At 44.3% G+C, this 576,716-nt stretch overlaps 1 protein-coding gene across 1 annotated transcript; it reads right to left on the minus strand.

The window, feature by feature from the left end:
* Positions 1-91,240: 91,240 nt before the first annotated feature.
* OPRM1 (opioid receptor mu 1) lies at positions 91,241-364,588 on the minus strand. The gene is made up of 3 exons (XM_069769191.1): positions 363,950-364,588; positions 95,681-96,033; positions 91,241-93,484 (listed from the first exon to the last, which is right to left on the minus strand). The coding sequence occupies exons 1-3, from the start codon at positions 364,234-364,236 to the stop codon at positions 92,958-92,960; spliced, it is 1,167 nt and encodes a 388-aa protein (XP_069625292.1). The 5' UTR covers positions 364,237-364,588; the 3' UTR covers positions 91,241-92,957.
* Between the last annotated feature and the right edge of the window lie 212,128 nt (positions 364,589-576,716).

Genomic DNA, 576,716 nt, shown 5'->3' on the forward strand with positions numbered 1-576,716 from the left:
CAATTCTGACCAGTGTCCCTTTATGAGGTAATAACTCAGGAACGCTTCAACGGATCCTAGCGGTTCTGAGATTGTTTTTTCGTGACATATTGGGCTTCATGTTAGTGGTAAATTTAGGTCAATAAATTCTGCGTTTATTTGTGATAAAAACGGAAATTTGGCGAAAATTTTGAAAATTTCGCAATTTTCACATTTTGAATTTTTATTCTGTTAAACCAGAGAGATATGTGACACAAAATAGTTAATAAATAACATTTCCCACATGTTTACTTTACATCAGCACAATTTTGGAAACAAAATTTTTTTTTGTTAGGAAGTTATAAGGGTTAAAATTTGACCAGCGATTTGTCATTTTTACAACGAAATTTACAAAACCATTTTTTTTAGGGACCACCTCACATTTGAAGTCAGTTTGAGGGGTCTATATGGCTGAAAATACCCAAAAGTGACACCATTCTAAAAACTGCACTCCTCAAGGTACTCAAAACCACATTCAAGAAGTTTATTAACCCTTCAGGTGCTTCACAGCAGCAGAAGCAACATGGAAGGAAAAAATGAACATTTAACTTTTTAGTCACAAAAATTATCTTTTAGCAACAATTTTTTTATTTTCCCAATGGTAAAAGGAGAAACTGAACCACGAAAGTTGTTGTCCAATTTGTCCTGAGTACGCTGATACCTCATATGTGGGGGTAAACCACTGTTTGGGCGCACGGCAGGGCTTGGAAGGGAAGGAGCGCCATTTGACTTTTTGAATCAAAAATTGGCTCCACTCTTTAGCGGACACCATGTCACGTTTGGAGAGCCCCCGTGTGCCTAAAAATTGGAGCTCCCCCACAAGTGACCCCATTTTGGAAACTAGACGCCCCAAGGAACTTATCTAGATGCATATTGAGCACTTTGAACCCCCAGGTGCTTCACAAATTAATCCGTAAAAATGAAAAAGTACTTTTTTTTCACAAAAAAATTCTTTTAGCCTCAATTTTTTCATTTTCACATGGGCAACAGGATAAAATGGATCCTAAAATGTGTTGGGCAATTTCTCCTGAGTACACCAATACCTCACATGTGGGGGTAAACCACTGTTTGGGCACATGGTAAGGCTCGGAAGGGAAGGAGCGCCATTTGACTTTTTGAATGAAAAATTATTTCCATCGTTAGCGGACACCATGTCGCGTTTGGAGAGCTCCTGTGTGCCTAAACATTGGCGCTCCCCCACAAGTGACCCCATTTTGGAAACTAGACCCCCCAAGGAACTTATTTAGATGCCTAGTGAGCACTTTAAACCCTCAGGTGCTTCACAAATTGATCTGTAAAAATGAAAAAGTACTTTTTTTTCACAAAAAAATTCTTTTCGCCTCAATTTTTTCATTTTCACATGGGCAGTAGGGTAAAATGGATCATAAAATTTGTTGGGCAATTTCTCCCGAGTACGTCGATACCTCATATGTGGGGGTAAACCACTGTTTGGGCACTCGGCAGGGCTCGGAAGGGAAGGCGCGCCATTTGCCTTTTTGAATGGAAAATTAGCTCCAATTGTTAGCGGACACCATGTCGCGTTTGGAGAGCCCCTGTGTGCCTAAACATTGGAGCTCCCCCACAAGTGACCCCATTTTGGAAACTAGACCCCCCAAGGAACTTATCTAGATGCATATTGAGCACTTTAAACCCCCAGGTGCTTCACAGAAGTTTATAACGCAGAGCCATGAAAATAAAAAATAATTTTTCTTTCCTCAAAAATGATGTTTTAGCCTGGAATTTCCTATTTTGCCAAGGATAATAGGAGAAATTGGACCCCAAATATTGTTGTCCTGTTTGTCCTGAGTACGCAGATACCCAATATGTGGGGGTAAACCACTGTTTGGGCGCACGGCAGGGCTCGGAAGGGATGGCACGCCATTTGGCTTTTTAAATGGAAAATTAGCTCCAATCATTAGCGGACACCATGTCACGTTTGGAGAGCCCCTGTGTGCCTAAACATTGGAGATCCCCCAGAAATGACACCATTTTGGAAACTAGACCCCCAAAGGAACTAATCTAGATGTGTGGTGAGGACTTTGAACCCCCAAGTGCTTCACAGAAGTTTATAACGCAGAGCCATGAAAAAAAAAATAAAAAATTATTTTCTCAAAAATGATTTTTAGCCTGCAATTTTTTATTTTCCCAAGGGTAACAGGAGAAATTTGACCCCAAAAGTTGTTGTCCAGTTTCTCCTGAGTACGCTGATACCCCATATGTGGGGGTAAATCACTGTTTGGGCACATGCCGGGGCTCGGAAGTGAAGTAGTGACGTTTTGAAATGCAGACTTTGATGGAATGCTCTGTGGGCGTCACGTTGCGTTTGCAGAGCCCCTGATGTGGCTTAACAGTAGAAACCCCCCACAAGTGACCCCATTTTGGAAACTAGACCCCCAAAGGAACTTATCTAGATGTGTGGTGAGCACTTTGAACCCCCAAGTGCTTCATAGAAGTTTATAATGCAGAGCCGTGAAAATAATAAATACGTTTTCTTTCCTCAAAAATAATTATTTAGCCCAGAATTTTTTATTTTCCCAAGGGTTACAGAAGAAACTGGACCCCAAAAGTTGTTGTCCAGTTTCTCCTGAGTACTCTGATACCCCATATGTGGGGGTAAACCACTGTTTGGGCACATGCCGAGGCTCGGAAGTGAAGTAGTGACGTTTTGAAATGCAGACTTTGATGGAATGCTCTGTGGGCGTCACGTTGCGTTTGCAGAGCCCCTGATGTGGCTTACCAGTAGAAACCCCCCACAAGTGACCACATTTTGGAAACTAGACCCCGAAAGGAACTTATCTAGATGTGTGGTGAGCACTTTGAACCCCCAAGCGCTTCATAGAAGTTTATAATGCAGAGCCGTGAAAATAATAAATACGTTTTCTTTCCTCAAAAATAATTATTTAGCCCAGAATTTTTTAATTTTCCCAAGGGTAACAGGAGAAATTTGACCCCAATATTTGTTGTCCAGTTTCTCCTGAGTATGGTGATACCCCATATGTGGGGGTAAACTACTGTTTGGGCACATGCCGGGGCTTGGAATTGAAGTAGTGACGTTTTGAAATGCAGACTTTGATGGAATGCTCTGCGGGCGTCACGTTGCGTTTGCAGAGCCCCTGATGTGCCTAAACAGTAGAAACCCCCCACAAGTGACCCCATTTTGGAAACTAGACCCCGAAAGGAACTTATCTAGATGTGTGGTGAGCACTTTGAACCCCCAAGTGCTTCATAGAAGTTTATAATGCAGAGCCGTGAAAATAATAAATACGTTTTCTTTCCTCAAAAATAATTATTTAGCCCAGAATTTTTTATTTTCCCAAGGGTTACAGGAGAAATTGGACCCCAAAAGTTGTTGTCCAGTTTCTCCTGAGTACGCTGATACCCCATGAGTGGGGTTAAACCTCTGTTTGGGCACACGTCGGGGCTCAGAAGGGAAGTAGTGACTTTTGAAATGCAGACTTTGATGGAATGGTCTGCGGGTGTCACGTTGCGTTTGCAGAGCCCCTGGTGTGCCTAAACAGTAGAAACCCCCACAAGTGACCCCATTTTAGAAATTAGACCCCCCAAGGAACTTATCTAGATATGTGGTGAGCACTTTGAACCCCCAAGTGCTTCACAGACGTTTACAACGCAGAGCCGTGAAAATAAAAAATAATTTTTCTTTCCTCAAAAATTATGTTTTAGCAAGCATTTTTTTTGATTCACAAGGGTAACAGGAGAAATTGGACCCCAGTAATTGTTGCGCAGTTTGTCCTGAGTATGCTGGTACCCCATATATGGGGGTAAACCACTGTTTGGGCACACGTCAGGGCTCGGAAGTGAGGGAGCACCATTTGACTTTTTGAATACGAGATTGGCTGGAATCAATGGTGGCGCCATGTTGCGTTTGGAGACCCCTGATGTGCCTAAACAGTGGTAACCCCTCAATTCTACCTCCAACACTAACCCCAACACACCCCTAACCCTAATCCCAACTGTAGCCATAACCCTCATCACAACCCTAACCGCAACACACCCCTAACCACAACCCTAACCCCAACACACCCCTAACCATAACCACAACCCTAATTCCAACCCTAACCCTAAGGCTATGTGCCCACGTTGCGGATTCGTGTGAGATATTTTCGCACCATTTTTGAAAAATCCGCGGGTAAAAGGCACTGCGTTTTACCTGCGGATTTTCCGCGGATTTCCAGTGTTTTTTGTGCGGATTTCACCTGCGGATTCCTATTGAGGAACAGGTGTAAAACGCTGCGGAATCCGCACAAAGAATTGACATGCTGCGGAAAATACAATGCAGCGTTTCCGCGTGGTATTTTCTGCACCATGGGCACAGCGGATTTGGTTTCCATATGTTTACATGGTACTGTAAACCTGATGGAACACTGCTGCGAATCCGCAGCCAAATCCGCACCGTGTGCACATAGCCTAATTCTAAAGGTATGTGCACACGCTGCGGAAAACGCTGCGGATCCGCAGCAGTTTCCCATGAGTTTACAGTTCAATGTAAACCTACGGGAAACAAAAATCGCTGTGCCCATGCTGCGGAAAAACTGCACGGAAACGCAGCGGTTTACATTCCGCAGCATGTCACTTCTTTGTGCGGATTCCGCAGCGGTTTTACAACTGCTCAAATAGAAAATCGCAGTTGTAAAACCGCAGTGAAATGCGGAGAAAAACCGCGGTAAATCCGCCATAAATCCGCAGCGGTTTAGCACTGCGGATTTATCAAATCCGCAGCGGAAAAATCCGCAGAGGACCAGAATACGTGTGCACATACCGAAACCCTAACCCTAGCCCTAACCCTACCCCTACCCCTAGCCCTAACCCTACCCCTACCCCTAGCCCTAACCCTAACCCTACCCCTAGCCCTAACCCTAGCCCTAACCCTACCCCTAACCCTAACCCTACCCCTAACCCTACCCCTAACCCTACCCCTAACCCTAACCCTAACCCTATTCTAACATTAGTGGAAAAAAAAAAATTTCTTTATTTTTTTATTGTCCCTACCTATGGGGGTGACAAAGGGGGGGGGTCATTTATTATTTTTTTTATTTTGATCACTGAGATAGATTATATCTCAGTGATCAAAATGCACTTTGGAACGAATCTGCCGGCCGGCAGATTCGGCGGGCGCACTGCGCATGCGCCCGCCATTTTGGAAGATGGCGGCGCCCAGGGAGAAGACGGACGGGACCCCGGCTGGATCGGTAAGTATGATGGGGTGGGGGGGGACCACGGGGGGGGGGGATCGGAACACGGGGGGGATCGGAGCACGGGGGGGAATCGGAGTGCGGGAGGGGTGGAACGGAGCACGGGGGGCGTGGAACGGAGCACGGGGGGGCTGGAACGGAGCACAGGGGGGTGGAACGGAGCACCGGGGGGGGTGGATCGGAGTGCAGGGGGGTGATTGGAGCACGGGGGGGTGATTGGAGCACGGGGGGAACGGACAAGAGCACGGGGGGGAGCGGAGCACTGGACGGAGGGGAGCCGGAGCAGTGTACCGGCCAGATCGGAGGGCTGGGGGGGCGATCGGAGGGGTGGGGTGGGGGCACACTAGTATTTCCAGCCATGGCCGATGATATTTCAGCATCGGCCATGGCTGGATTGTCATATTTCACCCGTTATAATGGGTGAAATATTACAAATCGCTCTGATTGGCAGTTTCACTTTCAACAGCCAATCAGAGCGATCGTAGCCACGAGGGGGTGAAGCCACCCCCCCCTGGGCTAAACTACCACTCCCCCTGTCCCTGCAGATCGGGTGAAATGGGAGTTAACCCTTTCACCCGATCTGCAGGGACGCGATCTTTCCATGACGCCGCATAGGCGTCATGGGTCGGAATGGCACCGACTTTCATGACGCCTACGTGGCGTCAAAGGTCGGGAAGGGGTTAAAGAGTTTTCTGTATTTTCATGACTATGAAAATTGTAAATTTACACTGAAGGCATCAAAACTATGAATTAACACATGTGGAATTATAAACTTAACAAAAAAGTGTGAAACAGCTGAAAATATGTCTTATATTCTAGGTTCTTCAAAGTAGCCACCTTTTGCTTTGATGACTGCTTTGCACACTCTTGGCATTCTCTTGAGGGGCTTCAAGAGGTAGTCACCGGAAATGGTTTTCACTTCACAGTTGTGCCCTGTCAGGTTTAATCAGTGGGATTTCTTACCATATAAATGGTATTGGGACCATCAGTTGTGTTGAGCAGAAGTCTGGTGGATACACAGCTGATAGTCCTACTGAATAGACTGTTAGAGTTTGTATTATGGCAAAAAAAAGCAGCTAAGTAAAGAAAAATGAGTGGCCATCATTAGTTTAAGAAATGAAGGTCAGTCAGTCCGAAAAATTGGGAAAACTTTGAAAGTGTCCCCAAGTGCAGTTGCAAAAACCATCAAGCGCTACCATAAAACTGGCTCACATGAGGACCGCCCCAGGAAAGGAAGACCAAGAGTCACCTCTGCTTCTGAGGATAAGCTTATCCGAATCACCAGCCTCAGAAATCGCAGGTTGACAGCAGCTCAGATTAGAGACCAGGTCAATGTCACACCGATTTCTAGCAGCAGACACATCTCTACAACAACTGTTAAGAGGAGACTTTGTGCAGCAGGTCTTCATGGTAAAATAGCTGCTAGGAAACCACTGCTAAGGACAGGCAACAAGTAGAAGAGACTTGTTTGGGCCTAAAGAACATAAGGAATGGACATAAGATTAGTGGTTCCCACCGTGAAGCATGGATGAGGAGTTGTGATGGTGTTGGGGTTCTTTACTGGTGACACTGCTGGGGATTTATTCAGAATTGAAGGCATACTGAACCAGCATGGCTACCACAGCATCTTGCAGCAGCATGGTATTCCATCCGGTTTGCGTTTAGTTGGACCATCATTTATTTTTCAACAGGACCATGACCCCAAACACACCTCCAGGCTGTGTAAGGGCTATTTGACCAAGAAGGAGAGTGATGGGGTGCTATGCCAGATGACCTGGCCTCCACAGTCATCAGACTGCAGAGTGAAGGCAAAAGGGCCAACAAGTGCTAAGCATCTCTAGGAACTTCTTCAAGATTGTTGGAAGACAATTTCCGGTGACTTCCTCTTGAAGCTCATCAAGAGAATGCCAAGACTGTGCAAAGCAGTCATCAAAGCAAAAGGTGGCTACTTTGTGTCTATGATCCCCATAAAAATTTTTTAAAATGTTACCCCCATGGGGAAATGTTTGTCAGCCCATACATTTAGGGTATGGGCATGACAAGTCTAGGAGGTCTGCTCCTTTGTAATGGGACAGTTTTTTTTTATGAAGCTCTCTTCCATGTTTCTTCCAAGGGGGAATAGGGTGCATGCAAATTTGTGTCAAGGCAGCCCTTGCATTCAATGCATAAGAAAACAGTATGGAAGTACAAAATGAATAATGTGAAGTGGGTTTTCCAGTGTCCATCCAGTGCCTCGTTTCAAAGGATTCTTGGGGTTCATATGACTTGATAGCAGGGCAGGCATTGAATTAAATGCAACATTTTTTCAGGAAGCCCTCCTGTACCTCTCATGAAAGGGGTATTGGGTGCGTCATAATTCTTGGCAGCCCAGCCACTCCCTGCATAGGCAATAACAGCATAGGAGACCCATTGTTTAATAATGGATCTTTAAAAATATTGATGCCCCCTAATGCCCCTCTAAAAATAGGCTTTGTGACTTTGAGTCCCTCCTTCATAAATGAAACAAGATGTCTCCTTATGTGTCACACACCACATGGCCAGCTAGGATTGTTAAATGTTACAATGACTGGTATTTCCCAGTGAATGCATTTGTATTTGCATTAAAGCAATGTTAAAGGGAACCTGTCACCCCCAAAATCGAAATCCTGAAAGATGAGAAAAAGAGGTTATATTACACTCACCAAGGGGTGTTCCTGCTGCGGTCCGGTCTGATGGACATCGCAATCCGGTCCGGGGCCTCCTATCTTCATAGGATGACATCCTCTTCTTGTCTTCATGCAGCAGCTCCGGCACAGGCGTACTTTGTCTGCCCTGTTGGAGCCGCAACATGAAGACAAAAAGAGGACGTTATCATAAGAAGATGGAAGGCCCCGGACCGCGACGCCCATCGGATCGGACCACCCCCCACGTGAGTATAATCTAACATCTTTCTCATCTTTCAGAATACATCAGGGGCTTTCTCATCTTTCAGGATACATCAGGGGCTTATCTACAGCATTCCAGAATCCTGTAGATAAGCCCCTGATGCCAGTGGGCTTAGCTCATCTTCGATTTTGGGGGTGACAGGTTCCCTTTAAAGTTGAATAACTCATTAAAAATGCTGTTTGTGAACATAGCCCAGGTGCTAGAGTAACATTTTTGTCTGGGGTTAATTATTTTGCCTTATATACAAGTCATTACCCTGGAAAGGATTTTCCTTAACATATTTCCCAGCAAAATCCATTTTGGTTTGGTTTTTGAATTTTTTTGGTGCACCTGTAAAAATGGCATGAAACTCTGACAACATTGTTTACAGCTGTGATTATTGGAGTCAGAAATGCTTCCAGGGCTGATCCCCATGATGTTCCCATGTAATTTGAGCAGTGTTTCCATCATTTTCACTAGTTTTTAGACCTTGACAGGACTCCTGGGGGGGGATCGCGGTAAAAAGGCTCGGGTTTCCCATAGACGTACATTTTGCTCGGTGCTCGGTTCAATTACCCGAGTATTCCAATTTGCTCGACCCGAGCAACGAGCATCCGAGCATTTTAGTGCTCGCCCATCACTACTCATAACCAAAGTCTCCAGATACAGGGCAATTAATGAATCACACACATTTCTGAAAGTTCCTGTCTCCCTGGTTGACCCTAGGATATATAAATAATAGACTAATGTAAAGGACAATCAGGGACAGTGTCATGCACATCATAGCTCAAGAAAACTAAATACAACAACATCTAATTAAGCAATATAAGAACTTAAAATGAAAAGAAATGCGGCACTCACCCTTTTGTGCTTCTGGAATCGTGCTCTTTATTGGACCGACATTAGAACGTTGTTACATGTCCATATAGTAAGTCAGGCGTTCAGGAGGGTGCGGGGATGGAGAGTGGACGACGGCCGTTTTGCGCAAAGTGCGCTTTGACGGGTCCAGGTGTGTGTTTACTGTTCGTCATTTCCTTTTTAAAGGGCTTAGATGTATGTGCATAAATATACATCAACTAATATGTTAAAGCAATAAGAAAAGTGCATTAAAAACAGATAGTCATCTATGACAAGCAGACTTATATCTTTAAACGAGGTTTTGGAACTTATTTGGCACTTTTTTAACATTAATATCATCAGCTGCGTTTATAAGAAAACCGACATGTCTAGTCTATCGTTTAGACCAGTCGGACCTTGTGCGTTAGCATTTATTATCCATCTAGCTTCTTTTTGCATCAATAATCTATTGTGATCACCTCCCTGTGGAGGATATTTTACGATTTCCAAACCAGCGAACCTTAAAAGATCAGGATTAGAATTATGTTTCTCTTTCATATGCTGTATTAACCTTAAACAGCCTTTACCTGTATTTATCGAATTGTAATGTTCTTTGAACTCGTGACTAATGGTCTTATTGTTTTCCCAATATAAAAGTATAAGCAAGGACAGAATAAAACATAGACCACAAATTTACTTTTACAATAAATGAAATCCCGAACCGTGTGTGTGATTGAACTAAGCTGTATAGGGTTATTCACTATGTGCAGGTGGCAGAATTTACTATAATAATAATAATAATAATTTTTATTTATATAGCGCCAACATATTCCGCAGCGCTTTACAAATTATAGAGGGGACTTGTACAGACAATAGACATTACAGCATAACAGAAATACAGTTCAAAACAGATACCAAGAGGAATGAGGGCCCTGCTCGCAAGCTTACAGACTATGAGGAAAAGGGGAGACACGAGAGGTGGATGGTAACAATTGCTATAGTTATTCGGACCGGCCATAGTGTAAGGCTCAGGTGTTCATGTAAAGCTGCATGAACCAGTTATCTGCCTAAGTATGTAGCAGTACAGACACAGAGGGCTAATACTGCATAAAGTGTATGAGAACATGATGCGAGGAACCTTTTTTTTTTTTTTTTTATTATAAATAGGCCACACAGGGATCGTTAGATTAATGCATTGAGGCAGTAGGCCAGTCTGAACAAATGAGTTTTTAGGGTACGCTTAAAACTGTGGGGATTGGGGATTAATCGTATTAACCTAGGTAGTGCATTCCAAAGAATCGGCGCAGCACGTGTAAAGTCTTGGAGACGGGAGTGGGAGGTTCTGATTATTGAGGATGCTAACCTGAGGTCATTAGCGGAGCGGAGGGCACGGGTAGGGTGGTAGACTGATACCAGGGAGGAGATGTAGGGTGGTGCTGAGCCATGGAGTGCTTTGTGGATGAGGGTAGTAGTTTTGTACTGGATTCTGGAGTACTATTGCTGCATCTTTGATTCCCTCTTGGGGTATTACTACTTATCCAGTTGCTATCTTTGGATGACAATATCCTATTATGTACCAATATATCTGATAAATTTTGAGCACGTTTGTATGCAAATCTTGGGGTACTGGCATATATGTCTGCTAGATCTTTATCTGTCTGCAGTACGTGCCAGTTTTTACGAATCGATGAGGGTATGATATTGTCTATGTTACTATGTTTGAAGCAGAAGGAAAATCTCTCTTCAGTAAAATTCTCCCTTTGTTGGGGTTTCTTTTTTCTTTTTAAGAAGTCTGTTTGTGAGAATTTACTAATCCGATTTTCAGCTTCTTCCAACAAATGTGAAGGATAGCCTCTCTTTTTAAAGCGCGATTTTAAATCACTCACTTGTTCATTAAAGATTTCGTTGTTGTTGTTAATCTTATGCAGTCTTACCATCTGGCTATATGGTAACCCTTTCTTTGTATGTAATGGATGTGCACTTTTGAAGTGTAATAGATTAGTTAATGCTATATAAGTTGCTGTAAGCTGAACTTATAGCATTAAATGATCTAAAGAAATGGGATGACATAGTCATCAGAAGGGCAGATAAAGGGGGTGACTTAGTGGTATTAGATCGCAGTTATTACATCAAAGAGACCCTTTCACAATTAAGCGATTCCGTTACATACTGCCCTTTAGCTAATAATCCAACCCAGAAATATAAAGTAAAATTAAGAACAATGCTAAGAAAATATATAGAGAAAGGTGTACTTACGAAAAAATGTGCGGAAAGTCTGCTGCCAGAATTTCCACAATTTCCCCATTGGTGTAGCATACCAAAGATTCATAAATGTATGAAAAAACCACCACGTCGGCCAATAATATCTGCTATTAATTCTTTAACAGAATCTTTATCCCAATATATAGACTGGTTATTAAAACCATTATTACCAACAATTCCGTCATACATTAAAGATTCTGGAGACTTTGTTCTAGCTTTAAAAGAAATAGATTGGCAATGCACATTTTCATTAACATCAATAGACGTAGTAAACCTTTATACTCATATCCCCCAGGAGAAAGGGTTAAAGGCAATTCAGAAAGTTCTACAAAACACAAACACAGATATGATGTTAACCTCGGTTATCTTGGAGAGTTTAGAATTTATTTTATCTCACAACGCCTTTAAGTTCATGGACAAATGGTATGAACAAAGAGTTGGGACTGTGATGGGTACGCCCACCACATGTACATATGCCAACCTATTCCTAGCAGTCTTTGAAGAAACGTACATTACCGATATAACTAATCTATTCTTGAAACATATTCGCCTCTATATTAGATTTGTGGACAATCTATATATATAATTGTCTAAGGGGTACTTCCGTCTGTCTTTCTGTCTGTCGGCAACTTCCGTCACGGAAATCCCGCGTTGCTGATTGGTCTCGCTAGCTGTCTGTCATGGCTGCCGCGACCAATCAGCGATGGGCACAGTCCAATTAGTCCCTCCCTACTCCCCTGCAGTCAGTGTCCGGTGCCTGCATACTCCCCTCCACTTACCGCTCACACAGGGTTAATGCCAGCAGTAACGGGCCGCGGGTACCGCACTCCGTAACTGCTACTATTAACCCTGTGTGACCAAGTTTTTACTATTGGTGCTGCAAAAAAAAACGTTATTCTCACCCTCCGACGTGGCGCTGTCTTCGGCAGTGCAAACGGCAGGTTCCGGTGCTAAGGATGCTATGCGAGAAGGACCTGCCATGACATCACGGTCATGTGACCGCTATGTCATCACAGGTCCTGCGCTCATACCAACCCTGGGATCGGAAGTTGCCGCATGCACCGCACACAGGCACCAGGACTACAAGAGCCCTTCAGAAGGTGAGTATGTTTATTTTTTATTTTAAGTCTTTTATAACCTGTTACATACGTGGCTGGGCAATATGATACGTGGCTGGGCAATATACTACATGACTGGCCAATATACTACGTGACTGGGCAGTATACTACGTGTCTGTGCTGCATACTATGAGGCTCTGTGCTGTATATACTACGTCGCTGTGCAATATACTACGTGGCTGGGCAATATACTACGTGGCTAGGCAATATACTACGTCACTGGGCAATATACTACGTGACTGGGCAATATACTACGTGACTTGGCAATATACTACGTGGCTGTGCAATATACTATGTGGCAGGGCAATATACTACGTCACTGGGCAATATACTACGTAGCTGGGCAATATAGTACGTGACTGGGCAATATACTATGTGCCTGGGCAATATACTACGTGGCTGTGCTGCATACTACGTGGCTCTGTGCTGTATACTACGTTGCTGTGCAATATACTACGTGGCTGGACAATATACTACGTGGCTGGGCAATATACTATGTCACTGGGCAATATACTACATGACTGGGCAATATACTACGTGACTGGGCAATATACTACGTGGCTGGGCAATATACTACGTGTTTGTGCTATATACTACGTGGGCTGGGCAATATACTACGTAGCTGGGCAATATAGTACGTGACTGGGCAATATATTACGTTACTGGGCAATATACTACGTGGCTGGGCAATATGCTTTGTGGTTGGGCAATATACTACATGGCTGGGCACTATACTACATGGGCTGTGCAATATACTACATGGACATGCATATTCTAGAATTCCCGATGTGTTAGAATTGGGCCACCATCTAGTCTAATATATAAAGCTGAATGTGTGTGTGTGTGTATGTCCGGTATTGGCATCTGCACCGTCGCAGCTACAGCCAAAAAATTTTGCACAGTCACAGGTCTGGACCCCGAGAGCGTCATAGGCTATGTTGTGAGGCGAAATTTTAACCCCGCGCGTTCCAATTCACCAAACAATTTTGCCCCATCTACATAATGGGGAAAAAGTGAAAGGAAAAGTGTTGGAGGCGTTGAAGCTACAGCCACAAAATTTTGCACAGTCACACGTCTGGACCCCGAGAGCGTCATAGGCTATGTTGTGTTGGAGGCAAATTGACAGCTGCCAGATGTGAACAAGGGGGACTTAAAGAGTGAGAGCGATGGCGCCAAAGAGTATATACCGTACAGTTGCTAAGGTGGGGACCCGACATGGGATACTCACCACACACGGGGATATGAACACACACACAAAATGCGCCACACACGACCACGTGCTTGAATACATTCACCACCCTCAGCACACATTTCACCACACATACACCAATCTCACCACATAAAAGTTGAAACACAAAAGTCGCCACTCAAAACTCGCCATGCGCAAAATTCGCCACATGCAAAACTAGGCTCACGCAAAGCTCGCCACCTGTGCAAAACTCACCTCATGGAAAACTCGCCACACGCAAAACTTGCACACATGGAAAAATTGCCACATGCACAAAAGTTGCAACACATGCAAAAGTTGCCTCACACAAAAACTGCACCTACTCAAAACGCACCACACATAAAACTCGCCACGCGCAAAACTCGAAATGCGTAAAACTTTCTGCACTCAACTTGCTACACTAACCTGTCACATGGAACTCGACACACAAAAAGTTGCTACACGCATGTCGCAACACAAAACACATCTCACAAAAGTCGCTACATGCATGTCGCCACACGCAAGTCAACACACATTTTGACACATGAAACTCACCCTAAAACACACACAAGTCTGGTATTATCCTTCAAAAATAAAAATCTGATTAATAAGCAGACAAACTACAAGAGCAACAAATGTACCATATAGGAAATACGGCAGCTGTCAGTCACATGACCGCTGTTATGACTGTTATGGACCTGGTGGTTAGGAGCACCCAAAAAGACCTGAGCTAACTAGCCCTAGAGATAGAAAATAAAGCCTACCTTGCCTCAGAGAAATTCCCCAAAGAAAAAGGCAGCCCCCCACATATATTGACTGTGAGTTAAGATGAAAGTCACAAACACAGAAATGAAACAGGTTTCAGCAAAGGGAGGCCAGACTTACTAAACAGACTGAGGATAGGAAAGGTAACTTTGCGGTCAGCACAAAAAACTACAAAAAGACCACGCAGAGTGTGCAAAAAGACCTCCGCACCGACTCACGGTGCGGAGGTGCCACTCTGCATCCCAGAGCTTCCAGCTAGAAAGGCAAAATCATGATAGCAAGCTGGACAAGAAAACAATGAACAAATAATTAACTAGCAGGGACTTAGCTTCTGCTGGAGTAGACAGGTCACCAGAAAGATCCAAGAGTGAACAAAACCAGTACAAGAACATTGACAGCTGGCATGGAGTAACGATCTGAGTGGAGTTAAATAGAGCAGCCAGCCAAAGAATAAACTACGTCACCTGTGGAAGGAACCTCAGAAGCAGCAGCTCCACTCACAGCCACCAGAGGGAGTCCATGGACAGAACTCGCCGAAGTACCATTCATGACCACAGGAGGGAGTTCAATAACAGAATTCACAACACATGACCTGTCTATTATGTGTATGTGTGAGCTAATATATAGTGTCAGGGGGGAGGGCTTCCTGTTGGCTGGGGATTCATCAGGCTGCCAATTTAGCTTACAAATACTGAGGTAAAAATACTGACCAAATAACATGTGAACGAGGTCTAATACAGGAGGAGATGACATACAGGTACATACTATATACAGGGGAGATGACAAAAAGGTATATACTATATACAGGAGCAGATGACACACAGGTATATACTTGTTATGGACCTGGTAGTTAGGAGCACCCGGACTGACCTGATGGTTAAACAACAAAGGACAAAGAACTGAACCAGTACAAGAACATTGACAGCTGGCATGGAGTAACGATCTGAGTGGAGTTAAATAGAGCAGCCAGCCAAAGAATAATCTACGTCACCTGTGGAAGGAACCTCAGAAGCAACAGCTCCACTCACAGCCACCAGAGGGAGTCCATGGACAGAACTCGCCGATGTACCATTCATGACCACAGGAGGGAGTTCGATAACAGAATTCACAACAGTACCCCCCCTTGAGGAGGGGTCACCGAACCCTCACCAGAGTCCCCAGGCCGATTAGGACGAGCCAAATGAAAGGCACGAACTAGATCGGCAGCATGAACATCAGAGGCAAAAACCCAGGAATTATCTTCCTGACCATAACCCTTCCACTTGACCAGGTACTGGAGTTTCCGTCTCGAAATACGAGAATCCAAAATCTTTTCCACCACATACTCTAACTCCCCCTCGACCAACACCGGGGCAGGAGGATCAACGGAAGGAACCATAGGCGCCACGTATCTCCGCAATAACGACCTATGGAACACATTATGGATGGCAAAAGAAGCTGAAAGGGCCAAACGAAATGACACAGGATTGAGAACTTCAGAAATCTTATACGGACCAATGAAACGAGGCTTAAATTTAGGAGAGGAAACCTTGATAGGAACATAAAGAGACGACAACCAAACCAAATCCCCAACACGAAGTCGGGGACCAACACAGCGCCGGCGGTTAGCGAAACGTTGAGCCTTCTCCTGGGACAATGTCAAATTGTCCACCACATGAGTCCAAATCTGCTGCAACCTGTCCACCACAGTATCCACACCAGGACAGTCCGAAGGCTCAACCTGCCCTGAAGAGAAACGAGGATGAAAACAAGAATTACAGAAAAACGGCGAAACCAAAGTAGCCAAGCTGGCCCGATTATTAAGGGCGAACTCAGCCAAAGGCAAGAAGGACACCCAATCATCCTGATCGGCAGAAACAAAGCATCTCAGATATGTTTCCAAAGTCTGATTAGTTCGTTCGGTTTGGCCATTTGACTGAGGATGGAAAGCCGAAGAAAAAGACAAATCAATGCCCATCTTAGCACAAAAGGACCGCCAAAACCTCGAAACAAACTGGGAACCTCTGTCCGAGATGATGTTCTCCGGAATGCCATGCAAACGAACCACATGCTGGAAAAACAATGGCACCAAATCAGAGGAGGAAGGCAATTTAGACAAGGGTACCAAATGGACCATCTTAGAGAAGCGATCACAAACCACCCAAATGAACGACATCCTTTGAGAGACAGGGAGATCGGAAATAAAATCCACTGGCACAAGAACAGCAGGGCTTAGCCCGAGCACAAGTCCCACAGGACTGCACAAAAGAACGCACATCCCGTGACAAAGAAGGCCACCAAAAGGATCTAGCCACCAAATCTCTGGTACCAAAGATTCCAGGATGACCAGCCAACACCGAACAATGAACCTCAGAGATAACTCTACTAGTCCATCTATCAGGGACAAACAGTTTCTCCGCTGGACAACGGTCAGGTCTATCAGTCTGAAACTTCTGCAGCACCCGCCGCAAATCAGGGGAGATGGCAGACAAAATTACCCCCTCTTTGAGAATACCTGCCGGCTCAGGAACACCCGGAGAGTCAGGCACAAAACTCCTTGACAGGGCATCAGCCTTCACATTCTTAGAGCCCGGAAGGTACGAAACCACAAAATCAAAACGGGAGAAAAAGAGCGACCATCGAGCCTGTCTAGGATTCAACCGTTTGGCAGACTCGAGATAAGTCAAATTCTTGTGATCCGTCAAAACCACCACGCGATGCTTGGCTCCTTCAAGCCAATGTCGCCACTCCTCGAATGCCCACTTCATGGCCAAAAACTCTCGATTGCCAACATCATAATTGCGCTCAGCAGGCGAGAACTTTCTAGAAAATAAGGCACATGGTTTCATCACCGAGCCATCAGAACTTCTTTGCGACAAAACAGCCCCTGCTCCAATCTCAGAAGCATCAACCTCGACCTGAAACGGGAGCGAAACATCTGGCTGGCACAACACAGGGGCAGAAGAAAAACAACGCTTCAACTCCTGAAAAGCCTCTACAGCCGTAGAGGACCAATTGACCACATCAGCACCTTTCTTGGTCAAATCAGTCAACGGTTTAGCCACACTAGAAAAATTAGCGATGAAGCGACGGTAAAAATTAGCAAAGCCCAGGAACTTCTGCAGGCTCTTCACAGATGTCGGCTGAGTCCAATCATAAATGGCCTGAACTTTAACAGGGTCCATCTCGATAGTAGAAGGGGAAAAAATGAAACCCAAAAATGAAACCTTCTGAACTCCAAAGAGACACTTAGACCCCTTCACAAACAAGGAATTCGCACGAAGGACCTGGAACACCATTCTGACCTGCTTCACATGAGACTCCCAATCATCCGAAAAGACCAAAATATCATCCAAATATACAATCATGAATCTATCCAGGTACTCTCGGAAGATGTCATGCATAAAGGAATGAAATACAGATGGAGCATTAGAAAGCCCGAATGGCATAACCAGGTACTCAAAATGTCCCTCGGGCGTATTAAATGCTGTGTTCAATTCATCGCCCTGTTTAATACGCACAAGATTATACGCCCCTCGAAGATCTATCTGGGTGAACCAACTAGCCCCCTTAATCCGAGCAAACAAATCTTATTAAGAAGGCGATAATCAATACAAGGTCTCAAAGAACCATCCTTCTTGGCCACAAAAAAGAACCCTGCTCCCAACGGTGATGACGACGGGCGAATATGACCTTTCTCCAAGGATTCCTTTATATAACTCCGCATAGCGGCGTGCTCTGGCACAGATAAATTGAACAGTCGGCCCCTGGGAAACTTACTACCAGGAATCAAATCAATAGCACAATCGCAATCCCTATGAGGAGGTAGGGCACTGGATTTGGGCTCATCAAATACATCCCGGTAGTCCGACAAAAATTCAGGGACTTCAGAAGGAGTGGAAGGCGAAATTGACAGCAATGGAACATCACCATGTACCCCTTGACAACCCCAGCTGGACACAGACATAGATTTCCAATCCAATACTGGATTATGTACCTGCAGCCATGGCAACCCCAAAACGACTACATCATGCAGATTATGCAACACCAAAAAGCGAATATCCTCCTGATGTGCAGGAGCCATGCACATGGTCAATTGAGTCCAGTACTGAGGCTTATTCTTGGCCAAAGGCGCAGCATCAATTCCTCTCAATGGAATAGGATACTGCAAGGGCTCCAAGAAAAAAACACAGCGCCTGGCAAACTCCAAGTCCATCAAATTCAGGGCGGCGCCTGAATCCACAAATGCCATAACAGAATAGGACGACAAAGAGCAAATCAGAGTAACGGACAAAAGAAATTTAGACTGTACCGTACCAATGGTGGCAGACCTAGCGAACCGCTTAGTGCACTTAGGACACTCGGAGATAGCATGAGTGGAATCACCACAGTAAAAACACAGCCCATTCCGACGTCTGTGTTCCTGCCGTTCAGCTCTGGTCAAAGTCCTATCACATTGCATAGGCTCAGGCCTATGCTCAGAGAATACCGCCAAATGGTGCACAGCTTTGCGCTCCCGCAAGCGCCGATCGATCTGAATGGCCAAGGACATGGACTCATTCAGACCAGCAGGCGTGGGAAATCCCACCATGACATCCTTAAGGGTTTCAGAAAGACCCTTTCTGAAAATTGCCGCCAGGGCACAGTCATTCCACTGAGTAAGCACAGACCACTTTCTAAACTTCTGACAATATACCTCCGCTTCATCCTGACCGTGACACAAAGCCAGCAAGATTTTCTCTACCTGATCCACTGAATTTGGTTCATCATAAAGGAATCCAAGCGCCAGAAAAAACGCATCTACATCACGCAATGCAGGATCTCCTGGCGCAAGGGAAAATGCCCAGTCTTGAGGGTCACCACACAACAAAGAAATAATGATTTTTTGCTTGTTGAACGGGGTCACCAGAGGAGCGGGGTTTCAAAGCAAGAAACAGTTTACAATTATTTTTGAAATTCAGGAACTTAGATCTATCCCCAGAAAACAAATCAGGAATTGGAATTCTAGGCTCTAACATCGGATTCTGAACCACAAAATCTTGAATGTTTTGTACCCATGCAATGAGATGATCCACACAAGAGGACAGACCTTGAATGTCCATATCTACACCTGTGTCCTGAACCACCCAGAGGTTAAGGGGAAAAGAAAGACAAAACACACTGCAGAGAAAAAAAAATGGTCTCAGAACTTCTCTTATCTCTCTATGGAGATGCATTAATACTTTGGGCCAGCTGTACTGTTATGTACCTGGTGGTTAGAAGCACCCGGACTGACCTGATGGTTAAACAACAAAGGACAAGCTCTGGGAAGTGGGAACTCTGCTGACCGCAACCCCTAATCCTATCACACACTAGAAATAGCCGTGGAGCGTTCCTGACTCTCCCTAGACGCCTCTTCACAGCCTAAGAGCTAACTAGCCCTAGAGATAGAAAATAAAGCCTACCTTGCCTCAGAGAAATTCCCCAAAGGAAAAGGCAGCCCCCCACATATATTGACTGTGAGTTAAGATGAAAGTCACAAACACAGGAATGAAACAAGTTTCAGCAAAGGGAGGCCAGACTAACTAAACAGACTGAGGATAGGTATCTTTGCGGTCAGCACAAAAAACTACAAAAGACCACGCAGAGTGTGCAAAAAGACCTCCGCACCGACTCACGGTGCAGAGGTGCCACTCTGCATCCCAGAGCTTCCAGCTAGCAAGGCAAAATCATGATAGCAAGCTGGACAAGAAAACAAAGAACAAATAATAAACTAGCAGGGACTTAGCTTCTGCTGGAGTAGACAGGTCACCAGAAAGATCCAAGAGCGAACTGAACCAGTACAAGAACATTGACAGCTGGCATGGAGTAACGATCTGAGTGGAGTTAAATAGACCAGCCAGCCAAAGAATAAACTACGTCACCTGTGGAAGGAACCTCAGAAGCAGCAGCTCCACTCACAGCCACCAGAGGGAGTCCATGGACAGAACTCGCCGAAGTACCATTCATGACCACAGGAGAGAGTTCGATAACAGAATTCACAACATATACTATATAGTATATGACTTACAGGTATATACTATATACAGGAGGAGATGACTCACAGATATATACTATATACAGGAGGAGATGACTTACAGGTATATACTATATACAGAAGGAGATGATTACAGGTATATACTATATATAAGTGGAGATGACACACAGGTATATACTATATACAGGAGGAGATGACACACAGGTATATACTATATACAGGAGGAGATGACATACAGGTATATACTATATACAGGAGATGACATACAGGTATATACTATATAAAAGAGGAGATGACACACAGGTATATACAGGAGGAGATGACATACAGCAGGTACATAATATACAGGGGAGATGCCATACAGATATCTACTATATAAAGCTGAATGTGTGTATGTGTGTATGTGTGTATGTGTGTATGTATGTCCGGTATTGGCATCTGCACCGTCGCAGCTACAGCCACAAAATTTTGCACAGTCACACGTCTGGACCCCGAGAGCGTCATAGGCTATATTGTGAGGTGAAATTTTAACCCCGCGCGTTCCAATTCACCAAACAATTTTGCCCCTATCTACATAATGGGGAAAAAAGTGAAAGGAAAAGTGTTGGAGGCGTTGAAGCTACAGCCACAAAATTTTGCACAGTCACACGTCTGGACCCCGAGGGCGTCATAGGCTATGTTGTGAGGTGAAATTTTAACCCCGCGCATTCCAATTCACCAAACAATTTTGCCCCTATCTACATAATGGGAAAAAATGAAAGGAAAAGTGTTGGAGGCAAATTGACAGCTGCCAGATGTGAACAAGGGGGACGTAAAGAGTGAGAGCGATGGCGCCAAAGAGTATATACCGTACAGTTGCTAAGGTGGGGCCCCGACATGGGATACTCACCACACACGGGGATATGAACACACACACAAAATGCGCCACACACTTCCACGTGCTTGAACACATATCACCCTCAGCACACATTTCACCACACATTCTCCAACCTCGCCACATAAAAGTCGAAACACAAAAGTCGCCGCTCAAAACTCGCCACGCGCAGAACTCGCCACTTGCAAAAACTAGGCTCTTGCAAAACTCGCCACAAGTGCAAAACTCACCTCATGGAAAACTCGCCACACGCAAAACTTGCACATGTGGAAAAATTGCCACATGCACAAAAGTTGCAACACATGCAAAATTTCTTCACACAAAACTTGCACATACTCAAAAGGCACCACACAAAACTCGCCACGTGCAAAACTCGCCATGCGCAAAACTTGCTGCACACAAGTTGCTACACTAACCTGTCACATGCAACTCGACACACAAAAAGTTGCTACACGCATGTTGCCACACACAACTCATCTCACAAAAGTCGCTACATACATGTCGCCACACGCAACTCAACACACACAACTTGACAAACGAAACTCGCCCTAAAACACACACAAGTCTGGTCTTATCCTTCAAAAATAAAAATCTGATTAATAAGCAGACAAACTACAACAAATGTACCATAAAGGAAATACGGCAGCTGTCATTTACATGACCTGTCTATTATGTGTATGTGTGAGCTAATATATACTGCCAGGGGGAGGGCTTCCTGCTGGCTGGGGATTTATCAGGCTGCCAATTTAGCTTACAAATACTGAGGTAAAAATACTGCGCAAATAACGTGTGAACGAGGTCTAATACAGGAGGAGATGACACACAGGTATATACTATATACAGGAGAGATGACACACAGGTATATACTATATAGAGGAGGAGATGACATACAGGTACATATATATACAGGAGGAGATGACATACAGGTATATACTATATACAGGAGGAGATGACACACAGGTATATACTATATACAGGAGCAGATGACCTACAGGTATATACTATATACAGGAGGAGATGACATACAGGTATATGCTCTATATAGAAGATGACATGCAGGTATATACTATATACAGGAGGAGATGACACACAGATATATACTATATACAGGGGAGATGACACACAGGTATATACTATATACAGGAGGAGATGACATACAGGTATATACTATATATAGAAGGAGATGACATTCAGGTATATACTATATATAGGGGAGATGACACACAGCAGGCATATAATATATAGAGGGGAGATGACATACAGGTATATACTATATACAGGAGATGACATACAGATGTATACTATATATAAGGGAGATGACAAACATGTATATACTGAGGTGATGAGGTGAAAATGAGAGGTGTGAGGTGAAAATGAAAAGGTGTGAGTGCAAAATGAGAGGAGTGAGGAAAAATAATGGAGTGATCAGAAAATGACAGATGTGAGGTTGAAATGACAAGTGTTAGGGGGGAATGAGAGGAGTGAGGGAGAAAATGAGAGATGTGAGGGAGAAAATGAGAGATGTGATTGGGAAAATGAGAGGCGGGATGGGAAAATAAGAGAAGTGACGTGCTATAACTAACCACAGATATTTACTATGCCCAGGCAACGCCGGGCTCTTCAGCTAGTATACTATATACAGGAGATGACATACAGGTATATACTAAATATAGGAGATGACATACAGGTATATACTATATGCAGAAGAGATGACATACAAGTCTATACTATATACAGGAGGAGTTGGCACATGGGTATATACAATATACAGGAGGAGATGACATAGAGCAGGTATATACTATTTACAGGGGAGATGACATACAGGTATATACTATATACAGGGGAGATGTCATACAGGTATATACCATATAAAGGTGATGATATACAGGTGTATACTATATATAAGGGAGATGACAAACATGTATATACCGAGGGGGAAATGAGAGGTGTGTGGTGAAAATGAGAGGTGTGAGGTGAAAATGAAAAGGTGTGAGTGCAAAATGAGAGGAATGAGGGAAATGGTGGAGTGATCGGAAAATGACAGATGTGAGGTCGAAATGACAAGTGTTAGGGGGGATTGAGAGGAGTGAGGGGGGAATGAGAGGAGGGGGAAAATAAGAGGAGTGAGGGGGAAAATGAGAGGTGTGTGGGAGAAAATGAAAGATGTGAGGGGTAAAATGAAAGAAGTGAGGGGAAAATGAGAAGCGTGATGGGAAAATGAGAGAAGTGAGGTGCTAAATGAGAGGTGTGATGGGAAAATAAGAGAAGTGAGGTGCTATAACTAACCACAGATATTTACTATGCCCAGGCAATGCCGGGCTCTTCAGCTATTTGTAGAATAAAATACCTTACTAAGCTGTACTAATTTTGTGCAACTCTGAAGTTGAGGAAAAATGTTGTGACTTTTAGCATTTTCATGACAGTCCCAGGTAGCCACGCCACACATAGTATAGGCATAGCATTAGCGGGACATAGCACCTACAGTATGTAGGGGTAATCATGTCTCCCCAGCATATATATTTTGCTCAATCAAAGGTGGAGCAGTTATCTCACCCATGTTCCCTGTAGAGTATGACATTAGGGATACTCAGCTGTTTCAAGGACTTTTTTTGCTTAGCAGGGGGCCATCAGACAGAAAAATGCCCTATTTTACCCTTCATGAGGTACTGTATCCCTGTGAACCCCAAATTCTCAAACCCTAGCAAGGGCAGTCCTCAACTTTACCTAGCAATAGCTCATTCTAGGTGTCCCTATTGGCCTCCCAATGTGTTTACACTAGAATGATTTATCGGGAATATGGCAGGAATCAGATACCTACATGGGCTAATACCAGTCTGCTCCCCGAAGTATTTGCATAAGGAGAAGTCTAGCTCCATCTAGGAGAGTGGCATTGCTTACTCCAGAAATGTACTCCAGTCCCTAGCTAGTATTTTTATAATTTGGGATGGAGAAAGGTCAGAATTTAATAAGTTTGTGGTTTATTTAAATGTTACCAATACAGAGAATATGTCATGTACATCTTGTTATGGAACTAATAGCCTGGAGTATCTGGATGTAAAAATAGAGATTATAGAAGGTGAAATTATCACAAAGGTACATAAGAAACCAACAGCAACTAATAATCTATTACACTTCAAAAGTGCACATCCATTACATACAAAGAAAGGGCAACCATATAGCCAGATGATAAGACTGCATAAGATTAACAACAACAACGAAACCTTTAATGAACAAGGGAGTGATTCAAAATCACGCTTTAAAAAGAGAGGCTATCCTTCACATTTGTTGGAAGAAGCTGAAAATTGGATTAGTAATTTCTCACAAACAGACTTCTTAAAAAGAAAAAAGAAACCCCAACAAAGGGAGAATATTACTGAAGAGAGATTTTCCTTCTGCTTCAAACATAGTAACTTAGACAATATAATACACTTATCGATTCGTAAAAACTGGCATGTACTGCAGACAGATAAAGATCTAGCAGACATATATGCCAGTACCCCAAGATTTGCATACAAAAGTGCTCAAAATTTATCAGATATATTGGTACACTAGCTGAAGAGCCCGGCGTTGCCTGGGCATAGTAAATATCTGTGGTTAGTTATAGCACGTCACTTCTCTTATTTTCCCATCCCGCCTCTCATTTTCCCAATCACATCTCTCATTTTCTCCCTCACATCTCTCATTTTCTCCCTCACTCCTCTCATTCCCCCCTAACACTTGTCATTTCAACCTCACATCTGTCATTTTCTGATCACTCCATTATTTTTCCTCACTCCTCTCATTTTGCACTCACACCTTTTCATTTTCACCTCACACCTCTCATTTTCACCTCATCACCTCAGTATATACATGTTTGTCATCTCCCTTATATATAGTATACATCTGTATGTCATCTCCTGTATATAGTATATACCTGTATGTCATCTCCCCTCTATATATTATATACCTGCTGTGTGTCATCTCCCCTATATATAGTATATACCTGAATGTCATCTCCTTCTATATATAGTATATTCCTGTATGTCATCTCCTCCTGTATATAGTATATACCTGTGTGTCATCTCCCCTGTATATAGTATATATCTGTGTGTCATCTCCTCCTGTATATAGTATATACCTGCATGTCATCTTCTATATATAGCATATACCTGTATGTCATCTCCTCCTGTATATAGTATATACCTGTAGGTCATCTGCTCCTGTATATAGTATATACCTGTGTGTCATCTCCTCCTGTATATAGTATATACCTGTATGTCATCTCCTCCTGTATATATATGTACCTGTATGTCATCTCCTCCTCTATATAGTATATACCTGTGTGTCATCTCTCCTGTATATAGTATATACCTGTGTGTCATCTCCTCCTGTATTAGACCTCGCTCACACGTTATTTGCTCAGTATTTTTACCTCAGTATTTGTAAGCTAAATTGGCAGCCTGATAAATCCCCAGCCAGCAGGAAGCCCTCACCCTGGCAGTATATATTAGCTCACACATACACATAATAGACAGGTCATGTAAATGACAGCTGCCGTATTTCCTTTATGATACATTTGTTGTAGTTTGTCTGCTTATTAATCAGATTTTTATTTTTGAAGGATAAGACCAGACTTGTGTGTGTTTTAGGGCGAGTTTCGTTTGTCAAGTTGTGTGTGTTGAGTTGCGTGTGGCGACATGTATGTAGCGACTTTTGTGAGATGAGTTGTGTGTGGCAACATGCGTGTAGCAACTTTTTGTGTGTCGAGTTGCATGTGACAGGTTAGTGTAGCAACTTGTGTGCAGCAAGTTTTGCGCATGGCGAGTTTTGCACGTGGCGAGTTTTGTGTGGTGCCTTTTGAGTATGTGCAAGTTTTGTGTGAAGAAATTTTGCATGTGTTGCAACTTTTGTGCATGTGGCAATTTTTCCACATGTGCAAGTTTTGCGTGTGGCGAGTTTTCCATGAGGTGAGTTTTGCACTTGTGGCGAGTTTTGCAAGAGCCTAGTTTTTGCATGTGGCGAGTTCTGCGCGTGGCGAGTTTTGAGTGGCGACTTTTGTGTTTCGACTTTTATGTGGTGAGGTTGGAGAATGTGTGGTGAAATGTGTGCTGAGGGTGATATGTGTTCAAGCACGTGGAAGTGTGTGGCGCATTTTGTGTGTGTGTTCATATCCCCGTGTGTGGTGAGTATCCCATGTCGGGGCCCCACCTTAGCAACTGTACGGTATATACTCTTTGGCGCCATCGCTCTCACTCTTTACGTCCCCCTTGTTCACATCTGGCAGCTGTCAATTTGCCTCCAACACTTTTCCTTTCATTTTTTCCCATTATGTAGATAGGGGCAAAATTGTTTGGTGAATTGGAATGCGCGGGGTTAAAATTTCACCTCACAACATAGCCTATGACGCTCTCGGGGTCCAGACGTGTGACTGTCCAAAATTTTGTGGCTGTAGCTTCAACGCCTCCAACACTTTTCCTTTCACTTTTTTCCCCATTATGTAGATAGGGGCAAAATTGTTTGGTGAATTGGAACACGCGGGGTTAAAATTTCACCTCACAATATAGCCTATGACGCTCTCGGGGTCCAGACGTGTGACTGTGCAAAATTTTGTGGCTGTAGCTGCGACGGTGCAGATGCCAATACCGGACATACATACACACATACACACATACACACATACACACATACACACATTCAGCTTTATATATTAGATAATAGGATATTGTCATCCAAAGATAGCAACTGTTTAAGTAGTAATACCCCAAGAGGGCATCATAGATGCGGCAATAGTAAATTCTGCCACCTGCACATAGTAAATAACCATATACAGCTTAGTTCAATCACACACACGGTTCGGGATTTCATTTATTGTAAAAGTAAATTCGTGTTCTATGTTTTATTCTGTCCTTGCTTATACTTTTATATTGGGAAAACAATAAGACCATTAGTCACGAGATTTAAAGAACATTACAATTCGATAAATACAGGTAAAGGCTGTTTAAGGTTAATGCAGCATATGAAAGAGAAACATACCATATATACTCCAGTATAAGCCGACCCGAGTATAAGCCGACCCTAATAATTTTGCCACAAAAAACTGGGAAAACTTATTGATTCGAGTATAAGCCTAGGGTGGAAATGCAGCATTTACCGGTGAATTTCAAAAGTAAAAATAGATCATTATTTCCCCATAGCTGTGCCATATAGTGCTCTGCACCGTTCATTATTGCCCCATAGTTGTGCCATATAGTGCTCTGCACCGTTCATTATTTCCCCATAGCTGTGCCATATAGTGCTCTGCACCGTTCATACTGCCCCATAGCTGTGCCGTATAGTGCTCTGCACCGTTCATACTGCCCATAGCTGTGCCATATAGTGCTCTGCACCGTTCATTATTGCCCCATAGCTGTGCTATATAGTGCTCTGCACCGTTCATTATTTCCCCATAGCTGTGCCATATAGTGCTCTGCACCGTTCATACTGCCCCATAGCTGTGCCATATAGTGCTCTGCACCGTTCATACTGCCCCATAGCTGTGCCATATAGTGCTCTGCACCGTTCATTATTGCCCCATAGCTGTGCTATATAGTGCTCTGCACCGTTCATTATTGCCCCATAGCTGTGCCATATAGTACTCTGTGCCGTTCATTATTGCCCCATAGCTGTGCCATATAGTGCTCTGCACCGTTCATACTGCCCCATAGCTGTGCCATATAGTGCTCTGCACCGTTCATACTGCCCCATAGCTGTGCCATATATGCTCTGCACCGTTCATATTTCCCCATAGCTGTGCCATATAGTGCTCTGCACCGTTCATATTTCCCCATAGATGCTCCACATAAATCTGTGCCGCTGCTGCCGCTGCAATAAAAAAAAAGCCATATTCACCTCTCTTGCTTGCAGCTCCCAGCGTCCGGTCCCGGCGTCTCTGCGCACTGACTGATCAGGCAGAGGGCGCCGCGCTCACTATATGTGTCATCGCGCCCTCTGACCTGCATAGTCAGTGCAGATAGACGCCGGGAAGATGGAGCGGCGCCGGGAAGATGGAGTGGCGCCCGGCGGCTGGAACGTTGACAGGTAACTATGCGATACTTACCTGGTACCGGCGTCCGGCTCCTTCCCCCGGACAGCTGTCTTCGGTGCCGCAGCTTCTTCCTCTATCAGCGGTCACCGGCACCGCTGATTAGAGAAATGAATAGGCGGCTCCACCCCTATGGGAGGTGGAGCCGCCTATTCATTTCTCTAATGACTGGTCCAACGTGACCGCTGAACAGTGGAAGAGCTGCAGCACCGAAGACCGTGGGACAGCAGGGGGTCCAGCAGTCAGGATTGCTGGAAGCAGGTAAGTATGCCTCAGCGCCCTCACCCCCTCACCCGCCGACCCTGCCGCTCACCTTGACTCGAGTATAAGCCGAGAGGGGCACGTTCAGCCCAAAAATTTGGGCTGAAAATCTCGGCTTATACTCAAGTATATACGGTAATTCTAATCCTGATCTTTTAAGGTTTGCTGGTTTGGAAATCGTAAAATATCCTCCACAGGGAGGTGATCACAATCAAAAAGAAGCTAGATGGATACTAAATGCTAACGCACAAGGTCTGACTGGTCTAAACGATATAGACTAGACATGTCGGTGTTCTTATAAATGCAACTGATGATATTAATGTTAAAAAAAGTGTCAAATAAGTTCCAAAACGTCGTTTAAAGCTATAAATCTGCTTGTCATAGATGGTTATCTGTTTTTAACCCACTTTTCTTATTGCTTTAACATATTAGTTGATGTATATTTATGCACATACATCTAAGCCCTTTAAAAAGGAAATGACAAACAGTAATCACACACCTGGACCTGTCGAAGCGCACTTTGCACGAAACAGCGGTCGTACACTCTCCATCCCCACACCCTCCTGCACGCCTGACTTACTATATGGACATGTAACAACGTTCTAATGTCGGTCCAATAAAGAGCACGATTCCACAAGCACAAAAGGGTGAGTGCCGCATTTCTTTTCATTTTAAGTGCATTTAGCTATATGCTTTAATTTTCTGAGCACCTCAGACCCTAGGATTTCGTGCGGGCTGTTAATCAGACTCACGTGGATCCATAACTTTCTTTTTTCTGCTTAAACAATATTAGAGCCTTGAAATAAGCCTAGACATCCAATGTGCTGTTCCGTCCAATGTACCCCTTGACCTGCTTTTCAATGTCAAATCTTCCTCAGAAAGGGGGCATGCATATGTGGCAGCAGCAACGAGCCCTGATACAGTATGTCATGTCGTATATCCTGGACCAACGCAGTATGGACATGGAGCACGTTTATGGAATGGGCATAGATTAAGGACCTCTGCACCCTTCTGCACAGTTTCGAAATAGCTATAAAGGTGGCTACCACTGACGCAGCCGTCATCACCATCACTATTACGGTCATCTGTATGATGGAGCAGACTTTGAATAGCCTGTGAGAACAGATGGTAGTACCAGAAGATGAGGAGGAAGCAGAAGAGGATGCAGAAGGGATAACATTGTCTCTAAGTTCCAGACTGTCGTCTCACAGGCGGGTGCCAATGGAGGGTGGATTACTGCGATCAAGGGGGCTGGTGGTAACAGACAAACTGTTATCGAAGGTGCAAGATCCGAGGAACAAATGGAGGAGGAAAAGGTGATGGGTGTGCAACCGTCAGATGAAGGGGATAATCCTCCCCTCTCTATGGTTCATGGTTGGTGGGAAGGAAAGGAGGAAACAAGCATCATTGTTACCCAGCCACCAACACAGCAAGGGCTTCGACTTCATGTTTGGGCCTGACAAATGACTGCCTACTTGCTGCACTATCTGCAACATGATCCCTATATAGTTATGATTAGGAATATTGCTAACTACTGGTTTGTCACTCTGTTAGATCCACATAAAAAAAAAAAAAAAAAACATTTTTCCAGATGCTTCCCGCTCTGGAAAGGGACCCGTAAATGCTGGAGTATTGAAGCACGCTTTTATACAACCTTAAAAGAGCTTTTCCCCAAAACAGCAGTGAAGCACATAGTTCGCATCACAGTTCTAGACTTCGAACCTCCAGCACGTCAATTTGTCAATGCCATAACATTAGCAGCAGATGCAGCGGTGGTGTAAGTGGAAGAAGCAATTTCTGTGTGTCCTTTGACACTTTTTAGACCAGCTTGTGCACCAGCACAACAGAGTACAAGTCTTACATGTGGTGAACGAATGGAGAGGATGGTGCAGGAGTATATAGAACTGAATATCAATTCAATCAGGGAGGGTTTGGACCCTTTCACATTTTGGTCTTCCAAAATGGATGAGTGGCCTGAGCTCACCTCACACGCCTTGAAGGTTTTATCATGTCCGGCAGCCTGCATTCTCTCAGAACGTGTCTTCAGTGCTGCTGGTGGTGTCCTGACAGATAAGCACAGCTGGCTTTCCCCTGAAAGTGTAGACCACCTAACTTTCATCAAGACAAACAAGTCATAGATCTCCAAGGACTTCTGCACCTCAATCACAGACTGTACAGATTAGGTGATATTGCATTTTTTTTGTGATGCATTAATGTCACGTAACTGCACTTTGTGATATCTTTAACGTGACTTCTGTACCTGCTGTGGCTGCTGCTGCTAATTTTAATACAAATTTGTGAAATGTGAACAGTCATGATTGGTCTGCATCTGCTGGGTTAGCTGTAGTGGAAGACGTGTCAGTCCCAGTTATACTATTTCTATTCTCGTGACATTTATTCCACTTTGGTGGTGTCAAGCCCTCATTTTTTTAAATGTGTGAACTCCAGGTTGGGTATATATCTTCTGGATTGGATGTAGTGGTAGTCATGTCAGTGCCTATTATACTATTTCTACTGTTGTGATATTGATGCCACTTTGTTATTGCCTGCCAATAATTTTTGGAAGTGTGAACACTGGCTGGGTGTCCATCTGCTGGCTTGGTCATTGTGAAAGACCTGTTGGTTCCTATTGTACTGTTTCTACTGTGAAATTTATGCCACTTTAGTATTGTCTGCCAATAATTTCTGGATATGTGAACACTCCTGGTTGGTAGTGATGAGCGAGTATACTCGTTGCTCGGGTTATCCCGAGCATGCTCAGGAGGTCTCCGAGTATTTGTGAGTGCTCGGAAATTTAGTTTTTGTTGATGCAGCTTCATGATTTGCAGCTGCTAGACAGCTTGAATACATGTGGGGATTCCCTAGCCACCAGGCAACCCCACATGTACTCAGGCTGGCTAGCAGCCGTAAATCATACAGCTGCATCGACGAAAACTAAATCTCCGAGCACTCCCAAATACTTAGAGACCTCTGGAGCATGATCTGGAAAACCCGAGCAACGACTATATTCACTCATCACTACAGGTTAGGTCTCCTTCATGCATGTTGCCTTTAGCAGTAGGCCTCTGAGACCTTCAGGCCTCCACTTCCGTGGACTCAACTACCTGTGTTACTATCCTTATATTTTTCTGACAATGGTAGTCTATGAAACTGATATTTGTGCCACCTGAGTGTGGCTCCGAATGAAAGCAGGTAGAGGTGTTGCATGTGGTATCATGGCTCCCAGCAAAGGAGGCCTACACTGATCCCTCACCCAACTCATCTTACTGTAACGTTCAATCAAAAGCAGTAAATGCTGTCCCAGACCCTGATTGCTCATGCCTGGCTGATTACTGCAGTGCCAAGCTACAATTTGAACTGTGGGTGAATTGAGGCCTCTTTCCTGGTGTCTGTCCCTCATTTGATGTGTTTTGGCAGCATTTGGGGCTGTTATAAGTTGTTGTGCATGCGTTTATTTTTGCCTCCCATAGACTTGAATGGCGTTCGGTTATTTTCTGTGAGTATACGACAAATGAATTGGTGAATATTGCAAATTTTGCGATCATAATCTGAACCGAACATTGAAATATTCACTTATCTCTAATTAGGAGACCATTCTAGCATATAGAAATTGTATAACCTTGACGACCTAATTTACAAGCAAAAACCAGCATATCATCACAGATTGGACTTTAATATTGCTATTTTTTTCTGAAGCTAAAAAGTGTGCCTGAATAGCCAAATTTAATTGGACTCAGAGAAATAGATTAGCAGCAGAAACTACAAGCATTGGCAAAAGCTGTTCTAAATATAATACAGTATGTAATAGAAAACTATTAAAACTTAACTTTTTTTTCCAGGCAGTGACCTAGATAAATATTCTATAGGATATGGAAATTGATGACTTCCAATTCCCAATATATATTAGAATTCATGCAATTTAATAACATTACCAAACTAAATGCATGGCTAGCCTTAAGGATTAGCTTTGCCTAAATGCTGGCAATATAGAGTATAAATATAATAAATAACAAGGCTACTTTAGCAGTTTCCAATTACACATTCTAGCTGTGATAAAATGTAATTTCATAAATACAGAACTGAAATGCTAATATACAAATACATACAGTGATATATGGATGTTTACTGAACTCGAGCAATAACATTCTGTAAATTATTAGATTTGTGTAAATATATCTAGTAGGTAATTAATATAAAATGCTAAGAATTTATCTTACTTGTTTAACCTCTTAAGGATGCAGCTATTTGAGGAGGTTGATGAATGAAAAATGGTAATTCTGCCATTATTTTTGTTTTCATTGTTTTCACAATAAAGAGTTAAGCAGCATAACTTTTTATATCTATAGTTGTTATGATCATGTTTATACCAAATACTGTATGTGTGTTAAGAGTAGTGTTGAGCATTCCGATACTGCAAATATCGGGTATCGGCCGATATTCGCGGTATCGGAATTCCGATACTGAGTTCCAATACTTTCAGTGTTTCGGATACCGGAATCGGAATTTCCCATAGTGCAATCCTGTTATGCATGTTAGGCATGTAAGTAAGGGCATGGCTGTGATTGGCTGCTGAAATGATGTCATGATGCACTATAAAAGCCGGCGCCGCCATTTTGGGTTCACTTTGCTGTGAATTCAGTTAAGGACAGGACGCTGCTGTTCTGACTAAGGGATAGTTTGAGATGGCGATTTGCTTCATTGTGCTTTACCCAGGCTAATTTAGCAACCGCTGTGTGAGAACCCTGTTTTTGCCTTGCAGCGCTGTTCAGCAGCGCTGTTCACGGCTGTCTGCAAGGTCTCTGTGTGAGTGCAGCTCACTCTGTAGTCTGTTCTGCAGCCACAGCTGGTTCTAGTCAGCTCAGTGTGCATCATTGCTTCACACTGTTCCATTGTCCTTTTTTCAAATAGTGCTGTCTGCTGCACATTTTTCTAGATTTATCCTATTAGTGGGTTTCCATCCGTATCCTGCTAGATTGTGTAAAAACACTATGTAGGAGTACATAGAGGAGCTTTTTTTGGCCTTGCAGCGCTGTTCACGGCTGTCTGCAAGGTCTCTGTGTAAGTGCAGCTCACGCTGTAGTCTGTTCTGCACCCACAGCTGGTTGTAGTCAGCTTAGTGTGCGTCACTGACTCATATTGTTCCATTGTCCTTTTTTCAATTAGTGCTGCCTGCTGCACTTTTTTCCAAATTTATATTATTATATTAGTGGGTTTCTAGCCCTATCCTGCTAGATTGCGGAAAAACACTATATAGGAGTACATAGAGGAGCCTTTCTGCAGCCTTGTGCCCTGCAGCCCCAGCCACATTAGTATTAGCCTATTTTTTTGAGCCTCATCTATTGCATTGTAGGTTACCTTTCTGCATTGTAATCGCTACAAAAAGTTTGTGATACTATCGATTTTACATCTTTGGGCGCATCCAGTGTCTTTTTGTGAAAAAAAACAAAAAGTTAATAAAGTTCACCAAACACTCCACTTTACAGTTGTGTAGGCCATATTAGCTCATATTAAAGTCTAGTCCACACTTTATAAAATTAGTGTTTCTTATACCTGTTAGCAGCTGTTCAGGAATAAGCACACTAAGCCCTTAGCACTTTTCTGCCTATCTTTATCAGTCTACCAAGATGAAGAAGGCAGGGAGTAAGGCACGTGGTCGTGAGCATGGAGGTTCTGCAAGGAAAAGCCGTGGGGATTCTGTTCCTGCTGCAGGCACTGGTGACTCATCATTGCCCAGTTTTAGCAGGGAACAGTCCTTCATGCTCAGCTTTGTAGGCGCTCGCTGTACCCCACTGCAGCGTGACAAACAAATTGAAGCCGTTGTCGGATGGATGGCAGCTAACACATCGACTTCAGTTAGTGCCACATCCTCTCAGGCACAGAGTACTGAAGAGCACCCATCTGTCTCTTCACTACCTGCCAAATTGCCCAGGCAGTCAGAGAGCCCAGGACAGGAGCATCTCTACTTCTGTTCTCTGAATCTCTTGACTTGGAAAGAGGGGGCCAGGCAAGCAGCATTCGAGAAACTGAAGAAGAGGCAGTATGCAGTGATGCGCAACAGCTTTGTCTCTCTGAATCTGAAGAGGAAGGTGGGCCAGTGCCTACACAGTACGCATCTGATGATGAGACTCAGGTGCCACTTTCTGGTGCGTACTGTGCTGCCGAGACTACCCAGGAGAAGCAGTTGTTGGAAGAGGGTAGTGTAGATGATGAGGTCCTTGTCCCATCATGGCGTGAGGTACAGGAAGGTGTTGGGAGCAGCTCTGAGGAAGAGATTCCCTGAACGGCCTAAAAAGGAGGGAGAGGGAGGGGGAAGACTGTGCTGCCTGTAGCCTCCACTTCGGCACCCATTAGGAGCATGCCTCTTCCAAAAGCCAAAGCGGGTGCTCTGAAGATGTGCAGTGCTTGGTCCTTTTTTGACACAGTTGCAGATGACATTTGCTTTGTGAAATGCAAGCTATGTAATCAGAAAGTCAAAAGAGGGAAAGTGTCAGCAACCTCAATACCACAAATATGTGGAAACATGTGCGGACCAAGCACGTGGTGGAGTTACAAAAACACACTGAAGACCTAGGCCAACCTACAGCGGCACCTACACCTCTTCAGCTCCTGTTGTAGCCTCTTCCTCCAGCTCACACACAGCTGGTTCGGCTTCCTCACAGGATCGCCATGGAAGAACCTCTGGCACTGTTGTAAAGAGACCCAGTGTAATTCCACCCACAGCACCACATTCCCTGTCATCCTCACACTCCCAGCCCAGTCTACAGCCATAGGTGGCACAGGCATGGGAGAAAAGGCAGCCATTCTCGGCAAACCACCCCCGAGCACAGGCTCTGAATGCTGGCATTGCAAAACTACTGTCCCTTGAAATGTTTTCATTCAGACTGGTGGAGACAGACACCGTAACTTGGTGGCATTGGCAGTCCCACAATACAACATGCCCAGCCGCTTTTATTTCAGCAGGCAAGCCGTCCCTGCCCTGCAAAAGCATGTGGAGGGAAACATTAAACATGTGCTACTAAACGCCGTCAGTAGCAAGGTCCAACTGACCACCGATACATGGACCAGTCACCATGGACAGGGGCAATACCTTTCCCTCACTGCCCATTGGGTAAATGTTGTGGAGGCGAGTACAGATCGTGCGAGTGGCGCTGTATGTGTTCTGCCAACTCCAAGGATTGCAGGAATCCAGTCTGTACACATTGACTCCTCCTCATGCTCTAGTTCCTCTGAATCACCGCTACAGGAGCCATCACATTCTACCTCCACATGGACCCGTGAATACTTACCTATTACGACCGATATGAGCACAGCCGTGGCCAAATGTCAACAGGCCATATTGAAATTAATTTATTTGGGGAATCGAAGCCACACAGCGCAGGAGCTCTGGAATGCCATCAAGGAGGAGAGCGACGTGTGGTTTGTGCCAGCAAATCTCCAGCCAGGCATGGTAGTGTGTGACAATGGCCGAAATCTGGTGGCAGCTCTGAGCCTCGGCAACCTCACTCACATCCCAACACCACCAGTTGCTGCTCGGAAGTGCCATCTGCACACAGAAAAACACTAGCTCCTGTGTTAGTGGGGTTCAGTAACGCCAGCTGCTCCCCTGCTGTGTGTCTGGCAATGTCTCCTGCTCCCTCCACTTTCGCATTACATCAGATAGTAAACTTGCTCCAATTAGGCTTCGGCCTACACTCTGCTTCCCCTGGATTCCCGGAGGCTCCAACACCGCCAGTTGCTGCTCGGAAGTGCCATAAGCACAGTCAACAGTTGCTCCTCTATTATTGGATTTCAGTAACGTCAGCTGATCCCCAGCTGTGTATCCGGCAATTGCTCCTGCTCCGTCCACACTCGCACTACAACAGATATTAAACTGCCTTAAATTAGGCCTCAGCCTACATGCTGCTTCTCCTGGATTCCCTGGGCTCCAACACCGTCAGTTGCTATTCGGAAGTGCCGTCTGCACAGTCAACAGTTACTCCTCTGTTATTGGGTTTCAGTAACGTCAGCTGATCCCCAGCTGTGTATCCGGCAATTTCTCCTGCTCCGTCCACACTCACACTACAACAGATGTTAAACTTGCTCCAATTAGGCCTCTGCATACACTCTGCTTCCCCTGGATTCCCTGGGCTCCAACACTGCCAGTTGCTGATCGGAAGTGCTGTCAGCACAGTCAACACTTGCTGCCGTGCTATTGGGTTTCAGTAACGTCAGCTGATCCCCAGCTGTGTATCCGGCAATTGCTCCTGCCTCTTCCACACTCACACTATAACAGATATTAAACTGCCTCAAATTAGGCCTCAGCCTACACGCTGCTTTTCCTGGATTCCCTGGGCTTCAAAACCACCAGTTGCTGCTCGGAAGTGCCATCTGCACAGTCAACAGTTGCTCCTCTGTTATTGGGGTTCAGTAACGCCAGCTGCTCCCCTGCTGTGTGTGCGTCAATTTCTCCACTCTGTTTCTAGCATTGAACCTGGGCTCCAACACCTTCCAAGTTGCTGCTTGGAAGTGCCATCTGCACAGTCAACAGTTGCTCCTCTGTTATTGGGGTTCAGTAACGCTAGCTCCTTCCCTGCTGTGTGTGCGGCAATTTCTCCTGCTCACAATATAAAAAAAGGCTTACTCACTCATAGTCTGTCCAGACATTATGCCCTGGTACATAATAAGGACTTTAAACTATTAAAAATCAGCCCTATAGATCATATACCTAAGCATGTACCTAATAGATCCATGAAATTAAATAGGAAAGAAGTATATTCGATCTACAAATTAGGTAGCCTAAAACCACAAGGCTTAAATGAAATAACTGAGGTTTTCATCTGAATAGTGATTTTTTTTTTCATTTCTATTTTTATACTTTTAGTTATTTATATATATATTTAATGAAACTACTAAGGCTTTATCTGAATGCACAGCCCTCCCCCTTTTTTTTATTAATTTAATATCTCTATATTTATATTTTTATTTGTATAGTTATGATTGATTTTTTAATCCTTTGTGCTTTGAGCCATTTAAGATTTATATATACATTTACAGTTAGGATTATCTTGGAGTCATTCATTGATATGTTTAGTTGTAATTTCTGCCTTTATTCCATGTAATTCCCTTTATTTTTATATTTTTTACAAGAAAATTCTTCGTCCTCTGCCCTGTATTGATCAAATTCCTCATGTCGGCATAGTCTGAGTCTGCCCGGGAGAGGAGCGTTTTCCCTCCTTTAAGGGTATGTGCACACGTCAGGATTTCTGGCAGAAATTTTCCTGACAAAAAATGGACATTTCTGCCAGAAATCCGCATGCGTTTTTTTCGCATGTTTGTGGCATTTTTTTTGTAGTTTTTTTTCGCATTTTTTATGCGTTTTTGATGCTTTTTTTGCATTTTTTCCAAATGCATAGAATAGTGGGAAAAACATGAAAAAAACGCAAAATTAATGAACATGCTGCTTTTTTTTACCGCAATGCGTTTTTTTTGCGGAAAAAAACGCATCATGTGCACAAAAATTGCAGAATGCATTCTAAATGATAGGATGCATAATGTATGCCTTTTTAATGAGTTTTTATAGCATTTTTATCGTGAAAAAACCTGAACGTGTGCACATACCTTAATCCATACATATTGCCTCCATTACAACTGTGTCCTGAACAATGGTTTATTTACTCTTGGGTTTAAATCCTGGGAGATAGTGCTGATCCTGGCAGCTTCACATGGTTAAGTGCTGCCACTGGAGCACTTAACTCATCCTCCTTCACTCTGCTGCTGGACAGGCGTCCCTTCTCATGCTGCTGTTCTTTGTGATCACTGAGTGCTGTGTATTCATTCATTCCTCTCCCCTGGCAATGCTATATTGTCTCTTGTTACATATGATATCTATCATTGGTTGGTCCTTTGACTGGTGAAGTGTCCTTTTCTTACAGGTTCTTGTCCATTTAAGTAGAGATCATTTTTTTTTCGTTTTTTTTATTTCCTCCTAACTGCTAAAAATTTGGAACTATTGTCTAGAAATATAAAAGAAGTCATTGTATTTTTTTCATTATATATACCTCTCTAATCGTTTGAATTGTTAATTGTGTGTTATCATTGAACTTTGACACTGAGTCATCTGACCTGATGGTGCTCTTTTTTTTTTTTTCTGTAACCTAGCAAAACTATTTATACCTGTTATGCCTGTATATTCTGTGTGGTATTTCCTGATGAAGGGGGCATGAGACCCCTGAAACGCGTTGAATAAAACCACTGTGAATCAACTATACTCTCCTGAAATTCATCTTAGCGGCAGCGCAGATTTTTAACTACAAATCTCCCTTTGAAGATATGACAACAAATGATGTTAGAAGATGGGCAGTGCTAACTGTGCATGCCCAAGGGATAACATAACAGCGCAGGCTCCGGGACAGATTCAAACAACGCTGAGGAGGCGGCGCCCGGCACCAAGGGGGTAAGAATGACGGCTGTGCTGAGTCTCATTAAGAAGGAAAGTCCCGCCTCCAGGACGGTTTCACGGTATGAGGGGTACATTTTGTAAGTGTTTACTTCAGCGTGTGCAAGGAGCATAACTAAAAGAGCCACCTTTTCCTTGTGCAGCATTAGTGCTGCACAAGGTGGCTCTATTAGTTACAAACGCCTGGGGGGGTTACAGGTTCCCTTTCAACTTGCTCCAATTAGGCCTCAGCCTACACTCTGTTTCTCCTGTAATCCCTGGGCTCCAACACCGCCAGTTGCTGCTCAGAAGTGTCTTTGGCACGGGTACTCCCTCCTGCCCAGCCTGGTTCCAGCATGCCAGCTGTTTCCGGGTAGTGTCTTGGTCACTTTGCCTCCAATACGTTGTCCTGTTGGGTTGCGGTCGGGTTAGACAAATCTATGGTGCCTGCAGTTTAGGTGCTTCCTATGTGGGCTGTGGGAACTGGCAATCAAGGCTGGTTCCGTAGTGCCAATAGGACAAGCTCCCCCTGTAGGACTGTGGGATTTTGGTAACTCCGGCCGGCTCGCGGCATAGCAATTTTTTTTTCATGTGGATCTTCTGCTGCCTATCTGAGTTCCAGCACCATTATCTGGTTCTTTAGAAGACAATCTTGAATAGGTCCCCCTGGTTCCAGTACCGTCAGCTGGTTCCAGGCAGAGCCTTTAGCTTAGGTGCCTCCTTCTCGGTATCCGAGTTCCACCAACGTCTGGTGGTCCTTGGTAGTGGTTTCTGGCACGGGTACCTCCTGCTTAGTAACCCGGTTCCAGTACCGTCAGCTGGTCCTCAGTAGTTCCATTGGCTCTTGAACCTTCTGCTACCCATCCGGGTTCCAGTGCTGTCAGCTGGTTCTCGGCAGTGTCTTTTGTTCTTGTACCTTTTTCTACCCATCCTGGTTCCAGTACCATCAGCTGGCTCCAGGCAGAGCATTTGGCTTAGGTGCCTCCTTCTCGGTATCCGAGTTCCACCAACGTCTGGTGGTCCTTGGTAGTGCTTTCTGGCACAGGTACCTCCCTCTTAGCAACCGGGTTTCAGTACTGTCAGCCGGTCCTTGGTAGTTCCATTGGCTCTGGTACCTTCAGGTAGCCATCAGGGTTCCAGTACAGTCAGCTGGCTCTCGGCAGTTCCTCAGCCTTCATGTACCTTCTGCTACATTTCCAAGTTCAAGCTTTTAGAAATGGTTTTTGCCAATCACTCTGGATCTCCCTGACGACGACCCTAAAGACGACGACTCTGAAGACCACCCCAAACAAAACGACGACCCCGAAGACGACGACCCTGGAGATGACGACCCTGGAGACGACGACCCTGGAAACGATGACCCTGAAGACCACCCCGAAGAAGACTAAGAAGCAGAAGAACAAGAAGCTGCAGAACAAAAAGCAGAACATTAAGCATAAGACTAAAAATCAGAGCAAAAGATATTATCTAAATTATAAGCAGAAGACTAAGCAGTGCTGCTACAGGCCAAGCTGAATGCGGACAAATCCTGTTGTAAATCTGTTGTGACAGGCAGAACGGAAGGTGTAATCTTCAAACTTTATAGATAACAACTACAGGAATGCCTTCACAAATTAGAATACGATGACAAAGAAGAAGATGAAGAAGTAGAATATGAAGAAGAATAATAGTTGAATAAAAAGAGTATGAAGAATGTTAAAAAAAAGAATAATAGGAAGAAGGTGAAGAAGAAGAAGATGAATAAGGTGAAGAAGAAGATTATGAAAAAGATGCTGCTGCTGAGGATGATGAAGAAGAAAGTGTGGGAGACGTAAAAAAGAAGGTGAAGAGCACTGAAGTAGTGAAACATAAATATCTGACAAAATATAAAAAATCTTAACATAGTCAATATCTTTGTAACTCCGAACGTCTTAAAAAAAAGAAATAATTCCTGCTATTCCATTTGATTGGGCTAAACCTCTTTGCCTTTAATGTCTCCTCCACCTCCCCCAATACATCCTACATTATTCTTAGTTGTTTTCCTTCATGTAGAATTAACCTACAGGGAAACAAAAGGGTTTATTTTAATTCCGATATTTTTGTCCTTTTGACTTGCATTGATATCGGGTATCGGCGATATCCGATATTTTTTGGATATCGGCCGATCCAATCCGATACCGATATTTCCAAATATTGGAAGGTATCGCTCAACACTAATTAAGAGGCAACAGCAATTATCTTAAGCTTTTTTATATTTGTTAACATTTTTATAGTTTCACTAGGGAAAAAAGAATGAACTTTGCTTGGTCATCAATCATCTAATAATTCTGGATAGCAGTATATTATGCCTGTCAGCATACTGCTAATGAGCATTCTATAATACTTAGGCTCTGTCTAGGTCAAGTGAAGGACTAGGACGAAGCCATGCGAACCATTTTTGCCATGGCTGCCTTCAATTGGGTAATAGGTGGCAAGCGATAGGCTGCAAGAGGGAGCCAATTAGATGCAGCTGTATCTATTGACAATGTCATCAAAGGGGTTAATCTGCAGTGATCACATTATCACCATTCACATCACTTTTAGCAGGAGCTCAGCTGTGTACCTCAGTTGATCTTCTGCAGTATATTGTGTGTAAGGATGAGTAAACCCGTGGATGTTCAAGGTCCTCATGTTATTCTGAACTAGAGTTCAAAGTTAGTTTGGGCATTCAAAGGTGACCTCAAACTTGACCTTGAACTCGAACCCCCATAGAAGTCAATGGCAACCAGAATTTAAAATTACTTTAAAATGGTCATTGTAAGAAATAGGTGGCTGCAAAAGGAAGCTAAATTGGGATTAGAGCAGGACAAATGCCCTGCAAACATGTTTGGATAGGGAAATTGCTTAAAATATTATAGAATGCTCTGCCCAAAAGGACACATTTTGGGACAAATTTAAAAAGCAAATGGTCATTAAATCAGTCAATTTGGATAATAATGTTTTAATTTGTGGCTATAGGTCACATTAACCCCTTCCCGACCTGTGACACAGCGTATGCGTCATGAAAGTCGGTGCCAATCCGACCTGTGACGCATATGCTGTGTCACAGAATGATCGGGTCCCTGCAGGTCAGGTGAAAGGGTAATTGTAATTTCACCCGACCTGCAGGGACAGGGGGAGTGGTACTTCAGCCCAGGGGGTGGCTTTGCCCCCCCCCCATGGCTACGATCGCTTTGATTGGCTGTTGAACGTGAAACAGTCAATCAGAGCAATCGTTATATTTCACCAATAAAAATTGGTGAAATATTGCAATCCAGCCACGGCCGATGCTGCAATATCATCGGCCATGGCTGGAAACCCTGATCTGCATCCGCCACCACCACTGATCTCCTCCCCAGTCCTCCGTCCTGTCCTGTACTGTCCCCCCTGTGCTCCGATCCCACCCCCCCATACTTACCGAGCTCCGGTGTCCCTCCCGGTGTCCCTCCCGGTGTCCATCCGTCTTCTCCATGGGCGCATGCGCAGTGCAACAGTCGAATCTGGGTTAGGGTTAGAACTAGGGTTAGGGTTAGAACTAGGGTTAGAATTAGAATTAGGGTTAGGGTTAGAACTATGGTTAGGGTTAGACCTAGATTTAGGTATAGAACTAGGGTTAGGGTTAGAATTAGGGTTAGAACTAGGGTTAGGGTCAGAACTAGGGTTAGGGTTAGAACTAGGGTTAGGGTGAGAACTAGGGTTAGGGTTAGAACTAGGGTTAGAATTAGGGTTAAGTTTATAACTAGGGTTAGGGTTAGAACTAGGGTTAGGGTTGCAATTAGGCTTAGGGTTGCAATTAGGTTTTGGGTTGCAATTAGGGTTAGAGTTAGAATTAGGGTTAGAATTAGGCTATGTGCACATGCGGAATTGACTGCGGATCTGCAGCGGATTGGCTGCTGCAGATTCGTAGCAGTTTTCCATCACGTTTACAGTACCATGTAAACCTACGGAAAACCAAATCAGCTGTGCCCATGGTGAGGAAAATACTGCGTGAAAACGATGTGTTGTATTTTCCGCAGCATGTCAATGCTTTGTGCGGATTAAGCAGCGTTTTACACATGCTCCTCAATAGGAATCTGCAGGTGAAATCCACACAAAAAACACAGGAAATCTGTGGTAAATCCACAGGTAAAACGCAGTGACTTTTACCAAATGGTGCCGAAAAATCCTCACACGAATCCACAACATGGGCACATAGCCTTAGGGTTAGGGTTGGAATTACTCCTGTTACTCTTGTGAAAATAAAAAATTGCGGGCTAAAAATTGTTTTGAGGAAACAAAAATGATTTTTTATTTTCACGGCTCTGCGTTACAAACTTCTGTGAAGCACTTGGGGGTTTAAAGTGGTCACTAGGGTTGAGCGACTTTTACTTTTATAGGATCAGGTCGGGTTTCACAAAAAAAGTCGGGTCGAGTGAAATCGGCCGATCCTATAAAAAAGTCGGGGTCGGCCGAAACACGAAACCCAATGCAGTGCATTGGGTTTCCAATGGTTCCCAGGGTCTGAAGGAGAGGAAACTCTCCTTCAGGCCCTGTGATCCATATTTAAGTGTAAAATAAAGAATTAAAATAAAAAATATTGCTATACTCACCCTCTGACGCGCCCTGGTACTAACCGGCAGTCTTCCTTCCTTAGAATCAGCGCGTGAAGGGCCTTAGATGACGTCGCGGCTTGTGATTGGTCGCGCGACCGCCCATGTGACCGCTCGCGCGACCAATCACAAGCCGCGACGTCACCGAAGGTCCATCAAGCGCTGATTCTTAGGAAGGAAAGCTGCCGGAAAGAAGCAGGGCGCGTCCGAGGGTGACTATATACCTAATAGGAATATACTCACCCTCGGACGCGCCCTGCTTCTTTCCGGCAGCCTTCCTTCCTAAGAATCAGCGCTTGAAGGACCTTCGGTGACGTCGCGGCTTGTGATTGGTCGCGCGAGCGGTCACATGGGCGGTCGCGAGACCAATCACAAGCCGCGACGTCATCTAAGGCCCTTCACGCGCTGATTCTTAGGAAGGAAGGCTGCCAGAAAGAAGCAGGGCGCGTCCGAGGGTGAGTATATACCTAATAGGAATATACTCACCCTCGGACGCGCCCTGCTTCTTTCCGGCAGCCTTCCTTCCTAAGAATCAGCGCTTGAAGGACCTTCGGTGACGTCGCGGCTTGTGATTGGTCGCGCGAGCGGTCACATGGGCGGTCGCGCGACCAATCACAAGCCGCGACGTCATCTAAGGCCCTTCACGCGCTGATTCTAAGGAAGGAAGGCTGCCGGTTAGTACCAGGGCGCGTCAGAGGGTGAGTATAGCAATATTTTTTATTTTAATTCTTTATTTTACACTTAAATATGGATTCCGATACCGATTTCCGATATTGCAAACATATCGGAACTCGGTATCGGAATTTCGATACCAGATTCAGAAGATCGCCGACCTCATGGCCGACCCCACACAGGGGTCGGGTTTCATGAAACCCGACTTTGCCAAAAGTCGGCGACTTCTGAAAATGGCCGACCCGTTTCGCTCAACCCTAGTGGTCACCACACATCTAGATTAGTTCCTTAGGAGGTCTAGTTTCCAAAATGTCGTCACTTGTTGGGGAGCTCCAATGTTTAGGCACACAGGGGCTCTCCAAACTCGACATGGTGTCCGCTATCAATTGGATCTAATTTTTCATTCAAACGTCAAATGGCGCTCCTTCCCTTCCGAGCCTTGCTGTGTGCACAATCAGTGGTTTACCTGAACATGTGAGATATCGGTGTACTCAGCAGAAATGGTCCAATACATTTTAGGATCCATTTTATCCTGTTGCCCAAGTGAAAATAAAAAAATTGAGGCTAAAAGAAACTTTGTGAAAAAAGTACTTTTTCATTTTTACGGATAAATTTGTGAAGCACCTGGGGGTTCAAAGTGCTCACTATGCATCTAGATAAGTTCCTTGGGGGGTCTAGTTACAAAATGGTGTCACTTGTGAGGGAGCTCCAATGTTTAGGCACACAGGGGCTCTCCAAACGCGACATGGTGTCCGTTAACGATTAGAGCAAATTTTTCATTCAAAAGTCAAATGGCACTCCTTCCCTTTCGAGCCTTGCCGTGTGCACAAACAGTGGTGTACCCCCCACATGTGAGGTATCGGTGTACTCAGGAGAAATTGGCCAACATATTTTAGGATCCATTTTATTCTGTTGCCTATGTGAAAATTAAAAAATTGAGGCAAAAAGAAATTTTTTGTGAAAAAAGTAGTACTTTTTAATTTTTACGGATCAATTTGTGAAGCACCTAGGGGTTCAAAGTGCTCACTATGCACCTAGATAAGCTCCTTTGGGGGTCTAGTTTCCAAAATGAGGACACTTGTGGGGGAGCTCCAATGCTTAGGCACACAGGGGCTCTCGAAACGCGACATGGTGTCCGCTAAAGATTGGAGCCAATTTTTAATTGAAAAAGTCAAATGGCGCTCCTCCCCTTCCGAGCCATGTCGTGCGCCCAAACAGTGGTTCCCCCAACATATGGGGTATCGGTGTACTCAGGACAAATTGTACAATAAGTTTTGTTGTCCAGTTTCTCCTTTTATCATTGGGAAAATAAAAACAAATTGTTGCTAAAAGATCTTTTTTGTGACTAAAAAGTTAAATGTAAATTTTTTCCTTCCATGTTGCTTCTGCTGCTTTGAGGCACCTGAAGTGTTAGTAAACTTCTTGAATGTGGTTTTGAGCACCTTGAGGGGTGCAATTTTTAGAATGGTGTAACTGTTGGGTATTTTTAGCCATATAGACCCCTCAAACTGACTTCAAATATGAGGTGGTCCCTAAAAAAATGGTTTTGTAAACTTTGTTGAAAAAATGAGAAATAGCTGGTCAAATTTTAACCCTTATAACTTCCTAGCAAAAAAATCTCAGAACCGCTAGGATACGTTGAAGTATTCCTGAGTTATTACCTCATAAAGGGACACTGGTCAGAATTGCAAAAAATGGCCAGGTCATGAAGGCGTTAAAATTATGAACCGGCTCCGGCCACATTCCAGAGGCTGCTGGACATTATGTTAGCACCTCATCAGGATTACGCATTGGCCTATTTGGATGACACAGTCATCTTTAGTACAGACTTAGATACCCACCTGTCCCAGGTACAAGCACTGATGGAGTCTCTCAGAATCGCAGAGTTAGCAGCAAATCCAAAGAAATGCACGATAGGACACATGGAGGCCCGGTACTTAGATTACATGATTGGCCGTGGGGTTATCAAGCCCAAAGTAAACAAGAATACGGCCATTCAAAACTGGCCCAAGCACTTAAGTACCAAACAGGTGAGGGCATTAGTTTCCATCATTGGGTACTACCGCCGGTTTATACCTAATTTTGCTGGGAAATCAGAACCCCTAATGGATCTGTTAAAAAGTAAGAAGACTGTGATGGTCCGGTGGAATCCTCAAGCAGAGGAAGCATTTCATACCCTGAAGTCAGCATTGTATGGACAGTCGGTCCTCGTCAGCTCTGACTTCAAGTAAACCTTTATCATGCAAACTGAAGCCTCAGATGTAAGCCTAGGAGCAGTGCTGTCACAAGAGGTGAACGGAGATGAGCATCCAGTCACCTACTTAAGAAGGAAACTGACCACAGAAGAGAAAAATTATAGATTAGTGGACAAGGAGTGTTTGGCGATTAAGTGGTCCTTGGAGTCCCTACACTACTATTTGATTGGACGTCAGTTTCATTTGGTACGGACCATTCACCTCTTGTCTGAATGAGAAACACAAAAGAAACAAATGCCTGAGTCACCAGATGGTTCCTGTCCCTACAAAACTTTAGTTTCTCAGTTGATCATCGGGTGTTCAAATCACAGGGAAATGCGGATGCCCTGTTACGAACCCCCTGTTTAATGACAAATGTTCAACCCCATGAGTTTGAATAGAGGGGGTGGCATGTGAAGCAGTGATCAGTTTCATATGCAAGGGTCGATATGTATCCCCCAGGATGCAGACGGAGTCCTATAGGACCCACTGGAGTGCCTTGTGGTCACAGCAAGACACCTGTGAGTCACAGGGCAAAATAAAAGTAAGCGTGGACCTAGTTAAGCTCTTTGGCCTGGGCATTGTTCAGGAAAAGCGGGTATGGGCTCTTATTTTTTAAACGAACTGCAGGAAGGAAGTGGAGCCGGTTTGTTTCCCCCAGGCCGGGTCTTGCAAGTGGCCTATGGCCACAGGTTATTGTAAAAACCCTTGCAGCAGAGGGTTGGGTGTGTCAGTGTGGAGTTTGCATGGTGTAGAGAAGACAGCTCTGCAAAAGGTCTGCCTGTGTGAGGGATCACAAAGCCCAGTGAAGTGAACTCCTGGCCCCCCGCATTTGTAATATGCATTTATGGACTGCTTTGTTTCCCTCTGCAATCCGGAGGATACTGTTTCTTTTGTTTGTAAGTTTTGGACATTAAACCTACCTTTACTTTGAAATTTTTTGGGTCACTGCCTCATCATTGCATAGCGTGGACACCGCTGCATCACACCCTCTTGTTTTGTGGTGCCATCCTGTACTAGATTTTGTCATATGCCCAAAAGCAACAGTGACGATAGTGGCTACATTGGAACAGAGACCTGTTCTCAGAACTGCCAGGTTATACAAAGGTCATAGAGCATGAGGTTCTGATGGAGCTTTATGTCCAGGTCAACTTAAGCCATATCAGATTCCCGAAGCCCGCCGAGAGGTGATTTCGAAAGAGGTGAAGCGAATGATGAGCCTGGGAGTCGTTTAAGAGTCCAAGAATGGCTGGTCCAGTCCAATAGTCATAGTGCCGAAACCAGATGGAGACTGGCGGTTTTGCAATGACTATAGGAAGATGAATGAGGTCTCTACAATTGATACATATCCAAAGTGTTGTGTCAAGGAATTAAGAGAGAGGCTAGGGCCGGCTTGGTACATTACTGCCCTTGACCTCACAAAAGGCTATTGGCAAATTCCCATGTTCCAAGACACGAAGGAGAAACCTGCCTTTTCAACACCTGATGAATGCTTCCAGTACAGAAGGATGCCATTTGGTTACAAGGCACTCCTGGATGACATTGTGATCTTCAGCCAGGATTGGGGAAGCCATCTGAGCAAAGTCCAAATGATACTTCATGCCCTATCGAAAGTGAGGTTTTCCATAAACCCGAAGAAATGTGCCTTTTTGAATGGAGGAAGCTAAATACTTGGGCTATGTCATAGGCAGGGGCAAAATAAAACCCCAAATAAATAAAGTTGAGCCAATGCAGAGTTGACCACAACCTCTCTGAAAGAGCAGGTCAGAGCATTCCAGGGCATTGTGGGCTATTACCGCCAGTTTATCCAGAATTTCACCATGATAGCTGCCTCTCTGATGGACCTCTTTAACCCCTCTGTGACCTTAGACGTACTATCCCGTCGAGGTGCCCTGGGCTTATCTGACCCTGGACGGGATAGTACGTCATAGCCGATCGGCCGCGCTCACGGGGGGAGCGCGGCCGATCGCGGCCGGGTGTCAGCTGCTTATCGCAGCTGACATCCGGCACTATGTGCCAGGAGCGGTCACGGACCGCCCCCGGCACATTAACCCCTGGCACACCGCGATCAAAGATGATCGCGATGTGCCGGCGGTGCAGGGAAGCACCGCGCAGGGAGGGGGCTCCCTGCGGGCTTCCCTGAGCCCCCCGCAGCAACGCGATGTGATCGCGTTGCTGCGAGGGTCTCCTCACCTCCCTCCCTGCTCGAGCCCCAGATCCAAGATGGCCGCGGATCCGGGTCCTGCAGGGAGGGAGGTGGCTTCACAGAGCCTGCTTAGAGCAGGCACTGTGAAGGCTGCAGCGCTGCATGTCAGATCAGTGATCTGACAGAGTGCTGTGCAAACTGTCAGATCACTGATCTGTGATGTCCCCCCTGGGACAAAGTAAAAAAGTAAAAAAAAAATTTTCCAAATGTGTAAAAAAAATAAAAAAAAATATTCCAAAATAATGAAGAAAAAAAAAAAATATTATTCCCATAAATACATTTCTTCAGCTAAATAAAAAAAAAAAACCAATAAAAGTACACATATTTAGTATCGCCGCGTCCGTAACGACCCGACCTATAAAACTGTCCCACTAGTTAACCCCTTCAGTAAACACCGTAAGAAAAAAAAAAAAAAAACGAGGCAAAAAACAACGCTTTATTATCATACCGCCGAACAAAAAGTGGAATAACACGCGATCAAAAGGACAGATATAAATAACCATGGTACCGCTGAAAGCGTCATATTGTCCCGCAAAAAAAGAGCCGCTATACAGCATCATCAGCAAAAAAATAAAAAAGTTATAGTCCTGAGAATAAAGCGATGCAAAAATAATTATTTTTTCTGTAAAATAGTTTTTATCGTATAAAAGCACCAAACCATAAAAAAATGATATAAATGAGGTATCGCTGTAATCGTACTGACCCGAAGAATAAAACTGATTTATCAATTTTACCAAACGCGGAACGGTATAAACGCCTCCCTCAATAGAAATTCATGAATAGCTGGCTTTTGGTCATTCTTCCTCACAAAAATCGGAATAAAAAGCGATAAAAAAAAGTCACGTGCCCAAAAATGTTTTCAATAAAAACGTCAACTCGTCCCGCAAAAAACAAGACCTCACATGACTCTGTGGACCAAAATATGGAAAAATTATAGCTCTCAAAATGTGGTATTGCAAAAAATATTTTTTGCAATAAAAAGGGTCTTTCAGTGTGTGACGGCTGCCAATCATAAAAATCCGCTAAAAAACTCGCTATAAAAGTAAATCAAACCCCCCTTCATCACCCCCTTAGTTAGGGAAAAATAAAAAAAAATGTATTTATTTCCATTTTCCCATTAGGGCTAGGGTTAGGGCTAGGGTTAGGGCTAGGGCTAGGGTTAGGGCTAGGGTTAGGGCTAGGGTTAGGGCTAGGGCTAGGGCTAGGGTTAGGGCTAGGGCTAGGGTTAGGGTTAGGGCTAGGGTTAGGGCTAGGGTTAGGGCTAGGGTTAGGGCTAGGGCTAGGGTTAGGGTTAGGGCTAGGGTTAGGGCTAGGGTTAGGGCTAGGGTTAGGGTTAGGGTTAGGGCTAGGGTTAGGGCTAGGGTTAGGGTTAGGGCTAGGGTTAGGGCTAGGGTTAGGGTTAGGGTTGGGGCTACAGTTAGGGTTGGGGCTAAAGTTAGGGTTAGGGTTTAGATTACATTTACAGTTGGGAATAGGGTTGGGATTAGGGTTAGGGGTGTGTCAGGGTTAGAGGTGTGGTTAGGGTTACCGTTGGAATTAGGGTTAGGGGTGTGTTTAGATTAGGGTTTCAGTTATAATTGGGGGGTTTCCACTGTTTCGGCACATCAGGGGCTCTCCAAACACGACATGGCGTCCGATCTCAATTCCAGCCAATTCTGCGTTGAAAAAGTAAAACAGTGCTCCTTCCCTTCCGAGCTCTCCTGTGTGCCCAAACAGGGGTTTACCCCAACATATGGGGTATCAGCGTACTCAGGACAAATTGGACAACAACTTTTGTGGACCAATTTCTCCTGTTACCCTTGGGAAAATACAAAACTGGGGGCTAAAAAATAATTTTTGTGGAAAAAAAAATATTTTTTATTTGCATGGCTCTGCGTTATAAACTGTAGTGAAATACTTGGGGGTTCAAAGCTCTCACAACACATCAAGATGAGTTCCGTAGGGGGTCTACTTTCCAAAATGGTGTCACTTGTGGGGGGTTTCTACTGTTTAGGTACATTAGGGGCTCTGCAAACGCAATGTGACGCCTGCAGACCATTCCATCTAAGTCTGCATTCCAAATGGCGCTCCTTCCCTTCCGAACCCTCCCATGCGCCCAAACGGTGGTTCCCCCCCACATATGGGGTATCAGCGTACTCAGGACAAATTGGACAACAACTTTTGGGGTCCAATTTCTCCTGTTACCCTAGGGAAAATACAAAACTGGGGGCTAAAAAATAATTTTTGTGGGAAAAAAATTTTGTTTTATTTTTATGGCTCTGCATTATAAACTTCTGTGAAGCCCTTGGTGGGTCAAAGTGCTCACCACACATCCAGATAAGTTCCTTAGGGGGTCTACTTTCCAAAATGGTGTCACTTGTGGGGGGTTTCAATGTTTAGGCACATCAGTGGCTCTCCAAACGCAACATGGCGTCCCATCTCAATTCCTGTCAATTTTGCATTGAAAAGTCAAACTGCGCTCCTTCCCTTCCGAGCTCTCCCATGCGCCCAAACAGTGGTTTACTGCCACATATGAGGTATCAGCGTACTCAGGACAAATTGGACAACAACTTTTGAGGTCCAATTTCTTCTCTTACCCTTGGAAAAATAAAAAATTGGGGGCAAAAATATAATTTTTGTGAAAAAATATGATTTTTTATTTTTACGGTTCTGCATTATAAACTTCTGTGAAGCACTTGGTGGGTCAAAGTGCTCACCACACCTCTAGATAAGTTCCTTAGGGGGTCTACTTTCCAAAATGGTGTCACTTGTGGGGGGTTTCAATGTTTAGGCACATCAGTGGCTCTCCAAACGCAACATGGCGTCCCATCTCAATTTCTGTCAATTTTGCATTGAAAAGTCAAACTGCGCTCCTTCCCTTCCGAGCTCTCCCATGCGCCCAAACAGTGGTTTACTGCCACATATGAGGTATCAGCGTACTCAGGACAAATTGGACAACAACTTTTGAGGTCCAATTTCTTCTCTTACCCTTGGAAAAATAAAAAATTGGGGGCAAAAATATAATTTTTGTGAAAAAATATGATTTTTTATTTTTACGGTTCTGCATTATAAACTTCTGTGAAGCACTTGGTGGGTCAAAGTGCTCACCACACATCCAGATAAGTTCCTTAGGGGGTCTACTTTCCAAAATGGTGTCACTTGTGGGGGGTTTCAATGTTTAGGCACATCAGTGGCTCTCCAAACGCAACATGGCGTCCCATCTCAATTCCTGTCAATTTTGCATTGAAAAGTCAAATAGCGCTCCTTCCCTTCCGAGCTCTCCCATGCGCCCAAACAGTGGTTTACTGCCACATATGGGGTATCAGCGTACTCAGGACAAATTGGACAACAACTTTTTGGGTCCAATTTCTCCTGTTACCCTTGGTAAAATAAAACAAATTGGAGCTGAAGTAATTTTTTTGTGTAAAAAAGTTAAATGTTCATTTTTATTTAAACATTCCAAAAATTCCTATTAAACACCTGAAGGGTTAATAAACTTCTTGAATGTGGTTTTGAGCACCTTGAGGGGTGCAGTTTTTAGAATGGTGTCACACTTGGGCATTTTCTATCATATAGACCCCTCAAAATGACTTCAAATGAGACGTGGTCCCTAAAAAAAAATGGTGTTGTAAAAATGAGAAATTGCTGGTCAACTTTTAACCCTTATAACTCCCTAACAAAAAAAAAAATTGGTTCCAAAATTATGCTGATGTAAAGGAGACATGTGGGAAATGTTACTTATTAAGTATTTTGTGTGACATATCTCTGTGATTTAATTGCATAAAAATTCAAAGTTTGAAAATTGCGAAATTTTCAAAATTTTCGCCAAATTTCCGTTTTTTTCACAAATAAACGCAGGTACTATCAAAGAAATTTTACCACTATCATGAAGTACAATATGTCACGAGAAAACAATGTCAGAATCACCAGGATCCGTTGAAGCGTTTCGGAGTTATAACCTCATAAAGGGACAGTGGTCAGAATTGTAAAAATTGGCCTGGTCATTAACGTGCAAACCACCCTTGGGGGTAAAGGGGTTAAAGGGACAAAGTCAGCTATGGATAATTGGTTTCCAGAAGCTGAGACGGCCTTCCAGGAACTGAAGCTGGCCCTGTGTAAACAGCTAGTGCTGATGGCACCTGATTTCTCCAAGGAGTTTGTGGTCCAGATAGACACGACAGATGTCAGGCTGGATGCTGTCTTACCACAGGAGGTGAATGGGGAAGAGCACCCCATAATGTATCTAAGTCAGAAGTTGTCATCCTGCAAGAAGAATTACTCCATAATGGAGAAGTAGTGTTTAACCATCAAGTGGGCATTGTACACTCTAAAGTAGTGCAGAAAAAAAGATATATTCAGCTCACTCTTTAGATAAATTTGGTTATGAGTCCAGGAAATCTTGAACACGGATTCACGTCTCTGCCAGACACCTGGAGATGCACATGTGGAAAAAAGGGAATCCAGCTCCAAAAGATAAGAATCACTTAACTTTAACAGTATAGAGTGCCTGTCTAAACTGTATGCAGTGCGAGCACACAAGTTAAGTGATTTTTATCTCTTGGAGCTGGATTCCCTTTTTTCCACATGTGCACTCTAATGTAGTACCTCTTAGACAGGAAGTTCAGACTAGTGTCAGACCTTGCCCCACTGAAATGGATGAGGGAGAAAAAGGAGAACAATGCAACAGTGACAAGGTTGTTCCTAGCACTTAAGGATTTTAACTTCTATTTGGAGCATAGGCCAGGGAAACAGCATGGCATTGCTGACACTGTCGAGAGTCCACTGTTTCATGGCAGAAGGTGCCAAGCTCCCTGGCTTTGGACAGAGGGGGGGTATGTAAGATGGCCACTGGACGGGTCCTTGAGGGGAATTATGTGTCATCGCGGCTGGTATCTTCAGTGATGTGAGCTTGGAAAGCATGCTCCACCACATATAGCGCAAAGAGAGTTGCTAGGCCTTTGCAGGGCCAGGTTTTACGAGCAGTCAAAAGAGATGGGTGGGAATGACTGCTCACATATCTCCACCCCAGGAGCATGGTTTTGCAGATAAAATAGAGACTGAGTGTCTTTTATTCAGTGTCAGTGACTGGAGGTGTGGATGGCTCCATTGTGTTTGCTAAAGACACTGACCTGAATGGGCAGACCCACAGTGCTATATGGACTGCTTATTTTCTGTTTGTTTTCACTTTGTGCCAGAGATGGCTATCTTTTGTTTCCTTGTTCTTAACCAGATTTATGGAGCTAATAAATCTGACTGGACATTTTTTATGAAAATCGCTTCCTGTGCCTACCTCAAACCACAGCTGATTGAGTAAAACCTTACAATATATATATACAAATATAACCTTGAATACATATTCATAACCCATGAACTTTTATACATTTTCTCACCCACTAAATTAAATGTATTTTATTGGGATTTTATGGTATATACCAACACAAAATAGTATTTGTGAAGTGTAAATTATACATGGTTCTCTAAATGTTTTAAAAATATAAAACTGAAAATTGTGATGCGCATTTGTATTCCGCCCTGAGTCAACGCAGCACCACTTTTTTCTGCAATTGCTACAGCATGTCTTTTGGATTAGGTTTCTACCAGTTTTATACATTTTTTAGGCTAAAATGTTTCCCTTTTTTTTTTTTGCAAACTAGCTCTGACTCAGTAAGATTGGATGCAGAGGTCTTGCCACAGATTCTTATTCGGATTTAGGTCTGGACTTTAACTGAGCAATTAAAACACTTGAATATGCTTTGATCTAAACTATTCCATTGTGTCTCTGACATTATGTTTAGGAGAGTTGTACTGTTGGAAGGTGAACCATAGTCTCAGGTTTTTTGCAGCCTCTAAAAGGTTTTCTTCGAGGATTACCTTGCATTTAGCTCAATCCATCTTCCCATCAACTCTGACCAGCTTACCTGTCCCTGCTGAAGAAAAGCATCCCTGCTGCATGAAGCTGCCACCACCATGTTTGACAATAGGGATAGTGTTTCAGGGTGATGTGTCAAATTAGTATTCTACCCCACATAGCATTTTGCATTTAGACCAAAAAGCTCTCCTTTGGTTTCATGTTACCAGAGCCCATTTTTTCCATATGCCAATGGTGTCCCTTGCATGATTTTTTTTGCATACTGCAAATTATACTTCTTTAGCCTTGCTTTCTAAAAAGGCTTTCTTCTTGCTACTCTTCCATAAAGATCATAATTTGCAGTGTATATGACTAAGGCCGGGGTCACATTTGCAACTGTAATGCGAGAAACTAACGTGAGTCTCTTGCCTTAGTACCCGACACTGCCGCCAGCACTCGAGACTGGCGTCTGTGGCTGCATGTATTTCTATGCAGCTGAACGCTCTGGTCTGAACCACCGGCGGCAGTACCGGGTATTGTGGTGAGACACTTGCATGAGTTTCTCACATTGCAGTTGCAAGTGGGACACCGGAATAATACTTGTACTGTGGACAGATTCTGCCACCTCAACTGTGTATCTCTGCAGCACCTATATAGTGACCAATTAATGCTATCCTTGCTTGGGATTTCACTGGCGAACTGACATTGTCTGGTTACATTGGCTGTTGTGCTATACTCCTTCCATTTTTGGATGATGAATTGAACAGTACTCTGTGAGACTTTCAGAGCTTGGGCTATGTTTTATAACCTAATTTTACTTTATTCTTCTCCACAACTTTATCCCTGAACTGTCTGGTATGTTCCTTGGTTTTCATGATGCTGTTTGATCTCTACTGTTCTCAAGTAAACATCTGAGGCTTTCACAGAACATCTATAGCTATACTAAGAATAAATTATACATGGGTGGACTCCATTTACTAATTTTGCTACTTCTGGCATCATTTGGTCACTCAGGAATTTATTTTAGGGTATCAGGATACAGAGGAATGATAAACCCTACATAGAAAAAATTGCACGGATGGGATCAAAATCAAACAAAATAATTTTATTAAACAAACCACATATAAAATTAATTCCTAACAATCTATGGGATACTCTGATGAATGACAACTACACAGGAGCCACAGGTCAGAGGCTACAAATATGCATATAATAGTACTGATACCCCTAATAAATCATGACACATGTGCGTAGTGGGTTCACATAAAATGGAACTTAGTATACTAAGCTGGTAAAGAGCATCCAGCAACAACACAGAGGAAAACATTTGGGGAATTATAACCACTCATGCAGCATATTTACCTCAGACCTGCGGCACCACCACCCCTACGCGCGTTTTGGCATGCGTGCCTTCTTCCGGGTATCCCATAGATTGTTAGGAATTAATTTTATATGTGGTTTGTTTAATAAAATTATTTTGTTTAATTTTGATCCCGTCCGTGCAATTTTTTCTATGTAGGGTTTATCTGATATTTTTGCATGGGATTTGTCATACATTAATCCCCTGTATGGGCACAGGTGCTGATTGGGGCACACTGTGTATTGTGTATCAAATTCGGTTTACAGAGGAATGAATACAATTGCATGTCACAATTTTCAGATTTATATTTTTTAAATATTTAGAAAAGCTTATTTCAATTTCCTTTTCAATTCATTATCCAAAAAGTATTGTTTCTCCTTGCAGAGATCGACATGCTAAGCGTGCCGAGATGAGGAGACTTAAGGCTGCAATGCTCCTCTGGGTAATAATGCTAATCATGCAAATTGTCTTTTCAGAGAGAAAGAGAACTCTAGTGCCACCTATTGGAAGGTAGCAATGTTTCGGGGTACTGGTCCTCGTCAGTGCAAAGCGGAGATCTGGTTTGGCTGTGTAAGAGGCGTCAGACCGTTATCCAAAAAGTATTGTTTCTTCTTGCTGAGATCAACATGCTAAGCATGCCGAGATGACGAGACTTAAAGTCACAATGCTGCAATTGACTTGTAGGATTGCTACCTTCCAATAGGTAGCACTAGAGTTCTAGCTCCTCTCTGAAGAGACAATTTGCATAATTAGCTTATTACCCAGAGGAACATTGCGGCTTTAAGTCTCCTCAACTCGGCACGCTTAGCATGTCGATCTCCGCAAGGAGAAACAGTGCTTTTTGGATAATGGTCTGACGTCTCTCACACAGCCAAACCAGATCTCTGCTTTGCACTGACAAGGGGAAGTACCCCGAAACACAGTGTCTGAAAATTGAGATTCTGGTTTGGTTATTATCCTAAGTCATGTGACAAGGCTCGTTAAAGGGTCAACATTGACTTGTAGGATTGCTACCTTCCAATAGGTAGCACTAGAGTTCTAGCTCTCATCCTCTCTGAAGAGGCAATTTGCATAATTAGCTTATTACCCAGAGGAGCATTGCGGCTTTAAGTCTCCTCAACTCGGCACGCTTATAGCATGTCGATCTCCGCAAGGAGAAACAATACTTTTTGGATAATGGTCTGACGCTTCTCACACAGCCAAACCAGATCTCCGCTTTGCACTGACGAGGGGCAGTACCCCGAAACACAGTGTCTGCAAATTGAGAATCTGGTTTGGCTATTATCCTAAGTCATGTGACAAGGCTTGTTAAAGGGTCAACCTTGACTTGTAGGATTATTACCATCCAATAGGTGGCACTAGAGTTCCAGCTCTCCCTCTCTGAAGAGACAATTTGCATAATTAGCATATTACCCAGAGGAGCATTGCGGCTTTAAGTCTCCTCATCTCGGCACGCTTAGCATGTTGATCTCCATTTTGCACTGACAAGGGGCAGTACCCCGAAACACAGTGTCTGCAAATTGAGATTCTGGTTTGGCTATTATCCTAAGTCATGTGGCAAGTTTCGTTAAAGGGTCAACATTTACTTGTAGGATTGCTACCTTCCAATAGGTGGCACTAGAGTTCCAGCTCTCTTCCTCTTTTCAATTCAAAAATACTTGCTACTTTAAGTTGGTATATTATATAGAATCCCAATAAAATAATTAAAATTTGTGGGCGTAATGTGAAAAAATGTGGAAAAGATCACGGAGTATGAATACTTTTTCAAGGCACTCTCTATATATATTTATATATACACACATTCATAACTGTATTGTGCAACAGTTTTAAATAGATGTGGAAAATAAAAATGCCTTGAAAAAAGAAGTGTTAATATTTATTTTATCAATTAACATAATGCTAAATGAACATAGACGTAAATAGCAGCATCAATTTTTCTACAATTTTTAAAGGCTTATAGTCAGGTGTATAGAATTTTACCACAGAAATGAGAATTATCATCATTTTAATATGTAAGTATAAACAAAGTCATTAACTGAGACTGAATGTAACTTATCCCCTTTCTGACATTGGGCGTAATAGTATGCCCACATCGCAATCCCTTCCTTTGATGTGGGCTCCATCGTTGAGCCCACATCTTTCATGGCACATGTCAGCTGTTTTGAACAGCTGACATGTGCCTCTAAAAGCCATGGGTGAAATTGCGATCCACCTGCGGCTGTTAACCCGTTAATAGCATTTAACTTGCACTTCTGGGAAGCATGATGGAAATTCCGCCCATCTGTGACCCCGTCCACCCATGGAGACTATTGAAGCATCCAAAAAGTAAAAAACAAATGTTTTTTAAAATTAATAAGAAAATATAAAAGTTCAAATCATCCCCCTTTTGCCCTATTCAAAATAAAACAATAAAAAAATCAAACATACACATATTTGGTATTGCCACTTCAGAATCGCCCGATCTATCAATATAAAAAAATGCAATAACTGGCGATCAAAAGATCATATCTACACCAAAATGGTATCAATAAAAACGTCAGCTTGGCACGCAAAAAATAAACCCTCACCCAGCCCCAAATCATGAAAAATGGAGACGCTACAGATCTCGGAATGAAGCAATTTTTCCTTTTTTTTTACCAAAGTTTGGATTTTTTTCACCACTTAAATAAAAAGGAACCTAGACATGTTTGGTGTCTATGGTGCTGTTGAAAAGTACAACTTGTTCTGCAAACAACAAGCCCTCACGTGGCCAATTTGTTTGTTTTTTTATTTACATAAATAAATACGTTTATTTGAAAAATATTTTTTTTCTTTATTTGGGGATTTAAAAAAAATATATATATATTTTTACACATTATAATAATATTTTTTTTTACTTTAATATATTGTCCCAGTATGGGACATCAATATAATGTCAGATCACTGATCTGACACTTTGCACAGCACTGTCAGATCAGCAATCTGATGGGCAGGGAAGGAGGTATGTGTTATGATCCGGTGACCTTGGAGCCGCATGGAACTTTCTCTGGAGTTGGTGTAAACTGTACTGACCGCAAATCCAGAACTTAACACCGCAAATAGAAGTAGCCGTGGGGTGTGCCTAACAAATCCTAGACACCTCGACACAGCCGGAGGACTAAATACCCCTATAGATGGAAATAGGAATTCTACCTTGCCTCCGAGCAGAACCCCAAAGGATAGGCAGCCCCCCACAAATATTGACTGTGAGTAGAAGAGGAAAAGACACACGCAGGCAGAAAACAGGATTTAGCAAAAGAGGCCACTCTAGCTAAAATAGGAAAGGATAGGACAGAATACTAAGCGGTCAGTATTAAAATCCTTCCAAAAATATCCCCAGCAGAAAATACAAAAACTCCACCATCTAACTAAAGATGTGGAGCGTATATCTGCAACTCCAGAGAATCCAACAAGACTGAGAAAACACTGACACAGTCTAAGCTGGACAAGAGAAAACAAATGAATAGCACAGAATTATTAAGCACACAGCATGTGTGCCACAGAAACAAAAACCAGACACTTATCTTTGCTGAATTGGCAGCAAGGCAGGAGGAACCAGACAAAGATCCAAAACCTCCCAGAACCATGGACAGCTGGCACAGACTAATGAATCCTGCACACCAAAATACCCCAGTCAGAACTGCAATCAGCAGAAACACCTGACCAGGACTGCAACTCAGGGACAACTGCATTACCACCTACAACCACTGGAGGGAACCCAAAAGCAGAATTCACAACAGGTATGTCAGTGGTTGTTCTTAGCAGGCACTGACAAGCCACCACCCTGCAAGACTCAGAAGGACCCCGCAGCGATCTTGGTGTCGGGGTCCTTCTGGAGACCATCAGAATAACACGATCACATCGTATTAATTTGATGGAAGCGCACAGGGAGCCACCTCCCTGAGCAATGCTTCTCTATGCCGCTGTCACTACTGACAGAGTCATCTGGGGGGTTAAATGCCCACGATCAGTGCTAGCACTGATCGTGGGCATTGCTGCTGGGTGTCAGCTGTCACATACAGCTGACACCCACACGTGATTGCCGCACCACTCAGCGTGAGACTGCGGTGATCACGACGCTGTTCTAGTACTGCTCATGGCACCAGTGCACCTCCCGCAGAGCAGTACTAGTATGGTTCAGGTCAAGAAGGGGTTAAATGGCTTTGAATTTACTGCAGCAGTACAAAGACGCCAAAAATTCAGTCAATATTATTAAGATCTATCTACAGTGTAAGAAAAAGCAATGAGTCCTTAAATTGAAGGTAAGGCCCCATCAAAACCTTGATCTCAATATCACCTAGTCTGTCTGGGATTACTTGAAGAGACAGAATGATTTTGCCAACCCTACATCCACAAAAGATCTGTGATTATTTCTCCCAGATGTTTAGAACTACTTCCCTGCTGAGCTCCTAAAAAAATGTTTGAAAGTGTACGTATATAAAATCATGTTTTTTAGAAGGCAAAGAATGGCCAGATAAATTATTGATTTGACTTAGATTTCTCTTTTTTTCATTCATGTTGCATTGTATTGATTGATAAAGAGCAAAGTATTAACTGTTTGGGGTCGAGTTCCCGCCTCTGCACAGGGGGAATCTCGAGCCATCTCCGCTGTGGTCTCCCATTCTTCTCCTGCCGCAGTGGAGCTGTCGGTCCCAGCGTCTTGCTCAGTCTGACACTGTGCAAAGGGTTACTGCTGCCTTTCCAACTTCTGCCATTGTAGCCAGTAATGGTCAGCGGTAGTGTTGAGCATTCCGATACCGCAAGTATCGGGTATCGGCCGATACTTGCGGTATCGGAATTCTGATACCGAGATCCGATACTTTTGTGGTATCGGGTATCGGTATCGGATACATAGAGATGTGTAAAATAAAGAATTAAAATAAAAAATATTGAAATATATTTACCTCTCCGGCGGCCCCTGGACTCAGCGCGGGTAACCGGCAGGCTTTGTTGTTCAAAATCAGCGCTTTTAGGACCTGAGAATCACGTCCCGGCTTCTGATTGGTCGCGGGCCGCCCATGTGACCGCCACGCGACCAATCACAAGCCGCGACGTCACCACAAGCTATTAACGCGCTCATTTTTAAAAATGAGCGCGTTAATGGCTTTCAAAGACGTAGCGGCTTGTGATTGGTCGCGGCCACGCGACCAATCACAAGCCGCGACGTCACCGCAAACTATTAACGCGCTCATTTTTAAAAATGAGCGCGGTAATGACTTTCAAAGACGTAGCGGCTTGTGATTGGTCGCGTGGCCGCGACCAATCACAAGCCGCTACGTCTTTGAAAGTCATTAACGCGCTCATTTTTAAAAATGAGCGCGTTAATAGCTTGCGGTGACGTCGCGGCTTGTGATTGGTCGCGTGGCCGCGACCAATCACAAGCCGCTACGTCTTTGAAAGTCATTACCGCGCTCATTTTTAAAAATGAGCGCGTTAATAGCTTGCGGTGACGTCGCGGCTTGTGATTGGTCGCGTGGCCGCGACCAATCACAAGCCGCTACGTCTTTGAAAGTCATTACCGCGCTCATTTTTAAAAATGAGCGCGTTAATAGCTTGCGGTGACGTCGCGGCTTGTGATTGGTCGCGTGGCCGCGACCAATCACAAGCCGCTACGTCTTTGAAAGTCATTAACGCGCTCATTTTTAAAAATGAGCGCGTTAATAGCTTGCGGTGACGTCGCGGCTTGTGATTGGTCGCGTGGCGGTCACATGGGCGGCCCGCGACCAATCAGAAGCCGGGACGTGATTCTCAGGTCCTAAAAGCGCTGATTTTGAACAACGAAGCCTGCCGGTTACCCGCGCTGAGTTCAGGGGCCACCGGAGAGGTAAATATATCAATATTTTTTATTTTAATTCTTTATTTTACACATCCCTATGGATCCCAGGGCCTGAAGGAGAGTTTCCTCTCCTTCAGACCCTGGGAACCATGAGAATACCTTCCGATACTTGATGTCCCATTGACTTGTATTGGTATCGGATATCGGTATCGGCGATATCCGATATTTTTCGGGTATCGGCCGATACTATCCGATACCGATACTTTCAAGTATCGGACGGTATCACTCAACACTCGTCAGCGGCGAGCCTCCGGCACGTTGGACCCCGGGCTGCGAACGCACCAATAACATCATCTATATTTACTCAGTGCATTCTGCTAGCCCTAAAAGAATACTAGCGCCAGGGTCTGGCTAGTAAATGGCGGACTATCAGCTTATACAGCGGTACATCCAGCAGCTGGAGGGTAGATTGGCGGCTAAAGTTTCACAGAAAATAAAATGTAAGTTTGGGGTGAATTAAACTTGGCTCACAGAAGGGATCCCCCAAAAGAAGTTTTTAAAGATAAAATTTAACCTTTATTAAAGCAATTATTAAAAACAAACCATATACGTGCACTTGCAAAAACCATCACCAAAACACTAACACACCACAAAAAAGGCCAGGACAGTGCCAAGGCCTACACTCACTGGATGCACCCTACCTACCTGCGGAGGTTGGCACCCTATGTCCTGCGCAGTGGCGCCCCCGCTCCTTGTCGACTCTCCCTGCTATCCCTATTTAAGCCCTGCTGGGATACGGGATAGAAACGTTCATGCACTCAGTGCACAGATAAAAAATGACTTGAGTCGATGTAGATAGCTAGAAGAATCTGTACAACTATCTAACTAAAACTAGTGTTCTCTACTATCTAGGTTAGCTGGGTCCCTAATATCTCGTGGTCGAGCTCTAGCCTTGCTCTTTTTGATTGCTTAAGGCCAAAACAAATAGGTAAAGGTGCTTCAGTGCTTATTTATAGAGGTCAACACCATGTGTATAGATCTCCTTGGTTGGTTTTACGCATACAGGGGATATCTCTTGGGGCGCTACCCTAATAGTACAGAGAGATACCTACTGTGATAATCAATCATACCTCAAGTAGCCATACAATAACATGATATCAGGCCGCAAGGTAAGCATATCAGTAGATACTTAAATCAACCACCCTTGCGCCATTGGTGGATGTCACAACAGTATATTTACAACCCAGGGTAAACCAACCTGTTAGAAAATATTAATCAGTATTACTCAATATGTGTTTCACAAAATCAAATACATCCCCTTAAACTCAAGATTGGCGGCTCTAGAACGCACAACCTTAGCTGTGGATGTTACTGCAGTAGCTGTTCAGGTTGCTAGTGTAGCGGCAGGCGGTTTGTCCTCTGCCAGTCCTGCTCGAACTTCATCCCGTCTCCCGCTTCCAGACAAGTTTTCTGGTGACAGTAAGCAATGTTGGGCATTCGTTAGTCTGTGCTCCATCACATCTAGAGCTCCTGGCTGCACGTTAGAGCGGACCCAGTGTAGGCAGAGGTTTTGGCTGGCTCCTACCTTCACCAGTCCTCTAGAATCTCCAGTTCATGCGTCCGACTCCCATGAGGCCATGGAGGTTTCTCGGGCGGGACCTAAGTCCCAGACCACTCGAGTACCCATAGTTTGTAATATTTGCCGACAGTTAGGATTAGGGTTGAGCGACCTTCACTTTTATAGGATTGGGTCGGGTTTCACGAAACCCGACTTTTGGAAAAGTCGGGTCGAGTGAAATCGGCCGATCCTATAAAAAAGTCGGGGTCGGGGTCGGCCGAAACTCGAAACCCAATGCAGTGCATTGGGTTTCCATGGTTCCCAGGGTCTGAAGGAGCGGAAACTCTCCTTCAGGCCCTGGGATCCATATTTAAGTGTAAAATATAGAATTAAAATAAAAAATATTGCAATACTTACCCTCTGACGCGCCCTGGTACTAACCGGCAGCCTTCCTCCTTCGAATCCGCGCTTCTAGGACCTTGCCGTGACGTCGCGGTGACGTCGCGGCTTGTGATTGGCCGCGCGGCCGCCCATGTGACCGCTCGCGCGGCCAATCACAAGCCGCGACGTCACCCGCGACGTCACCGAAGGTCCTGGAAGGGCTGATTCTTAGGAAGGAAGGCTGTCGGAAGGAAGCAGGGCGCTTCCGAGGGTGAGTATATACCTAATAGGAATATATTTTACACTTTAATATGAATTCCGATACCAATTCCCGATATCTTAAACATATCGGGAATCGGGATCGGAATTCCGATTCCAGATTCAAAAGATCGCCGACTTCATGGCCGACCCCCCACTGGGGTCGGGTCGGGTTTCATGAAACCCGACCTTGCCAAAAGTCGGCGACTTTTGAACAATTTCGACCCGTTTCGCTCAACCCTAGTTAGGATATTATGCCAATAAATGTCCACAGCGGTCGGGAAACTATCTTGTCTAGTAACCATTGGAGGAGGTTTACTAGACACAGCGGCATTTTCCTCCAAGCTGTCCTTTAAAAGGACAATCACGTTAGGCTCATCCACTCTAACAAGCACTGGAACACAGGAAAAATGTGGCAGCACTCACCAGTCCTGGAGTGATCTGAGTCCTTTATTGAGACATCGTTAAAATAACATCTTCACGGCTCGGGGGTGTGCAGATGACAAGGAGGTGTGCAGGGGATGACAACGGCCATTTCGCGCTAATGGCAGCGCATCCACGACCCAACCACGATGGTCAGCATCCTCAGGTTCCTGTGCCTATGCCCGTGTCTTCCGCCGACTCCAGGGTGGCAGACTGGGCTGTGGAGGCACGGGACATTTGGGACCGCACTCAGGATGCCATTCGAGCGTCAAAGGAGAGAATGAGGTCCTCCGCCGATGCAAATCGGCGCCCCGCTCCGACCTTTGCTCCTGGCAACTTAGTGTGGCTCTTCGCCCGTAACATCAGGTGGCGAGTTGAGTCCACTTGCTACTTGGGTCCCTTCAAGGTCCTCAAACAGGTTAACCCTGTGGTCTACCGTCTGTCCCTTCCACCATGCCTGGGTATCCCCGACACCTTTCATGTGTCCCTCTTGAAGCCCGTCAACATGTCCTGGTGTTCCGAGTCATCTGCCGGGATATCAGGTTCATCTACGGATGATTACGAGGTGAGCGCTAATTTGGGGTGCAAGGTGGTACGTGGTAAAAAATTTTATTTGGTGGACTGGAAGGGTTATGGTCCTGTGAGCCTGCTGAGCATATTCAGACTCCGCAGCTCATTGCTGCCTTCGAGCGTAGCGAGGTCCAGGGGGGTGTTGTGAATTCTGCTTTTGGGCTCCCTCCGGTGGTTGTAGGTGGTAATGCAGTTGTCCCAGGGCTGCAGTCATGGTCAGGTGTTTCTGCTGATTGCAATTCTGACTGGGGTATTTAGGTTTGCAGGACTCATTAGTCCTTGCCAGTTGTCAATGTTTCTTGGGAGGTGTTGGATCTCTGTCTGGCTTCTCCTGCTTAGCTGCCAATTCAGCAAAGATAAGTGTCTGTTTCTTTTTCTATGGCACACAAGCTGTGTGCTTGTTTTTTGATTGTATTCCTGCTCTGAGTGTAGGAGTCTCTGGAGTTGCAGATATACGTTCCACGTCTTTGGTTGGATGGAGGAGTTTTTTGTATGATCTGCTGTGGATATTTTTGGAAGGGTTTTAATACTGACCGCACAGAACTCTGTCCTATCCTGTCCTATTTTAGCTAGAGTGGCCTCTTGTGCTATATCCTGTATTTCTGCCTGTGTTTGTCTTTCCTCTCCTACTCACAGCCAATATTTGTGGGGGGCTGCCTATCCTTTGGGGTTCTGCTCTGAGGCAAGGTAGAATTCCTATTTCCATCTATAGGGGAATTTAGTCCTCCGGCTGTGACGAGGTGTCTAGGGTTTGTTAGGTACACCCCACGGCTACTTCTAGTTGCGGTGTTAAGATCAGGATTTGCGGTCAGTATAGTTACCACCTACTCCAGTGAAGTTTTCATGCTGCTCCAAGGTCACCGGATCATAACAGGGGGGGCCCTAGTGGGGAGGAGATGTTGGGGGTCGAGTTCCCGCCTCTGCCCAGGGGGAATCTCTAGCCATCTCCGCTGTGGTCTCCCATTCTTCTCCTGCCGCAGTGGAGCCTGCTCAGCGGAGATGTCGTCCCAGCGTCTTGCTCAGTCTGACACTGTGCAAATGGTTACTGCTGCCTTTCCAGCTTCTTCCATTGTAGCCAGTACTGGTCAGTGGCGAGCAGACGTCTTTGGGACTAAGTCCTACTTTTCCCCTTCTGAGCTTGCCCAGGGCAAGATCTCTCATTGGAGGTCAAGGGTCACATGCTCAGGTACTGCAGCAATTCCCATTGGTCCTCTAGAAAGGTCCTGAAGTTGCTCAAGTTCTGTGGCAGCCTCCCATTGGTCCTTCTGGGAAGGTCCGGTAGTTGTTACAGCTATAAAAGGTTCACATGACCGCACGGCCATGCGCTAGTATTAATCCTTGTTATGTGCTTTGCGCCGGTGTGGTCATGTATGCCCATGGTCAGGGTCGGCTGTAAAAGCTATTAGAATACCGCCACCTCCATTCAAGAGTTTGGTTGCATGTATTCACGGCCTGGCTGAAATAAGTAACTAGAATGCTGGCTCCTCTGGTGAGGAATTGGGTCCTGACTGCGTGACCACTGACTGCTATCTGCTCAGCAGTTATCTGTGTGCTCATGTGAGCTTAATAGGACACAGTCCTTTTCAATATCAGTGACTCTGTGAGGTAACAGAGTTCACGTATACCGCCATATAGTGCCATTTACTAGCAGCAGGTTCCTCCTGCACGGTGGACCCCGGGCTGCGAACGCACCAATAACATCATCTATATTTACTCGGTGCGTTCCGCTAGCCCTAACATTAACACATCTAATTTTTAAAGCATCCTCTTTTTTTCAAACTTACCTAAAACATTGAAAAACATTACTGTATATACCTAAAACTATACCTCAAAGTGCATATATATATATATATATATATATATATATATATATATATATATATATATATATATGGAAAAAGGAACAGCACAATGCTCACCAATGGTGGGTGCCTAGCCCCCTGGATAAAATGGTCCAAACATTAATCCAATATGTATACCAAATAGCAAAAAGAAGGCAGCACTCCAAAAGTTTCAGATGAAAAAAAGGTGAAGTTTTAATCGACCCACATCACTGCGCGACGTTTCGGCTCACTGAGCCTTTTTCAAGCAATGGGTGTTAACAATGATTGTGCTTTTATAGAAACAATTTGAATAAATTTGCATATTACAATTGCCATTAATAGATAAATAAACATACAGTTGTACAATTTTCCATAACGTGTATAGAGTGTCTCTTTAGTGCAATATCTGTGCTTATTAAGGTGCTATGTGCTTTGTTCTTTATAAAATGTCACACTACCCCACTTTCTCCTTTGTTTCACAGACTATCTCATTAACATAGATTTATACTTATATTCATAGTGATCACACTTTTATAACCCTCACCTTGCCGCTATCCGGTGACTCCACATGGAGGGCTCTGTATCAGCCGTTATCGGCGTTCATTAGTGTTGAGCGATTACGTCCGATACTTGAAACTATCGGTATCGGATAGTATCGGCCGATACCCGAAAAATATCGGATATCGCCGATACCGATATCCGATACCAATACAAGTCAAAGGGACATCAAGTATCGGAAGGTATTCTCATGGTTCCCAGGGTCTGAAGGAGAGGAAACTCTCCTTCAGGCCCTGGGATCCATAGGGATGTGTAAAATAAAGAATTAAAATAAAAAATATTGATATGCTCACCTCTCCGGCGGCCCCTGGACTTCACACTGCTAACCGGGAGGCTTCTTTGTTTAAAAAGCGCGCCTTTCGGACCTGTGAATGACGTCCCGGCTTCTGATTGGTCGCGTGCCGCCCATGTGACCGGCATGCGACCAATCAGAGGCCGCGACGTCATTCGCAGGTCCTCAATTCCTATAATTAGCAGTTTTGTGAATGAGAATGACGTCGCGGCTTCTGATTGGCCGCGTGCCGGTCACATGGGCGGCACGCGGCCAATCAGAAGCCGCGACGTCATTCTCATTCACAAAACTGCTAATTCTAGGAATTGAGGACCTGCGAATGACGTCGCGGCCACTGATTGGTCGCGTGCCGGTCACATGGGCGGCACGCGACCAATCAGAAGCCGGGACGTCATTCACCGGTCCGAAAGGCGCGCTTTTTAAACAAAGAAGCCTCCCGGATAGCAGCGTGAAGTCCAGGGGCCGCCGGAGAGGTGAGCATATCAATATTTTTTATTTTAATTCTTTATTTTCCACATCCCTATTGATTCGATACCGATACCCGATATCACAAAAATATCGGATCTCGGTATCGGAATTCCGATACCGCAAATATCGGCCGATACCCGATACTTGCGGTATCGGAATACTCAACACTAGCGTTCATACAACTCCATTGCGCATGTCTACAAGTCCAATTACCATGTCACACAATGTCGGCCAATAGGAGTTCCAATACACTTTCATTTTACTAGCGCAAGCGCACTAGCGTTATGTCCGCGCCGCGGCGCCATCTTGGTTGTGGCAGGACATTCCATTATGCCTATATGGGCCACTATTCCGATCATGCACCAGCACTCATTTTACCGCTATATGGACCGCTGTTCTAATCTTGTGTTAGCACTCAAAGGAGCGTCTTTGTACTTTATATAAAGTGAATATTACTGAGTACATTTAGGCTGTTTGTCTAAATAACGGAATATATATATTCCTTAATTAGATACAAAATGGCTGTAAGGATATGTATATCACTCAGACATAACAGATGAAAGCCTTACTCAGGCTGTCTCCCTTAGTCTATGCTTTTCCAAGTAGACGTACAGCCTCTCCAGGCCATAACATCATACTTTAGAGCAGGCAAAAAAGTGAACATATATAATATACCATATATCCAAATATCAGACAACAGCTATTGATGTTTCATTTGCAGACATTTTTATTATAGATAAGGAACTATTACTATAAGTCGACATTCGTGACAGGTAAATTAGACAGAGCATTTTATAAAGGATTAAATTTCATTTTCCAAAAGAACAAAAAGGATGGAATAATTATTTTGATGCCTCCATATGGGTACTTCATCAAGCGGCTGGTGAGGAAATATTATGAGACCCACTGGTCATACGGATATCTATGAAACAACAGAAAAATATTAAAATCAATGCACTCTCAAAAGTACAACAAGGAGCTTATATACATCCAACTCAAAGTTACATCATAGGAGATTATCACATACTTGACTGGATTTTAAATTCTACATTAAGTCCTTTAGGTTTTAAAGCGTTCAATTCATAAATCCATCTCAATTCTAATTTTTTTAAAAGGCATATTCTATCCCCTCCTCTCCTCTGTATGGGGACCCTATCTATTATTTTACATTTGAGATCTTTTTCTGTATGTTGAAACTCTGTAAAGTGTTTCGAAACCGGGAGATCTAATCGCTTTTTCCTTATTGAGTGCCGATGGTTGTTTAAACGCATTTTTAACTCACAGGTCGTTTCCCCTATATACCACAATTTACATGGACATTCGAGTAGGTATCTATAATATAACGCTGGGAGCGTCACTCTGTCCGAAGCCTTAATAAACTGCGCAGGCGCGACGCTCCCAGCGTTACATTATAGATGCCGCCGAGAGCAGGGGGTCGGGAGTACGGGTAGATGCCGCCGAGACCAGGGGGTCGGGAGTACGGGGAGATGCCGCCGAGCGCAGGGGGTCGGGAGCACGGGGGCGCCGTATGTGCGCCCGGCACAGAAAGTTTTTACTTACGCCAGTTCCGGCGCCATTGTCTTTCTCCTCCTGGTGCCGGAATCGGCGCCTGCGCAGTACGCACTTTCCGGCGCCATTTTATTGAAGACACACTGCAGTGTCTTCAATAAAATGGCGCCGGAAAGCGCGTACTGCGCAGGCGCCGATTCCGGCACCAGGAGAAGCAAGACAATGGCGCCGGAACTGGCGTTAGTAACAAATTGCTGTGCCATGAGGCTGTGCCACTTCATGCCACAGTCATTTGTTACTTACGGCATTTCCGCCGCCATTCTCTTTCTCCTCCTGGTGCCGGAATCGGCGCCTGCGCAGTACGCGCTTTCCGGCGCCATTTTATTGAAGACACACTGCAGTGTCTTCAATAAAATGGCGCCGGAAAGCGCGTACTGCGCAGGCGCCGATTCCGGCACCAGGAGAAGCAAGACAATGGCGCCGGAACTGGCATAAGTAACAAATTGCTGTGCCATGAGGCTGTGGCACTTCATGCCACAGCCATTTGTTACTTACGGCATTTCCGCCGCCATTCTTTTTCTCCTCCTGGTGCCGGAATCGGCGCCTGCGCAGTACGCGCTTTCCGGCAGTGTCTTCAATAAAATAGCGCTGGAAAGCGCGTACTGCGCAGGCGCCGATTCCTGCTGCCGGAATCGACGCCTGCGCAGTCCGCGCTTTCCGGCGCCATTTTATTGAAGACACACCTGCAGTGGAGCCGGATGATAGGTGAGTATGGTATTTTTTTTTTTTTATATGGCAGCAGCATACGGGGGCATATAATACAATAGTGGCGCAGGATGGCAGCAGCACATGACAGAATGGGCGCAGGATGGCAGCAGCACATGACAGAACGGGCGCAGGATGGCAGCAGCGCATGACATAACGGGCGCAGGATGGGAGCAGCACATGACAGAACGGGCGCAGGATGGCAGCTGCGCATGACAGAACGGGGGCGCAGGATGGGAGCAGCACATGACAGAACGGGCGCAGGATGGCAGCAGCACATGACAAAACGGGCGCAGGATGGCAGCAGCGCATGACAGAACGGGCGCAGGATGGCAGCAGCACATGACAGAACGGGCGCAGGATGGCAGCAGCACATGACAGAACGGGCGCAGGATGGCAGCAGGATGGGAGCAGCACATGACAGAACGGGCGCAGGATGGCAGCAGCGCATGACAGAACGGGCGCAGGATGGCAGCAGCACATGACAGAACGGGCGCAGGATGGCAGCAGCACATGACAGAACGGGCGCAGGATGGCAGCAGCGCATGACATAACGGGCGCACGATGGCAGCAGGATGGGAGCAGCACATGACAGAACGGGCGCAGGATGGCAGCAGCGCATGACAGAACGGGGGCGCAGGATGGGAGCAGCACATGACAAAACGGGCGCAGGATGGCAGCAGCGCATGACAGAACGGGGGCGCAGGATGGGAGCAGCACATGACAGAACGGGCGCAGGATGGGAGCAGCACATGACAGAACGGGCGCAGGATGGCAGCAGCGCATGACAGAACGGGCGCAGGATGGTAGCAGCGCATGACAGAACGGGTGCAGGATGGCAGCAGCGCATGACAGAACGGGCGCAGGATGGCAGCAGCGCATGACAGAACGGGCGCAGGATGGCAGCAGCACATGATGGAGACCATATACCAATATAAATGCTCGCCACCCGGGCGTAGAACGGGTTCAATAGCTAGTACTACATAATCAGAGTTGCATGTCAAAAAATGTTTGATTGTATATACCTTATTTGTTTCTGGATGTTTGAATGTAGCACCTTTTAGTATATTTGGGCAATTTACACAGGACAGACATGGAAAGCAACCTCGTTGGGTCCTGCCTGTAATCGTGGTCTGACTGGAATTTCTTAAAGGACCAATGTCTGCTTTGACCACATAATCTTTGATATTCTTAGCCCTACGATATGAAAATAGTGGGGGCTCCCCTAGTTCCTTAATCCTTGGTAGGCAATTGCCTAACATCCCCCAATGTTTTCTAATGATGTTTGCTACCGCCCCACTTTCCTCTGAGTAAGTCATCACACAGGGAACTCTACTCAATCTTCTTTTACCATGATCATTGTTTCTTAGTAGATCTTTTCGATCTTTTTGCATTACTTTATTTTTAGCAATGTCAATCACATCTTGGGGATATTTCCTTTTTAGGAATTTTTTTGCTAGGATATCCATAACTCCCTCCATCTCTTTGTCCTCTTTAACAATCCTACGCACTCTTAAAAGTTGGCTAAGGGGTATTGACCTTACCATACTGCGTGGATGTTGGCTGTCATATGTAAGGAGATTATTCTTATCTGTCTCTTTCACATACAGTGTAGTTGTTAATTCTCCCTCATTCTGTGTCACAGATACGTCCAGAAATTGTATTTTTGTTCTAGAGAAGTTTAAAGTAAATTTGATGGTATCATCTATTCCATTTAGGAACTGATGAAAATTAATCAACTCTTCTTCAGTATCTTTCCATAGGAGGAAGACATCATCTATGTATCTCCACCACACCAGAACATGCCAGAAGTGGTGGGACACATAGACGAAGTCTTCCTCCAAGGCACTCATTACCAGATTTGCATATGCGGGGGCCATATTGGCCCCCATGGCTGTACCTCTTTGTTGTCCATAAAAGGTATCCCCAAATAGGAAGTAGCTCCGCCTCAGAATTATTTCCAACAATGTAATAATAAATATTTTACCTTCAGGGGTTATATTTGTTGTATTTAGCTTTTTATCAACCGCCCTTATTCCCGAGGTGTGGTCTATAGAGGTATAGAGCGAAATGATATCAAACGAGGCCAAAATGACATTACCCTCCAATTTTATAGATTCCAATTTATTTAAGAAATCTGTAGTGTCTTTGATGTAAGATTTTGATTTTTTTGCAATTGGATTAAGGATTTTGTTTAAGAAAGTTCCTATTCTGGTAAATACTGAATCTACACCTGCCACTATAGGCCGCCCAGGAGGGTCGACCAGGGTAAAGGACTGTCATTTGTACCCTGTGCACATACTAATTGGTTTGATTTGCAGATAGATCTGGAAAAATTTTATAGATTTCTATAGACCACACCTCGGGAATAAGGGCGGTTGATAAAAATCTAAATACAACAAATATAACCCCTGAAGGTAAAATATTTATTATTAAATTGTTGGAAATAATTCTGAGGCGGAGCTACTTCCTATTTGGGGATACCTTTTATGGACAACAAAGAGGTACAGCCATGGGGGGCCAATATGGCCCCCGCATATGCAAATCTGGTAATGAGTGCCTTGGAGGAAGACCTCGTCTATGTGTCCCACCACTTCCGGCATGTTCTGGTGTGGTGGAGATACATAGATGATGTCTTCCTCCTATGGAAAGATACTGAAGAAGAGTTGATTAATTTTCATCAGTTCCTAAATGGAATAGATGATACCATCAAATTTACTTTAAACTTCTCTAGAACAAAAATACAATTTCTGGACGTATCTGTGACACAGAATGAGGGAGAATTAACAACTACACTGTATGTGAAAGAGACAGATAAGAATAATCTCCTTACATATGACAGCCAACATCCACGCAGTATGGTAAGGTCAATACCCCTTAGCCAACTTTTAAGAGTGCGTAGGATTGTTAAAGAGGACAAAGAGATGGAGGGAGTTATGGATATCCTAGCAAAAAAATTCCTAAAAAGGAAATATCCCCAAGATGTGATTGACATTGCTAAAAATAAAGTAATGCAAAAAGATCGAAAAGATCTACTAAGAAACAATGATCATGGTAAAAGAAGATTGAGTAGAGTTCCCTGTGTGATGACTTACTCAGAGGAAAGTGGGGCGGTAGCAAACATCATTAGAAAACATTGGGGGATGTTAGGCAATTGCCTACCAAGGATTAAGGAACTAGGGGAGCCCCCACTATTTTCATATCGTAGGGCTAAGAATATCAAAGATTATGTGGTCAAAGCAGACATTGGTCCTTTAAGAAATTCCAGTCAGACCACGATTACAGGCAGGACCCAACGAGGTTGCTTTCCATGTCTGTCCTGTGTAAATTGCCCAAATATACTAAAAGGTGCTACATTCAAACATCCAGAAACAAATAAGGTATATACAATCAAACATTTTTTGACATGCAACTCTGATTATGTAGTATACCTACTCGAATGTCCATGTAAATTGTGGTATATAGGGGAAACGACCTGTGAGTTAAAAATGCGTTTAAACAACCATCGGCACTCAATAAGGAAAAAGCGATTAGATCTCCCGGTTTCGAAACACTTTACAGAGTTTCAACATACAGAAAAAGATCTCAAATGTAAGATAATAGATAGGGTCCCCATACAGAGGAGAGGAGGGGATAGAATATGCCTTTTAAAAAAATTAGAATTGAGATGGATTTATGAATTGAACACTTTAAAACCTAAAGGACTTAATGTAGAATTTAAAATCCAGTCAGGTATGTGATAATCTCCTATGATGTAACTTTGAGTTGGATGTATATAGGCTCCTTGTTGTACTTTTGAGAGTGCATTGATTTTAATATTTTTCTGTTGCTTCATAGATATCCGTATGACCAGTGGGTCTCATATATTTCCTCACCAGCCGCTTGATGAAGTACCCATATGGAGGCATCAAAATAATTATTCCATCCTTTTTGTTCTTTTGGAAAATGAAATTTAATCCTTTATAAAATGCTCTGTCTAATTTACCTGTCACGAATGTCGACTTATAGTAATAGTTCCTTATCTATAATAAAAATGTCTGCAAATGAAACATCAATAGCTGTTGTCTGATATTTGGATATATGGTATATTATATATGTTCACTTTTTTGCCTGCTCTAAAGTATGATGTTATGGCCTGGAGAGGCTGTACGTCTACTTGGAAGAGCATAGACTAAGGGAGACAGCCTGAGTAAGGCTTTCATCTGTTATGTCTGAGTGATATACATATCCTTACAGCCATTTTGTATCTAATTAAGGAATATAGAAAAAAATTGGAACAGCATCTACAGAATACCTTAATATAGTGCAAAGCTTTCCCAGCCAGTGATCCAATGGCTTCCAACAATATGAAAAAAATAAGAAAAGCAGCACAAAAAATAAGAAAAAAGTGGACATTATTGCCTGAACGGCGTGGCAACGTTTCGGATACAACAATCCTTTTTCAAGCAGTGAATACATAAGTGAAAGGGTTTTTTATATCAAACACATGTCAATCTCATTATAAAAATCATTATGTGCAATATCTCAAATATAAATAAGTTACATGTAGCAGCTATTCATAAATCAGTGAGTCTATATGAAGCAAAATGCTTCCATAATATACATAATCAGTGAACATTAAATATTAAGTGTCGCGTGATTATTCATAAAACAACCTCAATGATCAATTACCAATCATTTAAAATCAAATTCCATCAGGTGCTCCACTCCCAAGTACCGCGATCATATGAAACAGTAAGCACATTACCTACATCCACATGTCTCAGCTCACGGCGTCTATCCGCACACACTGCGCATGTCCGTGACGTCAGAGGCAAAAAGCCCACAATGCCACGGTCCGCAGGTGCGCAGAACGATCCCAAGGGTCAAGCCGCCATTTTAATTAAGGGAAAACTTCGCCCACACAGGATGCCGGTAATTCAGGCAGAAAAACAGAATAAATTATAACTAATATTAACAAAACGGTAGCGGCGGACTCATAATAACTGGCCAGATATTCTGTTATACTGTTGGATCCATGATGCTTCTAACTATTGAACCGGAGCACCACCACTCAGACCAACCAAACAGAAGGTACAATCATATTCTTAGAAGAAACTACAGTGTGCCATACAAATAGGACCAGGACATAAGCCCAAACTAAAGTCACAGTGTTTGAGGTGCACTTGATCACAAGTATAGCACCACCCACCACAGCCGGATATGGAGAGTATTGGAGGCGCAAGCCCCACAAGCTCCTCCTATCCGTTTACTGTGACACTCACAGTCCATACATTGTGGCCACATATTGTAGATCACTTTGAGAATAATCAAACACACAGCCATATCGTGGTTGCTCACGGTATATCATTTAATGTTTAATATTGTTATATACATCTCTACTTAGGATGAATCCGCCAGTACCGAATAAAGAAAAAATGTCTGCAAATGAAACATCAATAGCTGTTGTCTGATATTTGGATATATGGTATATTATATATGTTCACTTTTTTGCCTGCTCTAAAGTATGATGTTATGGCCTGGAGAGGCTGTACGTCTACTTGGAAAAGCATAGACTAAGGGAGACAGCCTGAGTAAGGCTTTCATCTGTTATGTCTGAGTGATATACATATCCTTACAGCCATTTTGTATCTAATTAAGGAATATATATATTCTGTTATTTAGACAAACAGCCTAAATGTACTCAGTAATATTCACTTTATATAAAGTACAAAGACGCTCCTTTGAGTGCTGACTAGGGTTGAGCGAAACGGGTCGTTCATTTTCAAAAGTCGCCGACTTTTGGCAAAGTCGAGTTTCATGAAACCCGATCCGACCCCTGTGCGGGGTCGGCCATGCGGTACGCGACTTTCGCGCCAAAGTCGTGTTTCAATGACGCAAAAAGCGCCATTTCTCAGCCAATGAAGGTAAACGCAGAGTGTGGGCAGCGTGATGACATAGGTCCTGGTCCCCACCATCTTAGAGAAGGGCATTGCAGTGATTGGCTTGCTGTCTGCGGCGTCACAGGGGCTATAAAGGGGAGTTCCCGCCGACCGCCATGTTACTGCTGCTGATCTGAGCTTAGGGAGAGGTTGCTGCCGCTTCGTCAGAAGCAGGGATAGCGTTAGGCAGGGTCCATTAACCACCAAACCGCTTGTGCTGTAGCGATTTCCACTGCCCAACACCACCTTCGGTGTGCAGGGACAGTGGAAGCTACATTTTTTTTTTTTCCCCCTCAGCGCTGTAGCTCATTGGGCTGCCCTAGAAGGCTCCCTGATAGCTGCATTGCTGTGTGTACGCCGCTGTGCAAACCAACTGCTTTTTTCAAAGCACAAATCCTCTTGTTCCTTCCTTTCTGCACAGCTATCTTTTTGGTTTGTACACACTTTTTATTTAATTTGTGCATCAGTCCACTCCTTATTGCTGCCTGCCATACCTGGCTGAGATTACTGCAGGGAGATAGTAATTGAAGGACACTCCCTGTTTTTTTTTTTTTTTGTGGGAGATTAAGATTGACATTTCTGCTAGAGTGCCATCCCTGTCTGTGTCATCTCTCACTCAGTGGGCCATAGAAAGCCTATTTATTTTTTTGCTTGATTTGGGTTATAAAATCTACCTGAAAAAATCACTACATCAATCAGTGGGAGAAAAATATTGGCCTCAGGGCTTGTGTGCCACTCTTGACTCCTGTGTGCATCATCACTCACTCAGTGGGCCATAGAAAGCCTATTTATTTTTTTGCTTGATTTTGGTTCTAAAATCTACCTGAAAAAATCACTACATCAATCAGTGGGAGAAAAATATTGGCCTCAGGGCTTGTGTGCCACTCCTGACTCCTGTGTGCATCATCACTCACTCAGTGGGCCATAGAAAGCCCATTTTTTTTTTTTTGCTTTATTTGGGTTCTAAATTCTACCTGAAAAAATCAATAAATCAATCAGTGGGAGATTAATATTGGCCTTTGGGCTTGTGTGCCAGTCCTAAGCGTGCCATCTCTCTCTCTCAGATAGTGGGCCATAGAAAGCCTATTTATTTATTTTTTTTTTTATTGGGTTTATAAATTTTCCCTGGAAAAAAAAAAAAAGTGGGAGATTAATATTGGCCTTTGGGCTTGTGTGCCAGTCCTAAGCGTGCCATCTCTCTTGTCTCTCAGATAGTGGGCCATAGAAAGCCTATTTATTTTTTTTTTTATTGGGTTTATAAATTTTCCCTGGAACAAAAAAAAAAAGTGGGAGATAAATATTGGCCTCTGGGCTTGTGTGCCACTCCTGACTCCTGTGTGCGTCATCTCTCACTCAGTGGGCCATAGAAAGCCTTTTTTTGTTTTATTTGTTTTCTAAATTCTCCCTGAAAAAATCATTTTATTTTCTTTGGTTTCTAAATTCTTCCTGAAAAAATCATTTTATTCTATTTTTTTTTTTTCCTAAAGTCTCCCTGAAAAAAAAAAAAAAAAAAACAAATCAGTGGGAGATTAATATTGCCCTTTCTGCTTGTGTGCCAGTCTTGACTCCTGGGTGTGCCATCTCTCTCTCTCTCTCCAATTGTGGGCCATAGAAAGCCTATTATTTTTTTAGCTTGATTTGGGTTCCAAAATCTACCTGAAAAAATCACTACATCAATCAGTGGGAGATAAATATTGGCCTCTGGGCTTGTGTGCCACTCCTGACTCCTGTGTGCGTCATCTCTCACTCAGTGGGCCATAGAAAGCCTTTTTTTGTTTTATTTGTTTTCTAAATTCTCCCTGAAAAAATCATTTTATTTTATTTGGTTTCTAAATTCTTCCTGAAAAAATCATTTTATTCTATTTTTTTTTCCTAAAGTCTCCCTGAAAAAACAAAAAAAAAAACAAATCAGTGGGAGATTAATATTGCCCTTTCTGCTTGTGTGCCAGTCTTGACTCCTGGGTGTGCCATCTCTCTCTCTCTCTCTCCAATTGTGGGCCATAGAAAGCCTATTATTTTTTTAGCTTGATTTGGGTTCCAAAATCTACCTGAAAAAATCACTACATCAATCAGTGGGAGATAAATATTGGCCTCTGGGCTTGTGTGCCACTCCTGACTCCTGTGTGCGTCATCTCTCACTCAGTGGGCCATAGAAAGCCTTTTTTTGTTTTATTTGTTTTCTAAATTCTCCCTGAAAAAATCATTTTATTTTATTTGGTTTCTAAATTCTTCCTGAAAAAATCATTTTATTCTATTTTTTTTTTCCTAAAGTCTCCCTGAAAAAAACAAAAAAAAAAAAACAAATCAGTGGGAGATTAATATTGCCCTTTCTGCTTGTGTGCCAGTCTTGACTCCTGGGTGTGCCATCTCTCTCTCTCTCTCTCTCTCTCTCTCTCCAATTGTGGGCCATAGAAAGCCTATTATTTTTTTTAGCTTGATTTGGGTTCCAAAATCTACCTGAAAAAATCACTACATCAATCAGTGGGAGATAAATATTGGCCTCTGGGCTTGTGTGCCACTCCTGACTCCTGTGTGCGTCATCTCTCACTCAGTGGGCCATAGAAAGCCTTTTTTTGTTTTATTTGTTTTCTAAATTCTCCCTGAAAAAATCATTTTATTTTATTTGGTTTCTAAATTCTTCCTGAAAAAATCATTTTATTCTATTTTTTTTTCCCTAAAGTCTCCCTGAAAAAACAAAAAACAAAAAACAAATCAGTGGGAGATTAATATTGCCCTTTCTGCTTGTGTGCCAGTCTTGACTCCTGGGTGTGCCATCTCTCTCTCTCTCTCCAATTGTGGGCCATAGAAAGCCTATTAGTTTTTTAGCTTGATTTGGGTTCCAAAATCTACCTGAAAAAATCACTACATCAATCAGTGGGAGATAAATATTGGCCTCTGGGCTTGTGTGCCACTCCTGACTCCTGTGTGCGTCATCTCTCACTCAGTGGGCCATAGAAAGCCTTTTTTTGTTTTATTTGTTTTCTAAATTCTCCCTGAAAAAATCATTTTATTTTATTTGGTTTCTAAATTCTTCCTGAAAAAATCATTTTATTCTATTTTTTTTTTCCTAAAGTCTCCCTGAAAAAAAAAAAAAAAAAAAACAAATCAGTGGGAGATTAATATTGCCCTTTCTGCTTGTGTGCCAGTCTTGACTCCTGGGTGTGCCATCTCTCTCTCTCTCCAATTGTGGGCCATAGAAAGCCTATTATTTTTTTTAGCTTGATTTGGGTTCCAAAATCTACCTGAAAAAATCACTACATCAATCAGTGGGAGATAAATATTGGCCTCTGGGCTTGTGTGCCACTCCTGACTCCTGTGTGCGTCATCTCTCACTCAGTGGGCCATAGAAAGCCTTTTTTTGTTTTATTTGTTTTCTAAATTCTCCCTGAAAAAATCATTTTATTTTCTTTGGTTTCTAAATTCTTCCTGAAAAAATCATTTTATTCTATTTTTTTTTTTCCTAAAGTCTCCCTGAAAAAAAAAAAAAAAATCAAATCAGTGGGAGATTAATATTTACATTTGTGCTTCAGTGACAGTCCTGCGTGTGTGGCATCTCTCTCATTTGTTGCCACCAACAACAGAGTGTGTAACATTGTGCCTGATTTTCGTTGTGGTCTCACTCACCTGTAAAGGGGTAGCTAAATCATACTGAAGTTATAGCTCACCGTGTAATTTGTTTGACAGCAACAAATACCGTTAGTTTGTTTACGTTTTTAAAACAATGAGGAAGTATGGTGGAAGAGGTCGTGGCCGGGGGCGTTCATTGTCAGCTGGTAATGAGGGTAGTGGTGGAGCATCAGCTGGTCGTGGGAAAAAAAATATTGCACCTAAGTCTGGAGCTGTGGAGCCAGGTTCGTCGTCTGGCTACACAAGGCCTCGAACGCTCCCTTTTCTGGGAGTAGGAAAACCGCTTTTAAAGCCGGAGCAGCAAGAGCAAGTTTTGGCTTACCTTGCTGACTCAGCCTCTAGCTCTTTTGCCTCCTCTCGTGAAACTGGTAAATGTCAAAGCAGCGCGTCGTTAGTGGATGTTCACGGTCAGGGACAAGTCGCTTCCTTGTCCTCTTCAGCAAAAACAACAACAGAGAAGAATGCAGCAGGCGACACAACGGGTTACTCCATGGAGCTCTTTACACATACCGTCCCTGGCTTAGAAAGTGAAGCAGTTAACAGTCCATGCCCATTACAAGTTGAATCTGACATGGAGTGCACTGATGCACAGCCACAGCCAGACTACTATGCTGGTCCTTTGACTCAGACCACAACATTGCCCTCCAGGGTGCTGATCAAGAATCAGACCCTGATGAGACTATGTTGCCCCATCACGAACGCTATACCACCGACCGACACGGTGACACAGACGAAGTTGCACACGAGCTACAAGAAGAGGTAATAGATGACCCAGTTCTTGACCCCGATTGGCAGCCATTGGGGGAACAGGGTGCAGGCGGCAGCAGTTCTGAAGCGGAGGAGGAGGGGCCGCAGCAGGCATCAACATCGCAACAGGTTCCATCTGCCGGGCCCGTATCTTGCCCAAAACGCGTGGCAAAGCTAAAACCTGTTGGAGGACAGCGTGGCCATCCGGTTAAAGCTCAGTCTGCAATGCCTGAAAAGGTATCCGATGCTAGAAAGAGTGCAGTCTGGCATTTTTTTAAACAACATCCAATTGATCAGCGCAAAGTCATCTGTCAAAAATGTTCAACTACCTTAAGCAGAGGACAGAATCTGAAAAGTCTCAATACAAGTTGCATGCATAGACATTTAACCACCATGCATTTGCAAGCCTGGACTAACTACCAAACGTCCCTTAAGGTTGTAGCACCCTCGGCCAATGAAGCTAGTCAGCAACGCAACATCCCTTCCGGCAGTGTAGGGCCACCATTTTCCGCACCACCTGCAGTATCTGTGCAGGTTTCTTTGCCAGGCCAAAGCCGTCAGGGTCAGGGAATCACCAGTTTCGTAGTAGGAAACACTGCATCTAGGGCACCGGTGGCAACAATACCATCTCCCACCGTCTCTCAGTCTGCCATGTCCACCGGCACCCCCGCTAGTTCCACGATCTCCAGCTCTCCAGTCCAGCTCACCCTACATGAGACTATGGTTAGAAAAAGGAAGTACTTAGCCTCGCATCCGCGTACACAGGGTTTGAACGCACACATAGCTAGACTAATCTCGTTAGAGATGATGCCCTACCGGTTAGTTGAAAGCGAAGCTTTCAAAGCCCTGATGGACTACGCTGTACCACGCTACGAGCTACCCAGTCGACACTTTTTTTCCAGAAAAGCCATCCCAGCCCTCCACCAGCATGTTAAAGAGCGCATCGTCCATGCACTCAGGCAATCTGTGAGCACAAAGGTGCACCTGACAACAGATGCATGGACCAGTAGGCATGGCCAGGGACGTTACGTGTCCATCACGGCACACTGGGTAAATGTGGTGGATGCAGGGTCCACAGGGGACAGCAAGTTTGGGACAGTTCTGCCTAGCCCACGGTCTAGGAAACAATTGGCTGTAGCCGTTCGCACCCCCTCCTCCTCCTCTTCGTCCTCCTGCAGAAGCGAGAGCTCGTCCACAGACCGCAGTCGCACAACCACTCCATCCGCAGCTGCCACTGTTGCACACCAGGTCTCCCATTATGGGGCAGCTACTGGCAAACGTCAGCAGGCTGTATTGGCTATGAAGTGTTTGGGCGACAACAGACACACCGCGGAAGTTCTGTCCGAGTTCTTGCAGAAAGAAACGCAGTCGTGGCTGGGCACTGTAGATCTTGAGGCAGGCAAGGTAGTGAGTGATAACGGAAGGAATTTCATGGCTGCCATCTCCCCTTCCCAACTGAAACACATTCCTTGCCTGGCTCACACCTTAAACCTGGTGGTGCAGTGCTTCCTGAAAAGTTATCCGGGGTTATCCGACCTGCTCCTCAAAGTGCGTGGACTTTGCTCACATATCCGCCGTTCGCCCGTACACTCCAGCCGTATGCAGACCTATCAGCGTTCTTTGAACCTTCCCCAGCATCGCCTAATCATAGACGTTGCAACAAGGTGGAACTCAACACTGCACATGCTTCAGAGACTGTGTAAACAGAGGCGGGCTGTTATGTTTTTGTGGGAGGATACACATACACGGGCAGGCAGTAGGATGGCAGACATGGAGTTGTCAGGTGTGCAGTGGTCGAAGATTCAAGACATGTGTCAAGTCCTTCAGTGTTTTGAGGAATGCACACGGCTGGTTAGTGCAGACAACGCCATAATAAGCATGAGCATCCCCCTAATGCGTCTGCTGATGCAAAGTTTGACGCACATAAAGGATCAGGCGTCTGCAGCTGAGGAAGAGGAAAGCCTTGATGACAGTCAGCCATTGTCTGGCCAGGGCAGTGTACAGGACGAGGTAGCGGGCGAAGAGGAGGAGGAGGACGAGGAGGATGATGGGGATGATTATATTTTTAATGAGGAAGCTTTTCCGGGGCCACTGGAAATTGGTGGCGCGGCAAGGCCGGGTTCTGGTTTTTTGAGGGACACAAGTGACGTTGATTTGCCTGAAACTGCCCCTCAACCAAGCACAACCGCAGATTTGAGAACTGGAACTTTGGCCCACATGGCGGATTATGCCTTACGTATCCTCAAAAGGGACACACGCATAACTAAAATGATGAATGATGACGATTACTGGTTGGCCTGCCTCCTTGATCCTCGCTATAAAGGCAAATTGCAAAATATAATGCCACATGAGAACTTGGAACTAATATTAGCAACCAAACAATCAACTCTTGTTGACCGTTTGCTTCTGGCATTCCCTGCACACAGCGCCCGTGATCGTTCTCACACGAGCTGCAGGGGCCAGCAGACCAGAGGAGTTAGAGGGGCAGAAATCAGAAGTGGCGTTGGCCAGAGGGGTTTTCTGACCAGGTTGTGGAGTGATTTTGCTATGACCGCAGACAGGACAGGTACTGCAGCATCAATTCAAAGTGACAGGAGACAACATTTGTCCAGTATGGTTACAAACTATTTTTCATCCCTTATCGATGTTCTCCCTCAACCGTCATTCCCATTTGATTACTGGGCATCAAAATTAGACACCTGGCCAGAATTGGCAGAATATGCATTGCAGGAGCTTGCTTGCCCGGCAGCTAGTGTCCTATCAGAAAGAGTATTCAGTGCTGCAGGTTCAATACTAACAGAAAAAAGGACTCGTCTGGCTACCCAAAATGTAGATGATCTAACCTTCATTAAAATGAACCACAACTGGATTTCGAAATCTTTTGCCCCACCTTGCCCGGCTGACACCTAGCTTTCCTATGAAAAGGTCTTGCCTGTGGACTATTCTGAATGCCTTTTCCAATCTCGTAATTTTCTGCACCTGATTGTCCAGCATACGACATGTTTACACCTCACTAAATGGCCAAACTCACCACACGGGGCCGTGGTATCGACACTTGGCGACAGCACCCGTGAGAGTGCAGTTTGTCTGAAGAGGTGGGTGAGCCCGCTTTTGGTCGACGGCACTGCCACTGGGTCCCTCCTAGTACAATAAAGTGTCTCTGGCGGTGGTGGTGCGCACCCAACGTCAGACACACCGTTGTAATATGAGGGGCCCTGGGCCTGTACCGCCGGCCACAAGACAGTTTCCCCCCACCCCAGCTCAAACAGTGCTCTACCACTTGCAAAATTATCTCATAGCTCCACCAATGTTTAGTCTATGCGCTGACATCCTTCAATGCCTGCCACTGACAATACCATTGTATTGACATTTTTATGTTAGGCCTTCGATGCCTGTCTGTGGTCACTCCTTCCACTAGGCCTCCACTGACCACACCACTGCTGCCCGTGTACCCCTGGAACCAATTTAAAATTGCCTACAGCCATGTGTTATTATTTTAGGCCTTCGATGCCTGTCTGCGGTCACTCCTTCCACTAGGCCTCCACTGACCACACCACTGCTGCCCGTGTACCCCTGGAACCAATTTAAAATTGCCTACAGCCATGTGTTATTATTTTAGGCCTTCGATGCCTGTCTGCGGTCACTCCTTCCACTAGGCCTCCACTGACCACACCACTGCTGCCCGTGTACCCCTGGAACCAATTTAAAATTGCCTACAGCCATGTGTTATTATTTTAGGCCTTCGATGCCTGTCTGCGGTCACTCCTTCCACTAGGCCTCCACTCACCACACCACTGCTGCCCGTGTACCCCTGGAACCAATTTAAAATTGCCTACAGCCAGCCCAATTTTTTTATTTTAGGCCTTCGATGCCTGTCTGCGGTCCATTCTTTCAACTACTACTACACTGACCAGGGCACTGCTGCCCGTGTACCCCTGGAACCAATTTAAAATTGCCTACAGCCATGTGTTATTATTTTAGGCCTTCGATGCCTGTCTGCGGTCACTCCTTCCACTAGGCCTCCACTGACCACACCACTGCTGCCCATGTACCCCTGGAACCAATTTAAAATTGCCTACAGCCATGTGTTATTATTTTAGGCCTTCGATGCCTGTCTGCGGTCACTCCTTCCACTAGGCCTCCACTGACCACACCACTGCTGCCCGTGTACCCCTGGAACCAATTTAAAATTGCCTACAGCCATGTGTTATTATTTTAGGCCTTCGATGCCTGTCTGCGGTCACTCCTTCCACTAGGCCTCCACTGACCACACCACTGCTGCCCGTGTACCCCTGGAACCAATTTAAAATTGCCTACAGCCATGTGTTATTATTTTAGGCCTTCGATGCCTGTCTGCGGTCACTACTTCCACTAGGCCTCCACTCAACACACCACTGCTGCCCGTGTACCCCTGGAACCAATTTAAAATTGCCTACAGCCAGCCCAATTTTTTTATTTTAGGCCTTCGATGCCTGTCTGCGGTCCATTCTGTCAACTACTACTACACTGACCAGGGCACTGCTGCCAGTGTACCCCTGGAACCAATTTAAAATTGCCTACAGCCATGTGTTATTATTTTAGGCCTTCGATGCCTGTCTGCGGTCACTCCTTCCACTAGGCCTCCACTGACCACACCACTGCTGCCCGTGTACCCCTGGAACCAATTTAAAAATGCCTACAGCCATGTGTTATTATTTTAGGCCTTCGATGCCTGTCTGCGGTCACTCCTTCCACTAGGCCTCCACTGACCACACCACTGCTGCCCGTGTACCCCTGGAACCAATTTAAAATTGCCTACAGCCATGTGTTATTATTTTAGGCCTTCGATGCCTGTCTGCGGTCACTACTTCCACTAGGCCTCCACTCACCACACCACTGCTGCCCGTGTACCCCTGGAACCAATTTAAAATTGCCTACAGCCAGCCCAATTTTTTTATTTTAGGCCTTCGATGCCTGTCTGCGGTCCATTCTTTCAACTACTACTACACTGACCAGGGCACTGCTGCCCGTGTACCCCTGTAACCAATTTAGAATTGCCTACAGCCATGTGTTATTATTTTAGGCCTTCGATGCCTGTCTGCGGTCACTCCTTCCACTAGGCCTCCACTGACCACACCACTGCTGCCCGTGTACCCCTGGAACCAATTTAAAATTGCCTACAGCCATGTGTTATTATTTTAGGCCTTCGATGCCTGTCTGCGGTCACTCCTTCCACTAGGCCTCCACTGACCACACCACTGCTGCCCGTGTACCCCTGGAACCAACATCAGAAAATATAAAAATAAGTATTTTGCTTATAAAAAAGAAAATACTGGAGAGATATCAAATGCAGACATTTTAACATTAAAAACAAACACATACAACAAAAATCTGGTACAGTACTAAAAATGGCCACCAGCTACAATAACTTTCTCCTGCAAGTAGTTAACTGAAAGGTTTTTTCAATTTTAAACACAGATATGGCATCCACCGAGTGTTGTCCTGTCGCGTCTTCTTTATATTATTGCCAAGAAGATGCAAAACAATGAAAATAATAAAATCAATATTTACCAAAAAAATAGAGTAAGTCAAAACCACATTGCAAATAAACATTCATTACAAATAAAGAAGCAGGGCGCGTCCGAGGGTGAGTATATACCTAATAAGAATATAATCACCCTCGGACGCGCCCTGCTTCTTTCCGACAGCCTTCCTTCCTAAGAATCAGCCCTTCCGTGGTGTAGAGAGAGGGTTTGTTACACTCCAAGGTGTTCCCCAGGTTGCCTTTCCTGAGCTTCGATCTTCCGGCTCTCGTTTAGTAGTTGTTGGAAACTACGCTGCATTGGGCCTACAAATTGGGTATGGGGTGTAGAGAGATGGTGTGTTCCACTCCAAGGTGTTCCCCAGGTTGCCTTTCCTGAGCTTCGATCTTCCGGCTCTCGTTTAGTAGTTGTTGGAAACTACGCTGCATTAGGCCTACAAATTGGGTATGGGGTGTAGAGAGATGGTGTGTTCCACTGTAGAGAGATGGTGTGTTCCACTCCAAGGTGTTCCCCAGGTTTCCTCGCCAATGCTTCGATCATCATGCTCTCGTTTAGTAGTTGTTGGAAACTACGCTGCATTAGGCCTACAAATTGGGTATGGGGTGTAGAGAGATGGTGTGTTCCACTCCAAGGTGTTTTCCAGGTTGCCTTTCCTGAGCTTCGATCTTCCGGCTCTCGTTTAGTAGTTCTTGGAAACTACACTGCATTAGGCCTACAAATTGGGTATGGGGTGTAGAGAGATGGTGTGTTCCACTCCAAGGTGTTCCCCAGGTTTCCTCGCCAATGCTTCGATCTTCATGCTCTCGTTTAGTAGTTGTTGGAAACTACACTGCATTAGGCCTACAAATTGGGTATGCAGTGTAGAGAGATGGTGTGTTCCACTCCAAGGTGTTCTCCAGGTTGCCTTTCCTGAGCTTCGATCTTCCGGCTCTCGTTTAGTAGTTCTTGGAAACTACACTGCATTAGGCCTACAAATTGGGTATGGGGTGTAGAGAGATGGTGTGTTCCACTCCAAGGTGTTCTCCAGGTTGCCTTTCCTGAACTTCTATCTTCAGGCTCTCATTAAATTGTGGTTAAACGGAACAACTGCATTTGGCGTACTAGTTGGTTTGGGGCCTACTATCGGTGTCTGCCACTCCTTGCTGTTCTCCTGGTTTCCTGTCCTGAAATTCCGTTTTCAGGAGCTCGTTAAGTAGTTGTTAATGTTAGACTGCATTTTGCCTACTAGTTGGGTTGGGGCCTACTATCGGTGTCTGCCACTCCTTGCTGTTCTCCTCCACTGAACAAAGCTGTGCCGCCTGTTTACTACGGTTGCCAATTTTGAACTGCATTTCGACTACTTACTGATTTGGGCCTACTCTCTGTGTCAGCCTCTCATTCCAGTTGTCCTCCACTGCAATGCCCCCTGGTTATTCCTGTGTTACCAATTTTGAACTGCATTTAGCCAACTTTATTCTTTGGGCCTATATCTGTGTTTCCTCCTCATCCTGCCCATTGCCCAGCCAGTGATAGATGAGTCTGCTGGTACATTGACCCATAACGCAACATTCCCCGTGCACGCTACACAACAACATTGTGACCCTGCTGAAAGTCAGGTTGCTCTTCCCGCATACCATACCACCTTACACGGGGACAAAGAGGAAGGTGCAGATGAAAGTGCAGGTTCCTTCATCAGGTGGGGGGGGAGGAATACTAGTTGGCGACGTCACTGGCACAGGGCCTCTCATAGTACGCAAAAGTGTTGCTGCCGGTGGGAGGCGCCCCCGCCGTGCAAACACACCGCTGTACTTTGAGGGGCCCTGTGCCAGTGCCAATGCCAACGAGTGGGCCCCCCCTGCTTGCTCAGGTTCACAGCACTTGCAAAGTTGAAATACTTACCTCTCCCTGCTCCACTGCCGTGACGTGGTCCAGATTTCCTGGGCCCACTAATTACTTGAACCAGCCCTACCCACCACAACTTTAGCCAAATGACCCCCAATTTCAAATGCCTTCCAATTATTATAAGGTAAATTACGCTTGACAAGCTTCATTAAGAAGAATGGATGGTTTTGACATTAAAATGGGCACTCTAGGTGTTTTCCTGGCCCCCACTCACTGCCGACTATGCTGCCCCATTGACTTGCATTGGGTTTCGTGTTTCGGTCGATCCCGACTTTACGTCATAATCGGCCGATTTCACTCGACCCGACTTTTGAGATAGTCGGGTTTCGCGAAACCCAGCTCGACTCTAAAAAGGTCAAGGTCGCTCAACTCTAGTGCTGACACAAGATTAGAACAGCGGTCCATATAGCGGTAAAATGAGCGCTGGTGCATGATCGGAATAGTGGCCCATATAGGCATAATGGAATGTCCTGCCACAACCAAGATGGCGCCGCGGCGCGGACATAACGCTAGTGCGCATGCGCTAGTAAAATGAAAGTGTATTGGAACTCCTATTGGCCGACATTGTGTGACATGGTAATTGGACTTGTAGACATGCGCAATGGAGTTGTATGAACGCCGATAACGGCTGATACAGAGCCCTCCATGTGGAGTCACCGGATAGCGGCAAGGTGAGGGTTATAAAAGTGTGATCACTATGAATATAAGTATAAATCTATGTTAATGAGATAGTCTGTGAAACAAAGGAGAAAATGGGGTAGTGTGACATTTTATAAAGAACAAAGCACAAAGCACCTTAATAAGCACAGATATTGCACTAAAGAGACACTCTATGCATGTTATGGAAAATTGTACAACTGTATGTTTATTTATCTATTAATGGCAATTGTAATATGCAAATTTATTCAAATTGTTTCTATAAAAGCACAATCATTGTTAACACCCATTGCTTGAAAAAGGCTCAGTGAGCCGAAACGTCGCGCAGTGATGTGGGTCGATTAAAACTTCACCTTTTTTTCATCTGAAACTTTTGGAGTGCTGCCTTCTTTTTGCTATTTGGTATATATATATATATATATATATATATATTATGTGAGATAGCACTTACCGCATGTGTTGGGGGGCACTCGCTTAGCAACGGGATTCAGTCACACAGGCATGTTTTTCTCACAAAAACAGTCCATGCAGTTTATTATGACATCATAAACCGGATCATGCACAGTCCATTGCACTTCATGGAACACAATAGGCACCAACAGGATGACATTAAGTTGCGGCTTTAGCTTAGATATTTCATATACGGCTTTAACCACCTAGTTCATTACTGACCCCCTGTCAGTGCACACAGTTCCCCGTACTCTGGGTAACCTTCCAGGGGCTCCTTCTCCACACGCTGACTCCTGTCAGTCCTCTCTCTCTCAGGGAAGCAGCCGACCTGAGATCACCATCCCAGACAATGCCTTGCTCACTAGGCCACCTCATAGTCCAGATCCTCAGACGGGCTGTAGCTCCCCCAGTGCAAATCCGTTGCAGACTCTGCATCCACTCCTTCCCATGTACTCTTCAGGAATCCTACTCCCAGGACTTCCAACACAGGTTGTGCTATTCAGGAAGTCCTACTCCCAGGAATTCCACCACAGGCCACTCAGTGCGCTATTCAGGACGTCCGTCCCCACCTGGGACTGTCCAACACTAGGGTTGAGCGACCTTTACTTTTATAGGATCGGGTCGGGTTTCACGAAACCCGACTTTTTCAAAAGTCGGTTCGAGTGAAATCGGCCGATCCTATAAAAAAGTCGGGGTCGGCCGAAACCCGAAACCCAATGCAGTGCATTGGGTTTCCATGGTTCCCAGGGTCTGAAGGAGCGGAAACTCTCCTTCAGGCCCTGCGATCCATATTTTAGTGTAAAATAAAGAATTAAAATAAAAAATATCGCAATACTTACCCTCTGACGCGCCCTGGTACTAACCGGGAACCTTCCTAATTCGAATCAGCGCTTCCAGGACCTTGCGGTGACGTCGCGGTGACGTCGCGGCTTGTGATTGGTCGCGCGGCCGCCCATGTGACCGCTCGCGCGACCAATCAGAAACCGTGACGTCACCGCGACGTCACCGAAGGTCCTGCAAGCGCTGATTCTTAGGAAGGAAGGCTGCCGGAAAGAAGCAAGGCGCGTCCGAGGGTGAGTATATTCCTATTAAGTATATACTCACCCTCGGACGCGCCCTGCTTCTTTCCGACAGCCTTCCTTCCTAAGAATCAGCACTTGAAGGACCTTCGGTGATGTCACGGCTTCTGATTGGTCGCGCGAGCGGTCACATGGGCGGCCGCGCGACCAATCACAAGCCGCGACATCACCGCAACATCACCGCAAGGTCCTGAAAGCGCTGATTCGAAGGAAGGAAGGTTCCCGGTTAGTACCAGGGCGCGTCAGAGGGTAAGTATAGCGATATTTTTTATTTTTATTCTTTATTTTACACTTAAATCTGAATTCCGATACCAATTCCCGATATCTTAAACATATCGGGAATCGGTATCGGAATTCCGATTCCAGATTCAGAAGATCGCCGACTTCATGGCTGACTCCACACAGGGGTCGGGTCGGGTTTCATGAAACCCGACTTTGCCAAAAGTCGGCGACTTCTGAAAGTGGCCGACCCGTTTCGCTCAACCCTAATTACAACCACAGATACGCCTCCATGCATATTCCGAGGAGCACACACAGCGTCCCCTAGCTGCAACAGGGGTCACTGCATCACAATAAATGTATATATATACTGTATATATAACACAATTTTTGCTTGTATGCCCACTTTATCCTCTATTAGTGATCCGGAAGTTTATTTTACAATGAAAGCCTATGGTACCTCGATCTGATGCTCCATACTTTTACAGTGTAAAAGTCACTTCCAGGCCACGCAGAACGCAGTGTGACCCGTAGAGTCTGAAGAGCAGTGATATCACTGAAAAACAGAGAAGAAAGGTGCTGGACAGACATTACAGCTACGTATCCACACATTTACATTTTAGTGGGAGTGCATCTTTAAACAGGGACTAACAAGTGTTTTGTATGTCTATGGAGTGAACTAGTACTGTTATTATGACTAAACCAGTGTGTAGAAGTGGTTAACATGGGGACAGAAATGGTATGTAAAGTAGCAGAGTAATGGCCATAGAGGTGTAGTAAAATTAACTAAATCATGGGAACAGTATATAAAGAGGTCAATTTTGCATATGTTCTTTTTTTTATCCATTTCCATAATAGCAAAATTATGTAGCTAGGATTATCACACATACATGCATTACAGTACTGAATTTTTGCGTATGTTACAAAATTAACTGACACAAAGCAGATAGACTTTATTTATATGATGAATGTTGACAGAGAAAGCACACAGTACACAGGAGTTGACGGTTTATACACTACACATACAGCATGACAGTAAGATCATAACTGAATTGTGGTTTTCTAGAAAAACTGTAATACTCCAACTCTGATTAGCTTTATCAGTGATAGAACAATCAACTATAATAAAAAGGTAAACTTTCAATTCTTAAAAATAGCTTGATATATTTCTGTATATGTAATAGGTTTCTAATTTATACAAATTGTATCATAACATAGCTACTTTATAGTCTTATCTAGGGATCATTCATTGACTATAGATTATATTATATGATTAAAATTACAGTGGACTCGAGAAAATACTTTGCATCATATTTACAAAGAATAGTCATAAGGCAGCACATATAGCATGGTTTGTGATTTTCTTATTTTGTGCAATTAACAATGTTATATCGAAGAAACCAACAACATAATCAAATGTCAGTAACTCTTTAAATACTGTAATATATTCATGTACAATAATATTTAACTCACATGGCTGTGTCAACATGAAAATATTAGCCACACTACCGAGGCAAGCACAATTGGCAAATGGAAATAAAATGTGATTAAACAACATTTACTATTTCTTCAACAATGGCTGAACTTCCAAAAGCTTATAAAAGGTCAACAAGCTAAATGTTTTCCTATTGCTATATGTGAATATTAAATGAATACTTTTTGCTTACAATAATCTTACAAATATTTTTCTATCAAATAACATTTTAATATTTTTTTTTTCAGGAAATACCACCTAGGCTTTGCATGCACCCTATATTGTCCATGACCAGCATTTCCACCCACAAATAGTGGGAGTAGGCATGCAAATTGCACCTGCTCGTTTAATATACTATAAAAACTGTTATATTATTTTATTGTTCACAAGTAATTACTGATGGCCAAAATATACTTTGAAGGATATAAATAAGACATATTTGTTTCCAAATTGTCCACAACTGGGCAAAAAGTTTCATGAAATTCGTTATATTAACTTGTTTGCTCTTAAGAAAATGTTACCAAGAAAAGCTTTATGCATTATGGCTTTTAGATTGTTTGTAAATTATTGTCTGATCTCTGTCGAATCCTGAAGTATGCTATAATATTACGCTTTACTTGATAAATTGGCGTCTTTCACGCCTGCCTGGCTATTCCTATCACCGGCATCTTCATTTTATTGACCTACATTACCAAACAAGAGACAAGATTACCCTGAAGATAATATTCAAGTTGGCACAGACAACTAATTAATTATGTTTTTTTTCCCTTTAGTTGATTATGAAAACCAGACATTAGATAAAATACAGTTACCTCCATGTGCAGTTTTGTAAAATTAGTCATAACCTCTACCAAATTATATCATTCTCATTTTAATTGTAAAATGTATTTTGTATTAAAGTCTTTTTTATCTTACATTTGTACACCAATAATAGTATACACAGTGCAACATATATGCACTCGTGTGGCTGCATCTCAGAAGGTACCATCTTTGGGCAGTGACAATCTCCTATTGACAGTGCTTGGACAGATTTGTGCCAAACAAAAAATATAAGATGTCTAAGTCTAAAGTCGTTGGTGAATTAAAGCCCTGTAGTTATCTGAGTAACTTCTGAAGTCATGTCGTCTCTTGCAGGAACTCCTGAATCCAGACATGACATTTCCACGGCTAGTCATACCTGATGGTTAGTCCTATCCACTGTGTTGGCAGTGGACACGTGGTCACGAGTGTTGTGACGCATGCGGGTAGAGTTCTGCTGCTCAATGGTTGAAGATGTAGGAATGCAAAACTCTCTGAAGCATCTCTTAAAGTTCTCATCTAAAAAAGCATAAAGGACTGGATTAAGGCAGCTGTTTGTGTAGCCGAGAGCAATGCATACATGCCAGGTTACTGTCTGAAAAAGAGAAGGAGGTACATTGATCAAGGCTTTAATGATCACGTAGATGTGAATTGGAGTCCAGCATACAATGAACACAGCAACAACAACAAGGACCATCCTGGTTATTCTTCTAAGATTTCTGTCCTTTTCTTTGGACCCAGAAAGCATTCGAACACTCTTAAGTCGTAAGATCATCATTCCGTAGCATACTGTTATAATAAGGACGGGCATTATAAATGCGAATATAAAGACACATATTTTCAAGAGGTTGTCCCAGTACCATGAGGGATGAGGAAATATAAGACCACAATCAGTTGACCCTAAAAAACATAAAGAAAAAAGTTACTATTTTGTTTGCATTGATGGTGCTATATTTGACTATGCAAAGAAAAGAAAGTGGCACCGACTATTTCCTAAAAGTAAAGTCATTTATTCTAATTCAAGGGACATGGACACGGTGTGCAGAGGGATTTGGGGAGGAAAAGATGACAACCATTTTGCTTTTCCACATTTCTTCTAAGGGTCCTTTCCCAATTACCCATAAAATAGTTGTAGAAATGTAAAATGGCCGTCATCCTCTCCTCCGCCATTCACCTCTTGCACACAGCGTCCATGTTGACCATTTTTGGTCTCCACCTTTCCCAAAAAACTGCAATAAAAATGCATATGTTGCATGTGCTGCAAAATTATATAAAAAAAAATATGAAGAAACTTGCAAGGAAAAATGCAAATCCATCGATGGAAGAATAAAGTTACAAGTATTCAAAAAAAGGCTTTACAAACCCAAATGTTTTTACAAAGCTATAAATTGTATTGAATACAACAATTAAAAAAAATGTTACGTTTGGAACTACCTAATAACACTGATCTAAAGAATCATATTGTCATTACATTTTTATCACACAATGAACATTGTAAATGCAAAACCACAAAAACATTGCATTTAAAATTAATTGTGTCATTCAAAACTACAACGGGTCGAGCAAAGAAAAGCCCTTATGTGGCTATATTGTACAGTATAATAAAGAAACTAGGGCACACCTGTGAGGGAATAATATAAACACCAAGCTAAATGCACATCAGGGTGCTACACTTTTTATGGGAGTCAAAGTACTTGTAAAAGGGCGAAAAAGACCAATACAAAAAAGGTGTGCACACCTGGTAAATAGTTTATTTCATAACTATAGACCCACAAACTCATTAAAAACATTTTAAAACATGTAAACACATCACAATATTGTTTGTTTATTGCTTCCTATTATATTTGTTGCCATTTACGCATTTGAGATAATGCCAGGGGTGTTGGATAATGATTGTCCAGAACAGGCTTCTCCTGTGTGAGATGCAACGGCAGCCCTAATCTCACTGCACAGCGATTGTATGAGTTGTATGAGCACAGCAAATATAAGCGTGAGGACCGATACCGTCAGACAGGAGAGCTGATAGAAGGGATTTTAATGTGATACAGCTAAACTCAGGGGCGCTGCCACTTCTTTCACATTGACACGTGCTGGAGATTAGACCTGGAGATCAGAGATAGAAACCTGCTGTAAACTATGACGGGGGCATGTTAATATTTCTTTAGAGTGTTACCTCCTGCTTATAATTATTTTACATCATACAAGGAGAAGAACATGTCCCAGTGAACACTGTCTGACAACACCCACTTGGACGTAAAAAGTTATCTTATTAGATGCAAATACTTTGCTAATATCTCTGCAATGGAAAGGCAAAATAAAAAAAAATGTATTCTGTTCTGCAGCGAGTATTACACCATGTGTCCAGTCCAACCATTAAAAATTGTTGAAAGATTCTCTTTTAGACACTTTCATAGATCTCTTGAAATGTGCTTTGTAAAATGCGAAAGAGAATATTGCATCTTCACTGACCTGACTGCTCTAACTGCACTGAATTCTTTTTGTTTGATAAGCTAACAAGAAAGCAAATAAGCTTTAGCTACTCTATGTGAATATATTTTGCCTTAGAAACAAGTTATGATTTAAAATACTTGATCCACATCCAAGGGATTAATCCATGAAATCAGTCGGGTAGGCTGACCTGGAAAATTCAATTCATTTTCTGCTATAGCAAAAATTGTACTGACAAAGTGACAAATAATACAAGGAGTTTTCATTACTTTAACCCATATGCTTGCTATGACTTCTTTGTATGAATTTTGTATCAATCTCAGAATTTGTACAATTAAAGGGAAGTTATCATCAGGAAATATTTTTTTCCATATCACAATCTGTATTCAAAATAATATTTAGAAATCTTGTAGTTTTCACAATGGTCTTTTTTTACTCCAACTTCCACGTGTTTCTTGAAACTGAGAAGTTGGGTGAGGATCCATTTAAGGCAAGCATTTAAGCAAGGCAATCACTTATGACTTCCAGAAAAAATTTAGAGAGAATTGCAGGAAATTAGTTTTCTGCTGCAGATTAAGTTGGCAATTCATCTAAGCCTATGGAAAAAATAATTCTTACAGCTTTACAATTTTTACTCTTTTCACTTACCTCTGTCAGTTTTTGTAGTCGCCATGAACATGACAGGTAATCCAATTGCTGAAGAAAGGATCCAGTTGCAAACATTAACAATTTTGGCATTTCGTGGCGTCCTGAAGTCAAGAGCTTTCACTGGATGACAAACGGCTATATACCGGTCTACACTCATTGTAGTCAGAGTGAAAATACTTGTGAACATATTATAGTAGTCTATTGATATAACAATTTTACATACAATATTACCAAAGGGCCATGTTCCCATAAGGTAGTTTACACTTTGAAAGGGCAAAGTACTAGTTGCAAGGGCATCTGCTAGCGCAAGATTAAAAATGTAGATATTGGTGGCTGTCTTCATTTTGGTGTACCTAGAATATAAAAGAGTGATCTGTTAGCTTTTAATACATTCCTTTTTTTTGAATCGTAGCCAAAAAAAGCCTTCTTTACCACTTTACTGCTGTTACAAGTACTTCCTATAAATAATATTTTGACTATAAAATTGTTCACATTATAGTATATTTGTGTATTTATGATATGAAAAAATGTTGAAAAAAACACTAAATTGCCCCAACACTAATAGCACATAAGCTATGTATTGTATATCTTTATGTCAAACAATTTAATTTCTTTGACAAAAATTTTGAAATAGTGCCTATATTTATGTGAATGCCATAGTATGAATCAATTTACAAAAAGACCACTAAATTGATCCATCACAAACAACGCCTTTATCTATGTACTGTATAACTCTATTTTAAACTATTTAAATTTGGGTCATATTAATTAATCAATTTAAACTAAGTGAATATCATGTTGTTAGGGCTAGCGGAACGCACCAAATAATAAGACTGATAGTGTGCGGTGCGTTCGTAGCCCGGGGTCCACCGTGCAGAGATGGAACCTGCTGCTGAGTAATGACGGACTATATGGTGGTACTCATAAGTATACTCGCGTGGGTTAAACTTCACCCAACGTGAAGGAAGCGACCCTGTTGCGTCACAGGGTCGCGGTACCGCACATAGAAGGCGAGCAAGCAGTCAGCGAACTTAACCCCAACTAGGATTGAAGTCCGATTAGACCCTTGCTGGCACAACACCGCAACAGGATGTGTTAGGCAACTCTTATAATTAGAGCACCGAAGTGCGAACTGTGCCGTGCTGGCAGGCACCACTAAGCACCCAGACGTGGGTCCGGAAGCGCACTACTGGCGCGTGGCGCCGCACTGGCGGTCACAGCAATAGACGCTGATACGTGTGTGACACGTTGAGTGATTTGTCGGGCGCTAGATAGCAGCCATACTCCATACGCGAACAGTCATACAATAGGGTAGGGGTATTTAATGAACGACTTGCACTCATAACAAACACACGTATTCAATTGTACACTAGCGCATGGCCGTGCGGTCATGTGCAGTTTATATAATTGCAGGACAGGAAGTGGCCACAGAAACTTTGCCCTTCCAAGACCTGCCAAGAGGACCAATGGAATGCGCTGCAGAGCCAGAGCACATGACCCTCGATCTCCAACGGGAGATCTTGCTCTGGGCATGCTCAGTGTGCGCAAACAAGGACTTAGTCCCAGGGAAGTCCGCTCGCCGCTACCAGCACTGACTTTAATGGCAGGAGCTGAAGAAGCAGCAGTAACTCTCTGTACAGAGTGAGAGCGAGCAAGACACTGGGAGCGACGTCCCTGCTGAGCAGACTCCACTGCGGCTGGAGGAGAATGGGAGACCGCAGCGGAGACGGATCGAGATTCCCCCTGTGCAGCAGAGGAAACTCGACTCCTAACATGGCCCCCCCCTCCTTGGGCCTCGCTACGCTCGAAGGCAGCAATGAGCTATGGGGCCCGAATGTTTTCAGCAGGCTCCCAAGACCTGTCCTCTGGACCATAACCCTTCCAATCCACCAAATAAAACTTTTTGCCGCGTACCACCTTGCACCCCAAAATAGCGTTCACCTCGTAATCGTCCTTAGACGAACCCGATGTCTCGGCAGATGACTCGGAAAACCGGGACATGTATACGGGTTTCAAGAGGGACACATGAAAGGTGTCGGTGATACCCAAGCGTGGAGGAAGAGCCAGGCGGTAGACCACAGGATTAACCTGTTCGAGAACCTTGAAGGGACCCAAGTAGCGAGGAGCAAACTTAGTGGACTCAACTCGCAGCCTGATGTTACGGGCGGAGAGCCACACCAAGTCGCCAGGGGCAAAAGTCGGAGCGGGGCGCCGATGAACATCGGCGGAGGACCTCATTCTCTCCTTGGAGGCCCGAATGGCATCCTGCGTGCGATCCCAAATGTCCCGTGCCTCCACAGCCCAGTCTGCCACCCTGGGATCAGCGGAAGACACAGGCATGGGCACAGGAACACGCGGATGCTGGCCGTAATTTAAGAGGAATGGAGTCTGACCGGTAGAGTCGGCTACGGCATTGTTAAGTGCAAACTCTGCCCATGGTAGTAAGGATGCCCAGTCATCCTGTCTGGCAGAAACAAAATGTCGCAGATATGTGACCAAGGTCTGGTTGGCCCTTTCTACCAACCCATTCGTCTCGGGATGATATGCCGAAGAGAGATTTAACTCAATACTGAGTAGACGACATAGCTCCCTCCAGAATCGAGACGCAAACTGGGGACCCCGGTCACTAACAATTTTGTCTGGCATACCGTGTAAGCGAAAGATATGCTTGATAAACAAGACAGCCAACGCCCGTGCAGATGGTAGCCGTGGAAGAGGCACCAAATGCACCACTTTGGAAAAATGATCGGTGATCACCCAGATAATGGTGCAATTACGAGACTTGGGTAAGCCAACCACAAAGTCCATCCCGACCATCTCCCAGGGCCTGTCAGCCACGGGCAGAGGATAAAGCAACCCAGCTGGCCGTTGCCGAGGAGTCTTGTTCCTGGCGCAAGAGACACACGCCCGAATGTACTCCGCAACATCACGAGCCATATGCGGCCACCAGTATGTCCTCGCCAGTAACTCTGATGTCCTTTTAGTACCAAAATGTCCACCCACCCTGGACGAGTGCGCCCAAGAGAGAACCTCCGGTCGCAAACTAGATGGAACAAAAGTCTTGCCCGGGGGCACAGACTCCAGCGAAACCGGGGCCACGGTTCTCAAACTCTCGGTGGGGACAATAAGCCGAGGCTCCTCCTCCGCAGATGACACAATGGAGCGAGAGAGAGCGTCCGCCCGAATGTTCTTCTCCCCAGAAAGGAAATGGAGGGTGAAATGAAACCGGGAGAAGAACAAGGACCATCTGGCCTGGCGAGAATTCAACCGCTGAGCTGTCTGCAGATACACCAAATTTTTGTGATCTGTGAAGACTTGGAAGGGAAAACGTGCTCCCTCCAAGAGATGTCTCCACTCCGAGAAAGCCAACTTCATGGCTAGCAACTCCCTGTCCCCGATGGAATAATTCCTCTCTGCTGGTGCGAAGGTCTTAGAGAAAAAGAAGCAAGGATGCTTCTGACCTTGAGCATCCTTTTGGAAGAGGACTGCTCCAGCACCAACAGAAGAGGCATCCACCTCCATGATAAATGGCTTATCAACATCGGGGCGATGAAGAATGGGAGCGCTAGCGAAGTGTGACTTTATAGAAATAAAAGCCTTGGAGACCTCCTCAGACCACAATTTGGGATTCGCCCCCTTCTTGGTGAGGGCAACCAAGGGAGCTACCAAAGTTGAGAAATGCGGGATGAACTGGCGATAATAATTGATGAACCCCATAAAGCGCTGCACCGCTTTAAGAGAATGGGGTTCCTGCCAGTCCATCACAGCCTGTAGTTTGGCAGGATCCATAGCCAATCCCTGGGCTGAAATGATGTAGCCTAGGAAAGGTAAGGACTCCTGCTCAAACATACACTTCTCCAACTTGGCATAGAGGGAGTTTGCCCGTAGGAGGTCGAAGACTTTGCAAACATCTCTCCGGTGGGAGTCAATATCTGGAGAGTAGATGAGAATACCATCCAGATAGACTACGACCGAGGTGGAAAGCATATCCCGGAAGATATCGTTCACAAAGTCTTGGAAAACGGCTGGGGCATTACAGAGCCCAAAGGGCATCACCAGATATTCATAGTGCCCATCCCTGGTGTTAAAAGCCGTCTTCCATTCGTCCTCCTCACGGATGCGAATCAGGTTGTAAGCACCCCGCAGATCTAATTTAGTAAATACCCTTGCTCCCCGAAGCCTATCGAACAGTTCAGATATCAAAGGCAAAGGGTATTTATTCTTAACGGTGATGGCGTTAAGACCCCTGTAGTCTATGCATGGACGCAATTCCCCACTCTTCTTCTGCACGAAAAAGAACCCTGCCCCAGCAGGTGACACTGACTTCCTGATGAACCCTCTTGCCAGATTTTCCTGGATGTACTGTGACATTGCCTCCGTCTCCGGGAGAGATAGCGGATAGACTCGACCCCGGGGAGGCTCAGCACCAGGCAAGAGGTCAATAGGACAGTCATAGGGGCGATGGGGCGGAAGGGTCTCCGCCGCCTTTTTGGAGAATACGTCTGCATACGACCAATACTGCTTGGGGAGAGAGGAAAGATCTGCGGGTACCTCAGTTGTAGCTACCTGAACGCACTCCCTCTGACACCTACCCCCACAAGATTCACCCCATCCCAGAATTCTGCCTGAGGACCACTCGATATGAGGAGAGTGGTACCGTAGCCAAGGTATTCCCAACAGGACTTCATCAATTCCCTCTGGAATGACGAGCAGGGAAATAATCTCCTGATGAGATGGCGACATGGACAGAGTAAAAGGGATGGTCTGGTGAGTTATCTGTGAGGGCAGAGTCGACCCATTCACCACTCGTACCGTTACAGGTTGAGCTAGCATAACCAGAGGTATTGCGTGGCGTTGGGCGAAGGCAGAAGACATAAAATTGCCCTCCGCCCCAGAATCCACGCAGAGCTCTACCGAGTGGGAGAATGAGCCTATAGTAATTGTCCCCTTAAAGGACAATTTAGAGGCAAACGTCGCCGTGTCTAGTGTACCTCCACCTACGACCACTAGACGCTGACGTTTCCTCGACCGCTGAGGACATCTGGTGGCTAAATGTCCAGACTGCTGGCAAACATGACAGACCCTGAGTGCACAAGCGGTCTGGGACTTAGGTCCCTCATGTGACTCAGGAACCAGGACCGGAGATTCCAGAGGTTTGGTGAAAGTAGGAGCCAGCCGAAACCTCTGCCTACACTGGGCTCGCTCTAACCTCCGCTCGTTAAAACGGAGGTCAATTCGAGTGGAGACTGTTATTAACTCCTCCAGTGTGGCAGGAATCTCCCTAGTGGCCAGAGCGTCCTTTACATGGTCAGCCAAGCCCCTCCAAAATATGGGGATAAGAGCTTTATCCGACCATTCCAGCTCAGATGCTAAAGTGCGGAATTGGACGGCAAAATGACTGACCAAGGACTCACCCTGAGTTAATGCCAGTAGTTGGAGCGCAGTGTCATGGGTGACTTGAGGTCCTAAAAAGACCTGTTTTAAAGTGCTCAAAAACAGAGGAGCACTCTGCACCACATGATCGCCACGCTCCCACAGCGGCGTAGCCCATTCCAACGCCCTGTCCGACAATAGAGACACAATAAATCCCACCTTAGCCCGCTCTGTGGGGAAACGTGCAGCCAGAAGCTCGAGATGAATAGAGCACTGACTCACGAATCCCCTACAAAATTTGCTATTATCAGAAAATTTTTCTGGCAGCGGGAGGCGAGAAAATGTCGGAACAGGGGTGGCAATGGACAAAGTTGCTGCAGCCACGCTGGCAGCCTGTACAGCAACTGCGGTAACATCCACAGCTGAGGTTGCGCTCTCGAGAGCCGCCAACCTACCCTCCAGCTGCTGTATATACTGCAGGGATTGCTGTTTGTCCGTCATCACTAGCCAGACCCTGGCGCTAGTGTAATGTTAGGGCTAGTGGAACGCACCAAATAATAAGACTGATAGTGTACGGTGCGTTCGTAGCCCGGGGTCCACCGTGCAGAGATGGAACCTGCTGCTGAGTAATGACGGACTATATGGCGGTACTCATAAGTATACTCGCGTGGGTTAAACTTCACCCAACGTGAAGGAAGCGACCCTGTTGCGTCACAGGGTCGCGGTACCGCACATAGAAGGCGAGCAAGCAGTCAGCGAACTTAACCCCAACTAGGATTGAAGTCCGATTAGACCCTTGCTGGCACAACACCGCAACAGGGTGTGTTAGGCAACTCTTATAATTAGAGCACCGAAGTGCGAACTGTGCCGTGCTGGCAGGCACCACTAAGCACCCAGACGTGGGTCAGGAAGCGCACTACTGGCGCGTGGCGCCGCACTGACGGTCACAGCAATAGACGCTGATACGTGTGTGACACGTTGAGTGATTTGTCAGGCGCTAGATAGCAGCCATACTCCATACGCGAACAGTCATACAATAGGGTAGGGGTATTTAATGAACGACTTGCACTCACAACAAACACACGTATTCAATTGTACACTAGCGCATGGCCGTGCGGTCATGCGCAGTTTATATAATTGCAGGACAGGAAGTGGCCACAGAAACTTTGCCCTTCCAAGACCTGCCAAGAGGACCAATGGAATGCGCTGCAGAGCCAGAGCACATGACCCTCGATCTCCAACGGGAGATCTTGCTCTGGGCATGCTCAGTGTGCGCAAACAAGGACTTAGTCCCAGGGAAGTCCGCTCGCCGCTGACCAGCACTGACTTTAATGGCAGGAGCTGAAGAAGCAGCAGTAACTCTCTGTACAGAGTGAGAGCGAGCAAGACACTGGTAGCGATGTCCCTGCTGAGCAGACTCCACTGCGGCTGGAGGAGAATGGGAGACCGCAGCGGAGACGGATCGAGATTCCCCCTGTGCAGCAGAGGAAACTCGACTCCTAACACATGTATTCATTTTCATATATTTAAATCTTGGTCCCTTAATGAAGTCATGAATACAGAAAAAACGTTTTTAGAAATTGATATGTAGCGTCTTTAATAAGCATGTTCAGTCCCACAGTATTACTATTCTGAGGTGGAGAAGAGATGGAACCCAAATGAGTGCAACACTGTAGGATCTTGGTGTGATTACCCTATAGAATATTGAAGATAATGTCTAGAAGCTCAATAAGTCATTGTGTGAAAAAAATACATTTATTGTGGACTATTTAAAAATTACAGCATTGAGTTTCAACCGTCATTAGTGGTCTTCATCAGGCTTAAGGTACCTTCACACTGAGCGACTTTAGAACAATAACGATATCGATCCGTGACGTTGCAGCGTCCTGGATAGCGATATCGTTGTGTTTGACAAGCAGCAGCGATCAGGATCCTGCTGTGAGATCGCTGGTCGGAGCTAGAAGGCCAGAGCTTTATTTCGTCGCTGGATCACCTGCTGATATCGCTGAATCAGCGTGTGTGACGCCAATTCAGCGATGTCTTCACTGGTAACCAGGGTAAACATTGGGTTACTAAGTGCAGGGCTGCGCTTAGTAACCCAAGATATACCCTGGTTACCTAAAAAAAAAAACACTACATACTTACATTCCAGTGTCTGTCGCGTCCCTCACAGTCAGCTTCCCACACTGACTGTGAGTGCCGGCCGTAAAGCACAGTGGTGACGTCGCCGCTGTGCTCTGCTTTATGGCCGGCCCTCACAGTCAGTGCGGAAAGCTGACGGCGAGGGACGCGACAGACACCGGAATGTAAGTATGTAGTGTTTTTTTTTTTTTAGGTAACCAGGGTATATATCAGGTTACCAAGCGCGGCCCTGCTCTTAGTAACTCGATGTTTACCCTGGTTACCCGGGGACCTCGGCATCGTTGGTCGCTGGAGAGCTGTCTGTGTGACAGCTCTCCAGCGACCACACAGCGACGCTGAAGCGATCGGCATCGTTGTCTATATCGCTGCAGCGTCACTTAATGTGTTGGTACCTTTATGCCAACAGATAGATTCTTAAAGATTTTTTGCACGGGAAGTATACATTTACACAATTGATGACATGATACCAAACACCTTGCTCAAACCATTATTAAACATGCTCCCTGCTACACTGGCTGCCAAGTGATCATAATTCTGGAATCCTTCAGATGCACAACCGAAAAGCACAAGCTGTGTCTGTGGTCAATATGACAATTCCTATAAGATGACTTTGGTTGATACCCTAGAATTAGATGCAAACCCTCACAGGCTCAAGACACTAATCAGGTGGGAATTCTATTGTATTTTAAAACTGCTGTGTATCCCAATCTGAACCCAACAGAGACACCTATGAATTATTCAGAAAAGACAAATTGTGCATCACTTTCCATCCAGCATCCAGGCTCTAAAAGAAGTCATTCTTGAAGAATAGAAAGCACAGGTGTTGAAACATGCCAAGAAGACTTTGAGCTGTCCTTAAAAATCATTATTTTATTTACCTTACTTTAATGTTAACCCCTTCACCCCCGGAGCTTTTTTTGTTTTCGTTTTTCGCTCCCCTCCTTCCCAGCGCCATAACTTTTTTATTTTTCCGTCAATATGGCCATGTAAAAGCTTATTTTTTGCGGGATGAGATGTACTTTTGAACAACATCATTGGTTTTACCATGCTGTGTAACAGAAAACGGGAAAAAAATTCCAAGTGTGATGAAATTGCAAAAAAAGTGCAATATCACACTTGTTTTTTTTTTTGGCTTTTTTGCTTGGTTCACCAAATGCTAAAACTGACCTGCCATTATGATTTTCCAGGTCATTACAAGTTCATAGACACCTAACATGTCTAGGTTATTTTTTATCTAAGTTGTGAAAAGAAATTCCAAAATTTGCTAAACAAACAAACAAAAAAAAAACTGCGTGAATTTCTGATACCCATAGCGTCTCCAATTTTCGTGATCTGGGGTCAGGTGAGGGCTTATTTTTTGCGTGCCGAGCTGACATTTTTAATGATACCACTTTGGTGCAGATACGTTCTTTTGACCACCCGTTATTGCATTTTAATGCAATATTGCGGCGACCAAAAAAAACATAATTTTGGCGTTTTGATTTTTTTTTTGCTACGCCATTTAGCAATCAGGTTCATCCTTTGTTTTTATTGATAGATCGGGCGATTCTGAACGTGGCGATACTAAATATGCGTATTTTTGATTTTTTTTAATGATTTTATTTTGATTGGGGCGAAAGGGGGGTGATTTAAACTTTTATATATTTTTTATTTTTTTCATATTTTTAAACACTTTTTTAAAAAAATTTGGCATGTTTCAATAGCCTCCATAGGAGGCTAGAAGCATGCACTACACGATCGGCTCTGCTACATAGAGGTGAAGTACAGATCACCTCTATGTAGCAGAAAGGCAGGTGTACTTTGATCGCTGACCACAGGGTGGCGATCAAAGCAATCGGCCATCAACAACCATAGAGGTCTCAAGGAGACCTCTGGTTGTTATGTCAATGCACTGCTGACCCCCGATCATGTGACGGGGGTCAGAGGTGCGAGCACACCCGGCCGCGCGGCCGAGAGCGCTAGTTAAATGCCGCTGTCAGCGCTTGACGGTGGCATTTAACTAGTTAATGGGCCTGAGCGGATCGCGATTCTGCTCGCGCTCATTGCGCGCACATGTCAGCTGTACAAAACAGCTGACATGTTGCGGCTTTGAGGTGGGCTCACCGCCGGAGCCCACCTCAAAGCGGGGGATCTGCCAGCTGACGTACTATTCCATCAGCTGGCAGAAAGGGGTTAAGGATTAAAAACAAAACTGTTTTATGAGTGAGATATTCACTAAAGTCTTACTTTTGAATACTAAGCCTTACTTTGCATACTATTTATTGTGTTCCTAAAATTTGAGTCACAAGTTTGAAAGCTCACAACTGAGAATGCATTAACTGTTCAATTAAGTAAGATTTCTATCTGGAACTCAAACCATTAATTCATCCAAAATTGGATTTTCCTATTTAGCAATTATTCTCTATTAGTTTGAATGCAAAAATCAATCATGTGCTGTATTACTTACAATTATTTTAGTAATTGCAAATCCATTCTTTCTCAATCCAAAACTAATAAACAAATACAATTAGCAGTATACAGCCGTACTAGAGCTGAGTTTGTCAATATGGCAAGGCTGCGCTTGCCACTTAGTGTCACTTACCCTGATATAACAATGTATTTGTAATATATCAAGGAACTGTAGGTAAATCTTTGCTCAACATAGACAAGGAAAATGAAATGAAAAAAATTAGTCTTGAGTGGATCCCTATTTAACATGTATGTAGCCAGTTCTCCCTGAAGTAGCAATATTGATTAATTTTGGGAGGATACTTCTCAACTTCAAAGGACTTGGTAAGGATCTCTCTAAGAATCTTATATCAAGAAAAAATGTAGTGAGTACTGTCCTGTAAAGCATGCACAGAGAGGATTCATCAAGAATAGTATTGAAATTAAGTACAAATCAACAGGAAGCAGCAACCTAAAGATAGTATCATACCAATGTATTGTAATCAAGATGCAAAGTTTCAGCTACATTTTAGTATGAAAATATAGCCAAAACAATGCTCCCTTGATTACGATACACTTGTTTGAAACTACCTTTGAGCATTGCTTTCCTTTTTTTGTGCTCTTGGATTATTGTCTGGGGTACAAATCCCACCAGGAAGAAAGTACCATACCACAACTCATTTGGACTTTAAGTGCGGTTCACTTTGTACTTTCTATACAATATTGAACCAAAGTTGTTGCAGTTACTAAAATATATAAAAAATATATAACATTACACACCTCTTAATGATTAAGGTATATTTTTAGACCGTCTTTGCAACAAAATCGGAAATCTGCTCCAGATGTGAGCTGAAATCTGAGGCCCATATTTAGAGATGAGCAGATCTTTTAAAATTTGAATTCACTAGCTTCACAGACTAGCTAGTAAAAATTTGATTTGCCGCGAATCCCAATACTGAAAAACCTTTATTGGCCTGGAAAATACATCTATAGCACTCTGAAGTATCCTTCGTGTGTATTGAACCTGTTTTAAGCTTTGTACTGCAAACGCAGCCTTTTTAGTGTCCAAGTGACATGAACCAATCATGCTATGGGAAAACAGATGGTAACCTGCAGCCTAGTTCATTTCATACTGCAATTTTAGAAAAGGATATGGTAATCAGTGGTAAGTAATAGGCCATTAATTACACATAGAAGAATGAGACTTGTCCAGGTTCTTAAATTGTAGAAACGGTAAAAAATTATGCCTTTTTGGGGCAGATGCTTGCCTTGCTGGTGTTTATTCACAGGGGTGTAAATGGAAAAAGCCATGTCTTCTTCACACAGGAAGAGCAAAAGTTATCTCTGCTTGAGAAGTATCCAACAATTGTACTATTTTGAATATTAAAAACTAATGGCTGTGAATGAAAAACATTATCTTTTCTTTTTTTTATTATTATTATTTTTGGTAATTAGAAATGCTTTTTACCAAACTGTCCAAAAATTATTAATTCTTTTAGGGAGCAGGATCGAATTAGCTGTTTTCAAAGTGAAAAAGCAATACATTATCTGTTATGAACAGGTAATTCAGAACCACAATGGACCTTGAAGTTCAGAGCATACAAAGTGACCTGACATTTACCAAAAACATATGACGAGCTCTGAGACGTGGAAACTCTGCTGACCGCAATCCCTAATCCTATCACACCACACTAGAGGTAGCCGTGGATTGCGCCTAACGCTCCCTATGCAACTCGGCACAGCCTGAGAAACTAACTAGCCCTGAAGATAGAAAAATAAGCCTACCTTGCCTCAGAGAAATTCCCCAAAGGAAAAGGCAGCCTCCCACATATAATGACTGTGAGTAAAGATGAAATACAAACACAGAGATGAAATAGATTTAGCAAAGTGAGGCCCGACTTACTGAATAGACCGAGGATAGGAAAGATAGCTTTGCGGTCAACACAAAAACCTACAAACAACCACGCAGAGGGGCAAAAAGACCCTCCGCACCGACTAACGGTACGGAGGTGCTCCCTCTGCGTCTCAGAGCTTCCAGCAAGCAAGAAAAACTAATATAGCAAGCTGGACAGAAAATATAGCAAACAAAAATAACATAAGCAGAACTTAGCTTATGCAGGATAGACAGGCCACAGGAATGATCCAGGAGGAAGCAAGACCAATACTAGAACATTGACTGGAGGCCAGGATCAAAGCACCAGGTGGAGTTAAATAAAGCAGCACCTAACGACTTAACCTCATCACCTGAGGAAGGAAACTCAGAAGCCGCAGTACCACTTTCATCCACCAAAGGAAGCTTATAGACAGAACCAGCCGCAGTACCACTCACGACCACAGGAGGGAGCTTGGCCACAGAATTCACAACAATTATCATCACCAAGCCTTTCTAAATATTAGCCCTATTTTGGAAATCAATTAATACTTCTGTACCATAAAGAAAGAACAGTTCCCAGTAAATGTACTATCTGGCACTATTAAACATATTTGGCATCCAAAAGATTTGTAGCTGTGCAGTGGCAGCGGCAGATGCCATGTGATAGAGAATTGTATTGGGGCAGGTAAGAAGATGTGTTGCAGAGTAGGTTTAGCAATGGCAGCACCGGCAGGAGCAGTTTGGCCTAAGACTATAAAACAGTGGCCAGTTAGGAGATTGCATGGATGTGCAGTGGCAGCAGCAGAAGCTTCACAGTTAAAAATTAGGACAGGGTCAGGTAAGGAGTTGTGTGGAATTTTCGGGTCAGCAATGTGAGCCCCAACAGCATCATTGCTACATTATAGAAGACATGGACATCTATGGTTTGATTTATTTGCCTGTGTGGATTGGATCGGTTGTTACCGACATCAGGTGAGAATTTCATGTTAAGAGCATCTTTATAAATATATTTACTTAGAAAACTGGTGACATGTTCACTACTTATTTCAACTGCTGTGGGTTCGCAACTGGAAAAACAAATTGGAAGCAGCATGCAGTATTGTTGTGGGGTATAAGCTGCACGATTGCTAAATTGGACAATTAAAACATGTATTTAAAAACTAACAAGGTTTGTGCATGTTGGAGTTGAGCAAAAATATTGCGACATTTCAAGCAGTCCTGGATAAAAAGACCCATAAATGGTTAAAAAAAAGTTCCAATTACAGCTTTAAATGTATTTTTATACAGACATTTTTTGACGTCCATTTTTCTGGCTGTAAAGTCCACATCTAAAAATGCTCCTAAGACATACGTGGTTTTGGCATGAATTTTTAAAAACACAGCTGATTTTGGCACACTTTTTCCAGTGTTAATTTTAAATATGTGGTGTGTAGCGATAGGAATTGTTTTGTGCCACATTTTCATAGCAAAAACCTCATCATAACATGCAGTAGAAAATTGAAATTTCCATGTGGAAAATACACTAAAATAATGACTTGCTGCTTTTTCTACATTGCAATAAAAACACCAGAAAAAACACTACTATAGCATGAGAAAAATAGGAAGCCTGTTGCAAGTAGATATGAGCCTACATTTGGCTGGAATAGAATGCAGACGCAATGTTGCATTCAGAAGAGTTTGTAGATGCCCTTTGTAAAGCTCCTATAACCTGTCTGAACAGCAGGAAACGCCCTTCATGTAATCCCTGATTGTAAATCTCACCCCTCTGGGAATTCAATTATGGGTTCCATTAATATTTTGACCCCACAGGTCTTTTCAAGAAATATGCACAAGTTGGTGTTGTAGAGTGTAAATTGCAAATATGCCAGATAAGTAGTGTTGAGCGCTACCTTCCAATATTTAAAAGTATCAGTATTGGATGGTATCGGCTGATACCGGCAAAATATCGGATCTCGCCAATACCGATACCCGATACTAATACAAGTCAATGGGACACAAATATCGGAATGTATCCTCGATGGTTCCCAGGGTCTGAAGGAGAGGAAACTCTCCTTCAGGCCCTGGGATCCATATTAATGTAAAAAATAAAGAATAAAAATAAAAAATATGGCTATACTCACCCCTCCGAAGGACCCTGGCTCTCAGCGCTGCAAGCGTCTGCCTCCGTTCCTGAGAATTGCAGAGAGTGAAGGACCTTCGATGACGTCGCGGTCACCTGACCGCTCACGTGACCGCTCACCTGACCGCGACGTCATCGAAGGTCCTTCACTCACTACATTCTCAGGAACGGAGGCGGACGCTCGCAGCGGTGACAGCCAGAGTTCTTTGGAGGGGTGAGTATAGCCATATTTTTTATTTTTATTCTTTATTTTTTACATTATTATGGATCCCAGGGCCTGAAGGAGAGTTTCCTCTCCTCCAGACCCTTGGAACCATACGCACCGCACACTCCGATACCAGTTTCCGATATCACAAAAATATCGGAACTCGATATCGGAATTCCGATACAGCAAATATCGGCCGATACCTGATACTTGCAGTATCGGAATGCTCAACACAACAGATAAGTGCTCATACTTTTTTTGCCAACCTCTGCTTCAGCAGTCAAGCACCCTGCACATTGTTAAGTGCGCTCTCCTCAATATAATACCTAACATGTGAGTGCTGACTGCGGTGCTAACAAGAGAGGTTAAGCATTAAGAGCGCAGATTTTACTCAATTTTTTTTGCTGGGAAACTAAGTCACTTTTCCAGAATCTTTGAGCCATTAGTAATCTGGAACCCCCCTATTTTTTGTTGAAATATGACAGACCTAAGTGAGAATTGTTTTTTCTAGGTTGAGTGAACATTTTATGAATGCCATTTTGGATCACTTTTAAGGCTAGGTTCAGATTTATCCGTTGGTCTACACTGAACACTGATGTTAACATCTATGGAGTACTAAATTCAGACAGAACCACTTGCAGAACCATAATGAAGCAGAATTATAATGAAGTCACTCCTGGGAGGAGAGTTATTATGTCACCCATCATTCTCATTGTGTGATGCAATAGCAGCTGGGCCCCAATGAAAGTACTCCAGGTTGCCATCTTTGCACCTCTATGAAGCTTAGCGTTTTAGCTAAAGCTGGGCAACATAAGTGTCGTAGATCATAGCACCCTAGATGAACTAAAACAAATATGTAAAAAATAACACTTTTTTCAAACACATACCCTAAAATGGTATCAATAATGTGAGCCTCTCTCAGGGTCCTCTCTCATCCTGTACAAGTTGTGACCTGTATTGTTTAAGATTATTGCACTTGGTTTTATTATGTATACCCCTTCTCACATGTAAAGCGCCATGGAATAAATGGCACAATGATAATAATAATAATAATAATAATAATAATAAAACCTACAGCTTGCAACAAAAAAACAAGCCCTTGTACAGTTCCATTTATGGAAAAAAAAAGTAGTCTCGTTTTTTAAAAAAGCTAATAAAATCTAAACGTTTTATTTCACCATAATCATACTTACATGCTGAACCATGTTACCATGTTATTTATCCCATACTCTGAACACCTTAAAAACAAAATCCAATAAACAATGCTAGAATTGTGCTTTCTTTACTATTTAACCCTAATTAGATTTTTTTCTTTTACTATTTTTCAGTAAATTAGATGGGAAATTGAAAGTTGCAAATAAAAAAAAACATTGTCTTACAAAAACAAGCCCTTGTACTTGTACATCAAAAATATAAAAATTGAAGAAAAAATGTGAAAAATACGGTTAAAAAAACAACAACTGCTGAACGGCGCAATATAATACAATTATTAGTTCAATTTCAGAAGAGAAAGCCACACACTGATTAAATTACACTTTCAATCAATTGCATGCATCAGAAATGAGAACCAGCAATAGCTTCATAAGCTTCAAGCTTTGATGGTGAAGGACAATGGTAAGGTGGAAATATTATAGCCATTATTCTATTATAATATGAGAGGCATCCATATTTAAATTTGTACTCAAATTATTTTTACAGCATAAGATACGTGTGTAATAATATCTTTACATCTGTCTAGTTGTAGAGTATAATTTACAATGGGAACATATTAGAATTGTTGAACAAAATGTCACTGAGGGCATTCTGCGTGATTTACTTAGGAACCTTTTTTTGCAAGGTAATTATGCCAATAAATGTTTTCTAAAAAAAATGCAGATAAAAGAGCTTCTCTAAAATACACATGGTACATGATTGTAAAGGTTTCTGCTCATTACATTACAAAGAGGTTAAAAACATGTACCGTACCACACAATGAAATAGTGTTGCAACATTAACAGACATTTATGTAATTACTACAGATGAAGCTAAAAATAAAAGTACAGATGTCAAATTAGTGTAGATATCCACTAGAGGAAATATCATCTGGTATGATCATGAACTATTGAGCTGGTATCTATGTAACACCTGGATGTTTTGCCTATAATTATCCTGGAAAAAATACAAGATATAATACTATTTATTATATCACAAATGTAAAACAGGGTTCACGCGATGGCCAAAAAGTCTAATGCAACACCATCCTGTCCTTTGATATTGGTGTGGCATGTACATGTGATGTCCCCAATAGGCCAGTTTAACCCCTTAAAGACCACCAATACGCATTAAAATGGCAGTCGTTAGGGGCCTTATTCCCTCATTGCCATTTTCAACCAACGATCAGGAATAAGGTTACAGCACCTTCCAGCATTGGAAAATCTCTTGGGTTTCAGCTACTGGAGGCAGCTGAGACCCTGGAGAACACGCCTTCAGCTGTTTTTTTTTCTGGTCCCCGATCACGTGATCACCGTTATTCAATAGCAATAGCAGGGATTTTCCTGTTGGTTCAAATTGATTACTGTGATTCGCTTTAGCCAGATTAAATTAAAAAAAAATAATTTTATTTCTTTTATTCTTTGCAATTATGGTTAGGGTTAAGGTTGGGGCTGGGGTTAGGACTGAGGTTGGGGTTAAGGTTGAAGTTGTTGCTGGGCATAGTGTTAGGGTTTTGTTTAGGCTTAGGTTTGGGCTTAAGTTATTTTTGGGCTAAGGTTAGAGTTGGCACTGGGTTAAAGTTACAGTTAGGCTAGGATTTTTTCAAAGGCTAAAAAAAATTATGACATTATGATGACTAGTGTTGAGTACAAATGTTCGCTACTCAAGTTTGCATCAGGTTTGCTTGAGGACCCACGATACTTGGTGCATACTGAAATATTTATAGAAACTTTATTGCAGCTCACCTAGTTGCTCCATGCTCATCCACCTGGGGCCAGACTCCAGCCTCGCCCTGGCCTCACATCAAGGAAAATAGAAAAAAATTGGAGTCCGGCTCAACAGGACTGGATTTTCCTTTTCTTTTTATTTTTCAAAAGAAATTATAGTGCATACAAAATAAAAATGTACATGGTCGACATGACTCAGTCGACTCATTTCAACTGCACTAGGCAGTTTTACCTCATGAAGAAGCGGTAATGTGAAACGGCGCTCGTCGGGCTCAGGACGGTGACACCACCACATCCTTCTGCTGCATTCCCCTCCAGCCTCTTTGACCCAGGTAATCCTTGAATCCATTCTCTTTTGCTTTATTGCACCCGGTTTTAGTCCAAATCCTTTACCTTCTGTGCATTTGCACATTATTCTTTAAGCACCTGCCATCTGGTGGCTGTTGGTGGCTTGCAATCACAGTCCAGGACATTTTTATATGATAATACCGATTGTGATTCGCTGTAATTCTGTTTTGAGTGGTTTTCTAGCAATTTCAAAGTGCACACAATACCTGTGGTCATAAATTAGGCATATTTTGGTTCTTGTCCTCTGTGGGACAGGAGTTAAGAGGTGAAATTCTGAGACGCTGTGACATCCGTCACCTCTGTGTGTATATGTACCCTGTAAATCCTTTTATGGAATATTCTCCATAAGCAGATTTATTAGTTAAAAAGTGCCATCCTTCTGTGTAACCTCCTGATTTCTTGTTTGGAGGTCCTACAATTCTCTTTACATCTCCCTGTCTGTTTTATATTAAATAATTTGTTTTTAACATTATGTTAATAAAACATTGTTTTATCATTACCCTTTGCATCACTTCATACCTTTTTAGGTAAAAATTTGGTAATTACCTCTTTCTTATCAGCCTGAGGCCCTTGAAATTAAGAGACAATAAGGGTCCCTAGATTGTGGGCCTTCCTGAAGATAAAAAGAGGATGCATTGGAAGTTGTTGACTAATAATTTTATCATCTTTTAGTATGTCTCAATGTTTCTTCACGATCTTCCTTAAGATTTTTGTATTTGAATTAAATTGGGTAATAATCGGTAATAACCGGTACATCGATTGAATTCTTATTCTTAGTATATTTCTGTTGTGGATATTGTATTTGATCTATATGTGGGATTTGTTTAACTTTGGATAGGACCTCTTGTAGGAAATTGCTGTCATGTTCTTTCTAGCAAATTTAGCAGTTAATGTCCGTGCTTCTATATCAAAATCTTGCATATTGCTGCAATACCTATACAGTCTCATATATTGTCTTATATTGAGCATTAAGAAGCCAACTAGGTTAGTGGCAACTATTGAACTAGCTGTCTGTATCAGTCAGTTTATTATATGTGCGAGTTCTAATATAGCTGTTTTCAATAAATATAGTGAGATCTAAGAAGTTTATTTCTATTGTACTAAAAAAGTAGAAGTAAAATTCAGATAAAATTCATTCTTATTAAGTTTAGTTAAAAACAGTGTAAGTGAATCTTCACTGCCATATCATATAAATAATATATCATCAATATACTTTTGCCAGAGGACCAGACAATAGCAAAGTACACCCCCGATAAATGGTTTCCTCTTTCTGTCTACCCACATGCAGGTTGGTGTAACTGGGCGTGAATCGGGTACCCATTGCAGTACCCCACCTTTGGGTATAGTAGTTCATCTCGTACTTGTGAGTTAAAGTAAAATGCATACACTCACGTACAAATTGTACTTATATTTGATCAACATGAAAGGTATTAGACTTAGCAAGTAAAAGTGCAGCTGCCTCCCAGTCTCTGTTGTTTTCTACAACAATATATAGGGATGTGATATCCAGTGTCCCTAAAATGTAGTTAACCTGACACTCAAGTTTGTCTAATATTTGTTGGATATGCTAATTGTCCTTTAGGTTTGCTGGCAGCAATGATGCACATCCCTGAAGCTGATTGTCTACATATCTGGACCAACTTGACATGAGGCAATGGATTTCTAATATTATTGGGCACCCTGGTGGCTTAATTGGGGTTTTGGGGATCTTGGGAAGGTCGTAAAAAATTACTATTTTTTGTTGTTGGATATTAATGTGGTTGTTGGATATTAATGTGGTCAGCTTCTTCTTTGTTTAAAATTCCCTTATTTAGTGCTTTAGTAATTATTTCCTTTATCTTTATTTTAAAGAAACATGTAGGGTCATTTTCATTGGTTTGTATGTTCTAGTGTTACTTAATAATCAATTGATTCATTGTGATACTGTCCCCGATCCATTACCACAATCCCAACCCCTTTGTCAGCAGGACGAATTATAATTTTTTTCATATTCTTGCAATTGCCTGATTGCTATACATTCTTGGAACATTAAGTTATATTTAACCCCTTTATCCCATATGATGAACTATCCCATTGAGGTGACCTGGGACTTAATTCCCAGTGACGGGATAGTACGTCATACTATTTAATGTGACATCGAAACTTAATTCTCTGTGATCGCATTAAATTTCCGATGCCATCTTACCTCACGGAAGATGGGCTCAGCATCCTGGGATATGGTGCCGCCCCCAAGCCTCTCGATCGTTGTGATTGGCTGTTCAATTCTGAACAGCCAATCACAGCGTTTCTCATTGTTTCAGCCACTCAGATTGGCTGAAACAATGAAGTCCCAGGCTAGGATTGAGTACCAATTTACTTGCTCCTAGGCCGGTGCCTGGCAATGCCTGGCACCGGCAAACCCCCCCGGATTGGCGCGATCGCCGATCGTATCGATCGCGCCAATCGCAGGGCACAGCCGCAGTATTACCGCGTTGTGCCCTGCCTGTACCGGACTGGAATGGTGCTGTAATAGCACCAATCCTAGGCCAGAGCCTAGGACAGGGCCAGCAGGGCCTGCAGGAGCTGATTGGCACGATCGATATTATCAATGATCGTGCCAATCACAGTTCCCTGCTGGTGACCTGACTGTGACCTGCCTAGGATCGGAGTGATCCTAGGCAGTTGCCATGGTCACCAGGGCCTGCAGGGATTGGTGGGATCGATGTGATCATTCGATCCCACCAATGACAGCTCACAGCAGCGGTGTGACTGCTCTGTGACCTGTCTGTCACCTGCCTGTGACCTGTCTGACCACGCTGCAGGGGTCCTGACTCTAGCTAAAGTTTCCAGAAGAGCGGTCACACAGCCAGATCTCCTCTTGCTGGGCTTTGTTATGCTACAGAAGCCTGTAACACCACAAACCCTGCTATAGAAAAGAAAGAAGACAGAAGAAAGAAGACAGAAGAAAGAAGAGAGACTACAACGGTACGTGTTATCCCTGATCCCTACCCAATCTCTCTTCATCCCCCCTATTCCCCCTTCCCCTAATCCCCATTCCCCCTCTTTTTACCCCCTCCATCCCTCCGTGTGCACGTTTAGCAGCCGCCGAGCGTTGATTGGTGACGCAGTTCATCGATCAACACTCGTGCTCGCTTTTTTCCTCAGCCCCCTTTGCGCCAACTCCGTAAACATCCTGCAGCTGCCAAACTTTGATAAGTGACGCAGTTCACTTATCAGAGCTTGTGCCTGCTGTTTTGTTTTTTTTCACCCCCCTTGCACCACACCTGTGCATACACCCAGCAGTTTTCTTTTTTTTTCCACATCCCGTTCGCACACCCAGCAACTGCTGAACTTTGATAAGTGACGTGGTTCACTTATCAAAGCTCTTGTGTCTTTTTTTTTCCATATCCCGTTCGCACACCCAGCAGCCGCCGAAGTTTGATAAGTGACGTGGTTCATTTATCAAAGCTCTTGTGCCTTCCATTTTCTTTTTTTTTCCACATCCCGTTCGCACACCTAGGAGCTGCCGAACTTTGATAAGTGACGCGGTTCACTTATCAGAGCTAGGGCATGTTGTTTTAGGCTTTTGCTTTCACAGGTATTTTTTTCCATATTTGCTTTTTTCTTTTCTTTTTTCCTTCTCGGGATAGTTTGCACCAAACACTATCCCACCCACACGTACATAGTTACCAATAAAGTACACCCAAGCACCATACTCACAAAAAATGTCCCACTCGTCCCGTTTGTCCCAACAGCACTATTCATTGGAGGAGGCATATTATTTCCTTGCCTCTGACACTGATAGCATGGGAGAGGATCCCACTTTTCTTTATTTTTCTGATGCTTCCTCATCCTCCTCATCCTCCTCCCCCTCCTCATCTTCCTCCTCCGGTCCTGCGGAACCACTACGCAGACACAGTAGGACAGAAGAGGCAGTGCCCATCATTGATGAAGATGATGATAAGGATGAAGATGAAACAGCGCCCACCATTGCCAAAGATGAATCAGCGCACCCCACTGCGGACCCAATATGGACCCCGCCGCCCAAAAATTATGAGCCACTGATTCCTGATTTTGTGGCAGAATCACGAATTAAGTTTGACACCACCAGCCTCACAGAACAAGACTTTTTGAAAGTGAGTGGGAAAATAGTGTGGGATTTGGTGCACCCACTGCTGGATGAAGGTTATCACCTCTATACCGATAACTTTTACACCAGCATACCACTCTACAAATCCCTCTCTGAGCGAGGTACTGCAGCCTGCGGTACTGTCCGCAAAAATCAGAGAGGCCTCCCAAAGATGCTACTTGGGTAGATGCTCAGAAAAGGTGAGAGCAAAGCCCAATGTAGCAACCACCTGCTGGTGGTCAAGTACAAGGACAAAAGGGATGTCCTTCTATTGACCACCATACATAGTGATGGCAGTGCCCTCAGCACTGTACGGGGTACCTCTACAGAGGTCGGCAAACCGACCTGTGTACTGGGGTACAACAAAAACATGGGGCATTGATTTCTCCAATCAACAACTCCTCCAACCGTACAGTGCTTTGAGAAAGGTCAGGGTGTGGTACAAAAAGCTGGCCATGCACATTGTACAAATGGCAATACTCAACACTTTCCTGTTGTCACGATGTGCACACCACACCAATATGCCGTACCTTCATTTCCAGGAGGTAGTGTTTAAGGCCCTGATGTTTGGCACTCCGGAAGGAGTGGCCCCCAGTACCTCTGGAACTGAAGATGCTTGTATTGTACCAGGTCAGCATTTTCCGGGGGTGGTCCTGCCAATTGGAAGAAAAGGTAAGCCGCAAAAAAGGTGCCGAGTGTGCTACAATAGGGGAATACGCAAGGACACAATCTATCAATGCGACACCTGGCCTGTGTATGAAGGATTGTTTTAAATTGTACCACACCTCCATGCACTACTAATTTACTTTACAGGAAAAGAATTAGTTCCAAAGGGGGCACATCTAGGTAAGTTCTTTGGGGGTCTACTTTCCAAAATGATGTCACTTGTGGTTTTTTTTTCCTGTTTAGGCACATGAGGGGCTCTGCAAATGGAACATGATGCCCGCAGACCATTCCATCAAAGTCTGCATTCCAAAACATCAGTACTTCCCTTTCAAGCCCCAATGTGTGCCCAAAGTTTTTTTTCCCCATATATGGAGTACCATCGTACTCAGGACAAATTGGACAACAACATTTGAGGTCTAATTTCTCCTGTTACTCTTGGGAAAATAAAAAATTGGGGACTAAAAGGTCATTTTTGTAGGCAAAAATAGGATTTTTTATTTTCACGCCTGGGCATTATAAACTTTACTGAAACACTTAGGGGGTTCAAAGTTCTCAGCACACATTTATACAAGTTCCTTAGAGGGTCTAGTTTCCAAATTAGGGTCACTTGTGGGGGGTTTCCATTGTTTAGGCACATCAGGGGCTAGTCAAACGGAACATGACGGCCACAGAACATTCCATAAAAGCCTGCATTCCAAACCATCACTACTTTCCTTCCGAGCCCTGCCGTGCACCCAAACAGTAGTTATCTGCCACATATGGGGTGCCAGTGTACTCAAGACAAATTGGACAACAATATTGAAGGTCCAATTTCTCCTGTTACTCTTGGGAAAATAAAAATTTGGGGACTAAACAATAATTTTTGTAGGTAAAAAATAGGATTTTTTATTTTCACGGCTGGGCATTATAAACTTTAATGAAATACTTGGGGTTCAAAGTTCTCACCACACATCTAGACAAGTTCCTTAGAGGGTCTAGTTTCCAAATTGGGGTCACTTGTGGGGGGTTTCCACTGTTTAGGCACATCAGGGCCTCGTCAAACATGACATGGTGTCCGATCGCAATTCCAGCCAATTTTAGGTTGAAAAAATCAAACGGCGCTCCTTCCTTTACGAGCCCTGCTGTGCACGCAAACAGTGGTTCCCACAAATGAGGTAACATCATGCTCAGGACAAATTGGAAAACAATTTTTGCAGTCCGATTTCTCCTGTTACTTTTGGGAAAATAAAAAATTGGGGACTAAACGATCATGTTTGTGGAAAATATATGATTTTTTATTTTCACGCCCGGGCATTATAAATTTCTGTGAAGCACTTGGGGGATAAAAGTGCTCACCACACATCTAGATAAGTTCCTTAGGGGGTCTTGTTTCCAAAATGGGGTCACTTGTGGGGGTGTTTCCACTGTTTAGGCACATCAGGTGCTCGTCAAATGTGACATGGCGTCCGATCGCAATTCCAGCCAATTTTAGGTTGAAAAAAATCAAACAGCACTCCTTCCCTTCCGAGCCCTGCCGTGTGCCCAAACAGTGGTTCCCCCCCACATATGGGGTATCAGCATACTCAGGACAAATTGGACAATTTTTGCAGTCCAATTTCTCCTGTTACTTTTGGGAAAATAAAAAATTAGGGACTAAACAATCATGTTTGTGGAAAAAATGACTTTTTATTTTCACGCCCGGGCGTTATAAACGTCTGTGAAGCCCCTGGTGGTTCAAAATGCTCATCACACATCTAGGTAAGTTCCTTTGGGGGTCTAGTTTCCAAAATGGGGTCACTTGTGGGGGTTTTACACTGTTTAGGCACATCAGGGGCTCGTCAAACATGACATGATGTCCGATCACAATTCCAGCCAATTTTAGGTTGAAAAAAATCAAACGGCGCTCCTTACCTTCCGAGCCCTGCCGTGCACCCAAACAGTGGTTCCCCCTCACATATGGGGTATCAACCTATTTAGGATATATTGGACAACAACTTACATGGTCCAATTTCTCCTTTTACCTTTGGTAAAATAAAAAAATGTTGCTAAAAGATCATTTTCGTGACTAAAAAGTTCAATTTTCATTTTTTCCTTCCACATTGCTTCTGCTCCTTTAAAGCACATGAAGGGTTAATAAACTTCTTGAATGTGGTTTTGATCAGCCTGAGGGGTGCAGTTTTTAGAATGGTGTCACTTTTGGGTATTTTCTGCCATATAGACCCCTAAATGTGGATTCTAATGTGAGGTGGTCCCTAAAAAAAGGTTTTGTAAATTTTGTTGTAAAATTGAGAAATCGCTGGGCAATTTTAACCCTTATAACACCCTAACAAAAAAAAATTTTGGTTCCAAAATTGTGCTGATGTAAAGTAGACATGTGGGAAATGTTACTAATTAAGTATTTTGTGTGACATAACTGTGATTTAAGGGCATAAAAATTCAAAGTTTGAAAATTGCAAAATTTTCTAAATTTTCACCAAATTTCTGTTTTTTTCACAAATAAACACAGGTAGTATCAAAGAAATTTTACCACTATCATTAAGTACAATATGTTACGAGAAAACAATGCCAAAATAAGTGGAATCCATTGAAGCGTTCCAGAGTTATAACCTCATAAAGGGACAGTGGTCAGAATTGTAAAAATTGGCCCGGTCATTAGCGTGCAAACCACTCTTGGGGATTAAGGGGTTAAAATTGGTGCATCTTTAGATTTATTTTTCAAAGTTATGGGTTTTCTCTATTATAATTATTTTTTTTAGTATGTGTATTTTGGCCTATTTTACCAAGATCTTTTTTTATAAAGTGCTTCTTGATGGCTTATCTCCTCATGAATTGTTTGATGCCTAGAAGTTGCAAAAAAAAAAAAAACTTCCATAACGGTGTAATATTCAAGGGAATATGAAGAGATCCCAAAATAAAGATTACAAATATACACTTTATTAAATAATAATTATATATTATTATATAATTTAATAAAGTGTTTATCTTTAATCTTTATTTTGGGATCTCTTCATATTCCCTTGAATATTATAACTTTATGGGAGTTTTCTTATTGCATTATTAAGTTGAAGTGCCCCTTTAATTTTGGACACATTATTTGATATAATGATGCCTATAAAGGTCTGAAATTTGTTAGCCGTCGAAGCATATTTTAGTCCATTATTGAGCAGGAATATTTCAAGATAGTCTGAACTTGACTATTTATTTCATTACATGATTTTTTTTCTTTTTGGACAGTTTCCCTCCCATACAGCTCTGTTAGCTTTTTTTTATCTAATCTGAAAAAAGTGGATTAGCGTTTTTTTTTATGTCCTTGTGTGGAATTGTAATTACTAGGTGTTGAGTTCTTGCCACTGCACAGGGGGAATCTTGAACCATGTCCGCTGCAGTCTCCCATTCTCCTCCAGCTGCAGTGGAACCTGCTCAACAGAGATATCGGTCCCAGCGTCTGGCTCAAGCAGATACTGTGCGCTTGGTTACTGCTGCCTTTCCAGGTTCAGCCTTTGTAGCCAGCACTGTTCAGCGGCGAGCAGACGTTCCAGGGACTAAGTCCTGCTTTTCTCCTACTGAGCATGCCCACGGGTCGACCTCTCATTGGAGGTCGGGGTCACATGGTCAGGTCCTTCAGCAGCTCCTATTGGGCCACTAGGAAGGTCTTCGAATGCTACAGCTATAGAAAGTTTGCATGGCCTCTCGGCTATTCGTTAGTATAAAACCTAAATTGTGTGTGTGAGCTTGTATGACTGTAACTGGTGAATGATCCTTAATGATTCCCTTCCCTCCGGTTGTAGCTTGGGCATTAGGGTGAGTGGAGCTAAGATACAGTGCCAGTCAGTGGCTAAGCCTCTACCACACACTATGTCAGCGTCTGTAGCGGCATACGCAAGCGCGACGCTGTGCGCACTCCGTGCGCTATTGCTTTCCATTAGCGGTTCACAGTGTCGTGTCCGCATTAATAATCTTAGCACAATATCTTTGTCAGAGTAGGGTGGGAATTCCTGCTTGAACTCAGCACCTGTCTCTGGACATCCTCAGGCGCGGGCTCAAAAGCCACTGAGTGGGGGTGAGCGTTAGGGATCCCACTAGATCCTACTCTGCTGCACTCTGTGTCAGCTAACAGGGTACAGCATTCTATTGTGCTCTGTGGCTCTGTGAAGTAACTGAGTTTGCGTCTGTTCTCACCGGGTGAAAGATAAACTTAGGCACTCAACTTAAATTGAGTTTTTTTGTAATTTATTGTAGTCATCAAAATAAACGTTTCGGCCTCAATGCTTGGCCTTCTTCAGTAACAATTTCCATAAGGAAGATATAGAAGCATCCCTTGGATGTGATGTGGGATGTATGGCACTAGTGCAGTATGACCTGCTGGAGATAATGAAGTCCGGGTTATAGTGTCCACAATTAGTTGTCAAGAGACCGGTGCCGGCTTGTGCTAGTGCGACGCGGTATCCACTGCTGACTACAATAAATTACAAAAAACTCCATTTAAGTTGAGTGCCTAAGTTTATCTTTCACTATATACGGCTTTGGACCCTACCAAGGCACCATTTCTGGATAGTGCACGCGGTTTTCCTCTACACTGTTCACACCGGGTGACATTAACCCGTGTGTACTTTGATGTAATACTGCCATATAGTGCTGCCATTACCGAGCAGCAGGTGACATCTTTGCACGGTGGACCCTGGGCTGCGAACGTACCTTATTCCTTACTTATTATTATTTGGTGTGTTCCGCTAGCCCTAACACTAGGAGAGGCTGAAGTTTCAATATGCATATCGATCCTTTGGGTATCAGTAATACTAGGGGTGATGGATGAAGATTCACCCACTTCATCCAAAATTTCAAATCTCTTCTGGGTCAGGATATTTAGAGATGGTGCAGGATTAGCTGAGTTTAATGGTGTATTTAAATTTTATGAGGTTGTCAGATTACAGGGCATTGATAATATATGTTCTCTATGTTCCTGTATGGATGGCACCTGGGATGTTGAGTTTCCAACATTTGCTGTTAGACGTATAGAGAACATTTCTTCTGACATCTCAGTTGTGGAAGGACTGCCTTCAATTTCTTCTATATTCTCAAGGCTCTGTCTGTCTGCTGATTAATATCCTGGCTGTTGTTAAAACAGCATTCTGGTATTGCATCCTGACCAAATTTACAGTGGTTGTTTCTGGACAATCTCTTTTTCTTTATTTCGAATTCTAGTTCTTATACATTAAACATATGTTTCACCATATAACTGAGACAATGTATTCTAATTATGCATTAATTGTGATTTCCTTTTCTCGATAATAAAGGAACAGCTTGTCTAGACAAACTTTTGAGCATAAAGTTCCATTCTTTCAAAGTTTCCTTGTTACCAATTTCCCCAGAAAATGATTTATAAACTTACAATCCCATTGGTATACTGTTAAAAGCTAAATAGTGTTCAAGAGTGGTGACTTCCCTTGGCTTGCGCATCTCCTTTAGCAGTAATTGTTCTAATGCATTAATGTTTAATGCTATCTATATTTTTAGCATAAGAGTTTTATCGAACTTGCTAATGGGGTGAATTAATTTTTTTTTGTGTAATCTGCATACGTTCCTTGCAGTCTGTCAATAAGTTTCCCATGTTGGAAAGTAGAAGTAGTCTGTCTTTCTGCTATCGGACTTCACTCTGTATGTGTGAAAATTTGCTGGTATGTATTTACACCTCAGTTTTTAAATCAAAGTGCAATGTGCTATGCTTCTGGAATAGGCTGTATTTTACTTGTATGTATCTTTCTATAATTTAAGATTAGGACTTTATAAACTCTTAATACTGTAGAATTATCTGCCCCCGATGTGACTGCAATAAAGGTAAACCTGCCATAGGAATATCTTTTGGCTGAATGATTTAGGTAAACTATATATTTAAAACATTTACTAATTACCAATGTGAAGAAGAAGGGACATTTTTACAATAAAAATGAATGACGATGTTAGTAAAGATTAAATTGTAAGATTCTGGTGTTAACTAAAATCAATATAGAGCAAATCCATATGACTTATTTACAAAAATCAATTTCCAATTAGGTTATGAAACAGAGAATACTGACAAGCCTTAATGTAAACTATAAATTGATTTCTGGAAAATACTTATGTTGACTTGTTATTGAAATGTTGTATTAAGAATTTTGCTATGTATTCACCATATTATATGTTGACAATATTAGGGCTTGCTCACATGGCGCCGATTCACTCATGTGAGATAATCAGGCTGATTATGCTAATGACACTGGGCTCAAACTCTGTCTGAGTTTGATCTGATTCTCTCACATGACTTAATTTCTACATCTTCTCAATTGTCTCTGTGAGCGTACATCAGACTGCACCCGAATGACATTCGAGTGAAGTCCAATGTTTTACACACACTCGTTGACTTGTATGGCTGCAGGTAATCCAAATATCAGAGCCACTCACACCATGCTTCAATTGTTTGCGCATTCCAAATCAAAATGAGAAAATATTCGCAGATCTGCACTGACCCATAGTATAACATTGGGCCGAGTGCTATCCGATAAAACATCAGTGTGAGTGTACAGTATGAGCCTGCCCTTAGAAAGACTTTCACATAGAAGTTCAACAGGCAGGCCAATTTTAATTATTATTTAAAAGCATGTAAAACTTGCACTTATTTAAAAAATAAATCAAAGGCATACATATTTAGAATTATCAAAAAACACTACTGTCATGAAGCTGCAGTGTAATACAGTGCAACTAACATCAGGGGGAGTTTAATAGGGGTGGGAGACTGCACACACTGAGCAGCTGAAGAGATGCCACCTAGTGGCAAGAGAGTAGTCAGAAAAAGCCGAGTCAGGACACAAGATAACACGTCAGTACAAAAGGATTAAACAGAAAGGATAGTCAGGACATAGCAGGAGATCAGTAAACCAGGGCAAGCAAAATACGGTACAATAGGGACAAATCAAGACAAAGTCAATAACCAAGCCAGGAGATCAGCATCAGAGAATCAATCAGAACAGACAAATGCAGGGAAAGGGCAGATAGAGGGGGATTACAGACACAGGACAAGTCAGGGTTAACAGCAGGACAAACCAAGGGTTTCCAGAGTCAGGTTCACATGCCGAAGACAGAACTATAACTGACAATGCCAGCAAGATTCATGGGAGCTAAATAGCAAACCCGAACCCAGAATGAGGCAGAGCAAATTTAACCCTTGATATGATCCATCCAAAAAAGGGCAGACACTAAGAAACCCTGGAACGGATCATGACAACTACAACACATTATTAGATTACAGTCATGACCAAAAGTGTTGGCAGCCTTGAAACTTTTACAGAAGAGAAAGTATTTCTCCCATAACATTATTTCAATTACACAAGTTTTGTTATGCACGTTTATTTCTGTTGTGTGTATTGGAATAAAAACAAAAGAAGAGAAATTGGACTTAATTTCACACAACACCAAAAATGGGCAAGACAAAATTGTTGGCATCTTTCCAAAATTATGGGTAAAAATCTTTGTTTTAAGTATGTGATGCTTCTGCAAACTCACCTGTTGCAAGTAAAAAGTGTGGGCAATATGAAAATCACACCTGAAACCAGATGTAAAGGGAAGAAGTTGTCTCAATCTTTGCATTGTGCATCTGTGTGTGCCACAGTAAGTATAGAGAACAAAAAGAGGATATGAGAATTGTCTGAGGACTTGAGAACTAAAATTGTTGAACAATATCAACAATTTCAAGTTTATAAGTCCAAAACTTTAGGCTTACGTACTTAAAGATGCACTCCCATCAAAATTTTTTTTCTCTTAATATATTGCAATCATCACATTATTAGTGATGAGCGAGCACTAAAATGATCAAGCAAATCATAATGCTCGGATGCTTGAAAGTCAATGGAAAACTCAAGCATTTTTCTGGTGCCCTCCACCCCAAGAGGTTTGGAGGAGGGTCTAATAATTGCTGAAAATTAAGTAAACAGTGCTGAAATGGCATAGGAACATATTGGGGAAGACACCTGCAAGCATCTCTGAATCCCAGGTCAGTGCTGAAAACAACCTTGTCAGAGTATTACGCTGCTTTTACAGACTGACAGTAAAACATACAAAACCGCACTTAAAAAGAATTTGACTGGAAAAAGCTAAGAAACATTCTTTCTGGGATAACTAATTGTGCAGTGGGTACGGGAAGAATTCAGACCCCTCCAAATTTTTGACTCTTTGTTTTATTGCAGCCATTTGGTAAATTCAAAAATGTTCATTTTTTTCTCATTAATGCACACTCTGCACCCAATCTTGGCTGAAAAAAAAACAAAAATGTAGAAATTTTTGCATATTTATTAAAAAAAGAAAAACTGAATTATCACAAGGTCATAAGTTTTTGGACTCTTTGCTCAGACACTCATATTTAAGTCACATGCTATCCATTTCCTTGTGATCCTCCTTGAGATGGTTCCACTCTTTCATTGGAGTCCAGCTGTGTTTAATTAAACTGATAGGACTTGATTTGGAAAGGCATACACCTGTCTATATAAGACCTCACAGCTTAAAGTGCATGTCAGACCAAATGAGAATCATGAGGTCAAAGGTACTAGCTAAGGAGTCAGAGACAGAATTGTGGCAAGGCACAGATCTGGCCAAGGTTACAACAGAATTTCTGCAGTACTCAAGGTTCCTAAGAGCACATTGGCCTCCATAATAATTAAATGGAAGAAGTTTTGGACCACCAGAAGTCTTCCTAGACCTAGCCGTCCAGCCAAACTGATCAATCGTGGGAGAAGAGCCTTGGTGAGAGAGGTAAAAGAGAACCCCGAGATCACTGTGGCTGAGCTCCAGAGATGCTGTAGGGAGATGGGAGAAAGTTACACAAAATTAACTATCACTGCAGCCCTCCACCAGTTGGGAGGGCCTCTCCTCAGTGCAAGACATAAGAAAGCCTGCATAGAGTTTGCTATAAAATACATGAAGGACTCCCAGACTATGAGAAATAAGATTCTCTGGTCTGATGAGATGAAGAAAGACCATTTGGTGATAATTCTAAGCAGTATGTGTGGAGAAAACCATGCACTGATCATCACCTGCCCAATACAATTCCAACAGTGAAACATGGTGGTGGCAGCATCAAGCTATGGGGGTATTTTTTAGCTGCAGGTACAGGATGACCGGTTGCCATTGAAGGAAACATGAATGCGGCCAAGTACAGATATATCCTGGATGAAAACCTCTTCCAGAGTGCTCTGGACCTCAGACTTGTCTGAAGGTTCACCTTCCAACAAGACAATAACCCTAAGCACACAGCTAAAATGAGAGACCTGAAAATGGCTGTCCACTAACATTCACCATCCAATCTGATGGAACTGGAGAGGATATGCAAGGAAGAATGGCAGAGGATCCCCAAATCCAGGTGTGAAAAACTTGTTGCATCATTCCCAAGAAGACTCAAGGCTGCACGAGCTCAAAAGGGTGCTTCTACTCAATACTATGCATAGGGTCTGAATACTTATGACCATGGGATATTTCAGTTTTTCTTTTTTAATAAATTTGCAAAAATTTCTACATTACTTTTTTAAAGTCAACATGGGGTGCAGAGTGTACAGTAATGAGAAAAAAAATGAATTTAACAAATGGCTGCAATGAAACAAAAAGTGATAAATTTAAAGGGGTCTGAACATTTTCCGTACCCACTGTATATAAGGCAAAATAAATAAGAGAAAAAAATGCTCCTTCACATCTTGGTCTAATTTCATAAGCAGTATTTTTCCTGAATTTTTGCACATTTGCATTGCTTTCAGTGGTGAAGAAAACATTCCACAGAATATGTAATTTTATCATTTTAATGCTTTATCTGGCCATGAGGTGTGTGAGTCATGATCAGACACATTGAAAGTTTTTTTTCTTGCAAGGCCATCAGGCGGCTATCATTATTTGTAGAGTGTCATCAGGCGGCCCTTTCTATGGTTAAAGGGGCAGCAGGTGTCTTGAGGACAGATGAGACCAAGATAGATTTTTTTGGTTAAGTACGTAATTCTACTGTTTAGTGTAAATGTAATGAGGCTTACAAATAAAATAACAGGGGAGTTACAGTCAAATATGGTGGAGGTTCAAAGATATTTTGGGGTTGTTTTGCTGCCTGTTGCCCTGGAAGCCTTGAAAAGTGAAGTTTCCCAAAGGATTTTGGGTCTCAATGTAGTATCCGTGGTCAGAAAGCTGAGTTTGCATTGTAGAAGATCATAGGCCTTCCAGCAGGACAATGACCGAAAACATACTTCAAGAACCACCCAGATGGAAAGAGAGTTCAGAAGTGGTAATTTCAGCTTCAGTAGTTTGAAGTCTCTCACACACTACCTCTTACATACAGATGCCACAGAGAAACTGTGAATGAACACAATAAATCATTTAATTTTAACTGCTTTGATGAAATTCTGAGCACAGAACACCCTAAAAAACATGAATTGGTCAATGATCGCATCGAAAAAAAACAGCATTTAGGCTTAAAATGTATAAGTTTGTTATAACACAAGTCCAAAATATGTGTTATAACCTCATCAATGCATACTAAAAAATATCCCAATCACTAGTTTTGGAGGGATAGAGAGGCATAAACTTTGAAATCATAAAATACAATATTTTAATTGAGAATCAATTAATTAAAAAAATCATTTAAAATGTATTCAGAAGGATTTTCAATGAGGTAGCATAGTGTAAACTATCAGTAGCTGGGGGCTTAGCAGCACTTTGAAAGATGTAAATGATGTAATATTTATAATAAATATATATAATAAATATTTATAATAAATTATATTTGTAGTAAATGTGCATGAAGAAAATCAGTATAAATGTAGTATCAACTTTAAATAAAGTGCAACATGCTAGTGACAATAGACAGCTAAAGTCAGTGCTTCTGAACCAGGGAAGTTATAGTAATGACAAGTGTACCTAGTGCTGTTGGTAAATATTTAATTTAATTTGCCTATCGACCAACAGGGAGCTGCAAAGCAATCATCCGGTATAGAGATACTTACTTTAGTATGAGCCTATCTAAAAATTTGCCACAGCTATGACCCCAACAGTGCCGTTTTGCCTACCAGGCTTTTTCCCCCAAAGGGGAATTAAAGTGCATGGGCTGAAAAACATTTACCCCTGGAGGGTATACATACTGTATATATTTAGAAGAATTGGCGAGGTAAGCATCTAAAAATTGTAAATGTGGACATCATAAACACCCTTAAGAAAATTATAGGGAGGGTAGCATCATCACCCTGTTGATATGGTGGTGGAAGAGTAGAACGACAACACAAAAAGACAATATCCTATAGCATATACCTATGTGTGGGCAGGGGTGCAAGCGAATAGACCAGAAAAAACTGGATTTGAGTTCATGCTCTGCTACTGTCATCTGGTAGGGTACAGAAGTCTGGCCCAATCTAGCCCTTGTTCATTTTGATAAGAGTGAGCCTATCAGCATTTTCAGTTGACAGGTGGATGCGGTTATAATACCCCTAGCAGCACTAACAACCATCTGTGACAAAATGCTAGCAGCTGGGCAGGCCAGAAACTCAAAGGCATAGAGAGACAATAAATGCCACATGTCTATCTTGGAGGCCCAATAGTTATATGGCACAGAGTAATCACGGAGGATGCTGGCACGGTCAGCAAGGAACTCCTTCAGCATCTTCAAAAATTTTCCCTCCTTGTCAGAGTACCCCATGAATCAGGGACTGGGTGCTTGGAGGGTCTGAGGAAACCGATCCAGACCTTTGAGAGTGTTCTCCTGCCTCTGCTGCATTTGGTGTACGTCTGCCTATTCTCCGCTCCTTGGTTGTCCAAGAAGATATGACCTCTGCCACCAGCATTGACAAATGGGAATTTCTGAAATAATTCTGTAGCCAACTTGTGGAAATGGTCGTGGTTGTGGATCTGAGTAGGGCATGTACCTGAGCTTCAGAGCTGCACAGCCACCAGGTTAAAGCCATTGTCACACACAACCATGCTTGGTTGTAAGTTCAAAGGTGATAGCCAAAGATCAGTCTGGTCTGATAGACATTTCAAGAACTCTGTTCAGGTGTACGGTTTGTCATCTAAGCAGATTAGCTTCAGCACAGCTTCTTGTCACTTGGCTGAGGCAGTGCTGCAGTGTTTACAGCTTTTGACTGATGTTGATGGTTGTTAGATGAGGAGATGGGAGGAGATGCAGGAACTGCTGTAGAAGGTGGGGACAACCCTGATAGAAACAGGGCCTGCAATCCTGAGTGTCACTAGGGTCCAACTGGGTGCTGGTTTCTGCAATGTTCAACCAGTGTGCCATCAGGGAAATGTAGCATCACTGGTCACAAGCACTTGTCCAGGTGTCCGTGGTTAAGTGGACCTTCCCAGTCACAGCATTGGTCAGGGCACTGCTGATGTTATGGGACACATGCTTGTGTAAGGCAAGGACTACACACTGGGAGAAATAGTTGTGGCTGGGGACTGAGTACCGAAGGATGGCCGCCACCATGAAGTAGCGGAAAGGTTCCGTCTCAACAAGCCTAAGTGGTGAGCTTTCCAGGGCCGGCAGTCGGAAAATTTGTCTGTTTAGCATTGTAGCCTGTAGGAGAATGCCTACATATTTATGCTTGTGTTTAAAGGATTGGGATAGGGACAACTGAACACTTTGCTAGTGCAAAGATGTGGTCATGGTTGCTGACGGTGGTTGCATCTGTGCAACGACAGGTGGAGCATGAGAGGCATCTTCTCCTACGTCATGGACAGGGGACTGACGTGCCCGTAGGGCAGGGGAAGAGGCAGTAGTGCTTTTGGACCCTGGCATTTGGCCCAAATAGTCAGGTGATATGTTTGCATATGCCAGAGCATGCTGGTGGTGGTCAGGCTGGTATTCGTGCTGCCTCTGCTGTTGCTGGCATGGCAGATGTTGCAAATGACCTTTTTTAGGTTCGCTAGACTGTCTTTGTAAAAACTACCAGACTTGGGAAAACCTAACCCTTGGCTTGGCAACTTCACATGTGTTGGTGCTCTGGGGATCAGTTGCCCGCCCGAGGGTGGGTCAGTGACTTCAATATCCACCTCCTTGTCTTCCACTTCTGCACCCTGGTTCTCCTCCTGAATTGCTGACGTAACAACACTGCTTGCTGGCAATTGTGTCTCATCATCATCCAACTCTTGTGACAGTAATTACATTTTCCCACTGTAGAAGGGAAGTGCCCCAGGTTGTACATTTATTTATGTATTTGCATGCTAGCCACGCATGCAAATACATATATATATATATATATATATATACTAGATGGTGGCCCGATTCTAACCCATTGGGTATTCTAGAATATGCAAGTCCACGTAGTATATTGCCCAGCCACGTAGTATATTGCCCAGTCACGTAGTATATTGCCCAGTCAAGTAGTATATTGCCCAGCCATGTAGTATATTGCCCAACCACGTAGTATATTGCCCAGTGATGTAGTATATTGCCCAGCCACGTAGTATATTACCCAGTTACGTAGTATATTGCCTAGTGACGTAGCATATTGTGCAGCCACATAGTATATTGCCCAGTGACGTAGTATATTGCCCAGTGACGTAGTATACAGCACAGAGCCACGTAGTATATTGCCCAGTTATGTAGTATATTGCCCAGTTATGTAATATATTGCCCAGTGATGTAGTATACAGCACAGAGCCACGTAGTATATTGGCCAGTCACGCAGTATATTGCCCAGCTACATAGTATATTGCCCAGCCAGGTTTGTCACAGGTTAAAAAATAAAAAATAAACATATACTCACCTTTCCGAGGGCCCCTTGTAGTCCACGGCAGATTCTGGTCCCAGGGTTGGTATGAGCGCAGGACCTGTGATGACGTCGCAGTCACATGACCGTGATGTCATGGCAGGTCCTTCTCGCGCAGGCGCGCAGGGCCTGTGATGACATCACAGTCACATGACCGTGACGTCATGGCAGGTCCTTCTCCCATACCATCTTTGCCACCGGAACCTGCAACGGAAGATGGCGGCCGGCGCGAGCGACTACGGAGGGTGAGTATAGCGGGTTTTTTTTTATTAATATTATTAACATTACATTTTTTACTATTGATGCTGCATAGGCAGCGTGAATAGTAAAAATTTGGGGACATACAGGGTTAATAGTGGCGGTAACGGAGTGCGCTACCCGCGGCATAACGCGGTCCATTACCAATGGCATTAACCCTGTGTTAGCGGTGACTGGAGGGGAGTATGCGGGCGACAGGCACTGACTGCGGGGAGTAAGGAGTGGCCATTTTCTTCTGGACTGTGCCCATCGCTGATTGGTCGCGGCAGCCATGACAGGCAGCTGGCAAGACCAATCAGCGAATGAATAACCGTGACAGACAGACATATATAACCCTTAGACATATATATATATATATATATGTATATATATATATTATAATGTCCTCCATATGTGGCATTGTATCCTCCTTAGGCAATACAGACATGCCCTGGACAGAAATGTTTGGGCATGTCAAAAGAAGATGGACAGATATCCATCTGTTGTCTGTGTTAGAATCTGTTTAGTTTGTGAGTATCCACCATTTTCTTGTGGTGTTCTGGCTGCTGTTTTTTTCCTCTGTTGATGGGTTGGTCTTGAGTGAGGTGTTTGTATCATTCTTTATTAACAAGCACCTGCCTCCCAGTCCTTGCTGGACAACAGTGTTAATCTGCTTGAGTTCTAGCTTGGTGCTATTCTTTGTCTTCTGTGTGTATACTGTGTGCAGTTCTGGGACCTCTGGTTCTGCTTGTCTATTTTTTTTTTTCAGTTGGTTTCTGCAACCTTCTCTGTGCCTTCTATTAGGAGGTGACCCGTTTTTGTACCCAGTCCTTATATCTTTCAGGGATCCCCTTCCCCCTATCTATAAATCTTCACTTGAGATTAACCTAGGTGTTATGACCTGGTGGTTAGGACAATAATGGATTTGGTGGTTAAGAGCACACGGAATGACCTGATTGCTGACCGCAATCCCTAATCCTATCACACACACTAGAAATAGCCGTGGATTGCTCCTAACGCTCCCTATGCAACTCGTCACAGCCTAAGAAACTAGCTAGCCCTAAAGATAGAAAAATAAAGCCTACCTTGCCTCAGAGAAATTCCCCAAAGGAAAAGGCAGCCCCCCACATATAATGACTGTGAGTTAAGATGAAAATTACAAACACAGAGATGAAATAGATTTAGCAAAGAGAGGCCCGACTTACTGAACAGAAAGAGGATAGGAAAGGTAACTTTGCGGTCAGCACAAAAACTACAAAAAGACCACGCAGAGGGCGCAAAAGACCCTCCACACCGACTCACGGTGCGGAGGCGCTCCCTCTGCGTCCCAGAGCTTCCAGCAAGCAAGACAAAAATCAAAATAGCAAGCTGGACAGAAAAATAGCAAACAAGAGAAAAACAAGCAGGAACTTAGCTTCTGCTGGGAAGACAGGTCACAAGAACGATCCATTGACAGGTGGCAATGGAGCAATGATCTAAGTGGAGATAAATAGAGCAGCCAGCTAACGAATTAACCTCGTCACCTGTGGAAGGAAACTCAGAAGCCGCAGCCCCACTCACAACCACCAGAGGAAGCCCATGGACAGAACCAGCCGAAGTACCATTCATGACCACAGGAGGGAGCTTGACAACAGAATTCACAACACCTAGGATTGTCAGTGGGTCTATTTGCTAGGAATGGGTCACCCACTCCATTGTAGGGTATCAGCCTAGTCATATTGCAGGGTCAGTTTTCCCCCTTCTACCCTAGTGCTGTGTGGCAGTTCCATAACAGTCTGTGGCTGTATGCTGACACAGTTAATTACCATGTCAGTAGATGGCAACACTATCAGGACAAAAGGATCAATGAGAGCCTTTGTTCTGCCACAGGGTGCGTGGCCAAAAAGGACTGAGGGCATGGCCAAATGGGAGCATGCCCCATGGGATTTTAAATATCCAGGGGCGGTTTTCTCTCCCTCTCTCTCTTTACCTGCTGCCTGCCATCAGAGCCCCCATGCTCTCTTCTTCTGTCCCAGTCCCACATGTTCCCTTCCAGGCCAACATGTCTCCTCCTCTCCAGCATCCACGTGTTCCTCCCTGCCACATCTGTTTCTCCACGTGTCTCTGCTGAATGCTTTTCCTGCAGCCAGCTTCAACCCTGCACCTGGTCGGCACCCCTCCACAGCAACCAGCTCCATATCTCTTAACCACCAAGGAGCTGCAGGATTGGCTTAGTATCACAATTAACCCTTTATTTCCCATAGGGATTGTTAGTAATAGGTGGATGAGCTGTAATTAATGTGTGTATGTTTTAGGTAAATGGGTGGAAGGGATAATTAAGGATATTGGGGTTAACTATATTAGTATTGTGTGTTATTGCAAACGATGTTAGTGTGATAATTTGGTAGCAAATAACTGTAGATGTGTGTGCAATAAATACCTTTTATTGCTATACTGGGTTTGCCTTAGTTAGACGCCGTTTGTAGAATATAGTGTAAAAGATTCTGAGTAGTAACAGGTGAGGTATCAGCTTAATATTTATTATTAATAGTCGAGCCTGACATTAACAATTAATATACGATATACCGCCCTGTAACGTTTTGGTGAGCCAGGCCCTACTGTTGTGGTTTTATTTATTGTGCTTCGCTCTGTGCATATGTAACTTCTCAGGTAACTGGTTGTTACAGTGGTATTGCCTTCCTCACGGGAGGGTGATGCCATGCTTGGAAGCAAGGAAGGATCCCTTTAAAGGGAGACCAATACATGCAACACTGTTCTGACTCCAGGCCAGAAGGGGGAGCTCGAGACCCGGATTCAGGGGAACTTCCCTATATATTCTGGTTGAAGGACGAGTTAGTTGGTCAGTCTGTCAGACAGAGGAGAGAGGAGTCAGAGTGAGTCTGAGAGAGGAAAGCTGGGGCCTTGCAGACGAGTGGATCTGCTGCTCCTGGACGGAGAGAAGAAAAACAGAGCAGTCTGTAGGAGACTGATAGGGGAGGAGAAGCACAGGAGAGTAAAGAGCTGGAGGGAGCTGCGAGTGAGCTTCATCAATGCTGAAGCGCATAATACCGAAGGCCGGAATGCCGAGGTTGTGGGGGTAACTCTATGCCCCACTGCAGAAACCGGCAGACGGGAGATTGTAGGTCCCCTGCCTACCATTAGAACCCAAAGACACAGCAGCACATAGAGCCTGGAGTCATACTTAGAGACACCTGTAAAAAGGCTTGAGTTGCCTGCCATGTGGGTAGTGTCCTACTAAAAGGGACAGAGAGAAAGTGAGGACCTTGTGTGAGGCCTAAGGCAGCAAGGGATTACAACACAGCACAGAGAGGAAGACTTCCAACCCCATCATCCGTGATCGGTACCCTGGACTGTGGCTGAATACTACAATAAAAGGTAAAGAGACTGCAACTGCGTGTGCTCTGATTCTTTCTGGCACTACAACATCTTTGCTTAATACACTGGGAACCCTGGGAACCCAGCTTCACCTGTGGGAAGCCATATCATCCCTGCTGTCATAGCATCATCTTCAGTGGACCCCTTTAAGTACCGTTGATCATTCCTGACCAGATACCACAGGTGGCGTCACAAACAAACTTTTTTCTTTATTTAACAACCCCTTTAAAGTCCTTCCCTTTAACTTGGATGCCCAGGCCCATGGACCGGGTCGCTGCCACCGTGACTCCCCCTTTAATGACCACTGGACCCAGCCCGAGTACCCAAGGGTCATAGCGGGCGCTTCACATACCTGTGGTCACTGTCCATGGACTGGTCAGGCTGGAGGGATGTGGACAGAAGTAGCATTGATACACGGGACGTATTGTGCTATTCTGTGCATTCGTTGTCTTGACGTTCAGACGAGTGACGCAGCTTATCAGCCTGAGCGATACACGGTATAAAATTCACAATAGAAGAACTCAATCTTCTGATTTTAACGTTTTTGTGATTACTTTACACACTTCTTACACTGCGCAGGGATATCGGGAGTTCATCACATCATTAGAGGAACATCAACGTTGAGGTTCATCTAAGGAGTCCAGCTGATCCAGAGAAAAGGCAATCCAGAGAAAAGGACCTTTTCCAAGCAGCGCGAGAAGGACTGAGGAACAGACAACACCGAGCAAGATGGCCACCGAGCGAGTGAGTATGAACTTCTCCACACTGAAACACTTGGCTAGGAATAGTATATTTAACCCCATACTTCCCAACACTTACAAATCGACAGACATGCTCTGGTTAGCTTTGCTGAACCAGGCATACAAACATGATAAATTGTGTATAAGCAAAATTATATTCCACAAAACAAATAAACAACTCCAAATGCTAGCTAAATTGATGTACACCTTTGAGGACAGCATTTGCAGGCCAGAACATGTGGAAACACTTGCTAACACAAGAAAGGCAGAGGAAGTTTCCAAGCCGGATAACTTCCACTGCCATTGTTGTGTAGAAAACATAAAGCAGGTATGCAAACTAGAAACACAAGAAATAGAAAGTGACCAGTGTACAGCCGACAGGGGCAAGCAGATCTGTATGTTAGAATTTAGAGTCGCTGAGAAAGAGAACTATTATTCCTACATGGACAGAGAGCTCCTCCGATGGTACACTGAGAAAAATTAATTTAAAAACAGAGTCGCATCCATGGATGCACTAGTGAGTAAACTTAGAGAGGATCTGGCTGCAAAGACGCAAACCATTGTGGATTTGCATTAGGTCTTCTCTAATCTATCTCAGCCTGGTGTGAATAGTGTGTTGCCCTTGCCTACGAAACAGGTTTGTGTTTTGGGAACGGCACAGGAGGAGATGGTGGCAGCAGAGTCCACATCTCCTGTGGATCAAAGATCCAGAGTTTCAGAGATCAGGTGACAGGTGGAACGGACGCTCCAGTTCACTCCAACACCATTGGAGAAAAGACATAGCAGCCGCTTTCAGAGCCAGGTTGACAGTTGGGAATATGGAATTGGGTGGACAATGGATCACACCACTTCCAATCCGCCAAATAGTCTGGAAATGACAGAGGAATTTTATTCTAAACCTAGTATGGAAAGGATAAAATTCCTATTATGGATTTGTAGGAGATCCCGAAATAAGATCCCAATGTGGATCTGTTTAATGCATGCAATATATTTGAGGGTCATTGCTTTGGCCACTGAATATTGCATGGAGTTGTTCAAATTGTGGTTGCTTACACACCTGGTGCAGAGGTATGAGGCAACTGGGAGAATGCAACCCAGGAATGGTTTGTTTCATGATGAGGAAGAACGTCTTTCATTACTCATAAGACAGGTAACTGGACACTGAGATGTTACTCTGGAAATCCTGACAAAGTAAAAACCCATGATACACGATGAGCCTTTGTCTTTGTGTAGTCGATTTGAAGCTATGTACAGGAAAGTTATAAAGGATCAAGGCATTGGAATTCCACAAGGCATGATCCACATGTTTGTGGAAAAATTCCCATACCTTGACATTGCATGGCTGAGTGCAGCAAGGGAACTATCGCTTACTGATGCAGCCATCATTATTGAGCAGTGTAGACAAGATCTACTGCTCAATAATAAGAAGACCATAAAAGTAAGAGAACATGTGCCCGTACATGTTAAATCACAAGATGAACATGTACACCATGCTAAAAATAAATCAACTGTTCTCCCCACGGCTCCATCATTTGAAAAGACAGGGAGCATACATTGCTTTCACTGCTTACAATACGGACACAAGAGGAGAAATTGCCCTCAATGGATACGGAACCGTAACAACCCCGAAAAATCTGGCAATAATAATGGAAAACCTAACTATGCCAGAACAGGAGGGAAACAGACAGATAGTTATCAGGGACATTTTCAAGGGCTGGCACAGAAACATGTGGCCATTGTAAATGCCCCAGCTCAAAGTACAGTGGGTGTGGAATCTAACGATTCTACAAAAAGAACCACAGTTGAGAATCCACAGGTGGCAATAGGTACCTCACATGTACCTACTGGGAGTCTTGTCAACATCAATTGACAAGTAGGGATCCCTAAAGATCTGGCGCCAGTATGTAACCTCATACTGGATGCTTCTGGGAGACGCCACATAAAGTCCAGAAACAAAAATCAGGACACTAAAATCATGCTTGACACTGGTGCAGAAATCTGTATTACGAATGTCAAACAACCCAACAGCCCTCAGTGTACGGTGGTCGGATTTGATCACCAACATGGAGGGGTGAAGGCCCACAGAATCGAGGAAGTCATCGCCCAGATTGCAAAATCCATAATCCTCAGAATCCCAATGTGGTATTACCCTGGTTCTGAAAACATCATTGGAACTGATGTAATGACACAAAATGGATGGATCATTGATTAGGCAAACTGCATTGTATGGCAGGGTCCCCGACAATCCAAAGTGTGTGTCATACAACGCCAGTGTCTGGGACCAACCTTGCCAGCAATGGAAAGCTCAGCAGATGTGCTTGAACACAAATGGCCAGAGGTCTCACACAACATAGACCTCAAACTCATTTTGTATTAACACCAACCAGATGTCCCAACAATATTCAATGACGACAGAGAACTCAAATAACATGCATTTCAACACTGACACCTAGATGAGCAAGCATGGACAGGGGGGTTACATTTCTCTGACTGGGCACTGGGTGAGTCTGGTGACTGTGAGGGCAGGCAGGGAAGGGGCTGCTCCACAAGTCTTGGAATCTCCAAGGCTTGCAGGGCACTTGGGGAAGGAGAATTTTACCACTACGCACCAAAAGAAGAAGAAGAAGAAGTAAATTACTAGACAACAGGGCTTGGAGAAATAAAGTACTGACCACCTAAAGTTGGATACCTAAACGACTATACACCAGAAGATGGAGAAATAAACTACTAGACAACAGTGGTTGGAAAACAACTACTAAACACCTAGTTTTGGAGAACTGAACTACTACACACCAAGGGATAGTAAACTAAAACCTTGGAGTCACTAGACAGCAAATATTGGAATCCCCAAACCTCTGTATGTAAAACTTCCTCCACTGCTTCTGCCTCCTCCACCTTTTGTAGTGACATCACCGATGCCCTCAACCTCTCCCTTAATGAGACACAGTTTCATGCTTGCAGAGTGGGCACAGATGAAGGAACTCTGAACTCTTTTGCACAGTTCTGAAATGGCTACTAAGATGTTTATTTGCCATCAGCAGCATCACTATTTCGGTAATCTACATGCTGCAGCATACTTTGAATATTCTGCAGGAGGAGGTGGTGCTCGCAGAGGAAGAGGAAGAAGCAGAGGAGGATGCCGAAATGATAACAATATCTCTAACTTTTGGACTGTCATCGCACAGGCAGATGCCATGGGAGGGTGGATTATAGCGATCGAGGGGGCTCAAAGTAACAGACAAACTGTTATTAAAGGTGCCGGAGTCGAGGAACAAAAGGAGGAGGAAGAGGAAAAAGAGGTGATGTGCACACAACAGTCAGGAGATGAAGAGGATAATGAATTCCTCTGCGTTGTCCATGGAGGATGGAGAAGCAAGCTTAAGTCTTTCCCCACCACCATCACACCATGTTCTTGGATCTCATGTAAGCGGCCGACACATGAGTGCCTACGTTGTTATGTTTGCTAATTACAGGTGTTATGAAGGCAATCCAGAAACACAGTGTGCTTAGCGATCAGAGCGCACACAGTGATCTGACAAATACCCAAAAATACAAGAACGAGCTCTGAGACGTGGAAACTCTGTAGACTGCACACCTGATCCTATCCTAAACACAACTAAAAGCGGCTGTGGATTGCGCCTAACAACTACCTAGGCAACTCGGCACAGCCTAAGAAACTAGCTAGCCTGAAGATAGAAAAATAGGCCTGACTTGCCCCAGAGAAACTCCCCAAAGGAAAAGGCAGCCCCCCACATATAATGACTGTGAGTAAGATGAAATGACAAAACATAGGGATGAAATAGATTCAGCAAAGTGGGGCCCGATATTCTAGGACAGAGCGAGGACAGTAAAGCGAACTTTGCAGTCTACAAAAAACCCTGAAGCAAAACCACGCAAAGGGGGCAAAAAAAACCCACCGTGCCGAACTAACGGCACGGCGGTACACCCTTTGCGTCTCAGAGCTTCCAGCAAAACAAAAGACAAGCTGGACAGAAAAAAAGCAACAAAAAAGCAAAAAGCACTTAGCTATACAGAGCAGCAGGTCACAGGAACAATCAGGAGAAGCTCAGATCCAACACTGAAACACTGACAAGGAGCAGGGATAGCAGCATCAGGCGGAGTTAAGTAATGAAGCAGTTAACGAGCTCACCAGAACACCTGAGGGAGGAAGCTCAGAAGCTGCAGTACCACTTGTGACCACAGGAGTGAATTCAGCCACAGAATTCACAACAGTACCCCCCCCTTGAGGAGGGGTCACCGAACCCTCACCAGAGCCCCCAGGCCGACCAGGATGAGCCGCATGAAAGGCACGAACAAGATCGGAAGCATGAACATCAGAGGCAAAAACCCAGGAATTATCTTCCTGAGCATAACCCTTCCATTTAACCAGATACTGGAGTTTCCGTCTAGAAACACGAGAATCCAAAATCTTCTCCACAATATACTCCAATTCCCCCTCCACCAAAACCGGGGCAGGAGGCTCAACAGATGGAACCATAGGTGCCACGTATCTCCGCAACAACGACCTATGGAATACATTATGTATGGAAAAGGAGTCTGGGAGGGTCAAACGAAAAGACACAGGATTGAGAACCTCAGAAATCCTATACGGACCAATAAAACGAGGTTTAAATTTAGGAGAGGAAACCTTCATAGGAATATGACGAGAAGATAACCAAACCAGATCCCCAACACGAAGTCGGGGACCCACACGGCGTCTGCGATTAGCGAAAAGTTGAGCTTTCTCCTGGGACAAGATCAAATTGTCCACTACCTGAGTCCAGATCTGCTGCAACCTATCCACCACAGAATCCACACCAGGACAGTCCGAAGACTCAACCTGTCCTGAAGAGAAACGAGGATGGAACCCAGAATTGCAAAAAAATGGAGAAACCAAGGTAGCCGAGCTGGCCCGATTATTAAGGGCGAACTCAGCCAACGGCAAAAAGGACACCCAATCATCCTGGTCTGCAGAAACAAAACATTTCAGATATGTTTCCAAGGTCTGATTGGTTCGTTCGGTCTGGCCATTAGTCTGAGGATGGAAAGCCGAGGAAAAGGATAGGTCAATGCCCATCCTACCACAAAAGGCTCGCCAAAACCTTGAAACAAACTGGGAACCTCTGTCAGAAACAATATTCTCAGGAATGCCATGCAACCGAACCACATGCTGAAAGAACAAAGGTACCAAATCAGAGGAGGAAGGCAATTTAGCCAAGGGCACCAGATGGACCATTTTAGAAAAGCGATCACAGACCACCCAAATGACTGACATCTTTTGAGAAACGGGAAGGTCAGAAATGAAATCCATCGAAATATGTGTCCAAGGCCTCTTTGGGACCGGCAAGGGCAAAAGCAACCCACTGGCACGAGAACAGCAGGGCTTAGCCCTAGCACAAATCCCACAGGACTGCACAAAAGTACGTACATCCCGTGACAGAGATGGCCACCAGAAGGATCTAGCCACTAACTCTCTGGTACCAAAGATTCCAGGATGACCAGCCAACACCGAACAATGAAGTTCAGAGATAAGTTTATTAGTCCACCTATCAGGGACGAACAGTTTCTCTGCTGGACAACGATCAGGTTTATTCGCCTGAAATTTTTGCAGCACCCGCCGCAAATCAGGGGAGATGGCAGACACAATGACTCCTTCCTTGAGGATACCCGCTGGCTCAGATAAACCCGGAGAGTCGGGCACAAAACTCCTAGACAGAGCATCCGCCTTCACATTTTTAGAGCCCGGAAGGTACGAAATCACAAAGTCGAAGCGGGCAAAAAATAACGACCAACGGGCCTGTCTAGGATTCAAGCGCTTGGCAGACTCGAGATAAGTCAAGTTCTTATGATCAGTCAATACCACCACGCGATGCTCAGCTCCTTCAAGCCAATGACGCCACTCCTCGAATGCCCACTTCATGGCCAGCAACTCTCGATTGCCCACATCATAATTACGCTCAGCGGGCGAAAACTTCCTGGAAAAGAAAGCACATGGTTTCATCACTGAGCAATCAGAACCTCTCTGTGACAAAACCGCCCCTGCTCCAATCTCAGAAGCATCAACCTCGACCTGGAACGGAAGAGAAACATCTGGCTGACACAACACAGGGGCAGAACAAAAACGACGCTTCAACTCCTGAAAAGCTTCCACAGCAGCAGAAGACCAATTAACCAAATCAGCACCCTTCTTGGTCAAATCGGTCAATGGTTTGGCAATGCTAGAAAAATTACAGATGAAGCGACGATAAAAATTAGCAAAGCCCAGGAACTTTTGCAGACTTTTCAGAGATGTCGGCTGAATCCAATCCTGGATGGCTTGGACCTTAACTGGATCCATCTCGATAGTAGAAGGGGTAAAGATGAACCCCAAAAATGAAACTTTCTGCAAACCGAAGAGACACTTTGATCCCTTCACAAACAAAGAGTTAGCACGCAGGACCTGAAAAACCATTCTGACCTGCTTCACATGAGACTCCCAATCATCTGAGAAGATCAAAATGTCATCCAAGTAAACAATCAGGAATTTATCCAGATACTCACTGAAGATGTCATGCATAAAAGACTGAAACACAGATGGAGCATTGGCAAGTCCGAACAGCATCACTAGATACTCAAAATGACCCTCGGGCGTATTGAATGCAGTTTTCCATTCATCTCCTTGCCTGATTCTCACCAGATTATACGCACCACGAAGATCTATTTTAGTGAACCAACTAGCCCCCTTAATCCGAGCAAACAAGTCAGATAACAATGGCAAGGGATACTGAAATTTAACAGTGATCTTATTAAGTAGGCGGTAATCAATACACGGTCTCAGCGAACCATCCTTCTTGGCTACAAAGAAGAACCCTGCTCCCAGTGGTGATGACGATGGGCGAATATGTCCCTTCTCCAGGGATTCCTTCACATAACTGCGCATAGCGGCGTGTTCGGGCACAGATAAATTAAATAATCGACCTTTAGGGAATTTACTACCAGGAATCAAATTGATAGCACAATCACAATCCCTATGCGGAGGTAGAGCATCGGACTTGGGCTCTTCAAATACATCCTGATAATCAGACAAGAACTCTGGGACCTCAGAAGGGGTGGATGACGAAATCGACAAAAATGGAACATCACCATGTACCCCCTGACAACCCCAGCTGGATACCGACATGGAATTCCAATCCAATACTGGATTATGGGTTTGTAGCCATGGCAACCCCAACACGACCACATCATGCAGATTATGCAACACCAGAAAGCGAATAACTTCCTGATGTGCAGGAGCCATGCACATGGTCAGCTGGGCCCAGTATTGAGGTTTATTCTTGGCCAAAGGTGTAGCATCAATTCCTCTCAATGGAATAGGACACCGCAAAGGCTCCAAGAAAAACCCACAACGTTTAGCATAATCCAAATCCATCAGATTCAGGGCAGCGCCCGAATCCACAAACGCCATGACAGAAAACGACGACAAAGAGCATATCAAGGTAATGGACAGAAGGAATTTGGACTGTACAGTACCAATGACGGCAGACCTAGCGGACCGCTTAGTGCGCTTAGGACAATCAGAAATAGCATGAGTGGAATCACCACAGTAGAAACACAGACCATTCAGACGTCTGTATTCCTGCCGTTCAACTCTAGTCATAGTCCTATCGCACTGCATAGGCTCAGGTTTAACCTCAGGCAGTACCGCCAAATGGTGCACAGATTTACGCTCGGGCAAGCGTCGACCGATCTGAATGGCCAAAGACAAAGACTCATTCAAACCAGCAGGCACAGGAAATCCCACCATGACATCCTTAAGAGCCTCAGAGAGACCCTTTCTGAACAAAGCTGCCAGCGCAGATTCATTCCACTGAGTGAGTACTGACCATTTCCTAAATTTCTGACAATATACTTCTATATCATCCTGACCCTGGCACAAAGCCAGCAAATTTTTCTCAGCCTGATCCACTGAATTAGGCTCATCGTACAGCAATCCGAGCGCCAGGAAAAACGCATCGACACTACTCAATGCAGGGTCTCCTGGCGCAAGAGAAAATGCCCAGTCTTGAGGGTCGCCGCACAAAAAAGAAATAATAATCAAAACCTGTTGAATAGGATTACCAGAAGAATGAGGTTTCAAGGCCAGAAATAGCTTACAATTATTTTTGAAACTTAGAAACTTAGTTCTATCTCCAAAAAACAAATCAGGAATAGGAATTCTTGGTTCTAACATAGATTTCTGATCAATAGTATCTTGAATTTTTTGTACATTTATAACGAGATTATCCATTGAAGAGCACAGACCCTGAATATCCATGTCCACACCTGTGTCCAGAATCACCCAAATGTCTAGGGGAAAAAAAAAAAGTGAACACAGAGCAGAAAAAAAAAAAAAAATGATGTCAGAACTTTTTCTTTCCCTTTTTGAGAATCATTAGTTTGGCTCCTTGTACTGTTATGTTTGCTAATTACAGGTGTTATGAAGGCAATCCAGAAACACAGTGTGCTTAGCGATCAGAGCACACACAGTGATCTGACAAATACCCAAAAATACAAGAACGAGCTCTGAGACGTGGAAACTCTGTAGACTGCACACCTGATCCTATCCTAAACACAACTAAAAGTGGCTGTGGATTGCGCCTAACAACTACCTAGGCAACTCGGCACAGCCTAAGAAACTAGCTAGCCTGAAGATAGAAAAATAGGCCTGACTTGCCCCAGAGAAACTCCCCAAAGGAAAAGGCAGCCCCCCACATATTATGACTGTGAGTAAGATGAAAAGACAAAACGTAGGGATGAAATAGATTCAGCAAAGTGGGGCCCGATATTCTAGGACAGAGCGAGGACAGTAAAGCGAACTTTGCAGTCTACAAAAAACCCTGAAGCAAAACCACGCAAAGGGGGCAAAAAAAACCCACCGTGCCGAACTAACGGCACGGCGGTACACCCTTTGCGTCTCAGAGCTTCCAGCAAAACAAAAGACAAGCTGGACAGAAAAAAAGCAACAAAAAAGCAAAAAGCACTTAGCTATACAGAGCAGCAGGTCACAGGAACAATCAGGAGAAGCTCAGATCCAACACTGAAACATTGACAAGGAGCAAGGATAGCAGCATCAGGCGGAGTTAAGTAATGAAGCAGTTAACGAGCTCACCAGAACACCTGAGGGAGGAAGCTCAGAAGCTGCAGTACCACTTGTGACCACAGGAGTGAATTCAGCCACAGAATTCACAACACTACGTGTTGCACTATCTGCAACATGATTGTTGGCCCTATTGTTAGGATTAGAAATAGTGCTGATTACTGGGTTGCCACTCTGTTAGATCTGCGATACAAGAGTAAATTAAGCCAGATGCTTCTGCCCCTTGTAAGGGATGCGCGCATGCTGGAGCATCAAAACATGCTGGTAGACAATCTTAAGAGTGTTTTTCACAAGACAGCAGTAAGGCATACAGTGTGCATCACAGTTATATACTTCTAACCATGGTAACATTGAGTTGTCAATGCAAAGGCATTAGCATCAGCAGTGTAAAGAGTTTTTATGTTCTTCCCGTGTTTGCATGGGTTTCCTCCGGTTACTCTGGATTTGTCCCACACTCCAAAGACATACTGATAGGAAATTTAGATTTAGATTTTGAGCCCCAATGGAGAAAGTGCCGAAAGTGTTTGTGAAGCTCCATGTAATTAATGGTGCTATATAAGTGAGTAAATTAACAAAATAATAAAAGAATCAGACTAACCAGTGCAGCAGCAGAACAGAGTACAAGTCTGACACGTAATATATGACTGGAGAAAATGGTGCAGGAGTATTTCAAGCTTAATATCAATGCCATCCGGAAGAATTTGGACTTTTTGCATTTTGGTCTTTAAAAATGAAAGAGTGGCCTGAGCTTGTCTGTTATGCCTGCTAGGTTTTGTCATGCCCGGCAGACAGCGTTCTCTCACAACGTGTCTTCGGCACTGCTGGTGGTGTTCTGATGCATAAGTGCATCCGCCTGTCCCCATAAAGTGTAGACCACCTAACTTTCATCACAATGAATGAGTTATGGACCTCCAATGACTTTTGTGCCCCTGTCCAGGGTGGGCAGACTAGGCAAAGTTTTTAGTGTGCTGCATGGATCTCATGTTATTGCAGTCTGTGACACCTTTGCCTTGGCTTTTGTGGCTGCTGTTGCTACTGCTGCTGATGTTACAAACAATTTATGAAATGTGTAATCTGCCAAAATGTGGCATTGTTTCAGGACAACTTATTATCACAAGAAATTTATAATTTAAGTGGCCTTCTGATTTGCCACTGAAACACTGTTTTAGCACAAACGATTTATAGTAGCTAATTGCACCACTATCTTAGGCCTAATGATTTTTAAGCGGAAATCTGGGCTTCTGATTTTTCACTGAAACACAGTTTTAGCACAAACGATTTGGAATAGCTAATTGGGTCTCTTGACTGCACCACTATATTAGGCCTACCAATTTTTAAGTGGAAATCCGGCCTTCTGATTTGCCACTGAAACACAGTCTTAGCACAAATGATTAGAAGTTTGTAATTATTCCTCCAGGCTGCAACCCAATATTAGTTCGAATGATTTTTAAGTGGAAATCTGGTTTTCTGATTTGACGTTGATACACAATTTTAGCACAAATTATTTGAAGTAGCTACTTGGGCCTCAAGGCTGCCACCCAATATTAGTCCTAATGATTTTTACAAGAAAATCTGGCCTTCTGATTTGCCACTGAAACACAGTTTTACCACAAACGATATGGAGTAGCAAATGGGGCTTCCCGTAGACTGCCACACAGTTTTTGCATAATTTACTTCGATGTGGGAAGAACGATTTCACACAGGACAAGTTCACTTTCAACAGCACCAGCACTAGCGCAGGAGCAACCTCTCTGCACTGTGACACTGAGTAAATGGCGCCAGCAAAACAAGATGTCCACTTTTTATATGGCTAGTGACATGTGGCTTCGGCAGACAATCACAGAAGACCTCGTGTTATGACGTTGTGTAAGGTTTCTGCACCCTGATTGGTTGCCGGAATGAACACACATAGAGTTAAGGGGAAAAAAAGTGCGCGTCACTCCTGTTATCTTTTCAGTTGCTCCTCTAACCTCTCCACACACCCTCCCCTCATCAAACATGTCCCCTCTTACCCACCGCTCATCATACAGCACCGAACTGTGACCGACTTTTGCTGACTTTTAGTAAAAATGCTCACGAAAGTGAACATAGTAACATAGTAACATAGTTAGTAAGGCCGAAAAAAGACATTTGTCCATCCAGTTCAGCCTATATTCCATCATAATAAATATCCAGATCTACGTCCTTCTACAGAACCTAATAATTGTATGATACAATATTGTTCTGCTCCAGGAAGACATCCAGGCCTCTCTTGAACCCCTCGACTGAGTTCGCCATCACCACCTCCTCAGGCAAGCAATTCCAGATCCTCACTGCCCTAACAGTAAAGAATCCTCTTCTATGTTGGTGGAAAAACCTTCTCTCCTCCAGACGCAAAGAATGCCCCCTTGTGCCCGTCACCTTCCTTGGTATAAACAGATCCTCAGCGAGATATTTGTATTGTCCCCTTATATACTTATACATGGTTATTAGATCGCCCCTCAGTCGTCTTTTTTCTAGACTAAATAATCCTAATTTCGCTAATCTATCTGGGTATTGTAGTTCTCCCATCCCCTTTATTAATTTTGTTGCCCTCCTTTGTACTCTCTCTAGTTCCATTATATCCTTCCTGAGCACTGGTGCCCAAAACTGGACACAGTACTCCATGTGCGGTCTAACTAGGGATTTGTACAGAGGCAGTATAATGCTCTCATCATGTGTATCCAGACCTCTTTTAATGCACCCCATGATCCTGTTTGCCTTGGCAGCTGCTGCCTGGCACTGGCTGCTCCAGGTAAGTTTATCATTAACTAGGATCCCCAAGTCCTTCTCCCTGTCAGATTTACCCATTGTTTTCCCGTTCAGTGTGTAATGGTGATATTGATTCCCTCTTCCCATGTGTATAACCTTACATTTATCATTGTTAAACCTCATCTGCCACCTTTCAGCCCAAGTTTCCAACTTATCCAGATCCATCTGTAGCAGAATACTATCTTCTCTTGTATTAACTGCTTTACATAGTTTTGTATCATCTGCAAATATCGATATTTTACTGTGTAAACCTTCTACCAGATCATTAATGAATATGTTGAAGAGAACAGGTCCCAATACTGACCCCTGCGGTACCCCACTGGTCACAGCGACCCAGTTAGAGACTATACCATTTATAACCACCCTCTGCATGATTCCAAATGTGCTACATTTGTGACGAATTTGAGATTGGCAAACGTTTTTGAAACACGTTCGATCATCTCAAGTCCATACAATTTTTTTTTTAATTATTTAAATACATATTTTAAAAAAATGGCATAGCATTACCCTTATTTTTGACAACCAGCTTAAAGCTGGTATTCTCAGACTAGTAAGGGGCCATGGACATTGACCCACCCTCAGCATATAAATAGCAGCCCACAGCCACCCCAGAAAAGAAGCATCTATTATATGCACCAATCCTGGCACTTTGCCCAGCTCTTCACACTTGCCGTGGTATGGTGGCAAGTGGAGAAATAGTTGTGGGGTTAATGTCAGCTGACATCAAGCCAACAAGTTAGTAATGAAGAGGCGTCTATAGAAGGCCCCTATTAATTACCCCATAGTAGGATTGTAATAAAGACACAGCATAAAACTCCCCACTCTCTTTTAAGTATCTACTTAAAAAATAATAAAAATAATAAAACACCATATTCCTCACCTGTCCCACAACGATCCAGACAGCTTGGGGAGCAGTCATATCAGAGGATGCGACCGCTCTCCACGCCAGCCGAAAGACACTGAGCAGAGTGTGAGAAACAGTGCCTGCCTGTGACTGGAGGTGACACCATCGGGTCTCATGGTTTTAATTCATGAAATGTAAGCAGGCTGAAACCATTACATTTCAAAGTTGAGGCTAGATAACGATCATGTTTTTTCTGCTCTAGGCTACATTTGGCCTATAAACACTGGGGAAGTATTTAACCCCTTCATGACCCAGCCTATTTTGACCTTAAAGACCTTGCCGTTTTTTGCAATTCTGACCAGTGTCCCTTTATGAGGTAATAACTCAGGAACGCTTCAACGGATCCTAGCGGTTCTGAGATTGTTTTTTCGTGACATATTGGGCTTCATGTTAGTGGTAAATTTAGGTCAATAAATTCTGCGTTTATTTGTGATAAAAACGGAAATTTGGCGAAAATTTTGAAAATTTCGCAATTTTCACATTTTGAATTTTTATTCTGTTAAACCAGAGAGATATGTGACACAAAATAGTTAATAAATAACATTTCCCACATGTTTACTTTACATCAGCACAATTTTGGAAACAAAATTTTTTTTTGTTAGGAAGTTATAAGGGTTAAAATTTGACCAGCGATTTGTCATTTTTACAACGAAATTTACAAAACCATTTTTTTTAGGGACCACCTCACATTTGAAGTCAGTTTGAGGGGTCTATATGGCTGAAAATACCCAAAAGTGACACCATTCTAAAAACTGCACCCCTCAAGGTACTCAAAACCACATTCAAGAAGTTTATTAACCCTTCAGGTGCTTCACAGCAGCAGAAGCAACATGGAAGGAAAAAATGAACATTTAACTTTTTAGTCACAAAAATTATCTTTTAGCAACAATTTTTTTATTTTCCCAATGGTAAAAGGAGAAACTGAACCACGGAAGTTGTTGTCCAATTTGTCCTGAGTACGCTGATACCTCATATGTGGGGGTAAACCACTGTTTGGGCGCACGGCAGGGCTTGGAAGGGAAGGAGCGCCATTTGACTTTTTGAATCAAAAATTGGCTCCACTCTTTAGCGGACACCATGTCACGTTTGGAGAGCCCCTGTGTGCCTAAAAATTGGAGCTCCCCCACAAGTGACCCCATTTTGGAAACTAGACGCCCCAAGGAACTTATCTAGATGCATAGTGAGCACTTTGAACCCCCAGGTGCTTCACAAATTAATCCGTAAAAATGAAAAAGTACTTTTTTTTCACAAAAAAATTCTTTTAGCCTCAATTTTTTCATTTTCACATGGGCAACAGGATAAAATGGATCCTAAAATGTGTTGGGCAATTTCTCCTGAGTACACCAATACCTCACATGTGGGGGTAAACCACTGTTTGGGCACATGGTAAGGCTCGGAAGGGAAGGAGCGCCATTTGACTTTTTGAATGAAAAATTATTTCCATCGTTAGCGGACACCATGTCGCGTTTGGAGAGCTCCTGTGTGCCTAAACATTGGCGCTCCCCCACAAGTGACCCTATTTTGGAAACTAGACCCCCCAAGGAACTTATTTAGATGCCTAGTGAGCACTTTAAACCCTCAGGTGCTTCACAAATTGATCTGTAAAAATGAAAAAGTACTTTTTTTTCACAAAAAAATTCTTTTCGCCTCAATTTTTTCATTTTCACATGGGCAGTAGGGTAAAATGGATCATAAAATTTGTTAGGCAATTTCTCCCGAGTACGTCGATACCTCATATGTGGGGGTAAACCACTGTTTGGGCACTCGGCAGGGCTCGGAAGGGAAGGCACGCCATTTGACTTTTTGAATGGAAAATTAGCTCCAATTGTTAGCGGACACCATGTCGCGTTTGGAGAGCCCCTGTGTGCCTAAACATTGGAGCTCCCCCACAAGTGACCCCATTTTGGAAACTAGACCCCCCAAGGAACTTATCTAGATGCATATTGAGCACTTTAAACCCCCAGGTGCTTCACAGAAGTTTATAACGCAGAGCCATGAAAATAAAAAATAATTTTTCTTTCCTCAAAAATGATTTTTTAGCCTGGAATTTCCTATTTTGCCAAGGATAATAGGAGAAATTGGACCCCAAATATTGTTGTCCTGTTTGTCCTGAGTACGCAGATACCCAATATGTGGGGGTAAACCACTGTTTGGGCGCACGGCAGGGCTCGGAAGGGATGGCACGCCATTTGGCTTTTTAAATGGAAAATTAGCTCCAATCATTAGCGGACACCATGTCACGTTTGGAGAGCCCCTGTGTGCCTAAACATTGGAGATCCCCCAGAAATGACACCATTTTGGAAACTAGACCCCCAAAGGAACTAATCTAGATGTGTGGTGAGGACTTTGAACCCCCAAGTGCTTCACAGAAGTTTATAATGCAGAGCCATGAAAAAAAAAAAAAATTATTTTCTCAAAAATGATATTTAAGCCTGCAATTTTTTATTTTCCCAAGGGTAACAGGAGAAATTTGACCCCAAAAGTTGTTGTCCAGTTTCTCCTGAGTACGCTGATACCCCATATGTGGGGGTAAATCACTGTTTGGGCACATGCCGGGGCTCGGAAGTGAAGTAGTGACGTTTTGAAATGCAGACTTTGATGGAATGCTCTGTGGGCGTCACGTTGCGTTTGCAGAGCCCCTGATGTGGCTTAACAGTAGAAACCCCCCACAAGTGACCCCATTTTGGAAACTAGACCCCCAAAGGAACTTATCTAGATGTGTGGTGAGCACTTTGAACCCCCAAGTGCTTCATAGAAGTTTATAATGCAGAGCCGTGAAAATAATAAATACGTTTTCTTTCCTCAAAAATAATTATTTAGCCCAGAATTTTTTATTTTCCCAAGGGTTACAGAAGAAACTGGACCCCAAAAGTTGTTGTCCAGTTTCTCCTGAGTACGCTGATACCCCATATGTGGGGGTAAACCACTGTTTGGGCACATGCCAAGGCTCGGAAGTGAAGTAGTGACGTTTTGAAATGCAGACTTTGATGGAATGCTCTGTGGGCGTCACGTTGCGTTTGCAGAGCCCCTGATGTGGCTTACCAGTAGAAACCCCCCACAAGTGACCGCATTTTGGAAACTAGACCCCGAAAGGAACTTATCTAGATGTGTGGTGAGCACTTTGAACCCCCAAGCGCTTCATAGAAGTTTATAATGCAGAGCCGTGAAAATAATAAATACGTTTTCTTTCCTCAAAAATAATTATTTAGCCCAGAATTTTTTAATTTTCCCAAGGGTAACAGGAGAAATTTGACCCCAATATTTGTTGTCCAGTTTCTCCTGAGTACGGTGATACCCCATATGTGGGGGTAAACTACTGTTTGGGCACATGCCGGGGCTTGGAATTGAAGTAGTGACGTTTTGAAATGCAGACTTTGATGGAATGCTCTGCGGGCGTCACGTTGCGTTTGCAGAGCCCCTGATGTGCCTAAACAGTAGAAACCCCCCACAAGTGACCCCATTTTGGAAACTAGACCCCGAAAGGAACTTATCTAGATGTGTGGTGAGCACTTTGAACCCCCAAGTGCTTCATAGAAGTTTATAATGCAGAGCCGTGAAAATAATAAATACGTTTTCTTTCCTCAAAAATAATTATTTAGCCCAGAATTTTTTATTTTCCCAAGGGTTACAGGAGAAATTGGACCCCAAAAGTTGTTGTCCAGTTTCTCCTGAGTACGCTGATACCCCATGAGTGGGGGTAAACCACTGTTTGGGCACACGTCGGGGCTCAGAAGGGAAGTAGTGACTTTTGAAATGCAGACTTTGATGGAATGGTCTGCGGGTGTCACGTTGCGTTTGCAGAGCCCCTGGTGTGCCTAAACAGTAGAAACCCCCACAAGTGACCCCATTTTAGAAATTAGACCCCCCAAGGAACTTATCTAGATATGTGGTGAGCACTTTGAACCCCCAAGTGCCTCACAGACGTTTACAACGCAGAGCCGTGAAAATAAAAAATCATTTTTCTTTCCTCAAAAATTATGTTTTAGCAAGCATTTTTTTTGATTCACAAGGGTAACAGGAGAAATTGGACCCCAGTAATTGTTGCGCAGTTTGTCCTGAGTATGCTGGTACCCCATATGTGGGGGTAAACCACTGTTTGGGCACACGTCAGGGCTCGGAAGTGAGGGAGCACCATTTGACTTTTTGAATACGAGATTGGCTGGAATCAATGGTGGCGCCATGTTGCGTTTGGAGACCCCTGATGTGCCTAAACAGTGGTAACCCCTCAATTCTACCTCCAACACTAACCCCAACACACCCCTAACCCTAATCCCAACTGTAGCCATAACCCTAAACACAACCCTAACCGCAACACACCCCTAACCACAACCCTAACCCCAACACACCCCTAACCATAACCACAACCCTAATTCCAACCCTAACCCTAAGGCTATGTGCCCACGTTGCGGATTCGTGTGAGATATTTTCGCACCATTTTTGAAAAATCCGCGGGTAAAAGGCACTGCGTTTTACCTGCGGATTTTCCGCGGATTTCCAGTGTTTTTTGTGCGGATTTCACCTGCGGATTCCTATTCAGGAACAGGTGTAAAACGCTGCGGAATCCGCACAAAGAATTGACATGCTGCGGAAAATACAACGCAGCGTTTCCGCGTGGTATTTTCTGCACCATGGGCACAGCGGATTTGGTTTCCATATGTTTACATGGTACTGTAAACCTGATGGAACACTGCTGCGAATCCGCAGCCAAATCCGCACCGTGTGCACATAGCCTAATTCTAAAGGTAATGTGCACACGCTGCGGAAAACGCTGCGGATCCGCAGCAGTTTCCCATGAGTTTACAGTTCAATGTAAACCTACGGGAAACAAAAATCGCTGTGCCCATGCTGCGGAAAAACTGCACGGAAATGCAGCGGTTTACATTCCGCAGCATGTCACTTCTTTGTGCGGATTCCGCAGCGGTTTTACAACTGCTCCAATAGAAAATCGCAGTTGTAAAACCGCAGTGAAATGCGCAGAAAAACCGCGGTAAATCCGCCATAAATCCGCAGCGGTTTAGCACTGCGGATTTATCAAATCCGCAGCGTAAAAATCCGCAGAGGACCAGAATACGTGTGCACATACCGAAACCCTAACCCTAGCCCTAACCCTACCCCTACCCCTAGCCCTAACCCTAACCCTAACCCTAACCCTACCCCTAACCCTAACCCTACCCCTAGCCCTAACCCTAACCCTAACCCTAACCCTAGCCCTAACCCTACCCCTAACCCTAACCCTATTCTAACAGTGGAAAAAAAAAATTTCTTTATTTTTTTATTGTCCCTACCTATGGGGGTGACAAAGGGGGGGGGGGTCATTTATTATTTTTTTTATTTTGATCACTGAGATAGATTATATCTCAGTGATCAAAATGCACTTTGGAACGAATCTGCCGGCCGGCAGATTCGGCGGGCGCACTGCGCATGCGCCCGCCATTTTGGAAGATGGCGGCGCCCAGGGAGAAGACGGACGGGACCCCGGCTGGATCGGTAAGTATGATGGGGTGGGGGGGGACCACGGGGGGGGGGATCGGAGCACGGGGGGGGGGGAATCAGAGTGCGGGAGGGGTGGAACGGAGCACGGGGGGCGTGGAACGGAGCACGGGGGGGCTGGAATGGAGCACGGGGGGGTGGAACGAAGCACCGGGGGGGTGGATCGGAGTGCAGGGGGGGTGATTGGAGCACGGGGGGGTGATTGGAGCACGGGGGGAGCGGACATGAGCACGGGGGGGAGCGGAGCACAGGGCGGAGGGGAGCCGGAGCAGTGTACCGGCCAGATCGGGGGGGTGGGGGGGCGATCGGAGGGGTGGGGTGGGGGCACACTAGTATTTCCAGCCATGGCCGATGATATTTCAGCATCGGCCATGGCTGGATTGTAATATTTCACCCGTTATAATGGGTGAAATATTACAAATCGCTCTGATTGGCAGTTTCACTTTCAACAGCCAATCAGAGCGATCGTAGCCACGAGGGGGTGAAGCCACCCCCCCTGGGCTAAACTACCACTCCCCCTGTCCCTGCAGATCGGGTGAAATGGGAGTTAACCCTTTCACCCGATCTGCAGGGACGCGATCTTTCCATGACGCCACATAGGCGTCATGGGTCGGAATGGCACCGACTTTCATGACGCCTACGTGGCGTCATGGGTCGGGAAGGGGTTAAGTATTTACACTGAATATAAAACCCCAACATCTGCCACTGAATACAAAACAGTGGAATATGTCATCTATATGACCCAAATTAAATAAAAAAGTCCCACTAAATTAAGTACATTGTTCAGCACTTGTACACTGTATTGGAAAAGGATAGACACATAATCAGATTGTAAAAGGACAATTCAAGCTTTAACACTAGCAAAAATGAACCACCTGTTGACACCGCTCATTCTATGAGGAATAATTGTTGCCAAAGCAATAATTCATATTATTCAAATGTCATATCAGGAAAAAAACATGTCTGAATCTTAAAATCATAGCTATTTTATGATTACTAATAAAATCTCAATATTAGTTAACAGTCGGACAACAATTACTTCTCATGGAATGTGCAATCGTGACAGATGTTTTTCTACAGCCTCTAGGCTGAATTTAAACTTTCATGCTTCACACTCTGTATATTGGCTGCAATTTCCAAACTGACTGTAGGTCTCCTGACCCAAAGTAACAGCCTCATAGGCATATATGAGGATGATGGCTTCAAGGTGAGCGACCCACCAATCACTGTCCAAACTTGGGTCATGAATAGTGTTGAGCAATACCGTCCGATATTTGAAAGTATCGGTATCGGATGGTATCGGCCGATATCCGAAAAATATCGGATATCGCCGATACCGATATCCGATACCAATACAAGTCAATGGGACACAAATATCGGAAGTTATCCTCTATGGTTCCCAGGGTCTGAAGGAGAGAAAACTCTCCTTCAGGCCCTGGGATCCATATTCATGTGTAAAATAAAGAATAAAAATAAAAAATATTGATATACTTACCCTCGGACGCGCCCTGTTTGTCACCGCTGCAACCGCCATGCTTCCCTTTCTAAGAATGAGCGCGTTAAGGACCTTCAATGACGTCGCGGCTTGTGATTGGTCGCTGAGCGGTCATGTGACCGCTCACGCGACCAATCACAAGCCGCGACGTCATTGAAAGTCCTTAAGATGCTCATTCTTAGGAACGGAAGCATGGCGGTTGCAGCGGTGACAACCAGGGCGCGTCCGAGGGTAAGTATATCAATATTTTTTATTTTTATTCTTTATTTTACACATGAATCTTAATCCCGATACCGATTTCCGATATCACAAAAATATCGGAACTCGGTATCGGAATTCCGATACCGCAAATATCGGCCGATACCCGACACTTGCGGTATCGGAATGCTCAATAATAGTCATGAACCTTGGATTATGTAAATTGCAACTTTAGAGTGATAACAACCTGAGGACCACAGGTGCCTAGGACAGTGTCTAGGCAGTGGCTCCATCAATCTTGCATGCTTACAGGGAAGCTGTGCTCCTAATCTGAACCAAACATGAAACTTTCATTTTTGTGATGATGCCACATCTTGTACAGTTCTTCCTTTTTCTTTCTCTTCAAGCCAAGATAACAATATATGGAACCATTCACAAATGCTTGGAGCATTGTCTAGCCTTACACTAAATATGTTTATTCAACTTTTATTATATATTATCTCCTTATTTTATAATTATGCCTATACAAGAGTATTATGTTAATGTGTTGAAATTATTATTTTATAGTATCCTCATTCTGTGTTAACCTCATCACTTAATAGTATCCAGTGTCCTTCTGTAGTAAAGTAAATGCATTATTACAAAAATAGCTTATGTTATAATCATATACAGTTACTAGAGTGTATGATGAGATAAAAATGTCCTACAGTCTAATATTTTAATCATTTTGCATCCAATCAGTCTACTAGAATAGTGTTTCTTAATATTTCTAAAGGCTATTAATAATTTAATTTAGAGTACGGGATGATTATGCCCTATGGTGCACAAAGAAAGCACATCAAGAGGACAGTGTGAATACTTCTTAAAGATGCTATTTTCCTCCTGGGACTTTAGGCAATAGTTAAAATATCTATAAAAATGGTAATTCATTGAGGCTGATTTATTAAAATGGGCTTGCTGGAGTATAATACGCCTATTTCATTAGCCGCACACCACTTAATGAATTAGTGGATCATTTTAACTGATGTGCGCCACTGAAATAAATGTACACTAGCTAGGGACTGGAGTACATTTCTGGAGTAAGCAATGCCACTCTCCTAGATGGAGCTAGACTTCTCCTTATGCAAATACTTCGGGGAGTAGACTGGTATTAGCCCGTGTAGGTATCTGATTCCTGCCATATTCCCGATAAATCATTCTAGTGTAAACACATTGGGAGGCCAATAGGGACACCTAGAATGAACTATTGCTAGGTAAAGTTGAGGACTGCCCTTGCTAGGGTTTGAGAATTTGGGGTTCACAGGGATACAGTAGCTCATGAAGGGTAAAAAAGGGCATTTTTCTGTCTGATGGCCCCTGCTAAGCAAAAAAAGTCCTTGAAACAGCTGAGTATCCCTAATGTCATACTCTACAGGGAACATGGGTGAGATAACTGCTCCACCTTTGATTGAGCAAAATATATATGCTGGGGAGACATGATTACCCCTACATACTGTAGGTGCTATGTCCCGCTAATGCTATGCCTATACTATGTGTGGCGCGGCTACCTGGGACTGTCGTGAAAATGCTAAAAGTCACAACATTTTTCCTCAACTTCAGAGTTGCACAAAATTAGTACAGCTTAGTAAGGTATTTTATTCTACAAATAGCTGAAGAGCCCGGCATTGCCTGGGCATAGTAAATACAGTGCCTACAAGTAGTATTCAACCCCCTGCAGATTTAGCAGGTTTACACATTTGGAATTAACTTGGCATTGTGACATTTGGACTGTAGATCAGCCTGGAAGTGTGAAATGCACTGCAGCAAAAAAGAATGTTATTTCTTTGTTTATTTTTTTTTTTAAATTGTGAAAAGTCTTTTCAGAGGGTCATTTATTATTCAACCCCTCAACCCACCAGAATTCTGTTTGGTTCCCCTAAAGTATTAAGAAGTAGTTCAGGCACAAAGAACAATGAGCTTCACATGGTTGGATTAATTATCTCTTTTTCCAGCCTTTTCTGACTATTTAAGACCCTTCCCAAACTTGTGAACAGCACTCATACATGGTCAACATGGGAAAGACAAAGGAGCATTCCAAGGCCATCAGAGACAAGATCGTGGAGGGTCACAAGGCTGGCAAGGGGTACAAAACCCTTTCCAAGGAGTGGGGCCTACCTGTCTCCACTGTTGGCAGCATCATCTGGAAGTGGAAGGCTTATGGAACTACTGTTAGCCTTCCACGGCCTGGACAGCCTTTGAAAGTTTCCTCCCATGCCGAGGCCAGGCTTGTCCGAAGAGTCAAGGCTAACCCAAGGACAACAAGGAAGGAGCTCCGGGAAGATCTCATGGCAGTGGGGACATTGGTTTCAGTCAATACCATAAGTAACGTACTCCACCGCAATGGTCTCCGTTCCAGACGAGCCCGTAAGGTACCTTTACTTTCAAAGCGTCATGTCAAGGCTCGTCTACAGTTTGCTCATGATCACTTGGAGGACTCTGAGACTGACTGGTTCAAGGTTCTCTGGTCTGATGAGACCAAGATCGAGATCTTTGGTGCCAACCACACGCGTGACGTTTGGAGACTGGATGGCACTGCATATGACCCCAAGAATACCATCCCTACAGTCAAGCATGGTGGTGGCAGCATCATGCTGTGGGGCTGTTTCTCAGCCAAGGGGCCTGGCCATCTGGTCCGCATCCATGGGAAGATGTATAGCACGGCCTACCTGGAGATTTTGGCCAAGAACCTCCGCTCCTCCATCAAGGATCTTAAGATGGGTCGTCATTTCATCTTCCAACAAGACAACGACCCAAAGCACACAGCCAAGAAAACCAAGGCCTGGTTCAAGAGGCAAAAAATCAAGGTGTTGCAGTGGCCTAGTCAGTCTCCTGACCTTAACCCAATTGAAAACTTGTGGAAGGAGCTCAAGATTAAAGTCCACATGAGACACCCAAAGAACCTAGATAACTTGGAGAAGATCTGCATGGAGGAGTGGGCCAAGATAACTCCAGAGACCTGTGCCGGCCTGATCAGGTCTTATAAAAGACGATTATTAGCTGTAATTGCAAACAAAGGTTATTCCACAAAATATTAAACCTAGGGGTTGAATAATAATTGACCCACACTTTTATGTTTAAAATTTATAAAAATTTAACTGAGCAACAAAACTTTTTGGTTTGTAAGATTTATGCATCTGTTAATAAATCCTGCTCTTGTTTGAAGTTTGAAGGCTCTAACTTATTTGCATCTTATTAAACCTGCTAAATCTGCAGGGGGTTGAATACTACTTGTAGGCATTGTACCTGTGGTTAGTTATAGCACCTCACTTCTCTTATTTTCCCATCACACCTCTCATATAGCACCTCACTTCTCTCATTTTCCCATCACGCCTCTCATTTTCCCCCTCACTTCTTTCATTTTACCCCTCACATCTTTCATTTTCTCCCACACACCTCTCATTTTCCCCCTCACTCCTCTTATTTTCCCCCTCCTCTCATTCCCCCCTCACTCCTCTCATTCCCCCCTAACACTTGTCATTTCGACCTCACATCTGTCATTTTCCGATCACTCCACCATTTCCCTCATTCCTCTCATTTTGCACTCACACCTTTTCATTTTCACCTCACACCTCTCATTCTCACCACACACCTCTCATTTTCCCCTCAGTATATACATGTTTGTCATCTCCCTTATATATAGTATACACCTGTATATCATCACCTTTATATGGTATATACCTCTATGTCATCTCCCCTGTATATAGTATATACCTGTATGTCATCTCCCCTGTAAATAGTATATACCTGCTCTATGTCATCTCCTCCTGTATATTGTATATACCTATGTGCCAACTCCTCCTGTATATAGTATAGACTTGTATGTAATCTCTTCTGCATATAGTATATACCTGTATGTCATCTCCTATATTTAGTATATACCTGTATGTCATCTCCTGTATATAGTATATATCTGTATGTCATCTCCCCTATATATTATGTACCTGCTGTATGTCATCTCCTCCTGTATATACCTGTGTGTCATCTCCTCTTTTATATAGTATATACCTGTATGTCATCTCCTCCTGTATATAGTATATACCTGTATGTCATCTCCTCCTGTATATAGTATATACCTGTGTGTCATCTCCTCCTGTATATAGTATATACCTGTGTGTCATCTCCACTTATATATAGTATATACCTGTAAGTCATCTCCTTCTGTATATAGTATATACCTGTAAGTCATCTCCTCCTGTATATAGTATATACCTGTGTGTCATCTCCTCCTGTATATAGTATATACCTGTATGTCATCTCCTCTTATATATTATATACCTGTATGTCATCACCTCCTGTATATAGTATATACCTGTAAGTCATATCCTCCTCTATATAGTATATACCTGTGTGTCATCTGCTCCTGTATATAGTATATACCTTTGTGTCATCTCCCCTGTATATAGTATGTACCTGTATGTCATCTCCTCCTGTATTAGACCTTGTTCACACGTTAATTGGTCAGTATTTTTACCTCAGTATTTGTAAGCTAAATTGGCAGCCTGATGAATCCCCAGCCAACAGGAAGCCCTCCCCCCCGACACTATATATTAGCTCACACATACACATAATAGACAGGTCATGTGACTGACAGCTGCCGTATTTCCTATATGGTACATTTGTTGCTCTTGTAGTTTGTCAGCTTATTAATCAGATTTTTATTTTTGAAGGATAATACCAGACTTGTGTGTATTTTAGGGCGAGTTTCATGTGTCAAATTGTGTGTGTTGAGTTGAGTGTGGCGACATGTGTGTAGTGACTTTTGTGAGATGTGTTTTGTGTGGCGACATGCGTGTAGCAACTTTTTGTGTGTCGAGTTGCATGTGACAGGTTAGTGTAGCAAGTTGAGTGCAGAAAGTTTTACGCATTTCGAGTTTTGCGCGTGGCGAGTTTTATGTGTGGTGCCTTTTGAGTAGGTGCAGGTTTTGTGTGAGGCAACTTTTGCATGTGTTGCAACTTTTGTGCATGTGGCAATTTTTCCACGTGTGCACGTTTTGCGTGTGGCGAGTTTTCCATGAGGTGAGTTTTGCACGGGTGGTGAGTTTTGCGTGAGCCTAGTTTTGCCTGTGGCGAATTTTGCGCATGGCGAGTTTTGAGCGGCGACTTTTGTGTTTCGACTTTTATGTGGCGAGGTTGGTGTATGTGTGGTGAAATGTGTGCTGAGGGTGGTATACTGTATGTGTTTAAGGCTACGTTCACATTAGCGTCATGCGACGCGTCGCCGACGCACGACAACGCATGCGTCATGCGCCCCTATCTTTATCATTGGGGACGCATGCGTTGCGTTGTTGTGCGTTTTCGGTAAAACGCACGACGCATGCGTCGTTTCACCGCACCTGGGTGGCGTCGGAGACGCTACCTTGTTGCATTTTTCTAGCGTCCAAAAAACGCACGCGTCGCACTTGCGTCGCTCGTGCGTCGTCAATGCGTTCAATTTCCCATTGAAACCTGTTGACAACGCACTTGCGTCGCGGGTGTGCGTCGTGCGTGCGTTGTGCGACGCATGCGTCGTTAGATAAAATGAAACAAAAAAGTGTCTAGACAGTGTCTAGACAGTGCAAACGGTGAGAAAAACATCCCCCATATATAAAGAAAATGTTGGATTGTTTGTCACTTCTGCTGCAGGCTACACATCAGACTACATCAGACCAGACTGTCTTTTCATCCGCTGTCCAGAGATGTAAGTATAGAATGATTCTGTGCATTTTCTCCATGTTTTTTAAAATTATTTTTGCAAGTTGTGTATTATATTCTGCACTGTGGTTAAAGATATTGTGGTATTTTTAGTCTGGTTGTGATGTATGGCGTTGTATAGGATGGCGTTTCATTGTCTGCGGCATTGATTATTGTTACAGGATAGATTTTTCTTTTCCATTTTTTGGTTTGGTGGTGTTTTTTGTATTCAGTTGTGATGTTTTATTCTTACGTTGTCTCCGGCCCTGTCGATTTTATTTTAAAGTATGGTAGTATAGAATGATTCTGCGCCCTTTTATTACATTTATTAATTTTTTATTGCAAGTTGTGTATTATGTTCAGCACTGTGGTTGTGTAAAGACATTGTTGTATGTTTCTGGTTGTGCTGTATGGCGTTGTATGGCCCTTTTATTGTCTCCGTCCCTGTCGGTTTTATTGTAAATTATGGTATAGAATGATTCTGTGCCCTGTTATTAAATGTAATAATTTATATTGCAAGTTGTGTATTATGTTCAGCACTGTGGTTGTGTAAAGACATTGTTGTATGTTTCTGGTTGTGCTGTATGGCGTTGTATGGCCCTTTTATTGTCTCCGTCCCTGTCGGTTTTATTGTAAAGTATGGTGTGTTATTAATGTTTCTGCCCTAAATTTTTGGGGGTTGTTAATTTTTTACTTTCAAAAAACTATTGTGTTTTTTGGTTTGCTCCATGCATACTGTACTTTTAAAAAAAAAAAAAAAAACACTCTTTTGGGATTACTACATAGGGTCTGTTGTAGATTAGTTTTCTTATCTTTAGGCTTTTGTACTCTGCCATTGGGTTGTCTCTGCCATTGTTTCTTTAATTTAGTCAATGTGGCAGTGTTGTTTGCTCAGCGTTAGTTCAGTTGGAGTGCAATGTTCTTTGTGGTTTAAATGATTTTTTTTATTTTTATTTATTGCTGGATTGTGCATAGGAGCATAGTATCAATGTTATTTTGTTCTTTATTTCAGAATTGCATTAGTCATGGCCAGCGGCAGCGACTCGAGTCACACCCCACCGCTGAGGAGTCCGGTGAGTACATGATCTACTATTGCTTACTATATTCGCTGTCATTTGTAGATGGGTCACTCAACTTTTTGGTCAACTATTTTGCAGGCTTCTTCAAGTGAGGAGGAGAACCAGGAGGAAGAGAGGGAGCAGCAGCAGGGACCACGGGGCCAAGCTGTGGCTGCAGGACGGAGAGTAAGTATTTATTTCAAACCTTTTCTTTTTATTTTTTTTATTTTTTTGTTTTTGCGGTTATGGGGGGTGGTGGGAGGTTGTGGTGTTGTGTGTAGTAGGTGGCGGTGGAGGAGGTAGGGACCATTGTTTTTATCTTTCAAACATTAATATTTCCCATTTTTTCTAGGTTTCACAATGGGCCCTGGATGAACCACTCAATATTGACATGATGGTGGCATCCATTGAAGCACGGGGCCCGTTGTGGGACAGCCGTGACCCCCGGCACGCGGACCAGGGCATATTGCGGCGTCTGTGGATAGAGGTGGCACAATTGCTGTGGGATGGCTTCGACAGCGCTTCACCAAAGGCCAAAACTAGTTTCCGTAAGTATTTACAAAATGCTGCTGTGACCCATCATGCCAGGATTACACAACCGTCAGTGATGTCTTCTATTGGGATTGCACACGGTTGCGTAATCGTTTTCAATATATTATCTAAAACCTTTTTTATTTTTTCAATTTATACACAGTTAAACAATTGAAGACCAGATGGCGCTCCATGAAGGACCGCTTCCGGAGGGGCCTGAAAAAGGAGGGACAGACTCGTAGTGGTGCTGCCGCTTCTAGGACCTCGGTGTACAAGTATAACCGTATACTGCAGTTCCTGCGACCGGTCCTTGAAAGCAGAGAGTAAGTATAGTACCTATGCACACACCTAGTTTTTACAACATGCATATTCACATACTACATTCCAGCCACGTAGCTTATTGCCCAGCCATTTATTTTGGCAAGTACAAAGTATAGAAATGAAGAAAAAAAGGAAAGCTCACCGAGGCGTGAAAAATAAAAAATACATACTTTTATCCTCTTCAATCATAAGCAGAGGATGAAACATCAGCACAATACAATAGACACTATCTACGCGTTTCAGGAGACAGGGAACATCAGACCTGAAACGCGTAGATAGTGTTTTTATTGTATTGTGCAGATGTTTCATCCTCTGCTTATGATTGAAGTGAATAAAGTATTTGTTTTTACTTTTCACGCCTCGTTGACCTAGAATTTTTTATTCATTTCTGGTCTTCTCACACTTGACACAGCGGCTCTGTGCTCCGAGCCTTCTGGGATTACTAGAATGTTGAGCTTGACTTACTAGCAATTTCACTGAAATCTGAAGTATGCAGAACACAGAAAGATAGTAGATTGGCCATGCCCAGCCAATATTTAATAGTGTAGTAGTATAGTGGCTATCCAGGTGTATCCCCGATTTTTTATACACAAAAAAGTAAAATATAATAGATACGGCATACATTCCACTGCAAAGCAGGTTATGTTCCCATGGTTGATCAGCTCGCAGGACCTGTGATGATGTCTCGGTCACATGACCGTGACGTCATGGCAGTTCCAACGTAAGCATACTTGTCTGGCGTTGCAAACCACAACCATGGGTGACTATTGTGAATTAAATAAATACCTTTTTTTTTAATATTTATGGTGCATATGCAGTGTCAATATGAAAAATAGGTTAATATTAATGGCGGCAATGGATACCTGGCGGTAAAGTTAATTAATGACGCATGTGAAATGTGATATTTAGTATACTAATGGTTTCCTTATGTTTTCACAGAACACACAGCAGCACCCGCGAGACTGTCCGACCCTCTGGAGCGGTCCTTTGTGAAGCGCCATCTGAACAGTCGCAGCCATCCCACAGCGAGAGCAGGTCTGCACCACCACAATCTGGCGAATCGGCAGCCGGTCCATCAGATGTTCCCCTGGCCGAGGCCTCTGTCGCTCCTTCCTTTGGGTCTTCCCGACAGCGTCAGCGGGCCTCGGACAGGGCGCCCATGCCCGAATTTTTACATCTGAGCACCGTATTTCAGAATGGTTTCAAGGCGCTGTGCGATAAAATGTGCAATATCGAACGGCGTCTTGAAAACATCGAAACGGATCTCTCGAGGCCGGCCAAACATTTTTTTACTGCCATTCACAACGGCATGGTTGAACATCTTACGCCGGAACTCCAGATTTCGGTCATGCAGGGCTGCAACAATGTATATGTCAGTGCTCTGCAGCAGACTCGGGTCATGCAGTCAGCGACAAATATGCCCGCAGTACCATCGCTGGCTGCCATGACTCCGACTCCTGCTGCAGAGCACCACCACAGAGCTCCGCGTGCCGAGGGCCACCGCCAACGCCACCGCCACCGCCACCACAGAACAGAGCCCCAAAGTTCAGAGCCTGACAGGCCTTCAAGGGGACACAGACGGGATGCCGACCCACACCCAGAGGGAGAGAGGAGGAAAAAGAAGAAGAAGACGACGACGACAAGTACTACGACCTTGGCTATGGCTGCTCCCAAAAGTACCACCAGAAAACACCCCGGGTCGACCCGGAGCACACCAAGTACCCAGGCTGGGTCTACACGGAGTACACCCAGTACCCAGCCTGGGTCTATAAGGAGTACACCATCACAGCCTGGGTCTACCCGGAGCCGGAGTAGCCAGCCAAGGACACTGGTCGTCCCTCCTCCTCCCTCACCTCCTGCTTTGCTAATCTCGCCACCATCCACTATCTGGATTGATGTCGGCATCCCGTCTAGTGTGATAGAGTATGCTGCTTCCTCCCCCTCGTCCTCCTCCTCGGTCTCCTCAACACCCCCAAAAAGTGTGGGATATCAATCCCCTTTAATTGCGGATGTTGATACCCCCTAATAACATTTCCCAATTTTTTTTTTTTGTACCCTAAATAAATGTTATTTTTGTTAAAAAAAATTAGTTTTTATTGTCTCAAATAAAGTTTGCACCAAATCACACCTTGCGCCGTATACACAAATCTTGTCTTTGTAACACCTGATGTGCAATGTCTGACAATATTTATCAATTTGTTTTTTTCATTGTTTTATAGGGCTGCCGCTCATTGTACTCAGATGTTACAAACACAAACAGCATTGCTCAATATGTCAAGTTTACAATGTACCATCACACCACAATTTCAGTATAGATAAAGTTGGTTTTTGTGTGTAACCAACGTTATCTTTTCTGAAATCGTAAAACGATTGAGCCCCTGCTGTGAGTTTTTTGGTGTCAGCGAATGATTTTGAATTTTTTTTGGGTAACTGATCAGACGCTGTCATTGTTGGATCGGCGAGTTTCGACCGATCCAGCGATGTCTTTGTTTTAAACAAGGGAATATTGGGTTACTAGCGCACTGTTTTAAACAGTCAAATAAAAAGTGAACAATACCCCACAAATATAAAAAGGTGTCTACCACGTCCCTCGCCGTCATCTTTCCGCATGACACTGTGATTCCCGCCCGTAAAGCTGAGCACACTGTTGACTTAATAATAAACGCTGTGCTGTGCTTTAGGGCTGCCACAGTACGGGAAGTTGACGGCGATGGACGTTTCACACACCGGAGTGTAAGGGTTTTTTGTATTTTTTTAAATTACATTTACAATGGTAAACATCGTGAGTGTGGCAAAGCGCTTCATAACATTACCCAGATTACACGGGACTTGCTCTTTTTTGGTCGCTGGAGAGCTGTCTGTGTGACAGCTCTCCAGCAACCACGCGACAACTAAACAACGATCTCGGTCCAGTCGTATCACTGGTCGGTATCGTTGGGTAATAGTTTTATTAATGTACCTTAAGAATATTGGTCAGGTGAGGTGGAAGCAATGTTCACAGTGTCGCCACTATTTGACTCTGGACAAATTCTATCATCCTGAGTACAATAGTGTTAACTCTGTAGAGTTTTGCAAACATGATCGTCTCCCTCCTTGTCTAGCCTGGTTCCATATGCAAATAGTCTGCAGGATTAAAAATGGTTGACAAGGTGGGAGCCGATTATGTAATTATACGTCAAAACTATGGAACACACAATTTTTGTGTGACACACATTACTTTCAATAAAATTGGATTTTACAATTCTATTACTATGGAAAAACGTATGGGAGATTTGTTTGGTGAAAACGGAAAGGCACAAGAACTTTATTTGAAAACACAACGCATTATACAATCAGGGGACATTTTAACAATAACCATACATAGTATGGTTAAATGACATGGACTACACAATGTTTACATGACATCATAATAACACGAAGAATTAAACCATTTGATCTTGCCATGAAACACGGCCAACATCAGAAACAAAGTATGCAGCAAATTGGTCCCTCATATGAGCAATCTCCAAAGTTGTCCGCAGAGGATGAGCTTGATAATCAGGCAATGGATTTGGTATGGGTTCATCGAGTTCCACGTTGACTCTCTCTTTATCAATAATAAAATTGTGGAGAACCACACACGCCTTCACCACCTCATCCACTGTCTCAATTTTCAAATTTATGGCGGATCCTAAGATACACCATTTGGAGACAAGGATTCCAAAGGCGCACTCCACAGTTCTTCTGGCCCTGGACAGTCTATAATTAAATATAGTTTTGGTGCGGTCCAACCCACGACTTGAGTAAGGTTTAAGTAGGTTGCCACTCATTTGAAAAGCCTCATCACCAACAACAACAAATGGCAGGGCCGGGCCGTCGGTGTTGGGAAGAGGTCGTGCATGGGGGAAATTAAAATTGTTATTGTACAATCTTCGGCCCATATCAGACTCCTTAAATGTGCGTGAATCATTTGCACGACCAAACGCTCCAATGTCCACAGCGAGAAACCTGCAGTCCGCACCTGCAATTGCCATCAGCACGGTGGAAAAGTATTTTTTATAGTTAAAAAAAAGAGATCCACTTCTTGAAGGCTTGGTAATCCTAATGTGCTTCCCATCCACGGCTCCAATACAGTTAGGGAAAGAACACACTTGTTCAAATTTTTGGGCGTTGGCAAGCCATATTTCTCTTGTAGGGATGGGTAAAAATTCCTCCCGGAGGTTGTCCCACAATGCGCGGCAAGTGTCGGCAATAATACCCGACAGTGTTGAGACTCCAATCCGAAACTGGAAATGCAGTGATCTCAATGTCTCTCCGGTAGCCAGGAAACTGACAAGAAGAAAAATAAATAAATATAATTAATAAAATTGTTATGAAAGAATTTTTCATTTTTAATAACAATCCCCCCACCCCACAAAACAAAAACACGTTACTTTAAAAAATGGCAAGAACATATAAATCCTTCACATTCCATTACGTACTGTAGAGTCACCAGCAGACGTTCCTCAGGGGAAATCGATTTACGGAGCTGCGTGTCCTGCCTGGAAATGGTTCCTTCCACCAGACGCAGCAGATATCGGAAGCTGTCTTTTGACATCCTGGTGTATTCAAAGTATTTGTCCTGGTTCTCATTTAATTCACCAAACAGACAATGGTAGGCTCCACGACTCTCTCGGACTTCCACTATAGGGTGTAGCCAAAAACGCCGACGACTCCTTCTCCGTAGTTTGTCTCTTTTCCTCTGTTCATGACAGGCAATAGCATAAGCAATAGCAAGGGCTAATTCCAGCTGAAAATTGAGGTAGATACTCTCCATGGAACGATCCATCTTGATGCTCTATGGTTGGAAATAATCTATGCCGGGGTATATATACCACTATTACATTAATACCCACCCCCATTTACCCATTGGTGGCATTATCGATTGTCTAGACACTAGACCCACCCTCTTCTATTCTTTGGTGGTGTTATCTAGTGTCTAGACACTAAATTGTGTGTAAAGATCTAATCAGTGTTTGACAACGCATGCGTCGTAAAACGCTGCGTTTTTTGTAAAAACGCAACAAAAACGCACCAAAAACGCTGCGTTTTACGACGCATCCGTCCGACGCTTGCGTCAAAAAAGGTGCGTTTTTGCGTGCGTTTCCGATGCGTCGTGCGTTGCGTCGGCGACTCTACGTCGCATGACGCTAATGTGAACGTAGCCTAAGCACGTGGTAGCGTGTGGCGCATTTTGTGTGTGTTCATATCCCTGTGTGTGGTGAGTATCCCATGTCGGGTCCCCACCTTAGCAACTGTACGGTATATACTCTTTGGCGCCATCGCTCTCACTCTTTAAGTCCCCCTTGTTCACATCTGGCAGCTGTCAATTTGCCTTTCACTTTTTCCCCATTATGTAGATAGGGGCAAAATTGTTTGGTGAATTGGAACACGCGGGGTTAAAATTTTGCCTCACAACATAGCCTATGACGCTCTCGGGGTCCAGATGTGTGACTGTGTAAAATTTTGTGGCTGTAGCTGCGACAGTGCAGATGCCAATACCGGACATACACACACACACACACATTCAGCTTTATATATTAGATTATACTGTAGAGACCTTAACCCCTTTCTGACATGTGACACCATAGTACACACATGTCGGATCCCCCCTCTGTACACACATGTCGGATTCCCCCTCCGGTGCTAACCTCACACCTTTACGGGCACATGACATTTGATCTATACAGCTGACATGTGCTTGCAACAGCTGCTGCTGGTATTGCGATCCATCTAGTCGGCGCTCTATTAAATGAGCATTTCTGCTACACACAGGTGATCTGATCATCGCCTGTGTGTAGCAGAAGCAATCAAAGTACTGCTGAATCTAGTCACTCATGGAGACTATTAAAGCATGCAAAAAGTACAAAAAAAATGTTTTTAACCCCTTTATGCCGCAGTCCATTCTCTGTTTTTGCGTTTTTTGTTTTGTGCTCCCCTTCTTCCCAGAGCCATTGGCTTTTTATTTTTCTGTCAATATGGCCATATGAGGGATTGTTTTTTGCAGGACAAGTTGTACTTTTGAACATCACCATTCTTTTTACCATATCATGTACTGGAAAACGGGAAAAAAATTCCAAGTTCGTTGAAATTGCAAAAAAGGGCAATTCCACAACTGTGTTTTTTTTCACCAAATGCTAAAACCTTTCTAATTCTCCAGGTCATTATGAGCTCATAGACACCAAACATGTCTAAGTTCTTTTTTTAGTTAAGTGGTGAAAAAAAATCCAAAGTTTGTAAAAAAAAAATTATGTCATTTTCCAAGACCCATAGTGTCTCCATTTTTCGTAATTTAGGACTAGATGGAAGCTTATTTTTTGTGTGCCGAGCTGACGTTTTTAATGATACCATTTTGGTGCAGATACGATCTTTTGATCACCAGTTATTGCATTTTAATGCAATGTTGCGGCTGTAGATTGGACGTTTCTCAATGTGGCAATACCAAATATGTGTATTTTTTTATTTTTATTTTTTATTTTGAATGGGGTGAATGGGGGGTGATTTGAACTGTTATATTTTTATTTTTTTAATATTTTTTTAATTTCTTTTTACTTTTCACTTGCTTCAATAGTCTCCATGGGAGATTAGAAGCTGCAATCATCTGCTACCCAGAGGCGATGATCAGATTGCCTGTGTGTAGCAGAAATGCTCATTTGCTATGAGCGCCGAACGCTAGGCCGATGGGTGGTGCTCATAATAAAATTACAATGACAACCTCAAGAGTCTGCGGCAGAACCTGGGTTGTCATGCCAACCCATCGGGGACTCACGGTCATGTCACACTGGTGCCGATGGGCAGAATTAACCTGATTGCTAAACAGCTTAATGAAAAAACAATAAAAAACACCAGAACTACGTTTTTTGATCACCGCTACATTGCAAATAATGCAACAATGGGTGATCAAAACATTGTATCTATGCCAAAATTGCATCAATAAAAACATCAACTCAGCGCACAAAAAAATAAGCCCTCGCCCAGCCCCAGATCACAAAAAATGGAGATGTTACAGGTCCTGGAAAGTGGCGCCATTTTTTTCTTTTAATTTTGAATCTTTTTCACCACTTAAATAAAAACAAACATAGACATGTTTGGTGTCTTTGACCTCGTAATGACCTTGAGAATCATAATGGCAGGTCAGCAAAAGAAAACCTGTGGAATTGTACTTTTTTTTGTAATTTCACTGCAGTTGGAATTTGTTTCCATTTTCCAGTACACAATATGTTAAAACCAATGATGCAGTTCAAAAGTACAACTTGTCCTGCAAAAAACAAGCCTTTCATATGGCCATATTGACTGAAAAATAAAAAAAAACTTATGGCTCTGGAAAGAAGGGGAGCAAAAAAGAAAAATGGAAAAAGGCCCATGGATTAAGGAGTTAATGAATCAGAGTTCTTCCCTATTTAGAACAGGCATGAGCAGATAAAACAGGCCTTTACAATGTTCAAAGCTACAGAGATGCTTGATAGTTTGCGAATCCTTCTGAATGTTCTATATGTCAGAATAAATTTGATCAAAAACTGCATCAAAATTTCGAAAAGTGAAAAGAACAAAACACATTTTTCAAAAAAGGAAAATTATCCAATACCATAAGTGGTAAAAGTATCTGAATTTGTATTAACAAATAATTTGAAAGTGAAATTATAGTCTGGTGTTTTCAATCAATGGGATGACAATCAGGTGTGAGAAGATGATCTGTTTGATTTAGGCCGGTGTCACACTACCGTGTTTTACGGACGTAAGAGTGGTGCTGAAAATACGGATTGCATACGGTACAATGCTTCTCTATGCCCCTGCTCCTATCAGCCGTATTTTACTGATCCGTATTATACGGTGTTCTACGGCCGTAGAAAATAGCAGCATGCTGCGTTTGTTACGCCAATGAAAGTCTATGGGGGCCAGAAAAATACGGATTACACACGGACCAGCAGTGTGACTTGCGAGAAATACGCAGCGGTGTTCTATAGAAAAGCCGGCAATTCAGTGCGGTGTACAGTAAAATCACACTGACAGGTTAGAATAGAATAGCTAAACTAAATGTCTACACATAGTATAGGGGTATATATATATATATATATATATATATATGTCAGTGAGACACATAGAGACATATATGTATATATATTATTATTTCATACAGCGCTAGATAGCTTAAAAGCCGGTAATTCAATTGCCGGCTTTTCATTTCTCCTTCCCAAACCCGACATGATATGAGACATGGTTTACATATAGTAAACCATCTCATATCCCTTTTTTTTTTGCATATTCCACACTACTAATGTTAGTAGTGTGTATGTGCAAAATTTGGGCGCTGTATGTTGTGAGTTCTGTTTTTGGGCTCCCTCTGGTGGTTACTGATGGTACTGGGTGACTTGTCTTTCCTGGGTTTCTGGGTTCCACCTGTTCCATCAGCATATGGGAGTTTCCTATTTAACCTGGCTTTGCTGGCATTTCCTCGCCGGTTATCAATGTATCTTGTTACCTCTGCTCCCTGCTCCTAGAACCTTCTGGACAAGCTAAGTTTGGATTTTCCTGTTTTGTGTTTTGCTTAATTTGGTTTTTAGTCCAGCCTGCAGATATGTGATTCTCTGCTGCTGGTTGCTCTAGTGGGCTGAAATTGCTTTTCATGTACCATGAGTTGGCACATGAGTTCAAGTAATTTCAGGATGGTTTTTTGAAGGGTTTTTTATCGCTGACCGCGCAGTTCACTTTTGTATCCTCTGCTATCTAGCTTTAGCGGGCCTCATTTTGCTGAAACTGTTTTCATACTACGTATGTGCTTTCCTCTCATTTCACCGTCATTATATGTGGGGGGCTGCTATTTGCTGTGGGGTATTTCTCTGGAGGCAAGAGAGGTCTGTGTTTCTTCTGATAGGGGAAGTTAGATCTTCGGCTGGAGCGAGACGTCTAGGATCATCGTAGGCACGTTCCCCGGCTACTTTTATTTGTGTGTTAGGTTCAGGGTCGCGGTCAGCTCAGGTTCCATCGCCCTAGAGCTTGTTTGTATCTGTGCTTGTCCTTTTTGTGATCCCCTGCCATTGGGATCATGACAGTATAACCGGCCCACAAAGTGTTAATTGTATTGGCTGAAGTAGGAGGATAAGTAGTCTGAGGAAGTTTTTTTTTTTTTTTTTTTTCCCCTCAGAGTTTGCTGCCTAGCCTTATTGCAGCCTGGCTACTTCCTCCTCCTCTTAATCTTTGAATGGCTCTGATCTCAGCTGTTTATCATGGACGTCCAGAGTTTGGCTTCCAGCCTGAATAATCTTGCCACTAAGGTTCAAAATATACAGGATTTTGTTGTACATGCTCCTATGTCTGAACCTAGAATTCCTGTCCCAGAGTTTTTTTCTGGAGATAGATCTCGTTTTCTGAATTTTAGGAACAATTGCAAGTTGTTTCTTTCTTTGAAATCTCGCTCCTCTGGAGACCCTGCTCAGCAAGTCAAGATAATTATATCTTTCCTGCGGGGTGACCCTCAGGATTGGGCATTTGCATTGGCACCAGGGGACCCTGCGTTGCTTAATGCAGATGCGTTTTTTCTGGCATTGGGTTTGCTCTATGAGGAACCTAACCAAGAGATTCAGGCTGAAAAAGCTTTGTTGGCCCTCTCTCAGGGGCAAGATGAAGCAGAAATTTATTGTCAAAAATTTCGGAAGTGGTCGGTACTTACTCAGTGGAATGAGTGCACTCTGGCTGCAAAGTTTAGAGATGGCCTTTCTGAGGCCATTAAAGATGTTATGGTGGGGTTCCCTGCGCCTGCTGGTCTGAATGAGTCTATGACTATGGCTGTTCAGATTGATCGGCGTTTACGGGAGCGCAAACCTGTGCATCATTTGGCGGTGTCGTCTGAACCGTCACCTGAGATAATGCAATGTGATAGAATTCAGTCCAGAAGTGAACGGCAAAAGTATAGGCGGAAAAAAGGGTTGTGCTTTTATTGTGGTGATTCAGCTCATGTTATATCAGCATGCTCTAAACGCACAAAAAAGGTTGATAAGTCTGTTGCCATTAGTACTTTACAGTCTAAGTTCATTCTGTCTGTGACTCTGATTTGTTCATTATCATCCATTTCCGTCGATGCCTATGTGGATTCAGGCGCTGCCCTGAGTCTTATGGATTGGTCATTTGCCAATCGCTGTGGGCTTAGTCTGGAGCCTCTGGAAGTCCCTATTCCTTTGAAGGGAATTGACTCTACACCTTTGGCTATGAATAAACCTCAGTACTGGACACAAGTGACCATGCGTATGACTCCCGTTCATCAGGAGGTGATTCGCTTCCTGGTACTGTATAATTTGCATGATGTTCTAGTACTTGGTCTGCCATGGTTACAAACTCATAATCCAGTCCTTGACTGGAAATCAGTGTCTGTGTTAAGCTGGGGTTGTCAGGGGGTTCATGATGATGCACTTCCGATTTCTATCGCTTCATCTACTCCTTCTGAGGTTCCTGTATTTTTGTCTGATTATCGGGATGTTTTTGAGGAGCCTAAGCTCAGTTCGCTTCCTCCTCACAGGGATTGCGATTGTGCTATAAATTTAATTCCGGGCAGTAAATTTCCTAAAGGTCGTTTGTTCAATCTGTCAGTGCCAGAGCATACTGCTATGCGGGATTATGTTAAGGAGTCCTTGGAAAAGGGACATATCCGTCCATCTTTGTCCCCTTTGGGAGCAGGTTTTTTTTTGTGGCCAAGAAAGATGGTTCCTTGAGGCCTTGTATAGATTATCGTCTTTTGAATAAGATTACCGTAAAATATCAGTATCCTTTGCCATTGTTGACTGATTTGTTTGCTCGCATTAAGGGGGCTAAATGGTTCACTAAGATTGATCTTCGGGGTGCGTATAATCTTATACGAATAAAGCAAGGTGATGAGTGGAAAACCGCATTTAATACGCCTGAGGGCCATTTTGAGTATTTGGTAATGCCTTTTGGACTTTCTAATGTTCCTTCAGTCTTCCAGTCCTTTATGCACGATATTTTCCGTGAATATCTGGATAAATTTATGATTGTGTATTTGGATGATATTTTGTTTTTTTCTGATGACTGGGAGTCTCATGTTCAGCAGGTCAGGAAGGTGTTTCAGGTCCTGCGGGCCAATTCCTTGTTTGTAAAAGGCTCAAAGTGTCTCTTTGGAGTCCAGAAGATTTCTTTCTTGGGGTATATTTTTTCCCCTTCTACTATTGAGATGGATCCCGTCAAGGTTCAGGCTATTTGTGACTGGACGCAGCCTACATCTCTTAAGAGTCTACAGAAGTTCTTGGGCTTTGCTAATTTCTATCGTCGTTTTATAACTAATTTTTCTAGTGTTGTTAAGCCTTTGACGGATTTGACTAAGAAGGGTGCTGATGTTGCTAATTGGTCTCCTGCGGCTGTGGAGGCCTTTCAGGAACTTAAGCGTCGGTTTTCTTCTGCTCCTGTGTTGCGTCAGCCAGATGTTTCGCTCCATTTTCAGGTTGAGGTTGATGCTTCCGAGATTGGAGCGGGGGCGGTTTTGTCACAGAGAAGCTCCGATGGCTCAGTGATGAAGCCATGCGCGTTTTTTTCTAGAAAGTTTTCGCCGGCTGAGCGGAATTATGATGTTGGTAATCGGGAACTTTTGGCCATGAAGTGGGCATTTGAGGAGTGGCGTCATTGGCTAGAGGGTGCTAGACATCGTGTGGTGGTCTTGACTGATCACAAAAATTTGATTTACCTTGAGTCTGCCAGGCGTCTGAATCCTAGACAGGCTCGTTGGTCACTGTTTTTCTCTCGTTTCAATTTTGTGGTTTCATACCTGCCAGGTTCAAAGAATGTGAAGACGGATGCTCTTTCTAGGAGTTTTGTGCCTGACTCCCTTGGAAATTCTGAGCCCTCTGGTATCCTTAGGGATGGGGTGATTTTGTCTGCTGTCTCCCCAGACTTGCGACGTGCTTTGCAGGAGTTTCAGGTGGCTAAACCTGATCGTTGTCCGCCTGAGAGACTGTTTGTTCCGGATAATTGGACCAGTAGAGTCATCTCCGAGGTCCATTCTTCTGCGTTGGCAGGTCATCCTGGAATATTTGGTACTAGAGACTTGGTGGCCAGGTCTTTTTGGTGGCCTTCCTTGTCGAGGGATGTGCGTTCTTTTGTGCAGTCTTGTGAGGTTTGTGCTCGGGCTAAGCCTTGCTGTTCTCGGGCCAGTGGATTGTTGTCACCTTTGCCTATCCCGAAGAGGCCTTGGACGCACATTTCCATGGACTTTATTTCGGATCTCCCTGTCTCTCAAAAAATGTCCGTCATCTGGGTTGTGTGTGATCGCTTTTCTAAAATGGTTCATCTGGTACCCTTGCCTAAGTTGCCTTCCTCCTCTGAGTTGGTCCCTCTGTTTTTTCAGAATGTGGTTCGTTTGCATGGGATTCCTGAGAACATCGTTTCTGACAGGGGATCCCAGTTTGTGTCTAGATTTTGGCGGACTTTCTGTGCTAAGATGGGCATTGATTTGTCCTTTTCGTCTGCATTCCATCCTCAGACGAATGGCCAGACTGAACGAACTAATCAGACCTTGGAAACTTATTTAAGGTGTTTTGTTTCTGCTGATCAGGATGACTGGGTTACCTTTTTGCCGCTGGCCGAGTTTGCGCTTAATAATCGGGCTAGTTCTGCTACCTTGGTTTCTCCTTTCTTTTGTAATTCGGGGTTTCATCCTCGTTTTTCCTCTGGTCAGGTGGAACCTTCTGATTGTCCTGGAGTGGACATGGTGGTGGATAGGTTGCATCGGATTTGGAGTCATGTGGTGGACAATTTGAAGTTGTCCCAGGAGAAGGCTCAGCAGTTTGCTAATCGCCGTCGCCGCGTGGGTCCTCGACTCCTTGTTGGTGACTTGGTGTGGTTGTCTTCTCGTTTTGTTCCTATGAAGGTCTCTTCTCCTAAGTTCAAGCCTCGGTTCATCGGTCCCTATAGGATCTTGGAAATTCTTAACCCTGTGTCGTTTCGTTTGGATCTCCCGGCATCGTTTGCTATTCATAATGTGTTTCATCGGTCGTTGTTGCGGAAGTATGAGGTACCTGTTGTTCCTTCTCTTGAGCCTCCTGCTCCAGTGCTGGTGGAGGGAGAATTGGAGTATGTTGTGGAGAAGATCTTGGATTCTCGTGTTTCCAGACGGAAACTCCAGTATTTGGTCAAGTGGAAGGGTTATGGTCAGGAGGATAATTCTTGGGTGGTTGCCTCGGATGTTCATGCTGATGATTTGGTCCGCGCTTTTCATAGGGCTCATCCTGGTCGCCCTGGTGGTTCTCGTGAGGGTTCGGTGACCCCTCCTCAAGGGGGGGGGTACTGTTGTGAGTTCTGTTTTTGGGCTCCCTTTGGTGGTTACTGATGGTACTGGGTGACTTGTCTTTCCTGGGTTTCTGGGTTCCACCTGTTCCATCAGCATATGGGAGTTTCCTATTTAACCTGGCTTTGCTGGCATTTCCTCGCCGGTTATCAATGTATCCAGTGTGTCTTGTTACCTCTGCTCCCTGCTCCTAGAACCTTCTGGACAAGCTAAGTTTGGATTTTCCTGTTTTGTGTTTTGCTTAATTTGGTTTTTAGTCCAGCCTGCAGATATGTGATTCTCTGCTGCTGGTTGCTCTAGTGGGCTGAAATTGCTTTTCATGTACCATGAGTTGGCACATGAGTTCAAGTAATTTCAGGATGGTTTTTTGAAGGGTTTTTCGCTGACCGCGCAGTTCACTTTTGTATCCTCTGCTATCTAGCTTTAGCGGGCCTCATTTTGCTGAAACTGTTTTCATACTACGTATGTGCTTTCCTCTCATTTCACCGTCATTATATGTGGGGGGCTGCTATTTGCTGTGGGGTATTTCTCTGGAGGCAAGAGAGGTCTGTGTTTCTTCTGATAGGGGAAGTTAGATCTTCGGCTGGAGCGAGACGTCTAGGATCATCGTAGGCACGTTCCCCGGCTACTTTTATTTGTGTGTTAGGTTCAGGGTCGCGGTCAGCTCAGGTTCCATCGCCCTAGAGCTTGTTTGTATCTGTGCTTGTCCTTTTTGTGATCCCCTGCCATTGGGATCATGACAGCTGTAGCTATTAATTTAAAGGGTTAAATCACTGACAAAATTGGTGTGGGCTCCCGCGCAATTTTCTCCACCAGAATGGTAAAGCCAGTGACTGAGGGCATATATTAATAGCCTGGAGAGGGTCCATGGTTATTGCCCCCCCCCCCCCCCCCCCGGCTAAAAACATCTGTCCCCAGCCACCCCAGAAAAGGCACATCTGGAAGATGCGCCTATTCTGGCACTTGGCCACTCTCTTCCCATTCCCGTGTAGCTGTGGGATATGGGGCAATGAAGGGTTAATTGTGAATTCTGTTGTCGGGCTCCCTCCTGTGGTCATGAATGGTACTTCGGCTGGTTCTGTCCATGGACTTCCTCTGGTGGGTGTTTCTGAGTTTCACAGGTGACTAGGTTTATTCGTTAGCTGCTGCTCTATTTAACTCCACTTAGATCTTTGCTCTATGCCACCTGTCAATGTTCCAGTATTGGTCTAGTTCACTCCTGGATCGTTCTTGTGACCTGTCTTCCCATCAGAAGCTAAGTTCCAGCTTGTATTTCTTTGGTTTTCTATTTTTCTGTCCAGCTTGCTATTTAATTTGTTGTCTTGCTTGCTGGAAGCTCTGGGACGCAGAGGGAGCGCATCCGCACCGTGAGCGCCTCCGTACCGTGAGTCAGTGCGGAGGGGTCTTTTTGCGCCCTCTGCGTGGTCTTTTTGTAGGTTTTTGTGCTGACCGCAAAGTAACCTTTCCTATCCTCGGTCTGTTCAGTAAGTCGGGCCTCACTTTGCTAAATCTATTTCATCTCTGTGTTTGTATTTTCATCTTTACTCACAGTCATTATATGTGGGGGGCTGCCTTTTCCTTTGGGGAATTTCTCTGAGGCAAGGTAGGCTTTATTTTTCTATCTTCAGGGCTAGCTAGTTTCTTAGGCTGTGCCGAGTTGCATAGGGAGCGTTAGGCGCAATCCATGGCTATTTCTAGTGTGTTTGATAGGTTTAGGGATTGCGGTCAGCAGAGTTCCCACGTCCCAGAGCTCGTCCTTATTATCAGTAACTATCAGGTCATTCCGTGTTCTCTTAACCACCAGGTCCATTATTGTCCTGACCACCAGGTCATAACAGTTAATGTCACCTTGCTATTGTAAGGTGACATTAAGCCAGATTAATAATGGAGAGGCGTCAATTATGACACCTATCCATTATTAATCCAATTGTCTGAAATGGTTAAAAAACACACACACATTTTTACAAAGTCTTTTAATGAAATAATATCACAAGTTGTTGGACTAGTTTATTAGACTGGTAATCCACCTGAAGACCTTCGCTGTAAAAAAGGTAAAATAAAAAACAACAATATCCCATACCTTCCGATGATCAGTCTCGTCCCACGCTGTAAATCCATCTGAAGGGGTTAACTAATTTTACAAGCAGGAGCTCCTCTCTGCGCTCGCTCCCAGCTTCTGATGTTTGTCGGGCGCGCGCGTGCACGCCAGATTCAGAACTGCGCATGCGCACTTCTGATCCTCCTGCTGGATGCTCCTTCTCATCCTCTCTATCTTCCTGGAGGACTGTTACCCGGAAGTGTTTTTCCGCCGGTATGTATACCGCTTCCTGCCGTCCCTCTGTGCCTGAGCTCAGTACGCCATCCATTTCCGAACACTGTCTTAAGATTTAGGGTGGAACAATGAGGCACTAGTGGGAGCATTTTGGCGAGGTTTGTCTTCCCGATTTAAGGATGAGCTGGTGCGGCGTGACACTCCTACTACTTTGGATGATCTAATTTTCTTGGCGACTTGCATTGATTTGCGATTCCAGGAGCACTCTCGTGAGGTTGTCAGAGAAAGGAGATCCCCTCACTTGCCTTCTGCTACTCGGGGTGCTTCTTTCCCTCAGCACTACGGTAGCAACCTCTTCTCCTGAGCCCATGCAGGTAGATCGTCTCAAGCCCGCCAAACAACGCCGTATGGAGAGACTTGCACAGGGTATATGCTTCTATTGCGGCAGTTCCTCGCATCTTCTACGTTCCTGTCCTCTGAAGCCGGGAAACGCCTCCACCTAGGACAGGTAAGAGTGGCCTTCCTAGGTAGCTATGATTCCTCTCCACCTCTGATTCTGTCTGTGATTTTACATTTGGGGTCTTCTCGCTTCTCTCTTGAGGCTTATGTAGATTCCGGTGCTGCTGGGAATTTTGTCCAACTCGAGGTTGTTAAAAGACTTGGGATTCCTGTCAGATCCTTGGAGGTTCCTAGGCAAATAGCTTCTGTCAATGGTCAGCCTTTGCGGGAGTCCATTTCTTTAGTCACCGAGGAGGTGAATATTCAAATTGGAGCTCTTCATCATGAGAAGTTGGCTTTTTATGTTCTGCCGTCTTTATCCCATTCGTTTCTTCTCAGTCTTCCCTGGTTAAGAAATCATGAACCTACCCTAGACTGGCGATCTGGAGACATTTTAAGTTGGGGACAGTCTTGTCAGAATAGGTGCCTACTTCCTGTCAAGCCTACTTGTTCTTCTCCTTCTGTTCCTGAACTAGCAAATCTACCCTCAGTTTATTCTGCATCTTCGGACGTCTTCAACAAGAAAGAAGCAGAGGTCCTACCACCGCATCGTCCTTACGATTGTCCGATTGATCTTTTTCCTGGTTATACTCCTCCCAGTGGTCATATATATCCTCTTTCTCCCTCCGAGACTCAAGCAATCTCCGAATATGTCAAAGAAAATTTGGTCAGAGGCTTCATTCAGAAATCTTCATCGCCTGCAGAAGCTGGGGGGTTTTTTGTTAAGAAGAAGCATGGTTCCCTTCAAACCTGCATAGATTATCATGGCCTCAATAACATCACCATTAAAAATAAGTATCCTCTTCCTCTCAACCCGGAACTCTTCGATCGTCTACGAGGAGCACGCATCTTCACTAAACTGGATCTTAGAGGAGCTTATAATTTGATCCGAATTCGTTCAGGAGACGAATGGAAGACTGCGTTTAACACTTGTGATGGTCATTATGAGTATTTGGTGATGCCCTTTGGTTTATGTAATGCTCCTGCAGTCTTTCAAGAGTTGGTGAATGACGTTTTCCTGGACCTACTTTATACCTGCGTTGTTGTATATTTGGACAATATCCTTGTTTTCACCGGATCTACTTTCTCATCGAAGAGATGTCCGTCAAGTTCTTCGTTTAAGAGAAAATCGACTGTATGCAAAACTAGAAAAATGTGCCTTTGAACAGTCGTCACGGCCGTTCTTGGGGTTCATTATCTCCAATTCTGGTCTTCGTATGAATCCGGATAAAGTCTCTACTCAATTGGCCACGTCCACTCGGAGTAAAGGCAATCCAGCATTTTCTAGGATTCGTGAATTATCGGCAGTTCATACCTCACTTTTCCTCTTTGTCGGCTTCCATCTCATCTCTGACAAAGAGAGGTGCCAACCCTCATCATTGGCCTGCAGAGGCCGAAGAGGCTTTCCTGTCTCTTAAAGAAGCCTTCGCCTTGGTTTCTGTACTCCATCACCCTGAAGCTAATAAACCCTTCTTCCTGGAGGTTGATGCTTCCGCTATCGGAGCTGGAGCTGTGCTTTCTCAGAGGTCCTCTTCTGGTTGCCTTGTGCCTTGTGGCTTCTTCTCCAAGATCTTCTCGTCTTCTGAAAGAAATTATTCCATTGGTGATAGAGAACTTTTGGCCATCAAATTGGCACTGGAGGAATGGATGTATCTGCTGGAGGGAGCTCTACTTCATTTTGTAATCTGTACGGATCATAAGAATTTGACGTACATTCGTTCTGCGCACCAACTGAACCCCCGACAAGCCAGGTGGGCTTTATTCTTCGATCGATTTGACATTGAACTCCGCTTTTTACCTGGTGAAAAAAACTTCAAGGCTGATGCCTTGTCCAGATCCCTCTCGCCAGTGGATGCTGATGAGGAGACCTCGCACATCATTGATCCAACTAGACTCATCACGGCTGCTCCAGTCTCTCTGGCCTCTTTACCTCCGGGTAAGACCTTTGTTTCTGAGAAGGACAAGAGACGTGTTTTACTTTGAGGACATGCCTCCAAGCTGGCAGGCCATATCGGCTTAAAGAAAACCTTCAATCTCATATCCCACTACTACTGGTGGCCGACTCTTTTGAAGGATGTCAGAAGTACTGTCGAGTCATGTCCATCCTGTGCTAAGAGCAAGGTTCCTAGGCGGTTGCCTTCAGGTCTTCTGCATCCTCTTCCTGTGCCTTCTGCTCCGTGGCAACATATTGCAGTAGATTTTATTACTAATCTGCCTCGTTCTTCGATTGCACCATCATCCTCATGGTAGTAGACCATTTCTCTAAAATGGCTCATTTCATTTCTCTCTCAGGTTTGCCATTGGCTCCTGTGTTGGTGAAGATTTTTGTTCAACATATTTTCCGCATTCATGGTCTACCACAGCATATCATTTCCTGATCGAGGAGCCTAATCACCGCTCATTTCTGGAGGTCTCTCTGTAAGTCGATGAACATCTCGCTTGACTTTTCTTCAGCTTACCATCCACAATCCAACGGCCAAGTGGAGCGTACTAATCAAATTCTGGTGACTTATCTCCGGCATTTCTCCAACGCTCATCAAAATGATTGGTCCGATTTACTACCATGGGCCGAATTCTCTTATAATAAATCATACCAGTGAAGCCTCTACCAAGTCTCCATTTTTTTATCGTTTATGGACAACATGCTGGACTTCTTCTACCAGTTCCTCCTGTCTCCTCTGTGTCAGCGGCAGATCTTCTGTCTAGGGAATTCTCCAGGGTCCGGCAGGAGACCAAGTCTGCTCTCAAATTTGCTCAGCTTAGGATGAGGAGACATGCGGATAAAAGGCGTCTCAATTCTCCTGTATTCCATCCTGAAGACAAGGTCTGGCTTTTGTCTAAATTTATTCGCCTTAAAATTCCTTTGCACAAACTGGGTCCTCGCTACATTGGTCCTTTTGAGGTCTTGGCACGTATTAACAATGTTTCTTACAAACAAGTTTCCTGCCTCTCTTCGTTTTCCCAATTCTTTTCATGTTTCTTTCCTTAAACCTGTGGTTTTTAATCAGTTTCATGCCTCGACCTTGTCTTCACCCACATCTGTTTCTGCGGATAATATTTTTGAGGTAAAGGATATTTTGGCCATGAAAAGGTGTAGGGGTAGAACTTTGTTTTTGGTGGACTGGAAGGGTTTCGGGCCTGAGGAAAGGTCCTGGGAGCCTCGGGAAAACATTAAGGCTCCTCGTATTTTAGCTAGGTTTCTTTCCAGCCTTAAGGGTAGGGGGGAACGTAAGGACGGGGGTACTGTTATGCTGCTGCCGCCAGCTCCGCCCGCTCATACTCACCTGTCTTTGGCGTTCCGGCACGCCTCCTCTCCTGCGGTGTCTTCCTCTCTGCGCTCGCTCCTGGCCTCTGATATTTGTCTGGCGTGCGCGCGCACGCCAGATTCGGCACTGCGCATGCGCACTTCTGATCCTCCTGCTGGACGCTCCATCTCGTCCTCTCTATCTTCCTGGAGGACTGTTTCTCGGAAGTGTTCTTCACACCGGTATGTATACCGCTTCCTGCCGTCCCTCTGTGCCTGATGATCATATGTGCTTTCATGTGCTCTTGGCCGCCCGTGGTCCCCATGCATTCTATGCTCTCTGACTTAGGGTCTCTTCTTTCTCCACAGTATCCCACCAGTTCCAGCATCCCTGCGGTGTTCCCGTCTGTCTCTGTGTCTCTGCGGTACTGCGCCAATTCCTGTGTCTCAGCTGTATCCCCATCTGTCCCAGTGTCTCTACGGCACCTCGTCTGTTCCTGTGTTTCTGGCGTGTTCCCGTCATTCCCTGTGTCTCTGCATACCTTTGGTCTCTGCAGTGCTCCCGTCAATCCCATTGTTGTTGCTGTATCCACTTATCCTGAGTCCCCTCCATTTTGTTTTCCTTTTTCTGCCTTGGTCCCCCAGCTTCCGTGGCGATAGTCCCTCGCGAGCCAGCCCCTAACTCTCCCTGTATAGGGGGCGGTTTATCTGGCTAGCTCATCCGTGAGGGGATCGTCATCATGGTCCAGAGGGTTTGTTTTTGTATGGATCATCACAGGAATTCCCATTTGGACTCTGCATCTGACCCAGAGCGTCCACAGGAGCGGGCTCAAAAGCCACCAAGGGTCAGAGCGAGTCCAATAACCATGCTAGCACCATGCTCACCGGTCCCAGGGCTGTTGCTGCCGGCGCTGCGCTTGCTGATTCCTCCTCCTCTTTCATTGCTCCCGTGCTGCTGCGGGCTTCTCTCAGGTTTGGCTCCCAGCGCGTGCCTGCTCGGGCACGTCGGCATGCTTCCTCCCTGTTGCCAGCTGCGCGCTCTGTCTCTTCCCATATGCATCTTAGGGATTGAGCGTGCGCACATTCCTCCCCCTTATCCAGCTCTGTGTCCTGACCTGGCAGTATTGCCAGGCCAATAGTAGGGCTGGAATTAGGTATTTCAGGTCGCCCTTCCCTTGTGGAGGCGCCTGATTGTTGAGTTTCTCTCCCATTACCAGGCCTGTCCCTCTGCTCCTTGCTTATGTCCACACTGATACTGATCTCTGTGTCTTACCCCCTTGCCTCCCTGTTTCTTTTTGCCCAGTATCTGTGTCTTAACCCCTTGCCTCCCTGTTACCTTTTCAGTTTCCAGCTTCGCCCTGTGTCCTCCTGGAACCTGTTACCATTTTCTCCTCAGTCTCCTTATTAGTCTGCTGACCTTCTTCTCTTATGTCTCCCTTGCCTGTTTCCTCTTTTAGTAGTTACTTATCCTGCTCCTTACCTGCGCGGCTCTATCTCTCTTCCCGTGTCCCAGTCTGGTCTCTGTTCGCTATCCTCGAGCCGACCCCGGGCATCCGTGGTACTCCAGGCCTCTGAGCTTGCTCCCAAACTATCCCTGTACAGGGGTTGGTCCAACCTGGGGCGCTCGCTCGGGGTAGGTTCGGTTTCACGGTCCAGTGGGTCTAATCTTGGTATCTGCCACCTCCGGCATAAGTCTGCCACCTCCAGCATAACACACCAGTCTAAAGGAGGTGATTCATAGTGATCCCACCAGCGTCTTTCAGCTGCACACCATGATTGCTAACAAGGTGCAGTGTTTATTTGGCAACTCTGTGAAGCAGCAGAGTTCACTTCCATTCCCACTGGGTGAAGTCTAACCCACATGTGAGCAAGCATCCATCTGCCATCAGCAGCAGGTTCCATCACTACACTGTGGATGCCAGGCTGCAAATGCACCTTATACCATCCTTATAATTATTTGGTGCGTTCCACCAGCCCTAACATTATACTACTGCCACGGTCTGGCTAGTAATGGTGGATGAACAGCGACTGCAGCAGTACATCCAGCAGTTGGAGGGCAGGTTGGCAGCTCTCGAGCGCACAACCTCAGCTGTGGATGTTACCGCAGTTGCTGTTCAGGCTGCTAGCGTGGCTGCAGCTAGTTTTTCCACTGCCACCCCCTCTCTGACATTATCCCGTCTCACTTTACCAGACAAGTTTACTGTTGAGAGTAAGCTGTGTAGGGGATTCGTGAGCCAGTGTGGTATACATCTTGAGCTCCTGGCTACACGTTTTCCCACAGAGCGGGTTAAGGTGGGATTTATTATATCCCTCCTGTCGGACAGGGCATTGGAGTGGGCTACGTTGCTGTGGTGCAGAGTGCTCCGCGGTTCATGAGCACTCTGAAGCAGGTCTTTTGAGACCTCGTGTCACCCATGATATGGCGCTCCAATTGCTGGCATTGACACAGGGTTTGTCCATGGTTAGCCATTTTTCTGTCCACTTCCAGACTTTGGCATCTGAGCTGGAGTGGCCAGATAAAGTCCTCATCCCGGTATTCTGGAGGGGACTAGCTGACCATGTGAAGGATGCCTTGGCCACTAGGGAGATTCCTGCCACACTGGAGGAGCTAATAGCAATATCTACCCGCATCGACCTTCATTTTAACGAGTGAAGATTAGAGCGAGCCCCGTGTAGGCAGAGGTATCGGCCGACTCCCACCTTCACCAAACCTCCGGTATCTCTGGTCCAGCTGTCTGAGCCACATGAGACCATGGAGGTGACATGAGCCGGGTCTAAGTCCCGGACCGCTCGTGCACACAAGGTCTGTCCTGTCTGCCAGCAGTCAGGACATTATGCCAGAAAATGTCCCCAGTTGTTGGGAAAACATCAGCATCTAGTGGTTATAGGAGGAGGTACACTAGACACGGCAACATTTTCCTCCAAATTGTCCTTCAAGGCCCATCCACTCATACGGTAGAGCTTTGGATGGATTCTGGGGCGGAGGGCAACTTCATGTCTTCTGCCTTCGCCCAATGGCACGCAATACCCCTGGTGATGCTCGCCAAACCAGTGACTGTACAAGTGGTGAATGGGTCGACACTGCCCTCACAGATAACACACCAGACCATCCCATTTTCTCTTTCTGTGTCGCCATCCCATCAGGAGATTATCTCCTTACTTGTCATTCCTGAGGGAACTGATGAGGTCCTGTTAAGAATACCTTGGCTACGGTACCACTCCCCTCATATTGAGTGGTCCACAGGGAGAATTTTGGGATGGAATAAATCTTGTGAGGGTAGATGTCTGATGGAGTGTGTTCAGGTTGCAACTAGTGATGAGCGAATATACTTGTTACTCGAGATTTCTCGAGCATGCTCGGGTGTCCTCCGAGTACTTTTTAGTGCTCGGAGATTTCGTTTTTCTTACCGCAGCTGAATGAGTTACATCTGTTAGCCAGCATAAGTACATGCGGGGGTTGCCTGGTTGCTAGGGAATCCCCACATGTACTTATGCTGGCTATCAGATGTAAATCATTCAGCTATGGCAATGAAAACTAAATCTCCGAGCACTAAAAAATACTCGTAGGACACCCGAGCGTGCTCGGGAAATCTCGTGCAACGAGTATATTCACTCATCACTAGTTGCTACTACTGAGGTAACCACAGATCTTTCCTCTCTCCCCAAACACTATTGGCCCTATGCGGACGTGTTCTCCAAGAAGGCTGCGGAGACTTTTCCCACCTCACCGCCCCTATGACTGTCCTATTGACCTCTTGCCTGGTGCTGAGCCTCCCCGGGGTTGTGTCTACCAGTTATCTCTCCCAGAGACAAGGCAATGTCTCAGTACATCCAGGAGAATCTGGCAAGAGGATTCATTAGGATGTCAGTGTCACCCGCAGGGGCTGGGTTCTTCTTTGAGCAGAAGAAGAACAGAGAATTACGTCCCTGTATAGACTACAGGGGTCTTAACGACATAACTGTTAAGAATAAGTACCCTCTGCCACTTATATCTGGGCTCTTCTATAGGTAGCGGGAGGTGAGGGTATTTACTAAGCTTGATCTGTGGGGTGCATGCAACCTGATTTGCATCCGTGAGGGGGACGAATGGCAGACAGCATTTAACACCAGGGATGGGCACTATAAATACCTGGTGATGCACTTTGAGATCTGTAATGCTCCTGCCGTTTTCCAAGACTTTGTGAATGATATCTTCTGGGATATGCTCACCACCTTAGTCTTCGCCTATCTGGATGATATTCTCATCTACCCTCCAGATATAGACTTCCACTGGAGAGATGTTTGCAAAGTCTTCAACCTCTTACGGGCAAGCTCCCTGTTGTGAGTTCTGTTTTTGGGCTCCCTCTGGTGGTTACTGATGGTACTGGGTGATTTGTGTTCTGCTTTCTCTGGTGTCCACCTGTTCTATTAGGATTTGGGAGTTTCCTATTTAACCGGGCTTTCTTGTCATTTCTCCGCCGGCTATCAAGGTTATCAGAGTGTTTTGTTACCTCAGCTTCTGGCTTCAGTAATCTTCAGGACAAGCTAAGTTTTGATTTTCTTGTTCCACGTTTTGCTTTATTTTTGTCTTGTCCAGCTTGCATATAATTGTCTCTTTGCTGCTGGTTGCTTTAGTGGGCTGTAATTGCTCCTCATGTTCCATGAGTTGGAACATGAGTTCAAGTAATTACAGGATGGTTTTTTGAAGGGTTTTTTGCTGACCGCGCAGTTTACTTTTGTATCCTCTGCTATCTAGTTTTAGCGGGCCTCATTTTGCTGAATCTGTTTTCATACTGTGTATGTGCCTTCCTCTCATTTCACCGTCATTATATGTGGGGGGCTGCTATTTCTATAGGGTATTTCTCTGGAGGCAAGAGAGGTCTGTGTTTCTTCTAATAGGGGAAGTTAGATCTTCGGCTGGTGCGAGACGTCTAGGATCAACGTAGGCACGTTCCCTGGCTATTGTTATTTGTGTGTTCAGGTTTAGGGTCGCGGTCAGCTCAGGTTCCATCACCCTAGAGCTCGTTGGTGCTTGTCCTTTTGTGATTCCCTGCCATTGGAATCATGACAGTATAGCCGGCCAAAATGTTTGGGCTGAAGTAGGAGGAAAAGTAGTCTGAGGAAGATTTTTTTTTTTTTTTTTTCTCTCCTCTGAGGTTGCTGCCTAGCCTTAATTGCAGCCAGGCTGATTTTTTTTTTTTTTCCTCCTCTTAATCCTTGAATGGCTCTGACCTTAGCTGTTTATCATGGACGTCCAGAGTTTAGCTTCCAGCTTGAATAATCTTGCTGCTAAGGTTCAAAATATACAAGATTTTGTTGTACATGCTCCTATGTCTGAACCTAGAATTCCTATTCCAGAGTTCTTTGCTGGAGATAGATCTAGTTTTCTGAATTTTAGGAACAATTGCAAGCTGTTCCTTTCTTTGAAATCTCGCTCTTATGGAGACCCTGCTCAGCAGGTAAGATTATTATATCTTTCCTGCGGGGTGACCTTCAAAATTGGGCATTTGCATTGGCACCAGGGGATCCTGCGTTGCTTAATGTGGATGCGTTTTTTCTGGCATTGGGTTTGCTCTATGAGGAACCTAACCAGGAGATTCAGGCTGAAAAAGCTTTATTAGCTCTCTCTCAGGGGCAAGATGAAGCAGAAATATATTGTCAAATTTCGGAAATGGTCAGTGCTTACTCAGTGGAATGAGTGCGCCCTGGCTGCAAAGTTCAGAGATGGCCTTTCTGAGGCCATTAAAGATGTTATGGTGGGGTTCCCTGCGCCTACGGGTCTGAATGAGTCTATGACTATGGCTATTCAGATTGATCGGCGTTTACGGGAGCGCAAACCTGTGCACCATTTGGCGGTGTCTTCTGAACAGGCACTTGAGACAATGCAATGTGATAGAGTTCAGTCTAGAAGTGAACGGCAAAACTATAGGCGGAAAAATGGGTTGTGCTTTTATTGTGGTGATTCAGCTCATGTTATATCAGCATGCTCTAAACGCACAAAAAAGGTTGATAAGTCTGTTGCCATTAGTACGTTACAGTCTAAGTTCATTCTGTCTGTGACTCTGATTTGCTCATTATCATCCATTTCCGTCGATGCCTATGTAGATTCAGGCGCTGCCCTGAGTCTTATGGATTGGTCATTTGCCAAGCGATGTGGGTTTAGTCTTGAGCCTCTGGAAGTCCCTATTCCTTTGAAGGGAATTGACTCTACACCTTTGGCTATGAATAAACCTCAGTACTGGACACAAGTGACCATGCGTATGACTCCCGTTCATCAGGAGGTGATTCGCTTCCTGGTATTGTATAATTTACATGATGTTCTAGTACTTGGTCTGCCATGGTTACAAACTCATAATCCAGTCCTTGACTGGAAAACAATGTCTGTTAAGCTGGGGTTGTCAGGGGGTTCATGATGATGCACCTCCGATTTCTATCGCTTCATCTACTCCTTCTGAGGTTCCTGTATTTTTGTCTGATTATCGGGATGTTTTTGAGGAGCCTAAGCTCAGTTCGCTTCCTCCTCACAGGGATTGCGATTGTGCTATAGATTTAATTCCTGGTAGTAAATTTCCTAAAGGTCGTTTGTTCAATCTGTCAGTGCCAGAGCATACTGCTATGCGGGATTATGTTAAGGAGTCCTTGGAAAAGGGACATATCCGTCCATCTTTGTCCCCTTTGGGAGCAGGTTTTTTTTTGTGGCCAAGAAAGATGGTTCCTTGAGGCCTTGTATAGATTATCGTCTTTTGAATAAGATTACCGTAAAATATCAGTATCCTTTGCCATTGTTGACTGATTTGTTTGCTCACATTAAGGGGGCTAAATGGTTCACTAAGATTGATCTTCGGGGTGCGTATAATCTTATACGAATAAAGCAAGGTGATGAGTGGAAAACCGCATTTAATACGCCTGAGGGCCATTTTGAGTATTTGGTAATGCCTTTTGGACTTTCTAATGCTCCTTCAGTCTTCCAGTCCTTTATGCACGATATTTTCCGTGAATATCTGGATAAATTTATGATTGTGTATTTGGATGATATTTTGGTTTTTTCTGATGACTGGGAGTCTCATGTTCAGCAGGTCAGGAAGGTGTTTCAGGTCCTGCGGGCTAATTCCTTGTTTGTAAAGGGCTCAAAGTGTCTCTTTGGAGTCCAGAAGATTTCTTTCTTGGGGTATATTTTTTCCCCTTCTACTATTGAGATGGATCCCGTCAAGGTTCGGGCTATTTGTGACTGGACGCAGCCTGCATCTCTTAAGAGTCTGCAGAAGTTCTTAGGCTTTGCTAATTTCTATCGTCGTTTTATAACTAATTTTTCTAGTGTTGTTAAGCCTTTGACGGATTTGACTAAGAAGGGTGCTGATGTTGCTGATTAAGTTCCCGAAAGGCCTCCACAGCCGCAGGAGACCAAACGCCGGTTTTCTTCTGCTCCTGTGTTGCGTCAGCCTGATGTTTCGCTTCCTTTCCAAGTTGAGGTTGATGCTTCCGAGATTGGAGCGGGGGCGGTTTTGTCACAGAGAAGCTCCGATTGCTCGGTGATGAAGCCATGTACGTTCTTTTCTAGAAAATTTTCGCCCGCTGAGCGGAATTATGATGTGGGTAATCGGGAACTTTTGGCCATGAAGTGGGCATTTGAGGAGTGGCGTCATTGGCTGGAGGGTGCTAGACATCGTGTGGTGGTCTTGACTGATCACAAAAATCTGATTTACCTTGAGTCTGCCAGGCGTCTGAATCCTAGACAGGCTCGTTGGTCACTGTTTTTCTCTCGTTTCAATTTTGTGGTTTCATACCTGCCAGGTTCAAAGAATGTGAAGGCGGATGCTCTTTCTAGGAGTTTTGTGCCTGACTCCCCTGGAAATTCTGAGCCCACTGGTATCCTTAGGGATGGGGTGATTTTGTCGGCCGTCTTCCCAGACTTGCGACGTGCTTTGCAGGAGTTTCAGGCGGGTAAACCTGATCGTTGTCCGCCTGAGAGACTGTTTGTTCCGGATAGTTGGACCAGTAGAGTCATCTCCGAGGTCCATTCTTCTGCGTTGGCAGGTCATCCTGGAATATTTGGTACTAGAGCCTTGGTGGCCAGGTCTTTTTGGTGTCCTTCCTTGTCGAGGGATGTGCGTTCTTTTGTGCAGTCTTGTGAGGTTTGTGCTCGGGCTAAGCCTTGCTGTTCTCGAGCCAGTGGATTGTTGTCACCTTTGCCTATCCCGAAGAGGCCTTGGACGCACATTTCCATGGACTTTATTTCGGATCTCCCTGTCTCTCAAAAAATGTCTGTCATCTGGGTTGTGTGTGACCGCTTTTCTAAAATGGTTCATCTTGTACCCTTGCCTAAGTTGCCTTCCTCCTCTGAGTTGGTCCCTCTGTTTTTCCAGAACGTGGTTCGTTTGCATGGGATTCCGGAGAACATCGTTTCTGACAGGGGATCCCAGTTTGTGTCTAGATTTTGGCGGACGTTCTGTGCTAAGATGGGCATTGATTTGTCCTTTTCGTCTGCATTCCATCCTCAGACGAATGGCCAGACGGAGCGAACTAATCAGACCTTGGAAACTTATTTGAGGTGTTTTGTTTCTGCTGATCAGGAAGACTGGGTTACCTTTTTGCCGCTGGCCGAGTTTGCCCTTAATAATCGGGCTAGTTCTGCTACCTTGGTTTCTCCTTTCTTTTGTAATTCGGGGTTTCATCCTCGTTTTTCCTCTGGTCAGGTGGAGCCTTCTGATTATCCTGGAGTGGACATGGTGGTGGATGGGTTGCATCGGATTTGGAGTCATGTGGTGGACAATTTGAAGTTGTCCCAGGAGAAGGCTCAGCAGTTTGCTAATCGCCGTCGCCGCGTGGGTCCTCGACTCCGTGTTGGGGACTTGGTGTGGTTGTCTTCTCGTTTTGTTCCTATGAAGGTCTCTTCTCCTAAGTTCAAGCCTCGGTTCATCGGTCCTTATAGGATCTTGGAAATTCTTAACCCTGTGTCGTTTCGTTTGGATCTCCCGCCATCGTTTGCTATTCATAATGTGTTCCATCGGTCGTTCTTGCGGAGGTATGAGGTACCTGTTGTTCCTTCGCTTGAGCCTCCTGCTCCGGTGCTGGTGGAGGGAGAATTGGAGTATGTTGTGGAGAAGATCTTGGATTCTCGTGTTTCCAGACGGAAACTCCAATATTTGGTCAAGTGGAAGGGTTATGGTCAGGAGGATAAATCTTGGGTGGTTGCCTCTGATGTTCATGCTGATGATTTGGTCCGCGCTTTTCATAGGGCTCATCCTGGTCGCCCTGGTGGTTCTCGTGAGGGTGCGGTGATCCCTCCTCAAGGGGGGGGTACTGTTGTGAGTTCTGTTTTTGGGCTCCCTCTGGTGGTTACTGATGGTACTGGGTGATTTGTGTTCTGCTTTCTCTGGTGTCTACCTGTTCTATTAGGATTTGGGAGTTTCCTATTTAACCGGGCTTTCTTGTCATTTTCCCGCCGGCTATCAAGGTTATCAGAGTGTTTTGTTACCTCAGCTTCTGGCTTCAGTAATCTTCAGGACAAGCTAAGTTTTGATTTTCTTGTTCCACGTTTTGCTTTATTTTTGTCTTGTCCAGCTTGCATATAATTGTCTCTTTGCTGCTGGTTGCTTTAGTGGGCTGTAATTGCTCCTCATGTTCCATGAGTTGGAACATGAGTTCAAGTAATTACAGGATGGTTTTTTGAAGGGTTTTTTGCTGACCGCGCAGTTTACTTTTGCCTCCTCTGCTATCTAGTTTTAGCGGGCCTCATTTTGCTGAATCTGTTTTCATACTGTGTATGTGCCTTCCTCTCATTTCACCGTCATTATATGTGGGGGGCTGCTATTTCTATGGGGTATTTCTCTGGAGGCAAGAGAGGTCTGTGTTTCTTCTAATAGGGGAAGTTAGATCTTCGGCTGGTGCGAGACGTCTAGGATCAACGTAGGCACGTTCCCCGGCTATTGTTATTTGTGTGTTCAGGTTTAGGGTCGCGGTCAGCTCAGGTTCCATCACCCTAGAGCTCGTTGGTGCTTGTCCTTTTGTGATTCCCTGCCATTGGAATCATGACAGCTCCCTCTATGCCAAGTTACAGAAGTGTGTGTTTGAGCAGGAGTCCTTGGCTTTCCTGGGCTACATCATCTTCGCCCAGGGATTAGCCATGGATCCTGCCAAGCTACAGGCTGTGGTGGACTGGCAGGAACTCCATTCTCTCAAAGTGGTGCAGCGCTTTATGGGGTTCATCAACTATTATCGCCAGTTCGTTCCCCACTTCTCAACCTTGGTAGCTCCCTTGGTTGCCCTCACCAAGAAGGGAGCTAATCCCAATTTGTGGTCGGAAGAGGTTCCAAAGCCTTCCTCTCTATCAAGTCACATTTCGCTAGAGCTATCATTTTACATCGCCCTGATGTTGATAGACCATTTATCATGGAGGTGAATGCCACTTCCGTCAGTGCTGGAGCAGTCCTCTTCTTTTCCAAGACCTTCTCACCGGCAGAGAGGAATTATTCCATCGAGGACAGGGAGTTGCTAGTCATGAAATTGGCCTTTTCAGAGTGGACACACCTCCTGGAGGGGGCTCGCTATAGATTCCAAGCATTCACCGACCACAAAAATTTGATATATTTACATTTTACCCAGCGGCTAAACTCTCGCCAGGCCATATGGCCCCTGTTCTTCTCCCTGTTCCATTTCAGCCTCCTTTTTCTCTTCAGGGAGAAGAACATTCGCGCCGATGTTCTCTCCTACTCCGTAATGTCTTCAGAGGAGGAACCTCGGCTTTTTGACCCTTCTGAGAGCCTGAGAACTGTGGCCCCAGTTTCGCCTCCAGGCAAGACTTTTGTTCCATCTAATTTGTGACTCGATGTTTTCTCTTTTGCCCACTTCTCCATGGTGGGTGGATATTTTGGGACAAAGAGGACATCTGAGCTCCTGGCGTGGACATACTGATGGCTGCATATGGCCCGTGACGTCGGAGACTCTATTCGGGTGTGTGTCTCCTGCGCCAAGAATAAGTCCCTTCAACATCAGCCTGCTGGATTACTTTACACCCTGCCAGTGGCGGACAGGCCCTGGGAAATGGTCGGAATTGACTTCGTGGTGGGTTTACCCAAGTCCTGTAGCTGCACCAATATTTGGGTAGTCACCGACCATTTTTCCAAAATGGTGCACTTGGTGCCACTTCCACCGCTACCTTCTGCACTGGCCTTGGCGGCGTTGTTTATTAAGCATGTTTTCCGCCTACACGCTATGCCAGATAAAATTGTCAGTGACCGGGGTCCCCTGTTTGCGTCTCGGTTCTGGAGAGAGCATTGTCATCTACTCAGCATCGAGCTGAATCTCTCTTCAGTAGTGTTGAGCGATACCTTCCGATATCCAGAAGTATCGTATCGGATTGGATCGGCCGATATCCAAAAAATATCAGATATCGCCAATACCGATACCCGATACCAATGCAAGTCAATGGGACACAAATATCGGAATGTAAATAAGCCCTTTCTGTCCTTCTACATCCTGTTCAGGAGTGGGGAAGAGTGTGGGCGGTGCGTGGGCAGACACTGTGCGTGCCTGTGTGTGCGGGCGGGGTCTGTGCAGGCCTGCCGGGGCTCTGTGCAGGGGCTGCTGGGGGATCTGTACTGCCTGACGGGGCTCTGTGTGGGCTACCGGGGCTCTGTGCAGGCTACCAGGGCTCTGTGCGGGCTGCTGGGGCTCTGTGCAGGCTACTGGGGCTCTGTACGTGACTGCTGGGGGCTCTGTGCGGGCTGCCGGGGCTCTGTGCTGGCTGCCGGGGGTCTGTTCGTGCCTGCCGGGGGCTCTGTGCGGGCTGCCGGGGCTCTGTACGTGACTGCTGGGGGCTCTGTGCGGGCTGCTGGGGCTCTGTGCGGGCTGCTGGAGGTCTGTGCGTGCCTCCCGGGGGCTCTGTGCGGGCTGCCGGGGGTCTGTGCCTGCCTGCCGGGGGCTCTGTTCGGGCTGCTGGGGCTCTGTGCTGGCTGCCGGGGGTCTGTTCGTGCCTGCCAGGGGCTCTGTGCGGGCTGCTGGGGCTCTGTGCGTGCCTCCCGGGGGCTCTGTGCGGGCTGCCGGGGCTCTGTGCGGGCTGCCGGGGGTCTGTGCCTGCCTGCCGGGGGCTCTGTGTAAGCTTCCAGGGCTTTGTGCGGGCTGCCGGGGGTCTGTGCTTGCCTGCCTGGGGCTCTGTGCGGGCTGCTGGGGCTCTATGCGGGCTACCGGGGATCTCTGCTGGGCTGCCGGGGGTCTGTGCCTGCCTGCCGGGGGCTCTGTGCGGGCTGCCGGGGGTCTGGGCTTGTCACTGCTCTATAGGACCCTCAGTGACACACTGGCAGGAGACAATGGCTCCTGTAGTGCATCACTGAGGTTACTATAGTTCAATTTCTCATTTTATGGCAATTGCTGCACGGGAAAATTTCACACACAGCAATGCCAAAAGTGAGACTAGGGACTATTTTTTTTACAGCGGCTGAGGAATACAGTGCGGAATGATACCTTCCTCCTATCATTGTGTTCCTGGAGCCCCTGGAGAGCGGTCGCATCAGCTGATGCTGCCGTTCTCCACAGGATATCGTCGTGGGACACTCGTGGATTTCTGCGGACAGGGAGTATATTGGTTGTTTGTTATTTTAACATATTTTACAGATGACACTGGCTTTGGGAATTAAAATGACAAGTAATGGTGAATATGCACTCTATGTTTAATGTACTGTATGTCTGTATGTATAGCCCGTACAGAACCCTGGCAGACCGCACAGAGCCCCCAGCAGGCACGCACAGGCCCCCGGCAGCCCGCAGAGCCCCCGGCAGCCCGCACAGAGCTCGGGCAGCCTGAACAGTGCCCACAGCAGGCACGCACATACCCCTGGCAGACCGCTTAGAGCTTCAGCAGCCCGCACAGAGCCCCCGGCAGGCACACACAGAGCCCCGGGAGCCCACACAGAGCCCCGACAGCCCGCACAGAGCCCCAGCAGCCTGCACAGAGCCCCGGCAGCTCCCACAGAGCCCCAGCAGGCCCGCACAGACCCCTGGCAGCCCACACAGAGCCCCGGCAGCTCGCACAGAGCCCCGGCAGCATGCACAGAGCCCCTGCACCCCGCACAGAGCCCCGGCAGCCAACACAGAGCCCCCCACAGGCACGCACAGACCCTTGGCAGCCTGTACAGAGCCCCAGCAGCCCGCACAGAGCCCCCGGCAGGCACACACAGACCCCCGGCAGCCTGCACAGTGCTCCCGCAGCCTGCACAGAGCCCCCGGCAGTCACGCACAGATCCCCGGCAGCCCGCACAGAGCCCTGGCAGCTCGCGCAGAGCCCCGGCTGGCACGCACAGACCCCCGGCAGTCACGCACAGACCGTTGACAGCCCGCACATAGCCCCAGGCAGGCACACACAGACCCCCAGCAGCCTGCACAGAGCACCAGCAGCCCACAAAGAGCACCAGCAGCCCGCACAGAGCCCCCAGCAGGCACACACAGACCCCCGGCAGTCTGCACAGAGCCCCGGCAGCCCGCACAGAGCACCCAGCAGTCACGCACAGACCCCCGGCATCTCACACAGAGCTCTCCATCCATAATATCAGGCTGCGAGTTGAGTCACCAAGTTTGCACCTTGATACTTGGGTCCCTTCAAAGTCCTGGAACAAGTTAAACCTGTGGTCTACCACCTGGCCCTTCCTCCACGCCTAGGTATCACTGACACCTTTCATGTGTCCCTCCTAAAGCCCATTCACATGTGCTGGTTTTCTGAGTCATCTGCCAGGACATTGGGTTCGTCCAAGGATGATTACGAGGTGAACGCCATCACGGGGTGTAAGGTGGTACGTGGCAAAATATTCTATTTGGTGGATTGGAAGGGTCATGGCCCAGAGGACAGATCCTGGGAGCCTGCTGAGCACATTCGGTCTCCACAGTTCATTGCGGCCTTTGAGTGTAGCGAGGCCCAAGGGGGGGGCAATGTTAGGTGTCGAGTTCCCACCACTGCACAGGGGGAATCTCAAACCATCTCCGCTGTGGTCTCCCATTCTCCTCCAGCCACAGTGGAGCCTGCTCAGCAGAGATGTTGGTCCCAGCATCTGGCTCAAGCTGATACTGTGCGGCTGGTTACTGCTGTCCTTCAAGGCTCAACCATTATAGCCAGTACTGATCAGCGGCGAGCAGGCGCTCCTGGGACTATTTACTGCTTTTCTTCTTCTGATCATGCCCAAGGTACGACCTCTCATTGGAGGTTGGGGGTCACATGCTAAGGTCCTGTAGCAGCTCCTATTGGACCACTAGGAAGGTCCTGTAGAACTTCTGCTATAAAAGGTTTGCATGGCCGCACATGGCCATGCGCTAGTATAAATTTGTTATTGTGTGTGTGTGGATGTATGCCTGTCGATGGATGAAAGCTCTGAATCATTCCCATCCCTAGTGTTGTTAACTGTTCGCAAATGGTGGAAGCTACATAGCGCCTGACAGTGCTATTCTGCACATCTAGCATACGATACTGCGTCTGTTTGCAATGACTGCCAGTGTGGCACCATGTGCTAATTGAGCGTTTTCCTGGCCCACGTTTGGATGGTTAGTGGAGTCTGCCAGAGCGACGCTGTACGCACTATTGTGCAGTAAATTCCTAGATCTGTCCTGACAACCGGTCAGTGTAGGGTGGGAATTCCCACTTGGACTCTGCATCTGACTCAGGGTGTCATCAGGCGTGGGCTCAAAAGCCACTGAGGGTCAGAGTGAGTCCAATCACCAGTCTGGTGGGGGTGATTCAAAGAGATCCCACCAGCGTCTTTCAGCTGCACCTTGTGACTGCTAACATGGCGCAGCATTTATTTGGCGACTCTGTGAAGCAAAAGAGTTCGCTTCCATTCACACTGGGGGAGGTCTAACCCACGTGTGAGCAAGCGTCCCTTCGCCATTACTCAGCAGCAGGTTCCATCTCTGCACAGTGGACCCTGGGCTGCGAATGCACCTTATACCATCCTTATAATTATTTGGTGCCTTCCGCCAGCCCTAACAGTTAGATCTTCACGTAGGAAATAGTCACATATATTGATATTTTCTATGTGCAATTGCACGTAAATAACAATAATACACAGCCAAATGCCCAGGGCAAGTTAAACATTTTGACTCAAGGCAAAGAGAAGTGAAAACAAAAGCATCCCTTAAAAAAATTAAGTTTACTAAATATACGTGCAAGCAGAGGGGTAGCTAGTGTTTCGGTTTGGGGGTGAAAAACTTCTGAGTGGGCCTCTAACCAGGTAACCTTGACGCACCCTAATACTGGAGGAGGACCTCAGCAGATTCTGAAAATAATCTCTGTACAAAGACCAACATGGATATTACCGCTATATGGTCAGTGGTAGATACAGCACAGTTAAAGAAAGTGACTTACCGCTGACGTTCTTTCTGATGGAATCGCGCACTTTTCACGTCTTTTCCATCTGGCCCAGACCGACATGGCAACTTCTTCCAGCCACGACTCAGCTGCAGAGAAAACAACAAAGGCACGTTTCTCATATTTTCAGCATTGTCTGAAACGGGACTATTCCCAACCTGCACAAAATCCTCATCCTGCTGATACCCCAATGCTGAGCTGCTGCTGCTGTATGTGTCCCTATTACTGCACCTGCTGTGTGGTTCTCTGTGCCTTCTAAATTCTAAAGCAACCCTCTGGAATATAGTAATGCTGGGCACATGTGCACTTGAAAACAGTGCACATTTTGTCCCCTAAAAAGTAATATTGCCATGTGTGTGCCTCTTTGACAGTCACAGTAACCTGAGTTTCCCTATAACAATAAGTGCCCACTTTACATTTAATAATGTCCCAAGTCTCCTCCTGTACAGCTCCCCTATACACAGTATAATGACCCCTCACTGTATAGTACCACCCAAACAGTACACTGACCCTTTCAGATGTCCCAAACTATTTAATGGCTCCAACACTGTCTGATGGCCTCATCACTGTAATCTCCACATTGTATGATGGCCCCCTAGGTAGCCTCCATATAGCATAATGCACCAGATATTCCTCAATATAGTATAATGCACTCCCCATAGGCAGACTCTATATTGTATAATGCATTCCCCTTAGGTCTCCCTATAGTATAATGCACCCCCCATAGGCCTCCATATAATATAATGCACTCCCCATAGGCTTCCATATGGTATACTGCACTCCCCATAGGCAGGCTCTATAGTATGAAGTCATGGCCAAAAGTATTGACACCCCTGCAATTCTGTCAGATAATACTCATTTTCTTTCTGAAAATGATTGCAAACACAAATTATTTGGTATTATTATCTTCATTTAATTTGTCTTAAATGAAAAAACATAAAAGAGAATGAAGCAAAAAGCAAAACATTGATCATTTCACACAAAACTCCAAAAATGGGCCAGACAAAAGTATTGGCACCCTCAGCCTAATACTTGGTTGCACAACCTTTAGCCAAAATAACTGCGACCAACCGCTTCCGGTAACCATCAATGAGTTTCTTACAATGCTCTGCTGGAATTTTAGACCATTCTTCTTTGGCGAACTGCTCCAGGTCCCTGATATTTGAAGGGTGCCTTCTCCAAACTGCCATTTTTAGATCTCTCCACAGGTGTTCTATGGGATTCAGGTCTGGACTCATTGCTGGCCACCTTAGAAATCTCCAGTGCTTTCTCTCAAACCATTTTCTAGTGCTTTTTGAAGTGTGTTTGGGGTCATTGTCCTGCTGGAAGACCCATTACCTCTGAGGGAGACCCAGCTTTCTCACACTGGGCCCAACATTATGCTGCAAAATTTGTTGGTAGTCTTCAGACTTCATAATGCCATGCACATGGTCAAGCAGTCCAGTGCCAGAGGCAGCAAAGCAACCCCAAAACATCAGGGAACCTCTGCCATGTTTGACAGTAAGGACCGTGTTCTTTTCTTTGAATGCCTCTTTTTTTTCTCCTGTAAACTCTATGTTGATGCCATTGCCCAAAAAGCTCTACTTTTGTCTCATCTGACCAGAGAACATTCTTCCAAAACATTTTAGGATTTTTCAGGTAAGTTTTGGCAAACTCCAGCCTGGCTTTTTTATGTCCCGGGGTAAGAAGTGGGGTCTTCCTGGGTCTCCTACCATACAGTTCCTTTTCATTCAGACGCCGACAGATAGTACGGGTTGACACTGTTGTACCCTCGGACTGCAGGGCAGCTTGAACTTGTTTGGATGTTAGTCGAGGTTCTTTATCCAACATCCGCACAATCTTGCGTTGAAATCTCTTGTCAATTTTTATTTTCCGTCCACATCTAGGGAGGTTAGCCACAGTGCCATGGGCTTTAAACTTCTTGATGACACTGCGCACGGTAGACACAGGAACATTCAGGTCTTTGGAGATGGACTTGTAGCCTTGAGATTGCTCATGCTTCCTCACAATTTGGTTTCTCAAGTCCTCAGACAGTTCTTTGGTCTTCTTTCTTTTCTCCATGCTCAATGTGGTACACACAAGGACACAGGACAGAGGTTGAGTCAACTTTAATCCATGTCAACTGGCTGCAAGTGTGATTTAGTTATTGCCAACATCTGTCAGGTGCCACAGGTAAGTTACAGGTGCTGTTAATTACACAAATTAGAGAAGCATCACATGATCTTTCGAACAGATTTATGTTTGGTGTGGAATGATATCCAATTTGGCTTTAGGACAATTCTTTTTGTGTTTTTTTTTCATTTAAGACAAAATAAATGAAGATAATAATACCAAATAATTTGTTTTTGCAATCATTTTCAGGAAGAAACTGAGTATTATCTGACAGAATTGCAGGGGTGTCAATACTTTTGGCCATGACTGTACTGTACCCCTCATTGGCAGACTCTATAGTATAATGCACTCCCCTTAGGCCTCCATATAGTTTAATGCACTCTCCATAGGCTTCTATATAGTATACTGCACTCCCCATAGGCAGACTCTGTAGTAAAATGTACCCCCCTGGCAGACTATATAATATAATGCATTCCCAATAGGCAGACTCTATAGTATAATGCAGCCCCTAATATAATGCACCCCCTTAGGCAGCCTCTATAGCATAATGCACCCCCATAGGCAGCCACTATAGCATAATGCAGCCCCATAGGCAGACTCTATAGTATAATGCACTCCCCATAGGTAGCCTCTATATTATAATGCATCCCCATAGGCAGCCTCTATATTATAATGCACCCCCATAAGCAGCCTCTATATTATAATGAACTCCCATAAGCAGACTCTGTATTATAATGCACCCCCATAGGCAGCCTCTATATTATAATGCACCCCCACAGGCAGCCTCTATATTATAATGCACTCCCCATAGGTAGCCTCTATATTATAATGCACCCCATAGGCAGCCTCTGTATTATAATGGACCCCTTATTGGCAGCCTCTGTATTATAATTAACCCCCATAGGGGCAGTCAGTTCTATCGAGCTGATACAGCACACCCTGTGATGACAGGCAGGGGGCCCACTGCTGGCACCGGGCCCCCCCACCTGCTCAGGGGCCCCATAGCGGCCAAGTGGCAGACCGGGGAGATCGTTTCTTCCTTTTCTGCCATAGAATGTAACTGCATCGGTGTGATGTGCACTGTTGTGAATTCTGTGGCTGAGTTCACTTCTGTGGTCACAAGTGGTATTGCAGTCTCTGGGCTTCCTCCCTCAGGTGTTTTGGTGAGCTCGTTGGCTGCCTTGCTATTTAGCTCCACCTGAGTCTGTCTTCCTTGCTCCTTGTCAATGTTCCAGTGTTGGATCTGAGCTACTGCATCTTTCCTTGGGCCTGCTGCTCTGCTAGATAAGTGCTTCTAGTTTGTTTTCTGTTTTTTCTGTCCAGCTTGCTATTGTCTTTTGCTGGAAGCTCTGAGAAGCAGAGGGGTGCACCGCCGTGCTGTTAGTTCGGCACGGTGGGTCTTTTTGCCCCTTTGCGTGGTTTTCGTTTTAGGGTTTTTTGTAGACTGCATAGTTCTCTTTGCTATCCTCGCTCTGTCTAGAATATCGGGCCTCACTTTGCTGAATCTATTTCATTCCTACGTTTGTCTTTTCATCTTGCTAACAGTCATTATATGTGGGGGGCTGCCTATTCCTTTGGGGTATTTCTCTGAGGTAAGTCAGGCTTGTATTTCTATCTTCAGGCTAGTCAGCTCCTCAGGCAGTGCCGAGTTGCATAGGTAGTTGATAGGCGCAATCCACTGCTGCTTATAGTTGTGTGAGGATAGATCAGGTACTGCAGTCTACAGAGATTCCACGTCTCAGAGCTCGTCCTATTGTTTTTGGTTATTGCCAGATCTCTGTATGTGCGCTGATTACTGCATGCTGTGTTGCCTGATTGCCAGCCATAACAGTGCACACCGATACAGTTACAGTAGTGACTTCTGGGTGGGCCCCCTCAAAGTGGGAGGCCCGGTGGGTCCGCCCCTCTTCCCCCCGGTAGCTACGCTACTGCATAGAGGTCTCAAAATAATGAAAACACAAGTTGTCTCATAAAACAGGATTCTGAATAGGTCTCCTCAAACATGCACAATAAGTAAGGAAGCATATAAAAAAAGCAAACAGTATTACTTCTATAGTGCTCAGCTTTATACACAGTGAATGCTAAGGCAATGTTATATCATCGTAGTTTTAGTACATCAACAGTTATAAAGCATAGAGTACAAATAGAAGTGAGGTCATAAAGGTAGCAATTGTAAGTAGAAGTTAACGTGTTGCTTTTGTACTCAATGCTGTAAATGAAGGTCGATTCATGTGTCTCTCTATCTCCATCATGATGACACGGGGAAACACGCATTGGAGTTGAGGGAACCATGGCCTGACCTTCATTTACAGCATCAAATACATAAGCAAGTTATTTCTACTTACAACTCTTCTGTTTGGACACTATTCTTTACCCCTATCGATTTACTAATGCTAAGTAAGTATAATGTTTTAACATTTAACATTGCCTGAGCACTAGAGAGTACCGTTTGCTCTTTTGATATGCTATGTCACCAATTATGTATGTTTGAGTAGCCCAATTTAGTGTCCCAAATTGTGAATCATCTTTTGTTTTTATTATTTTCACATCTATATGTATTGTATATTACATATATAAAATACATTTTTAAGGGACCTTTGTTTTCACTTCTCCATGCCCTGGGTCACGCTTTTTATTCTCCCACTCAACTAATCAACAATTACTGTACAAGGTCAGCTCACACTAGATATTGAAAGCAAAGGTGCACATACTTTTGCAATTTAGAGACGTGATATTTGATCATTTTTCTCAATAAAAATGACAAAGTCTAACACATATGACAAGAATCTGTTTATCTATTTTTTGACCTGTGTGAAAATCTGACATTGTTTTAGGTAAGATTTACGCAGAAATATAGAATATTCTTAAGGGTTCAAATATATAATGCACCAGTGTATAAGTTACAGAACTTCAATTTACTTTCATAGTCAAAGAGTTAAATGGTAAATAACTGACTGTAATACGGGGCACTTATGAGCTCATTGGAGACAGTTTTGTAACCTCTTAGTGAGCTAAGGTAATAACTCTAAGGCCGGGATCACACATGCGAGAAACACGTCCGTGTCTCGCATGTGAAATCCAAGCTCTGGCGCCGGCACTTCGGAGCGGAGCGTGCGGCCGCATAGCAACACATGGAGCCGCACGCTCCGCTCCCAAGTGCCGGCGCCAGAGCTTGGATTTCACATGCGAGACACGGACGTGTTTCTCGCATGTGTGATCCCGGCCTAAGACGCTTCAACTGATCCCACTGATTCTGAGCATGTTTTTTGTGACATATTGTGCTTCATGATAGTGATAAATGTTGGTCGATATAATTTGTGTATATTTATTGAATATTGAAAGTTTTACAAAATATTTGAAAATTTTGCACTTTTTAAACTTTTTATGCCATGAAATCAGATAGTTATACCACACAAAATGATTAGTAAATACCGTTAACCACATGTCCCCTTTCAGCAGCACAATGTTTGAAACATAATTTTTTTTAATAAGGAAGTTAGAAGGGTTAAAAGTTGACCACCCCTTGGCGGCACGGACCTAATATGTGCCTTGCATGATTCAGAATGTGAGTTATATTCATTTTACACAAGTTGAACGGTATCCTAGCTATTGCATAGGTTTTTATATGTGCGCATATGCATTTAGCATTTCTTGATATATAAGATATACTGTTGCTGTAAAAAAGTGATCAATAGTTTTACTTAGACTATTGATCTTTAGCACGTTGCACTTTTTTTGTGACTTTGTACATTTTTATACAGTTTGGATTCCAGTTCTCTATTGGTTGTGACTATTCCTTTTTGGTCCCCCTTTTTTTCCCTTTTTTCCTGTTGAAATTGTATTTTTGCTGATATTTCATATATTTATGGACTGACAGATACAGATATCCGCAGCAAAGGTTGTATTTTTACAATTATTTCAGGATTTTGCAGTTTTTCATAAAATAATAATCGAATGTCATAATCATATTATAATATTTTTACGCTACTCAGCAGGCTCATTTTCTACTCTTGTCCGTTGCTGCTTGTTTTGATCAAGTTTCCTTTTGTTTTGATTGATCCGTTGGTTTATCAAATTTTGTATAAAAAAAGAATTTTTTTTCTAAATAAAAACTTTTGGACATTTTCATTCTATGTATGCCTCGGTTTTTCTCCATTCTGCATGGATAAATTGTTTATAACCTTTAAATTAATGAAAAATCGCTGCACGGCTTAATTTGTTGCACAAACCAATGCGGAGGTATCCCCTTTTATGTTTTAGAACAGAACCACTTATAAAAACTTACAGCACGTTGAGTTTTGCTGTTAATATTTTTGGACTTTTACAGTTTCGCTTTGTTTTACATACAGAAAATTAAACAAGACATTTCCAGTCGCCGAGTGCAACTGATTCAAGCAGCAGTTAAAGAAGACTGCAACACATAATCCTCAGACATTAATTTTTGACGAATCACAGCCACAGGCTTTTTTAAAAACCATTAATGGATTTAATGAAAAAAAATAAATCCTTTTCAGTCATGTTTGTGGATGAGTGTGTTCAGTCAAAATAATATGTATGTATGGGCTCTACTTCCAGCTCATAAATAATAAAGCAGCAGATTTAGTATTGAGCATTTCTTGCTAAAGTCTTTGGATGTTTCTCTGCATCATTTTTTAATAATGAATGCGCTTGTGAGTCTGACCTATGCTGTATACTGAACAGTCTATAGGCCTCATAAATATTAATTGTTGATATAATTTATTAAGTATCAAGTTAAATTTAGCATGCCTTATAGCAAGTTTGAATTGAATTGAATTGAATTGAAAATTGAATATTACAATTTTAGTAAAATTGTTACTAAAATTATAAACTATGTTATCTCGATTTACAGTGCAGATTATCATAATATTCCAAAGAACCAGCAAAATCAGGTTAAGCAGAGAGTGTTTAGAACAGGATAATGAGCTATCTACCCCACTCTTTATAGCCATACACATTTATAATAAAATTCTCTCTGTTGGCAATCATCACCGCAACGAGCTTTAATGTGAAAGTGGTGAAATCATTTTTACTCGCAAAGTAAAAAGGTAATTTTAAAGCACAACTACAGGTTTTTTTTTATTGCAACACTGAAATGGTGCTACTAACCTAAGCTCCCTGTCGTTATTCCTATATTTACCAGTTGCCGTCTTCAGCTGTTACCAGTACCACTCCTCTTGGTCTTGCACAATTTATGAGATGCTGGATCACGTGCTTTTTGGAGTGATCCGGAAATTACAGCTCAATATAACTCTACAAGAGCCAGAAAAAAAGCTCTGATAGACTTACAATGAGCGCTTGCGACAATTACCTCAGTCAATTAGAAGTTGCAGTTGCAAGATGGCAGCGTGGGACTGGAGCAGTGCCAGGACGAGATTAAGACAGCAGTTGGTAAGTATAAAGGTACCTTCACACATAACGATATTGTTAACGATATCGTTGCATTTTGTGACGTAGCAACGATATCGTTAATGAAATCGTTCTGTGTGACAGCGACCAACGATCAGGCCCCTGCTGGGAGATCGTTGGTCGCTGAACAAAGTCCAGAACTTTATTTCGTCGCTGGATCTCCCGTGGACATCGCTGGATCGGCGTGTGTAACACCGATCCAGCGATGTCTTCACTGGTAACCAGGGTAAACATCGGGTAACTAAGCGCAGGGCCGCGCTTAGTAACCCGATGTTTACCCTGGTTACCATCCTAAAAGTAAAAAAACAAACAGTACATACTTACCTACCGCTGTCTGTCCCCGGCGCTGTGCTCTGCTCTCCTCCTGCACTGGCTGTGAGCGTCGGTCAGCCGGAAAGCAGAGCGGTGACGTCACCGCTCTGCTTTCCGGCCGCTGTGCTCACACAGACAGTACAGGAGGAGTGCAGAGCAGAGCGCCGGGGACAGACAGCGGTAGGTAAGTATTTACTGTTTGTTTTTTTTTACTTTTAGGATGGTAACCAGGGTAAACATCGGGTTACTAAGCGCAGCCCTGCGCTTAGTTACCCGATGTTTACCCTTGTTACCGGCATCGTTGGTCGCTGGAGAGCGGTCTGTGTGACAGCTCTCCAGCGACCAAACAGCGACGCTGCAGCGATCCGGATCGTTGTCGGTATCGCTGCAGCGTCGCTAAATGTGAAGGGGCCTTAAGACTAAACTTAGATTAGTAGCACCACTCCATCAGTGAAAGGAAAAAAAATGCTGGAGTAGTGCTGCAAATAACGAACTTCTACACTTGGGTAATAGGGGAGAACTTAAAGGGGCTGTTCAGTCCTAACTGATAAGCCTGCAATCAATCTGAATCCCCTCAGCACATGTATTGTACACTGTTTTTTCTCACAGTGCTAGCGGGGATCTCACCGAGGGCACCGCAGTTCAGCCTGGCTGGGAATGCAGCCTCAGTGACGTCACCGCTAGTCACTAACGGTGTGTTTGTAGCAGTTCATTTCCCAGTGGTTCTCAGCCTGGACAGTCACATCTTGGCACTGTCCAGGTGCAAACTGTTTTTCCCCCCAGACATGGATTACAGGCATGGTACAGAACGACGGACAGGTATGGTATATTGCTGTTTTATTATTTTTAGTTTATTACAGAAGAATGAGCGCTTCAGTGGAATTAGGCGAGGTTGTAAGTATGGTTTAATTGAGATTATTAAAGGAGTCTGTGTCATTTTTTCAACTAAAGAACTTTATTCTTGGTGTCTGTGTTTTCATACAATGTCACTATGGGGTTAATAATGGGGGCATCTTATAGAAGCCTTTCCATTACTAACCTCGGGGCTTGATGTCACCGGACATTACAAAGGTGACATAAATCCCCCAACTATCACCCCACTTGCTACCGCTACAGGGCAAGTGTAAAGAGCCAGGCAAAGCACCAGAATTGGTGCATCTAATAAATGTGCCTTTTCTGGGCAGCTGTGGGCTGCTATTTTTAGCCTGGGTTGGGGCCAATATCCATGGCCCCTTACTAGTCTGAGAATACCAGCCCCCAGCTGTCTGCTTTAGCAAGGTTGGTTCTCAAAAATGGCGGGGACCCCAAACCGTTTTTTGAAATTATTTAAATAATTAAAAAGTATGGTGTGGGGATCCCTCTATTCTTGATAACTAGCCTTGCTGAAGCTGACAGCTGAGGGTTGCAGCCCCCAGCTGTGAGTTTTGTCTGGCTGGTTATAGTAAATACAGGGAAACCCACGCCATTTTTTTTTATTATTTATTTACAGCACAGGAGTGCCTGAAGAATACTCCCATCTGCCACTCCTGCTCTCACTGTTATTAATGGTAGCAAGTGTCGGATGATGGGAGCAATTGTCCCATCAGGTGACACCAATGACCGAAGGTAAACTTTATACCTCCGATCATAGCTGAGTGCTAATGCTGTCTTCTGACTGAGTGGGAACCACGGCTCTCTGACCGGCGGGGATGATTTCACCATTGCTCAGAAGTGGTGCTTGCTGCGCTGTCATGCACATCACACTGCAGAAAACACTGGATGCTCGGGCCTCCCATTCAAATGAATGAGGTTCGGCTTCGGGTCCTGGTACTGTTCTGGTACCATAACCCGAACCTTTTGCAACTGTTCTGCCAAACCCGCTGGACCTGAGCATCCAGGTGTCCACCCGTCTCTGATAGGAAATGCAAAAATATGCAAAAAATAAATTAACAAATTCTTGCTCTTTCAAATGTTTTTTTTTTTCTTTGATTGCATTTTATCTTACTTTACAGAGAAATATATGATAATATTACAGAAATATTTCATGATTTTTAGAGCTAAGCCATGACCCCCTCTTTATTATCACTTTCCCATGTCTGGCTGTTAGTTAACTTGCTGCAGAAGAAGATTTGTGCTTGTGCCTTATCTGCAGGAGGGCAAAATTGTTGAGCACATATTTGGCTAATTCCTAACCTCAGCTAATCTATAGTTGAAAACAGAACAGATCAACAGGAGACTTATCCCTTTCTTTTCTGCAGGATTTCTACAATATGTCTCTTTTAGTAGCGTGGAGAAAATCCTGCTTAATGAAAAGTGTGGATAAGATTACCCTCTGACCACTTTTATGTTATATTTATTGATTCAGTTTTCCATTAAATCACATTTCTTTACAAAAATCCAAGCAAATAAAGTTGAAAACTCTTTCACGACATTAATTTGCTAAGGTCATTACTTTTTATGACTATTAACCCCTTCATGACCCAGCCTATTTTGACCTTAAAGACCTTGCCGTTTTTTGCAATTCTGACCAGTGTCCCTTTATGAGGTAATAACTCAGGAACGCTTCAACGGATCCTAGCGGTTCTGAGACTGTTTTTTCGTGACATATTGGGCTTCATGTTAGTGGTAAATTTAGGTCAATAAATTCTGCGTTTATTTGTGATAAAAACGGAAATTTGGCGAAAATTTTGCAAATTTCGCAACTTTCACATTTTGAATTTTTATTCTGTTAAACTAGAGAGTTATGTGACACAAAATAGTTAATAAATAACATTTCCCACATGTTTACTTTACATCAGCACAATTTTGGAAATAAAATTTTTTTTTGCTAGGAAGTTATAAGGGTTAAAATTTGACCAGCGATTTCTCATTTTTACAACAAAATTTACAAAACCACTTTTTTAGGGACCACCTCACATTAGAAGTCAGTTTGAGGGGTCTATATGGCTGAAAATACCCAAAAGTGACACCATTCTAAAAACTGCACCCCTCAAGGTACTCAAAACCACATTTCAGAAGTTTATTAACCCTTCAGGTGCTTCAAAGCAGCAGAAGCAACATGGAAGGAAAAAATGAACATTTAACTTTTTAGTCACAAAAATTATATTTTAGGAACAATTTTTTTATTTTCCCAATGGTAAAAGGAGAAACTGAACCACGTAAGTTGTTGTCCAATTTGTCCTGAGTACGCTGATACCTCATATGTGGGGGTAAACCACTGTTTGGGCGCACGGCAGGGCTTGGAAGGGAAGGAGCGCCATTTGACTTTTTGAATCAAAAATTGGCTCCACTCTTTAGTGGACACCATGTCACGTTTGGAGAGCCCCCGTGTGCCTAAAAATTGGAGCTCCCCCACAAGTGACCCCATTTTAGAAACTAGACGCCCCAGGGAACTTATCTAGATGCATTGTGAGCACTTTGAACCCCCAGGTGCTTCACAAATTGATCCGTAAAAATGAAAAAGTACTTTTTTTTCACAAAAAATTTTTTTAGCCTCAATTTTTTCATTTTCACATGGGCAACAGGATAAAATGGATCCTAAAATTTGTTGGGCAATTTCTCCTGAGTACACTGATACCTCATATGTGGGGGTAAACCACTGTTTGGGCACATGGTAAGGCTCGGAAGGGAAGGAGCGCCATTTGACTTTTTGAATGAAAAATTATCTCCATCGTTAGCGGACACCATGTCGCGTTTGGAAAGCTCCTGTGTGCCTAAATATTGGCGCTCCCGCACAAGTGACCCCATTTTGGAAACTAGACCCCCCAAGGAACTTATTTAGATGCCTAGTGAGCACTTTAAACCCTCAGGTGCTTCACAAATTGATCTGTAAAAATGAAAAAATACTTTTTTTTCACAAAAAAATTCTTTTCGCCTCAATTTTTTCATTATCATATGGGCAATAGGATAAAATGGATCATAAAATTTGTTGGGCAATTTCTCCTGAGTACACAGATACCTCATATATGTGGGGGTAAACCACTGTTTGGGCACTCGGCAGGGCTCGGAAGGGAAGGCGCGCCATTTGACTTTTTGAATGGAAAATTAGCTCCAATTGTTAGGGGACACCATGTCGCGTTTGGAGAGCCCCTGTGTGCCTAAACATTGGAGCTCCCCCACAAGTGACCCCATTTTGGAAACTAGACCCCCCAAGGAACTTATCTAGATGCATATTGAGCACTTTAAACCCCCAGGTGCTTCACAAAAGTTTATAACGCAGAGCCATGAAAATAAAAAATAATTTTTCTTTCCTCAAAAATGATTTTTTTAGCCTGGAATTTCCTATTTTGCCAAGGGTAATAGGAGAAACTGAACCCCAAATGTTGTTGTCCAGTTTGTCTTGAGTATGCTGATACCCCATATGTGGGGGTAAACCACTGTTTGGGCGCACGGCAGGGCTCGGAAGGGAAGGCACGCCATTTGGCTTTTTAAATGGAAAATTAGCTCCAATCATTAGCGGACACCATGTCACGTTTGGAGAGCCCCTGTGTGCCTAAACATTGGAGACCCCCCAGAAATGACCCCATTTTGGAAACTAGTCCTCCAAAGGAACTAATCTAGATGTGTGGTGAGGACTTTGAACCCCCAAGTGCTTCACAGAAGTTTATAACTCAGAGCCATGAAAATAAAAAAAAAAAATTATTTTCTCAAAAATGATCTTTTAGCCTGCAATTTTTTATTTTCCCAAGGGTATCAGGAGAAATTTGACCCCAAAAGTTGTTGTCCAGTTTCTCCTGAGTACGCTGATACCCCATATGTGGGGGTAAACCACTGTTTGGGCACATGCCGGGGCTCGGAAGTGAAGTAGTGACGTTTTGAAATGCAGACTATGATGTGCCTAAACAGTGGTAACCCCTCAATTCTACCACACTAACCCCAACACACCCCTAACCCTAATCCCAACTGTAGCCATAACCCTAATCACAACCCTAACCCCAACACACCCCTAACCACAACCCTAACCCCAACACACCCCTAACCCTAACCACAACCCTAATTCCAACTGTAGCCATAACCCTAATCACAGCCCTAACCCTAACCCCAACACACCCCTAACCCTAATCCCAACTGTAGCCATAACCCTAATCACACCCCTAACCACAACCCTAATTCCAACCCTAACCCTAAGGTTATGTGCCCACGTTGCGGATTCGTGTGAGATTTTTCAGCATCATTTTTGAAAAATCCGCGGGTAAAAGGCACTGCGTTTTACCTGCGGATTTTCCGCGGATTTCCAGTGTTTTTTGTGCGGATTTCACCTGCGGATTCCTATTGAGGAACAGGTGTAAAACGCTGCGGAATCCGCACAAAGAATTGACATGCTGCGGAAAATACAACGCAGCATTCCCGCGCGGTATTTTCCGCACCATGGGCACAGCAGATTTGGTTTCCATATGTTTACATGGTACTGTACACCTGATGGAACACTGCTGCGAATCCGCAGCGGCCAATCCACTGCGGATCCGCAGCCAAATCCGCACCATGTGCACATAGCCTAATTCTAAAGGTATGTGCACACGCTGCGGAAAACGCTGCGGATCCGCAGCAGTTTCCCATGAGTTTACAGTTCAATGTAAACCTATGGGAAACAAAAATCGCTGTACACATGCTGCGGAAAAACTGCACGGAAACGCAGGGGTTTACATTCCGCAGCATGTCACTTCTTTGTGCGGATTCCGCAGCGGTTTTACAACTGCTCAAATAGAAAATCGCAGTTGTAAAACCGCAGTGAAATGCGCAGAAAAAACGCGGTAAATCCGCAGCGGTTTAGCACTGCGGATTTATCAAATCCGCAGCGGAAAAATCCGCAGAGGACCAGAATACGTGTGCACATACCCTAGCCCTAACCCTAACCCTACCCCTAACCCTACCCCTAACCCTACCCCTAACCCTAACCCTATTCTAACATTAGTGGGAAAAAAAAAATTCTTTATTTTTTTTATTGTCCCTACCTATGGGGGGTGACAAAGGGGGGGGGGGTCATTTATTATTTTTTTTATTTTGATCACTGAGATAGATTATATCTCAGTGATCAAAATGCACTTTGGAACGAATCTGCCGGGCAGCAGATTCGGCGGGCGCACTGCGCATGCGCCCGCCATTTTGGAAGATGGCGGCGCCCGGGGAGAAGACGGTCGGACCCCGGCAGGATCGGTAAGTATGATAGGGTGGGGGGGAGCACGGGGGGGGGATCGGAGCATGGGGGGGTGAATCGGAGCGCGAGAGGGGTGGAACGGAGCACGGGGGGGTAGAACGGAGCACGGGGGGGTAGAACGGAGCACGGGGGGTGGAACGGAGCATGGAGGGGGGTGGATCGGAGTGCAGGGGGGGTGATCGGAGCACGGGGGGGTGATTGAAGCACGGGGGGAGCGGACAAGAGCACGGGGGAGCGGAGCACAGGACGGAGGGGAGCAGTGTACCGGACAGATCGGGGGGCTGGGGGGGCGATCGGTGGGGTGGGGTGGGGGCACATTAGTATTTCCAGCCATGGCCGATGATATTGCAGCATCGGCCATGACTGGATTGTAATATTTCACCCGTTATAATAGGTGAAATATTACAAATCGCTCTGATTGGCAGTTTCACTTTCAACAGCCAATCAGAGCGATCGTAGCCACGAGGGGGTGAAGCCACCCCCCCCCCCGGGCTAAACTACCACTCCCCCTGTCCCTGCAGATCGGGTGAAATGGGAGTTAACCCTTTCACCCGGCCTGCAGGGACGCGATCTTTCCATGACGCCACATAGGCGTCATGGGTCGGATTGGCACCGACTTTCATGACGCCTACGTGGCGTCAAAGGTCGGGAAGGGGTTAAGCTGCAAAAAACACAACACAAATAAAATTCCAAAAATTTGCACAACTATAAATAAAAATTCTAGATTCAATTCTGTAGACTTTTGTATATTTACTATTGTCAAGCCATCGAGAAGTATCTGTATTACCTAAAGCGTTCTGAGAATAACCAGCAGAGAACAATTAACATTTATTTAATTGCACTATACATCTAGCTGCACATTTTTATCAACATTAAAAAGAAAAAAAGGTTTGCAAGAGAAACTTACAACAGATGCTTTCAATTCAAAGTCTTTAGAGAACAATTTAGTATTATGATATTTTACTTGTTGTGTACTTTGTGATTTTAGCCTCATCCATTGATTTTCCCCTTAGTTCAATTATTGAAATGTAATTTATGTTGGTCTATCCACTTGAACTCCTGTACTGACTTATCCAACACCAATTATTTATATGACTGAGAAAAAATAATCTCTAGTAATCTCCTCGGAAGTGACTCCCTTGAGCTAGGCTTTGCAGTTACTGAAACCGAGAAACAAAGTTGTAAGCAGCTGTCTAGAAAATTTTTTATATTTTTTTATTAATACACTTATAAAATTATTTAAATTTCTAATGCTCACTGTAATCTTTTCTGAGTCATTTCTACTTACCATTGTGATTCCTTTTATTTTGTTACCTTGGAAAATAACTAATTCCTTGCCTCACCATTGTCAACATTTACCATTGCTCACACCCTATAGATATTAGATGGCAGATTCTTTAAGAATGTCTAGCTTTACACATTTATTTCCCATAAACATGGTAATAGACTTGAGATCTTAGTTAAGAAATCTAAAATATTTTGAAAAAACAGAGTGAATCTAGAACCTTCTATTTGGAGAAACGGCAGGATTTTAACCCCTTCCCGACCTTTGACGCACCGTATGCATCATGAAAACCTGTGCCATTCCGACCTGTGACGCAGCATATGCGTCATGGCCGGAATGAGCTCCTGCAGGCCGGGTGAAAGGGTTAACTGTAATTTCACCCAGCCTGCAGGGACAGGAGAAGTTGTACTTTAGCCCAGGGGGGGTGGCTTCACCCCTCCGTGGCTACAATCACTCTGATTGGCTGTTGAAAGTGAAACTGCCAATCAGAGCGATTTGTAATTTTCACCTAAAAAACTGGTGAAATATTACAATCCAGCCATGGCCGATGCTGCAATATCATCGGCTATGGCCGGCAGATTCGTTTCAAGTACATTTTGATCACTGTGATAAAACCTCACAGTGATCAAAATAAAAAAAAAATACTAAATGACCCCCCCCTTTGTCACCCCCATAGGTAGGGACAATAATAAAATAAAGAAATTTTTTTTTTCTTCCACTAAGGTTGGGATTAGGGTTAGGGTTAGGGTTAGGGCTAGGGTTAGGGTTAGGGCTAGGGTTAGGGTTAGGGCTAGGGTTAGGGTTAGGGCTAGGGTTAGGGCTAGGGTTAGGGCTAGGGCTAGGGTTAGGGTTAGGGCTAGGGTTAGGGCTAGGGTTAGGGTTAGGGCTAGGGTTAGGGTTTCGGTATGTGCACATGTATTCTGGTCCTCTGCGGATTTTTCCGCAGCGGATTTGATAAATCCGCAGTGCTAAACCGCTGTGGATTTATTGCGGATTTACCGCTTTTTTTCTGCGCATTTCACTGTGGTTTTACAACTGCGGTTTACTATTGGAGCAGTTGTAAAACCGCTGCGAGAAGTGACATGCTGCGGAATGTAAACCCCTGCGTTTCCGTGCAGTTTTTCTGCAGCATGTATACAGCGATTTTTGTTTCCCCTAGGTTTACATTGAACTGTAAACCGCAGCATTTTCCGCACTGTGTGCACATACCTTTAGAATTAGGCTATGTGCACACGGTGCGGATTTGGCTGCGGATCCGCAGCGGATTGGCCGCTGCGGATTCGCAGCAGAGTTCCATCAGGTTTACAGTACCAAGTAAACCTATGGATAACCAAATTCGCTGTGCCCATGGTGCGGAAAATACAGCGCAGAAACGCTGCGTTGTATTTTCCGCAGCATGTCAATTCTTTGTGCGGATTCCGCAGCGTTTTACACCTGTCCCTCAATAGGAATCCGCAGGTGAAATCTGCACAAAAAACACTTGCTATCGACGGTAAATCCGCAGGTAAAACGCAGTGCCCTTTACCCACGGATTTTTCAAAAATGGTGCGGAAAAATCTCACACAAATCCGCAACATGGGCACATAGCCTTAGGGTTAGGGTTGTGGTTAGGGTTGTGATGAGGGTTATGGCTACAGTTGGGATTAGGGTTAGGGGTGTGGGGGGGTTAGTGTTGGAGGTAGAATTGAGGGGTTTCCACTGTTTAGCCACATCAGGGGTCTCCAAACGCAACATGGCGCCACCATTGATTCCAGCCAATCTTGTATTCAAAAAGTCAAATGGTGCTCCCTCACTTCCGAGCCCCGACGTGTGCCCAAACAGTGGTTTACCCCCACATATGGGGTACCAGCATACTCAGGATAAAACTGCGCAACAACTATTGGGGTCCAATTTCTCCTGTTACCCTTGTGAAAATAAAAAATTGCTTGCTAAAACATCATTTTTGAGGAAAGAAAAATGATTTTTTATTTTCACGGCTCTGCGTTGTAAACATCTGTGAAGCACTTGGGGGTTCAAAGTGCTCAACACATATCTAGATAAGTTCCTTGGGGGGTCTAGTTTCCAAAATGGGGTCACTTGTGGGGGGTTTCTACTGTTTAGGCACACCAGGGTCTTTGCAAACGCAACATGATGCCCGCAGACCATTCCAACAAAGTCTGCATTTCAAAAGTCACTACTTCCCTTCTGAGCCTCGACGTGTGCCCAAACAGTGGTTTACCCCCACACATGGGGTATCAGCGTACTCAGGAGAAACTGGACAACAACTTTTGGGGTCCAATTTCTCCTGTAACCCTTGGGAAAATAAAAAGTTCTGGGCTAAAAAATTATTTTTGAGGAAAGAAAACGTATTTATTTTCACGGCTCTGCGTTATAAACTTCTGTGAAGCACTTGGGGGTTCAAAGTGCTCACCATACATCTAGATAAGTTCCTTTCGGGGTCTCGTTTCTAAAATGGGGTCACTTGTGGGGGGTTTCTACTGTTTAGCCACATCAGGGTCTCTGCAAACACAACGTGACGCCCACAGAGCATTCCATCAAAGTCTGCATTTCAAAACGTCACTACTTCACTTCCGAGCCCCGGCATGTGCCCAAACAGTGGTTTACCCCCACATATGGGGTATCAGCGTACTCAGGAGAAACTGGACAACAACTTTTGGGGTCAAATTTCTCCTGTTACCCTTAGGAAAATAAATAATTTTGGGCTAAAAAATCATTTTTGAGAAAATAATTTTTTTTTTTTTATTTTCATGGTTCTACGTTATAAACTTCTGTGAAGCACTTGGGGGTTCAAAGTGCTCACCACACATCTAGATTAGTTCCTTTGGGGGTCTAGTTTCTAAAATAGGGTCATTTGTGGGGGATCTGCAATGTTTAGGCACACAGTGGCTATCCAAACGCGACATGGTGTCCGCTAATGATTGGAGCTAATTTTCCATTTAAAAAGCCAAATGGCGTGCCTTCCCTTCCGAGCCCTGTCATGCGCCAAAACAGTGGTTTACCCCCACATATGGGGTATCAGCGAACTCAGGACAAACTGGACAACAACATTTGTGGTCCAATTTCTCCTACTACCCTTGGCAAAATAGGAAATTCCAGGCTAAAAAATAATTTTTGAGGAAAGAAAAAGTATTTTTTATTTTCATGGCTCTGCGTTATAAATTTCTGTGAAGCACCTGGGGGTTTAAAGTGCTCAATATGCATCTAGATAAGTTCCTTCGGGGGTCTAGTTTCCAAAATGGGGTCACTTGTGGGGGAGCTCCAATGTTTAGGCACACAGGGGCTCTCCAAACGCAACATGGTGTCTGCTAACAATTGGAGCTAATTTTCCATTCAAAAAGTCAAATGGCGCTCCTTCCCTTCCAAGCCTTGCCGTGTGCCCAAACAGTGGTTTACCCCCACATGTGAGGTATCGGCGTACTCGGGAGAAATTTCCCAACAAATTTTATGATCCATTTTATCCTATTGCCCATGTGAAAATGAAAAATTGAGGCAAAAAGAAATTTTTTGTGAAAAAAAAGTACTTTTTCATTTTTACGGATCAATTTGTGAAGCACTTGAGGGTTTAAAGTGCTCACTAGGCATCTAGATAAGTTCCTTGGGGGGTCCAGTTTCCAAAATGGGGTCACTTGTGGGGGAGCTCCAATGTTTAGGCACACAGGGGCTCTACAAACGTGACATGGTGTCCGCTAACGATGGAGATAATTTTTCATTCAAAAAGTCAAATGGCGCTCCTTCCCTTCCGAACCTTACCATGTGCCCAAACAGTGGTTTACCCCCACATGTGAGGTATCGGTTTACTCAGGAGAAGTTGCCCAACAAATTTTAGGATCCATTTTATCCTGTTGCCCATGTGAAAATGAAAATATTGAGGCTAAAATAATTTTTTTGTGAAAAAAAAAAGTACTTTTTCATTTTTATGGATCAATTTGTGAAGCACCTGAGGGTTTAAAGTGCTCATTATGCATCTAGATAAGTTCCTTGGGGCATCTAGTTTCCAAAATGGGGTCACTTGTGGGGGAGCTCCAATTTTTAGGTACACGGGGGCTCTCCAAACATGACATGGTGTCCGCTAAAGAGTGCAGCCAATTTTTCATTCAAAAAGTCAAATGGCGCTCCTTCCCTTCCAAGCCCTGCCGTGCGCCCAAACAGTGGTTTACCCCCCACATATGAGGTATCAGCATACCCAGGACAAATTGGACAACAACGTTCGTGGTTCAGTTTCTCCTTTTACCATTGGGAAAATAAAAAATTGTTGCTAAAAATCATTTTTGTGACTAAAAAGTTAAATGTTCATTTTTTCTTTCCATGTTGCTTCTGCTGCTGTGAAGCACCTGAAGGGTTAATAAACTTCTTGAATGTGGTTTTGTGCACCTTGAGGGGTGTAGTTTTTAGAATGGTGTCACTTTTTGGTATTTTCAGCCATATAGACCCCTCAAACTGACTTCAAATGTGAGGTGGTCCCTAAAAAAAATGGTTTTGTAAATTTCGTTGTAAAAATGAGAAATCGCTGGTCAAATTTTAACCCTTATAACTTCCTAGCAAAAAAAAATTTTGTTTCCAATATTGTGCTGATGTAAAGTAGACATGTGGGAAATGTTATTTATTAACTATTTTGTGTCACATAACTCTCTGGTTTAACAGAATAAAAATTCAAAATGTGAAAATTGTGAAATTTTAAAAATTTTCGCCAAATTTCCGTTTTTATCACAAATAAACACAGAATTTATTGACCTAAATTTACCACTAACATGAAGCCCAATATGTCACGAAAAAACAGTCTCAGAACCGCTAGGATCCGTTGAAGCGTTCCTGAGTTATTACCTCATAAAGGGACACTGGTCAGAATTGCAAAAAACGGCAAGGTCTTTAAGGTCAAAATAGGCTGGGTCATGAAGGGGTTAAGCTATTTCTTTGGTTTTAGTATTTTCCTTTAACTATGTGGTCCACAAGATATTTGGCAGCAGTTTATCTACTTTGTCCATTAGAAGAGTAAAGGAAAATAAAGGCATCTACAATTTTGAGCACCCCTGGTCAAAATTACTGTTATTGTGCACAGTTATGCAACTTTAAGATTAAATTATCTCTAAAAGGACTGAAGTTAAAGATGACACATTTCCTTTGCATTTTAGGCAAACATATATATTTTTTCATTTTAATAATTACGAAAAGGAAAGTGGGCCGACGCAAAAGTTTGGGCACTCTTGGAGATTTGTGTGCTCAGATAACTTTGACCAAGGTTTCAGGCCTTAATTATCCTGCTAGGGTTATGGCTTGTTCACTATCATAGTTAGGAAAGGCCAAGTGATGCAAATTTCCCAGCTTTATAAAAATCCAGCTTCCTCTAAGCTTGTGCCAAAAACAGCAGCCATGAGTTCTTCTAAGCAGCTGCCTGGCACTCTGAAAATGAAAATGGTGGAGGTCCACAAAGCGGGAGAAGGCTATTAGAAGGTAGCATAGCATTTTTAAGATGACCTTTCCGCAGTTTAAAACGTAATTAAGAAATGGCAGTTAGCAGGATAACTGTAGGTCAACATAAGGTCTGGAAGACCAAAAAAAATTTGAGTGAGAGATGCTCGTAGCAATGCTAGAGACGAAAATCAGGATCCCCTTGAGTGCAAAAGATCTTTAGAAAGACTTATCAGACTACTGGTTACAAAAAGCATTTACAAGCTGTGATACTTTCAAAAAGGGGGTGCTACTAGGTACTAACCGTACAGTGTGCCCAAACTTTTGCAGCTGCCCATTTTTCTTTCTGTAATTTTTAAAATGTAGAAAGTGACTACATTTATTTTTTTCTGCCTAATATACAAAGTAAATGTGCCATCTTTAACTTTAGTGCCTTTTAGAGATAATTTAATTTTCAACTTGCTTAGCTGTTCACAATAACAGTAAGTGCCCATTTTTTTTTACATGCGACTATAGCTTCTTTTCTGCTTTAAATATAGTCCCAGTTTGCACTCAAAACTAGTGTTGACTATGGAAGAATGTCAGTAAAGGCAGAGCTGGTGTGTAACTAGGAGGAGTCTGCTGTAAGAGCACATAGATGTCTAACCCCTTAGTGACAGAGCCAATTTGGTACTTAATGACCAGGCCAATTTTTGCAATTCTGACCACTGTCACTTTATGAGGTTATAACTCTGGAACGCTTCAACGGATCCCGCTGATTCTGAGATTGTTTTTTTGTGACATATTGTACTTCATGTTAGTGGTAACACTTCTTCGATATTACTTGCGATTATTTATGAAAAAAACGGAAATATGGCGAAAATTTTTAAAATTTTGCAATTTTCAAACTTTGTATTTTTATGCCCTTAAATCACAGAGATATGTCACGAAAAAAAGTTAATAAATAACATTTCCCACATGTCTACTTTACATCAGCACAATTTTGGAAACAAAATTTTTTTTTGTTAGGGAGTTATAAGGGTTAAAAGTTGACCAGCAATTTCTCATTTTTACAACACCATTTTTTTTTAGGGACCACATCACATTTGAAGTCATTTTGAGGGGTCTATATGATAGAAAATAATGAAGTGTGACACCATTCTAAAAACTACACCCCTCAAGGTTCTCAAAACCACATTCAAGAAGTTTATTAACCCTTTACATGCTTCACAGGAACTGAAACAATGTGGAAGGAAAAAATGAACATTTAACTTTTTTTTGCAAACATCTTAATTCAGAACCATTTTTTTTATTTTCACAAGTGTAAAAACAGAAACGTAACCATAAATTTTGTTATACAATTTCTCCTGAATACGCCAATACCCCATATGTGGGGGTAAACCACTGTTAGGGCGCACCGCAGAACTTAGAAATGAAGGAGCGCCGTTTGACTTTTTCAATGTTGAATTGGCTGGAATTGAGATTGGACGCCATGTCGCGTTTGGAGAGCCCCTGATGTGCCTAAACAGTGGAAACCCCCCACAAGTGACACCATTTTGGAAACTAGACCCCTTAAGGAACTTATCTAGATGTGTGGCGAGCACTTTGAACCCCCATGTGCTTCACAGAAGTTTATAACGTAGAGCCGTGAAAAAAAAAAATTGCATTTTTTCTACAAAAATGATCTTTTTGCCCACAAATTTTTATTTTCACAAATGTAACAGGAGAAATTAGACCACTAAAGTTGTTGTGCAATTTCTCCTGAGTACGTCGATACCCAATATGTGGGGGTAAACCACTGTTTGGGCGCACCGCAGAGCTTGGAAGAGAAAGAGTGCCGTTTTACTTTTTCAATGTAGAATTGGCTGGAATTGAGATCGGACGCCATGTCGCGTTTGGAGAGCCCCTGATGTGCCTAAACAGTAGAAATCCCCCACAAGTGACCCCATTTTGGAAACTAGACCCCCAATGGAACTTATCTAGATGTGTGGTGAGAACCTTGAATGCCCAAGTGCTTCACAGAAGTTTATAATGCAGAGCCGTGAAAATAAAAAATATTTTTTTTTTCCACAAAAAAGATTTTTTAGCCCCCAAGTTTTTATTTTCACAAGGGTAACAGGAGAAATTGGACTGCAATAGTTGTTGTCCAATTTATCCCGAGTACGCTGATGCGCCACATGTGGGGGTAAACCACTGTTTGGGCGCACGGCAGAGCTCGGAAGGGAAGGAGCGCCTTTTTGGAATGCAGACTTTGATAGAATGGTCTGTGGGCATTATGTTGCTATTGCAGAGCCCCTGATGTACCTAAACTGTAGTAACCCCCCACAAGTGACCCCATTTTGGAAACTAGACCCCCCAAGGAACTTATCTAGATGTGTGGTGAGAACTTTGAATGCCCAAGTGCTTCACAGAAGTTTAGAATGCAGAGTCGTGAAAATAAAAAATATTTTTTTTTTTCACAAAAAAGATTTTGTAGCCCCCAAGTTTTTATTTTCGCAAGGATAACAAGAGAAATTGGACCCCAGAAGTTGTTGTCCAATTTATCCCGAGTACACTGATGCCCCATATGTGGGGGTAACCCACTGTTTGGGCGCACGGCAGAGCTCAGAAGGGAGGGAGCACCATTTGACTTTTTGAGCGCAAAATTGGCTGTCGTGTTTGGAGACCCCCTGATGTACCTAAACAGTGGAAACCCCCCAATTCTAGCTCCAACCCTAACCCCAACACACCCCTAACCCTAATCCCAACCTGATCCATAATCCTAATCACTAACCCTAACCATAATCACAACCCTTACCCCAAAACAACCCTAATGTCAACCCTAACCATAACCCTAATCAAAACCCTAAATCCAACACACCCCTAATCCTAATCTCAACCCTAACCTCAAACCTAACCCTAATCCCAATACACCCCTAATCACAACCCTAACCTTAACCCTAATCCCAAACCTAACCCTAATCCCAAGCGTAACCCTAATGCCAACCCTAACCCTAATACCAACCCTAATCCAAACCCTAACCCTAATCCCAGCTCTAACCCTAACTTTAGCCACAACCCTAGCCCTAACTTTAGCCCCAACCCTAACCCTAGCCCTAAGGCTACTTTCACACTTGCGTCGTTTGGCATTCCGTCGCAATCCGTCGTTTTGGACAAGAAACGGATCCTGCAAATGTGCCCGCAGGATGCGTTTTTTGCCCATAGACTTGTATTGCCGACGGATCGTGACGGATGGCCACACGTCGCGTCCGTCGTGCACTGGATCAGTTGTGTTTTGGCGGAGCGTCGGCACAAAAAAACGTTCAATGAAACGTTTTATTGTACGTCGCATCTGCCATTTCTGACCGCGCATGCGTGGCCGTAACTCCGCCCCCTCCTCCCCAGGACATAGATTGGGCAGCGGATGCGTTGAAAAACTACAGCTGCTGCCCACGTTGTGCACAATTTTCACAACGTGCGTCGGTATGTCGGGCCAACGCATTGCGACGGCCCCGTACCGACGTAAGTGTGAAAGAAGCCTAACCCTAAATTTAGCCCCAACCCTAACCCTAAATTTAGCCCCAACCCTAACCCTAAGTTTAGCCCCAACCCTAACCCTACCCCTAACCCTAGCCCTAACCCTACCCCTAACCCTACCCCTACCCCTAACCCTAACCCTACCCCTAACCCTAACCCTACCCCTACCCCTAACCCTACCCCTAACCCTACCCCTAATTTTAGCCCCAACTGCTGTTCTCCTGCCGGCCGGCAGATGGAGACAGATGGCGGGCGCACTGGGCATGCGTCCGCCATGTTCTTCTGCCGGCGGCCAGGAGGAGCAGCAAGAGGATCCAGGGACCTAGGTGAGTATGCTAGGGTCCCCGAATCCCCCTATTTCTCTGTCCTCTGATGTGCGATCACATCAGAGGACAGAGAATTACACTTTACTTTTTTTTTTTTTTTTTTTGCGGTCGCCGGTAAACAGTTAATTACCGGCGATCGCAAAACAGGGGTCGGTAATACCGACCCCGATCATGCTCTTTGGGGTCTCGGCTACCCCCGGCAGCCGAGACCCCAAAGATTCTCCCAGTGCCGGCCGGCGGGCGCACTGCGCATGCGCCCGCCATTTTGAAGATGGCGGCGCCCACCGGGAGACACAAGGAGCATCGGGGGAGCTAGGTGAGTATTGGGGGGCCACCTGGGACCCCTTTTCTCTGTCCTCCGATGTGCGATCACATCGGAGGACAGAGAAATTAAAGAGATCGCTTTTTTTTTTTTTTTTGCGATCGCCGGTAAACGGTTAATTACCGGCGATCGCAAATGCGGGGTGGGTTAAAAAACCCCCGAATCATGTTCTCTGGGGTCTCGGCTACCCTCGGCAGCCGAGACCCCGGAGAAAATCGGCCTCTGGGGGGCGCTATGGACTTTTTCCACAGCGCCGTTAATTAACGGCGCTGTGGTTTAAGTACCCTTAGCGGCCGCCGTTAAAAGGCGTATCGGCGGTCGCTAAGGGGCTAATGAGAGCTGCAGAGAGAAAAAAGGAAACAGCCGCACTCAAACAATGCAATACTTTGCAAAATTAATTCATGTTTATTTACAAGTGTAAGTAGTACCACAGCAGGAACAAAAAAGTTTTTTCAGTGAAGATAAGGTAACGTTTCGACCCTACCAGGGTCTTTGTCGAAACCTCACTGGATAGTGAATAGGTTCAACATAGAATTCTAAAGAGGATCCCCTTAAGAGCTGCAGGGAAGGAGGAATATAAAATGAGTATATAGGAAGAGAGCAATAGATCCAACAGGGGATGTAAAGAAAAGAAAAAGCAGACTGACCTCAATATGGGGGAGACAGAGCACAGGACACGCAGGACACGTTCTGAGTGTCAGTCCGCTTTTTCTTTTCTTTGGGGACTATCACCAACCAAGGAGCGCTATATTATCCTTTTATAGTGTAGGGATAAGAGCAATCAGCTTATTCTACTTGGTGAGAGAAAAAGGTTTAATCTGATTTGTGCATTACTTTCAGCACTCAAACAGATTGAAAATGGGAGCGATAGTCTCAGCCTGTCATTATTAATCCAAAAATTCAAGTGATATATTGGAAAGTTAAGTACCTGTATAGGTACTCAGTATCACTGAATTGATTGTTCTGGGATATACAGCAATAACAGAACCAACAGTCACTAACAAGGAAAGCAATAGTAAAACTTTCAATTCTCTCTATCTTTTCTTCTCTCCTTTTTCATGTGCTGAAAAACTCGGCTTATGCATGAATATATACGGTAAGTATGAACATTACTTTATGTTCACATCTGCATAGGATTCTCTGTCAGGGGCATTCAAGTTAGAGTTCATCATTTTTGATTGATGAACAATGCACCCTATGATGAAATCAGGCGGATCCTATTGTAAATGAATAGGGTAGTTTGTGTTGCTGGTGTGCATCATATAAAGGATATGGCACTATGCCATAGTTTTCATTTCACATGAAGATCAAAATGCAGATGTGAACAGAGCCTAATACTTTTAGAGAGACGACAGATCCCTTCTCAACTGTGCATGCATCATAAAGTCATATATCAATGAATGGCCATTGAACAATTTAATTTTTTGACTAATGAGTTTTATATGTTTAGTATGTTTGATGTGTATGATAGTTTTACTATGTTGTAATAATATTTTTATATTTCTGTATGCTGTTTTTAACTATTTTGCAACAAGTGCTAAATGTTTTGCAATATGGCATGTTATCCATATATCTCTTGACAAACAGAAAACAAATAGCCTTTCAGCAGCATGAGTCTCACATTTTGCTCAATTACTTCTCCTTCCCACATGGTTTGTCTGCATGATTTCTCAGGATTTAAGTCTATGCTGAAATCCTGTAATGCAAGTTTGTTTGTTACCAAGGAAACCCAATCCAATCTTATCCCTATGCCAGCTGCCACATATAAAACTATATCTGCTTTCTATGGGCACTACAGACAGATGTGGGTATTCCAACAATACATGCCACAGAAAATGGTTCTCTGTTCTTGAAATCAGAAGTAGTCTGCATTCAAATATAACATTTGCTCCAACTTTACAATTATTACATTCCATGAACAGGTCCCAAGATTGAAGCATATTGTTATTTTAGTTATAATTAACAATAATAATTAAAACGCTCCATGATACTCTTTAATGGCACAGTAGTTATAAAGAGACATACATACCAAGTATTTCTGTGCTCAACATGTGCACCAATAGAAAATGAGAATTTTAAAAAGCATGCTTGTGAATAGAGGTGAGTTAACATTTCAAGGTTCGGTTTGGTCCGGCGAACGTCCAGATGTTCACCAAACATGTTCGCCAAACAGTTCGTCGAACATACCCAAATCCGATTAAATTCAATGGGAGACAAAGCCAAACACATAGACAACACCTTAAGGGGTTGCCAAAAAGCTTCTCAAACAGCTCAAATTATGGGCAGACACCAGGAAAAGTGGCATCAATTTACTCAGAGTACAAATAGTATAATTGCGCAGCATGAATACATGGGACAGTGCTTGGACCATAATTTCTAGCTGAAACATTGCTTAGTAACAGGTGGATGAGTGACAGGTGTAGGCCTGGTTCTCTAAGAAGCTTGCCAAATTCATGCAACACACATGAAGGAGACCCAACTTGGAGTCCAAACATTTCCAAAAAGTTAGGGTCACACTCGAGGAAAAGTGGCATCAATTGACCAAAAATAGAAATTTCATAATGGCACAGCAGCAGTCAGCCATGGGCCATGCATGATTTATCAGGGTCTCGGCAAGCATTTAGAGCTTTGAATTGAAGATTCAATTAAGACGAGGTGGGTGATGGAGCAGTGTAAGCCTTCTTTGCTGGGAGTTCTGATATCTCATGCAATAACTGCTTTTTTGCAAAGTTAATCTCAGGTGGCACGATATCTGCTTGGTAGACCAGAAATGTTATAAAATTTATGGAGGGTAACACATGTAGCTGACTGAAAGTAAGTGCAGGCCTGCTGGTCTGGGAGCTCTACTGCTACAGGCAACAGAGATGAAGGAGACCCAAATTGGAGTACAAACATTTAAAAAAAATGATTGCCACAAACCACTAAAGTGGCATCAGTTTCTACAGAGTAGAAATAGTATAATGGGTGTCTATCACCCTTTACATTACAGGCAACCAACCAGATAGAAACACAACTTGGAGTCTCCACATTTCAAAAAGTTATTGCCACATACCGCTAAAGTGACATTAATTTACCCAGAGTAGAAATAGTATACAAAAAAAAAAAAAAAAAAGGTTCCTCGCATCATGTTCTCATACACTTTATGCAGTATTAGCCCTCTGTGTCTGTACTGCTACATACTTAGGCAGTTAACTGGTTCATGCAGCTTTACATGAACACCTGAGCCTTACACTATAGCTGGTCCGAATAACTAAAGCAATTGTTACCATCCACCTCTCGTGTCTCCCCTTTTCCCCATAGTTTGTAAGCTTGCGAGCAGGGCCCTCACTCCTCCTGGTATCTGTTTTGAACTGTATTTCTGTTATGCTGTAATGTCTATTGTCTGTACAAGTCCCCTCTATAATTTGTAAAGCGCTGCGGAATATGTTGGCGCTATATAAATAAAATTATTATTATTATTATTATTATAATGGGCCTCTGACACCCCTTCCACTATAGGCAACCCACCTGATGAAGACACAACTTGAAATCTCTACATTAAAAAAAAATTTGTTTGTAACATCAGCAGCAGTAGCAAAAGCAGGCACAGAAGCCACAACAAAGGTGTCACAGATTGAACAATGCAATATCAGTGCATGACACTAAAAACTACACCATCGCCTAGTCTGCTCAGTCTGCGACTAGGGTGCAAAAGTCAATGGAGATCCATGACTTGTTCATCTCAATGAAAGTTAGGCGGTCTACACTCTCAGGGAACAGCTGTATGTGCTTATCCATCAGGACATCACCAGCAGCGCAGAAGACATGTTCTGAGAGAATGCTGGATTCCGGGCATGTCAAAACCTCCAAGGTATAAGAGGCGAGATCATGCCACTCTTCCATTTTTGAAAACCAAAATGAAAAAAGGTCCAAATTCTAACTGATTACATTGATATTGAACTCTAGATACTCCTGTACCATCCTCTCTAGTCATTCACAACATGTCCGACATGTTCTCTTTTCTGCTGGTACAAGAGTTGGTATAGAAAATGTGTGAAACGACTCAAAAAAATTGCTTATGCCACTTACACTGCTGCTGCTAATGTTTTTGCATTGATGACTTGGGTTGGAATTCTATAACTGGGATGCACACTGTGTGCCACACTGCTCTGTTGAGGAAAACCACTCTTTAGATTTTTGACAAGCGTGTTTTGATACTCCAGCTTGCACTCGTCCCTTTTAGGGGGGAAGTGTCTGTCAAAATGTACTCTTGTACCGTGTATCTAGCAGAGGGGCAGAAGAAGGTGTTCATATGCCCGCCACATCCATGTGGTCCAAGTCCATGGTGTGTTGGTGGCGAGGTAACCCTCAAGCCTGCTCCCTCCATGGACAGCAGAGAGGGGATCATTATCCTTTTCATCTCCTGACTGTTGCGTGCTAATAACCTCTTAATTCTCATCCTCCTTCACTTGTTCCTTGGCTCCCATACCTTCAGTAAGTTTGTATGGTACCCGCCTGTGCGATGACAGTCCAGAACTTAGAGATACTTTTATCCCTTCGGTATCCTCCTCTTTTCCACCTCTTCCCCAGGACCACCACCACCTCCTCCCTCAGACTTTTCATAGTCGCCATTTCAAAACTGTGCAGAAGGGTGCAGAGGCCCTTCCTCTGTGCCTACTCCGCAAGTGTGATTTGCACATCTGTACTGGGTTGGCCAAGGCTTGCAAAAGGACATACTGCTACAGAGCTGGTCGCTGTTGCCACAGTCACTACAACATGTGCAGAGTGCAATTCTACCATTTCAGCACATTGCAAATCAAATGGTTAACCGATAGGTCAAAAAACCTACATAGTTATGCAAGTCAATGACCTATATGGGGCGCACGGAGGCAGTGAGCACACAGCAACCTTTCTTTCTGCAGCACCTCATCCAGGCTGTGATAGTGGCATAGAAACTGCTGTACCATCAGGTTGAGGATGTGTGTGAGGGTGCCCAAACATAGGGCCTCCACTAGCTTTGCACCATTGTTGCACACAGCCTTCCCTGGCTCTAGATTCAGTGGAGACAGCCATTGCTCAAACTCGGCCTGTATAGCTGTATACAACTCTTGAGCTGTATGACTGGGATTTCCAAGGTATATAAATGTAAACACTGCCTGGTTGTGGTGAGCCCTGGCTGTGCAGAACGGAGGATAGGGGAATATTCTCTGCACTGTTGGAACATGTGTCTTACTAAGGGAGAGGTTGAGAACATAGCTAGAGGCCTTATAGAGGGTGGAAGAGCCAGAAGCAATGGTTGAAGTGTTAGATACAAAGGTTTGTCTTGCAAGCATAGGGGGATTCAAAGAGTTGTGGAGCACCCCTTGCTGTCCCCCCAAACTCCCAGACTCACCCAGTGCCTTGTCAGTGAGATGCAAAGTCCCTGCCATGTTTCTTGTCCAGGTGTCAGTGGTGAAATGCACCCTGGCAGACATAGACTTTTCAGGGAATGAGTAATGTTTTCTCGAACTTGCTGGTGTAGTGCAGGCACAGCTTTATTAGGGAAATAATGGCAAACGGGCAACTGGTACTGGGGAACTGTGACGACCATCAACTTTCTGAAACTGCCTGTATACACCAGGCAAAAAGGCAGCATTTTCGTGTCCAACAGATTGGAAAAGGGGAGTTCAAACTCTTAGCTGGACTATTAGTGAGGTGCAGGCAGAGACATATTATGATGGAATGAGAAAGATGTCATGTGCTCGGTGAAGCAAAAACAGCCGGCATCTCCATTTCTGTAACAGCTGACAGGCTCTCACTCACCCTGACTGTTGGGGTGAACAGTGAAGGATCTGAAACCATGATGATGGAGGAGGAAGCAGCAGATGCAGCCAGTGATTGTCAATCATTTTGGCGCAGTGTGATACCCCGACTAAGGCATGTTGATTGCGCATGTGCTGGTTTATGCAGTAGTAGTAAATTATTGAAATTTTTGCATCTACTGAGTCATTTTTTGCAAAGTTGGCAGATAACGTAAGTTGGATCACCCTTTGCAGTCTCAAAAAAAATTCAGGTTAGGCAACCCTTGCAACCCCTGCGAACTGCAGACTCGCAAATGTTGCTGGCCATAGCCACAGTTGTGGTTGAGGATGCAGTGCTTGTTGTGGTTGCATCACTCCGTGTCAGCAAGCTGCAACGTAATCTACTTTTATTCCTTCTCCTCCACTTCCTCTGCTGAGCTACTCAGCTACATACCTCTGGGTTCTCACCTATTGCAATTTACAACTTCATCATCCTATCTGTTCTCCCACTCCTCGCCCTAAGTGTCACCCTCCTTCTCTTCCTGCCCAGACAGCACAGTACAGTCCACGTGCTCCTCAGGCATCTGAGTCTCAGCAGAATCATCTCTACCCCCGGGTGTTAACGTCTGGTGATGAGGGTCTGGATTCTGCTCAGATCCTTCTTTGTTCGACCTCGGAGCCAATAGGAAAATATTTTGGGCCTCGGTACAGATGCTTTCCAACTCTGGATTCTGTGAATCTTTGAAGCAGACCTCTGATGCACATGGAATAAAATGTATGATCAGCTCAGCAGACTGGCCCATTTGTGGTTCCCCACTGGCAGTTGGGTGGTTGGAATGTTGTAACATGGGGTGACAGAATGGTAATCCACCTCTGTGGATTGTATGTGTGTGATGTTCAGGAAGATGAGGAGAAGCCATATGATGCAGCCCTTACTATCCACTGGAGCACATGCTCTTTCTGATTCTCATCTACAAGGTATACCACTGTGCAGCTGCCAAAGAAAAGGGAGTCGAGTAGCCTATTCAGTAACAGATGACAGTTTTCTATGGATAAGACGAGACAGTGTTTGTTCAGTAGAGCTTTCAGTAACATTATTACCTAACCCACGTACACGTTGACCACCAAGACTATTCCCTCTTTCACCACAACCTCAATTTTTCACACTCATGTTAGGTATAACCTTCTCTTATCCAGCTGTTTCACAACCCTTGACCCAGAACTATCATTCACCTGTCAGAAAGTGAACAATCAGTATTTATTTTCTGAAATAGTGTGCATGAACAACAATATTAGCCCTAACAATTTTGATTATCAAATGGGGCCTGGTGCCTGCAACCCAATATCAGCCATAGTCATTTTGATTAGCAAACTGGGCCTCCTGGCTGCACCAAACTATTAACCCTAAAGATTTTTACTAGCAAATGAGGCCTCCTGGCTTCTCCCCAATAATAGCCCTAACAATTTTGTTTAGCAAATGGGGCCTACAGGCTGCACCCCAATATTAGCCCTAATGATTTTGGTTAGCAAATGGGGCTTTGTGGCTGTACCCCAAAATTAGCCCAAATGATTTTGATTATTAATTGTGACCTCCTGAGTCCTAAATGCAACACAGTATTACCCCAAACTATTTTGACTAGGAAATGGGGCCTGGCACCTTCACCCTAATATGAGCTCTAATGATTTTGACTAGCAAATAGGGCCTCCTGGTTGCACCGAAATATTAGTCCTAATGATATTGATTTGAAAATGGGGCCTCCTGTCTGAACCCTAATATTAGCCCCAATGATTTTGATTAGTAAATGGGGCCTCGTGGCTGCAGCAAAATATTAGCCCTAATGATTTTGATAAGCAAATTGGGCCTCCTGGCTGCAACCCAATATTAGCCCTAACAATTTTGATTAGGAAATGTCGACTCCTGCCTGCACAACGCTATTAGCACAAACTAGTTAGATGCTGGAAAGTTGATTTCACACAGAACAGGATCCTATCTAACTACAAGCTCAACTTGCACCATCAGGAGCAGCCTCTCTGCGCTGTTACACAAAAAATGCCGCCATTTTCGAGACCCGTAGAGTCTCCATTTTTGTTATCTCGGGCTGGGTGAGGACTTATTTTTTGTGCGTCAAGCTGACGTTTTTATTGATACCATATTGGCAGATACGATCATTTGATCGCACGTGTATTGTATTTTATTGCAATATAGCGGCGACCATAAAGACGTAATTCGGACGGTTTGAATTTTTTTTCTTGTTACACCGTTTAGCGATTGGATAGATTTTTTTTTTATACGGATAGATAGGGCGAATGCAGCAGTACCAAATATGTGTATATTTGAATTATTTTATTGTTTTATTTTCAATGGGGTGAAGAAGGTGATTTGAACTTTTACAATTTTTTAATTTTTGTATTATTTTTAAAAACTTTTTTTCACCTTTTGCATGCTTCAATAGTTTTCATGGGAGACTAGAAGCTGCAGTTGTCTGCTATACACAGGCAATGATCAGATCGCCTGTGTATAGCAGAAATGGTAATTTGCTATGAGCTATGACCACCGGGTGGTGCTCATGGCAATCAGGCAATGACAACCATAGAGGTCTGCTGCAGACCTCTGGTTGTCATGCTGACCCATCAGTGACCCACAATCATGTGACGGAGTCAACGATGGGCAGGATTAGTTACGCACTTCCGGGAAGCGAGAGTTAAATGTCGCTGTCAGAGATTGACAGTGGCATTTAACTAGTTAACAGCCACAGGTGGATCGTGATTCCACCCACGGCTGTTGCTGATGTACAGTGGGGCAAAAAAGTATTTAGTCAGTCAGCAATAGTGCAAGTTCCACCACTTAAAAAAATGAGAGGCATCTGTAATTTACATCATAGGTAGACCTCAACTATGGGAGACAAACTGAGAAAAAAAATCCAGAAAATCACATTGTCTGTTTTTTTATCATTTTATTTGCATATTATGGTGGAAAATAAGTATTTGGTCAGAAACAAAATTTCATCTCAATACTTTGTAATATATCCTTTGTTGGCAATGACAGAGGGGAAACGTTTTCTGTAAGTCTTCACAAGGTTGCCACACACTGTTGTTGGTATGTTGGCCCATTCCTCCATGCAGATCTCCTCTAGAGCAGTGATGTTTTTGGCTTTTAGCTTGGCAACACGGACTTTCAACTCCCTCCAAAGGTTTTCTATAGGGTTGAGATCTGGAGACTGGCTGGGCCACTCAAGGACCTTGAAATGCTTCTTACGAAGCCACTCCTTTGTTGCCCTGGCGGTGTGCTTTGGATCATTGTCATGTTGAAAGACCCAGCCACATTTCAGCTTCAATGCCCTTGCTGATGGAAGGAGGTTTGCACTCAAAATCTCACGATACATGGCCCCATACATTCTTTCACGTACCCGGATCAGTCGTCCTGGCCCCTTTGCAGAGAAACAGCCCCAAAGCATGATGTTTCCACCACCATGCTTTACAGTAGGTATGGTGTTTGATGGATGCAACTCAGTATTCTTTTTCCTCCAAACACGACAAGTTGTGTTTCTACCAAACAGTTCCAGTTTAGTTTCATCAGACCATAGGACATTCTCCCAAAACTCCTCTGGATCATCCAAATGCTCTCTAGCAAACTTCAGACGGGCCCAGACATGTACTGGCTTAAGCAGTGGGACACGTCTGGCACTGCAGGATCTGAGTCCATGGTGGCGTAGTGTGTTACTTATGGTAGGCCTTGTTACATTGGTCCCAGCTCTCTGCAGTTCATTCACTAGGTCCCCCCGCGTGGTTCTGGGATTTTTGCTCACCGTTCTTGTGATCATTCTGACCCCATGGGGTGGGATTTTGCGTGGAGCCCCAGATCGAGGGAGATTATCAGTGGTCTTGTATGTCTTCCATTTTCTAATTATTGCTCCCACTGTTGATTTCTTCACTCCAAGCTGGTTGGCTATTGCAGATTCAGTCTTCCCAGCATGGTGCAGGGCTACAATTTTGTTTCTGGTGTCCTTTGACAGCTCTTTGGTCTTCACCATAGTGGAGTTTGGAGTCAGACTGTTTGAGGGTGTGCACAGGTGTCTTTTTATACTGATAACAAGTTTAAACAGGTGCCATTACTACAGGTAATGAGTGGAGGAAAGAGGAGACTCTTAAAGAAGAAGTTACAGATCTGTGAGAGCCAGAAATCTTGATTGTTTGTTTCTGACCAAATACTTATTTTCCACCATAATATCCAAAAAAAATGATAAAAAACAGACAATGTGATTTTCTGGATTTTTTTTTCTCAGTTTGTCTCCCATAGTTAAGGTCTACCTGTGATGTAAATTACAGACGCCTCTCATCTTTTTAAGTGGTGGAACTTGCACTATTGCTGACTGACTAAATACTTTTTTGCCCCACTGTATACAGCTGACATGTGTCCGGAAGAAATGTGCGGGCTCCGGCATTGAAACAGTGGGAGTCAGACATCGGCGTACTATTACTCCCGATTTCAGAAAGGAGTTAATAATAATAATAATAATCTTCATTTATATAGCGCCAACATATTCCGCAGCGCTTTACAGTTTAACAGTTTCAAACACAACAGTCATAGGTAACAACATTAACAATACAATAAAGCAAAATAAGACAACCCTGCTCATGAGAGCTTACAATCTACAATGGGGTGGGGGAGATATAAAGTACAGGCGTGTATTTACAATGATGTATTTACAATGATGGTCCTGCCATCTTCAGGGGGTGGGGGGTAGATGGAGATAGTGAATGGACTACACACACAAACATAAAATAACTTTGATTAGTTAACGTGGTAGGCCGCTCTGAACAAATGTGTTTTGAGCGAGCTCCTAAAACTATGCAATTTGTGGATGGTCCTAATATCTTGGGGTAGAGCATTCCAAAGGATTGGCGCAGCGCGGGAGAAGTCTTGGAGTCGGGAGTGGGAGGTACGGATTAGTGCAGAGGTTAGCAGAAAAGTCATTTGCAGAGCGCAACGGTCGGCTAGGCTGATAGACCAAAATGGGGGAGGAGATGTGTTGTGAATTCTGTGGTCAAGCTCCCTCCTGTGGTCATGAGTGGTACTTCGGCTGGTTCTGTCCATGAGCTTCCTCTGGTGGATGTGAGTGGGGCTGCGGCTTCTGAGTTTCCTTCCTCAGGTGACGAGGTTAAGTCGTTAGGTGCTGCTCTATTTAACTCCACCTAGTTCTTTGTTCCTGGCCTCCAGTCAATGTTCCAGTATTGGTCTTGCTCTCTCTCCTGGATCGTTCTTGTGACCTGTCTGCCCTGCATAAGCTAAGTTCTGCTTGTGTTACTTTTGTTTGCTATTTTTTCTGTCCAGCTTGCTATATTGGTTTGTCTTGCTTGCTGGAAGCTCTGGGATGCAGAGGGAGCACCTCCGTACCGTTAGTCGGTGCGGAGGGTCTTTTTGCGCCCTCTGCGTGGTTGTTTGTAGGTTTTTGTGCTGACCGCAAAGCTATCTTTCCTATCCTCGGTCTACTTAGTAAGTCGGGCCTCACTTTGCTAAAATCTATTTAATCTCTGTGTTTGTATTTTCATCTTTACTCACAGTCATTATATGTGGGGGGCTGCCTTTTCCTTTGGGGAATTTCTCTGAGGCAAGGTAGGCTTATTTTTCTATCTTCAGGGCTAGCTAGTTTCTCAGGCTGTGCCCGAGGCGCCTAGGTCTGGTCAGGAGCGCTCCACGGCTACCTCTAGTGTGGTGTGATAGGATTAGGGATTGCGGTCAGCAGAGTTCCCACGTCTCAGAGCTCGTCCTATGTAATTAGTAACTATCAGGTCACTTTGTGTGCTCTTAACCACCAGGTCCATTGTGGTTCTGAATCACCAGTTCATAACAGAGATGTATGGGGGTGCCTGTTGTGAATTCTGTGGCAGAGCTCCCTCCTGTGGTCACAAGTGGTACTTCGGCTGATTCTCTCTGTGAGCTTCTGTTGGTGGAGGGAAGTGGTACTGCGGCTTCTGAGTTTCCTCCCTCAGGTGATCTGGTGAGGTCGTTAGGTGCTTCTCTACTTAACTCCACCTAATGCTTTGATCCTGGCTTCCTGTCAATGTTCCAGTGTTGGACTTGCTTTTCCCTGGATCATTCCTGTGGCCTGCTGCTCTGCATAGCTAAGTTCTTCTTTGCTATTTGTTTGCTATTTTTTCTGTCCAGCTTGTCTATTTTGTTGCTGGAAGCTCTGGGACGCAAAGGGTGTACCTCCGTGCCGTTAGTTCGGTACGGAGGGTCTTTTTGCCCCCTTTGCGTGGTTTTCTTTAGGGTTTTGTGTAGACCGCAAAGTTACCTTTTCTATCCTCGATCTGTTAAGAAAGTCGGGCCTCACTTTGCTGAATCTATTTCATCTCTACGTTTGTCTTTTCATCTTGGCTCACAGTCATTATATGTGGGGGGCTGCCTTTTCCTTTGGGGTATTTCTCTGAGGCAAGGTAGGCTTATTTTCTATCTCCAGGCTAGTTAGTTTCTCAGGCCGTGCCGAGTTGCATAGGCAGAGTTAGGCGCAATCCACGGCTGCCTCTAGTGTTGTTTGGTGAGGATTAGGGATTGCGGTCTGCAGAGTTCCCACGTCTCAGAGCTCGTTCTATGATTTTGGGTTATTGTCAGATCACTGTATGTGCTCTGACCGCTATGTCCATTGTAGTACTGAATTGCCTTTCATAACAGGTGCCACACTGTGGAGAGCTTTGTGAGTGAGAACAAGTACATTGAATTGTATCCTTTAATGAATGGGCAGCCAGTGTAATGACTCGTGAAGAGCGGATGCATCTGATTAACGATTAGCCAGATGGACAACCCTGGTGTCATGATCCAGTTCTGAGTTTATGTTCAGCTGTTTTATCTCTGGACTGGTCATGTGGGAGTTAAACCCTCTCTCTCACTTTGAAGCTGGCTGAGCTATTTAAGTCCTCTGCAGCCTGTGGGCCAGTGTCAGCTATAGTTCATGCTGCACGGTTTGAGCAGGTCACTTTGTGTGCTCTTAACCACCAGGTCCATTGTGTCCAGTTCATAACAGTACTGGAGGCCCAAAGTACTAATGCTTCTCAATAGAGGGAAAAGAGAAGTTCTGAGACCATTTTTTTTTTCTTTGCACTGTGTTTTGTCTTTCTTTTCCCCTTTACATCTGGGTGGTTCAGAACACAGGTGTAGACATGGACATTCAAGATTTAGTGGTTCAGAATCCTATGTTAGAACCTAAAATTCCTATTCCTGAGTTATTTTCTGGAGATAGAGCTAAGTTTCTGAATTTTAAAAATAATTGTAAACTATTTCTGGCTTTGAAACCCCGCTCCTCTGGTGACCCAGTTCAACAAGTTAAGATCATTATTTCTTTATTACGTGGCGACCCTCAAGACTGGGCATTTTTCCTTGCGCCAGGAGATCCTGCATTATGTGATATTGATGCGTTTTTTCTGGCGCTCGGGTTGCTCTATGATGAACCTAATTCAGTGGATCAGGCAGAGAAAAATTTGCTGGCTGTGTCAGGGTCAGGATGAGGTAGAGATATATTGTCAGAAGTTTAGGAAGTGGTCTGTGCTCACTCAATGGAATGAATGTGCGCTGGCAGCAATTTTCAGAAAGGGTCTCTCTGAAGCCCTTAAGGATGTCATGGTGGGATTTCCTACGCCTGCTGGTCTGAATGAGTCTATGTCTTTGGCCATTCAGATCGATCGACGCTTGCGTGAGCGTAAAACTGTGCACCATTTGCCGGTATTATCTGAGCATAAACCTGAGCCTATGCAATGTGATAGGACTTTGACCAGAGCTGAACGGCAAGAACACAGACGTCGGAATGGGCTGTGTTTTTACTGTGGTGATTCCACTCATGCTATCTCCGATTGTCCTAAGCGCACCAGGCGTTTCGCTAGGTCTGCCACCATTGGTACGGTACAGTCAAAATTTCTTTTGTCCGTTACTTTGATCTGCTCTTTGTCATCCTATTCTGTCATGGCATTTGTGGATTCAGGCGCTGCCCTGAATTTGATGGACTTGGAGTTTGCTAGGCACTGTGGGATTTTCTTGGAGCCCTTGCAGTATCCTATTCCATTGAGAGGAATTGATGCTACGCCTTTGGCCAAGAATAAGCCTCAGTACTGGACCCAATTGACCATGTGCATGGCTCCTGCGCATCAGGAGGATATTCGCTTTTTGGTGTTGCATAATCTGCATGATGTGGTCGTGTTGGGGTTGCCATGGCTACAAGTCCATAACCCAGTATTGGATTGGAAATCTATGTCTGTCTCCAGCTGGGGTTGTCAGGGGGTACATGGTGATGTTCCATTTCTGTCTATTTCATCATCCACCCCTTCTGAGGTCCCAGAGTTCTTGTCAGATTACCGGGATGTATTTGATGAGCCCAAGTCCAGTGCCCTACCTCTGCAGAGGGACTGCGATTGTGCTATCGATTTGATTCCTGGTAGTAAGTTTCCTAAAGGTCGACTGTTTAATTTGTCTGTGCCTGAGCACGCCGCTATACGAGTTACGTAAAGGAATCCTTGGAGAAGGGTCATATTCGCCCGTCGTCGTCGCCATTGGGAGCAGGGTTCTTTTTTGTGGCCAAGAAGGATGGTTCGTTGAGACCTTGTATTGATTACCGCCTTCTAAATAAAATCACAGTCAAATTTCAGTACCCCTTGCCGCTGCTGTCTGATTTGTTTGCTTGGATTAAGGGGGCTAGTTGGTTCACCAAGATAGATCTTCGTGGTGCGTATAATCTTGTGCGTATTAAACAGGGTGATGAATGGAAAACAGCATTTAATACGCCCGAGGGCCATTTTGACTACCTGGTTATGCCATTCGGGCTTTCCAATGCTCCATCAGTATTTCAGTCCTTTATGCATGACATCTTCCGAGAGTACCTGGATAAATTCCTGATTGTATACTTGGATGATATTTTGGTCTTCTCGGATGATTGGGAGTCTCACGTGAAGCAGGTTAGAATGGTGTTCCAGGTCCTGCGTGCTAATTCTTTGTTTGTGAAGGGGTCAAAGTGTCTCTTTGGTGTTCAGAAGGTTTCATTTTTGGGTTTCATTTTTCCCCCTTCTACTATCGAGATGGACCCTGTTAAAGTTCAGGCCATTTAAGAGTGGACTCAGCCAACATCTCTGAAGAGTCTGCAAAAGTTCCTGGGCTTTGCTAATTTTTATCGTCGCTTCATCAATAATTTTTCTAGTATTGCTAAACCATTGACTGATTTAACCAAGAAGGGTGCTGATGTAGTCAATTGGTCTTCTGCTGCTGTGGAAGCTTTTCAGGAGTTGAAGCGTCGTTTTTCTTCTGCCCCTGTGTTGTGCCAGCCAGATGTTTCGCTCCCGTTCCAGGTCGAGGTTGATGCTTCTGAGATTGGAGCAGGGGCTGTTTTGTCGCAAAGAAGTTCTGATGGCTCGGTGATGAAACCATGCGCCTTCTTTTCCAGGAAGTTTTCGCCTGCTGAGCGTAATTATGATGTTGGCAATCGAGAGTTGCTGGCCATGAAGTGGGCATTCGAGGAGTGGCGTCATTGGCTTGAAGGAGCTAAGCATCGCGTGGTGGTCTTGACTGATCACAAGAACTTGACTTATCTCGAGTCTGCTAAACGGTTGAATCCTAGACAGGCTCGTTGGTCGCTGTTTTTCTCCCGTTTTGACTTTGTGGTTTCGTACCTTCCGGGCTCTAAGAATGTGAAGGCGGATGCCCTTTCTAGGAGTTTTGTGCCCGACTCTCCTGGTTCGCCTGAGCCGGCGGGTATCCTCAAAGAGGGGGTAATTTTGTCTGCCATCTCCCCTGATTTGAGGCGGGTGCTGCAAAAATTTCAGGCTAATAGACCTGACCGTTGCCCAGCGGAGAAACTGTTTGTCCCTGATAAATGGACGAGTAGAGTTATCTCTGAGGTTCATTGTTCGGTGTTGGCTGGTCATCCTGGAATCTTTGGTACCAGAGATTTGGTGGCTAGATCCTTTTGGTGACCGTCTCTGTCGCGGGATGTGCGTTCGTTTGTGCAGTCCTGTGGGATTTGTGCTTGGGCTAAGCCCTGCTGTTCTCGTGCCAGTGGGTTGCTTTTGCCCTTGCCGGTCCTGAAGAGGCCCTGGACACATATCTCTATGGATTTTATTTCGGATCTCCCCGTCTCTCAAAAGATGTCGGTCATTTGGGTGGTTTGTGATCGCTTCTCTAAGATGGTCCATTTGGTACCCTTGTCTAAATTGCCTTCCTCCTCTGATTTGGTGCCATTGTTTTTCCAACATGTGGTTTGTTTACATGGCATTCCGGAGAACATCGTTTCTGACAGAGGTTCCCAGTTTGTTTCGAGGTTTTGGCGATTCTTTTGTGCTAGGATGGGCATTGATTTGTCTTTTTCCTCAGCTTTCCATCCTCAGAAAAATGGCCAAACTGAACGAACCAATCAGACCTTGGAAACATATCTGAGATGTTTTGTTTCTGCTGATCAGGATGATTGGGTGTCCTTTTTGCCTTTGGCTGAGTTCGCCCTTAATAATCGGGCCAGCTCGGCTACTTTGGTTTCGCCGTTTTTCTGCAATTCTGGTTTCCATCCTCGTTTCTCTTCAGGGCAGGTTGAGTCTTCGGACTGTCCTGGTGTGGATACTGTGGTGGATAGGTTGCAGCAGATTTGGACTCATGTAGTGGACAATTTGACATTGTCCCAGGAGAAGGCTCAATGTTTCACTAACCGCAGGCGCTGTGTGGGTCCCCGACTTCGTGTTGGGGATTTGGTTTGGTTGTCGTCTCGTTATATTCCTATGAAAGTTTCCTCTCCTTAGTTTAAGCCTCGTTTCATTGGTCCATATAGGATTTCTGAGGTTCTTAATCCTGTGTCTTTTCGTTTGACCCTTCCAGCTTCTTTTTCCATCCATAATGTATTCCATAGGTCATTGTTGCGGAGATACGTGGCACCTGTGGTTCCATCCGTTGATCCTCCTGCCCCGGTTTTGGTTGAGGGGGAGTTGGAGTACATAGTGGAGAAGATTTTGGATTCTCATATTTCGAGACGGAAACTCCAGTACCTGGTTAAGTGGAAGGGTTATGGTCAGGAAGATAATTCCTGGGTCTTTGCCTCTGATGTTCATGCTGCCGATCTGGTTCGTGCCTTTCATTTGGCTCATCCTGGTCGGCCTGGGGGCTCTGGTGAGGGTTCGGTGACCCCTCCTCAAGGGGGGGTACTGTTGTGAATTCTGTGGTCAAGCTCCCTCCTGTGGTCATGAGTGGTACTTCGGCTGGTTCTGTCCATGAGCTTCCTTTGGTGGATGTGAGTGGGGCTGCGGCTTCTGAGTTTCCTTCCTCAGGTGACGAGGTTAAGTCGTTAGGTGCTGCTCTATTTAACTCCACCTAGTTCTTTGTTCCTGGCCGCCAGTCAATGTTCCAGTATTGGTCTTGCTCTCTCTCCTGGATCGTTCTTGTGACCTGTCTGCCCTGCATAAGCTAAGTTCTGCTTGTGTTACTTTTGTTTGCTATTTTTTCTGTCCAGCTTGCTATATTGGTTTGTCTTGCTTGCTGGAAGCTCTGGGACGCAGAGGGAGCACCTCCGTACCGTTAGTCGGTGCGGAGGGTCTCTTTGCGCCCTCTGCGTGGTTGTTTGTAGGTTTTTGTGCTGACCGCAAAGCTATCTTTCCTATCCTCGGTCTATTTAGTAAGTCGGGCCTCACTTTGCTAAAATCTATTTCATCTCTGTGTTTGTATTTTCATCTTTACTCACAGTCATTATATGTGGGGGGCTGCCTTTTCCTTTGGGGAATTTCTCTGAGGCAAGGTAGGCTTATTTTTCTATCTTCAGGGCTAGCTAGTTTCTCAGGCTGTGCCCGAGGCGCCTAGGTCTGGTCAGGAGCGCTTCACGGCTACCTCTAGTGTGATGTGATAGGATTAGGGATTGCGGTCAGCAGAGTTCCCACGTCTCAGAGCTCGTCCTATGTAATTAGTAACTATCAGGTCACTTTGTGTGCTCTTAACCACCAGGTCCATTGTGGTTCTGAATCACCAGTTCATAACAGAGATGTATGGGGGTGCCACACTGTGGAGAGCTTTGTGAGTGAGAACAAGTACTTTGAATTGTATCCTTTAATGAATGGGCAGCCAGTGTAATGACTCGTGAAGAGCGGATGCATCTGATTAACGATTAGCCAGATGGACAACCCTGGTGTCATGATCCAGTTCTGAGTTTATGTTCAGCTGTTTTATCTCTGGACTGGTCATGTGGGAGTTAATCCCCTCTCTCTCACTTTGAAGCTGGCTGAGCTATTTAAGTCCTCTGCAGCCTGTGGGCCAGTGTCAGCTATAGTTCATGCTGCACGGTTTGAGCACCTGACCTGGATCACTGTACTAGTGTTCCTCTTTGCCTCTGACCACCTGCACCCGTTTATGACTTGTTCCAACCTTTGGCCTGTACCCCAACTCCGTCTTATGTCTCATGTTTTGGTTACCACGTTCCCGGTAGGCTCTGACGTCTTGCTTGTCCCCGACTATTCTCTGCTCGCCCCTTCTGTACTGCGCTGCTATCTCCGTGTATGACCTTGGCTTGTCTCACGTCTCTTTCTTTACCTGTGACACCTGTGTTGTTGTTCAGTGTTGCTGCGCTGTGTGTACAACCTCCTTTCCTTAACCAGCACCCCCTGGTGGAGGTTGCTCTATACTGCACTGCAGCAGCACATTACACCTAGCTGCCGCATTAAGGATGGACTGGAGAGGGGAAAGTCGAGTGAGGGGGAGGCCAATTAATAGAGCGGTGCAGTAGTCCAGACGGGAGTGTATTAGGGCGACAGTGAGGGTTTTTGTTGTCTCTGTGGTGAGAAAAGGGGAGTTCACAGTATGTGCACATGCTAATTAATTAATATCAGAAATTTATGTACCATTTCTGCATTTCCTGGCTTGAATTTGCAGCTTCAAAAGCATTGCATTTTTTGTGCATTTTTGATGCGTTTTTGCCTGTTTTTTTATTGCATTCAATGAGTGAAAAATGCTGGCAATAGCGAACAGAGAAGTGACATGCTGCAGATTATTTTCTGCACCAAATCTGCAAGTCAAAAATACTCAACATGTGCGTGACAAGTCAGGTTTTTCATTCACATTTCTGACATCAGATTTTGCTTCAGGTTTTCTCAAAAATCCCAGTAGAAAAAAATACAACAAAAACACACCAAATCTGCTCCATGTGCACACAGCCTTAAGTAGGATTTATTTATGTTTTCTTTCCTCCAGTAAATACAAATCAGCTAGAATTATATTTTTTATATTTGATGATTTCTAAAATAAATAAAAATTTGTGGATTCCTTCTCTTCCGATGGGTTATGTGATCCCATGAAGACTGCCTTCCCCCAGTGAATTACATACTTTTCTGTTCTCACAAGAGTTTAACTAAACAGGGCATCAGAACTTCCTATGTGTTAAATCTGGATGGGTTGTGTGATGTCTTCATGAAATGCAGGCACACAAAGGTAAAATTCAAGAGCAGCATCCTTGGAATTGCTATAGTCAAATCTCCTTCCCACTCCGCCATACGCCACAGCAAGTCTTTTATCCCTTCCTATTTCCTGCCCTATGTGACCTCCCCTGAAAGAGACAGGGATGCTTGATATATGTTATAACATCCCCCCTTTATTGATAAAATTGACACACAAAGCAAAATAAATATAAATCTCAGTCACTTAAGGTCTAATAATCCTCAAGAACAATCGAAAACAAAGGCAATGCTTCCACAATCAGTCTTGGCAGGGCTCATATTTCTTTCATAGGATAGTGTCTTGAGTGACTGTGTCATTGTATATATTGCAGAATGTATAGCATGCAGGGACCATTTCCGCCCCGGAAACGAGTGTCACTGATGATTCAAACTTTCAGGGCAGGAGCAGGGGCTGCAGAATTGACTACAGTCTCTGCATCCTGATGAGGATTTGTTTGAGAATCCCAGCTTGCACTGGATTTCTCAAATGAAGCGTCATCGAAAAGGAAGTGCAAAATAAATAGAAAAGCAGTTAGATAAGAGAGGGAATTTTTAATTCAGGTATGTTAGAAAATAATTTAAACCCCGAAACAGCTGTCTGTGGATGGATACCATGCTTGGCATAGGTGGTTTTCCTTTATTGGATGTTTTCCTTTATTGGATGCTGCCCTTCCCTTGGTTGTTCCTTCCCGGTGAAAGGCCTGGCTATTCACTGCCTGCGTTGAGAAACACGTGATGGTGTCTCCGCAGCTCCTCTACTTGCATTTGCATATTTGGGGCAGTGTTCTGGATCACTGCGTTGAGAAACACGTGATGGTGTCTCCGCAGTGTTGGATGTTTTGGTCTCCACGAGGTCAATCATCCGTGCCTTCATAGACTTTCTACTAGGCACTGCTCCTGATAGCCAGTTTCCTACTCCACACTGATGAGGGGCAAAAACCCCAAAACAGCTGTCTGTGGATGGATACCATGCTTGGCATAGGTGGTTTTCCTTTATTGGATGTTTTCCTTTATTGGATGCTGCCCTTCCCTTGGTTGTTCCTTCCCGGTGAAAGGCCTGGCTATTCACTGCCTGCGTTGAGAAACACGTGATGGTGTCTCCGCAGCTCGTCTACTTGCATTTGCATATTTGGGGTGCAGTGTTCTGGATCACTGCATTGAGAAACACGTGATGGTGTCTCCGCGGTGTTGCATATTTTGGTCTCCACGAGGTCAATCATCCGTGCCTTTATAGACTTTCTACTAGGCACTGCTCCTGATAGCCAGTTTCCTACTCCACACTGATGAGGGGCAAAAACCCCGAAACAGCTGTCTGTGGATGGATACCATGCTTGGCATAGGTGGTTTTCCTTTATTGGATGTTTTCCTTTATTGGATGCTGCCCTTCCCTTGGTTGTTCCTTCCCGGTGAAAGGCCTGGCTATTCACTGCCTGCGTTGAGAAACACGTGATGGTGTCTCCGCAGCTCCTCTACTTGCAATTGCATATTTGGGGGCAGTATTCTGGATCACTGCGTTGAGAAACACGTGATGGTGTCTCCGCGGTGTTGGATGTTTTGGTCTCCACGAGGTCAATCATCCGTGCCTTTATAGAAAATAATTTAGGTTATGATAGTAAATAAATATGGTTTTAGGAGGAAAATTACTTTGGACTTCAGACCACCCCTTTACTGTTACATTGAACTTGGTTCATGGCGCATGAGTAGTCACGTCTGAAATATTTGTGCGAGGCGTTCTGTTTAGAGTTGAGCAAATATGTTTGGAATCGGTTGCCGAATCTGAATTTGCCATATTCGTGCTATGTTGGTACCCTTTTCAAAGCAAATTTATGTTTGACGATCAATTCCAACCATATTCAGTCATTTCTACTCCTATCGACTCCAATGATGTATGGCTGTGTTCGGTGAATGTTGCAAATACAATATTCTACGCCGATCATAATTGGAAACAAATTTTGGAAAATTCCAACTCTAGTTCTGCTATACAGTAGTTCAAGTGCAGCATGTTTTATAATTTTATCTAATCTTTATTTTTTGTTAAATTTTTTTTTTCATTAATCCTTCCAGATGATGACCACATTTTGCATTTAAAATTTTTACCTGATAATCTCACCTATAAGCTCCCTTAATATCTTTCTGCACTAGCTTTTTATGTCTCGCTATGCTTTGATCTTGTACATTCATAACAGTTATACTTCAATATTTGTATGTACAGTTGTGCTCAAAAGTTTACATACCCCGGCAGACTTTTTGCATTCTTGGCCTTTTTTTTTCAGAGAATATGATATATGAATGATAACACCAAAACTTTTTCTCCACTCATGGTTAGTGGTTGGTTGAAGCCATTTAATGTCACACTAATGTGTTGTCTATTTTTAAATCATAATGACAACCCAAAACATCCAAATGACCCTGATCAAAAGTTTACATACCCATTTCTCAATACCATGTATTGCCCCCTTTAACATCAATGACAGCTTGAAGTCTTTTGTGGTAGTTGCAATGAGGCTCTTTATTTATTTTAAGCTACCGACAGTTGGCATCCCTAGGGAGGTTTTTACATATGACCAGCAGTGGAGATGTGGTCCATAGAAGAGTTTGGGACCCGTCATCACACTCAACCAGTGGCCAGTAGAGACGGAACACTTGCCTCGAAGGGTGCAAGAGCTGACAGCTAGAACCAAGGTCACGTTCTTCAAAATAAAGAGTCAACATTGCTGGTATGCAGTGGGTGTGATCTGAGAAAGAAGGGAGCGGGATGCAACGTTCTTGAAATATGAACAGGTCTAGGAGAGGCTTCTCGAGGTGGTTTGAGATCATTCTGTCCTTGGGGTTCCGCACCTCACATGCAGGAGAAGGCAATGGTGCAGGAGTCGGGGGCTCTGGCACCACCCGAAGCCGGGTCACTTTCAGCCCTGACATCTGGGAATCAGGCTCTAGATAGTAGGTGTAGGCAATCCCCCCAGAATCCCGAGGAAGAATAAGAAGCATACACATGAAGAGGATTACTATAATACCCTCCTAATTTTTTCCTGCCTTTGTACTTTCTGCAAAGCATTTTTGAGTGTAGGAGTACATGAACTACACTATCAAAATATTTACATAAAAATGTGCTGTATTCAAATAGTCATCTATACAGTTTAGCGTGGTTATTGCTGTTACATTAGGGTGCTAAAAACAGTTACAAATTTTGTTCTGGATTCAATTAGTCATCCATAGAGTTTAACGTGCTTTGTGTAAAATTATGATAGGTTCTGTTTGGGGTCGAGTTCCCGCTTCTGCACAGGGGGAATCTCGAACCACCTCCGCTGCGGTCTCCCATTCTTATCCGGCCGCAGTGGAGTCTGCTCAGCAAAGACGTTGGTCCCAGCGTCTTGCTCATTCTCACTCTGTTCTGAGAGTTACTGCTGCTTCTCCAGTCTCTGCCATTAAAGTCAGTGCTGGTCAGCAGCGAGCGGACTTCTCTGGGACGAAGTCCTTGTCTGCACGTACTGAGCATGCCCAGGGTAAGATCTCCCGTTGGAGATCAAGGGTCATGTGCTCAGGCTCTGCAGCACATTCCATTGGTCCTCTTGGCAGGTCTTGGAAGGGCAAAAGTGCTGTAGCCACTTCCTGTGCTGCGACTATATAAACTGCGCATGACCGCACGGCCATGCGCTAGTATTGTCTTACAATTGCTAATGTGTGTATGTTGTGAGTGCAAGTCGTCCTTGGATACCCCTACCCTATTGAATGTCTGTTCGCGGAAGGTGTATGGTTGCTATCTAGCGCCCGACTTATCCTACAGCACGAATCACACATTACAGCGTCCAGTTGCTGTGACCGCCAGTACGGCGCTGTGCACTTCCTCTGTGCTTTCCTTACCCAAGCCTGGGTGGTTAGTGGCGTTCGTCAGTGCGGCACCGCATGCACTCTTGTGCATTAATATTGTTATTCTGTTTCCTTACACACCCAGTTGCGGTGTTGTGCCAGCAAGGGTCTAATCGGACTTCAATCCTAGTTGGGGTTGAGTTCGCTGACTACTTGCTCGCGCTTTAGGTGCAGTACCGCGGTCCTGTGACTTAACAGGATTGCTTCTTTCACGCTGGGTGAGGTTTAACCCACGCGTCTATACCTTAGTGTACCGCCATATAGTCTGCAAATTGCTAGCAGCAGGTTTTCACCTGCACGGTGGACCCCGGACTGCGAACGCATCTATATCATCTGTCTTGGTGCGTTCCGCCAGTCCTAACATAATACTAGCGCCAGGGTCTGGCTAGTAAAATGGCGGACGACCAGCGTTTACAGAGGTACATCCAGCAGCTGGAGGGAAGGTTGGCGGCTCTTGAGCATACAACCTCAGCTGTGGATGTCACTGCTGTAGCTGTGCAGGCTGCAAGTGTAGCCGCAGCCAGTTTGTCCACTGCCACCCCTGCTCTGACTTTATCCCATCTCCCGCTTCCTGACAAGTTTGCTGGCGACAGTAAACATTGTCGCGGATTCGTGAGCCAGTGCTCTATACATCTTGAGCTCCTGGCGTCACGTTTTCCTATGGAGCGGGCGAGAGTGGGATTTATCCTATCTCTCTTGTCGGGCAGGGCGTTGGAGTGGGCAACGCCACTCTGGGAGCGAGATGATCATGTGGTACAGAGTGCTCCTCTCTTCTTGGACACCCTGAAGCAGGTCTTTTTAGGGCCTCGGGTTACCCACGACACCGCACTCCAATTGTTGTCTATTACACAGGGTACGTCCGTGGTCAGCCAGTTTGCCATCCAGTTCCGGACTCTAGCTTCAGAGTTAGAGTGACCAGACAAAGTTCTTATTCCGGTGTTTTGGAGGGGACTGGCAGACCATGTGAAGGACGCCTTGGCCACTAGGGAGATACCGGCCACACTGGAGGAACTTATCTCTGTGTCTACCCGCATCGACCTCCGTTTTCACGAGCGGAGGTTGGAGCGGACCCAGTGTAGGCAGAGGTTTCGGCTGGCTCCAACTTTCGCCAGACCTCTGGAATCCCCTGTCTTGGCGTCAGATTCCCATGAGGCCATGGAGGTTTCTCGAGCGGGACCTAAATCTCTAGCCGCTCGAGTACCCGTGGTTTGTAATAACTGTCAACAACATGGACATTACGCCAATAAATGTCCGCGGCGGTCGGGAAACGATCGCGTCTAGTAACCATTGGGGGAGGTTCACTAGACACAGCAGCATTCTCCTCCAAACAGTCCTTTAAAGGGACAATCCTGTTAGGCTCCTCCACTCTAACAGTCGAGCTTTGTGTGTATTCAGGAGCAGAGGGAAACTTCATGTCCTCTGCTTTTGCTACACGTCATGCTATACCACTAGTCATGCTCGCCAAACCAATAACGGTTAGAGTTGTGAATGGGGCGACACTCCCACTGCAAATCACACACCAGACAGTTCCGTTCTCGCTGTCCATATCTCCTTCCCACCAGGAGATTATTTCCCTTCTTGTCCTTCCTGAGGGAATGGATGAGATTTTGCTGGGAATACCCTGGCTCCGTTTCCACTCCCCACATATTGAGTGGTCCTCAGGGAGAATATTGGGTTGGAGTAAGTCTTGTTTGGGCAGGTGTGTGAGTGAGTGTGTACAGGTCTCTACTACCGAGGTACCCGCAGATCTTTCATCACTTCCCAGGTATTATTGGTGTTATGCAGACGTGTTCTCTAAAAAGGCTGCTGAGACTCTACCGCCCCATCGCCCTTACGACTGTCCTATCGACCTCTTGCCTGGAGCCGAACCTCCTCGGGGAAGGGTATATCCCCTCTCTCTCCCTGAGACGGAGACTATGTCTCAATACATTCAGGAGAATTTGGCAAGAGGGTTTATAAGGAAGTCAGTGTCTCCGGCAGGGGCGGGATTCTTCTTCGTGCAAAAGAAGAACGGGGAGTTACGTCCTTGCATCGATTACAGGCGTCTCAATGCTATCACTATTAAGAACAAATACCCGTTGCCCCTGATATCGGAGCTCTTTGACAGATTAAGGGGAGCTAAAATATTCACCAAATTAGATCTGCGGGGTGCCTACAATCTGATTCGCATCTGTGAGGGGGACGAGTGGAAAACGGCTTTCAATACCAGGGATGGGCACTATGAGTACCTGGTGATGCCTTTCGGGCTCTGTAATGCCCCAGCCGTTTTTCAGGACTTTGTCAACGATATCTTCCGGGATATGCTTTCTACCTCGGTCGTAGTCTATCTGGATGATATTCTCATCTTCTCTCCAGATATCGACTCCCACCGGAGAGATGTTAGCAGAGTCTTCGAACTCTTACGGGCGAATTCCTTATATGCAAAGTTGGAGAAGTGTGTGTTTGAGCAGGAGTCCTTGCCTTTCCTGGGCTATATCATCTCGGCCCAGGGATTGGCTATGGATCCTGCCAAACTACAAGCAGTGATGGACTGGCAGGAACCCCATTCTCTTAAAGCGGTGCAGCGCTTTATGGGGTTCATAAATTACTATCGCCAGTTCATTCCCCACTTCTCAACTTTGGTAGCTCCCTTGGTATCCCTCACCAAGAAGGGAGCGAATCCCAAATCGTGGTCCGAAGGGGTCTCCAAGGCCTTCACTTCTATAAAGTCCCATTTTGCTAGCGCTCCCATCTTACATCGCCCCGATGTGGGTAAGCCATTCCTTTTGGAAGTGGATGCCTCATCCGTTGGTGCTGGAGCAGTCCTCTATCAAAAGGATGCTCAGGGTCGGAAGCACCCATGCTTCTTTTTCTCAAAGACCTTCACACCAGCGGAGAGAAATTACTCCATCGGGGATAGGGAGTTGCTGGCAATGAAGTTGGCCTTTTCGGAGTGGAGACATCTCTTGGAAGGTGCTCGGTTCCCTTTCCAAGTTTTCACGGATCACAAGAATTTGGTCTATTTACAAACAGCCCAGCGGCTCAATTCTCGTCAGGCCAGATGGTCCTTGTTTTTCTCCCGGTTCCATTTTACCCTACATTATCTCGCCGGGGAGAAGAACATTCGTGCTGACGCTCTCTCTCGCTCCTTCGTGTCATCTGAGGAGGAGGACGAGCCTCGGCTCATTGTCCCTTCAGAGAGTCTGAGAACTGTAGCTCCGGTTTCGCTAGAGTCTGTGCCTCCGGGCAAGACTTTTGTTCCCATCAATTTGCGTCCGGAGGTTCTCTCTTGGGCTCATTCGTCCAGAGTGGGTGGACACTTTGGGGCAAAAAGGACATCTGAGTTACTGGCGAGAATGTACTGGTGGCCCCATATGGTTCGTGACGTCGGAGACTACGTTCAGGCATGTGTCTCTTGTGCCAAGAATAAGTCTTCCCGACAACGGCCAGCTGGTTTGTTATACCCTCTGCCGGTGGCAGACAGGCCCTGGGAGATGGTCGGGATGGATTTTGTTGTGGGTCTGCCCAAGTCTCGTGGCTGTACCATTATTTGGGTAATCACCGACCATTTTTCTAAAATGGTGCATTTGGTGCCGCTTCCCCGGTTACCTTCTGCACGGGCCTTGGCAGCGTTGTTTGTCAAACATATCTTTCGTCTTCACGGTATGCCAGACAAAATTGTCAGTGACCGAGGTCCCCAGTTTGCGTCTCGATTCTGGAGAGAGCTTTGTCGTCTTCTCAGTATCGAGTTGAATCTCTCTTCGGCTTATCATCCCGAGACGAATGGGTTGGTAGAGAGAGCCAACCAGACCTTGGTCACATATCTGCGACATTTTGTTTCTGCTAAGCAGGATGACTGGGCATCTTTGCTACCGTGGGCGGAGTTTGTTCTTAACAATGCTGTCGCTGATTCCACTGGACAGACTCCATTCCTCCTTAACTATGGTCAGCATCCGCGGGTACCTGTGCCCATGCCCGTGTCTTCCGCCGATTCCAGGGTGGCATACTGGGCTGTGGAGGCACGGGACATTTGGGATCGCACTCAGGATGCCATTCAGGCTTCCAAGGAGAGAATGAGGTCCTCCGCCGATGCACATCGGCGCCCCGCTCCAACCTTTGCTCCTGGCGACTTAGTGTGGCTCTCCGCCCATAACATTAGGCTGCGAGTTGAGTCTACCAAGTTTGCACCTCGCTACTTAGGTCCTTTTAAGGTCCTCGAACAGGTTAATCCTGTGGTTTACCGTTTGGCCCTTCCTCCACGCCTAGGTATCACCGACACCTTTCATGTGTCCCTCCTTAAGCCGTCTACATGTCCCGGTTTTCTGAGTCATCTACTGGGACGTCGGGTTCGTCTACGGACGATTACGAGGTGAACGCTATCTTGGGGTACAAGGTGGTTCGTGGCAAAAAATTTTATTTGGTGGACTGGAGGGGTTACGCCCTGAGGATAGATCCTGGGAGCCTGCTGAGCACATTCGGGCTCCGCAGCTCATTGCTGCCTTCGAACGTAGCGAGGCCCAAGGAGGGGGGGGGCCCTAGGAGGGGGGGTAATGTTAGGGGTCGAGTTCCCGCTTCTGCACAGGGGGAATCTCGAACCACCTCCGCTGCGGTCTCCCATTCTTATCCGGCCGCAGTGGAGTCTGCTCAGCAAAGACGTTGGTCCCAGCGTCTTGCTCATTCTCACTCTGTTCTGAGAGTTACTGCTGCTTCTCCAGTCTCTGCCATTAAAGTCAGTGCTGGTCAGCAGCGAGCGGACTTCTCTGGGACTAAGTCCTTGTCTGCACGTACTGAGCATGCCCAGGGTAAGATCTCCCGTTGGAGATCGAGGGTCATGTGCTCAGGCTCTGCAGCACATTCCATTGGTCCTCTTGGCAGGTCTTGGAAGGGCAAAAGTGCTGTAGCCACTTCCTGTGCTGCGACTATATAAACTGTGCATGACCGCACGGCCATGCGCTAGTATTGTCTTACAATTGCTAATGTGTGTATGTTGTGAGTGCAAGTCGTCCTTGGATACCCCTACCCTATTGAATGTCTGTTCGCGGAAGGTGTATGGTTGCTATCTAGCGCCCGACTTATCCTACAGCACGAATCACACATTACAGCGTCCAGTTGCTGTGACCGCCAGTACGGCGCCGTGCACTTCCTCTGTGCTTTCATTACCCAAGCCTGGGTGGTTAGTGGCGTTCGTCAGTGCGGCACCGCATGCATTCTTGTGCATTAATATTATTATTCTGTTTCCTTACACACCCAGTTGCGGTGTTGTGCCAGCAAGGGTCTAATCGGACTTCAATCCTAGTTGGGGTTGAGTTCGCTGACTACTTGCTCGCGCTTTAGGTGCGGTACCGCGGTCCTGTGACTTAACAGGATTGCTTCTTTCACGCTGGGTGAGGTTTAACCCACGCGTCTATACTTTAGTGTACCGCCATATAGTCTGCAAATTGCTAGCAGCAGGTTTTCACCCGCACGGTGGACCCCGGACTGCGAACGCATCTATATCATCTGTCTTGGTGCGTTCCGCCAGTCCTAACAGGTGAGCAGCGATGAAGACCCCATCAGCACAACAATCCCATTTAGGTGCCTACTTAAACAGTCACTGCTGGCAATTAAACATAAAGCTTTGCATGCAGACCAGGCAGAGATGGAGGAAAACATGAGACAGTGAGATACTATCCATCCCAGCCTCATCTCATCTGCTCAGTGCAGATTGTGTAACAATGAGGAATTGTTGTAGGCTGAGGAAGAGGAGGAGGAACAGGAGCTGGTTGATAGCACAAAATCGGCTAATACCGACACAAGCTGTGTCCTGTCTCTCCTACAAGTATGGGCTGAGGAAGGGAAAGAGAAGGAAGAAATGGAGGAGCAGGAGGAGCAGATCTCGAATATTCATTGTGGTGGAGACAGGGAAGTGTTGGCTGGAAGAACCTTGGCGCATATGGCAGACTTTATGTACCACTGTCTTTCCCGTGACCCTTGCATTACATTCATCTTGGCCAAAAAAGAGTATTGGTTGCTCACTGTGATAGACCCACACTACAAGTAGAACTTTTGCATCTTCTTTCCTGAGGTGGAGAGGTCTTCTAAAATGGTACTCTAATAGAAGGCCATTGAGGAAAATATGTTGAAAAAATTCCCATCAGACAACACTAGCAGCAGGGGGCAAGATTCCTTGCTAAACCAAGGATGAGAGACCAGGGAAACCCACAGAAGATACAACAGAGACTGGGGTACACTATCAAAGGTCTGGGCCAGTTTCATGACACCCTCCCAGCATTTATGCCCTAATGATTGTATATTTTTAACAAATAGGGATAAGATTTTATAGATGGTCAAGCAATATCTGGTTTACAAAACCAGCATAATCCCTAATTCATCTGCAACCTTCAGCTATTGTGTCTCAAAGATGAACACTTGGCATGAACTGTCCCTTTATGCCTTGGAGGTGTTGTGCTGCCCTCCCACTAGCGTCTTGTATAAGTGGGTTTTTAGTGCCACCGGAGGTGTCATAACAGACAGCTGCTTTTGCCTGTCAACATTAAGTGCTGAAAGGCTTAGGGTACCGTCACATTAAGCGACGCTGCAGCGATATAGACAACAATGCCGATCGCTGCAGTGTCGCTGTGTGGTCGCTGGAGAGCTATCACACAGGCAGCTCTCCAGCGACCAACGATGCCGAGGTCCCCAGGTAACCAGGGTAAACATCGGGTTACTAAGCGCAGGGCCGCGTTTAGTAACCCGATATTTACCCTGGTTACCTAAAAAAACAAACACTACATACTTACATTCCGGTGTCTGTCGCTTCCCTCACTGTCAGCTTCCCGCACTGACTGTGAGTGCCGGTCGGCCGTAAAGCAGAGCACACCGGTGACGTCACCGCTGTGCTTTACGGCCGGCGCTTACACAGTGCAGGGAAGCTGAAGGCGGGGGACGCGACAGACGCCGGAATGTAAGTATGTAGTGTTTTTTTTTTTTAGGTAACCAGGGTAAATATCGGGTTACTAAGCGCGGCCCTGCGCTTAGTAACCCGATGTTTACCCTGATTACAAGTGAAGACATCGCTGAATCGGCGTCACACACGCCGATTCAGCGATGTCAGCGGGTGATCCAGCGATGAAATAAAGTTCTGGTCTTCTAGCTCCGACCAGCGATCTCACAGCAGGATCCTGATCGCTGCTGCGTGTCAAACACAACGATATCGCTATCCAGGACGCTGCAACGTCACGGATCGCTATCATTATCGTTCTAAAGTTGCTCAGTGTGAAGGTACCTTTACTCTGATAACAATGAACAAAGCCTGAATTAGACCCAACTTTTCCACACTACCAGATGGCAGCAGCACATAAAGTGCTTTTAATTTTCAATATTTGAATGAGGCTCATCATTTGTTGCCTTCTATGGTCTAAGAATGACTGGCGACCCTACTTATAATTTATTCCAATATGAGTGCACAACTACAATTTTTTATTTTTTTATGAGACTCCAGTTGGTGCCTTCAAATGTGTATGGATGAATCTGCTTGTAATTATTAGCAGGCTTTGCACTGTGTGCAGAGCTTTTATGAGTGCAGGAGTAACACAATTACAGTTTGTTCACAATATGTATTTGAATGAGGCACTACAGTTGATGTCTTCAAGGGTATCATTTTAGGCAGGGTTTGCACTTAGTGCATACCTTTATGAGTCTAGGAGTATCACTACATTATAATTTGAAGAAAATGTGTATGAACCTTTTCTTTATGTTTAATACAGGATGTATCTGAATCCCACTAAGTCCCTAATTTTTCTCATCTCCATGAAGGTGTACTCAAGCTACATTAAAATATTGACAGTAGTACCCCAAGAACATTTTGCTAAATTGCCAATTTTTTAAGATGAGTCCCTAAGATGTTTAGCACTGAAAAGCATCATGTAATAAAAGATTGTGTTGTCAAAAACTAGAAAGTAAAGATGAGTGAATCTTTTCAAATTCAAATTTCCATTTGTCAATTTAATTTTTCCCAAAAACCTGTTTCATGACAAACTCAATCAACATGAATCTCAATACTGCAAAGTCTCTAATTGTTTGGAAAACACCTGTCAAAAACTCTGAGGGCTCCTAGGACTGTACTGAATGCCTTTCAAGGTGATAACACAAACACAGACTTAGGCTACTTTCACACATCAGTTTTTTGCCTTCAGGCATAATCCGTCTATTTTTGAAAAAAATGGATCTGGTGCAAATTGTGTAAAACTGATGCGCTGGATCCGTTTTTTGCTGGATCCGTTTTGGTTTATCGGGCATAAAATTCTGACTTCCTGTTCTGGGAATGAGAGAGAGGAGAGAGAGAGAAAGAGAGAGATTCCAGAATTGAAAATGCAGGAACGGGGCATGCTCAGAGCGAAAAAAATGGAATCGGTAGCCGGATCCAGTCAATACACCACACGTTTCATCCGTTTATCGCTGGAACCGTCACGGGGCGTTTTTTCGCCTGACATAAAAAATGTTCATGTGGACATTTTCTCCGTCTGATCGAAAACAAATTTTGGATGGATCCGGCAAAAACCGGATGAAATATGTGGTCATCAGGCACAATCTGGTGCTAATACAACTCCATGAGAAAAAAATGGATCCGGCGTAAAAAAAAAACGGATCCATTTTTTTTCAAAACTTTCCGGATTGTGCCTGACGACAAAAAACCTGATGAGTGAAAGTAGCCTTAGCAATGTCAAAGAGATCTTTTCATATAAATGAATATCCTCCATATATAACTAACAGTGCTTTTAATAACACATTGAACTGACAGACTTTTCATCCTTTAAAATTAAAATTAAAATGGTCAAAATTGGTAAAAATTGTATCCCTTTAATTCTTTTGAGGTCAAGACACATTGTCGCTGCCTGTAAGTCCAAGAAAACAAAAATTTTCTGAATAGAGCCCTTCGATTATTTTTCATTTAACTTGTCCAGTGGTCCGTACCAAACGTGGTTTACCATGCGCTTTGTAAACAATGCTCACAGAGTCCAGACCTTGATGATGACCAGGCATTCCTGTGCCACTGACACTGTGTGTTCTATTATCTGGTATGTTACTATCGAAATTAGTGTCCAGACCACAGGAAAAAAAGAATGAGGGATTCATTCCTGGTTTGATCAACCTCTTCAGCCATGGGAATTAAACCCATTTCTGAAAAGCGTTGAACCGAGTAACTTCATATCAGTCAAAAGTCAAAAAATTTTAATTTTTGCTAAAACAAAAAAACAGATTTGATTACACAAATAGTAGTCAAAGAACAGAAAGAATTTTTGCTTGCCTTTTGTACCCAGCCCTGCACAGTGGATTAATCTTGCACATGGTTTTTCTGACAGAATTCTCCTCTCTTGATGGCCAAAAGCTTATTTTCAGTAAAAATGATAGCGAAGCAGAGACAATAAAAAAAATTGTTGTCATCGACCCCAATTAATTTTTTTTAGGAATAATGTTTGTCTTTTGGTACCCAGTACTGAACAAGAATCCAATACTGAGTAGCAACCTAGAGGGGAATTCAAGTTGATGCCCAAAAATGTATTGTCTTGAAAAATAATGGTGAAGAATAGCATGTTTTCCACTACTCAGAGCTCGCCGAGTATTTCCGAGGTGGGCCGGCGGGAGCTCAGGTCCTTTCCCTGCTTGTTTGGTGCTCTTTGGAGAGCCAATGAACATGCAGGGATTGTCTGCCACACACTGTAATGCTGCAGCTGTGTTGGCTGTGGCATTACAGTGATTGGCTGGCCGCACAGCGTCATCAGGTCTATATCAGACCTGGCATGTCCATGCTCATCACAGTCTACTCCGGAATTAGGCAGTGTAGGGAGAGGTACTGCTGAGCTAGGGAGAGATTTGCTTGTTTCTTATTTAGTGTAGGTATACCACAATATATTATACACACATCCATCTCAACTAACAGTCCTTCTGAGGACTAATCCAGCTGCATAGATATCAGTGCTAGGCAGGCTGCCAGGCAGAGTATGTGGTAGACTGCAGTGCATATAGCACGAGGGTCCATTCCAGTTCTGGCTGCTGCTTTTACAGATATTTCTAGACATAGCCCCAGGTATCAGGGGACAAGAATATTTTTGGGGATCTTAATCCTGATTGCTTAAAAAACAATTCAGAGAGCACTATTTTTCTGCTCCATTTGCTTGTTGGAACTGCAGAACACAGCCAGATCCTTTCCATATTACAGAGCTAAAAATCCATCTATTTAAAACTGTGATTTGTCTGTTACATGGATCACACATAAGTGCGCTCAAAATTCTGCCATTTCTGGCCTCCATTTAAATTTTGTTGCAGTGTGTTAGTGAAGTTATTGACACCAGTTTGCTGGTAAAAATAGTTACCTACTATCCAAAAACTGTGTTTTTAAATATATAAGTTCAGTGTAATTTATGAATGTGACAATGAGGAAGAGGAGGAGAAGGAAGAACAGGAGCTAGTTTCATGCACTATAGATGGCTCTACCTGCACAACTGTCATGCCGTCTGCTCAGCGTGGATGCCTGAGGATAGGGAGGAGGAGGAGAGCATGGTCAGTCATCCTCTTGGTGAGGACATGGAAGTCTTGGATGCTAGCAGTCTGGCACACATGGCTGAGTTTATGTTATGCTGCCTTTACCATGACCCTTGCGTTCTCAAAATTTTGGGTGACAGTCATTACTGACTTCTAGACCCACACTACAAGGAGAACATTCTATCTCTTATTCCCAAGGCGGACAGGTCTCCTAAAATGGGGTAGTACCAGAAGGTTCTTGTTGTGGAATTATTGAAAAATTTCCCATCTGAAAACGCTGGCAGCAGAGGTCACAATTTGTTGGACAACCAAGGAGTACAGGTGAGAGAGACTCAACTCCAATCCAGCAGAGGCAGGGGAACACTGTTAAAGTTCTGGGATAGTTTTCTCAGACCTCGCATCACACAGGCCCGAGACTTGGGGTACCCTCACAAGGAGTGCAAAGTTTGGGAAGATGCTGAGGGAGTACCTTGCTGACTGTACCAATGTCCTCCATGATTCCTTTGTACCTTATAACTATTGGGTATCCAAGCTGGACATGTGGCATGAACTGGCTCTCTATGCCTTGGAGGTCCTGGCCTACCATGCTGCTGGCGTTTTGCAGAGCGGGTTTTCATTGCCTTTGATGGAATTATAACTAAGTGCATCCATCTGTCCACTGAAAATGCTGAAAGGCTGATGCTAATAAAAAGGAACAAGGGCTGGATTGGACCAGACTTCTCAACACCACCGAATGATAGCAGCATAACATAAACTCAAATCCAGTGTCTTTTTTTGGAGGTCTATTCCCATGCACCTTTTCACACCCACATATGGGTATACGCTTCCTGATTTGGGCTATTTGCTGTTGTCCTCCTCCTTCTCCTGATCCTCATCCTCCACCACCATATCACCAGGGTGACCGTGGTCTGTGATGCAACACCCACATAATTTTTTTAATGGGTGTTTGTGATTCCCATAAAAAATTGTTATACAGTATGTTCATGTATACCCCAGGGGTAAATGTTTGTCAGCCCATACACTTAGTGCATGGGCATTACACGTATAGGAGATAAGCTCCTATCTAATTGGAACATTTTATCATGAGGCCCTCCTCCACATCTCTTCCATGGGGCATTGGAATGCCTCCAAATTTTTGGCAGCCCTTGTATTCACTGCACAGGCAAACACTATGGGAGATCCACTTCCCAATAATGGGAACAGTTTTTCATGAGGCCCTCCTCTATGTCTCTTCAAGGGGGCATTGGAATGCCTCCTTGTTAGCCCTTGCATTCACTGCATAGGAAAACACTATGGGCGACCCATTTCCTAATAATGGGAGAATAGTTTTCAGGAGGCCCTCTGACCTCTACGTCTCTTCTAATGGGCATTGGAGTTCCTCTAAATTTTTGGCAGCCGTTGTTTCACTGCATAGGCAAACACTATGGGATACCCACTTCCTAATAATGCTAAAATGACAGTCCTGAGTGAATGCATTTGTCTTGGTTGAAAGCACTGCTAAAGTTCAAAAATGCTTCAAAAACACTACGTGTGAACATAGCCCAAGGTGTGGAGGAGCATTTTTGTTTTTGGTTATTAATTTTGCCTTATATACAAGTCATTACCATGGAAAGGATGTTCCTTAACATATTTAATAGGAAAATCCATTTTGCTTTAGCTTTTGTATGCTTTATTGTGACCTGGGAGTCAGAAATGCTTCTAGGGATATTCCCATGCTGCTCCCATGTAGTTTGAGCAGTGTTCCCATCGATTTCTGCAATTTCTAGTCGCTCTACAGACCGCCCAGGGGGCTGCTGGAAAAGTGCTCGCGTTTCCCATAGACTTACATTGGGCTCGCTGCTTGGGTTGAGCAACCGAGCATTCCAATTTGCTCGACCCACGCAAAGAGCACCCGAGCATTTTAGTGCTTGCCCATCACTAGTGAAGAACTGATAATCAAAAAATTCTAATTATAGAAGTCCATCAAATTTTGTTTGAATAAAATTCTCGCCTTAAATGCAAAGCATATACTGTCAAATACCTAGACTCTGTTCAAAAGTGTTAAAGCCTTTGCTGAGGTCAAGTTTTGAGAAGAAATTAGCTACACTTAGTAGACGGATATCATCATTTATAGCATGTGAAATGTGTCTTTTTCTATGCTTGTCCATACTTGAAAAGTGTATATCAAGACAAAGTTTTACACTGTCATAATTTTTTGGGTTTGGAACCATGAAAGTTGGTTAGACATACAAGGTGTGACCAGTAACAGTTACAACAATATCCTCATTCTCTAAAGGATGGAGTGCTTCTTGAACTTTTTCTCAGATAAAATGGAAGTTTGGGCATCTGGAAAAAAATGTTCATGAATATCAAAATGTATATAAAAATCTTATAGCTTTCTAAGTCAAGTCAGCAAAGAAGAAACTTCAATAAGCATAGTTTTTATGTTTTTATTTATTTGTGGTCAGCATGTTAGATCAGTAGTTAGCACTGTAGCCTTGAAGTGCTGTCATCTTGGGCTCAAAATCTCACCAAAGACAACATCAGCAAGAAGTTTGCATTCTATTTTGTTTGCATCCTACACTCCAAAGAAATTTTTATAGGGATCTAGATTGTTATCCCCAATGAGGACAGTGATGATGACTGTTAAGTGATGCAAAACTTGACGCTATATAAGCAAGTAAAATAAATTCTAGTGCCACCCATTAATGGTAAGGATCCTAAAAGTCAATATCAACTCTTTAACAGGAATCTGTCAGCAGGCTTTTACCTCAAAACTATTTAAATGCAGATGTCACTCTTTCAAAGACATTTTTCTAAAAAGTCCATTCCTTCATTATTGAACAATCATTGTTTTAATTGAAATGCAAATGAGGCAGTGGATCTGGAAGCCTTTGTCAGTGCAGCTCAGTCCTTTTTCTATTGCTGCCGTCTTCTCCTATTTGACAGACAACTACCTGACTTCATGCAAAGTAGTCTTCATACAAGCAGGAGGAGGTGGTGCTGGGCAGGGAACAGAGCTAGAGTCTATAGATCTAAAGCCATATTTGAATATCAGTTAAATGCTGATTTCTCTTGAAAGGAAGAATGGACTGACCTTGTAAATATATTTTACAACTTTTTAAAACCAACATGATGTACAGTAACAAATTGTATTGTTGTACCGTGTTAGCCAGAAAAATCAATGTGAATACTTTTCTGCCCAATGATGTCATCATTGGGCAGAAAAGTATTCACATCGATAATAACCTACATGCAAATATAAATAGTTTGGGGTGTGAAATCTTGCTGACAGATTCCTTTTAAAGGGTTTGCTGTATGACCTAGGAAAAAATGTCAAACCAGAACGTCACTTTGCAGACACATTCTTCAAGGTGTTTGTTCCTCATTAGTGCAAAGCAGGAAGATCTCTGTTATGATCCGGTGACCTTGGAGCTGCATGAGAACTTTCACTGGAGAAAGTGGCCACTATACTGACCGCAAACCTGAACTTAACACCGCAACTAGAAGTAGCCGTGGAGTGTACCTAACACACCTAGACACCTCGTCACAGCCAGAGGACTAAATACCCCTAAAGATGGAAATCGGAATACTGTCTTGCCTCAGAGAAAATCCCCAAAGGATAGACAGCCCCCCACAAATATTGGCGGTGAGTCAGAGAGGAAAAAATATACACAGGCAGAAAAAACAGGATTTAGCACAGGAGGCTACTCTAGCTAGATAGGACAGGATAGGACAGAGTTCTGTGCGGTCAGTATTAAAACCCTTCAAAAAATCCACAGCAGAATATACAAAAAACTTCCTACATCTAACTAAAGATGTAGGAGCGTATATCTGCAACTCCAGTGAAACCAACCAGACTGAGAAAACACAGACACAGTCTAATCTGGACAAAAGAAAAACAAACGAACAGTACTGAAAATAAGCACACTGCATGTGTGCCACAGGAAAAGAAACAGACACTTATCTTTGCTGAACTGGCAGATAAGCAGGAGAGGCCAGGCAGAGATCCAACACTTCCAGAGAAACATTGACAAATGGCAGAGGCTAAAGGATCCTGCACACCTATATATCCCATTCAGAATTGTAATTATCCGATACACCTGGCCAGGACTGCGAGTCAGAGAAAACTGCATTCCCACCAACAACCACTGGAGGGAACCCAAGAGCAGAATTCACAACAGTACCCCCCCTCGAGGAGGGGTCACCAAACCCTCACCAGGGCCCCCAGGACGATCAGGACGAGCCAGATGAAAGGCACGGACCAAATCAGCAGCATGGACATCAGAGGCAAAAACCCAAGAATTATCCTCCTGGCCTTAACCCTTACATTTGACCAGGTACTGAAGCTTCCGCCTCGAAAAACGGGAATCCAAAATCTTCTCAACAACATATTCCAACTCCCCATCAACCAACACAGGGGCCGGAGGATCAGCAGAGGGAACAACGGGCTCCACATATTTCCGCAACAAATATCTATGGAAGACATTATGGATAGCAAAAGAGGCCGGAAGAGCCAGTCGAAAAGACACTGGATTAATAATCTCAGAAATCCTATAAGGACCAATAAACCGAGGTTTAAACTTAGGAGAAGAAACCTTCGTAGGAACATGACGGGAAGACAACCAGACCAGATCCCCAACCCGAAGCCGGGAACCAACACACCGACGACGATTAGCAAAACGTTGAGCCTCCTCTTGAGACAACACCAACTTGTCCACCACATGAGCCCAAATCTGCTGCAACCTGTCCACCACAGAATCCACACCAGGACAGTCAGAAGGCTCAACCTGCCCAGAAGAAAAACGAGGATGAAAACCAAAATTACAAAAGAAAGGCGAAACCAAGGTAGCAGAACTAGCCCGATTATTAAGGACAAACTCGGCCAATGGCAAGAAGGCCACCCAATCATCCTGATCAGCAGACACAAAGCATCTCAAATAAGTCTCCAAGGTCTGATTAGTACGCTCGGTCTGGCCATTAGTCTGAGGATGAAATGCAGAAGAAAAAGACAAATCAATGCCCAGCCTAGCACAAAAGGCCCGTCAAAACCTAGAAACAAACTGGGAACCTCTGTCGGACACAATATTCTCCGGAATACTATGCAAACGAACCACATGCTGAAAGAACAACGGAATCAAATCAGAAGAGGAAGGCAATTTAGGTAAGGGCACCAAATGAACCATCTTAGAGAACCGGTCACAAACAACCCAGATAACAGACATCTTCTGGAGACCGGAAGATCAGAAATAAAATCCATCAAAATATGCGTCCAGGGCCTCTCAGGGACTGGCAATGGCAAAAGCAACCCACTAGCACGGGAGCAACAAGGCTTGGCCCGCGCACAAGTCCCACAGGACTGCACAAAAGAACGCACATCACGTGACAATGAAGGCCACCAAAAGGACCTACCAACCAAATCTCTGGTACCAAAAATGCCAGGATGACCGGCCAACACGGAACAGTGAACCTCAGAAATCACGCTACTAGTCCATCTGTCAGGAACAAACAATTTCCCCACAGGACAGCGGTCAGGTTTGCCATCAACCTGAAATTCCTGAAGAACCTGTCGTAAATCAGGGGAAATGGCAGAAAGGACCACCCCCTCTTTCAGAATACCGAACGGCTCTAAGACCTCAGGAGAATCAGGCAAAAAACTCCTAGAGAGGGCATCAGCCTTAATAATCTTAGAACCCGGAAGGTACGAGACCACGAAATCAAAACGGAAAAAAAACAAGGACCATCGAGCCTGTCTAGGATTCAGGCGTTTAGCAGACGCGAGGTAAATCAAATTCTTATGATCGGTCAAGACCACAATACGGTGCTTAGCTCCCTCAAGCCAATGTCGCCACTCCTCAAACGCCCACTTCATAGCCAACTCCCGATTGCCGACATCATAATTGCGTTCAGCAGGTGAAAACTTACGGGAAAAGAAGGCACACGGTTTCATTAAGGAACCAACAGGATCCCTCTGAGACAAAACGGCCCCTGCCCCAATCTCAGAAGCATCAACCTCAACCTGAAACGGAAGAGAAACATCCGGTTGGCGCAACACTGGAGCAGAAGTAAATCGACGTTTAAGCTCCTGAAAGGCAGAGACAGCCTCAGAGGACCAATTCGCCACATCAGCGCCCTTCTTCGTCAAATCGGTCAAGGGTTTAACCACGCTGGAAAAATTAGCAATGAAACGGCGATAAAAATTTGCAAAACCCAAAAATTTCTGAAGGCTCTTCACGGATGTGGGCTGAATCCAATCATGAATGGCCTGAACCTTAACCGGATCCATCTCTATAGACGAAGGAGAAAATATGAAGCCCAAAAAAGAGACTTTCTGCACCCCAAAGAGACACTTAGACCCTTTCACAAACAGGGCATTGTCACGAAGGATCTGAAATACCATCCTGACCTGTTGCACATGAGACTCCCAATCATCGGACAAAATTAAAATATCGTCCAAATATGCAATCAAGAATTTATCAAGATAAGTCCGGAAGATATCATGCATGAAGGACTGAAAAACAAATGGAGCATTAGAGAGTCCGAATGGCATCACAAGGTATTCAAAATGGCCTTTGGGCGTGTTAAACGCATTTTTCCATTCATCACCCTGCTTAGTAACATAGTAACATAGTAACATAGTTAGTAAGGCCGAAAAAAGACATTTGTCCATCCAGTTCAGCCTATATTCCATCATAATAAATACCCAGATCTACGTCCTTCTACAGAACCTAATAATTGTATGATACAATATTGTTCTGCTCCAGGAAGACATCCAGGCCTCTCTTGAACCCCTCGACTGAGTTCGCCATCACCACCTCCTCAGGCAAGCAATTCCAGATTCTCACTGCCCTAACAGTAAAGAATCCTCTTCTATGTTGGTGGAAAAACCTTCTCTCCTCCAGACGCAAAGAATGCCCCCTTGTGCCCGTCACCTTCCTTGGTATAAACAGATCCTCAGCGAGATATTTGTATTGTCCCCTTATATACTTATACATGGTTATTAGATCGCCCCTCAGTCGTCTTTTTTCTAAACTAAATAATCCTAATTTCGCTAATCTATCTGGGTATTGTAGTTCTCCCATCCCCTTTATTAATTTTGTTGCCCTCCTTTGTACTCTCTCTAGTTCCATTATATCCTTCCTGAGCACCGGTGCCCAAAACTGGACACAGTACTCCATGTGCGGTCTAACTAGGGATTTGTACAGAGGCAGTATAATGCTCTCATCATGTGTATCCAGACCTCTTTTAATGCACCCCATGATCCTGTTTGCCTTGGCAGCTGCTGCCTGGCACTGGCTGCTCCAGGTAAGTTTATCATTAACTAGGATCCCCAAGTCCTTCTCCCTGTCAGATTTACCCAGTGGTTTCCCGTTCAGTGTGTAATGGTGATATTGATTCCCTCTTCCCATGTGTATAACCTTACATTTATCATTGTTAAACCTCATCTGCCACCTTTCAGCCCAAGTTTCCAACTTATCCAGATCCATCTGTAGCAGAATACTATCTTCTCTTGTATTAACTGCTTTACATAGTTTTGTATCATCTGCAAATATCGATATTTTACTGTGTAAACCTTCTACCAGATCATTAATGAATATGTTGAAGAGAAGAGGTCCCAATACCGACCCCTGCGGTACCCCACTGGTCACAGCGACCCAGTTAGAGACTATACCATTTATAACCACCCTCTGCTTTCTATCACTAAGCCAGTTACTAACCCATTTACACACATTTTCCCCCAGACCAAGCATTCTCATTTTGTGTACCAACCTCTTGTGCGGCACGGTATCAAACGCTTTGGAAAAATCGAGATATACCATGTCCAATGACTCACCGTGGTCCAGTCTATAGCTTACCTCTTCATAAAAACTGATTAGATTGGTTTGACAGGAGCGATTTCTCATAAACCCATGCTGATATGGAGTTAAACAGTTATTCTCATTGAGATAATCCAGAATAACATCCCTCAGAAACCCTTCAAATATTTTACCAACAATAGAGGTTAGACTTACTGGCCTATAATTTCCAGGTTCACTTTTAGAGCCCTTTTTGAATATTGGCACCACATTTGCTATGCGCCAGTCCTGCGGAACAGACCCTGTCGCTATAGAGTCACTAAAAATAGGAAATAATGGTTTATCTATTACATTACTTAGTTCTCTTAGTACTCGTGGGTGTATGCCATCCGGACCCGGAGATTTATCTATTTTAATCTTATTTAGCCGGTTTCCCACCTCTTCTTGGGTTAGATTGGTGACCCTTAATATAGGGTTTTCATTGTTTCTTGGGATTTCACCTAGCATTTCATTTTAGCATTGCTTAATACGAACAAGATTATATGCCCCTCGAAGGTCAATCTTGGTAAACCAACTAGCTCCCTTAATCCCAGCAAACAAATCGGAAAGCACAGGTAACGGGTATTGAAACTTGACCGTGATTTTATTCAAGAGGCGATAATCTATACAGGGTCTCAAGGAACCATCTTTTTTAGCAACAAAAAAGAACCCCGCTCCCAACAGTGAAGAAGATGGCCGAATATGCCCTTTCTCCAAAGACTCCTTAATATAGCTCCGCATGGCGGTATGTTCAGGCACAGATAGATTAAAAAGTCGACCTTTAGGAAACTTACAGCCTGGAATCAAGTCAATAGCACAATCACAGTCCCTGTGCGGTGGAAGGGAACTGGACTTGGGCTCATCGAATACATCCTGAAAATCAGACAAAAACTCTGGAGGCTTATTTCTAGCCAAGGATGTAGCATCAATGCCCCTCAAAGGAATAGGGTTCTGCAAAGGCTGCAAGGGAAAACCACAACGCTTGGCAAACTCAAAATCCATTAAATTCAAGGCGGCGCCTGAATCCATAAACGCCATGACAGAAAATGATGACAATGAGCAGATCAAGGACACAGATAACAGAAATTTAGGTTGTACAGTACTGATGGTAATTGAACTGGCGATCCTCTTTGTCCACTTAGGGCAGACAGAAATGACATGAGAAGCGTCGCCACAATAATAACGCAACCTATTTTGACGTCTGAAACCTTGTCGTTCCGTTCTAGACAGAATTCTATCACATTGCATAGGCTCAGAAATTTGCTCTGAGGATAACGCCACAGCGCGCACAGTTCTGCGCTCCCGCAGGCGTCGGTCAATCTGAATGGCCAGAGACATAGAATCACTCAGACCGGAAGGCGTGGGAAACCCCACCATAACATCTTTAACGGATTCAGAAAGCCCCCTTCTGAAAATTGCCGCCAAAGCATCATTATTCCATTTAGTCAATACAGACCATTTTCTGAATTTTTGACATTACAATTCTGCCGCCTCTTGACCCTGAGACAGGGCCAACAAGGTCTTCTCAGCTTGATCCACAGAATTAGGTTCATCATATAATAGTCCTAAAGCCTGAAAAAAGGAGTCAATGTTAAGCAAAGCCAGATTCCCAGATTCCAGGGAAAACGCCCAATCCTGCAGGTCGCCACGCAGCAGGGAGATTACGATTTTTACCTGCTGAATGGAATCACCTGAGGATCGAGGTCTCAGGTCAAAAAACAGTTTACAGTTGTTTTTAAAACTCAAAAATTTAGAGCTGTCACCAGAAAACAAATCAGGAGTAGGAATCTTCGGTTCCAAAACAGGAGTCTGAACAATATAATCAGAAATACCTTGCACCCTAGCAGCAAGCTGGTCTACACGAGAAGCTAATTCCTGAACATTCATGCTTGCACCAGGCTCCTCAGCCACCCAGATATTAAGAGGGAAGAGAACACAAAACAGACTGGAGAAAAAAAATGGCTCAAGAGCTTCCTTCCCTTCTGCTGAGATGCATTTAACTCATTGTTGGCCAGTTGTACTGTTATGATCCGGTGACCTTGGAGCTGCATGAGAACTTTCACTGGAGAAAGTGGCCACTATACTGACCGCAAACTTGAACTTAACACCGCAACTAGAAGTAGCCGTGGAGTGTACCTAACACACCTAGACACCTTGTCACAGCCGGAGGACTAAATACCCCTAAAATGGAAATCGGAATACTGTCTTGCCTCAGAGAAAATCCCCAAAGGATAGACAGCCCCCCACAAATATTGGCGGTGAGTCAGAGAGGAAAAAACATACACAGGCAGACAAAACAGGATTTAGCACAGGAGGCTACTCTAGCTAGATAGGACAGGATAGGACAGAGTTCTGTGCGGTCAGTATTAATACCCTTCGAAAAATCCACAGCAGAATATACAAAAAACTTCCTACATCTAACTAAAGATGTAGGAGCGTATATCTGCAACTTCAGTGAAACCAACCAGACTGAGAAAACACAGACACAGTCTAATCTGGACAAAAGAAAAACAAACGAACAGAATTGTTGTATAATTTGTAAAGCGCTGCGGAATATGTTGGCGCTATATAAATAAAAATTATTATTATTATTATTATACTGAAAATTAGCACACTGCATGTGTGCCACAGGAAAAGAAACAGACACTTATCTTTGCTGAACTGGCAGATAAGCAGGAGAGGCAAGGCAGAGATCCAACACTTCCAGAGAAACATTGACAACTGGAAAGGGCTAAAGGATCCTGCACACCTAAATATCCCAGTCAGAATTGTAATTATCCAATACTCCTGGCCAGGACTGCGAGTCAGAGACAACTGCATTCCCACCAACAACCACTGGAGGGAACCCAAGAGCAGAATTCACAACAGATCTCATTTGGCTAGGTGAGAGACCTCTGACAGTAGATCAATGAGATTCTTTTTTTTTTTACACGTTTCTTTGAAGTAAATAAACATTATAACTACTACTTTACAAAATGGTTCACTTTTCCACATTTGCTGCATGTTTGCACTAAAGCTGTATATTCATCATCATTATTATTATTATTATTATTATTATTGGGAAAATCTTTCCATCACTGGCAACATGTTCTTTCATTCTTGGCTTGAATTTCTATTGTAAGTTCGTTCTAAGGTTATGTACATGTAAGTCATCAAGCTTTCCTATTGTGGTGACCTGATGATCTGCTATTTCTATGACATGGTTCACTTTGAGAAGGTCATGAAGAAAGTAATCTTGCTGCAGCACTTTACGACTCATAGTGGATGAAGTGTAAGATACAATTACTTGTGTTGTCAATTTATCATCATCAGTAAATGGACATCCTGTGCCAGCTCTCTTAAGCATATGACATTTGTGTCCATAGATTCTTCTGGATGCTGCTTGGCAATACGAAATGTGTAGCTCTCATTTCTATTTTTTTAGGGTTGAAATAATCTGCTGATGCTTAAATCAAAACCTTAATTTTAATATGTATTCCATAAATCAATAGCACATATGAAAATAAGCAACTTTGTAATATATCTTATCAGATAAATTAGCTTCATCTGCCAAATTTGATCTGTCATTGTCAAAATTCTCAGGTAAAATCTGTATTCAGTGAGGACAGAGTTTCCAATTAATGAGATAGATGAGTGGAGCGCCCCACCTGGGCCTAGGGGTACTCGGTACCGGGTCCGGTCATCATTAAAGGGGTGGTCACGGTGGCAGCAACCCGGTCAATGGCCCTGGGCATCCAAATTAATCGAAAGGACTTAAAAGGGGTTTTAGGAATAAGAATGTTTGTGACGCCACCTGTGGTATTTGGTCAGAGATGACTGATGCTGCTTAAAGGGGACCTCTGGGGAGTGATTACACTGCAGCAAAGATGGTATGGCTTCCCACAGGTGAAGCTGGGGTCACCAGGAATCCTGGTGTAGTAGGGACAGATAGTATAAAAAACTAGAGGACACAAGGTTGTAGTCTCTTTATCTCTTTACTGGTGATAAGTCAGCCACAGTCCAGGGTATCGGATCACAGGTTCTGGTATGGTCCGGCCAGCTTGGAAGCGATTTAGAAATCCCCCTAGCCAGGTGGGGTTGGAAGCCTTCCTCTCAGCACTGTGTTGCATTCCCTTGCTACCTTAGCCTCACACAAGGTCCTCACGTTTCTCTGTCCCCCTTGTTGGTAGGAAACTACCCGCATGACAGGTAACTCTCAGATGACTCTGGGCTCTATCATTTACTGTGCCTTCTGGTTTTAATGGTGGACAAGCGACCTGCAATCTCCTTTCCACTGGTTACTGCCTTGGGGCATATTTTTTCTCTATCCCATTATACAGCAAGACTTTCTCCTCTTTCTGTCCCATGTGCACTCCCCAGTGATGGACAGCTTTCATTCTATATGTATTATTCTCTCCCACACTCTTTCCTCACTGCTGGTTACTAGTGTTGAGCGATACCGTCCGATACTTGAAAGTATCGGTATCGGATAGTATCAGCCGATACCCGAAAAGTATCGGATATCGCCGATACTGATACCCGATACCAATACAAGTCAATGGGACACCAAGTATCGGAAGTTATCCTGATGGTTCCCAGGGTCTGAAGGAGAGGAAACTCTCCTTCAGGCCCTGGGATCCATATTAATGTGTAAAATAAAGAATTAAAATAAAAAATATTGATATGCTCACCTCTCCGGAGGCCCCTGGACATCACCGCTGGTAACCGGCAGCCTTCTTTGCTTAAAATGAGCGCGTTTAGGACCTGAGAATGACGTCGCGGCTTCTGATTGGTCGCGTGCCGCTCATGTGACCGCCACGCGACCAATCAGAAGCCGCAACGTCATTCTCAGGTCCTAAATTCCTAGAATGAGGAGTTTAGGACCTGAAAATGACGTCGCGGCTTCTGATTGGTCGCGTGGCGGTCACATGAGCAGCACGCGACCAATCAGAAGCCGTGACGTCATGGAAGTCCCTAAACGCGCTCATTTTAAGCAAAGAAGGCTGCCGGTTACCAGCGGTGATGTCCAGGGGCCTCCGGAGAGGTGAGCATATCAATATTTTTTATTTTAATTCTTTATTTTACACATTAATATGGATCCGATACCGATTCCCGATACCACAAAAGTATCGGAACTCGGTATCGGAATTCCGATACCGCAAGTATCGGCCGATACCCGATACTTGCGGTATCGGAATGCTCAACACTACTGGTTACCCTATATGATTCACAATACCCGGATAAAGAATTTTTTCCTTTAACCTCGTTTTGCATGTAATAGGAAAAATAAAAAAGCTCTCACATAGGGTTAAAGTGTGATTTTTTTTCTATCACCACATTGTACAGGATTATGTCTAGTTATTTCTTTCTTCTTGTGATTGTTATTTCCATAACACAGTAGCAGTACTATTTTAATAACCATGTCCATATGCTCATTAACTTTTAATAAAAGGCTTCACTGGTAAAACAACACTGGTTAAACAAGACCATGGTTTCATTAGGGGTATAAATATGTTTATTTTTTTAACAAGAAAATAAAGTATGTCTAGACCTTCAACAATGCACCTAGAGACCAAAATCTACACTTGAAACTTTGGTTTTGCCATTATACAATGTTGGCTCCCTTAAATGATATCATGGAGGCCGAGTTTAATTCTTGTTTGGTTTTCCACACCTTCATAAAACATTTGCATATCTTGTGTATATATTTTAAATATCTACAAATCTTGTGATAATATCTTTTGATCCATTGTATCTTTTTATTATATTTATGTGTATTTTTGGCCCTTCTTGGAATTAATTGAAAATAAACTCTACATACCAAGTATTATCTTGCCTAAAGATCAACATACATTTCTTGATATTGGTTCAACTTTAGTATCTACCCTCCAAAACTTTAAATTGACTCTAAAATGGATGAATGCCTCACAAGGAGAGATAAGCAGATTAAGCAACATTAAAATTTGCCTGTTTGTGTGAATTTTCTCGAGAAATTTTACTTGCAGAGAAGTTATTCTTTGCAAATTGAATGTCTCATAATATGCTCAGGGGGCTTTGCAGACCACTGAGCAGAATACATTTAAGATGTAAAAAGTAAAAAAAAAACCCTTATACTCACCTCACTGGTCACCTCTCCGGCTTCCCTGCTCCTCACCATTACAAGTCCAGTCCTCATCTCATCTTCTTATCCCCAACATGTGAGCATCTCATTCCAGGCACAGTTCTGCACAAGCGCACATAAGGTCAGAGGGTTATGGTGTCATGATATGAGCAGTGACATTGTGCTGACTTTTGTGATAAAAAATGCAAAGCAAAACAGATGATTGACAATGAGGAACAGAGGTGCTGGAAAAGAGAATGGTGAGGTGAGTATAAGCATTTTGATTTTATTTTTTAACCTTTTGATGGTCTTTTAAGCTTCAGAAAATTGCAAGCGATTTGCTAAAAATCTGTATTTTGACAAATGAGGATATTTTTATAATATTTGAGTAGAATTCTTTTCATCTCAAATATATTCGCTGATTTCTAGTCACAAGTTTAAAATGCATTTGATATGGAGTTTAGAAATCAAATAATATAAGTCAACACATTCCTCATCATTGTTATAATCCTTAAAAAGCAGCCTCAACAACATGTTTCTGCATAGTAAGCTCATACCAATGTTGAGCAGGTAGAAAAAGAGATAAGGTTGATCTTGGTGGTCCGGCAAAACCATATCGATTTTGTATAAATTATTCAATGTTAACAATGTGTAAATATACTGTTCAACCATAAGCTATTCAAAGAGGTTTGTAAAAAAATCATCCTTGATTAACAAGTCCAATTCATAAAAAAGCAGAAAGTTGTTAGGTAATATGATTAATCAATAGTACAGTAATTGATAAAAAAAAGTTAGAATACATAATATGTAGGATATTAGTTGTCATAAAAAATTGCTAAATAACCCATTACTTTTTAACCTTGTTTTAATGTGCCAATAAGTAAAACAATAATTGTGAGTAGTAAAGATTTGTGTATGTGTCAGGGTCTTTAACATTTATCTTGGTTTTTACTTATTAGAAATGAATTACACAATAAATGATGTAAAGATATATATGGGTACTTTATGTTATACTCATGATTGGACTAATCAGAAACAAACAGGAAAGAAGATTTATTAAAACAATTGCAAAGGAAAATTAGTAAAGTTGTCAATAGAAACTACGCAAGTCAAGATAAATTATTACACTTAGTAATGATCCACATCTACTATATAATTGTCTAAGGGTCACTTCCGTCTTTCTGTCTGTCTGTCCTTCTGTCTGTCACGGATATTCATTGGTCGCGCCCTCTGTCTGTCATGCAATTCAAGTCGCTGATTGGTCTCGCCAGCTGCCTGTCATGGCTGCTGCGACCAATCAGCGACGGCCACATTCCGATTAGTCCCTCCCTACTCCCGTGCACTCAGCGCCCGCTCCATACTCCCCGCAGTCACCGCTCACACAGGGTTAATGCCAGCGGTAATGGACCGCGTTATGCCGCGGGTAACTCACTCCGTTACCGCCGCTATTAACCCTGTGTGACCAAGTTTTTACTATTGATGCTGTCTATGCAGCATCAATAGTAAAAAGATCTAATATTAAAAATAATGTAAAAAATAAAAAATCATCATATACTCACCCTCCAGCACCTTTCCCGCTCCTCCGGTGCTAAAGATGGTATGCGACAAGGACCTTCCATGACGTCACGGTCATGTGACCGCGACGTCATCACAGGTCCTGCACGCCTGCGCGACAAGGACCTTCCATGACATCACGGTCATGTGACTGTGACATCATCACAGGTCCTGCGCACCTGCGCGAGAAGGACCTGCCATGACATCACGGTTATGTGACCGCGACGTCATCACACCCTGGGACCGGAAGCTGGCGAACAGGCGACAGAACTACAAGGGGCCCTCGGATCCAAAGATGAGTATGTTTATTTTTTATTTTTTAACCTGTGACATACGTGGCTGGGCAATATACTATGTAGCTGGGTAATATACTACATGGCTCTGTGCTGTATACTACATCACTGGGCAATATACTACGTGGCTGGACAATATACTACATCACCGGGCAATATACTACGCAACTGGGCAATATACTACGTGGCTGGGCAATATGCTCTGTGCTGTATACTACGTGGCTGGGCAATATACTACGTGGTTGGGCAATATACTACGTGGCTGGGCAATATACTACGTGACTGGGCAATATACTACGTGGCAGGGCAATATACTATGTGGTTTGGCAATATACTACATGGTTGGGCAATATACTACGTGGCTCTGTGCTGTACGTCACTGGGCAATATACTACGTAACTGGGCAATATTCTACGTGGCTGGGCAATATGCTCTGTGCTGTATACTACGTCCCTGGGCAATATACTACGTGGCTGGGCAATATAGTACATGACTGGGCAATATACTACGTGGGCTGTGCAATATACTACATTGCTGGGCAATATTCCAGAATACCCGATGCGTTAGAATCGGGCCACCATCTAGTCATACAATAAAGAAGGTTTATCCTGAAGAACACAATTATCTAAGGAAGGGCATGTTTTTTTATATGGCTTTTTTTTATATGGTCTTTTTCATACCTGAAAAATTCATAAGAATAGAGGGAGGAGAAGAGTAAGTCATACGTAAACATATTTTTTGCCCATATGGACGCAAGGTTCCCTACGAAGAAGGATATGCTGCATTTAACAGATACAATGCTGAGCTCTAGTGCACAAAAAGCTCCTATTGCTTCTTTTATAGCCATTAAATGCACATTGAGAATGCTGTCTTGCATGGCATGAATATTAAACTGTGCATTAGGATCATCACTGTATTTTTGGAGTTACATGAATTCTGAGCATTGAGGCTCTTTGGGGAACTGTGATAAGAAGAAATGCAATGCTGGCCTTAATGCTGAAAAATATAAGTAACATACTGAACAGTTTTCACAGAAGAACAAGGTACATTTCTCAAAAAATAAAGGGAGCACTAAAATACCACATCTTAGATATCACTGAATGAAATTTTTCAGTTGCAAATCTTTATTTATTACATAGTGGAATGTGTTAAGAACAATAAAACATAAAAATGATCATTGTAATTCAAAATGAATAATCCTTGGAGGTATGGATTTGGAATGATACAAAATCAAAGAGGAAAATCAAACTACATGCTGAACGAACTTCAGTGGAAATGCCTGAAGACAAGGAAATGATGTTCAGTTGTGTGTGTTGCCTGTATGACCTCCGAACAATACCTGGGCATGCTCCTGATGAGGGGGTGGATGGTCTCCTGTGGGATCTCCTCCCAGACCTGGACTAAAGCGACCGCCAACTCCTGGACAGTCTGTGGTGCAATGTGACGTTGGTGGATGGTGTGAGACATGATGTCCCAGATGTGTTCAATCAGATTCAGATCCGGGGAACGGGGCGGGCCAGTCCATAGCTTCAATGCTTTCATCTTGCAGGAACTACTGACACATTCCAGCCACATGAGGTCTGGCATTGTTTTGCATTAGGAGGAACTCAGGGCCAACCGTACCAGCATATGGTCTCACAAGGGGTCTGAGGATTTCATCTCTGTACTTAATGGCAGTCAGGCTACCTCTAGTGAGCACATGGAGGGCTGTGCCGCCCTCCAAAGAAATGCCACCCCACACCATTACTTAACCACTGCCAAACCAGTCATACTGAAGGATGTTACAGGCAGCAGATCACTCTCCACAGCGTCTCCAGACTCTCCAACATCTGTAACATGTGCTCAATGTGAACCTGCTTTCATCTGTGAAGAGCACAGGCGCCAGTGGTGAATTTGCCAATTCTGAAGTTCTGTGGCAAGTGTCAATTCTCCTGCACGGTGCTGGGCCTTGAGCACAACCCCCATCTGTGGACGTTGGGCACTCAGACTATCCTCATAGAGTCGGCTTCTAACCATTTGTGCAGACACATGCACATTTGGGGCCTGCTGGAGGTCCTTTTGCAGGGCTCTGGCAGTGCTCCTCCTGTTCCTTGTTGCATAAAGGCTGAGGTAGCGGTCCTGCTGCTGGGTTGTTGCCCTCTTACGGCCCCCTCCACATCTGTACTGGCCTGTCTCCTGGTGGCGCCTCCAGCCTCTGAACACTACGCTGACAGACAAAGCAAACTTTCTTGCCAGAGCTCGCATTGATGTGCGATCCTGGATGAACTGCACTACCTAAGCCACTTGTGTGGGTTGTGGAGTCCAACTTATACTACCACAAGTGTGAAAGCACAACCAACATTCAAAAGTGACCAAAACATCAGCCAGAAAGCATTGGTACTGAGATGTGGTCTGTGGTCCCCACCTGCAGAACCACTCCTTTATTGAGTGTGTCTTGATAACTGCCAATAATTTCAATCTGTTGTCTATTCCATTTGCACAACAGCATGGGAAATTGATTGTCAAACAGTGTTGCTTCCTAAGTGGACAGTTTGATTTCATAGAAGTTTGATTTACTTGGTGTTATAGTCTGTTGTTTAAGTGTTCCCTTTATTTTTGGAGCAGTGTATATTTCATAGTTTCTGTAATTTCTCCCACTCTTTATATTGTTGTAGAGGGTACCACAGGTGGAATAATGAGGTCAGGCACTGATGTGATGGAAAAACTCATGACACTTCTGTCCCAAAACCATTCTATGTATCAACAAAGTTCAGATAAGAACTCTGTGTAAAAAAACATTCCCGTATTTCCATATTGAACTTGGCATACTCTTTTATTTGAACACGGAGTAGGCAGGTGGACATTGTCATGCTAAAAATTCAGATTACTCTTCAGTAGTGTTGAGCGATACCGTCCGATACTTGAAAGTATCGGTATCGGATAGTATCGGCCGATACCCGAAAAATATCGGATATCGCCGATACCGATATCCGATACCAATACAAGTCAATGGGACATCAAGTATCGGAAGGTATTCTCATGGTTCCCAGGGTCTGAAGGAGAGGAAACTCTCCTTCAGGCCCTGGGATCCATAGGGATGTGTAAAATAAAGAATTAAAATAAAAAATATTTATATATTTACCTCTCCGGCGGCCCCTGAACTCAGCGCGGGTAACCGGCAGGCTTCTTTGTTCAAAATCAGCGCTTTTAGGACCTGAGAATCACGTCCCGGCTTCTGATTGGTCGCGGGCCGCCCATGTGACAGCCACGCGACCAATCACAAGCCGCGACGTCACCGCAAGCTATTAACGCGCTCATTTTTAAAAATGAGCGCGTTAATGACTTTCAAAGACGTAGCGGCTTGTGATTGGTCGCGTGGCCGCGACCAATCACAAGCCGCTACGTCTTTGAAAGTCATTAACGCGCTCATTTTTAAAAATGAGCGCGTTAATAGCTTGCGGTGACATCGCGGCTTGTGATTGGTCGCGGCCACGCGACCAATCACAAGCCGCTACGTCTTTGAAAGCCATTAACGCGCTCATTTTTAAAAATGAGCGCGTTAATAGCTTGCGGTGACGTCGCGGCTTGTGATTGGTCGCGTGGCCGCAACCAATCACAAGCCGCTACGTCTTTGAAAGTCATTAACGCGCTCATTTTTCAAAAATGAGCGCGTTAATAGCTTGCGGTGACGTCGCGGCTTGTGATTGGTCGCGTGGCGGTCACATGGGCGGCCTGCGACCAATCAGAAGCCGGGACGTGATTCTCAGGTCCTAAAAGCGCTGATTTTGAACAACGAAGCCTGCCGGTTACCCGCGCTGAGTCCAGGGGCCGCCGGAGAGGTAAATATATCAATATTTTTTATTTTAATTCTTTATTTTACACATCTCTATGTATCCGATACCGATACCCGATACCACAAACGTATCGGATCTCGGTATCGGAATTCCGATACCGCAAGTATCGGCCGATACCCGATACTTGCGGTATCGGAATGCTCAACACTACTCTTCAGAAAACTTGATTCTTTAGTTATTTCCTGTATTGCCTTTTACACATTATAATTAATGTTTTCCTTTACTGGAATTACAGTAGAATTCCATGAATCAGAAGTGTCTGACTCCCCCAGGCTCTCATTAAGACCAGTGAAATAACCGCTGGTCTTGATGAATTGGGGCTATTGTATTTAAACCAGAAACCAATAACATATGACACTTTACAAGAAATCTGTACATCTTCCATAAGTTTCCTTGTAAGCAAATGTATACCGCACTGGATTATTTTTTTTTGTGTGTGGCCACATAGAAAATGTAAGTACAGTCAGCTGCTTTCCTAAGCCATTTAAAAAATAGTTCTGAAAATCCACCTATAAGAGATGGATGCCAAAACGAAACTCTTCTGGACACGTTTAATGAAACAGATTTTTTAATCTTTTTAACTAAAAGCTCCTAATATACAGTATGTGTTAAATATAACATGTGTGTGCACAGAGCCTTAGATGTTTTTTCTAATCATTTTATCATGTCAGTAAACCCGTGGTTTTGCGCACAATGATTCATTCTAAATGCTTCAACACTCGATGATTGTGTTTCATGAGGTTCTGCAACCTAATATTTTAGGGCTCAGCTGTTCTTGATGATTTCAAATGACAATACCATGTTATAAGGTAAATGGGGTAACTAATTATTATGATAGTGTTTGTCTTGTTTTGTTTGGGAGTGCAAGACCATGTAGGGCCTGTATGCTTGCCTTAATGAGTCACTATTGTTTCAACTGAATTTTCACAATAAGGTATTGTGTCAGTACATAAGGAATGACACTATATATGGCCATTATAACACATAAATTCTGCATTTTCCATTAGTTTTCCTCCTTCCCAAAACTTTGTCAGTTTTCCTTGAACTTACCTCCAGAGGGTATGAAGATTGTGCTCCTCTACAGATATGTCAAACTTCGGAAATTTACAATTTCTCAGAATATAAATTTTAGAAAACATGCAAGCAAAATCCTTGATAGGTAGTGGAGGCCTGACATAAACACATATTACATAAACATCATAAAAGAGTAATACAAAATCACATAATAAAGCTGATAATCTTGCTCTACACATCTTAGAATGTGAACTACAAGGAGAGGTAAGGAAGAGCACACCTGTATTTCCATCTCATACAGGACATACAACTGAGCAGCAGTGTAGCTGTGAATCCAGCACTGGGGTAAGACAACACTGTTTAGCAGCATCATTTTTATGAGTCTTTTTTTATTCTCTCTCTGTACCTGCTCTCTTTTCCCTTCTTTTGAACTCTCCACGATCAGCATCAAACCTCTTTGCATATTTTAATTATTAATATAGATTTTTATCTGTAAATGCAGAGGGAGTGAAAACTGCAGAAGGCTGTGGGATAAGGAGAGCAGTCTAATGGGTGGATAAAGACAACATTTGCAGATAGGATTACAACGTTTCTCACTTTAAATTTACTACTGATTTAGAGACATTTAACATTAATGTTGCAGCTAAGATTTTTAACAAATGAAGGAAATACCTAGGAAATAAAGGAAATCAAGTTCCTATCTTGATTCATATCTGAAAAAAAGAATGTTATGTATTTTGTTTACTATAATAATACTACTCAATGTTATTCAACTGAAAGAATGTTTACTGTAGCTGGAAAGGCTCTAGGATTTACCATCACTTTATGATCAATGACGATCCAAACCCTGAAATCCCCATCAATCCCAAGAAGAAAAAGCCTCCATGAATGCTACTATTTCTCTGCAGAGTTGTAGCAGTACGTTGTAGCAGATGAGTAGGTGGGGCATTAGGATTCAGAGGTAAAAATAAATGTTACATAATGAAACTTGTAATTTTTACAGTGAAGAGAAGGAATATAAACAAGCTCACCCGTGATGAATAAGCTGAGTTTCGGGAGCACGGACCTGCTGTGTCCAGGCATGTAGAATCCAAAAGAAAAAAATGTTCAGCTTCACCGAATTCGTGAAAAAAGTTTTCTTTATTCACAAACTTAAACATGGAGGATACAAACTTCAGCACAAACTATATGGGTAACAATCTCAACGCCTGTGTCAACCATGTGTCAATGTTGACCTCAGTGTATTAATAAGGGCAGACAAAAGGACTGGGCCCAACCAGTGGAACACCAGTCTAGGGAAGCCTTTTATTCCATTTCCAGCTCAAAAAAGGGAGGCCACATCCCAGCTTGCACAGAATGCAATAATACATAGAAAAAACACAACTTGAGTTGGTACACAAGCAGCACATAAAGGCATGTTCACATTTGCCATAAAACATGTAAAACCTATAAGAGAAAAAAATGAGCGAAAACCCTGCTGTAACTAAGTAAAAAGCAAAAAGTGCATGTAAATAACAGAGTTTTTAGTACTACTGTTTTTGATCAAAAATAGCATAAAAGCCATCCCACAACAAGGTAACTGTGATCAGGACAGTCCTACACTGTCTAACATTAAAAATTTTACCATGTGTCAATGTTGACCTCAGTGTATGAATAAGGGCAGACAAAAGGACTGGGCCCAACCAGTGGAAAACCTGACTAGGGAAGCCATACAATTCCCAGCTCAGAAAAGGGAGGCCACACCCCGGCTTGCACAGGATGCAATAATACAAAGAAAAAAAGCACAAAAATTAAGCTGAGCTGGCATGCAAATTATTCTCAAACATTGGAGAGGCAGAAACTACAGTGAGGGAAATAAGTATTTGATCCCTTGCTCATTTTGTAAGTTTGCTCACTGATAAAGACATGAACAGTCTATAATGTAAAGGGTAGGTTAATATTAACATTGAGAGATAGAATATCAAAAATAAAATCCAGAAAATCACATTAAATAAATAATAAATAAATTCTATAAATTTATTTGCATTTTGCAGTGAGAAATAAGTATTTGATCCCTCTGGCAAACAAGACTTAATACTTGGTGGCAAAACACTTGTTGGCAAGCACATCAGTCAGATGTTTTTTGTAGTTTATGATGAGGTTGGCATACCTGTCAGGAGGAATTTTGCAAATCATCTCTAAATCATTAAGATTTTGAGGGTGTCGCTTTGCCACTCAGAGCTTCAACTTACTCTATAAGTTTTCTATGGGAATAAGGTCTAGAGACTGGCTAGGACACTCCATGACCTTAATGTGCTTCTTTTTGAGCCACTCCTTTGTTACCTTGGCGGTATGTTTTGGGTCATTGTCTTGCTGGAAGACCCAGCCATTACCCATTTTTAATGTCCTGGCGGAGGTAAGGAGGATGTCACTCAGGATTTTACTGTACATGGTTCCATCCATTCTCCCATTGATGCAGTGAAGTGGACATGTGCCCTTAGCAGAGAAATATCCGCAAAACATAATGTTTCCACCTCCATGCTTGACAGTGGGGATGGTGTTCTTTGGGTCAAAGGCATCATTTCTCTTCCTCCAAACATGGCAAATTGAGTTAACGCCAAAGACCTCAATTTTTGTGTCATCTGACCACAGCACCATCTACCAATCACTCACAGAATCATGCAGGTATTCACCGGCAAACTTCAGATGGGCCTGCACATGTGCCTTCTTGAGCAGGCAGACCTTGCGGGCACTGCAGGATTTTTAATCTTTACGACGTAATGTGTTGGCAATGGTTTTCTTGGTGACTGTAGTCCCAACTGCCTTGAGACCATTAACAATTTCCCCCATGTAGTTTTAGGCTGATCTCTCACATTTCTCATGATCAAGGATAGCCCACGAGGTGAGTTTTTGCATGGTGCCCCAGATCGATGTTGATTGACAGTCATTTTATATCTCTTCCATTTTCTTACTATTGCACCAACAGTTGTCTCCTTCTCACCCAGCATCTCTCTTATGGTTTTGTAGCCGATTCCAGCTTTGTGCAGGTCTAAGATCTTGTCCCTGACATACTTATAAAGCTTTGGTCTTCCCCATGTTGTAGAGGTTAGAGTTTGACTGATTAAATGAGTCTGTGGACAGGAGTCTTTTATAAAGGTGACTATGTAAGACAGCTGTCGTTAATACAGGTAATGAGTTGATTAGGAGCGTCTAACTGGTCTGTAGGAGCCGAATTCTTAATGGCTGGTAGAGGATCAAATACTTATTTCTCACTGCAAAATGCAAATAAATTTATATAATTTACACAATGTGATTTTCTGGATTTAATGTTTCATACTCTATCTCTCAAAATTAAAATTAACATACCTTTTAAAATTATAGACTGTTCATGTCTTTGTCAGTGGGCAAACTTACAAAATCAGCAAGGGATCAAATACTTATTTCCCCCACTGTATATCAATCAGATGTCTCGGGAAGAATCTAAATGGATCTTTCTACTAAATAGTTTAGCACTAAAAGGTCTTAATTTTGATATAGAAATGCATATCTTATTTATGTTTCTATACTTTTTAATTATCCTCCCCATTTTTAACATATTTAATATTTTTTATATGTATCCCTTAATAAAGTTGAATCTTCTTTTATAAAAATATATGGCCATAAATATATGCAAATAAATAAAGGGGCATCATTTTATACATACACCCATTTGTTGTTATCATAGTGTATTTCTATCAGCATTTATTCTATTAGTAAGACTATGTAATGTGCACTATGTCCAGCTCCGGGAGGATCGAAGGAGAGCCTTTCACATTTGTCTGGAGAAGGGGCAGAGCAAGAGACCATTATGCACCATCATGTACTATCTTGTACAGATACCCTGATGAAGGGGAAGCGCGTATTCCCTGAAAAGCGTTGGAAGTTTTTTTTGTCAACCCAAGACTCCATGTCCTGTATCCAGAGATGCTACCGGCCAGAGCACTCCTGGCTTTACATGCCACTCCTCGTTCCACATCAGACTGGACTTACTGCCCTAATCCCCGGTCTCATGTACAAGTCGACACCAACAGCAGAATGGATCACCTCGCCAAGGTTTATAGTGTAACCGCATGGTATGTGACCCTTAATTACTCTGGCAACTTAATCAAGACAATCTATGATTTGCCATCTGTTTTATCTAAACCACCTGCAGTCTAAAGCCTACAGATGATTGTCTTCATCCTGTATCACTATTAATGTATGTGATGATTTTTATCTGCTGGCTATTGTTAACCTTTTTAATATGGTGTTCAAACACACAGCATACTGATTACTTTTATGACAATTCGTGCATCTAGTCATTTATCATTTCTTGTTAGTTTAGTGAGTAGCGCGACAGACTAACAGTATTTACTATTTTTATTACATTTTTTACAGTCCGTCACACAGGATCTGTGGTTCCGTCAGCAGCTTTATCGCTTTCTCTACCCTGTTTAGCAGTGCGCTGGTGTATTCTTTTGCTTTGATTTGTATTCCTTATAAGTTGTCTGACCATGGTGACTACAGTGTTCTGTCGTAAGATTGCAATCTGATATAGTGCATGTATACTTACTATAGAAGAGTAAGTATACGTTTGCAAAATATTTTTGGCATCAAATAAATAATTGTTAATAGCCCTAAGACATCTTTTAAAATAATATGAAATAGAAGATTCCTAATTTGAATGTTTGCAATCCAATATCATGATGGCAGAGGGGGCCTTTTAAAATCTAGAAGTGCCCAGAATGCCAACTGGGGAAGTTTTCATGAAGTTTTCATGAACCTGATCTGGCTGCCATAAAGAACTGACATGGATATCGGACCAGTATCCTGCTAATCTATTTTTGCTTAGTACTAAATTAGATGGACCAAATTTATCACATCGGCTCATGGTATATAATAAAGTTGGTGAATTTTACACATTCCGGTTTAATTTTACACCATCTCCTGGTAGGCTTACTTTAAATCAGTTTTTTTTATCACATTCTTTGTCCAATTTGGAACATCTAAGGCCTCTTTCACACTTCCGTCTTTTCAGATCCGTTGCAATCCGTTGTTTTCGGCAAAAAACGGATCCTGCAAATGTGCTCGCAGAATGCGTTTTTTGCCCATAGACTTGTATTAGTGACGGATCGTGACGGATTGCCACATGTCGCATCCGTTGTGTGACGGATCTGTCATGTTTTGGCGGACCGTCGTCACAAAAAACGTTCAAAGCAACGTTTTTTTGTCTGTCACGTCCGCCATTTTCTACCACGCATGCTCGGCTGAAACTCCACCCCCTCCTCCCCAGACTTCAGAATGGGCAGCGTATCCATCAAAAAACTGCATCCGCTGCCCGCATCATGCAAAAATTTCACAACGTGCGTCGGTACGTCGGCCCGACACATTGCGACGGACCCGTTCTGACGCAAGTGTGAAAGTAGCCTTAGATGTCTGAGCAACACCTGTTTATCAAGTGGGGTGTAAATGTGTCTAAAAGGCAGTCTGTGATCAGATTTGTGACTTCTAATTTCTAATTTGAGAGCAGCATGATGTAGAGACCGGGAACTTGATTCCAGCAATGTATAACTTACTGGACTGATTTCTGTAGTATTGACAAAATCATTTTTTATCAGCAGGAGATTATCACCTCAGGACTAGTAAACCTGCTGCCATGTAGTTCACTAAACTCATGATCTCTTTATAACCCCTTGCCACCACTTGTTGGCAAATTTCTGCCTGCCTATATAAGTGCACACAAAAAGCTGCCAATCAGATGAGTTGGTGACGTTATACAGAGGTCAACATTCAGAGAACCGGTAGATCTGCAGCAGATAAAACTGAAGGAAGCAACCCAGTAAGGGATACATTACCGACTCTAGGGTGTCTCTACCCCTACATTTTGCTGCTCTCAGAAGATATAGGGAAATCTGGCCACAGATTCTCTTTTTAATAAATGTGGCACATGTATATGGGCATTTAGTGAATCTGTACATATTATTAATGTTTATAACCACAGAGTAGTAGCCCTAATCACAGTATCATGAACTTTAAATTGCTGATAATGATAGGTACCTTCAAATCTCAGAAGTGTTTGGGAGTATAAACTTATGAAGGCCCTTGACACACTGAGGGCAGGAATGAATGTGCTGCATGGATTTATGCTTTTCTACATTAATTAAGGAATGTGCCTCTCAGACCGTGGATCAGACCTCAAGCAGAGGACAATAAGGCCACATGCACACATTGAATATTTGGTGAATTTTTTACCTCAGTATGTGTAAACCAAAACCAGGAGTGGAACAATCAGAGGAAAATTATAATAGAAACACGTCACCACTTCTGTATTTTTTTTTTTATCACTCCTGGTTTGGCTTACAAATACTGAGGTAAAAACCCCATCAAATTCTTAATGTGTGCACATGGTCTAAAACTTTCACACTCCTTACATATGAACTGCTATAATATTTAATGCCATAACCGTTACTCTCCTGTTGTGAATTCTGTGGCAGAGCTCCCTCCTGTGGTCACAAGTGGTACTTCTGCTGATTCTCTCTGTGAGCTTCCGTTGGTGGAGGGAAGTGGTACTGCGGCTTTTGAGTTTCCTCCCTCAGGTGATGTGGTGAGGTCGTTAGGTGCTGCTCTACTTAACTCCACCTAGTGCTTTGATCCTGGCTTCCTGTCAATGTTCCAGTATTGGACTTGTTTTCCTCCTGGATCGTTCCTGTGGCCTGCTGCTCTGCATAGCTAAGTTTTCCTTTGCTATTTTCTTTGTTTTCTTTCTGTCCAGCTTATCTATTTGTTTGCTGGAAGCTCTGGGACACAGAGGGTGTACCTCCGTGCCGTTAGTTCGGTACGGAGGGTCTTTTTGCCCCCTTTGCGTGGTTTTTAGGGTTTTGTGTTGACCGCAAAGTTACCTTTCCTTTCCTCGCTCTGTTCAGAAAGTCGGGCCTCACTTTGCTAAATCTATTTCATCTCTATGTTTGTCTTTTCATCTTAACTCACAGTCATTGGGGGGCTGCCTTTTCCTTTGGGGTATTTCTCTGAGGCAAGGTAGGCTTATTTTCTATCTTCAGGCTAGCTAGTTTCTCAGGCTGTGCCGAGTTGCATAGGGAGCGTTAGGCGCAATCCACGGCTGCCTCTAGTGTTTGTTGGAGAGGATCAGGGATTGCGGTCAACAGAGTTCCCACGTCTCAGAGCTCGTTCTATGTTTTTGGGTTATTGTCAGATCACTGTATGTGCTCTGACCTCTATGTCCACTGTGGTACTGAATTGCCTAATCATAACAGTACAGGAAGCCAAAAGTACTAATGATTCTCAATAGAGGGAAAAAAGAAGTTCTGAGACCATTTTTTTTTCTCTGCACTGTGTTTTGCCTTTTTTTTCCCCTAGACATTTGGGTGGTTCAGGACACAGGTGTAGCAATGGACATTAGAAGTCTGTCTTCATGTGTGGATCAGCTCTCGGCAAGAGTAGAAAAGATTCAAGACACTATTGATCAGAGATCTATGTTAGAACCAAGAATTCCTATTCCTGATTTGTTTTTTGGAGATAGAACTAAGTTTCTGAGTTTCAAAAATAATTGTAAACTATTTCTGGCCTTGAAACCTCGCTCCTCTGGTGATCCAGTTCAACAGGTTTTGATCCTTATTTCTTTTTTGCGTGGCGACCCTCAGGACTGGGCATTTTCTCTTGCGCCAGGAGATCCTGCATTAAGTAATATCGATGCGTTTTTCCTGGCGCTCGGATTGCTGTACGATGAACCTAATTCAGTGGATCAGGCAGAAAAAAATTTGCTGGCTCTTTGTCAGGGTCAGGATGAGATAGAGTTATATTGTCAGAAATTTAGAAAGTGGTCCGTGCTCACTCTATGGAATGAATCTGCGCTGGCAGCTATGTTCAGAAAGGGTCTCTCTTAAGCCCTTAAGGATGTCATGGTGGGATTTCCTATGCCTGCTGGTTTGAATGAGTCTATGTCTTTGGCCATTCAGATTGGTCGACGCTTGCATGAGCGTAAATCTGTGCACCATTTGGCGGTATTACCTGAGCTTAAACCTGAGCCTATGCAGTGTGATAGGACTTTGACCAGAGTTGAACGACAAGAACATAGACGTCTGAATGGGCTGTGTTTCTATTGTGGTGATTCCACTCATGCTATCTCTGATTGTCCTAAGCGCACTAAGCGGTTCGCTAGGTCTGCCACCATTGGTATGGTACAGTCATAGTAACATAGTAACATAGTAACATAGTTAGTAAGGTCGAAAAAAGACATTTGTCCATCCAGTTCAGCCTATATTCCATCATAATAAATCCCCAGATCTACGTCCTTCTACAGAACCTAATTGTAGGATACAATATTGTTCTGCTCCAGGAAGACATCCAGGCCTCTCTTGAACCCCTCGACTGAGTTCGCCATCACCACCTCCTCAGGCAAGCAATTCCAGATTCTCACTGCCCTAACAGTAAAGAATCCTCTTCTATGTTGGTGGAAAAACCTTCTCTCCTCCAGACGCAAAGAATGCCCCCTTGTGCCCGTCACCTTCCTTGGTATAAACAGATCCTCAGCGAGAGATTTGTATTGTCCCCTTATATACTTATACATGGTTATTAGATCGCCTCTCAGTCGTCTTTTTTCTAGACTAAATAATCCTAATTTCGCTAATCTATCTGGGTATTGTAGTTCTCCCATCCCCTTTATTAATTTTGTTGCCCTCCTTTATACTCTCTCTAGTTCCATTATATCCTTCCTGAGCACCGGTGCCCAAAACTGGACACAGTACTCCAGTCAAAATTTCTTCTGTCCGTTACCTTGATCTGCTCTTTGTCATCGTATTCTGTCATGGCATTTGTGGATTCAGGCGCTGCCCTGAATTTGATGGACTTGGAGTATGCTAAGCGTTGTGGGTTTTTCTTGGAGCCCTTGCAGTGTCCTATTCCATTGAGAGGAATTGATGCTACGCCTTTGGCCAAGAATAAGCCTCAGTACTGGACCCAGCTGACCATGTGCATGGCTCCTGCACATCAGGAGGTTATTCGCTTTCTGGTGTTGCATAATCTGCATGATGTGGTCGTGTTGGGGTTGCCATGGCTACAAGTCCATAATCCAGTATTAGATTGGAAATCCATGTCGGTGTCCAGCTGGGGTTGTCAGGGGGTACATGGTGATGTTCCATTTCTGTCAATTTCGTCATCCACCCCTTCTGAGGTTCCAGAGTTCTTGTCTGATTACCGGGATGTATTTGATGAGCCCAAGTCCGATGCCCTACCTCCGCATAGGGATTGTGATTGTGCTATCAATTTGATTCCTGGTAGTAAGTTCCCAAAAGGCCGATTGTTTAATTTATCTGTGCCTGAGCACGCCGCTATGCGCAGTTATGTGAAGGAGTCCCTGGAGAAGGGGCATATTCGCCCGTCATCGTCGCCATTAGGAGCAGGGTTCTTTTTTGTAGCCAAGAAGGATGGTTCGCTGAGACCTTGTATAGATTACCGCCTTCTAAATAAGATCACGGTTAAATTTCAGTACCCCTTGCCGTTGTTATCTGATTTGTTTGCTCGGATTAAGGGGGCCAGTTGGTTCACCAAGATAGATCTTCGTGGTGCGTATAATCTTGTGCGAATTAAGCGAGGCGATGAATGGAAAACTGCATTTAATACGCCCGAGGGTCATTTTGAGTATCTTGTAATGCCATTCGGACTTGCCAATGCTCCATCAGTGTTTCAGTCCTTTATGCATGACATCTTCCGAGAGTACCTGGATAAATTCCTGATTGTGTACTTGGATGACATTTTGATCTTCTCGGATGATTGGGAGTCGCATGTGAAGCAGGTCAGAACGGTTTTTCAGGTCCTGCGTGCTAATTCTTTGTTTGTGAAGGGATCAAAGTGTCTCTTTGGTGTGCAGAAGGTTTCATTTTTGGGGTTCATCTTTTCCCCATCTACTATCGAGATGGATCCTGTTAAGGTCCAAGCCATCCATGATTGGACTCAGCCGACATCTCTGAAAAGTCTGCAAAAGTTCCTGGGCTTTGCTAATTTTTATCGTCGCTTCATCTGCAATTTTTCTAGTATTGCTAAACCATTGACCGATTTGACCAAGAAGGGTGCTGATGTGGTCAATTGGTCTTCTGCTGCTGTGGAAGCTTTTCAAGAGTTGAAGCGTCGTTTTTCTTCTGCCCCTGTGTTGTGTCAACCAGATGTTTCGCTTCCGTTCCAGGTCGAGGTTGATGCTTCTGAGATTGGAGCAGGGGCTGTTTTGTCGCAGAGAGGTTCTGATTGCTCAGTGATGAAACCGTGCGCCTTCTTTTCCAGGAAGTTTTCGCCTGCTGAGCGAAATTATGATGTGGGCAACCGAGAGTTGCTGGCCATGAAGTGGGCATTCGAGGAGTGGCGTCATTGGCTTGAAGGAGCTAAGCATCGCGTGGTGGTATTGACTGATCATAAGAACTTGACTTATCTCGAGTCTGCCAAGCGGTTGAATCCTAGACAGGCTCGTTGGTCGCTGTTTTTTGCCCGTTTTGACTTTGTGATTTCGTACCTTCCGGGCTCTAAAAATGTGAAGGCGGATGCTCTGTCTAGGAGTTTTGTGCCCGACTCTCCGGGTTTGTCTGAGCCGGCGGGTATCCTCAAGGAAGGAGTAATTGTGTCTGCCATCTCCCCTGATTTGCGGCGAGTGCTGCAAAAATTTCAGGCTAATAAACCTGATCGTTGTCCAGCGGAGAAACTGTTTGTCCCTGATAGGTGGACGAATAAAGTTATCTCTGAGGTTCATTGTTCAGTCTTGGCTGGTCATCCTGGAATCTTTGGTACCAGAGAGTTAGTGGCTAGATCCTTTTGGTGGCCATCTCTGTTGCGGGATGTGCGTACTTTTGTGCAGTCCTGTGGGATTTGTGCTCGGGCTAAGCCCTGCTGTTCTCGTGCCAGTGGGTTGCTTTTGCCCTTGCCGGTCCCGAAGAGGCCTTGGACACATATCTCTATGGATTTTATTTCAGATCTCCCCGTCTCTCAAAAGATGTCAGTCATTTGGGTGGTCTGTGATCGCTTCTCTAAGATGGTCCATTTGGTACCCTTGTCTAAATTGCCTTCCTCCTCTGATTTGGTGCCATTGTTCTTCCAGCATGTGGTTCGTTTACATGGCATTCCAGAGAATATCGTTTCTGACAGAGGTTCCCAGTTTGTTTCGAGGTTTTGGCGAGCTTTTTGTGGTTGGATGGGCATTGACTTGTCTTTTTCCTCGGCTTTCCATCCTCAGACTAATGGCCAGACCGAACGAACCAATCAGACCTTGGAAACATATCTGAGATGTTTTGTTTCTGCTGATCAGGATGACTGGGTGTCCTTTTTGCCTTTGGCTGAGTTCGCCCTTAATAATCGGGCCAGCTCGGCTACCTTGGATTCGCCATTTTTCTGCAACTCTGGGTTCCATCCTCGTTTCTCGTCAGGACAGGTTGAGTCTTCGGACTGTCCTGGTGGGGATACTGTGGTGGACAGGTTGCAGCAGATTTGGACTCATGTAGTGGACAATTTGACCTTGTCCCAGGAGAAGGCTCAACGTTTTGCTAATCGCAGACGCTGTGTGGGTCCCCGACTTCGTGTTGGGGATCTGGTTTGGTTATCTTCTCGTCATATTCCTATGAAGGTTTCCTCTCCTAAGTTTAAACCTCGTTTCATTGGTCCGTATAGGATTTCTGAGGTTCTTAATCCTGTGTCTTTTCGTCTGACCCTTCCAGATTCTTTTTCCATACATAACGTATTCCATAGGTCATTGTTGCGGAGATACGTGGCACCTATGGTTCCATCTGTTGACCCTCCTGCCCCGGTTTTGGTGGAAGAAGAGTTGGAGTATATTGTGGAGAAGATTTTGGATTCTCGTGTTTCAAGACGGAAACTCCAGTATCTGGTTAAGTGGAAGGGTTGTGCTCAGGAAGATAATTCCTGGGTCTTTGCCTCTGATGTCCATGCTCCCGATCTTGTTCGTGCCTTTCATGTGGCTCATCCTGGTCGGCCTGGGAGCTCTGGTGAGGGTTCGGTGACCCCTCCTCAAGGGGGGGGTACTGTTGTGAATTCTGTGGCAGAGCTCCCTCCTGTGGTCACAAGTGGTACTTCTGCTGATTCTCTCTGTGAGCTTCCGTTGGTGGAGGGAAGTGGCACTGCGGCTTCTGAGTTTCCTCCCTCAGGTGATGTGGTGAGGTCGTTAGGTGCTGCTCTACTTAACTCCACCTAGTGCTTTGATCCTGGCTTCCTGTCAATGTTCCAGTATTGGAATTGTTTTCCTCCTGGATCGTTCCTGTGGCCTGCTGCTCTGCATAGCTAAGTTTTCCTTTGCTATTTTGTTTGGGTTTTTTTCTGTCCAGCTTATCTATTTGTTTGCTGGAAGCTCTGGGACGCAGAGGGTGTACCTCCGTGCCGTTAGTTCGGTACGGAGGGTCTTTTTGCCCCCTTTGCATGGTTTTTAGGGTTTTGTGTTGACCGCAAAGTTTCCTTTCCTATCCTCGCTCTGTTCAGAAAGTCGGGCCTCACTTTGCTAAATCTATTTCATCTCTACGTTTGTCTTTTCATCTTAACTCACAGTCATTATATGTGGGGGGCTGCTTTTTCCTTTGGGGTATTTCTCTGAGGCAAGTGTGGCACCCCTAGGGGTATTTGCCACAAAAATAGTTACTGACAGTAAGTACAAATACTAAAATAGCAAGACTGCACTACCACCTCCGGCCAGAAGGGGGAGCTCCAGAGACTCCCCTTGATCCATTCTGGTCTGAGAGAAGAAATGGCAGTTGGGCCAAGGAGCTGATAGAGATTCAACTGTATGACCTCTCACTAACAGCTCTGTGACTGTTACCAGGCCTAAATCACCGGCCTGAGGAGAAGAGGGATAGAGAAAAAGGATATTGTGAGAACCGGGTAGCATTAATCACTACCCAGAACAGGCGCAAAGACGGATACCGGATCCGTGGCTGTATTCATTATATATAATACAGCAACCGGAAAAACGTGAGGTGATATCAGCTTCACTAGGGTCGGATGCAGCAACAGACACAGAGTTCAGAGGTACTCCCAGAGGGGGTAAACCGATAAAAGGACTCGGGTTGCCCGTCGAACCAGGACCCGGAGGGGACAGATTGGGCCGGCAGCCAGTTCACATACAGCAGCAGGGCCACACAGAAATTGCGCACAATAAGAGGCGAAGACCGCGGCAGGGTCAAAGTAACTCAGAGTTCCCATACAGACTCCGGTGACAGGACTGGTTGTAAATCCTTTTATGTTAAAGTAAACTGGTTAAACGTTTCAGTGCCTCAGTCTTTCATTTGGACAATAGCCATCTATCCAGGATCGAGATCGTCACCGCTGGGAGAACCTGCTGCTGATCAAGTAAGTGCCTGTCCCCTCATGATACCCCTTACACTGTGCATTGCCTGAGGCCACAGCACCGGGTCAAGCCACCCGTGACATCCCCCTCAAGAGACAGACTCCATTGGTCCGGTGCTGGGTATCCCGGTCTCCTGGGCGTCACAATTGGCGTCACGAACAGGATCTAGCCAGCCCGTATACCGGGTATTGTGTGCCGTGATTGGAGCCCAAAACTGTGAAAACTGGGATGAAAAATCTTGAAAATTGACTTTATTAAAGAAAAATCCATTCCCCATTGAAAACTATTGAAAGTGACTTTTCCCCATTGGTTATAATGGAGTAAAGATGGCCGCCATCCCCTGAGGTAATCACTTCATAACCGTTAGGCACGAGACTGTTAATTGAGCTACGCCATCACCTGAGCCCCAGTCTAACTGAAAAACTTCAGAATCCGCCATTACAGAGCGCGGTGGGTGGGAGCAGCAGGGGGCGTGTCATTGTGGGCGGCACCAAGCTGAGCGCTCTGACATCAGAGCAAGGGGAAAATCGATCCTGCTGCACAGCGGAACGAATCTACACTATCCCGACGGAAGCGGAGGACCGGAAGGGTCCGGATTAACTAAGGGGGCACAGTATGTCGCAGCACGGAGACGCCGCAGCACTCGGCAACGCTAATGCAGCTGAAAGACAGAGTGTCAATAGAGAGTCCGGCAGCGCAGCGGTGCAAGGAGTGGCGCCCATCATGCCGGTGCTGATGCCATATATAACCCGGGTGGCCCATGGCTTCCAATGTATGAAGGTGAGCCTAATACCCTTGACGATTTCAGAGAAAAGATGCTGGCCCATTTTGACATGTTCCCTGTGGGTGAAGTTCAGCGTGTTAGTCTCCTGATGATGCAGTTAAGTGGCCATGCTAAGCGAGAAGTCACAGCATGGGCAGCTGATCTAAAAGGCACTGTTGAACGCATATTTGCTGGATTCAAAGCTACATTTGAAACCACGGCCAGCAGCAAAGCTAAAATACGATTCTTTAGTTGCAAACAAAAAGCTAATGAGGGCGTGAGAGACTTTGCCTTAAACCTGCAGGAAGCCCTTAAATCACTTACACTGGCTGAACCCATTTTTAACACCGGAGCGGATAAACTGCTAAGAGATCAATTTATTGAGGGACTCTACACCCCTTCTCACCGGGGGCATGTGAGCATGCTTGTTTTTAAGAACCCTGAATTGACATTTGCCCAATTAAAGGAGAGCGCTATACGTCTCCAGCTGGCAGAGGCACCTCGGGATCAGGATCCTGCGCAACCCATGGCAGAGGCACCTCAACAACAGGGAGTGCCAGTGACATCAGCTATGTCTGGGGCCATTGCTAAGCCCCTGGGGCCCAGTACTAATGAGGCTCTTCAACAAAAGCTTGACTCTTTAGCTGATGTTGTTGCTTCAATGGCTAAAACCATGCAGGAGATGAGAGGACACAAGATGGAGTTGGCAAACTGTAGAGAGGATGTTCCATGGATGAGACCCCGGAGATACCCGACATGGAGAGGACGACCCCGCGACCGCTACCAACCGGATGGACAGCCCATTTGCCGCCGTTGCCAGCAGCCGGGCCACTTTGCACGAGATTGTGATTTAAACGGGAATCCCCTGGGAATGCGGGCCGCTTCGCAGGAATGAACTTTCAAGGCCCAACACCCTGGCACGACAGGTACATCGGAGGACGACCCATTATCCCTATCGTGCTGGACGGAATTCCCCTCAATGCTTTGCTGGACACAGGTTCCCAGATTTCATCTATACCGTATATCCTTTATAAGAGGTACTGGGCTGATGCAGATATTGATAAAGGGCCCTCTGATGTTGAACTAGATATATGGGCCAGTAATGGTAAGTTGGTACCGAAACTAGGATTCAGGGAGATGACCATAAAGATTGGTAAAGTAGAACTGAAGAAACAGGGTATAATTGTTGTTGATGTTGACCGGCGGAACTGTGAACCAACTGTATTGATAGGAATGAATGTGTTAGAGAACTGCTTTTCCGAAGTCATTTCTGTCTTACAGCAAATTGCTGAAACTGCCCAATCCTGCCAGCAGAGAGTTCTCCGGAGGGAAATAAAAGTATTGATGTTAAGGCAACAGGTAGAAGTTGCAGGTGGAGAAATCGGCAGTGTGAGGGTAAGTGATCCAACGTCTATTGTAATCCCACCAAAAACAGAAATGCTGGTATGGTGTAGAGCAGCCATTGGTACTAAGGGACGAGATTATCAAGCCTTAATAGAACCAGTGTACACCGACAGCAGGCCCACTATACTCACAGCACGAGGGATAGTCGAGGTACACCGGGGACGAGTGCCGGTACGACTTTTGAACTGTGGAGAGGAAGAGGTCACTTTGCCAAGGTATACTACAATGGCAAAGCTATATACTGTTGACAACAATGCCATCACAACCATTGAGCCCTTAGAACCAACCTGTCAGGTGGAAGGCAATGGCTCAGATGGAGAAATGGAGGATTGGTGCCAACAGCTACACGTGGGCATAAATTCAACACCTACCCATCAAAAACAAGGGGTGTATAGGCTAGTGACGGAATATGAACAAGTCTTCAGTAAACACCCATTGGACTTCGGACGGATAGAAGGGGTAGAACACACAATCCCCACAGGTGACCATCCCCCAATAAAAGAAAGATATAGACCCATACCGCCCGCTCACTATCAATGTGCAAAAGATATGCTGAGGGAAATGAAACAGGCCGGGGTAATAAGAGACAGCTGTAGCCCCTGGGCGGCCCCTCTAGTGATTGTCAAAAAAAAGGACGGAACCATGAGAATGTGCGTAGACTACCGGAAGATTAATAACATCACCCATAAAGACGCCTACCCCTTGCCTAGGATAGAAGAGTCCTTAACTGCTTTGAAATCTGCTAATTATTTTTCCACCTTAGACTTAACAAGTGGGTATTGGCAAGTCCCTGTGGCTGAGAGAGATAAGTTAAAGACGGCATTCACCACACCAATGGGTCTATGTGAATTTAATCGCATGCCGTTCGGACTCTGCAACGCATCCGGTACCTTCCAGCGGCTGATGGAATGCTGCCTCGGACACAAGAACTTCGAGACCGTCCTCCTGTACCTAGATGATGTGATCGTCTACTCAAAGACTTACGAACAACACTTAATAGACCTGGCAGAAGTGTTCGAAGCCTTATCCAGGTATGGCATGAAAGTCAAGCCATCCAAATGTCACCTTCTCAAGCCAAAGGTACAGTACCTGGGACACATCGTGAGTTCGGAGGGAGTAGCACCAGATCCCGAGCAAATAAGCGCCATAAGGGATTGGCCAAGACCTACCAGCGCAAAAGAAGTGAGACAATTCCTGGGATTGGTGGGTTACTATCGCAGATTTATAAAAGGATTTACCAAGTTGGCAGCACCCTTGCAAGACACCTTGGTAGGGCAGACGAAGAAACCTTCAAACCGAAACCCTCCTTTTCAGTGGAACGACGAAAGGGAAGACTCCTTTGAACAACTAAAGAAGGCACTAACCGGAGAAGAGGTTCTGGCATACCCAGATTACCATAAACCTTTCATCCTCTACACCGATGCCAGTAATGTGGGACTAGGAACGGTGCTGTCACAAAAGCAAGAAGGTCGGGAGAAAGTCATCGCCTTTGCAAGTAGAAAGCTCCGGCCTACTGAAAGAAATTCAGAAAATTACAGCTCCTTCAAATTGGAACTACTGGCAGTAGTTTGGGCTGTGACGGAGCGTTTCAAACACTATCTGGCCGCTGCAGAATTTATTGTCTATACTGACAACAATCCGTTGACCCACCTGGACACAGCCAAATTAGGTGCGTTAGAACAGCGATGGATAGCCCGGTTATCTAATTACAACTTCATAATCAAGTATCGAGCAGGTCGCAAGAATGGAAATGCCGATGCCCTATCCCGGATGCCACACTTGAGAGATGTAGAAGAGGAAACGGGGGAGCTTGAAGAAATTGAACTACCAGCCTTCCATCGTCCCAAGGCAAAACATCATCAGTCAAGTACCTATCAGAAACAACAAGAGGTGAATTTTAATCCGTTAGCACACCATAGATGGGCTGACACCCAAGACAGCAATCCGGCTGTGAAGTTGGTGAAGGAACTGTTGACTGAGCAAAGTGCATATCCCTATGAGGATGCCCCAGAAGAGACGCATCAACTCTGGAAAGAGAGAGGCAAAATGTTCCTGTATCAAGGGAAGCTCTGTAGAAGATACACCAATCCGAAAACACATGAATTGGTTTGGCAGATTATTGTGCCTAAACAAGATGTGAAGATGGTCCTCGAAGCTTACCATAATGGTGCTGGTCACTTCGGTTGGAAAAAGTTAGAAGTACTTCTAAGAGAAAGATTTTATTGGGTCGGGATGAGAAAATCAATCGAACAGTGGTGCAGAAATTGTGGCCCGTGTAACCTCAGAAGAAACGATCAAAAGAACCAAAGAGCACCACTGCAGCCCATAATCACCAAACAACCACTTGAACTTGTAGCCATGGACCACGTGAAGTTGACACCAAGCCGGTCCGGCTATGTCTATGCCTTGACCATCGTGGACCATTATTCACGTTTCTTGGTAGTAGTACCCGTAAAAGATCTGACAGCAAAAACAGCAGCCAAAGCGTTCCAAACGTACTTTTGTAGACCCCATGGATATCCGGAACAGGTTCTCACCGACCAAGGTACAGCCTTTGAATCAGAGATCTTCAGAGAATTCTGTAATATGTATGGTTGCAAAAAGATCCGGACGACGGCCTATCATCCACAAACAAACGGCTTATGCGAGAAGATGAACCATATTGTAATAGACCTACTAAAGACTTTACCTGAGACAGAAAGGAATCAATGGCCAGAGAAATTGCCTGACTTGGTGGATCTGTATAATCATGTCCCGGTGAGCTCCACCAACTGCACCCCAGCTTACCTTATCCGTGCAAGACCCGGCCAATTACCAATCGATCTAGAAATGGGAATTCTGAAACCAGACGCAGAAGTTCAAGACTCCAATTGGGATATCATACGGCAAAAGCAGTATCGCCAAGTGCAAGAGAGTGTGGAAAGAAGCCTTCAGCAAACTAGAGAAAGACAAGAGCGAACTTTCAACCAGAATGCTCTAGCGACCCCATTAAGACCGGGTGACCAAGTGCTCAAGAGAAATCGTCGAACCAATAAACTGGACAATCAGTGGGAAGCCGTACCCTACACAGTTTTACCAACAAGAGTGGATAATCCTAAAATGTGTCTCATTAGCAAAAACGGAGGCTTAACATCTGTACTAGTGTCAAGAGACAATCTTAAATTATGTCCGGAAGCATTGAAAGAGCCAGACGTTGTCCAGCCAGAACCAGAAGTTATTCAACCCATACAGGTTCAACCAGTAAAGGAAAAAGAAGAGGAAGTGTATCACACCTGTATAGGAGACTTTCCCAAAACCCTACTAACATATCATGGTGCAGTAGTGGTTCCCATGGTGGCCTTTTACCCAACACCGAACCCAATACCAGAAGTCCCAAGACAGGAAGAGGCTGACCCCGTACTACAGGAGGTTCCAGGCCAGGAAGAACAGATTCCTGGTCAGAGTAATCCCATTCACGGTGGACTTGCCAACTCCATAGTCGTGGAATTATCTTTAGCAGAGCGGGCAGATACTACATCCGCAGTAGACAGTAGTACACCACATGAAGAGACACCGCTATTACGTAGATCACAGCGTAGTACCCAGGGTCAATTACCGGCCAGGTATGCAGATTACCAACTATAAAGCTCATAATGTGAATTGTATATATGTTATGCCGTATATAGTTAAACAGAAAATGTAGTATAGTCATTGCTATCAGTCTGCAACGTTTAAGCCCAGTGCCTACAGAGACTTGTCTGTATGAACTTATTGCATATTCTTGAACTTTTTATCAGCCCGGAGGCACTAAATCAAAGCTCCGGAAAGTGCTCTTTTTGAACTTTCTTTAGACTTTATATTGATAACTCCGTTGGAAAAATGGAACTAAATTCCTGGACACTAAGTACAGTGCCGTTCCTAATACCTTCAAGGATAGAACTGTATTAATGGACGCTATTTGAAGTGACTTTTTACAGAACTCTATTTTTGTTTCCTTGAGTGGTTTTTGTAACTTTTCATTTTTAAGACTCTGTACATATTAATTGTTATTTCAAAATGTTATTGTCCCACAGTCCCGGAGTACTGTTCTTAACTAAGGGGGAATGTGGCACCCCTAGGGGTATTTGCCACAAAAATAGTTACTGACAGTAAGTACAAATACTAAAATAGCAAGACTGCACTACCACCTCCGGCCAGAAGGGGGAGCTCCAGAGACTCCCCTTGATCCATTCTGGTCTGAGAGAAGAAATGGCAGTTGGGCCAAGGAGCTGATAGTGAGAGGTCATACAGTTGAATCTCTAACAGCCCTGTGACTGTTACCAGGCCTAAATCACCGGCCTGAGGAGAAGAGGGATAGAGAAAAAGGACATTGTGAGAACCGGGTAGCATTAATCACTACCCAGAACAGGCGCAAAGACGGATACCGGATCCGTGGCTGTATTCATTATATATAATACAGCAACCGGAAAAACGTGAGGTGATATCAGCTTCACTAGGGTCGGATGCAGCAACAGACACAGAGTTCAGCGGTACTCCCAGAGGGGGTAAACCGATAAAAGGACTCGGGTTGCCCGTCGAACCAGGACCCGGAGGGGACAGATTGGGCCGGCAGCCAGTTCACATACAGCAGCAGGGCCACACAGAAATTGCGCACAATAAGAGGCGAAGACCCCGGCAGGGTCAAAGTAACTCAGAGTTCCCATACAGACTCCGGTGACAGGACTGGTTGTAAATCCTTTTATGTTAAAGTAAACTGGTTAAACGTTTCAGTGCCTCAGTCTTTCATTTGGACAATAGCCATCTATCCAGGATCGAGATCGTCACCGCTGGGAGAACCTGCTGCTGATCAAGTAAGTGCCTGTCCCCTCATGATACCCCTTACACTGTGCATTGCCTGAGGCCACAGCACCGGGTCAAGCCACCCGTGACATCCCCCTCAAGAGACAGACTCCATTGGTCCGGTGCTGGGTATCCCGGTCTCCTGGGCGTCACACAAGGTAGGCTTATTTTCTATCTTCAGGCTAGCTAGTCTCTCAGGCTGTGCCGAGTTGCATAGGGAGCGTTAGGCGCAATCCACGGCTGCCTCTAGTGTTTGTTGGAGAGGATCAGGGATTGCGGTCAACAGAGTTCCCACGTCTCAGAGCTCGTTCTATGTTTTTGGGTTATTGTCAGATCACTGTATGTGCTCTGACCTCTATGTCCACTGTGGTACTGAATTGCCTAATCATAACACTCTCCTTCCCCTATTGATAGGTCTGCTTCACCTCACTTGTCTCATTACTGCACTGTTTCTATGTCCTGTTGTGCATAAATGTGTGACTCTTCAGATTGTGTTATACTGTGCCTGATGGGAAGAAGACCTGAGTAGTCTGGAAAGCTTGAAGCAATTGCCTTGCGCAGGCGTGTACTACGGAGGACAGAGAATGAACTTCAATCCAATATTGTGGCCAGCATGCAGCCAGTGGGTAAGGAAAGGGTAAATCAAACACCCGAAAACTCAGCCCATATGACCCAAAACCGGTCCCGCCAAATTCAGGTGACAGGTTCCCTTTAAAGGAAGAGAAAGAAAATTGATGTGATCTGATTTGCCATTCTCTGTAGAGATCATAATCCGTCTCTTGTTTACATGCTGATAATTATTAATTATCCATAATTAGATTATAAAAATGCTACTGGTTTGAATTTTTTTTTCTCCATCTTTGACAGTGATTACCATTCATCATTGATCACTGGTTTTAATACAACACAATTACTAATTGCTTTAATGACACCTTGATAGTCATGATGTCACATTTCCTGTACCACCTACTATAAGGCAATTATGGCTCATCACGTTCATCAATTAATCTGTAAGTTGTAAAAATCACATACAGTACTTGTAAGAAAAAAACAATCTTTCCTACAAAAACAGCTAGCATTTTGACATTATATATCATTTAACATGGTTCTGCTCCCATAGTGTATTATTTTTTTATTATTATTTATAGTTTCTATAAACAATCCAAAAATAACTAAATGAAAACTGCACACCTATAGCCAAAAAAAGGGTAATTCATATAGTATAGGATGAACATGAAAGTGATCTTAAGCACTGACCGGGGGAAAAAGGGTAGCTAAAGGCATGATCAAATAGTGTAAAGATGTGGTTTTAATCTAAATCTAAACTAAACTAATCTAAACCACAGTCTAGAAAAAAGACGACTGAGGGGCGATCTAATAACCATGTATAAGTATATAAGGGGACAATACAAATATCTCGCTGAGGATCTGTTTATACCAAGGAAGGTGACGGGCACAAGGGGGCATTCTTTGCGTCTGGAGGAGAGAAGGTTTTTCCACCAACATAGAAGAGGATTCTTTACTGTTAGGGCAGTGAGAATCTGGAATTGCTTGCCTGAGGAGGTGGTGATGGCGAACTCAGTCGAGGGGTTCAAGAGAGGCCTGGATGTCTTCCTGGAGCAGAACAATATTGTATCATACAATTATTAGGTTCTGTAGAAGGACGTAGATCTGGGTATTTATTATGATGGAATATAGGCTGAACTGGATGGACAAATGTCTTTTTTCAGCCTTACTAACTATGTTACTATGTTACTATGTTACTATGTAAAAACAAAGAACATTATAATTATATAAAATAAATATGTTATGTTCCATGCAAATGAGAGTGGCATATAAAAGTTTGCACATGCCTGGTCAAAATTACTGTTATTGTTAATAGTTAAGCAAGATGTAAATGAAATGATCTCTAAGGCTATGTGCACACGTTGCGAATTTTGATGCGGATCTGCAGCGTTTTTGGACGCACGTAAATTCATCAAATCCATAGTGTAGGGCACAAGCAATGTTATTCTATGTGAAATGAAGAATTATTGTGCACATGCTGTGGAAAAACAGATTTGCAGCGTATTATTTTCCGCAGCATGTCAATTCTTTTTGCGGATCTGCAGCATTTCTGCACCCATTAAGTCAGGCACATCCGCAGCAAAACTGCAGGTGTAAAAAAGATGAGCGGATTTGCTGTGGATGTGGGTGCGAGAAAAGCTGCAGATCGGGTTGGGGAAGAGTGTGGGCAGAGTGTGGGTGGAGACTATGTGCGTGTCTCTGTGTGGGGCCTGCATGTATGTGTGGGTCTGTGTGTGTCTCTGTGTGTGTGCGGGTCTGTGTAAGTAGCCATTGTCTGATGGGACTACTGTTCCAATCCGGCTTTGAATGCTCAAAGTGACAGCATTGCTGATGATGGGAAAGTAGTCCCATCAGACAGTGCATGTGTCCAGTAGTAAAAAAAAAACATACAGAACATACAACAGACATACAGGACATACATTGCAGACAGTACATACAACATATAACATACAATACATACTCACCAATCACCTAGTCCCCGAAACCCTCGATCTCATAAAAATAACATAATAAACCAACCTATATTTACCTTTCCACTGTAGTCCAGTTAATAGTGAGTGTCCAATGACGATCTCCCGTGTAAAACAGTGACATCGGGTGATTTTAGTGCTCCTTAAGACCTCTGTGATGAACTGGCAGGTGGAGGTAATCCTCCGCAATGTATCCCTCCGCTGCTGATGGGTGAGAGGTCACCCAAGTTCATTCTCTCACCGGCAGCGCTGTTCGAAAATTCCCAAGCAGCATTGCCATAAAGTGAGCCTAAACTCAGGTAACCTCTTCAGTGATGCACTGCAGGACTGGGTGCTGGTATTTGTAGCCAGTGGGGCAATATCCATGGCCCCTTCCTAGGCTATGAATGTTAGCCCGCAGCTGTCTGCATAGCCTTTCTGGCTATTAATTATAGGGGGACCCCACATTTTTTGGGGGGTTCCCTATTTTAAAAGCCAGCAAAGGCTAAATATACAGCTGCAGGATGAGATTAAAAGCCTGGGAAGCTCCATGGGTATTAACCCCTTCCCAGGCTAGAAACATCGGCCCTCAACCATCGGTTTTCCCTCTCTGGCACAGAAAATTGTGTGGGAGGCCACGCCATTTTATTCCTTTTTTTTTTAAATGAAAGATATTGTGTGCAAATTTTGTGTGTGTCTTTTTTTAACTGTTTATGTACCATTTTAGTATGTTCATTACTAAACATCGGCCTTGGTATTATATAGCTATTATCTGTCTATGTATTTATCTATTATCTATCTATCTATCTATCTATCTATCTATCTATCTATCTATCTATCCATTATTTATCTAAATATTATCTATCTCTCTGTAATCTATCTGTCTGTCTACTGTATACCTGTCTGTCTGCGTGTGTGTGTAAACATTATTCTTCAATGGAGTATATAAAATTGGAGGTTGGACAAAGAAATCACATCACAATTTTTATTTTGTTAAATAATAGATCTTTATTAGTGATGAGCAAATATACTCGTTACTCGAGATTTCCCGAGCACGCTCGGGTGACCTCCAAGTATTTTTTAGTGCTCGGAGATTTAGTTTTTATTGCTGTAGCTGAACGATTTACATTTGTTAGCCAGCATAAGTACATGTGGGGATTGCCTGGTTGCTAGGGAATCCCCACATGTAATCAAGCTGGCTAACAGGTGTAAATCATTCAGCTGCGGCAATAAAAACTAAATCTCCGAGCACTAAAAAATACTCGGAGGACACCCGAGCATGCTCGGAAAATCTCGAGTAACGAGTATGTTCGCTCATCACTAATTTTTATTTAGCTCACAAAAACGCAGACAAATCCGCAGCAAATTCGCATAAAAAATGCATCAAATCCATGCAGATTTTTACACGCGTTTTCTAGCAAGAGGTGCAGATTCTGTGCAGAAAATTCTGCAGGCAAATCTGCAACATGTGCACATACCCTAAAAGGACTAAAGTTAAAGATGACACATTTCCTTTGTATTTCAGAAAAAAAGTTGTCTTTATTTATTTTAAAAGTTACAAAAAGGAAAGTTCAAATTCAAATGTTTGAGCATCCTTGAAGATTTGTGTGCTCAGATAACTTTGACCAAGGTTTCAGACCTTAATTAGCCTGTTACGGTTATGGTTATTGTTCACTATCATTGTTAAGAAGGAACAGGTAATGCAAATTACCCATCTTAATGAAAACGTAGCCTTCTCTAATCTTGTGCCAAAAAACAGCAGCCATGAGTTCTTTTATGCAGCGCCCTACCTTTCTGAAAATGAAGATGGTGGAGGCCCACAAAGATGGAGAAGGCTATGAGAAGATGGCAAAGTATTTTCAAGTTTCCCTTTCCTCAGGTTGAAATGTAATTAAGAAATGGAAGATAAAAGGAACAGTGTAGGTCAAGATAAGTAAAATTTCAGTGTGAGCAACTCGTAGGATTGCTAGAGAGGCAAATCAGAACCCAAGCTTATCTCTAAAAGACCTTCAGAAAAATTTGGCAAACTTTGGAGTTGTGCTACATTGTTCAACTTCAGAGACAACTACACAAATTTGACCTTCATGGAAGAGTCATCAGAAAAAAACTCAACTGCATCCTCACCATAAAATTCAGTGTCAGAAGTATGCAAAAGAATGCCTAAACAAGCCTAATGCATTTTGGAAACAAGTCCTATGGACCTTTGAGGTTACAATAGAACCCTTTGGCTGCAATAATCAGAGGTATGATGTGTGGAGAATAAAATGGCATAGAATTTCAGGAAAGGGAAGGGAAGAATGGATTCGATAAAATTTAACCAAATTCTTGATGCAAACATAACACCATCTGTAAAAAAAGCTGAAGGTAAAAAAAGATGGCTTCTACAAATGGATAATGTAAAAATCCACAACAGACTACCTCAAAAGGTGCAAGTGGAAGGTTTTACAATGGCAGTCACAGTATCCTAATCTGAACATCATTAAAATTCTGTTGCGAGACCTCAAAATAGCAGTGCATGTGTGGCACCCGTGCCTGTAGCACCACAAAATGCTTTCATGTGTGATATGCTTATATATATATTGCCAGGTATTGTGAGGGCTGATTTATGTGCTGGAAAAAACTGCATCCACACATTCTAACCGATTCCTTACTGGAAGATTGTGCACTTTTGCCTCAACCAGGAAGTGTGCACAATCCCTCAGGGGGGAGGAGGTACTTCTGAGAGGTTGCAATATGTAGAGCAGTGAAGATGTAGGAGGTAGGAACATGGAGGTCCACAGGCAGAGGAGAGGAGAGAGCTCCCCCTGCCAGGACAAGCTGCATGAGGCAGGATATCAGTCCCTAGAGCATAGAGACTTCCAGGGTCTGTGCTAAACTGAAAGACTGGTTTTATATAACGTGCAATAGTGTGCTGTGCTTTTTCCCGGGAGCTCAGCAGCACATAGAATCAGGGACACTGCTGCAAAATAAAGTGTTTTCTATAGGGTTCGGGCTGCCTGCTTCTGTAAAGGATTACAAATCCAGTGACTGTTTACCTTGGACCCCTGGGGGTCTGAGGAATCTTTTACCAGAGGTATAATTAGCAGCAGGAATTCTATACTACATCACAGCAGAGAAACTGAACTCTCACCATGCAGGCCTGACCAAAACCCTGTATGTGAATTGTACGGAAACTTCTGGAACTGTTTGCAGAACCTCAGTAAAAAGTACAAACTGGAGACTTTTGATTTTATTTTCGGAGCTGGATACCTCTTTATTTCTTCGTGTACAAACTTAGCATTACCCTGTTTAACACAGATTATTCTCTGCTGCACCATTCCTGGTTTATCTCCCATAGGAGCCAGCACCAGCTGGGAAGGGGTTAATCATCTGGGACTCTCCATCACCATCTAACTCCCAAGGACCCTCATCAATGCCCAGCCATACCAGGCTGAATATCCCAACTGGCATTACAAACCTTTGAATAATTTTAATAATTAACCCCACAATTGACAGAAGACTGGCGAGCACCCCCGGTCGGACTCGACCAGCAATCGGACCGCCATGACCGAGTACCGTTACAGCAGTGGCCGGGTGGCACAGGCTCTTTCCAGGCATCACAAGCATGATCCTGTGTGCCTTAGGACCCTATCTTTTCTAATGAACCTTTGTTTTCTTTGAAGTCCCTGCACGACCAAAGGGAATTCTGGTGATCAACTGTGCATGCAGTGTCAGAATTTGCGGTGGGTGGAGCATTGCTAGCTCACACCGCTCAAGGTACGGTTAACCAAGATCCCACCACATCAGAGGAGTAAAGACCCACAGCTGCAGGAGCAGAGGCAATCAAGTGAATTGACCCTGTCAGTGTACAAGGGGAAAGCAAAATGCTGAAAGAGCAGTTCATTGAGGGCCTTTAGTCGGATTCCAGTAAGGACCAGCTGCACATGATGTCACTGCAAAACCCCAATATGGACTTTGCTTAATTCAAGAACAGATTAATCCGTATATTACAAGAATCCACTTATGTCTGCAGTGAGCCAATTAAACACCCAGCAGTTATGTATCACCAGGGAGCAGTGTCGGCCCCTCAAGTGCCTGAAGTATGGTACACCCAGACCCACGTTGATGATTTATGGTTAAAAATACAGGAACTAAGAGTGTGGCTGCTTTATGTAAAACTGTGCAGACGCTCCAGGCATGTTCCCCCACAGAAAGGATCCAATTTGCCTCCAGCCCTGTAGCCCACGTCTGGATACATCTGTGTGTGGTGGCACTTGAAGCCATGATTCTAGCAGCAGTCCACTCTTTGTGAATCTCCCTCAAATTTTTGAATGGTCTTTTCTTAACAATCCTTTCAAGGCTGTTGTTATCCCGGTTGCTTGTGCACCTTTTTCTAGCACACTTTTTCCTTCCACTTAACTTTCCATTAATATGCTTGGATACAGCACACTGTGAACAGCCAGCTTCTTTAACAATGACTTTTTTGTTGCTTACCCTCCTTGTGGAGTGTGTCAATGACTGCCTTCTGGACATCTGTCAAGTCAGTAGTCTTGAATAATAGCCAAATTGTAAGGTGTATCCACATCCGGTACCCCTAAAAGGTCCTCTAATAGAGAATATGCATAAAGCCAGGAGAAACCTCATTAAATCTAAAACATAACCTTTAATGGTAACCTTCTAAAAGCAATTTTTATGGACAATAAAGTGATAAAGTGCATATAGTGCTCAAATAACCAGTGCTCAATAAAAAAATGGTTTTATCTCACCAAATAAGTCATTTTTTCTCGCGGGAGCGTCCTCATGTATTTTTAGGGGGAGGGGAAAGGAAAAAACATAGTAACTATGCTACCCAGTCGTGCCCCTGTATTGCTCCCGCCCTGACAAGGGCAGTCCCCAAGTCAGGCTAGATTGTTGTACCCACCAAAACCAAGTAAACTTACCTACGCGTTTCCTCTCCCATAAGGGAGATTCATCAGGGGAAAGAAAAAAGGGGGTATAGATATTATGGGGTATCCTATTCAAGAAGATCGAGCCCCTGCATTGGCAGGCAGCTCCTATGTGTCCAGTGCACCTGGCTTTGGGTGTGGACTATGGTAAGGTGACCATAGTCCACACCCAAAGCCTTGTCAGGGTGGGAGCAATACAGGGGCACGACTGGGTAGCATAGTTACTATGTTTTTTCCTTTCCCCTCCCCCTTAAAATACATGAGGACGCTCCCGCGAGAAAAAACGACTTATTTGGTGAGATAAAACCATTTTTTTATTGAGCACTGGTTATTTGAGCACTATATGCACTTTATCACTTTATTGTCCATAAAAATTGCTTTTAGAAGGTTACCATTAAAGGTTATGTTTTAGATTTAATGAGGTTTCTCCTGGCTTTATGCAAAGTCAGTAGTCTTCCCCATGATTGTGGAGCCTACTGAAACAGACTAATGGACCTTTTTAAACTCTTAGGAAGCCTTCGCAAGTGTTTTTTGTTAATTATTCTAATTTACTGAGATAATGACTTTTGGGTTTTCATTGGCTGTAAGCCATAATCATCAACATTAACAGGAATAAACACTTGAAATAGATCACTCTGTTTGTAATGACTATATAATGTATGTGTTTCACATTTTGTATTGAAGAACTGAAGTAAATTAACTTTTTGATGATATTCTAATTTTGTGAGAAACTCCTATATAGTATGATACTTTAAGTTAAGTTAGAATTTTTAAAATATTCATAACAAACCAATGCTTTAACAGCCAGTATATACACCAGCTATTTCAAGGAAATAAATGCCCTTTTGCTCTTTATTTAAATGATGCGCATACAGTTTTATTTCAAGAATACAATTTTGAGAGATTGACAAGAATTGAATACAACTAATGCGAACCAGTGGGAAAACTAGGCTAAGCAAAGCATTTAGGTTTCAAGTGAAATTCTTATTTTACCAAACAATAACACAGCAACTCATTCTAAAAGACTCAATCTGTAATACAAACACTAAAACATGTTTAAAAGCATTGACACTTGAAATAAAATGCCACACACTGTTTATGATTCATTGCTACAGTTGCTAATAAACAATTCTGTATATATTCTATACAGATCTGGCATAATTAAGAGACCACTGCAAAATGTTCAGATTGTCTGATTTTTCTCTTTATAGGCATATTTTTGAGTAAAATGTAAATTGCTCTTTTAGTCTATAAACTTCTGACAACATGTCTCCGAATTTCCAAGCAATAAATTTATTCCTTATCTGAAAAGGAGAAATGGTCAAAATAAAAAAACAAACAGTGATTTCAGACCTCAAATAATGCAAAGAAAACAAGCTCATGATCATTTATTGACAACAATACTAATGTTTTAACTCAGGAAGAGTTCAGAAATCAATATTTTGTGGATTAACCATAATTTTTAATCACAGCTTTCATGCATCTTGGCATGCTTTCCACCAGTCTTTCACACTGCTTCTGGCACAAAAATTAACGCAGTTCTTCTTTGTTTGATGGCTTGTGACTATCCATCATCCTCTTGTTTACATTCCAAAGATTCTCAATGGGGTTCAGGTCTGGAGATTGGACTACCCATGACAGGGTTTTGATGTGGTGGTCTCTTAATTTTTGCCAGAGCTGTATATTGAATGACATTATGCTTACATTCTACAATATTGATAGTGAAAATATATAAAATCTTAACAATACATTGAAAATGTGGCAGTACAGAAATCATACAACCCTTTAGTGTTCTTCTCCATAACTTGTTTACATCTGGCAGGCGGCCACTGCTAGAAGTGATAAAGACTGATCAGTGGAGGTGCTGGGTTTGAAACCTCCATCAATGTGATATTGATGGCTTATCTGAAGGCCAGGGTCACATGACAGATTTTTTGTCATCCAAGAAAATGGTCTGAATTTGCTAATCACACTCTGACAGACTTTGATCAGAGATTGATCAGAGTTTGATCACAGTGTGATCTGATTTCCTTGGATGTGGATAAATTGGAAAAATCAACTCTCCATCTTCTCCATTCTGTTAGTGTGTGAAAATCGGACCACCCTTGGATGATGAAGTCCCATTTTTTTTGGTGGACCCATTAACTTGCACCCCGAGCGCGATCTGATATATGGATGCAAATTGTGTATGCTGTAATTTTTTTTCGGTCTGAGGGAAAAATGAGACGTGTACGGCCCCAAAGAATCAGTAGATTTGGATTCCAGTACCATCTTTATGCTGATGACACCCAATTATACACTTCTCCTGATATCACGCCTGCCTTTTTAGAAAGCACCAGTGATTGTATGTGAACATTGATTGATTGTGAGCATCATGTACTCCCTCTATCTGAAACTGAACCTGCCAAACCTGAACTCCTCATGTTTATTCCCTCTACTAACCTACCTTTGCCTGACATTGCCATTTCTGTGTGTGGTTCCACCATTACTCCCAAGCAACCTGCCCGCTGCCTTGGGGTCATACTTGATTCAGAGCTTTCATTCACCCCCCACATCCGATCACTGGCTCGCTCTTGTTATCTGCACCTCAAAAACATTTCTAGAATTTGCCCTTTTCTTACTTTCGAATCTGCAAATACTCTTACTGTTTCTCTTATTCATTCTGGTCTGGACTATTGTAACTCTCTACTAATCGGCCTCCCTCTTACCAAACTCTCCCCTCTCCCATCTGTCCTGAATGCTGCAGCAAGAATCATATTCCTCACCAACAGTTATTCCGATGCCTCTACCTTGTGCCAGTCATTACACTGGTTACCCATCCATTCCAGAATCCAGTACTGGATTACCCTCACCAACAAAGCACTCCCTGGCTCAGCACCAACCTATATCTCCTCTCTGGTCTCAGTCTACCACCCTACTCATTCCCTCCATTCTGCTAATGACCTGAGGTTGACATCCTCAATAATCAGAACCTCCCACTCCCGTCTCCAAGACTTTTCACATGCTGCGCCAATTCTTTGGAACGCACTACCCAGGTTAATACGATTAATCCCCAATCCCCACACTTTTAAGCGTGCCCTAAAAATGCATTTGTTCAGACTGGCCTACCATCTCAACGCATAAACCTAACTATCCCTGTGTTGCCGATTCAAAAAACTTTAACCATAATTGGGTTCCTCGCATCATGTTTCATACACTTTGTGCATTTAATAGCCCTCAATGTCTGTACTGCTACATACTTAGGCTGATAACGCGTTACTGCAGCATTACATGAACACCCGATTCTTACACTATGGTTGGTCCGAACAACTAAAGCAATTGTTACCCTCCACCTCTCATGTCTCCCCTTTTCCTCATAGTTTGTAAGCTTGCGAGCAGGGCCCTCATTCCTCTTGGTATCTGTTTTGATCTGTGTTTGTTATGCTGTACTGTCTATTGTCTGTACCAGTCCCCTCTATTATGTAAAGTGCTGCGGAATATGTTGGTGCTAAATAAATAAAAATTATTATTATTATTATTATTATAAATTGGTCCAAGTGCAATTTGAAGTTTTGTTTGCTAAGCTATCACTATAAAGGTATTGGACAACCACTTTAAATACTTGAAAATCACATATGCTTAATAACATTAAAGTTTTTTTACCTTTAATTAGGAAACTCTCATTGATCTTATTTGTTAGTGTGACAAGTCTTTGTAATAGCTCTTTCTGGCCTTAGGATATAAAGCAGCAATGAAAGAAGTGCACTCTGCTCTTACAGAGATAATGATTGCAGAATTTTCCAATTTTCTTCAATGATTATTGTCAGATAGTGCTTAGAAATACAAACAATTTAGCAATTTACTACTTTTCAAGTTTTCAACTGTTTTTCAGATATTAATACTCTTTTTTTTTTACAGCGTGTGGCCTTGGAGACAGCAGAACATCTACAGTGCTTACAAGCTATTTTCTATTGAGCATTTAAGCATGGTTTTGAAGCTGTCCAGGATCACTGAAGTGCACTGATACCTCCTTGCCCCACCCAGCTTTAGCGCACTGCTTACAAGCTAGATAGCAATGGTGGTCGGTCCCCTAGGCAATAAACTGTAAACAAAATAAAACTGAATGGCTGCAAATTTTAATAATCATTGTTTTTCACAAGCACTATCTGATGATATATATCTATGTAGATGAGAAAAACAATATAATGGCTCAATAATAGAAATAATTCAAATCGATTCATAGGACCTTGTTCAGTGACCACTTTAATAATTTTTTACTGCTGGACGGGAGCCCTAAGAACCATCTCTTACTTGACGGCTTTTCTCTTGGTCATCATTGTGTTGTGAAGCACTGACATGTGACGTCATATCAGGCGGCTAATCAAATGAAGAGTTATGGCTGTTGACAGGTAAGAGGCAGTTCACAGTATCATCTTCCAATGGCCATAAATTACTAATGTCCTGAAAATCTATTTTCACTATCTCTATTCAACACATTCCTCTTTCTCCTATCCTCTGAAGCACTGGAAAAAGAAATTGAGTTGTGCAAAACACTTTCTCTAGGCTTTCTAAGTGGATCTTTTAATCCATAATATTCTGATTTTAATGATAACATTGAAATATCCACAATGGACTAAATGTGGAGAAAGACGTGTGAAATCTTCTCCAATGATTGACAATGAGGACTGCGGTTTGCAATGTTGCTGAATATTCCACAAAATTGCAAAACTTTATTTATATGTTAATTCTATTTAGAAAATTAAATACCAAAAATTATACAAAGGGGCAAATGTTGATTTTTTGGCTCAGGTTCAGTTTAAGCTTCCTACCAATTGACTAAAAAGATAGAATTACAATAACCTACAGTTGGCACTGGGGGGAGCTAACTGAATGCAGAATATGTAAAGTTCCCATGTATGAATATAGTACTTGTAACAGATAGAAGCGGCACTGTTGATTTAGAATCATCCATCAACTATAGGGGTTTAAATGGTTATCGCAGACAGAGAATGGTTGGCCCGGCCCCAGGGGATACTGGGAAAGTTGTTATTGTGTACGGGACATCCGAGAGTAAGGTGTGTGCTAGAGAGTCTCCTGTCAGAAATCAGACAAGCTGTATTGACCAAATATTACTGTAAAGTGATTGATGTAATCAAAGAAGCAGTCAGGACAACCAGGAACATGTTTATTACCTCAAGAAAGAAGTGAAATAGCCAGCACCAAACTCACCCCACTCACCCACATCACTGCATGAGCAAGGTACAGTTCTGCTCAGATTTAGGTACTGTGTATGAAGAGGAGTTATCTATGAAGAGAAGTTATCTGTAAAGAGACTTTCATATATGTTGAAGCATTGCTTGAAGGAACGTGATTATGTGTGATAAAAAGAAGCTTGAATAAAACCCATTTGATCAACTCCAGCTTATAACTGTGTCATAGCAGTGTGCCTGTAAACTGTGTAACTCCTATCTACTGTGAAGAATTATAATTAATGGTCACCCTGAGTAAGATTTTGCCAGGATTCGAACAAGAACTCATGTGTCCTTTGTACTGCCTTCATCTACTGAGTGGTGTACATGCAGCATACTAGTAATCTTTTTTTCCCCTGAAGTGCTTATGCTTTGATATGCTATTATTTTTGTGGACGCTCCTCCACTTACTCTATTTTCCAATTTATCAGCCTGTGTGACCATCTATCCATCCACCCATCTAGCTATTAATGTTTCCTCTGTCTTAAAGAGATTGCCTACTACATGAATAACTTATCCTTATGATAAGTCATTAATGTCTTATCGGCTGTGGTTCAACACCCAGCCCCCTGCCGATCAGCTGCTTCCGGTGTCAGTGGCAGTGGCTGCAGGCTGGAAATACTCACTTGTTTAGCTGAGCCGTCTTCTGATAGTGGCCACAGTTGGCTACTACTCATCCACCTTCTATTCAAATAAATAGGACGTAGATGTACAATACCCTGCCACAGCCTCTATCAGAGAAAGGAGCAGCTGTGCCAGTGAGTACTTCTGGCCGTCCGCCATCACCGACACCGTTAACAGCTGATTGGAGAAGGTGACGGGTGTCGGACCAATAAGATGTTAACAGCTGATTGGAGGAGGTGACCGGTGTTGGTCCAACCAATAAGACATTGATGACCTATCCTAAGAATATGTCATTAATGAAAAAGTAGGGGACAATAGTGGTTAGCGAGTATACTCGTTGCTCGGGTGTTCCGGAGCACGCTCAGGTGATCTCCGAGTATTTGTAACAGCTCGGAGATTTAGTTTTTGTTGACACTGCTGTATGATTTATGGCTGCTAGCCAGCCTGAGTACATGTGGGGGTTGCTTGGTTGCTAGGGAATCCCCACATGTATTCAAGCTATCAGCTGTAAATCTTGCAGCTGAGGCAAGGAAAACTAAATCTCCGAGCAGTTACAAATACTTGGAGATCACCCGAGCAACGAGTATACTCGCTCATTACTAGTGGACAACTTCTTTAATTTACTGCTTATAGAGTTAGTCATCTATAAAATTGTTAGATATCAATATCTCTTTTCATGTACTTCATTATTCCTGAACTTGAGGGGACATCAGAAGTTCCATTATGTGTACAGATTCAAAATGAATTCCCAGTTTAATCTACTTGTATCAAATACATCATCCTGCTATCATGATGGTTTGGGTTCCACCAGTGTTGGCACATTTAAAATATATTCAAAATATTACAATTTCGCAACTTTAAAATATCCTAGCTTTTGTTTTGTTCAAAAATTGTTCATGAAATCTGAAAATGAATATTAAAGCTGTGCTTTCCAACATGTTCAGTTTAATATGTGAAAATGCACAAGCTGTGCCAAAATATTAGCTACATCTAAAAGGATTGTGCAGTAGTCAAAAAGCTATTATTCAAATGTTTTGTGCGACAGGGACATAAAGTGTCTCATCTGAGTTCTCCTGAAAATACTGTAGCATTGCAATGTATTCATTTTAATTTGAAACCGCTTAGGCACAGCATGCTCGTTTCCAGTAGAAAGAATCCTCTATGTGCAATTCAGAATTAAAAAAAACTAATTTACACCGCTTCTCCTATTCCCTTCTCTTTGTTAGTTGCCTGTTTTATGCTGGTAAATGTATTAATGTGCTGTAATATGATTTATGTAACATGTTCTCTATCCGTAAAATGGGTAACACAGGCACACAATGAACATGTCCCCGCTTCCTTCTTTTTCCATTCTGAAAAACATATTTATTTCAGTGGGGTATTGATTCCCAATTGTTTTACTGTATAGCAGAAAAATTAATCTGCTCAATGAATGATTAATGGCAGAGTAATGAGCAATAAAATAGAAAGCTTGTCGTTGCTTGCCAGTTACTTCTCCACTGCTCTCCTTCACAAACAAGACTGAAAATGTAAATTACAGCTCCATTGTGTTTAGTACATGGTACTTAAGAGAACTGAACATGATTTGCACCGCGGTCTTATAACGTATTGCTCTTAGACTTAACCCCTTTCTATTAAGTTTTTTCATGCCCAGTTTCTATGTGTACTTATTTGTTGCTTTAACCCCTTCACCCCAAAGCCTGTTTTCACCTAAGTGACAGGGCCAATTTTTACAATTCTGACCACTGTCACTTTATGAGGTTATAACTCTGAAACGCTTCAACGGATCCTGGTGATTCTGACATTCTTTTCTCGTGACATATTGCACTTCATGATAGTGGTAAAAATTCGATATGACTTGCATTTATTTGTGAAAAAAACAAAAATTTGTCGGAAATTATGAAAATTTAGCAATTTTCAAACTCTTAGTTTTTATGCCCTTAAATTAGAGAGTTATATCACATAATATAGTTAATAAACAACATTTCCCACATGTCTGCTTTACATCAGCACAATTTTGGAAACATAAATTTTTTTTGTTAGGACGTTATAAGGGTTAAAAGTTGACCAGCGATTTCTCATTTTTGCAACAAAATTTGCAAAACCATTTTTTTACGGACCACCTCACACTTGAAGTGACTTTGAGGGGTCTATATGACAGAAAATGCCCAAAAATGACACCATTCTAAAAACTGCACCCCTCAAGGTACTCAAAACCACATTCAAAAAGTTTATCAACCCTTCAGGTGCTTCACAGGAATTTTTTGAATGTTTAAAAAAATTGAACATTTAACTTTTTTTTCACAAAATTTTTACTTCAGGTCCAATTTGTTTCATTTTACCAAGGGTAACAGGAGAAATTGGACCACAAAAGTCGTTGTACAATTTGTCCTGAGTACGCCGATACCCCATATGTGGAGGTAAACCACTGTTTGGGCACATGGCAGAGCTCGGAAGGGAAGGAGCGCCATTTGACTTTTCAATGCAAGATTTGCTGGAATTGAGATCGGAGCCCATGTCACGATTGGAGAGCCCCTGATGTGACTAAACAGGGGAAACCCCCACAAGTGACACCATTTTGGAAAGTAGACCCCCTAAGGAACTAATCTAGATGTGTGGTGAGCACTTTGAACCTCCAAGTGCTTCACAGAAGTTTATAATGTAGAGCCGTAAAAAAAAATTTATATTAATTTTCACAAAAAATGATCTTTTTGCCCCAAATTTTTTATTTTCCCAAGGGTAACAGGATAAATTGGCCCTCTAAAGTTGTTGTGCAATTTGTCCTGAGTACGTCGATACTTCATATATGGGAATAAACCACTGTTTGAGCGCATGGCAGAGCTCGGAAGGGAAGGAGTGCCATTTGACTTTTCAATGCAAAATTGACTGGAATTGAGATCGGACGCCATGTCGCATTTGGAGAGCCCCTGACGTGCCTTAACAGTGGAAACCCCCCACAAGTGACCCCATTTTGGAAAGAAGACCCCCTAAGGAACTTATTTAGATGTGTGGTGAGCACTTTAACCCCCAATTGTTTCACTAAAGTTTAGAATGTAGCATTGTGAAAATTAAAAAATCATTTTTTCTTTCCACAAAATGATGTTTTAGCCCGCAATTTTTTTTTCCCAAGGGTAACAGGAAAAATTGGACCACAAATGTTATTGTCCAATTTGTCCTGAGTACGCTGATACCCCACATGTGGGGGGGAACCACCGTTTGAGTGCATGGCAGAGCTCGGAAGGGAAGGAGCACCGTTTGAAATGCAGACTTAGATGGATTGGTCTGCAGGCGTCACGTTGCATTTGCAGAGCCCCTGATGTACCTAAACAGTAGAAACCCCCCACAAGTGACTCCATATTAGAAACTAGACCCCCCAAGGAACTTATCTAGATGTGTTGTGAGAGCTTTGAACCAACAAGTGTTTCACTACAGTTTATAACGCAGAGCCGTGAAAATAAAAAATATTTTTTTACACGAAAATGATATTTTATCCCCTGTTTTTATTTTCCCAAGGGTAACAGGACAAATTGGACCCCAAAAGTTGTTGTCCAACTTGTCCTGAGAACGCTGATACCCAATATGTTGGGGGGAACCACTGTTTGGGCACACAGGAGAACACGGAAGGGAAGGAGCCCTGTTTTACTTTTTCAAAGCAGAATTGGCTGGAATTGAGATCGGACGCCATGTCGCGTTTGGAGAGCCCCTGATGTGCCTAAACAGTGGAAACCCCCAATTATAACTGAAACCCTAACCCCAACCCTAGCCCTAGCCCTAACCCTAGCCCTAACCCTAACCCTAGCCCTAACCCTAGCCCTAGCCCTAACCCTAGCCCTAACCCTAGCCCTAACCCTAACCCTAGCCCTAACCCTAACCCTAGCCCTAACCCTAGCCCTAATGGGAAAATGGAAATAAATACATTTTTTTTACATTTTATTATTTTTCCCTAACTAAGGGGGTGATGAAGGGGGGTTTGATTTACTTTTATAACGTTTTTTTGGCGGATTTTTAGGGTTGGCAGCTGTCACACACTAAAAGACACTTTTTATTGCAAAAAATAGTTTTTGCATCACCACATTTTGAGAGCTATAATTTATACATATTTTGGCCCACAGAGTCATATGAGGTCTTGTTTTTTGCGGGACGAGTTGACGTTTTAATTGGTAATATTTTTTGATCGCTTTTTATTCCGATTTTTGTGAGGCGGAATGAACAAAAACCAGCAATTCCTGAATTTCTTTTAGGGGGGGCGTTTATACCGTTCCACGTGTGGTAAAATGGATAAAGCAGTTTTATTCTTCAGGTCAGTACGATTACAGCGATACCTCATTTATGTAATTTTTTTATGTTTTGGTGCTTTTACACAATAAAAACTATTTTATATAAAAAAATAATTGTTTTTGCATCGCATTATTCTGAGAGCTATAACTTTTTTATTTTTCTGCTGATGATGCTGTATGGCGGCTTTTTTTTTGCGGGACAAGATGACGTTTTCAGCGGTACCATGGTTATTTATATCCGTCGTTTTGATCGCGTGTTATTCCACTTTTTGTTCGCCTGTATGATAATAAAGCAATGTTTTTTGCCTTGTTTTTTTTTTTTTTTTTTTGCGGTGTTCACTGAAGGGGTTAACTAGTGGGATAGTTTTATAGAGCGGGTCGTTACGGACGCGGCGATACCAAATATGTGTACATTTATTGTTTTTTTTTTTTTACATAAATAAATGGATTTATTGGGAAATGTTTTTTTTTTTTTTTATTTGGGGATTTTTTTTTTTTTTACACATTCTATTTTTTTTTTTTTAACTTTCTAACATTGTCCCAGGGTGGGACATCTCTGTATTAGATCAGATCGTTGATCTGACACTGTGCATAGCACAGTGTCAGATCAACGATCTGACAGGCAGTGTAGGTGGCTTTCTGGCGCCTGCTCGCCAGGTCACTTCATAACCCGGAAGGAGTCCGGCGGCCATCTTGGACTCTTTCCGGGTCACCGGAGCAACACGATCTCATTGCGTTGCTCCGGTGGGAGAGCGCAGGGAGCCCCCGTCACTGCGCGATCCCCCTCTATGCCGCTGTCACTACTGACAGCGGCATCAGAGGGGTTAAATGCCCGCGATCGGCGATAGCGCCGATCGTGGGCATTGCTGCGGGGTGTCAGCTGTCATATACAGCTGACACCCGCACCCGATCAACGCGGCGCTCAGCGCGAGACCGCGGTGATCGGTGCGCCATACTAGTACTGCTGCTAGCACAAATGCAGTGCCGGCAGCGCAGTACTAGTACGGCGCATGTCGCGAAGGGGTTAAGGTACAACAATGCCAAAAAAAATTATAAGAGTGAGAAAATAAATAAAGTTACTGGTACAAACGGGTCTAGTAATTCGCTACATAGCATTTCAGCCATCACTGTTTAACATGCGGCAAAAACACCAGCAAAATTGTACCTATTTTCTTATTTTGGTGCAGTTTTTATGATTGGGTTTTAATAATAAAAACACTACTTCAACAAGTTTTGAACATTTCTGACGCAAAAGTATTAATTATTATAGATGAACAAATCTTTAGAAATTCAAATTTGCTAGCTTCATCAAAACTATCTAACTTGTTTGTGGAAAATCGATCGGCCACAAATTGAAAAGTGCTATAAAACCTCAAATTCATTTAGAAATATATATATGACACTTTGAGGTCTTCTAAGATTGTATCGTTCAATCATTTTAACACAAAGCCATAGCAATATCAAGGTGACCTCTACATACATGACTAAAGGAAAATAGGTGGCAAATTGTAGTAACCAACAGCCTGTTAAAAACCAATTACATTCTTGGACTTTTTATCGTGTTTAACATTAAAAGAAAACAGCCCCCAAAAATATATTTGCTTAAATGCAGATGCTTACTATGTCGATGTTTATACTGATGCGGTGTATACTGTTGAAGGAAAGATTTTACACAAGTGGTGGTCTAAAAATTATCCCTGATTTAAATAGTAAGAGCAGGTTTGTTGTTTGGAAAATTAAGAACCAATGATTTTGCAATAATCCATCCAAAAATGAACTCTGTTTTGGGAGCAGCAACACATTTGCTGCTGAAAAATGGAAGCAACAAAAGCTTTTTAAAAAGTTGTATAAATGTATCCCTTTTTTGAGAACAGTTTCAGGATTGTTATATTTACCCTATATAGGGAAGAGTTTTTTTCAGGAACAGTTGGTAGGAGTCGAGTTTCCTCTGCTGCACAGGGGGAATCTCGATCCGTCTCCGCTGCGGTCTCCCATTCTCCTCCAGCCGCAGTGGAGCCTGCTCAGCAGGGACGTCGATCCCAGCGTCTCGCTCAGTCTGACTCTGTGAGAAGAGTTACTGCTGCTTCTCCAGCTTCTGCCTGTAAAGCCTATACTGGTCAGCAGCGAGTGGACTTCTCTGGGACTAAGTCCTTGCCTGCGCACACTGAGCATGCCCAGGGCAAGATCTCCCGTTGGAGATCGAGGGTCATGTGCTCAGACTCTGCAGCGCATTCTATTGGTCCTCTTGGCAGGTCTTGGAAGGGCAAAGTTTCTGTGGCCGCTTCCTGTCCTGCAACTATATAAACTGCGCATGACCGCACGGCCATGCGCTAGTGTACAATTTAATACGTGTGTTTGTTGTGAGTGCAAGTCGTTCTTTAAATACCCCTACCCTATTGTATGATTGTTCGCGTATGGAGTATGGCTGCTATCTAGCGCCCGACTTATCACTCAACGTGTCACACACGTGTCAGCGTCTACTGCTGTGACCGCCAGTGCGGTGCCACGCGCCAGTGTGCGCTTCCTGACCCACGTCTGGGTGCTTAGTGGTGCCTGCCAGCACGGCACAGTTCGCACTTCGGTGCCTTAATTATATAATTCCTTTCACACCCAGTAGCGGTGTAGTGCCAGCAAGGGTCTAATCGGACTACAATCCCTGTTGGGGTTTAGTTCGCTGACCACTTGCTCGTGCTCTATGTGCGGTACCGCGGTCCTGTGACGCAACAGGATCGCTTTCTTCACGCTGGGTGAGGTTTAACCCACGCGTGTATACTTTTGAATACCGCCATATTGTCTGTCATTTCCTAGCAGCAGGTTTCACCTGCACGGTGGACCCCGGACTGCGAACGCATCTATATCATCTCTCTTGGTGCGTTCCGCCAGTCCTAACAACAGTAAAGTATAGATCTAGAACACAATTAACAGGCTGGCACACTCAAGTCATCCAAGACTAAATACTGACTGTTAGTCTCATCACATACATCAATCGATGGAATTTGCAGGGGAGGGCCAACAGCCCGAAACACCGTGTCTGCGAATTCAGATATTGATTTGGCTTTTATCCTAAGTAGTGTTGAGCGATACCGTCCAATACTTGAAAGTATCGGTATCGGATAGTATCGGCCGATACCTGAAAAATATCGGATATCGCCGATACCGATATCCGATACCAATACAAGTCAATGGGACACCAAATATTGGAAGATATCCTGATGGTTCCCAGGGTCTGAAGGAGAGGAAACTCTCCTTCAGTCCCTGGGATCCATATTAATGTGTAAAATAAAGAATTAAAATAAAAAATATTGATATATTCACCTCTCCGGCGGCCCCTGGACACCACGCTGGTAACCGGCAGGCTTCTTTGTTTAAAATGCGCGCGTTTAGGACCTGAGGAATGACGTCCCAGCTTCTGATTGGTCGCGTGCCGCCCATGTGACTGCCACGCGACCAATCAGAAGCCGTGACGTCATTCGCAGGTCCTAAATTCCTAGAATTAGGAGTTTGGTGAATGAGAATGACGTTGCGGCTTCTGATTGGTCGCGTGGCGGTCACATGGGCGGCACGTGACCAATCAGAAGCCGGGACGTCATTCGCAGGTCCTAAACGCACTCATTTTAAACAAAGAAGCCTGCCGGTTACCAGCGTGGTGTCCAGGGGCCGCCGGAGAGGTGAATATATCAATATTTTTAATTTTAATTCTTTATTTTACACATCCCTATGGATCCGATACCAATACCCAATACCACAAAAGTATCGGATCTCGGTATCGGAATTCCGATACTGCAAGTATCGGCCGATACCCGATACTTGCGGTATCGGAATGCTCAACACTAATCCTATGTCATATTGCACGACTCGTTAAAGGGTTGATTGTAACTTGTAGGATCACTACTTCCAACAGGTGGCGCTATAGAGTTTAAGTCCTCTTTTTCTCAGAAGAGGCAATTTGCATATCTGGTTTGGAATATATTCCTTAGCATTAATAGTGCTGCGGCTTAGGGTTTTATAGGATATAAAATACATAGATGAAAATGACAGGAGCTAAAATCTGCAATTGAATAGGTTAACCATTACAGTGGCAATGCAGGAGGAATATGCAGCCTACTGACTTAAACAGATGGTGTCACTGCAAAATGTATCATCATGCTGCGGATGAGATGAATGATGTGCTACGTATAACTAACTGCATGACTGGTGCCAGTGGTTGTGATGTTTGCAGCTACAAATTCTGATTGACAGATTCCATGCTATGCTTTTCTTTTACAATAGCGCATCTATAGCCATTACCACTTTTTTCACAATACATTTTTATTAAACTAACCTTATACATGCTGCGGCTGAGATGAGTGATGTGCTAGGAGTTACTTCTTGCATGGCTGGTGCCAGTGGTTGTCGTGCTGTTGCTGTTTGCGGCTACAAAATTCTGGTTGACAGATGCCATGCTATGATTTTCTTTTAATTTAGCACATCTATAGCCATTACCACTTTTTTTACAATACATTTTTCTTATATTATACAATAAACTTTTTCAATAACAATGAAAAATTATACAATAACCTTTTTCGCTGTTTTCACCCACAATTTGCACTTTTGTAAGGAAGACCAGCCAAGGAATGCTATGCACCCAGCACACCTAAGTAAAACAGCTGCAACAAGTAACATCACTGGTGTGGCATGTGCATACATCAGTCTGAGTAATAAAACAGGTGTTCAGATAATTAGTAGTGTGTGATATGCACATTTTGTGAAATAGGCTTTCCAAAAAGTATTCACCAAGAAAAGCTAGTTACACAGCAAGTCAAAAGAACAACAGCAGTAATAAACTACAATATAAGTTTGGTGTGTTTGGACAACAAATTTAATTAATTAGAAGGGTGTACAAAAAATCCATAGTTTGAAGCACCCACCCTGTGGTAGATAGTCACACAGCTACATATATTTATATTTTTACTTCTTTTTTACATTTTGTAATATATTTACCCTCTTTCTAAAAAGCAATAGCCATGAAATGCTATATACATGGTATTGTTCAAAAATCAACAGTGGCAACAAGACACACCATTGGTGTGGCATGTATCTACAGAGGCATACAAACGTTTGAGCACCTCTCGTCAAAATTACAATTATTGTGAGCAATTAAGAAAGTTGAAGATTAAATAATATCCAAAGCTAAAAAATGACACATTTCCATTGTATTTTCGGAAATAAATATTATATTTCCATCTTTTATATTTTCAAAGTTACAAAAAGATAAATTGGCAGATGCAAAAATTTGGGCACCCTGCATGGTTAGTACCTAGTATCATCCTCTTTTGCAAGTATTACAGCTTGGATATGCTTTTTGTAGCCAGACAAGAGTCTTTCAATTCTCATTTGAGGGATTTTCATCTATTCTTCCTTGGAAAATTCTTCCAGTTCTGTGAGATTCCTGGTTCGTGTTGCATGCACTGCTATTTTAAGGTCTAGCCACAGATTTTCAATGATGTTCAGATCAGGAGACTGTGAGGGCCATTGTAGAACCTTCAGCTTGAACCTTTTGAGGTAGTGTATTGTGGATTTTGATGTGTGTTTAGGATCATTATCCATTTGTAGAAGCCATCGTCTTTTCAACTTTAGCTTTTTTACAGATGATGTTATGTTTTATGTTTGTATTAATGATTTGCTGAAATTTCATTGAATCCATTCTTCCCACTACCCATGAAATGTTCCACGTGCCATTGCCTGCAACACAATCCCAATCCATGACTGATCCACTCCCATCAATGGTTGACAAGATGTTCTTTTCCTGAAATTCTGTGCCCTTTTTTCTCCACTCATACCTTTGATCATTGTGGCCAAAGAGTTATTTTTTAACCTCATCCATCCACAGCACCTATTTCCAAAATGCATCATGCTTGTTTAGATGTTCTTTTGCATACTTCTGTAGCTGAAATTTATGGTGAGGACGCCAGATAGGTTTTCTTCTGAAGACTCTTCCATGAAGGCCAAATTTGTGCATGTGTTTCTGAACAGAAGAAAAATGTACCACAACTCCAGAGTCTGCTAAATCTTTCTGAAGGTCTTTTACAGTCAAGTGGGGGTTCTGATTTGCCTCTCTAGCAATCCTATGAGCAGCTCTCACTGAAATTTTGGTTAGTCTTCCAAACCTTATCTTGACCTCCACTGTTCCTGTTAACTGACATTTTTTAATTACAGTTTGAACTGAGGAAAGGGCAACTTGAAAATGCTTTCCTGCCTTCTTATAGTTTTCTCCTACTTTGTGGGCCTACACCATTTTCATAGTACTAGGCAGCAGCGTAGAAGAATCCATAGCTACAGTTTTTTGGCACAATGTTAGAGGAGGATGGTTTTTATAAAGCTAGGAAATTTGCAACATCGGGCCTTTCCTAAAGACAATAGTGAACATTCTTGGTCAACGTTTTCTGAGCGTACATATCTCCAAGGATGCCCAAACTTTTACATCTGCTCATTTTCCCTTTTGTAATTTTTGAAATGTAAAAAAATTGCAAGATATATACATATATATTATATATATATATATATATATATATATATATATATTGCCTAAGATACAAAGGAAATGTGTAATCTTTAACTTTAGTCCTTTTAGAGATCATTTCATCTTCAACTTGCTAAACTGTTAACAATAACACTAATTTTGACAAGGAGTGCCCAAACTTTTACATCTCACTGTAGGTCTAATTTAGACAAATATAAATACAAAAACAAGTGTGCAAAAAATCAACAGCTTGCACTTTTTGTTATAAAATAAAGAAAGAGCAATGCCATGAGTCCCCCAAAGCTTCATCTCCACCACTTCAGTAGCTGCTGCAGGAAGTGCTGCCCATGAACAGTCTGGGCACAAGTAGCACTGGAGTAATAATTAATGCATTTAATGACATCCTTAACCTTGGGGCCAATTTGTAAAATAATACAAAACATCATTAAAGTTTTAAACTTGTTATTTGTACAAGACACTACATTTCATTGCTAAAATGGCAACTGGTAAAACAGCATTTTCTTTTGCCACGCAGTTCTCGGACAAGTACATTCTGCTTTATAGTTACATGTTTATTATTTTACAGCAAACTTACCCTCCAGGATAAGTTTAATATGTATCACCCAGTATATTTTTAAAGTACTATTAAAATGTTTTTTTAACACAGTTGCACTTTGTTTTACATAAAATAATTGAGTTCCTTATATAGACTTTTACTTTCAACGGCAGCTGCAGTGACTGCTAATAGTGATAAGTGAGTGTACTCGTTGTTCGGGTTTTCCCGAGCCTGCTCGGGTGATCTCCGAATATTTGTTACTGTTTAGAGATTAAGTTTTCATCAACGCAGCTGAATGATTTACAGCTACTAGACAGCTTCATTACATGTGAGGATTCCCTAGCAACCAGGCAACCCCCACATGTACTCAGGCTGGGTAGTAGCTGTAAATCATTCAGCTGAGGCAATGAAAACTTAATCTCCAAACACTAACAAATACTCGGAGATCACCCGAGCGTGCTCGGGAAAACCCGAGCAATGAGTATACTCACTTATCACTAACTATTAACCCTCCATCAGTCACACCACTGGCACTCTCGACAGGCACAAGTTATAAAACAACCTATAATATCTAATTCTCTCATTTACATGACTCAAAAAGTAATTAGTGACCTTCGTAAGGATGTATTAAAAGAGAGTGCACAAAATCAGATGCAAAAAAATAAATAAATAACCATTAACATATTAAAACAAATAGTACCAAATTTCTCAACCACCAGGTTGAGACAGACAGATTGCATTGACATTTTTTGCATGCATAATTTGACATACTTCTGTCACGAGTTTCAATGGTGCAGGTGGTACAACTCAACTACGTATTTTGGAAGGTGGGAGAGGTGATGATTTCTCTCGATTATCTTTTCCAGCTGGATTTGCAGGCTATAGGGGATTCCACTATTCTTCAGACTTCTTTGAGATAGCTCTCCACTCACCAGTTCATTAGCCAATGATTTCAGGTAAACTTTTCTACGTGGTGCTACCAGTTGATTGTCAAGGTAAATCACTTGTTAATTGATAGCAGCCACTGTTTGGCTAACACTGTAAGTGGCTTCTTGCTCCACTTGGCCGTTTTATCTTTACCCAAATAGCTAAATGTTATCTGTATCTTGTTCTTCTGTATCAGTCCCGTCACCGTCCTAGTCTGTTCCTGAATTACTTTTATATTATTACACCTCATCTTGAGATGTTACTCTCTTTCCCTAAATCTTCACTCAGTGGGGTCTCTCCCTCATCACCATTTAACAGCAGAGTCTTCATTTCTTCAACATAAAGGGAATTAGACAAATCATAATCAGACTGCCCATTTCAGCAGAGAATCTGAAGCAAGAGCGAGAGAGAGAGTACACTTGTTAGGGAGCATTGTGCCTTAGAGGCCACCCTCTTTTTTTCTAAGAAAACTCTAATTATTTCCACAAACTTTGCATTATTCATTCATGAAATAACTAAATAAACAATTGTGATGTTTAAAAAGATACAATACTAACCTTGTGAGTCAAATTCAGACACAATAAACCTGAGAAGCAACAAAGGTTAGATCTGCTCTCTAGAAGGTTTGATGTGACACTGTGAGATCAGGTTTCATAGAGCATGTAAAGAGAGGAAATAACTGGGAGAGTGGGGATTTTCTGATCATTTCGAGAGGAAAGAGAAACCTAACTAATTGACCTGTGCCTATCAGATCAGCTGTGCTTGATGGAGGGTTAACACTATATGATCATTAGCACTATAATATCTTTTCCACCCCAGTAAACGTGTCAACAACTTCTTATTGTCCAACACCTTGTACAGTTTCCATGTACAGGTGTCTTTTCACAGGCACTTAGAGTTATTCACCAATCACCATGGTCTGCACACTTTAGTATTTTCCATTATTTTAAAAATCTAAAATTAGCAATGTATTCAATAAAATATACAGTGTATGGGTCGATTCATAAATACTGGCTTAGCTCACGCCCGCGCTATACCAGTCTTGCTTGGGTGGAAGACACCAAATTCCTTAAGGCTGTGTGATCACTGATGAGTTTTATTGAGTTTTTCCATGCAACATATTTTTGCTGTTATAAACGCATTTACAGTTCCAGCAAAGTGGATGGGGTTTATAGCAATTTCATGCCAACTGTGATTCTTTTTCATTCAGTGTAAACAGACCTGCAGTTCATTTTTCAAATCCGCAACATGTTAATTTCTCTTGCCGGTATGCTGAGTTTTATGGGTGGATTTTCCCCCTAGAATTGCACTAATATGGAAAATCTGTTGTGGAAATGCACTAAAAACCCATATAATCCACAGAGGGAGTTTTGCCAAAGCCAAACAGTTGGAAGTATAAAAAAATGAACTCATGACACAACAAAAATCCCCAAAAATTGTAGCTCCAAAAATGAGATAGAGGCGCATATAACAAATACGCAATGAAAAAAATTGTAAGTATACTAATTGGCTTGATAGGAAGAAAAATCTACAACATCAAAAAATTTACAACATCAAAAAATCTACAACATCAAATTTTCACCCAATGCACATAGTTGGCACACAGCCTAACAAGCGCATAACATTTAAAGAGGTTGTCCACTACAATGTGTTATATGCATATCGATATAAACCTTGGAAATAACGCTTTCTTAAAATACCATATTTTTCAGACTATAAGATGCACAGGACCATAAGGATGCACCTAGGTTTCAGAGGAGGAAATTAGAAAAGAAATTGAAGCAAAAAATGTGGTTATTTCTGTACTTAATATCTTATCCTGGTGTATATGGTCCCCTCATCACCATCCTGGTATGTATGGTCCCCTCATCCCTATCCTGGTATGCATGCCTCCTCATCCCTAGCCTGGTATGCATGTTCCCCTTATCTCTAGCCTGGTAGGAATGGTACCCCTCATTCCTATCCTGGTAGGAATGGTACCCCTCATTCCTATCCTGGCAGGAATGATCACCCTCATTCCTATTATGGTATGCAGGGCCCCATCTCATCTTAATATGCATGGCCCATCCCTATAATTAACGTGGTATGATTGGTCCACATCTCGGTCCTGGTCCTGGTACGTATGGCCTCGTCCTTATCCTGGTATTATCGGCCCCATCATGGTATGCTTGGCTCCATCAGAAACCATTTAAAGAAAACGAACCATTACGCTTACCTTCCTGGAGCTCCCTCGCAGCATCTTGTTCCGATGCCAGCAATGGCTTTATGCTTGTAAGCAACGCATGGCAGGGACATCATGCACTGCTTACAAGCCAAAGGGCAGCTGCCGGAATACTCACTGCTCTGCAAGACAGAACTGTGGGCATGGAATGCGGTGAATATTCATTTCTCTTAAACAGCGGCACACATGACCTCCGGCAGCTGCAGGAAGGCTCCGGCTGAAACTGTGCACGCTACTAAAGACCAATGAATACTCACTGCTCTCCATGCACACAGTCCTGGCATGCAGAGCAAAGAGTATTCTGGCATTCTGGCAGCTGCCCTTTGGCTTGATAGCAGCACATGATGTCCCTTCCATTCACTGCTTACAAGCATATAGCAGCTGCTGGCATCGGAACAAGACGCTGCGAGGGCGCACCGGGAAGGTAAGGGAATGGTTTGTTTTTTGATGGGGCCATGCATACTAGGATGGGGGTGGGGGCTAATCATACCAGGATAAGGATTGGGCCATGCATACCAGGACCGGGATGGGGGCCAATCATACCAGGATGCTATTAAAGAGAAAGGAATATTCATTGCCCTCCACGCCAATAGGCATGGAGTGCAGTGAATAATCATTTCTCTTTAGCAGTGGGCACAAGAGTTAGCCACAGCAGCTGACTCTTCCTCTGTGACTTGCTGCTCCGCAGCTACCACTTTCCCATCTCCCCACCACAGCCAGCGCTGGTACATCTGGACTATAAGATGCACCCCTGTAAGTGCATCTTATAGTCTGAAAAATATGGTACCTTGCGTTTTCAAATATGCCTGTGAGTAGCACTATTGCTGTCTGATCATCCCCATCATGTGACCCCGGCTACAGCTGCTTCTGATGTGATGTGATATGTCAACTTCTGGAATTGGAAACTGACTGGTCATCACTGAGGCGGGTTCCAGTCTCCCTGAGTGACTGGGCTCTGGTTAGAGCTTCAATGCATGCCACAGCCCAGCATTGTGAGCGGGTTTTCTGCGCTCTGTTAATGAAAACAGTTAAGGAGAGAGCCTGGAAGTTGACGTGACATCAGCAGACATCAGAGGCAGCTGCAGCCAGGGGTCACTTGATGGGGATGAGCAGACAGGGATAGCTTCTAGTCTCCCATGGAGACTATTGAAGCATGCCAAAAGTGGAAAAAAAATGTTTTTAGAAATATAAAAAGAATTAAAAAAAATTTACATTCAAATCATCCCCTTTTGCTCCATTCAAAATAAAACAATAAAAAAATCAAACATGCATTTAATTAGTATCGCCACATTCAAAATAGCCTGATCTATCAGTAAAAAAAGGATTAACCTGATCGCTAAACGGAGTAGCAAGAAAAAAAAGTCAAAACGCCAGAATTATGTTTTTTTGGTAGCTGTGACTGTGCATTAAAATGCAATAACGGGTGATTGAAAGATCGTATCTGCATCAATATGGCATAATTAAAAATGTCAGCTTGGCGTGCAAAAAAGAAGCCCCTACCCGACCCGAGACCACGAAAAATGGAGACGCTACGGGTATCAGTAAATGGCGCAATTTTTTTTTAACCAAGTTTGGAATTCTTTTTCACCACTTAGATAAAATGAACCTAGACATGTTTAGTGTCTGTGAACTCATAATGACCGGGAGAATCATACTGACAGGTCAGTTTTAGCATTTAGGGAACGTAGTAAAAATGCAAAAAAAAAAACCAACTGTGCACTTTTTGCATTTTCACCGCACTTTGAATTTTTTTTCCTGCTTTTCAGGACACGATGTTAAAACCAATGGCGTTGTTCAAAATTACAACTCATCCCGCAAGAAACAAAGCCCTCACATGGCCATGTTGATGCAAAAATGAAAAAGTTATGGCTCTGGGAAGAAGGGTAGCAAAAAATGAAAACTCAAAGCCAAAAATACCACCAGTCATGAAGGGGTTAATGTATTTTCTACCTCTAGTAAGAGATGCATGTCTCTGTGCCAGAAATGCTAATGCAGTTACTCAGTAGTATTTATGGTATACAAAAGACCAGCCCTTTTGATGAATTTGATGAATAGACATAATGATACCACATCCCACCAACATTCCTCCCAAGCTCACAGCATTTTGGCAAAGCTAAATCAAACTGGACTGAAAATGCCAAAAGTCACATTTTTTAAACGCTTATATTTTTTTAGCATTAAAACTTTGATGAATCGTCATTATACATTTTAGGAAGAATGTGGAAAACAGTAGCTGAATATGTTGCATTATGTGACCTAAGAAGTATAAAAATCAGGTGGCTGCAATTTTTTAAAACTAAATTATCACTATGGTAACAAATCAGATTTCTGTCTGATGCATTGCTTCAGGCATCAGTCTAATGTAACATTATGTGATGATAGGAGTTCTGTAAACAATTATCCTCATTTGGAGATGGAATGGCACCCAGACACCAACTTTCACCATCAGCCCTTTTCTTTTTTTAAAGCTGCTATTCCTCTTATATGCGGTTTTCCAAAAGCAACTGGATTCTGGTGCTCAGCTTAACAAAACAGTGATAATCCCATTTTCCATATAATGAAGAGATGAAAGACAGCAGCACTCACCAGTATGCTGAGATAGACATCTTTAATGTGCCTTCAGTCCATAACACGGAATATATTAGACACATACCAGGTTATTGTGAGGGAGCGGAGAGTGCAGGTGGACGACGGCCGTTTCGTGCAATCAGCACTTCTACGGGTCTATGTGAGTTAAAATGATGTCATTTCCTTTTTAAAGGCTACATGCACATCAAAAACAAATAACTGACATTAATATTACACATATTGCATTTTGCCATCAATATCAGTGTGAATTTTACACATATGCTTACTGCAACTAGACGAAATTTATAAAAATACAGCCATGTCCAGCTTATCATTTAAGCCCAGCGGTCCCTGAGCATTAGCCTTTATAATCCATCTCCCCTCCTCTCTCAAGAGGAGCCTATTATGATTACCTCCCTGGGGAGGGAAATTAACTATTTCGAGACCTGCAAATTGCAATAATTCAGGATTCCCATTATGCACATCCTGCATGTGTTTTATAAGCCGCATGCAGCCCTTGCCTGATACTACAGAATTGTAGCGCTCTGGAAACCTTGTTATTAAAGGACGTATAGTTTTTCCGATATAAAAGTAATTGCAAGGACAAAAAATCACATAGACAACGAACCTGCTTTTACAAGATATGAAATTGCGGATTTTATGACTTATACCTCCAATTTTCAAAGGGTTATCTAGTCTATGCAGATGGCAGAATGTGCAGTTTTTACATTTAAAATTTCCTTTAGGTAGATCTTTTGTTAACCAATTATTTTGTGTTGGTAATAACCTGTTATGTACCAATAAATCTCCTAAGTTTTTAGTACGCTTATACGCAAATTGTGGATTTAGGGTTGTTACTTTCATTAATTCTCTATCACTTTGCAGAATGTGCCAGTTTTTTCTGACAGCCGCATATACTGCTCTATCTATTAGGCTATGAGTAAAGGTGAAGGTGAATTTTCGAATGTTTTTATCTCTTGCTGAGAGATCCTTTACTTTGCGTTTTTTAAGTAGCTCTGACTGTGTCAGCTTCTCTGCCCGATTTTCCGCCTGATCCAAAATTTCCGATGGGTAGCCTCTATTGATAAAACGCGTTTTAAGTTCAGCGATTTGTTTTTTATATACTTTATTATCGTTATTAATTTTTCTGAGTCTGACCATCTGGCTATAAGGAATAGCTTTTTTTGTGTGAATCGGATGAGCGCTATGATGCAATAAATTATTAATTGCGGTCGGCTTTCTGAACACCCTAGTGTTCATTTTTCCTTCCACAACCTCATTTTTCGCATCTAAAAATTCCAATGAGTTTTTACAAAAACAAGATGTGAAACGCATATTTTCTTCATTGTTGGTGTTCAAGAAGGATACAAAGTTACCAAAGTCTTGTTGTGTTCCATCCAATATAATGAAAATATCATCTGCAAAAAGCAGATAAGTTCGTATAAATTTCAGATAAGGGTTATTCATACCTGTTTTAGGTTTTAAATGCATACAAATTCTACATACATTTGTTTATTGCATTAAGACTTTTTCAGGAACTTATTGTTAAACAAAATACAATAAAATAAAACTATTTTACTAAATTGTAAAATGCTCTTATTAAAATTATAACATTTGTTTTGGGGTCAATTTCGACCCAGGTCTAATATAAGAGTAAAAAAACAATAATAAGTCCCAAAACTGAACTCATAAACACAATATAAACCAACAGCCCACAGCCCACTCCACCTCCAACAACTTGAGTTAGGGACATGTCCAGGCATGTATGGCCAAATCAGCTTAGAGTTGGTACTTTGCAGAGTATAGTTTATATTATTCTCTTGAGGTTCATTTGACAATATTTTTATATTGAAAATGAAGGGTATGCTCTCAAATGAAAGGCCCAGGGGTCCACATCAAAAATATTAAAATCAATCCTTCCATGGATGAGAAACCCAAACAAGGTAACTAAGAGGTAAGAAACAAATTGGATCACAAATAACTGTTTTTAGGGTATCATAGGGGTGATTTAAGACACGGGTCAAAACCGACCCATAACATAAGAAAGAGTAACAGAAAGCGAACACTAGAGGAAGGTTAACTCACATGGACTCGTAGAAGTGATGATTGCACCGTCATCCATCTGCACTCTCCACTCCCTCACAATAACCTGGTATGTGTCTAATATAATCCGTGTTATGGACTGGAGGCACATTAAAGATGTCTATCTCAGCATACTGGCGAGTGCCACTGTCTTTCATCTCTTCATGATATGGAAAATGGAATTATCCTCATTTGTCAGCGACTAAAGACATGTTAAAATGGTCAATATCTTGTCAGTTCAGAAAAGTGTTACTTTTGATGCTTCAAAACATATTTATTTTATTTACACAGATATGCAGAACTGAACTACAAATCCTACATTTTACATGGGTGCCCACTGCCTAGCTTGGTGGAAAGTGTTTGCATTATGCATTGTCAAGCATATTGAGGCTATGTGCCTACGTTCCGGATTATTAGCATTTTTTCAGCTTTTTTTACGGCGGTTTTCCGCTGCGTGAATGCTTAAAAAATGCTTACATTAAGCATCCCATTATTTTAATGCATATCACAATTTTTGCGCCCATGCTGCGGTTTTTTCCCAAAAAAATGAATTGCGGATTTGCCGCTATATTATTGTATTGGGACGCTCCGGAAAAAAACGTGCAAAAAAGCGAGAAAAATGCAAGCGGATTTCCTGCGAAAGGAGTCCTTTTTTGATCAGGAAAATTCTACGAACAATCCTGAATGTGGGCACATAGCCTTATATGTAGCCCTACATTTGCTTTCTATGCAGGAATATCTGATAACGTCGACCAACCTAGGTATCAGGACAAGACCTTATGGCCAAATCCTTTTTGCATCCCAGTTACTTGTAATCTGGATATGAATCAGCTAAGCAGCAGTGTCTAAAGTCAAGCAGCAGCTGCAAAAGCAAATTCGATTTTTTTAAGAAGAGAGAGAAAATCTGTCATCCCAATATCACTCTATAAATCCATGTCTCGAATATGGGATTAAATGCTGAGCTTGGCTGAAAAGTGAGTTACTTTCTCATAAAGCTGGAAAATGTTCTGCTTGTTTAGCTTGGAAAAAAGCCACCCTAGAAGTGAAATCAATCACTTATATAAATAAATGTGTGCTCACTACAAAGAACATGTTTTATTCTTTACAAAGATTTTACAGGTGACAAGATTTTTTTGAGATAGAGAAGTCAAACTGTGGCATAACCTACCCAAAGTCCTGATAATGGCAGATGTCAGTATGTAAAAAAGGCAAGATTTTCTACAATTGCACTGCAATTCAGTTAAACAAAATCAAGCAATTAAGCAAAGTTTATTCGATGGAGAAAGGTGGAAATGAATACTTCTGCGATTTTGTTTTAGCATAACTACGTGAATTTATGTACAGTATATCACAAAAATGAGTACACTCGACACATTTTTGTAAATATATTATTACATCTTTTCATGGGACAACAATGAAGAAATTACATTTTGATACAATGTAAAGTAGTCCGTGTACAGCTTGTGTAACAGTGTAAATTTGGTGTGCCCTCTAAAAAACTTAATGCACAGTCATTAATGTGTAAACCATTGGCAGACCCCTGGAAGAAGCTGTTCTTGCGAAACACACATCAGGTGCATCACCCTCTATCTTGATGCTGTACTCCTGGAGTGGGTTCTTTTGCCATGTAGTTTAATATTGACATCTGTGAGCATTATTCTAATTACTGCACTTACCTGCTTTACTCTTTTATATACTTACTCTCTTTATTTGCTAGCATTGTACAAACCATTATTATCTGAAATAACTATACCCTTGTTTCTTCAATTACTATCAAATCAGCAAGGTTTCCATTATGGGTTTGTGACGGGGTGTGCGACAGAGCAAGCAGGGATGGCAGACTGATGAGTAATCCAAGAGACGTTTATTGCAACTGAGAGAATTTTCCGGCAAACAGTGATCAGGTTCTTCAACTTACAATAAGGCCGCAACAAAAAAACAAATCCAGGGCAACACCCGATAATCTGACTCCAAGGAAAACAAAACACTAGTTCATAGACAGGCACCAGGATCTGGCCACAGCAGCAGATCCTAGTTCCTCACACCACACAGGTCCCAGAAGAATGATAGTACAGTATATCCATGGGCTTATTGTTGCACCCTCTAGGGATCAGCCCCTTGGATGGGTGGAGGGGCTCACACCCACCCTCAAACATTTGTTACCTCTTTACTCGGGTTTTCTGAGCATGCTCGGGTGGTCTCCGAGTATTTTGGGCGTGGTCGTAGATTAGGTTTGTGTTGCCGCAGCTGCATCATTTGTGGCTGCTAGACAGCCTATACATATGGGGATTCACTAACAAACAGGCAATCCCCACATGTATTCAGGTTGTCTAACAGCTGCAAATCATGCAGCTGCGGTGATTCAAACATAATCTATGAGCACGCCCAAAATACTCGGAGAACACCCGAGCTCGCAAAACCCGAGTAACGAGCACACTCGCTCATCACTATTAATTATAGTCCAAATATTAGCTTTGCAAATTCAAATAAAATTTATGCTCCAATGAATTTTTATTTTTCCTTCATCACTTTCTTGTTGTGTAGTCATGAACACCTAAATTGAGGCTAGGAAACCCTGGGGTTGTTTCAATGTTCTAGGGATGATTTGTAGCTTCCATTATGAGTGGACAATGTATGTAAATTTGGCATGCACACGAATACTTCACATCATTTTAAAGCACCACTCCAGCTATTTGTTTTTTTTTTTATTGCAATGTTGGAGTGTTGACCCTTATCTAAGTAACCTGTCTCTAGAATTATACTTACCAGCCACTGTCTTCAGCTGCTGTTGGTGTTTCTCTGGTGTATTTTCTTCAGTTTGTTACTTGCCAGATCGCCAAAGTGTTTTCTTGGAGTGCATTGTTTGCTGGGCTAGTCGGAAGTCACTACTCAATGTAAGTCTATGAGAGCCAGAACGAGGCTCTCAAAAACTTACATTGAGAGCTCGTGACTGTGACATCTGATATCCGGTCAGTCAGAAAACGTGGTCCCAAGATGGCACTGCAGAATCGGAGTGGCTCCAGGAACAGCTGGAGACAGCGGCTGGTTGAGTGTAATTCTAGGGTCAGGGAACTTAGATTAGTAGCACCACTCCAAGGGTGAAATAAAAAAAAAATCTAGAGTGGTGCTTAAAAAAAAACCATGAAACTGAGGGGATTTCAATACAAACATCTCAAAAAATAAAAAAAGACCTTATTGAAAAGGTAATCTTTACTAAAGTGACTGTGTCAACAGAAACTGACCTATAATGTTATTTTATATTTTAGAATTTTTTGTTTTCAGAATCCTGCATTTTTTACTCTAGCTATTAAGCCTAATAATAGGCTAAAATGTCTGTTCTATAGAGATCACATTTGAGTTGTGATCTCATTATCATGAAATGAAAAAGTACAATGAAAACTACTACTACATATATTTAGATAGCACAAGATGTCACCATTCACAATTGGTCAGGGGCACATCTCACCTTCTACATAGGTTGTAATTAATGCTGAGAAAAGTTGAGGAGAGCAGCCACTGCAAGGATTTTCAGTGATCAATGATAAACTGTTAAGACAAAAAATAATGCAATTTCCGGACACTGTCAGAGGAAATGAAACATTGCAAACTTCCAACTGAAATTAGAGAGCCCCAACTCTATTAAAGGGGTTGTCTCAAAATGGAAATGTTGGGCAATAGCTTTCAATATAAAAATTTGCTAATGTTTGCAAATGCATTGCCTTTTCAAACATAAAGCAGTTAGAAGTTCTGTTGTTCTAGCTGTAACAGGTCGAGTATGCGCAGTAGTTCTCTCATATATCCCTCCACCCCTGCAGACCTCATTTGTTAAGTCCACGATTTGGAAATCATACATTGTATTGTCATTGCATTGTTGCTGTTCTACTGCTATGCTGTCAAGATTGCCCCTTTTAGAAGTTTGTCCTGTCTCTCCCTGTAACCCAGCTCTGATGGAATTAACTTCTCCCTTCTTCCTTCTGTGTTAGTGTTTGACAGTGATTTTCATCTGAGGCTCATATCTGTACATCTCTGGCACATAATTGTCCTTTTTCCTACAGCAGTTGTTGCAGCTAATGCTGTTAATATTTGCGTAAACCAAAAGTTCAACCTGAGAATAAAACTTCTGGAATCTTCAGAAATGCCTCTGCAGTTGTGTTGAAGCATTGTCTGAGTACTGGTTCATTCAGACATCCATAGAAATGCTGTATAAGGAGTCCCACACTCGTAGCCTAGTTATTGAGTCAGAATACCTCTCATTATGTTTAAGGTAAGCATAAGCAGAAGTGCTTGCTCTGAGTGCCTGTATGCTGCCTTCACCTGAGCAGTTAGAGGTTACTTGTGTGTACTGGCCAGACTCACTGAATACAAGCGCTAAAAGCATTCTGAGCCCCAGTAGTGAGAGCCGCGACCGATCACTGCTCAGGGAAATAGATAATCAGCGCTTGCATACTTACACTAATCTTCCATTCCACAGAGCAGAGAAAAGAGTAATAAAATCTATCATACACAAGGCACAATGGAGAAGCTGATCACTGATGGAGGTGGTGACTGCACATAACAGATAAATGGAAGTGCCGGGATGAGAGCTGCCTCCGCTGCACACTTATTTACAGTGGGTACGGAATGTATTCAGACCCCTTTACATTTTTATTTTTCACTCTTTGATTGCAGCCATTTGGTAAATTCAAAAAAGTTCATTTTTTCTCAATAATGTACACTCTGCACCCCATCTTGACTGAAAAAAAAGAAATGTAGAACTTTTTGCAAACTTATTAAAAAAGAAAAACAGAAATATCACATGGTCATAAGTATTCAGACCCTTTGCACAGACACTCATATTTAAGTCATATGCTGTCCATTTGCTTGTGATCCTCCTTGAGATGATTCTACTTCTTCATTGGAGTCCAGCTGTCAAGAGTCCTGCTGCAGACTTACAGCAGGAGTCTGTGTACGTGTTACAGAAGGACAGAGAGCGGGAGTAAGGAGCACTGCGATGAGCTTACCTGCCGGAATGCAGGACCTGAAACATTACCTCCGGGGAAGTGGACGAAGCTGGAGAGTAGTCTGAAGTCAATCCGGGAGATCAACGAAGCACCAAAAAGGGGTGAGATGCAAGCATGGTCGAGACATAGCAAAAGGTCAGAGAGCCAAAGATAGCAGTGCAGTACAAATGGGGCAGATAGGAGGGAAGTTAGAGTACCAAGCCAAAGGTCAGAAGCAGAAACAGACAATTAGCATAGAGTCATAAGGCAAAGCACAGAACGAGAAACAGACCAAGTCATACACAAGCAATCAGACTAAACAGTATGCAAGCACACCAGGCGGTCAGACACACAGCCACAACAGATGTATCATTGACAAGGATCCCCAGATGAAAGCGGGTAAATATAGCTCTCCCCAAACCAAAAGGTGGCTATACAAATTAACCCCAGAGGAAAGAAACCCTCTCCACAATCATGACACTAGCTGTGTTAAAATAAACTGATAGGACTTGATTTGTAAAGGCACACACCTGTTTATGTAAGACCTCACAGCTCAAAGTGCATGTCAGACCAAATGAGAATCATGAGGTCAAAGGAACTGGCCAATGAGTTCAGAGACAGAATTGTGGCAAGGCACAGATCTGGCCAAGGTTACAAAAGAATTTCTGCAGTACTCAAGGTTCTTAAAAGCACAGTGGCTGCCATAATGCTTAAATGGAAGAAGTTTGGGACCACCTGAAGTCTTTTTAGTCTTTTCCTTCGAGCCAAACTGAGCAATCGTGAAAGAAGAGCCATGGTGAGAGAGGTAAAGATGAACCCCAAAATCACTGTGGCTGAGCGCCACAGATGCAGAAGGGAGATGGGAGAAAGTTCCACAAAGTCAACTATCACTGCAGCCCTCCACCAGTTGGGCCTTTATGGCAGAGTGGCCCAACGGAAGCCTCTTCTCAGTGCAAGACATATGAAAGCCCGCATAGAGTTTACTAAAAAACACATGAAGGACTCCCAGACTATGAGAAATAAAATTCTCTCGTCTGATGAGATGAAGATAGAACTATTTGGTGATAATTCTAGGCGGTGTGTGTGGAGAAAACCAGGCTTTTCATCACCTGAACAATAAAATCTCAACAGTGAAACATGGTGGTGGCAGCATCATGCTATGGGGGTATTTTTCAGCTGCAGGGACTGGATGACTGGTTGCCATTGAAGGAAACATGAATGCAGCAAAGTGTAGAGATATCCTCAATGAAAATCTCTTCCTGAGTGATTTGGAACCCAAACTTGGCCAAAGGTTCACCTTCTAACAAGACAATGACCCTAAGCACACAGCTAAAATAACAAATGAGGGGTGGCTTCAGAACAACTCTGTGACCATTCTTGGCTGGCTCAGCCACAGCCCTGACCTAAACCCAATTGAGCATCTCTGGAGAGACCTAAAAATGGCTGTCCACCAATGTTCACCATCCAACCTTATGGAACTATGGAACTAGAGAGCATCTGCAAGGAAGAATGGCAGAGGATCCCCAAATCCAAGTGTGAAGAAGACTCATAGCTGTGCTAGCTCAAAAGGGTACTTCTACTCAATACTGAGCAAAGGATCTGAATACTTATGACCATGTGATATTTCAGTTTTTTCTTGTTTTAAAAAATTACAAAAATATCTACATTTCAGTTTTTTTCAGTCAAAATGGGGTGCAGAGTGTAAATTAATGAGAAAAAAATTAACTTTCTTAAATTTACCAAATGACTGCAAGTAAGCAAAGAGTGAAAAATTTAAAGGGGTCTGAATACTTTCCTACCCACTGTATATATCTCTAGTCAATAGTATCTTGCAGTGCACAATTTAACAATCTAATATATATATATATATATATGTTAGGAGTCGAGTTTCCTCTGCTGCACAGGGGGAATCTCGATCCGTCTCAGCTGCGGTCTCCCATTCTCCTCCAGCCGCAGTGGAGTCTGCTCAGCAGGGACGTCGATTCCAGCGTCTCGCTCAGTCTGACTCTGTGCGAAGAGTTGCTGCTGCTTCTCCAGTCTCGGCCATTAAGGTCAGTGCTGGTCAGCAGCGAGCGGACTTCTCTGGGACTAAGTCCTTGTCTGCACGTACTGAGCATGCCCAGGGTAAGATCTCCCGTTGGAGATCGAGGGTCATGTGCTCAGGCTCTGCAGCACATTCCATTGGTCCTCTTGGCAGGTCTTGGAAGGGCAAAAGTGCTGTAGCCACTTCCTGTGCTGCAACTATATAAACTGCGCATGACCGCACGGCCATGCGCTAGTATTGTCTCATAACGTTATATGTGTGTGTGTAGATGAATGTATGTCGATGGATGAAAGCTCCTAAATATCCCTCCCTAGAGTTGTTGTCTGCTCGCGGATGTTGGTAGCTATCTAGCGCCCGACTAATCATCTGCACGATACACACATTACAGCGTCCTCTTGCTGTGTCCGCCTGTACGGCGCCGTGCGCTTGCCTTGCGCTTTCCATACCCAAGCCAGTGTGGTTGGTGGCGTCCGTCTGTGCGGCATTGCTCGCACTCCTGTGCATTTATATATTTAAACTTAGTTTCCTTACACACCCAGTTGTGGTGTAGTGCCAGCGAGGGTCTAATCGGACTTCAATCCCAGTTGGGGTTAAGTACGCTGACTACTCGCTTGCGCTTTAGGTGCGGTACCGCGATCCTGTGACGCAACAGGATTGCTCCCTTCACGCTGGGTGAGGTTGAACCCACGTGTATATACTTTAGTGTACCGCCATATAGTCTGTATTTACTAGCAGCAGGTTCTCACCTGCACGGTGGACCCCGGACTGCGAACGCATCTATATCACCTTTCTTGGTGCGTTCCGCCAGTCCTAACATATATATATATATATATATATATATATATATATACAGTGGGGCAAAAAAGTATTTAGTCAGTCAGCAATAGTGCAAGTTCCACCACTTAAAAAGATGAGAGGCGTCTGTAATTTACATCATAGGTAGACCTCAACTATGGGAGACAAACTGAGAAAAAAAAATCCAGAAAATCACATTGTCTGTTTTTTTAACATTTTATTTGCATATTATGGTGGAAAATAAGTATTTGGTCAGAAACAAAATTTTATCTCAATACTTTGTAATATATCCTTTGTTGGCAATGACAGAGGTCAAACGTTTTCTGTAAGTCTTCACAAGGTTGCCACACACTGTTGTTGGTATGTTGACCCATTCCTCCATGCAGATCTCCTCTAGAGCAGTGATGTTTTTGGCTTTTCGCTTGGCAACACGGACTTTCAACTCCCTCCAAAGGTTTTCTATAGGGTTGAGATCTGGAGACTGGCTAGGCCACTCCAGGACCTTGAAATGCTTCTTACGAAGCCACTCCTTCGTTGCCCTGGCGGTGTGCTTTGGATCATTGTCATGTTGAAAGACCCAGCCACGTTTCATCTTCAATGCCCTTGCTGATGGAAGGAGGTTTGCACTCAAAATCTCACGATACATGGCCCCATTCATTCTTTCATGTACCCGGATCAGTCGTCCTGGCCCCTTTGTAGAGAAACCGCCCCAAAGCATGATGTTTCCACCACCATGCTTTACAGTAGGTATGGTGTTTGATGGATGCAACTCAGTATTCTTTTTCCTCCAAACACGACAAGTTGTGTTTCTACCAAACAGTTCCAGTTTGGTTTCATCAGACCATAGGACATTCTCCCAAAACTCCTCTGGATCATCCAAATGCTCTCTAGCAAACTTCAGACGGGCCCGGACATGTACTGGCTTAAGCAGTGGGACATGTCTGGCACTGCAGGATCTGAGTCCATGGTGGCGTAGTGTGTTACTTATGGTAGGCCTTGTTACATTGGTCCCAGCTCTCTGCAGTTCTTTCACTAGGTCCCCCCGCGTGGTTCTGGGATTTTTGCTCACCATTCTTGTGATCATTCTGACCCCACGGGGTGGGATTTTGCGTGGAGCCCCAGATCGAGGGAGATTATCAGTGGTCTTGTATGTCTTCCATTTTCTAATTATTGCTCCCACTGTTGATTTCTTCACTCCAAGCTGGTTGGCTATTGCAGATTCAGTCTTCCCAGCCTGGTGCAGGGCTACAATTTTGTTTCTGGTGTCCTTTGACAGCTCTTTGGTCTTCACCATAGTGGAGTTTGGAGTCAGACTGTTTGAGGGTGTGCACAGGTGTCTTTTTATACTGATAACAAGTTTAAACAGGTGCCATTACTACAGGTAATAAGTGGAGGAAAGAGGAGACTCTTAAAGAAGAAGTTACAGGTCTGTGAGAGCCAGAAATCTTGATTGTTTGTTTCTGACCAAATACTTATTTTCCACCATAATATGCAAATAAAATGTTAAAAAAACAGACAATGTGATTTTCTGGATTTTTTTTTCTCAGTTTGTCTCCCATAGTTGAGGTCTACCTATGATGTAAATTACAGACGCCTCTCATCTTTTTAAGTGGTGGAACTTGCACTATTGCTGACTGACTAAATACTTTTTTGCCCCACTGTATATATATATATACTGTATATATATCACTTTGAATATCCATGGCAGTTTAAGTTAAAAATTTAACATTCTTTACTTACTTACACCCATGGCCGAAAGTGTTGGCACCATTAACATTTTTCCAGAAAATGAAATATTTCCCAGAAAATTACTGCGATTACACGCTTTGTTATACACACGTCTGTTTCCTCTATGACAAAGAAAAAAAAGGCAAAAAGACAAAGAAAAAAGGCAAACTGGACATAATTTCACAAAACAAAACATAATGGGTAGGGCAAAATTGTTTGCACCTTTTCAAAATTGTGGGTAAACAATTTTGTTTCAAGCATGTGATGCTCGTTCAAAATCATCTATGGCAAGTAATTGGTGTGGACAATATGAAAATCATACCTGAACCCAGATAAAAAGGGGAGACATTGATTCAATCTATGCATTGTGTCTGTGTGTGTGTGATGTATTTTACACAGTCTATTTAGAGTCTTGTGCTTGGATGCAAGGAATAGGGCCGGCTCCAGGTTTTTGAGGGCCTCGGGCGAAAGAGTCTCAGTGGGCCCCCCTTTAACACATACCCTGATTTATGATGCACAGATACGGCAGAGAAATATAGGTATAGTACAATGCCAGATTTCACTTCTTATGAGTGACAGCTATTGTAAATTCTGCAGTGTATATATACAGGACAGGAGGAGCGGTACTGTGCAGTGTATATATACAGGACAGGAGGAGTGGTACTGTGCAGTGTATATATACAGGACAGAAGGAGTGGTACTGTGCAGTGTATATATACAGGACAGAAGGAGTGGTAGTGTGCAGTGTATATATACAGGACAGAAGGAGCGGTGCTGTGCAATGTATGTATACAGGAGGAGAGGTGCTGTACAGTATATATATACAGGAGGAAAGGTGCTGTGCAGTGCATATATACAGGAGAGGTGCTGTGCAGTGTATATATACAGGAGAGGTGCTGTACAGTGTATATATACAGGAGGAAAGGTGCTGTGCAGTTTATATATACAGGAGAGGTGCTGTACAGTGTATATATACAGGAGGAAAGGTGCTGTACAGTGTATATATACAGGAGGAAAGCTGCTGCACAGTGTATATATATATAGGAGGAAAGGTGCTGTACAGTGTATATTTACAGGAGGAAAGGTGCTGTACGGTGAATATATACAGGAGGAGAGGTGCTGTGCAGTGTATATATACAGGAGCAAAGGTACTGTGCAGTGTAAATATACAGGAGGAAAGGTGCTGTGCAGTGTATATATACAGGAGGAAAGGTGCTGTGCAGTGTATATATACAAGGGGAGTGGTACTGTACAGTGTATATATACAGGAGGAAAGGTGCTGTGCAGTGTATATATACAAGGGGAGTGGTACTGTACAGTGTATATACTTCAGCATCTCAGCTGCAACCTGCAGCCGCCCAGCTCACCCAGAACCCCAGAATACAGCGATACCATCGCACTCACTCAGGCGCCTGTAGGAGCACTTCTGGAATCTGCCTGATAAGCTCAGCACTGCAGCCAGCCAGGGGCGGAGAGCAGAGCAGGAGAATGTGCTCTCTCCGCCCACAAAAAGTTACGCTGGCTGCGTTCTCTTAACCCCTATTTGCCTGCCTGGCTGCACTGACTGAGTGAGAAGATGCTTGTGGCAGCTGTATCTATGACAGCGTGAGTGCCCCCCCCCCCCCGTCTCGCTGTCTGGCAAGGAAGACACAGTAGACACAGGTTTAGTTATGACTTGCTTGTATTACTGCATACAAGTATGCCACAGGGAAAAAGGTTTTACACAATTGCAGGTACACATGCAGGAGTCACGGCAGGTGACATGGCAGGTCAGAGTAAACGTTAAGTTCAACATTAAGCATAAACTGGTTCAGACTCTCTCTCTGTTACTTCCCTTGTACACTGTTTCCGCTCCTTTCTCTGTTTTTGTCCCTTCCCTTTTTCTTTTTTGTTATTTTTTGTTATTTTTCTTTACATGTAAATCGATGCATCTGTCTGCGTCATCATTCCTCTCTATGGGCTTCAGTTGCCCTTTTACATTCGTATTACTGGGCCTCTTTGCCCACAGATGTTATGGCGGTTCCAGACCTCTAATCTGTTCGGCGCATGCGCCTACCCACTGTCCTTTGCAGACGGCGACGTCCATGGTCTCTGCTGCTAGTGGATCATGTGGGGCCCCACGTGTTTCCCGTGCACACAGCCTGGAATATGCCACCTCCTGCTTGGTGTATGGTTGCTAGGGAATGCCGATCTACATCCGGGACACGCGCACAGTTCATTTCCGGTATGCGGCCTTTTTCAATCACTGCTTTTCATTGTTTTATGTGCCCCCTGACGAAGGTGTTCCGAAATGCGCATTGGGGTGGGCACTGGAACCCTCTATCTGCCAGCACTTGCCTGCATACTTTGGGTGATGTATTCTTTATATTGATTTTACATTGTATACTATATGACCATTTTGCACTTTAGGCTCTATTATAACCGGTCTGATTCTTTGTATCCATGGCAGATACTGTGTTCGGGCAATAAACCGTTAGCATTTGTCTTGATACATTTATAATTGCCCTGATCATGAGTTATAGTTCTCTGCCTTTCGTCACTTCTATCTTTATTTATTACTTCCCTTGCAAATGTAGATTAGCATGCAGCAGAGTTCCAGTGTCCACAAGTGTCCCAGAGATCCACAGTAGGAGATGGAAGGAATACTAAGTCCAAGACTTCCAGGAGCAGGTCACAGACTGACTGCAGACATGATTCAGAAGCACTGATTGTACAGCTGAGGCTGCTTAAAAAGGCAAGAGGCAGAGAGCAGGGCGGAAACATAGAAGCTAGAAACTCCATACTGACTCAGGGCAAAGTAGCTGCAGCAGGACAAAGCAAAATGGCTGATGGAAAAGTTAGGTTTCAATAACAAAAAACAACAGCAAATATAGCAAAGATACTGAGAACCTTACAGTGTGCCACACTAAGTATGGAGAACAGAAAGTGGAAGAGAACTGTCTGAGGACTTGATAGCCAAAATTGTTGAAAAATGTTGTTACAAATGTTACAAATCCTTCTCCCAACATCTTGACGTTCCTTTGCTCACAGTGCACAGCATACACTATTGAACAAAAGGGTAACAGTGTTTTGAAGTTTTGGCTTTAAGGTTCCATATCTCACCATCCACTAATGCTTTGAAAGTGAGACATAAATTTGACTTGCAAAAATTTTGCATATAATTAGTAATGCAGATTATTGTCATGTCACTGAATTGTTAATGTTTTGTTCCAAAACATCTACATTTTAATTTTTATTATTTTATTAGTATGCTGAATGCTGTCTATACCGAGCAGTTAGAAGTCACCTGTGTGTACTGGCCATACATTGTCATTGATCCATTTCTTTGACAGTCTCAAGGTATGATTAGAGCCGTTATCCTGCTGAAACACTATGTCATCCTTTTCATACCCATAGTACATGAGTGTGAGAAGCAACTCATTTTGTAAGATGCTCACATATGCTCACACCACCATCGATCCTGGTCAAGTTTCCAATGCCATTGGCTATGAAACATCCTCATATCAACAGGCTTTCTCCATCAAACTTGACAGTTTCTTCAATGTTTCAATCCGTTAGCCCCGTTTCCCTTGTTTCTTCCAGACTCATAGATCCAAATCATACGTTTACAATCTTCTAATCTCCACTTTACGTACTTTTTTGCAAACTCGAGCCGTTACTTCTTATGATGATATTGAAGTTGAGGCTTCTTCACCTTTTTTCTGGCCACCACTCCAGACTTGTGTGCCATGCATCACATGGTGCTTGCATGGATATCTGTGATCTCACTATTATGCGGCATACGAGCCACCTTCACTGCCATGTTTATCGGTCTGAATTGAATAACCTTGTGAGGAGCCAACTTATTGACTCCGATATTTTGCTGGGACATCCACCACTTGGCTTTTGAATGGATGAATGGACTTCACTTTGTATTTGCCAATTATCTTGACACTCACATTATGTAGCTTGACAATTTTCTTGGCCGAGAGATTGCTATCGGTGAGCTGGATGATACTGTTTCTCTTTGCTTGGGAAATCTCAATGAGCTATTAGAAGTGTGAGAACTGGTTGTATTTTGCAGTATACAGGAAAAAAAAGATTTTTCTACCACCAGGAGCAAAACAGTAGCAATGCAGTGACATGACAAGAGTCTGCATAATTAATTATATGAAAAATAGTTGTAAGTCAAATATATGAATGAGATAGCCAAGATGATTGTCTATGAAATTACGGTAGTCCCACGTTCAAAGCAGTAGTGTTCTAAACATTGTTACCCTTTTGCTCCTCAGTGTTATCATCCATAAAACTGTAGATAAACTCACTATATGTGGATAGAAGAAATAAATCGATGAACGATTGCAGTGCCAGATAATCCATAAAGTGGCTAAGCAGCCCCAATTGGGTTCCAAAGAAATTCAAGGTGTCCTGCAGGCTCAGGGTGCATCAATGTCAATGCAAAGTATCCATTGACATTTGCAATGAATGAAATGCTATGGCAGGAGACCCAGGATGATCCCACTTCTGACACATAAAAAAGGCATAAAAAAGCTAGACTGCAGTTTTCTAAAATGCACTTGAGTAAGCCAAAGTCCTTCTGGGAAAGCATCTAGTGGACAAATGAGACCAAGATAGAGCTTACTTGTAAAATGCATAATTCCACTGGAATGAGGCCAATAAAGAAAAGAACACAGTTGCCACAGTCAAATATGGTAGAGGTTCAAAGATATTTTGGGGTTGTTTTGCTGCCTCTAGCAATGGGTGCCTTGACTGTGTGCAAGGCAACATAAAGTCTGAAGATTACCAAAGGATTTTGGGTCACAATATAGTGCCCAGTGTCAGAAAGCTGGGTTTATGTCCTAGGTCATGGGTCTTCCAGCAGGGCCAAAACCTCAAATATACTTCAAGAAGCAAACAGAAATGGATGGAAAGTGGCAAGCAACGAGTCCAGATTTAAATCACAATAAACACCAGTGGAGAGATCTTAATTGCTGTTGGGAGAAGACAACCTTTAAATATTAGAGACCTGGAGCAGTTTACAAAAGAAGAGTTACAGCTGAGAGGTGTAAGAAGCTTGTTGATGGTTATAGGAAGCGACTGATTGCAGACCCATTTTGGAGGTTTTGTGAGAAATTATGCACAATTTGCCTTTTTCTCTCTGTTTTTTGTGTTGTTCATTAAACACAAATAAAATAAACATGTGTAATTTCAATTATTTTCTGGGAGAAATGTTTGATTTTCTGGAACAATGTAAAGGATGCCAACACTTCTGTCCATTAGCCATGACTGTGTGTGTATATATGTTTATATATTTTTTCAGGTCCTGCAGAGCCAGGGACGGCTACTGTGTTGGGGAATCTACCATCCTTCTGTGGGTCTGGAACTGTCGGGTGACTTGGTGAGCAAGGCATGGTCCGGGATGCTGGTCCCAGTTAGGCAGTTTCCCTGGGAGAGAGGACTGACAGGGATTCAGCGTGCGGAGCAGTAGCTCCTGTAAGGTAACTCCAGATAAAGGGGGTTATGAGCAGATGAGTTTCTGCCAGTGGAATAGACTGTTAGTGCCTATAATGTTCCATGGAAGTTAATGAACTGTGTGGTCTCCCACGGTAACTGGTCAAAGTGAGGTCTGGCATGTTTAAGGACTGCAAGTTAACGTTGTGCTATGTAAGTAGAGACATTGATACAGCGCACGGACACCCCCGGGAACTAGTCAGAGGAGGACTGGAGGGTGTAGTGTCTGAAAAGTGTTTGAAGCCGTGTACTATGAATGATATTTGTGTGATGTGTAACATGGTGGTTTATGATAAACCACATGGACTGTTTAATGGAGAAAATCGTGCCTGTGTGACTGAATCCCGTTGCTAAGCGAGTGCTATCTTACTATATATATATATATATATATATATGTATATATATATATATATATACATATACACTGCTCAAAAAATAAAGGGAACACTCAAATGCCACATCCTAGATAATGCTGAATGAAATATTTTAGTTGCAAATCTTTATTCATTACATAGTGGAATGTGTTGAGAACAATAAAGCAAAAAAATTATCAATGTAATGATCAAAATAAATATCCCATGGAGGTCTAGATTTGGAATGATACTAAAAATCAAAGTGAAAAGTCAAATTACAGACTAATCCAACTTCAGTCGAAATGCCGCAAGACAAGGAAATGATGTTCTTTTGTGTGTGTATGTGCTGCCTCCATACGCCTGTATGACCTTCCTACAATGCATGGGCATGCTCCTAATGAGGCAGCAGATGGTCTCCTGAGGGATCTCCTCCTAGACCTGGATTAAATCATCCGCCAACTCTTGGACAGTCTGTCTTACAATGTGACGTTGGTGGATGATGCAAGACATGATGTCCCAGATGTGTTCAATTGGATTAAGGTCTGGGGAATGGGCAGAGCAGTCCATAGCTTCAATGCCTTCATCTTGCAAGAACTGCTGACACACTCCAACCACATGACGTCTCGCATTAGGGCCAACCGCACTAGCATATGGTCTCACAAGGGATCTGAGGATCTCATCTCGGTTTTTTAATGGCAGTCAGGCAACCTCTGGTGAGCACATGGAGGGCTGTGTGGCCCTCCAAAGAAGTACAGTCATGCTGAAGGATGTTGCAGGCAGATCGCTCTCCTCGGCATCATCAGACTCATCTGTCACATGTGCTCAGTGTGAACCTGCTTTCATCTGAGAAGAGCACAGGGCGCCAGTGGTGAATTTGCCAATCCTGGTGTTCTATGGCAAATGCCAAGTGTCCTGCATGGTGTTGGCTGTGAGCAAAACCCCAATCTGTGGCATCCTCATCGAGTCGGTTTCTAACCGTTTGTGCAGACACATGCACATATATGGCCTGCTGGAGGTCATTTTGCAGGACTCTGGCAGTTCTCCTCCTGTTCCTCCTTGAACAAAGGCTGAGGTAAGGGTCCTGCTGCTGGATTGTTGCCCTCCTATGGCCCCCGCCACGTCTCCTGGTGTACTGGCCTGTCTCCTGGTAGCACCTTCAGCCTCTTGACACTACGCTGACAGAAACAGCAAACCTTCTTTCCACAGCTCGCATTGATGTGCCATCCTGGATGAGCTGCACTACTTGAGCCACTTGTGTGGGTTGTAGAGTCCGTCTCATGCTACCACGAGTGTGATAACACAACCAACATTCAAAACTGACCAAAACATCAGCCAGAAAGCATTAGTACTGAGAAGTGGTCTGTGGTCCCCACCTGCAGAACCATTCCTTTATTGAGTGTGTCTTGATAACTGCCAAATATTTCTATCTGTTGTCCATTCCATTTGTACAGCAGCATGTGAAATTGATTGTCAAACAGTGTTGCTTTCGAAGTGGACAGTTTGATTTCACAGAAGTTTGATTTACTTGGAGTTATATTCTGTTGTTTAAATGCTCCTTTTATTTTTTTGAGCAGTGTATAATAAATAACTGAGATGAAACGAATAATGCAATGACATACATAAAAATAACACAGACCAAGACTTTTGTTAGCATTTTCAATGTATTTTTTGTGTGCATATGTTCAGCAGCACACCTTGCAATATCCAGACTCTACTGTTTTTACTGAGCACAACAATGATGGGAGGTGCTCAGCGTACACAGGGTCACAGTGAGCTCATGGGAAATGTAGTCTTTACTACATCACACACTACTTGCTGCAGGACCGCCCTTATATGCTTTTTAAAAAGCGAGTGATGTTGGGAAAACAGGAAAGCAGAAAATGGAGCAGAGGAGACTCAGGAGGTCAGTGAGTGCACAGCTAATGTACATATACAATATAATTAGGTTTATGAATGGTTTACATTACGAGGTCATCTTGGTTATAACCCCTTTTAGAATTCCCTTGGGTATGAAAACATGTTTTCTCAACAAGACAATCAATTTAATTTACTTTTCTGCCTAGAAGATAAGGTTGTCGGACTGTATCTTAAAAAATGCTATAAAGAATGTAAACGGCGTTCTTGGAGAAATCTGGTTTTCTTTGTCAAATCTTGCATGTTATTTAAAGATCAGAACCCATTTTGTGTGACAAATAAGCAGCAAGGGACATCTGGAAGATAGCACATTCTTGTTCACAGCACCGGAGAATAACAGCTGCTAATAGACTCCCTTTCAGAACACAACGGAAGTCAAATAACGCAAATGATATAATAAAGTCACTCATCGCCTGTTATGACAGTAGTCAGTTGACCAGATGTGGCACATTTTTCTTGTGTCTGTGAGTGATTGATGTGGTAAAAATTACAGTCTAGAATTCTCCAAGCTTTTCTCTCATTTTCCAAGGCAAAGTGTTATTATGATAGCTGGGTCAGTATTAATTTAAAAAGTCAACAATGATCAAATAAAATGTGACACATTATATAGCATCATTATCACTCCATTTGTTCTATACACAATCCTCAAGAGAACCCGAGCTAAAAACTATTCACACTGACATATACTGCAACACAATTACAGTAAATTAAACGTGATTGTGTACTGATCTATTCAATTCAATTATTCAAATATCACTATGCAACAGATGTTCCGCTCCTTGTCTAAACGCTGGGCTCTCTACAGTGATGTGCAGCAGCTCTCCTCCGCCAGCACTGTCATGTCATTACAGAGGAGAGCTGCAAAGCGATGAAGAACAACATGCGAGCAGCATTTGTCACCTACACCACTCTGGATCTATACCAGGTATGTAGGCATTATTCCCCAATTCTGGGCATGGATCCAGAATGTTGTCATTAAAGAACATCTCTTCTCCGCTCCTGGCGCCTGCAATGCCATTAAGCACCTGGAGTGATGAGATTTCAGTTTGATAAAATTAGACACATTAGTCTTGCCAGATCGCAATGAAAAAGCCTGTTCTGACCTTCTCTGGGGGAGCTTGAATTATTTTCCACTTTTATGACAATATCTTATGATTGAACAATATCATAAAAGGAGGAAAATGTACACATCGACATAGATGAATCTCAGTTACGCCCCCTTGGTAGGAGAAATTACCATATTAGGCGAACTAATCTTTAGAAGACCATGGAGAAAGGAAGAAAAAAATATGTTTTATTCAGCATTAAAAAGTGATGAGGTATCATCTTTGACTGTACAGCAGCTCATAAATGAAAGTGTTACTTTCATACTATTGTTCAGCTTTCTGTATATTATATGATGCCGTTAGATCGCACAAATACAAACACTCTGAATTCAGCCAAGAAGGCTGAAATAATGATAGTTATTAGGGACTCGTTTTTATATCTGCATCTCTGCTTAAATAGATGCTGATAATAGTGATCTATTTCCAGCTGGCTTGTGTGCTAATGCTACAACGAGCTATTTACTACTGCACAGGTATAGCACTCAATAATACATTAAAAGGTCATTAAAGCAATATGCCACTTACATAGAGATAAGTCACTGTATAATGCACATTTATATCTAAATGAATATGAAAAGCAACCAAAAGACAAGCAAACAATGTGCTCTATATATTTACATTTTCATTACAGCAAAATTCCATCCTGAAAATTCACTACTTCTCCCAGGACAGTTTGCTTCTAAAACTAAAAATGATACACCAATAATGACAAAAATAAGTATAGTTCATCAATGTCATATACTAGGAGAACCCATTTCACCATTTCTTAAGTTATGTTATATACTATCTTGACGTACAGGAGTGCACGCACACCGAATAATAAGTGTTCCTTGTTGATTCAGACTTTTAATCTACACATACTACTGGATAGTCTATACAAATTGATCTTTATTACATACACAGAAATGTTGTTGAGGTGTTATCAGCACTACAAATATTTCTTTGCTACATTATTTATAAACATTGATTATTTCCTTTGGTAAAAAATAAATAAGTGAAACACATTAATAATCTAGATCATCTATTCTATATGAAACTGTTTAACAAAATAGTCTTCGGAATAACATATTGTATACATTAGAGGCTAGTTACTGCTGTAGATTTTTTCTTGACTTATTATGCATTAGGCTACGTTCACATTTGCGGCTTTGGACGCAGCGGCGTCGCCGCAAAACAACGCACGCGTCATGCTTCCCTATCTTTAACATTGGGGACGCATGTGCGTTCGTTTTCATGCGTTTCGGTTCGTTTTGCAACGCATGCGTCCTTTCGACGCACCTGGCAGTGCGTTGCAAACGCAACATGTTGCATTTTTTCTGCGTCCGAAATTTTTAAAAAACGCTTGCGTCGCACTTGCATTGTATTTGCATCGTCGAAACTTCAAAACCTCCATTGAAGTGTATTGGCAACGCAGAAGACGCAAGTACTTGCGTTGTTGTGCGTTGTAGGACGCATGCGTTCTTTACTTTAAAAATAGAGACACTGAAAAGACCCTATATATTAAAAAAGGGTTGAACGCATGCGTCAAAAATGCATGCGTTCTACTTGCGTCTTTCGTGCGTCGTGCATTGCGTCCACGACGCTGCGTCTAAAGCCGCAAATGTGAACGTAGCCTAACTGATTTTTTACAGGCTTGTAATGCTAGCCATACACATTAGAATAACAAAGTGTGAACGAAAAATGCTGAGCCTTAGGCGTTTCTTGTTGGGATGGTATAAAGAGAATATAAAATGGATCCTCCTGTTGAATTTAAACTCATTGGATATTTTATTTTTATTAAGTTATTACTCCAAAGTGAAAAGCACAGCAAACAGACAGAATATTAGGACTATATAGTTCATGTTACATGTTTCAACACTGGACCACCATCCTCAACATATGTAGGTTGGTACTAGCCTGGGTTACACAAGCATCTTAAAGTTAATGTGCTGGGACATAAAGTGTTTTATGACATTCTCCAACGCATACACACAAGATAACTAATGGTTGAGCCATTCTTCAGATGACAGTTATCTTTTGCAAGTCCTCCATACACAGGAATGCACAGCTAGGCCAAATTTTCCTAAGTTCTCTAAGAGAGAGTGAATACCAAAATCAACTAGCTGCAGATCATTTCCCTGCTGGATAAATGGAGTGAATTCCAATAGCCAAAATCTGTCACATGATAGTTTCAGGAAGCCGTTATGTATGTATATATATATATATATATATATATATATATATATACACTAGATGGTGGCCCGATTCTAACGCATCGGGTATTCTAGAATATGTATGCATGTATGTATGTCGTGCTGTGAGTGGGGGTTAAATTCCGTGCCAATATCACTGATTAGTCGCGCCCGGCTGGCCGATCAGCGAAGCGTGGTTCAAATCTGGTGCGAATTTGCGGCCGGACTGCGCTTGTCGCTGATTGGTCGCGGCCGGGCACAACCAATGACCGAAGCGGTGTTTAAATACCGCGCCAATATCGCTGATTGGCCGCGGCCGTCCGTGAGCTACCAATCACTGAAGTGGTGTTTAAATCCTGCGCCAATATCGCTGATTGGTCTCACCCGGCTGGCCGATCAGCGAAGCGTGGTTCAAATCTGGCGCCAATTTGCGGCCGGACTGCCCTTGTCACTGATTGGTCACGGCCGGGCACGACCAACGACCGAAGCAGTGTTTAAATACCGCGCCAATATCGCTGATTGGTTGCAGCCGGCCGTGCGCGACCAATCACTGAAGCAGTGTTTAAATCCCATGCCAATATCGCTGATTGGTCGCAGCTGGCCGGGCGCGACCAATTAGCGAAGCGTGGTTTAAATCCTGCGTCAATTCATGGCTGGACTGGGTCTGTCGCTGATTAGTCGCAGGATGTGGTGGGTTCGGGGTGCAGGATATAGTACAGCCACGTAGTATATAACACAGCCACGTAGTATATAGCACAGCCACGTAGTATGTAGTATATAGCACAGCCACATTGTATATAGCACAGCCACGTAGTATATAGCAGCCACATAGTATATAGCACAGCCCCTAGTATATAGCACAGCCACGCAGTATATAGCACAGACACATAGTATATAGCAGCCACGTAGTATATAGCACAGCCACATAGTATATAACACAGCCCACATCTATAATATAACGCTGGGAGCGTCACTCTGTCCGAAGCCTCTATAGACTGCGCAAGCGCAAGCGCCGGCGCAGTCTGGGCCTCACAGAGCGACGCTCCCGGGAGATCGCGGTATGCGTAAGCACTGAACGCATACCGCGATCTCCACCGGAGAGTCAGGGACCGCCAGGAGGGAGGGTAAGTATACTCACCTTTCCCGGTTCCAGCGCTGCTTGCGGCTCCGTCTCCCGGCTCCTCTGCTCCCGGCTCCGGAGGGCGCGGACTGCGCAGGCGCCGATTCCTGCTGCCGGAATCGGCGCCTGCGCAGTCCACGCTTTCCGGCGCCATTTTCTTGAAGACACACTCCGGCTCCACTGCAGGTGTGTCTTCAAGAAAATGGCGCCGGAAAGCGCGGACTGCGCAGGCGCTGATTCCTGCTGCCGGAATCGGCGCCTGCGCAGTCCCCGCTTTCCGGCGCCATTTTCTTGAAGACATACCTGCAGTGGAGCCGGACGATAGGTGAGTATGGTATTTTTTTTTTTTTTATATGGCAGCAGCATTCGGGGGCATATAATACAATGGTGGCGTAGGATGGGAGCAGCACATGACAGAACGGGCGCAGGATGGCAGCAGCACATGACAGAACGGGCGCAGGATGGCCGCAGCACATGACAGAACGGGCGCAGGATGGCCGCAGCACATGACAGAACGGGCGCAGGATGGCCGCAGCACATGACAGAACGGGCGCTGGATGGCCGCAGCACATGACAGAACGGGCGCAGGATGGCCGCAGCACATGACAGAACGGGCGCAGGATGGCAGCAGCACATGACAGAACGGGCGCAGGATGGCAGCAGCACATGACATAACGGGCGCAGGATGGCAGCAGCACATGACAGAACGGGCGCAGGATGGCCGCAGCACATGACAGAACGGGCGCAGGATGGCCGCAGCACATGACAGAACGGGCGCAGGATGGCCGCAGCACATGACAGAACGGGCGCAGGATGGCCGCAGCACATGACAGAACGGGCGCAGGATGGCAGCAGCACATGACAGAACGGGCGCAGGATGGCAGCAGCACATGACAGAACGGCCGCAGGATGGCCGCAGCACATGACAGAACGGGCGCAGGATGGCAGCAGCACATGACAGAATGGGCGCAGGATGGCAGCAGCACATGACAGAACGGGCGCAGGATGGCAGCAGCACATGACAGAACGGGCGCAGGATGGCAGCAGCACATGACAGAACGGGCGCAGGATGGCCGCAGCACATGTCAGAACGGGCGCAGGATGGCCGCAGCACATGACAGAACGGGCGCAGGATGGCAGCAGCACATGACAGAACGGGCGCAGGATGGCAGCAGCACATGACAGAACGGGCGCAGGATGGCAGCAGCACATGACAGAACGGGCGCAGGATGGCAGCAGCACATGACAGAACGGGCGCAGGATGGCAGCAGCACATGACAGAACGGGCGCAGGATGGCAGCAGCACATGACAGAACGGGCGCAGGATGGCAGCAGCACATGACAGAACGGGCGCAGGATGGCAGCAGCACATGACAGAACGGGCGCAGGATGGCAGCAGCACATGACAGAACGGGCGCAGGATGGCAGCAGCACATGACAGAACGGGCGCAGGATGGCAGCAGCACATGTCAGAACGGGCGCAGGATGGCCGCAGCACATGACAGAACGGGCGCAGGATGGCAGCAGCACATGACAGAACGGGCGCAGGATGGCCGCAACACATGACAGAACGGGCGCAGGATGGCAGCAGCACATGACAGAACGGGCGCAGGATGGCCGCAGCACATGACAGAACGGGGACGCAGGATGGGAGCAGCAAATGACAGAACGGGCGCAGGATGGGAGCAGCAAATGACAGGATGGGAGCAGCAAATGACAGAATGGAGGCGCAGGATGGGAGCAGCACATGACAGAACGGGAGCGCAGGATAGGAGCAGCACATGACAGGATGGGGGCGCAGGATGGAGCAGTACATACCAGGATGGAGACCATATACCAATATAAATGCTCGCCACCCGGGTTCAATAGCTAGTACTATATAACACAGGCAGCCACATAGTATATAGCACAGCTACGTAGTATATAGCAGCCACGTAGTATATAGCAGCCACATAGTATATAGCACAGCCACATGGTATATAGCAGCCACGTAGTATATAGCAGCCACGTAGTGAAAATAACACATCCCACATAGTGTATATCAGTCACGCAGTATATAATACAGTCCACATAGTATGCAGCAGTGTGGGCACCATATCTCTGTTAAAAAAAAGAATTAAAATAAAAAATAGTTATATAGTCACTCTCCGGCGTCCACCGAAGTTGTCCCTATGCGCGCGATGCTTCCGCCAGCTTCTGCTCCCAGTGATGCACTGCAAAATTACCCAGATGACTTAGTGGTCTCACGAGACCGCTAAGTCATCTGGGTAATTTCACAATGCATCTCTGGGAACGGAAGCTGATACCAGCCTCGTCGCTTGCGCGCATCTGTGGTCGGCGGAAAGGGAGAATAGCACCATTTTTTATTTTTTTAATTATTTTAACATATCTTTTTACTATTGATGCTGCATAGGCAGCATCAATAGTAAAAAGTTTGTCACACAGTGTTAATAGCAGCGTTAACAGACTGCGTTACACAGTGTTATGCCGCGGTGTAATGCAGTCGGTTTAACGGACTGCTAAAATGCTATGTGGGCGGTGGGCGCTGACTGGGGGGAGTATGGAGGGGGCACTGACGGCAGGGGAGTAGAGAGTGGCCATTTCGCGGCCGGCTGTGCCTGTCGTTGATTGGTCGCAGCCGGCTGGCCGCGACCAATCAGCGACTTGGGATTTCCATGACAGACAGACTAACAGACAGACCGACAAACAGATAGAAGTGCCCCTTAGACGATTATATATATAGATTAGATGGATGTCCAATCTTGCCAAAATCAGAGGCATTGGATGACTTTTATCTAATATTAGCTGAAGATCCCAGCATTGCCCGGGCATAGTAACTAACTGTGGTTAGTTATAGCATCTCACTTCTCTCATTTTCCCATCACTCCTCTCATTTTCTCCCTCACATCTCTCATTTTTCCCCTCACTCATGTCATTTTCCCTCAGTATATAGCTGTACGTCATCTTCCCTGTATACAGTATATACCTGTATGTCATCTCCACCTGTATACAGTATATACCTGTGTGTCATCTCCTCTTGTTTATAGTATATGCCTGTGTGTCATCTCCTCCTGTATATAGTATATACCTGTATGTCATCTCTCCTGTATATAGTATATACCTGTATGTCATCTCCTCCTGTATACAGTATATACCTGTGTGTCATCTCCTCCTGTATACAGTATATACCTGTGTGTCATCTCTTGTATATAGTATATACCTGTGTGTCATCTCCTCCTGTATATAGTATATACCTGTATGTCATCTCCTCCTGTATCTATATATATAATTGTTTAAGGGTTTTTCCGTCTGTCTGTCTTTCTGTCTGTCTGTCCTGGAAATCCCGCCTCTCTGAGGCCGCCAGGCCTCGACCAATCAGCGACGGGCACAGCATCGGCGTAGAAATCCCGCGTCTCTGATTGGTCGAGGCCGCCAGGCCTCGACCAATCAGAGACGGGCACAGAGACGATGATGTCATAATGGACGTAGACATCCCGCGTCTGATTGGTCGAGGCCGCCAGGCCTCGACCAATCAGCAACGGGCACAGTATCGACATAGATGTCATAATGGTTGCCATGGCGACGATGATGTCATAAAGGTTACCTCGACCAATCAGCAACGGGCACAGTATCGACATAGATGTCATAATGGTTGCCATGGCGACGATGATGTCATAAAGGTTGCCTCGACCAATCAGCGACGGGCACAGTCTTCCGCTAATTCTGGAATCATCATTGTCCATATACTACGGGGACATGAATATTCTAGAATACCCGATGCGTTAGAAGCCAGGCCTCGACCAATCAGCGACGGGCACAGCGACGATGATGTCATAAAGGACGTAGACATCCCGCGTCTCTGATTCAGCGACAGGCACAGTATCGACGTAGATGTCATAATGGTTGCCATGGCGATGATGATGTCATAAAGGTTGCCTCGACCAATCAGCGACGGGCACAGTCTGGAATCATCATTGTCCATACACTACGGGGACATGCATATTCTAGAATACCCGATGCGTTAGAATCGGGCCACAATCTAGTATAGTATATATCTGTATGTCATCTCCTCCTGTATTAGACCTCGTTCACACGTTATTTGGTCAGCATTTTTACCACAGTATTTATAAGATAAAACTTGGAATAAAACAATCAGAGGAAAAGTTTATTAAAAACACGTCACCACTTCTGTATTTTTCTCCCAGTCATGGTTTTGGCTTATAAATACTGAGGTAAAATACTGAGCAAATACTGAACATGTGAATGTGGCCTTATACACAGCCTCCACCTGCAGCGCCTCACTCTTCTCTATACACAACCTCACACTGCAGCACCTCACTTCTCTCATTTTCCCCCTCACATGTCTATCCATGAGGCTCCTCCTTTTCTATTGACGTCATGCCTCACAGAAGCAACTCCATTCTGGACACAACAGAGCTAGATGTGGCCTGTGCCTGCTATGCAAAAATTGTTGCTCATAGCAACCAATCACAGCTCAGCTTGCATCTTTTAAACAGCTCTGGTGAAATTAAAGATGCTTAGCGATTGGTTGCAGAGTGGACTGGGCTACGTGGAGTGGGCGTGGCCGATACACACACACACACACATACATACACTCAACTTTATATATTAGATGTACTGTATGATCCTTTGGTGTTTTCCTATTGATGAGGGTTTCTGAAAATTTTGATCTGGAATTTGATTGGTTGTTATAAGCAATGGCTCTGCTTTTCCTTTATACTATTTGTGATAATGCCTTTGTTTCTATTAGGCCTCATACATAAGACTAGTTTCACTAAGGTGCAGATGATCACACATTCTCTCATCCGAGATAATCGGGTCAATTATGCAAATCTTACTCTGATAAAACTCAGATCAGAGTTTGATCACTGTATGATCAGAGTGTGGTCAGATTCTCTAGGAAGAAGAGAAGATGGAGAAAAAAAATGTCTCCATCTTCATTACTCTGTCAGTCCATGAAAATCGGACCACACTCAGATGTCATCTCAATGCATTCTGATAGTTTCCACAGACTCAATAACTTGCATTGCTAATTGTGATCTGAATATCAAACTCGGCAATTTTTTTCCTCTGACTGGCTCGGTCCAATAAAATATCTGACATGTGCATGTCCCCATAGCATAACATTGGGCCGGTTGCAATCCAATGTTTTGTAAGATCGCCCTTGGACCAATAATGGATATACGGATATGTCACTTCGCTTTTTACACTCACGTGTTCAAAGTCATTTTTTTAAAAATATTACACAAGAAGAAGTGACTACTCTACAAACGAAGGGACTGCAGCTTGGGGGTAATTTTTCCTGCACAACAGCACTACCAACTACCTAGTGCAATAAAGCCTCTTTTCCCTGAATACAGCTGTTTTGCCATTTGCTTTACTGGAAATGGTCTGGATCGGCGAATATCCTAGAGGATGGACACCCACCATTAATAATGTCAGGGTATTTTCTAGTTTTATGCCATAACACTTCATTATAGGAACACCATTTTAAGTAATAGTAAATAAATAATATATTCTTAGTAAAATGTTTTAATCTTAGTGTAGAGGTAGCTGTGATCAACATGTTGCCAAGCTGACGGGAAATCAATCCTTGTCAATGCTCTGCAGGAGTCATGGGAAGACAACAAGCTGGTGCGCTCAATGTAAGCAGTTGTGTCTATATTACGTGAAGAAAGTATTAGCCAACATAATTAGCACCTTGTTTCTGACTTTTTCTGCAAAGCAGTGGTGGGGAATATGAAATTTTCAGGATCTCTGCATGATTGTTAGCATATGACTAATTTTCAAAAGGAGTCAGGACGTAACATGGATAGAATTGAAAGAGGATTGAAAATGGGTTTGATATCCTCTTACAATTATTACGGACTGCTGCTGTGTAAACCCCCATTACTACATGTTGAATTGTCCACTCTCTATCTACTGGCATATTAATCTGTTGTTACATATGTAATGCAATGTTTTATTCCGTGTCATGTGTTTATATGCATGCTGCAACAGCTGTGTGATAGATCTAGTGAAATGCCTCGGGGAATGCAAAGGATTGGTGCTGTTGTCTGAGCACCAGAAGGGATTTGCTGAGAATGCAAGCAGAAGCAAGAAAGAAGTAAAAATGCAAAACTACCAAGGATGGGGTGACAAGGGGTGAGAAGCGCATGCCAGTTACGGTGCCACCTAAGGGAACTGGTTGAGAACAAAGAAAAACATGTAAGAAACTCCATCATGTACTGCAGTTGTGATAGTCTGCCCCAGGAGGCAAAGATTGGTCTTCCTGGATAAGAGAACAATCATTTCAGAGAGAGAGTGACAATTCAGACCACAGAGGGAAGCATAGAGGCTTATTACTGTGAGCGAAAAGTGTATCAAGTCAACCAATAAAGATGATGTTTAGACACCACAAAGCAAGTATTAAATACAGCAGAGGGAAGCATTGGGGCTTATTCCTGACTGTGAGGCTTGCTGCATAAAACAAACCGAATTCTGAATTTTAAGAAGCAAAACATTATAGATAGCCAGAGAAGAGTGCTTGGTATGAGGAACTGTGATGTGGTAATTTAGCGAGTAGGCTATTAGAGAGTGCAAGTTGCCTCACAAGAGCTACTGCAGAATATTGCGGACATGAGAGATGAGGAGTCACAACCAGCACCACAGATGTGCGATGCTCCACACTGTGATGGAGACAAAGAGATTGTTCCAGTATGAAGTAAGTGCTGCTGAGCTGTTTGCCAGCAGATTGTTGCAAGTACAAAGTGTAATATTAGTTTGTTGTTGCACATTAACAGTCTACTATTATTCAAACCCAATACATCTAAAAGAGACTTTGTAACCATAAAGATTGGTTCCTCACAATAAGTAAATTCCCTTTGAACCATTTATTGATTCCATATGCATGACTTTCACTATCCCTGATTATGGAAACTTCTCTGTCTAGTGTTAACCAATGCATCCATATTTATTTAAAAGAGTGTGCCACTTGACCTGGAAAACTCCTTACAGAAGCGTTGTATTAAAGGGTTGTCTGTAAAACAATATCATGGTAATGGATGTGGCAAAACTACCTAAATGTGAAAAACTCATCTGCTGTCACACCCATCGACCAGGTACAGGCTATCCCATTGGCGTGTGCTGGCATTGAAGCAATGATGTCACTAGTCTTCTGTCATAAGACCACTGAGACCATTGACTGTGGCTGTTAGGTGACTACAGCGGAAGAACAGTAACATCATCACTTCCTGTGCTGCCACCAAAATGTCAGCAGGTAAGTATGCCAGATTACATGCCTCTGGTAATGTTTTTAATAAGGCCACTCAATGTTTGAAGATTGGACTCAATTTTAGAATGCGTTGATTTTGAAAAAAAATAAAATAAATTGAAATAAATAAATAACACTCACAACATAAACTATGTAGACCTCCAATTTTCTTTCTATTTTCGGGTTCCTCTAACCTACAAAACATACATCTACCTACATCTCCATAATTAATGTGTTGTAGCTCACACTCCAAAAGCATTTGAGAGGATTTGCCCGTAGCCCTATCTTACTGTTTGAACAAATTCCTCTCATCCATTAATCTCCTACTGGTTTGAAAAGCTTAATGTCTAGAAGTAATGAAACAAGTGAGAAGTCATCAGGACGACATATATTACATGTGTCAATTTTGTGAGTCAGCTTGAGTGGTTTTGATTACACTGGTCGAAGTGCCCTTGAAATAGGTGCTCCATGTACAGATTGCCGAGATGGAGAAAAAGGCACAGACAGAAAAGCTCACTGCCTATAAAATATTGCAAATCAATTCATACTGTAGATAGAAAAGAGCTTCACAACACTAATAAACTAAAAGCAAATTTAATGTACATATTTTGTACCATGCAATCTCATTTACAAGGTGCTTTATAATTTACCAAAAACATCCACTACATGTCACTGATTTAAAAGGAGGCTGTTATCTCATTCATGCTACCCAAACCACGGGCTTCATGAATCAAAGTCGGCGTGATTGAAGCCACATTTATTTTTCTCAGAAATGCACTGGCTTTTCAGAGAAATTATACATTAAATGTCTGGCCGGCTCTTCCCAGCGCCGCTGCAGGTGAATAAAAGGTCTCTCCCTCGTGCGTACATAGGAGGAGACCTGGAAATCACTTCTAGAAGTTGGCTGAGGACCACCACCAAGAACTTGGCTAGTCTACCTTCTCCTCCACCATCTCTTCCCAGCCCTGCTAAAGGTTATTAACAGGTTTGACCCTATACATTTTTAAAGTATATCTTCTTTTAAGCATCAGAGGGTTTCAGAAAAAAAAAAGCCTGGCTGCAATGATACAGCAAAGTTCAGATTAAAGCTGCCCACCGCATGAATCAGGGGATAGGTTCCCTATAAAAAACATTCTTCAAAACCAAAGGTGCAGTTTTGCTCATCATTTCAGAAGAAAACCCTTTGAATTTTCTGAAGGGAACAGCAATATTCTTGCAACACTAGATTTTTTTAATATACTGTAATTTATCATATTCTAAACCAGGTAAAGATGGAGTGTAAACATTTTGGGTGAAGTAACATCTTCCTTGATGACATCATGGCTGAACTACATTGACCAACACAGCCAAGTATCTTTCTATGGGTCCATGCAAATTACCAGAAGAGGTTCTTCTACCGTGCTAACAAAATGCAATTTTTTGCAATGTGACAACATTTTTATTGTCACTAATTGAAAAGCAAAAACCTAGAATTGTGACTGTATTAATTCAGTATCACCCAGAAGTACAGTGTGTGGCATAGCAAAGTGTGAAGGATGTACTATGACAAGTAGGCCCATGAATGTTCAGCCTGACAACCTTTGGGTCTTTAGCTACTGTGAAATACTAACTCCTAGCAATTATTGGCTAATCACTGGGGGTCAATCATGATGAGCACTTGTGTCATTGGCAGGACTTTGTTACTTTGAAGCACTGGGGTCCGGGCTTCAAATCCCACCAAGGATGAAAACTTACACCAAGCACCCCAGTAATCAGGCTGTGTTGCCTTATGTTTTGCTGCTCTCAGATTATATAGGAAAATCCAGCTGACAGACTGCCTTTAATGGCACTAAAAAAATAAAATAAAATTTGATTTTTATTTTGGTTGCCTCAAGAAACATTTTAAAGTGAAAAGAAAAATAACATTCTTTATAGAGATAGGAGTTCAGCATTTTCTGATATAGATAATCGAATCCCTAGCTTCCCTCTACACCGCCAGAATGGGGTGTACCAAGAAGCCATAAAAATAAAGAGTTGCATCTCATCTAAGTACAGAATTGTGGGGGTCCTGACTCCATGTTTACAGGTAAATCTATCGTGAGTGGTGGAACTGGGTAAGAAATTAGTTTTAATATTGTAGCTTCTAAGCCACAGTCCCCAAACTCCCTCCCTAGAAAGAAAGAAATAGAATGAATGACTTGGCTGGCAGGAAGGACTGAAAAATGGCACAGAAGAATTTTTAAACATGACAAACATTTTTTGCAAAGGATTTTATAGCAAAATTGTATAATTTGCCTGTGTAAGGAGATTGATCTATGAGGCTTTATACACTTTTCTCTCCTTTGCTTCCCTTTCCACATCCTGAAACAAAATGCCCTATAGATGGCAGCGTTCACTCAGGAACAGGAGAGGCACCATACCTACAAAACAGGCGAATTCCGGACAGATATAATTTCTATTGTAAAGCCTAATTTACAACATTTACTTAGACTGTCATGCATTGTTCCTATAGTAACCCCCTCCCAGCTGGTCACAATAAATGTCACTTTACATACGGTCATAGTAATGTTATTATACACATTATCCATATATGTGTATGTATACATATATATATATATATATATATATATATATATATATATATAAATATACTCGCTACACACACACACATATATATATATATATATATATATATATATATATATATATATATATACCGGCAGCAGTTTATCCATTTTACACTTCTTACTGAATGCATTTGATGTTGACGTAGGTGTTCTCTAGGTGTTTACTTGAAATTGAAGGTGTTGAGTTTGTTCTTGTAGGCTGTGCACAAACCAATTAAAGGGCCACTGTCACCCCCCCTCCAGCCGTTATAAACTAAAAGAGCCACCTTGTGCAGCAGTAATGCTGCACTCTAACAAGGTGGATCTTTTAGTTTTGTGTTCATGTATTACTAAAATAAAGCGCTTTGAAACTTTTCAAAAATACCTATCTTTGTCCACGGAGGCGGGTCTGAAGCCTCCTCTGGGAAGCGCCCAACTGCCATCACTCATCTCTTCTGGGGCGTTGGTCGCCGCCCCCTGCTGTTCTTCTTAAATCCGGCGCCTGCGCTGTGCGTGCCTGCCTGGCGCAGGCGCATTGAGAATTGGCAGTCAGCTCAGATGCCGGGTTCCTGACTGCGCCTGTGCGGGCAGTGTGGCCACCCTTTTACTGAATCCCCGCCCCGCACTGTGTTATGCATTATGCACAGTGCGGGGCTGGGATTCCTGGGCATGCGCACTGCGCTTGTCAGATGCTCCCCCAGGTTCCCCGCCTTCCAGCGTCGGTCTGTGCAGGAATCTGCCCAGGAATCCCAGCCCTGCACTGTGCATAATGCATAACACAGTGTGGGGCGGGGATTCAGTAACAGGGTGGCCGCACTGCCCGCACAGGCGCAGTCAGGAACCCGGCATCTGAGCTGACTGCCAATTCTCAATGCGCCTGTCCCAGGCAGGCACGCACAACGCAGGCGCCGGATTTAAGAAGAACAGCGCGCAGGGGACGGCGACCATCGCCCCAGAAGAGATGAGTGATGGCAGTTGGGCGCTTCACAGAGGAGGCTTCAGACCCGCCTCCGTGGACAAAGATAGGTATTTTTGAAAAGTTTCAAAGTGCTTTATTTTAGTAATACATGAACACAAAACTAAAAGAGCCACCTTGTTAGAATGCAGCATCACTGTGCACAAGGTGGCTCTTTTAGTTTATAACGGCTGGAGGGGGGTGACAGTGGCCCTTTAAACCTTTCCATCTGTGCTTATTGGGTGGTGATCCTAAACCTTAGGTTGATTACTTGGCAAAAGGCATTGCCACCGGTGGTGAGTGTTGGACAGTCAGCAGAGTCAGAAGGTCTGGTGACCATCAACAATTCCGCACTAAAGAAGAATAGTGGCTGTCATCAACAGTGTATGTAGCCTGTATCAATAGGTTACTTGGGTCGCTGCCAGAGGGCCTTTATGTATTACAAATACACTGCCTTTCTCCATTTTTTTTATACATAGATAAAAACTGATACACATTGTATCTCATTAACCCTTGCCAATGATCAGGAAAAAATGAGGAAAATCCATTGTTTACTGTACTCATAAATATATAATATTATAAGAAGAATGGTTGCAGCACCACGCGCTGTGGTCTCCAGTCAGTCATGAGGGTCGGAAAGAGTCATAACTATCTACACAGTGTGAGTATTGAGAAGGGGGCGTGCTATGTATCCTGCCGCCCTATAAGATACCCTGCCTATTACATCTACAGTATATGCCCACAGAAAAGAACATGAAAAGCACTGTCCTCCTAATGTCCCTGACTAAGTGTTACTGTGATCATTTGATCAACAGGGGATTCATTCAGTCTACACTTTCTGCACCTCAGCCAACATAGTACTCATTCATCTAGCTCAGCACAGAACAATATAGAGTGGTACAATGAAGACTCAGGTAGAGGGGGGTGCAGGACCTGATTTTGGGAGAGTAAAAAAAAACTTTGCAATAGGAAGGAAGTTGGTTTCACTGAGAAAAAATATATATATATATACATATACACATATAAATATTCTATATACACATGTGTATATATATACATACACAGGCACGCACACACACACTACAGTAGTAATAACATTATCAGGTCATTTCTGGTCCTGGAGGAGTGATTTACAGTTATTGTGGATTGCCTTTTGTGCTGTTAAGCTGTGGTCCTTTCTTCCACAGCACCTGCAGTCCCTAATATATCCACCCTTCTGCCCTTCACTGCCTAATAAATCTCCTCTGGTGGCCTTACCTACTTCACTTAGTGGTTCCTCATTGCTCACTTTTAACTCTCTCGCTCCCTGAACACTCACCAGTCCTGCATTCGTCCCATTTGCTTAGCCATGCTTGCAGTAGTCACATCCTTCCTTTATTATCTGGCAGTTGATAATGACTTTTGGATAGACAACACTAATGATCCACATAAAGCTGAAAGTTTCCCCAATATTTAAGGTGCAACTATAACTCAGATATTAAAGGTCGGAATACAAAAAACGGGCATCAGTCAGCTTACCTGACAATGACATACATGACCAGAACGTTTCCAAAGAGCCCCACCACGCAGATCATGGAGTACAGAGCTGTGATGATGATGGCTATGATGATGGAGTTGTCCTCATGGGGAGGAAGCTCTCGCCCGTTGCACAGATAGGACTGGTTGCCATCTAGCCTGGTGGTGTTACCCAAGGAACCAACTGGACATCTCATGGCTGACAGTGAGGCATTGACACCTAGCTCAGCTGTGCTGGTGTTGAGGAAGGTGTCAGGTAGTGATAAGGAGCTGTTCATAATAATGTCCATGCTGACAGCAGCAAGAGATACTTGAAAGGTAAGACAAGCTAGGATGTGAGTGCTGGATCTACAGTGCCTTCAGTCTCTCTCACATCTTCCTCCTCCTCTTCTGCTACTTCCCCCTCTCCTCCTCCTCTTTACAGTCACAGAGAGAAAACCTTTCAGCCTGCTAGTAACCAAGCAATGACAGAGATGAGAGAAGAAGTGAGTGCTCCCTGCAGTAGTAATGTCCAGGTGCTGACATGACCAGGGCTGGCTGCTACCTGCTCCATCTCCAGCCTCACCTCTCCTAACTCCTGGTTACTGATCTAGCTGAGCATCTCTGGCTGGCAGAGGAGGACTGTGTGCCCAGGACCAGGTTACTGCTGAGTGGTAATTGTATTACTCCCCTGACTACAAGTCAGTAGGAACCAACTGTGTTCCCTTACATTTCTGATAGCATCAGGGCAGCAGGGTCACCCAATAAACACATCTCCTTTCTTGCATCACCTGAACATTTAATGCTAAACCCAGTGTACTCAGCAAGCTAAGAAAAGGGTTAAATTGGCTGCATGCAGCAGTGTTTCCCTTGGAAAGATGATAATTAGATCCAATTGTTTCTTGTTTTCTAAAGCCCATGTAAAGCAGAGATATAGGGGTCACTGCTAGTCTTTGATCACGTGAGCATGAAGTTCTAAACTCACTGTGCACAATTAGCTATTTAAAGGGTTAAATGGACAATCTACTGAAGTCAGCCCCATATATAACATGGAAGAAGGAAAGTATTTAGAATAGTTAAAACTTTCATAACAGGTTGCACAGTTATGAGGAAACTTTAAGGCTGTGTGCACACGATGCGTTTTTGATGGGTTTTTTTCCCACTCGGAATTGGCCCAATACATGCTATGAATCCTTATGCCAGCAAAGTCAATGAGAATCCTGTAATGCTGTGCACATGATCAGTATTTTTCCTGTGCGTTTTAATTCTGCAGCATGTCAATTCTTTGTGCGTTTTTGCCTGCGTTTTTTACCTATTGAATGCAGAGGAAAAAAACGCATGCAAAATACACCAAAAACGCAGCGGAATTTTCCGCAGTATTTTTGCTGCCAAAAGATGCAGAAGCCTTGCAGAAATGTCTGCAAGAAATTACTCAACGTGCGTACATAGCCATTGGCATCTCTAAGTATGGTAATTGCCATATATAAAGAGTTGTTGAGACATACTGTATGTATATATCTATATACTGTATCTATCTATCATCGATAGCGAAATAGACAGAGAAAGATAGATGGATATAGTTAGAATGATATTCTGAAATAGATAGGTGGACTGCAACTGTGCGATACAGAATATGAAAATAAAAACTAGAAAATCAAATTGCATAATTTTTACATAATTAAATTACATTTTATTAGTTTTTCTTTAAGAAGCCCTCCTACTCTGCACTCATTACCTGTACTAATTGCACCTGTTTTAACGCATTACCTGTATAAAAGACACCTGTCCACACAATCAATCACATCACCATGGGCCTCTCCACCATGGACAAAACCAAAGAGCTACAAATTAAAAAAATAGCCGACAGCACATCAGATATATGGATGCAAGTCCTAGTTCCAATGGACCCAATGGAGAAAGTACATACCAAAAAAAGAAGTGAAGGACAGCATCCGATCCGGGTGAAATATCAAAGATTCTTTATTGTGCCAGATGCAACGTTTCAACCATACAAGGTCTTTTTCAAACTAAAGAGCTGTCTAAGCACACCAGAGACAAAACTGTAGACCTACACAAAGCTGGGATGGGATACAGGAAAATTGTCAAGTAGCTTGGTGAGAATGCAACAACTGTTGGCACAATAATTAGAACATGGAAGAAACACAATATGACTGTCAATCTTCATCGATCTGAGGCTCCATGTAAGATCTCACCTCGTGGGGTAATTATGATTTTGAGAAAGGTTAAGATTCAGCCCGGAACTATACAGGAGGACCAGGTTAATAACCTGAAGAGAGCTGGAACCATAGTCTCAAACATTACCATTACTAACACACTATGCCGTCATGGATTAATGTCCTGCTGGACATGCGAGATCCCACTGCTCACGCTAGCATATGTCCAGGCCTGTTTGAAGTTCACCAATGACCATCTGGATAATCCAGATGAGGCATGGGAGAAGGTCATGTGGTCAGATGAGAGCAAAATAGAACTTTTTGGTTTCAACTACACCCACGGTGTTTGGAGGAAAAAGCAGCATGAGTACAACCCTAAGAACACCATCCCAACTGTGAAGCATGGTGGGGGGAAACATCATACTTTGGGGGTGCTTTCCTGCAAAGGGGACAGGACGACTGTACCAAATTGAAGGGAGGATAGATGGGGTCTTGAATCGTGAGATTTTGGCCATCCACCTCCTTATCTCAGTAAGAGCATTTAAGATGGGTCATGGCTGGGTGTTCCTGCATGACAATGACCTGAAACACACAGTCAACACAAGTAGTAGCTCCGTAAGAAGCATTTCAAGGTCCTGGAGTGGCCTAGCCAGTCTCCAGACCTAAACCTAATAGAAAATTTTTGGAGGGGTCTGATGCTCAATGTTACTCAGCGACAGCCCAGAAACCTGAATGGTCTGGAAAAAATCTGTATGGAGGCATGGGCCAAATCCCTTCTGCAGTGAGTGCAAAGTTCATGAAGAACTACAGGAAACATTTGACCTCTGTAACTGCAAACAAAGGTTTCTGTACCAAATATTAAGTTCTGTTTTTTCTATTTTTGTTAAGATTGTGTCTCTCAAGTGTACCTACAATAAAAATTCCTTTCTTTGTGGGTGGGAATCGTCAGTGTATAAAATACTTATTTTCCCCACTGTATATATATATACAGTACAGACCAAAAGTTTGGACACACCTTCACATTTAAAAGCTTTTTCTGCATTTTCATGACTATGAAAATTGTAAATTCACACTGAAGGCATTAAAACTATAAATTTACACATGTAGAATTATACACTTAACAAAAAAGTGTGAAACAACTGAAAATATGTCTTATACTCTAGGTTCTTCAAAGTAGCGACCTTTTGCTTTGATGACTGCTTTGCACACTCTTGGCATTCTCTTGATGAACTTCAAGAACTTCAAGAGGTAGTCAACGGAAATGGTTTTCACTTCACAGGTGTGCCCTGTCAGGTTTAATAAGGGGGATTTCTTGCTTTATAAATGGGGTAGGGACCATCAGTTTTGTTGTGCAGAAGTCTGATGGATACACAGCTGATAGCCCTACTGAATAGACTGTTAGAACTTGTATTATGGCAAGAAAAAAGCAGCTAAGTAAAGAAAAATGAGTGGCCATCATTACTTTAAGAAATGAAGGTCAGTCAGTCCGAACAAATGGGAAAACTTTGAAAGTGTCCCCAAGTGCAGTTGCAAAAACCATCAAGCGCTACAAAGAAACTGGCTCACATGAGGACCGCCCCAGGAAAAGAAGACCAAGAGTCACCGATGCTTCTGAGGATAAGTTTATCTGTGTCACCAGCCTCAGAAATCACAGGTTAACAGCAGCTCAGATTAGAGACCAGATCAATGCCACACAGAGTTCTAGCAGCAGACACATGTCTACAACAACTATTAAGAGGAGACTTTGAGCAGCAGCCCTTCATGGTAAAATAGCTGCTAGGAAACCACTGCTAAGGACAGGCAACAAGCAGAAGAGACTTGTTTGGGCTAAAGAACACAAGGAATGGACATTAGACCAGTGGAAATCTGTGCTTTGGTCTGATGAGTTAAAATTTAAGATCTTTGATTCCAACCACCGTGTCGTTGTGCGATGCAGAAATGGTGAATGGATGGACTCTACATGCCTGATTCCCACCGTGAAGCATGGAGGAGGAGGTCTGATGGTGTGGGGGTGCTTTGCTGGTGACACTGATAGGGATTTATTCAAAATTGAAGGCATACTGAACCAGCATGGCTACCACAGCATCTTGCAGCGGCATGCTATTCCATCCGGTTTGCATTTAGTTGGACCATCATTTATTTTTCAACCGGACAATGACCCCAAACACATCTCCAGGCTGTGTAAGGGCTATTTGACCAAGAAGGAGAGTGATGGGGTGCTACGCCAGATGACCTGGCCACCACACTCACCAGAACTGAACCCATTCGAGATGGTTTGGGGTGAGCTGGACCGCAGAGTGAAGGCAAAAGGGCCAACAAGTGCTAAACATCTCTGGGAACTCCTTCAAGATTGTTGGAAGACCATTTCCAGTGACTACCTCTTACATATATGTATGTATATATATCCTGTATATACAGTACAGACCAAAAGTTTGGACACATCTTCTGATTTAAAGATTTTTCTGTATTTCCGTGAATATGAAAATTGTACATTCACACTGAAGGCATCAAAACTATGAATTAACACATGTGGAATTATATACTTATCAAAAAAAGTGTAAAACAACTGAAATTATGTCTTATATTCTAGGTTCTTCAAAGTAGCCACCTTTTGCTTTGATGACTGCTTTGCACACTCTTGGCATTTTCTTGATGAGCTTCAAGACGTAGTCACCGGGAATGGTCTTCCAACAATCTTGAAGGAGTTCCCAGAGATGCTTAGCACTTGTTGGCCCTTTTGCTGCGTTCACTCTGTGGTCCAGCTCACCCCAAACCATCTCGATTGGGTTCAGGTCAGGTGACTGTGGAGGCCAGGTCATCTGGCTTAGCACCCCATCACTCTCCTTATAGGTCAAATAGCCCTCCTTATAGGTCAAATAGCCCTTACACAGTCTGGAGGTGTGTTTGGGGTCATTGTCCTGTTTAAAAATAAATGATGGTCCAACTAAGCGCAAACCGGATGGAATAGTATGCCGCTGCAAGATGCTGTGGTAGCCATGCTGGTTCAGTATGCTTTCAATTTTGAATAAATTCCCAACAGTGTCACCAGCAAAGCACCCTCACACCATCACACCTCCTCCTCCATGCTTCACGGTGGGAACCAGGCATGCAGAGTCCATCTGTTCACCTTTTCTGCGTCCCACAAAGACACAGTGGTTGGAACCAAAGATCTCAAATTTGGAGTCATCAAACCAAAGCACAGATTTCCACTGGTCTAATGTCCATTCCTTGTTTTCTTTATCCCAAACAAGTCTCTTCTGATTGATGCCTGTCCTTAGCAGTGGTTTCCTAGCAGCTATTTTACCATGAAGACCTGCTGCACAAAGTCTCCTCTTAACAGTTGTTGTAGAGATGTGTCTGCTGCTAGAACTCTGTGTGGCATCGACCTGGTCTCTAATCTGAGCTGCTGTTAACCTGCGATTTCTGAGGCTGGTGACTCAGGTAAACTTATCCTCAGAAGCAGAGGTGACTCTTGGTCTTTCTTTCCTGGGGCAGTCCTCATGTGAGCCAGTTTCTTTGTAGCGCTTGATGGTTTGTGCCACTGCACTTGGGGACACTTTCAAAGTTTTCCCAATTTTTCAGACTAACTGACCTTCATGTATTAAAGTAATGATAGCCACTCATTTTTCTTTACTTAGCTGCTTTTTTGTTGCCATAATACAAATTCTAACTGTCTGTTCAGTAGTACTATCAGCTGTGTATCCACCAGACTTCTGCGCAACACAACTGATGGTCCCAACCCCATTTATAAGGCAAGAAATCCCACTTATTAAACCTGACAGGGCACACCTGTAAAGTGAAAACCATTCTCGGTGACTACCTCATGAAGCTCATCAAGAGAATGCCAAGAGTGTGCAAAGCAGTCATCAAAGCAAAAGGTGGCTACTTTGAAGAACCTAGAATATAAGACATAATTTCAGTTGTTTCACACTTTTTTGTTAAATATAAAATTCCACATGTGTTAATTCATAGTTTTGATGCCTTCAGTGTGAATTTACAATTTTCATAGTCATGAAAATACAGAAAAATCTTCAAATGAGAAAGTGTGTCCAAACTTTTGGTCTGTACTGTACATAAAAAATATAACAGTACCGTTAAAAAGAGGCTGCAAATGCACATACCAGTCCTTTTACATAGATTCAAAAAAAGTTGAAGCAGCACACCATATTCAGATTCACAAAGTGCTCTTTAATAGCCCATTTGGCAATGCCTCAGTCCTGGGTACAGACCTTTCTCAAGCAGTTACAAAAGTGCATGTGCAAGATATTTAAGACAACCTAAACAACAGGTATATAGCAGTAATGTGTACAATATGTGTCTTTGTAATGATGTTTACACATAATTTACCCACAGAATATAGATAGATACATTTTTATGAAATGACATATTGTGACATATTGCAAAAATAAATGTGAAACCATATACAGTGTCCATAATATTCTGAAAGAAAGATACAATTGATCGTTTAAGCCAGCTGTGTATAATTAGTCATATTACATGACTCCCCGCATCTAAAGAATAATACTTTGCGCCAAAACCTGGCATCCTGCAACAAGTAATGCACAAGTCTTTGAAAAAACCCATTGTAGATTGATAGAAAAGATCTGGTCATGCGCAATACAGACCGGAAACCACTAAAGCGCCATCTTGGAAAAGGTAGAGAGGATGTGTGTACGCGCCACATATCGCAATTAGATACTACATCAGACTGCTAGAGGCGCATGCTTAGTAGCATAAAACCAAAGCATTGAGTGCCATATGCCTCAACCTCCTCCTCATCTTAAATCCATTATAAATCCCCCTTCCTCCCATCCCAGTCCCCCACACCCCTCATTGTCCTCCTCCCCCCGCTTCCCATTATTGCCCTCTCCCCCACCCTCATAATTGCCTCCTCCTCCACCACCCCATCATTATCCTTTCCACCGCCATCATCATTGTCTTCTCCCCACCACCCCATCATTATCCTTTCCACTGCCACCATCTTTGCCTTCTCCCCCACCACCCCATCATTACCCATTCCACGACCTCTATCATTCCCCCTCCCCCACCACTGTCCTTTCCACTGCCATCATCATTGTCTTCTCCCCACCACCCCATCATTGCCTTCTCCCCACCACCCCATAATTACCCATTCCACCATCTCCATCATTTCCTCCTCCCCACCACCCATCATTGTCCTTTCCATCGTCATCATCATTGTCTTCTCCCCATCACACCCATCATTGCCTTCTCCCCCACCACCCCATCATTACCCATTCCACCACTATCATCATTGTTTTCTCCCCACCATCTCTATCATTGCTTCTCCCCACCACCAAATCATTACCCATTCCACCACCTCCATTATTTCCTCCTCCCCCACCACCTCATCTTTGTCCTTTCCACTGCCATCATCATTACCCATTCCACAACCTCCATCATTTCCTCCTCCCTACCACCCCATCATTACCAATTCCACACCTCCAATATTTCCTCCTCCCCACCCCCCATCATTACCCAATCCACCCCCTCCATCATTGCCTCCTCCCCCACCATCCACATCATTGTGCTTTCCACCACAACCATCATTGTCTTTTCCCCCACCACCCCCATCATTGCCCATTACACCACCTCCATCATTTCCTCCTTCCCCACCCCTATCAATGCCCTTTCCGTCAACCCAATCATTGCCTTCTGCCCCATCACCCCCATCATTGCCCTGTCAACCCAATCATTGCCTTCTGCCCCATTGCCCCATCATTGCTCTCTCTGTCAACCCAATCATTGCCTCCTGCCCCATTACCCCCATCTTTGCCCTCTCCACCTACACAGACACACAGCACATTCACCTCTCTGCACACACACACATAGCACCATTCACCTCTCTGCATACACACACACAGATACACACAGCACCATTCACCTGTCTGCATACACACACAGCACCATTCACCTCTCTGCATATACACACAGACACAAACAGCACCATTCACCTCTCTGCATACACACACACAGCACCATTCACCTCTCTGCATACACATACACACACACAGACACACACAGCACCATTCACCTCTCTGCATACACACACACCTCACCTCTGCGCATGGTATCTTTAAGCTGCAACATTGCTGGCAGCTTCCTGTTTCGCACAGCCACAGTGCTGAATGATGATGCTATGAGACATGAAGCACGGGCAGGAAGCTGGATGGATCCATTCCCTGCAACTCCGCTCCATTCGCATTTTCTCTTGCAGGCAGCTGAGCTGCAAGAATTGCTCTCTGCCCACCACACATGAGGGCAATCTGGCCTGGGACCACCCGGAGCCTCAGGGCCAGATAAACTGGCCAGATTGCCCTCATTATTAGACACCCTGCAGGGACCCCCCCAGAACCTCCAGGCCCAGGTGCAGCCACATCGGTGGAACCTGCGGTATGTCTGCCCATGCGCTAGAGGAGCATGCTCAGTGGCATAAACCAATGCGCTGAGCGCCATATGCCTTAAAGGCAAACAATTTTAAAATTAAAAAATGCACTGATTTAATTTTAAACTGAAAAGAAATCATAGTGTATGCCTCTAATGGGACTGTGGAGAAATGATTAATTGGCAAAATATTTGATCCATAAGCTAGATAAACATTGGTACAGGAACATAGTAGAGCAGATAACCCGTTGACCAAAGGAGACATTTTGGCTGAAGTACCCCTATATGGGGCAACCCCTCCAGTTGTCAATCCAAATGTTCTTAGCTAGCACATATATTTTTTTATTACCAAAATTTCAACCATTAGCGTCCCCTAATGCCAAAACATATATAATATTGATGTCTTCTTTGTAGCGCTGCATCAAAAAATTCTATATAAGGCATCAAAAATTGATAATGGGATGAGTCATGTTCACAGACACCAACTGTGGCAAAACACGATCTAAAAAAAGAAGAAAAAAAGAAAATTAGAAAAAAATAGTTGCCAAACAGTAACAGCTAAAAATCAAGCAAAAATACAATTGAGAACAAAGGGCAAGCCACAGACTTATAGAGTAACACCCAATTTGAAGTCGTTTAACATTTAAAACCAAATAATATTCAGTCTCCTGGTTCATTGAAGACATGCGGAATCACCGCTCGTACAAAAGCCGGCAGATCTTTGGACAGAGCGGACATGATTTGCGTCCAAAGCGCTGCTAATTCTGAAGTTGGAAACATACCCTTAGGGTCATTTCACATAAAGTGTTAATATTTTTTGTAACCAGCTGTTGATTCTAAGTCAAGAAGGGGTTTATTAGCCCCTTATCAATAAACACCATACATGTAAGGTGGCCATTTGTGAAGAACGAGTATACTCGTTGCGCGGGTTTCCCTGAGCACACTCGGGCGGTCTCCCAATCTTTGTATGTGCTTGGAGATTTAGTTTTTGTGGAAGCAGCTGCATGATTTACGACTGCTAGACAGCTTGAATACATGTGGGGATTCCCTAACAAACAGGCAACCCCCACATGTACTCAGGCTGGCTAGCAGCCATAATTATGAAGCTGCATCAACAAAAACGAAATCTCCGAGCATTTACAAATACTCGGAGATCACCCGAGCGTGCTCGGGGAAAACCCGAGCAACGAGTATACTCGCTCAACACTAGTGGCCAAGTGTTATCAAGGTATGGAGCAGGCTCAAGAGCTAATACTGCTGTATGTAGCGAGGATATTGACTGAATTACATAGTCAGAACCTGAAAGTAACTAATGCTATCTGATCAAGCTCCAATTGGCTAGGTGTAAACTCTTAAACGCACCCATCATCCAATAAAATGGCATTTAAAAGTTTTCAAAATAGCGTATGTGGGGTGCAAATTGGTTGTTGGCATCCAGGAATATTTTTAAATGGTGGCTCATTTTGGGAAGAGGCACATTTATTCAATCGGGGAATAACTGTCATGGCTGTATGGATTGCAGCCACACTTAAGCCCTGGAGCTTAAGGGGGAGGGGGAGGGCAAAAGTTCCTTTTTATCTATATGAGAAGACCAATACGATTAAACAGCTGTGATAGTTGGGGGCCCTGTTGGAGATTTTGTATTGTGACCTACGAGCCAAAGTCCTCCATCATAGTATTCCAATGAACCTGAGGAGATCCTAATTTCACAATATGCAAAAATACTAAAGTGTTGCAATATATTGTAGGATTGATAAAATGAGTAACAGCGTAAAAAGGAATAATTTTGAAAATGTAACAAAAAATTACATAAAGTTCAAATAATCCTTTCCCAATCTGAAAATGAAAAAACTATAAAAATATCTATAAAAAGTAGATCTTTATATTTATGTAAGATAATTTAACCCATAACAAACACTGTACAAAAAGACCAATGTATCCAATACTGTCCATATTCTACAGAAAATGTCACTTCAAATCAATATGTTTATTCAAATTCAAACTGACATGACCCATGGCTGAACCATTATATTAGAAAATAGTCTTTATTAGAATATTATTTTTTTGGGTGAGGGGGATGCCGGCTCTATTCTGAGTGATGTGCCTTTACATGCAAAGTTAGGTAATATTATATTAATATTATTAATAGTGTTGTTTGTAATATACCAGCATATGTGAAGTTCTTTTCTGATTATAGCCATCTGTGTAAGGTATTTGTGGGTTGGTTTTCTCCTAATGTATATTTAATATTACTGATATGTTACCTTGACCATATGGTTTGCTTTCCACAATGGCTTTTTCATCTATGTGATCTTGATTTGCATTGTGCTTTGGACTTATAGATAATACTTTTGATATTGACATACTGTATATACTAGTGTATAAGAGTTTTTCAGCTCATTTTCTGTGCTGAAAATGCCCCCCTCGGCTTATACATGAGTCATTGTCCCTGTTTATCATGGGAGAGGGGAGTGGTAGAGCTGCGGGTCACAGGAGGCAGGAGCCAGTGGCTGCGGCTAAAGCATGTGTCCACTGCTAAAGATAAACGAATATTCACTGCCCTGGCAATGAATAGTAGTTTCTCTTATAGCAGCACGCACACATTTACAGCCGCAGTAGCTGGCTTCCAGCAGCTGCTGGGCTCTAACAGGTGTCCGCTCATTAAGGTAATGAATATTCACCACTCCCATAGGCATGGAGAGAGGTAAATATTCATGACCTTAATGAGCAGGGACAAGTGATCACCTTGCCGCAGGAGCTGCAGGAAGCCAGAACGAGATGCTGCGAGGGAGCGTAGGGAAGTTAAGTAGGATATTTTTTCAAGTTTTTCTCATGGGGGCCATGCATACCAGGATGGGGATGAGGAACCACACATACGAGGATGGGAATAATGAGCCATGCATACAAGGATGGCAATAAGGGGCCATGCGTATAAGGATGGGAATAAGGAGCCATGCGTATAAGGATGGGAATAAGGAGCCATGCATACAAGGATGGGAATAAGGAGCCATGCAGACAAGGATGGGAAGAAGGAGCCATGCAAACAAGGATGGAAATAAGGAGCCATGAATATAAGGATGAGAATAAGGAGCCATGCAGACAAGGATGGGAATAAGGGGCCATGCATACAAGGATGGCAATAAGGAGCCATGCATACAGGATGGGAAGAAGTAGCCATACATGCAAGATGGCAAGAAGGAGCCATGTGTACAAGGATGGAAATGAGGAGCCATGAATACAAGGATGAGAATAAGGAGCCATGCATACAAGGATGGGAATAAGGAGCCATGCAGGCAAGGATGGGAATAAGGAGCCATGCATACAAGGATGGGAATAAGGAGCCATGCGTACAAGGATGGGAATAAATCGCTATGCATACAAGGATGGGGATGAGGAACCATGCATACCAGAATAGGGATTAGGCAACTTTGCATACCCGGCTTATACGTGAGTCAATAAGTTTTCCCAGGCAAAATTAGGTGCCTTGGCTTATACTCGGATCGACTTATACATGAGTATATATGGTATACACACAATGCTAATTTAATATCACTCATGATGAAACCATTGTACTAGATATTTGTTCTGTGTATAGTATTATATGTGAGGTCACTAGACACAGATTGTGCATGTATTGCATTCTTCTTATTTGTTTACCCACAAAGAAGTGCATGACATATACATTGCTCAAAAAGATAAATGGAACACTTAAACAACAGAATATAACTCCAAGTAAATCAAACTTTTGTGAAATTAAACTGTCCACTTAGGAAGCAACACTGTTTGACAATCAATTTTACATGCTGTTGTGCAAATGGAGTAGACAACAGTTGGAAATTATTGCCAATTATCAAGACACACTCAATATAGGATTGGTTCTGCAGGTGGGGACCACAGACCACATCTCATTACTGATGCTTTCTGGCTGATGTTTTGGTCACTTTTCAATGTTGGTTGTGCTTTTACACTCATGGTTAGTGTTGAGCATTCCGATACCGCAAGTATCGGGTATCGGACGATATTTGCGGTATCGGAATCGGTATCGGGATGAAGATTGATGTGTAAAATAAAGAATAAAAATAAAAAATATTGATATACTTACCCTCGGACGCGTCCTGGTTGTAACCGCTGCAACCGCCGCAACCGCCATGCTTCTGTTCCTAAGAATGAGCGCGTGAAGGACCTTCGATGACGTCGCGGCTTGTGATTGGTCATGTGAGCGGTCACATGAGCGGTCACGCGACCAATCACAAGCCGTGACGTCATCGAAGGTCCTTTACGCGCTCATTCTTAGGAAGGGAATCATGGCAGTTGCAGCGGTTACAACCAGGGCACGTCCGAGGGTAAGTATATCAATATTTTTTATTTTTATTCTTTATTTTACACATGAATATGGATCCCAGGGTCTGAAGGAGAGTTTCCTCTCCTTCAGACCCTGGGAACCATAGAGGATACCTTCCGATATTTGTGTCCCATTGACTTGTATTGGTATCGGATTTCGGTATCGGCGATATCCGATATTTTTCGGATATCGGCCGATACCATTCGATACCGATACTTTCAAATATCAGACGGTATCGCTCAACACTACTTATGGTAGCATGAGATGGACTCTACAACCCACACAAGTGGCTCAGGTAGTGCAGCTCATTCTGGATGGCACATGAATGCGAGCTATGGCAAAAAGGTTTGCTGTGTCTGTCAGGTTAGTGTCCAGAGGCTAGAGGCGCTACCAAGAGACATGCCAGTACACCAGGAGACGTGGAGGGGGCCGTAAGAGGGCAACAACCCAGAAGCAGGACCACTACCTCAGCCTTTGTGCAAGGAGGAACAGGAGAAGCACTGCCAGAGACCTGCAAAATGACCTTCAGCAGGCCACAAATGTGCATGTGTTTGCACAAACGGTTAGAAACCGACTCCATGAGGATGGTCTGAGTGCCCGACGTCCACAGCTGGGGTTGTGCTCACAGCCCAACATTGTACAGGACACTTGGCATTTGCCACAGCACACCAGGATTGGCAAATTTGCCACTGGTGCCCTTCACAGATGAAAGCAGGTTCAGGCTGAGCACATGTGACAGACGTGACAGAATCTGGAGACGCTGTGGAGAGCGATTTGGGGCCTGCAACATCCTTCAGCATGACCAGTTTGGCACTGTGTCAGTAATGGTGTGGGGTGGCATTTCTTTGGAGCGTCTCACAGCCCTCCATCTGCTTACTAGAAGTAGCCTGACTGCCATTAGGTACCGAGATGAGATCCTCAGACCCTTTGTGAGACCATATGCTGGTGTAGTTGGCCCTGAGTTCCTCCTAATGCAGGACAATGCCTGACCTCATGTGCCTGGAGTGTGTCAGCAGTTCCTGCAACATGAATGCATTGAAGCTGTGGACTGGCCTGCCTGTTCCTCTGACCTGAATCCGATTGAATACATCTGGGACATCATGTCTTGACCCATCCACCAACATCACATTGCACCACAGACTGTCCAGGAGTTGGCGGATGCTTTAGTCCAGGTCGGGGAGAACATCCCTCAGGAGACCATCCGCCGCCTCATCAGGAGCATACCCAGGCGTTGTAGGGAGGTCATACAGGCATGTGGAGGCCACACACACTACTGAGCATTATTTCCTTGTCTTGAGGCATTTCCACTGAAGTTGGATCAGCCTGTAACTTCTTTTTCCACTTTAATTTTGAGCATCATTCCAACTCCAGACCTCCGTGGGATATTAGTTGTAATTTACGTTGATAATTTTTAGGTTTTATTGTTCTCAACATATTCCACTATGGAATGAATAAAGATTTACAACTGGAATATTTCATTCAATGATATCTAGGATGTGGGATTTTAGTGTTCCCATTATTTTTTTGAGCAGTGCATATGGTAGTATAATTGCAGGAGTGATCAGCAGCCCCTGTTAGGGGTCCGAGTTCCCGCCTCTGCACAGGGGGAATCTTGAGCCATCTCCGCTGCAGTCTCCCATTCTTCTCCTGCAGCAGTGGAGCCTGCTCAGCAGAGGCGTCGGTCCCAGCGTCTAACTCAGTCTGACACTGTGCAAAGGGTTACTGCTGCCTTTCCAGCTTCTGCCAGTGTAGCCAGTACTGGTCAGCGGCGAGCAGACGTCTTTGGGACTAAGTCTTACTTTTCCCTTTCTGAGCATGCCCAGGGTAAGATCTCTCATTGGAGATCAAGGGTGACATGCTCTAATACTGTTGCAACTCCCATTGGTCCTCTAGGAAGGTCCTGAAGTTGCTCAAGTTCTGTGGCAGCCTCCCATTGGTCCTTCTGGGAAGATCCTGTAGTTGCTGCAGCTATAAAAGGTTCGCATGACCGCACGTGTTATAAAAAGGTAATTCAGTACCACAATGGACATAGAGGTCAGAGCACATACAGTGACCTGACAATAACCCAAAAACATAGAACGAGCTCTGAGACGTGGGAACTCTGCTGACCGCAATCCCTAATCCTCTCCAACCACACTAGAGGCAGCCGTGGATTGCGCCTAACGCTCCCTATGCAACTCGGCACAGCCTGAGAAACTAGCTAGCCTGAAGATAGAAAATAAGCCTACCTTGCCTCAGAGAAATCCCCCAAAGGAAAAGGCAGCCCCCACATATAATGACTGTGAGTTAAGATGAAAAGACAAATGTAGAGATGAAATAGATTTAGCAAAGTGAGGCCCGACTTTCTGAACAGAGCGAGGATAGGAAAGGTAACTTTGCGGTCAACACAAAACCCTACAAAAACCACGCAAAGGGGGCAAAAAGACCCTCCGTACCGAACTAACGGCACGGAGGTACACCCTCTGCGTCCCAGAGCTTCCAGCAAGCAGGAAAAAACAAATAGACAAGCTGGACAGAAAAAACAGCAAACAAAATAGCAAAGCGGAACTTAGCTATGCAGAGCAGCAGGCCACAGGAACGATCCAGGAGGAAACAGGTCCAATACTAGAACATTGACTGGAGGCCAGGATCAAAGCACTAGGTGGAGTTAAATAGAGCAGCACCTAACGACTTCACCACATCACCTGAGGAAGGAAACTCAGAAGCCGCAGTACCACTTTCCTCCACCAACGGAAGCTCACAGAGAGAATCAGCCGAAGTACCACTTGTGACCAAAGGAGGGAGCTCTGCCACAGAATTCACAACACGCACAGTCATAGTGCCATTTGCTAGCAGCAATTTCCTCCTGCATGGTGGACCCCGGGCTGCGAACGCACCAATAACTTCACTATTTACTCGGTGCGTTTTGCTAGCCCTAACACCCCCCCCCCCACTAGGCACTCTCTAACAGCATATATAGTGGTTTCAAATTTATGTTTTTGTAAATATTCTACTAAAGACTATTATTCAATATAATGGTTCTCTTCATTCAACCATGGGTCATGTCAGTCTGAATTTGATCAAATGTAAAAAAAATTATGTCAGAACTGCACTTTTTCTGTCATTTCACCTCCCAACAAAAGGAATACAAATGTCTTACATACCAAAACGGTGCAAATAATAACAATAACTTCATAAAACTAAAAAAACAAAAAAAAAGTTTTGAGTAGTGTTGAGCCACCTCCCTAATGTTCGGGTTCGGTTCGATTCGTCGAACAGGGAGGTGTTCGCCAAACTGTTCGTCGAACCCCATTGAAACCAATGGCAGGCAAACACAAACACATACAAACACATGGAAAACACATAGAAAACACCTTAAAAGGTGTCCAAAAGCTGACAAACTGCTCAGAAGACACAACAAACATGGAAAAGTCACAACTACATATAGTCATGCGAAAAAAAAAGAGGTGGAGGAGTAAAAGGAGGAGGAGACACAGATATAGGCATGTCATGCCTTTTTAAAATCAAGAAAGGCTGGAGTAAAAATCTAAACTCACTCCACCAACACCAAGACGTCTTGAAAAAAAAATAAAATAAATATATTTAAGTAGAATGGCGGCGGGTCCATTCAGAACACTTTCCTTAGAAGACGTAGTGGTACCCCCGTTGGGAGTTGTGCCAAAAAATGAACCCAATACATTCAGACTAATCCACCATTTGTCATATCCAAGGGGCAGGTCAGTAAACGACAACATCAACTCAGAACCAAGTACAGTACTATGTAATGTACCTCCTTTGATGAGGCAATCAGGCGGGTCAAGAAGTTGGTAAGGGGCACCCTAATGGCCAAAACAGACATTGATCGGGCGTTCCGGTTACTACCTGTGCCTCCGAACAGTGTCCTCCCATTGGGCTGCTTCTGTGAAGGAGCATACTACATGAATCGCTGTTTGCCCATGGGGTGCTCCATATCCTTCTCACTATTTGAGGCATTTAGTTGCTTCCTTGAATGTGTCATCATGGACGTTTGTAAGGCGGCACATATTATCCATTACCATTTATAGGCTGAACTGGATGGACAAATGTCTTATTTCGGCCTTACTAACTATGTTACTATGTTACTATGTTACCTCGATGACTTCTTATGCCTGGGCCCAAAAGATTCGCCACAGTGTGAAAATAAGCGGTAGTCCACCTGTGTGAAGGAGAGAGCTGGAGGGAGAGTGGACACCCCAGAGCCAAGGGATTAGATTGAGAAAGAAAGAAGGCGGTGTAGCTTGCTTCATGGGTGGGGTACTCTGCTGAGTAGCAGAAATTGCTACTAGGCCCAAAAGGATTTCCTGGGCCAGATGCCGTTAAAAAATAGTACTTAGGTAAACAGGCGGTGTAGCTTGCTTTATGGGTGGGGTACGCTGCTGAGTAGCACTAAATTCTACTAGGCCCAAACGGATTTCCTGGGCTAGATGCCGTTACAAAATAGTAGTTAGGTAAACAGGTGGTGTAGCTTGCTTCATGGGTGGGGTACGCTCCTGAGTAGCACTAAATGCTACTAGGCCCAAAAGGATTTCCTGGGCTAGATGCAGTTAAAAATTAGTAATTAGATCAACAGGAGGCGTAGCTTGCTTCATGGGTGGGGTACGTTGCTGAGTATCACTAAATTCTACTAGGCCCAAACGGATTTCCTGGGCTAGATGCCGTTACAAAATAGTAGTTAGCTAAACAGGCGGTGTAGCTTGCTTCATGGGTGGGGTACGCTGCTGAGTATCACTAAATTCTACTAGGCCCAAAAGAATTTCCTGGGCTAGATGCCATTACAAAATAGTAGTTAGGTAAACAGGCGGTGTAGCTTGCTTCATGGGTAAGGTACGCTACTGAGTATCACTAAATTCTACTAGGCCCAAAAGGATTTCCTGGGCTAGATGCTGTTACAAAATTGTAGTTAGGTAAACAGGCGGTGTAGCTTGCTTCATGGGTGGGGTACGCTGCTGAGTATCACTAAATTCTACTAGGCCCAAAAGGATTTCCTGGGCTAGATGCCGTTACAAAATAGTAGTGAGGTAAACAGGTGGTGTAGCTTGTTTCATGGGTGGGGTACTCTGTCTGCTGAGTAGCACAAATGGTATTAGGTACAAAATGATTTCCTGGGCTAGATGCAGTTAAAAATTAGTAATTAGATCAACAGGCGATGTAGCTTGCTTCATGGGTGGGGTACGCTGCTGAGTATCACTAAATTCTACAAAGCCCAAAAGAATTTTCTGGGCTAGATGCCGTTTAAAAATAGTACTTAGGTAATCAGGCGGTGTAACTTGATTCATGGGTGAAGTACGCTGCTGAGTAGCACCAAATTCTACTAGGCCCAAAAGGATTTCCTGGGCTAGATGCCGTTACAAAATAGTAGTTAGGTAAACAGGAGGTGTAGCTTGCTTCATGGGTGAAGTACGCTGCTGAGTAGTACCAAATTCTACTAGACCTAAAAGGATTTCCTGGGGTAGGTGCCGTTACAAAATAGTAGTTAAGTAAACAGGCGGTGTAGCTTGCTTCATGGGTGGGGTACGCTGCTGAGTATCACTAAATTCTACTAGGCCCAAACGGATTTCCTGGGCTAGATGCCGTTTAAAAATAGTACTTAGGTAATCAGGCGGTGTAGCTTGATTCATGGGTGAAGTACGCTGCTGAGTAGCACCAAATTCTACTAGGCCCAAAAGGATTTCCTGGGCTAGATGCCGTTACAAAATAGTAGTTAGGTAAACAGGAGGTGTAGCTTGCTTCATGGGTGAAGTACGCTGCTGAGTAGTACCAAATTCAACAAGACCTAAAAGGATTTCCTGGGGTAGATGCCATTACAAAATAGTAGTTAGGTAAAGAGGCGGTGTAGCTTGCTTCATGGGTGCGGTACTCTGCTAAGTAGCACAATATGCTATTAGGTACAAAACGATTTCCTGGGCTAGATGCAGTTAAAAATTAGAAATTAGATCAGCAGGCGGTGTAGCTTGCTTCATGGGTGGAGTACACTGCTGAGTATCACTAAATTCTACTAGGTCCAAACGGATTTCCTGGACTAGATGCCGTTACAAAATAGTAGTTAGGCAAACAGGCGGTGTAGCTTGCTCCATGGTTGGGGTACGCTCTTGAGTTGCACCAAATTCTACTAGGCCTAAAATGATTTCCTGGGCTATATGCCGTTAAAAAATAGTACTTAGGTTAACAGGCGGTGTAGCTTGCTTCATGGGTGAAGTACGCTGCTGAGTAGCACCAAACTCTATTAGGCCCAAAAGGATTTCCTGGGCTACATGCCGATAAAAATAGTACTTAGGTGAACAGGCGGTGGGTGGCTGGGCTACTCTGCTAACTAGCAGACACTGAAGCTTTGGAGCAGACCTCTGAATCTCAGGCCATAGTATGAGGAAACAACTCTGCAGATGACCCCACCCACCTGGAAATGACATTGGCAAAATCATGTAAAACTCAGCAAGGGGACTAAATAAAAGAGTCTCCATTTTTTCCAAAAATTCAGCCACAGACACCACTTAAGTGGCATAAATTTCGCCAGAGTTTTTTAAAACGGTTGGTGAGGTGATTTTCAAAAATCATTAAGCTTTTAGTCTCCCCAAGATGACACAGGGGTAGAAAAGTCCTTGCGGATCCTGGATTTGTACATCTTGATGAACGTTAGTCTGTCTGCATTGTCACTGGACAGCCGTGTGTGCTTATCTGTCAGCACACCACCAGCAGCGCTGAACACACGTTTAGAGAGAACGCTGGCTGTGGGGCACGACAAGATCTTCAAGGCATGAGTGGCGAGCTCAGGCCATTTTTTAAGATTAGAAGCACAAAATGAGCAAGGGTCAAGTTCCACAGTCATGGCATCGATGTTAACTTGGAGATACTCTTGTACCATCCTGTCTAGGCGTTACGATACGATGTTGCTGTTATCGTTTGAGTGATGACTCGATAGTTCCATGGTTGGCAAGTTAGAACTCAGCGATTGACTACGTGCACCACTGGTGTTTTGTGGAAAAGCAGATGTTAGATTCTGTAACAGTCTCTGCTGATACTCCTGCATGTGTGAATCCCTTTCTATGGCAGGAATTATTTTGCCAAATTTGCTTTTGTCCCGGAGATCTAAGAGTGTGGCGACCAAGTAGTCGGCATTAATTCGGATTCTGACAATCCGAGGGTCATGTTGCAGGTAGTGCAGCAAGAAGACACTCATGTGTCTTGCGCATCCAGGAGGACCAAGTCCTTGTTGTCTTGGTGGTGGGGAGGTGAGAATCATGCTTCCTTCATCTGCCCTCTCCCCCCAACCTCACACATCAGAAATTTGATCAAGGTCTCCCTCTTCTGATGAGTTTTCCATGCCCAGCGCCAGTTCGTCCTCCACTTCTTCCTTGCCTCCTGCACCTTACTCAACAGTTTGGCTGCTACCATGCGCCCTCGGTAACCCCTCTCCCCCAGCCTCCAATGCCAGTCGCCTTGGTGCTGCCAACCTTCTTGACCTTGGAGATATGATCCCTTCCGCATATGACTCCTCCTCCTCCTCCTCTTGTTCCACCACCTGACTCCGAACACTCTGTAAGGTGTGCTTCAGCATGTAAATCACTGGAATGGTCATGCTCATAATGGCATCGTCAGCACTAAACATCTTCATCGCTATTTCAAAACTGTGCAGAAGGGTGCATAGGTCCCTGATCTGATAAAAAGCATGAAGGAAAAGAAGAGCACTCACTGTCCATACAAAAGGTCCATTCTTTAATGATTTATGGCTCCACAATAAAATAGCAGGACATGGCAGGGAAAAACAGTGGAGAAGGACGACGGCCATTTCGCCCTCCTGCGCTTCTACGGGTCCGATGATAACAACAGCAGGTGGGTAATCTACTTATGCATATCCGCTCAGGGAGTGTTTACCCAGCTGTCTGCGTCACGGCGAAACGGCCGTCGTCCTTCTCTACTGTTTCTCCCTGCCATGTTTTGCTATTTTATTGTGAAGCCATAAATCAATAAAGAACGGACCTTTTGTACGGACGGTGAGTGCTCTTCTTTTCCTTCATTCTTTTTACCATTTGAGACAGATTTTTTTCTTTGAATGAGCACCCGTAGTCCGGAGTGGCTGAAGCACGCTTTCCAGCTACGAGGAGGTGAAATAGGTATAACAGGCTGATTGTGCGCACTTCTATTTTCTACATCATTTTGGTCCCTGATCTGAGACCACTCCTGCAGCGTGATTTGCCCCACCTCTTGATCTCGTTGGCCCAGGCTATACGTCATAACGTATTGCACCAGGGCTCATTGGTGCTGCCACAGTCGCTGCATCATGTGCAGAGTTGAATTCCACCGTGTGGGCACATCGCATTTCAGCCGGTGAACTGGCAGGCCCAATGACTTCTGTAGAGATGCAAGTCATCAAGCTGTGGGATACGAATGGTGGAAGTGAGCACACAGCGACCGTGCCCTCTGCAGAAGCCCATCTAGTCCGGGATAGTGGGATAAAAATTGCTGGACAACCAGGTTCAAAACGTGAGCCATACAAGGCACGTGTGTGACATTGCCGCGGCGAAGGGCCGCACCCAGGTTGGCAGCATTTTCGCACAAAGCCTTCCCTGGCTGCAGGTTGAGTGGAGACAACCATTGATGGATCTCGGTCTCTAGAGCTGACCACAACTCCTCCGCTGTGTGACTCACATTTCCCAGACATTTCAATGTAAACACTGCCTGATGCCGTTGAGCCCTGGTGACAGCACAGTTACAACGTGGGTGGCATTACCAGACAGGCTTTGGGTGCAGGTGGAGGACCGAAAGGAGGTTGAGGAGGCAGAAGCTGTGGAGGAACTTCTAGATACAGAGGATCGACGAGCAACTCGTGGCGATGGCAAGACTTGGACAGCAGTCCCTTCTCCTGATGTCGCCATAGTTACCCAGTGCCCAGTCACCGACATGTAACGCCCCTGTCCATGTCTACTCGCCCAAGTGTCTGGGATGAAATGCACCCTGTCACACACAGAGTTTCTCAAGGAAGCGGTGATGTTGTATGTGACATGCTGGTGTAGCGCAGGCACAGCTTTCTTTGAGAAGTAGTGGTGACTGGGCATCTGGTACTTGGACACTGCGACAGACATAAGGTCTCGAAAATCCTCTGTGTCCACCAGGCAGAAAGGCAGCATTTCTGTAGCCAACAGCTTGCTCTTGGAGAAATTCAAACTCTTAGCTTTGTCATGGCTAGGAGGAAATGGTCTTTTACTTGTCCACATCTGAGGGACTGAGGGCTGGCTCTCGTGCTTAGAGGGAGTTGAGTAGGGTGTCCCCGGCAAACTGCTAGTCTGTGAGGAAGGTGCAGGTGGAGATGTTATGTTGCCTTGATCAAAATGTGGTGTCGATGTCAGAGAGCGCTCAACACCAGCAAGTGTTTCCACTAGCAAATGTCCTGACGACCTGCCAATCACACTGGCTGTTGCGGGTAAAGAGGTGGATGGTCTGCATCCAAAACCATGTGCGACAGCTGTCCCCACAGTCACAGAGGATGAAGAGAGAGGATGCGGATGCACTTGATGGGGCAGACAGTGGTTGACCCGGCCCACTAGGCCGCATTGTAGCACAGTGAGCTTCCCACTGTAACTTATGCCTCATATCCATGTGACGGTTCATGCATGAAGTACTCAAGCTAGTAATTTTTTGGCCTCTACTGAGATTTTGTTGACAAATCTTACAGACAACATGAGTTGGGTCATCCTTTGCGATGTCAAAAATTGCCCAGGCTATGCAAGGCTTAGAGCCCGTGTGACCTGAAGAGCCACCATGACTTCTGGTCTGAGGCACAGTTGGGGTTGAGGATGCAGTTGTTGACGTGCTTCCAGTATTCCGTCTCTGTCCAGGAAGTCGCACTGTTACCTCGTCGTCAGACTTGTCACTAGCATCCTCCTCCACCTCCTCTGCTGACCTCATGTACTGGCGGACTGGGGGTTGACAGTAAGTGGGGTCTACAACCTCATCATTATCATCTTGTGTGTTCCCCCACCCGTCGTCCTCAGAGCCAACCTCTTCCTACCCCAACCGAAAAGTCAAGTTTTCGTTCCAATCAGGTATCTCTGTCTCATCATCATCTTCCGTATTGTCTCCACCAACAGGAGTTACAGTTTGGGAACGAGGGTCTACATTATGCTCAGAACCTTCTTCATCTGGGCCTGGATCCGACTCACAAAGATTCAGGGCATCAGTGCAGATCATTTCCTCGTCTGGATTCACAGAAGCTCTGGAGCAGACCTCTGATTCCCAGGCTATAGTATGCGTAAACAGCTCTGCAGACTCAACCATGTGTGTTACCCCATGCTCAGACGGGCAGCTGGAGACTTGGGAGCTGTGAGGAAGCAAGTGCGATTGGGGTGACAACTCTGAGGACTGGAGTAGTTGTGATGTTGAAGTTGACATGGAGGAGAGCCCACTTGAACGAGCACTTGGTATCCGTTCAAGCACCTGCTGTTTTTGTGCCTCATCTGGAATTTTTGGCGATGCTTGTAGCGATGGTCATAAGAAAGGTATCATATCAGATTGTCCACGAAAAGGAGTAGACATCTTACTTTGGCTGGAAGATGGTCTTTCTTCTTCAGATGTTACTGTTGCTTTACCACCTACCCCATGGACACAACCTTTTTTCCCTTTCCAACATGCCTATTCCCCTTTCCACCAGCAGCAGGCCTTTTGCCACTCATTTTAGTGCTTAATTAATTGGCAACACTGTATCTGTAGTTGTTGGCACAACAACCGATGGATGAAAACCGAGCAGAACTGAGTGGCCAAACTGTGGTACTAGGCCCAAAATCAATAACTGGATTAGATGCAGTGAAAATAGAGATACACAGGCAGTATAGTTTGTTTCACAGGCAGGCTACTCTGCTGACGTGCAGACACTGCTCCTAGGCCCTAAACTAATCACTGGATTAGATGCAGTGAAAATAGAGATACACAGGCGGTATAGTTTGTTTCACAGGCGGGCTACTCTGCTGATGTGTAGACACTGCTCCTAGGCCATAAACTAATAACTGGATTAGATGCAGTGAAAATAAAGATACACAGGTGGTATAGTTTGTTTCACAGGTGGGCTACTCTGCTGACGTGCAGACACTGCTCCTAGGCCCAAAACTATTAACTGGATTAGATGCAGTGAAAATAGAGATACACAGGTGGTGTAGTTAGTTTCACAGGCGGGCTACTCAGATGACTATCAGACAATGCTACTAGCCCAAAAGGATTGGCTGAGCTAGATTACACCAAATGCTGTGACAAACACTTGCACAGCACTGGCACAGACCTGCCTGGCAAACAGTGCTATGAACTGCTGTAACCTACCCTGAAATGGGCTGATATTACAACTAGTCCTGACTCCTCCCGACTCCCTAAACCTATCTCTCTGACAATTCGCTCCAAAAAAACACTCTTTGTCTGTATAGCGGCCACAGCAGCAGCGCTGCCGTCTAACACTAAGCAGCAGCAGTGAGGAAATGGTGGCGACCGGCAAATGGTTGGTTCTTATAGGGCAAGGACATGTGACATACACAGCCAATGACACATGACCTTGCTTGTGTGCATCACATGCACATTGCTGTGTGTGTGCGCACTGCTGATAGGCTGAGAGACTACACCGCCCCACTGTAAATGCAGAAAAGAAAAAAATGGAGATTGGCGTTATTTCAGCACAGATCTATCTCCCCCCCCCCCGCCCACTATACACTGAAACAGTCTATTAACAATGATAAACAGTTTTAATGTGCAAATCAAGCGAGGCTTTTGCTGAACGAACAGTTATCGAACAGAAACTCGAACAGCCGAATTTTAAGCAAATTGTTCGGGTTCGTCGAACGACTCGAACACCGCCCTAAACAGCTCAAATTTGAGATTGTCGAACAGTTCGACTCGAACACCGCTCAGTTCAAATTTTTTAAAACCACTAAAATCTAAAGTTGGCATTGGCATAATGATACTGACCTGTAGAATCAGGTTACCATGTCATTTTTACCTCACAATGAACATCGTGAATAAAAAATCCAGAATTTGTTTTAACCCGTTAGTGACAGAGCCAATTTGGTACTTAATGACCAGGCCAATTTTTGCAATTCTGACCACTGTCACTTTATGAGGTTATAACTCTGGAACGCTTCAACGGATCCCGCTGATTCTGAGATTGTTTTTTCGTGACATATTGTACTTCATGTTAGTGGTAACATTTCTTCGATATTACTTGCAATTATTTATGAAAAAAACGGAAATATGGCGAAAATTTTTAAAATTTTGCAATTTTCAAACTTTGTATTTTTATGCCCTTAAATCAGAGAGATATGTCATGAAAAATAGTTAATAAATAACATTTCCCACATGTCTACTTTACATCAGCACAATTTTGGAAACAAAATTTTTTTTTGTTAGGGAGTTATAAGGGTTAAAAGTTGACCAGCAATTTCTCATTTTTACAACACCATTTTTTTTTAGGGACCACATCACATTTGAAGTCATTTTGAGGGGTCTATATGATAGAAAATAATGAAGTGTGACACCATTCTAAAAACTACACCCCTCAAGGTTCTCAAAACCACATTCAAGAAGTTTATTAACCCTTTACGTGCTTCACAGGAACTGAAACAATGTGGAAGGAAAAAATGAACATTTAACTTTTTTTTGCAAACATCTTAATTCAGAACCATTTTTTTTATTTTCACAAGTGTAAAAACAGAAATGTAACCATAAATTTTGTTATGCAATTTCTCCTGAATACGCCAATACCCCATATGTGGGGGTAAACCACTGTTAGGGCGCACCGCAGAACTTAGAAGTGAAGGAGCGCCGTTTGACTTTTTCAATGCAGAATTGGCTGGAATTGAGATCGGACACCATGTCACATTTAGAGAGCCCCTGATGTACCTAAACAGTGGAAACTCCCCACAAGTGACACCATTTTGGAAACTAGACCCCTTAAGGAACTTATCTAGATGTGTGGTGAGCACTTTGAACCCCCAAGTGCTTCACAGAAGTTTATAACGTAGAGCCGTGAAAATAAAAAATCGCTTTTGTTTACACAAAAATGATCTTTTCGCCCACAAATTCTTATTTTCACAAGGGTAACAGGAGAAATTAGACCACAAAAGTTGTTGAGCAATTTCTCCTGAGTACGCTGATACCCAATATGTGGGGGTAAACAACTGTTAGGGCGCACCGCAGAGCTTGGAAGAGAAGGAGTGCCGTTTTACTTTTTCAATGTAGAATTGGCTGGAATTGAGATTGGACGCCATGTCGCGTTTGGAGAGCCCCTGATGTGCCTAAACAGTGGAAACCCCCCACAAGTGACACCATTTTGGAAACTAGACCCCTTAAGGAACTTATCTAGATGTGTGGTGAGCACTTTGAACCCCCATGTGCTTCACAGAAGTTTATAACGTAGAGCCGTGAAAAAAAAAATTGCATTTTTTCTACAAAGATGATCTTTTTGCCCACAAATTTTTATTTTCACAAGGGTAACAGGAGAAATTAGACCACTAAAGCTGTTGTGCAATTTCTCCTGAGTACCTCGATACCCAATATGTGGGGGTAAACCACTGTTTGGGCACACCGCAGAGCTTGAAGAGAAAGAGTGCCGTTTTACTTTTTCAATGTAGAATTGGCTGGAATTGAGATCGGACGCCATGTCGCGTTTGGAGAGCCCCTGATGTGCCTAAACAGTAGTAATCCCCCACAAGTGACCCTATTTTGGAAACTAGACCCCCCATGGAACTTATCTAGATGTGTGGTGAGAACCTTGAATGCCCAAGTGCTTCACAGAAGTTTATAATGCAGAGCCGTGAAAATAAAAAATATTTTTTTTTTCCACAAAAAAGATTTTTTAGCCACCAAAATTTTTATTTTCACAAGGGTAACAAGAGAAATTAGACCGCAAAAGTTGTTGTCCAATTTATCCTGAGTATGCTGGTACCCCATATGTGGGGGTAAACCACTGTTTGGGCGCACGGCAGAGCTCGGAAGGAAGTAGCGCCGTTTTGGAATGCAGACTTTGATAGAATGGTCTGCGGGTATTATGTTGCGTTTGCAGAGCCCCTGATGTACCTAACCAGTAGAAACCCTCCACAAGTGACCCCATTTTGGAAACTAGACCCCCCAAGGAACTTATCTAGATGTGTGGTGAGAACTTTGAGTGCCCAAGTGCTTCACAGAAGTTTAGAATGCAGAGTCGTGAAAATAAAAAATATTTTTTTTCCACAAAAAAGATATTGTAGCCCCCAAGTTTTTATTTTCACAAGGGTAACAGGAGAAATTGGACTGCAGTAGTTGTTGTCCAATTTATCCCGAGTATGCTGATGCGCCATATGTGGGGGTAAACCACTGTTTGGGCGCACGGCAGAGCTCGGAAGGGAAGGAGCGCCTTTTTGGAATGCAGACTTTGATAGAATGGTCTGTGGGCATTATGTTGTGATTGCAGAGCCCCTGATGTACCTAAACTGTAGTAACCCCCCACAAGTGACCCCATTTTGGAAACTAGACCCCCCAAGGAACTTATCTAGATGTGTGGTGAGAACTTTGAATGCCCAAGTGCTTCACAGAAGTTTAGAATGCAGAGTCGTGAAAATAAAAAATATTATTTTTTTCACAAAAAAGATTTTGTAGCCCCCAAGTTTTTATTTTCACAAGGGTAACAAGAGAAATTGGACCCCAGAAGTTGTTGTCCAATTTATCCCGAGTATGCTGATGCCCCATATGTGGGGGTAACCCACTGTTTGGGCGCACGACAGAGCTCAGAAGGGAGGGAGCACCATTTGACTTTTTGAGCGCAAAATTGGCTGTCGTGTTTGGAGACCCCCTGATGTACCTAAACAGTGGAAACCCCCCAATTCTAGCTCCAACCCTAACCCCAACACACCCCTAACCCTAATCCCAACCTCATCCATAATCCTAATCACTAACCCTAACCATAATCACAACCCTTACCCCAAAACAACCCTAATGTCAACCCTAACCATAACCCTAATCAAAACCCTAAATCCAACACACCCCTAATCCTAATCTCAACCCTAACCTCAAACCTAACCCTAATCCCAATACACCCCTAATCACAACCCTAACCTTAACCCTAATCCCAAACCTAACCCTAATCCCAAGCGTAACCCTAATGCCAACCCTAACCCTAATACGAACCCTAATCCAAACCCTAACCCTAATCCCAGCTCTAACCCTAACTTTAGCCCCAACCCTAGCCCTAACTTTAGCCCCAACCCTAACCCTAGCTCTAGGGCTACTTTCACACTTGCGTCGTTTGGCATTCCGTCGCAATCCGTCGTTTTGGACAAGAAACGGATCCTGCAAATGTGCCCGCAGGATGCGTTTTTTGCCCATAGACTTGTATTGCCGACGGATCATGACGGATGGCCACACGTCGCGTCCGTCGTGCACTGGATCAGTTGTGTTTTGGCGGAGCGTCGGCACAAAAAAACGTTCAATGAAACGTTTTTTTGTACGTCGCATCCGCCATTTCTGACTGCGCATGCGTGGCCGTAACTCCGCCCCCTCCTCCCCAGGACATAGATTGGGCAGCGGATGTGTTGAAAAACTACAGCTGCTGCCCACGTTGTGCACAATTTTCACAACGTGCGTCGGTATGTCGGGCCGACGCATTGCGACGGCCCCGTACCGACGTAAGTGTGAAAGAAGCCTAACCCTAAGTTTAGCCCCAACCCTAACCCTAAATTTAGCCCCAACCCTAGCCCTAACCCAAGCCCTACCCCTAACCTAACCCTACCCCTAACCCTACCCCTAACCCTAACCTAACCCTACCCCTAACCCTAACCCTACCCCTAACCCTACCCCTAACCTAACCCTAACCTAACCCTAACCCTACCCCTAACCTAACCCTACCCCTAACCCTACCCCTAACCTAACCCTACCCCTAACCCTAACCCTACCCCTAACCCTAACCCTAACCCTACCCCTACCTCTAACCCTACCCCTAACTCTAACCCTAACCCTACCCCTACCCCTAACCCTACCCCTAACCCTACCCCTAACCCTACCCCTAAACCTAACCCTACCCCTAACCCTAATTTTAGCCCCAACTGCTGTTCTCCTGCCGGCCGGCAGATGGAGACAGATGGCGGGCGCACTGGGCATGCGTCCGCCATGTTCTGCTGCCGGCGGCCAGGAGGAGCAGCAAGAGGATCCAGGGACCTAGGTGAGTATGCTAGGGTCCCCGAATCCCCCTATTTCTCTGTCCTCTGATGTGCGATCACATCAGAGGACAGAGAATTACACTTTACTTTTTTTTTTTTTTTTTTGCGGTCGCCGGTAAACAGTTAATTACCGGCGATCGCAAAACAGGGGTCGGTAATACCGACCCCGATCGTGCTCTTTGGGGTCTCGGCTACCCCCGGCAGCCGAGACCCCAAAGATTCTCCCGGTGCCGGCCGGCGGGCGCACTGCGCATGCGCCCGCCATTTTGAAGATGGCGGCGCCCACCGGGAGACACGAGGAGCATCGGGGGAGCTAGGTGAGTATTGGGGGGCCACCTGGGACCCCTTTTCTCTGTCCTCCGATGTGCGATCACATCGGAGGACAGAGAAATTAAAAAGAGATCGCTTTTTTTTTTTTTTTTTTTTTTTTGCGATCGCCGGTAAACGGTTAATTACCGGCGATCGCAAATGCGGGGTGGGTTAAAAACCCCCCGAATCATGTTCTCTGGGGTCTCGGCTACCCTTGGCAGCCGAGACCCCGGAGAAAATCGGCCTCTGGGGGGCGCTATGGACTTTTTCCACAGCGCCGTTAATTAACGGCGCTGTGGTTTAAGTACCCTTAGCGGCCGCCGTTAAAAGGCGTATCGGCGGTCGCTAAGGGGTTAAAAAGAAGTTATGAATCTTGGAGGACCCAGAACATACATTGCATGGAAAGCCATAGTTTTTAATTAGAATATAATGCTCAGTTTGCCAAAGTTGGTGGCATAGAAATTATACACTTCTTGCTGGATCCGTTCATTCTAGGAAGCAACTGAATATCTGAAGATAAGTTTATTATTGAGAACTTTTTTTTCCAAAACGGGCTCAACAAAATGATTGAATCAATGCTTTAGCACATTGGCTCCTTTTTTAAGGAAACATTAACGGCCTACTCAAATTCTCTGTGGTCACGTGCAAGTGCAGTCACAATGTAGATCGGTTAGCACCATTGCTGAACGCTGACCCTTTTAAATCAATAGGCTAATTCACATATCTGATTTTCCACATGAAGTAGCAGTCTGTGTAGAGATAATCACAGCTTGGACTATTTTGATTCTCAAATATGTCTCCTGCATGCAAAGTAAATAGGCCTGTGTCACACAGATTTACATTGCTTAAGTTTGTGTAGTCCTTCATATGGCCCATTTTATCAAGATTGGCATGCTGGAGTCAGACACACCTGATTAATGGAGAAATTTATTAAATTTATGTCTGTGAATGGGTCTGCAATTTCTGGTCATCATATTAAGTTTCTGACAGAAAAGGTGCCTCTAAGTTGGAGCATTACATGTTCAGGACATTTGACTTTTAGTTTTGACTGTTACTGATGCATCGGTGCACAGTGGCATAACTAGAGTTCAATGGGCCCCACTGCAACATCTAGACAGCCCCGCAAGTAGGTCAGATGTATGGACACCTGTAGTGTTCTAACTCCTATAAGGACATACGGGTTGTACCCCCTTCCTCAATATGTTGTAATATCATCCAGTGAAGAGAAAAAGAGTAACAATGTTATGAACTTTTGACATTGATGCTACATATCTCTTTTTCCACTTCTGCTTTGAACTTAAGACTGCCATCATTGTGTAGACAATCATCTTGGATTTCTCATACTTAAATTTAACTTGCAACTATTTAGCATATGATTAGTTGTCATGTCATGGCATTGCTACTCCTAAAGATCTAAATTTTATTTTTTATTATTTTGGTAGTATTTTGTAAATCCTTCTTTGGCTTTCAACATTGCCTGAATCCTCCTTGGCATGGTCTCAATCAGATTCAACATGTGTCAAACGAAATTTGATCTCTTAAGTCTCTTCTACACGTTCCCATAGTTGGTATATTCTGACAAACTCACTTGGGTATGTATATAGTTTTTTCTTCAATTCTAACCACAAGTGTTTGATTGGGTTGAGGTCTGGGGACAGTGGGGGCCATTATAGCACCTCTACTTTATTGTCATTGAACCATTTCTTTGCCACTCTTAACATATGCTTCCTGTTGTTGTCCTACTGGAACACTATGACGTCTTTTTCATACCCATAGTACTTGAGTGTATACAAGTACATATAGCACAGCATTGGGACCACCATCGATCCTGGTCAAGTATCAAATGTGTTTGGCTGTGAAACAATCCCATATCATCAGGCTTCCTCCACCGAACTTGACATTTGCTTCAATTTCTCAATACATTAGCCCCCTTTTCCCTTGTTTCTTTCAGACCCATTCGCACCTATCAGAACCTAGTCTATTAATTTTCGTGTTATCGCTCAAAATCTTTAGATGTCCATTTTTCTTACTTGTTTGTAAACTCGAACCAACACTTCTTATGTCAATATTGAAGTTGAGGCTTCTTCACCTTTTATTAGGCCACAATTCCAGACTTGTGTAATGTGCATCGCATGGTGATTGCATCAACATCTGTGATGTCACTATTATGAAGCATACAAGCCAACTCCACTGACATGATTGTCGCCCAGAATTGATAGACCTTGGGATGAGCCGATATTTTGCCTGGATGTCCACCTTTTGACTTCTGAATGAATGGATGTACTTATTTTCGTATTCTTCCAACAGTCATGGCACTCAGATGATGCAGTTTGGCAATTTTCTTGGCCAAGATATTGCTATCGATGAGCTGAATGATGCTGTTTCCCTTTTCTTGGGAAATCGTCTTCATGGCTGCTCCTCAGATTCAAACCAATGACCTTTCACTTGGGAATCAAACTAATAACACACTGAGCTATTAGAGAATTTGAGAACAGGTTGTATTTTGTAGTATTCATTAAAATATATATTTTTCCACCAACTGGAACAAAACAGTAACAATGCAGTGACATGTCAAGAATACCTAATTGCAAGTCATATTTATGTATGAGATAGCCAAAATCATTGTCTATAATATGGATGGTGAGATATGGAGCCAGAAAGTCAAACGTTTAAAACATTTAGTATTTAGTTATCCATCTCCTGTTGTCTATTACTTTGGTTCTGCATGTTCTGGTGTTATTTTGTTTCGTTGTGCAATCATAGCTGTTTAGTAGTTTAGTTCTCCAACCTTTTTCTTCTATTAGTTTAGTTCTCCTTGTTTTGGTAAGTATTTCTTTCCTTCTACAATCAATGCTGTTTAGTAGTTTAGTTATCAAACTCCTGTTGCTTATTACTTTAGTTCTCCGTGTCCTGGTGTTAAATTGTTTCATTATGCAATCATAGCTGTTTAGCAGTTTAGTTCTCCAACCCCTGATGTCTATTAGTTTAGTAATCTATTGTATGGTGTGTAGTGTTTAGTTCTACAACCCTGTTTAGTAGTTTAGCTCTCCTATCCCTGTTGTCTAGTAGTTTAGCTATCCATCTTATGGTGTGTAGTGGTTTATTTATCCTTCCCCAGGCACCCTGCAAGCCTTGAGGATTGCAAGACTTGTGGAGCAGCCCATTCCCCGACTGTCCCCACAGCCACCAGTCACCCAGTGCCCAGTCATTCCTGCTCATCCAGTTAACATTGTTGAAATGCACCATGGTAGAAATAGAATTCTTCAGGGAAAAGGTGATTGCGACTTTTTGCAGTAGCGCAGGCACATCTTTCTTAGAGCAGTAATGGCGACTGGGCAACTGGTACTGGGGGACTGTGATGAACATCAGCTTTCAGAAACTGTATCCTCAAGGTGGAAAGGCTGCATTTCCTTGGCCAACACATTTGAGTGTCCATGCAATAATCACAGAGATCACAGGCCATGAGACATACAGAAGCAAGCACTGTGATCTTTGTAGTGAATAGCTCTCAGCTGGTGCATATTGTCCAGACAATGACATGATTGGGTGACAAATCATCAGAGGAGGCCACAGGCTGTTCACATTAATTAGTTCTCAGAAAAGTAATAGCGTATGGCTTATCTATGTCCAGATTAGAACACATGGAATATATGTATATCCCAACATGCTGTATGATCACTGCTAACTCCATGATAACCCTACACTCCTCACTGCCAACAATCCTGTTTTTAACCAAATAAATACCCTCTGATTGGATGCCATTTTTCATTTGAGGTTTACAACATCAGGGTGTTCCATCCCATCTCACTCAGAGTAGCAGTCATATACCGGCCCCCAGGCTCACCCACCCACTTACTTTATCACTTTTATGCATTACTGCCACTCTTCATGTCCTCAGAATTGACAATCCTTATCCTGTGAGACTTCAACAACCCCACCTCGCCACCTGTATCCCAGCTTCTATCTACAGCCAATTCTTGTGGCCTCCCAGAACTTTCAAACTCTGAGACACACAAAGACGGTAACACCCCTGATCTGGACTTTGTACGGCTCAGTTCAATCTCCTACCTGGATAACTCACTTCAAACCCTTTGTCCTCCATGAAATTATGAGTATAACCACAACTTAGACATTTTTAGGTGCTCCCTAAAAACACATCTGTTTATGGTGGCATATCACGTTCCCTAATAAAAGTCCTTTTCATATATATACAGTCATGGCCAAAAGTATTGACACCCCTGCAATTCTGTCAGATAATACTCAGTTTCTTCCTGAAAATGATTGCAATCACAAATTCTTTGGTATTATTATCTTCATTTAATTTGTCTTAAATGAAAAAACACAAAAGAGAATGAAGCAAAAAGCAAAACATTTATCATTTCACGCAAAACTCCAAAAATGGGCCAGACAAAAGTATTGGCACCCTCAGCCTAATACTTGGTTGCACAACCTTTAGCCAAAATAACTGCGACCAACCGCTTCCGGTAACCATCAATGAGTTTCTTACAATGCTCTGCTGGAATTTTAGACCATTCTTCTTTGGCAAACTGCTCCAGGTCCCTGATATTTGAAGGGTGCCTTCTCCAAACTGTCATTGTTAGATCTCTCCACATTTGTTCTATGGAATTCAAGTCTGGACTCATTGCTGGCCACCTTAGAAGTCCCCAGTGCTTTCTCTAAAAACATTTTCTATTGCTTTTTGAAGTGTGTTTTGGGTCATTGTCCTGCTGGAAGACCCATGACCTCTGAGGGAGACCCAGCTTTCTAACACTGGACCCTACATTATGCTGCAAAATTTGTTGTTAGTCTTCAAACTTCGTAATGCCATGCACACGGTCAAGCAGTCCAGTGCCAGAAGCAGCAAAGCAACCCCAAAACATCAGTGAACCTCCACCATGTTTGACTGTAGGGACCGTGTTCTTTTCTCTGAAAGCCTCTTTTTTTCTCCTGTAATCTCTACGTTGATGCCTTTCCCCAAAAAGCTCTACTTTTGTCTCATCTGACCAGAGAACATTCTTCCAAAACGTTTTAGGCTTTTTCAGGTAAGTTTTGGCAAACTCCAGCCTGGCTTTTTTATGTCTCGGGGTAAGAAGTGGGGTCTTCCTGGGTCTCCTACCATACAGTCCCTTTTCATTCAGATGCCGACGGATAGTACGGGTTGACACTGTTATACCCTCGGACTGCAGGGCAGCTTGATCTTGTTTGGATGTTAGTCGAAGTTCTTTATCCAACATCCGCACAATCTTGCGTTGAAATCTCTTGTCAATTTTTCTTTTCCATCCACATCTAGGGAGGTTAGCCACAGTGCCATGGGCTTTAAATTTCTTGATGACACTGCACACGGTAGACACAGGAACATTCAGGTCTTTGGAGATGGACTTGTAGCCTTGAGATTGCTCATGCTTCCTCACAATTTGGTTTCTCAAGTCCTCAGACAGTTCTTTGGTCTTCTTTCTTTTCTCCATGCTCAATGTGGTACACACAAGGACACAGGACAGAGATTGAGTCAACTTTAATCCACGCCAACTGGCTGCAAGTGTGATTTACTTATTGCCAACACCTGTTAGGTGCCACAGGTAAGTTACAGGTGCTGTTAATTATACAAATTAGAGAAGCATCACATGATTTTTCGAACAGTGCCAGTACTTTTGCCCACCCCCTTTTTTATGTTTGGTGTGGAATTATATCCAATTTGGCTTTAGGACAATTCTTTTTGTGTTTTTTAATTTAAGACAAATTAAATGAAGATAATAATACCAAATAATTTGTGTTTGCAAAAATTTTCAGGAAGAAAATGAGTATTATCTGACAGAATTGCGGGGGTGTCAATACTTTTGGCCTCGACTGTAGCTTATTCTCTACTTCTCTGATCATAATTCACAATCAAACTCAACCATATCCAAAAGGGTCATGCAGCCTTTATCTACCCCCATTTCCTCTAGATGGTTGTACCATCATTGTAAATAAGCACCTGTAGTTTGTAGATTGTAAGCTCTAAAGAGCAGCGTCATCATTATTCTTTGCTTTAACTGTTTGATTATCTTCTACTTGGTAACTTTTGACTGTTTTATATGAACTGCTGACTTGTAAAGCTATGCGGAATGTGTTTAAAATATATAAATAAAAGTAATTATCATTAGTAGATTAAAGATGGTGAAGTTCAAACTGTTAGCTTTGCCATGTGTAGGAGGAAGCAATCTTTTATGTGCGTACAACTGCACAAACGAGGGTTTGCTACTGTGCTGACACAGGGTGGAGTAGGGTGAACACGACAAGCAGCAGGATTGTGAAAGAGGTGCAGGCGGAGATGTTACGATGGATTGAAAAAGATGGGTTGTGCTTGGTAAGTAAGATCAGTCAAAAACAGCGGCATGTCCAATTCCTTATCAGCTGACAGGCTCCCAGTCACCCCAACTGTAGGGAATAAACAATTGGAGGTTCTTCGGCATTGAGACCTATGTGACAACACTTTCCACGGTGAGGGAGGAGGAAGAAAAAGAAGGTGCGGTTGATGGAGTGGACTGTGGTTGGTGAGGCCCGCTAGTCTGCATTTTAGCACAGTGACATTCCCAGATTAATGCATGTTGATCACTCATGTGCCAGTTCAAGCATGTAGTACTAACATTATTTCATTTTTTGTACTCTTCTAGGTTGTTTTTTAAAAAGTTGCCAGATAATGGGATTTTTTAGATTTTTGCCAGTCTGAAAAAAATGCCCAACATAAGCAACTGCAAAACCACAAATGCTGCTGTCCACTGCCAGAGTTGAGGCTCACGATGCATTTGTCATCATGGTTGCATAACTCTTTGTATACGTAGCCTCCTAATTTTCCTCCTCCTTTGCTGAGCTACTCAGCTGCATGCCTCTGATTTTACACCAAGTATGATCTACTGCCTCATCATCATCTTATCTATTCTTCCACTCCTCGCCCAGAGAGTCACCCTCCTCCTCTTCCTTGCCTTGACAGCACAGTGTGCAGTTCATGAACGACTCAACTATCTAAGTCTCGTCATGAATGGATCACATTCACCCAATGGGGTTAACGTCTGTTGATGAGTATTTGGATTATACTCGTACCCAACTTCTTCTGGTGATGGATCAAACTGCGAAAAAATTTGGCCATTAGTGCAGATGATTTCCTCCTCTTGACTCTGTGAATCTTTGAAGTATGCTTCCCATGCCAATGGCATACAATGTGTGAAGAGATCTGCAGACTCAGCCATCTGTGGATCCCAACAGTCATTTGGGCAGTTGGTGTTAGGTCTCGAGTTCCCGCTTCTGCACAGGGGGAATCTCGAGCCATTTCCGCTGCGGTCTCCCATTCTTATCCAGCCGCAGTGGAGTCTGCTCAGCAGGGACGTCGGTCCCAGCGTCTTGCTCAGTCTCACTCTGTACAGAGAGTTACTGCTGCTTCTTCAGCTTCTGCCATTAAAGCCAGTGCTGGTCAGCAGCGAGCGGACTTCTCTGGGACTAAGTCCTTGTCTGCACACACTGAGCATGCCCAGGGCAAGATCTCCCGTTGGAGATCGAGGGTCATGTGCTCAGGCCCTGCAGCACATTCCATTGGTCCTCTTGGCAGGTCTTGGAAGGGCAACGTTTCTGTGGCCACTTCCTGTGCTGCAACTATATAAACTGCGCATGACCGCACGGCCATGCGCTAGTGTACATTTGCATATGTGTGTTTGTTGTGAGTGCAAGTCGTCCTTGGATACCCCTTCCCTATTGAATGTCTGTTCGCGGAAGGTGTATGGTTGCTATCTAGCGCCCGACTTATCCTACAGCACGAATCACACATTACAGCGTCCAGTTGCTGTGACCGCCAGTACGGCGCCGTGCACTTCCTCTGTGCTTTCCTTACCCAAGCCTGGGTGGTTAGTGGCGTTCGTCAGTGTGGCACCGCATGCACTCTTGTGCCCTAATATTGTTATTCAGCTTCCTTACACACCCAGTTGCGGTGTTGTGCCAGCAAGGGTCTAATCGGACTTCAATCCTAGTTGGGGTTGAGTTCGCTGACTACTTGCTCGCGCTCTATGTGCGGTACCGCGATCCTGTGACGCAACAGGATCGCTTCCTTCACGCTGGGTGAAGTTTAACCCACGTGTGTATACTTATGAGTACCGCCATATAGTCTGTCATTGCTTGGCAGCAGGTTCCATCTCTGCACGGTGGACCCCGGGCTGCGAACGCACCATACTCTATCTGTCTTTGTATTTGGTGCGTTCCGCTAGCCCTAACAGTTGGAGAGTTGTGGGCTGGAGGAAAACAAGGGTAATTGAAGTGCCACCACTGAGGACTTTACTGTTTGTGATGTTATGCTGGAGGAACAGGAGCAGAGGCCACTTAATACAGCGCTTGCCATCTACTGGAGCACATGTTCTTTCTGGCACTCAATTACAAAGCGTACAGCTGTATGGATGCCAAATAAAGGGAGCCGAGTAGCCTGTTCAGTAACAGAAGTTGTAAAAATGCTGCGCTATTGCTCACTGCAGCAAAACAAACCAACTTCTCATCCCTCATATCATACCTGTTTCACAACCACAACAGCTATTCAGTGCTTTCAATTCTCTCCTGCATCCACCAGAATTCCCTACCTCTCAGCTCAGCTGAAAACTTTGTCTCACCACCTGTGAATTTGACACAATAACTTCCCACCTCATTCCAAACTTTACCACAGTCCTCATCACAAGCCTAACCCACCTCTTCAACCTGTCACTAACAACTAATGTCTTCCCTCCTGATTGAAACATATCTTGATCACACCCATCTTCAAAAAGACCACTCTTGACCCACCCTCTGTGTCTAGCTATCATCCCATATAATTTCTCCCCTATGCCTCCAAACTACTGTAACAACACATCCATTTTTAACTGGCCTCCCACATCTCCTTTTGCTCCCTCTTTGACCACTTACAACAATCTGACTCAGACCACACTATTCCACTGAAACTGCCCTGACTAAAGTTACCAATGACCTACTAACCGTCAAATGAAAGCAATGCAAGATTGTCCTCCTTCTACTGGACCTGGCATCTGCCTTTGACACAGTGGACCTTCCCCCTTACTACAGACTTTCTGATCTGTTGACATTACAGATTTGACCCTTTATTGGATCTATTCCTACCTGACAGACAGGATATTCAGTGTCTCCCACCCACACACCACCTCCTCATCTTGTCCCCTATGTGTCACTGTCTATCAAGGTTCAGTTGTAGGACCAGGCACTATGCTTAGAGTGTGCGCACGTTCCCTCCCTCTTAAAGGGACAGCCTGCACCAACCTAAGAACTAGTCAGAGGAGGACAGGCGTGTGCAGTGTCTGCAACATATGAGTCTGTGTGTATGGAGACGTATGGAGACTGTAATATAGAGTATGGTCACCCAGGGAAACTGGACAAGTGAAGTCTGGCCTGTTTAGGGACCACAATCTAAAGCCATATGATTTGTATTGCTATGAACTGGTGTAAACTGAATACTGATAATATACACTGAAGTTATATGCATTTATGTGAATTTGATTTTAATGCTGTGAAGAAACACATTATAAGAGACTTTTGTGCTTGAATTTTGTGGGTCACTGCCTCTTCACTGCGTACGATGCTGCAACAGCCTTACAATAGTAACATACCAACCTGAGACAATGTTATAAAGTTAAAAAAAAATTAGAATGTGTAAAAATATTTTTTTTTTAATTCTCCAAATTAAAAAAAAATATATTTTTCCAATAACTCCATTTATTTATGTAAATACAAAAAACAATAATAGTACACATATTTGGTATCGCCATGTCGGTAATGATCCGCTCTATAAAACTGTCTCACTAGTTAACCCCTTCAGTGAACACCGGAACAAAAATAAATAAAAAACAAGTCAAAAAACAATGCTTTATCATCATACCCCCGAACAAAAAGTGCAATAAAACATAATCAAAAAGAGAGATGTAAAAAAAAAATGGTAACACTGAAAACGTCATCTTGTCCTGCAACAAACTGCCACAGAGCTCCATCAGCAGAAAAATAATCTCAGATTAAAGCGATGCAAAAATAATTATTTTTTCTATAAAATATTTTTATTGTGTAAAAGCACCAAAGCGTAAAAAAATGATATAAATGAGGTATCGATGTCATCGTACTGATCCGAAGAATAAAACTGCTTTATCAATTTTATCACACGCAGAACTGTATAAACGCCTCCCCCAAAAGAAATTTCTGAATTGCTGTTTTTTGTTCATTCTGCCTCCCAAAAATCGGAATAAAAAGCGATCAAAAAATGTCATGTTTCCAAAAAGAGTACCAATAAAAACATAAAAACATCAACTCAAGACCTCATATGACTCTGTGGGCCAAAATATGGATTAATTATAGCTCTCAAAATGTGATGCAAAAACAATTTTTTACAATAAAAAGCGTCTTTTAGTGTGTGACAGCTCTAAAACATAAAAACCCGCTAAAAATAGTAAATCAAACCCCCCTTTATCACCCCTTTAGTTAGGGAAAAATAATAAAATAAAAAAATGTATTTATTTCCATTTTCCCATTAGGGTTAGGGTTAGAGTTAGGGTTAGAGTTAGGGTTAGGGTTGGGGCTAAAGTTAGGGTTAGGATTGGGATTAGGGTTAGTGTTGGAATTAGGGTGAGAGTTTTAATTAAGGCTAGGGTTGGAATATAGGGTTAGGGTTGGAATTAGGGTTAGGGTTGGGAAAAAAATCTTTATTGACAATATTAAACATACAAAAAGATAGATAAAAACCTGTGTTATAAGAAACACCACAAGAAGTGGCGGCGTTTAGTACATAGTATAGCTCAATTCCCAATAACAAACCAAGTAATGGTAAGATGAGGACTTGTTAATTGGGCTCAGAGATTCGCAATATAATGCCCGCTGCTGTCAACAATTTCCTAGGGTTCCCACTTTCTATTTGTTACCTAAGGTCCACAAGGATGCTCGTTGGCCCACCGGGCCATCTGGTCGTGCAAGGAATGGGGGATTGTCCAATCCCATCTGTAAATTTACTGACTTTTACCTTAAGGCAATAGTGGAAACTTTGCCGTCATTTGTTAAAGTCACGACAGACGTCCTAACTAGGGTGGACGGCATCTTTGTGGATGCTGGAACTTTAGTTATGAGAGCGGATGTGGAAACACTGTGTACTTGTATTAACCACGCTGATGGTTGCAAACCAAGCAACCCTGGGCATCAGTATAGACATGAGAATAGTATATTGACTAATGGCACCTTTTGCTGACAGCAGCGGGCATTGTATTGTGAATCTGTGAGCCCAATTAATAAGTCCTCATCTTACCATTATTTGGTTTGTTATTGGGAATTGAGCTATACTATGTACTAAACACCACCACTTCTTATAGTGTTTCTTATAGCACATGTTTTTATCTATCTTTTTGTATGTTTATATTGTGTCAATAAAGATTTGTTGTACATATTTTTAAAAAACTGAAATTATGATGTACAATAACAAATTATATTGTGACACTGTGTTAAGGAGAAAAATCAATGTGAATACTTTTCTGCCCAATGATGACAAAAATATTCTCAGAGTGATACCTCTATTGGCTAACCAGAAAATAATGTTTGCAAGCTTTCAGAGCACAGTTGCTCCTTCTTCAGGATTGATTACAAAATCTGTAATCTGTTAGGAGTCGAGTTTCCTCTGCTGCACAGGGGGAATCTCGATCCGTGTCTACTGCGGTCTCCCATTCGGTATCGGCCGCAGTGGGCTCTGCTCAGCGGAGATGTCGCTCCCAGCGTCTCGCTGGGGCTGATTCGGTGCATAGGGTCACCACTGCCTTTTCTGGCTTTCCTATGGTACCCTGCACTGATCTGCGGCGAGCGAGCCTCTCTGAGACTAAGTCCTTGTTTACTCACACTGAGCATGCCCAGGGCAGGGTCTCCCATTGGAGGTCGAGGGCCACATGTTCGGTCACATGCTCAGGTGCTGCAGTACATTCCATTGGTCCTTCTGGAAGGTCCTGAAAGGGCAAAACATGCTCAGGTACTGCAGCACTTTCCATTGGTCCTTCTGGACGGTCCTGAAAGGGCAAAAACTTCAGTAGCAGCTTCCTGTGCTACAACTATATAAACTGCGCATGACCGCATGGCCATGCGCTAGTATTGTCTTATGTTATGTGCTTTGCGCCAGTGTGGTCACATGTATGTGTGTTCAGGGACCCGGCTGAAATAAGCCCCTAGAATGCTGGCTCCTCCGGCGAGGAGTTTTGTGTGTTTGTGTGACCACTGACTGCTATCTGTTTGGGCAGTTTGCCTGTGCCTCTGTGGAGTCTAACAGGGCACAGTGCTTTCCTTTTACGGCTACTCAGTGAATTAACTGAGTTAGTCTATACCGCCATATAGCTCCACCGTTTGCTAGCAGCAGGTACTCCTGCACGGTGGACCCCGGGCTGCGAACGTACCAATATCAATAAACATCTCTATTTACTCGGTGCGTTCCGCTAGCCCTAACAGAATCTTGCCTGAAGAAAGAGCCACTGTGCTCTGAAAGCTTGCAAACATATTATTTTCTGGTTAGCCAATAAAGGTATCGCTCTGAGAATACTTTTGTCATCATTGGGCAGAAAAGTATTCACATCGATAAAAAAACTGAAAGAACTCAATTTGTCCTCACTAATTTTAGGATTTGCCAAATTAACTAATTCTATATAGTCACAGAATGGCAATATGCTAATAACATATACGAATTCTTTAACATTGATTTCTTGTGGATTGAAGGGTTATTTAAAAGTGTCCAAAAGCTGTACATTAACCATTTTATGACCACACCTGCAGTGGAATTCTGTTGTAAATACATGACAATCCGGCAGAGACCCTAACACAAGGCTGTAATGGTTACGGTTATTTAAGATCCATGTCATCAAAATGTAAAGCATCGCTAATAGATTGAACTTACAGCAGTGAGTTACTACTATAAAGCAGGATACCACTCATGAACCATCTATCTGTATGACTGTGCATATCTCACAGCTAGGGTTGAGCGAAACGGGTCGTTCATTTTCAAAAGTCGCCGACTTTTGGCAAAGTTGGGTTTCATGAAACCCGATCCGACCCCTGTGCGGGGTCGACCATGCGGTACGCGACTTTCGCGCCAAAGTCGCGTTTCAATGACGCGAAAAGCGCCATTTCTCAGCCAATGAAGGTAAACGCAGAGTGTGGGCAGCGTGATGACATAGGTCCTGGTCCCCACCATCTTAGAGAAGGGCATTGCAGTGATTGGCTTGCTGTCTGCGGCGTCACAGGGGCTATAAAGGGGCGATCCCGCCGACCGCCATGTTACTGCTGCTGATCTGAGCTTAGGAAGAGGTTGCTGCCGCTTCGTCAGAAGCAGGGATAGCGTTAGGCAGGGTCCATTAACCACCAAACCGCTTGTGCTGTAGCGATTTCCACTGCCCAACACCACCTTCGGTGTGCAGGGACAGTGGAAGCTACATTTTTTTTTTTTCCCCTCAACGCTGTAGCTCATTGGGCTGCCCTAGAAGGCTCCCTGATAGCTGCATTGCTGTGTGTACGCCGCTGTGCAAACCAACTGCTTTTTTCAAAGCACAATTCCTCTTGTTCCTTCCTTTCTGCACAGCTATCTTTTTTGTTTGTCCACACTTTTTATTTAATTTGTGCATCAGTCCACTCCTTATTGCTGCCTGCCATACCTGGCTGAGATTACTGCAGGGAGATAGTAATTGTTGGACACTCCCTGTTTTTTTTTTTTTTTTTTTTGTGGGAGATTAAGATTGACATTTCTGCTAGAGTGCCATCCCTGTGTGTGCCATCTCTCACTCAGGGGGCCATAGAAAGCCTATTTATTTTTTTATAAAATCTACCTGAAAAAATCACTACATCAATCAGTGGGGGAAAAATATTGGCCTCAGGGCTTGTGTGCCACTCTTGACTCCTGTGTGTGCCATCTCTCAGTCAGTGGGCCATAGAAAGCCTATTTATTTTTTTGCTTGATTTTGGTTCTAAAATCTACCTGAAAAAATCACTACATCAATCAGTGGGAGAAAAATATTGGCCTCAGGGCTTGTGTGCCACTCCTGACTCCTGTGTGCATCATCACTCACTCAGTGGGCCATAGAAAGCCCATTTTTTTTTTTTTTTGCTTTATTTGGGTTCTAAATTCTACCTGAAAAAATCAATAAATCAATCAGTGGGAGATTAATATTGGCCTTTGGGCTTGTGTGCCAGTCCTAAGCGTGCCATCTCTCTCTCTCAGATAGTGGGCCATAGAAAGCCTATTTATTATTTTTTTTATTGGGTTTATAAATTTTCCCTGGAAAAAAAAGAAAAAAAAAGTGGGAGATTAATATTGGCCTCTGGGCTTGTGTGCCAGTCCTGAGCGTGCCATCTCTCTAACAAATAGTGGGCCATAGAAAGCCTATTTATTTTTTTGCTTGATTTGGGTTCTAAAATCTACCTGAAAAAATCACTACATCAATCAGTGGGAGAAAAATATTGGCCTCAGGGCTTGTGTGCCACTCCTGACTCCTGTGTGCATCATCACTCACTCAGTGGGCCATAGAAAGCCCATTTTTTTTTTTTTTGCTTTATTTGGGTTCTAAATTCTACCTGAAAAAATCAATAAATCAATCAGTGGGAGATTAATATTGGCCTTTGGGCTTGTGTGCCAGTCCTAAGCGTGCCATCTCTCTCTCTCAGATAGTGGGCCATAGAAAGCCTATTTATCATTTTTTTTATTGGGTTTATAAATTTTCCCTGGAACAAAAAAAAAAAGTGGGAGATTAATATTGGCCACTGGGCTTGTGTGCCAGTCCTGAGCGTGCCATCTCTCTCACAAATAGTGGGCCATAGAAAGCCTATTTATTATTTTTTTTTTGTTTTATAAATTCTCCCTGAAAAAAAAAAGGGAGATTAATATTGGCCTTTGGGCTTGTGTGCCAGTCCTAAGCGTGCCATCTCTCTCTCTCTCTCAGATAGTGGGCCATAGAAAGCCTATTTATTTTTTTTTTATTGGGTTTATAAATTTTCCCTGGAACAAAAAAAAAAAGTGGGAGATAAATATTGGCCCCTGGGCTTGTGTGCCACTCCTGACTCTTGTGTGCGTCATCTCTCACTCAGTGGGCCATAGAAAGCCTTTTTTTGTTTTATGTGTTTTCTAAATTCTCCCTGAAAAAATCATTTTATTTTATTTGGTTTCTAAATTCTTCCTGAAAAAATCATTTTATTCTATTATTTTTTTTTCCTAAAGTCTCCCTGAAAAAAAAAAAAAAAAACAAATCAGTGGGAGATTAATATTGCCCTTTCTGCTTGTGTGCCAGTCTTGACTCCTGGGTGTGCCATCTCTCTCTCTCTCTCCAATTGTGGGCCATAGAAAGCCTATTTTTTTTTAGCTTGATTTGGGTTCCAAAATCTACCTGAAAAAATCACTACATCAATTAGTGGGAGATAAATATTGGCCTCTGGGCTTGTGTGCCACTCCTGACTCCTGTGTGCGTCATCTCTCACTCAGTGGGCCATAGAAAGCCTTTTTTTGTTTTATTTGTTTTCTAAATTCTCCCTGAAAAAATCATTTTATTTTATTTGGTTTCTAAATTCTTCCTGAAAAAATCATTTTATTCTATTATTTTTTTTTCCTAAAGTCTCCCTGAAAAAAAAAAAACAAACAAATCAGTGGGAGATTAATATTGCCCTTTCTGCTTGTGTGCCAGTCTTGACTCCTGGGTGTGCCATCTCTCTCTCTCTCTCCAATTGTGGGCCATAGAAAGCCTATTATTTTTTTAGCTTGATTTGGGTTCCAAAATCTACCTGAAAAAATCACTACATCAATCAGTGGGAGATAAATATTGGCCTCTGGGATTGTGTGCCACTCCTGACTCCTGTGTGCGTCATCTCTCACTCAGTGGGCCATAGAAAGCCTTCTTTTGTTTTATTTGTTTTCTAAATTCTCCCTGAAAAAATCATTTTATTTTATTTGGTTTCTAAATTCTTCCTGAAAAAATCATTTTATTCTATTAGTTTTTTTCCTAAAGTCTCCCTGAAAAAAAAAAAAACAAATCAGTGGGAGATTAATATTGCCCTTTCTGCTTGTGTGCCAGTAATGACTCCTGGGTGTGCCATCTCTCTCTCTCTCTCCAATTGTGGGCCATAGAAAGCCTATTATTTTTTTAGCTTGATTTGGGTTCCAAAATCTACCTGAAAAAATCACTACATCAATCAGTGGGAGATAAATATTGGCCTCTGGGCTTGTGTGCCACTCCTGACTCCTGTGTGCGTCATCTCTCACTCAGTGGGCCATAGAAAGCCTTTTTTTTGTTTTATTTGTTTTCTAAATTCTCCCTGAAAAAATCATTTTATTTTATTTGGTTTCTAAATTCTTCCTGAAAAAATCATTTTATTCTATTATTTTTTTTTCCTAAAGTCTCCCTGAAAAAAAAACACAAACAAATCAGTGGGAGATTAATATTGCCCTTTCTGCTTGTGTGCCAGTCTTGACTCCTGGGTGTGCCATCTCTCTCTCTCTCTCCAATTGTGGGCCATAGAAAGCCTATTATTTTTTTAGCTTGATTTGGGTTCCAAAATCTACCTGAAAAAATCACTACATCAATCAGTGGGAGATAAATATTGGCCTCTGGGCTTGTGTGCCACTCCTGACTCCTGTGTGCGTCATCTCTCACTCAGTGGGCCATAGCAAGCCTTTTTTTGTTTTATTTGTTTTCTAAATTCTCCCTGAAAAAATCATTTTATTTTATTTGTTTTCTAAATTCTCCCTGAAAAAATCATTTTATTTTATTTGGTTTCTAAATTCTTCCTGAAAAAATCATTTTATTCTATTATTTTTTTTTCCTAAAGTCTCCCTGAAAAAAAAACAAATCAGTGGGAGATTAATATTGCCCTTTCTGCTTGTGTGCCAGTCTTGACTCCTGGGTGTGCCATCTCTCTCTCTCCAATTGTGGGCCATAGAAAGCCTATTATTTTTTTAGCTTGATTTGGGTTCCAAAATCTACCTGAAAAAATCACTACATCAATCAGTGGGAGATAAATATTGGCCTCTGGGCTTGTGTGCCACTCCTGACTCCTGTGTGCGTCATCTCTCACTCAGTGGGCCATAGAAAGCCTTTTTTTGTTTTATTTGTTTTCTAAATTCTCCCTGAAAAAATCATTTTATTTTATTTGGTTTCTAAATTCTTCCTGAAAAAATCATTTTATTCTATTAGTTTTTTTCCTAAAGTCTCCCTGAAAAAAAAAAAAAACAAATCAGTGGGAGATTAATATTGCCCTTTCTGCTTGTGTGCCTGTATTGACTCCTGGGTGTGCCATCTCTCTCTCTCTCTCCAATTGTGGGCCATAGAAAGCCTATTATTTTTTTAGCTTGATTTGGGTTCCAAAATCTACCTGAAAAAATCACTACATCAATCAGTGGGAGATAAATATTGGCCTCTGGGCTTGTGTGCCACTCCTGACTCCTGTGTGCGTCATCTCTCACTCAGTGGGCCATAGAAAGCCTTTTTTTGTTTTATGTGTTTTCTAAATTTTCCCTGAAAAAATCATTTTATTTTATTTGGTTTCTAAATTCTTCCTGAAAAAATCATTTTATTCAATTATTTTTTTTTCCTAAAGTCTCCCTGAAAAAAAAAAAAAAAAAAAAAAATCAGTGGGAGATTAATATTGCCCTTTCTGCTTGTGTGCCAGTCTTGACTCCTGGGTGTGCCATCTCTCTCTCTCTCTCCAATTGTGGGCCATAGAAAGCCTATTATTTTTTTAGCTTGATTTGGGTTCCAAAATCTACCTGAAAAAATCACTACATCAATCAGTGGGAGATAAATATTGGCCTCTGGGCTTGTGTGCCACTCCTGACTCCTGTGTGCGTCATCTCTCACTCAGTGGGCCATAGAAAGCCTTTTTTTGTTTTATTTGTTTTCTAAATTCTCCCTGAAAAAATCATTTTATTTTATTTGGTTTCTAAATTCTTCCTGAAAAAATCATTTTATTCTATTATTTTTTTTTCCTAAAGTCTCCCTGAAAAAAAAACAAAAAACAAATCAGTGGGAGATTAATATTGCCCTTTCTGCTTGTGTGCCAGTCTTGACTCCTGGGTGTGCCATCTCTCTCTCTCTCTCCAATTGTGGGCCATAGAAAGCCTATTATTTTTTTAGCTTGATTTGGGTTCCAAAATCTACCTGAAAAAATCACTACATCAATCAGTGGGAGATAAATATTGGCCTCTGGGCTTGTGTGCCACTCCTGACTCCTGTGTGCGTCATCTCTCACTCAGTGGGCCATAGAAAGCCTTTTTTTTGTTTTATTTGTTTTCTAAATTCTCCCTGAAAAAATCATTTTATTTTATTTGGTTTCTAAATTCTTCCTGAAAAAATCATTTTATTCTATTTTTTTTTTTTCCTAAAGTCTCCCTGAAAAAAAAAACAAAAACAAATCAGTGGGAGATTAATATTGCCCTTTCTGCTTGTGTGCCAGTCTTGACTCCTGGGTGTGCCATCTCTCTCTGTCTCTCCAATTGTGGGCCATAGAAAGCCTATTATTTTTTTAGCTTGATTTGGGTTCCAAAATCTACCTGAAAAAATCACTGCATCAATCAGTGGGAGATAAATATTGGCCTCTGGGCTTGTGTGCCACTCCTGACTCCTGTGTGCGTCATCTCTCACTCAGTGGGCCATAGAAAGCCTTTTTTTTGTTTTATTTGTTTTCTAAATTCTCCCTGAAAAAATCATTTTATTTTATTTGGTTTCTAAATTCTTCCTGAAAAAATCATTTTATTCTATTATTTTTTTTTCCTAAAGTCTCCCTGAAAAAAAAAAAAAAACAAATCAGTGGGAGATTAATATTGCCCTTTCTGCTTGTGTGCCAGTCTTGACTCCTGGGTGTGCCATCTCTCTCTCTCTCTCCAATTGTGGGCCATAGAAAGCCTATTATTTTTTTAGCTTGATTTGGGTTCCAAAATCTACCTGAAAAAATCACTACATCAATCAGTGGGAGATAAATATTGGCCTCTGGGCTTGTGTGCCACTCCTGACTCCTGTGTGCGTCATCTCTCACTCAGTGGGCCATAGCAAGCCTTTTTTTGTTTTATTTGTTTTCTAAATTCTCCCTGAAAAAATCATTTTATTTTATTTGTTTTCTAAATTCTCCCTGAAAAAATCATTTTATTTTATTTGGTTTCTAAATTCTTCCTGAAAAAATCATTTTATTCTATTATTTTTTTTTCCTAAAGTCTCCCTGAAAAAAAAACAAATCAGTGGGAGATTAATATTGCCCTTTCTGCTTGTGTGCCAGTCTTGACTCCTGGGTGTGCCATCTCTCTCTCTCCAATTGTGGGCCATAGAAAGCCTATTATTTTTTTAGCTTGATTTGGGTTCCAAAATCTACCTGAAAAAATCACTACATCAATCAGTGGGAGATAAATATTGGCCTCTGGGCTTGTGTGCCACTCCTGACTCCTGTGTGCGTCATCTCTCACTCAGTGGGCCATAGAAAGCCTTTTTTTGTTTTATTTGTTTTCTAAATTCTCCCTGAAAAAATCATTTTATTTTATTTGGTTTCTAAATTCTTCCTGAAAAAATCATTTTATTCTATTAGTTTTTTTCCTAAAGTCTCCCTGAAAAAAACAAAAAACAAATCAGTGGGAGATTAATATTGCCCTTTCTGCTTGTGTGCCTGTATTGACTCCTGGGTGTGCCATCTCTCTCTCTCTCTCCAATTGTGGGCCATAGAAAGCCTATTATTTTTTTAGCTTGATTTGGGTTCCAAAATCTACCTGAAAAAATCACTACATCAATCAGTGGGAGATAAATATTGGCCTCTGGGCTTGTGTGCCACTCCTGACTCCTGTGTGCGTCATCTCTCACTCAGTGGGCCATAGAAAGCCTTTTTTTGTTTTATGTGTTTTCTAAATTTTCCCTGAAAAAATCATTTTATTTTATTTGGTTTCTAAATTCTTCCTGAAAAAATCATTTTATTCTATTATTTTTTTTTCCTAAAGTCTCCCTGAAAAAAAAAAAAAAAAAAAAAAATCAGTGGGAGATTAATATTGCCCTTTCTGCTTGTGTGCCAGTCTTGACTCCTGGGTGTGCCATCTCTCTCTCTCTCTCCAATTGTGGGCCATAGAAAGCCTATTATTTTTTTAGCTTGATTTGGGTTCCAAAATCTACCTGAAAAAATCACTACATCAATCAGTGGGAGATAAATATTGGCCTCTGGGCTTGTGTGCCACTCCTGACTCCTGTGTGCGTCATCTCTCACTCAGTGGGCCATAGAAAGCCTTTTTTTGTTTTATTTGTTTTCTAAATTCTCCCTGAAAAAATCATTTTATTTTATTTGGTTTCTAAATTCTTCCTGAAAAAATCATTTTATTCTATTATTTTTTTTTCCTAAAGTCTCCCTGAAAAAAAAACAAAAAACAAATCAGTGGGAGATTAATATTGCCCTTTCTGCTTGTGTGCCAGTCTTGACTCCTGGGTGTGCCATCTCTCTCTCTCTCTCCAATTGTGGGCCATAGAAAGCCTATTATTTTTTTAGCTTGATTTGGGTTCCAAAATCTACCTGAAAAAATCACTACATCAATCAGTGGGAGATAAATATTGGCCTCTGGGCTTGTGTGCCACTCCTGACTCCTGTGTGCGTCATCTCTCACTCAGTGGGCCATAGAAAGCCTTTTTTTTGTTTTATTTGTTTTCTAAATTCTCCCTGAAAAAATCATTTTATTTTATTTGGTTTCTAAATTCTTCCTGAAAAAATCATTTTATTCTATTATTTTTTTTTCCTAAAGTCTCCCTGAAAAAAAAAACAAAAACAAATCAGTGGGAGATTAATATTGCCCTTTCTGCTTGTGTGCCAGTCTTGACTCCTGGGTGTGCCATCTCTCTCTGTCTCTCCAATTGTGGGCCATAGAAAGCCTATTATTTTTTTAGCTTGATTTGGGTTCCAAAATCTACCTGAAAAAATCACTGCATCAATCAGTGGGAGATAAATATTGGCCTCTGGGCTTGTGTGCCACTCCTGACTCCTGTGTGCGTCATCTCTCACTCAGTGGGCCATAGAAAGCCTTTTTTTTGTTTTATTTGTTTTCTAAATTCTCCCTGAAAAAATAATTTTATTTTATTTGGTTTCTAAATTCTTCCTGAAAAAATCATTTTATTCTATTATTTTTTTTTCCTAAAGTCTCCCTGAAAAAAAAATAAAAAAACAAATCAGTGGGAGATTAATATTGCCCTTTCTGCTTGTGTGCCAGTCTTGACTCCTGGGTGTGCCATCTCTCTCTCTCCAATTGTGGGCCATAGAAAGCCTATTATTTTTTTAGCTTGATTTGGGTTCCAAAATCTACCTGAAAAAATCACTACATCAATCAGTGGGAGATAAATATTGGCCTCTGGGCTTGTGTGCCACTCCTGACTCCTGTGTGCGTCATCTCTCACTCAGTGGGCCATAGCAAGCCTTTTTTTGTTTTATTTGTTTTCTAAATTCTCCCTGAAAAAATCATTTTATTTTATTTGGTTTCTAAATTCTTCCTGAAAAAATCATTTTATTCTATTAGTTTTTTTCCTAAAGTCTCCCTGAAAAAAAAAAAAAAAAAATCAGTGGGAGATTAATATTGCCCTTTCTGCTTGTGTGCCAGTATTGACTCCTGGGTGTGCCATCTCTCTCTCTCTCTCCAATTGTGGGCCATAGAAAGCCTATTATTTTTTTAGCTTGATTTGGGTTCCAAAATCTACCTGAAAAAATCACTACATCAATCAGTGGGAGATAAATATTGGCCTCTGGGCTTGTGTGCCACTCCTGACTCCTGTGTGCGTCATCTCTCACTCAGTGGGCCATAGAAAGCCTTTTTTTGTTTTATTTGTTTTCTAAATTTTCCCTGAAAAAATCATTTTATTTTATTTGGTTTCTAAATTCTTCCTGAAAAAATCATTTTATTCTATTATTTTTTTTTCCTAAAGTCTCCCTGAAAAAAAAAAAAAAAAAAAAATCAGTGGGAGATTAATATTGCCCTTTCTGCTTGTGTGCCAGTCTTGACTCCTGGGTGTGCCATCTCTCTCTCTCTCTCCAATTGTGGGCCATAGAAAGCCTATTATTTTTTTAGCTTGATTTGGGTTCCAAAATCTACCTGAAAAAATCACTACATCAATCAGTGGGAGATAAATATTGGCCTCTGGGCTTGTGTGCCACTCCTGACTCCTGTGTGCGTCATCTCTCACTCAGTGGGCCATAGAAAGCCTTTTTTTGTTTTATTTGTTTTCTAAATTCTCCCTGAAAAAATCATTTTATTTTATTTGGTTTCTAAATTCTTCCTGAAAAAATCATTTTATTCTATTATTTTTTTTTCCTAAAGTCTCCCTGAAAAAACAAACAAAAACAAATCAGTGGGAGATTAATATTGCCCTTTCTGCTTGTGTGCCAGTCTTGACTCCTGGGTGTGCCATCTCTCTCTCTCTCTCCAATTGTGGGCCATAGAAAGCCTATTATTTTTTTAGCTTGATTTGGGTTCCAAAATCTACCTGAAAAAATCACTGCATCAATCAGTGGGAGATAAATATTGGCCTCTGGGCTTGTGTGCCACTCCTGACTCCTGTGTGCGTCATCTCTCACTCAGTGGGCCATAGAAAGCCTTTTTTTGTTTTATTTGTTTTCTAAATTCTCCCAGAAAAAATCATTTTATTTTATTTGTTTTCTAAATTCTCCCTGAAAAAATCATTTTATTTTATTTGGTTTCTAAATTCTTCCTGAAAAAATCATTTTATTCTATTATTTTTTTTTCCTAAAGTCTCCCTGAAAAAAAAAAAATCAGTGGGAGATTAATATTGCCCTTTCTGCTTGTGTGCCAGTCTTGACTCCTGGGTGTGCCATCTCTCTCTCTCTCTCCAATTGTGGGCCATAGAAAGCCTATTATTTTTTTAGCTTGATTTGGGTTCCAAAATCTACCTGAAAAAATCACTACATCAATCAGTGGGAGATAAATATTGGCCTCTGGGCTTGTGTGCCACTCCTGACTCCTGTGTGCGTCATCTCTCACTCAGTGGGCCATAGAAAGCCTTTTTTTGTTTTATTTGTTTTCTAAATTCTCCCTGAAAAAATCATTTTATTTTATTTGGTTTCTAAATTCTTCCTGAAAAAATCATTTTATTCTATTATTTTTTTTTCCTAAAGTCTCCCTGAAAAAAAACAAACAAACAAATCAGTGGGAGATTAATATTGCCCTTTCTGCTTGTGTGCCAGTCTTGACTCCTGGGTGTGCCATCTCTCTCTCTCTCTCCAATTGTGGGCCATAGAAAGCCTATTATTTTTTTAGCTTGATTTGGGTTCCAAAATCTACCTGAAAAAATCACTACATCAATCAGTGGGAGATAAATATTGGCCTCTGGGCTTGTGTGCCACTCCTGACTCCTGTGTGCGTCATCTCTCACTCAGTGGGCCATAGAAAGCCTTTTTTTGTTTTATTTGTTTTCTAAATTCTCCCTGAAAAAATCATTTTATTTTATTTGGTTTCTAAATTCTTCCTGAAAAAATCATTTTATTCTATTAGTTTTTTTCCTAAAGTCTCCCTGAAAAACAAAAAAAAACAAATCAGTGGGAGATTAATATTGCCCTTTCTGCTTGTGTGCCAGTATTGACTCCTGGGTGTGCCATCTCTCTCTCTCTCTCTCTAATTGTGGGCCATAGAAAGCCTATTATTTTTTTAGCTTGATTTGGGTTCCAAAATCTACCTGAAAAAATCACTACATCAATCAGTGGGAGATAAATATTGGCCTCTGGGCTTGTGTGCCACTCCTGACTCCTGTGTGCGTCATCTCTCACTCAGTGGGCCATAGAAAGCCTTTTTTTGTTTTATTTGTTTTCTAAATTCTCCCTGAAAAAATCATTTTATTGTATTTGGTTTCTAAATTCTTCCTGAAAAAATCATTTTATTCTATTATTTTTTTTTCCTAAAGTCTCCCTGAAAAAAAAAAAAAATCAAATCAGTGGGAGATTAATATTTACATTTGTGCTTCAGTGACAGTCCTGCGTGTGTGGCATCTCTCTCATTTGTTGCCACCAACAACAGAGTGTGTAACATTGTGCCTGATTTTCGTTGTGGTCTCACTCACCTGTAAAGGGGTAGCTAAATCATACTGAAGTTATAGCTCACCGTGTAATTTGTGTGACAGCAACAAATACCGTTAGTTTGGTAACGTTTTTAAAACAATGAGGAAGTCTGGTGGAAGAGGTCGTGGCCGGGGGCGTTCATTGTCAGCTGGTAATGAGGGTAGTGGTAGTGGTGGAGCATCAGCTGGTCGTGGGAAAAAAAATATTGCACCTAAGTCTGGAGCTCTGGAGCCAGGTTCGTCGTCTGGCTACACAAGGCCTCGAACACTCCCTTTTCTGGGAGTAGGAAAACCGCTTTTAAAGCCGGAGCAGCAAGAGCAAGTTTTGGCTTATCTTGCTGACTCAGCCTCTAGCTCTTTTGCCTCCTCTCGTGAAACTGGTAAATGTCAAAGCAGCGCGTCGTTAGTGGATGTTCACGGTCAGGGACAAGTCGCTTCCTTGTCCTCTTCAGCAAAAACAACAACAGAGAAGAATGCAGCAGGCGACACAACGGGTTACTCCATGGAGCTCTTTACACATACCGTCCCTGGCTTAGAAAGTGAAGCAGTTAACAGTCCATGCCCATTACAAGTTGAATCTGACATGGAGTGCACTGATGCACAGGCACAGCCAGACTACTATGCTGGTCCTTTTGACTCAGACCACAACATTGCCCTCGCAGGGTAATGATCAAGAATCAGACCCTGATGAGACTATGTTGCCCCATCACGAACGCTATACCACCGACCGACACGGTGACACAGACGAAGTTGCACACGAGCTACAAGAAGAGGTAATAGATGACCCAGTTCTTGACCCCCATTTGGCAGCCATTGGGGGAACAGGGTACAGGCGGCAGCAGTTCTGAAGCGGAGGAGGAGTGGCCGCAGCAGGCATCAACATCGCAACAGGTTCCATCTGCCGGGCCCGTATCTTGCCCAAAATGCGTGGCAAAGCCAAAACCTGTTGGAGGACAGCGTGGCCATCCGGTAAAAGCTCAGTCTGCAATGCCTGAAAAGGTATCCGATGCTAGAAAGAGTGCAGTCTGGCATTTTTTTAAACAACATCCAATTGATCAGCGCAAAGTCATCTGTCAAAAATGTTCAACTACCTTAAGCAGAGGACAGAATCTGAAAAGTCTCAATACAAGTTGCATGCATAGACTTTTAACCACCATGCATTTGCAAGCCTGGACTAACTACTAGTGTTGAGCATTCCGATACCGCAAGTATCGGGTATCGGCCGATATTTGCGGTATCGGAATTCCGATACTGAATTCCGATACTTCCCGCGTATCGGATACCGGAATCGGAAGTTCCCAGAATTCAAATTGAACGCAGCAGCCAATGAGGAATGAATGAAAGTGTGGGCACATCCTGTTTAGCATGGTGGGCATGTAAGTACTGGCAAGGCTTGGATTGGCTGCTGAAATGATGTCACTCTGCACTATAAAAAAGCGCTGCCGCCATTTTGCGCTCACTCTGCTGTGATTTCAGTTAGGGACAGGACGCTGTGTTCTAACTGAGGGCCAGTTGAGCTAGCTAATTGCTTTATTTTCCTTTCCAAAGGCTAATTTAGCAAAACGCTGTGTGTTCTTCACTGTTCACCTTGCTCTTGCCTTGCAGCGCTGTTTTAACAGCGTTCTGCAAGGTCTCTGTGTGTGTGTGTGTGCAGCTCACTCTGTAGTCTGTGTGCAGCCATATACCCGGTTGTATTCAGCTCAGGGGGGGTTCACACTGCCTCACACAGTTGTTCTTTTTTGCTCTTAGTGCAGCCTGCTGCACATTTTTTCTCAAATTTCCTATTAGTGTTTTTCCACCAGTCTCCAGCTCTATTGTGGAAAAACACTACATAGGATAACCTAGAGGGGGGTTTTTGGGCCTTGCAGCGCCGTTTACGGCTGTCTGCACGGTCTCCGTGTGAGCCCAGCTCGCCCTGTAGTCTGTGTGCAGCCATAGCCGGTTGGATTCAGCTCAGGGTTCGTTACTGGCTCATACCTTGAGAAAAATTTTCCTTTTTTTCAAATAGTGCAGCCTGTTTAAAATTTGAAAAAAAAAATTCCTATTAGTGTCTTTCCACTCGTATCCAGCTAAATAGTGGAAAAACACTATATAGGATAACCTAGAGGAGGGTTTTTTGGCCTTGCAGCGCCGTTTACGGCTGTCTGCACGGTCTCCGTGTGAGCCCAGCTCGCCCTGTAGTCTGTGTGCAGCCATAGCCGGTTGGATTCAGCTCAGGGTTCGTTACTGGCTCATACCTTGAGAAAAATTTTCCTTTTTTTCAAATAGTGCAGCCTGTTTAAAATTTGAAAAAAAAAATTCCTATTAGTGTCTTTCCACTCGTATCCAGCTAAATAGTGGAAAAACACTATATAGGATAACCTAGAGGAGGGTTTTTTGGCCTTGCAGCGCCGTTTACGGCTGTCTGCACGGTCTCCGTGTGAGCCCAGCTCGCCCTGTAGTCTGTGTGCAGCCATAGCCGGTTGGATTCAGCTCAGGGTTCGTTACTGGCTCATACCTTGAGAAAAATTTTCCTTTTTTTCAAATAGTGCAGCCTGTTTAAAATTTGAAAAAAAAAATTCCTATTAGTGTCTTTCCACTCGTATCCAGCTAAATAGTGTAAAAACACTATATAGGATAACCTAGAGGAGGGTTTTTTGGCCTTGCAGCGCCGTTTACGGCTGTCTGCACGGTCTCCGTGTGAGCCCAGCTCGCCCTGTAGTCTGTGTGCAGCCATAGCCGGTTGGATTCAGCTCAGGGTGCGTTACTGCCTCATACCTTGAAAAACAATTTCCTTTTTTTCAAATAGTGCAGCCAGTTTAAAATTTGAAAAAAAAAATTCCTATTAGTGTCTTTCCACTTGTATCCAGCTAAATAGTGGAAAAACACTATATAGGATAACCTAGAGGAGGGTTTCTTGGCCTTGCAGCGCCGTTTACGGCTGTCTGCACGGTCTCCGTGTGATTTAAACTAGCTCTGTAGCCCGATCTGCACCAAAAAAAAGGTTAAGTTCACCAAACACAACTTACACTTGTGTAGGCCACATTTGAAAAATAATAAAGTTTAGTCCACAATTTACAACATTAGTGTTTCTTACACCTGTTAGGAGGAGCATTACAGGAATAAGCACACTAAGGCCTTAGTACTTTTCTGCTTATCTTTATCTGTCAACCAAGATGAAGAGGGCAGGGAGTAAGGCACGTGGGCGTGGGCGCGGAGCAGGGAGAGGAGCAGGGAGAGGACGTGGTGATTCTGTGCCTGCTGCGGGCGCCGGTGACTCGTCGTCACTCAGTTTCAGCAGGGAACAGTCCTTCATGCGCAGCTTTGTCGGAGAGCGCCGTGCACCGCTGCTGCGTGAAGACCAAATTGAAGCCGTTGTCGGGTGGATGGCAGCTAACGCCTCGGCATCGACTTCAGTTAGTGCCACATCCTCTCAGGCACAGAGCACTGGAGAGCAGCCATCTGTCTCTTCACCACCTGCCAAATTGGCCAGGCAGTCAGAGAGCCCAGGACAGGAGCCGTCTCTACTTCTGTTCTCTGAATCTCTTGGCTTGGAAACAGGGGGCCAGCCAAGCAGCATTGGAGAAATGGAAGAAGAGGCAGTGTGCAGTGATGCCCAACACCTTTTTCTCTCTGACTCTGAAGAGGCAGGTGGGCCAGTGCCTCCGGTGACCACAGCGCAGTACGCATCTGATGATGAAACTCAGGTGCCGCTTTCTCGTGCGTACTGTGCTGCTGAGACTACCCAGGAGGAGCAGTTGGTGGCAGAGGGTAGTGGAGATGATGAGGTCCTTGACCCATCGTGGCGTGAGGAACAGGAAGGTGGTGGGAGCAGCTCAGAGGAAGAGCTTCCTCTTACGGGCCAAAGAGGGAGAGGGAGGGGGAAGACTGCGGAGCCTGTAGCCTCCACTTTGGCACCCGTTAGGAGCCTGTCTCTTTCCAAAGCCAAAAAGGGCGCTCCCAAGACTTGCAGTGCCTGGTCCTTTTTTGACACAGTTGCAGATGACATTTGTTTTGTCAAATGCAAGCTGTGTCATCATAAAGTAAAAAGAGGGAAAAATGTCAGCAACCTCAATACCACAAATATGTGGAAACATGTGCGGACCAGGCACGCGGTGGAGTTACAGAAACACACTGAAGATGTAGGCCAACCAACAGCGGCAGCTACCACCTCTTCAGCTCGTGTTGCCTCTTCCTCCAGCTCACGCACAGCTGGTTTGGCTTCCTCCCAGAGACCTTGTGTAATTCCACCCACAGCACCACCTTCCCAGTCATCCTCACACTCCCAGTCTACTCTACAGCCATCGGTAGTACAGGCATGGGAGAAAAGGCGGGCATTCTCGGCCAACCACCCCCGAGCACAGGCTCTGAATGCAGGCATTGCCAAACTGTTGTCCCTGGAAATGCTCTCGTTCAGGCTGGTGGAGACTGACAGCTTCCGTGACTTGATGGCATTGGCAGTCCCACAGTACAAGGTGCCCAGCCGCTTTTACTTCAGCAGGCAGGCTGTCCCTGCCCTGAACAGGCATGTTGAGGCAAACATAAAACATGCGCTACTGAACGCCGTCAGTAGCAAGGTCCACCTCACCACCGATGCGTGGACCAGTCAGCATGGACAGGGGCGATATGTTTCCCTCACTGCCCATTGGGTTAATGTTGTTGAGCCAGGTACAGATCGTGCGAGTGGCGCAGGACGTGTCCTGCCCACTCCAAGGATTGCAGGAATCCAGTCTGTACGCATCGACTCCTCCTCTTACACCAGTTCCTCTGATTCCTCTCTGCAGGATCCGTCACAGTCCACCCCCACATGGACCCGTGAACGTTTACCTATGACCGACATGAGCACAGCCGTGGCCAAACGTCAGCAGGCCGTCTTGAAACTAGTTTCATTGGGGCATCGAAGCCACACAGCGCAGGAGCTCTGGAATGCCATAAAGCAGGAGAGCGATGTGTGGTTACTGCCAGCGAATCTCCAGCCAGGCATGGTAGTGTGTGACAATGGCCGAAATCTGGTGGCAGCTTTGGCCCTTGGCAACCTCACTCACATCCCATGTCTGGCACATGTGCTCAATTTGGTTGTGCAGAGTTTTCTGAGGGACTATCCGGATCTTGATGCCCTGCTGCACAAGGTCCGCCTAGAGTGTGCTCACTTGCGGCGTTCCAGCTTGGCCAGATCCCGCATTGCTGCTCTGCAGCGCCGATTCCGCCTTCCGGAACACCGCATCATATGTGACCTACCTACCCGGTGGAATTCCACGTTACATATGTTGGAGCGGTTGTGTGAGCAGCAGCAAGCAGTTATGGAGTACCAGCTGCATCAGGCGCAAAGAAGTCGCAGTCAGCGCCGATCAGACTTCACAACCACAGAGTGGGCCACTATGAAGGACGTCTGCCAGGTTTTGCGTCCTTTTGATTATTCCACGCGGATGGCAAGTGCAGATGATGCACTAGTCAGCATGACTGTCCCCCTTATCTGCCTGCTTCAGCAAACTTTGCAAGGGTTAAGGGATGATGTGGTGGAAGAGGTGGAGGATGAGGAGTCACCTTTTCCATCAGCTTCTGGAGAGTCAGCGCCACGTGGTTCCTCACAAAGGGGTACGCAGGGGCCAATTTGTGAGGAGGATGAGGAGGAGTCAATGGAGGAGGAAGAGCTCCGTCCAGAGGAGGGAGCGACACAATTGTCCAGTGGTCAGTGTGTACAGCGAGGGTGGGGTGATGACGAGCGGGCAGAGATCATGTCTCAAGCAGGGGACAGCGTTTCTGGGCCGGTTGGCACTCTGCAGCACATGGTGGATTTCATGCTGCAGTGCCTGAGAAACGACCGCCGCATCGACCACATTCTCAACATGCCTGATTATTGGGTGTTCACCCTCCTCGATCCTCGCTACCGGGACAACGTCCAAAACCTCATCCCTGCGTTGACCCGGGAGCGTAAATTGCGGGAGTACCACGACACACTGGTGAATTCCATCATCTTCTCCTGTCCAACTGAGAGGAGTGCTGCTAGTGCTTTACAAAGCAGCTCAGTGCGTCGAGGCAGTGGGGGAGGCTCTGCCCAAAGAGGGAGCAGAAGCAGTGCCTCTGCCCAAGGCAAGCCCAGTATGGCACAACTCTGGCACACTTTTGTGTGCCCGCCCCAAATGTCTACACCATCACCGGCGGCTCCAGTCAGCAGGAGGCAACGGTTCCGTCAGATGGTGACAGACTACATGGCTTGCCCTCTTACTGTACTCCCAGACGGCTCTTCCCCGTTCAAGTTTTGGGTCTCTAAGCTGGATACATGGCCAGAGCTAAGCCAGTATGCATTGGAGGTGCTGGCTTGCCCTGCGGCTAGTGTCTTATCGGAACGTGTCTTTAGTGCCGCAGGTGGTGTACTAACAGACCGTCGCATGCGACTATCCTCCGATAACGTTGACCGGCTTACTTTCCTGAAAATGAACCAGGCCTGGATCTCGCAGGAATTTGCCACTCCTCTGCCTGATTAAGTAATTGGGTGTCATCCAGGTCTCCTGCTGTGTTCATCTTTCTACCACCTGAACTGCTATTCCTGGGCTCCAACACCGCCAGTTGCGGCTCAGAAGTGCAGGCTGCACAGTAAAAACATACGACCCAGTGTTATTGGGTTTCAGTAACGTCAGCTGATCCCCAGCTGTGTAGCCGGCAATGTGTCCTGCGACCGCCACGCTGGCACAACAACCTAAATGTAAGGGAACCTGTCCCCCCCCCCGTCGTTTGTTACTGAAAGAGCCATCTTGTGCAGCAGTAATGCTGCACAAGGAAAAGGTAGCTCTTTTTTTTTAGCTCTTTGCACACGCAGAACTTAACACTTATAAAATGTGTTCACTGATACCGTTATACCGTCCCGGAGCTGGGACTTTCCTTCGTAATGTGACGCAGCACAGCCGTCATTCCTACCCCCTTGGTGCCATGCGCTGCCTCCTCAGCGTTGTTTTAAGCTGTCACGGAGCCTGCGCTGTTCTGTTATCCCTTGGGCATGCCCTATTTGCGCTGCCTGTCTTCTGACATAATTTGGTGTCAGGCTGGCTGCGCCTGTGCGGCCGCGGTGCCCGAGATCCCGCCTCGCAGTGTCTTCTGATTGAGTCACACTGCGGGCCTGGGATCCATGGGCATGCGCAGTGCATATCTTCCCCTCGGGCTCTCGCTCATTTCCCTCCGCCTTCTTTAGACTGTGCGCCGTCAGCTGATCCCTAGCATGCCACGGCCGTGACACCGCACAGTCTGAAGAAGAGGGAAGGAGGGGAGTGAGAGTCGAGGTTATGCACTGTGCATGCCCATGGTTCCAAGGCCCGCAGTGGGATTACGTTAGATGAGACTGCGAGGTGGGATCTGGAGCAGCGTGGACGCACAGGCACTGACAGCCTGACACCAAATTATGTCAGAAGACAGGCAGCGCTAATTGGGCATGGCCAAGGGCTAACAGAACAGCGCAGGCTCCGTGGCAGCTTAAAACAACGCTGAGGAGGCAGCGCACGGCATCAAGGGGATAGGAATGACAGCTGTGCTGTGTCCCATTACGAAGGAAATTCGCACCTCCGGAACGGTTTAACGGTATAAAGGGACACATTTTTAGTGTTTACTTCGGTGTTTGCAAGGAGCATAATTAAAAGAGCAACCTTTTCCTTTTGCATCCTTAGTGCTGCACAACATGGCTCTTTCAGCTACAAACGTCTTGGGGGGGGGGGTTAAAGGTTTCCTTTCAACTTGCTCCAATCAGGCTTCGGCCTACACTCTGTTCCTCTGCTCCTCCTGCTGTCCCTGGGCTCTAACACCGCCAGTTGGTGCCTGGAAGTGCTGTGTGCACAGTCAACAGTCGCTCCTCTGTTATTGGGGTTCAGTAACGTCAGCTGATCCCCAGCTGTGTGTGCGGCAATACCTCCAATCTGCTCCTCCTGCTGTCCCTGGGCTCTAACACCGCCAGTTGGTGCCTGGAAGTGCTGTGTGCACAGTCAACAGTCGCTCCTCTGTTATTGGGGTTCAGTAACGTCAGCTGATCCCCAGCTGTGTATCCGGCAACGTGTCATGCGACCGCCACGCTGGCACAACTAAAATGTAAGGGGACCTGTCCCCCCCCCCCCCTAGGCGTTTGTTACTGAAAGAGCCACCATGTGCAGCACTAATACTGCACAAGGGAAAGGTCGCTCTTGAAATTATGCTCCTTGCAAACGCTGAACTACACACTCATGTAATGTGTCCCCTCACACCGTCCAACCGTCCCGGAGGTGGGACTTTCCTTTGTAATGTGACACAGCACAGCCGTCATTGCTACCCCCTTGGCACCGTGCGCTGCCTCCTTAGCGTTGTTTGATTCCGTCATGGACCCTGCGCTGTTATGTTATCCCTTGGCCATGCACAGTTTGCGCTGCCCGTCCTCTGACATCATTTGTTGTCGTCCTGGCTGCGCCTGTGCGTCCACGCTGCCCGAAATCACACCTCGCAGTGTCGTCTAATGTGATCCCACAGTGGGCCTGGTATCCATGGCCATGCGCAGTGCATATACTAGCCTCTCACTCCCCTTCTTCACGCTTCTTCAGACTAGGCGGCGTCAGCTGATCCCTAATAGCATGCCACGGCCGTGACGCCGCACAGTCTGAAGAAGCAGGAAGGAGGTGAGTGAGAGGCGATGATATGCACTGCGCATGCCCATGGATCCCTGGCCCGCAGTGGGACTACATTAGATGACACTGCAAGGTTGGATCTCGGGCAGCTTGGACGCACAGGCACTGCCAGCCTGACACCTACATGATGTCAGAAGACGGGCACCGCTAACTGTGCATGGCCAAGGGATAACATTACAGTGCGGGCTCCGTGACAGAACCAAACAACGTTGAGGAGGTGGTGCCCGGCACCAAGGGGGTTGGAATGACGGCTGTGCTGTGTCACATTACAAAGGAAAGTCCCACTTCCGGGATGGTTTGACGGTGTGAGGGGACACATTATATGAGTGTGTACTTCAGCGTTTGCAAGGAGCATAATTTTCGGAGCCACCATTTTCCATGTGCAGTATTACTGCTGTACAAGATGGCTCTTTCAGCAACAAATGCCTGGGGGGGGGGGTTAAAGGTTCCCTTTCAACTTGCTCCACTGCAGGCTTCGGCCTACACTCTGCTCCTCTTTGATTCCCTGGGTTTCAACACTGTCAGTTGCCACCTGGAAGTGTTGTCTACACAGAAAAAAACACTAGGTGATGTGTCAGTGGGGTTCAGCACCGCCAGCTGTTCCCCTGCTGTGTAGTCGGCAACGTGTCCAGCACAAGCCACGCTGGCACAACAGAACAAAAGCTGCCACCAGTGCAGGCTTCGGCCTACACTCTGCTCCTCTCCTCCTCCTGCTGACCCTGGGCTCAAACACCGCTAGTTTTTGCCCGGAAGTGCTAGCTGCACAGAGAAAAACACCAGCCAATGTGTTAGTGGGGTTCAGCAACGCCAGCTGTTCCCCTGCTGTGTAGCCGGCAACGTGACCTGCAAACGCCATGCAGGCACAGGAACTGAAATTAAAAGGGAACCTGGCCCCACCCCCCCAGGTGTTTCTATGTATAACAGCCACCTAGTACAGCAGTACTGCTGCATTTGTACAAGGTGGCTGACTTTTTCTCCTTGCCCACGTGGAACTCAACACGTACAAAATGTGTCTCATTGAGACCATTCCACTGTCCCTGAGGTGTGACTTTCCTTTGTAATGATACGCAGCACCCCCCTTGGTAGCGTTTCCCGTCTTTTGTCATCATGGTTAGCTGGCTGCGCCTGTGCATCCGCCCTGCTAGAAACAACGCCCCTCGTTGTCATATTTATTTTGTCAGCGAGGGTGTGGTTTATGGGCACGAGCAGTGCATATGTTCGCCTGTCTTAACTCATCTCCTTCCGCCTTCTTCAGACTGTGCGGCCTCCTGGCCGTGGTAGGCGATAAGGGATCAGCTGAGGCCGCCCAGTCTGGAGCAGGTGTAAGGACATGTGTAAGCGGCAAACCTATTTACTGCACAAGGCCACGAATCCCAGCCACGCAGTGTGATTTTTTGAAAACACACTGTGGGTCTGGGATTCATGTCCATCGCTAACCGCAACGGCCGACATGAAATGAGGTCAGAAGACAGGAAGCGCTCACAGCGCATGGCCAAGGGATCACAATAGCGCAGACTCCTGTACAGCAAATAACAACGCTCAGGAATCTGCGCCCAGTACCTAGGTGCAAATTTTGACACCTGTGCTGCGTCTCGTTAAAAAGACAAGTCACGCCTCCACAACTGTTTGACAGTATAATGGGCTAAATAGTGTACGTGTTTTAGTCAGCGTGTGCAAGGAGCAAAACAAATAGAGCAACCTTTTACTTGTGCAGCATTAATGCTGCACAAGGTGTGGCTCTTGTACCTTGCAACACCTGAGGGGGGGGTTAAAGGTAACCTTTGAAATTGGTTCAACTAGGCTTCGGCCTACACTCTGCTCCTCTACTCCTCCTGCTGACCCTGGGCTCAAACACCGCTAGTTTTTGCCCGGAAATGCTAGCTGCACAGAGAAAAACACCAGCCAATGTGTTAGTGGGGTTCAGCACCGCCAGCTGTTCCCCTGCTGTGTAGTCGGCAACGTGTCCAGCACAAGCCACGCTGGCACAACCGACCAAAAGCTGCCACCAGTGCAGGCTTCGGCCTACACTTTGCTCCTCTCCTCCTCCTGCTGACCCTGGGCTCAAACAACGCCAGTTTCTGCCCGGACATGCTAGCTGCACAGAGAAAAACACCAGCCAATGTGTTAGTGGGGTTCAGCACCGCCTGCTGTTCCCCCGCTGTGTAGCCGGCATCGTGTCCAGCACAAGCCACGCTGGCACAACCGACCAAAAGCTGCCACCAGTGCAGGCTTCGGCCTACACTTTGCTCCTCTCCTCCTCCTGCTGACCCTGGGCTCAAACAACGCCAGTTTCTGCCCGGACATGCTAGCTGCACAGAGAAAAACACCAGCCAATGTGTTAGTGGGGTTCAGCAACGCCAGCTGTTCCCCTGCTGTGTAGCTTGCAACGTGACCTGCAAACGCCACGCAGGCACATGAACTGAAATTGAAGGGAGCCTGCCCCCCACCCACAGGTGTTTCTATGTATATCAGCCACCTTGTACAGCAGTACTGCTGCATTTGTACGAGGTGGCTGACTTTTTCTCCTTGCCCACGTGGAACTCAACACGTACAAAATGTGTCTCATTAGAGACCATTACAATGTCCCTGAGGTGTGACTTTCCTTTGTAATGACACGCAGCACCCCCATTGTTAGCGCTGCCCGTCTCCTGACATCATTGGTTGGCTGGCTGTGCCTGTGCGTCCCCCCTGCCCGACACAACGCCCCCCGTTGTCTCATATATTTTGACTGCGAGGGTGTGATTGATGGGCACGAGCAGTGCATATGTTCCCCTGTTTTCACTCCCCTCCTTCCGCCTTCTTCTGACTGTGCGGCCTCATGGCCGCGGCATGCGATAAGGGATCAGCTGAGGCCGCCCAGTCTGAAGCAGGTGTAAGGACATGTGTGAGCGGCGAACATATTTACTGCACAAGGCCACGAATCCCAGTACCGCAGTGTGACTTTAGGAAAAGCCACTGTGGGTCTGGGATTTATGGCCATCGTTAACCGCACCGGCCAACATGAAATGAGGTCATGAGACGGCCTGCACTAACAGGGTATTGCCAAGGGATAACACAAGAGCGCAGACTCCTGTACAGCAAATAACAACGCTCAGGAATCTGCGCCCAGTACCTAGGTGCAAATTTTGACACCTGTGCTGCGTCTCGTTAAAAAGACAAGTCACGCCTCCACAACTGTTTGACAGTATAATGGGCTAAATAGTGTACGTGTTTAATTCAGCGTGTGCAAGGAGCAAAATTAAATAGAGCAACCTTTGACTTGTGCATCATTAATGCTGTTCAAGGTGTGGCTCTTGTACCTTGCAACACCTGAGGGGGGGGTTAAAGGTAACCTTTGAAATTGGTTCAACTAGGCTTCGGCCTACACTCTGCTCCTCTACTCCTCCTGCTGACCCTGGGCTCAAACACCGCTAGTTTTTGCCCGGAAATGCTAGCTGCACAGAGAAAAACACCAGCCAATGTGTTAGTGGGGTTCAGCACCGCCAGCTGTTCCCCTGCTGTGTAGTCGGCAACGTGTCCAGCACAAGCCACGCTGGCACAACAGAACAAAAGCTGCCACCAGTGCAGGCTTCGGCCTACACTTTGCTCCTCTCCTCCTCCTGCTGACCCTGGGCTCAAACAACGCCAGTTTCTGCCCGGACATGCTAGCTGCACAGAGAAAAACACCAGCCAATGTGTTAGTGTGGTTCAGCACCGCCAGCTGTTCCCCCGCTGTGTAGCCGGCATCGTGTCCAGCACAAGCCACGCTGGCACAACCGACCAAAAGCTGCCACCAGTGCAGGCTGCGGCCTACACTTTGCTCCTCTCCTCCTCCTCCTGCTGACCCTGGGCTCTAACACCGCTAGTTTTTGCCCGGACATGCAATCTGCACAGAGAAAAACACCAGTCAATGTGTCAGTGGGGTTCAGCAACGCCAGCTGTTCCCCTGCTGTGTAGCTTGCAACGTGACCTGCAAACGCCACGCAGGCACATGAACTGAAATTGAAGGGAGCCTGCCCCCCACCCCCCCAGGTGTTTCTATGTATAACAGCCACCTTGTACAGCAGTACTGCTGCATTTGTACAAGGTGGCTGACTTTTTCTCCTTGCACACGTGGAACTCAACAAGTACAAAATGTGTCTCATTACAGACCATTACAATGTCCCTGAGGTGTGACTTTCCTTTTTAATGACACGCAGCACCCCCATTGTTAGCGCTGCCCGTCTCCTGACATCATTGGTTGGCTGGCTGTGCCTGTGCGTCCCCCCTGCCCGACACAACGCCCCCCGTTGTCTCATATATTTTGACTGCGAGGGTGTGATTGATGGGCACGAGCAGTGCATATGTTCCCCTGTTTTCACTCCCCTCCTTCCGCCTTCTTCTGACTGTGCGGCCTCATGGCCGCGGCATGCGATAAGGGATCAGCTGAGGCCGCCCAGTCTGAAGCAGGTGTAAGGACATGTGTGAGCGGCGAACATATTTACTGCACAAGGCCACGAATCCCAGCACCGCAGTGTGACTTTAGGAAAAGCCACTGTGGGTCTGGGATTTATGGCCATCGTTAACCGCACCGGCCAACATGAAATGAGGTCATGAGACGGCCTGCACTAACAGGGTATTGCCAAGGGATAACACAAGAGCGCAGTTTCCTGTACTGCAAATAACAACGGTAAGGAATCTGCGCACAGCACCTAGGTGTAAATTTGTACACCTGTGCTGCGTCTCCTTAAAAAGACTAGTAGTCACGCCTCCACTACTGTTTGACAGTATAATGGGCTAAATAGTGTACGTGTTTAATTCAGCGTGTGCAAGGAGCAAAATTAAATAGAGCAACCTTTGACTTGTGCATCATTAATGCTGTTCAAGGTGTGGCTCTTGTACCTTGCAACACCTGAGGGGGGGGGTTAAAGGTAACCTTTGAAATTGGTTCAACTAGGCTTCGGCCTACACTCTGCTCCTCTACTCCTCCTGCTGACCCTGGGCTCAAACACCGCTAGTTTTTGCCCGGAAATGCTAGCTGCACAGAGAAAAACACCAGCCAATGTGTTAGTGGGGTTCAGCACCGCCAGCTGTTCCCCCGCTGTGTAGCCGGCATCGTGTCCAGCACAAGCCACGCTGGCACAACCGACCAAAAGCTGCCACCAGTGCAGGCTTCGGCCTACACTTTGCTCCTCTCCTCCTCCTCCTGCTGACCCTGGGCTCTAACACCGCTAGTTTTTGCCCGGACATGCAATCTGCACAGAGAAAAACACCAGTCAATGTGTCAGTGGGGTTCAGCAACGCCAGCTGTTCCCCTGCTGTGTAGCTTGCAACGTGACCTGCAAACGCCACGCAGGCACATGAACTGAAATTGAAGGGAGCCTGCCCCCCACCCACAGGTGTTTCTATGTATAACAGCCACCTTGTACAGCAGTACTGCTGCATTTGTACGAGGTGGCTGACTTTTTCTCCTTGCCCACGTGGAACTCAACACGTACAAAATGTGTCTCATTAGAGACCATTACAATGTCCCTGAGGTGTGACTTTCCTTTGTAATGACACGCAGCACCACCCTTGTTAGCGCTGCCCGTCTTTTGACATCATTGGTTAGCTGGCTGCGCCTGTGCATCTCCCCTGCTCGAAACAACGCCCCTCGGTGTCTTATTTTTTTGGACAGCGAGGGTGTGATTGATGGGCATGTGCAGTGCATATGTTTGCCTGTGTTCACTCATCTCCTTCCGCCTTCTTCAGACTGGGTGTCCTCATGGCCTCGGCAGGCGATAAGGGATCAGATGAGGCCGTCCAGTCTGAAGCAGGTGTAAGGACATGTGTGAGCGGCAAACATATTTACTGCACCAGGGCACGAATCCCAGCACCGCAGTGTGATTTTTTAAAAACACACTGTGGGTCTGGGATTCATGTCCATCGCTAACCGCAACGGCCAACATGAAATGAGGTCATAAGACAGGAAGCGCTCACAGCGCATGGCCAAAGGATCACAAGAGCGCAGACTCCTGTACAGCAACTAACAACGCTCAGGAAGCTGCGCCCATGCAAAAAGGTGTTGTTTTCGACACCTGTGCTGCTTTTCTTTAAAAAGACAAGTCACGCCTCCACTACTGTTAAACAGTATAATGGGCTAAATAGTCTACGTGTTGCATTCAGCTTGTGCAAGTAGACAAATTAATAGAGCAACCTTTTACTTGTGCAGCATTAATGCTGCAGAAGGAGTGGCTCTTGTTCTTTGTAACACCTGAGGGGGGGTTAAAGGTAACCTTTGAAATTGGTTCAACTAGGCTTCGGCCTACACTCTGCTCCTCTCCTCCTCCTGCTGACCCTGGGCTCTAACAACGCTAGTTTTTGCCCGGAAATGCTAGCTGCACAGAGAAAAACACCAGCCAATGTGTTAGTGGGGTTCAGCAACGCCAGCTGTTCCCCCGCTGTGTAGCCGGCATCGTGTCCAGCACAAGCCACGCTGGCACAACCGACCAAAAGCTGCCACCAGTGCAGGCTTCGGCCTACACTTTGCTCCTCTCCTCCTCCTCCTGCTGACCCTGGGCTCAAACACCGCTAGTTTTTGCCCGGAAATGCTAGCTGCACAGAGAAAAACACCAGCCAATGTGTTAGTGGGGTTCAGCACCGCCAGCTGTTCCCCTGCTGTGTAGTCGGCAACGTGTCCAGCACAAGCCACGCTGGCACAACAGAACAAAAGCTGCCACCAGTGCAGGCTTCGGCCTACACTTTGCTCCTCTCCTCCTCCTGCTGACCCTGGGCTCAAACAACGCCAGTTTCTGCCCGGACATGCTAGCTGCACAGAGAAAAACACCAGCCAATGTGTTAGTGTGGTTCAGCACCGCCAGCTGTTCCCCCGCTGTGTAGCCGGCATCGTGTCCAGCACAAGCCACGCTGGCACAACCGACCAAAAGCTGCCACCAGTGCAGGCTGCGGCCTACACTCTGCTCCTCTCCTCCTCCTCCTGCTTCAACACGGGCTCTAACATCGCTAGTTTTTGCCCGCAAGTGCTAGCTGCACAGAGAAAAACACACGCCATTGTGTTAGTGGGGTTCAGCAACGCCAGCTGTTCCCCCAGTGTGTAGCCGGCAAAGTGTCCTGCAAACGCAACGCAGACACAAAGCTGCCTCCAGTGCAGGCTTCGGCCTACACTCATCTCCCCCTGCTTACCCTTTGCTCCAACACCGCTAGTTGGGGCTCTAGGAAGACAATCTTTAATAGGCAAGGCAACGCATCCGGGTTCCAGCACCGCCAGCTGGTTCTCGGCAGTGTTCTTGTCACAGGTACTCCCTCGTGCCAAGCCTGGTTTCAGCACCGTCAGCTGTTTCCGGGTTGTGTCAACTTCACTGAGACGCCTATGCTTGCCCCGTCGTGGTGCGGTCGAGTTAGCCAACTCCAGGGTGCCTCCAGTTTAGGAGCTTCCTATGTGGGCTGCGTGAACTGGTAGTCAAGGCTGGTTCTGTAGTGCCAGTAGGCCCAGCTCCCCCTGTAGGACTGTTGGGGTTCGGTAACTGCGGCTGCCTCGCGGCCTAGCTGTTCTCTCCTCTCCTGTGGGCCTTGGGGTCCACCACCTGGTTCCAGCACCGTCAGCTGGTTCCGGGCCGAGCCTTTGGCTTAGGTGCCTCCTCCTGGGTATCCGAGTTCCGCCAACGCCAGGCGGTCCTTGGTAGTGCTTTTAAGCGCGGGCACCTACAGCTTAGTAACCGGGTTCCAGCACCGTCAGCTGGTCCTCGGTCGTGCCATTGGCTCTTGCACACTGGGGCAACGCATCCGGGTTCCAGCACCGCCAGCTGGTTCTCGGCAGTGTTTTTGTCACAGGTACTCCCTCGTGCCAAGCCTGGTTTCAGCACCGTCAGCTGTTTCCGGGTTGTGTCAAGCTCACTGAGACACCTATGCTTGCCTCGTCGTGGTGCGGTCGGGTTAGCCAACTCCAGGGTGCCTCCAGTTTAGGAGCTTCCTATGTGGGCTGCGTGAACTGGTAGTCAAGGCTGGTTCTGTAGTGCCAGTAGGCCCAGCTCCCCCTGTAGGACTGTTGGGGTTCGGTAACTGCGGCTGCCTCGCGGCCTAGCTGTTCTCTCCTCTCCTGTGGACCTTCGGGTCCACCACCTGGTTCCAGCACCGTCAGCTGGTTCCGGGCCGAGCCTTTGGCTTAGGTGCCTCCTCCTGGGTATCCGAGTTCCGCCAACGCCAGGCGGTCCTTGGTAGTGCTTTTAAGCGCGGGCACCTACAGCTTAGTAACCGGGTTCCAGCACCGTCAGCTGGTCCTCGGTCGTGCCATTGGCTCTTGCACACTGGGGCAACGCATCCGGGTTCCAGCACCGCCAGCTGGTTCTCGGCAGTGTTTTTGTCACAGGTACTCCCTCGTGCCAAGCCTGGTTTCAGCACCGTCAGCTGTTTCCGGGTTGTGTCAAGCTCACTGAGACACCTATGCTTGCCTCGTCGTGGTGCGGTCGGGTTAGCCAACTCTAGGGTGCCTCCAGTTTAGGAGCTTCCTATGTGGGCTGCGTGAACTGGTAGTCAAGGCTGGTTCTGTAGTGCCAGTAGGCCCAGCTCCCCCTGTAGGACTGTTGGGGTTCGGTAACTGCGGCTGCCTCGCGGCCTAGCTGTTCTCTCCTCTCCTGTGGACCTTCGGGTCCACCACCTGGTTCCAGCACCGTCAGCTGGTTCCGGGCCGAGCCTTTGGCTTAGGTGCCTCCTCCTGGGTATCCGAGTTCCGCCAACGCCAGGCGGTCCTTGGTAGTGCTTTTAAGCGCGGGCACCTACAGCTTAGTAACCGGGTTCCAGCACCGTCAGCTGGTCCTCGGTCGTGCCATTGGCTCTTGCACACTGGGGCAACGCATCCGGGTTCCAGCACCGCCAGCTGGTTCTCGGCAGTGTTTTTGTCACAGGTACTCCCTCGTGCCAAGCCTGGTTTCAGCACCGTCAGCTGTTTCCGGGTTGTGTCAAGCTCACTGAGACACCTATGCTTGCCTCGTCGTGGTGCGGTCGGGTTAGCCAACTCCAGGGTGCCTCCAGTTTAGGAGCTTCCTATGTGGGCTGCGTGAACTGGTAGTCAAGGCTGGTTCTGTAGTGCCAGTAGGCCCAGCTCCCCCTGTAGGACTGTTGGGGTTCGGTAACTGCGGCTGCCTCGCGGCCTAGCTGTTCTCTCCTCTCCTGTGGACCTTCGGGTCCACCACCTGGTTCCAGCACCGTCAGCTGGTTCCGGGCCGAGCCTTTGGCTTAGGTGCCTCCTCCTGGGTATCCGAGTTCCGCCAACGCCAGGCGGTCCTTGGTAGTGCTTTTAAGCGCGGGCACCTACAGCTTAGTAACCGGGTTCCAGCACCGTCAGCTGGTCCTCGGTCGTGCCATTGGCTCTTGCACACTGGGGCAACGCATCCGGGTTCCAGCACCGCCAGCTGGTTCTCGGCAGTGTTTTTGTCACAGGTACTCCCTCGTGCCAAGCCTGGTTTCAGCACCGTCAGCTGTTTCCGGGTTGTGTCAAGCTCACTGAGACACCTATGCTTGCCTCGTCGTGGTGCGGTCGGGTTAGCCAACTCCAGGGTGCCTCCAGTTTAGGAGCTTCCTATGTGGGCTGCGTGAACTGGTAGTCAAGGCTGGTTCTGTAGTGCCAGTAGGCCCAGCTCCCCCTGTAGGACTGTTGGGGTTCGGTAACTGCGGCTGCCTCGCGGCCTAGCTGTTCTCTCCTCTCCTGTGGGCCTTGGGGTCCACCACCTGGTTCCAGCACCGTCAGCTGGTTCCGGGCCGAGCCTTTGGCTTAGGTGCCTCCTCCTGGGTATCCGAGTTCCGCCAACGCCAGGCGGTCCTTGGTAGTGCTTTTAAGCGCGGGCACCTACAGCTTAGTAACCGGGTTCCAGCACCGTCAGCTGGTCCTCGGTCGTGCCATTGGCTCTTGCACACTGGGGCAACGCATCCGGGTTCCAGCACCGCCAGCTGGTTCTCGGCAGTGTTCTTGTCACAGGTACTCCCTCGTGCCAAGCCTGGTTTCAGCACCGTCAGCTGTTTCCGGGTTGTGTCAACTTCACTGAGACGCCTATGCTTGCCCCGTCGTGGTGCGGTCGAGTTAGCCAACTCCAGGGTGCCTCCAGTTTAGGAGCTTCCTATGTGGGCTGCGTGAACTGGTAGTCAAGGCTGGTTATGTAGTGCCAGTAGGCCCAGCTCCCCCTGTAGGACTGTTGGGGTTCGGTAACTGCGGCTGCCTCGCGGCCTAGCTGTTCTCTCCTCTCCTGTGGGCCTTCGGGTCCACCACCTGGTTCCAGCACCGTCAGCTGGTTCTCGGCAGTGTCTTTTGCTCTTGTACCTTCTGCTCCCCATCCTGGTTCCAGTACCGTCAGCTGGTTCCGGGCAGAGCCTTTGGCTTAGGTGCCTCCTTCTGGGTATCCAAGTTCCACCAACGTCAGGTGGTCCTTGGTAGTGCTTTCAGGCACGGGTACCTCCTGCTTAGTAACCGGGTTCCAGTAACGTCAGCTGGTCCTCGGTAGTTCCATTGGCTCTTGGACCTTCGGCTACCCATCTGGGTTCCAGTACCGTCAGCTGGTTCTCGGCAGTGTCTTTTGCTCTTGTACCTTCTGCTCCCCATCCTGGTTCCAGTAACGTCAGCTGGTTCCGGGCAGAGCCTTTGGCTTAGGTGCCTCCTTCTGGGTATCCGAGTTCCGTCAACGTCAGGCGGTCCTTGGTAGTGCTTTTTAGCACGGGTACCTCCTGCTTAGTAACCGGGTTCCAGTAACGTCAGCTGGTCCTCGGTAGTTCCATAGGCTCTTGAACCTTCGGGTAGCCATCCGAGTTCCAGTTCCATCAGCTGGTTCTTGGCATTTTCTCAGCCTTCTTGTACCTTCTGCTACATTTCCAAGTTGAAGACCCTAACGTCGACGACCCGGAAGACCACCACGATGACGACGACACGGAAGACCACCCCGATGACGACGACGACGACGGCGGAGACGACGACGGCGGAGATGACGACACTGGAGACGACGACCCTGGAGACGACAACATGGAAGACCGAGAAGCAGAAGAACAAGAGGCTGCAGAACAAAGAGCAGAAGAACATTAAGCATAAGACTTAATATCAGAGCAAAAGATATTATCTAAATTATATGCAGAAGAAGACTAAGCAGTGTATGGGGGTGAGTCCGTTCCTCCTCGTGGTGCCCCTGGATAAAGCCTGATGCTGCAGGCCAAACTGAACGCGGACAAATGTAACTTTTGTGACTGGCAGAACGGAAGGTGTAATCTTCCAACTTTTATAGATAACAACTACGGGAATGCCTGTCACAAATGAGAATATGATGAAGAAGTAGAATAGGAAGAATAATAACAGTGGAATAAAAAGAATATGTAGAATAAGAAGAATAATAATAGTTGAATAAAATGAATATGAAGAATGTAATAAAAAAAAAAAAATAGGTAGAAGATGAAGAAGAAGATGAATAAGGTGAAGAAGTTGATGTCAAAGATGCTGATGATGATGAAGATGAAAGTGTGGGAAAAGAAAAAAAAAAAGAAAAAAAAGAAGGGGAAGGGCGTGGAATAGTGAAACATCAATATCTGACAAAATAAAAAAAAAATTTACATAGTCAATATCTTTGTCACTCCGAACGTCTTAAAAAAAAACAAAAAACATGCTATTCTATTTGATTGGGATAAACCTCTATGACTTTAATGTCTCCGCCACCTCCCCAAATACATCCGGCATTATTCTTAGTTGTTTTCCTTCATGTAGAATGAACCTACAAGGAAAGAAAGGGTTTATTTTAATTCCGATATTTTGGTCCCATTGACTTGCATTGGGATCGGGTATCGGTATCGGCGATATCCGATATTTTTTGAATATCGGCCGATCCAAACCGATACCGATACTTTCCGATATCGGAAGGTATCGCTCAACACTACTAACTACCAAACGTCCCTTAAGGTTGTAGCACCCTCGGCCAATGAAGCTAGTCAGCAACGCAACATCCCTTCCGGCAGTGTAGGGCCACCATTTTCCGCACCACCTGCAGTATCTGTGCAGGTTTCTTTGCCAGGCCAAAGCAGTCAGGGTCAGGGAATCACCAGTTTCGTAGTAGGAAACACTGCATCTAGGACACCGGCGGCAACAATACCATCTCCCACCGTCTCTCAGTCTGCCATGTCCACCGGCACCCCCGCTAGTTCCACAATCTCCAGCTCTCCAGTCCAGCTCACCCTACATGAGACTATGGTTAGAAAAAGGAAGTACTTAGCCTCGCATCCGCGTACACAGGGTTTGAATGCCCACATAGCTAGACTAATCTCGTTAGAGATGATGCCCTACCGGTTAGTTGAAAGCGAAGCTTTCAAAGCCCTGATGGACTACGCTGTACCACGCTACGAGCTACCCAGTCGACACTTTTTTTCCAGAAAAGCCATCCCAGCCCTCCACCAGCATGTTAAAGAGCGCATCGTCCATGCACTCAGGCAATCTGTGAGCACAAAGGTGCACCTGACAACAGATGCAAGGACCAGTAGGCATGGCCAGGGACGTTAAGTGTCCATCACGGCACACTGGGTAAATGTGGTGGATGCAGGGTCCACAGGGGACAGCAAGTTTGGGACAGTTCTGCCTAGCCCACGGTCTAGGAAACAGTTGGCTGTAGCCGTTCGCACCCCCTCCTCCTCCTCTTTGTCCTCCTGCAGAAGCGAGAGCTCGTCCACAGACCGCAGTCGCACAACCACTCCATCCGCAGCTGCCACTGTTGCACACCAGGTCTCCCATTATGGGGCAGCTACTGGCAAACGTCAGCAGGCTGTATTGGCTATGAAGTGTTTGGGCGACAACAGACACACCGCGGACGTTCTGTCTGAGTTCTTGCAGAAAGAAACGCAGTCGTGGTTGGGCACTGTAGATCTTGAGGCAGGCAAGGTAGTGAGTGATAACGGAAGGAATTTCATGGCTGCCATCTCCCTTTCCCAACTGAAACACATTCCTTGCCTGGCTCACACCTTAAACCTGGTGGTGCAGTGCTTCCTGAATAGTTATCCGGGGTTATCCGACCTGCTCCTCAAAGTGCGTGGACTTTGCTCACATATCCGCCGTTCGCCCGTACACTCCAGCCGTATGCAGACCTATCAGCGTTCTTTGAACCTTCCCCAGCATCGCCTAATCATAGACGTTGCAACAAGGTGGAACTCAACACTGCACATGCTTCAGAGACTGTGCAAACAGAGGCGGGCTGTTATGTTTTTGTGGGAGGATACACATACACGGGCAGGCAGTAGGATGGCAGACATGGAGTTGTCAGGTGTGCAGTGGTCGAAGATTCAAGACATGTGTCAAGTCCTTCAGTGTTTTGAGGAATGCACACGGCTGGTTAGTGCAGACAACGCCATAATAAGCATGAGCATCCCCCTAATGCGTCTGCTGATGCAAAGTTTGACGCACATAAAGGATCAGGCGTCTGAAGCTGAGGAAGAAGAAAGCCTTGATGACAGTCAGCCATTGTCTGGCCAGGGCAGTGTACAGGACGAGTTAGCGGGCGAAGAGGAGGAGGAGGACGAGGAGGATGATGGGGATGATTATATTTGTAATGAGGAAGCTTTTCCGGGGCCACTGGAAATTGGTGGCGCGGCAAGGCCGGGTTCTGGTTTTTGGAGGGACACAAGTGACGTGGATTTGCCTGAAACTGCTGAAACTGCCCCTCAACCAAGCACAACCGGAGATTTGAGAACTGGAACTTTGGCCCACATGGCGGATTATGCCTTACGTATCCTCAAAAGGGACACACGCATAACTAAAATGATGACCGATGACGATTACTGGTTGGCCTGCCTCCTTGATCCTCGCTATAAAGGCAAATTGCAAAATATAATGCCACATGAGAACTTGGAACTAATATTAGCAACCAAACAATCAACTCTTGTTGACCGTTTGCTTCTGGCATTCCCTGCACACAGCGCCCGTGATCGTTCTCACACGAGCTGCAGGGGCCAGCAGACCAGAGGAGTTAGAGGGGCAGAAATCAGAAGTGGCGTTGGCCAGAGGGGTTTTCTGACCAGGTTGTGGAGTGATTTTGCTATGACCGCAGACAGGACAGGTACTGCAGCATCAATTCAAAGTGACAGGAGACAACATTTGTCCAGTATGGTTACAAACTATTTTTCATCCCTTATCGATGTTCTCCCTCAACCGTCATTCCCATTTGATTACTGGGCATCAAAATTAGACACCTGGCCAGAATTGGCAGAATATGCATTGCAGGAGCTTGCTTGCCCGGCAGCTAGTGTCCTATCAGAAAGAGTATTCAGTGCTGCAGGTTCAATACTAAACAGAAAAAAGGACTCGTCTGGCTACCCAAAATGTAGATGATCTAACCTTCATTAAAATGAACCACAACTGGATTTCGAAATCTTTTGCCCCACCTTGCCCGGCTGACACCTAGCTTTCCTATGTAAAGGTCTTGCCTGTGGACTATTCTGAACGACTTTTCCAATCTCGTAATTTGCAGCACCTGATTGTCCAGCATCCGACATGTTAACACCTCCCTAAATGGCCAAAGTCCCCACACGGGGCCGTGGTATCGCCACTTGGCGCCAGCACCCGTGAGAGTACTGTTTGTCTGAAGAGGTGGGTGTGCCCGCTTTTGGTCGACGGCACTGCCACTAGGTCCCTCATAGTACAATAAAGTGTCTGGCGGTGGTGGTGCGCACCCAACGTCAGACACACCGTTGTAATATGAGGGGCCCTGGGCCTGTACCGCCGGCCACAAGACAGTCCCCCCCCCAGGTCAAACAGTGCTCTACGACTTGCAAAATTTTCTCTCACAGCTCCACCAATGTTTAGTCTATGCGCTGACATCCTTCAATGCCTGGCACTGTCAATACCATTGTATTGACATTTTTCTTATGTTAGGCCTTCGAAGCCTGTCTGCGGTCCCTCCTTCCACTAGGCCTCCACTGACCTGTCTAATGCTGCCCGTGTTCCCCTGGAACCAATTTTAAATTGCCTACAGCCAGCCCAATTTATTATGTTAGGGCTTCGAAGCCTGTCTGCGGTCCCTCCTTCCACTAGGCCTCCACTGACCTGTCTACTGCCGCCCGTGTTCCCCTGGAACCAATTTTAAATTGCCTACAGCCAGCCCAATTTATTATGTTAGGGCTTCGAAGCCTGTCTGCGGTCCCTCCTTCCACTAGGCCTCCACTGACCTGTCTACTGCTGCCCGTGTTCCCCTGGAACCAATTTTAAATTGCCTACAGCCAGCCCAATTTATTATGTTAGGGCTTCGAAGCCTGTCTGCGGTCCCTCCTTCCACTAGGCCTCCACTGACCTGTCTACTGCTGCCCGTGTTCCCCTGGAACCAATTTTAAATTGCCTACAGCCAGCCCAATTTATTATGTTAGTGCTTCGAAGCCTGTCTGCGGTCCCTCCTTCCACTAGGCCTCCACTGACCTGTCTACTGCTGCCCGTGTTCCCCTGGAACCAATTTTAAATTGCCTACAGCCAGCCCAATTTATTATGTTAGGGCTTCGATGCCTGTCTGCGGTCCCTCCTTCCACTAGGCCTCCACTGACCTGTCTACTGCTGCCCGTGTTCCCCTGGAACCAATTTTAAATTGCCTACAGCCAGCCCAATTTATTATGTTAGGGCTTCGAAGCCTGTCTGCGGTCCCTCCTTCCACTAGGCCTCCACTGACCTGTCTACTGCTGCCCGTGTTCCCCTGGAACCAATTTTAAATTGCCTACAGCCAGCCCAATTTATTATGTTAGGGCTTCGAAGCCTGTCTGCGGTCCCTCCTTCCACTAGGCCTCCACTGACCTGTCTACTGCTGCCCGTGTTCCCCTGGAACCAATTTTAAATTGCCTACAGCCAGCCCAATTTATTATGTTAGGGCTTCCAAGCCTGTCTGCGGTCCCTCCTTCCACTAGGCCTCCACTGACCTGTCTACTGCTGCCCGTGTTCCCCTGGAACCAATTTTAAATTGCCTACAGCCAGCCCAATTTATTATGTTAGGGCTTCGAAGCCTGTCTGCGGTCCCTCCTTCCACTAGGCCTCCACTGACCTGTCTACTGCTGCCCGTGTTCCCCTGGAACCAATTTTAAATTGCCTACAGCCAGCCCAATTTATTATGTTAGGGCTTCGAAGCCTGTCTGCGGTCCCTCCTTCCACTAGGCCTCCACTGACCTGTCTACTGCCGCCCTTGTTCCCCTGGAACCAATTTTAAATTGCCTACAGCCAGCCCAATTTATTATGTTAGGGCTTCGAAGCCTGTCTGCGGTCCCTCCTTCCACTAGGCCTCCACAGACCTGTCTACTGCCGCCCGTGTTCCCCTGGAACCAATTTTAAATTGCCTACAGCCAGCCCAATTTCTTATGTTAGGGCTTCGAAGCCTGTCTGCGGTCCCTCCTTCTACTAGGCCTCCACTGACCTGTCTACTGCTGCCCGTGTTCCCCTGGAACCAATTTTAAATTGCCTACAGCCAGCCCAATTTATTATGTTAGGGCTTCGAAGCCTGTCTGCGGTCCCTCCTTCCACTAGGCCTCCACTGACCTGTCTACTGCTGCCCGTGTTCCCCTAGAACCAATTTTAAATTGCCTACAGCCAGCCCAATTTATTATGTTAGGGCTTCGAAGCCTGTCTGCGGTCCCTCCTTCCACTAGGCCTCCACTGACCTGTCTACTGCTGCCCGTGTTCCCCTGGAACCAATTTTAAATTGCCTACAGCCAGCCCAATTTATTATGTTAGGGCTTCGAAGCCTGTCTGCGGTCCCTCCTTCCACTAGGCCTCCACTGACCTGTCTACTGCTGCCCGTGTTCCCCTGGAACCAATTTTAAATTGCCTACAGCCAGCCCAATTTATTATGTTAGGGCTTCGAAGCCTGTCTGCGGTCCCTCCTTCCACTAGGCCTCCACTGACCTGTCTACTGCTGCCCGTGTTCCCCTGGAACCAATTTTAAATTGCCTACAGCCAGCCCAATTTATTATGTTAGGGCTTCGAAGCCTGTCTGCGGTCCCTCCTTCCACTAGGCCTCCACTGACCTGTCTACTGCTGCCCGTGTTCCCCTGGAACCAATTTTAAATTGCCTACAGCCAGCCCAATTTATTATGTTAGGGCTTCCAAGCCTGTCTGCGGTCCCTCCTTCCACTAGGCCTCCACTGACCTGTCTACTGCTGCCCGTGTTCCCCTGGAACCAATTTTAAATTGCCTACAGCCAGCCCAATTTATTATGTTAGGGCTTCCAAGCCTGTCTACGGTCCCTCCTTCCACTAGGCCTCCACTGACCTGTCTACTGCTGCCCGTGTTCCCCTGGAACCAATTTTAAATTGCCTACAGCCAGCCCAATTTATTATGTTAGGGCTTCGAAGCCTGTCTGCGGTCCCTCCTTCCACTAGGCCTCCACTGACCTGTCTACTGCTGCCCGTGTACCCCTTGAACCAACATCAGAAAATATAAAAATAAGTATTTTGCTTATAAAAAAGAAAATACTGGAGAGATATCAAATGCAGACATTTTAACATTAAAAACAAACACATACAACAAAAATCTGGTACAGTACTAAAAATGGCCACCAGCTACAATAACTTTCTCCTGCAAGTAGTTAACTGAAAGTTTTTTTCAATTTAAAACACAGATATGGCATCCACCGAGTGTTGTCCTGTCGCGTCTTCTTTATATTATTGCCAAGAAGATGCAAAACAATGAAAATAATAAAATCATTATTTACCAAAAAAATAGAGTAAGTCAAAACCACATTGCAAATAAACATTCATTACAAATAAAGAAGCAGGGCGCGTCCGAGGGTGAGTATACACCTAATAAGAATATAATCACCCTCGGACGCGCCCTGCTTCTTTCCGACAGCCTTCCTTCCTAAGAATCAGCCCTTCCGTGGTGTAGAGAGAGGGTTTGTTACACTCCAAGGTGTTCCCCAGGTTGCCTTTCCTGAGCTTCGATCTTCATGCTCTCGTTTAGTAGTTGTCGGAAAGTAGGCTGCATTAGGCCTACAAATTGGGTATGGGGTGGAGAGAGATGGTGTGTTACACTCCAAGGTGTTCCCCAGGTTTCCTTGCCATTGCTTCGGTCTTCCGACTCTCGTTTAGTAGTTGTAGAAAACTACACTGCATTAGGCCTACAAAATGGGTATCGGGTGGAGAGAGATGGTGTGTTACACTCCAAGGTGTTCCCTAGGTTGCCTTTCCTGAGCTTCGATCTTCCGGCTCTCGTTTAGTAGTTGTTGGAAACTACACTGCATTAGGCCTACAAATTGGGTATGGGGTGTAGAGAGATGGTGTGTTCCACTCCAAGGTGTTCTCCAGGTTGCCTTTCCTGAGCTTCGATCTTCCGGCTCTCGTTTAGTAGTTGTTGGAAACTACGCTGCATTAGGCCTACAAATTGGGTATGGGGTGTAGAGAGATGGTGTGTTCCACTCCAAGGTGTTCCCCAGGTTTCCTCGCCAATGCTTCGATCTTCATGCTCTCGTTTAGTAGTTGTTGGAAACTACGCTGCATTAGGCCTACAAATTGGGTATGGGGTGTAGAGAGATGGTGTGTTCCACTCCAAGGTGTTCTCCAGGTTGCCTTTCCTGAGCTTCGATCTTCCGGCTCTCGTTTAGTAGTTGTTGGAAACAACACTGCATTAGGCCTACAAATTGGGTATGGGGTGTAGAGAGATGGTGTGTTCCACTCCAAGGTGTTCTCCAGGTTGCCTTTCCTGAGCTTCGATCTTCCGGCTCTCGTTTAGTAGTTCTTGGAAACTACACTGCATTAGGCCTACAAATTGGGTATGGGGTGTAGAGAGATGGTGTGTTCCACTCCAAGGTGTTCTCCAGGTTGCCTTTCCTGAGCTTCGATCTTCCGGCTCTCGTTTAGTAGTTGTTGGAAACTACGCTGCATTAGGCCTACAAATTGGGTATGGGGTGTAGAGAGATGGTGTGTTCCACTCCAAGGTGTTCTCCAGGTTGCCTTTCCTGAGCTTCGATCTTCCGGCTCTCGTTTAGTAGTTGTTGGAAACTACGCTGCATTAGGCCTACAAATTGGGTATGGGGTGTAGAGAGATGGTGTGTTCCACTCCAAGGTGTTCTCCAGGTTGCCTTTCCTGAGCTTCGATCTTCCGGCTCTCGTTTAGTAGTTCTTGGAAACTACACTGCATTAGGCCTACAAATTGGGTATGGGGTGTAGAGAGATGGTGTGTTCCACTCCAAGGTGTTCTCCAGGTTGCCTTTCCTGAGCTTCGATCTTCCGGCTCTCGTTTAGTAGTTGTTGGAAACTACGCTGCATTAGGCCTACAAATTGGGTATGGGGTGTAGAGAGATGGTGTGTTCCACTCCAAGGTGTTCTCCAGGTTGCCTTTCCTGAGCTTCGATCTTCCGGCTCTCGTTTAGTAGTTCTTGGAAACTACACTGCATTAGGCCTACAAATTGGGTATGGGGTGTAGAGAGATGGTGTGTTCCACTCCAAGGTGTTCTCCAGGTTGCCTTTCCTGAGCTTCGATCTTCCGGCTCTCGTTTAGTAGTTGTTGGAAACTACGCTGCATTAGGCCTACAAATTGGGTATGGGGTGTAGAGAGATGGTGTGTTCCACTCCAAGGTGTTCTCCAGGTTGCCTTTCCTGAGCTTCGATCTTCCGGCTCTCGTTTAGTAGTTGTTGGAAACTACGCTGCATTAGGCCTACAAATTGGGTATGGGGTGTAGAGAGATGGTGTGTTCCACTCCAAGGTGTTCTCCAGGTTGCCTTTCCTGAGCTTCGATCTTCCGGCTCTCGTTTAGTAGTTCTTGGAAACTACACTGCATTAGGCCTACAAATTGGGTATGGGGTGTAGAGAGATGGTGTGTTCCACTCCAAGGTGTTCTCCAGGTTGCCTTTCCTGAACTTCTATCTTCAGGCTCTCATTAAATTGTGGTTAAACGGAACAACTGCATTTGGCGTACTAGTTGGTTTGGGGCCTACTATCGGTGTCTGCCACTCCTTGCTGTTCTCCTGGTTTCCTGTCCTGAAATTCCGTTTTCAGGCGCTCGTTAAGTAGTTGTTAATGTTAGACTGCATTTGGCCTACTAGTTGGGTTGGGGCCTACTATCGGTATTTGCCACTCCTTGCTGTTCTCCTCCACTGAACAAAGCTGTGCCGCCTGTTTACTACGGTTGCCAATTTTGAACTGCATTTCGACTACTTACTGATTTGGGCCTACTCTCTGTGTCAGCCTCTCATTCCAGTTGTCCTCCACTGCAATGCCCCCTGGTTATTCCTGTGTTACCAATTTTGAACTGCATTTAGCCAACTTTATTCTTTGGGCCTATATCTGTGTTTCCTCCTCATCCTGCCCATTGCCCAGCCAGTGATAGATGAGTCTGCTTTTACATTGACCCATAACGCAACATTCCCCGTGCACGCTACACAACAACATTGTGACCCTGCTGAAAGTCAGGTTGCTCTTCCCGCATACCATACCACCTTACACGGGGACAAAGAGGAAGGTGCAGATGAAAGTGCAAGTTCCTTCATCAGGTGGGGGGAGGAATACTAGTTGGCGACGTCACTGGCACAGGGCCTCTCATAGTACGCAAAAGTGTTGCTGCCGGTGGGAGGCGCCCCCGCCGTGCAAACACACTGCTGTACTTTGAGGGGCCCTGTGCCAGTGCCAATGCCAACGAGTGGGCCCCCCCTGCTTGCTCAGGTTCACAGCACTTGCAAAGTTGAAATACTTACCTCTCCCTGCTCCACTGCCGTGACGTGGTCCAGATTTCCTGGGCCCACTAATTACTTGAACCAGCCCTACCCACCACAACTTTAGCCAAATGACCCCCAATTTCAAATGCCTTCCAATTATTATAAGGTAAATTACGCTTGACAAGCTTCATTAAGAAGAAAGGATGGTTTTGACATTAAAATGGGCACTCTAGGTGTTTTCCTGGCCCCCACTCACTGCCGACTATGCTGCCCCATTGACTTGCATTGGGTTTCGTGTTTCGGTCGATCCCGACTTTACGTCATAATCGGCCGATTTCACTCGACCCGACTTTTGAGATAGTCGGGTTTCGCGAAACCCGGCTCGACTCTAAAAAGGTCAAGGTCGCTCAACTCTACTCACAGCGCTTAATCAATGGTTAAAGGTTCAGTGCACACATATATGAAAACTAATCTCTGGTCATATAGTCACCCGCTGAGTTAATGATCTAGTGTAAAATTTCTCGTCTTCATCTTTTTCTGTTAATCAAATCATTTCCATTAAAGTAAGTCTAAAAAGGAAAATGAATTTAAAAAAAAATACCCAGAAGATCTTTATCTTTATAGTGACCTGGTGTCATTTGATTTCTTTGTGCACGTACACAAATGCAATCTTTGCCCTTTAGCGCTGCATTGATTTGCATGAATAAAAAACAAATAATAGTAAACGAATCCATCCTGTATGTCAACAGTCCATTTCTTGTTATCTGTCATCTGAATTAACTTAAAAATACAAATAAGGTTTTTATCTCAATGCAACATTAAAAAAAAGAAAAATACAAATTGAAAATACAGCAAGCATATCGTGATTTAATTTCAGCAAATCAAATTAACAAAAATGATGGACAGTGCTTCATGTGCACAATACTGACTGAAAGGCAAGTGGTAATGTGTGCCCTCCATCTTCATCAGCTAATATACAGAATTGTCTTTAGATTAATTTAAAATTCAGACCAACCATATAAAGTGTAAATGGCTAGATAGACATTTGTGAAATTCACATCAGATTAGCAAAATGATATAATAATTTCCTTTTCCTAACATTAAAAGACGTATAATAAAACCCACAGTACAAGTAATTATACCATGTAGCATACATTTAATTGCATCATTTGTATTAATTGGAAAATTATTATACATTTTAACCATTTCAATATATGAAAAAAAAACGCAACAATATTGCAGCTGAATTAAAATTTAGGAGAATATATACTTAACAAATTTGTATTATGGCAGACTCTGAGTTTTTGACTCCTATTAAGGTGGCAATAGAAAGTATACCTTGATGTGGGAAATAACAAAATCCTGCACAACATGGCCATGTGACCTGGACCTCAATAATACTCACGTTTCTTTTCAATGAAGCCAAAATTATTCTTATCTTATTTTTACTTAGATTAATTCTTCTCTTGAAAAACTGTGACTCATTACCTTCAATAAACTATCCCTTTATGCTGTAAAGGCAGCAGCCTGGCTTATATTTCTGTCCAACCAATACACCAATGCCATTATTCGCCTTTGTTAAAGAATACAAAATTAACTTATGATACTCATCCTAAGCAATCTGGGCTTCCATAACACCTCAGCAGTGCCATAGGCTGGTCACCTCCATCACACGCCTCATTAATGCAGTAATTGATGCCAAAGGAGCCTCGACCAAGTATTGAGTGCATTTACTGAACAAACATTTCAATTTCAGTAGGCCAACATTTTGGTTTATAAAATCATTTTTCAAGCTGGTGTTATAAAGTATTCTAATTTACTAAGACAATGACTTCTGAATTTTCATTGGCTGTAAGCCATAATTATATACATTAACAGAAATAAACATTTGAAATAGATCACTCTGTTTGTAATGTCTATATGTAATATACAGTACAGACCAAAAGTTTGGACACACCTTCTCATTTAAAGATTTTTCTGTATTTTCATGACTATGAAAATTGTATATTCACACTGAAGGCATCAAAAATATGAATTAACACATGTGGATTCTTGTGGAATTATATACTTAACAAAAAAGTGTGAAACAACAGAAATTATGTCTTATATTCTAGGTTCTTCAAAGTAGCCACCTTTTGCTTTGATGACTGCTTTGCACACTCTTGGCATTCTCTTGATGAGCTTCAAGTGGTAGTCACCGGAAATGGTTTTCACTTCACAGGTTTGCCCTGTCAGGTTTAATAAGTGGGATTTCTTGCCTTATAAATGGTGTTGGGACCATCAGTTGTGTTGTGCAGAAGTCTGGTGGATACACAGCTGATAGTCCTACTGAATAGACTTTTAGAATTTGTATTATGGCAAGAAAAAAGCAGCTAAGTAAAGAAAAATGAGTGGACATCATTACTTTAAGAAATGAAGGTCAGTCAGTGTGAAAAATTGGGAAAACTTTGAAAGTGTCCCCAAATGCAGTGGCAAAAACCATCAATCGCTATAAGGAAACTGGCTCAAATGAGGACCGCCCCAGGAAAGGAATACCAAGAGTCACCTCTGCTTCTGAGGATAAGTTTATTCGAGTCACCAGCCTCAGAAATTGCAGGTTAACAGCAGCTCATATTAGAGACCAGGTCAATGCCACACAGAGTACTAGTAGCAGGCACATCTCTACAACAACTGTTAAGAGGAGAGTTTGTGCAGCAGGCCTTCATGGTAAAATAGCTGCTAGTAAACCACTGCTAAGGACAGGCAACAAGCAGACGAGACTTGTTTGGGCTAATGAACACAAGGAATGTACATTAGACCAGTGGAAATCTGTGCTTTGGTCTGATGAGTCAAAATTTGAAATCTTTGGTTCCAACCACTGTGTCTTTGTGCAACGCAGAAAAGGTGAACAGATGGACTCTACATGCCTGGTTCCCACTGTGAAGCATGGAAGAGGAGGTGTGATGGTGTGGGGGTGCTTTGGTGGTGACACTGATGGGGATTTATTCAAAATTTAAGGCATAATGAACCAGCATGGCTACCACAGCATCTTGCAGCGGCATGCTATTTCATACGGTTTGCATTTAGTTGGACCATCATTTATTATTCAACAGGACAATGACCCTAAACACACCTCCTGGCTGTGTAAGGGCTATTTGACCAAGAACGAGAGTGATGGGGTGCTACACCAGATGACCTGGCCTCCACAGTCCCCAGACCTGAAGCCAATCGAGATGGTTTGGGGTGAGCTGGACCACAGAATGAAGGCAAAAAGGCCAACAAGAGCTAAGCATCTCTGGGAACTCCTTCAAGATTGTTGGAAGACCATTCCCGGTGACTACCTCTTGAAGCTCATCAAGAGAATGCCAAGAGGGTGCAAATCAGTCATCAAAGCAAAAGGTGGCTACTTTGAAGAACCTAGAATTTAAGACATATTTTCACATGTGTTAATTCATAGTTTTGATGCCTTCAGTGTGAATGTACAATTTTCATAGTCATGAAAATGCAGAAAAATCTTTAAATGAGAAGGTGTGTCCAAACTTTTGGTCTGTACTGTATGAGTTTCACTTTTTGTATTGAAGAACTGAAATAAATTAATTTTTTGATGATATTTTAATTTCTGTTAATGTTGATAATCACTCGCTATTAAGTGCCAGTTCCGTCTAAATGCAGTGTGGATGGTATTGTCCTTGGAACTGTGCTTAACCCCTTTCTGCCATTGGACGTAATATTCCGTCCATGTGGGGTGGGCCTTAATTCCCAAGGACGGAATATTACGTCCAGCGCGATCGGCCGCGCTCACGGGGGGAGCGCCGCCGATCACGGCCGGGTGTCAGCTGCTTATCGCAGCTGACATCCGGCACTATGTGCCAGGAGCGGTCACGGACCGCCCCGGCACATTAACCCCCGGCACACCACCATCAAAGATGATCGCGATGTGACGGCGGTGCAGGGAAGCACCGCGCAGGGAGGGGGCTCCCTGCGGGCTTCCCTGAGTCCCCCGCAGCAACGCGATGTGATCGCGTTGCTCCGGGGGTCTCCCACCTCCTTCCTGCAGCAAGTCCCGGATCCAAAATGGCCGCGGATCCGGGTCCTGCAGGGAGGGAGGTGGCTTACCAAGTGCCTGCTCAGAGCAGGCACTTGGTAACGCTGCAGCGCTGTTTGACAGATTGGTGATCTGTCAGAGTGCTGTGCAAACTGGCAGATCACCGATCTGTATTGTCCCCTCCTGGGACAAAGTAAAAAAGTTAAAAAAAAAATTTCCAAGTGTGTAAAAAAAAAAAAAAAAAAAAAAATCCTAAATAATGAAAAAAAAAATAAAAATATTATTCCCATAAATACATTTCTTTATCTAAATAAAAAAAACAATAAAAGTACACATATTTAGTATCGTCGCGTCCGTAACAACCCGACCTATAAAGCTGTCCCACTAGTTAACCCCTTCAGTAAACACCGTAAGAAAAAAAAAAAAAAAAACGAGGCAAAAAACAATGCTTTATTATCGTACCGCCAAACAAAAAGTGGAATAACACGCGATCAAAAAGACGGATATAAATAAGCATGGTACCGCTGAAGCGTCATCTTGTCCCGCAAAAAACGAGCCGCCATACAGCAACATCAGCAAAAAAATAAAAAAGTTATAGTCCTCAGAATAAAGCGATGCAAAAATAATTATTTTTTCTATAAAATAGCTTTTATCATATAAAAGCGCCAAAACATAAAAAAATGATATAAATGAGGTGTCGCTGTAATCGTACTGACCCGAAGAATAAAACTGCTTTATCAATTTTACCAAACGCGGAACGGTATAAACGCCTCCCCCAAAAGAAATTCATGAATAGCTGGTTTTTGGTCATTCTTCCTCACAAAAATCGGAATAAAAAGCGATCAAAAAAAGTCACGTGCCCGAAAATGTTACCAATAAAAACGTCAACTCGTCCCGCAAAAAAGAAGACCTCACATGACTCTGTGGACCAAAATATGGAAAAATTATAGCTCTCAAAATGTGGTAACGCAAAAAAATATTTTTTGCAATAAAAAGCATCTTTCAGTGTGTGACGGCTGCTAATCATAAAAATCCGCTAAAAAACCCGCTATAAAAGTAAATCAAACCCCCCTTCATCACCTCCTTAGTTAGGGAAAAATTAAAAAATTAAAAAAATGTATTTATTTCCATTTTGCCATTAGGGTTAGGGCTAGGGTTAGGGCTAGGGTTAGGGCTAGGGTTAGGGCTAGGTTTAGGGCTAGGGTTAGGGCTAGGGTTAGGGTTAGGGCTAGGGCTAGGGTTAGGGTTAGGGTTAGATCTAGGGTTAGGGCTAGGGTTAGGGCTAGGGTTAGGGTTAGGGCTAGGGTTAGGGCTAGGGTTAGGGCTAGGGTTAGGGCTAGGGTTAGGGCTAGGTTTAGGGCTAGGGTTAGGGCTAGGGTTAGGGTTAGGGCTAGGGCTAGGGTTAGGGTTAGGGCTAGGGTTAGGGCTAGGGTTAGGGCTAGGGTTAGGGTTAGGACTAGGGTTAAGTTTGGGGCTAGGGTTAGGGCTAGGGTTAGGGCTAGGGCTAGGGTTAGGGCTAGGGTTAGGGTTAGGGCTAGGGTTAGGGCTAGGGTTAGGGTTGGGGCTAGGGTTAGGGCTAGGGTTAGAGCTAGGGTTGGGGCTAGGGTTAGGGTTAAGGCTACAGTTAGGGTTGGGGCTAAAGTTAGGGTTAGGGTTTGGATTACATTTGCGGTTGGGATTAGGATTAGGGGTGTGTCTGGGTTAGAGGTGTGGTTAGGGTTACCGTTTGGATTAGGGTTAGGGGTGTGTTTGGATTAGGGTTTCAGTTATAATTGGGGGGTTTCCTCTGTTTAGGCACATCAGGGGCTCTCCAAACGCGACATGGCGACCGATCTCAATTCCATCCAATTCTGCATTGAAAAAGTAAAACAGTGCTCCTTCCCTTCCGAGCTCTCCCGTGTGCCCAAACAGGAGTTTACCCCAACATATGGGGTATCAGCGTACTCAGGACAAATTGGACAACAACTTTTGGGGTCCAATTTCTCCTGTTACCCTTGGGAAAATACAAAACTGGGGGCTAAAAAATAATTTTTGTGGGAAAAAAAGAGATTTTTTATTTTCACGGCTCTGCGTTATAAACTGTAGTGAAATACTTGGGGGCTCAAAGTTGTCACAACACATCTAGATAAGTTCCTTGGGGGGTCTAGTTTCCAATATGGGGTCACTTGTGCGGGGTTTCTACTGTTTAGGTACATTAGGGGCTCTGCAAACGCAATGTGACACCTGCAGACCATTCCATCTAAGTCTGTATTCCAAATGGCGCTCCTTCCCTTCCGAGCCCTCCCATGCGCCCAAACGCTGGTTCTCCCCCACATATAGGGTATCAGCGCACTCAGGACAAATTGCACAACAACTTTTGGGGTCCAATTTCTCCTGTTACCCTCAGGAAAATACAAAACTGGGGGCTAAAAAATTATTTTTGTGGGAAAAAATTTTTGTTTTATTTTTACGGCTCTGCATTATAAACTTCTGTGAAGCTCTTATTGGGTCAAAGTGCTCACCACACATCTAGATAAGTTCCTTAGGGGGTCTAATTTTCAAAATGGTGTCACTTGTGGGAGGTTTCAATGTTTAGGCACATCAGTGGCTCTCCAAACGCAACATGGCGTCCCATCTCAATTCCTGTCAATTTTGCATTGAAAGGTCAAACGGCGCTCCTTCCTTTCCGAGCTCTCCCATGCGCCCAAACTGTGGTTAACCCCCACATATGGGGTATCAGCGTACTCAGGACAAATTGTACAACAACTTTTGGGGTCCATTTTCTCCTGTTACCCTTGGTAAAATAAAACAAATTGGAGCTGAAGTAAATTTTTTGTGAAAAAAAAGTTAAATGTTAATTTTTATTTAAACATTCCAAAAATTCCTGTGAAGCACCTGAAGGGTTAATAAACTTTGTGAATGTGGTTTTGAGAACCTTGAGGGGTGCAGTTTTTAGAATGGTGTCACACTTGGGTATTTTCTATCATATAGACCCCTCAAAATTACTTCAAATGAGATGTGCTCCCTAAAATAAAATGGTGTTGTAAAAATGAGAAATTGCTGGTCAATTTTAACCCTTATAACTCCCCAACAAAAAAAAAGTTTGGTTCCAAAATTGTGCTGATGTAAAGTAGACATGTGGGAAATGTTACCTATTAAGTATTTTGTGTGACATATCTCTGTGATTTAATTGCATAAAAATTCAAAGTTGGAAAATTGCGAAATTTTCAAAATTTTCGCCAAATTTCCGTTTTTTTCACAAATAAACGCAGGTAATATCAAAGAAATTTTACCACTATCATGAAGTACAATATGTCACGAGAAAACAGTGTCAGAATCACTGGGATCCGTTGAAGCGTTCCAGAGTTATAACGTCATAAAGGGACAGTGGTCAGAATTGTAAAAATTGGCCCGGTCCATAACGTGCAAACCACCCTTGGGGGTAAAGGGGTTAAAGTTGAAAACAAATTTACATTTATTTTCCTCCCTATTAGTGTGATTATTTACATCTTTCATTTTGAGAAGTTCATTTTGTGTCTTATTTGATGTTTAGTATAGTGATGTTTGAAAAAGATCCTGATGAGGTTGAAACGTTACTCGCTACTTGACTTAATTTTTGCTTATTTTGATTGTGGTGTAATTTCTTGCACATTAATTAAATTATTCACTTTGCATCTATCTGAGTGAGGCTGATGGACTTTTTCTACTTATTTGATGTTTTATTTAAAGATTCATTTAACATGCATAGAGAATATTCTCTGTAAAAAAAAGCTGTTTTGACACACTAGCCTGCGCTTGGAATACACTGTCATCATTGTTGATTTTTCGTAATCTTAAAAACGATTGTGTGGTAGCCCTTAACCCCTTAATCCCATAAGACGTACTATCCCGTCCAGGTGACCTGGGACTTAATTCCCAGGGACGGGATAGTACGTCATATGCGATCGGCCGTGCTCACGGGGGGAGCGCGGCCGATCGCGGCCGGGTGTCAGCTGACTATCGCAGCTGACATCCGGCACTATGTGCCACGAGCGGTCACGGACCGCTCCCGGCACATTAACCCCCGGCACACCGCGATCAAAGATGATCGCGATGTGCCGGCGGTGCAGGGAAGCATCGCGCAGGGAGGGGGCTCCCTGCGTGCTTCCCTGAGACGATCGGTACACGGTGATGTACTCACCGTGTACCGAGCGTCTTCTCCCTGCAGTCCCCGGATCCAAAATGGCCGCCGGGCTGCATCCGGGTCCTGCAGGGAGCACTTCCGGGTCAGGATCAGGCTGCAGCTGCAGCTCTAATCCTGCCCGGCTGTATGTCAGATCACCGATTTGATAGAGTGCTGTGCACACTGTCAGATCGGTGATCTGTGATGTCCCCCCCTGGGACAAAGTGAAAAAGTAGAAAAAAAAATTTCCACACGTGTAAAAAAAAAAAAAAAAAATTCCTAAATAAAGAAGAAAAAAAAAATATTATTCCCATAAATACATTTCTTTATCTAAAAAAAAAACAAAAAAACAATAAAAGTACACATATTTAGTATCGCCGCATCCGTAACGACCCGACCTATAAAACTGGCCCACTAGTTAACCGCTTCAGTGAACACCGTAAGAAAAAAAAAAAAAACGAGCCAAAAAAACAACGCTTTATTATCATAATGCTGAACAAAAAGTGGAATAACACGCGATCAAAAAGACAGATATAAATATCCATGATACCGCTGAAAGCGTCATCTTGTCCCGCAAAAAATGAGCTGCCATATAGCATCATAACCAAAAAAATAAAAAAGTTATAGTCCTCAGAATAAAGTGATGCCAAAATAATTATTTTTTCTATAAAATAGCTTTTATCGTATAAAAGCATCAAAACATAAAAAAAATGATATAAATGAGGTATCGCTGTAATCGTACTGACCCGAAGAATAAAACTGCTTTATCAATTTTACCAAACGCGGAACGGTATAAACGCCTCCCCCAAAAGAAATTCATGAATAGCTGGTTTTTGGTCATTCTGCCTCACAAAAAATCGGAATAAAAAGCGATCAAAAACTGTCACGTGTCCGAAAATGTAACCGATAAAAACGTCAACTCGTCCCGCAAAAAACAAGACCTCACATGACTGTGGACCAAAATATGGAAAAATTATAGGTCTCAAAATGTGGAGACGCAAAAACTTTTTTGCTATAAAAAGCGTCTTTTAGTGTGTGACAGCTGCCAATCATAAAAATCCGATATAAAAAACGCTATCAAAGTAAATCAAACCCCCCTTCATCACCCCCTTAGTTAGGCTAGGTTCACATTGCGTTAATGGGTTAACGCTAACGGACAGCGTTGCATGGCGAAAATGTCACAATTAACGCCGTGCAACGGGTCCGTTAGCACACCCATTGACAGCAATGTGATTTTCGGGTGTAGCGCATCGCTAGAGCGTGCCATTTTTGGCTCGCGCTAGCAAGGTGCCGTTCTTTTGTGGCGCGCCTCGGATGCTGCTTTACGTTTGGGATTAGGGTTGGGATTAGAATTAGGGGTGTGTCAGGGTTAGGTGTGTGGTTAGGGTTACAGTTGGGATTAGGGTTAGGGGTGTGTCTGGGTTAGAGGTGTGGTTAGGGTTACAGTTGGGATTAGGGTTAGGGGTGCGTTTGGATTAGGGTTTCATTTATAATTGGGGGGTTTCCTCTGTTTAGGCACATCAGGGGCTCTCCAAACACGACATGGCGTCCGATCTCAATTCCAGCCAATTCTGCATTGAAAAAGTAAAACAGTGCTCCTTCACTTCCGAGCTCTTCCGTGCGCCCAAACAGGGGTTTACCCCAACATATGGGGTATCATCGTACTCGAGACAAATTGGACAACAACTTTTTGGGTCCAAGTTCTCTTGTTATCCTTGGGAAAATAAAAATTTGGGGGGCTAAAAATCATTTTTGTGGGAAAAAAAAAGGATTTTTTATTTTCACGGCTCTGCGTTGTAAACTGTAGTGAAACACTTGGGGGTTCAAAGTTTTCACAACACATCTAGATAAGTTCAGTGGGAGGTCTAGTTTCCAATATGAGGTCACTTGTGGGGGGTTTGTACTGTTTGGGTACATCAGGGGCTCTGCAAATGCAACATGACTAGTGTTGAGCATTCCGATACCGCAAGTATCGGGTATCGGCCGATATTTGCGGTATCGGAATTCCGATACCGAATTCCGATACTTCCCGCGTATCGGATACCAGAATCGGAAGTTCCCAGAATTCAAATTGAACGCAGCAGCCAATGAGGAATGAATGAAAGTGTGGGCACATCCTGTTTAGCATGGTGGGCATGTAAGTACTGGCAAGGCTGGGATTGGCTGCTGAAATGATGTCACTCTGCACTATAAAAAAGCGCTGCCGCCATTTTGCGCTCACTCTGCTGTGATTTCAGTTAGGGACAGGACGCTGTGTTCTAACTGAGGGCCAGTTGAGCTTGCTAATTGCTTTATTTTCCTTTCCAAAGGCTAATTTAGCAAAACGCTGTGTGTTCTTCACTGTTCACCTTGCTCTTGCCTTGCAGCGCTGTTTTAACAGCGTTCTGCAAGGTCTCTGTGTGTGTGTGTGTGTGTGTGCAGCTCACTCTGTAGTCTGTGTGCAGCCATATACCCGGTTGTATTCAGCTCAGGGGGGGTTCACACTGCCTCACACAGTTGTTCTTTTTTGCTCTTAGTGCAGCCTGCTGCACATTTTTTCTCAAATTTCCTATTAGTGTTTTTCCACCAGTCTCCAGCTCTATTGTGGAAAAACACTACATAGGATAACCTAGAGGGGGTTTTTAGGGCCTTGCAGCGCCGTTTACGGCTGTCTGCACGGTCTCCGTGTGAGCCCAGCTCGCCCTGCAGTCTGTGTGCAGCCATAGCCGGTTGGATTCAGCTCAGGGTTCGTTACTGGCTCATACCTTGAGAAAAATTTTCCTTTTTTTCAAATAGTGCAGCCTGTTTAAAATTTGAAAAAAAAAATTCCTATTAGTGTCTTTCCACTCGTATCCAGCTAAATAGTGGAAAAACACTATATAGGATAACCTAGAGGAGGGTTTTTTGGCCTTGCAGCGCCGTTTACGGCTGTCTGCACGGTCTCCGTGTGAGCCCAGCTCGCCCTGTAGTCTGTGTGCAGCCATAGCCGGTTGGATTCAGCTCAGGGTTCGTTACTGGCTCATACCTTGAGAAAAATTTTCCTTTTTTTGAAATAGTGCAGCCTGTTTAAAATTTGAAAAAAAAAAAATTCCTATTAGTGTCTTTCCACCAGTCTCCAGCTCAATTGTGGAAAAACACTACATAGGATAACCTAGAGGTTTTTTTGGGGGCCTTGCAGCGCCGTTTACGGCTGTCTGCACGGTCTCTGTGTGAGCGCAGCTCGCCCTGTAGTCTGTGTGCAGCCATAGCCGGTTGGATTCAGCTCAGGGTGCGTTACTGCCTCATACCTTGAAAAACAATTTCCTTTTTTTCAAATAGTGCAGCCAGTTTAAAATTTGAAAAAAAAAATTCCTATTAGTGTCTTTCCACTTGTATCCAGCTAAATAGTGGAAAAACACTATATAGGATAACCTAGAGGAGGGTTTTTTGGCCTTGCAGCGCCGTTTACGGCTGTCTGCACGGTCTCCGTGTGATTTAAACTAGCTCTGTAGCCCGATCTGCACCAAAAAAAAGGTTAAGTTCACCAAACACAACTTAACACTTGTGTAGGCCACATTTGAAAAATAATAAAGTTTAGTCCACAATTTACAACATTAGTGTTTCTTACACCTGTTAGGAGGAGCATTACAGGAATAAGCACATTAAGGCCTTAGTACTTTTCTGCTTATCTTTATCTGTCAACCAAGATGAAGAGGGCAGGGAGTAAGGCACGTGGGCGTGGGCGCGGAGCAGGGAGAGGAGCAGGGAGAGGACGTGGTGATTCTGTGCCTGCTGCGGGCGCCGGTGACTCGTCGTCACTCAGTTTCAGCAGGGAACAGTCCTTCATGCGCAGCTTTGTCGGAGAGCGCCGTGCACCGCTGCTGCGTGAAGACCAAATTGAAGCCGTTGTCGGGTGGATGGCAGCTAACGCCTCGGCATCGACTTCAGTTAGTGCCACATCCTCTCAGGCACAGAGCACTGGAGAGCAGCCATCTGTCTCTTCACCACCTGCCAAATTGGCCAGGCAGTCAGAGAGCCCAGGACAGGAGCCGTCTCTACTTCTGTTCTCTGAATCTCTTGGCTTGGAAACAGGGGGCCAGCCAAGCAGCATTGGAGAAATGGAAGAAGAGGCAGTGTGCAGTGATGCCCAACACCTTTTTCTCTCTGACTCTGAAGAGGCAGGTGGGCCAGTGCCTCCGGTGACCACAGCGCAGTACGCATCTGATGATGAAACTCAGGTGCCGCTTTCTCGTGCGTACTGTGCTGCTGAGACTACCCAGGAGGAGCAGTTGGTGGCAGAGGGTAGTGGAGATGATGAGGTCCTTGACCCATCGTGGCGTGAGGAACAGGAAGGTGGTGGGAGCAGCTCAGAGGAAGAGCTTCCTCTTACGGGCCAAAGAGGGAGAGGGAGGGGGAAGACTGCGGAGCCTGTAGCCTCCACTTTGGCACCCGTTAGGAGCCTGTCTCTTTCCAAAGCCAAAAAGGGCGCTCCCAAGACTTGCAGTGCCTGGTCCTTTTTTGACACAGTTGCAGATGACATTTGTTTTGTCAAATGCAAGCTGTGTCATCATAAAGTAAAAAGAGGGAAAAATGTCAGCAACCTCAATACCACAAATATGTGGAAACATGTGCGGACCAGGCACGCGGTGGAGTTACAGAAACACACTGAAGATGTAGGCCAACCAACAGCGGCAGCTACCACCTCTTCAGCTCGTGTTGCCTCTTCCTCCAGCTCACGCACAGCTGGTTTGGCTTCCTCCCAGAGACCTTGTGTAATTCCACCCACAGCACCACCTTCCCAGTCATCCTCACACTCCCAGTCTACTCTACAGCCATCGGTAGTACAGGCATGGGAGAAAAGGCGGGCATTCTCAGCCAACCACCCCCGAGCACAGGCTCTGAATGCAGGCATTGCCAAACTGTTGTCCCTGGAAATGCTCTCGTTCAGGCTGGTGGAGACTGACAGCTTCCGTGACTTGATGGCATTGGCAGTCCCACAGTACAAGGTGCCCAGCCGCTTTTACTTCAGCAGGCAGGCTGTCCCTGCCCTGCACAGGCATGTTGAGGCAAACATAAAACATGCGCTACTGAACGCCGTCAGTAGCAAGGTCCACCTCACCACCGATGCGTGGACCAGTCAGCATGGACAGGGGCGATATGTTTCCCTCACTGCCCATTGGGTTAATGTTGTTGAGCCAGGTACAGATCGTGCAAGTGGCGCAGGACGTGTCCTGCCCACTCCAAGGATTGCAGGAATCCAGTCTGTACGCATCGACTCCTCCTCTTACACCAGTTCCTCTGATTCCTCTCTGCAGGATCCGTCACAGTCCACCCCCACATGGACCCGTGAACGTTTACCTATGACCGACATGAGCACAGCCGTGGCCAAACGTCAGCAGGCCGTCTTGAAACTAGTTTCATTGGGGCATCGAAGCCACACAGCGCAGGAGCTCTGGAATGCCATAAAGCAGGAGAGCGATGTGTGGTTACTGCCAGCGAATCTCCAGCCAGGCATGGTAGTGTGTGACAATGGCCGAAATCTGGTGGCAGCTTTGGCCCTTGGCAACCTCACTCACATCCCATGTCTGGCACATGTGCTCAATTTGGTTGTGCAGAGTTTTCTGAGGGACTATCCGGATCTTGATGCACTGCTGCACAAGGTCCGCCTAGAGTGTGCTCACTTGCGGCGTTCCAGCTTGGCACTTGCTCCTGACGAAGCCACGCTGTGGCGACACGCGTTGGGCTCTTTTTTGTCCCCCCTTGACCAGTGGCATGCTGCTCTAGCGCCGGTCCCGTTTTTGGGTAACCATCCCCTTGTTTTTGGCGCATATGGCCTTGTCTCCTGTGCTTAGTGTTGTGCGTACCTGTATGCCTCCTTCTTCATTTACCACTGCCTGCTGGCAGTTAGGATAGTGATAGGGGTTCCTTTGTTTGGTATTTTTACAGCCCTGACATTTATTTTATAGGGCCTTTGCAATCTGCCTCATCTTTTGATAACAGACCACTTTATGGGGTGTATATTTCAGATGCTTGTATGCACCAGTTCCTGCTCTACCAAGCTATCGCTTATTTTGTGTATATATTACTCCTTGCTTCATATAGATTATTTTGATAGGCAGGTATTACATCTATATACTCTTTACTGGGGGATATATACCCATTATTTTGCAGGGTTCAGTATTTTCTGGTTCACCTTACACTGCTGATGCTATATACCCTATATATGATACCTTTCAATCGGGGTCTCTGTCTGGCAGTTTGGGCGTTTTGTTTGTATGCGCACTATAGCACTATTGTTTATGTATTGTATCATATAGATATTTTTTGTACTTGTTATGGCCATAACAACTTTGTGTATATAGGGCAGATTGTATTTCTCTGCTCCTCAGCAATTGTTTGTATATTTGCATGTGCCTTTCATATACCATCTATTTGCCATGTCATTTATTAGCTGTGATACATTTGTATCTCTATTAGAGTATTAGCTTTGATCTGGTCTTGGGGGGTATTCCCTATTCAGGGATGTACCTGTTTGGGTTTTTAAATGTTTTTAATGTGTGCTATGTCCTGTTTCTTTGACCTTAATAAAAATTATTTAGTACTATTATTATTGTTTTTCTTTTGGTGATCCCCGGTTAGTTGTATGTCCTCTTTTTTTTCTTCTGTTTTTGACAATACTTTAGTCTGACATACCCCGGGTAGATCCCAGTTTGTTACAAGGATGATGGTGCCCTCCACCCTCCTTTCTTGCCAGCTTGGCCAGATCCCGCATTGCTGCTCTGCAGCGCCGATTCCGCCTTCCGGAACACCGCATCATATGTGACCTACCTACCCGGTGGAATTCCACGTTACATATGTTGGAGCGGTTGTGTGAGCAGCAGCAAGCAGTTATGGAGTACCAGCTGCATCAGGCGCAAAGAAGTCGCAGTCAGCGCCGATCAGACTTCACAACCACAGAGTGGGCCACTATGAAGGACGTCTGCCAGGTTTTGCGTCCTTTTGATTATTCCACGCGGATGGCAAGTGCAGATGATGCACTAGTCAGCATGACTGTCCCCCTTATCTGCCTGCTTCAGCAAACTTTGCAAGGGTTAAGGGATGATGTGGTGGAAGAGGTGGAGGATGAGGAGTCACCTTTTCCATCAGCTTCTGGAGAGTCAGCGCCACGTGGTTCCTCACAAAGGGGTACGCAGGGGCCAATTTGTGAGGAGGATGAGGAGGAGTCAATGGAGGAGGAAGAGCTCCGTCCAGAGGAGGGAGCGACACAATTGTCCAGTGGTCAGTGTGTACAGCGAGGGTGGGGTGATGACGAGCGGGCAGAGATCATGTCTCAAGCAGGGGACAGCGTTTCTGGGCCAGTTGGCACTCTGCAGCACATGGTGGATTTCATGCTGCAGTGCCTGAGAAACGACCGCCGCATCGACCACATTCTCAACATGCCTGATTATTGGGTGTTCACCCTCCTCGATCCTCGCTACCGGGACAACATCCAAAACCTCATCCCTGCGTTGACCCGGGAGCGTAAATTGCGGGAGTACCACGACACACTGGTGAATTCCATCATCTTCTCCTGTCCAACTGAGAGGAGTGCTGCTAGTGCTTTACAAAGCAGCTCAGTGCGTCGAGGCAGTGGGGGAGGCTCTGCCCAAAGAGGGAGCAGAAGCAGTGCCTCTGCCCAAGGCAAGCCCAGTATGGCACAACTCTGGCACACTTTTGTGTGCCCGCCCCAAATGTCTACACCATCACCGGCGGCTCCAGTCAGCAGGAGGCAACGGTTCCGTCAGATGGTGACAGACTACATGGCTTGCCCTCTTACTGTACTCCCAGACGGCTCTTCCCCGTTCAAGTTTTGGGTCTCTAAGCTGGATTCATGGCCAGAGCTAAGCCAGTATGCATTGGAGGTGCTGGCTTGCCCTGCGGCTAGTGTCTTATCGGAACGTGTCTTTAGTGCCGCAGGTGGTGTACTAACAGACCGTCGCATGCGACTATCCTCCGATAACGTTGACCGGCTTAATTTCCTGAAAATGAACCAGGCCTGGATCTCGCAGGAATTTGCCACTCCTCTGCCTGATTAAGTAATTGGGTGTCATCCAGGTCTCCTGCTGTGTTCATCTTTCTACCACCTGAACTGCTATTCCTGGGCTCCAACACCGCCAGTTGCGGCTCAGAAGTGCAGGCTGCACAGTAAAAACATACGACCCAGTGTTATTGGGTTTCAGTAACGTCAGCTGATCCCCAGCTGTGTAGCCGGCAATGTGTCCTGCGACCGCCATGCTGGCACAACAACCTAAATGTAAGGGAACCTGTCCCCCCCCCCCCCCGTCGTTTGTTACTGAAAGAGCCATCTTGTGCAGCAGTAATGCTGCACAAGGAAAAGGTAGCTCTTTTTTTTTAGCTCTTTGCACACGCCGAACTTAACACTTATAAAATGTGTTCACTGATACCGTTATACCGTCCCGGAGCTGGGACTTTCCTTCGTAATGTGACGCAGCACAGCCGTCATTCCTACCCCCTTGGTGCCATGCGCTGCCTCCTCAGCGTTGTTTTAAGCTGTCACGGAGCCTGCGCTGTTCTGTTATCCCTTGGGCATGCCCTATTTGCGCTGCCTGTCTTCTGACATAATTTGGTGTCAGGCTGGCTGCGCCTGTGCGGCCGCGGTGCCCGAGATCCCGCCTCGCAGTGTCTTCTGATTGAGTCACACTGCGGGCCTGGGATCCATGGGCATGCGCAGTGCATATCTTCCCCTCGGGCTCTCGCTCATTTCCCTCCGCCTTCTTTAGACTGTGCGCCGTCAGCTGATCCCTAGCATGCCACGGCCGTGACACCGCACAGTCTGAAGAAGAGGGAAGGAGGGGAGTGAGAGTCGAGGTTATGCACTGTGCATGCCCATGGTTCCAAGGCCCGCAGTGGGATTACGTTAGATGAGACTGCGAGGTGGGATCTGGAGCAGCGTGGACGCACAGGCACTGACAGCCTGACACCAAATTATGTCAGAAGACAGGCAGCGCTAATTGGGCATGGCCAAGGGCTAACAGAACAGCGCAGTCTCCGTGACAGCTTAAAACAACGCTGAGGAGGCAGCGCACGGCATCAAGGGGATAGGAATGACAGCTGTGCTGTGTCCCATTACGAAGGAAATTCGCACCTCCGGAACGGTTTAACGGTATAAAGGGACACATTTTTAGTGTTTACTTCGGTGTTTGCAAGGAGCATAATTAAAAGAGCAACCTTTTCCTTTTGCATCCTTAGTGCTGCACAAGATGGCTCTTTCAGCTACAAACGTCTTGGGGGGGGGGTTAAAGGTTTCCTTTCAACTTGCTCCAATCAGGCTTCGGCCTACACTCTGTTCCTCTGCTCCTCCTGCTGTCCCTGGGCTCTAACACCGCCAGTTGGTGCCTGGAAGTGCTGTGTGCACAGTCAACAGTCGCTCCTCTGTTATTGGGGTTCAGTAACGTCAGCTGATCCCCAGCTGTGTGTGCGGCAATACCTCCAATCTGCTCCGCCTGCTGTCCCTGGGCTCTAACACCGCCAGTTGGTGCCTGGAAGTGCTGTGTGCACAGTCAACAGTCGCTCCTCTGTTATTGGGGTTCAGTAACGTCAGCTGATCCCCAGCTGTGTGTGTGGCAATACCTCCAATCTGCTCCTCCTGCTGTCCCTGGGCTCTAACACCGCCAGTTGGTGCCTGGAAGTGCTGTGTGCACAGTCAACAGTCGCTCCTCTGTTATTGGGGTTCAGTAACGTCAGTTGATCCCCAGCTGTGTATCCGGCAATGTGTCATGCGACCGCCACGCTGGCACAACTAAAATGTAAGGGGACCTGTCCCCCCCCCCCTAGGCGTTTGTTACTGAAAGAGCCACCATGTGCAGCACTAATACTGCACAAGGGAAAGGTCGCTCTTGAAATTATGCTCCTTGCAAACGCTGAACTACACACTCATGTAATGTGTCCCCTCACACCGTCCAACCGTCCCGGAGGTGGGACTTTCCTTTGTAATGTGACGCAGCACAGCCGTCATTGCTACCCCCTTGGCACCGTGCGCTGCCTCCTTAGCGTTGTTTGATTCCGTCATGGACCCTGCGCTGTTATGTTATCCCTTGGCCATGCACAGTTTGCGCTGCCCGTCCTCTGACATCATTTGTTGTCGTCCTGGCTGCGCCTGTGCGTCCACGCTGCCCGAAATCCCACCTCGCATTGTCGTCTAATGTGATCCCACAGTGGGCCTGGTATCCATGGCCATGAGCAGTGCATATACTAGCCTCTCACTCCCCTTCTTCACGCTTCTTCAGACTAGGCGGCGTCAGCTGATCCCTAATAGCATGCCACGGCCGTGACGCCGCACAGTCTGAAGAAGCAGGAAGGAGGTGAGTGAGAGGCGATGATATGCACTGCGCATGCCCATGGATCCCTGGCCCGCAGTGGGACTACATTAGATGACACTGCAAGGTTGGATCTCGGGCAGCTTGGACGCACAGGCACTGCCAGCCTGACACCTACATGATGTCAGAAGACGGGCACCGCTAACTGTGCATGGCCAAGGGATAACATTACAGCGCGGGCTCCGTGACAGAACCAAACAACGTTGAGGAGGTGGCGCCCGGCACCAAGGGGGTTGGAATGACGGCTGTGCTGTGTCACATTACAAAGGAAAGTCCCACTTCCGGGATGGTTTGACGGTGTGAGGGGACACATTATATGAGTGTGTACTTCAGCGTTTGCAAGGAGCATAATTTTCGGAGCCACCATTTTCCATGTGCAGTATTACTGCTGTACAAGATGGCTCTTTCAGCAACAAATGCCTGGGGAAGGGGGGGTTAAAGGTTCCCTTTCAACTTGCTCCACTGCAGGCTTCGGCCTACACTCTGCTCCTCTTTGATTCCCTGGGTTTCAACACTGTCAGTTGCCACCTGGAAGTGTTGTCTACACAGAAAAAACACTAGGTGATGTGTCAGTGGGGTTCAGCACCGCCAGCTGTTCCCCTGCTGTGTAGTCGGCAACGTGTCCAGCACAAGCCACGCTGGCACAACAGAACAAAAGCTGCCACCAGTGCAGGCTTCGGCCTACACTCTGCTCCTCTCCTCCTCCTGCTGACACTGGGCTCAAACACCGCTAGTTTTTGCCCGGAAGTGCTAGCTGCACAGAGTAAAACACCAGCCAATGTGTTAGTGGGGTTCAGCAACGCCAGCTGTTCCCCTGCTGTGTAGCCGGCAATGTGACCTGCAAACGCCATGCAGGCACAGGAACTGAAATTAAAGGGAACCTGCCCCCCACCCCCCCAGGTGTTTCTATGTATAACAGCCACCTAGTACAGCAGTACTGCTGCATTTGTACAAGGTGGCTGACTTTTTCTCCTTGGCCACGTGGAACTCAACACGTACAAAATGTGTCTCATTGAGACCATTCCACTGTCCCTGAGGTGTGACTTTCCTTTCTAATGATACGCAGCACCCCCCTTGGTAGCGTTTCCCGTCTTTTGTCATCATGGTTAGCTGGCTGCGCCTGTGCATCCGCCCTGCTAGAAACAACGCCCCTCGTTGTCATATTTATTTTGTCAGCGAGGGTGTGGTTTATGGGCACGAGCAGTGCATATGTTCGCCTGTCTTAACTCATCTCCTTCCGCCTTCTTCAGACTGTGCGGCCTCCTGGCTGTGGTAGGCGATAAGGGATCAGCTGAGGCCGCCCAGTCTGGAGCAGGTGTAAGGACATGTGTAAGCGGCAAACCTATTTACTGCACAAGGCCACGAATCCCAGCCACGCAGTGTGATTTTTTGAAAACACACTGTGGGTCTGGGATTCATGTCCATCGCTAACCGCAACGGCCGACATGAAATGAGGTCAGAAGACAGGAAGCGCTCACAGCGCGTGGCCAAGGGATCACAATAGCGCAGACTCCTGTACAGCAAATAACAACGCTCAGGAATCTGCGCCCAGTACCTAGGTGCAAATTTTGACACCTGTGCTGCGTCTCCTTAAAAAGACAAGTCACGCCTCCACAACTGTTTGACAGTATAATGGGCTAAATAGTGTACGTGTTTTAGTCAGCGTGTGCAAGGAGCAAAACAAATAGAGCAACCTTTTACTTGTGCAGCATTAATGCTGCACAAGGTGTGGCTCTTGTACCTTGCAACACCTGAGGGGGGGTTAAAGGTAACCTTTGAAATTGGTTCAACTAGGCTTCGGCCTACACTCTGCTCCTCTCCTGCTGACCCTGGGCTCAAACACCGCCAGTTTCTGCCCGGACATGCTAGCTGCACAGAGAGAAACACCAGCCAATGTGTTAGTGGGGTTCAGCACCGCCAGCTGTTCCCCTGCTGTGTAGCTGGCAACGTGTCCTGCAAACGCCACGCAGGCACATGAACTGAAATTGAAGGGAGCCTGCCCCCCACCCCCCCAGGTGTTTCTATGTATAACAGCCACCTTGTACAGCAGTACTGCTGCATTTGTACAAGGTGGCTGACTTTTTCTCCTTGCACACGTGGAACTCAACAAGTACAAAATGTGTCTCATTACAGACCATTACAATGTCCCTGAGGTGTGACTTTCCTTTTTAATGACACGCAGCACCCCCATTGTTAGCGCTGCCCGTCTCCTGACATCATTGGTTGGCTGGCTGTGCCTGTGCGTCCCCCCTGCCCGACACAACGCCCCCCGTTGTCTCATATATTTTGACTGCGAGGGTGTGATTGATGGGCACGAGCAGTGCATATGTTCCCCTGTCTTCACTCCCCTCCTTCCGCCTTCTTCTGACTGTGTGGCCTCATGGCCGCGGCATGCGATAAGGGATCAGCTGAGGCCGCCCAGTCTGAAGCAGGTGTAAGGACGTGTGTGAGCGGCGAACCTATTTACTGCACAAGGCCACGAATCCCAGCACCGCAGTGTGACTTTAGGAAAAGCCACTGTGGGTCTGGGATTTATGGCCATCGTTAACCGCACCGGCCAACATGAAATGAGGTCATGAGACGGCCTGCACTAACAGGGTATTGCCAAGGGATAACACAAGAGCGCAGTTTCCTGTTCTGCAAATAACAACGGTAAGGAATCTGCGCACAGCACCTAGGTGTAAATTGGTACACCTGTGCTGCGTCTCCTTAAAAAGACTAGTAGTCACGCCTCCACTACTGTTTGACAGTATAATGGGCTAAATAGTGTACGTGTTTAATTCAGCGTGTGCAAGGAGCAAAATTAAATAGAGCAACCTTTGACTTGTGCATCATTAATGCTGTTCAAGGTGTGGCTCTTGTACCTTGCAACACCTGAGGGGGGGTTAAAGGTAACCTTTGAAATTGGTTCAACTAGGCTTCGGCCTACACTCTGCTCCTCTCCTGCTGACCCTGGGCTCAAACACCGCCAGTTTCTGTCCGGACATGCTAGCTGCACAGAGAGAAACACCAGCCAATGTGTTAGTGGGGTTCAGCACCGCCAGCTGTTTCCCTGCTGTGTAGTCGGCATCGTGTCCAGCACAAGCCACGCTGGCACAACTGACCAAAAGCTGCCACCAGTGCAGGCTTCGGCCTACACTTTGCTCCTCTCCTCCTCCTGCTGACCCTGGGCTCAAACACCGCCAGTTTCTGCCCGGACATGCTAGCTGCACAGAAAGAAACACCAGCCAATGTGTTAGTGGGGTTCAGCACCGCCAGCTGTTCCTCTGCTGTGTAGTCGGCATCGTGTCCAGCACAAGCCACGCTGGCACAACTGACCAAAAGCTGCCACCAGTGCAGGCTTCGGCCTACACTTTGCTCCTCTCCTCCTCCTGCTGACCCTGGGCTCAAACAACGCCAGTTTCTGCCCGGACATGCTAGCTGCACAGAGAAAAACACCAGCCAATGTGTTAGTGGGGTTCAGCACCGCCAGCTGTTCCCCTGCTGTGTAGCTGGCAACGTGTCCTGCAAACGCCACGCAGGCACATGAACTGAAATTGAAGGGAGCCTGCCCCCCACCCCCCCAGGTGTTTCTATGTATAACAGCCACCTTGTACAGCAGTACTGCTGCATTTGTACAAGGTGGCTGACTTTTTCTGCTTGCACACGTGGAACTCAACAAGTACAAAATGTGTCTCATTACAGACCATTACAATGTCCCTGAGGTGTGACTTTCCTTTTTAATGACACGCAGAACCCCAATTGTTAGCGCTGCCCGTCTCCTGACATCATTGGTTGGCTGGCTGTGCCTGTGCGTCCCCCCTGCCCGACACAACGCCCCCCGTTGTCTCATATATTTTGACTGCGAGGGTGTGATTGATGGGCACGAGCAGTGCATATGTTCCCCTGTCTTCACTCCCCTCCTTCCGCCTTCTTCTGACTGTGTGGCCTCATGGCCGCGGCATGCGATAAGGGATCAGCTGAGGCCGCCCAGTCTGAAGCAGGTGTAAGGACATGTGTGAGCGGCGAACATATTTACTGCACAAGGCCACGAATCCCAGCACCGCAGTGTGACTTTAGGAAAAGCCACTGTGGGTCTGGGATTTATGGCCATCGTTAACCGCACCGGCCAACATGAAATGAGGTCATGAGACGGCCTGCACTAACAGGGTATTGCCAAGGGATAACACAAGAGCGCAGTTTCCTGTTCTGCAAATAACAACGGTAAGGAATCTGCGCACAGCACCTAGGTGTAAATTGGTACACCTGTGCTGCGTCTCCTTAAAAAGACTAGTAGTCACGCCTCCACTACTGTTTGACAGTATAATGGGCTAAATAGTGTACGTGTTTAATTCAGCGTGTGCAAGGAGCAAAATTAAATAGAGCAACCTTTGACTTGTGCATCATTAATGCTGTTCAAGGTGTGGCTCTTGTACCTTGCAACACCTGAGGGGGGGGTTAAAGGTAACCTTTGAAATTGGTTCAACTAGGCTTTGCCTTAGTTTTTGCCCGGAAATGCTAGCTGCACAGAGAAAAACACCAGCCAATGTGTTAGTGGGGCTCAGCAACGCCAGCTGTTCCCCTGCTGTGTAGTCGGCAACGTGTCCAGCACAAGCCACGCTGGCACAAGAGAACAAAAGCTGCCACCAGTGCAGGCTTCGGCCTACACTTTGCTCCTCTCCTCCTCCTGCTGACCCTGGGCTCAAACAACGCCAGTTTCTGCCCGGACATGCTAGCTGCACAGAGAAAAACACCAGCCAATGTGTTAGTGGGGTTCAGCACCGCCAGCTGTTCCCCTGCTGTGCAGCTTGCAACGTGACCTGCAAACGCCACGCAGGCACATGAACTGAAATTGAAGGGAGCCTGGCCCCCACCCCCAGGTGTTTCTATGTATAACAGCCACCTTGTACAGCAGTACTGCTGCATTTGTACAAGGTGTCTGACTTTTTCTCCTTGCCCACGTGGAACTCAACACGTACAAAATGTGTCTCTTTGAGACCATTCCACTGTCCCTGAGGTGTGACTTTCCTTTCTAATGATACGCAGCACCCCCCTTGGTAGCGCTTCCCGTCTTCTGACATCATTGGTTGGCTACTTGCGCCTGTTCGTCCGCCCTGCCTGAATAAAATGCTCCTCGTTGTCTTAATTATTTTGACTGCGAGGGTGTGATTGATGGGCACGAGCAGTGCATATCTTCGCCTGTCTTAACTCATCTCCTTCCGCCTTCTTCAGACTGTGCAGCCTCATGGCCGCGGCATGCGAGAAGGGATCAGCAGAGGCCGCCCAGTCTGAAGCAGGTGTAAGGAGGACGTGTGTGAGCGGCCAAAATATTTACTGCTCAAGGCCACGAATCCCAGCACCGCAGTGTGGCTTTATGAAAAGACACTGTGGGACTGGGATTTATGGCCATCGTTAACCGCACCGGCCAACATGAAATGATGTCATAAGATGGGCAGCGCTAACAGGGCATTGCCAAGGGATAACACAAGAGCGCAGACTCCTGTACAGCAAATAACAACGCTCAGGAAGCTGCGCCAAGCACCAAGGCGTTATTTTGGACACCTGTGCTGCGTCTCATCAAAAAACCAAGTCACGCATCCACTACAGTTTGACTGTAGAATGGGGTAAATTGTGTATGTCTTTCATTCAGCGTGTGCAAGTAGACAAATTAATAGAGCAACCTTTCACTTGTGCAGCATTAATACTGCACAAGGTGTGTCTCTTGTACTTTGTAACACCTGAGGGGGGGGTTAAAGGTTTCCTTTGAAATTGGTTCAACTAGGCTTCGGCCTACACTCTGCTCCTCTCCTCCTCCTCCTGCTTCAACACGGGCTCTAACATCGCTAGTTTTTGCCCGCAAGTGCTAGCTGCACAGAGAAAAACACACGCCATTGTGTTAGTGGGGTTCAGCAACGCCAGCTGTTCCCTCCAGTGTGTAGCCGGCAAAGTGTCCTGCAAACGCAACGCAGACACAAAGCTGCCTCCAGTGCAGGCTTCGGCCTACACTCATCTCCCCCTGCTTACCCTTTGCTCCAACACCGCTAGTTGGGGCTCTAGGAAGACAATCTTTAATAGGCAAGGCAACGCATCTGGGTTCCAGCACCGCCAGCTGGTTCTCGGCAGTGTTCTTGTCACAGATACTCCCTCGTGCCAAGCCTGGTTTCAGCGCCGTCAGCTGTTTCCGGGTTGTGTCAAGCTCACTGAGACGCCTATGCTTGCCCTGTCGTGGTGCGGTCGAGTTAGCCAACTCCAGGGTGCCTCCAGTTTAGGAGCTTCCTATGTGGGCTGCGTGAACTGGTAGTCAAGGCTGGTTCTGTAGTGCCAGTAGGCCCAGCTCCCCCTGTAGGACTGTTGGGGTTCGGTAACTGCGGCTGCCTCGCGGCCTAGCTGTTCTCTCCTCTCCTGTGGACCTTCGGGTCCACCACCTGGTTCCAGCACCGTCAGCTGGTTCCGGGCCGAGCCTTTGGCTTAGGTGCCTCCTCCTGGGTATCCGAGTTCCGCCAACGCCAGGCGGTCCTTGGTAGTGCTTTTAAGCGCGGGCACCTACAGCTTAGTAACCGGGTTCCAGCACCGTCAGCTGGTCCTCGGTCGTGCCATTGGCTCTTGCACACTGGGGCAACGCATCTGGGTTCCAGCACCGCCAGCTGGTTCTCGGCAGTGTTCTTGTCACAGGTACTCCCTCGTGCCAAGCCTGGTTTCAGCGCCGTCAGCTGTTTCCGGGTTGTGTCAAGCTCACTGAGACGCCTATGCTTGCCCCGTCGTGGTGCGGTCGAGTTAGCCAACTCCAGGGTGCCTCCAGTTTAGGAGCTTCCTATGTGGGCTGCGTGAACTGGTAGTCAAGGCTGGTTCTGTAGTGCCAGTAGGCCCAGCTCCCCCTGTAGGACTGTTGGGGTTCGGTAACTGCGGCTGCCTCGCGGCCTAGCTGTTCTCTCCTCTCCTGTGGACCTTCGGGTCCACCACCTGGTTCCAGCACCGTCAGCTGGTTCCGGGCCGAGCCTTTGGCTTAGGTGCCTCCTCCTGGGTATCCGAGTTCCGCCAACGCCAGGCGGTCCTTGGTAGTGCTTTTAAGCGCGGGCACCTACAGCTTAGTAACCGGGTTCCAGCACCGTCAGCTGGTCCTCGGTCGTGCCATTGGCTCTTGCACACTGGGGCAACGCATCTGGGTTCCAGCACCGCCAGCTGGTTCTCGGCAGTGTTCTTGTCACAGGTACTCCCTCGTGCCAAGCCTGGTTTCAGCGCCGTCAGCTGTTTCCGGGTTGTGTCAAGCTCACTGAGACGCCTATGCTTGCCCCGTCGTGGTGCGGTCGAGTTAGCCAACTCCAGGGTGCCTCCAGTTTAGGAGCTTCCTATGTGGGCTGCGTGAACTGGTAGTCAAGGCTGGTTCTGTAGTGCCAGTAGGCCCAGCTCCCCCTGTAGGACTGTTGGGGTTCGGTAACTGCGGCTGCCTCGCGGCCTAGCTGTTCTCTCCTCTCCTGTGGACCTTCGGGTCCACCACCTGGTTCCAGCACCGTCAGCTGGTTCCGGGCCGAGCCTTTGGCTTAGGTGCCTCCTCCTGGGTATCCGAGTTCCGCCAACGCCAGGCGGTCCTTGGTAGTGCTTTTAAGCGTGGGCACCTACAGCTTAGTAACCGGGTTCCAGCACCGTCAGCTGGTCCTCGGTCGTGCCATTGGCTCTTGCACACTGGGGCAACGCATCCGGGTTCCAGCACCGCCAGCTGGTTCTCGGCAGTGTTCTTTTCACAGGTACTCCCTCGTGCCAAGCCTGGTTTCAGCACCGTCAGCTGTTTCCGGGTTGTGTCAAGCTCACTGAGACGCCTATGCTTGCCCCGTCGTGGTGCGGTCGAGTTAGCCAACTCCAGGGTGCCTCCAGTTTAGGAGCTTCCTATGTGGGCTGCGTGAACTGGTAGTCAAGGCTGGTTCTGTAGTGCCAGTAGGCCCAGCTCCCCCTGTAGGACTGTTGGGGTTCGGTAACTGCGGCTGCCTCGCGGCCTAGCTGTTCTCTCCTCTCCTGTGGACCTTCGGGTCCACCACCTGGTTCCAGCACCGTCAGCTGGTTCCGGGCCGAGCCTTTGGCTTAGGTGCCTCCTCCTGGGTATCCGAGTTCCGCCAACGCCAGGCGGTCCTTGGTAGTGCTTTTAAGCGCGGGCACCTACAGCTTAGTAACCGGGTTCCAGCACCGTCAGCTGGTCCTCGGTCGTGCCATTGGCTCTTGCACACTGGGGCAACTCATCTGGGTTCCAGCACCGCCAGCTGGTTCTCGGCAGTGTTCTTGTCACAGGTACTCCCTCGTGCCAAGCCTGGTTTCAGCACCGTCAGCTGTTTCCGGGTTGTGTCAAGCTCACTGAGACGCCTATGCTTGCCCCGTCGTGGTGCGGTCGAGTTAGCCAACTCCAGGGTGCCTCCAGTTTAGGAGCTTCCTATGTGGGCTGCGTGAACTGGTAGTCAAGGCTGGTTCTGTAGTGCCAGTAGGCCCAGCTCCCCCTGTAGGACTGTTGGGGTTCGGTAACTGCGGCTGCCTCGCGGCCTAGCTGTTCTCTCCTCTCCTGTGGGCCTTCGGGTCCACCACCTGGTTCCAGCACCGTCAGCTGGTTCTAGGCAGTGTCTTTTGCTCTTGTACCTTCTGCTCCCCATCCTGGTTCCAGTAACGTCAGCTGGTTCCGGGCAGAGCCTTTGGATTAGGTGCCTCCTTCTGGGTATCCAAGTTCCACCAACGTCAGGTGGTCCTTGGTAGTGCTTTCAGGCACGGGTACCTCCTGCTTAGTAACCGGGTTCCAGTAACGTCAGCTGGTCCTCGGTAGTTCCATTGGCTCTTGGACCTTCGGCTACCCATCCGGGTTCCAGTACCGTCAGCTGGTTCTCGGCAGTGTCTTTTGCTCTTGTACCTTCTGCTCCCCATCCTGGTTCCAGTAACGTCAGCTGGTTCCGGGCAGAGCCTTTGGCTTAGGTGCCTCCTTCTGGGTATCCGAGTTCCGCCAACGTCAGGCGGTCCTTGGTAGTGCTTTTTAGCACGGGTACCTCCTGCTTAGTAACCGGGTTCCAGTAACGTCAGCTGGTCCTCGGTAGTTCCATAGGCTCTTGAACCTCCGGGTAGCCATCCGAGTTCCAGTTCCATCAGCTGGTTCTTGGCATTTTCTCAGCCTTCTTGTACCTTCTGCTACATTTCCAAGTTTAAGACCCTAAAGTCGACGACCCGGAAGACCACCCTGATGACGACGACCCGGAAGACCACCCCGATGACGACGACGACGACCCGGAAGACCACCCCGATGACGACGGCAGAGACGACGACGGCGGAGACGACGACGGCTGAGACGACGACGGCGGAGATGACGACACTGGAGACGACGACCCTGGAGACGACGACATGGAAGACCGAGAAGCAGAAGAACAAGAGGCTGCAGAACAAAGAGCAGAAGAACATTAAGCATAAGACTTAATATCAGAGCAAAAGATATTATCTAAATTATATGCAGAAGAAGACTAAGCAGTGTATGGGGGTGAGTCCGTTCCTCCTCGTGGTGCCCCTGGATAAAGCCTGATGCTGCAGGCCAAACTGAACGCGGACAAATGTAACTTTTGTGACTGGCAGAACGGAAGGTGTAATCTTCCAACTTTTATAGATAACAACTACGGGAATGCCTGAGGCTGTCACAAATGAGAATATGATGAAGAAGTAGAATAGGAAGAATAATAACAGTGGAATAAAAAGAATATGTAGAATAGGAAGAATAATAATAGTTGAAGAAAATGAATATGAAGAATGTAATAAAAAAAAAAAAATAGGTAGAAGATGAAGAAGAAGATGGATAAGGTGAAGAAGTTGATGTCAAAGATGCTGATGATGATGAAGATGAAAGTGTGGGAAAAGGAAAAAAAAGAAGGGGAAGGTCGTGGAATAGTGAAACATCAATATCTACAAAATAAAAAAAAATTTACATAGTCAATATCTTTTTCAATCCGAACGTCTTTAAAAAAAAAAAAAATCATGCTATTCTATTTGATTGGACTAATCCTCATTGCCTTTAATGTCTCCGCCACCTCCCCCATACATCCTACATTATTCTTAGTTGTTTTCCTTCATGTAGAATGAACCTACAAGGAAAGAAAGGGTTTATTTTAATTCCGATATTTTGGTCCCATTGACTTGCATTGGGATCGGGTATCGGTATCGGCGATATCCGATATTTTTTGAATATCGGCCGATCCAAACCGATACCGATACTTTCCGATATCGGAAGGTATCGCTCAACACTAAACATGACGCCTGCAGACCAATCCATCTAAGTCTGCATTCCAAATGGCGCTCCTTCCCTTCCGAGCTCTGCCATGCGCCCAAACAGTGGTTCCCCCCCACATATGGGGTATCAGCGTACTCAGGACAAATTGGACAACAACTTTTGGGGTCCAATTTATTCTGTTACCCTTGTAAAAATACAAAACTGGGGGCTAAAAAATCATTTTTGTGAAAAAAAAAAGAATTTTTATTTTCACGGCTCTGCGTTATAAACTGTAGTGAAACACTTAGGGGTTCAAAGTTCTCACAACACATCTAGATAAGTTCCTTGGGAGGTCTAGTTTCTAATATGGGGTCACTTGTGGGGGGTTTGTACTGTTTGGGTACATCAGGGGCTCTGCAAATGCAACGTGACTCCTGCAGACCAATCCATCTAAGTCTGCATTCCAAATGGTGCTCCTTCCCTTCCGAGCTCTGCCATGCGCCCAAACAGTGGTTCCCCCCCACATATTGGGTATCACCGTACTCAGGACAAATTGGACAACAACTTTTGGGGTCCAATTTATTCTGTTACCCTTTTGAAAATACAAAACTGGGGGTTAAAAAATAATTTTTGCGAAAAAAAAAAATATATATTTTAACGGCTCTGCGTTATAAACTGTAGTGAAACACTTGGAGGTTCAAAGCTCTCAAAACACATCTAGATAAGTTCCTTAGGGGGTCTAGTTTCCAAAATGGTGTCACTTGTGGGGGGTTTTAATGTTTAGGCACATCAGGGGCTCTCCAAACGAACCTGGCGTCCCATCTTAATTCCAGTCAATTTTGCATTGAAAAGTCAAATGGCGCTCCTTCCCTTCCGAGCTCTGCTATGCGCCCAAAAAGTGGTTTACCCCCACATATGGGGTATCGTCGCACTCAGGACAAATTGCACAACAACCTTTGTGGTCTAATTTCTTCTCTTACGCTTGGGAAAATAAAAAATTGGGGGCGAAAAGATCATTTTTGTGAAAAAATAAGATTTTTTATTTTTACGACTCTGCATTATAAACTTCTGTGAAGCACTTGTTGGGTCAAAGTGCTCACCACACATCTAGATAAGTTCCTTAAGGGGTCTACTTTTCAAAATGGTGTCACTTGTGAGGGGTTCCAATGTTTAGGCACATGAGGGGCTCTCCAAACGCAACATGGCGTCCCATCTCAATTCCAGTCAATTTTGCATTGAGAAGTCAAATGGCGCTCCTTTCCTTCCGAGCTCTGTCATGCGCCCAAACAGTGGTTTACCCCCACATGTGGGGTATCGTCGCACTCAGGACAAATTGCACAACAACTTTTGTGGTCTAATTTCTTCTCTTACCCTTGGGAAAATAAAAAATTGGTGGCAAAAAGATCATTTTTGTGAAAAAATATGATTTTTTATTTTTACGGCTCTGCATTATAAACTTCTGTGAAGCAATTGGTGGGTCAAAGTGGTCACCACACATCTAGATAAGTTCCTTAGGGTGTCTACTTTCCAAAATGGTGTCACTTGTGGGGGGATTCAATGTTTAGGCACATGAGGGGCTCTCCAAACGCAACATGGTGTCCCATCTCAATTCCTGTCAATTTTGCATTGAAAAGTCAAATGGCGCTCCTTTCCTTCCGAGCTCTGCCATGCGCCCAAACAGTGGTTTACCCCCACATATGGGGTATCAGCGTACTCAGTACAGATTGTACAACAACGTTTGGCATCCATTTTATCCTGTTACCCTTGGTAAAATAAAACAAATTGGAGCTGAAATAAATTTTGTGTGAAAAAAAGTTAAATATTCATTTTTATTTAAACATTCCAAAAATTCCTGTGAAACCCCTGAAGGGTTAATAAACGTCTTGAATGTGGTTTTGAGCACCTTGAGGGGTGCAGTTTTTAGAATGGTGTCACACTTGGGTATTTTCTATCATATAGACCCCTCAAAATGACTTCAAATGAGATGTGGTCCCTAAAAAAAAATGGTGTTGTAAAAATGAGAAATTGCTGGTCAACTTTTAACCCTTATAACTCCCTAACAAAAAAAAATTTTGGTTCCAAAATTGTGCTGATGTAAAGTAGACATGTGGGAAATGTTACTTATTAAGTATTTTGCGTGACATATCTCTGTGATTTAAGGGCATAAAAATTTAAAGTTGGAAAATTACAAAATTTTCTAAATTTTCGCCAAATTTCCGTTTTTTTCACAAATAAACGCAAGTTATATCGAATAAATGTTACCACTAAAACGAAGTACAATATGTCACGAGAAAACAATGTCAGAATCGCCAAGATCCGTTGAAGCATTCCAGAGTTATAACCTCATAAAGGGACAGTGGTCAGAATTGTAAAAATTGGCCCGGTCATTAACGTGCAAACCACCCTCGGGGCTTAAGGGGTTAAAGTAGTCCAGAAAAATTCAATAAAAATTTCAAACTTTTATTGTAAAACATTAAAGACAGATAGTGAGGTTCCAAAATTTGGTTACTGGTGAATAAAGTGATGACCAGTGATATTTTATAACCACACAGCACCACTACCCCAATGCACATTTTGACTCAACCACTTCCTCCTAAGGAGGTGCTGTGCTGTTTTGGACATTACCATGGGTAATTACCTGCTCTTGTTTAACTAATATGTCTACCTTAAATAGATAATACTGCTTACCTTAATGTCTTGTACATAACATCTGATGTGGGTTTTGATAGCCATTTACTGTGTTGCATAAACTATTTGAGTACTACTCATTTAAGAGGTATATATAGGATTCATGGGGCAAAAGAAAGAAGAGGGTGATAATTTAATTTGATAGCATAGTTTTTATATAATTATCTACATATCAATTTGGTAATATCAACCTATATTCCAAATACCAACTATAAGCCATATGACATAATATATTTATGTAGAATGACATTTTGTATATTTGTGTTTAGATGCGAGGTGGCAAAAGACAAAACACTTTATTAGAGATAATGTTGTCTAAGCACGTGTCATTAGTTTATTGTTGTCTAAGCCCGTGTTATCAGTTTATTCGCCAGTGAACCTCACTATCTGTTTTCAATGTATTGAAATAAAAGTTTGTGATTTTTATTGAATTTTTCTGAACTCCTTTCTCTCTTGTTTTTTTTTAGTCATATAATGGAGTGGCCTAGTTTAAAAATATATGTTTTTCAACATGCTAATCTGGCATTATTTAAAGATTATAATGTAAAAGGGTATTCATCGACGTGTTTAAAACCCTGCTGTTGTCTTTGGTCTGGGGAGACCAATTTTGAACTTTGGTATTTTTGGGGGTGTTCAAGATGCGGTTCTGGTTTATTGACTTAAATAAGGATGGGTCGGTCGGCCACGCGTTTCAGAGCCACATCTTGAATATTTTAAAGAATATTGAAGTTCAAGGTCGGTCGTTTTTGACCGAAGACAACAGCAGGGTTTGTCTCCAAAATTAGCAGTGAATTTCATGTTTTTCGTGCTTACCTCATTTAGATATGTAAGAAAAGATGTAAATTGAGTGAGCTGGTGCTTGTTTAGGTTCATCTACAATTCTCTTCAGAAGCAATACTAAAAACTTCTGACTTTTCCTCAGGTTCCATAGTTATGTCTAACAGCCATGGATCGGAACTGATGCTGCTAGATTGTATTGTAGATGTACAATGCCGAATAAAAGCCCAGGACCAAGAGACACAAATTTAACCCTTGGTCAGGTGCATTTTCTGGCATTACTGCGTTCAGGCACAGTGAGCCTCATGGGCACAGGTTAGAGAACAGCCTATAATATTTAATTATCTCAATTTCTGGGCTCTAAAAGTAATTAGTGACCTTCATAGGGAAGTATGAAAAGAGAGCACACAAAATCAGATACAAAAAAACATTAAATAACCATAAACGTAATAAAAAAAGTACCCAAATTTTACAACTAACGCCAAATAACCTCCAGGTTTTAGGACATAGCTATTACTAAACATTAAAATTAAGAAAAAAAACTTCATTGTAAGGCTAATTCATTCAGATTCAGAAGTTAAAAGTTCAGCAGAAGAAACACATTGACAGAGAGAAAAGCAAGGTTGGCTGATCATATTATAACATATCAGAGATTATTATTATGTGTTCAGGCGCAATGTGCCTGAGAGGCCATTTCTAAGAAAATCATCTTATAGTTAAGAAAACCCTACTTATTTCTACAAGATATCCACAAATTTGCATCATTCGTTCATAAAACAAGCAAAACAATTGTGATGAAAAAAATCCAGAAAGTACAGACCTTCAAAAGTGAGAACCTTCAGGCGCAATGAGCCTGAGAGGCCACGGAGGTCACACTGCTCTCCGCAATGACTATGGTACAACTGAGTGGGGGGTTTCAAGCATCACCTAAAGATAAGAAGCTACTGGGAGGAGTGTGATCCCCTGCTGCCTTGGAGAGGAGGAGAAACAGACATGTGTGAGCTGTGCCTTTCAGGCCTATTGCGCCTGTCGCTGGGTTAATGCACTTGGTCATTATTGAGTGATGCTGCCCAGAAGACAATGTTTTCACACAGTATTGAAGGTATTTTTTTATTAATCAGGATGTTAGCTTGCTAAAACTGGAAGGACTAGTGAATTTGACAAGAAGCGTCCATATAAATGAAGGCAACCCTGCAGTCATTTTCTGCCATAGACAATCATTATAGACTGATGAATGATTTTATAGTCCTGGTTTAGTTGATGTTTCATTTCTGGACTTTTTGCCATGTTGATTCCTCCTTCGTCTGATACGGTTCCCTTAATGCAGACAACATTTTCCATTATGCCTCAGGCTTTGCAGAGACACAGGACCAGAGTCTTGTCACATTGCAATTGCTGTGCTCTGAATCTTATCAAATGGAAGCAGTGATAAATCAGTGACAGCTAATCTTTCACTCAAACTCTCATTGTATAATATGTGGCTTCAGCCTTTTTTTCTGCCATCTGTTTGTAGTAAGTTTCTCTCTGTCATCTCTTAGAACAAGGAAAAAGGGGAAATAGTCTCATAGGAACAGACTGGTTTCCTGCATACACCACTCACAAATAGGATAAATAAATAAATAAATAATCTTTATTTTTATATAGCGCTAACATATTCCGCAGCGCTTTACAGTTTTGCACATATTATCATCACTGTCCCCGATTGGGCTCACAATCTAGAATTCCTATCAGTATGTCTTTGGAATGTGGGAGGAAACCGGAGTGCCCGGAGGAAACCCACGCAAACACGGAGAGAACATACAAACTCTTTGCAGATGTTGTCCTGGGTGGGATTAGAACCCAGGACCCCAGCGCTGCAAGGCTGCTGTGCTAACCACTGCGCCACCGTGCTGCCCCAGGATAGACAGGTATTATTATTCTGGGAGAGACAGAAACTGCAGATAATCACTGTATGGCCTCATCTATTATGAGGGATGTTCATTAAAGATTTCCCCTGATCCACTTCCTGTTTACTGTAAGCAATGAAACTTGGCACAGTTATTAGTCCTTCTCTACATAGGTGCCACTTAGGGACACACACTTCTCCCATCTCTTTAAGCAACTGTAAACACCTCGCTTGTAAAAGTTGACAGGTTGCTCCGAAAGCCAAGTTGTGACTTCGGAAATCAGAGTCTCATCATCTGAAGAATGTTTGCCCTTCAAAAATAACTTCATTGTTTGAAAGAGGTGGAAGTTCAATGGAGCTAGGTCAGGTGAATAAGGGGGATGCCGTAGAATTTCTAAGCCAAAGGAGCATGCTTCCATTTGGGCAACATATGAGTTGTGAAAAGGTGCATTGTCTTGCAGAAGGCGGACATCTTTTGGTGAGCATGCCAGGTCTCTTGGTTTTGATGGCCTCCCACAATTTCCGCAGTAGTGAAGCACAGTATGCCCCAGTGGTCATGGTACCTTTTGCTAGGAAATACATCAATACCACTCTGTGCTGGTCCCAAAATACTGTGAGCATGACCTTGCCTGTCAAGGGTTGGGTATGTGCCTTCTTTTGAGGTGGTGAGTCATAATGATACCATTGCATTGACTGAACTTTAGTCTGATGATCATAGTGATGGACCCAGGTTTCATCGTGTGTGATCAGTCTGTTGAAAAAGTCCTTCTGGTTTCCATGGTACATTGTCAATAGAGCCTGCGTGCATTTGACTCGTTCCTGCATCTGGAAAGGTTGGAGCAGTCGGGGAACCCAGCAAGTGGATACGTTAGGCATGTCAAGATAGTTTTGGATGATTTCTTCCACAGACTCCATACTAATCTTGACATTTTGGGCTAGGTGGCAAATGCTTATGCAGCGATTTTCCAAAATGGCGACCTCCACTTGCTGGATGGTGTTTTCATCAATAGTAGATTAGGGTATCCCTGGAAATGGAGCTGTTTTCACCAAAGTCTGACCACATTTGAATTGACGATGTCGGTTCTTACTACATCATATGATAGGGAATCACTATAAACCTCTTTCATCTCATTGAACGTCTCCTTTGGTGTGCAGCCTTTCAAGTAAAGGAACTTGAAGACTGCTCTGTATTTCACTGAGTCCATTATCAAACCTCACACCACTTCAGCAACTGTAAAATCAAGACTGTTATCAGTTCGGAGTTGCAAATTGGCATATAACCTATAGAAACTTATATAATTACACATGTGCAATTCCAGCGTGCTATGATAAATAGATGTGGGTCAGAGGAAATCTTTAATGAACGCCCCTCTTATATCACTTTTCTCCAATATAGTGCAGAAATGATATGTGTGGCTGCATGGAAGGACATAATAATGAGCAAACAGGATGTAGCAGGTAGGGGAGAGGAAATATTTTAGAGTTGTCTGAAGGATTGAAAGGATGCTTACACTATGTAACACATTTTTATTTATTCATTGTTGCTGGGTACAAAGTGTGTTTTCCTAACCTGTTATGCCTAAAACAAATAGAAAATAGTTGTTCCACAAAAACTTTGCTTCTGTGATCAGGACAATGACATTTTGAAATGTGTCTGTTTTCGGGAAAATTCTTGATTCGTATTCAATGCTGAGTAGGCTTCTAGAATATTGTTGAACTGCTTGAATTGTGGAGAAGTTTATACAATTTTCTAGAATTATCTAGAAGTTTCTAGAAACTTTTAGAACTTTCTAGAACGTTCTTGGACTGTTCATTAGTAGTCATACAAGTGTAAAAGCACAGGTGACTAGAACCAATATTACGGTTTATGTTATTGCTGAGTAAGAGAATATCGAATCGTAGTTAAAGAGCAATTTGTTTTAGATGGCATCAAGAGGTTGTTTGCACCCAGCAAATGCATTTTGCTACGTGTGTGGACAAATTATAAAGACAAGAGCAAGAAAGTATTCCGTGAAAGCATGTCGTATGATGTGCAAGGCCTACAAGACATATTTCGGCATGCCTGTTGGGGATCAAGACAAGTCCTGTGCACCTCATTTCACATGTGAATATTGCAAGAAAACTCTTGAAGGTAAGGTGAACAATTGCTGCTCCTTTAGATGACAGTGCTTTACTTTGTAGAATTTCAATGATTTAGATCTAGTACAGTTTGAGGAGATGCAATTGACAAAATTTTCATATATGTCAATGCACTATAGTAAAATATGTATTGTGCAACATTTCCTGATTTTAAATTTATATAATTAATTAAATCTGATATGTTACAGGTTGGTACAGGGGAGAAAATGAGAGCCATGACATTTGCCATCCCGCAAATCAGGTGGCAACCGACCGACCACTCAGGCAACTTCTACTTCTGCATGGTGGATCCTGCCAAACATTGCACAGGCAAGAATGTGCCTCAGATCGTTTATCCAGACATTCCTTCTTCCATTGCCCAAGTACCACACTGCCTCGAGATGCCTGTTCCAACTCCTCGAAGAGGGATCAGCCATCTTCAGGAAAAAGCTGCTAGTCAGACAGCGAGGAAGATATTGGAAATCAATATTATGTTTTCACAGATGCGGTTGAGGAGAGAAGGTCATACTTTCCTAACTAGAAAGACGTCAATGATCTGACCAGAGACCTTCATCTTAGCAAGTCCAATGCTGAACTTCTGACATCCAGGCTCAAGCAGTGGAACTTGGATGAAAGCCTGCAAGTCACAGATCAGAGAAAGTGTCACCAAAGATTTTCCAACTTCTTCAGTCGGGAAGATGGGTTGTGCTTCTGCATCAATGTGGCACAATAAATGCAAAATTTTTCTGGCCTGTGGTAAAAAAATCAAAGTTTGTGCTGAATGTAGTCATTTTTCCATAGTCTTTAAACATAAGCAGTTTAAATATTACACTTGGAAGTAGGGTTGAGCGAAACGGGTCAGCCAGATTCAGAAGTCGCCGACTTTTGGCAAAGTCGGGTTTCATGAAACCCGACCCGACCCCTGTGTCGGGTCGGCCATGAGGTCAGCGATCTTCTGATCTGGAATCGGAATTCCGATACCGAATTCCGATATGTTTAAGATATCGGGAATCGGTATCGGAATTCATATTTAAGTGTAAAATAAAGAATAGATAAAAATAATATTGATATACTCACCCTCGGACGCGCCCTAGTTCTAACCAGCAGCCTTCCTTCCTAAGAATGAGCGCCTGAAGGGCCTTCGATGATGTCGCAGCTTGTGATTGGTCGCGTGAGCGATCACATGGGCGTCACGCGACCAATCACAAGCCTCGACGTCATCTAAGGTCCTTCAGACGCTCATTCTTAGGAATGCTGCCTTTGTGAATAACAAAGAAGAGTGCACAAAATTGGTATCACTGTGTATGGAACAACCCTAATGATAAAACTGTCATGTTATTTATTCCATATGGTGAACACCATAATAAAACATGCCAAAAATGTAGCTTTTTCATCATTTTATTCAAAATTGAATAAAAAGTGATCAAAAATTCATATGTAAAAATGTTATAAATGAAGATATTAAATAATTCTTCGAAAACCAAGCCCTAATATGGCTCATTCAGTGAAAAAAAGCTAGAGCTCTCAGAATATGTTGATGCAGAAACAAATAACTTTTTGTAAAATAATATTTTCAGTGTGTAAAAGTAGCAAGCATAAAAAAATTAATCTGGAATTGCTATAATCATACTGACCTAAAGAATAAATGAGTCTTATCACTTTTACCGAACATTAATTGAATTGCTGTTTTTTGTACATTTTGTGTCTGAAAAGTCAAAGTAAAAATTAATCAAAAAATGACATGTACCCCAAAATACTACCAAAATGATCTGCAACTCGTCACACAGAAAATAAACCCACATACAGCTTTGTTCATCAAAATATAAAAAGTTACAGTTCTTGGAAAATGGTGATGAAATTATTATATTTTTTTTTAAAAAAGCATTTTTACTGAGTGATATTAGCAAAATATTAAAAAAATACATAATTCTGGTATCCCCGTAATCGTAGTGACCCGAGGAAAACGGCTTTCTTATCACTAATGCTGCACAGTGAACCACACAAAAACAAAACTAAGTATTCTTGTACTGCTATCTAATTGTTCATTCTACATCCCAAAAATGGTAATAAGGCTCAGTTCAGATTTACCTTTCACTTATGACAGATATTCCATGTAAGTCCCAAAACCGCAATTCAGGTAAAACCCCTGATGGAACCACTCACTATAAGGCCGGAGTCACACTAGACCATTATACGGACGAGTGCTATGAGACAAAAAAAATCGCATAGCACTCGGACCAATGTTAATCTATTGGGCAGCTCCTATCATCTGTTGTTTTCTCGTGCGTATTATACGTGTGAGAGAAATTGCAGCATGCTGCGATTTGCACCGTATATCAGCCGAGAATCGCCAATGAAAGTCTATGGGTGTGAGAAAAACTCGCACACCACACGGACCATCAGTGTGACTTGTTAGATATACGCACTGGTGTCCTTTAGAAAAGCTGGCAATTAAGTGTGGTGTACAGTAAAATCACACTGACAGGTTAGAATAGAATAGATAAAATAAATGTCTACACATAGCATAGCTATGTATACACTGCTCAAAAAAATGAAGGGAACACTTAAATCCCACATCCTAGGTATCACTGAATGAAATATTCCAGTTGTAAATCTTTATTCATTACATAGTGGAATGTGTTGAGAACAATAAAACCTAAAAATTATCAACGTAAATCACAACTAATATCCCACGGAGGTCTGGAGTTGGAATGATGCTCAAATTCAAAGTGGAAAATTAAGTTACAGGCTGAACCAACTTCAGTGGAAATGCCTCAAGACAAGGAAATTATGCTCAGTAGTGTTTGTGGCCTCCATGTGCCTGTATGACCTCCCTACAATGCCTGGGCATGCTCCTGATGAGGTGACTGATGGACTCCTGAGGGATCTCCTCCCAGACCTGGACTAAAACATCCGCCAACTCCTGGGCAGTCTGTGGTGCAATGTGATGTTGGTGGATGGTGCGAGACATGATGTCCCATATGTGTTCATTCAGATTTAGGTCTGGGAAATGGGCGAGCCAGTCCATAGCTTCAATGCCTTCATCTTGCAGGAACTGCTGACACACTCCTGCCACATGTGGTCTGGCATTGTCCTGCATTACGAGGTACCCAGGGTCAACCGCACCAGCATATGGTCTCACAAGGAGTCTGAGGATTTCATCTCGGCACCTAATGGCAGTCAGGCTGTGCGGCCCTCCAAAGAAATGCCACACCACACCATTACTGACCCACTGCCAAACCGGTCATGCTGAAGGATGTTGCAGGCAGCAGATCGCTCTCCATGGTGTCTCCAGACTCTGTTACGTCTGTCACAGGTGTACAGTGTGAACCTGCTTTCATCTGTGAAGACCACAGGGCACCAGCGGCGAATTTAACAATCCTGGTGTTCTTTGGCAAATGCCAAGCATCCTGCACAGTGTTGGGCTGTGAACACAACCCCCATCTGTGGACATCGGGCACTCAGACCATCCTCATGGAGTCGGTTTATGACCGTTTGTGCGGACACATGCACATTTTTGGTCTGCTGGAGGTCATTTTGCAGGGCTCTGGCAGTGCTCCTCCTGTTCCTCCTTGCACAAATGAGGCCCCCTCCATGTCTCCTTGTGTACTGGCCTGTCTCCTGGTAGCGCCTCCAACCTCTGGACACTACGCTGACAGACACAGCAAACCTTCTTTCCACAGCTCACATTGAAGTGCCATCCTGGATGAGCTGCATTACCTGAGACACTTGTGTGCGTTGTAGAGTCCGACTCATGCTATCATGAGTGTGAAAGCAGAACCAACATTCAAAAGTGACCAAAACATCAGCAAGAAAGCATTGGTAATGAGATGTGGTCTGTGGTCCCCACCTGCAGAACCACTCTTTTATTGACTGCGTCTTGATAATTGACAATAATTTCCATCTATTATCTATGCCATTTGCACAACAGCATGTGAAATTGATTGTCAAACAGTGTTGCTTCCTAAGTGGACAGTTTGATTTCACAGAAGTTTGATGTACTTGGAGATATATTGTTGTTTAAGTGTTCCCTTTATTTTTTTGAGCAGTGTATTACTAATAGAGGTTAAGTTGGTGAATTGTTTCACAGAGAATTATTATGTCGCACAGCTTCCTATAGTAATTACATTGAGCACAGTGTCATTATAATATTATACTAGTGTCTTAACCCCTTAACCCCCAGAGGTATTTCATTTTTGTGTTTTCATTTTCTGCTCCCCTTCTTCCCAGAGCCATAATGTTTTTAATTTCCAGTCAATATGGCCATGTAAGTGCTTGTTTTTTGCAGGATGAGTTGTACTTTTGATTGACATCATTGGTTTTAACATAGTCTTTAGTGGAAAACAGGAACAAAATTCCAAGTGCATTGAAATTACAAAAAAAAGTGCAATCCCACAGTTGTTTTTTTGGGTTTTTTCACCATGTTCACTAAATGCTAAAACTGACCTGCTATTATGATTCTCCAGATCATTATAAGTTCAAAGACACCAACATGTCTAGGTTCTTTTTTATCTAAGTGGTGAAAAAAATTCCAAAGTTTGTTAAAAGAAAATTGTGCCATTTTCCTGTACCCATAGCGTCTCCATTTTTCAACGTGTTGGGTTTTGGGTGAGGGCTTATTTTTTGAGCTTCGAGCTGTCGTTTTTAGTGATACCATTTTGGTGGAGATACAATCTTTTGTTTGTCTGTTATTGCATTTCAGTGCATTGTTGCGGTGACCAAAAAAATAAGTCTGGCATTTTGACTTTTTTATCATTATGCCGTTTCGCGATTGGGTTAATTATATTTTTATATTGGTAGATTTTGAATGCAGTGATACCAAATATGTGTATGTTTAAATTTTTTTATTGTTTTATTTTGAATGGGGCAAAAGGGGGTGATTTGAACTTTTATATTTTTTATTTTTTAATATTTTTTAAAACTTTTTTTACTTTTGGTATGCTTCAATAGTCTCCATGGGAGACTAGAAGCTGTCATGATTCGATCGGCTCTGCTACGTACAGGCGATGATCAGATCGCCTGTATGTAACAGAATTGCTAAACTGCTATGAGCGTCGACCACCGAGTGACACTCATAGCAATCCAGCAGTGACAACCATACAAGTCTGCTGAAGACCTCTGGCTGTCATGCCAACCCATTGGCGACCCACGGTTATGTGACACAGGCGCCGATGGGCGGAATTTTTTGGGCGCTTTCTGGAAGCACGTGTTAAATGTCTCTGTTATAGTTAGACAGCTACATTTAACTAGTTAACAGCAGCGGGTGGATCGCGATTCCACCCGTGGCTGTTAAAGGATATATCGGACAGTGAGATAGAGCAGTATCTGTGGATGCCAGATGAGATGGCTCATTTTCAGCAGGCACAGGCTGATCTTGTTCTTCATCAGTGAATTAAAGACTTTAAATGGTATATATCATTTCATTACATTTGTGCAACTTTTTTTTTTTTTTTGCAATGAGTACTTTAACATTATGAAGACTGACTATGGTTCAAAACAGCAGACATATGCCGGAAAAGATGTGGGCTTTGTGCTGTAGCCCACATCATAGGGAGGGAGTCCAACATCTGCGTACTATTATGCCCCCTGTCGGAAAGAGGTTACAGCTGATTAGTATTTTTTTATATTCTTAATTAAAGTTATATTTTATTTTACTAGTCCACATAAACAGTCAGTGAATTTAACAGCAGCTTAGAATAACTTGAGTGCAGTTTTTAAAATGGTTTCTCTACTGGGGTTTTATGATATATGTAAGCCCCTCAAAGAACACTTAAAACTGAAAGGGTCTATGAAGAATTAAATTTGTACATTTTGAAAAATGTATGCTAAATTTTAACCCTTCTAACATAATGAAATAAAAGGACTAAAAATGGGTGGACACCTGGATGTTTGGGTCCAGTGGATTCGGCCGAACAGTTACAAAAAGTACGGGTTTGGGTACCAGTACAGTACCCAAACCAGTACCCCATTCACATGAATGAGGGGCCCGAAAATCCAGTGGTGAAATCATCAGAGATCCGCGGTTCCCACGCTGTCAAAAGACAGCGTGAGCTCTCAGCTATGATCGGAGGTATACAGTTTACGTCTGTTCACTGGTGCCAGCTGATGGAACTACAGCTCCCATCATCCGAAAACTATTGCCACTGATAACAGCGAGAGCAGGAGCCGCTGATGGGTGTATTCATTAGCCGGCTCCTGCGCTGTAAATAAATAATTTAAAAAAATAAGGCGTGGGTTACCCTGTATTTTTGATAATGGGCCTCTTGGCTGCATCTCTGATGAGTCTTCTCCTTGTTTGAGATGAAAGTTTAGAGGGACAGCCGGGTCTTGGTAGATTTGCAGTGGTATGATGCTCCTTCCTTTTCAATATGATCGCTTGCACAGTGCTCCTTAGGATGTTTAAAGTTTTGGAAATCATTTTCTCCACAACAGTATCATGGACCTGCCTGTTGTCTTCCTTGGTGCTCATGATGCTCTCTGTGCTTCAAACAGAACCCTGAGACTATCACAGAGCAGGTGCATTTATACGGAGACTTGATTACACACAGGTGGACTATATTTATCATCATTAGGCATTTAGGACAACATTGGATCATTCAAAGATCCACAATGAACTTCTGGAGTGAGTTTGCTGCTCTGAAAGTAAAGGGACTGAATAATATTGCACGCCCCACTTTTCAGTTTTTGATTTTCCACAAAAATTTTAAATAACCAATACTTTTCGTTCAACTTCACAATTGTGTTCCAATTGTTGTTGATTCTTCACCAAAAATTTACATTTGGTATCTTTATGTTTGAAGCATGATATGTGGGAAAAGTTTGAAAAGTTCCAGGGAGCCGAATACTTTTGCAAGGCACTGTACATGACCACTAATTTCTTGTTGCAGAAGAAAAAGGAGGTGATTTCATGAACAAAATGGGTTTGGGTGGTAAGTAATGGATGTTAAGACAACTTCCTGACAAAATAAAACATTTGGGCTGCAACGGTAGGACTTACAAATTTGGAGGAAATCCAGCCCTTGTTCAATATTAGAAGAGTTAGCCTGTCTGCAATTTTACATTGACTGGCGTGTGCACCTATTCGTTATGATTGCACCAGCTAAACTAAAACCCCCTTGATAACACACTAGCAGGACGGCATAGCACCACCTCCAAGATGTAGGAGAGGTCGGGCCAAATGTGGAGCTAGGGCAATCAATAGTTAAAGTGCACTGAAGAATAAGGAAGGACGCTGGTATGGTAATTTAAGTTGCCCTTCACTATCTTGGTCAACTTCTCCATCCTTGTCATAGTTACACTCACAGATAGCCCTTGCTGATGTGATGGTCTCCTGAAAATGTGTCAGTTGGTGGACATTCCCCCCCACTGAGTTGCACCCGGCGCGCATGGCCCTCATCTGTACACCTTGGGGGTGAAAAAGGTTTTTACCTCTGCCAGCAGCGTTGTCTGAGGGTAATCTTTTTAGCAAGTGTTCCACAACGGCCCTCTGGCATACATGAACTGAAAATGGCACATCTACCTCCAACATCAGAGAAGCAAATTTCTCCTTGTACCGTGGGTCAAGAAAGGTGCACAGCTAGTGATGAGCGATTACATTCGGCACTATTCGTTACTCGCACGAAGGAGTATGGTATTCGGGCTATTCGTTACTCTGCGAGTAATTTGATATTTGCCTTGGTATATTTGAGTGACCCACCTAGCATGTTTGGCGCTTTATTTGCAGCTAATGAACATGCTGGGCTGGCTTGCCAATCACAGTAATGCCGGTGCCATCTTCAGGGTGGCATTACTATTATTGGCTGGTCTTCCAGCATCATAGGGAATATTTAAAGGCTGCCGGTGCCATCTTGTGCACATTGCAGCCGGAAACCGCAAAGGGAAAGCATAGTTTGAGTGTAGGGAAAGTGAAAGTAGTCTAGGGAGAGTGATAGGAGTTTATGCTGATCATTTATTCATCCCAAAAAGCTCTTTTAAGAGCTGAAGGCTGTCAAGATTACCTTGTTGTTTGTTAGGTGGGGATTTAGTAGTGAGAGATTTAATAGCAGGGAGGGAGGGAGGGGGTAGGTGAAAGGCAGACACCTGGGTTTTCTGATCATTGATATTACATGCTGCAGCTATCTGCTATTTTCCACTTAAAATACCTAATATTTGTATAGCAGTTGTGCGACTGGCACAATACGGGTACAGATAATCATACATGACAATTTATCAGGGTCATTTATCTTCATTACCCGCATTTGCAGTGTTATAGGAAGCCGATTGAAAATAAATTGCATATCTTTATCTACCAGTTGTGTGACTGGCGCAATATGGTTACAGATAATTGTACGTGACAATTTATCAGGGCAATAATCGTCATTACTTAGCATTTGCAGTGTTATGGCAAGGCGATTGAAAAAAGTCTTGGTTTTCTATTTTTCTAAAAAAATAGCTTATCTTTATCTATCAGTTCTGCGACTGGCGCAATATGGGTACTGTGATGCAGTGACCCCTGTAACAGGTAGGGGGTGCAGCATGGTCTCCCCAGTATACGCACAGAGGTGTATTGTGGCCATGAGAGTGCATGGCAATCGCAGGCATGACTGTGGTAATGTGATAATGTCTGGCAGTATTGTGAATGGCCAATATATGTGTCGCAGAGGTGAAGACTCTGCGCTGCCAGCCTGAAGCGATGTGGTGTTCTGGGACCTATAATCCCACAAGTATTTGGTATGTTTATCATGGGAGGCTGGCAGGGCTAGTTATGTGAGATGGGCGGGACAAACTAGCCACACACACCCACTCCCACCCAGGGGAGTGGTTAAAGGTATATAATGTGACCAGGGTGTGGGTCACATGTTGCTGTGTGGTTCCACTGTTTGGATCTGAAGGGTCCAATTACAAGGTCCTGGAAGCCCGTGTTTGGAAGTCCTGGGAGTAGGATTCCTGAACAGCATGTGGTGGGGCTTTGGACTTGGTGGCCTGGGGTGTTGGACTAAAGTCCTGGATAGCACCTGGACAGGCCACACGCTTGTGTGTTGGGAGGTCCTGGGAGTAGGACCGGATCCCTGAGCAGCGTGAAACTGTGGACCTGGATGGTCTGGGTTGGGGGAAGCTACTGTCCTTCGGTGGGTCTGGACTGACTAAGATATGCCGCACAGGCAAGTTGGTGATTCCCGTGAGGCAGTTTTCCCGGAAGAAAGGACTGACAAGGAGTCAGCAGGTGGAGTAGGAGCTCCCAACAGGTACCTATACAGACCGTTGGTGCTTGTGATATGAACTGTGTGGTAACCCACAGCAACTGGTCAAGCGTGTTTAGTTGCCGCAGACTAAGGATCTGAAACTTGATGTGATTTCCTGGTTCAGTGTGTAAATGGACTACTCATGATGTGGTTTAAGATACCTTAATAAACCAAAGGGACTGTTTTGTTTAAAAAAAAAAACGTGCCCGTGTGCTTGAATCCCGTGCTAAGTGAGTGTTCCCCAATACACTTAGTAAGAGCAACCTTACAGTACAGATAATCGAAAGTGACAATTTAGCAGGGACAATAATCTTCATTACTCCACATATGCAGTGTTGTAGCAAGCCCATTGAAAAAAAACGTACTTTTCGATTGTTCTAAAAATAGTTTATCTTTATCTAGCATTTGTTCAACTGGCGCAATATGGGTAAAGATGTGACAATTTAGCAGGGGCAATAATCTTCATTACACTACATTTGCAATATGTCAGCAAGCCAATTTGAAAACAATTCTTAATTTTCTATTGTTATAAAAAATAGCACATCCGTATTAGTGATGAGCAAGCACATACGCCACTACTCGGTACGCACCCGAGCATCTCACTGCTCGAGATGCTCAGAGCTCGCAGAGCATTTCCGGGCATTGCTCGGTGGGAGCTTGGCTCCCCTCCATGCATGTTTGGTGCTCTTCAGAAAGCCAATGAACATGTAGGGATTGTCTGCCACACACTGTAGTGCCGCAGCCATGTTGGTTGTGGCATTACAGTGATTGGCTAGCTGCACAGCGTCTTCAGGTCTATATCAAACCTGGCACCGCCCTGCTCATTACAATCTATGCTGGAATCAGGCAGTGTAGGGAGAGTTGGTGCTGAGCTAGAGAGAGATTTGCTTGTTTCTTGGTTAGTGTAGGTATACCACAATATATTATACACATACCCATCTCAACTAACAGTCCTTCTGTTACTGAGGACTAATCAAGCTGCATAGATATCAGTGCTAGGCAGGCAGGCAGTGTTCATGGCGGACTGCAGTGCATACAGCAAGAGGGTCCATTTTAGTTCTGTCTGCTGCTGCTGTTTTTACAGATATTTCTAGACATAGCGCCCGGTATCAGGGGCCATGAATATTTTTGGGGGGATCTTATTCCTGATTATTTGCTTAAAAGGTAATTCAGAGAACACCATTTTATGCTCCATTTGCACTGCAGAATACAGCCAGATCCTTTCCATATTACAGAGCTAAATATCCATCTGCTTAAAACTGTGTTTTGTCCATCACATAGATCACATATAAGTGCTCTGAAAATTCGGTCATTTCTCGTCTCCATTTAAATTTTGTTGCAGTGTGTTAGTGAAATTTTTGACCCCGGTCTGCTGTTAAAAATAGTTACCTACAAGACAGCTATTTAAAACTTTGGTTTGTCCGTCACATGTAACACATATACAGTGGGGCAAAAAAGTATTTAGTCAGTCAGCAATAGTGCAAGTTCCACCACTTAAAAAGATGAGAGGCGTCTGTAATTTACATCATAGGTAGACCTCAACTATGGGAGACAAACTGAGAAAAAAAAATCCAGAAAATCACATTGTTTGTTTTTTTAACATTTTATTTGCATATTATGGTGGAAAATAAGTATTTGGTCAGAAACAAAATTTCATCTCAATACTTTGTAATATATCCTTTGTTGGCAATGACAGAGGTCAAACGTTTTCTGTAAGTCTTCACAAGGTTGCCACACACTGTTGTTGGTATGTTGGCCCATTCCTCCATGCAGATCTCCTCTAGAGCAGTGATGTTTTCGGCTTTTCGCTTGGCAACACGGACTTTCAACTCCCTCCAAAGGTTTTCTATAGGGTTGAGATCTGGAGACTGGCTAGGCCACTCCAGGACCTTGAAATTCTTCTTACGAAGCCACTCCTTCGTTGCCCTAGCGGTGTGCTTTGGATCATTGTCATGTTGAAAGACCCAGCCACGTTTCATCTTCAATGCCCTTGCTGATGGAAGGAGGTTTGCACTCAAAATCTCATGATACATGGCCCCATTCATTCTTTCATGTACCCGGATCAGTCGTCCTGGCCCCTTTGCAGAGAAACAGCCCCAAAGCATGATGTTTCCACCACCATGCTTTACAGTAGGTATGGTGTTTGATGGATGCAACTCAGTATTCTTTTTCCTCCGAACACGACAAGTTGTGTTTCTACCAAACAGTTCCAGTTTGGTTTCATCAGACCATAGGACATTCTCCCAAAACTCCTCTGGATCATCCAAATGCTCTCTAGCAAACTTCAGACGGGCCCGGACATGTACTGGCTTAAGCAGTGGGACACGTCTGGCACTGCAGGATCTGAGTCCATGGTGGCGTAGTGTGTTACTTATGGTAGGCCTTGTTACATTGGTCCCAACTCTCTGCAGTTCATTCACTAGGTCCCCCCACGTGGTTCTGGGATTTTTTCTCACTGTTCTTGTGATCATTCTGACCCCACGGGGTGGGATTTTGCGTGGAGCCCCAGATCGAGGGAGATTATCAGTGGTCTTGTATGTCTTCCATTTTCTAATTATTGCTCCCACTGTTGATTTCTTCACTCCAAGCTGGTTGGCTATTGCAGATTCAGTCTTCCCAGCCTGGTGCAGGGCTACAATTTTGTTTCTGGTGTCCTTTGACAGCTCTTTGGTCTTCACCATAGTGGAGTTTGGAGTCAGACTGTTTGAGGGTATGCACAGGTGTCTTTTTATACTGATAACAAGTTTAAATAGGTGCCATTACTACAGGTAATGAGCGGAGGAAAGAGGAGACTCTTAAAGAAGAAGTTACAGGTCTGTGAGAGCCAGAAATCTTGATTGTTTGTTTCTGACCAAATACTTATTTTCCACCATAATATGCAAATAAAATGTTAAAAAAACAGACAATGTGATTTTCTGGATTTTTTTTTCTCAGTTTATCTCCCATAGTTGAGGTCTACCTATGATGTAAATTACAGACGCCTCTCATCTTTTTAAGTGGTGGAACTTGCACTATTGCTGACTGACTAAATACTTTTTTGCCCCACTGTAAGTGTGCTCAAAATTCTGCCATTTCTGGCCTCCATGTAAATTTTGCTGCAGTGTGTTAGTGAAGTTATTGACACCAGTTTGTTTGTTAAAAATACATACATAAAGGTCAGCTATTTAAAACTGTGATTTTCCATCACACGGATCATATATAAGTTCGCTCCAAATTCAGCCATTTGTAGTAAACGTGGAAAATATTGTCCCCCATTTAAAATGGGCAAGGCGCATGGCAATGGATGGGGAACTGGACGTGATGATGATGATGCTTTGAATTCTGAGGCCGTGGGCAAGCTGAAATTTGTGCAACAACAAACACCCACATCTTCTCGCCTGACCTTCCTGTCACAATTACTAAGGGACCGCAGTACATCACTATTGAATCCACAGCAGTGTCAAAATGTTGTTGGTTTGATAGCGGATAACGCTTCCAATCACTTTGCCACAACCACCGCCCTGTTTTCCACACGGTCAAGTCTCCATCCTCCTGCCATGCTGAGTGCCCGGAGACAACTGATCCCACACTTGGACACTCCGAAGAGCTCTTCACTTATATATTTATAGACCCGGACCTCTCGCCCAGTCCACTTGAAGCAGGGCAAGAGGAGATCGCATATAGCGATCTACATTATTTTTATTATTATTTATTGTTATAGCGCCATTTATTCCATGGCGCTTTACATGTAAGGAGGGGTATACATAATAAAAACAAGTACAATAATCTTAAACAATACAAGTCATAACTGGAACAGGAGGAGAGAGGACTCTGCTCGCGAAGGCTCACAATCTACAAGGGATGGGTGGTCATGCAGCGGTTTGGTTGATCGGTGGTTACTGCAGGTTATAGGCTTTTCGGAAGAGGTGGGTCTTCAGGCTCTTTTTGAAGGTTTCGATGGTAGGTGAGAGTCTGATATGTTGTGGAAGAGAGTTCCAGAGTAGGGGTGATGCGCGAGAGAAATCTTGTATGCGATCGTGGGAAGAGGAGATAAAAGAGGGGAATAGAGAAGGAGATCTTGTGAGGATCGGAGGTTGCGTGCAGGAAAGTACTGGGAGACGAGGTCACAGATGTATGGAGGAGACAGGTTGTGGATGGCTTTGTATGTCATGGTTAGGGTTGTACTGGAGTCTCTGGGCAATGGGGAGCAAGTGAAGGGATTGACAGAGGGGAGAAACTGGGGAATAGCGGGGGGACAGGTGGATTATTCGGGCAGCAGAGTTTAGAATAGATTGGAGGGGTGCGAGAGTGTTCGAGGGGAGGCCACAGAGCAGGAGGTTGCAGTAGTCAAGGCGAGAGATGATGAGGGCATGGACTAGGGTTTTTGCAGATTCTTGGTTGAGGAATGAACGGATTCATGAAATATTTTTGCGTTGAAGTCGGCAGGAAGTGGAAAGGGCTTGGATATGTGGTTTGAAGGAGAGATCAGTGTCAAGGATAACCCCGAGGCAGCGAGCTTGTGGGACTGGGGAGAGTGGGCAGCCATTTATTGTAATGGATAGGTTCATTGGGGGGTCACGTGAGATGGGGGAAAGATGATGAATTCTGTGTTGTCCATGTTAAGTTTCAGAAATCTAGCGGAGAAGAAGGATGAAATAGTGGACAGACATTCAGGGATTCTGGTTAGTAGGGAGGTGATATCTGGTCCAGAGATGTAGATCTGTGTGTCATCAGCATAGAGATGATACTGAAAGCCATGAGATTCTATGAGCTGTCCCAGGTCAAAGGTGTAAATGGAGAAGAGCAGGGGCCCTAGGACTGAACCTTGTGGGACTCCGACAGATAGAGGGCGAGGTAATGAGGAGGTGTGTGAGTGGGAGACGCTGATTGTCCGGTCTGTTAGGTATGATGAGATCCAGGATAGGGCTAAGTCTGTGATGCCAAGGGATGAGAGGGTCTGTAATAATAGGGAATGGTCCACTGTGTCAAAGGCAGCCAACAGGTCCAGGAGGAGGAGGACAGAGTAGTGTCGTTTGCTCTTGGCGGTTAAGAGGTCATTGGTGACCTTAGTAAGGGCAGTTTCAGTGGAGTGGTGTGACCGGAAGCCTGATTGTAAGCGGTCGAAGAGGGAGCAAGAAGAGATATGGGGACAGTTCAAGGTAGATGTATTGTTCCAGTAGCTTGGAGGCATAGGGGAGAAGTGATATAGGGCGATAGCTAGATACAGAGGATGGGTCAAGAGAGGACTTTTTGAGGATAGGTGTGATGGAGGCTTGTTTAAAGCTTGAGGGAAAAACACCATTTGTTAGTGATAGGTTGAAGAGATGGGTTAGGGTTGGGATGAAGACTGTGGTGAGGTTTGGGATGAAGTGGGATGGGATCGGGTCAAGTGCACAGGTAGTGAGATGTGATCTTGAGAGTAGAGTGGAGAGTCGATCTTCTGTAATGGTGGAGAAGTTGGTTTTGGAGGTGGAGGGCTGGGAAGTCGGGAGGACCCCATCTCATCAACCTATTACTAACAACTGGTGTTTTCCCCTCAAGCTTTAAACCCTTAATGACAGCCAATACATCTTTTAAATGACCTGGGATATTAGAGAATAGTCTCCCCATACAGGTAACAATCCAGCATCTATCTGTTGGTTGTGCACTATAGCTGACAACTTTCTGCATCAGCCACGATCTGTGTTTGCACCATCCAAATCTGTTTAACCCCTTAGATGCTGCTGTAAAATGTTAGGAGTCGAGTTTCCTCTGCTGCACAGGAGGAATCTCAATCCGTGTCTGCTGCGGTCTCCCATTCTGCATCGGCTGCAGTGGGGTCTGCTCAGCGGAGGCGTCGCTCCCAGCGTCTTGCTGGGACTGATTCTGTGCAGAGGGTTACTACTGCCTTTTCTGGCTCTCCTGTTGTACCCTGCACTGATCTGCGGCGAGCAGGCTTCTCTGGGACTAAGTCCTTATTTTCACACACTGAGCATGCCCAGGGCAAGATCTCCCGTTGGAGATCAAGGGTCACATGCTCATTTACTGCAGCACATCCCATTGGTCCTTTTGGCAGGTCCTGAAAGGGCAAAACTTCTGTAGCTGTTTCCTGTGCTGCAGCTATATAAACTGCGCATGACCGCACGGCCATGCGCTAGTATTGTCTTGATAACGTGTGTGTGTTGTGAGTGAAAGTCGCTCTTTAAAATACCCTCCCTATTGGATGACTGTTCACGGAAGGTGTATGTTTTCTATCTAGCGCCCGACTTATCCAACAGCACGTTACACACATAACAGCGTCTAGTTGCTGTGACCGCCTGTACGGCGCCGTGCGCTTTCCTTACCCAAGCCTGGGTGGTTAGTGGCGTCCGTCAGTGCGGCACTGCATGCACTCTCGTGCCTTTATATACTATTTTAATAGTTTCCTTACACACCCAGTTGCGGTGTTGTGCCAGCAAGTGGTCTAATCGGACTTCAATCCTGTGTTGGGGTTGTGTTCGCTGACTTCTTGCTCGCGCTCTATGTGCGGTACCGCGGTCCTGTGACTCAACAGGATCGCTTCCTTCACGCAGGGTGAAGTTAATCCGTGCGTGTATACTTATAGTACCGCCATATAGTCCGTCTTACTAGCAGCAGGGTTTTTACCTGCACGGTGGACCTCGGACTGCGAACGCACCTAGTTTCGTATCATCTATACTTGGTGCGTTCCGCCAGTCCTTAACATAAATAGTGACTACATCATTATATATGGTTAACAGGTTAACAGAGTGTGGAGGCTTCCTCTTTATCCCAATTGGTGCCCTCAGATCATGATTTTGTGGTCCTGATGTTTGCGATGGCAATTCATGACCAAATAGCAGCATTAGCATCTGATGGCTGTTGTAACCTGTTCAGAAGTTAGAGGCATTTAGGTGGTAAAAATACACATTTTCATTTCTGTCATACCACTTTGCATTAATTCCTGTAAAGCACCTGAAGGGTTAATAAACTACCTGACAGCAGTTTTCGATATGTCAGGGGGTGCTGTTTTTAAAATGGTATCACATTTGGGGGTTTCCAAATATATGAGTTCCCTAAAGTCACCTCAAACATGGCTAAGTCCCTAAAAAATAAATTTAGTCCATTTCCTTGAAAAAATGAAAAATTGCTGCTACATTTTTAAACCTCCTAAAATGCTAACAAAATAAAATATCATTTTACAGATGGTGCTGATATAAAACCGACATGTGGGAAATGTTGTTTATTAATGGTTTGCTGTGGTATGACCATCTGGATTAAAGGGATAATCATTCAAATTTTGAAAATTGCTAATTTTTTAAGCATTTTTCTCAAATTTTTGATATTTTTTATAAACAAACACAAAACATATTGACCTAAATTTACCATTATCATAAAGTATAATGTGTCATGAAAAAAAAAATCTCAAAATCACTGGGATTTGTTGAAGCGTTGCACAGTTATTACCACATAAAGTGACACTGGTCAGATTTCAAAATGTTGGCTCCGTCACTAAGAGGTTAAACATGCCTCAATCACACCTATCCTCAAAAAGCCCTCTCTTGACCCATCCTCTGTATCTAGCTATCGTCCTATATCACTTCTCCCCTATGCCTCAAAACTACTGGAACAACACGTCCATCTTGAGCTGTCCTCCCATCTGTCTTCCTGCTCCCTTTTCGACCGCTTACAATCAGGCTTCCGGTCACACCACTCCACTAAAACTGCCTTATCTAAGGTCACCAATGACCTATTAATCGCCAAGAGCAAGCGACACTACTCTATCCTCCTCCTCATCCTGGACCTGTCCTCTGCCTTTGACACAGTGGACCATTCCCTATTACTACAGACCCTCTCATCCCTTGGCATCACAGACTTGGCCCTATCCTGGATCTCGTCATACCTAACTGACCGAACATATAGCGTCTCCCACTCACACACCATCTCCCCACCTCGCCCCCTATCTGTCAGAGTCCCGCAAGGTTCAGTTCTAGGGGCCCTGCTCTTCTCCATTTACACTTTTGGCCTGGGACAGCTCATAGAATCTCACGGTTTTCAGTATCATCTCTATGCTGATGACACACAGATCTACATCTCTGGACCAGATATCACCACCCTACTAACCAGAATCCCTCAAAGTCTATCCGCTATTTCATCCTTGTTCTCCACTAGATTTCTAAAACTTAAAATGAACAAAACAGAATTCATTGTCTTTATCCCATCTCACACAACCCCCCCAACGAACCCATCCATCACAGTAAACGGCAGCCCACTCTCCCCAGTCCAACAATCTCGCTGTCTCAGGGTAATCCTTGACACTGATCTCTCCTTCAAACCGCATATCCAAGCCCTTTCCACTTCCTGCCGCCTTCAACTCAAAAAATATTTCACGGATCCATACATTCCTAAACCAGGAATCTGCAAAAACCCTAGTCCATGCCCTCATCATCTCCCGCCTCGACTACTGTAACCTCCTGCTCTGTGGCCTCCCCTTGAACCCTCTCGCACCCCTCCAATTTATTATAAACTCAGCTGCCCGACTAATCCACCTGTCCCTCCGCTATTCCCCGGCCTCTCCTCTGTCGATCCCTTTACTGGCTCCCCATTACCCAGAGACTCCAGTACAAAAGCCTCCATACATCTGTGACCTCGTCTCCCAGTACTTTCCTGCACGCAACCTCCGATCTTCACAAGATCTCCTTCTCTACTCCCCTCTTTTCTCCACTTCCCACAATCGCATACAAGAATTCTCTCGTGCATCACCCCTACTGTGGAACTCACTACAACAATATATCAGACTCTCACCTACCATCGAAACCTTCAAAAAGAACCTAAAGACCTACCTCTTCCGGCAAGCCTACAACCTGCAGTAATCACCGATCGACCAAACCACTGCGCGACCAGCTCTATCCTTACCTACTGTATCCTCACCCATCCCTTGAAGATTGTGAGCCCTCGCGGGCAGGGTCCTCTCTCCTCCTGTACCAGTTGTGACTTGTATTGTTCAAGATTATTGTACCTGTTTCTATTATGTATAACCCTCCTCACATGTAAAGTGCCATGGAATAAATGGCGCTATAATAATAAATAATATTAATAATATAGCGATGCCCAAATATTTGAGCAGCCAGGGTCACATGAAGGCGATGGTGGAAAAGTGTCACAAGAGGTGGACGATGATGAGACACAATTGCCAGAAAGTCAGGAAGAGAACCAAAGTGCGGAAGTGGAAGACGAGGTAGTGGATGATATAGTAACTGACCCAACCTGACAGGAGGACACGCAGAGTGAGGACAGGAGGACATGCAGAGTGAGGACAGCTGCACACGGGGATGGAGGCATAGCAGTCCAAAAGGCAGGAAGAAACAGTGTGGTGGTCATAGACAGAAGGGAGGCAACCATTCCCCAAAACACCAACACGACAGAAGATGCCATTACAACTGTTAGGTCTTCCTGAGTCTCGTTGTGTTTTAACCCCTTTCTGCCATTAGACGTACTATTGCGTCCATGTGGGGTGGGCTTTACTTCCCAAGGACGCAATAGTACGTCATATGCGATCGGCAGCGCTCACGGGGGGAGCGCCGCCGATCGCGGCCGGGTGTCAGCTGTTTATCGCAGCTGACATCCGGCACTATGTGCCAGGAGTGGTCACGGACCGCCCCCGGCACATTAACCCCCGGCACACCGCGATCAAAGATGATCGCGATGTGCCGGCGGTGCAGGGAAGCACCGCTCAGGGAGGGGGCTCCCTGCGGGCTTCCCTGAGCCCCCCGCAGCAACGCGATGTGATCGCGTTGCTGCGAGGGTCTCACCTCCCTCCCTGCTCCCTCCAGCCCCGGATCCAAGATGGCCGCGGATCCGGGTCCTGCAGGGAGGGAGGTGGCTTCACAGAGCCTGCTCAGAGCAGGCACTGTGAAGCAGCCTGCACTCCTATCAGATCAGTGATCTGACAGAGTGCTGTGCAAACTGTCAGATCACTGATCTGTGATGTCCCCCCCTGGGACAAAGTAAAAAAGTAAAAAAAAAAAATTTCAAATGTGTAAAAAAAATAAAAAAAAATATTCCAAAATAATGAAAAAAAAAAAAAAAATATTATTCCCATAAATACATTTCTTTATCTAAATAAAAAAAAAAAAACAATAAAAGTACACATATTTAGTATCGCCGCGTCCGTAACGGCCCGACCTATAAAACTGGCCCACTAGTTAACCCCTTCAGTAAACACCGTAAGAAAAAAAAAAAAAAACGAGACAAAAAACAACGCTTTATTATCATACCGCCGAACAAAAAGTGGAATAACACGCGATCAAAAAGACAGATATAACTAACCATGGTACCGCTGAAAGCGTCATCTTGTCCCGCAAAAAACGAGCCGCCATACAGCATCATCAACAAAAAAATAAAAAAGTTATAGTCCTGAGAATAAAGTGATGCAAAAATAATTATTTTTTCTATAAAATAGTTTTTATCGTATAAAAGCGCCAAAACATAAAAAAATGATATAAATGAGGTATCGCTGTAATCGTACTGACCCGAAGAATAAAACTGCTTCATCAATTTTACCAAACGCGGAACGGTATAAACGCCTCCCCCAAAAGAAATTCATGAATAGCTGGTTTTTGGTCATTCTGCCTCACAAAAATCGGAATAAAAAGCGATCAAAAAATGTCACGTGCCCGAAAATGTTACCAATAAAAACATCAACTCGTCCCGCAAAAAACAAGACCTCACATGACTCTGTGGACCAAAATATAGAAAAATTATAGCTCTCAAAATGTGGTAACGCAAAAAATATTTTTTGCAATAAAAAGCGTCTTTCAGTGTGTGACGGCTGCCAATCATAAAAATCCGCTAAAAAACCCGCTATAAAAGTAAATCAAACCCCCCTTCATCACCCCCTTAGTTAGGTAAAAATTTAAAAAATGTATTTATTTCCATTTTCCCATTAGGGCTAGGGTTAGAGTTAGGGCTAGGGTTAGGGCTAGGGCTAGGGTTAGGGCTAGGGTTAGGGTTAGGGTTAGGTTTAGGGCTAGGGCTAGGGTTAGGGCTAGGGTTAGAGTTAGGGTTAGGTTTAGGGCTAGGGTTAGGGTTAGGGCTAGGGTTAGGGCTAGGGTTAGGGTTAGGGTTAGGGCTAGGGTTAGGGCTAGGGTTAGGGCTAGGGTTAGGGCTAGGGCTAGGGTTAGGGTTAGGGCTAGGGCTAGGGCTAGGGCTACAGTTTGGGTTGGGGCTAAAGTTACAGTTAGGGTTTAGATTACATTTACGGTTGGGAATAGGGTTGGGATTAGGGTTAGGGGTGTGTCAGGGTTAGAGGTGTGGTTAGGGTTACTGTTGGGATTAGGGTTAGGGATGTGTTTGGATTAGGGTTTCAGTTAGAATTGGGGATTTCCACTGTTTAGACACATCAGGGGCTCTCCAAACACGACATGGCGTCCGATCTCAATTCCAGCCAATTCTGCGTTGAAAAAGTAAAACCGTGCTTCTTCCCTTCCGAGCTCTCCTGTGTGCCCAAACAGGGGTTTACCCCAACATATGGGGTATCAGCGTACTTAGGACAAATAGGACAACAACTTTTGGGGTCCAATTTCTCCTGTTACCCTTGGGAAAATACAAAACTCGGGGCTAAAACATATTTTTTGTGGGAAAAAAAAAGATTTTTTATTTTCACGGCTCTGCGTTATAAACTGTAGTGAAACACTTGGGGGTTCAAAGTTCTCACAACACATCTAGATTAGTTCCCTGGGGGGTCTAGTTTCCAATATGGGGTCACTTGTAGGGGGTTTCTACTGTTTAGGTACATTAGGGGTTCTGCAAACGCAATGTGACGTCTGCAGACCATTCCATCTAAGTCTGCATTCCAAATGGCGCTCCTTCCCTTCCGAGCTCTGCCATGCGCTCAAACGGTGGTTTCCCCCAACATACGGGGTATCAGCGTACTCAGGACAAATTGGACAACAAATTGTGGGGTCGAATTTCTCCTGTTACCCTCGGGAAAATACAAAACTGGGGGCTAAAAAATAATTTTTGTGGGAAAAAATTTTTGTTTTATTTTTACGGCTCTCCATTATAAACTTCTGTGAAGCCCTTGGTGGGTCAAAGCGCTCAGCACACATCTAGATAAGTTCCTAAGGGGGTCTACTTTCCAAAATGGTGTCACTTGTGGGGGGTTTCTACTGTTTAGGTACATTAGGGGCTCTGCAAACTTAATGTGACACCTGCAGACCATTCCATCTAAGTCTGCATTCAAATGGCACTCCTTCCCTTCTGAGCCCTCCCATGTGCCCAAACAGTGGTTCCCCCCACATATGGTGTATCATCGCACTCAGGACAAATTGGGCAACAAATTTTGGGGTCCAATTTCTCCTGTTACCCTCAGGAAAATACAAAACTGGGGGCTAAAAAAATAATTTTTGTGGGAAAAAAATTTTGTTTTATTTTTACGGCTCTGCATTATAAACTTCTGTGGAGCACTTGGTGGGTCAAAGTGCTCACCACACCTCTAGATAAGTTCCTTAGGGGGTCTACTTTCCAAAATGGTGTCACTTGTGGGGGGTTTCAATGTTTAGGCACATCAGTGGCTCTTCAAACGCAACATGAGGTCCCATCTCAATTCCTGTCAATTTTGCATTGAAAAGTCAAACGGCGCTCCTTCCCTTCCGAGCTCTCCCATCCGCCCAAACAGTGGTTTACCCCCACATATGGGGTATCAGCGTACTCAGGACAAATTGTACAACAACTTTTGGGGTCCAATTTCTTCTCTTACCCTTGGGAAAATAAAAAATTGGGGGCAAAAAGATAATTTTTGTGAAAAAATATGATTTTTTATTTTTACGGTTCTACATTATAAACTTCTGTGAAGAACTTGTTGGGTCAAAGTGCTCACCACACCTCTAGATAAGTTCCTTAGGGGGTCTACTTTCCAAAATGGTGTCACTTGTGGGGGGTTTCAATGTTTAGCCACATCAGGGGCTCTCCAAACGAAACATGGCGTCCCATCTCAATTCCAGTCAATTTTGCATTGAAAGTCAAATGGCACTCCTTCGCTTCCGAGCTCTGCCATGCGCCCAAACAGTGGTTTACCCCCACATGTGGGGTATTGGCATACTCAGGACAAATTGTACAACAATGTTTGGGGTCCATTTTCTCCTGTTACCCTTGGTAAAATAAAACAAATTGGAGCTGAATTAAATTTTTTGTGAAAAAAAGTTAAATGTTCATTTTTATTTAAACATTCAAAAAATTCCTGTGAAGCACCAGAAGGGTTAATAAACTTCTTGAATATGGTTTTGAGCACCTTGAGGGGTGTAGTTTTTAGAATGGTGTCACACTTGGGTATTTTCTATCATATAGACCCCTCAAAATGACTTCAAATGAGATGTGGTCCCTAAAATAAAATGGTGTTGTAGAAATGAGAAATTGCTGGTCAACTTTTAACCCTTATAACTCCCTAACAAAAAAAAATTTTGTTTCCAAAATTGTGCTGATGTAAAGTAGACATGTGGGAAATGTTATTTATTAAGTACTTTGTGTGACATATCTCTGTGATTTAATTGCATAAAAATTCAAAGTTGGAAAATTGCGAAATTTTCATAATTTTTGCCAAATTTCCGTTTTTTTCACAAATAAACGCAGGTACTATCAAATAATTTTTACCATTGTCATGAAGTACAATATGTCACGAGAAAACAATGTCAGAATCACCAGGATCCATTGAAGCGTTCCAGAGTTATAACCTCATAAAGGGACAGTGGTCAGAATTGTAAAAATTGGCCCGGTCATTAACGTGCAAACCACCCTTGGGGGTAAAGGGGTTAAAGACTCTGCCGATAACCCCAAAAAGGCCATTTTCACCATCTGCCAGGCCAGCATCAGCAGGGGTAGCAAAGCTACCAGCCTGACCAAAACCAGCATGATCAAGCATATGGCAGCAAAGCACCTGACTTTATGGGCCAAACCCCAGGGCCCAAGAACAGTGTCCATGGGTGACACCACTGCTTCTTCCGCTGTTGTTCATGTAAGCCAATCCCCTGTTCATGGTGCATGCAAAGATGCCTCCTTCCCTGCATCTGTAATTGCACACACTCAACTAGCACCATCAGCAAGCACATGGTCCTTGTCCCAGTGCAGCGTTCAACTGAACATTAGGGTTGAGCGAAACGGATCGTTCATTTTCAAAAGTCGCCGACTTTTGCCACAGTCGGGTTTCATGAAACCCGACCCGATCCCTGTGTGGGGTCGGCCATGCGGTACGCGACTTTCGCACCAAAGTCGCGTTTCAATGATGCGAAAAGCACCATTTCTCAGCCAATGAAGGTGGACGCAGAGTGTGGGCAGCGTGATGACATAGGTCTTGTCCCCACCATCTTATAGAAGGGCATTGCAGTGATTGGCTTGCTGTCTGCGGCGTCACAGGGGCTATAAAGGGGCATTCCCGCCGACCGCCATCTTACTGCTGCTGATCTGAGCATAGGGAGAGGTTGCTGCCGCTTCGTCAGAAGCAGGGATAGCGTTAGGCAGGGTCCATTAACCCCCAAACCGCTTGTGCTGTAGCGATTTCCACTGTCCAACACCACCTTTTGTTTGCAGGGACAGTGGAAGCTACATTTTTTTTCCTCAGCGCTGTAGCTCATTGGGCTGCCCTAGAAGGCTCCCTGATAGCTGCATTGCTGTGTGTACGCCGCTGTGCAAACCAACTGCTTTTTTCAAAGGACAAATCGTGTTGTTCCTTCCTTTCTGCACAGCTATCTTGTTTGTTTGTCCACACTTTTAATGTAATTTGTGCAGCAGTCCACTCCTTGTTATTGCTGCCTGCCATACCTGGCTGAGATTACTGCAGGGAGATAGTAATTGTAGGACAGTCCCTGTTTTTTTTTTTTTAATTTTCCCTGAAAAAAAATAAATAGTGGGAGATTAATCTTGGCATTAGTGTTTCTGTGCCAGTCGTGTGTGCCATCTCTCTCCAATTGTGGGGCACAGAAAGCCTAGTGTCTATAATCCTTTTTTTTTTTTTTTTTTTTTAATTCTCCCTAATAAAAAAAAATAGTGGGAGATTAAGATTGGCATTTCTGCTAGAGTGCCAGTCCTGTGTGTGCCATCTCTCTCCAATTTTGGGGCACAGAAAGCCTAGTGTGTAATACTGGCCCTGATTTCTTGGCAATTCTCCCTAACCAAAAAAAGTAGTGGGAGATTAAGATTAGCATTTCTGCTAGAGTGCCAGTCCTGTGTGTGCCATCTCTCTCCAATTTTGGGGCACAGAAAGCCTAGTGTGTAATACTGGCCCTGATTTCTTGGCAATTCTCCCTAACCAAAAAAAGTAGTGGGAGATTAAGATTGGCATTTCTGCTAGAGTGCCAGTCCTGTGTGTGCCATCACTCTCAAATTGTGGGCCACAGAAAGCCTAGTGTCTGTTTTTTTTTATTTTGGTTTTTAAATTCTCCCTGAAAAAAAAAAAAATAGTGGGAGATTAATATTGGCCTTTGTGCTTCTGTGCCAGTCCTGTGTGCCATCTCTCTCAAATTGTGGGCCACAGAAAGGCAAGTGTCTGTTTTTTTATTTTGGTTTTTAAATTCTCCCTGAAAAAAAAAAATAGTGGGAGATTAATATTGGCCTTTGTGCTTCTGTGCCAGTCCTGTGTGTGCCATCTCTCTCAAATTGTGGGCCACAGAAAGCCTAGTGTCTGGTTTTTTTTTATTGTGGTTTTTAAATTCTCCCTGAAAAAAAAATAAATAGTGAGAGATTAATATTGGCCTTTGTGCTTCTGTGCCAGTCCTGTGTGTGCCATCTCTCTCAAATTGTGGGCCACAGAAAGCCTAGTGTCTGTTTTTTTATTTTATTTTGGTTTTTAAATTCTCCCTGAAAAAAAAAATAGTGGGAGATTAATATTGGCCTTTGTGCTTCTGTGCCAGTCCTGTGTGCCATCTCTCTCAAATTGTGGGCCACAGAAAGCCTAGTGTCTGTTTTTTTTATATTTTGGTTTTTAAATTCTCCCTGAAAAAAAAAATAGTGGGAGATTAATATTGGCCTTTGTGCTTCTGTGCCAGTCCTGTGTGCCATCTCTCTCAAATTGTGGGCAACAGAAAGCCTAGTGTCTGTTTTTTTTTTTTTTTTTTTTTTTAAATTCTCCCTGAAAAAAAAATAGTGGGAGATTAGTATTGGCCTTTGTGCTTCTGTGCCAGTCCTGTGTGTGTCATCTCTCTCAAATTGTGGGCCACAGAAAGCCTAGTGTCTGTTTTTATTTTTTTTTTTGGTTTTTAAATTCTCCCTGAAAAAAAATAAATAGTGGGAGATTAATATTGGCCTTTGTGCTTCTGTGCCAGTCCTGTGTGCCATCTCTCTCAAATTGTGGGCCACAGAAAGCCTAGTGTCTGTTTTTTTTTTATTTTGGTTTTTAAATTCTCCCTGAAAAGAAAATAAATAGTGGGAGATTAATATTGGCCTTTGTGCTTCTGTGCCAGTCCTGTGTGCCATCTCTCTCAAATTGTGGGCCACAGAAAGCCTAGTGTCTGTTTTGTTTTTTTTTTGGTTTTTAAATTCTCCCTGAAAAAAAAATAAATAGTGGGAGATTAATATTGGCATTTGTGCTTGAGTGACAGTCCTGCGTGTGTGGCATCTCTCTCATTTTGTGCCACAGAAAACCGAGTGTGTAACATTGTGTCAGATTTTCCTTGCAGTCTCACCCATCTATAAAGGGATATCTAAATCCTACAGAAGTTTGAGTTCACCTTGTAAGTTGTTTAACAGTAACAAATAACGTTACTTTGGTTACGTTTTTAAAACAATGAGGAAGTCTGGTGGAAGAGGTCGTGGCCGTGGGCGTTCATTGCCAGCTGGTAATGATGGTATTGGTGATGGAGCATCAGCTGGTCGTGGGAAAAACAATATAGCACCTAAGTCTCGAGCTGTGGAGCCAGGTTCGTCGTCTGGCTACACAAGGCCTCGAACGCACCCGTTTCTGGGAGTAGGAAAACCGCTTTTAAAGCCGGAGCAGCAAGAGCAAGTTTTGGCTTTCCTAGCTGACTCAGCCTCTAGCTCTTTTGCCTCCTCTTCTGAAACTGGTAAATGTAAAAGCAGCGCGTCGTTAGTGGATGTTCACGGTCAGGGACAAGTCGCTTCCTTGTCCTCTTCAGCCAAAACAACAACAGAGAAGGATGCGTCAGGCGACAAAATGGGTTACTCCATGGAGCTCTTTACACATACCGTTCCTGGGTTAGAAAGTGAAACAGTTAACAGGCCATGCCCATTACAAGTTGAATCGGACATGGAGTGCACAGATGCACAGCCCCAGCCAGATTACTATGCTGTTCCTTTGACTCAGACCACAACATTGCCCTCGCAGTGTACTGATCCAGAATCAGACCCTGATGAGACTATGGTGCCCCGTCACGAACGCTATACCACCGGCTTACACGGTGACACAGACGAAGTTGCACACGAGATAGAAGAGGAGGTCATAGATGACCCAGTTGTTGACCCCGATTGGCAGCCATTGGGGGAACAGGGTGCAGGCAGCAGTAGTTCTGAAGCGGAGGAGGAGGGGCCGCAGCAGGCATCAACATCGCAACAGGTTCCATCTGCCGGGCCCGTATCTGGCCAAAAACGCGTGGCAAAGCCAAAACCTTTTGGAGGACAGCGTGGCCATCCGGTTAAAGCTCAGTCTGCAATGCCTGAAAAGGTATCCGATGCTAGAAAGAGTGCAGTCTGGCATTTTTTTAAACAACATCCAATTGATCAGCGCAAAGTCATCTGTCAAAAATGTTCAACTACCTTAAGCAGAGGTCAGAATCTGAAAAGTCTAAATACAAGTTGCATGCATAGACATTTAACCACCATGCATTTGCAAGCCTGGACTAACTACCAAACGTCCCTTAAGGTTGTAGCACCCTCGGCCAATGAAGCTAGTCAGCAACGCTACATCCCTTCCGTCACTGTAAGGCCACCATTTTCCGCACCACCTGCAGTATCTGTGCAGGTTTCGTTGCCAGGCCAAAGCAGTCAGGGTCAGGGAATCACCAGTTTCATAGTTGGAAACACTGCATGTAGGGAACTGGCAAGAATACCGTCTCCAACCGTCTCTCAGTCCGCCATGTCCACCGGCACCCCCGCTAGTTCCACGATCTCCAGCTCTCCAGTCCAGCTCACCCTACATGAGACTCTCGTTAGAAAAAGGAAGTACTTAGCCTCGCATCCACGTACACAGGGTTTGAACGCCCACATAGCTAGACTAATCTCGTTAGAGATGATGCCCTACCGGTTAGTTGAAAGCGAAGCTTTCAAAGCTTTGATGGACTACGCTGTACCACGCTACGAGCTACCCAGTCGACACTTCTTTTCGAGAAAAGCCATCCCAGCCCTCCACCAGCATGTTAAAGAGCGCATCGTCCATGCACTCAGGCAATCTGTGAGTACAAAGGTGCACCTGACAACAGATGCATGGACCAGTAGGCATGGCCAGGGACGTTACGTGTCCATCACGGCACACTGGGTGAATGTGGTGGATGCAGGGTCCACAGGGGACAGCAATTTTGGGACAGTTCTGCCTAGCCCATGGTCTAGGAAACAGTTGGGTTTAGCTGTTCGCACCCCCTCCTCCTCCTCCTCGTCCTCCTGCAGAAGCGAGAGCTCGTCCACAGACCGCAGTCGCACCACCACTCCATTTGCAGCTGCCACTGTTGCACACCAGGTGTCCCGTTATGGGGCAGCTACTGGCAAGCGTCAGCAGGCTGTATTTGCTATGAAGTGTTTGGGCGACAACAGACACACCGCGGAAGTTCTGTCCGAGTTCTTGCAGAAAGAAACGCAGTCGTGGCTGGGCACTGTAGATCTTGAGGCAGGCAAGGTAGTGAGTGATAACGGAAGGAATTTCATGGCTGCCATCTCCCTTTCCCAACTGAAACACATTCCTTGCCTGGCTCACACCTTAAACCTGGTGGTGCAGTGCTTCCTGAAAAGTTATCCGAGGTTATCCGACCTGCTCCTCAAAGTGCGCGGACTTTGCTCGCTTATCCGCCGTTCGCCCGTACACTCCAGCCATATGCAGACCTATCAGCGGTCTTTGAACCTTCCCCAGCATCGCCTAATCATCGACGTTGCAACAAGGTGGAACGCAACACTGCACATGCTTCAGAGACTGTGCGAACAGAGGCATGCTGTTATGTTTTTGTGGGAGGATACACATACACGGGCAGGCAGTAGGATGGCAGACATGGAGTTGTCAGGTGTGCAGTGGTCGAAGGTACAAGACGTGTCAAGTCCTTCAGGGTTTTGAGGAATGCACACGGCTGGTTAGTGCAGACAACGCCATAATAAGCATGAGCATCCCCCTAATGCGTCTGCTGATGCAAAGTTTGACGCACATAAAGGAGCAGGTGTCTGCAGCAGAGGAAGAGGAAAGCCTTGATGACAGTCAGCCATTGTCTGGTCAGGGCAGTGTACAGGACGAGGTAGCGGGCGAACAGGAGGAGGAGGAGGACGAGGAGGATGATGGGGATGAGTATTTTTTAATGAGGAAGCTTCTCTGGGGCCAATAGCAACTGGTGGCGTTGCAAGGCCGGGTTCAAGTTTTTTTAGGGAGACAAGTGACGTAGATTTGCCTGAAACTGCCCCTCAACCCAGCACGACCGCAGATTTGACAACTGGAACTTTGGCCCACATGGCGGATTATGCCTTACGTATCCTGGAAAGGGACCCACGCATTATTAAAATGATGACCGATGACGATTACTGGTTGGCCTGCCTCCTTGATCCTCGCTATAAAGGCAAATTGCAAAATATTATGCCACATGAGAACCTGGAACAAATATTAGCAACCAAACAATCAACTCTTGTTGACCGTTTGATTCAGGCATTCCCAGCACACACCGATGGTGAGCGTTATCACACGAGCTGCAGGGGGCAGCAGGCCAGAGGTGTTAGAGGTGCAGAAATCAGAAGTGGCGTTGGACAGAGGGGTTTTCTGACGAGGTTGTGGAGTGATTTTGCTATGACCGCAGACAGGACAGGTACTGCAGCATCAATTCAAAATGACAGGAGACAACATTTGTCCAGTATGGTTACTAACTATTTTTCATCCCTTATCGACGTTCTCCCTCAACCATCATTCCCATTTGATTACTGGGCATCCAAATTAGACACCTGGCCAGAATTGGCAGAATATGCATTGCAGGAGCTTGCTTGCCCAGCAGCTATTGTGCTATCAGAAAGAGTATTCAGTGCTGCAGGTTCAATATTAACCAAAAAAAGGACTCGTCTGGCTACCCAAAATGTTTATGATCTAACCTTCATTAAAATGAACCACAAATGGATTTTGAATTCTTTTGCCCCACCTTTCCCGGCTGACACCTAGCTTTCCTATGAAAAGGTCTTGCTTGTGGACTGCTCTGACTGACTTTTCCAATCTCGTAATTTGTAGCAGCTATTTGTCCAGCATATGACATGTTTACACCTCCCTAAATGGCCAAACTCCCCCCACAGGGCCGTGGTCTCGCCACTTGGCGCAAGCACCCGTGAGAGTGCCGTTTGTCTGAAGAGGTGGGTGTGCACACTTTTGGTTGACGGCACTGCCACTGGGTCCCTCATAGTACAATAAAGTGTCTCTGGCGGTGGTGGTGCGCACCCAACATCAGACACACTGTTGTAACATGAGCGGCCCTGGGCCTGTACCGCCGGCCACAAGAGAGTTCCCCCCCAGCTCAAACAGTGCTCTACCACTTGCAAAATTATCTCTCACAGCTCCACCAATGTTTAGTCTATGCGCTGACATCCTTCAATGCCTGGCACTGACAATACCAATGTGTTGACATGTATTATGCTACTTGAAATAGTCAGGGGCAGTGTCCTATATTTACACCAGTAAATACTTTGTGCCAAATTACTAGGTCTGAAACTCAGCAGAGGAGCCCACCCCTGTACCTAAATATGCCACCCTTTTGTGTTTTGGTTTTGTTGTATTGCGAGACATTAACATCTATTTATTTTTTGTGAGTACTAACTGTCAGACACTCATTACAATCGGCCTCCGCTGACAACACCAATGCTGCCTGTGTACCCCTGCAAGATAATTTTAAGTGTCTACAGCCTACTTTTGTTAGGTTAGGCCTACTAAGCCTGTCTGCGGTCCATTATAGAAATTGTCCTTCACTGACCAGACCACTGCTGCCCGTGTACCCCTGGAACCTATTTTAAAGTGCCTACAGCCAACTTTTGTTATGTTAGGCATACTAAGCCTGTCTGCGGTCCATTATAGAAATTGTCCTTCACTGTCCACACCACTGCTGCCCGTGTACCCCTGGAAGCTATTTTAAAGTGCCTACAGCCCACTTTTGTTATGTTAGGACTACTAAGCCTGTCTGCGGTCCCTCCTTCCAATAGTCCTCCAGTGACCACACCACTGCTGCCCGTGTACCCCTGGAACCTATTTTAAAGTGCCTACAGCCAACTTTTGTTATGTTAGGCCTACTAAGCCTGTCTGCGGTCCCTCCTTCCAATAGTCCTCCACTGACCACACCACTGCTGCCCGTGTACCCCTGGAACCTATTTTAAAGTGCCTACAGCCAACTTTTGTTATGTTAGGCCTACTAAGCCTGTCTGCGGTCCCTCCTTCCAATAGTCTTCCACTGACCAGACCACTGCTGCCCCTGAACCCCTGGAACCTATTTTAAAGTGCCTACAGCCAACTTTTGTTATATTAGGCCTACTAAGCCTGTCTGCGGTCCCTCCTTCCAATAGTCCTCCACTGACCACACCATTGCTGCCCGTGTACCCCTGGAACCTATTTTAAAGTGCCTACAGCCAACTTTTGTTATGTTAGGCCTACTAAGCCTGGCTGCGGTCCATTATAGAAATTGTCCTTCACTGACCAGACCACTGCTGCCCGTGTACCCCTGGAAGCTATTTTAAAGTGCCTACAGCCCACTTTTGTTATGTTAGGCCTACTAAGCCTGTCTGCGGTCCCTCCTTCCAATAGTCCTCCACTGACCACACTACTGCTGCCCATGTACCCCTGGAACCTATTTTAAAGTGCCTACAGCCAACTTTTGTTATGTTAGGCCTACTAAGCCTGTCTGCGGTCCCTCCTTCCAATAGTCCTCCACTGACCAGACCAATGCTGTTCGTGTACCCCTGGAACCTATTTTAAATTGCATAGAGCATCCTTTTTTTTAATTGTAGGCGTACTAAGTCTGTCTGCGGTCCATAATTGAAATTGTTCTCCACTGACCAGAGCAATGCTGCCTGTGTACCCTTGTAACCTTTTTTATACTGCATTGAGCCAAATTTTTTGTTGAACGCCTACTACCTGTGTCTGTCTGCGCCACTCAATACAGCTGTCCTCCTCTGAAAAAAGCTGAGCGTCAATAGTCTGGTTTTCAGCCTATAGGAATTTGAAAACTGCATTGGGGCTACTACTTCGGTAGGGCCTACTAACGGTGTCTGCCACTCCAAGGTGTTCTCCAGGTTGCCTCTCCATAGCTTTGATCTTCTAGCTCTCGTTCAGTAGTTGTTGAAACAACACTGCATTAGGCCTACAAGTTGGGTCTGGGTTGTAGAGATGGTGTCTGCCGCTCCAAGGTGTTCTCCAGGTTGCCTCTCCATAGCTTCAATCTTCATGCTCGTGTTAAGTAGTTGTTGAAACACTACATTAGGCCTACAAGTTGGGTCTGGGTCGTAGAGACGGTCTCTGCCGCTCCAAGGTGTTCTCCAGGTTGCCTCTCCATTGCTTCAATCTTCATGCTCGTCTTAAGTAGTTGTTGAAACAACACTACATTAGGCCTACAAGTTGGGTCTGGGTCGTAGAGACGGTGTCTGCCGCTCCAAGGTGTTCTCCAGGTTGCCACATAATCGAAGCTGCATAGAGCCTATTTTGTTATTTTACACCTACTAAGTCTTTCTGCGGTCCGTCCTTCCAATTGTCCTCCACTGAGCACACCAATGCAGACCGTGTACCCATGTAACCTTTTTTAAACCTGTGTCGAGCCAACTTTGTGGTGTAAGGCCTACTTGTAGTGTCTGGCTGCGCCACTCAATACAGCTGTCCGCTTTACAAAAAATTGCCTACAATTATCTGGTTTTCAGCCTATCGGAATTTTAAAACTGCAGTGGGCCTACTAGTTGGGTTGGGGCCTTCTATCGGTGTCTGCCGCTCCTTGCTGTTCTCCTACAGTGAACAAAGCTGTGCCGCCTGTTTACTACTGTTGCCAATTTTTAACTGCATTTAGACTACTTACTGATTTGGGCCTACTCTTTGTGTCAGCCTCTCATTCCAGTTGTCCTCCACTGAACAAAGCAATGCCCCCTGGTTAGTCCTTTTACCAATTTTGAACTGCGTTTAGCCCACTTTATTCTTTGGGCCCATATCTGTTTCCCCCTCATCCTGCCCATTGCCCAGCCAGTGATAGATGAGTCTGCTGGTACATTGACCCATAACGCAACATTCCCCGTGCACGCTACACTGCAAGATTTTGACCCTGCTGAAAGTCAGGTTCCCCTTCCCGCATACCATACCACCTTACACGTGGACAAAGAGGAAGGTGCAGATGAAGGTGCAGGTTCCTTCATCAGGTGGGGGGAGGAATACTCGTTGGTGACGTCACTGGCACAGGGCCCCTCATAGTACGCAAAAGTGTCGCTGCCGGTGGGAGGTGCCCCCGCCATGCAAACACACCACCATACTTTGAGGGGCCCTGTGCCAGTGCCAATGCCAATGAGTGGGCCCCCCCTGCTTGCTCAGGATCACAGCACTTGCAAAGTTGAAATACTTAACTCTCCCTGATCCACTGCCGTGACGTGGTCCAGATTTCCTGGGCCCACTAAATACTTGAACCAGTATTGACGAGGATTAAGGGTATGGAAGGAGATTTCTCACTTCACTAATGACCCAGGTTTCCGGACGCAGTGGGAGCAGATTATGTTAAAATGCTCACAAGAGTTACTTATGTTGGTCCTTAAATCTAACATGCAGAACTATGGAACCGTTGAGAGTGATATTGAAAAAATTCGGGCCGAACTGCAGACACGGCTTACGGACAACCAGTGGGCTCTACTAAATAAAAAATTGGAGGCCAAACTTATCCCTATACAGGCGGAAATTAAACATAAAAAACGCGATAAATTTATAAGGGATAAAAAAGACTTTGAATTGGGCCAAGTTTTTTCATGGAATAAGCAATCCAGGACCTAGGGACGGTTCAATTATGATAAACCTGGTCGGCAGAAAAAGAGGCCCTGGAGACGTCAGGCCCACCAGAGAAGGGATTATGTTACCACTGAATCTGACTCTAGTCAGAGTGAGGGGGTTACAGCCTCGGGTAGCATGACAGAGGATTTAACTATTCCAGGCACCTCCATGGTTAATCTCCCTTTAGGCGAAGAAAGACACGGCGAGGAGGCAAGAGGCATCAGATCAATGCAAGAACGCAAAAGGAAGTTCGTGTCATGGAGGCAGAGGAGATGAGTGTACTCCATGCCCAGCATATAGTGAATTTGACTGATCACACATTAAACTCTGCTCACCTTTCTTTGTTGGCTAAAGGTTTAAATTTTTGTATTCCTAAGGAGTTTGACATGGCAGAATTTCAGATTGACCTATTTAAGTCCATTCGCAAAATCCATTTATATAAACATTTTCGTAACACTCCAAACATACAACAGACATTGGAGGGCGAGTGCCCGTGCACTATTGGGCCCCTGGGATTTATGGCAGGGGCAGGACTGCATGCATTGGCAGATTCCCATGGTGAGGCAGAAACATTGGTGGGTCTTACGGAAACTCAGGATTTTGGTTCAGGTGGAGGCACCACATCCATGGTCCCCTTCACAGGGGGGGTAGCGTCACGATATATGCCCCAGTGTCCCCCAGGAATGTTATTGACTTGTTTGAGATGCAGGTCATTAAGGATGTAGAGGCCTTGATTTACCCCAAAGCACCGGCCAATCTGACGGTGCAAGAACAAACAGCCCTGCAGGAAATAAGAGGGTGGAAAGACACCGTAATCCGTCCTGCGGATAAAGGGGCAAAACAGTTCTCATACCCAAGGAGATGTACATTGCAGAGGCCCATAGACAATTGGCCGATACGAATACATATAAAAAACTGCAGGGTGACCCTATTAACAGGTTTAAAAATGAGCTGAGATCGCTACTCAGGACAGCGGTAGAGGCCAACGTCCTGTCTATGGATAAGGCAGGAAAATTGCTGCCGGAGTTCCCCAATAAGCCGCATTGGTACCATGTCCCCAAGATACATAAGGCTGTCAATAATCCTCCAGGTCGACCAATAGTGTCGGGGGTGGGATCACTCACAGAACCTCTCTCCAGATATGTGGATTGGTTGTTACGCCCCCTATTGGCACATATACCAGCATATACTAAAGACATTAGCGCCTTCCTGCGACAAATCCGTTCATTTACTTGGCAACCGACCTTTCAGTTAGTGTCAATAGATGTAGTTAATCTCTACACACGGATACCACAGGAAATGGGGGTTTTAGCAGTACGCCACATTTTAGACACCACAGATATGGGACTAGATACCATAGGGTTTATATGTGACAGCCTTAGTTTCATTCTCACGCATAATGCGTTTACGTTCTTGGACCTCTGGTACCTGCAAATCGTCGGTACGGCGATGGGGACTCCGGCAGCATGCACCTTTGCTAATTTGTATTTGGGGTATTTTGAAGAGTCCTACATGTACTCCTTGGAAAACCCCTATTTGAAACATATCAGGATGTACCTACGGTACGTTGATGATATGTTCTTCGTATGGGACGGTACGCAGGATACGTTTGGACAGTTTGTTTCATATTTGAATGATAATAACATGGGGATGGCTTTCACTTCTCATTTTGGGGGGTCGCACCTGGAGTTCTTGGACGTGGCTGTTGACATAGTGGATGGTGAGGTAAATACCTCCTTGTACGGTAAATCAGTTTCTACGAATGCGTTGATGCATTACCACAGATATCATCCGGGTCATACCAAACGCTCATTACCTTATGGACAGTTGGTACGTACCAACCGGGCCAATAATACTCAGGAGGGCCTTGAAGCCCAAACCCTGGATTTACAACAAAGGTTGAGATATAGAGGATATCCGGATTGGGTGTGGAAAGAGGCTTGTGATAAAATGAGCAATAAACATCAACACATGGGTAAGGCATTACCACCGATAGGCAAAAGGTTCACTTTTTGTTTCCAGTACAGCCCAATGGACCGGCAGATCAGGTCCGCCATAAGAAAGAATTGGCACTTGCTAGATAAAGATAGAGAACTAGCTGAGGTAGTAGCCAGGGGCCCCCTTATTTCCAATAGAAGGAGCACGAGGCTTAGAGACATACTGGTGCAGAATCGAGTAGTAGAAAATAAACCCGATAATTGGTTGAGTAATAGTACCCCTAAGGGGAATTACCGATGTGGGCACTGCACATTCTGCAAACAGCATGTCACAGATAGGATCTTGCACATAGGGCCAGTTGAACATAAAGTAGGTCAGCTGATTACATGTAAAACTAAAAACATAGTGTATGTGGTGTGGTGCCCGTGTGGGCGTTTCTACCTGGGTAAGACCATTAGGTGTTTATACGTACGCTTCAGGGAACATTGTCGATCAGTAACTACAGGGAAGGGAGTCCCTAGACTTATTAAACATATACGAGAGGAACATGGAGGCAACGTAGAGGTGCTAACATTCGCAGGCGTGGAACAAGTTAAAATCCCGATAAGAGGAGGGGACCACCATAATGCCCTATTGAGATGCGAGGCGGTGTGGATAATGCGCACAGGAGCCATGGGTCCGGCAGGACTAAATGAGAAAGTCGACATGTCCATTTTTCTATAAATAGGTATTGAGAGATAGGCCAATTTTAGGAGGTAGCCCTAACGATTGTGATGTCCCACTGGAGTGGGTCTAGTGACTGGCGCCGAGTTCCGTAGTGGGTATATGCTGCGGGAAGTGCGGTAGTTTTAGGCGTTTTTGAGAATAGTGTAACACACAGATATGCACAGTCCTATTGTCACGGTATGTCCCCAAATAGCCAACTACTGTAGCAGGGAGATAGTTCATAGTTTCTGCATGTGTAGTCAGTAGATATTATGCTCGTTCAATGCGTAGTGTTAGGTTTTGTTTTTAATTGCATGTTGTTGCTTTTAATTGTATTGTGTACTATGGGTGGGCGGGTTGTGGCGCAGGGAGGGGCGACTGAGCTCAGAGCTACTTCAGGCGTCACATCCGTGTATCCATTGAACCCGTTGAAGCACCGGGAGGGCGCGAAACGGCCGTCGTTCACCTGCTCCACTCCTTGTATACACCCCCGTGCCGTGAAGATGTGTAATAAAGACCTGTCAGAAGATCGGTGAGTGCTGCCAAGTTTCTTCTTTGCTGCTACATGATTTATGGACGTTGTCTCGGCTGAGCACCTCGAGTCTGCCGGCTGGCTGCAAGCTGTGAGTTTCCCTGCATATGGTTGGAGTAGCGGTGGTGCTAAGACTAAGCCTGGCTGCGGTCCATTATAGAAATTGTCCTTCACTGACCAGACCACTGCTGCCCGTGTACCCCTGGAAGCTATTTTAAAGTGCCTACAGCCCACTTTTGTTATGTTAGGCCTACTAAGCCTGTCTGCGGTCCCTCCTTCCAATAGTCCTCCACTGACCACACTACTGCTGCCCATGTACCCCTGGAACCTATTTTAAAGTGCCTACAGCCAACTTTTGTTATGTTAGGCCTACTAAGCCTGTCTGCGGTCCCTCCTTCCAATAGTCCTCCACTGACCAGACCAATGCTGTTCGTGTACCCCTGGAACCTATTTTAAATTGCATAGAGCATCCTTTTTTTTAATTGTAGGCGTACTAAGTCTGTCTGCGGTCCATAATTGAAATTGTTCTCCACTGACCAGAGCAATGCTGCCTGTGTACCCTTGTAACCTTTTTTATACTGCATTGAGCCAAATTTTTTGTTGAACGCCTACTACCTGTGTCTGTCTGCGCCACTCAATACAGCTGTCCTCCTCTGAAAAAAGCTGAGCGTCAATAGTCTGGTTTTCAGCCTATAGGAATTTGAAAACTGCATTGGGGCTACTACTTCGGTAGGGCCTACTAACGGTGTCTGCCACTCCAAGGTGTTCTCCAGGTTGCCTCTCCATAGCTTTGATCTTCTAGCTCTCGTTCAGTAGTTGTTGAAACAACACTGCATTAGGCCTACAAGTTGGGTCTGGGTTGTAGAGATGGTGTCTGCCGCTCCAAGGTGTTCTCCAGGTTGCCTCTCCATAGCTTCAATCTTCATGCTCGTGTTAAGTAGTTGTTGAAACACTACATTAGGCCTACAAGTTGGGTCTGGGTCGTAGAGACGGTCTCTGCCGCTCCAAGGTGTTCTCCAGGTTGCCTCTCCATTGCTTCAATCTTCATGCTCGTCTTAAGTAGTTGTTGAAACAACACTACATTAGGCCTACAAGTTGGGTCTGGGTCGTAGAGACGGTGTCTGCCGCTCCAAGGTGTTCTCCAGGTTGCCACATAATCGAAGCTGCATAGAGCCTATTTTGTTATTTTACACCTACTAAGTCTTTCTGCGGTCCGTCCTTCCAATTGTCCTCCACTGAGCACACCAATGCAGACCGTGTACCCATGTAACCTTTTTTAAACCTGTGTCGAGCCAACTTTGTGGTGTAAGGCCTACTTGTAGTGTCTGGCTGCGCCACTCAATACAGCTGTCCGCTTTACAAAAAATTGCCTACAATTATCTGGTTTTCAGCCTATCGGAATTTTAAAACTGCAGTGGGCCTACTAGTTGGGTTGGGGCCTTCTATCGGTGTCTGCCGCTCCTTGCTGTTCTCCTACAGTGAACAAAGCTGTGCCGCCTGTTTACTACTGTTGCCAATTTTTAACTGCATTTAGACTACTTACTGATTTGGGCCTACTCTTTGTGTCAGCCTCTCATTCCAGTTGTCCTCCACTGAACAAAGCAATGCCCCCTGGTTAGTCCTTTTACCAATTTTGAACTGCGTTTAGCCCACTTTATTCTTTGGGCCCATATCTGTTTCCCCCTCATCCTGCCCATTGCCCAGCCAGTGATAGATGAGTCTGCTGGTACATTGACCCATAACGCAACATTCCCCGTGCACGCTACACTGCAAGATTTTGACCCTGCTGAAAGTCAGGTTCCCCTTCCCGCATACCATACCACCTTACACGTGGACAAAGAGGAAGGTGCAGATGAAGGTGCAGGTTCCTTCATCAGGTGGGGGGAGGAATACTCGTTGGTGACGTCACTGGCACAGGGCCCCTCATAGTACGCAAAAGTGTCGCTGCCGGTGGGAGGTGCCCCCGCCATGCAAACACACCACCATACTTTGAGGGGCCCTGTGCCAGTGCCAATGCCAATGAGTGGGCCCCCCCTGCTTGCTCAGGATCACAGCACTTGCAAAGTTGAAATACTTAACTCTCCCTGATCCACTGCCGTGACGTGGTCCAGATTTCCTGGGCCCACTAAATACTTGAACCAGTATTGACGAGGATTAAGGGTATGGAAGGAGATTTCTCACTTCACTAATGACCCAGGTTTCCGGACGCAGTGGGAGCAGATTATGTTAAAATGCTCACAAGAGTTACTTATGTTGGTCCTTAAATCTAACATGCAGAACTATGGAACCGTTGAGAGTGATATTGAAAAAATTCGGGCCGAACTGCAGACACGGCTTACGGACAACCAGTGGGCTCTACTAAATAAAAAATTGGAGGCCAAACTTATCCCTATACAGGCGGAAATTAAACATAAAAAACGCGATAAATTTATAAGGGATAAAAAAGACTTTGAATTGGGCCAAGTTTTTTCATGGAATAAGCAATCCAGGACCTAGGGACGGTTCAATTATGATAAACCTGGTCGGCAGAAAAAGAGGCCCTGGAGACGTCAGGCCCACCAGAGAAGGGATTATGTTACCACTGAATCTGACTCTAGTCAGAGTGAGGGGGTTACAGCCTCGGGTAGCATGACAGAGGATTTAACTATTCCAGGCACCTCCATGGTTAATCTCCCTTTAGGCGAAGAAAGACACGGCGAGGAGGCAAGAGGCATCAGATCAATGCAAGAACGCAAAAGGAAGTTCGTGTCATGGAGGCAGAGGAGATGAGTGTACTCCATGCCCAGCATATAGTGAATTTGACTGATCACACATTAAACTCTGCTCACCTTTCTTTGTTGGCTAAAGGTTTAAATTTTTGTATTCCTAAGGAGTTTGACATGGCAGAATTTCAGATTGACCTATTTAAGTCCATTCGCAAAATCCATTTATATAAACATTTTCGTAACACTCCAAACATACAACAGACATTGGAGGGCGAGTGCCCGTGCACTATTGGGCCCCTGGGATTTATGGCAGGGGCAGGACTGCATGCATTGGCAGATTCCCATGGTGAGGCAGAAACATTGGTGGGTCTTACGGAAACTCAGGATTTTGGTTCAGGTGGAGGCACCACATCCATGGTCCCCTTCACAGGGGGGGTAGCGTCACGATATATGCCCCAGTGTCCCCCAGGAATGTTATTGACTTGTTTGAGATGCAGGTCATTAAGGATGTAGAGGCCTTGATTTACCCCAAAGCACCGGCCAATCTGACGGTGCAAGAACAAACAGCCCTGCAGGAAATAAGAGGGTGGAAAGACACCGTAATCCGTCCTGCGGATAAAGGGGCAAAACAGTTCTCATACCCAAGGAGATGTACATTGCAGAGGCCCATAGACAATTGGCCGATACGAATACATATAAAAAACTGCAGGGTGACCCTATTAACAGGTTTAAAAATGAGCTGAGATCGCTACTCAGGACAGCGGTAGAGGCCAACGTCCTGTCTATGGATAAGGCAGGAAAATTGCTGCCGGAGTTCCCCAATAAGCCGCATTGGTACCATGTCCCCAAGATACATAAGGCTGTCAATAATCCTCCAGGTCGACCAATAGTGTCGGGGGTGGGATCACTCACAGAACCTCTCTCCAGATATGTGGATTGGTTGTTACGCCCCCTATTGGCACATATACCAGCATATACTAAAGACATTAGCGCCTTCCTGCGACAAATCCGTTCATTTACTTGGCAACCGACCTTTCAGTTAGTGTCAATAGATGTAGTTAATCTCTACACACGGATACCACAGGAAATGGGGGTTTTAGCAGTACGCCACATTTTAGACACCACAGATATGGGACTAGATACCATAGGGTTTATATGTGACAGCCTTAGTTTCATTCTCACGCATAATGCGTTTACGTTCTTGGACCTCTGGTACCTGCAAATCGTCGGTACGGCGATGGGGACTCCGGCAGCATGCACCTTTGCTAATTTGTATTTGGGGTATTTTGAAGAGTCCTACATGTACTCCTTGGAAAACCCCTATTTGAAACATATCAGGATGTACCTACGGTACGTTGATGATATGTTCTTCGTATGGGACGGTACGCAGGATACGTTTGGACAGTTTGTTTCATATTTGAATGATAATAACATGGGGATGGCTTTCACTTCTCATTTTGGGGGGTCGCACCTGGAGTTCTTGGACGTGGCTGTTGACATAGTGGATGGTGAGGTAAATACCTCCTTGTACGGTAAATCAGTTTCTACGAATGCGTTGATGCATTACCACAGATATCATCCGGGTCATACCAAACGCTCATTACCTTATGGACAGTTGGTACGTACCAACCGGGCCAATAATACTCAGGAGGGCCTTGAAGCCCAAACCCTGGATTTACAACAAAGGTTGAGATATAGAGGATATCCGGATTGGGTGTGGAAAGAGGCTTGTGATAAAATGAGCAATAAACATCAACACATGGGTAAGGCATTACCACCGATAGGCAAAAGGTTCACTTTTTGTTTCCAGTACAGCCCAATGGACCGGCAGATCAGGTCCGCCATAAGAAAGAATTGGCACTTGCTAGATAAAGATAGAGAACTAGCTGAGGTAGTAGCCAGGGGCCCCCTTATTTCCAATAGAAGGAGCACGAGGCTTAGAGACATACTGGTGCAGAATCGAGTAGTAGAAAATAAACCCGATAATTGGTTGAGTAATAGTACCCCTAAGGGGAATTACCGATGTGGGCACTGCACATTCTGCAAACAGCATGTCACAGATAGGATCTTGCACATAGGGCCAGTTGAACATAAAGTAGGTCAGCTGATTACATGTAAAACTAAAAACATAGTGTATGTGGTGTGGTGCCCGTGTGGGCGTTTCTACCTGGGTAAGACCATTAGGTGTTTATACGTACGCTTCAGGGAACATTGTCGATCAGTAACTACAGGGAAGGGAGTCCCTAGACTTATTAAACATATACGAGAGGAACATGGAGGCAACGTAGAGGTGCTAACATTCGCAGGCGTGGAACAAGTTAAAATCCCGATAAGAGGAGGGGACCACCATAATGCCCTATTGAGATGCGAGGCGGTGTGGATAATGCGCACAGGAGCCATGGGTCCGGCAGGACTAAATGAGAAAGTCGACATGTCCATTTTTCTATAAATAGGTATTGAGAGATAGGCCAATTTTAGGAGGTAGCCCTAACGATTGTGATGTCCCACTGGAGTGGGTCTAGTGACTGGCGCCGAGTTCCGTAGTGGGTATATGCTGCGGGAAGTGCGGTAGTTTTAGGCGTTTTTGAGAATAGTGTAACACACAGATATGCACAGTCCTATTGTCACGGTATGTCCCCAAATAGCCAACTACTGTAGCAGGGAGATAGTTCATAGTTTCTGCATGTGTAGTCAGTAGATATTATGCTCGTTCAATGCGTAGTGTTAGGTTTTGTTTTTAATTGCATGTTGTTGCTTTTAATTGTATTGTGTACTATGGGTGGGCGGGTTGTGGCGCAGGGAGGGGCGACTGAGCTCAGAGCTACTTCAGGCGTCACATCCGTGTATCCATTGAACCCGTTGAAGCACCGGGAGGGCGCGAAACGGCCGTCGTTCACCTGCTCCACTCCTTGTATACACCCCCGTGCCGTGAAGATGTGTAATAAAGACCTGTCAGAAGATCGGTGAGTGCTGCCAAGTTTCTTCTTTGCTGCTACATGATTTATGGACGTTGTCTCGGCTGAGCACCTCGAGTCTGCCGGCTGGCTGCAAGCTGTGAGTTTCCCTGCATATGGTTGGAGTAGCGGTGGTGCGGTCAGCTGTTTTCTCCCCCGCACGTAAATACTTGAACCAGCCCTACCCCCCACAACTTTAGCCAAATGACCCCCAATTTCCAATGCTTTACTATTATAATAAGGTAAATTTAGATTGACAAGCTTCAGTAACAAGAATGTATGTTTTTTGCCATTAAAATGGGCACTGTAGGTGTTTTCCTGGCCTCCACTCACTGCCGACTATGCTCCCCCATTGACTTGCATTGGGTTTCGTGTTTCGGACGATCCCCGACTTTTCGCGATAATCGGCCGATTCCACTCGACTCGACTTTTGAGATAGTCGGGTTTCGCGAAACCCAACTCGACTCTAAAAAAAGTCAAGATCGCTCAACCCTACTGAACATCCTTGGAATGCAGGCACAAATGCGCAGCCAATGCCCCACAGGCCAAACTACTAAATCCCCACAATTCGTGACTGCTTGTGCTCGAAATGTTGCCTTTTAGGCTTGTGGAGACAGAAGCTTTCTGCAACTTGATGGCGGCGGCTGTCCCTCGGTACTCGGTCCCCAGCCGCCACTATTTCTCCCAGTGTGCCATCTCTGCATTACACAAGCATGTGTCCCACAACATTAGCCATGCCCTCAACAATGCAGTTACTGCCCATTTTAGAAAGCCAGCTACAGCTTCAGTCGCCCTTGCCGTGCTTCAGCAGCGTTTGCAGCCTTCGGCTCACTAACTAGTGTGTGATGTCCCCACACATTGGATCTCTACACTGCAGATGTTGGGAAGGATTTGGGAGCAGAAGAGGGCAGTTGTTGACTACCAGCATCAACAAGGCTGCCGATATTCAGTTCAGACTCCACACATAGGACCTCAGGAGTGGACCAGGATGTCAGACATATGTACCATCCTCCAAAACTTTGAAGACTCCACCAAGATGGTGAGCGGCGATGATGCCAAAATTAGCATCACCATCCCATTTCTCTGTCTTCTGAAATGCTCTCTGCTCACAATCAAAGAGGATGCATTGCAGGTGGAGCACGATGAGATCGAGCAAGGAACCATACAGGGTGATTACACACAGCCCAGCCTCATCTCATCCCAACGTGGTTTGGGTGACAATGGTGAAGAGGAGGAGGAAGAACAGTAGCTAGTTTCAAGCGCTACAGATGGTACTACCTGCACAGCTGTCATACCGTATGTTCAGCATGGATAGCCACAGGACAGGGAGGAGGAGGAGAGCATGAACAGTCATCCTCCTGGTGAGGACACGGAAGTCTTGCCTGTTAGCAGTCTGGCACGCATTGCTGAGTTTATATTATGCTGTCTTTCCTGCGACCCTTCCGTTCTCAAAATTTTGGGTGACAGTCATTACTGGTTGGTGACACTTCTAGACCAACGCTGCAAGGATAACTTTCTACCTCTTATTCCCAAGGTGGACAGTTCTGCTAAAATGGGGCAGTACCAGAAAGCCCTTGTTGCGGAATTATTAAAAAAAATCCCATCTGAAACGCTGGCGGCAGGTGTCACTGTTCATTGGACAACCAAGGAGTACAGGTGGGAGAGAGACAACTCCAATCCAGCAGAGGCAGGGAAACACTGGCAAAGTTCTGGGAGAGTTTTCTCAGACCCTCCCATTGCACTGGCCTTGAATCGCGGGGTACTCTCACAAGGAGTCTAAAATTTGGATAGATGCTGAGGGAGTACCATGCTGACTGTACCAATGTCCTCCGTGATTCATCTGTGCCTTACAATTATTGGGTACCCAAGCTGGTCACGTGGCATGAACTGACTCTTTATGCCTTGAAGGTCCTGGCCTGCCCTGCCGCTAATGTTTTGTCAGAGCGGGTTTTTAGTGCCGCTGGTGGAATTATAGCTGAAAAGTGAATCTGCCTGTCAAGTGAAAATGCTGACAGGCTGACTCATAAAAATGAACAAAGGCTGGATTGGGACAGACTTCTCAACACCACTGAATGATAGCAGTGTAACATAAAAATCCAGTGTCTTTTTTTGGGAGGTCTATTCTCATGCACCTCTTCACACCCACACATGGGTATACGCTTCCTGATTTTGGCTATTTGCTGTTGTCCTCCTCCTTTTGCACTGAGTTCTTATAATCTTTACTCAGATTGGAGCTATCTTTATGTATTTGTTATTAATTTTGGGTAGGTCTTCTTTGGTCCCATTGTTGGGTATTTTATGTAGTGATGATCTGTGTCTTTTATCATTTTAATAATATTCATTAATAAATGTAAAATTTTAACTTTAATTTTGGTTCTCTTCATTTGGCTTGCTATTTAATTACAGTTTTGCTATGTGTTGTTCTCTTGTAATAACTGCAAACTGTATTGTGATTTCCCCAATACAACATATTTCAGCATGTATGATATAGACCCCTTGGGTAATTTTTGGAAAACTTTGTACATTGTGCAATGGTCAAATTTATGCTCTCAATCTCTACATATTCTATTATTATATTTCTTTTATTGTGTTGCCCTTCTCACGGTCTCTTTAAGCGTATATCTGGTAGCCTGATGTTATTTTTGGGGTCTGCAGTTGGACATTTTGGAACATAAATGCTTTAATATGCTCCACACAATTCTTCATGTTTCAGCTTTACACAGAATAATATGAGTAATGAAACATACTCTATCTATATGATGCTAGCTCAAAAATCGTACCCACCAATCTTTTTATAAAGGGAAATTTGACATATTACCTCTGTTAGCATACGCCATATCCTGCTCATATACGCAGCACAACAGTAGGTGGGTGGAACGCCGGGGTGCAAAATCTGTGTCTGAGGGTGAAACCTCTGGCCCTTCCCCTGTGTAACGTCATTCCCACTCTGCCATCCTGAAAGGAGGTGCTGAGGCCTCCAGTCCACAACCTCACAACCTGCAGTTGCACAGACACTACAGTCAGCAACCATGTCCAGTCCGTTGTCACAGCGCAGTGTTCAGTTGTCTCTTGTCATCACATATGTCTGTTCACAAATTTTTAGTTATAAAGGACATACATGTTTGTTCGCAATTTACATTGTCAGGAGCTGGACAAAGACCATTGCAGACTTTTCCAGGCTCCTAATTGAGACTCTTTATTAAACTGTTGCTTCCCTTACATTTTCAAAATTTAGATCCTTAAAAAAAATGGTAATGGGGTATTGTTAGGGCTAGCGGAACGCACCAAATAATAAGACAGATAGAGTATGGTGCGTTCGCAGCCCGGGGTCCACCGTGCAGAGATGGAACCTGCTGCCAAGTAATGACGGACTATATGGCAGTACAAAGTGAATACACACATGGGCTAACATCACCCTGGGTGAAGGAAGCGAACCCTGTTACGTCACAGGGCCGTGGTACCGCACCAAGAGCGCAAGCAACGAGTCTCAGAACTCAATCACAAGACACAGGATTTGAGTACATAGACCTCATGCGCTCGACACCGCTACTGAGGTGTCAGAGTGACAGCAATAGAAGCACGAGCGTGCATGCAGTGCCGCACTGGCGAACGCCACTAACCACCCAGGCTTGGGTCAGGAAAGCGCTGTGAAAGCACAAGCGCCGCACTGGCGGTCACAGCAATAAGACGCTGTATTGTATGTTTACATGCTGATGGCTAAGTCGGGCGCTAGATAGCAAACATACACCTTCCGCGAGCAGTCATCCAATAGGGAGAGTTATTTAAAGAGCGACTTTCACTCACAACACACACACATTTACAAATGTACACTAGCGCATGGCCGTGCGGTCATGCGCAGCTTATATAGTTGCAGCACGTTCAGGACCTTCCAATAAAGGACCAATGAGAAGCTGCTACCAAAGTTTTGCCCTTTCAGGACCTTCCTGGAGGACCAATGGGATGTGCTGCAGTACCTGAGCATGTGACCCTCGATCTCCAATGGGAGATCTTGCCCTGGGCATGCTCAGAAAGAGAAAAGCAGGACTTAGCCCCAAAAGCATCTGCTCGCCGCTGCCCAACACTGACTTCAATGGCAGAAACAGGAAAAGCAGCAGTAACTCTTTGTACAGAGTGAGACTGAGCAAGACGCTGGGACCGACGTCTCTGCTGAGCAGACTCCACTGCGGCTGGATAAGAATGGGAGACTGCAGCGGAGATGGCTCGAGATTCCCCTTGTGCAGAAGCGGGAACTCAACACCTAACATTACCCCCCCCTCCTTGGGCCTCGCTACGCTCGAAGGCAGCAATAAGCTGTGGGGCCCGAATGTTTTCAGCAGGCTCCGAGGACCTGTCCTCTGGGCCATAACCCTTCCAATCCACCAGATAGAACTTTTTGCCACGTACCACCTTGCACCCCAAAATAGCGTTCACCTCGTAATCGTCCGTAGACGAACCCGATGTCCCGGCAGATTACTCAGAAAACCGGGACATGTATACGGGTTTCAAGAGGGACACATGAAAGGAGTCGGTGATACCCAAGCGTGGAGGAAGGGCCAGACGGTAGACCACAGGGTTAACCTGTTCAAGGACCTTGAAGGGACCCAAGTAGCGAGGTGCAAACTTAGTGGACTCAACACGCAGCCTGATGTTACGGTCGGAGAGCCACACTAAGTCGCCAGGAGCAAAGGTCGGAGCGGGACGCCGATGAGCATTGGCGGAGGACCTCATTCTCTCCTTGGAGGCCCGAATGGCATCCTGAGTGCGGTCCCAAATGTCCCGTGCCTCCACAGCCCAGTCTGCCACCCTGGAGTCAGCAGAAGACACAGGCATGGGCACAGGGACACGCAGATGCTGGCCGTAATTTAGGAGGAATGGAGTCTGACCGGTGGAGTCGGCTACGGCGTTGTTAAGCGCAAACTCTGACCATGGTAGCAAGGATGCCCAGTCATCCTGCCTGGCAGAAACAAAATGTAAATATGTCACCAAGGTCTGGTTGGCCCTCTCTACCAACCCATTCGTCTCGGGATGATATGCCGAAGAGAGATTCAACTCAATACTGAGTAGACGACAAAGCTCTCTCCAGAATCGAGACGCAAACTGGGGACCCCGGTCACTAACAATTTTGTCTGGCATACCGTGTAGGCAAAAGATATGTTTGATGAACAAGACAGCCAACGCCCGTGCAGAAGGTAGCCGTGGAAGAGGCACCAAGTGCACCATTTTGTAAAAATGGTCGGTGATTACCCAGATAATGGTGCAGTTACGAGACTTGGGTAAGCCCACCACAAAGTCCATCCCGACCATCTCCCAGGGCCTGTCCGCCACCGGCAGAGGGTAAAGCAAACCAGCCGGCCGTTGCCCAGGGGACTTGTTCTTGGCGCAAGAGACACACGCCCGAACATATTCTACGACATCACGAGCCATATGCGGCCACCAGTATGTCCTCGCCAGTAACTCAGATGTCCTTTTGGAACCAAAATGTCCACCCACCCTGGACGAGTGTGCCCAAGAGAGAACCTCCGGTCGCAAACTGGATGGTACAAAAGTCTTGCCCGGAGGCACAGACTCTAGTGAAACCGGGGCCACAGTTCTCAAGCTCTCGGTGGGGACAATAAGCCGAGGCTCCTCTTCCTCCTCCGCAGATGAAACAACGGAGCGAGAGAGAGCGTCGGCCCGAATGTTCTTCTCCCCAGAAAGAAAATGGAGGGTGAAATGAAACCAGGAGAAGAATAAGGACCATCTGGCCTGGCGAGAATTCAACCGCTGGGCTGTCTGCAGGTACACCAAATTATTATGGTCTGTGAAGACTTGGAAGGGAAAACGTGCTCCCTCCAAGAGATGTCTCCACTCCGAGAAAGCCAACTTCATGGCTAGCAACTCCCTGTCCCCGATGGAATAATTCCTCTCTGCTGGTGAGAAGGTCTTAGAAAAGAAGAAGCAAGGATGCTTCCGACCTTGAGCATCCTTTTGGAAGAGGACTGCTCCAGCACCAACAGAAGAGGCATCCACCTCCATGGTAAATGGCTTATCAACATCGGGGCGATGTAGGATGGGAGCGCTAGCGAAGTGTGACTTTATGGAGTTAAAGGCCTTGGAGACCTCCTCAGACCACAATTTGGGATTTGCCCCTTTCTTGGTGAGGGCAACCAAGGGAGCTACCAAAGTTGAGAAGTGCGGAATGAACTGGCGATAATAATTAATGAACCCCATAAAGCGCTGCACCGCTTTAAGAGAATGGGGTTCCTGCCAGTCCATCACAGCCTGTAGTTTGGCAGGATCCATAGCCAATCCCTGGGCAGAGATGATGTAGCCTAGGAAAGGTAAGGACTCCTGCTCGAACATACACTTCTCCAACTTGGCATAGAGGGAGTTTGCCCGTAGGAGGTCGAAGACTTTGCAAACATCTCTCCAGTGGGAGTCAATATCTGGAGAGTAGATGAGAATATCATCCAGATAGACTACGACCGAGGTGGAAAGCATATCCCGGAAGATGTCGTTCACAAAGTCTTGGAAAATGGCTGGGGCATTACAGAGCCCGAAGGGCATCACCAGATATTCATAGTGCCCATCCCTGGTGTTAAAAGCCGTCTTCCATTCATCCCCCTCACGGATGCGAATCAGGTTGTAAGCACCCCGCAGATCTAATTTAGTAAATACCCTTGCTCCCCGAAGCCTATCGAAGAGCTCAGATATCAAGGGCAAAGGATACTTATTCTTAATGGTGATGGCGTTAAGACCCCTGTAGTCTATGCATGGACGCAATTCCCCATTCTTCTTCTGCACGAAGAAGAACCCTGCCCCAGCAGGTGACACTGACTTCCTAATGAATCCTCTTGCCAGATTTTCCTGGATGTACTGTGACATTGCCTCCGTCTCTGGGAGAGATAACGGATAGACTCGACCCCGGGGAGGCTCAGCACCAGGCAAGAGATCAATAGGACAGTCATAGGGGCGATGGGGCGGAAGGATCTCCGCCGCCTTTTTGGAGAACACGTCTGCATAAGACCAATACTGCTTGGGGAGAGAGGATAGATCTGCGGGTACCTCTGTAGTAGCAACCTGAATGCACTCTCTCTGACACCTACCCCCACAAGATTCGCCCCATCCCAGAATTCTGCCTGAGGACCATTCGATATGAGGAGAGTGGTACCGTAGCCAAGGTATTCCCAACAGGACCTCATCAATTCCCTCAGGAATGACGAGCAGAGATATAATCTCCTGATGAGATGGCGACATGGACAGAGTAAAAGGGATGGTCTGGTGTGTTATCTGTGAGGGCAGTGTCGACCCATTCACCACTCGTACATGCGTGACGTTGGGCGAAGGCAGAAGACATAAAATTGCCCTCCGCCCCAGAATCCACGCAGAGCTCTACCGAGTGGGAGAATGAGCCTATAATAATTGTCCCCATAAAGGACAATTTAGAGGCAAACGTCGCCGTGTCTAGTGTACCTCCACCTACTACCACTAGACGCTGACGTTTCCTCGACCGCTGAGGACATCTGGTGGCTAGATGTCCTGACTGCTGGCAAACATGACAGACCTTGAGTGCACAAGCGGTCCGGGACTTAGATCCCGCTTGTGACACTTCAATGGCCTCATGTGACTCAGGAACCAGGACCGGAGATTCCAGAGGTTTGGCGAAGGTAGGAGCCAGCCGAAACCTCTGCCTACACTGGGCTCGCTCTAACCTCCGCTCGTTAAAACGGAGGTCAATTCGAGTGGAGACAGTTATTAACTCCTCCGGTGTGGCAGGAGTCTCCCTAGTGGCCAGAGCGTCCTTAACGTGATCAGCCAGGCCCCTCCAAAATATGGGGATAAGGGCTTTATCCGACCAGTCCAGCTCAGAAGCTAAAGTGCGGAATTGGATGGCAAAATGACTGACCAAGGACTCACCCTGAGTTAATGCCAGCAGTTGGAGCGCAGTATCATGGGTAACTTGAGGTCCTAAAAAAACCTGTTTCAGAGTGCTCAGGAACAGCGGAGCACTCTGCACCACATGATCGCCACGCTCCCACAGCGACGTAGCCCATTCCAATGCCCTGTCTGACAAGAGAGACACTATAAATCCCACCTTAGCCCGCTCTGTGGGAAAACGTGCAGCCAGGAGCTCGAGGTGAATAGAGCACTGACTCACGAATCCCCTACAAAATTTGCTATCACCAGAAAATTTTTCTGGCAGCGGGAGGCGAGATAATGGAACAGGGGTGGCAATGGACAAGGTTGCTGCAGCCACGCTAGCAGCCTGTACAGCAACTGCGGTAACATCCACAGCTGAGGTTGAGCTCTCGAGAGCCGCCAACCTACCCTCCAGCTGCTGGATATACCACAAGGATTGCTGTTTGTCCGTCATTACTAGCCAGACCCTGGCGCTAGTGTAATGTTAGGGCTAGCGGAACGCACCAAATAATAGGACAGATAGAGTATGGTGCGTTCGCAGCCCGGGGTCCACCGTGCAGAGATGGAACCTGCTGCCAAGTAATGACGGACTATATGGCGGTACAAAGTGAATACACACATGGGCTAACCTCACCCTGTGTGAAGGAAGCGAACCCTGTTACGTCACAGGGCCGTGGTACCGCACCAAGAGTGCAAGCAACGAGTCTCAGAACTCAATCACAAGACACAGTATTTGAGTACATAGACCTCATGCGCTCGACACCGCTACTGAGGTGTCAGAGTGACAGCAATAGAAGCACGAGAGTGCATGCAGTGCCGCACTGGCGAACGCCACTAACCACCCAGGCTTGGGTCAGGAAAGTGCTGTGAAAGCACAAGGCGCCGCACTGGCGGTCACAGCAATAAGACGCTGTATTGTGTGTTTACGTGCTGATGGCTAAGTTGGGCGCTAGATAGCAAACATACACCTTCCGCGAACAGTCATCCAATAGGGAGGGTTATTTAAAGAGCGACTTTCACTCACAACACACACACATTTACAAATGTACACTAGCGCATGGCCGTGCGGTCATGCGCAGCTTATATAGTTGCAGCACGTTCAGGACCTTCCAATAAAGGACCAATGGGAAGCTGCTACCAAAATTTTGCCCTTTCAGGACCTTCCTGGAGGACCAATGGGATGTGCTGCAGTACCTGAGCATGTGACCCTCGATTTCCAATGGGAGATCTTGCCCTGGGCATGCTCAGAAAGAGAAAAGCAGGACTTAGCCCCAAAAGCATCTGCTCGCCGCTGCCCAACATTGACTTCAATGGCAGAAGCAGGAAAAGCAGCAGTAACTCTTTGTACAGAGTGAGACTGAGCAAGACGCTGGGACCGACGTCTCTGCTGAGCAGACTCCACTGCGGCTGGATAAGAATGGAAGACCGCAGCGGAGATGGCTCGAGATTCCCCTTGTGCAGAAGCGGGAACTCGACACCTAACAGGGTATTGTATATTTTAAGCGTGTCTAAGAGACTGGGTTAATACGCTCCACAGACCTAATCAGGCTGCAACCTTACACATATTGGAACATGGTCATTGTTACGCTAAGGCCTTTACCTGAGCTCTGTAGCACTGCCTATCACCTGAGTAATACACTCCACAGACCTCAACACTCTCTGGGACATATCCTGTAATTACTCCATTGTTGCTCAAAATCATGCAAAAGAAACATTTTGCCTGGTTGGGTAGTTTCCAGAAGAAGTGCTTAGGCTTGTCCAGATTGGTCAATGACACTCCTGTCTCTTTCCCTTGAGGAGGCTGCTTCCAAATAAAATGAGGCTTGTACATGTTCCTGACATGGGTTTCAGGCCTGACAGACTGACCACAATACAGGCCTTCGCTTACATACACTGTATTCTGAATTAAATTCTAATGCTAATTCTAATCCTGTATTATTTTCACCTTACAGCGGTGAGGACTTTACAAAACATAGGCTTCACAGCACATGGTGACACTCTGCTAATTATCAGTGAGGGCTGCATAACCACATGGCGGTGGACAAAATTCAAATGGCCATTTTTGCAATGGTATTGTATAGGGATGGGGAGTATGTATTCCATTATCTTGCTAATTATTTGGCATGAGGGAGGGACCTCCTGAATGTAGGAGTGAGAACTCTTCCAAATGTAAGATACAGGGCTAACTGAAGGCCCTTACCAAACTCAGGTTTCACGGCACCTGCTGTCACTCTTCAAATTGTAAGCAAGGGCCACATAACATGGTGGTGGACATGGTGGAGATAGCAGGCAAAGCCCAAAATTCAAATGGACATGTTTGAAATGGCATTGTGAAGGGATGGGGAATATATGTATTTCACTATCTCTTCGCTTTAGCATGAGGGAGGGACCTCCCAAATGTAGGAGTGAGAGCCCTCACGAATGTTAAAGGAAAAACTAAAGCCAAAACGCTCTGTGTGAACATATGCTAAAGGGGAGGTATCATTTTTTTTTTTTAGATTTATATACATGTAATTGTGAAGGAAAAAAAATTTGGTTTGGTGTGATAGGTCTTTTTAAAAATCTGTAAATCTGGCACAATAGTCTGACAACATTATTCCCAGATACCATATGTGAGTCAGAAAGGCATACAGGCATTTTCTACAGGCTGTTCCCATTTCATTTAAGCTCTTTCCCATCCATATTAGTTTTTTTCCATGCCCCATACCTGTTTGTTGGGTCCAGCAGAAAAATATTTGGCTTTCCCAAGTTGCATTGGGTTCAAAATTTGGTACGAATACACGGATACTAGAAATTATTTGTGCAGATTTTCCTGAATCCAAATATTTCCCTATTCAATCATCAATACTGCTAATGTACCAAGCAGGCAGAGAGCAGCGAGCCACACATCATGGGCCCACATGCTACATGTGGATACTGACCTACAGGTTGGGGAACACTAATGAAGGAGTTAGTCTAGGACTACATAAATCCACTGCAGTTAGTTAAAAATTAAGTGCTTTGCTACACAAAATCCCAATATAGCCACTATCAAAGTCTCAAAGGTAAGACAAGTAAATGTGTGCAATCATTCGTCCAGTAGTGTATACTCCTTTAACCACATTCTTACCATTCCTCTATTTTAAACCCTGTTCCAAAGCTGATCTGTCACCAGATTTCTCAGCAAAAACTGTATATAGTTAATAAATCTCCTAAACCCGATGCAACAGAACCTTGAAAGTCCAGGACAGAATGGTAGTATAGTTCTGAAATCAAGAAGAAAAATGCATTAGTTCAGCTTCAGAATGAAAAAGTGAATTTAATTTCCATCCAACCGGACAGTTGCAGCTTGTACTGAGCAATGTGAAAACGCAGCAATTAAGAGGGCACTGAAGAATTGTCACAATGACTAGGTAGGCAGAGATTGAGATAAACTTTCATATAGGTTTATTAGTAGAGTATATAACAATTCTGACTTGGGCTTTCAAAGTGAAGAATGCACCATCCTCATTAGGTCTAAAATATCTTCTCAGTAATGCATGCAGTTTTTATTGTGAAATATGGTGACAGATCTATTTTAATATCAGGGAGAAAACTTACAAAATGTCACTTTCTGCTCAGCGATAATTATCTCAGGGGTGCAGCAGTAATGAATAGTCATGCTCACTCTGCCATGATGGACTTCCCATTGGCCGCATAATGATAAGCAGGACATACATCAAAGCAGGGTGAGTGAGCTAGCATGGGGGACCCATTACTAGTCATCATTGCAGCACCCCCAGATAACTATTGGTAGTACATTGTATTTACACGGTAGTATCAGATGTTCTTTTTCTGCCTTTTAACCACTTCATGACCTTGGGATTTTTCGTTTTTCCGTATTTGTTTTTCACTCCCCTCCTTCCCAGAGCCATAACTTTTTTATTTTTCCGTCAATTTGGCCAAGTGAGGGCTTATTTTTTGCAGGACGAGTTGTACTTTTGAACGACATCATTGGTTTTAGCATGTCGTGTACTAGAAAATGGGAAAAAAATTCCAAGTGCAGTGAAATTGCAAAAAAAGTGCAATCCCACACTTGTTTTTTGTTTGGCTTTTTTGCTAGGTTCACTAAATGCTAAAACTGACTTGACATTATGATTCTCCAGGTCAGTACGAGTTCATAGACACCTAACATGACTAGGTTATTTTTTACCTTTGCGTGCCGAGATGACGATTTTAATGATAGCATTTTGGTGCAGATACGTTCTTTTCTTCGCCCGTTATTGCATTTTAATGCAATGTCGCAGCGACCAAAAAAACGTAATTCTGGCATTTCAAATTCTTTTCTCGCTACACCGTTTAGCGATCAGGTTAATGCTTTTTTTTATTTGATAGATCGGGTGATTCTGAACGCGGCAATACCAAATATGTGTAGCTTTGATTTTTTTTATTGATTTATTTTGATTGGGGCGAAAGGGGGGTGATTTAAACTTTTATATATTTTTTATTTTTTTTTTAACATTTTTTTTAACTTTTTTTTTCACTTTTGCCATGCTTCAATAGCCCCCATGGGAGGCTAGAAGCTGGCATAACCCGATCACCTCTGCTACATAGCAGCGATCTGCTGTTCGCTACTATGTAGCAGAAAATCAGGTGTGCTGTGAGCGCCGACCACAGGGTGGCGCTCACAGCTACCAGCGATCACTAACCATAGAGGTCTCAAGGACCTCTATGGTTACAAGGTACAAGCATCGCCGACCACCGATCATGTGACGAGGTCGGCGATGCCGTCATTTCCGGCCGCCCAGCCGGATGCGGTAGTTAGATGCCGCTGTCAAATGCAGACATTTAACTAGTTAATAGGTGCGGGCAGATCGCGATTCTGCCCGCGCCTATTACGGGCACATGTCAGCTGTTCAAAACAGCTGACATGTCCCGGCTTTGATGCGGGCTCACCGCCGGAGCCCGTATCAAAGAGGGGCTTCTGACCTCGGACGTACTATCCCGTCCGAGGTCAGAAAGGGGTTAATAATACTAAGATTTATTGAGGAGAATTATTAGAGCTGGAGCTGGAGCAGAATGCCAGTAGTAGCAGGTTCCCTTTTAATATGTCTGTTGCCTTTTCATTTCATGTATTGTTCTTGTATTTCCTACATGATGTAATATTGCAATAAGCATTTGTATAATGTAGAGCCTTTGGGAATTGAAAAAAAAACTAATAGAGCTAAATCTTTGCTGTTCCATTTCGCACACTAGTTAAAATTAGGCGTTGCTTTTCAAGATAAACTCCACTTTGAACTGCATTATCAGCATCTTTGAGAAAAGCTATTCAAGAACTTTTAATTTCTAGTTGCAATAGCAATTTTGACTTTAGTGAATATGAACAGGGCATCGCCTGCTGGATGTCAGCTGCATGTTTGTAGATTACATTCTGCAGGGGTAGATATATTTGTTACTATTTAAGACTATATAGTGAATATACATGAATATGAGTCACTTTGCTTGATTTGCTGGCATGCTTGGTGAAAGGGAGAGTCATTTTGTGATCAGTATTATCTACCTCAAAGGTAGGTCTGTTTTCTAACACAATAAAACCATTTGTATTTAAAACCATAAAATAATAAGCACACGGGAGACCGGCTTTGGGGTGATGCTGAAGTTAACCAAAACTTATTAATTTCAATCTTTTTCTCCACAACCACATTTTTTTTATTGTAAACATTCTTACATTTACACCCTAAAATCTTGTGCCAGCCTTCACTGCCAACAAGTAGTTGATATATTGTGCCCCATTTTAAAAGATAGTCTTAATGGGTCTAAGGTGGTGTATGATATAAAATAAAACTATGTTCACCCCTTGCTCTTCTTCTTCTCTGTACGTACTATGTTCTCCACTGGTCAGTCTGAGATCATCACCCAGCGGGAGCCGGTGCAGCCAATCAGTGGCTGATGATTGGCTGCAGCCTTTTCATTTTGTCCAAGGTGGAAGAGTGATATTTCTTCCTGTTTGATTCCTGATAAGTACAAATGGTCACATGATGCTCTCTGCCAGATGTTCACGGTAGGATAGTAGTAGACACAACGCTGATTGTGGATGAATAGCATCAGTCCAGTAAGTAAGTATAAGGTTTTTCTGTACACCTCCCTGGCTTCTTTAAAGGGTTTGTTAAGGAAATAAATGGGTTTTCCAATTTTAGAAAAGTGGTCCCCAAACAATTCCAGTATTGTAAAATAACAAGGACAGATAGTATTTACACTGCCGGCTATAGCACTGACATAACAAAACTTTTTTTTTTCCGTGCCAAAGGTATCCATAATTTAATTAATATGTCAATTGGACCTTCTATGTTGAAACCCATTTCCACTATGGAATTTTAAAAAAATGTTCTTTGACTTGATCTTCCCTCTAATCAATAGGACACAAGGTGCCAATCTTGTAATTCACTAGACTTGTTATCTCAGACTCCATCCTCTAGTTTGCTACTAAGTGGGACTTCCTAGTTTGTGATCTTGGTCTCAATGTCCTATTAGCAATACTTGTAAGAACGCATAAGAATTTGTGTCCAAATTAGTATTTCTACAATTTTCAAGTGTTTATTGAGTCTACAGGATGAGTGCATCTTCAGATATTCTACATGGCCTTGCTATTGTCAGCACAGTGTTTGTTTTTTGGGGCCAGAAGCAGTGCTGGTGATATGAACTATAACTCCTGAAGTGCAAGTTTATAAGAATTTGTCTTTCTGATACTGCATATAGTTAAATTGAAATTCAATATGGTATCATTTGTCTTTGCAAAAGAATAAAGAGAATAATACATAGAGGTGGATTAATGTATTTGAAAAGGGCTGAATTGTTCTAGAATTTTATTTAAAAAAGTTGTATTTTTTTAAAAGCAGTATGACCGCTCTGTGACCTGTCTGTCACCTGCCTGACCTGTGTATGACCGCTCTGCAGGGGTCCTCACTCTAGCTGAGAATTCCTACAGAGCGGTCATACTGCTGGATCTCCCTGCTGGATCTTATTCCTGGATCTCCCTGCTGGACCTCCCTGCTGTGCTGGGTATTGTGGTGCCACAGCAGCCTGTAGCACCACAATCCCTGCTAAAGAAAGAAGACAACTAAACGTAAGTTTTATACCTGATGCCTGCCCAATCCCCCTTCATCCACCCCAATCCCCACATCCACCCCAATCCCGCCTTCCCCCTCTTTTTACCCCCTCCACCCCCATTTGCGCCACCTCAGTGCGCACATTTAGTAGCCACCGAGCGTTGATTGTTGATGCAGTTCACCGATCAATGCTCATGCTCACTTTTTTTCCCTCAGCCCCTTTGTGCAACCTCCGTACACACATCTTGCAGCCGCCAAACTTTAGGAAGTGACGCAGTTCACTTATCAGAGTTTGTGCTTGCCGTTTTCCTTTTTTTTTCACCCCCCTTTGCGCCACCTGACTACAACCTTATGTTTTGATCACTGATCCCTGCCCAATACCCACATCCACCCCCATCCCCTTTCCACCTCTTTTTACCCCCTTTGCACTTCCTTCCGTGCGCCCATTTAACAGCCGCCGAGCGTTCATTGGTGAAGTAGTTCACCGATCAACTCTCGCGCTCGCTTTGTTCCTTCAGCCCCTTTGCGCAACCTCTGTACACACATCCCGCAGCCGCCAAACTTTGATAAGTAATGCAGTTCACTTATCAGAGTTTGTGCCTGCCGTTTTCCTTTTTTTTTTTTTTTTTACCCCCCCCCCCCTTGCCCAACCCTCGTGCGCACATCAAGCAGCGGCCAAACTTTGATAAGTGAAACAGTTCACTTATCAGAGCTGGGCCTGCTGTTTTAGACACTTTTACTCTTTTTGTCATCTCCGTGCGCACATCCAGCAGCCGCCGAATTTTGATAAGTGACGCAAGTTCACTTATCAGAGCTAGGGCCTGCTGTTTTAGACTTTTCATTTTACAGGTTTTTTTTCTCCCTTTAGCATTTTCATTTCAGATAATAGTTTGCACAAATCACTATCCCCCCCACACATACACATACAGTTATCAATAAAGTACACCCAAGCACCATACACACACAAAAATGTCCCGCTCGTCCCGTTCGTCCCAACAGCGCTATTCATTGGAGAAGACATATGCTTTCCTTGCCTCCGACACTGATAGCGAGGGAGAGGATCCCACTTTTCTTTACTTTTCTGACTCTTCATCCTCATCCTCTTCTTCTTCCTCCTCTTCCTCATCTTCCTCCTCGGGTCCTGCGGAACCACCACACAGACGCCCCGGGACAGAAGATGAGGCAGTGCCCACCATTCCTGAACCAGCACTCCACACTGCTCCCCATATGGACCTCGCCCCCCGAAAATTACGAGCCACTGATTCCTGATTTTGTGGCAGAATCAGGAATCAAGCTTGACACCGCTGGCCTCACAGAAACAGACTTTTTCAAAGTCTTTTTCTCTGAGGATTTTATTAACCTCATGGTGGAGCAAAGTAATTTGTATGCTCATCAATTTTTGGAGCAAAACCCCCGTTCATCATTTTCCAACTGGTCTCCTGTAGACGCAGTTGAAATGATGCAGTTTTGGGGCCTGGTCCTCCACATGGGGATCGTGAAGAAGCCAGAAATTTGGCAATATTGGAGTGTAGATATTTTATATAACACTTCAGTGTTCAGAATGGTCATGGTTCAGAAGCGTTTTGAGGCCATCCATAAGTTCCTGCATTATTTCGATAATGCTCAGTGTCCCGCACGAGATGACCTCAACTTTGACCGTCTGTTCATAGTTCGGGCGATCATCGAACACTTCAACAAAAAGTTTTCTGAAGTGTACGCGCCCAAAAGGGACATCTGGGTGGATGAGTCCTTGGTCCATTTTAAGGGGCGGCTCGGATTCCGTCAATACCTGCCCAACAAGAGGGCCAGGTACGGAATCAAACTCTACAAGCTGTGTGAGAGTACCTCAGGGTACATCCACAGGTTTAGAGTGTATGAAGGGAAGGCCAGCAGGATTGAACCCCCTGAGTGTCCTCCTGTCCTGGGAGTGAGTGGGAAGATCGTGTGGGATTTGGAGCACCCACTGCTGGATAAAGGTTATCACCTCTATACTGATAACTTTTATACCAGCATCCCACTCTACAAATCCCTCTCTGCGCAAGGTACGGCTGCAGCCTGCGGTACTGTCCGCAAAAATCAGAGAGGCCTCCCAAAGACATTACTTGTATAGGGCAAAAAATGGAGACACAAAGCGCAAAATAGGGTCTTAGCCTCTAGATAACCAAGAGAGCTTTCTTAGAATTGCTCACCTGATTAATTGAATGAAGAACATGTAGCGATTTCTGCTGCTGCAGATACACAAGCCGATCATCAGCCATATGACAATATAAACTTGTGCAGGAGGTGTGGGTTAAATCCGCGCTGCCATAGAAAAATAAAAAAGTTATGGCTCTGTCATGAAGGGGAGCAAAATCCAAAAACACAAACACTGACGTTGAAAAAGTTTAATAAAAAGAGGCATTACGAGTGTGCTACATGTAGCAAAGAAGAGTAAAAATGAACTTTGTCTTCTTGCAAACATATTTTTTGCAACTCTCTGTAATCTTCTCTATTGCAACAATATTGCAGCCCTGTCTGTTTGTGAGATGAAATCTGAAGCACTCGGAGAGAAACCTGCAGATGTGTCAGTTATAGTCATACACAGCACTGCAGTGAGATCAGTAGAGAATGGCCATTACTAGTGTTGAGCGATACCTTCCGATACTCAAAGGTATCGGTATCGGATGGGATCGGCCGATATCTAAAAAATATCGGATGTCGCCGATACCGATACCCGATACCAATGCAAGTCAATGAGGCACAAGTATCAGAAGATTATCCTGGATGGTTCCCAGGGTCTGAAGGAGAGGAAACTCTCCTTCAGGCCCTGGGATCCATATTAATGTAAAAAATAAAGAATAAAAATAAAAAATATGGATATACTCACCCCTATGGCAGACCATGGCTCTCAGTGTTGCAACCGGCAGCCTCCATTCCTAAGAATGCAGTGAGTGAAGGACCTTCGATGAAGTGACCGTGACATCATCGAATGTCCTTCACTCACTGCATTCTTAGGAACGGAGGCTGCCGGTTGCACCGCTGAGATCCAGGGTTCGTCGGAGGGGTGAGTATATCCATATTTTTTATTTTAATTCTTTATTTTTTACATGAATATGGATCACAGGGCCTGAAGGAGAGTTTCCTCTCCTTCAGACCCTGGGCACCATATGCACCGCACACGCCGAAGATGACTGGGAACACTTCCGATTCCGATTTCCGATATCGCAAAAATATCGGAACTCGGTATCGGAATTCCGATGCAGCAAATATCGGCCGATACCCGATATTTGCAGTATTGGAATGCTCAACACTAGCCATTACACAGCACAGTGGTAATGCCTTCTTCATGTAAAATAAGCATTCGATGTTTCCCATGCAGATCAGTGTCCGCCCCATAGCCTGGAAAGCTCATTTACATCTAAAAAAAATTATGGATTCTCTGGAAAAAGACATTGAATTGCAGATATCATGGTATCATTTTGTTCAGCTTTCCATGACCTACATGCCCATATAGACAGTTTAGCAATGATGATCCTGCTAACAGATTACCTTAAAAAGGCATGTTGGCAGCTGTTATGGGTTTAATATATACTAGTAATAGTCAAAATATTTAAGGTTAATGTTATTAGAAAAAATGGCTTTTTTAGTATCTATCTTTCTGAAATTCTGTCTAGTTTAAAAAGAGAATGCGTGAACTAGAACCACAGCTACATCACTATTAGGATGTGCTAACAATCACAATGACGTGTTTCTCCCTGCTTGTTGTGACCCTAAGCTTGGAAATGGATGTAGAATGTTTTCTTGGTTAATTATGTATTATTTCTACATGTCCGTTGAATGACAGCACAAATGAATTTACACACCGTTAGCAAACGATCAAGATTACCTCCAAAATATTCTCAAGTGATAATTTACCCTGGGAGTCTGAAGCAATGCTAGAAAATCACTTCTGACTGCTGGTTTGACTAATGAGCAAAATCAATAGAAATTCGAATGCAATACTCTTGTATGGCGGGCATCAAATCATCTCCGATTCCAGCTGAATGTTCCTTCTGCATGTTTCAACTTCATCCTAATTATGCAACTGCCTCGAGGTCAATAAAATGGCTTCCAATATGAAAGAACCTGTCACCTTCCCTGACATGTCTGTTTCGATAGCCACTTTAATTCTTCAAGAAATAACAATACCATAACCCTATTTTATTAGAACTCAGCATTGTTTCATTACAGTGTATTCCTCCTGGAAATATAAGAATAATTTGATAAATAATCAGTACCATTCTTCTTGTTAATGGGGCCTGTGCCGATATATTCTAAGACTGTCCATCTAATGCTGATAGTGTCAGACAGTTTGGCGACATTACCTAATAACACCGTTAATGGTAACAGTCAGTTCTCAATCTATTAATACAGTTCTAGGATGAATACGAGATGAATAATGTAACCTCACAATTTCATTTAATCTGATCACAAAATTGTTAAGTTAGACACATTCACACAACACTGTAATATTTGCCAATAGGGAATTACAACGTATTCATAATTTGCCAAATTTTGCTAACACACATTATTTTCCATAAATTAAAAAAAAAAAGCAAACGTTATCACGTTTGGGGTCCATTTTATATGCTGTATTGCTTTATTTGTAATGTACTGAACATATTCTACAATGAATAATTATAGAACAAACATGCACACACATCAAGATTCTTAGAAATGAAGGCTGTTCATCACATGTTTAAAGTTGGCTTTTAAATTACACAGTGATATGCAATTATCTATTGTGTGTATGACTGGCAAGAAATGCTCTATAGGGAATTTCACATTCCATTATTTTCTATACATAAAGAGCTCATGTAAAGCGTATAATGTTGACTGCATTAGATATATTTAGTTGTAATGAATAACTTGAACTTTGAATGTCTTTTATTAAAAGAAAAATAATCACAAAATTAGTAACTTAAGAAAAAGACCTTGTTCACATCATGTTAAAGGATTTATTCCAACTTGAGAGATGTTCTTTGAAATGACCCATTGGATTGAAGAGGAGCCACTTCTCTATTTATTGTCTACGAGACTTCTATAGATAGCTGAGCACGGTACTAGTCTATCTGCAGCAGTGCCATAGACAATAAATGAAGCAGGAGCAGGCATACATGTCCACCACTTCAGTATAATTGGCCCAGTGGTTAAACCCTCAGTGAAACCCTCAACGACAAAATTGTCACCTATTTTGTTGATATGTAGTAATCCCTTTAATGATTTATGCTTAATGTATAAACTAGGAAAAATGCTCATCAATGGACCAGTCAATCAATTAATTTAACCTCTTTACCCCCGAGGGTGGTTTGCATGTTAATGACCAAGACAATTTTTACAATTCTGACAGACTGTCCCTTTATGACGTAATAACTCTGGAACGCTTCAATGGATCCAAGTGATTCTGATATTATTTTTTCATGGCATATTGTACTTATTGATAGTGGCAAAATTTATTTTATTTTACCGTAAATGCTCGAGTATAAGCCGACCCGAGTCTAAGTCGACCCCCCTAATTTTGCCACAAAAAAAACTAGAAAAACTTAATGACTCGAGTATAAGCCTTGGGTGTGAAATGCAGCAGCTACCGGTAAATGTCAAAAGTAAAAATAGATACCAATAAAAGTAAAATTAATTGAGACATCAGTAGGTTAAGTGTTTTTGAATATCCATATTGAATCAGGAGCCCCATATAATGCTCCATAAATTTTATGATGGCCCCATAAGATGCTCCATATTAAAATATGCGCCATATAATCCTGCATAAAGGTTAATAATGGCCCCATAAGATGCTCCATAGACACATTTGCCCAATATAATGATGCACAAATGTTGATTATGGCCCAATAAGATGCTCCATAAAGATATTTGCCCCATATAGTGCTGCATAAACCTTGATTATGGCCGCATAAGGTGCTCCATACAGACACTTGCCCCATATAATGCTCCACAAATGTTAATTATGGCCCCATAAGATGCTCCATGAAGATATTTGCCCCATATAGTGCTGCACAAACGTTATGGCCTCATAAGTAGGGTTGAGTGACCTTTACTTTTATAGGATCGGGTCAGGTTTCACGAAATCCGACTTTTTCAAAAGTCGGGTCGAGTGAAATCGGCCGATCCTATAAAAAAGTCGGGGTCGGCCGAAACCTGAAACCCAATGCAGTGCATTGGGTTTCCATGGTTCCCAGGGTCTGAAGGAAGCGGAAACTCTCCTTCAGGCCCTGGGATCCATATTTTAGTGTAAAATAAAGAATTAAAATAAAAAATATCGCTATACTTACCCTCTGACCCTCCCTGGTACTAACCGGGAACCTTCCTCCTTCGAATCAGCGCTTCAAGGACCTTGCGGTGACGTCGCGGTGACGTTGCGGCTTGTGATTGGCCATGCGGCCGCCCATGTGACCGCTCGCGCGACCAATCACAAGCCGCGACGTCACCGCGACGTCACCGAAGGTCCTGGAAGGGCTGATTCTTAGGAAGGAAGGCTGCCGGAAAGAAGCAGGGCGCGTCCGAGGGTGAGTATATTCCTATTAGGTATATACTCACCCTCGGACGCGCCCTGCTTCTTTCCGGCAGCCTTCCTTCCTAAGAATCAGCCCTTCCAGGACCTTCGGTGACGTCGCGGTGACGTCGCGGCTTGTGATTGGTCGCGCGAGCGGTCACATGGGCGGCCGCGCGGCCAATCACAAGCCGCGATGTCACCACGACGTCACCGCAAGGTCCTGGAAGGCTGATTCTAAGGAAGGAAGGTTCCCGGTTAGTACCAGGGCGCGTCAGAGGGTAAGTATTGCGATATTTTTTATTTTAATTCTTTATTTTACACTTAAATCTGAATTCCGATACCAATTCCCGATATCTTAAACATATCGGGACTCGGTATCGGAATTCCGATTCTAGATTCAAAAGATCGCCGACTTCATGGCCGACCCCACACAGGGGTCGGGTCGGGTATCATGAAACCCGACCTTGCCAAAAGTCGGCGACTTTTGAAAATTTTCGACCCGTTTCGCTCAACCCTACTCATAAGATATTCCATACAGACATTTTCCCCATATAATGCTGCACAAACATGGATTATAGCCCCATACAGACATTTGCCCCATATAGTACTGCACAAACATTGATTATGGCCCCATACAGACACTTGCCCCATATAGTACTGCACAAATGTTAATTATGGCCCCATACAGACACTTGCCCTATATAGTGCTGCACAAACGTTGATTATGGCCCCATACAGACACTTGCCCCATATAGTGCTGCACAAACGTTATGGCCCCATACAGACACTTGCCCCATATAGTGCTGCACAAACATTGATTATGGCCCCATACAGACATTTGCCCCATATAGTACTGCACAAATGTTGATTATGGCCCCATACAGACACTTGCCCCATATAGTACTGCAGAAATGTTGATTATGGCCCCATACAGACACTTGCCCCATATAGTGCTGCACAAACGTTATGGCCCCATACAGACACTTGCCCCATATAGTGCTGCACAAACTTTATGGCCCCATAAGATGCTCCATCCAGACACTTGCCCCATTTGCTGTTGCTGCGATAAAAAAGAAAATCACATACTCACCTCTCCGTCGCTCAGGCCCCCGGCACTTTCAATATTCACCTGACTTCGTTCCGGCGCCGTTCGGTCTTCTGCATCTTCTGCACTGACATTCAGGCAGGGGGCGCGCACTAACCACGTCACCACGCCCTCTGACCTGAGCTTCAGTGCAGAAGACACTAAAGATGGAGCTTATATTTGAGTATATACGGTACTTGCGATTATTTGTGAAAAAAATGGAAATTTGGCAAAAAATTTTAAAATTTTGCAATATTACAGTTTTGAATTATCATGCCCTTAAATCACAGAGATATGTCACTCAAAATATTTAGCAAGTAACATTTCCAACATGTCTACTTTAGATCAGCACAATTTTGGAACCAAATTTTTTTTGTTAGGAAGTTATAAGGGTTAAAAATTAAATAGCGATTTCTCATTTTTGCAACACCATTTTTTTTTAGGGCCCACCTCACATATGAAGTCACTTTGAAAGGTCTATATAATAGAAAAAAACCAAAATGACACCATTCTAAAAAAATGCACCCCTCAAGGTGCTCAAAACCACATTCAAGATGTTGATTAACCCTTCAGATGCGTCACAGGAATTGTTTGAACGTTTAAAAAAAATGAACATTTAACTTTTTTTCAGAAAAAAATTAATTCAGACCAAATATTTTTTTATTTTACCAAGGGTGACAGGAGAAATTGGACCCAAAAAGTTGTTGGGCAATTTGTCCTGAGTAAACTGATACCCAATATGTGCAGATAAACTACTGTTTGGGGGCATGGCAGAGCTCAGAAGGGAAGGAGCGCCATTTGACTTTTCAATGCAAAATTGGCTGGAATTGAGATCAGACGCCATGTCGTGTTTGGATTACCCCTGATGTGCCTAAACAGTGGAAACCCCCCACAAGTGACACCATTTTGGAAACTAGACCCCCCAAGGAACTTATCTAGTTGTGTAGTGAGCATTTTGAACCCCCAAGTGCTTCACAGAAGTTTATAACGCAGAGTCGTAAAAATAAAAAATCATATTTATTTCACAAAAAAAAAAATTTGCCCCAATTTTTTATTTTCCCAAGGGTAAAAAAGAAACTGGACCCCAAAAGTTATTGTGCAATTTGTCCTGAGTACACTGATACTCTGGACAATCATATTTTTTTTACAAAAATTTTTTTTTTGCTCCAAATTTTTTATTTTCCCAAGGGTAACACGAGAAATTGGACTACAAACGTTGTTGTACAATTTGTCCTGAGTATGCTCATACCCCATATGTTGGGGGTAAACCACTGTTTGGGCGCATGGCAGAGCTCAGAATGGAAGGAGCGCCGTTTTACTTTTTCAAAGCAAAATTGGCTGGAATTAACATCGGACGCCATACGGTGGAAACCCCCCCACAAGTGACACCATTTTGGAAACTAGACCCCCTAAGGAACTTATCTAGGTGTATTGTGAGCACTTTGAACCCCCAAGTGCTTCACAGAAGTTTATAACGTAGAGCCGTAAAAAAAAAAAAAATCAAATTTTTTTCACAAACATTATTTTTTTGCCCCAATTTTTAATTTTTACAACGGTAAAAAAGAAACTGGACTCCAAAAGTTATTGTGCAATTTGTCCTGATTACGCTGATACCCAAATGTTGGGTCAAACCACTGGGCATGGTAGAGCTCAGAAGGGAAGGAGGGCTAGATTTTACTGTTATGGTTTGCAGGTGCCATGACCCACTGGGAGAGTCCATGAGGTGCCAACAGTGGAATCCCCAATAAGTGACACATTTTACAAACTACACCTCTCAATAAATTCATATAGGGGTGCAATGATCATATTGACACCATGGGTGTGTCACAGAATTTTATACCATTGGACAGTGGGTACAATATAACTACATTTTTACCACCAAATTTTTGCTTAAGCCAAAGATTTTACATTTTCACACAAGAAGTGGGTAAAAATGGCAACAAAATTTGTCCCACAATTTCTACTGAACGTGGCAATACCCCATATGTGGCTGTACAGTGCTACTTAGTCATGTGGAGAGACTCGGGAAGAACAGAGCGCTATTTGCCTATTCAAGTGAGTGGGTCAGTGCACATGCCATTGTGTTTCCACGGACCATGTGTCCATGGGCAAAACATGCTGACATATCCATTTTTTAATGTCAGCATGGCCATAAAATGTCCCGCACACATGCATAAACATAACACACATGGATGTCATCCACGTGACATGCATCGGTGCCGGGGAAGTAGCTTTACAGTTAGCGCTGTTCTCTGGTGCCAGGTGCTGAACATGGCTCTCTTCATTCTTCCCTGCTCTGCCGGCGATTGTTGCAAGCAGGGGAAAATGATAAGAGTTACATTTAAGTAATAAAAGAAACAACAGGCGGCAGCTGATGTGACTATTACTCCCATCAGCCTACACCTGCTGCTGCTAATAACAGTGACAGCAGGAGCAGTGGTTTGGAGTAGAGTTGAGCGACCTTGACCTTTTTAGAGTCGAGCCGGGTTTCGCGAAACCCGACTATCTCAAAAGTCGGGTCGAGTGAAATCGGCCGATTATGACGTAAAGTCGGGATCGACCGAAACACGAAACCCAATGCAAGTCAATGGGGCAGCATTGTCGGCAGTGAGTGGGGGCCAGGAAAACACCTAGAGTGCCCATTTTAATGTTAAAACCATCCATTCTTCTTAATGAAGCTTGTCAAGCGTAATTTACCTTATAATAATTGGAAGGCATTTAAAATTGGGGGTCATTTGGCTAAAGTTGTGGTGGGTAGGGCTGGTTCAAGTAATTAGTGGGCCCAGGAAATCTGGACCACGTCACGGCAGTGGAGCAGGGAGAGGGAAGTATTTCAACTTTGCAAGTGCTGTGAACCTGAGCAAGCAGGGGGGGCCCACTCGTTGGCATTGGCACTGGCACAGGGCCCCTCAAAGTACAGCGGTGTGTTTGCACGGCGGGGGCGCCTCCCACCGGCAGCAACACTTTTGCGTACTATGAGAGGCCCTGTGCCAGTGACGTCGCCAACTAGTATTCCTCCCCCCACCTGATGAAGGAACCTGCACTTTCATCTGCACCTTCCTCTTTGTCCCCGTGTAAGGTGGTATGGTATGCGGGAAGAGCATCCTGACTTTCAGCAGGGTCACAATGTTGTTGTGTAGCGTGCACGGGGAATGTTGCGTTATGGGTCAATGTACCAGCAGACTCATCTATCACTGGCTGGGCAATGGGCAGGATGAGGAGGAAACACAGATATAGGCCCAAAGAATAAAGTTGGCTAAATGCAGTTCAAAATTGGTAACACAGGAATAACCAGGGGGCATTGCAGTGGAGGACAACTGGAATGAGAGGCTGACACAGAGAGTAGGCCCAAATCAGTAAGTAGTCGAAATGCAGTTCAAAATTGGCAACCGTAGTAAACAGGCGGCACAGCTTTGTTCAGCGGAGGAGAACAGCAAGGAGTGGCAGACACCGATAGTAGGCCCCAACCCAACTAGTAGGCCAAATGCAGTCTAACATTAACAACTACTTAATGAGCGCCTGAAAACGGAATTTCAGGACAGGAAACCAGGAGAACAGCAAGGAGTGGCAGACACCGATAGTAGGCCCCAAACCAACTAGTACGCCAAATGCAGTTGTTCCGTTTAACCACAATTTAATGAGAGCCTGAAGATAGAAGTTCAGGAAAGGCAACCTGGAGAACACCTTGGAGTGGAACACACCATCTCTCTACACCCCATACCCAATTTGTAGGCCTAATGCAGTGTAGTTTCCAAGAACTACTAAACGAGAGCCGGAAGATCGAAGCTCAGGAAAGGCAACCTGGAGAACACCTTGGAGTGGAACACACCATCTCTCTACACCCCATACCCAATTTGTAGGCCTAATGCAGTGTAGTTTCCAACAACTACTAAACGAGAGCCGGAAGATCGAAGCTCAGGAAAGGCAACCTGGAGAACACCTTGGAGTGGAACACACCATCTCTCTACACCCCATACCCAATTTGTAGGCCTAATGCAGTGTAGTTTCCAACAACTACTAAACGAGAGCCGGAAGATCGAAGCTCAGGAAAGGCAACCTGGAGAACACCTTGGAGTGGAACACACCATCTCTCTACACCCCATACCCAATTTGTAGGCCTAATGCAGTGTTGTTTCCAACAACTACTAAACGAGAGCCGGAAGATCGAAGCTCAGGAAAGGCAACCTGGGGAACACCTTGGAGTGTAACACACCATCTCTCTCCACCCGATACCCATTTTGTAGGCCTAATGCAGTGTAGTTTTCTGCAACTACTAAACGAGAGTCAGAAGACCGAAGCAATGGCAAGGAAACCTGGGGAACACCTTGGAGTGTAACACACCATCTCTCTCCACCCCATACCCAATTTGTAGGCCTAATGCAGCCTACTTTCCGACAACTACTAAACGAGAGCATGAAGATCGAAGCTCAGGAAAGGCAACCTGGGGAACACCTTGGAGTGTAACAAACCCTCTCTCTACACCACGGAAGGGCTGATTCTTAGGAAGGAAGGCTGTCGGAAAGAAGCAGGGCGCGTCCGAGGGTGATTATATTCTTATTAGGTATATACTCACCCTCGGACGCGCCCTGCTTCTTTATTTGTAATGAATGTTTATTTGCAATGTGGTTTTGACTTACTCTATTTTTTTGGTAAATAATGATTTTATTATTTTCATTGTTTTGCATCTTCTTGGCAATAATATAAAGAAGACGCGACAGGACAACACTCGGTGGATGCCATATCTGTGTTTTAAATTGAAAAAAACTTTCAGTTAACTACTTGCAGGAGAAAGTTATTGTAGCTGGTGGCCATTTTTAGTACTGTACCAGATTTTTGTTGTATGTGTTTGTTTTTAATGTTAAAATGTCTGCATTTGATATCTCTCCAGTATTTTCTTTTTTATAAGCAAAATACTTATTTTTATATTTTCTGATGTTGGTTCAAGGGGTACACGGGCAGCAGTAGACAGGTCAGTGGAGGCCTAGTGGAAGGAGGGACCGCAGACAGGCTTCGAAGCCCTAACATAATAAATTGGGCTGGCTGTAGGCAATTTAAAATTGGTTCCAGGGGAACACGGGCAGCAGTAGACAGGTCAGTGGAGGCCTAGTGGAAGGAGGGACCGCAGACAGGCTTCAAAGCCCTAACATAATAAATTGGGCTGGCTGTAGGCAATTTAAAATTGGTTCCAGGGGAACACGGGCAGCAGTAGACAGGTCAGTGGAGGCCTAGTGGAAGGAGGGACCGCAGACAGGCTTCGAAGCCCTAACATAATAAATTGGGCTGGCTGTAGGCAATTTAAAATTGGTTCCAGGGGAACACGGGCAGCAGTAGACAGGTCAGTGGAGGCCTAGTGGAAGGAGGGACCGCAGACAGGCTTCGAAGCCCTAACATAATAAATTGGGCTGGCTGTAGGCAATTTAAAATTGGTTCCAGGGGAACACGGGCAGCAGTAGACAGGTCAGTGGAGGCCTAGTGGAAGGAGGGACCGCAGACAGGCTTCGAAGCCCTAACATAATAAATTGGGCTGGCTGTAGGCAATTTAAAATTGGTTCCAGGGGAACACGGGCAGCAGTAGACAGGTCAGTGGAGGCCTAGTGGAAGGAGGGACCGCAGACAGGCTTCAAAGCCCTAACATAATAAATTGGGCTGGCTGTAGGCAATTTAAAATTGGTTCCAGGGGAACACGGGCAGCAGTAGACAGGTCAGTGGAGGCCTAGTGGAAGGACGGACCGCAGACAGGCTTCGAAGCCCTAACATAATAAATTGGGCTGGCTGTAGGCAATTTAAAATTGGTTCCAGGGGAACACGGGCAGCAGTAGACAGGTCAGTGGAGGCCTAGTGGAAGGAGGGACCGCAGACAGGCTTCGAAGCCCTAACATAATAAATTGGGCTGGCTGTAGGCAATTTAAAATTGGTTCCAGGGGAACACGGGCGGCAGTAGACAGGTCAGTGGAGGCCTAGTGGAAGGAGGGACCGCAGACAGGCTTCGAAGTCCTAACATAATAAATTGGGCTGGCTGTAGGCAATTTAAAATTGGTTCCAGGGGAACACGGGCAGCAGTAGACAGGTCAGTGGAGGCCTAGTGGAAGGAGGGACCGCAGACAGGCTTCGAAGGCCTAACATAAGAAAAATGTCAATACAATGGTATTGACAGTGCCAGGCATTGAAGGATGTCAGCGCATAGACTAAACATTGGTGGAGCTGTGAGAGAAAATTTTGCAAGTCGTAGAGCACTGTTTGACCTGGGGGGGGACTGTCTTGTGGCCGGCGGTACAGGCCCAGGGCCCCTCATATTACAACGGTGTGTCTGACGTTGGGTGCGCTCCACCACCGACAGACACTTTATTGTGCTATGAGGGACCTAGTGGCAGTGCCGTCGACCAAAAGCGGGCACACCCACCTCTTCAGACAAACAGTACTCTCACGGGTGCTGGCGCCAAGTGGCGATACCACGGCCCCGTGTGGGGACTTTGGCCATTTAGGGAGGTGTTAACATGTCGGATGCTGGACAATCAGGTGCTGCAAATTACGAGATTGGAAAAGTCATTCAGAATAGTCCACAGGCAAGACCTTTACATAGGAAAGCTAGGTGTCAGCCGGGCAAGGTGGGGCAAAAGATTTCGAAATCCAGTTGTGGTTCATTTTAATGAAGGTTAGATCATCTACATTTTGGGTAGCCAGACGAGTCCTTTTTTCTGTTAGTATTGAACCTGCAGCACTGAATACTCTTTCTGATAGGACACTAGCTGCCGGGCAAGCAAGCTCCTGCAATGCATATTCTGCCAATTCTGGCCAGGTGTCTAATTTTGATGCCCAGTAATCAAATGGGAATGACGGTTGAGGGAGAACATCGATAAGGGATGAAAAATAGTTAGTAACCATACTGGACAAATGTTGTCTCCTGTCACTTTGAATTGATGCTACAGTACCTGTCCTGTCTGCGGTCATAGTAAAATCACTCCACAACCTGGTCAGAAAACCCCTCTGGCCAACGCCACTTCTGATTTCTGCCCCTCTAACTCCTCTGGTCTGCTGGCCCCTGCAGCTCGTGTGAGAACGATCACGGGCGCTGTGTGCAGGGAATGCCAGAAGCAAACGGTCAACAAGAGTTGATTGTTTGGTTGCTAATATTAGTTCCAAGTTCTCATGTGGCATTATATTTTGCAATTTGCCTTTATAGCGAGGATCAAGGAGGCAGGCCAACCAGTAATCGTCATCGTTCATCATTTTAGTTATGCGTGTGTCCCTTTTGAGGATACGTAAGGCATAATCCGCCATGTGGGCCAAAGTTCCAGTTCTCAAATCTCCGGTTGTGCTTGGTTGAGGGGCAGTTTCAGGCAAATCCACGTCACTTGTGTCCCTCCAAAAACCAGAACCCGGCCTTGCCGCGCCACCAATTTCCAGTGGCCCCGGAAAAGCTTCCTCATTACAAATATAATCATCCCCATCATCCTCCTCGTCCTCCTCCTCCTCTTCGCCCGCTAACTCGTCCTGTACACTGCCCTGGCCAGACAACGGCTGACTGTCATCAAGGCTTTCCTCTTCCTCAGCTGCAGACGCCTGATCCTTTATGTGCGTCAAACTTTGCATCAGCAGACGCATTAGGGGGATGCTCATGCTTATTATGGCGTTGTCTGCACTAACCAGCCGTGTGCATTCCTCAAAACACTGAAGGACTTGACACATGTCTTGAATCTTCGACCACTGCACACCTGACAACTCCATGTCTGCCATCCTACTGCCTGCCCGTGTATGTGTATCCTCCCACAAAAACATAACAGCCCGCCTCTGTTCGCAAAGTCTCTGAAGCATGTGCAGTGTTGAGTTCCACCTTGTTGCAACGTCTATGATTAGGCGATGCTGGGGAAGGTTCAAAGAACGCTGATAGGTCTGCATACGGCTGGAGTGTACGGGCGAACGGCGGATATGTGAGCAAAGTCCACGCACTTTGAGGAGCAGGTCGGATAACCCCGGATAACTTTTCAGGAAGCACTGCACCACCAGGTTTAAGGTGTGAGCCAGGCAAGGAATGTGTTTCAGTTGGGAAAGGGAGATGGCAGCCATGAAATTCCTTCCGTTATCACTCACTACCTTGCCTGCCTCAAGATCTACAGTGCCCAGCCACGACTGCGTTTCTTTCTGCAAGAACTCGGACAGAACTTCCGCGGTGTGTCTGTTGTCGCCCAAACACTTCATAGCCAATACAGCCTGCTGACATTTGCCAGTAGCTGCCCCATAATGGGAGACCTGGTGTGCAACAGTGGCAGCTGCGGATGGAGTGGTTGTGCGACTGCGGTCTGTGGACGAGCTCTCGCTTCTGCAGGAGGACGAAGAGGAGGAGGAGGGGGTGCGAACGGCTACAGCCTAGACCGTGGGCTAGGCAGAACTGTCCCAAACTTGCTGTCCCCTGTGGACCCTGCATCCACCACATTTACCCAGTGTGCCGTGATGGACAAGTAACGTCCCTGGCCATGCCTACTGGTCCATGCATCTGTTGTCAGGTGCACCTTTGTGCTCACAGATTGCCTGAGTGCATGGACGATGCGCTCTTTAACATGCTGGTGGAGGGCTGGGATGGCTTTTCTGGAAAAAAAGTGTCGACTGGGTAGCTCGTAGCGTGGTACAGCGTAGTCCATCAGGGCTTTGAAAGATTCGCTTTCAACTAACCGGTAGGGCATCATCTCTAACGAGATTAGTCTAGCTATGTGGGCGTTCAAACCCTGTGTACGCGGATGCGAGGCTAAGTACTTCCTTTTTCTAACCATAGTCTCATGTAGGGTGAGCTGGACTGGAGAGCTGGAGATCGTGGAACTAGCGGGGGTGCCGGTGGACATGGCAGACTGAGAGACGGTGGGAGATGGTATTGTTGCCGCCGGTGTCCTAGATGCAGTGTTTCCTACTACGAAACTGGTGATTCCCTGACCCTGACTGCTTTGGCCTGGCAAAGAAACCTGCACAGATACTGCAGGTGGTGCGGAAAATGGTGGCCCTACACTGCCGGAAGGGATGTTGCGTTGCTGACTAGCTTCATTGGCCGAGGGTGCTACAACCTTAAGGGATGTTTGGTAGTTAGTCCAGGCTTGCAAATGCATGGTGGTTAAATGTCTATGCATGCAACTTGTATTGAGACTTTTCAGATTCTGTCCTCTGCTTAAGGTAGTTGAACATTTTTGACAGATGACTTTGCGCTGATCAATTGGATGTTGTTTAAAAAAATGCCAGACTGCACTCTTTCTAGCATCGGATACCTTTTCAGGCATTGCAGACTGAGCTTTAACCGGATGGCCACGCTGTCCTCCAACAGGTTTTGGCTTTGCCACGCGTTTTGGGCAAGATACGGGCCCGGCAGATGGAACCTGTTGCGATGTTGATGCCTGCTGCGGCCCCTCCTCCTCCGCTTCAGAACTGCTGCCGCCTGCACCCTGTTCCCCCAATGGCTGCCAATCGGGGTCAAGAACTGGGTCATCTATTACCTCTTCTTGTAGCTCGTGTGCAACTTCGTCTGTGTCACCGTGTCGGTCGGTGGTATAGCGTTCGTGATGGGGCAACATAGTCTCATCAGGGTCTGATTCTTGATCATTACCCTGCGAGGGCAATGTTGTGGTCTGAGTCAAAGGACCAGCATAGTAGTCTGGCTGTGGCTGTGCATCAGTGCACTCCATGTCAGATTCAACTTGTAATGGGCATGGACTGTTAACTGCTTCACTTTCTAAGCCAGGGACGGTATGTGTAAAGAGCTCCATGGAGTAACCCGTTGTGTCGCCTGCTGCATTCTTCTCTGTTGTTGTTTTTGCTGAAGAGGACAAGGAAGCGACTTGTCCCTGACCGTGAACATCCACTAACGACGCGCTGCTTTGACATTTACCAGTTTCACGAGAGGAGGCAAAAGAGCTAGAGGCTGAGTCAGCAAGATAAGCCAAAACTTGCTCTTGCTGCTCCGGCTTTAAAAGCGGTTTTCCTACTCCCAGAAAAGGGAGCGTTCGAGGCCTTGTGTAGCCAGACGACGAACCTGGCTCCACAGCTCCAGACTTAGGTGCAATATTTTTTTTCCCACGACCAGCTGATGCTCCACCACTACCACTACCCTCATTACCAGCTGACAATGAACGCCCCCGGCCACGACCTCTTCCACCAGACTTCCTCATTGTTTTAAAAACGTAAACAAGCTAACGGTATTTGTTGCTGTCACACAAATTACACGGTGAGCTATAACTTCAGTATGATTTAGCTACCCCTTTACAGGTGAGTGAGACCACAACGAAAATCAGGCACAATGTTACACACTCTGTTGTTGGTGGCAACAAATGAGAGAGATGCCACACACGCAGGACTGTCACTGAAGCACAAATGTAAATATTAATCTCCCACTGATTTGATTTTTTTTTTTTTCAGGGAGACTTTAGGAAAAAAAAATAATAGAATAAAATGATTTTTTCAGGAAGAATTTAGAAACCAAATACAATAAAATGATTTTTTCAGGGAGAATTTAGAAAACAAATAAAACAAAAAAAGGCTTTCTATGGCCCACTGAGTGAGAGATGACGCACACAGGAGTCAGGAGTGGCACACAAGCCCAGAGGCCAATATTTATCTCCCACTGATTGATGTAGTGATTTTTTCAGGTAGATTTTGGAACCCAAATCAAGCTAAAAAAATAATAGGCTTTCTATGGCCCACAATTGGAGAGAGAGAGAGAGAGAGATGGCACACCCAGGAGTCAAGACTGGCACACAAGCAGAAAGGGCAATATTAATCTCCCACTGATTTGTTTTTGTTTGTTTTTTCAGGGAGACTTTAGGAAAAAAAAATAATAGAATAAAATGATTTTTTCAGGAAGAATTTAGAAACCAAATAAAATAAAATGATTTGTTCAGGGAGAATTTAGAAAACAAATAAAACAAAAAAAGGCTTTCTATGGCCCACTGAGTGAGAGATGACGCACACAGGAGTCAGGAGTGGCACACAAGCCCAGAGGCCAATATTTATCTCCCACTGATTGATGTAGTGATTTTTTCAGGTAGATTTTGGAACCCAAATCAAGCTTAAAAAATAATAGGCTTTCTATGGCCCACAATTGGAGAGAGAGAAAGAGATGGCACACCCAGGAGTCAAGACTGGCACACAAGCAGAAAGGGCAATATTAATCTCCCACTGATTTTTTTTTTTTTTTTTTTTTCAGGGAGACTTTAGGAAAAAAAAATAATAGAATAAAATGATTTTTTCAGGAAGAATTTAGAAACCAAATAAAATAAAATGATTTGTTCAGGGAGAATTTAGAAAACAAATAAAACAAAAAAAGGCTTTCTATGGCCCACTGAGTGAGAGATGACGCACACAGGAGTCAGGAGTGGCACACAAGCCCAGAGGCCAATATTTATCTCCCACTGATTGATGTAGTGATTTTTTCAGGTAGATTTTGGAACCCAAATCAAGCTTAAAAAATAATAGGCTTTCTATGGCCCACAATTGGAGAGAGAGAAAGAGATGGCACACCCAGGAGTCAAGACTGGCACACAAGCAGAAAGGGCAATATTAATCTCCCACTGATTTTTTTTTTTTTTTTTTTTTCAGGGAGACTTTAGGAAAAAAAAATAATAGAATAAAATGATTTTTTCAGGAAGAATTTAGAAACCAAATAAAATAAAATGATTTGTTCAGGGAGAATTTAGAAAACAAATAAAACAAAAAAAGGCTTTCTATGGCCCACTGAGTGAGAGATGACGCACACAGGAGTCAGGAGTGGCACACAAGCCCAGAGGCCAATATTTATCTCCCACTTTTTTTTTTTTGTTCCAGGGAAAATTTATAAACCCAATAAAAAAAATAATAAATAGGCTTTCTATGGCCCACTATCTGAGAGAGAGAGAGAGAGATGGCACGCTTAGGACTGGCACACAAGCCCAAAGGCCAATATTAATCTCCCTTTTTTTTCAGGGAGAATTAATAAAACAAAAAAAAAAACAAAAAAAATAGGCTTTCTATGGCCCACTATTTGTGAGAGAGATGGCACGCTCAGGACTGGCACACAAGCCCAGAGGCTAATATTAATCTCCCACTTTTTTTTTTTGTTCCAGGGAAAATTTATAAACCCAATAAAAAAAATAATAAATAGGCTTTCTATGGCCCACTATCTGAGAGAGAGAGATGGCACGCTTAGGACTGGCACACAAGCCCAGAGGCAAATATTAATCTCCCACTGATTGATTTATTGATTTTTTCAGGTAGAATTTAGAACCCAAATAAAGCAAAAAAAAAAAAAAGGGCTTTCTATGGCCCACTGAGTGAGTGATGATGCACACAGGAGTCAGGAGTGGCACACAAGCCCTGAGGCCAATATTTTTCTCCCACTGATTGATGTAGTGATTTTTTCAGGTAGATTTTAGAACCCAAATCAAGCAAAAAAATAAATAGGCTTTCTATGGCCCACTATTTGTGAGAGAGATGGCACGCTCAGGACTGGCACACAAGCCCAGAGGCCAATATTAATCTCCCACTGATTGATGTAGTGATTTTTTCAGGTAGATTTTAGAACCAAAATCAAGCAAAAAAATAAATAGGCTTTCTATGGCCCACTGACTGAGAGATGGCACACACAGGAGTCAAGAGTGGCACACAAGCCCTGAGGCCAATATTTTTCTCCCACTGATTGATGTAGTGATTTTTTCAGGTAGATTTTATAACCCAAATCAAGCAAAAAAATAAATAGGCTTTCTATGGCCCACTGAGTGAGAGATGGCACACACAGGGATGGCACTCTAGCAGAAATGTCAATCTTAATCTCCCACAAAAAAAAAAAAAAAAAAAAAAACAGGGAGTGTCCTTCAATTACTATCTCCCTGCAGTAATCTCAGCCAGGTATGGCAGGCAGCAATAAGGAGTGGACTGATGCACAAATTAAATAAAAAGTGTGTACAAACAAAAAAGATAGCTGTGCAGAAAGGAAGGAACAAGAGGATTTGTGCTTTGAAAAAAGCAGTTGGTTTGCACAGCGGCGTACACACAGCAATGCAGCTATCAGGGAGCCTTCTAGGGCAGCCCAATGAGCTACAGCGCTGAGGGGAAAAAAAAAAAAATGTAGCTTCCACTGTCCCTGCACACCGAAGGTGGTGTTGGGCAGTGGAAATCGCTACAGCACAAGCGGTTTGGTGGTTAATGGACCCTGCCTAACGCTATCCCTGCTTCTGACGAAGCGGCAGCAACCTCTCCCTAAGCTCAGATCAGCAGCAGTAACATGGCGGTCGGCGGGAACGCCCCTTTATAGCCCCTGTGACGCCGCAGACAGCAAGCCAATCACTGCAATGCCCTTCTCTAAGATGGTGGGGACCAGGACCTATGTCATCACGCTGCCCACACTCTGCGTTTACCTTCATTGGCTGAGAAATGGCGCTTTTCGCGTCATTGAAACGCGACTTTGGCGCGAAAGTCGCGTACCGCATGGCCGACCCCGCACAGGGGTCGGATCGGGTTTCATGAAACCCGACTTTGCCAAAAGTCGGCGACTTTTGAAAATGAACGACCCGTTTCGCTCAACCCTAGTTTGGAGTATTCATCTACTGATCCTGCACTTTAAAAAAATACAGTAATTTTTTTTAAAAGATGGCGTGGTTCCCCCCTATTTTTGATAACCAGTCGGTCAATACTCACATTTGGGAGCTGCAACTCTCAGCTGTCAGCTTCAGCAAGGTTGGATATCAAGAATAGAGGAGTCCCAATGCCATATTTTTTAATTATTTAAATAAATTAAAAAATGGCGTGGGGTCCCACCCATGTTTGACAACCAGTCTTCCTAAAGCTCACAGCTGGGGGCTGGTATTCTCAGGCTGGTAATGGGCCATGGATATTGACTCCCCAGCCTAAAATAGCAGCCCGGAGCTGCCCAAAAAAGGCACATATATTAGATGCGCCAATTCTGGTGCTCTGCCTGGCTCTTCCCACTTGTCCTGTAGTGGTGGCAAGTAGGGTAATAGTTGTGGGGTTGATGTCACTGGTGATATCAAGCCCACGGCTTAGTAATGGAGAAGCTTCTATAAGACACCTATCCATTACTAATCCTATAGTTTTATGGTAAATAAATATTTTTAAAATTATTGCATTTTTTTTACTTTTTTCTAACTTTTTACTTTGTCCCACTATGGAACAATCATTTTTTGCTGGCTGATTGCTTCTATGGCATGCAGATGAAGCAGCATCTTTATGCCATATAAGCTGTCAGTGCTTCACTGACAGGGAGACTTGGTGATCATGCACTGTGCTTGATCACCAAGTTTCCTAGCTCTGGTGATCCAGATGTCATCATGATGACATTGGGTCACCATGGCAACACCAGGACCTGGCGTCACACCGTGGGGTCTCCGGTGCAAAGCAAAAGGGCTGTCAGCCCCTGTGCCAGCTTCCTGAATGCTGTGATCATGTTTGATCACAGTATTTCAGGAGTTCAAGTGCCGGAAGCGGTCTGTGACCGCTCCTGGCACCTAGTGCCAGGTGCCGGCTGTCAGAAGCAGCTGACACCCGGCGGCGATCAGCTACGCTCCCCCATGATCGCTGACGATCCCTCAGATGTACTATTCCATCCATGATCAAATTGGATGCGGTCACATGGACGAAATAGTACGTTTGATGTCAGAAAGGGGTTAAAGATAACCCGTCAATCAATTCATGCTGCACAAATCACAGGCAGCATGAATCAGAGAGTGCCTGAAGGACTGCAGCTAGATATGTTTCTCCTTTCTAAAATATTCTGATAACTCAAGAAAAAACATAGCTTGAACGGTCAACCGGGAACTAGGGAGAGATGTGATTGACTCAGCACTGCCCTTGGTATGGCTTCCCTCCATGCCACTCAATTTGACATACAAGTCTCTTCCGTGTGGGTACATAAGGAGAGTCCTGCCAATCACCTGGAATGGAGAGAAGCTGGCTGGGTGCTGCTTCGAACTTCTCTCACCTATCCATATAGTTCCTGGTCAGCTCCTCATTTCAAATAAAATACACCTAGCTGCAATCATGTAGCTCTGCTGTAATTTGTGATGCCATTGGTTTGGGCTGCATAGTAAGACTGGCAAATGTCATTGTGGTGTTTCAGAGAAAAACACTGACTGATCCACAAGGAGACTAGTAAGACAGGAGCGTCATTGGGATCATCTCTCTGCGCACTCCGCTTGAGTGACAGGTATCTCCCTACATGCTTGTATATGGAAATACCTGTGAATCACTGGCAATGGGTGAGGAGAAGTCTCCAGTGCAGCTTGGTCCCAGCAGCTTTTAAAGTTTTTTTTCTGAAATACCCCAGGGTTTCAGATTCAAGCATGCTTGGTTGAACTCATTCAGCCTGTGTTTGATACACGCTGCCCGTATATCAGCTGTCATGTTTCCTTTAATCATTTGGTAGGAATGTTGAATGTTTGTGTTGAGCCACATGCTGCACAAAATACCAACTTATATTACATTAATAATACAAAGCTGTCCAAAAACATAATAATGCCAAATATATAGGAACCTCCAGCAAGGAAGGTTTATCCATCAAAGCATTAAATATAGGGGTGTGTTAACCTATCATAATCTAACAACCAGGTACCAAGTATCCAAACACACCACTCTCACAAAAAGTGTTTAGAAAAATTAACAAATTTTATTATTAAAAACACAGAAAATATCAAAATGTCGTATTCATTAAGAGGAAAGGATGAGTACCCAAGTACATAGCACAAAAAAGTGATACAGGAAATAGTATACAGGCTTCTGGGATCATGTAGTCTGTGTCATAGCATATGGGCATCCCAAATATATAAGCCCTAGTCTAAATAGACCTAAAGTGCATAGTGCCAAGTTCCCAGTCCAGTTTAACACATATAGAATGCCTGACACATACCCATGTGGTGAGCCCGTCCTTAGTATCACACACGTCCCGACGTACGTTTCGCGTCTTCCGCTTTCTCAAGGGAGAAAAAGATAATTGTGCATGTCATGTCTGCATAGTTGCTGGCTTATATGGTATCCCCACTCACCTGTATACTATTTCCTGTATCACTTTTTTGTGCTATGTACTTGGGTACTCATCCTTTCCTCTTAATGAATACGACATTTTGATATTTTCTGTGATTTTAATAATAAAATTTGTAAATTTTTCTAAACACTTTTTGTGAGAGTGGTGTGTTTGGGTACTTGGTACCTGGTTGTTAGATTATGATAGGTTAACACACCCCTATATTTAATGCTTTGATGGATAAACCTTCCTTGCTGGAGGTTCCTATATATTTAGCATTATTATGTTTTTGGTCAGCTTTGTATTTGTAATTGTTTCTGTGTTTTTCACAGCTTGTGATCCAAAACATATGGACTATCGAGCGCGTGATCAAACGTGGCTCAATAAACTTGATGAGGTATTTAAGGACGACCCGGGTACTGTTTTAAATAGCAGAGATACACAGGAGCAAACTGATCGTTTAAAGGATCTCCTTCACAAATGCACTAAGGTGTGGTGGAATCGAGCATTCCTGGAGCGTTACATGGCCAGAAATCTGATCCCTCGTGGTCTACGAGTCCAGATTTTCCCATCCTTTATGGTTAATGATGAATTACTGAAGGATAAATGGGAAAAAATTGCTGGGGATTGCTCTAAAGGATTCATGGAAATTTTGGTTCAACTAGATGATATGAAGCTTAAAGACATTGAAAAAGAGATTGAGGAGATTCAGGGTAACCTCAGGAAAGACTTATCTGTGGGGGCTCTGGAAGATTTCAATAAAGACCTTGAATCATGCTTCCAGAAGTGGGAAAAATAAATTGTTGGCTTTAAATCAAGGAAACTCCAGCGAGATAACCTCGATTTTCAAAATAAAACCATGTATAAATGGAGGAAAAATAACAAAATTAAGCGATCGAGCAGATCAAGATCTGGATCAATGTCCTCCTTTACTTCGGTGGATGAGTCCAGACAGAGTGGTGGTGAATCACATGGCGAGGGTTCCTCTGCTGCACTGAATCCCAGAAATGCTAAGAGAAACAACAAATATAATAAAAGGAAAAACACCCCCCCCACAGCAATGTGTTAAAAAGACCCGCAGTGCCACTAATAATAATCTTGAGGTAATTAATCTTTCCACACACACATTATCCCAGGCATAGCTTGAGGTGTTGGGCTTGGGTTTATCTTTTTCCCCCACTAACGGCTTTCATTTCTTTACAGCAGTGAAGGACCTAAATCTTTTTTGCCGTAAGCTTGTCCTGAGGAGGCTGCACCATCGTTCAGGGGAGGATGTCGGCGTCTGTGGTGGGACTGAGCAGGAGGCATTGGAGGTATTGGAGGGACTACTTAATGAACACGAGTCAGAGAATATGGTCAAATTCCCTAAGTCAGCCATGCCCAGATCCACGACCTTTCCCCCCTTGTCCATCTGTCCACAAATTGATATCTTTGTACGCCTGGTGACTGAAGATTTTAAACAGATATCCACCAATATAAGGAAAGACAATCTCAGTCCAAATCAAAGACGTGCTTTAAAACAACTTAAAGCTTTGGTCAATGTAGTCATTAAACTAGCGGACAAGGGGGGAAATGTCGTGATCTGGCCTATGAACAAATATGAGAAGGAAGTATTCAAACAAAAAAATAAGAGATAAAAATAACTATACCCTTCTCCCTCAAAACCCTTTGACCACTTTCTCTTTAAAACTTGACTCAATCCTGACCCATGCATGGAAAAAATGGTGATTTTTCCCAAAAAAGTGCTGGATGGGCTGGTGACAAAATTTCCCAAAGTCCCTACCTTTTACCTCCTCCCAAAGATACACAAGGACCTACGGACCCCCCAAGGCATCCGATAGTCTCTGGCATAGGAGGGCTTTGCGATCCAATATGTACATTTATTGATTACTATCTAAAACCTATGGTGGAGACGCTGCCCTCCTATGTCAGGCTATCTGTGGATGTCCTGGTGAGGGTCGACGGTCTCTCTTTGGACTCTGATATGCTCTTTGTCACCGCGGACGTTGAGTCCTTATGCACGTGTATTGACCATGATCATGGCCTGCGTGCAGTCAGGTTCTTCTTGGAGATGATTTCTTCACCTTCAGGGACCGGTTCTACTTGCAGAGGCGCGGCACTGCCATGGGGGCGGCGTGTGCGCCCGCTTACGCAAACCTCTTCCTCGGCCTATGGGAGAGGGAGGTGTTTCGCGGGGAGGGGGCATGCACCTCCGACCATGTGCAGTGCTGGTTTCGTTATATCGACAACCTCTTTATTATTTGGTAAGGTCAGGTCCCTGAGCTGGAGATGTTCATGTCCACTCTGAACAATAATAATTGTAATATCAGGTTAACGTACAAGTGGCATGAACGTAAAATAGACTTTCTAGATATTGCATTGATGGTGGATGACCTTGGGTTCGTTCAGACCGACATCTACCGAAAGGAGACCTCGGTCAATTCGCTTCTGCATGCCTCCTCTGGACATACCCATTCCACGATTAGAGCCATCCCCACGGGCCAATTCTTGAGGGCAAAACGGACGTGCTCTACTGTGGATGGGTTTGAGGCACAGGCTAGGGATTTGAGATCCAGTTTCCAAGAGAGAGGCTATAGTCGAAGGTATATCAAACAGGGATACCATCGGGCTAAATATACCCCACGACAAGGCCTACTCGGTAGCTGTGATAAAGTGAAGGATAAGAGTGACCCCCAAACGAGATTTATCTCAACTTTTAATTGCCAGTGGGACACTATTTGCCAGATTCTCACTAAACATTGGCCCATCCTCCAAACTGATCCGATCTTGAGGAAAAAAATTTCCACAAGACCATTGATCACGGCTAGGAGAAGCAAAAATCTCAAAGATCAACTGGTGAAGAGCCACTATGTGGTTCCCCTGAAAAGTCCCTTTGGCAATTCAAAACAAAGGTGGGGATGTTTCACCTGCGGGAATTGTTTGGCGTGCAATTTGCATAACATCATAAGGGCTAAAACCTTTACAAATATGGATGGTACTCGGGAATACACTATTAACCATTACATTTCCTGTACCACTTCATATGTGATTTATTTTGCGCAGTGTCCCTGTTCTAATGTCTATATTGGCCTAACTTCCAGGGAACTGCGCATTAGGGTAAGGGAGCACGTCAGGGACATACTTGCGGCAAAGGAGGTGGGGGACCTTTTGCTGTTGAAGACCCTGCCCAAACACTTCAGGCTATACCACAACTCTGACCCACATGGCCTTAAAGTGAAGGGAATCGATAGAATACATGGGGGTATAAGAGGTGGAAATCTGAAGCAGATGCTAGCACAGGCCGAAACCAGATGGATTGTGGAGCTTGGCACTATGTCCCCCAGTGGCTTAAACGAAAAATTGAGCTTTGCCCCGAACCTGTAATCCCTGCTTGTTTTTAATTCTGTTGTGTCTTTAGTAAATGTGTTTTATTGTTGTATTTTCTTATTTTAGTAATCCAGTCATATGACACCTCCTACTTTGCTATGGCTTGAGATATGGTTCCCCTATGATGATTAAGATCCTGCACTCACTGACAACCTCTGAAGATCGCATGAAAGCCAACTTGGTTGCACTATATGTTTGAAGAATCCCCCGAATTAACCTGGAGGCTATAAATCTGTGTTTGTTTATTTTGATTATATATGATCTTTCTCGCTTTTTTATTTTTATTTTATTTTTATTTTTTTTCCCTGAATGCCCCTTGATCACTGTGTGATATATCACTGCTTGTATTTTTTGAGCAATTTGCACATCTAAATGATCTAAACATCAACATAGGGAAAGCGTAGGGAGATATGTGATCTTTCTCATTAGTATGCACAGGTCAGGGCGGGATCTCTGCACCACCCTAATCCATCAAGAGAAAGGGCTGCGCACTTGCGCATTAGAGGCTGGTGTGTGGGATAGTTGGACTTCAACAAAATGGCGACGCACATGTGCACCATGCTCCGGGATCTGACATCTTTTTGAAGGCCTCTTTTAACTCCAGCGTGCAGATATGACGTCACGGGGGTTTCCTCCCTGCATGCTGAAGCTGAGTGCCAGCATTGGATGCACCTGAGACCCGGGGGCGGCGGCGCCGTGCGCGACACACTATTGGGCAATAGGTGAGTGGGGATACCATATAAGCCAGCAACTATGCAGACATGACATGCACAATTATCTTTTTCTCCCTTGAGAAAGCGGAAGACGCGAAACGTACGTCGGGACGTGTGTGATACTAAGGACGAGCTCTCCACATGGGTATGTGTCAGACATTCTATATGTGTTAAACTGGACTGGGAACTTGGCACTATGCACTTTAGGTCTATTTAGACTAGGGCTTATATATTTGGGATGCCCATATGCTATGACACAGACTATATGATCCCAGAAGCCTGTATACTATTTCCTGTATCACTTTTTTGTGCTATGTACTTGGGTACTCATCCTTTCCTCTTAATGAATACGACATTTTGATATTTTCTGTGTTTTTAATAATAAAATTTGTTAATTTTTCTAAACACTTTTTGTGAGAGTGGTGTGTTTGGGTACTTGGTACCCGGTTGTTAGAGTATATTACATTATTACAGGGAACAATAATCTAGTAAAAATTATGGGTATGATATTTGCACTGTATGCTCAGTGGCTTATATCTCACATCCTTTACCACATATGACAATTTGTGATAGTTCACTGCTTTTTCTCAAGATGAAATTGAATTAGCCCATAAAAACTTTCCCTTTTGTACCTGACACCGGCATGTCAATTGAGAAAAGTAGATTGAATTGCTGTTATTACAATCAGTTGGTCCTACTGGTGAGCAGCCTGTTAAGGGGTCAGTTTGTGTAAACAGTGGTATGGATAATGTGGGTAAACTCCAACAAGTCACAGCTATATTTTATATGCAAATTGCCTCTTTAGAGAAAAAGAGGACTTGAACTCTATAGCGTCACCTGTTGAAGTAGCGTTCCTACAAGTCACAATCAACCCTTTAACAAGTCTTGTAATATGACTTAGAATAAAAGCCAAATCAGTATCTCAATTTGCAGACACGGTGTTTCAGGCTGATGGCCCTCGTCAGTGCAAAGCATGAAAACTGATTTGGCTAGGTGAGAGGCTCTGGACTGAGGTCTAAGGGGTAAGGTTTCTCCTTATGGAGAGTGACATACCAGCTCTGGCGTGACAAGGTAAGGAGTCTTATTTGCCGTGCAATGCTCCTCTGGGAAATTTAATATGCAAATTGCCTGTTCAGCGAAAAAGAGGACTTGAACTCTATAGCGCCACCTGTTGGAAGTAGCAATCCTACAAGTCACAATCAACCCTTTAACAAGTCTTGTAATATGACTTAGGATAAAAGCCAAATCAGTTTCTCAATTCGCAGACGCGGTGTTCAGGCTCTTGGCCCTCGTCAGTTCAAAGCATGAGAACTGATTTGGCTAAGTGAAAGGCTCTGGACTGAGATATAAGGGGCAAGGTTTCTCCTTGAAGAGAGTCCTCTTTTTCTCTGAAGAGGCAGTTTGCATATTCAATCTCTCAGAGGAGCATTGCACTGCAAATAAACCTCCTTACCTGGACAAGCCAGAGCCAGAAACCTTACCCCTTAGACCTCAGCTGTATTGTAGCTATTTGTCACGATTACAGTAGAACAGAGTTTTTTCCACAAAGTGTAACCTTTTTTAGATGATCAGACAAAATTGCATTAAAAAAAGGTATTCTCATGGACGTGATGCAGTTTTGACTATAATCAACATAAAAATAGTTTGTCTTTCTGGTTCCTCTACCTCCCAGGACAAGAATTACCGTGTTTTCTTTTAGGATGTGTTCACACATGTTTGGAAATGAATGAGAATTATCCTGAAAAAGGGCCTTTGATTTTTTAAAGCCACATTCAGATTTATGAACATTTTTAATTTAATAAAGATTAGAGTAAGCTAAGACAATGGAATTTAGAGAAGAGGTCTATGATCATTGTTTCTTCCTATGCATAATGTAATATAAGGGGGTTATGTTGTTAAGTCCTTTCATTATTTGTATTATTATTTATTTATGTAGCACTATTGATTCCATGGTGCTGTACATGAGAAGGGGTTACATGCAAATTATTAATTATTAATAATAATTAGCTTGTATCATCAAAAGAGCCCAAACCTTAATATTAGGGATAAAGTAAAGTCTGCAAGGTTTTTTTTTATTAACTTTCTTATTTTATATTTAGAAATAAATCTCCTTTAAACATTACAAATCATTTCTAATCTCAGAAATGAAGGAAAGAAATAAGAATGTGGTAATATTTTTAACATTTTCTTTATTTTCTTTTATAATCTGTAGTAGAATGCTGTAGCCTGGAGATGCCACTGTTGTCACTGATGTATATATAGAGCAACAAAACTACACGGATCTTAATTACAATTTTCAGTAGGTTATTTGACTTTTGTTGGGCATTTTTACTTTTTAAATTATTCATTTTTCATTAAATATAAATAAAACAGTGACAATTAAAGTGTTTTTAGAAAATGATGTAAAAAGAAAGAGCGCGCATTCCTCCAGCTCACCCACATAAAGGCAGCTCTCTTGCAAACACTCAGCACTGGCAGCCAAACATGTCATTTTTCTTTTTAAATGCTCTCACCACATTGTGCCTATTTGTGATGTTCCGTTTCAACAAAATGCTTTATTCAGCAAGTAAAGTCTTTTAATTTTTCAGAACCATATTAGATTTGTATTCTGTGTACTGTACTTTATACCCAATATAGTCTACTTCACAACTACAGGTCCTTCTCAAAAAATTAGCATATAGTGTTAAATTTCATTATTTACCATAATGTAATGATTACAGTTAAACTTTCATATATTATAGATTCATTATCCACCAACTGAAATTTGTCAGGTCTTTTATTGTTTTAATACTGATGATTTTGGCATACAACTCCTGATAACCCAAAAAACCTGTCTCAATAAATTAGCATATCAAGAAAAGGTTCTCTAAACGACCTATTACCCTAATCTTCTGAATCAACTAATTAACTCTAAACACATGCAAAAGATACCTGAGGCTTTTATAAACTCCCTGCCTGGTTCATTACTCAAAACCCCCATCATGGGTAAGACTAGCGACCTGACAGATGTCAAGAAGGCCATCATTGACACCCTCAAGCAAGAGGGTAAGACCCAGAAAGAAATTTCTCAACAAATAGGCTGTTCCCAGAGTGCTGTATCAAGGCACCTCAATGGTAAGTCTGTTGGAAGGAAACAATGTGGCAGAAAACGCTGTACAACGAGAAGAGGAGACCGGACCCTGAGGAAGATTGTGGAGAAGGACCGATTCCAGACCTTGGGGAACCTGAGGAAGCAGTGGACTGAGTCTGGTGTGGAAACATCCAGAGCCACCGTGCACAGGCATGTGCAGGAAATGGGCTACAGATGCCGCATTCCCCAGGTAAAGCCACTTTTGAGCTACAGAGAAGCAGCACTGGACTGTTGCTAAGTGGTCCCAAGTACTTTTTTCTGATGAAAGCAAATTTTGCATGTCATTCGGAAATCAAGGTGCCAGAGTCTGGAGGAAGACTGGGGAGAAGGAAATGCCAAAATGCCTGAAGTCCAGTGTCAAGTACCGACAGTCAGTGATGGTGTGGGGTGCCATGTCAGCTGCTGGTGTTGGTCCACTGTGTTTCATCAAGGGCAGGGTCAATGCAGCTAACTATCAGGAGATTTTGGAGCACTTCATGCTTCCATCGGCTGAAATGCTTTATGGAGATGAAGATTTCATTTTTCAGCACGACCTGGCACCTGCTCAGTGCCAAAACCACTGGTAAATGGTTTACTGACCATGGTATTACTGTGCTCAATTGGCCTGCCAACTCTCCTGACCTGAACCCCATAGAGAATCTGTGGGATATTGTGAAGAGAAAGTTGAGAGACGCAAGACCCAACACTCTGGATGAGCTTAAGGCGGCTATTGAAGCATCCTGGGCCTCCATAACATCTCAGCAGTGTCACAGGCTGATTGCCTCCATGCCACGCCGCATTGAAGCAGTCATTTCTGCCAAAGGATTCCCGACCAAGTATTGAGTGCATAACTGAACATTATTATTTGATGGTTTTTCTGTTTGTTATTAAAAAACACTTTTATTTGATTGGATGGGTGAAATATGCTAATTTATTGAGACAGGTTTTTTGGGTTATCAGGAGTTGTATGCCAAAATCATCAGTATTAAAACAATAAAAGACCTGACAAATTTCAGTTGGTGGATAATGAATCTATAATATATGAAAGTTTAATTGTAATCATTACATTATGGTAAATAATGAAATTTAACACTATATGCTAATTTTTTGAGAAGGACCTGTATATGTTGTTATGGTTAATATTTTATATCTTGCTTTTATTATATTTTAAGGAAATTTATATATCCAAGCTATATAACTTTGTTTTTCATTTTTGCTTAGTTTTTCTTTGTAAAAATAACCTGTGGGTGGGTTTTGCTAATTTGGGGAAATGTCTTAGACATTGTCTAGCTTTATACTGTAAATGCAAGTGTAAGTGTTGACCTTATTTGCTTATATATTTGCTGTTGATCTTATACCATTTTATTGTGTTATATTTTTATATTTTTACATTTTTAAACATTTATATTTGTTATAGGGCCCAGCAAACAGGCTCTGTACACAGACAGGCATTTGTGTAGTTCTGCTTCATTGACGCCTTAATTGGTCAAATTTAGCAAAGCTGTGGAGCTCTTTTACAACTCCCCTAAAGCTCTACCTAGACAAATGTTTCCACAATAATGTTTAGAGCAGCACAGAATTTTACTATTGGAAACTTTGTTTTCTTAGCGGAAATATGATGCACAGCTAGATATATGTCCTCTGATGCTGCCCAGGCAAATCTACCTCAGTTTGCAGTATCGAGTAGCACAGTTTGGGACAGCAGACTGTTTTTGAATTGTCAGTGTATACCACCCAAAGCAAGCAGGAAACCTGGAGGCTGAACAGCGGTACACTCCTAATGGGAAAACCGCTTGAAAACTCTATTTAAACTATTTTGCCATACTAGCAGTGTTGTAATTGTGGCACCCCAGGAGTCCAGTTGCAACAGTGGCATTGCCTCCCTCACAAGGAGTAATGTCATGCCTGGAAGCAAGGAGGGGTCCCCTTACCAGGTATCAGTAGGAGAGAAGTAGAGCAGAACCTGGGAAGTGGAGCTGGGCTTAAACTCGCCCCAGAGCTGAGCGCTAGGAACCGGATACCGGAGTCTATGGTAGCGTGAGTACTGAAGTCCTGGCAGCTAAATCCAGAGGGTAGGGGACTGCAGGTCTCCTGGCCCAATCTAGTACCCAGCAGCACAGCAGCATACCAGAGCCTGGAGATGACACAAAGGAGCGGCACCTGTGATAGGCTCGAGCTCCCTGCCATGCGGGCAGCGGTTAGTTTTTAAAAACAGAGAGAGTAGTTAGCAGCACAAGGGTGAGCTGTTGGGCAGCAAAGAAAAAGGGAGGAAAGCACAGAAGGAAGTCCTCCATACCTACCTGGCCAGGTGTATCCAATAAATTGCTCCCAGGCTGCCCAGCTCTCCATTATGAGCTGTTACCAGTACCCCTGTCTGTACTATCAACCATCAAGTAAAGGAAAAGAAAACTACAGCCCTTGTGTCATTCAGTAATCTCTTGCTCCCTGACCACATAGTACACAAAGCCTGACATAAATGGAACCAGTAGCCCTTGGGCTCCCGCTCGACCTGTGGGGAGCAGAACCATCCCAGCTTTGTCACCATCATCCCCCGCGGTCTCCTTTAGCAGCACCGGCCATCCGTTGCCGAACACCACAGGTGGCGAAATGTTAAATCCCATATACCTATTCCAAATTTTTAGGCAACGCCAGGGTCATGGAGTCAGGTCACGACCTCGATACTTCCCCAAAGAACTGTCTGACCTGGTTCCGAGTACCTCACGGCCCTGGTGGGCATGTCATTTTTTGTGTCACGAACAGGATGGCGTAGCCCAGCATTACCGGATACTGTGTGCTATAGACTTTACTGAACTGTATAATAGTCGCAATTACTGAGTCACACGGCGTGCAGAAAGCAGGAAGCCCCGACTTGGAAACCCCTGGGGGCTCAACTCAATCCATCCGGACTGCGGAGCAGTCCCTTACTCTGGTAATGCTACCCAGAGCCTGGCTGAAGTTTACTAGGAGGGAAGGAGATGCCCAATCTAGGAGAGGATCCAGCAGCAGGCGTGGCCACAACCACCGTAATGCCTTTATCCATGCCAATATATCCCAGGGGCGGCCTGGCTACCTCAATACTCAGGGGATATATAACAAAAACTTGGCACTCAAATAAGTTATGAAGTGGTAATTTGTTGATTTTTTATTGCACGTCCAGACACAGATTCAACAGATGCTGTTAAACGTTTTCGGTCCCAATGGACCTTCCTCAGAACAATTCCATTTTATCTGATACAGAAATATCAAGAGAGAATACAGAACAAATATTTTAGTCTCTGCCAGGTGTCACAGTGTCACAGTACAATTGCAATATCACATATAACATCAAAAGGAAAACATAAAGTGTCTCAATAAACAAATAAAAGAAGTATATACAAAGATTACATAATGAGTATATAGAAAATATATGCGGGCAATACCGCAGTGGTCGAATCTATCCAGGGGGTAAGTATCCTATATACCACTGTATGGACTTAAAGAAAAAGAAAAAATGAGTTGTGCGGATATAGTATGCGCTGTGCAATAAAAGGATATATGTGCTCCTGGAAAAAAAGGAAGGTGGAGCTCCCACGTGGGTTGGAGTTGAGGTGACGATGGAGTTCATCCTTATAAATACATAAGAAGTGCTAGTGCTCAGTGAAATGTGCCTGAAGAAAAAAGCATATATAGTGTTGAGACGCACACAATCAACAACCAATGGTTATAACAGTATATGGAAAATAATAAAACCCAGTGGATGTGTTAACAGCCTAATTAGGAGTAGTATGGTGCTGTATGCTACATGGGTAATGAGGCATATATAGGTTCACCTGGTGTTGCCGAGTAAAACAAAGAAGGAGGCGAAAAAACACCTTACTGGAGTAATGCTGTGGGGTGGTACTGTAAGGGGCAAAAAACAAGGATGGTGTAAGTACTAGGAGAAAACACTGAAAGGACGCTAGGTGTCCAAAAAGGGGAAGAGGCGCTTACCAATATGCTGGTGCGAGGGCTCCTAGGCAAACTTGGTTTGCTATGGAAGGCTGTGGCCCAAACTCTACAGTACATGGTGAAAAGGCGGAATGTCAAAAAAAAAATGCTTGCACTCACTATCAATGTAGTGAGTGTGACCGCTGCAGGATAATGAGATAAGAGCTTACCGGTCAGAAGAGAAGCAGCGAGAGCGGCGGTACTCCGCCAGAGAGACAGATGCACTGACAACCCGGAATCTACTTCCGGGTTGATAAAGGGGATTGTGCATCACGTGACGCCGCACTTTTTTGCGGTCATGTGAGCGGGGAGCTGCGCACTGAGATCTCGGCTCTGTAATGGACATGTTAAGTCCTGGTAACCTGCCCACAGTGCGGAGTTACCTAACATAGCGGGGAGCTGTGTACTACGACAGCGGCTACGTAGTGGACATTTTCAGTCCTGGGGGCCTGCCCATAGTGGGAAATAACTAAGAAACCCCGGGGAGGGGTAAAAATGTTTAATAAGTTTGTGCACCGGATCCTAGGGGTGTAATATGTAAAGCACTAAACAAATGGGTGGAGTACATATAGTGCCAAGATGTGAATGTGAATGCATGATTGAGGGGAGGCACTGGGTGTGAAATGATAATACAAACCATAGCGACTAATATACTACACCGTGTAAAGCACGGAGTGCCAAGAGAGAGACATATAGTGGAAGATCAACGATTATTGAAAAATAAAGAGAATGGGATTATGTTACAGCAATCAAATGTCCATATGCATTTAAAAGTATACATTAAGAGAGAATACATTTAAAGGAAGCTGGACGTATCGTAGTCCCTGTTCAGGCCTTTTGGTTCCAAAGTTTGTAGGGTGAAAATCCAATATGTTTCACGTTTCTTAAGCAGCTTGATCCTACTGTGCCCCCTCCTGCCTTGGTCAACTTGTTCCAAGACCTAGAAACGTAATTGGGCAATACCATGGCCCATGGTCCGAAAATGGTAAGGGAGGGGCAGATGATCCCTGTTGCATCGTATATTGGACTTATGCTGAGAAATTCGATCACGTATGGCTTGGGTAGTCTCTCCAACATATGCCAGGCCACAGGGGCATTTGATGATGTAAATTACATAGGAGAAATTACAGGTGAAAAAGCCTCGTAATGGGATGCCCTTACCAGTATGTGGATGGAAAACCAAGTTCCCTTTCTGAACATTATTGCACTGCAGACAATTTAAACAGGGAAAAGTTCCCTGTTTTTGAGTTTGTAAAAAAGTCTGTCTGGGCACCCTAATATTGGAGCCTACATCAGCCCTCACCAACTTGTCCTTAATGTTGGTGGGGCGCCGATAGCAAGGCAGGAAAGGCTGCTGAAACTCTGGGACCTTAGGGTAACTTTTTGTCAGAATGTTCCAATGTCGGTGGATCGAGGCCTGAACCTGCCTTGAAAATGGGTGGTAAGTATTCATGAAAGGAATTCGCGGTGTCAAGGTTTTGAGCTTAGGGACAGAATGCCTAACCTGTGCTAACAGATTCTTTGGGTACCCCCTTTGGGAGAATTTCTCCTCCATTTCATTTAGTCTCTGGTTTCGGACATTATCATCAATCACTATCCTTTTGACCTCTGAAATTGAGATGTTGGAATGGATTTCTTTATAGCCGTGGGATGAAAACTGGTATATTGAAGGAGGCTATTTCTATCAGTGGACTTGGTGTGCAGGTCAATGGAAAGTGTACTATCCGTATTTTTGTGAATTCTGATGTCTAGGAAACTGATGTTATTGGTACTGTGTTATAACGTAAATTTTAATTCTGGTCTAATGTTATTGATGTGGGTATCAAACAGGAGAAGTGTTTCAAGTGACCCATCCCATAGACAAAAAATATCGTCTATAAATCTGCGCCATAGTTTACAGTGTCTCTGAAAGAGGAGATGGGTAAATACGAAGTCTTCCTCAAATGCTGCCATATAGGCCACCGCATAGGGTGCCGCAACATTAGAGCCCATAGCGGTCCCTTGTCACTGGACGTAAAATGTATCTTGAAATAGGAAGTAATTCTCCCTAAGGAC

Source organism: Ranitomeya imitator, chromosome 5 (assembly GCF_032444005.1).
Source record: "Ranitomeya imitator isolate aRanImi1 chromosome 5, aRanImi1.pri, whole genome shotgun sequence".
Lineage (NCBI taxonomy): Eukaryota > Metazoa > Chordata > Amphibia > Anura > Dendrobatidae > Ranitomeya > Ranitomeya imitator.

Excerpts from the sequence above, each read along its gene's own strand:
- OPRM1 (XM_069769191.1), bottom strand. The coding sequence starts at position 364,236 with ATGGACATTATTATGAACAGCTCCTTATCACTACCTGACACCTTCCTC. Across the intron at positions 96,034-363,949 it reads GTCATGTATGTCATTGTCAG|GTACACCAAAATGAAGACAG; the intron begins GTAAGCTGACTG and ends TTTATATTCTAG. Across the intron at positions 93,485-95,680 it reads GACTACAAAAACTGACAGAG|GGTCAACTGATTGTGGTCTT; the intron begins GTAAGTGAAAAG and ends TATGTTTTTTAG.